Source organism: Mesoplodon mirus (genome assembly GCF_964341445.2).
Source record: "Mesoplodon mirus genome assembly, chromosome: 1".
NCBI lineage: Eukaryota > Metazoa > Chordata > Mammalia > Artiodactyla > Ziphiidae > Mesoplodon > Mesoplodon mirus.
The window spans coordinates 37,173,759-37,750,474 of NC_138976.1; the positions used below are offsets into that span (position 1 = coordinate 37,173,759).

The window sequence follows — 576,716 nt, forward strand, 5'->3', positions numbered from 1 at the left end:
CTGCAACTACTGAAGCCGCACACTTAGAGCCCGTGCTCCACAACAAGAGGAGCCACTGCAGTGAGAAGCCCACGAACCCCAACGAAGAGTAGCCCCTGCTCGCCACAACTAGAGAAAGCCCACATGCAGCAACGAAGACCAAAGCAGCCACAAATAAAAACAAATAAATAAATTTAAAAAAGAAAAAGAAAGTGACTTACAAAAATATATACATTTTAATCCCACATAAATTACTGGCAATAGACACAGCGGCAGCTGGAGGTGAGTGCACTCAGCAGGGGGACAGAGGAGGTAATAATTTAGGGGGGAGGATATCTTCACATTATACCTAATCCATGGCTCTAGAGGTACTCATGAATTTGCACAGTTTTTGCAACCATGACAGTTGAGTATTTTGCAACCTTAACAATTCATATGGGGCTTCCCTGGTGGCTCAGTGGTTAAGAATCTGCCTGCCAATGCAGGGGGACATGGACTCGAGCCCTGGTCTGGGAAGATCCCACATGCCGCGGAGCAACTAAGCCTGTGCACCACAACTACTGAGCCTGCGCTCTAGAGCCCACGAGCCACAACTACTGAGCCCATGTGCCACAACTACTGAAGCCTGCTCACCTAGAGCCCGTGCTCCGCAACAAGAGGAGCCACCACAATGAGAAGCCTGCGCATCCCAACGAAGAGTAGCCCCCGCTCGCCACAACTAGAGAAAGCCTGTGCACAGCAACAAAGACCCAGCACAGCCAAAAATAAAAAAATAAATAAAATAAAAAAAAAACAATTCATATGACTTTTAAATTTGTAAATATATTGGTCTACATCTAATGTATATGATGCATGATCCCAGTTCTTTACTGTTGGCAGCTAAATGAGTATTAAAGGCTAGAACTGTGAATAGTTTTAAGTTTATAGATTTATTTTTTAGATTTTATAGACAATCAAATCTTTACAAAATTAAATTAAGTCAGGTTTTTAAAATGATTTTGACTTCAAATGTTGATATTAACCCATCATAATGTGTATTTTATTTTACTCTTCATTTTAACAGAGGATTTTGACTATTTTAGAAGACAACTTTTTTTTTTTTGGCTGTGCCTCGTAGCATGTGGGATCTTAGTTCCCTGACTAAGGATCCAAACCAAGCTGCCTGCAGTGGAAGTGTGGAGTCCTAACCACTGGACCCCCAGGGAAGTCCCTAGAAAACAGCTTCTTAAATTGTAAATATTAAAATAATTTGAATTTTTTATTTTGATTTACTGTTTTTGATACAATATATTCAAAATTTGTACCCTGTGAACACAATTACACTGTATTTTTAAAAAATAAATTTATTTATTTATTTGGCTGCATTGGGTCTTCATTGCTGTGCACGGGCTTTCTCTAGTTGTGGTGAGCGGGCGCTACTCTTTGTTGTGGTGTGCAGGCTTCTCATTGCAGTGGCTTCTCTTGTTGCGGAACATGGGCTCTAGGTGCACAGGCTTCAGTAGTTGTGGCACGCGGGCTCAGTAGTTGTGGTTGTGGCTCATATGATATAAGTATGTCCCATGTGTCACTTCTCAGACAAGCAGTGGGGCATTTAAGAACCAGGGCCAAAAAAAAAAAAAAAAAAAAAAGAACCAGGGCCTTGGGACTTCCCTGGCAGTCCAGTGGTTAAGACTCTGTGCTTCCAATGCAGGGGGCGTGGCTTCGATCCCTCATTGGGGAACTAAGATCCTACATGCTGTGCGTCCTGGCCAAAAAAAAGAAGAAGAACCGGGGCTTTTAAGGATCATTGCTTTTTCCCTGCTGAGGAGACTTTGGAGGCCATGTTTTAGATGGTGTAACTACAAGATGGAGGATGGTTGCCTGGTTCATAGAAATGAACTTTTATTTATTGTTGAAAGTTGTGAACTTTTAGGGTTTATCTGTTATCACAGCATCACCTACACTCTCTTGACTATTACGTCATTCAAGACCCTGCCCAGACTTCACTCTGGCTCCTTTCCCTTCCATTGTGCTCCGCTGGTGTTTTATAAATACTCTCTTACAGTGCTTAATAAATGCCTGCTTAGTTATTTCTCTCCCTCTAACCAGGACAAGGAGCCTTGTTTTATTCGACCTTGTGACCCCAGGACCTCACATAGTAAGTACTTTACCGTGTACTGAATGAATGGCCAATAATTTCCCGAGTTTGGAGCCAGGAGGTATGTTCATATTCGCCTTGGTTTCACCAAGGACGATACCTCTCCAGGTTTCATCTCTGTTATTCCTTAAATAAAGGATCACCTCCCTTTAAAGGTCTGCAGTCTTGGGAAATCAAATTACTTGTAGCTGCATTATTTACATAGTGGCTGGTAATCTCTTCTGAGCAAGAGATGGTGGGTGATGACATTCACTCTCAGTCACAAATTAAAAGAGAAACATGACAATGACCTTTCCACTGTGAGAGTAAAGGTCACCTGGCATTCAGAAGCCCTAATTGCAAGGCTGTGTTTGCATTCTAATCGGCTATACTTCCTGGGGATGTCATTGCTACTGGTGCAGAAAGTCTGAGTCCATAGTCTACTTAGAAGAAAGAAGGAATTATTATTTCCCTAAATGTTTACTCTCTTTAGATCAGTGATTATCAACCAGGGGGTGGGAAGGGAGCATGTCAGACTCTCAGAATGGGGGGAAACATAGAAAATACTTTTATTTTTAAAAAACTCACTTCCTAATGCAAAATACAGAGATTCAAGTGTGACACTTTAGGGTGACAGGCCCGTGGAGAACATGGAATGAGAAAGCATTCAGAACAAGCTGCGGGACCAAGATGGCGCTCAGCAAACATCTATACTGCATGTTGGGTACCACCTGTGCAAACACAAAGTCAGTATTCTCTGTTTGAAGGGGAGTGTAGGTTTTTATTTTAAAGCAAGTTCTGATTTTGAGTCCTTCCCATGCACGAGAGAGGGGGCTTTGATGAGTATAGGAAGATGAAGAAGCAGAGACCATTCTGTTTGGAAGTCTGGATGTGAAGGGGAAGATGAGATGTAGAATGGTAGGCAAAGGAGCATCGGGGGTTTCACTTCCTTGTTTTCAGATTGGAGAGAGTTGAGAATGTTTAAAAGGCTGACAGGAAAATCCAGTGAAGCAGATGAGATGGAAGAAGCAGGAGAGACGAGCCAATGGGTATAGATAATGGATGGTGGACAGAGTGAGATATCTGGGGAGGTAGGAGGGAATGAGAACCTGGTCACAGGAGGGAAAGGGGAAAAAAGGGACAAACAATGGGTGTGGCTGCAGTAAGTTTTAGAGTCGCTGGCAGGTCGCCATCAAGGCAATCAGGATGTGGGTAGAAAACGACTGGCTTATTGGCCTTTTTTGTGAATATCTGAATGACGGTGCCAAATTTGTACAAATTTCTTCAGTCCCATACTGAAGTTTGTGGGTGGCCAAAGAAATATTCACTTGGCTAAATTTAGAAACTATTACCCTACTTTAGGGCGAGGCTAACTTTTGAAAATTTTCGAAAAAGCCTAACTTTGCAGTTGAGCTTGTTTTGCTTGGAATATAGAATTGAAGCCCTGAAGACACTGAATCTGAATTATAAAGGGTCGAACACCAAACTTGCTTGTTCCTGTAAGCATTTATAACAAAAATCCATTTCTAGATTCAAGTTGATATTGAAATGTCTTTTCATTTTCTCATCTTGATGGCGTTCTAAAGGACAAGGATTTTGAGATTGGCTTCCAAGAAAAACAAATTCCAACCCCTTCCAGTCCAGCTGTAGGATAAATTCAGGATAACTTTTCCTCGTGTCAGGGGTAGACCCCAATTTCCTTTGGGAAACTCCGGGGGAAAACTCTTCCTTCCTGATATTTAGTCTTTGCCAGGAAAAATCTCAAGAAGGGTTGAAATGAACACAAGTTTGAGTCAGTTACATAAGAGAACATTTAGGAAAGCATATTGGAGAACTTGGGGATAAAGTAGTTCCCAGTTTATCACAGAGAAGAGAAGCGATTTGTGTGCCGTTATATCATTTCCAACACTGTACCCTTGCTGAGCTGATTTGTCTGCGCCTCTGGCTATGCAAACCAAGCAAGCGCAGACTTGACTTAGAAAATGCTTTGTCTTCCACACTGCATAAGATGCAAAGCTTTTATGGTGAGCTGTACTGTACACTCAGTGCTCACATTGGTAACCACCTTAATAAGGTTAAAAAACATGGATTTTTTAAAAAGACCAATATGCATTTGTTCTCAAAAATTGCTATTGCTGGGCTTCCCTGGTGGCGCAGTGGTTGAGAGTCTGCCCACGGGTTCGTGCCCCGGTCCGTGAAAATCCCACACGCCGTGGAGCGGCTGGGCCTGTGAGCCATGGCCGCTGAGCCTGTGCGTCCGGAGCCTGTGCTCCGCAACAGGAGAGGCCGCGAGAATGAGAGGCCCGCGTACAGCAAAAAAAAAAAAAATTGCTATTGTTTTGTTTTTAGCTATGATGGTTACATTATTATAAACTTTCTAATAACCCTAAAGGGGAGCATGAGATTTGCATGTTTATCAAAGGAGAATAAAGAAGAGTTGAGAAAAACTGCTGTAAATGGAAAAAATAGTGCTGAAAAAAGACACTGGTAGAGGGATAAGGAATAGGTGTCTGCAGAGGCTCCACCTTGTTGACAGCACCCTGTTTAATTCAAATTTCTGGCTTAGCTGGAGGGTGTGGATCATTTCCTTACAGGAAGATGAAGGTCAGTCTATCATGTGATCGAGAACCTAGATGAACAAATGACTGTTCAATAATAGATAGCTTTTGAAAAAAAAAAAAAGATAGCTTTTGGATAACATTTAATATGTTCAGGCACTGTTCTAAGTACTTTATGTATAGTAACTCATTTATTCCTCACAACAATTTTATAAGAAAGGTATTATTATCATCCCCATTTTATAGAGAGGCAACCAAAACGCCAAGTGTAATGGACTGAATTGTGTCCCCCCAAATTCATAGGTTGAAGCCCTAACTTCCAATGTGACTATATTTGGAGATAAGCCTTTAGGAGGTAATTAAGGTTAAATGAGGTCATAAGAATGGGGTCCTAATCCAATATGACTGGTGTCCTTAGAAGACGAAGAGGCACCAGGGATGCATGAGCACAGAGGAAAGGCCATGTGAGGACAGTGCAAGAAAATGGCCATCTGCAAGCAAGGGGAGAGGCCTCTGAAGAAACAAAATTTGCTGACAACTTGATATTGGACTTCCAGCCTCCAGAACTATAAGGAAATAAATTTCTGTTGTTTAAACCACCCAGTCTGTTGTATTTTGTTATGGCAGCCTTAGCAAATTAATATACCAAGAAACTAAGAAATTTGCCCAGGATCTTTGCACAGCTCTTCTGAACCCAGACAGTCTGGATTCAGAAATCATGTTCTTGACCTTCTTCTGTCTTCACTCAGTGAGTTAAAGCAGCACTGAACAATAGAAATATAACTATAAGCCACAAATTTGAACCTCATATGTAATTTACAACATTCTAGCAGTCACATTTTAAAACACAGGTGAAATTAATTTCAAAATATTTTATTTAACACAATATACCGAAGTATTGTTTCAGCATGTATTAAATATGAAACATTATTAATAAAATATTTAACATTCTTTCTTTTGTACCAAGTCTTCAAATCCAGGGTCTATTTTCTACTTACAGCACTTCTCAGTTTGGACTAGCCACATTTCAAGTGCTCAATAAGCCACATGTGACTAGTGGCTGCCATACTGACAATACAAGTTAAAGCACTTTCATGGTTCTCCACTGTGTGCAAGATAAAGTCAAGTCTCCTTAAATGGACATGTTAAGTCTGTCCTGATGTAGCCAGGGCAAAAGTGACAGGCCCCAGTATTCTCAACATGCCCCATCTGAGAACAAGTCTCAACTCCATGATTAGGGGCTGGGTGGAAGAGCAAAGCCCCCACCTCTTGACCACACTCGGGACTTAGTCTCAGCAACAGATGGCTGCGGGTAAGATGAGAAAAGCTGTTGTTCTGCAGCTCCCAGGAAGAAAATCCTCTGTGAGCCGGGAGATGGTCTTGGCTGCACCTGTCTGCCTGGGAGCTGGGACCAGGGAGAGAGGAAGCCATCTTGGTTCAAATACCATAGACTCTGACCTTTCTTACTAGGTTTTTGTAGATGTTCTTGAATACATGTTTCTTTGTGTGCTGTTTATCTTTAGGACCATTTCCAGAGTCCTTAAACCTGTTTTTTTTTTTTTTCACCAATCTTACTGGGGAGCAGGTCAGCAGAGCCCCTCATGCTGTCATGCCAGAAGCCAATCTTTAGAACTGCGTCTTTTAAGGTCCATGGCTGGCAAAATTGTTCAAGGAGACTCAGGATAAATGACAATATGTGTTAGATTCTGACTGATGACTTTATTCATGCAAGAAAAATAAAACTTTGAAATAATACCAAATGATGATTAGGTGACTAACAATCCTATGTTAGAGGTTAACTTGTAGAAAACTGTTAAGGATGTTGTGTTTTAAGTATCTGGAAGAGAAGAGAACCTCAAATGTTATACGGTTTAATTGCCTGCAGAAGATTAACTGGTTTTATATTTAAATTAGAAATCTCATTTCAGAATTCCTTTCCCCACTAATTATATGAAACCTAGTTCTTCTTTTTATTTATTTATTTATTTAATTTATTTTTGGCTGCATTGGGTCTTTGTTGCTGTGTGCGGGCTTTCTCTAGTTGCTGCGAGCAGGGGCTACTCTTCATTGTGGTGCTCTGGCTTCTCATTGCGGTGGCTTCTCTTGTTGCGGAGCTCAGGCTCTAGGCACGCAGGCTTCAGTAGTTGTGGCTCGTGGGCTCTAGAGCGCAGGCTTGGTAGTTGTGGTGCGTGGGCTTAGTTGCTCTGTGGCACATGGGATCTTCCCGGACCAGGGCTTGAACCCGTGACCCCTGCATTGGCAGGCGGATTCTTTTTTTTTTTTTTTTTTTTTTTATAGGTAAGAAGTGGATTTATTTAGAGAGAAACACACTCCACTGAGTGTGGGCCATCCCAGAAGGTGAGAAAGGCCTGCAGGCGGATTCTTAACCACTGCGTCACCAGGGAAGCCCCAAACCTAGTTCTTCTAATTCTTTTCTATCCAGCTCTGTCATTCTGCCATCTCCTTCATTAATGAGTTAAATAAAACTTAAACTCATGCTATCTTTGGTATAAGACTTGTTTTTAACAGTTTAAGAATTTTGCTTTTCAAACATCTGCAATCTCACTTCTCTTTTCCCTGCACAAAGAGCACAGGCCCCAGTCAATGAGATTAAAGAATAGACAGCTTTTCTCAGAGTCTTGCTCTTAAGGTCCTGAAGATTCTTAGCAGGGCCATGAGCTCCTAAGGGAAAAACGTGTGCGACCGGCTCAACTGTGTCCCCTCAAAATTCTTGTTGAAGTCCTAGCCCCCAGTTCCGCAGAATGTGACTGTATTTGGAGACAGAGCCTTTAAAGAGGTAACTGAGGTAAAATGAGGTCACATGAGTGGGCCCTAATCCAGTATGACTGGTGTCCTTATAAGCGATTAGGACACACACAGAGAAGAAAGCAAACCTACCGACAACTTTGATCTCAGACATCTAACTTCCAGAACTTTGAGGAAATACATTTCTGCTGTTTAAGCCATCCAGTTTGTGGTACTTTGTAATGGCAGCTCTAGCAAACTAATATATTATGCAAGGGAATATTTTGGCTTCCTTTGGACTGACAATATCTGGGAAATCTATGCTTTTAGGGGTCATGATGGAACAAGTTATGGCTACCCTGAAAATGGATAGTTCAGAGGCAATAGTTCCAGTTAAGGGTAGAAATCTGTGAATACACACACTTTGTTGGAGTTTGTCACCAAATTCCCAAAGCCCTAAAGTGGAGGTGGAGAGGTGTTTTTGTAGGTTAAGGCAGGGCCCCCATCTCCTTCTGTGAGTATTCACTCAAGCTCCCTGTGTATTTCAATGACCAGCGGGCAGCCTGGTTTAGACAAAGTATTGGTCTATAATAACCAGTTTCTGTCTACAAAGTCACCAGAAGCACCAAGGTTCTATCTATAATGGTCTCAGTAGTTTTACTTCACAGGTGAAGGATGGGGACTGCCAAGGGAAAAAAATGGGGGGCTGCTTCCACCAGAAGCTCCTAACAGCTGTAAGGAAATGCAAATCTTTATTTATTCAACAGATAATCTACTGTATACTGGTCTCTGCAGGAGTGCTTTATTTAAGGAGAGACTATGCTTTCTTAGTGAATAGGGGTTATCATTAGAATCCTGTAATCTCTTTTATCTTTCTGCCTTTGTGAGAATTTATAGATTAGTCTAGAAGTGAGCTGCCTTGTCACATGCCAAGCACACTATTTAATAGTTGTTTCTGTAGCTCTAAGAACTATATTTTTGAAAAAAATAAAAAACTGGAAGCATGATCTGAAAATACAGATTCTATGCCTGTTCTGGAAAATCTGGGACTGAGAGCCACCGCACCATATTCAGAGATGTTTGGAAACACTAGTTGTCAATGAATCAGGTAAATTCTTTAGAATTAGTTTGTAAGCTAGTATCAGGCTGCAGGAAATGACATACCAGTGCTTTACACACCTGATGGCATGGTTAGAATAACTTTTACTACTTTGGACCCTCCAGTGAACATATTTGTCTATCAAATCAGCCTACACAAAGGCAGTACAGGAATAAAAGGTATGGGAGAGAGAGACTCATTGGGATAATCCTAAACTTTTTTTTTTCAAGTAAGTTTTTATTCCTACCTAGTTTTATTTCACTCTCAAGCCCATATTTATTGTTTTTGTCATAAGGGATAGATATGCAGTGGAAATCCTTAGGATAAACAAGGCAATCAAAGCAGACAGCTATGATTTAACACACCAAAAGTCTTTTGCAGAAGAACCACAACGTATCAATAAATCCAAAGACAGCATTTAAAAAAAAATTAATGAACTAAAAAATAAACTTATTTGGGGGATCAAAACAAGTGAAAAGCAGGTTCTTAAAAATCCTTCTGGCAAGGTGACTGAAGGAAAAAAAAAGGCACAGCAGAAAAAACCAGCAATTAAAAACATGGCTATAATTACCAATTAGGCATACATTTTTTTCTAAAGAAGGATATTTATTTATTTATTTATGGCTGCGTTGGGTCTTCATTGCTGCAAGCAGGCTTTCTCTAGTTGCATTGATTGGGGCCACACTTCATTGCAGTGCGTGGGCTTCTCACTGCAGTGGCTTCTCTTGTTTCAGAGCACGGGCTCTAGGCACGCGGGCTTCAGTAGTTGTGGCTCATGGGCTTAGTTGCTCTGCGGCATATGGGATCTTCCTGGACCAGTGCTCGAACCTGTGTCCCCTGCACTGGCAGGCGGATTCTTAACCACTGCGCCACCAGGGAAGTCCCAAGGCAGAAAATTTTAAATATTATATACAACTTTTTACCAGTTTGAAAACTACTGTGGGAAATGAATTAAGTCAATAATTTTCCAAGTAGAAGGACAGAATGAGTATGGTTATAGAAGATAAAACACTGAATACGAATGCATTATTTAGGTGACAGGAACATGAGTTTCATTGTGCTAGTCTTTCTACTTTTAAAAATGTTTGAAATTTTTCATAAAAACACAAGTTTAAAAAAAAACAAGGTAAACAAATTTTTGGAGCATGATAGGAAACAAAGTAATTATTTCAAAAACAGGCAAGTGGAAGAATCAAGCATTTATCTTCTCTTTCCTATAGAGATTGTACCTCAGAGTAACCAAATAGTTGATATTGGGAAGTTTCTCTTTTACATAGAAGTAATCCAAATAAATCACACAAAAAGATAGAGCTTTGCCATTTTGCAATCCCTAAATATTAACTGACCTATGCAATGATCAGCAATGGCTACTACAAGAAAAGACACATTATATAAGTGCCCAGTGCCATCTATGAAATATTCTTGCCAAAAAAAAAGAGGGAGGCAGGCAGGAGGTAAGGAAAGAAGCAGCTCCCAATTTACAGAAAATTTGAGGTGGTGAGACCTATTAAAGAAATAATATCATGGGGACATTATCAGCGAAATCCAGATTGTTAGAATTTTCACAAAACAAATAGTTCAATTTCTTCAACAAATTAAGTTGCAAGGGAAAAAAAAGGATGGAAAGGAAAGCTACATATTAAAAGACTGTATCAACAATTGCAATGCATGGATTTATAAATACTGAAATATTTAGAGATGAAATTATATGAAGACTAGGATTTGTTTCAAAATAATCCAGGGAGTGGATGAAGAGTAGAGGAAACAAGATTTGCCACTAGTTGTAGTTGTGTATTGGGAATACGGGGCTCCATCCTACTATACCAACTAGTATATATTTAAGAATCTTAATGACAAGAAGTTCTGCTAAGCCTTTGGTATAAAGTCTCCTCGTAGGATGCCAGAGAGCTAGGGAGGTTTTTCTGGCTCTTCTTGATGGAAATGCATAAGGGGTTAGATATCAAACAATCTACCGGATCAGGCTTATATTTGCAAAAACAAAACTAAAATGTATTAATGAAATCTTTTCTGAAGGTAGTGGGGTGTAAAACCACTCAAAATGATAAAATTTACTTGAAAACACAGTGTGTGATTTTTGTTTTGTCAGAGAAACATTTTTCCCATAGGTATGCCATGGTCAGAGAAATGCAATATACAGATATGCAGGAGAGTGCCATGATGAAACTCAGTGCATGGTATCTTGAATACTTTATAACATGGCCTTACTTACTCAGTAGAATAATCAGCTGATTTAAGAAGCTAGGAGAATGGTTTACAGTTCCTTGCTCAATTAAAATCATTTTTCAAAATCCTTTTAATTGAAGTATAATACACAGATAAATGCACAAATCCTAAGTGTACAAGCTCAATGAATTATCAGAAAGTAAACACTCCTGGGTAACTGGTACAAAGGTTAAGAAATAAAACATTAACCACAAACCAGAAACCTCTCCTCAAGCCCTCAATTACCTCCTTCCCAAAGGTAACCACTACCCTATTTCTGAACTTGATGTAAATAGAATTATACATTACACATTCTTCTGTGTATGGCTTCCTTTGTTCAACATCACATCTGTGAGATTCTTCCCTGTAGGTTTTATGTAGCTTTATTGTGTTCACTTGTATAAAGTATTCCACTATAAAAATACATTGTTACGAAATTTCTCTCTCATAGTGCCTGTTGCCCTAATGTGTACTTTGTCTAACATTTATGTAACTAATACTGGCTTTCATTTGGCTAAAGACAATCTCTTAACAGGTTAGAATTTGACACTTGTTTTCTGTAGGATCAAGGACTTAGATAATTCCATAATTTTAGGCATAGAACAAGGATATAGGTGCTTACCTAACTGAACTGTGGGCAATTTATTCCAACAAAACCAATGAGTTTTTCCTGTTACCCTACGTCCTTAGAACATAGAAATGAAAGAAAATAGATAAAGGGATCTTCATGGAACATTAGACTCATTAACTTTTCCTACTCAATTATATTTTTATAATAGCAGAGGTAGGAGTTCTACATCCAAACCCAGATTACAAATGCAGTAATTCTAAGAAAACTGTTATAGAATTTTATAAGTTCAACATAAATTGTTTTGATAGAAACATATAATGAAGAATTTCCATTGGAAGTAGACAATAGAAAAAAAATCATTGATGTAGGATCACACAAACAGTAAACAAAGTGGGTTTAATACTTTTAACTAACTATTCCTAACATAGCATCCTAGTTTAATTACCTACAAATGTTGGGCATTAAAAATTGGGTACGGGGCTTCCCTGGTGGCACAGTGGTTGAGAGTCTGCCTGCCGATGCAGGGGACACGGGTTCGTGCCCCGGTCCGGGAGGATCCCACATGCCGCGGAGCGGCTGGGCCCATGAGCCATGGCCACTGAGCCTGCGCATCCGGAGCCTGTGCTCCGCAACGGGAGAGGCCACAACAGTGAGAGGCCCGCGTACTGCAAAAAAATAAAAAATAAATAAATAAATAAAAATTGGGTACAGCTTGACAGTATCCTCTTGATTATTTCTGTAACTGTTCTTCAAGTAACGGCATATGTCTTAGAAATGATCATTGCTCTGAAATGACATTTCTTAGAGATAATTATTGCAGGGTATGTGTTCCTACATATTCATAATTAGCTGTAGGATAGCTTTAGCCATGTGTACTCTGATTAGAATGGCCTAGAGGGAGGCGTTATGATCCATTTGGGGGGCTTTCCATTGAATGAAAGAATTGAAGACTACTTGATTTATGGATTTAGGCTGACATTTCCACTAGATTACACAGTTCTAAAAGGTAAATCACCATATCCCTAACTTCTCATTATCTTTCCCAGCACAAAGCTCAGTTCTGGTACAATCAGTACTTGGTGAGCTGAAGGAATAATTTTCACTAAACAGCGTTAAGGGCCGAATTACATCCCCTCAAAATTCTTCTGTTGAAGTCCTAAGCCCCAGTATCTCAGAATGTAACTGTATTTGGAGATATAGCCTTTAAAGAGGTAATTGAGGTAAAATGAGATCAGATGGGTGGGCCCTAATCCAATATGAATGGTGTCCTTATAAAAAGATATTAGGACACAGACACATAACACATACAGAGGAAAGATCATGTGAAGGTAGTGGGAGAAGATGGCCACCTACAAGTCAAGGAAAGAGGTCTCAAAAGAAATCAACCCTGGTGACACCTTGATCTTGGACTTCTAACCTCTAGAACTGTAAGAATACACATTTCTATTGTTTAAGCTGCCCAGTCTGTGGTACTTTATTATGTCAGCCCTAGCAAACTAATACATATACTGTAGTAACTACCTTTTTTAAGAGTTAACTTTCTCAAATTTGCAACTTGAAATTACTTTTTTTTTTGCGGTACGCGAGCTTCTCACTGTTGTGGCCTCTCCCGTTGCGGAGCACAGGCTCCGGACGCGCAGGCCCAGCGGCCATGGCTCACGGGCCTAGCCGCTCCGCGGCATGTGGGATCTTCCCAGACCGGGGCATGAACCCGTGTCCCCTGCATCGGCAGGCAGACTCTCAACCACTGCGCCACCAGGGAAGTCCTGAAATTACATTTTTAAAGTTTTCAGAAGTAGGTAGGCACTTTTACTCTTCAGCAGAAAAAAACACCCCCAGCACTTATGCAATGCCTTTAAATTGGTTTTGGCAATTTATACTCAGAAGAGTATATAAACGCCCCAACCCCATGTACAGACCTTCAAGAACACGACCCTCACAGCACTTGGCAGCACAGAACTGCAACATCAGGGTGCAATGGAGAGTACTGGATAATGTTAAGCAGACCTGGGTTCTAGTCCAGACTATGCCATTGACTGGCATGTGGCCTCAGGCAAGTCACTTCCTTCTCTGAGCTGCTCATCTTTAAAAGGTGGAAATTGAACTAGGTAGCCTCTTAGATCCATTTATACTCAAGACTTTGTGACTGTTAATGATGGTTACAAGCCTCTGCTGTGTAAATAAGCATTTCATGGTCAAGCAAGTTTATAAAAACCTATTTGGCCACAGGATTATTTTATCTTTTCCTGATAAAAATGCCTCTAGATCTTAAAAAAAAAGCTGATCTAGTTACATTCACGGAGACAATAGATTTTAGATGAGCCAGCAAAGATCAGCAGTAGTTACCTAGTTTTCTATTCCATTAAAAATAAATCCCACCCCCCCCCTAAGAAAAAATTCCCACTTGCAAAAATATCCTAGAATAGGGACTTCCCTGGTGGTCCAGTGGTTAAGAAACCACCTTCCAATGCAGGGGACACGGGTTTGATCCCTGGTCAGGGAACTAAGATCCCACATGCTGTGGGGCAACTAAGCCCGCGTGCCACAACTTTTGAGCCCGTGTACTCTAGAGCCCATGCACCACAACTAGAGAGAAGCCCATGTGCTGCAACTAGAGAAGCCCACACGCAGCAACAAAGAGCCCATGAACCACAAGGAAAGATCCCACATGCGGCAACTAAGACCTACGCAGTCAAATAAATAAACATTAAAAAAAAGAGATCCTAGAATAAAAGATTAAAATAAATGACTGCTTAGACTCCTACAATCCAATAACGCTTTAAAGAACCTAGAAATAAAACATTTGCCTATGGAAAAGCAATATATAGGCAGCTGGTAACTGTGTTACCCTTTAATCAAAAAAACCCACAAACTTGGTTTGTGATCACACCTCGAAATGTCTCAAAATTTATGTATACTCATCCCCTAGGGAAGTCAAAAACTGAACTGGAAAAAATGTTCCAACTCTTCTTTGGCATTGCACATATATATTGTGTGTGTGTGTGTGTGTGTGTGTGTGTGTGTGTGTGTGTGTGAGTGAGAGAGAGAGAGAGAGAGAGAGAGAGAGAGAGAGAGAGAGAGATGCATAGAAAGAGAGCGAAAGACATCACTCATGCAAATGTGCCAATGTGTACTTGTACAAAGGGGGCGTGCCACTGAAGAAGCTATTTGTAGGACGGTTAGAAAAGCATTGTTTCTCAAAATGAGAACTGTCCCTTAAGTAAAAGAGAGGTGATTAGTAGACTTAAGGTTTTTCAGTTTTTAAAGTGGTGTGAATATGTGCTTACTATGCTCTCACTATAACAAGTTTAGATGGATGGCTATGACAAAGAAAATATGACATCATTAGAATTACAGGTAAGACAAGGGGAAACCCAAAGTACAGACAAGAACACAGAAATATTTTTAAGAGAGTACAGATGTCATGACATTTATTAAAAGGCATGCTACAATGCTATACTTGTTAGGAAAGAGATTAGAGATATCAAGTAATAGTCAGCAAATATACAAACTGAACAAAAATGGAATATACTGTAGTGTACAGAAGCTTGAATTAAACATGCACTACGCACTCAGAAAATATGTTTTTTAATATTTTATCTTCTCTTCGCATTTATAACATAATTCACTTCAATAATCACAGAATCCTTTTCTTCCAATGCCACAAACTGTGTTACAAATGAAAGCTGGTACTGCTGCTTATCAAAATATACAAGACAACTGATGTTTTATATAAAACCACTTTATATGTTAACTTGTTCCCAAAAACCGTTTTTTTTTTCTTTTTCGGCCTGGTTTTAAAAAAAATGTTGTTACAAATATTTACAGCATTTTCTTCTGTTAGATGAACATTCTTATAAACTGAAAAAGGGAATTTTATGAACAGACCACATAAAACACGAGACAATGTCAGAGGCTCCTAGCTGTGCTATTTTTTTTTTTTTTCTTAAATACAGTACTGAAAATGCCCATGAAACCCATGTTGTCCTAATCCATTCTGTTCACATTTAAACTCCCATTTTCTCTAAGTAGTCTATTCGCTGATAGGAAATAGAAAGTAAAGGCCGCTTTGCACTGGATCTTCTTTCAGAAAGGAGCTTGGGAAAAGAAATGCTTAACAGAAAGGAGTCAAAACCAGAACAGTCAGTCTTTGGTCAGAGCAATGAGGTGACATTTTGATGCAAAACTTCGCTTGGTCAGCAATCTTTATAATTAGTACTTTTTGGATGTGGGATGAATTTTTTAAAGATCTGGGTAACAATGGTAAGGGGAAAAAAAGGCTAGAGTATGATTTTTTTTAATGACATCAAAAATAGCTATTTGAATATTTGTTATTACAACTACTACATAGATTCAAGAACTAAAAATAATGTAACAACAACAACAAAAATCTGTTTACAGTGCTGATTTAAGCTTGCCACGAGCAGCTTTCAATCATGACTATTATCACCAAGGTCACTGGCCCAGAAAAATATCCCTGTTCTCTGGAACATATGCCTCAGGTTACAGAAACTAAGATGACTACCACAAAGATTAAGAGCAGCTCTGTTCTTGGACCTGCACAACGCTATATAATGAATATTATGTGATGAAGGCAAAAAGTGTAACTGAGACTTCATTTTACAGTTACAACTGTTTGCTTGAACGGATGGTGTGTGGGACAACATTCTTTTAAAACTATAGTATATATTTCCTGAAAACCAGAATACTGATACTACCTTAGTCTCAAATAGGAAGAAAAGATCAATTAAGACTACTGAAGAAGGCACATAACCTTTGGTCCTGTTTTGTTTTTCTCCCTCTATAAAACCCCTAAAACTAATATTTTAGTAATTTTCTATTTTTTAAATCATTCACAACTAGCTGTTAAAATTTGCTCTGAAAAAAGACTGCAAATAGTCTTGTAGACAATAACACAGCTCTTAAAAGACAGCTGAGTTATATTTTCTTTAAAGAAAAAGTTCTGTGCAATCTAAATTGTATTTCTTTTAGCATAATAGTAGAATATTTTAAGTCTGGCAGTTTTATTCTTGTTAACAACAGATCAAAACAAAGGAAAAGTTAAGAAAAATGCTTTTACGCAGAGTCATGCTGTCTTTTTGGTTTTAAAAATAGCAGTACACACTAGGTTTTCTAAGAGATAGGCTGATAGTTTGGCAAACAGGGCTTTTAAGTGACTCACTGGGGGGGAAAACACATACTTCTGAGCTTGTCATCTTTTGTCCAAAAATACTTAGTGGAAACAGAAGAGGAATTACATGTTAATATAAATGTATAACCTTTGCTGCCTAATGACACGGAAGCTTTAAAAAGTTTATATAAAACTGATCAGAGACATTCAGGAGAATTACTTTTTTTTTTTTTTTGCGGTATGCGGGACTCTCACTGCTGTGGCCTCCCCCGCCGCAGAGCACAGGCTCCGGATGCGCAGGCCCAGCGGCCACAGCTCAAGGGCCCAGCCACTCCGCGGCATGCGGGATCCTCCTGCACCGGGGCACGAACCCGCGTCCCCTGCATCGGCAGGCGGACCCCCAACCACTGCGCCACCAGGGAAGCCCCCATGAGAATTACTTTTAATCAACTGAAGCAGAACCTATAATCACCATCTTAGGTGGAGCCAAAAAAGGGCACTGCTTCCATAAGGAATAGGCAGGCAAAAACTGTGTCTCTAAAAACTGTGAGATTTGCAACTTTCAACAAAATCAGAAACATTACTACAAATTAACATTACAATATTTAGCCTTAAATAACGAATTTATGGCATTCTGCAGGAGCTATTGGGTAATTCTGATACTCTCCTGTAAGATATCAAATTATTAAGGTTATTTTTCTATTTGTATCTCACAGGAAACACAATTTACTGCTATGCAAGTTATTTAAATCTCAAAGTAGAACTTTTTGGCATAAATTGCTGTTAAACGTGTACTGCTATTTTTTAATCAAGTCCTGAATATACATACTTTGTGTCAAAGTCAGACACCTCCAAAAATAAGACAATACTCCTTAAAATTAAGTAAATAAACTTAAAAATAGGATACTATGACAGCTCAACAGCAAAAACAAACATTGTTCAGAAGATATCAACTAAATGCATGCCAAAACAAAAAAACCAAAAATCTAGTTTTTCCACTGACCTGATATTTTAAAATCTTTTTACAGAAACTATAGCAACACAAATACTGTAGACCTCTATAATTCAAAGAGCAAATAGCCCAATATGGACAACATCCATGTGCTACAGCTAATTTTAGACACAAATTGATGGTTGCAAACACACTATTTTAAACAAGAATATCTCACCTTTTCCAAATCTTAATTTGATTAATGTTCTTTGTCAATAAATTAAGATGTATGTAATGTGCATATGTATGTACACCACTAGAAGAGTGTACGTATGTATATACACTTATCTATACACACACACACATACGCGCATGCAAATCCCTGAAAAGGATTCAAATGTTCTCTCAAATATAAAGGCCATTCCCTATTTCAAAATTACATTCAATACCATTGTGATCTCCCTTCTGCTACACTTCTGCTACACTTACACTGACTGTTATAGGAATCATGAATTAAACTACACAATAATTCCCAACTAAAAAAAAACCAATTTAACATTCCACTGAAAATTATAATAGTGCCTGTATGGAAGGAAAAAAATGAAGCAATTTGGGGAGATTTCTTAAAGAAATTGTTTTTTTCCCCTTCCCTCTTAGTCAGTGTTTTGGTAAAAATATATTTCATAAGTGAAAAAATAAAAATTAGATAAATGATTATACCTATCAGCCAATATTAAAACTGATCCATTTGAAAGATCTCAATATAGTGTCCTCCTTTGTATTCTACCAACTAATTGTTGCTCAGCGTTGAGTGAATTCTGCTTTTTAACAATTACCTTTTGTAGTCTCCAATTTTTTATAAAATTTCTTCCTGTGTTCAAATTAATGGCTGGAATATAGCAAAGAAATTGAGATATTCTTTTAAAAGGTGAGATGAGCCACTCTGAGAATCTGAGAAGTGAAAAAGAGGTGGACAAAAATGACCCTTTTAACAAATTCTGCTTTAAAAAACTCCGATCAAGCACTGAAGGAATAATTAACAAAAGCAAAGTATCTAACTAAAAAGAAACAATTTTACATTATACAATCACTGAAGCAACATTAAAATGTACTCTCACATTCAACTAAAAAGAGGGACAGAGTATGAGAAAGAATCTACCTTCTCATACTCCATATATGTGGGCACTCAGTAATGAAGTTACATTAACAAAGAAAAGCAAGTTCTCACGAGTATATGACAAAAACCAAGTAATCCTGAGACAAATTCTAATGGGTGATAAAGATCAGACAAGATCCAGAACTGAGACTGCATGTTATAGCCCCAAATTGGTATGCTATAACTGGCAATGACCACTATTGGTCACAATATGAAGAGGCCTACAGGTGTGCACTGAGTTATTCCCAAAACCGTTTAACCCTTCCTCACCCCATCTCTATACCAAAGCACCAAAAAATTTGAATAGAAACTACTAGTTATTGAAAATCACTTAAAATTGCAATGAAAAAAACCTTAAAATCCTTACCAAAACAGGGAAAGAAAAAAACAAATGCTCACCAAGCCCACGATATAGCTTTCAAGATACTTAGATAAAAGTCTAACCTATTATATCATAAGCACATAATAAGGCACATAATAGGAAATTAAGTAAATACACAGTAATTCTGAATAAGTATTAGAGATTATAGTGGTACAAAAAACCCTTGAGATTGATTTTTTTCTAAAAGAAGACTTTACCAAAAATAACTTTTAAAAAATCTGTCAAACCATATGATAGACCTGAATATTTTCCTTAAGACTGTAAACTTTTTTCTGAAAACAACTATAAAAAAGTAGTTTATAAGTAGGATTATTTTTCTTTTTAAATTTTCCAAGATCATATTATATTATTCGGCAAGTGTCATTTTGAAATTTAAAACATGACTTTTCCTAATAAAATTATTAATTATTCTGACATCTTAATAGATCCTGGTTGGATTCCACTTAATTTCCCTGGAGACAGTTGAGACACTTCATTCTCCAAATAGTCTTAAAAAGTTAAAGATATGCAAAGGAGTGTCTTATAGTGGAAAAAAAAATTGAAAGAAAACACGCAGATTTATAAATTTGCTTCCAATACAACCCAATTTGTTTATGTATAGTAAGTATCAGTATATGCCAAATAACTGATGTAACTTACAAGGGAACAGTTTTCTAGAGGAGTCAAACTTCTGAATCATACAGTTAAAAACTTGGTTGTAGGTAATTTAAATTACTTATGTCAAGTAATTTTAAAAGTCTATATGTTTAAATTTTTCAAAGTACAAAGGAGTTTAGAAATGTTGTATAAGGCTGATCTGGACCCAAACGCAAAGAAAGACCGTCCTCTTGAAATCCAATTTAATATAGGGAATTAAATTATTGAAAAAAATTTTTTTCCTGATTCTTTTTTCCTGAAGATTATTTTCATTTTAGAAACTATGGTACAAAGGAAAAACACGCCTCTGATGACGTATTGGCAGAGGGTTTAAGGAAAAAGAGAACATCCCATGATTTTTTGAATATACTTGAATATCAAAACTCAGGAAGAGTTATTTTTGTGAAAGAGGCAGAATTGGTCTTGAGCTGCTTCAGTCTATGTCTGAAGGTTTTACTGAAATTATGGTCCAGTCTTAGGAGAAAAATTCACAGAAAAGTTAGATTGTAGATTTTGAGAAGGAAACTCTGAGGTGGTGATTTTCTCCAAGGTCATGGTTATGAAGTTCAATGAGAGCCTGGATTGCTTCTTCCACAGAACCCAACTGAATGAGTGCCATTTTGCGATCTTTCCTGAAAATGGTAGAAGAAATAGAAAAAGCAAATAGAATTAATTTTGCCTACAAACCTCTTCCCCAGACCTAGAAGACTTCATTAAACTACCTTAAACATTTGCAGATCATATTAAATAATGTTAATGTATTTCTTAAAAGCATGGACTTACTGAAAGAATTTAAAAGCCTTCACTGAACATCCGGCTTCTGTGAAAAGGTTCTTCAGATCATCTACTGTAACAGAGGGGCTGTGAAAACATTACAGAGAGAGTCAACTATTTTATCCCTAATTTTTAAATGATGCAAAGATTAACTCCTGAAATCATCAAGTCTCCAGAATTTTCACATTTCAAAGAGCATAAAGCCACGCAATGAAGATATGATTTGCAAGTGCCCTGAAAGATGTTCAAGGTTGATGATGCATTCATGTTCTCAAACGATGGAATTTTGTCTCAAATCTTTTGCACAGGACATGGGCAGTATATAAAGAACAAGAAAATCTTTCTATATTTATTCTTTCAATGGGATTATTACCCACAATTAACTCTAGTACTTCCAAAGATACTTCCCTAGCTCTGACTTGTCTTCTATGGTCCAGCGTTTTCCACTACTAGGCCAGTAGATTTTCAATTACTTTCAGGGTAACTATGAACATGTGTATGTGGTAACCAGGTTCTAAGATAGCCCCCAACTACTCCTGCCTCCTAGTATTCACACTTTTGGTACTCCCCTCCCACATCTAATAAGGATGTCCTCTGTAACGCTCAGGGTATTGTAGATATGACACATGTGACTTCTGAGGCTGAGAGACACTGCGATTTCCACCTTGCCATCTCTTGAATCACTAGCTTTGGAAGCAACCAGCTGCTATTTCACGTGGACAATCAGCAGCCCTATGGAGAGCTCCTTGTGGCAAGGAACTGAGGCCTCCTGTCAACAACTAAGTATATGGTGAGCCACTTTGGAAGTGGATTCTCTAGCCCCAGTTAAGCCTTCAGATGCAACCTTATGAGAGATTCAGCCAAAACCACCCAGCTAAGCCACTTCTGGATTCCTGACTTACAGTAACAGTTTGAGATAATGAACATCTACTATTGTGTTAAGCTGTTAAGTTTTGGGGTGATCTATTACGCAGCAGTAGATAACTAATACAGTGGTCTATCACATGAGAGTCAACTGACTAAAAGTAGACTCTTCCTCATCTCACAACTCCCAGCAAGGAGGGTGTTATAGAACAATAATTGGCTCTGCAAGGAGACAGATATAAGTTCACATTCTATTTTTCATTCACCTGGTATGTCACTCTTGAGTAAGTTACTTAATCTGAGCCTCTCACTTTCATTGTTAAAATGAAACTAATGACCTTTACTCCAAATGTTATTATGGATAAATTGCTAGAGACAGAATGTAGAATAGTGGTTACCAGGGACTGGGGGTAGAGAGAAACAAGGAGATATTGTTTAATGGGTACAGAGCTTCAGTTTGAGATGATGACAAGGATCTGCAGATGGATATAATTGATGGTTGCACACTATGAATGTACTTAATGTGAATGTACACTCAAAAACGGTTAAAATGGTAAAACTTAGGTTATATATTTAACCACAATTTTAAAAGAAGGTTATTATGGAGATTAAATGAGGTAACACACGTAAAACACCAGCACATGCCCAGACTAGGCAGATGGTTAAAAAAAGTATTAGCGTCCTTTCTTTCTATCTACATGTCCAATGCAGGTTGCAACTTGAGACCAGCTCCTGGATAAATGTATTTAAGAGGGAGCCTGCTTTAGTATTTAAATATGTTGCCTCTCTCCCTGACTCTGTAGTGATGAGGTGCTAAATTTCTAGATTTTTTTCTCAAGTGACTCTTCCAGTTGCCTGGCTGGCATGAGGTTTGAGCCATTGCCCAATTCGGATTCAAGGTTTCTCCATATAGCCTAATTGGAGACTAGCTAGGAGCCTGGGCATTCAACAGCATTTTGAATAATTATTTTCTCTTCCTATTCAAATCCCATTCTCATTCTCAGAAATATTCCAGTACTGTAACCTTCTCCATTCCCTCAGTCTTTAACTTTTCATATACGTGCTCGCACACAACTATACCCCACAGCTTTTACCCTTCCTTCCCAAAGCTTATCCCTCTTCATGTATTAGATTAAGTTATATAAAATTGCCAACTTGGGACTTCCCTGGTGGCGCAGTGGTTAAGAATCCGCCTGCCAATGCAGGGGACACAGGTTTGAGCCCTGGTCTGGGAAGATCCCACATGCCACAGAGCAACTAAGCCCATGAACCACAACTACTGGGCCCGCACTCCGCAACAAACAGAAGCCACTGCAATGAGAAGCCTGCACACTGCAACAAAGAGTAGCCCCTGCTCGCCACAACTAGAGAAAGCCCGTGCACAGCAATGAAGACCCAACACAGCCCCCTTTGTACGTCAAGGATTTCAAGAATTAAAACTGGGGTTGCCAGGTGCTTTCTATAAAGGGCCATATAGTAAATTTCTTAGGCTCTGATGGCCATACAGCCTCTGTTGTAACTATTCAGCTTTGCTGTTATAGCTCAAAAGCAGCTATAGCTAATACATAAATGAATAAATGTGGTTGTGTTCCATAAAACTTTATTTATGGAAGGTGAAATTTTAATTTTATGTAATTTTCTCTAATCACAAAAATTTTTTGTTTTTCCATAACCACTTGAAAATGTAAAAACCAATCTTAGCTCATGGGCCTTACAAAAACAGATGGATTTGGACCATAGGCTATAGTTTGTCGATCTCTAAGTTAGATGATGACTAAAGAACAAGTCTGCTACAACACTGGTTAAATACAGAGTGGTTACAAGAAAATTTTTAGCTTTTAGATATATATATGGCTTTGCAGCTTATAGGTAAAAAATAGAGAATTCAGTTTTACCAAGTTCTTAGATACATAAATTATTTGATTTTGCTATGCTGGTCACTAAAGGGTCTTTACTTATACACAAGGATGAACAAGTATACACCAGTGGAATATTTCTGCACAGATTTTTGCCATTCTATAACTGAAAGGTTAACAGTTGCTAATTCTCTGTTTGGAAAGAAAAATTTAAAACATTGCTATCTTTCACTTTCATAGTGTATGGTTAGATATAAACTTCTTAAGACATGATGGCAAATAAATCATCTTATGAGAAATTAGTGAATAGGACAACTGCTACATTAGAATAATTTCAGTTTTTACCCCCCAAACCATATACTGTAGATTATTAATCATCTAAATGAATAGTAACTAATCAGATACATACGGGATGTTGGAAAGATGCAGAGTAGCCGATGGTGGGAAAATATTCTGGAAGTTTTTAGAGCCAGGCTTTTTAAAGCGATGCAAAGGACTATTGCTAAAATCCTTAGTCAGACCTTGGTCTTCTTGTCCCTCTCGAGGAAGCTGAACTGCTTGATGTTTGGACAGTGTAGCACGAAGCACTTTCCCATAAAGTCTCTGACCACTCAGATGGTTCATTGCTGGTACATAAGAAGAAAATAAGGAAAGTCTGGGTACTAAGATAGAGTCTCTGTAAAACTGTCTATCATAATTCTTTTTACTTGTCATTTAAAAAATTATACTGTCAGTTTGAGGGCTTAAATGGTTTTAAATTTAAAAACTCTTATATACGAAAATGTATTAAATGACTCTTTTTCTGTAATGAAAGAAAAGCAATACAACAAAAAGTAACTATTTTCCTAGCAGAGTTCTAGAAGTTCCAGAATGCCTGAAACATACCACATATTCAGGAAATGATTATTGAATAAATTAGTTTAATCTCAAGTAAATTTTTTTTAAACATCTTTACTGGAGTATAACTGCTTTACAACGGTGTGTTAGTTTCTGGTGTATAACAAAGTGAATCAGCTATACATATACATATATCCCCATGTCTCCTCCCTCTTGCGTCTCGCTCCCACCCTCCCTATCCCACCCCTCTAGGTGGTCACAAAGCACCAAGCTGATCTCCCTGTGCTATGTGGCTGCTTCCCACTAGCTATCTATTTTTAATCCCAAGTAAAGCTTTTTTTAATAAAAAATCTTAGTAATATTTCAACAGCCACTATAATAATAAACGGTGAGATTGTAGAATGACACTTTCTTGCACCATCATTATGAAGTATTCCCAAACTGTTATGCCATGCAACAGTTCTAGAAAACTTAATTTGAAAGGAAAATAAATAAACAAGCAAACAAACAAATAAAATGAAAGAAAACAAGTCATGTTTATTAGTTTAAAGCTAATGGAAAAACCCTAGAGTCAAAGCTCTGAACATCAACAATATATTCAAATAGATAAAATGAACTTCAAAGAATAATAAATATTTTAAAATCTTAAAATATAAGCAGATCCAAATAATAATGGAGATATTAACATAAGGAGGTACTCTTCTTACTAGCCATAAGTTTATTTTATAGGAAAATTCACATACAAAAGGGGCAGGTTATCATTATTATTATTAATCATTAGTACCTAGCTGAGCTTGATTTGCATCTGCCATCTGAACCAATGCATTTTCTTTCTTATTAAACATTATCTTCACTCGATGTACATCACCATATACTCCTAATTAAAAAGACAAAACAAAACAATTTTTTAATGCTGATTGTGTAATGTTCAATTAATGCAACAATGAAACACTTCCATTCAAATCGCCTATCTTTTTTTTTTTTTTTGGCCGTGCCCACACAGCTTGCGGGATTCTCAGTTCCCAGACCAGGGACTGAACTCGGGACCTGGCAGTGAAAGCACTGAGTCCTAACCACTGGACCGCCAGAGGATTCCCTCGCATATCTTTATGAGGTATCTTTTTCATTTATGACAACCATTAAGATCAAGTACTAAAATAAAGTGAATTTAGAATCAGTTCTTGGGATACTGAACCAAAATGAAAAAGGTTTTTGAAAATAATGAAGCATATTAAGTCATACTTCTCACTAAATGTTAATAGATTTTTATTTTTAAAAGTGTCATAAGAAAAATCTTTAAAATATCAAATATCACTTTATTGCTCTTATATTTGTTTGTACATATTATACTAAAGAGTGTAGTAAAAGATGGATGAAATTTATGAATAATTAATCATATATAGATTAGGAGTACATGCTAAATATTTTTTTTAACTGAGAGAGGCACACTATTGGAAAGTTAGGGGGTTATTTTTATAATCAACATCTCATTATGCCTCTCTCCTGTTTAAAACTAGTCAATGGATTCCCACTGTCTTAAGTTAAAAACGAAGCTCTTTAATATAGCTTACAAAGCTCTTAATGACCTTGCCCCTATCCATCTGCCCAGCTTCAACATGTTTCTCCCTTACACTCTCCATTGAGCTTCCTTCATTTCTATGTTCCACGGGTTCTGTCTCTCACTGCTACTATCTGTGAAAGGACATTTGCCCTCCCTTTCTGCCTGGCTAATGTGTCCTCACTTTTCACAAGTCAGCTTAACTATCATTTCTACTGGTACCTCATCTTTGATTCCCTCAGCTAGGTTAGGCCTCCCAGCTGTATGTTCCTATTACAATCTCTATTTCCCTTTTTATAAAACTTTGTTGTAACTGTAATCACTTACTAAGTCTTCCTTGCTATTCTATCCTCAGTGTCAAACACACTAGTAGGCACACAGCAGTAATAAATATTACTGAATGATGCAATATGCTCAATTCACACCATAGATAATATAAAAAACAACAACAACAAAAATTACTTACCAAATAGGATAAAAAGTCCATGTGGTGTAATAAGCTGTTTGAAAAGGATAACACAAAATATCAGTGTCTAAGTAAAAATTTTAAGTAAGTTTACTTGTTCAAAGCACTGACTTTTTACATGCTGCTTCTATATATACTAGTGATGAATTTTAATAAAAATTCTTAAAATAAACATTTTCATTGAATTTAACTCTAGGTCAGAAGCTACAATACCTCCTCCTGAAAGACTTTTTACATATAATACTTTTCAACTCACATCAGGATTAAGATTGGTGACAAGTAGAACAGAATTTCCTGGTATACCACCAGCCCCAGGAATGGCCATCCTTCCAGTGACAGCAGAGGAGGTGATCGCGAGAGGACCAAGAGCTCCGGGACCTAGTCCAGCTGGGACTGACAGACCTTTTCAAAACATCAAAAGCATTTCATATTCTAGTTATCTGGAGAATTACAACACTTAATACAACTTAAGTAAATAAATGAAGACAAAAGCAAAAATAGAGAAGAAAATGTTTCAAAGCTACCATAAGGATAACAAAGGTCAGTTTTCTGCCCTCCAGAGTCTGTCTGGAAGTAGAGCTCTTTATTCGTTGATACTATCATACTTAGTACTTTATTATTTATACAGTGCTTTGCATAGCAACCAAATTCACTGGTCTTAAAAGCCATTAGGTTTTTCAAAGGGTCTATAACTACAAGTACTCCTTCTATTTCTTGAAACAAATATATTCCAGCACATTTCTCTAAAGTATATGTTATTTTCATATTGACTTCTACCATAAAACCAGATACATATTTTTGTAAAAAGTCCTTCAGCGGAAGTCACATATATGCATGCTAGGTAGTAATGCATGTTTTAAAACTGGAGTGTGGTAATGGCTGCACAACTCTGTAAATTCATTAAAAATCACTGAGTTGTATATCTAAAACAGGTGAATTGTATACATACATTCTGCATGGGGAAAAAACATTTTGTAACCTTGTAAAACGTTATTACCATCAAGAACAAATTTATAGAATTCAAGATTCTTATGCAGCAAGAATTTTCAGAGCTCACTACTCCCCCAGATATTTCAGAACTACTGAAAGTTCTACAATACTGGAATATTGACACTATATACTATACCTAAAACACTACACTTCCTCAGAAGGTCCCACTATTTGTATTCTCAGCTTAAAAATTATCTAAGATAAAATCTCTAGTTGATATAAAATAAACCAGTTCTTTATTGATTCTTTAAGCTCCAAATTCCTTATAATAGACAGAGTCTGACCAGTTTATCACAAATCATGTAATTACATTGCTATATAGTTTACAATCATACTATTCTGCTTGACAATCTAAGGAAAGTTATTACTACCATCATCTTGCTGAATTTTAAAACTGTGCAGTTCACCTTCTTAGGGTGGATGCTTTTCCATGAAATCTATACTCAATAGTCTTTTGCATGACCTCTTCCCATGCTCCTGCAACTTTTGAATAACTTCCTTAAGTCTATTATATACCGCCAACACTACACCTTAGCTACACTGTAGGGTATATACATGTGTGTATGTGTATATGTACATCCTCCTGCTACACCTTAGAAGTCTTATCAACTCAGGAGCCCTCTTTACACATTTTTTCTCTTCCTTAACATCTACTACAGTGTTTTATACATACAGTGTGTAGAAAGAAATAACTAAAATGAGGGAAACCACGTATCACTACCTCCAAATGTATAAAAATTAAACGTTTGGGAGCGTCAAACACATAAAAACAATGTATAATGCCTTCATTTTAATGGGATAGGTAGAATTACTCACTTAATTAAAACATACGTTAAGATGTCTTAAAACCACCAAAAACCTAAAACTTAAATGAACCTCAACCTTTTAAATCACTCTTTTCTTTTTAGTGAACTTCATCCTCTCCAGTGAAGAGAGTAGTTAAAATTCCCAGAATTAGAAAGGTAGGATACAAAGATTATTGCCAGAAAGCAACTATGTTGCAATTTAAAAGTTATATTCATAAATCAGCTGGAAGCTGTAAAAAGGTACTGTGTAGACTAGGCTTAACACTAAGCCACTCTTCTTTCTAATCACCAGCCTCAAGTGTATTCTTTAAGCACCAGCAATAAAACCATAAAGTATTTTTTTCTTCTCCTTAAGTTATGATCAAATTCATTTTGTTTACTATTTGGAAAAGAGTCAGAGAGTCATTATCAAAGTATTAACCGATTGCTATCTCTTAATTATTTCTATTACTTAAAGAAAAAAAAATATTTTTTTTCTGAAATAAAAACAGCATGCATATCCTCTACGGTAATCTTCTAAACCCATTAATCAAAAAGACAAAAAAAGAGGATTTACAAATAAGTTTAACAGTAAATGTTTATTAATTCAAATGTTTGCTGACTGCATACTATGTATTAAATGCCATCAAAGGCATTTAAGGACACAAAGATAAATAACACACAAGTCTATTTAACATGTAATTGATAAGCTTATAAGCAAGCAGTTCATATATTTTGTATAATAACCAAAGAGGCAAATAAGAGATTATTAATATAGTCAACCTATAGTTATCTGTGCCAATGGCAAGTATAAATGATGCAGAATATACAAGGGAATTTTGGAGTTGAGAATGGAACCAGAGAGAATTATTTATAAACACAAGGAAGCTGTGCATCATATATTGTACATGAGCCACTTCCATGATTGAAACACCTAATGCTTTTATTATAAATCCTTCAAATATGGTAATATTTTTCATTTTGATAAGTTCCTGGAAAATACAGACCATCATTAAGAAATCAATTCAAATTCAACTTTAGAGTTAGTCACCTGTAGCTTGAGGAAATCCAATGGCTGGGGCAAATCCAGCAGCCCCTGCATATGGTGAGGAAATTATTCCTGGTGCACCTAACGGGGAAGAGAAGCTAAAATAAATATACTACCTTCTATAAATATGGTTATAGCAATATAAAATGGCTATATGAAGGTGTATTACTGATAAAGAGATTCTGTTACAGAGTAAAGATTTGTTCAACAGGTGATCCTTAATGGTAAGTAAAGAGCCTCTGCCACTTTCAGAGGCTAATCCCTTTCAACTGGGTTCAAGGTTCAAGAGTACAGCTAAAATATTATTTAATTTTGAGTTATTAGTTTGCTACTTAGTTTTAGTTTATTTAGTTTTGTTATTTAAGTTGATATTCTTGTCCTTATTTAGAGCATTGTTTCTATGCAAAAATCATCAAATACTTATTAAATTGTACTGTACCTGGGGGGTACTGTGCTGACAAAAAGAAATATGAAATAAAAATCCTTGCCTTTGAGAGGCTTTACAAACTAAAAGTATGAATTACAGGAGATTCACAGGCTGAGGATCTAGGGGTTTAAATACAAATATACTGCAAGTGGTCTAAGAAGAAGGGACTGCAAAGGATCACTGTGATTGTCTGAAGGTCTCTCAGGAGGTAAAACTTGAGCTGGACATTCAGTAAGTGAAAAGCAGTGCTTAGTGTGCACTGGATGCTAAACAAAGGCTGGTATTCCCTCTCCTTTTAGAAGCCTGGTGACTGTGAACCATTAATAAAAACAAGAGTTAGTTCCAACGGAGGAGTCAGTACTAGTAGGAAAACCATTTGGTTTGGGACAAGTTAAGGTTGAGGTGACAGTAAGACACTCAAATGGGAATGCCACAAGTGGAAATGAGGGGGCAAACTCAGAATTTCTAACTATTACAAGACACAGATTTGTAAATCACCTATATAGAAATAAATGTGAAAGCCATATGAATGAAAGCTCCGCTAAAAAGGGCACAAGGCAAGAAATGAAGAAAGCTAAAAATAGAACCTGGGAGTATTAGTACACTTAAGTGGTAGAGGAAGGAAGAGGAACATTCTAAGGAAAAGAGAAAAAGAGAACCTTAGAAAGCAAAACAAAACAGTGAATTATAATGAATTATAGTCCCTCAGGATCTAGAGACATAGAGTTTTAGGGGAGGGGGCCTTCCATAAAAGTCAAAGAGAGTGAGAAATGTAAAAGGTAAACAATAGTTTTAGAGCAACAGTGAGAAGCTAGACTGTAAGAGTCCAAGGGAAGGTTTTGATGTTTTTTACCCTAATGATAGGCTGATATGCGTATTTATAGGAAGAAGTATGTAGGCTACATTTTCCAGAGCAGTTAAAAGATCATATAAGTTTATTCTCTTCATTAAAGATAATTATTTAACAGAATTTATTAAATATGTAGCTGTGATTAAAATAATTCAAGAAAATATAGTCATTGAGAGACTTCAGGGACAGAGCTAGCAGAGAGAACCAACAATAAATGAAGACGCAGAAAATGAGAATAACTGACAGAGTGATGAAATAAGAAGGGAAACATATATTTATTGAAAGCACATTAGGAGGCAAGAATTCTTCTAGTGCTGAGGAAGCAATGAATAAAGCAGACAAGAATCTCTGCCCTTGCTAAACGTACATTCAAGTAGGCTCAAGATCATAGGTAAAATGAAAACAGAAACAGACTCACAGACTTAGAGAATGAACTTATGGTTACCAGTGGGGAAGGGTGGGGGGGAGGGATAATTAGTGAATTTGGGATTGACATGTACACATTGCTGTATTTAAAATGGATAACCAACATGGACCTATTGTATAGCACAGGGAACTCTGCTCAGTATTATGTAACAATCTAAATGGGAAAAGAGGGACTTCCCTAGTGGCACAGTGGTTAAGAATCCTCCTGCCAATGCAGGGGTCACAGGTTTGAGCCCTGGCCCAGGAAGATGCCACATGCTGCTGAGCAACTAAGCCCGAGCACCACAACTACTGAAGCCTGCGTGCCTAGAGGCTGTGCTCCGCAACAAGAGAAGCCACAGCAATGAGAAGCCCATGCACAGCAGCAAAGAGTAGCCCTGCTCTCCGCAACTAGAGGAAGCCCGTACTCGGCAACAAAGACCCAACGCAGCTAAAAATAAATAAATAAAATAAAATAAAATAAATGGGAAAAGAATTTGAAAAAGAATAGATACATGTATATGTATAACTGAATCACTTTGCTGTACACCGGAAACTAACAAAACATTGTTAATCAACTATACTCCAATATAAAGTAAAAAGTTAAAAAAGAAGATGATAGGTAAAATGATTCTTTCATAACAGAAATAACTACATTTAAGGCATAAAGGAAGACTTATCAAAGAGGCTTCAGTACAGGTATGAGTTATTGTGAAAGTTTACACTAGAAAATTAAACATAGGAAGAGATATGGTAGGGATTCCCTGGTGGTGGAGTGGTTAAGAATCCACCTGCCAATGCAGGGGACATGGGTTCGAGCCCTGGTCCAGGAAGATCTCACATGCTGCGGAGCAACTAAGCCCATGCGCCACGACTACTGAGCCTGCGCTCTAGAGCCTCCAAGCCACAACTACTGAAGCCCAAGCACCCAGAGCTCGTGCTCCACAACAAGAGAAGCCACTGCAATGAGAAGCCCATGGACTGCAACGAAGAGTAGCCTCTGCTCACCGCAACTAGAGAAAGCCCGCGCGCAGCAACGAAGACCCAGCGCAGCCATAAATAAATAAATAAAATTAAAAATATATATATATATAAAAAGAAGAGATACTGTAGATTGTATTACTGTTGCCAAGTATTCACTTGACCCTTCCATGTAACGCTGGTCAGTCATGTGACTTGCAGTGTCTCCTGTGGGAGGAGCATACATTTCTATGCAACACCCACTGCACTCAATCATGTGATAGGAACACACGGACAGACAGGACATAAACTGCCTCTATGCAGAAGCTTTAAGAGGCATTATGGGTTTACACCAGCTCTCTTATTTTTTTACTCTCTGCCACAAGAATGCCGTGTCTCAAATGTAGTGACACCTTCAGCCTGGGCCCTCCATCAAAAGGACATGTGAAGGATGTTTGCAAAAGCTGATTCGTAGCTGTTTAAGTGTCAGTCATGTGACAGGAATAAATGTTAATTGCTGTAAACCACTGAGATTTGTGGGAAGGGCAAGGGACGTACTTTTAAAACAAAACAGGGGCTTCCCTGGTGGCGCAGTGGTTGAGAGTCCGCCTGCCGATGCAGGGGACACGGGTTCGTACTCCGGTCTGGGAGGATCCCGCGTGCCGTGGAGCGGCTGGGCCCGTGAGCCATGGCCGCTGAGCCTGCGCGTCCGGAGCCTGTGCTCCGCAACGGGAGAGGCCACAGCAGTGAGAGGCCCGCGTACCGCAAACAAAACAAAACAAAACAAAAAAACAAAGAGAGTAATACAAATGGCTATGGGGTGGGGGGTATGAGGCAGAAGACTTGTAGTAGGTTTTAGAGAAATGAGGAAAATTCTTGAGATAACACTCACTGAACATTAAATAGCAATAAATGAAAGAATTGGCAAACAATTACCAGGGTCAAATTTTAAATAATTGTTCCCAAGTAAAATATGATTAACAAGAACGTTTGTTAATACTCGACAAAAGAATCATTTGTAAAGTTTCTGTAAATCTACATTCCCCAAATAAGCAGAAACAGAAACATTTTAGCAAAGTAACCAGTTAGGCAATGGTTTACACAAACTTTTAAGAAAAAGGTTTAAGATTTGCATAACTAAGAATACATATTTTACATTTGGAAAAGGTACTACCACAACAGCAATTAAGGTAATACAAATGAAGAGATAACATTTTTACCTATGAAATCAGTTTATCAGTGTTATTTATAATAGCAAAGCCCTAAAGAAACAAGCTTAATGTCTAAATTGGAGAATTATTATATAAATTATGATGAGTCACTAGACAAAATACAGAGCCATTTAAAATATTACAAAGAGTATGTACTATGTAAAAAAAGCACAATTATTTTGTTTTTCAAAAATGCTGGTACAGGGGCTTCCCTGGTGGCGCAGTGGTTGAGAATCTGCCTACTAATGCAGGGGACACGGGTTCGAGCCCTGGTCTGGGAGGATCCCACATGCTGCGGAGCAACTAGGCCCGTGAGCCACGACTACTGAGCCTGCGCGTCTGGAGCCTGTGCTCTGCAACAAGAGGCCGCGATAGTGAGAGGCCCGCGCACCGCGATGAAGAGTGGCCCCCGCTTGCCACAACTAGAGAAAGCCCTCGCACAGAAACGAAGACGCAACACAGCAAAAATAAATTAATTAATTAATAAAAACTCCTACCCCCAACATCTTCTTAAAAAAAAAAAAAAAATGCTGGTACAGTAGCAGACTAAACTTTTGGAGTAACTCAAAAAGAAAAAAAGAAAGTAGAAAAAGAAATATTTAATCTCAGAAAAATAACTGCAAAGATTTCAGACATTGGAATTATCAGATTTGATTTGATTTGATTTGAAATAGTATGTTTGAAGAAATAAAAGCCATGCTGAAAAATATCTATAGGGAAATACTTAAAAAAAAAACAAACCAAGTATCAATAAAATTTCTAGAAATAAAAAGCACAATTATTGAAATCTAAAATTATCAGACAAATTTAACAACAGATTAGACAAAGGTGAAGAGACCATTAGTAAAATGAAAGTCCCTAAGGAATTATTTAGGATGCAGCTCAGAGAGATAAAGAAACAGAAAATATGAAAGAAAGTTTGAGATAATCAGAGTAAGAGAGTATAACAGGTCTAATCAAAATTCCAGAAAGTAAGAAAAGAAAGTGTGAAGGAGAAATATATGAGAAGATCATTTCTAGAACGAGTAAAAGACAACAATCCACCAAATCAAGAAGCTTTTTGAGCTCCAGGTAGAAAAAAATAAATCCTTAAACAGACACATCATACTGAAACTATAGACATCAAAGATGAAAAAAAAAAAATCTAAAGAATAGCCAGAGAGAAAACAGCAGTAATTAGGTTGACAGCTGACCTTCCAAGAGCAACAATGAAAACCAGACTATTGTGTACTGATTTCTCTAATACACTGGGAAAAAAAAAAAAAAAAAAAACCTGTCAACCTAGAACTCTATATATCTTTTAAAACTGACAACAAAATAAAGACATTTCTGGGGAAATGAACACTTCAAACATGTTAACACAGACCTTCTCCTTAAGTGAATAATAAAGGATATCCTTCCGGCAGAAGGTAAGCAATCCCAGATGGCATATCTGAGTTGCAAGAAGAAATGAAAGGCCTTAAGAGAGTTATATATGGCTTAATCTAAATGAATATTGATTGTATAAAATAATACTAACAAATTGAAATGTTAAAATCTAAAAAGTTTTAAACATAATAATATCTTGAGTTAGGAGGAGGCAAGAGAAGGTAAAAGGAGTTGAAGTGTCCTAAAGTTCTTGTATTATATAAGAAAAGATTACAGGTATCAATTAACTCTATATTTTGGTAAAATAAGTATGAAAGTTAAAAATCCTAGATGAAAATACAAAACAGTGTTAAACTTCGAAAACAGTAGTGGGAAAAAACAAAGAATAAATAAACATTAATTCAACAAATATTTTTTGTGTCAGGCACAAATATCAGCAAACTAAGTAGAGAAGAATAAAAACTACCTTGGTGAAGCTTATTTCGACTGATGAAAACAGAATAAAACAATAAACACAGTAAATAAGTTAACTGCATACATAAGAAGGTGATAAATACTACTAAAAATATAGAACAGGAAGAATCAGGAGTACTGAGGGAAGGTTGGTCAGGGTAGGTCATAGAAGGCAGCAGGAGCAAAATCTGAGGCTATCTGGGAGAAAAGCCCTCCAGGAAGAGGGAATAACTAGTGGAACAATCTGGAGGTGGGAACATACCTTACATGTTTTAGAGGGATGCCAGTTTGGTGGGCAAAAGGAGCAAGGGGAGAACATCAAAGGAGATATGTCGAAAGAGTAAAATTGGAGTGGATGGTATAGGGCTTGCAATCCAATGTAAGGATGTGGACATTTAATAGTCTGAAAAAAATGGGAGCCTTTGGAGGGTTGTCAGCATTAGACTGAAATGATATGACTTATTTCTCTTTTCTAATTTACATTCAATAAAATGTACAAGTACAAAAGGCAACTGATCTTTCTGTCACTAAAGATTAGTTTGCATTTTATAGAATTATATATAAACAGAATCATATACCAGGTGTTCTTTTTTATATGGTTTCTTTCATTCATAATAATGTTCGTTTTTTGTTTTTTGTTTTTGCGGTACGCGGGCCTCTCACTGCTGTGACCTCTCCCGTTGCGGAGCACAGGCTCCGGACGCGCAGGCTCAGTGGCCATGGCTCACGGGCCTAGCCGCTCTGCGGCATGTGAGATCTTCCCGGACTGGGGCACGAACCTGTGTCCCCTGCATCGGCAGGCGGACTCTCAACCACTGGGCCACCAGGGAAGCCCCATAATAACGTTTTGTCTGGCTTCTTTCATTCAACATAATCCTGTTGTCCTTAACGATTTACTCCTTTTTATTGCTGAATAGTATTTCATAACATCGATAAACTACATTTTGTTTATCCATTCACCTGTAATAGAATATTTCCAGATTTTGGTCATTACAAATAGAATTGCTATGAACGTTTGCATACAGGTATTTGTGTGGACACTAACTTTTTCACTTCTCTTGGGTAAATGACTAGGTTATATTGTAGGTGCACATTTAACTTAAGTAACTGGCAAACTCTTTACTGAAGAGTTTCCTAAATTTTACATTGCCATCAACACAGTATGCTAGTAAAAGATGCTCCACATCCTTGGTACAGGAAACTTTAACTCTAGCTATTCTAATGGGTATGTAATAATATCTTACAGTAATTTAATTTCCATTTCCCTGATGACTAGAGATGTTGAGCACCTTTTCAGGTGTTTACTGCCATTCATATACCATCTTTGTAAAATATCTTGTCAAAGCTTTTGGCCATTTTTTAATAGTTTGTTTTCTTATTACTGAGCTATAAGAGTTCTTTATATAACTTGATATAACGAATTTGTCTTATATATATGTGTTGCAAATATTTTCTTCAAGTCTATAGCTTACCTTTTGGTTTTCTTGATGGTACCTTTCAATCAGTGAAACTTGTAAATGTTGATGTACATACAATATATAAATTATTTCCTTTTATGGTTTGTGCTTTTTGCATTTTACCTAAGAAACTTTTGCATATCCCAAAGTTACAAAGATTTTCTAAGTTTTTTTTTTTTATATAAGATTTATTTATTTGTTTTGTTTTGGCCATGCCACACAGCATGGCATGTGGGATCTTAGTTCCCTAAACAGGGATCGAACCCATGCCCCCTGCAGTGGAAGCTGGGAGTTTTAACCAGTGGACCACCAGGGAAGTCCCCTCTCCTATGTTTTATTCCAGGAGTTTTATAGGTTTAAGTTTTACATATAGGCCTAAGATGCATTTCAAGTCAATGTGTCAGTATGGTGTGAGATACGGATCAATGTTTATTTTCTTTCCAATATGGATATCCACCTGTCCAAAAACTACTTGTTGAAAGATTTTCCTTTCCCTTCTGAATTTTTACACTGGCAATTTTGCTCAAAATCAACTCACTACATACATGTGGGTTGATTTCTAGACTCTATATGCTGCTCCATTAATTTATCTAACCTTTCAACACTATCAAACTGGTTTGACTACTGCAGCTTTATATTAAGCCTTGCATTTATTTCCTTTCACTATTATAGATACTTTTCCATTTCTATGCAAATTTTAGAAGTTCAGTGCATCTTATTAAAGTAAGAGGAAAAATTAATTAGAGTAGTTAGAGAAAGAAATAAGAGTTTATCAAAGTTGCTGAATATGAAATCAAGAAACAACAACACTGCATTTGTATATTAGCAACAGTTTAAAAACCAAATAACAGTGATGGCTAAAACTTACAGGGCACCATTCTAAGCTCTTTACGTATATTAGCACATTTAATATTCATCACAACTCTTACCTGTTAAGTACTATTATTATGTTAATTTCACATATAAAGAGACAAAAGTACAGAGCAGTTAAGCAATTTGCCCAAAGTTACATGGATCATAAAGATTGGTCTAGAATTAGAATCTAAAAAGTATGGCTCTTAGGAATAATTCTAACAAAACATATGCAAACCTTTATGGGGAAAAGTCACCAAACTTTACTTAAAGACACTAAAGAATATGAATGGAGATATGTACAATATTCAAAGACTGGAAGACTATTGTAAAGCTGTCAGTTATCTTCTAAGTGATTTATAAAGTCAATATAATCCAATCAAAACCCTAATAGTGCTTTTTTTCCCCTTTGAGGACTTGAAAAGCTGATCCTAAAATTCCTAAGTGTAAATGGTCAAGAATTGCCAAGATACTCTTGAAGAATAAGTAGACTTAACTCTATCAGATTGAGACTTGTGGTAATGACAAAAAGAAAGACAAATAAATAGACCAATGGAACAATGCTCAGAAAACTACTCATGCATATATTAACCTCAAGTTAATGGTATGTGTTAATTCTGAACTTTTTGTGTATTATAGGATCGAGCAAATAAGTAAATATGTTGAGGCTAATGGAAACTAGATTTCTCATTCTTGAAGAAGGGAATCACCAATATGAAAAAAAGGGTGCTGGATTGGAATTGGAGTTAACAGTTAAAACTTGCGGTTTTTTAAAACACAAACACACACATGCACACACACAGAGAAATATACTTATGAAGTACACATATACATATATCCTAGTCATGTCCATTTAAAGTTCCTAGAAGCAGTGACACCCTATTAGCAATAAGCACATATATACCTTGATACTGATTTCCAAATACTATTTCCTACTAAAAGGAACCAGGGCTCATTGGAGTAATGGCTGACTGCAGTGTCAAGGCAGGGAAAGTAAAGAAGATCTGAAATATCTTCTGCCAGAAAGTAAGGAAGTGTTCAAACAATGATGAAGATATGTCAAAAGGCCACTGAAGCTAGTATGAAAGGGCTCCCACTGGCCAAATCTGGGAGAGTTTGAACATAAAATGAAAAATGATACTATGAAATTATTACCCATAGAATAAAATAAGAACCTACAAGTTCATATTAACATGAAAAAATAAATACAATGAATAGTAAATAAGCCACAGAGAGCTAATGCACTGTATAATGAATACAGACAACAATATTATACTAAAACTGTGTAATGTGATAAATATCACTATATCTGAATCATACTACAATATATAAATACATCAAAGTAGCACATTATAAACCTTAAATTCACACGAATTTATGTAATAAAAATGAATGAATGAATGAATGGAGTGTTGGTAAGAAAAAAGTTCTTTATAATAAAATCCCAGCTAATAAATGAGAAGGAATGACAGAATTAGCAAATCACCAATACAGCAACAACTACCAAAGTAACAACTAATTAAAGCAATGGATGTTAAAACTAAAGGGTGAAAAGTCATAAGAAACAGGCTATTTTTATAGTCTCAACGTATCCTCCTTATAAGGATATGTTGCTAATTACAAAGAGAAAAACAGTAACTTCACAGGGAAGAAACTTGGCAGAAACCACCTTAAGTGATCAAGGTTAATATCACCAGGAATAGGATAAACTGGCATTATGTGTCTCCTGATGTAATGAAATGAGAAAGACACAACATTATTTCAGCCAAAAAACCAGACATGCATGTTGGGAGAAATTCTATTATATACCCAACCCTGAACTCTTCTAAAATTTTAAAGGTCATAAAAGACAAAGAATGAGGAAATGTTACAAATTAAAGGACTCCCAAGAGACATGACAAATAAATTAACCTGATACTGAGAAAAATTTTCATATGAAGAACATTATTTTCACAACTGGCAAAAATTTTAAAAGGTCTATGGATTAGATAATAGTGTTGTGTGAATGTTAAATTCCTGATTTTGATAACGGTATTTAGGTAAGAATGTCCTTGTTCCTAGAAAATATACAGTGAGTATTTAAAAGGGACACCATGCTTGCAACTTATTCTCCAATGACTCAGAGGAAAAACAAAAACAACAGCACCACACACACACATATAAACAGAGATGATAAAGTAAGTGTGGCATGATGTTAATAACTGGGGAATCTGAAGGATATAAGGGAATGCTTTGAACTATTCTTGCAACTTAAAGTATTTCAATAAAGTTACTAAAATACTATAAACTTTAAGATATAAGTATTTATCTTTATAATGTCAAAGTAATACAGGATTTCTTAAACATGACACAAAAACACAAATATAAAGGAAATGGCAAATAAATTTGACTACATAAAAATACCATGGAGAGAATGAACCAATAAGCCAAAACTGAGAGAAATTATTTGCAACACATAATACCAACAAAGGACTAGTGTCTAGGATATATAAAGGATTCCCACAAATAAACAAAAGAAGACAAGAAACCAAACACAAAAACAGGCAAAAGAATTAACAGAAAATTCATAGAGGAGAATGGCCAATAAATAAAGTAAGTTCAACCTCATTGGTAATCAAGAAAATTTCACAGCAGCACTGTTCATAATAGCCTCAAACTAAAGCAACCCAAATGTCTATCAACAGTAGAATAGATAAACAAACTGTAGTATATTCATACAATGGGAATCTATACACTTGACAGTATTGACAATGAATAAGTGATAGCCACATATGTGAACATGGATGAATCACAAAAGAAAACAAACAGTATGATTCCATTTAGATAAAGTTCTAAATATAGGAGAAAAGAATTTTTTAAATTAGCACTCAGGGCTGCATAATGAGTAGTAAAAAAAACCCAAACCAAACCACAGGGGAAAAGCAGAAAAGCAAAAGCATGACTATCATCAAAAATTTGAGACTACAGTTATCTTGGAGCAGGGAGAGTGGGAACACAATAAATGAGAGGGGTACAAATAGTGCTTCTTCAGTATGTGTAAACATTTTATTTCTTCATCTGGGTAGTAATCACATGGGTATTTAAAACTGTATTCACATGTTTTACAAGCTTTTCTATAGGTATAATATATTTCTCTAAAAAGAGGGACAGAATGCTCACAACTTAGCCCTAAGACCTTTAAACGGTAATCTTTAAAAGAAAGAAAAGAACAGCCAGTGAGGTAAGGAAAAAGTCATGGAAGTGTGGTGTTTCTGAAGCCAGGAGAAAAAAAAGAGGGAATAGTGAACTGTTCAAATATTTGTGAGAGGCAGAGTAAACTTTCACACAACACATAAAAAAGTACTGTTCTCTGTTTGATGAATTATTTATCTTAGAATGTAGACACTACTCTGCAACGACAAAGGATTTATTAATACAATAAAAAAAGGATGGTAACATTCTGATTATTTTATATTCAGAAACCAAAATTTTTAGTTGTATTTTAAAAACGTCCTCCTTCCACAATGCAGAACATTAATTATACCAACAGTATGTATTCAATTACTGAAATATGTGCAGTTCTGCATTTGATAGCCAAGTTTTGGCAAACTTGAGTGATAGCCCCAATTTCTATCATTTGTTATTAAAATGGTAATTACAAAGACCTTTGGCTCTCCCAAATTGTACATATTAGTAGGGGCTGATAACAAATACAGTCGTCCCTCAGTATCCACAAGGGATTGGTTCCAGCACACTCCCCAACCCACCACCCTGTAGACACCAAAATCCAAGGATGCTCAAGTCCCTTATATAAAATTGTATGGTATTTGCATATAATCTCTGCACATACTCCTGCATACTGTGAATCATCTCTAGATTGCTTATAATAACTACTGTGTTGTAAATGCTATGTAAATAGGTGTAAATACACTGTAATGCTATGTAAAATAGTTGCTGGTACAAGGTAAATTCAAGTTTTGCTTTTTGGAACATTATGGAATTTTTTTCCCCCAAATATTTTTGATCTGCAGTTGGTTGAATCCACAGATTCCAAACCTGTAGATATAGAAGCACAACTGTATAAAACACAAAAATTTGGTCAGACTAAAACAGAAACTTTAACAATTTAGGAACATGAACTGAACAATCCACTTGACATTTTCAGTTATAAATAACAAAAGGCTTTTACACTAAATTTACCATCTGTTTTCTAGAAAATTTTGGACAACAATTTGGCTAAGGATTCTTTTTTCTCACCTATAAAATGAAGATAAACTAAATATCACTTAAAGTCTCAACTAATATTTTATGGTGTCATCTGGGAAAGAAAAATCAATCACAAAGGGTAATAAAATTAAAATACTTTATCTAAATAATAAACCACACTTCGAGAGCTGCAAAACCAAAAAGTATATTAACCTAATGATATACCCAAGTAGGCTCTCCACTACTTTTCCCTTTACATAAAGGTTTATTTTTAAAGTTTAAATTATTGAGAACTAATTTTAAATAAAAGAAGGAAGCTCTCCAAAGCAACATTTGCATGAGTAATGCAGAAGACTTATTTTATTAGTGCAAAAATGCAACTTCACACAAACTTAGGGTTAAGATGAAAAGTTCTGATGTTTAAAAAACAAAAACAAAAAATTGTAAATCCTCTTCTTTGAATAAAGGAAAAACATACTACTAATTTAGGTCCTTGTTTTAAAGTATCACTACTTAAAAAAGGAAAAGTATTTCTCTCAAGACCACTTACACCAGTATTTTGCTGGTTATACTGGGCTGGCCAAAAGGTTTGCTCGGTTTTTTCTGTAAGATGCCTTTAGTAGCACTTAGTTGTCTTTAACTTCACTTGAAACAGTTTTGTTAGATTGTATTGTGACAGCTATCAGATCAGCGTGCATTAAAAAAAAAACTTATCAAAATTGGTGAATTTCTGTGTAGCCATTTTAATATTGAAGATGGAAGAAAAAAAGCAACATTTTCAGCATATTATACTTTATTATTTCAAGAAAGGTAAAAAGGCAACTGAAACACACAAAAAGATTTGTGCAGTGTATGGAGAAGGTCCTGTGACTGATCAAACATGTCAAAAGTGGTTGCAAAGTTTCGTGCTGGAGATTTCTTGCTGGACGATGCTCCACAGTTGGGTAGACCAGTTGAGTTGATAGCGATCAAATTGAGACATTAATTGAGAACAATCAACGTTATACCATGTGGGAGATAGCTGACATACTCAAAATATCCGAATCAAGCACTGAAAATCATTTGCACCAGCTTGGTTATGTTCATCGCTTTGATGTTAGGGTTCCACATAAGCGAAAAAAACCTTCTTGACCATATTTCCGCATGTGATTCTCTACTTAAACGTAATGAAAACGTTTTGTTTTCAAAACAAATTGTGACAGACGATGAAAAGTGGATATTGTACAATAATGTGAAACAGAAGAGACTGTGGGGCAAGCGAAATGAACCACCACCAACCACACCAAAGGCTAGTCTTCATCCAAAAAAGGGGATGTTGTGTATATGGTGGGATTGGAAGGGAGTCCTCTATTTTAATTAGCTCCTTCCGGAAAACCAAACGATTAATTCCAACAAGTACTGCTCCCAATTAGACCAACTGAAAGCAGCATTCGACAAAAAGCGTCCAGAATTAGTCAACAGAAAATGCGTAATCTTCCATCAGGATAACATAAGACCACATGTTTCTTTGATGACCAGACAAAAACTGTTACAGCTTGGCTGGGAAGTTCTGATTCACCTGCTGTATTCACCAGACATTACACCTTCGGATTTTCATTTATTTCAGTCTTTACAAAATTCTCTTAATGGAAAAAATTTCCATTTCCCGGAAGACTGTAAAAGGCACCTGGAACAGTTCTTTGCTCAAAAAGATAAAAACTTTTGAGAAGATGGAATTATGAAGTTGCCTGAAAAATGGGAGAAGGTAGTGGAACAAAAGGGTGAATATGTTGTTCAATACAGTTCTTAGTGGGGCTTCCCTGGTGGCGCAGTGGTTGAGAGTCCACCTGCCGATGCAGGGGACATGGGTTCGTGCCCCGGTCTGGGAAGATCCCACATGCCGCGGAGCGGCTGGGCCCGTGAACCATGGCCGCTGGGCCTGCGTGTCCAGAGCCTGTGCTCTGCAACGGGAGAGGCCACAACGGGAGAGGCCACAACAGTGAGAGGCCCACGTACCGCAAAAAAAGTTCTTGGTGAAAATGAAAAATGTGTCTTTTATTTGTACTTAGAAACCAAAGGAACTTTTTGGCCAACCTTATAAATCAACTTATTTAAACCAGTGGTAATATATGACTATTAATTTCAAGCAAATGGTTGTATGGTTTATAAAGAACGAGTAATATTAATGTTAGAAAATAAATTCAATTTCAGGTATCTACTTGTTTTTGCCAACTAATAGAATCTACTAATATCAAGATTCAATTAATGAACACGTTTTGGTTCCATGATTCTTGCTTTTCTTTAGAAATCCTGAGAGAATCCAAGGAGAAACCACCTGACATATATGGATTAATAAATGAAACTTTTAACTTCAGAAAGCTTGTTCTGTGACCCAAAATAGAACTACTCACCAAAAGCCATAGGGGGTTCAAGGGATGGCTGGCCATCACCAGTAGGAAGGTCTAAGCGAGTGAAGTCTCTGCTTTTGTCATTATTATATTTCACATTAAGGCTGGTAAGCTTGGAGAAGTCAATACGCAGAGTGCAGCATGCATTATAGATATTCTGGCCATCCAGAGCCTAAAGCATGTAAGAAAGGGACTGATGTTTTGCAAGGTAATAACAATAATAAATCAAGTAGCCTCTACTTTGACAGAGTGGCAGTCAGGCATAAAGCAAAGAGGACTAAACTAAAAGCCAAAGACCTGTGTTTACTTTTACCTCTGTCACTGTGTGAGCCTAAGAGAGAAAATGAAAATCTCTATTTCTCAGTTTTTTCATCTGTAAAGTAAGGATAATAATCCCTATCTTGTCTATGATAAGAGCAAATGGAAGAGGAGAAATGTATAAGCTTAGAAAACTATTATACATTATTGTACATTGTACTAATTATTATTATGATTATTTTTTAAATGTTTAAAGATATTTAAATTTTACATTTCATCTTAATTCATTTTAGTGTAATTTATATAGGCTAAGATGAAATAAAGCCTTTGTAAATGGTACCTGTCAGAACCACAATATGTGAAATATTATCTACCACTTACTGTTTTTCTTGTAAGTTTAATTTCTTTGAGTAATAAACTTGAGGGAAGTTTTGAGTCAGATCAGATACAAGACCAAAAATCAGCAATCCCTCCTTTGAAAATAATAAAGACTTACCAAAGGGATATTTATAGCTACTTATGACTTCCACAAACACTTCAATTTATAAAAATAAATACCAGAAACCAAAACATAAAAATATCAATAAAACAAAAAACATACAAATATACAAAACCACTGACTTATAATAGTTATTAACCAGTATGCCATCATAAAGGTACAAAATAATATGCGGGTAGAGGGTACAGCAAATATAAATGTTATTCCTAATCAAGAGCTAGATACCTTGTGATACACGAAAGTACTATAAACCTTAGTCCCTATCTTTGGAAAAAAATTAGAAATAATTCAGATACCAATACAAGATAGAATTAGAGTTAGGGATAGATCTCAATAGGAGATGGGTCAAACGTAACCAAACTGAATGTGAAGTTTTACATCTCGTCAAAAGTCAAGCACTCATGTACTAACAAGAAGACAATATGAATTGAATACAGCATATTTCCTAAGATTTAATGTCTTTAGCAATTCAGAACTCAATGAAATTCAACAGTGAATATGGTTGCAAAAATATTGAAATCAATCAATCTTTGGCTCACTTAACATAAGAAAATGAGGCAATAGGGTAAAGATAATCCTACTTTATTAGTCAGATTATATCAGAAGTACTGTGCTCAACTCTAGACTTTAAATATGACAAACAGAAATGAGTCCCAGAAATCTGAGAAATGACAGGTGATTTGAAACCATTTCATATGAAGAAAGAAGTAATTTTTAGACTATAAGAAGAGCATATGGAACAGTATTTTAAAAATGGTAAATTTCAGTATGTATATTTTATTACAATTTTCAAAAAAAAAAACCACATGGTAAACTACAGCAAAGGAGAAGACATGATGGCTTTCTTTGGTATCACTGAAGTGACTGATTAACAATTGAAAAATGAAAAAAAGATCATAATTACCATTTTGGCATAATGTGCATTCAATGGGTCAGCATACTGAAGCAAGGCTTGAAACTGATTATTCTTTGTAAAGGTGATAATCTTTAAGACTGTGCCAAATTTAGAAAATATCTGGAAAAAAGTTCACATTAGGTTAAATTTAAGGAAAAAATTTGCTAACATATCTTTATAAATACAACTTGATTCATGAATCCCAGGTTTTTTTTTTGTTTTTGCTTTTTTGCGGTACGCGGGCCTCTCACTGTTGTGGCCTCTCCCGTTGCGGAGCACAGGCTCCGGACGCGCAGGTTCAGCGGCCATGGCTCACGGGCTCAGCCACTCCACGGCATGTGGGATCTTCCCGGACTGGGGCACGAACCCGTGTCCCCTGCATCGGCAGGTGGACTCTCAACCACTGCGCCACCAGGGAAGCCCCTGAATCCCAGTTTTAAATGAAAATAATTTCCTCTATTAAAACTATTGGTACCAAAATTACTTCAATCAAGCCTAAGATGTTCATGTTTCAATACTCATGCATGGCTTAAAACAGTGCCTGACACATAACAGGCACTAAATATTTAACCTATTTTATAGCATGTCATAAATGGCACAATACTGAATCAGGAGGTTACAAGAGGAATTAATTAATGCTATGAGATGTTGGTGTTACAAAGCATATACCTGTATATACATACAGATCAATTATTTCAGCCTGAGAATCAGCATCTACTTCTTGAAATTTTTATAGACAGGAAAACTACAAAATATTCAACAAAATGAACAACAAAATGTTCAATGTTCTATGAATTCATCAAATACTCATAGAGCACTGTTCTAAGCTCTAGAAAGTCAGCAGTGAACAAAACAGTAACAAGAGTCTCAATACGGGCTCATCAATTTTAAACAATAGTACCATACTAATGTTAATAATAGAGGGAAACTGTGTATGTCTGTGGCGGTAAGGAGGTATATACATTCTGCTCAAGATTTTTGTGAACTAAAAATGCTCTAAAGAATTCTAGTAAAAAACAAAATGTGAAACAGGAAAAAAAACCTTAAAAAGGCAGAAAGAGAAGGGGGAAGAAACAACAAACAAGTAGGAAACAGTTACCAACCTAGTAGATTTAAGTCCAACTATATAAAAAATCACTTTAAATGTGAATGTTCTAAATATGCTAATTAAAATACATACTTGTCAGAGTGGGCTTTTTAAAAAGCACAAACAAAACCTACCTCCAGGTTATTCATGAGAAACCCACTTTAAATATAAAGACTTAAGCTAAAGGGAGAGAAAGATACACCATGCTAACACTAATTTTTAAGAAAAGCTGGTACAGCTATATTAAATCTAGACAAAGCTGACTTTTGAAGAAAAATTATCAGAGATAAAGAGGGAGGGTATATAATAATAATAGGGGTCATTTATCCAAGAAGACATAACAACCCTTAATATGTATGTGCTTAATGAAAAAGAATCAAAATACTTGAGAAAAAAAGCTGCTGGACTACAAAAACACTATTGTAGCTGGAGACTTTAACACCACTCTGTCACTAATTGACAGATCCAGAAGTCAGAAAATCAGTAAGGATATAGTTGAACTAAATAGCATCATCAATCAACTGGATCTAGTTGACATTTATAGAACAGTGCACCCAATAACAGAATACACATTCTGAATTTTGCATGAAACACTGACCAAGATAGACACATTCTGAGTCATAAAACACACTTTAACAAATTTAAAATAATAGAAATCATACAGTGTATATTCTCAAACAATTATAGATTTAAACTAAAAATCAATAACAGAAAAAAAATACCTGGAAAATCCTCAAAGAAAGAAAAAAAAAAGAAAGAAACGAGTCTCTGCCCTCATAAGGAAAGACAGACGATAAACAAATAAGCCAATAAATACCAATGTCTGGTCATAAAAAAGTGTTTTGTTTTAAAAATAAAAGGGAAAGGGATGAGAGTGAACTGGAATGCAAGTTGGGAAGGTGCAAGGGTGCTCAAGGAAGGCGTCTCTAAAGAGTCTTTAGAGAAGCGGAATAAACAGAGTTGGGGGAAGGTTTCCTGACAGACCGCTGGTTACCAATGCTCTTACAACACTTGTTATACTTCCCCACCACAAGTTCAGGGCCAGGGTTACTACAATGCATTTTGCTTTCCTCTGACATTCCATTTTAAATCTGGATTTCAATGAGCCAGAAACTCGCCCTTCTGCTTCTAAGGATAAAAACATAAGTATTCCCTATGCTGGTAAGAATTTGTTGTTATCAAATACTATGTATGTGTCTCCTTAATAGGCAAATGGTTCTGCTTTTTAATTATCAGAAAGAGTGATCAAGAATAACTATCCTAGGGATTTCCCTGGTGGTCCAGTGGTAAAGAATCCGCCTGCCAATGCAGGGGACATGGGTTTGAGCCCTGGTCTGGGAAGATCCCACATGCTGAGGAGCAACTAAGCCCATGCGCCACAACTACTGAGCTTACACTCTAGAGCCCATGAGCCACAACTACTGAGCCCGTGAGCCACAACTACTGAAGCCTGTGCACCTAGAGCTCATGCTCCGCAACAAGAGAAGCCGGTGTACCACAACAAAGAGTAGCCTCTGCTCGCCGCAAATAGAGAACACCCATGCGCAGCAACAAAGACCCAAAGCAGCCAAAAATAAATAAATGTATTAAAAAAAAAAAGAATCTGCCTTCCAATGCAGGGGACATGGGTTTGATCCCTGGTTGGGGAACTAAGATCCCAAATGCTGTGGGGCAACTAAGCCTGCGCGCCGCAACTACTGAGCTTGTGTGCCGCAACCACTGAGCTCGCGTGTCTCAACTAGAGAGCCCGCATGCCACGAACTACAGAGCCCTTGCGCTCTGGAACCCCTGCACCACAACCACAGAGCTCACACGTGCTGGAGCCTGTGCACCACAACTAGAGAAGAGAAAACCCACATGCCACAACTAGAGAGAAGCCTGCGTGCCGCAACGAAGATCCCACACGCCGCAACGAAAGATCCCGCATGCCTCAATGAAGATCCCACATGCCGCAGCTAAGACCCAATGCAGCCAAAAATAAATAAGTAAATAATAAATAAATCTTAAAAAAAAAAGAATAACTATCCTAGAGCATGGGCAACAAAAGAAAAAATAGATAAATTCAACTACATCAAAATGGACACTTATGTTCATCAAAAGACTATCAACAGACTTGAAAAGACAACCCACAAAATGGGAGACAATATTTGCACATCATTTATCTGATAAGGGGTTAATATACAGAAATATAAAAAAAACTCCTACAACTCAACAACAACAAAAACCCAATTTTAAAAACAGGCAAAGGATTTGAATAGATCTTTCTCCAAAGAAGATAATCAATAGCAACAAGCACTTGAAAAGATGCTCAATGGGAACTCCCTGGCGGTCCAGTGGTTAGGACTGCCAAGGGCCCAGGTTCAACCTCTGGTCAGGGAACTAAGATCCTGCAAGCCACGTGGTGTGGCCAAAAAAAAAAAAAAAAAAAAGAAAGAAAGAAAAGATGCTCAACATCACTAATCATCAAAATGCAAATAAAAACTACAACAAAATACCACTTCACGCCCCAATTAGGACAGGTGCAATTAAAAAATCCAAAACAAACAAACAAACAAAAGATTAAGTGTTGGGGAAGAAGTGGAGGAAGTGGAACCCTTGTGCACTGTTGGTGGAAATGTAAAATGGTGCAGTGGCTATGGAAAACTGTATGGGGATTCTTCAAAAAAAATTAAGAATAAAATTACCATATGATCCAACAATTCCGTTTCTTGGTATATACTCAAAAGAATTGAAAGCAGAGACTCAAAGAGATATTTGAACACCTATGTTCATAGCAGCATTATTTGCAAAAGCCAAAAGATGGAAGCAACTCAAGTATCCATCCACAGATCAATGAATAAACAAAATGTGGTATATCCGTACAATGAAATATTATTCAGCCTTAAAAACAAAGGAAATTCTGACACATGCTACAACATAGATGAACCCTGAAGACACTGTGTTAAGGGAAATAAGCCAGTCTCAAAACAACAAATGAGGGCTTCCCTGGTGGCACAGTGGTTGAGAGTCCGCCTGCCGATGCAGGGGACGCGGGTTCGTGCCACGGTCCGGGAGGATCCCACATGCCGCGGAGCGGCTGGGCCCGTGAGCCACGGCCGCTGAGCCTGCGCGTCCGGAGCCTGTGCTCTGCAGCGGGAGAGGCCACAACAGTGAGAGGCCCGCGTACCGCAAAAAACAAAACAAACAAACAAAAAAACCAACAAATGACGCGTGATTCCACTTATATGAGGAACCTAGAGTAGGCAAATTCACAGACAGGAGGAAGAATGGTGGTTGCCACGGGCTGAGAAAAGGGAGGAATGGGGTGGGGAGTTACTGTTTAATAGGTACAGGAGTTTCAACGGGAAGATGAAAACATTTCTAGAGATACATGCTATTTGGTGATGGTTGCAAAAAAATATAAATGTACCTAATGCCACTGAACTGTACAATTTTAAAAAGTTAAAATGATAAAATTTATGTGTATTTTACCACCCTCCAAGATAAAATAACTATCCTAAAGTCCAAATACTCATTGTTGGCAAGATATGCTTTAACATATTATTAGCTTAGAGTTAAACATTTCTTATAAGAGATAAGAAGATCAACAAGATTTGTGGAATCAATTTGTCTTGGAAGGGATCACCAGAAAATGCCATTCCTTAAAAGTCAGATAGTCTGAAGGCTCTTTATTGAAATTTAAAACTTTTAATAAAATGTAGTTAATTTCATTATGGTCATATTTCAGGGTTTAGAACTTTGAGACCTTAACCCCTCATTATAACTGTATTTTGAAAAACACTAGGAAATTTTTTGTTTTGTTCTTTTTTTTTTTTTTTGCGGTATGTGGGCCTCTCATTGCTGTGGTCTCTCCCGTTGCGAAGCACAGGCTCCGGACGCGCAGGCCCAGCAGCCACGGCCCACGGGCCCAGCCGCTCCGCGGCATGCGGGACCCTCCCGGACCGGGGCACGAACCCGCGTCCCCTGCATCGGCAGGCGGACTCTCAACCACTGCGCCACCAGGGAAGCCCTGTTTTGTTCTTTTGATGAAAACTTTGGTCTTGTAACAGGTTATTTCCTCAGTACACCCTCATGTCCTAGATAATATTCTTAAAGTTTATAGAAGAATACAAAATTTACTTTCTTCTCAGCTGTCAAAGATTTTATGTTGTATCTTTCTTTAAGATATAGGTATAAGCATTCTTGGGAAAAGGTATTATGTTTTCTTAATTTCCATCCTTGGTGATACTATGGTGTTACATGCATGCACACACATCAATCCATATATTGTAAGTGCATCAATTGAGGTTTTTTTTCACCTGATAAAGGAGTAGTAACAGACGTTAAAAATGTGTATGTAAAAAAAAATGTGTATGTATATATATAAAAGGAGATATAGTAACTGCCTAACCTCCCTCCTTCACACTGCAGACACAAGTAATGCTCTAAAGTACAAGTCAGATTACACTGTTCCCTGCTTAAAATTCCTCACTATCTCCCCATTATCTACATGGTAAAATCCAAGCTCTTTGGTATAACATACACAATCTCTTCCTGGTGTACCTCTCCAACCTCATTTCCTGACACTTTTTATACCACACTATTTACATCAACAGTAGGGAATTGTCTATAGTAGTTCTCGAGATACACTAAGTGGTTTCAGACTTCCATGCCTATACATGTGGCTTTTCCCTTTTCTTGTAACTCTTTACCTAATACCTAGTAAATTTTCATTTATCTTTTTCAAAACTCAGCTCAGGGAATAATGCCACCAGAAAATCCTTAGCCTCACCCAAATCTCAATAGAGTTCATTCTCTAGTACCAAATATTAATATCCCCTCTTGGCCTCATACAAATATTTATCTAGCTGTTTTATTTACATTGGTCTATACACTTGTTTATATATGTCTCCTTTAGACTGAAAGCTCCTTGAAGGTATATACCTTGTCTTAATCATTTCTCTATCATTGAGTACAATTCCTGGCATATAAGAGGCACAGAGTAAATGCTTATTATTAATTGATAACAAATTATACTCTGAGACCTGACTGAAGAATTATGGCAATATGCAATTTTTAAAATGATAAACATTTTTGATGTAAAATATCTTGTTAATGAAGTAACAAGAGCATATAATTTGCTCTAAAATTTGGGATTTTATACTGTATTATGCTATAGAACCTAGTTAATTTCCACTTAACCTTCAGATTTTGTTAATGGTTCGATTCCTTTCCCTCATTTAACTTGAACAACAACCTGAAGCATATCCTCCCTGACAGATGTGTTTGGCTGTGTAATTTTCATCTGAATGTGCCAAGAGAATATGAATGAACTCAACTGGCTAACCATGGATAGCTCTCTAGAGCCCCGTGGATTGTATTTACTGAAAGAGTAGCTGCAAAGATCAATCTGATACTTTTTTTTTTTTTTAATTTATTTTTGGCTGCATTGGGTCTTTGTTGCTGTGCGCGGGCTTTCTCTAGTTGCGGTGAGCCAGGGCTACTCTTTGTTGTGGTGCGCAGGCTTCTCTTTGTGGTGGCTTCTCTTGTTGCAGAGCAAGGGCTCTAGGCACGTGGGCTTTAGTAGTTGTGGCACGCGGGCTCAGTAGTTGTGGCTCACGGGCTCTAGAGCACAGGCTCAGTAGTTGCGGCGCATGGGCTTAGTTGCTCCACAGCCTGTGGGATCTTCCTGGCTCAGGGCCCAAACCCATGTCCCTTGCACTGGCAGGTGGATTCTTAACGACTGCGCCATCAGGGAAGTCCCCAATCTGATACTTTTGAATAAAGTAAGTGAGCACCAACATTGGGGAATTCAGGAATGCCTGAAGTGTGGTTTTTAACAACTTTTTTATAATTATCAAAATACTCAGTTTTAAATAGATTTGGTCTCAAAAGATCAATGTTTAGGAAAGTTTAATATATATTTTTATAGATTACAAGGTCTTCGACTATTTCCTAATATATTTACTTTGCTGTCATAAACATAAGAAACACATACTCAACTCTTGACATTTCTTGTGCATTTTAATCTTTTCAGACTTTAAAATGGGACTAATAAAATACTAAAGATCAAATTCTGATAAAATTAATCTTCAGGGTGATGTTTATAAAGAGGGCTTGCCAGAAACTGTTCACCAGTATTCACTTGTAAAAAGCATTATTAGAACTTTTTAAAATGGCAAGCACATTGGCCACAATTTGTTTATAATAGTTTTTGTAGCCAACAAAACAGCAAGATTTAAGAACTAGAATTTTGTATTACTAGTGTTGATTCTTTTATTTGATACCATAATAATTGGTTTTTGCAAGCTATTTATCTTTATTTTGCAATTCAAAAAGATAAGTCCTTTATCCTGAAGAGATTCATCTTTTGGACATTCATAAAATAACCCCACATATAACAATACTTGGAAGTAATGGATTCCACAAAAATACTGTTTTCACCTACTCCTTCAGTACACAAAGAAATTTTTTAGAATGCAGGGTTGAGTTTATGTAATGGAACAGTTGATGAATGCCTTCTTTATCTACAAATACTCTCTAAGTGATGCCATCCAATCCAATGGCCGTAATTACCACTCATATGCAAATGATTACCAATTCTCCAGCGTGAATTCTTATGCCCAATCCAGACTTATTTCCCAACTGTCTCTTCAACATCTCCCACTTGACTGTCTAACAGGTATCTCAAATTTAACATGTCCAAAACACACTCTTGATTCTTCCCCTTCCTCCCACCCCGTCCTAAATCTTTTTCGCCCTCAGTCTTTACTATCTTAGCATAAGATAGCTCTATTTTACCAGAGGCTCACATCCACAATCTCGGACGCGCAGGCTCAGCGGCCATGGCTCACGGGCCCAGCTGCTCTGCGGCATGTGGGATCCTCCCAGACCGGGGCACGAACCCGTGTCCCCTGCATCGGCAGGCGGACTCTCAACCACTGCGCCACCAGGGAAGCCCTGGAAGGCATTCTTGATTACTCTCTTTCTCTCCATAACCCACATCTACTAAACCCATCAGCAAATCATTCCAAATATATATGTAATCACCATGTGCAGTGCTCACGTCCCCACCTGGGTCACCACCATCTCTCATCTGGACTATGATAAGAGTCTCCACTTAAGCCTACAGTGTATTCTTAACATAGCAACAAGAACATTAAACCTATCATCTCCCTCCTCTACTCAAAATCCTCCATGGCTTCCTATTTTACTCAGTGTAAAGATTATAAAGGCTCTGCATCATCTAGTCTTAACACCTTCTCTGAGCCTATCATTTATGGCTTTCCTATTTTTTACACTCCAATGATATAGTCTTTTTTTCTGATATTTGAACACATTAAGCACACTTCCATTTTAGGGACTTTGCACTTGCTGTTCTTTGTGACTGGATCATTGTTCTACCATATATACACATAACTTACACCCTCACATCCTTCAAGCTTCTGTTCAAATGTCAACATACTGTAAACACTTCCCCTAACCTACCTCATCTGAAATAGCACCACTTCCAACTCAGTCATTATTAATCCCCTCACCATGAGCTAAAGGAAAAACACTAGCTTCCACAGATGTTAGAGAGCAGTTTAGCTAATGTCAACTCTACTTACTAATTAATTATAACATGTGCAACCAACGCCACACTTCCATGTATTTTTCCAATCACAATATTTATCACATTTTATGCTATTACTTATGAAATTACATCTTACCCACAAGACCAAGGATCAGTTTCTTACAATGTAATTTACTAGCATCTGATAAGTACAGCTAACATTTCTTGAGCACTTACTATGTAACAGGCACTGTTCTAAGTGCTTTAAATGCATTAACCCATGTGATCCACACAATGAAGGTATAGATACCATCTTCATCCCCATTATATAAATAAGAAAAAGACATAGAGGGAGTAAGTTACTTGTCCAAGGTTATAGAGGTAGTAAGTGGTAGAGCTAGGATTCAAACCAGCTCCAGATACTGTATCCTTAATCATTATGCTATACTACATTTTAGTTGGCTAATGGAATAGAGTGTCAGGGGGAGAGGGCTTAATTAATGTAATTAGAGAAAGACTCTCTGAGGAGGTGAATTTGAGCTGCAAATGGAATGATGTAGATTCAGCTAAGTGGCTATCTCGGTAAAGAGTATTCCAGGCCTAAGAAATAGAAGACAGAAATGGACAAGGACAGGAGTAAGAGGGTGGGGAGGGGGAGAGGGTCAAAGGGTCAGAAAAGCTAAGGTGCTAAATAAGCAGAAGAGTTAGGAATTGAGGTTAAAGAGATGGGGAGAAGTCTGCGAATGGGGACTTAAGTGCCTCGCTAAGAAGTTTTGGTGTTTTCCTACAGCAATGTGAAGGAGGATTAAACAGGAGAGTGCCATAACTAAAGGGCTGAGAGTCCTATCCCAATGGTTACTATTGAAGACTCTTTCAATTACCTCTCTTCACCTGAAGGACCCATGATCTTTTGGGAGAGAAACAAGGTTTGTTACTGGTCTGAGGGAAATGATAAGTGGAATGACAAGACAGGCCCACACAACCTTGACTAAATTCACTGCTGACTGATGGCAATGTTGAGCCACAGGGGCTATAACTTCTTTTGTAAAGCAGTAGAAGTTAGCAGTAGCTACAGTGCCACAGTAGCAAAAGCAAACAAAAAATGCTGATGGATCACAGAGGGTTCAATGCCACTTTGTGGGATAAACAGTAGAAAAGAAAATCCACCAGAACAAAGAAACCAATCACTTAAGTAACTGCTGAACACTTTTAGGAAACCAACGGTGGCTACAGATACCACTGCTAAAACCCTCCATAGGACATGCTTCACAAATGCACATATTTAGAAAATGGTACTCAGGAAACTATCACAGGGAATAAAGTAGGCATAATAAATGGTATATTTTGATATTTACATGCATAGCACATGAACCATATTAGGAAATATATCTGAGTTCTATCACCAATTGGTACAGTGACTGTGGGGAAAGTAACAACTTCTAAGGTCCCCAGTACCCTTATTTGTAAAATGTGAGAATAGGATAGGATACATTTCAATTCTTAAATACACATGCACACACACACCCCTATGACTCTTCATTCAGTAGTACAAATCCAAAGGTTTGGAAAACAGTTAAATGAGTCTAGACTGGCCTGAGATCATGTTGTTTAATATATAATGAGGGGGCTTCCCTGGTGGCGCAGTGGTTGAGAGTCTGCCTGCCGATGCAGGGGACACGGGTTCGTGCCCCGGTCTGGGAAGAGCCCACGTGCCGCGGAGTGGCTGGGCCCGTGAGCCATGGCCACTGAGCCTGCGCGTCTGGAGCCAGTGCTCCGCAACGGGAGAGGCCACAACAGTGAGAGGCCCGCGTACCGCAAAAAAAAAAAAAAAAAAAAAAATAATAATAATAATAATGAGACATAAATATGAAAATAGGGACTTCCCTGCTGGCACCGTGGTTAAGAATCCACCTGCCAATGCAGGGGACACAGGTTCAATCCCTGGTCCAGGAATATCCCACAAGCCGCAATGAGCAACTAAGCCCATGTGCCACAACTACTGAGCCTGTGCTCTAAAGCCCACAAGCCACAACTACTGAAGCCTGCGTGCCACAACTACTAAAGCCCGTGTGCCTAGAGCCCGTGCCCCACAACAAGAAGCCACCGCAATGAGAAGCCCACGCACCACAACGAAGAGTAGCCCCCACTCGCCGCAATTAGAGAAAGCCCGCACGCAGCAACGAAGACCCAACGCAGCCATAAATAAATAAATAAATAAATAAATAAATAAGCAAGCAAGCATATAATATGTTTTAGTGTTTTAAAATAATCTTTATACTTAGGTTGTCAAGTATAATGAAATGGAATACTGGAGGTGACATTAGGGGACTTGAGTTCTAACTGGTTCTTAAATTACTCTTTACAATATTCAACTCATCAAGTATCTGAGCCTCAGTTTTATTCAATACAAAATTATGTAACTAGGTAGGTGGTCGATCTTCCAGTTCTTAAATTCTATATCTTCACAGTAGGCCATGATGTGATACACTGCCTCTTATCAAGACAGTTTAGACATAGTAATGGGTAGTCTATGAAAGCTATGTTGAGAATCAGTCAGTGTTTAACATGATACTTCCTTATTTAAGTGACTCATATTTTCCTTTCAGAGTTTTTAAAATAAAAATACTCAAGTGTAGGGAGGAGTCAATAGAAACAGATTAGTTGTTTTCTATATTGATGTTACTTTCTGAGGAACAACTACTACCGGTGCTTTTTATAGGAGTCTGTGCTTTGTTCATTTTCATGCTTAGGTATAAAAAAACAGAATTCTTACATACCTTTTTAAATCAAGTATTTAAGTTGGAAGATGGAGGCTTTCAAGAAACTATCTCTAATTGATACTATTTCTTGCATGAAACAGGATGCTGAAGATTTTTTTTTTATTACTTAAACAAATACATTAACCAAAATCAACAACCTGAAAAACTAAAGACATAAAACATCCAAAGTTACAGATGTCATATTTGACTCTGCTTTCATAAGAGTGTTCCTCCTTACCTGATGAAGAACTTCCAGGGTAACAGGATAAAACAGGTTTTCAATAATTATTCGGAGCACAGGGCTCTGCCCAGGCAGGACTGTGCCTTCATTAGCAGGAACTCCAGGAAGGGCCAGACTTCCTGACTGGACAGTACTGACAGCCTGCAGTGCAGCTTGGGCTCTCTATTTAACAATACAAAATGAGAACTTGTGGTTACACAGAAGCATTATATAATCCTTAAAATTAGTTGATGTAAAGTAATATGAAGTAATATAGTTAAATAAAAATATACATATCTACTTTCTCTGGATGCATATATCCTAAAATTGTAATCAGTCAAGAATCAAAAGTCTTGCCTTCTTATCACAATGACACAATATTTAAGAAAGTTCTTAAATTTACTTGAAGAAATGAAAACAAAACCATGGCCAAAAAAGAAGAAAATTTGGATATTACTTTTATTTCCTAATTTTTAAATGACAATAGGAAAAAAGACAGTGTGAAAGTAACATTAAAGGCCACTTTAAAAAAATCACTGAAGTCCCCCTCTTCTTTTTTCCTCCCTGGACAACTGAGTTCTAAAGCCTTTGGGTGGCATATGATAGGCGTTAAATACGGAGGGGGAGAGGAGCTGTGGTGGTTCAGCGTGGGGCAAGGACGGCATCCCTATACAAAGGCATCCTGGCATGGAGCATCAGAGCCTGAGCAACGCAAGGAGTGCATCCATGTGATAGGTCCGCCTGGTAAGGGAAACCGGAGCCCAAACAAGGTAAGGAAGGTATCTGTGAGTGGGTGGCTCACTGCTGGCTGTCAGAACCTAGGGAGCATGAGATGGGTAAGAAAGGCATCCAGAGGAGAGTAGCCTAGCCAGGACTGTCAGAACCCAGGGAGAGTTAAGAAGGGGTCCACACGTAGTAAAAATAATCTAAGCAGGGTGAAGAGGAGGTCCGTCCATGGGGACCTGAATGGACTAAGGAAGTAATTCAATGGAGGGGCAGCCTGGCATGAGATGTTAGAATCCAAGCAGGGGCAGGCAGAAAAGTTTCTTAATATCATGCTCCACTAAAAGGAAGCAGGTGCTCTAAAAAATGCCTAACTCTAAAGCTGGAGCAAGGAAAGCACAAGATGAGTGTGTAACTTTTCTGGTTTTGTGGGGGTTTTGCTGTTGCTGTTTTGTACCAGAATGCAAAGAAGTTTTCAAAGAATGATGGGAACGAGCCAAAAGGACACAGAAGACAGCTGGAAGGGGCTCCCACTGGCCAAATACAGGACAATTTGAGAACCAAAATAATGACTGTAACAAATAAAAACCCATCAAATGAAATGGGAAACATTAAGTCCATAGGCTGATATAGATTGACAGTTGATAAGGAACAGTATATTTACACTGCCTTAAAGTACCTTCCCCCAAACACTCTTCTTTCCCCCTTCGTAAGTCACAACTTTACAGTGGAGAAGCCAGGCAAACACCAGCCAAATCAAGTGATCAAAGAGCACACCATCAGTAATGCAACAAACTGAAGTTATGTGCTCCCTGATATGATGCAATGAGAAAAAAAGAGCATTACTTCTGTGACATTCCTGTCAAAGCTACATACACTGAATCTAATCACAAGGAAACATAAGACAAACTCAAATTGAGGGATGGCCTAAAAGATAAGTAGTCCATAATTTTCAAAAGCGTCAAGGTTACGAAAGTCAAAAAAACCCTGTAAACTGTTTCACATAAAAGGATACTAGAAGATGTGATTTCTAAATGGAACATGTGATTATGAATAATGCTTATTTTGCTGGAACAAACATTATTGGGACAACTGGAAAAACTTGAACGGGGACTGAGGATTGGAGGGAAGTAATGCACCAAATGTTAATTTCCAGATTTTGACCACTGTATTCTGGTTGTGTAGAAGAATACTCTTCTTTGAAGGAAATGCACACTAAAAGTTTGGCCAATGAACACAGACCAGATTAACAATTTATTCCCAAATGCCTCAAGGAATCAACAGTTCTTTGTATTATATCTGTAACTCTTTTTAAATTTTGTGACTGTCTCAAAATTTAAAACAATTTAAAATATAAAGTAGGTGAAAGAGGAGAAAATCGAAGAGAAAAAAAGCACGGTTAATGGTTATTGAAATTAAATGCAAGTTTTTATCAGTCTTTTGTTCCGTACTTATAATTTCCTAAGAATGGTGATAATTAGTAAAATGTTTGTGCCACAAAATGAAAAAATCCTACCACTTTAATGCAGATTCTTTCATTTTTACATATTGTACTCACTTGCAATTTTAAAGAACACAGTACTTTGTTTTTCATATGAACATTTGTTTTGTTTTCATGACTTTCATTTTTAATTTACTATTTATTATACCACCTTTCTAATGTGAGATTAGTAGCTTTCCAACATTTTGCTATGAAAAATAACATTAAAATAAGTATCTTTCTGGAAAAGTGGCAGTCTTTTACTTGTGTACACTTAAGAGTTGAACAACTTCCACTTTTATATACATTTTTTTTAACCTGTTAACAGCATTTTTATGTCATATACAGACTTTTATGTATCAAGCAAAACACAAACTACCAAATGCTGTTTCCAAATCATATTTGAGAACAATATATGAATTATTTGAATATTTTATATCATTAGCTTTCGAAACTATGTTCTTGTAAAGCCAAGTGTGTGGAATACTGAGCATCCTAATTCTGCTTCAAACATGGCAGTTTATCTATTTTATAGTGGGCTCTCCAGTACGATTTTATTTGGAAAAAAGGGTTGTACTGCTTTCAAATTTGAAAACTGGCTCACATTTCCACTTTGAGCCTTTAAATAGGCAAAGATGATGTTGGGAGGTCATTCAAAAAAGACTCAGAATTAACACAGGGATTAGAGTCAGCAGAAAAGAACATTAAAGTAGTTATTAAAACTGTATTGCACGCACACACACACACAGAAAAAAAAAAGGTTAAGTAGAGACATGGAAGACCAACAGTGCTGTCCAACAGAATTTCCTGTGATAATGGAAATGTTCAACATCTACAGTATGCAATATGACAGTACTAACCACAAGTGGCTAGTGAGCACTCCAAATGTACCTAGTGCAACTGAGGAACTGAATTTTTTATTTTTAAATTTATTTAAATTTAGCCACATTTAGCTAGCAGCTACCATACTGGACATCACAACTTCATAATATCTAGGAAAAATCATCATAGTGAGGCTGTCAGTGGAATAATGGTGCCTTTTCTTCTATCAGGATGATTAAATCTTATCAAAACTAAGCCTGCATAACTGAAAGTAAACTTAACCTCACTAACTTTTTCTTGGCTGCGCTGCGCAGCTTGTGGGATCTTAGTTCGCCGACCAGGGAGGGATCAAACCTAGGCCCTCCGCAGTGAAAGTGCAGAGTCCTAACCACTGGAGCGTCAGGGAATTCCCAACCTCACTGACTTTTACTTCATTACCCATCAATCACTCTATCAATCCTTTTTATTAAACAATTCTATATATATGCTTACTGCTGTTACAGTACTGTTATTGTTGCTACTGTTGTTGTTTCTCTTCCTTCACTCTTTCCTCTTTGGCACAGAAGACACCACAGTGGAGAAACATGAGAAGCCATGGTGTATACTGTCCTTATCATTCTAGAGTTGTCAACATACTCTGCATTAGTACTTCACAGAGTACAAAAGTCTCTGCATAGCAGGCACGCAAAAAAATTTTTTTGACAATAAAAGTCTGAGAAAAAGATTTATTTAATAAGTAACTCTATAGTTTCAATTTTTAATTAGGCAAAAATATTTAAGTAAAAAAAAATGAAAGTGGAGGCATACTTTCCACTGAGGACAACAGAAAAGTGAGGGGGAAAAAAAGAAATGTCTTCTTAACATGAAGAGGTATTTCAGGCACACAGAAGACATATTTTCTGTGTATCTGATACTAAACATTTTGAGGCAGCAGAATTCTTATTATGGGATAGTTTTAAATGTTTCAGCAACAAACCCTCCGGAATGGTTACATTAACTAGTAGTAAAGGAAACAGCAGTAGTATGATGGAAAAATCAACAAATATTTTATTGAGGTGGGGGAGGTATATATACTTCATGTAAAATTTAAACATGCCTGGATAATGTGAAGAAGACATTTCTAAAATTGAGATGGAAATGAATATACAACACAATTCACAGATCTTAAGTGTTCAGTTGGATGATTTTTTGGGAAATTTTTTAAGGGGAAGTCCTTCCATGGTCATCTCTTTGCAAATTTATAAACTTCCACCCACAAGGTCAAGAAAAACTGTCTATACAAAAATGAATCCTATTAATACAACCACTCCTCAAATGCTGTACCTCAAAATAGGATCTAAATTTTTTACCTATAATTTTAGCTTAAACCAAGGGACAAAGATACTTGATATTCACCTCACCCTCTGCCAAGTATGTCCATAAGCTGGAAAAGAAGTTATGTGCGTGTTCTGGGATATCTTGCTATTCAAAGAGAAGAGAATGAAACAGTAATTTATCAGTTTCTGAGGGCTGTCTGAATAGAAAAACATCTGGTACATTTTATATATGCAAACAGGACCTTCAATTTTGAGTTCAGCTTTGGTGTAGGACTCTGAATAAAAGAAAAATATTATTTTATCAAACACCAATGCAAAAAATGGACAAAAGTAACAAAATGGAAAGGGTACTGGGAAGAAATCAAGGCTATCTAAGAATAAACTAGGTCATTTGGGCTGGCTTTGGTTGCCAAGCAACTGGGATTTCTCACTGTTTCCCTTTGGAATAATCCAGTCTTTAAGAGTTTTATTAAATTGTTTACATCGTCTTCAAGACTTTAACATATTTAGGAATAACACTAATGAGAAAACTGCATGACTTACATGAAGGAGAATTAAAAATTCTTCTGAAAGATAGGAAATAAAATATAACTTCCTCCTCAAAAGGATGTTAGCAATATAGACATGTTAATTATCTACAAATAAATCTATAAAATCAATCCAATTCTAACTGTGTTTTTTGGGGTTAGGAGTTATCAAAATAATGCTAATATACCCTGAGAAATAAACAAAACATATTATCCATTTAATTTCGAAAAAGAGAGGGTAAAGAATAGGGCCTTGCCCTACAACATATTAAGCCTTAGGGACACTGAATTAGGAATGGAACAGAACAGAATCCAAAAGGTAGTCCATATTAGACATGGACTGCATACCATGTGAGCCACACACACATGAGGGTAGATGGGGGTCATGCAAGCAGAATGTGTAGTCGTGTCTAACAAGTGTATATATGCGGGTTGTAAGTACGCATAGTCTGTGTATGGAAAACTAGACCATGACAAAAGACAAGTTTCACGAGAGTGGATATATATATATATATATATATATATATATATATATATATATATATATTATTTAAAGATTTTTTTTGATGTGGATCATTTTTTAAAGAGTCTTCATTGAATTTGTTACAATAGTGCTTCTGTTTTATGTTTTTTGGCACGAGGCGTGTGGGATCTTAGCTCCCCGACCAGGGATTGAACCCACACCCCTTGCCTTAGAAGGCAAAGTCTTAACCACTGGCCTGCCAGGGAAGTCCCATGAGTGGATAATATTGATAAATGGGTTATTCAACTACAACAAAAGAGAAACTGGTCACTGGGAGTAAGAGAAAGACCAAAGCCTCACTCTCCACCCACAAAATATTCTTAACAAAACAAAGATTTAAACTCTACAAATAAAAACCAAAACATGAAAGTATAAGAAAACATAGGTAAAAAAAATGTTTTTAATCTTGCTATCCTGGGTTTTTATGAGTATGGTACCCATGTCAGAGACCATAATACAACTTCAGAGATTTGACTATTATATAAAAATATTTTTAAAATTGCATTAGCAGACAAACTTTGAGACAGAAAGCGTATAGAATGGTGGCTGCCAGGGTGGGGGTAGGGGAAATGAGGAGTAAGTGTATAACAGGTATGGAGTTTCAGTTTGGGAAGATGAAAAAGTTCTGGAGATGGATGGTGGTGATGGGTTGCACAATGAAAATGTACTTAATGCCACTCAACCATACACTTAAAAATGGTTAAAGTGGTAAATTTTACGTTATATATATTTTACCACAATTGAAAAAATTGGGGAAAAACTGCATTAACAGAAATCACTATAAATACTTCACAAGTTATTAAATAAAAGAGAGTAAACAGTAAGATACAATTTGTTAACTAACATATTAACACAGATGGACAGGAAAACTACTTACTCATATATTATCAGTGGCACCCTAAATCAGCAAATAAGCTTTAGAGAAAGCAATCATGCAACATATATTGAAACATAAAACATGCATAGGCTTAGTCCCAGCAATTTTGTTGCCAGAAACATAAATAAGATAATGCTGCATGTGTGCCAAGATATGTAAGAATGCTGCTATAGTACTATTTGTAAGAGCATAACATGGCAAACAATCTCAATCTAACAACAAGAAACTGGATAGCACAGGACAAGGAGATCAGCTCGGTGCTTTGTGACCACCTAGAGGGGTGGGATAGAGAGGGTGGGAGGGAGATGCAAGAGGGAGGGGATATGGGGATATGTGTATACATATATCTGATTCACTTTGTTATACAGCAGAAACTAACACAACATTGTAAAGCAATTATACTTCAATAAAGATGTTAAATTAAAAAAAGAAAAGAAACGGGATAAATTATGGCTGCCCTTTTGAAGAGAGTATTATGCAGTCATTTAAAAATTATGAAGTAAAAATAAATAAATAAAAAGTATGAAGTAATTCTATATTTGTTGTCATAAAACAACATCCCTGACATATTGTAGAGAAAATATAATTAGTTTTTAGTAGTTTTCAAACTATTAGGATTCCATTGGTATAAAGTTATATACATAGACAATAACCTGAATAGAGAAGGGGTACACAGTAAAATGTTAGTTAATTAGTTATATCTGGGTAACTGGATTGTTTTGTTTATTTTTTATTTTTCTGGATTGTTTGAATGTTTTACCATGAGCATGTACCCAATTTACAAGGCAATTTTTCATTAAAAAAAAAATTATACTATTTAAAAATATCTAACATTTCATTTACTCTTAAGTTTAGACAGTTTATTACAGGCCATTAATATCTCTTAGATAAGTTAAGGATTGTGTGCAAGAAATGTCACTGTTTTTAAAAATGTAGAAAACTATAAATTCAGCAGCCTGCATTATAATGACTTTCAACACAGAGTCAAAGAGCTGAAGGAGTTCTTTTGCCTACAGCAAGAGTATCACGGCCAAACTGCTCTCAACGTAATTAAAAAAACCTCTTTCTTAAAATGTACTTGCTTTGTGGATAAATTTTTCCTACCCTGAAGTTACTTCAAATTACTATTTTAGCTACTTAAAAATCAACCTGGAGAGACACAGAAGTTTGAACATGAATTATATCAAAATAAAAACTGGAAAATGAGGTAAGAAATGTTCATATTCTATATTCCACATTCATCTTGGAGAGTCAAAATTCATTTAATGAACATATCTATACAAATTCTTATTAACATCTTAAGTTCAGTTAGTTAACATCACAATAGAAGCATCACTCAACTTCTCAATGCCTTTGTTACATATTCTGTAAAAAGAAGGGATTGACTTCTAAACACACAAATGTTACACGTTCTGTAAAAAGAAAAGGATTGACTTCTATAGTTTCTTTCAGATCTGAGATTTTTAAGAGAGACATAACAACGTATGTTTTTTTCCACTCATGAAAACAGTTTCAAGGGAAAACTAAATATCTGCCATTACTAACACCATATCTTCAAACTTACTTCCAAATGGCAGTGCTTTCTTATTCTTAAGTCTTTGGGTAAGAATTTACATAAACAATCTTTACCAGTAGAGCATTCTAAGATGAAGAAAAACACATGATTTTTTTCCTCTGAAAAACAGAAAATTAAATTTAAGTTATTATATCACGTGTTCTTATAACTATTTTTAGAAATGCCTTTAATACTTACAGCTTGATTAGGTAGATTGTCAGTCTTAAGTTCTCTGTGATTGGAATACTGAATAAAAACAGGCTGGCTTCGAAGGTGAGGAGTAACAGGAGTGTAATAATTCACCATAGTAACAGCAGCTTCCTCAGAAGCCATTTCTAAGAAAGCCTGCAGTAAACACAAGAAAGTAAAGTGAAAGCTCATGTTTTTGAAAGGCAGCTAAGAACTACTTTGTCATTCCAGCTTGCTCTAAACTCACGTATTCTCAAGAGAAATCACATTGCCCCCAAGGGGATGAAAAGACTTGTTTCAAAGTGTATCACTGACAGTAACTGAAAACATATTTGAAAAAAGTTGGGTTCAATAAACGATTTGGGATTGGGAAATTGCCAGTTGATTAAATGATTTTAAGTGGTTTTTGATTTTCTTCTTATTTCTGTTTCTTCTAAAATCTAGAAATAATTAAAAAGGCAAAAATAAACCTGTGCATCACTACTATAAATAGATGCTTTCAGTTTCTTCCTAAAAAATTCTCAAACAGAGATGAGGCATAATGATTTGCTCTTCTCTACCTTTTTATGAAACAGCCATTTATGAATACAATTAGAGCATTCAGGTGCAAAGGCTCAATTGTACAAATTAGGGAAATGGGAGAACTTCTTACATTAAGTCAATATTGCTTTGGGTCATTCAAGTGACCTTTTTTGGATATTGGTAATCACTGTACTAATATTAGCTGTTTGAAGACTAACACAAGAAGAACTGAGATAGAAGAAGCTCCTTGGTATTTATGTCTTATTCTGTATAAAGCTTCTCCTAGCTGTCAGGACTCCCATTAACTTATGACAGGAATAGGATACTTACAGACCTTTAAGGTGGCAGGTTTTATCACCCTATCTTAATGGTTAAGAAGATAAAATATAGACATCTACTAAGCGTTCTGAGCCCTCAGAACTACCTATAAGAACATCTCAAATTTAAAATGCAGGAAGAACCCCTGATCCAAATCACTATCTTCGATGAATAAAACAGACTTCGAGTCATTTATACTATCTAAAAGGTACAGATGTCCACAACACACTTCAAAGTTGCTATCCAATTGTATCAATAATACACTTTTTCTAATATTTCTAAGAGAAGTGGATAAAAATGATCAAGGTAACAAAAATAGCTATGGCAATATTTCCTATCTGGTTTTTAATCATCTTTTCAACAAAGAATTTGTAAACTGTATTCTAATAATATTCATTATATGGGGAGAGTCTCTTCCTGCAAACTCCTTTCTAAATGTTTCTAAACTCCTGCAATGTCTAACATCAGTCACACAAAGGAAAAGCTGAACAATGTCTTTGGAATATGATTCTTATCACAGGAATTTTTTCCTAAATGTATATACAACCTAAAAATTCATATGTAAAAATAAATTTTTCCACATGGAGTCCAGTAAAAGAATTATGTTTTCCCAAAGCATCCAAAGGGATCAATTTTCATTATGTAGGGTGGAGAGAAAACCGAAAGTCACTACCCACAGAAAGGCTGGTGAAAATAACCCCTACTCTGTCCTCAACACTCCACCTACAAGAACCACGGGAAAGATTATGCTCACAAGTACTACTAGTGACTCACATCAGAATCTCCTGCTGAAGTAATTACTAACAAGATATTTTCTAAACAGGATTTATGATCAAAAGACAAGCAATTAACATAACAGTCTATTAGCACTACAGATAAATATAAACCTAGAACCAACTGCAGAAACAAAGGAAAGTGTGACACTGCCTGCTGCCTCTCAGAGCTATTTGACAAAAAACATAGGATACACTACACGAAACACGATAATGTACATAACACATGGCAGTTAGGCATTTCACAGCCATTAGACATGGTCGTGTTGGCTCTTTCAAACCGTGCCAACCATACTATTCTCAATAGTGGCATCTGTGATAAAAAGATCCAAGTGCATGCACTATCTCCAAAAGATGCAAGAAAAATGTGTAAACACAACAAGGGCTGAATACTAAGACATATTATTTAACTTCTCCAGTTCTTAATAACCTCATCTGCATTAAACAGGGATGTTAAATAGTTTACTAAAGATAGAGGAGTCTGAATCAGACATCATTATCCAATCTCTGATGGTAATCAATCCAATCTCTTCTTATAATCACAGGATATTTTCATAAACCATTTTGTAATTAAGAATATAAAATGTTTGTTAACAAGTCAATGAATAAGATATAATCCTGTTTCCTATATTAACATTTTTGTTTGTTGCTTCCTGTCATTAAAAAGTTCTGTTTTAAAAACTATTTAAATAGAATGAAATTTAGGGGGAAAAAAAAAGTTCAAGAAAATAAAAATCTTTTTTTTTTTTTTAGGCCACACCTTGCGTCTTGTGGGATCTTAGTTCCCCCACCAGGGATTGAACCTGCACCCCTGGAAGTGAAACTACAGAGTCCTAACCAGTGGACTGCCAGGTAATCCCCCTAAAAATCATTTTATCACTAACACCCAGAGATAATAACTGTGGGTCAATCTTTAAAACTTACATACCTGGCTTTTTCCTTTCAACATCAAAAGATTAGTTACTTTGCCAAATGGTAGACCTAATGATATGACCTCTGCTTCGGTGACATCACTTGGAATTTTGCGAAGATGGAGAACACGGGAAGGCGAACAGGGAGGTCTATCTCCTTTAAATTTCTTGTTGTCATTCCCATTAGCTAAAAAATATAAGATTTAAAAAAAAATTACTGAAACTGATTTGGGTTGACATATTACATTAACCATATCATCACATTTGACATTTGATATTCCAAGAGTTTCAGGTTTTGAAATTCAGGAACTACGGGGCTGATGGGAGAAGAGTAGAAGACAGTGGAAAACAAAACCATCCACCTTTCAATGAATGGGTTGATTTTTCACTGCAGGTATTATATTTTTTAAAAATTGAACTCTAATTTTTTTTTTTTTTTTTTTGCGGTACGCGGGCCTCTCACTGTCGTGGCCTCTCCCGTTGCGGAGCACAGGCTCCGGACGCGCAGGCTCAGCGGCCATGGCTCACGGGCCCAGCCGCTCCGCGGCATGTGGGGTCTTCCTGGACCGGGGCACAAACCCATGTCCCCTGCATCGGCAGGCGGACTCTCAACCACTGTGCCACCAGGGAAGCCCGAACTCTAATTTTTAACGTCAAGGAAAAGTGCTGGGTAAATGAATTACATATTTAGAGGTATCAAAACCTCTAAATAGTCAACTATTTGTTGTGAATAGAGAACAATATTTATAATATCTTTAATGTATTTTTAAAGGTATTTTTCTAATTTGTCCTATTACTAATTAAACAAATAAGAATAACAACTTTTAGGAAAGACAGTAATAAAAATTTTATATTTATCACACCCTACAAGGATTTGGATTTGAGACGCATGTTTATGAAAATAAGTTTATTTCTTAGGCATCATATAATTTTTACCACTCTATTTTTAAAGTACTTTTAGAACCTAAATTGTGGTTTCTTAGGATAATCTTATTCCTTATGATATAACAGGCAGTTCTTAACATAAGCATCATCATCTTTCTGGAAATGCAAATTTTTAGCCCCACCTCAGACCTACTGAATCAGAAACATCCCAGCAACTGTGTTTTAACAAGCTCTCCAGATGATTCTGAAGCAACCTAAAGTTTGAGAACCACTGCTGTAAAATTAAGAAATCTATTATGCCAGTTTACAGCCAAATTTTATTTAAAGCCTATGTTTTAACAGTGACAATAACTAGAACTGACAAGCCTGTAACGAGTACTCAAATTTATGTACATAAGATTCAGAAATGTTTTTCTCCCAGAAATAGCACCAAGAAAGACTGAATGCAAATTATCTGAAAGCCAAAAGTTTCATTACAGTGTTTTTTTTTAATACTAAAATACTTAGCAGTATTAGGAGGAAAATATAATCTTTCCAAACACCTAAGATTATCATTTTTCTAAACACTAATGAAACTTTACAATCAGGTGTCTGTGATCCTAAATAAACAAATTTCATGAGGACCATGTAAAAATTATATGGCAGTATTTTGTATCCATAGCTGTGGCACAGAACTCAACTTGCTTACAGGTATATAGGTTGACTTAATACCAAAACCAGCACTTGCTCCCAAATTCTCTATGTTCATGAATGCAGGCAACATCCTACCTGGACCCAAATACCATCAATTCCTAGAGGTCCCTACAGGTCTGTGCCTGTATATAACAAATGCCTAGGACAGAGTGTGGAAAATAATCAGCAAATATTTGTTGGAAATTAATCTGGGAGGCAAGAGGTTCCTTCTCCTTTCTCATCATGAAATATTGATTTTTCCCTCCAAAATGACTGATTCCATTTTCATCTCCACTCTCAATATCACCTCACCTATGATCTTGGCCCCTTCTACTCTCCCTTCCTCTAGTTTCACCCCTCCCCCATTTCCACTCAGATCCAACATCATATCAACCTAAACAGATGTATCATGTCATTATCCTGCTCTAAAAACCCTGACAGGATGCCAGCTACCTAAAATGTCCATTAGATTCTAGTTTTCACGCTGTTTTCATTTACACTGTTTCACTGGAGTTGACAAAAATATACTAAGTTAAATATTATTAATTTTAACAGATGAAGAGACAGAGGTTCAGAGATTAAATAATTTTTGTACACAGCTAGCAAGTGATAAAAGCATTATTCAAACTTAAGTTTAAAGGTAATTTTCTTAACCACAAAAATCTCAAAGTGTCTTATTACCATTTGTAGAAAAAAGTAAGCAACTTGACAGTGACAATAAATTTTCAGAGTATGCTCAGGGTTATGAGTATTATAATGATAATACTGTCACTAGATTAAATGCCAAATATCACCTCCTGGACAGGAGTGAAAGCCAAGCATGAAGTGCTTTTCTGCACCCTCCCCCACTATAAGCCTAGATGGCTAGACAACAATACCACCACCTTGTGCGTTCTTAACCAGCACAAAGTGTTAAAGACTAGAAAAACATACTAAAGGCCAAAGGCTTTTGTAAGTTTACCCAGAATATTCCAAAATGAATGAATGAACATTAAGAAGGTTGTTTCTTTAACTGAGGTGTTCAGAATCTCTGTAAAACTATGTGTGAGAAAAAATGAATACCTACACAAGCTATTTCAGTTTGCACTGAACTATCAAATAAAGACCTATGGTGACAAATTTTTATCAAGAATTATGCAAATATATCACCATTTTAGGTTGTTGATTGTTCTGCATTATAAAAGTGCCTGCGCTACGTTCAGAGCATGGGCTATGAAATCAGACATCTTGTTCTGACATAACTGAGCCTGAGATTCTTCTCCGATAAAATGAGTATAATAACAGTATATGGAAAATGTAGTATGAGTATTTGGAAAATTAAATATGATAACATTTAAATGCTAGGTGTAATGCCTAGTACAAAGTGATCAATAATCTATGTCTTGATTTTCTTAGGAGGGCTTATTTTACCTGGAAAGTATGTTCTTTCTACTTTTTTGGTGCTAAAATAATGATTGTGGACAACAGTGGATTTTTTTCTCTTGATGTTCTTACTTTGCAAAATTGACATTGCTTAAAATTAATTGAAAATTTTATTATTCTGTGTAATCTAAAAGCCTAAGAACTACTCATCTAGATGACCCAAAAAGGCTATATCTAAAGACTTGATAAATGTAACAATCTAAAAATGAAAAATGCATATAAGCAATTATATGGAATTATAATTTAATAAAAGAGGAAACAAGAAAATTGCAATGCACTGAATACATAACTTTGACAAATTATTCCCTGTACAAAAGGATATACCACAGACTTTCCCAAAATTGTATTATGAAAATAAGCATTCAAAATACTTAGCCTGCATAAATCTTGTATTTTTTGAATATAATGAAAAGTCCTGAATGCCTACTACATAGTAATTATGTTCCAAAGAGATAAGTGGAAGAGGCTTTTTAAAAAATTCATATATTCCCATCTCAAAACTGAAGGGATCTACCAAGAAAACTATCCCAGAAATATGGATCTTTTTAAAAATTCAACTTTATTAGGGTATTCTTTAGGTATAGTAAAATCCACCTGCATTTTAAATGCAGAGTATGACAACCTTTGACAAGTAACCCATATGGCCACAAAAAACCACTGAACCTGGACTTTTTTTTTTTTTGGAAGGACTTTTTAATTACCAATTTGATTTTTAAAACAAGTACAGGGCTATTTAGGTTTTCTATTTCTTTTGCACCTGTGTTTTTCAAGGAATTGGTCCACTTCATCTAAACTGTCAAACTTATTGGCTTAAAATTGTTCACAATTTTCACTTGATATCTATCTTAGCCTGCTCAGGACACCATAACAAAAAACGACAGACAGAGTGGCTTAAACAATACAAATTTACTTTTTCACAGTTCTGGAGACTAGAAGTTCAAAATCAAGGGTCAGCATGGTCACTTTCTAGTGAGGATTCTTCCTGGCTTATAGACAGCCACCTTTTCACATGGTCCTCACATGGCAGGGGTGGAGGGAAAAAGCAAGCTCTTTGGCATCTCTTCATATAAAGACATTAATCCCAGTGAGGGCCCCACTCCAAAGATCCCATCTCCAAACAGCATCACATTGGGGGTTAGGGCTTAAACATATGAATTTTGGGGGTACACAAATATTCAGTCCATAACAATATCTTTTTAATGTCTACAGGATAGTTCTTGATATTGGTAATTTCTGTCTTTTTTTTAATAAACCTACCTAGAGGTTTATTAATTTTATTGATCCATTAAAAAACAGCTATTGGTTTCATTAATCCTCATTTTCTATGTCACTAACTTTTGTTTTCATATTTAATATTTTCTATTTACTTGGGGTTTAATTTGCTCTTCTTATGCTACGCTTAGAAGCTTAGAACATTCATTTTAGACTTTTTTCTAATAAAATATTTAAAGCTGTAAATTTCCTTCTAAGAACAGCTCTAGCTGAACCCTACAAACTTTAGTAAGTTGTGTTTTCATATTAATTCACTTCAAAATATCTTCTAATTTCCCTTGTGACTTCTTATGTGATCTATGGATTAAGTGTTACTTTCTTTTTCCAAGCAACTGGAGATTTTTTTCTCACATATTTGAGGATCATTTCTTAAAACTGCTAATACAATTCTAATGCATAATTTTAATGCATTCATATTTACTGAGACTTAAGGACCCAGCATATAGTTTACCTTGCTGACCATTTCATGTGAACTTGAAAAGAATATGTATGATGATGGTGTGTGGGAGACTGTTCCGTATCTCAATGAGGTCAAGCTGGTTGATAGTGTTGAAAACTTCTATATTAGGTGATCTACAAACTTCCTCTAAAGGGTCACATAAATATTTTAGACTTTGTGGGCCATAGAGGCTCTGAACCAACTATTTATCTCTGCAGTTGTAAAATGAATGCAGCCATAGCTGACATCTAGCAGAAAAATCCGAACGAACTTTTTGGCCAAGCCAATAAATAAGTATGACTGTGTTCAAATAAAGTTTTATATATAGACAGTAAAATTTAATTTCATATAAGTTTCATGTATCAGAAAATTTTCATGTATCAGAAAATATTCTTTGTGTTTTTCATCATTTAAAATGTAAAAATCAGGACTTCCCTGGTGGTCCAGTGGCTAAGACTCCGCACTCCCAATGTAGGGGGCCTGGGTTTGATCCCTGGTCAGGGAACTGGATCCCACATGCTGCAACTAAGAGTTCGCGTGCTGCAACTAAAGGTCCCGCGTTCTGCAACGAAGATACTGCATGCCGCAACAAAGACCAGGCAGAGCGAAATACATACATACATACATACATACATAAATACATAAATAAATGTTTTTTGTTTTTTTTTAATGTAAAAATCAATCCTAGCTAATGGGCAATACAAAAATGGGCAATGGAATGGATGTAGTCCACTGGGCAGAGTTTGCTAATGCCTGCTCTGGATCCTTATTGATTTTTATCTACTACACTATCAATTACTTAGAGAGGAGTCTTGAAATCTGCAGCTGTAATTGTGGATTTGTCTATTTCTCTGTTTAGTTCTATTAGTTTTACTTTATGTATTCTGAAGCTCTGTAATTAGGTGAATATATATATTTAGGATACATATATTTATCAAGAAATATAAATAAATGGAATACAAAGTAATAAATGACAAATAAAATGGAATATAAAAAATAATCTAAAGAAAGCCAGGAAACAAAGGAAAAACAGAACAAAATATATGGGACAAAAAGGAAATAAATAGCAAGATGAAAGACTTAGGGGGGTGCGTATTCGATCCCTGGCTGGGGAACTAAGACCCTGCATATCGCATGGCCAAAAAAAAAAAAAAAAAAGACTTAAACCCAACTACATAAATAATTATATTAAGTGAAACTGACATAAAGCTTCCAATTGAGGGGCTTCCCTGGTGGCGCAGTGGTTGAGAGTCTGCCTGCTGATGCAGGGGACACGGGTTCGTGCCCTGGTCCGGGAGGATCCCACATGCCGTGGAGCGGCTGGGCCCGTGAGCCATGGCCGCTGAGCCTGCGCATCCGGAGCCTGTGCTCAGCAACGGGAGAGACCACAACAGGGAGAGGTCCGCGTACAGCAAAAAAAAAAAAAAAAAGTAGTTCCCTATTCCTCCCTTCTTCCAGCCCCTAGCAACCACCATTCTATTCTCTGTCTCTAAGATTCTGACTACTCTAAGTATTCTTTCTTATTTCCTTTTGTGCATATCATATAGATATTTTCTTTGTGGTTACCATGGGGATTACATTTAACATCCTAAAGTTATAACACTTTAATTTGAATTTAGACCAGCTTAACTTCAATAACATACAAAAACTCTGCTCCTTTACAGCTCTGTCCCCACCCCTTTCCGTTATTATCACAAAATTACATCTTTATACAATGTGTGCCCAGAAACACAAACTAACAATTCTTTTAATGCATTAGTCTAAATTATTTAGAAAACAAAATGTGGAGTTACAAACCAAGTCACTTGGTAGCTTTTAGATTAATAATTTTTTAAAAATGTATTAGCCCCTTAAATCTGCAGAAAACAAAAAGTAGATAACAAACCATTGTTAGAGTAATATTGGCTTTTATAAGGGCCTTCACTGAGATCTTTATTTCTTCATATGGCTTTGAGCTACTGTATGGTGTCCTTTCATTTCACCCTAAAGGACTCCTTTGAAAATTTCTTGCAGGGCAGATCTAGTGGTAATAAAATCCTTCAGTTTTTGCTCATCTGGGAATTTCTCTCTCACTTTTGAAAGAAAAATTTACCAAACATAGGATACTTGGTTGACAGTTTTATTCTTTTAGCACTTTGAATATACTGGCCCACTGACTTCTGTCCAAAGTTCCTGAAGAGAAATCTGGTCATATTCTTATTGAGGATCCCTTGTATGTGATAAGTTGATTCTCTCTTGATGCTTTCAGGATTCTCTCTTTGTCTCTGACTTTTGAAAGTTTGATTATAAAGGTGTCTCAGTGTGGGTCTCATTGAATTCATCTTACTTGGAGTTCATTAAGCTTCTTGGATGTTTATATTCATGTTTTTCATCAAATTTGGGAATATGGTAACTCTGGAAATCAGATTCTTCCACTTTCTAGGGGTTTTCTCATTTGTGTTATTGTTTTTATTGTTTTTGATTGTCTTAGACTGTGTTTACGCCAAGGATCAGCTTGAGGTGTAAATTTAAATTCTTCTCAAGTGTCTTCTGAGCCTTTTCCTGGGCATGCACTATCACTTTCTAATTTTCCCTGTAGATGCAGCTGTTTTTTAATGTCCTAGTCTTCAATATTTGGCTCCCAAAAGGGGAAAAAAAGGGAAAATGAAGGGGAGGAGGGTGTGAAAAGCACTAGCCCTTTATATGCTCTGGAAGTCACATATATTGGGAGTGGGGCGTGCTGGCTTGCAACAATAGGGGGAGATGCAAGAACAATGGCTGCCTACCTCTTTGTCTGTACCTGAATGATGAGAAGAAGCAATCAGCAATCAGAGCACAGACCCCTTGAAGTTGAAGGACAAGGTCCTTTTTGCCTACCCTGGCTCCTATTTGTAAGCTGCTCTGGAACCACACAGTTGCCTGCCATGTGACTGAGGTGAGGGATGGGTAGCTGCTACTGCGCTAAGAGCTAAAATTGACCAAAATTAACCACAATTTACCTTCCAAGTCTTCCCCTGGAATTTGCAAGCCTTCAAAAGACTCCAGAGTTCCCAATTAGTTATAGACAGATTCTGCCACTGCAATTGTTGTCTAGGTAGAAAGACAGACTCCCGGTGCTTCTTACTCTACCATCTTCCCAGAATCCCTCAATTATCTTTTAAATTATCCAAAAAAATGAGAAAGAAAAAGTCACATATCCACATATTTACCACTTTGTGTAGACCCAAGTTTCCACCTGGTATCATTTTCCTCAAGTCTGAGGAATTTCCTTTTCCATTTCATAAAATGTAAGTCTGTTACTAACAAATGCTCTCAGCTCTTGTGTGCCTCAAAGAAGGCTTTATTTTAACTTTATTTTTGAAAAATATTTTAACTGGATATAGAATTTGTTTCATTGTATTTATCTTCAGTACTTTAAAGATGTTGCTCCACTGTCTTCTGGTTTGCACAGTTTCAGGCAAGCACTCTCTCATTACTCTTATCTTTGTTTCTCTGAATAAATGTGACTTTTTTCCTCTGGCTACTTTTAAGATTTGTTCTGCATTCCTGGTTTTCAGCAATTTGATTATGAGGAGATTTGGTGTGGTTTTCACTGTGTTTATCCTGCGTGTGGTTCACCGAACTTCTTGGATATGTGGCTTTACAGTTTCCACCATATCTGGAGTATTTTCAGTCATTATTTCTTCAGATATATTTGTTTCCCCACCCCCAACTTTTTTTCTGGAACTTCAATTATATATATGTTTAGATCACTTAATTTTGTTCTACAGGTTATTAAGGCTCTGTTCATTTTCTTTTTCAGTCTTTTTTTTTTTGGTCTGTGTGCTTTAGTTTCTATTGCTGTCTTTAAATTCACTGATCATTTCTTTTACAGAATATTAGTGCTGCTACAGCCATACCATGTTTTTTTTTGTTTGTTTGTTTGTTTTTTTGCGGTACGCGGGCCCCTCACTGCTGTGGCCTCTCCCGTTGCAGAGCACAGGCTCTGGACGCGCAGGCTCAGCGGCCATGGCTCATGGGTCCAGCCGCTCCGCGGCATGTGGGATCCTCCCGGATCGGGGCACGAACCCATGTCCCCTGCATCGGCAGGCGGACTCTCAACCACTGCGCCCCCAGGGAAGCCCGCCATGTTTTTTTTTAGATATTATAATTTTATCTCTAGAATTTCTATTTGATTTTTAGCTTTCATTTTCTCTCTGTTATGTTGATATTTTCCTTTAAATCCTTTCACATACTTTAATAACTGTTCCAAAGTACAAATCTGCTAACTTCATCATCTGTTATTTTCTAGGTGTGTTTCTGTTGACTGATTTTTCTCCTACCTATGGGTTGCGATTTTTGATTGAATACTCAACATTGTGAGCACTGGAATTGTTTTATTCTTTTAAAGTGCCAGACTCCTTTCTGGAAAAAAGTTAAGTTACTTTAAGATCAGGTAATTATTTTGAAGCTTGTTTTTAAGTCTTGTTAGGGTGGGTTTAGAATAGCCTTTATGCTAGAGCCGATATACCATCCCTACTGGTAAGGCACGTGTGGCTTAATATCTACCAGTAGATTCAAGGGCAGGTTTCTGGAGCACTTTTCTCACAGATGGAAGCTAGAACTCCTACAGGCAGCAAGACGAAAGAGGAAAAAAACATGCAGAGATGCCCCAGAAGTAACACTTCCACTTATATCTCATTAGACAGCACTTAATCACATGACCACATCTAGCTATAAGGAAGACTGGAAAAGCAGTCATTTAATCTGGATGGCAATGTGCCCAGATAAAAATTAGAGCTCTGTTGCTAAAGAAAATAGAAAGTATTGGGGTACCCAACAAACAGTCTCTGCCATAATTCCTAAGATTAAATTTAGGAGGAAAAGCATATGATTTACGTAGAGAAGTATAAAACATTCTCATAATTATCAAAGGACATAAAATAAGACCTAAAACCATGGACTCACATGCCATATTCCCAGATGGAAAAATAATTACACAAAAAGATCAACATTTCAGAATCCCTAAGATTTTGTGGGGAAAGAATGGGGAATGAGGGGCTGTTCTAGAACTACACAAAATAATTTAAAGTTCACATGTCCATTATACGCTAAGAGACATTCTTAAGGAATATTAATATCTAAGCAGAACGACCAGTTTGCCTGGGACAGTCACAATTTGGCATCATTGTTCTAGCAACCTGTACAGTTTAACATCTTCTCTTTTGAAAAAAAAGTATTAACAGTTGCATTGAAATAAGCTAGAATAGGCTTAGTAGATCCAATTGATATTTTTAACTTCCAGTTTTTGCCATGGTCTCATCTAGTAGTTTATAAACCACATGTACAGTGATTAAATCTGAATGTTAATCAATGTTAACCAGTGAGACAGAATCTCTTCATGACTTTTTCACAGACAACACACAGAGTCTTTGATTTAAAAAGGAAAAGAAGGGAGGGAGGGAGGAAGGAAGAAAAAAGGAAAGAAATGCAGTGGCAGTGGGGACTTCCCTGGTGGCGCAGTGGTTAAGAATCCACCTGCCAATGCAGGGGACATGGGTTTGAGCCCTGGTCTGGCAAGATCCCACATGCTGCAGAGCAGCTAAGCCCATGAGCCACAACTACTGAGCCTGCACTCTAGAGCCCGCGTGCCACAACTACTGAGCCCACGTGCCGCAACTACTGAAGCCCACACGCCCTAAAGCCCGTGCGCAGCAACTACTGAGCCCGCGTGCTGCAATTACTGAAGCCTGTGCGCGTAGAGCCTGTGCTCTGCAACAAGAGAAGCCACTGCAATGAGAAGCCCGTGCACCGCAATGAAGAGAAGCTTCCGCTTGCTGCAGCTAGAGAAAACCCGCATGTAGCAACGAAGACCCAACACAGCCAAAGGAAAAAAAAAAGAAAACAATTTGAAAAGAAAATTTTTTTAAAATTTAAAAATTTTTTTAAAAAGAGAAGAAATGCACTGGGACACAAGTAGCTAAGGATAGCTCCTAACTCCTTCCACCAGTATTCAACCTGTTACCTATGCTATTCATTTGGCTGCCAGGCTGCCAGTCTGTGGAAAATGTGGGAATTACAGGCCAGTAACACATGAAATACAATTCCGTTTATAATCATTCCATTTTATATCTTATAGTAAATCCATAAATCTGTAATTCTGAATTAATTTAACTTGCAAAGTTTCTTCTCCATGTGTAAACAATAAAGTGTCAGATGTTAATATGTTGACACCACTAACAGAACTTTGCAAACAGCTAAATTATATCAGTTTTATCATCATCTGCTAACATTAGAAAATCAGTTATTACCCAATAGTGGTATAATATTAAATACTTTCAATGGAATCAAAGGCAAGTTTTTGGGAAGTCATTCTATCAAAAGTGAAATGTGTGACACTAATGAGAATTCAGTTTAAAAAACTCAGCTAAAAATAAAACTTCTTTGGGGTAATAATACAAATATAAATTTTGGTGGAGCAAGATGTCATGGCAAAAACAGTGTTCTGACAGTCCCATAAAGTAGACATGTATCTGCAATCGATTTGGTGCACACATAACTTGTTACCAAACAAGCAATATTCTACAGATAGAAAAATTATAGTCGTCAAATTTTACAAATATTTTAAAATCCAAATTTAGATTAACTGAACTACAAAAATTTTGTGTTGAAGACTGTACTGAATACAAAAAAGATCTTTCAACACAATACATGGCTTTCTTTTAGCTATCCATTATCAATGTGATTTTTAAAATTATTTGTGCCTTTGAAGAACTACTTAAGTAACTTACAAAGGGATTTAACTTGTTTATAAATGAGCCCTAAAAACTTTCTGACACGATTTGTTCAAAATCAATTAGAAATATTTATTCAAAGAAGTCAAGGAATGGAGTACCAAAATCTTTAGTTTTTGAAGCTTTTAGAGAATTGCAAATACTGAATCAAATATTACAGAAGTATTTTTAATGTATAGGTGACCTAAAAAAAGAAAAGTTTTTAGGTATCAACAGGCAAACCCTTCAGCAGGCCATCCCCTCGTAAAAGGCAAACTAAAATTAGAAATTTTCCATGTATCACAGGTATTTAACAAGGAAGTCTATCTCTGTTCATGGATTTGAATGTAAATGTCTGGATTTTTAATTTTCTCTTCCCTTCTGGTAGGAATCCCCAAAGCAATAAATTAACATATACATTAGGACATGTTAGGGGCTGGTGATATCCTAGCAAGTCTAGCGGAGCAAACACAAAACTTCCCTGAAGATTCTCACAGAAGAAAAACATAATTCAGCCAAAGATTACCTCACAACCAAAAATTATGAATCAAGGAAAAATAATATACCATAAGCAAATACTAGCAGATACAAAACCCAGTAATATTAGCACCCCCAAGAACTCCATAATTGTAAAATCTGAGACTATAAAAATTTTGTTTTAAATAATTAAAAAATTAGGGGAAAAAAGCAATAGAAACCATAAGGAAAGAACACGATACTGTTTTTCTAAATAACAAAACTAGATCATCTTTAAAAATGAACCAAATAAAACAGAGAAAAATGAAAAATATATGCCTTGAAATCAATTACTCAATAGAAGGATTAAACAGCATATTAGACAAAGCTGAACAAATAATGAGTGAATCAGAAAAACATTTCAAGGAAATTATCCAAAATACAGGACCTTAATGAGAAAAAGGTGACAATAAATGTAAGAGGTTAAAACAATTGCAGGACTAAATGAGGTGGTCCTATACATGCCTAACTGGAGTTCCAAAAGGAAACAATTCTTTGGAAAGTAGGGTCACTCCTAGACAGAATAAATGAAAGTAAGTCTGCAGCAATGGTTTTCAACCCTGGCTGCACCTTACATGTATCACCTAAGAAACTTTAGAAACAAATTAAAAACAGTGCCTAGGTCCCCCTTCCCCCTCCTGTAATTTTGGAATTGGTGTGGAGTAGGTCAAGATATCTGTATTTTCTTCAAAGCTTCCCAAGCTATTTTAGTGAAGATCCAGGGTTGAGAACTAGTGATCTACACCTAGACACAGCTAGAGAAACCACAGAACAAAATTAAAGAGAAAAATGTTAAAACAACTACAGAGAACTAATACTATCTACAAAATAATAACCTGGACTGACAAAAGACTTCTCAAGAGATGCCAAAAGAATAATAAAACAATACCTTCAAAGTACTGAGAGAAAATAACTGTCAACCTGGAATTCTAAATAGCTAACTACCATTCAATAGTTATATCAAAATAGACATTTTTAGTCAGTCTAAGAGGTTACCATTTATAGAGTTTTGCTGAAATAGCTACTAAAGGCGATGTGCTTTAAGAAGAAAAACACTGAGCCTAGAATGGAATGGGATACAAGAAGAAATTGAAAACATAAAAGCAAAACACAGCAGACTACTGATGCCAGCTAAACTCACAGCTCATACTTCTTTTCCTAAGTAATAAATCAACCAGGATGTTAGTCCTTCTGGTCATCCATCCCAGTAGTTTGTAAACATGACCGAACAAACTGACCTCAGTTTTAAAAATAAGAACAAGGGCTTCCCAGGTGGCACAGTGGTTAAGAATCCTCCTGACAATGCAGGGGACATGGGTTTGAGCCCTGATCCAAGAAGATCCCACACACTGTGGAGCAACTAAGCCTGTGCGCCACAACTACTGAGCCTGCGCTCTGGAGCCCGTGAGCCACAACTACTGAGCCTGAGTACCACAACTGCTGAAGCCCACTTGCCTAGAGCCCATACTCTGCAGCAGGAGAGGCCACCGCAATGAGAAGCCCGTGCACCGCAACTAAGAGCAGCCCCCGCTCACTGCAATAAGAGAAACCCACGCGCAGCAACGAAGACCCAATGCACCCAAAAATAAATTTAAAAAATAAATAAATTTATATAAAAAAGAACAAACACATGGGTCCCACCCTAGACGTACTGTTAACTCTAGGAGTAAGGGCCGAAATTTTCTTAAAAGCCTACCAGATCAAGAGGATAATCAGGTTTAGGAACTTCAGATTTCTAGCATTTCCTTCATTCAGCAGTTCTCTTAAAGTGTGGTCCCTCATATGGCAGCATCATCATTACCTGCGAACTTGTGGAAATGCAAATTCTCAGGACCCACTCCAGATCTACTGAATTAGAAATTCTGAGGATGGACTCTGCAACTGTGCTTTAACAAGCCCTCCAGGTGATTCTGATGCCAGGTCAATTTTGAGAAAGCCGCTTTAATCTCCTGCTCTAAGTACCCTGGTTCACACTTCCACATGAACCAACCCCCTGCTGCTGTCCTGCCTACAAAATCCTTCCATTTAGTCTTCTAGAGCAATGTACCATGGCTGACCAATTCCCAAACATTCTTAATCTCTTCACTGGATTTTCTTTACATCTTTTGTCTTAAATGAACCTGGCTCACTTCTCTTATAGGGTCTTCACATAAAGGCTGTTCACTCTCCCAAACATCATGTAACTCAGGGTCTGGAAAGTGAGGTCTACTCATTCCCTAACTCCCTATAACACCAAAACATCTGGATAAAAATCTCACCTTTTCTGAGACTCTCCACTCTCATGGCTTCAGTTGTTAAGTGTATATGATATTGACTTCCAAATTTCTCTTATGATGTTGAGACCAGAACCCACTACCTATCTCACACTTCCATCTGGATGTCCCCAGAGGAACCTCAAATCAATATATAAAAATCTGGGGACTTCCCTAGCGGTCCAGTGGTTAAGACTCTGTGCTTCCAATGCAGGGGGTGCGGGTTTGATCCCTGGTCGGGGAACTAAGATCCCACATGCCGTGTGGCCAAAAAAACCACAAAAGACAAAAAAAACTGAACCTGCCATATTGTCCAACCTTGTTCTTCCTGTACTTTCTAATATAAATGAAGGCACCACAATTCAGCTACCCAATTATCTAAGTCTAAACCTATAAATCATCAATGGAATTCCTTATTCAAACATTCGATTAATCACCAATTACCATCAATTATTTCACCTTCTGTTAAGTTCTCTAATTTTCTCCATCACAACTACTACTGCTATAGTACAAATTCTCCTCCCTTACTAGGATTTCCTATACAGCAATAGCCTCCTAACTGCTCACTCTCTGTCAAGTATTGCACTCCTCCAATTCATTTTACAGTCCTTAAATTTCAAGAACATTTATTTTTAAAGTCATGTGAACTTATAGTTTTAATACTTCTACTCTAAATCCATCATCATTCAACACAAGTTTTTTGTTTTTTTTTTGTGGTATGCGGGCTTCTCACTGTTGTGGCCTCTCCCGTTGTGGGGCACAGGCTCCAGACGCGCAGGCTCAGCGGCCATGGCTCACGGGCCCAGGTGCTCCGCGGCATGTGGGATCTTCACGGACCGGGGCACGAACCCGTGTCTCCTGCATCGGCAGGCAGACTCTCAACCACTGCGCCACCAGGGAAGCCCCCTCAACACAAGTTTTTAAATCTAGCTTTTACTCAATAGTTCTAGATCACCAACTTACTGATAATTTTATCACAACTATATGATAATTTTACTGTGATAATTTTACTTACCGTGATAATTTTATCACAACTATGTAACAAAGAATGTCAGTCAAAAAAGTAATTATCTAATTAAATCCAAATTAATGCTTAAAATTTAAGTGCTGTAACTAGTAATTTCATCTACATGAACTTCATTGCCACAAATTTTAGATTTTGTTATAAATAATAGCACTCCATGTTTGTAAGATGAGCAAAATAAGAACATTGTGAAAAAAATATTTTTGAAACCCAGAGAAAGAAAACATCTCAGATTTTGAAAAAATGAAAACTCACCATACACACCTGCAGAACGAGTGGAATTGTTCATGGTAAAAGGTCCGTTAACGCTGTCGGAAGAAAGAAGCTCATCAGAACCCCGCTGAAAAGCAAGAGCAATATTCTGTTAATAAAACAAGTCTTGGATAATGGTCCATATTTACTACTAAAAATATTAAAAGCTAATATTACTTAATCTGAATATCAAGGCACTTAAGGGGAAGTCCTCAAGAATCATAAAATCTAAAGGTTGGAAGTGAACTTAATAGTAAACAAAAATTATTGAACATCCACATGATTGTTAGTTATAAAAAAGAGAACTGCCATCACATAATTGGGGGCATAATCCCACAACCCTTTTGAATGAAACTCAATTCTCTGAGACGTTACATCTGAAGTGTCAAAACCATATTTAGGGGTTGAATCCTGACATTGTTTTTGTTGTATATCTTTAAGTATATTTAGTATATTTTAAATACATTTTGGTATATTAAGTATGTTGTTTTGTAGTATATATATATATATTTTTATAAAGGACTGATGGCTTTTTATTTTTTATTTTTTTTGGCTGCTTTGGGCCTTCGCTGCTGCGCCTGGGCTTCCTCTAGTTGCGGTGTGGGGACTACTCTTCACTGCAGTGCACAGGCTTCTCACTGTGGTGGCTTCTCTTGTTGCGGTGCACAGGCTCCAGGCGCAGGCTTCAGTAGTTGTGGCTCATGGGCTCTAGAGGACAGGCTCAGTGGTTGTGATGCACGGGCTTAGCTGCTCCGCAGCATGTGGGATCTTCCCAGACTAGGGCTCGAACCCATGTCCCCTGCATTGGCAGGCGGATTCTTAACCACTGAATCACCAGGGAAGTCCTGTAGTATATTTTTAAGTATTTGCGTGCAAATAATTGTGTAGCACTCCCTGACTTTTTCATAGATGTGTATTTTTAAAAGTTGAACACAAAGATGCAATTTATTTCTATATTGGTCAAATCCTTTAAATAAGTGATTTTTTCATTCATTAATCCTTAAAATGATCTTTAATGTGTACTATTTCTTTCTTTCTTTTTTTTTTTCGTGGTACGCGGGCTTCTCACTGCTGTGGCCTTTCCCGTTGCAGAGCACAGGCTCCGGACGCACAGGCTCAGCGGCCATGGCTCACGGGCCCAGCCGCTCCACGGCATGTGGGATCTTCCCAGACCGGGGCACGAACCTGTGTGCCCTGCATCGGCAGGCGGATTCTCAACCACTGCGCCACCAGGGAAGCCCTATTTCTTAAACAACTACTGTTTAAGTAATTTACACTTTTTTTCAGGTAAGAGTTTTGACCAATTCCAGAATTGAACTGTCAAAGCTGAAAGACAAGTCAGTCTAGCCTTTTCATTGTAAAACCATAAGGTCTTTTACCAAGACTAAAATGTTTATATCTAGGAAGTACAATAAACACCGTGTATAAATTTAAAAACAACCTATTTCAACTGGTAGTTTGTTCAGCCCTCGGTCAATTTTTTTTTTGGCGGTGCCACGCGGCTTGTAACATCTTAGTTCCCCAACCAGGGATCAAACCCCAGGCCCCTGCAGTGGAAGCATGGAGTCCTAACCACTGGACCACCAGAGAATTCCCAAGCTCCATCAACTTTTAAGAACAAATATTTCAGTCTACTAGATGATAAAACCTAATCCCCAAACTACCCTACAAAAGTTATAACATCAACAGTGCTCCGACAGATATAATGTTTAGGGGTAAGGACCACTTCTGCAGGGAACAACCTCAGCCTTTGCTGAAGAAAAGCAAACCACCAATGCGTTTGCATAATATAAATACAATTATTTAAACAATTCCTGTATTAAACATCCAGAAATTATTCCCTTTGGTCTTTCACCCGTAAGTTTATAGAGACAGTTTGGAATAAGAGAAAGGAACTAAGTGAGCACGTGAGATGAAATAAAATTGAAAATCTCAAATTCCAGGATGACTTGGATTATGACCTCACTAAAAGCAAAGGTCTTCCTGAGAGTATGTGAAATACAGGTAATATGTGAAATACAGATATTGGCAGACAAAGACAGACTTTGTATAGATGCCTGCCAGTGGATACAGAAAGGTGAATTTTTGAAGTTTTAAATGTAGTAAAAATTTAAACATGCCCAACATGTTTTTATATATGAGGAATTTGATAAACTATGTGTTACTAATAGATACATTTTCGACACATGAGTGTAGTGTCAATATCAAATATCAATTTTCTACATGTAAATTGAATTAATTTGGTCTTAGAAACCACTTAGAAGGACTTCCCTGGTAGCACAGTGGTTAAGAATCCGCCTGCCAATGCAGGGGACATGGGTTCGATCCCTGGTCCGGGAAGATCCCACATGCCGTGGTGCAACTAAGCCTGTGCGCCACAACTACCGAAGCCCGTGTGCCTAGAGCCCATGCTCTGCAACAAGAGAAGCCACTGCACCACTACGAAGAGTAGCCCCCGCTCACCACAACTAGAGAAAGCCTGCACGCAGCAACAAAGACCCAACGCAGCAAGGAAGGAAGAAGGAAGGAAGGAAGGAAGGAAGGAAGGAAGGAAGGAAGGAAGGATGAACTTTGAAATCACTTGAGCTCTTTTCTAGACTTGCAGGAGTATGTTAAAATGTCAACTAAATATTAATTCTAGGTGGACTGCAGATTGAAACGTAAAAGACAAAACAATAAAGATTCTAGGAGATAACAGAAAAAAGCACCTTCATAATCTTGTGGTAGGGAAAGATTTCTTTTTTTTTTTTTTTTTTTTTTTTTGGTACGCGGGCCTCTCACTGTTGTGGCCTCTCCCGTTGCGGAGCACAGGCTCCGGACGCGCAGGCTCAGCGGCCATGGCTCACGGGCCCAGCCGCTCCGCGGCATATGGGATCCTCCCAGACCGGGGCACGAACCCGTATCCCCTGCATCGGCAGGCGGACTCTCAACCACTGCGCCACCAGGGAGGCCCCGGGAAAGATTTCTTAAACAAGAAACACAATTATTTAAAATAACTGATAAACTACACAAAAATGAAGTTATAATTTTTATTTACAATATATACAAATATTGAATCATTATGTTGTAGATCTGAAACATAATGTTATTTATCAATTATATCTCAATTAAAAAAAAGAATTTTATTAACAAAAGACACCATTAGGAAATTAAAAAGGCAAGTCATAGAGTGGGAGAAAATACTGCTGTATATATAACCAACAAAGACTCTATACCCAGAACTTACTAAGAAAAAGAAGAAAGGCTGGCGGGGGCGGGGGTACCCCACTAGGAATTGATATGAAAAAAATCAAGGTAACAGAAAATGATAAGAGAGTTGAACAGGCACCTCATAAGTAAAGTGGTATACTTTATTACTGTTCCAAAGTATTCGTGTCCTTCTTTTCCTGTGAAAGAATCATTCATCCCCATCTATGGCCATGTGACTTGCAATGCGTCTGAGTGGAGGATACCTCCCTGACCCACTGACCTTGAGCACAGTTTTGTGCTATGCTTTGGCCTATGGAGTATGTATGGACATGACCTACATGACCTAAATCCAAGCAGAACTTTTGACAGAATTAGTTTCTGCCATTTTTCTTCCTTTTCCCCTCTGAAACAAGAGGAGCATATCCCAAATAGAAGCTGCTCTTTCAGCCTGATTCCCAGAATAAAAACATAACTGTATAGTTCCATAATAGCCACCAACTTTGTAAGTACACAAGAGATGTTTTTCTAAACCATATCTAAATGACTAATACCACACCCAATAAACGTATGAAAAGATGCTTAACCTCAATGGTCATCAGGGAATTCAAGTTGAAACCTCAATGAAATACAAACATATTAAAAGGGCTGGCAATATCAAATTTTGATAAGAATGTGAAGTGAGAGAACTGTTACATGTTGCTAGTGGGAGTGTAAATTGGTACAATTGATTCAATATACTAAAGTTGAATATATAAATATCCTAGGATCTCTTTTATTCTATTCCTATGCATACACTCAAGAGATTGCCTGCTATGTGCACCTATACATATGAGAATGTTCTCAGCAGCATTATTTCTAGTAACCAAACTGGAAACAATCAAATGTCATCAACTATAGAATGAACAAATCTTTGTAAATTCATTCAATGATTTACAGTAAGGAGAATGAACTACTGCTCTACACAATAACATACAAAAATCTCACACTAAGAAACCCATCACAAAATAATACATACTACATTGTTGCATTTACATAGAGTTCAAAAAGTAGTCAAAACTAAATTATATATCTAAACTATGTATCTACTTGCAAAAGATGAAAATTGGACCCCTTTCTCACACCATATGCCAAAATTAACTCAAGAAGGGTGTATACGTAAATGTAAAACTATAACTATAAAACTCTTAAAAGGAAACATAAAAGTAAATCTTTGTGGCTTTGGGTTAGGAAATGGTTCCTTGGTAACAAAAGCACAAGTGACAACAGAAAAAAAAATAGATTAATAAAAATAAATTAGACTTCATAAAAAATAAAAACTTTTGTACTTCAAAGGACACCATCAAGAAAATGAAAAGACAAGCCAGAAAATGGGAGAAAATATTTGCAAATCTATTATCTGACGAGGGACTGGTACCCAGAACGTAATCTCTTATAACTCAATAATAAAAAGACAAAATAATGCAATTTAGAAATAGGCAAAGGATCTGAACAGACATTTCTCCAAGAAAATGTACATACAATAATCACATGAAAAGATGCACAACATCATGAGTCACTAAGGAAATGCAAATCAAAATCACAGAGATCACTTCAAATAAAAATTAAGACCATGACATCACCACATACTTATCAGAACAGTTAAAAAATAGTGACAATGCCAAATGCAGGTGAGGGATGTGGAAGAAACTGGATGTCTCATACACTGTTGAAACGAATGTAAAATGGTACAGCCACTCTGAAAAGTTTGGTGGTTTCTTAAAAAACTAAACATAAAGAGCAATCTCAAAAAGATCACATGCTCACACAAAAACTCACATGTTCTATGATTTCATTTATATAACTCTCTCAAAATGACAAAATTATAAAGATGGAAAACCGACTAGTAGTTGCCAGGGGGCAGAGAAGCTTGAGAGAGATAGTCAGTATGATTATAAAAGTACCATGAGGGAGATCTTTGCAGTGATGGATTAGTTCTGTGGTGAGAATTACATGAACCTACACATGCAATAAAATGAAACAAAACTATACACAGGCATTGTATCAATGTCAATGCCCTTGTTTTTTGTTGTTGCTTTCTTTAAATAATTTATTTTATTTATTATTATTTTTTAACATCTTTATTGGAGTATAATTGCTTTACAATGGTGTGTTAGTTTCTGCTCTATAACAAAGTGAATCAGCTATACATATATATATATATATATATATCCCCATATCTCTTCCCTCTTTCGTCTCCCTCCCACCCTCCCTATCCCACCGTGTTGTTGTTGTTTTGGTTTTTTTTCCCCAGAAAGAGCATCTTTACTAAACAACAGGAAACAAAACGTGCCAGGAACCTGACCAAACACACAAAGCAGCAGGTGAGACTCCTCATAGGAAAGAATGACTCCCAATGGAACATAAATAGATCCCCTCGAAGTAAATATATTTCGCATGAGTGTGTACATCCATATGTAATATATAGAAAGAAATTTGGTTTCTACCACGAGAAGTTACTCAGCAATAATAAATCAACATCTCACCTGAGGCCGGGAAGTGAGGGCGCTGCAGCCACGTTATAAACCGAGGCGCACCTCATGCCCGCACACACCTCCCCTTTGTGCATAAAAAAGTGAGCCAGGGAAGGCAGGTGGCCGTGTGGCTGCGGAGCCCATCCTGCAGAGCCCACGAGCCGGCTGCAGCAGGGAGGCAAATGCCAGGCCGCGCCTGCCTGGAAGGCCGTGTCGGCTCTGGGGTGAACGGCAGCGCTCAGGACCCCAGCAAAAGCACGACAGCGTGCCTGGTTTCCAACTGTGAGCCTGCCTCTGGGGTCCACCCAAGGCCCTCCAGATCTGTGTAGTTTGGCCAGTGGGGCTTCTCCTCGGATCGAATGGCTTTTGCAAGGCGAGTAGAGTTTCTAGACCCACCAGGGCTCAGCCCACATATACACGTGCACACGCCCACACACACACGTGCTTCAATGGAAGTCAGCAAGTTGCAAACAAGTATTCTACAGGGGCGTGCTCAAATAGTGCCTGCTTCCGAGTCAGTTTTGTCAACTGCATTCTGAGTTGTCCCCATGCCAAGGTGGATTTGTTCAAAAGATACGAGTTGCTGGAGGCTACAGAGACACAAGATGTGTTACACACCGGGGGGTGCAACCCTCTCAGGGCTTGGCACAGTGTTTAGTAACAAAACAAACAGAAGAAATGCACGGGAACCCAATGCCCTTATTTTGATAGTGTAAGTATGTAAGAGGTAACGATTAGGGGAAACTGTGAAAGGTACACAAGACCTCTCTGTAGTACCTTTACAGCTTGCTGTGAATCTCTAATTTTTTCAAAATAAAAAGTTAAGAACAAAACAAAACACAACTATGAAGAGATAACATCATTCTGAGCCAGAGGCTCCCTACTGACTTGAAAGACTTGTTGCCAGCCTAGAATAGTCATTACCATCATCACTGTGTTCAACCCTCAAGAGTGGATAAGAAAAGACTGGTCAAGCTGTCAATTACCACAGCTCATTCTCAGAGCTCATCCTTCACACTCTCCTTCTATACAATGGTGGTCCAGAAGGTGTCCCTTCAAAAACAAGCAACATTCAAAGAACAACCACAGGAGTTCCTTATGGGAATCTATACATAAGGAAAAGGAAGGAATCAGAAGATAACATACAACAGAAAAATGACACAACTTTATGTTATGAGTAAATGGTTCTTTGTAAAATGAAAAAAGTTTTTAGGAAAATATTATAGCCTCTCCTAAACAAAATACAAAGGGATACAACAGCTCAAGGGAGAGACAAATGAGAATTCTACCAGAGTTAAAAGACAGATCTGTGAAAAACAAGAATAAAGCAGTGTCACAAAAGTCAGATGTTTCAAAGAGAGGATAAGAGAACCAAAAGTGCAAAACATCTTTCCACCCTCCAAAGAAGTTACCTGCTGAGAGGAACCAATTCTTACTCTGTAATTACATTATCAAAAAGCTAGAAAGAACAAATTTTCAGGGAAGCACTTTCTTGGAGTTACACGAGATTACTTAAAAGGCATCTAGAGAAGGTGTTAAACTGTTAACACAGGTCTGCCCCAGACAAGGCTTGCCAGCTAAGAATCCAAAAAAGTTGTGGTCTTCTTAATGCACACATGCCATTTCAGTTTCAACGAGGAGAGAAATGAGTTACTCATGGTTCTTTCTGTTTCTATCTCATTCAATAAACTCTGTTACCTAATTTCCTAACAAATAAATCTCCAATCAACTATTAAAGTGAAATTATTCCTTGTTGCTTATTGAATCAAGTCTAAATGTATTGTGATGGTGATTAAAAGCTCCTTCTAATCTGGACCTCCTACTCACAATAACACTCCTGTCTTCTAATTTTCCCCAAATACATCATCTTTATTTCTGCTACTTTTTATGCTATTCTCCTGCCTCAAACACTATCTCTTCACAACGTATCCAGTCCTACCTATTGGTCAGAGATAATTAATACCACATCTGGAAAATTTTTCATCCCCAAAGTGAAGAGATTGACCTGAATTTTGATTGTCTTTCAACATTAAAATGTGCAAGATCCTAGGTTTTAGTACACTTCACGTAATATATTCTTCCTATGTATATAACTATCAATATCACACATTTTGTCAAATAGGTACAGTTTTTTCCCAGCTACTTTGAGGTCTATTATTGTGCCTTATACTTTATTATATTCCCCCATGCCCTATAGCATAGTGTCAGGTACAATATAATGGTTTTCTGCCTTGGCTATAGACTAAAATCACATATCCAAGTTTAAAATAAATACTATATACCAGGTCCTACCCCAGAGATTCTTAATCAGTAGCTCTAGGCTGAGGTTTGAGCACCTGTATTTCCAAAGCTCTAATGTGTAGCTAACTGAGAACTACTATAAACAGATGCTGTAATGAACACAGAAGCATAATAGTACAGCAGTTTAAAATGTAGTCTTCTAGGGCCTCCCTGGTGGCGCAGTGGTTGAGAGTCCGCCTGCCGATGCAGGGGATACGGGTTCGTGCCCCGGTCTGGGAGGATCCCATGTGCCGCGGAGCGGCTGGGCCCGTGAGCCATGGCCGCTGGGCCTGCGCGTCCGGAGCCTGTGCTCCGCAACGGGGGAGGCCACAACAGTGAGAGGCCCGCATACCGCAAAAAGAAAAAAAAAAAAAATAAAAAAAATAAAAAAAAATAAAATGTAGTCTTCTGGAGCAGACCAGATCTAGGTTTGAAAATGCTACACAAACTTACCTTTATATGATACTACATATTAGTTAACCTCTCTAAGGCTCAGGTTGTTCACCTGCAAAATGAGGGTCATAATGGTACCCATACTCATAGGTTGCTCCGAGAATTAATATTTCTAATATACACACCTCTCATTAAACAGTGGCAAATAAATACTAATGATTCATTACTCAATCCTCTTCAAAAGCTATATATGCCAATAGTTATATGTATGCAATGTAATTAGTACTGAACAGCAATCTCCTAAATGTGAAAGATATTCTTTCAATAAAGGAAACTTTCTAAAGTTTTAGAAAGAAACAAACTTTTTGATACTAACAAAAAGGAAATTTCCTTCTGTCAGCTGAATTGATAAAAGACTGGATTTTAATAAAATCAAAATGTACAGGATTGCAAAGGAGATTTAATAAAGTCCCATTTATGATTAACCTTTGAGAGTGAGAAAGAATAAAGCATGTGGGCATTAGAACTTTTCCTGCAGAACACTGATGATATTTGTTTATAGAGAAAAAGGAGGTCAAATTTTTCTCTATAACCATCCTCATTTAAGCATCTTTGCATACTTATCCAATTATCTCAGGAAAAGATCTGTAGATGTTAATTAGCTAGATCATTTTTCATTTTGATAGTTCTGTTTTATCTTTTTTTTTTGCGGTACGCGGGCGTCTCACTGTTGTGGCCTCTCCCGTTGCGGAGCACAGGCTCCGGACGCGCAGGTCCAGAGGCCATGGTTCACGGGCCTAGCCACTCTGCGGCATGTGGGATCTTCCCGGACAGGGGCACGAACCCGTGTCCCCTGCATCGGCAGGTGGACTCTCAACCACTGCGCCACCAGGGAAGCCCCCTGTTTTATCTTACTATGCACTGTACAAAGTTATAATATGAATCTATGTTCCTCTCTGTAATCCTTTTAACTGATAAGCTTTTGTCACCTTGTTACAGTCTCTATCATAATTATTTTTAATGGATTCTTAAAATTCTATAATTGCATACTAACTATTCCCCTATTACTAAATATTAGCATCACTTGTAATTTATTGATACCATAAGTTATGCTGTATTTATTTAGAATATAGCATTTTCCATATTTTATATTCTATCCATAGAATAAATATTAAGAAGTAAAAGAAACAATTTTTTTCTTTTTGAGTGAAGGTAAAAGATGGTAAAACTGCAAGAAATTTCAAATTTCTGCTTAACAGTATATATAGTAACTTCAAGTTCCTACTACACTACAAGTGACTAGTAAGAAGCATTTTTACTTCTATAGAGGTCTTCCAAATATTGTTAGAGTTGGCACATGACTCTAACTCTGGACATTTTAATACTACTCAGAGATTGGCTCACAGTCTGTAAAGAATTTAACCCTGTTCAAAGAGAGGTCTGGCTTTTGCCCCCTCCTTCTGGGAGGTAATCTCTAAACCCCTGTAAGGTCATGCCTGAGAAAGTGTCTTTTTTTTTTTTTTAACTCGAGGGGCTTTGGGTCACCAGACAGTCTTAGAGTCAGGACATGCCTGGAGGGGCTGGAGGAGACTTAACTAAGATCAGCCTCAAGAGCAATCAAGTATGCTTACATAAAGGAGCCCCTCAATAAAAATGTAATCACCAAAGCACGGTAAGCATCCCGGTTTGACTCCATGAGTACTGTCACACAGATGCTGGGAAAGTAATGTGTCCTGACACCATAGGGAGAAGACAAAGGAAGCTCTGTGTTTGCTACTTCCCCAGACTTCTGCCCTATGTGTTCCTTCCCTTGGCTAATTCAAATCTCTATCCTGTCCCTGTAATAACCAGTAATGAAGAGTACAAAAGCTTTCAGTGAATTCTGTAAGTTCTTCTAGAAAATTATGGGACCAGAGGGTGGTTTTGGAAACCCCCAGGACTTACAATTTCTGTCAGAATTGAGGGGAGTCTTTTGTGGACTGTGTTCCCTAACTTCACAGTTGGCCTAATTCCTCTCATGGAAAAATGATGAATCAGTAGAGCACATATAATAAAACTATTCATTTAACAGATTTTTCTAAACCTTTATTCTTCACCTCTAAATCACCATTTGGATTTCTAACTGTAAAAGAAAAATTTAGTCTAAAAATGTGATCAAATAGTCAAACATAGAAAAACTGGAAAAACTAACTTAAATTTATATGGCATACTAAGTAAATTTATGCAACATCTTAATTGTCACATTCAATGTTTCTACACAAAATATAAACTATTATAATAAGGAGATGGTTAACATTACAGAGTCTTCAAAATAAAATCATTCAAGTTTGATAATTCTACTAGATCTTTCAATAGTAACAGGAAGAGCTTTCAAAAAGAATATGTGTAAAATAATGCATGAATAAAGCAAACCCTATAGTATCCAGTGAAGTGCTGGAATGCCTATTTTTATTTTTATTGCCTTATTACTCAATAAGAAAAATTAAAATATTTGATCCAGAAGTTTCATATCTGGAAACTGTTTCATATCAGAGATGGGATTTACCACTTAACATAGAGAATAAACAACACATATTTCAAATAATTATGATACTTTAAAAAACTGGTAACTTTTTGACCCTAATAATTTCAGGATATGATAAACAAAAGACAGAGAAAAAAGAGCTTACGTGTGAAAATGCAGTCATAAAAAAAAATTCTGATAATCAAAATTTACTGGCTAAGCTTTTTCCCCCAAGGATTCATTTTCAGATTACAGAAAATAAAGGTTTTTAAATATCATAAAGCTCAAATCCCAAGAGTCATATTACTTTGTAAGCTTTGTAAAAAGTGAGAAAAACACAATCAGTTCTGTTACTTTAAAGATTCCTTCTTTAAAAAAAAAACTTTTCTTTCCTAGACATAAATTCTTTCTCCTGAAAACACATCACTGCCTATAATTACAGACTACTTGCTTAATAGTTATATCCCAAGTGTCTGAAAAGTAATTTTCCATGATAGTCAAGGAAAAGCAATGCAGACCTAGGTAAAAATGAGTATCAGTCTAGTAGAGGAGGAAAACTTTTGCCTTCTTCCCTTTTAGGTTCTTTGGCTGGTCTAATAATTAAGCTGACATGAGACAGAATAACAGGAGAAAAACAAAATTTAATTTCATATATACAGGAGCTCATAAAGATATGAGACTCCAAGAAGTGACAAAAGCATGCAGTTTTTATACCTTTTAGACAAAGAAACAATTATTTGGGAAGATTTGACAAAACAAAGAGTCTGGGGCTTGGGGTAGCAAATTAATAAAGAAGTAACAAAGTTTGTTTAGTCACCGTTCTCTGCCTTGAATTTCCTATCTCTGGTGATAAGGATGCCCTCTACTCTCTTAGTATAAGGAGGATACTTTCACATGAGGGATTTATTTCCTGTTTTCAGGGGGAACAAGGAGGGTCAGTGTCACTCTCAAAAGGTCTGATGGCTATGATAAGAGATTATAGTTTGAGATAGATGGAAGATAAGAAGAATGAAGACAAAAAAAATGATGGAAAGCTTATTTGGATGAGTGACTATAGATGATCAACATAAGGAAATTGTTAAAAAGTGAAAGAAAAAAGACTCTGTACCACAGGTAAACAAAGTAACATTAAACAAAAAGGCTTTAACAAATCAAATCATGAAGACATCATGGGGTGGGGGTGGGGCATGAACAATACTGGATCAACCGTCTCCTTAGAAACACACAGTAAATTTACATAAGTGCAACAGTTGTTCTGGGGACTTGTTAGCTCTCTGGCTAAGTCAATACACCAGTCAGCTTCACTGCCTCAAGTATCAATTACTGAAGCTCTCTCCTGCTAAAGAATAATTAAATACACTGGGCCAACAAAGCAAAAGAGTACTGTCATTAAGCAGCACAAATAAAGTGTTTTATTATCAAATTTGATGGGAAGTGGTTTTATTTAGCATTAAAGTGAGATTATTAATATAATAAAAAGCAATCCACACAACTGAGAAACAGCCAGTAAAATAACATGTAAGGAAGATTCTGAAAATAAACCATTAACTCATGGTTAAACTTCAGACCATACCTAAAATTCAAGAATAAGACATCATTTGTTTTAGTCTATAAAGATATTATGACCATAAAAAAGGAGCTATCAAAAAAAACTTCACAATTTTCCAGATCTTTTTTTTAAAAATAAAAGAATCTTAAATACTGAAATTAATATTCAAGTCCTACCTTAAAGCTAAGGTAGCCCCCTCTGTAAAATTTCTAGCAAAAGGTCTAGTGACCCTTTGTAAACATTTCACAGAGCAGAAAACTCATGTTGATCCTGCTGTTACTATGTTTTTCCATAAACAGAAAAACATATTATTATGTACAGTCTCACCATACTATATACACTTGCTGATGACTCACCTTTATATCCCCCTCTACAGGACCTAATAATGAAATGGAATCTGTGCTCAAAACATTTTTGCTTAAAAAAGAGTAATAATGGGACTTCCCTGGTGGCACAGTGGTAAAGAATCCGCCTGCCAATGCAGGGGACACGGGTTCAATCCCTGGTCCGGGAAGATCCCACACGCCGCGGAGCAACCAAGCCCGTGCGCCACAACTACTGAGCCTGCGCTCTAGAGCCCACAAGCCATAGCTACTGAGCCCACGTGCCACAACTACTGAAGCCCGCACACCTAGAGCCCGTGCTCAGAAACAAGAGAAGCCACCGCAATGAGAAGCTCACGCACCGCAACGAAGAGTAGCCCCTGCTCGCCGCAACTAGAGAAAGCCCACACACAGCAATGAAGACCCAACGCAGCCATAAATAAATAAATAAATAAAAGAGTGATAATTATAAAGACAAGGGAATAAACTGAATATTCAGTAAGGGTTTCAGAGTAATTGTGAGGCAGTACGTGATAACTCCACTTTTTTTTTTTTTTTTTTTTTTCCGGTACGCGGGCCTCTCACTGTTGTGGCCTCTCCCGTGGCGGAGCACAGGCTCCAGACATGCAGGCTCAGCGGCCATGGCTCAGGGGCCCAGCCTCTCTGCGGCATGTGGGATCTTCCTGGACCAGGGCACGAACCCGTGTCCCCTGCATTGGCAGGCGGATCAGGCACTGCGCCACCAGGGAAGCCCCCAAGTTTTTTTTTTTTTTTAACATTTAGGTTTTTGTTAACATTCACCTATTCACAGCTCCTATTGCTCTAAACACACCCAAACCCCAAAGCCTCACATATGACTTGGAGATCATATTCCCACAAACTCTGTGGCCCCATCAACACTCTCATCTACTAAGTGAGTGTGATTATCTCTAAACATATTTCTTAAAGAACAGTTACCCTAAAAAAAGAATAGTTACCAAATTGTTTGTGACATTTTCCTTTCCAAAGCTGCCACTGTTGAGATTTTAAGACAATGAGAATAAACAAGGTGGTAAAGATGGAGTAAATTCTTCAAATATACAGCTGTGACAATGTTCACAATCCCATTTATGACACAGTTTCAATAAAATGGTTTTTATTGTCTTCATTTTATATGGACTTCATAGCAGTAAATAGTAACACTTTTTTTAATGAGTAGCAAAATTATTCCTCCAAAAGCCTTCTAATTCATGACATCCAATCAAAATGCCATTCATCTGAATATTTATTTAGTTCCTACTATATAGGCATAGATCATACATATTGACTTCAATATCAATATGTAAAAGTGTTTTAGCGATCATATTCATTCACTCAACAGAGCCAACAAATAATTACTGAGCACCAAACTATATGCCAGGGTCTTTAAGCACTTGGGAAAATCCCAGTGAACAGACAAAAATTCCTGCCCTTATCACGTGGAGTTTACAATCTTGCAGATGGAAACACGTAACAATCAGATTAAGAAAATTGTGTAGTATGTTTTAAAGTCATAATGCTTTTTAAAAAGCAGGATAAGGAGCAACGAGGGGTAAAGAGGAGAAATAAGATTTTTAAATAGAGTGGTCAAGGAAAGATTTAAGAGCAAGTGACATTTAAGTGTAGTCTTAAGGAGGTAAGGAGTAAGCTATATAGGTATCTGAGGGAAGAATGTTGTAGGTCAAGGAAACTGAGATAAAATGCCTTGCATGTTCTAGAAAACAGTGAGGAGGCCAACTGTGACTGAAAGAGTGTGAGCAAGGAGAGAAGAAAACTAAAGAGACAAGGAGGGTATGTCATAGCATTTCGTGCTTTGAAAGCCATTCTAAAAAATGTTACTGAGTGAAACGAGGGACAAAGAGTTGTGAACAGAGGAGTGACATGATCTGATTTACTTTTTTAAAATTTATTTTATTTATTTATTTTTGGCTGGGTTGGGTCTTCATTGCTGCGCGCAGGTTTTCTCAAGTTGTAGAGAGCAGGGGCTACTCTTCGTTGCGGTGCGCAGGCTTCTCATTGCTGTGGCTTCTCTTGTTGCAGAGCACAGGCCTTAGGCGTGCAGGCTTCAGTAGTTGCAGCATGCGGGCTCAGTAGTTGTGGCTCAAGGGCTCTAGAGCACAGGCTCAGTAGTTGTGGCGCACGGGCTTAGTTGCTCCGCGGCATATGGGATCTTCCCCGACCAGGGCTCGAACCTGGGCCCCCTGCATTTGGCAGGCAGATTCTTAACCACTGTGCCACCAGAGAAGCCCTGATTTACTTTTTAACCCATCACGCTGGCTGCAGTGTTGAGAATAGTTTGCAATGAAGCAGAGGAAGATGCAGAGACTCCAGTAGGAAGCTATGGTGATAATCCAGATGAGGGGCAAAGGGAGTGTTACTGGGGAGAGTGGTTGAATTATGAATATACTTAGAAAGATTTGCTAATAATTAGACATGGAGTGAGAGAAAAAGAAGAAGTCAAAGGTGTCCTGGATATCCCAAATAGGCCTAAATATAAAATATTCTGTCCTATAGTCAGTGAACAGATATTTTAAAGATTTTACTATACGTATTCTCCAATTCTCACAACTCTGTAAAGTAGGTATTATTATCCCTCAAAGAATCAGAGGTTATATTATTCGACATAGGTCAGAGAGGGTAGGTGGTACAATTAAAATCTAGGCCTGGTTTATTTTTCACCTGACATACCTGTTGCTCTCCAGTCTAATAAACAAATTTCCTCTCAATATCTTATGCCAATCCTTTGATTCATTTATTCCCCATCTAGACATTATTTTATGTTAGAACTGTACGTGAAGATATGTACATGTAATCATCCTTTACAAGAACAAAATAAACAAATACAAAGATAGCTAATACTGACTGCTTAATATGTGCCAGTACTGTTCTATGTGCTTTATCAAACATATTTCGTGTAATCTAAGAAGGCTTCAAGTGTAAGACCCCATAATTTTATCTAATATCCAGAAAGAAAAAGTGCTGTCAACCAAATTGTAGTACATTATCAACACTAAGATGCACCCTGATGTCAGAAATGTTAATATGAGAAAAAAAGGGGTGGGGGCTTAGAATCAGTGAACTATCAAATCGTCATAAAATGCTAAGCATTGAGCAATATTATGGTGATCAGTGTTGGTTCAAAATATTACATCTCATACCTCATTCATTAAAAATACTAATTCTATCCTTTTCCTTTCCACATTTTAAGTTCTAAACCTCTTTCAACTCTCTATTTTCCCCTCAAGGTTGTAACTAATGGAATATTAGTGCTTAACTTTGAAACCACAGGCACTATTAAACTGCTTGTGAAAAAAATCTCTGTAAGGCAAGGATAAAACATCCTCTTCCAATACAGCTGCAGAAAAAGACACAATTCTGGTCATAAAACTGCTTATAAATAAATGTTATTTCTAACAAAGGTGTCCTGTGATCACCTGAATTCTGAAAAGTATATAGCTATGTCCCATAAAAATTACAAGGTCTGGGTTTTGGCTAGTTGTCATACTTAATAACTTACTGCCCTAGAGTAATATTATATTGACACCATTTTCTGAAATACATATAAACTTAAAAATTTTTAAATTAAGCCTATCACTGAAACTTCCCTCTTCTCACACATTCATAAACAAATCCTAACAATTTTTTAGATTCTCATAACAAAGAGTTGGAAAGCCTATTAACATTTTGTGAATGAGAAAAATAAGGCATAAATGAGTTAAGTAGGTTATATAAATTACACTACAAATAAAGAGTTGGGGTCAGTATTCAAACCCAGGCAGGCCAATTTCAGAGTCCATGCTTTTAACTGCTATACTAAACTACTAAAATATTAAACCACGGGCTTCCCTGGTGGCGCAGTGGTCGAGAGTCTGCCTGCCGATGCAGGGGACATGGGTTCGTGCCCCGGTCCGGGAAGATCCCACATGCCGCGGAGCGGCTGGGCCCGTGAGCCATGGCCGCTGAGCCTGCGCGTCTGGAGCCTGTGCTCTGCAGCGGCAGAGGCCACAATGGTGGGAGGCCCACGTACCACACACAAAAAAATATATATATATATATATACATATATATATATATTAAACCACCACTATGTTCATATTGAGATTAGTTACATGAGTTACAACAGATCAATGCAATGAAATAGTAGACAGTTACTAAAATGATAAAGGACCAGACTTATCAACCTGATACAAACTCACAAGATATTGTTCATTTTTTAAGCCATATAAATTAGTTATAATGTGTATTGTTTCCATTTTTGTAAAGCGAATTACTAATAAATATGCACATATACTGTGAACATATGAAAAGGTCTAAAAGCAAACTCACCTAAATTTTAGCAGGAATTATTATTTCTAGCTTTTACTAGCTTTTACCTTCTCCTTTACTTGTCACGTTTAAACATTAATTAATCAAAGGGAATGGGCTATTTTTATTTTGAAAAAAAAAAAAAAAAGAACTTAAAAAATTTTGCCAACATTTGTTTTAAGCTCCGTACCTGGGTCTTTCAATCAAATATATTTCATGGGAATTTTTGGTCAATTCTACGGGACATATTTATCATTGCAAAAATGTTTAAAAATTTTTTTAATTTAAAATTCTTTCTTGCACCATTTAACGATCTGAAGGCACCTCTGAATTTTATAATAGCCACACTGTATGAACGAACATAGACTAGTTTTCATGTTACTTTAGTTGAGAAAGAGCAGAGTGAATGGCTATGAGTCTCAATGGATGGAATTCCAACGCATCACAAAAACAGGGTTGTGGGACTTCCCTGGTGGCGCAGTGGTTAAGAATCCACCTTCCAATGCAGGGGACCCGGGTTCGAGCCCTGGTCTGAGAAGATCCCACATGCTGCAAAGCAACTAAGCCTGTGCGCCACAACTACTGAGCCTGCGCTCTAGAGCCCACGAGCCACACCTACCGAGCCTGCATGCCGCAGCTACTGAAGCCCACGCGCCTAGAGCCCGTGCTCCACAATGAGAAGCCACTGCAATGAGAAGCCCGGGCACTGCAATGAAGAGTAGCCCCCTCTCACCACAACTAGAGAAAGCCCGTGCGCAGCAACAAAGACCCAACCCAGCCTAAAATTAATTAATTAATTAATTAATTAAAAACAAAACAAAACAGGGTTGTACTCCAATCTCCCCTTCACCTTAGTGAAACTACAAGTATATTTCACTCCTTTAGCAGACTGTAAGCTATGCTTCCATCTCTAACACAATGGTATACTATTTTTATCCCAGAACAAACCAACGTCCAAAAATAATGGAGCTTATTAACCAAATACTATCTGAAATATTAGTTTTCCTAAAACCAATAGACACCAAGGGGTAAAAAACAGAGCATGGGTTTTGGAAACAAACCTTTGTTTGAATCCAGCCCGTCACTAGGGTATTAGGTTTTACCTAGGGTATCATGTTACAGTAACACCACAGGTTTTTTTCTTCTGTAAAATTAGTCTAATATTATAATAGATATGCAAAGTTTCCTTTTAAAATGACTTCTTATATACTGATACCCAGCAGGGTAGGGGTAAAATGCATTTTTTTAATCTGGGAGAGGGAGGCAAAAGCAGTACTGGTGAACAGAATGTTGATGTTCTGCCTACTTATCCTATCAATAATAAAAAGAGATCTTGAAATCTATGACTAGTTATAGATGTGGCTATTTCTTCTTTCACCTAAAACTGCTATACAACTCCTCAGGACTCACAGGAGTCCTCTCTTGAATGAAGATTTCCTATGTCTTTTTTTCTTTTTTTTTATTTTATTTTATTTTATTTTATTTTTGCGGTATGCGGGCCTCTCACTGTTGTGGCCTCTCCCGTTGCGGAGCACAGGCTCCGGACGTGCAGGCTCAGTGGCCATGGCTCATGGGCCCAGCCGCTCCGCGGCATGTGGGATCTTCCCGGACCGGGGCACGAATCCGTGTCCCCTGCATCGGCAGGCGGACTCTCAACCACTGCGCCACCAGGGAAGCCCTGAAGATTTCCTATGTCTTAGAGAAAAAAAGTGCAGAACAGTGCACAGAAATATGCTGTCTTTTATATTAGAAGAGGAAGAAAAATATGTACAGTTGCCTATATTTGCATTAAAAAGGTACTAAAAGGGTAAAGAAAAAACTAATAAAATTGTTATCTTTGGGGAAAAGACAAGAAGGGGGACAACAATGTTAATGAGAGATCTCCCTATACACACAGTTGAATTTATTTTTTGGTGAATTACTTCTGTTCTTTTAACTTTTATTCATGAATTTAATTTATTTACTTTTATCAAATACGTGTACTATAACAAATTTTACAAAATAGTCTATATGATAAAAGCAAATCTCTCCACTCAAACAGAATCTTTAAACAGTTCTTATTCTAATGGTTGCCACCACAACATTAGATAATATGCTTATACCACTACTTTTAAGTTATCAACTTTAAAAATAAACTGGCTGACCTCTAATACGAAAACTTAGTTTATCTCTTATAATTCCTTTTTCTGTTCTCTCAATGTTTAAAATATATGCTCTTAATTTTAATTCTTGTGTAAGTATCTTTGAACTTTAAATACTACACTTGTATCTTTACTGCTTGTTTTGTCAATTTGACATTACCTCTTGATTCTCCATTTTGAAAGAAAGCTTTTGGGGCTAGTAATCTGTTCCCTCCCTCCCTCCCTGTGCCAACTTCATTTTTACTTTTATTGGTATGCTTGTTACATTCTGCCCTCCAACAATAGCATTCTGGGCTTTGTCCATTCCTGTCCTGTCCAAAGGTTGACTCAAAGTTGAAAATCAATAAACAGCATTTACACTTTTATAACTATATAAATATTGTTGAAGGAAACATAATCCTGGAACACTTCACCTTTTACTCTATGAATCTAATGTCACAACCTTAGAACCACTTGAAAAAGACTATTCTTAGAATCAAGATCAAATGGATTCTTTATTATACTCTACCATTTCTTAACATTATGCTACATTCTAATTTGGTTCATAATCAGACATTTTTATTTATTTATTCATTCATTCATTTTTGCTTTCTGTGACATTTTTAAACTGTCTTTGTTCTCCTCACACTATTATCCTTTACTATATCATCATAGTTTCCCCAAACTCTTCATGGCACCACTCATTCTATGTAGTCCTCATTTTTCTTCCTAAGATCTCCCTCCTAAAATCCCCTTTTCTCCTGCTTCAATCTAGAATGACTGCTTTCTAGGACTTCTGAACAGTTATTAACTAAAGTCTTCTTTTCACTTTTCATCTGGGTTGACTCAACTTTTTCCTTTACTGTCTTCCTTGTCCTTAGTTCTCATTATTATTTTGCTGGAGTACAACCTTAACAACTACCTAAATGATGGTAAACACCAAGGTAAACCTGGCTCCATGCATGTCTGAAAATTCTATCCTCATAATTAATCATTTGACAGCGAAGAATTCTGGGTTAAAAATTATTTTTTCCTAAGAAAATTAGGAAAAGATTCACCATTTTCATCTAGCATATAGTAGGGCTGGTAAGATGCCAGTCTGACATTCATTTCTTTGAAGTTGACTTGTTTTCTGCCCCCACCTCCCCGGAAGCCTTTTTTTTTTTTTTTTTTTTGCGGTATGCGGGCCCCTCACCGCTGTGGCCTCCCCCGTTGCGGAGCACAGGCTCCGGACGCGCAGGCCCAGCGGCCACGGCCCACGGGCCCAGCCGCTCCGCGGCACATGGGATCCTCCCAGACCGGGGCACGAACCCGTATCCCCTGCATCGGCAGGCGGACTCTCAACCACTGCGCCACCAGGGAGGCCCCCGGAAGCCTTTTGAATCATCTCTTCATCGGTGGAACTCTAAAATTTCACAATAACATATCTAGGTGATAGTCCTTTGTACTCACCATACTAGGTAATAAATAGGTGGGTCTGAAGCCTGAAACTAGAATGAGTTGGTCTGAAGCCTGAAGCTACCACTGTCCTTTGTACTTCCTGTACTAAGTAATAAATAGGTTGGTCTGAAGCCTGAAGCTAACATGAATTGTTAACTCCCATCTCCAAAATCAACCATGGAGAAGCTGTAGAAGCTGAAGGGATATGTGGATTTCAGGAACCAAAATAATGTGAGAAAAATCTTGATGAAATGTAAGGAAAAAAGATAAATCAACAGTTGAATTGAAATTTTAATACATTTCTCTTAGCAAGTAATAGACCAAACATAAAAAATATGACCAGAAAAAAAAATACAATTAATAACTTGAACTAATAGATACACTGAATGCAGAACCAGACATTCAGCTAAGAATAAACATTTATAAAAACAGACATTGGGGCTTCCCTGGTGGCGCAGTGGTTGGGAGTCCGCCTGCCGGTGCAGGGGACACAGGTTTGTGCCCTGGTCCGGGGTGATCCCACATGCCGCGGGGCAGCTCGGCCCGTGGGCCATGGCCGCTGGGCCTGCGCATCTGGAGCCTGTGCTCCGCAGCGGGAGAGGCCGCGGCAGTGAGAGGCCCGCATACCACAAAAAAAAAAAAAAAAAAAAACCAGACATTGTATCAGGTTGGCAAACTTTATATGTAAACGGCCAAAGAGTAAGGGATTTTAAACTTTGTGGGCCATACAGTCTCTGTCATAACTCACAAAAGCAGTCACAGACAATGTGAAAATGAATGAGCATGGCTGTGTTCCAATAAAACTTTATAGACACTGAGATTTGAATCTCATCTATTTTTCACCTGTTACAAAGTATTAATCGTTGGATTTCTGTCAAGCATTTAGAAGTATAAAGACCATTTTAGATTGCAGGATGTATAAAAACAGATGGCAGTGAGCCCTATTTAGCCCTTGGGCATAGTTTGCCAACTCCCATATTAGTTCATAAAAGAAGTCTCAATATGTTCCAAAGGAATATACTGAACATACTATGTTCTCTGCAAGAAAATTAGAAACAAAATTAAAAAGAGTGGCTAATGTTTGGGAACTAAACTTTTAAAGCCACTAAATTATTCTGGAGTTAAAAAGGAAACTTTTTCAAAAAGATACATGCACCCCAATGTTCCTAGCAACACTATTTACAAGAGCCAAGACATGGAAGCAACCTAAATGTCCATCAACAGATGAATGGATAAAAAAGTTGTGATATATATACATAGGAATATTACTCAACCATAAAAAAGAATAAAATAATGCCATTTGCAGTAACATGGATGGACCTAGGGATTATCATACTAAAATGAAGTCAGAAAAAGACAAATATCATATGATATCACTTATATGTGGAATCTAAAAAATGATATAAATGAACTTATTTAAGAAACAGAAACAGACTCACAGACATAGAAAACAAACTTATGGTTACCAAAGGGGAGAGAGGAGGGAGGGATAAATTAGGAATTTGGGATTGGCAGATACAAATTACTATATACAAAACAGATAAACAAAAGGCCCTACTGTAGAGCACAGGGAACTATATTCAGTATCTGTAATAAACTATAATGGAAAAGAATCTGAAAAAGAGAATATATATATACATATATATAAAAAACATATATATGTAACTGAATCACTTTGCTGTATACCAGAAACTAACAAAACACTGTAACTCAACTATACTTCAAAAATAAATAAATAAAGGAAATTTTTTAAAGAACTATAAGGAAAATATAAAAATACTTAGATATAATAAGAATGAAAACACAAATCCAAAACTTGTGGGATCCAGCTTTAGTACTTTAAGATAAATTTATAGTTGTAAATACATTTATTAGAAAACAGAAGATTTTAAAATATGTGAGTTAATTATTAACTCAAAAGAGAAAAAAAATAGAGCAAAAGAGCAAATCCAAATCCTAAAATTACTGTGAGAGGAATAAAAAACTTGAATTGACCATAAGAATTAAAGACAAAGACATCCCTATCCCCTACTACCAACCCCAGTCCAGATGACTTTGCAGGTGAGATCAACTAAACTTTGAAGAAAAAAGTTGTTCCACAAAACAGCAAAAGAATGAAAAGTTAATCCGTTCATTTTTAGCAGCTAGTGAATGAAATCTTGATTCCAAAAATAAAATTAGAAAATCACCTCTTTGCAACTATCATTATAATAACGAATTAAGGCAAGAACCATCACATAGATGCTAAAACTAGCATGTTAAAATTTGAGAATTAAAATAATAGTAGCATGGCCTTAAAGTACCACTCCACAAAATACTTACTAGTTGCAAAGAGAAAAACAGTAAATTTACAGCAGAAAACCTGGCAAATACAACTTTAACCAAGTGATCAAAGTTAACATTACAAGTTATAGGACAAATCAACATCCTCTGCCTTCTGATAAAATACACTGAGAATATAACATGACTTCTGTGGTATTCCTGCAAAAATACATAACCTAAATGTATTTATAAGAAACAGATAAACTCAAAGTAAGGGATATCCTACACAATAACATGCCTATATTCTTTTAAAATGTCAGTATCATGAATCAAAAAGACTGAGGGAACATTTTAGATTAACTTCCAGATTTTGATAATTATGCTACAGTAATGTAAAATGTCTTTATTTTTAGGCAATACACTCTAAAGTATTTAGGGGTGAAAAAATAAAGTAAAATAAAGTATCAATGAAGTTTCAAGGAATCTCCATGACAAACTATTAATTACAAAGGGAAAATTAGTAACTTAATATAGTGGAGAAGCTGGGCTGTCAATCATGCTAACCAAATAATGATTCAGAAAGTGAAAAAAAGAATATAGAGAGATATATGTATATCTACAGAAAGTAACATACACATATGTATAAAGAAAAAGAGAGAAACACTATAAATGAATAATAAAACAAATGGGGCAAATGTGAATTACCTGGGTAATGGTTATATAAGTTTTTACACTATTCTACAACCTTTCTGTAAGTTTGTATTAAAGTTTTAAAAAACTAAGATATCAATGAAATTCACCACATTAGTATACTATGAAAAAAGAAAACCTTTAAAAGGGAATAATCAAAGTATGTATAAATTATGGTAAGCTATTAGAGAGAATGTGGTAATATAAAAACGTCATATGCACAGTGATTTACAACCAAAAAAGTATTTGCATTTACATGATCTTACTTGGACATTAATAAGCTATTTTACTATTCATTTTTCAGTATTTATTCACTACTTTGAGTTAGGTAGTTGTATTAGTTATGAATGGATGCATAACAAATTACCCCAAAATCTAGCAACTTATAAAAACAAGTATTTTTAAACTCAATTTCTGAGAGTCAGGAACCTGGGCATGGCTTAGTTAGGTCCTCTGGCCCAGAGTCTCTCACAGACTGCAATCATCTCAAGGCTCAGTAGAGGAAATGGAGGTCCCACTTCCAAGCTCACTTAAGTGGTTGCTGGCAGGATTCATTCTGTAAATGGGCCTCTCCATAAGGTAGCTCACTTTTATCAGAGTAAACAAAGAGAAAGCAAGAGAAGCCAGTCCTTTGAAACCTAATCCTTCAAGTAGATTTAAGCCTACCATCTTGCTATTTGTTATCTCTTTGGCTCATCCATCCTTTAACCTATCTTAAACACAGACAGATTAAAAGAAAAGGAAAAGGAGCAGGAAAAAGATATACCCCACAAATACTAATCATAAGAAAATTGGAATGACTAGAATGACTACATTACTATCACACAAAGTAGATTTCAGGACAGGAATTATTACTAGATAAAGATATATATTACAAATGATTTTTTTAAAGGTTAATTCATCAAGAAAATATAACATTCCTAAATGTGAATGCATGTAATAACTGAGCTTTAAAATATATAAAGCAAAAACTGACAGAACTACAAAAAGAAATAAAAAAACCACAACTACAGATGGAAATTCCAATATTCTTCTCCTCTTTCAGTAATTAACAGAATAGAAAGAAAATCAGGAAAGTTAGAGAAGACTTGAAACTTCAACCAGTTTATTCTATTGACATTTATAAGGCAGTACACCAACAAAAGTAAACTATACATTTTTTTCAAGTGTACATAGAACATTCATAAAGACAGACTATAGCTTGACATTAAAACAAATCTCAGAAAATGTAAAGGGGTGAAATGGTATACAGCATGTCCTCTAATCAAAGAAGCATTTAAAAAAATAGAAAGGGACTTCCCTGGTGGCACAGTGGTTATGAATCTGCCTGCCAATGCAGGCGACATGGGTTCGAGCCCCAATCCAGGAAGATCTCACATGCTGCGGAGCAACTAAGCCCACGTGCCACAACTACTGAGCCCGCGTGCCACAACTACTGAAGCCCGCACACCTAGAGCCCGTGCTCCGCAACGAGAAGCCACTGCAATGAGAAGCCTGCGCACCAGGACGAAGAGTAGCCCCCACTAACTGCAACTAGCATAGCAAGGAAGACCCAACGCAGCCATAAATAAATAAATTAATTAAATAAATTTCAAAAAATAAATAAAAATAAAAATAATTATAATTAAAAATAGAAAGAAATCCCAAAATTTGGCTTTGAAAACCCCCAAATATTTAGAAATTAAATCACGCTTATAAATAATCATAGGTAGAGCTTCCCTGGTGGCACAGTGGTTGAGAAACTGCCTGCCGATGCAGGGGACACGGGTTCGAGCCCTGGTCTGGGAAGATCTCACATGCCACGGAGCAACTAGGCCCGTGAGCCACAACTACTGAGCCTGTATGTCTGGAGCCTGTGCTCTGCAACAAGAGGCCACAATAGTGAGAGGCCTGTGCACTGCGATGAAGAGTGGCCCCTGCTTACCACAACTGGAGAAAGCCCTGGCACAGAAACGAAGACCCAACACAGCCAAAAATAAATAAACAAACCAATGAACCGACAAAAAAAAATAATCATAGGTAAAAAGAGAAATCACACTAAGAGTAGAAAATACTTTGAACTGACTGAAAATTAAAACCCAGCACACCAAATTTTGTGTGCTGCAATGAAAGAAAAAAATCTGAACAGCACAATATCTATTTTTTAAAACTGAATTCATAATTAAAAACCTTCCTGCAAAGAAAATGCACCCACAAATAGCTACACTGATGAATTCTATCAAACATTTAAGGAAAAAATACTACCAATCTTATACAAACTCTCATCAACAGACTGGATGTGGCTGAAGAAAGAATTATGAGCTTGAAGACATTTCAACAGGAACTTCCCAAACAGAAATGCAAAGAGAAAAAAGAATTGGAAAAAAAAAAGAAAGAGAAAAAGAGAGAGTGAAGCAGAAAAAAACATTTCAAAGTAATGAATGACCAAGAGCTTTCCATAATCAATGATAGAGACCAAACCACAAACCCAGGATCTCAGAGAACACCAAGTAGGATAACACCAAAAAATATGCACTTCAGCAGATCATTCAAACTGCAGAAAACCAAAAACAAAGAGAAAATCTTGAGAAAAAAACAACTCCTTACCTACAGAGGACTAAGGATGAGAATTACAGAGGTTTCTTTCTCATCAGAAACCATGGAAGCAGGAAGAAAGTAGAGTGCAATATCTAAAGAGTTAATGGAGAAAAAAAAACCCCACCAACCTAGAATTCTATATGAAAAGCATCCTTCAAAAGTAAAGGAGAAATAAAGACTTCTTCAGACAAAAACCAAGGAAATGTATTATCAGTAGACCTGCCCTACGAAAAATGTTAAAAGAAGGTCTTTGGGGAGAAGAAAAATTATGTAGATCAGAACTCAGATCTACATAAGGAAAGGAAGACTGTTGGAGAAGGAATAAATGAAGGTATTTTATACTTCTTATTCTTAATTGATCTAAAAAGTCTGTTTATTTAAAGTAATAACAGTAACAATGCATTGTGTGATTACTGCATATGGTTAAGTAAAATGAAGGATAAGTGTCCTAAGGGACAGGAAGGAGAAATTGGAAATGCTCTGTTTAAGGTACCTGCACTATACATGAAGCAGCATAGCACTATTTGAAGGTGGACTTAAAATGAGCTGTAAATGTATACTGCAACCATTAAAAAAAGTTTTTAAAGAGGTATAAGATGCTAAAAGAGGAAATAAATGGAATCATATAAAATGCTCAATTAAAACCAGAGAAGGCAAAAAAAAAAAAAAACGAGAGGGAGAAAATAAAAACAAAGAACAAGCCAATGAACACAAACAGTTATGAACAAGGCACTTATTAATTTAACTAAATTAATCATCCCTTGAAATGTGAATGGTAATGGCCTACATATACCAATTAAAAGACAGATTGCTCAGAGGGGATTTAAAAAAAAAAAAACAAAAAACCTAACGATATGTTGTCTACAAGAAACCCACTTTAAAAGAATAGGCAGGGCTTCCCTGGTGGCGCAGTGGTTGAGAGCCTGCCTGCCGATGCCGGGGACACGGGTTCGTGCCCCGGTCCGGGAAGATCCCACATGCCGCGGAGCGGCTGGGCCCGTGAGCCATGGCCGTTGAGCCTGCGCGTCCAGAGCCTGTGCTCCGCAACGGGAGAGGCCACAACAGCGCGAGGCCCACATACCGCAAAAAAAAAAAAAAAAAAGAATAGGCAAAAAAGTTAACATTCATAAAAGAAGGTAAGTGAATGGCTAATAAGCACATGAAACGGTACACACCACCACCAGTCATCAGGTCAATAGAAATTAAAACTATAATGAGATGCTACTAGGCATTCTAGTTATACTCACTAGAATTCCTAACAGTAAAGTGTTGGCAAGGATGTGGGGCAACCTGAACTCGAATACAAAGCGGCTCCAAGTGTAAAGTGGTACATTTAAAAAAATAACCAAGTTAAACATACACATATCCAATTTTCCTCCTAAGCATAGTGTACAATGAAACACACATTTACCCAGAGACATACACAAATGTTTACAGTCGCTTTATTCATAATAGCTCAAATCTGAAAAGAACCCAAATGCCCACCAACATGAGAATGGATTTTTAAATACTGTGATATAGTCACACAATGGAATACTCTCGTTAATAAATAAGAAAGAACTACTGATACATAGAACATAGATAAATCTAAAAATCCATTTTGCTGAGTAAAAGCCAGGCATCAAAGAGCTTATGCTATATATATGGAGTATTAATATTTATTTCATTTATATGAAAATCAAACACACGCAAAATTAATCTGTGGCGACAGAAATCAAAAGAGTTGCCTAGAATGGGTCTAGAAAAGGGCAACAGGAAACAGGGGGATACATTTGTCAAAATTTATTGCACTGTACCCTTAAGACCTGTGCATTTCACTCTATGTAAGTTACTGCTCAGTTAAAAAAAAAAAAAAAAGATTTCTGGCAAAGGCCTTTTCTGTAGTTCAAACACAGCAAGCAGTAGGTGCATTTTTCCTGCAAAGGGTCAGAAAGTAAATATTTTAGAATTTGTGGTCATATGGCCCCTGTTATAACCCTTCTGTCATTGTATCGTTAAAGTATCCAGACAATATGGAAACAAATGAGCATGGCTGTGTTTCACTAAAACTATTTACAAAAACAGGTGGCAAGCTGGATTTGGTCCACAGGCTGTAGTCTGCTAACTCCTGGTGGAGCAATAGAAAATCAATCTTCAAAATTAATTTAAATACACTGTAGTGTTTTTTCCTGTATAGCGACAGGCATGATAATTATTAGAAGCCAATTATAGTCCTTCCTAAATTTGTAGATTTTTCTATACTCATCTAATCATTTAAAATAGAAAGATAAACTAGAAAATCCCTAAAACATATTTAATATGGAAGATCATCATTTTAAAAAATCATTTAATGGTATAACTGATTCACTTTGTTATAAAGCAGAAACTAGCACACCATTGTAAAGCAATTATACTCCAATAAAGATGTAAAAAAAATCATTTAATGGCCACTATAGTATGCTGAAAAATTATCCAGGAATGTGAGAAATATGAGTTTAAGATACACTAGCTAGTAATAATTAAAGTATGAACTAGAAATTTAAAATACACTTAGTTACACACACAAAAAGCTATGTTACCCACAATGCTGATGCTTTGATTTATCTGGTATAATAAAGTTCTTGAAACATGCCCAGCATCAATCATCATCACCTGGTTCATTCTTTATTTAAAAGAATTGAAAATTAAGAACAGCAATTACTTCTTGCTGTTTTTAAAAGCATTTCAGAATACAAAATAACATATGGAAATAAAAGAAATATTTTATGAGAAGTACCAAAAGCTAAAAGCTAATTTTTTGCCTAATTTAGGCAAGGCTCAAAAACCCTGCAAAGAACCTGCAGGTTCAAACCCTGCAAAGATACCCTGCAAAGAACATCCAGGGTATACAACTAGGTCTAAATAAATCTCAAATACAGCACAGCCCTAAGCTGCCTAAAAATGTTTATCCATCTTCAAGAAAATTCTAATCTAAAAAAAGAATTTAATTCTCTCTCACCATGGTATATACCTATTAGAAGAAACACTAGCAAAATCAGAAGGCTTGGGCTCCAGTATAAGTTTGCCACCTAATTGACCGTGTGAGAATTTGGCATCCATTCATTAAGCAAGCATTTCTGAGAGCCTACGTGCCAGACACTGGAAACACAGTAGTGAAGGAAATATCAAAAATTCCTGCCCTCATGACACATTCTAGTGAGTCACTTAATCTCTAAAAAACAATTTAGTTTTCTTTCACTAAGGTAATGGACTTCATATTTAAGAGTATTTTCAATTCTCTAAAATAAAATCCATATTACTTTCTGCATCGGGAAAGCAACTAATGGAGCATAACCTGAAATCCACTCTTGCACTGGCTAAAACTATTTCTTGTGTCATTATATTCAGACAGCAAATAAAAGAAAATAAGTGACATTCTTGAAGAACTTATTTAAATTTGCTAATTTTGGTTTATACAATCTAGAGGAAATGTGAGCCTTATTGGCCTATTACTTGGTAACTAAACTTCCCTGGATGGGATCCAAAAAAGAAGCAGAACAATCTTATGAGAATTTTCTTCATATAATGAGTAATTTTACAGACATTTCCAGTATTGCCAAGTGAACCAACTAATCAGCTTATCCTTTCTTTAGAGTAGGATCTGATCTTTGTTTCCAAAGTGCTTGCTGCAACACAGGTAGTCAGAGATCCTAACTGCGTATTCAAATCTAGTTCCTGAGCCTTACATTTAAATTTTTCTCTTATCTATCATCAAGATATATTTTTTCCCCAAAATAAAAGAGGCATGACAGTCCTTCAAGCATAACTCCTCAACTCCCAAATGTAAGTTTTTAAAATGTTTCATGTATTCATTTTTCCCAGATAAACTCTAGAATCACAAATTACATTTCTGGTAAGACCAAAACAACTCTCACTTTAAATATCCCTTCCCTCACAGGCCCCTACGGAGAAACCAAAAGGGATCCAAGACATAAGCCTGCGGTTTCTAATCTATGAGTATCATTCCCAAATGAGAAATTGACATAAGTATCTACCAAAAAAAAAAAAGTATATCCCACCAAGAGGCTTCTCCATTTATTTTCAACTCATAAAATATGTTCAAAGTTTGCCAAAGCAAGCTAACTCCATCCAACTTCAAAAGACAGTATAAGCAGTAGTCCCCAATTATGCTAATCTTGAACATCCTATTGTTAGTCTAAAACTCTGCTATCTTTACGTTTATATTTTAAGATGTTTTAGGAATATGAGTACCACCATCAGATCCAATAAAACCAAATGCAGAAGTGTTGAAATTGTTAGCTAGAGATGATGGACAGAAAGCAGCAAAACAACTTTACATAAAATACATATAATATACACATGAATTATTTCCATTTTCTACAGTAATATGAACTGTAAGTGGTCTCTAGAACTAGATTCTCAACTCAGCTGCACCAAATACCAAATTGCTAAAAGAAATCTTAAAACTTCCATTTATATTTTAAAAGCCTCATATTGATGAACTCGATTTGTATTTTAGAATCCAATAAATAAGACTTTGATAAAACTGAAATGACTTATAACTTAGAAGAATCATTACTGTAAAATATTAATTATCCAGCTCTCCCGCTGTTCACCTTTTAGACAGTACCCTCCCCTCATTGCTGGCAGCGAGGTACAATGAAAAAAAAGGTCAGGTTTGAACCAGAAAGACATGGGTTTGAACTCTGGTGCACCACACCTTGAACACAAACTTTCTGAACCTATTTTTTCATCTCTAAAATGGGAATATTAACACCTACCTTGAAGAACTGTTTCAATTATTAGTGAAATATATGTAAAGCATCTTGCATATAATAGGAATTGAAGAAACTTTAGCTGCTATTATTATTTTATTACTCATAAATGCATCCAAGACAAGATAAAAGAAAGGACATGGCAGGAAAATAAACCAGAGCCTAGGTTACATGTAACTGCTAAAACAACAAAAGCAAATAAATACCCTGATAGTTCAAGCGAAATTTGGGGCTAAACTTTTTGTTCACATTTTATATAAACAAGATAATATTGTAACCACTCTTTATAAACACATAAAATCCAAAATTAGCTACAGGTCTACTTATGTTGGAGCTAAATAAAAATGAAATTATCATCATACAATAAAACAGATAATTTTATGAACAGGTGAGATGATTTCACCATTGGAAAAAAAATGCCAAAACTAAGATTTAAAAATGCTTATGAAAGGATATTAAAAGATTCCTACCTTTAAACCGACTGCTATAAGATCTGTAACAACACTGTATGGAAAAAGTAAAAAGAGAAAATGGAAAACAAAGTTAGAGAACAAGTTTTAAAAAGACAGAGATAATAAGATAAAGAAAAAAAGAAAAAGCATTATAATAACAAATAATAAAAATAAGAATGTGATGAGTTGTGAAATGTTAATACAAAGAAAAGTGACGGGACAGTCTAGCAACAGCAGAGTGTAAAAGCAAAGCTTTAATAGCAATGTAAGAAACAAATAATAAATCAAATTCTCTTTTGGTATTTAGAAAAATGTAGTTGTGCTTCAATAAAATGAGTACATGTTTATCCATTTACCTCTATTTAACAAATCCAAACCAAAACTTTAAATCACCAAAGTTCACTCTTTTAAATCACTGGTATGAACTATCGTATTTAAAGTTTTAAATGAAACAAAACCAGTGAGTGGATTTTACAGAAATAGACGGTAACTTGCAAATTTGCATCTACCACCCAAAGGGCTCACCAAAATATAGCTAAGACAGTCTCTCAGAATTAAAAACACAAACATCAAACTTCAGACATCAAAATTTTCAAAGGTTTGTTTTAAAAAAAATTCTACCACATCAAAACTGTGTTTAAGTATCAGGAGGAAATGAACACACACACACACACACACACACACACACACACACACAAACAGTTGGGATTTGAGGTGGAACTAGAAAGATATGTTGACTGGTGGTTTGTTTTTTTAACTATCCAAAATAATGAAAAAGGACTTTTTTCAGGCTATGGAAGAATATAGAAATTTAAGTAGCCTCCTAAAAGCATAAACTCACTGTGTTCAAAACCATATCCCGTAACACCAAGATGTAAAAAACCCACATAGTTCTGCCAAGCAAAAATCCATCTCTTCCAACCCCCCAAAAAACTGTCTTCAATTAAGTTTGTCTCCATATCTCCTAAAAGAAAGCTATAATAAAATTCTATATATTGTTAATAACCTGCCATCATTACTTAATAAAAGTAAACAAGTTTGTTTGTTTAATGATGCAAATTTAATTGTTTTAAACAATAACCATGTAGAGTTAAAATTTTTTCTTTTGAAACTTAGATTTTGTTTGAAATTTAAATGTGATAACTGACATTTGTGCATAAAAAATTAGATTGTATAATATGTACTACGGTATTGGTCCCGATGCAAAGAGTAAATCATGCTGCTACTTGAACTCCCAAATGAACTTACCTTCCAGTATGTCTTACTGCCCCACATATTTAAACCAATAAACTCATTCTTAGCTTTCAAACCACATTTAGGGTGAAGAGAAAGTTAACTTCTTAAACACTATCTGAAAGAGTAAGTCTGCACTTCACAGTTGCCCAAGAGTTTAACAGCCAAGATGCATAAGCCAAGAGTCCTCTTTCTTATCACTATAAATTTTCCAATACAAAAAGCTAGTCTGCTTCCATATCTCAAGTCAAACCACTAGTCAAGACAATTCACTACACACAGTGAAATACTACTTCCACAGCCTTTCTCAACTGAAATATTGTCATAATTATACAAATAATTAAGATAGCAAAATTCTACACACATATAAAGTGTAATTTAAAAAGGTGGTGTGAAATGAGTTTTCAACGATGCTCTCAGAGAAGCTTCAATTAAACAATAAAAATAGGTTCAATTAAATTTTAAAAATACTTTGGAGAATATCACCACCACAAATGAAATCTAAAATTGCACTTTGTCTAACGTCTGTAACAGTGTGCAATGTACATTCAAATGGGTTAATCCCATATATGATCATATAGACTTATTATAAAACTAGGATAAACGAAATCTAATGAAGGCAAAAATTGTTCGAAGATTCCATCGTCTTTACACAGCACAATTACAATCAACTATATGGTAACATGTACGAGGCTTTACTGTTCAAGCAAGTTCCATATACTCCACAACCAAAAGGTCTACAGAAATCTTGTCATCAAAATCAAGTAAAAGGCCAAACAAAATCTCAAGTGCATAATGAAAATAAACAAGTGGATTTGTAGGCTCTAATAGAGATTTTTTTTTTTTTTTTGGATCTTGATGCACATAGGCTACGACCTTCAACTAATTCACCAAGATCCTAATCTAGTTGTTTTCTTAATCATTCAAATATCTGTCTGGTCCCACCCCATAATCCTGGGTCCTCAGAGAAATATTTATATCGGTGATCCTAAATCTTTATTTTGGCCACAGACCTCATTCACTTTTAAAGCGTTTCAAAGCTCCCCGAAAATCACACTATTTTGCATACATCGCAGGGAATTCACAAGTTTCTTGGGGGCGGGGGGTTGGTAGGGGCACGCGTCCCTGGTCACCGAGTCCAGACGCCCGGTGTACGGTAATCGTTAACAGAGCTCCCAGCACAAGCCCGGAGACCGCGTGGGACCCCGGCTCCGGGACCAGGTCGCCGTCCAGACGTGTACCTGCGCGTGCCCTCGCCGTCCGCCACTCCGCGGCCACTCGCCTCCCCGCCAGAGGAAGCTCCAGCGCCCGCCCCACCTCTCCGGTAAACAGCAACTCTCCGAGCGGGAGAACGCCCGCCCCGAGCGCCGCCTCCGCCTCCCCCAGCGCCGCGCACCATTTTCTGAGAGGAAGTGTCTGGAGGCCGGGCCGGGCTCCCCGGACGCTCGGGCAGAGGGCGGACCTCGGCACCCGCGGGCTGCACCGGGCTTTCCTCCGCTTCCTTGGGCGAAGGGTGTGAAGAGGCGGACATTACGGGGGCGCCGCGAGGGGGAAGGAGAGGCTGCGGCGGACCGCCCCTCCGGGACTCGGGACTCTCCGAGGAGGCGCCCGGAAGCCCCGCCGTCGGGCTCGGCCCGGGCCGCTCCTTGGGCCGCCGGCGCCGCACCCGGCTCCGCCGCTCCGGCGCGTCCGGCCGAGAGCCGAGAAGAAGCGGGCAAGCGCAGCCCGGTGGCCGCCGAGCACTTACCCATCCATGGCCCACACGGAGGAGCGCACAGTGCGGAGACTGACGGGCCCACCGCGAACGGAGGGAGGAGGCAGCGGCAGCAGGGCGGCTCCGGGTACCGGCAAGCTGCGCTTCTCTAGAGCTCCGGCCGGTCGAAGGTGGAAAGAGAGTGGAAAGCAGGGGCGGAGACCAGGGACGCTCCCGCCACCGCCGTGCCCCCGCCTTCCCCACCCCCCCGAGCGCGTCCCCGCCTCGCCTCACCCCGCCCCTCAGCGTCGACGCCCTCCCTGCGCCCCGCCCACAGCCGCCCTCCAGCTCGGCTCCAGGGCGCCCTCTTCCTGCGGCCGCCCTGAGGCTCCGCCTCCGGGTGCTCCGCCCCGGCGCGCGCGCCCCGCCCCCACCTCCCTCCTGCGCTCACGGGAGCGCGCGCCTTGTGCTTCCCGCTTCGCCGCCCCGCCCGCGCTCCCGCGGGCTCCGCCGGCCTTCCGGCTTCTGCGCCCGGGGCGGCCTAGCTTGGACACCTCCCTCTACCGGCGGGAAAAGCGTTGGGGACCCGACTCCGGAGAGTAGGTAGGAGTGTCCTGCGAGGGCCCCAGAACCGCCGCGGAATTGCCCCGGGTGGGCAAGGCTGTTGGTTGCTCGGCCCGGAGCAGGGAGGCCCGGCGCGGGCTGTGGTCTTCGGAGCCCCAGGCCGTGCAGCCCCAGGAAACGCCAGTCACCCGCCCGGTGACCCTCGATAGGTGTGGTTGGGATGAAGATGAAAGAGGGGAAAGAGACTGCCCCGAACTTGAGAATATTTACGTTTTTATACAGTTTTAGTCTCTGAGGGCTTTTCGACCTCGACTGTGTAGGATCGAATTTGTGGGAAACATTCATCGCACAATATGGAATGGCCACTGTATTGCTAGCATTTTATAAAAGTTTCCACATTCTCCCTGTAAAACAACAACAAAAACCTATGAGGGAGTGATTATTCTCGTTTTTCAGATGAAAATTTAGACATGAATAGAATGATTTGCCTACAGTTTCACACCCGCTAAAGCCCTTTCCTCATAGTCTGAGCAAAATTAGAAGCATATAACTAGTGGCAACTCGCTTTTTTTCCCTTTTATATTCTGTTTGGTTCCGAAATTGAATGCTTTTTCAATTCAGAGATCGCCAAAACGGGAGCCACTAAACGCTGTCCTCCACCAAATTCTTAACCTCCTGAGTAGAAAGAGGGGGCCGCTCCCTCTCATCCTCATTTGAAAAGCCAGTAACAAGAAGCTCAATCATCTATCCTTGCTACTATCCCTCTTTTTAAAAGTGGGTGCTACCTAAAAGATTTAAACTGTCGATTCATCCATCATTAACTTAATATTTATTACTTACTCTGTGCCAAGCACTGCAGGGCTATCCAAGAAAATCAGGTCCCAGCCTTTGCGGTTGCATGGATTCCTCCCTTAGTTTATTTATTATTTATTTATTGACAAAACAGTTTTCAAACAGCTCAGGTATCTTATTCAGAGAGATCATTTTTAAAATACTGTATCTAACCTAAATCCCACTTTCCAAAAGGTCAAATATATTTGTTTTGTATGTTAAATCTAAATACTAATTGCAGTTGTAAACATTGCCAACTTACATTGCTAGATGGATATTAAAAATATCAGCAAGATAAATAGCTGATGCGGTCTTGCCATTGTTGTTTTAGGGATATATTCTGTTGATGAAATTTCCTTAATTTTTTTTTTTAGCTACACAAGTAATAATATGCATACATGCTCATTTGGGAAATTCAAACAATATTAAAAAGTTATAATTATTTTTCTTCACAAGCCACCCACTGCCCACGATAACCAGTGTAACAATTGTGTGTGCATCCTTCCAAGACCCTCACTGGTTTTTGCTTTTCTCACGTAAAAATCCTGGAGATTTTTTTTTCATGGCAGTACTTTTCATTTACTTAATTCTTTTTAATACTGCATTGTATTTCATAATTTCATGTGCCATAATTTTATTTAACCTTTTCCAAAATAGTGGAAATTTACAGTTTCTAATTACTCAAAATAATTAACAGTATTGCAGAGAACATCATGTATGTATGAACATCTTTGCACACATATAATTATATCTGAGGAATAGATTGCTAGAAGCAGAATTGCAGAACAAAGGGCATAAGCATTTTCAGATTTCATAAATATTGCCAAAATGATTCCCAAAAAGCTGAACCAATTTACTCTTTATTTTTTTTTAAAAAGTTCTATTTCTCTTAGCCAATGCCTTAAGATAACTAATAAATTTCAATATTAAAAAATAAAGGGGCCTCCCTGGTGGCGCAGTGGTTGAGAGTCCGCCTGCCGATGCAGGGGATACGGGTTCGTGCCCCGGTCTGGGAGGATCCCATATGCCGCGGAGCGGCTGGGCCCGTGAGCCATGGCCGCTGGGCCTGCGCATCCGGAGCCTGTGCCCCGCAACGGGAGAGGCCACAACAGTGAGAGGCCCGCATACCGCAAAAAGAAAAAAAAAAAAAAAAAAAAAAAAAAATAAAGTCTATCTCAAATTCACTGTCCATGTTACTAACAATAACTCTGAAAAGTCTCCAGTGTAAAGTATACCTGACTAAGATGAATAGAACTGTATGGCATTTCCTAAACACTTAACAACCAGTTTTACAACAGAAGCCTAGATAATCAGAAAACTACTCAGGACAGAAAACAAGGTGAAACTTTGCCCTTTCCCCTGCCTCTTGGTCATAAGTTTAAAAGACTTGTGATGGATTCAGCTCCACAGGTTTGTGAGTTTCTCTGATTCAAAAACAGTAGATAGTATGGAATTTAGTTATGCTATGACACTTTTAGAACCCTAGCTATCCCCATAATCCATATGGCATTGGAAAACCGTGGCCTTCTATAATGTCAGCAGAAGTTTCTGAGTTTCTGGAATGATCAGATGTCACCCACATGACCTGGCTTTGCATGAGAGCTTTATGTTCTGTATACTGGCTTCTTGATGGTAAAGAGGATAACACATTCTTTATTTGCTAATTGCTAATTGCTCTATACTTTTGAAAAGTAAGACAGTTACAATAATTTAGTTTATAAATTTTCTAGCATTTAACCTTCCTGTGTTTTTATTCTAATATTTTTTCTTTTTTTTTTTTATTCTAAGAAATTCCCCTGAAACACCTTCATCTGATAAGAGACACCCCTGCCCCCTCCATTATTATGTTTGGACAAAATGTAACCTTTGAACATTTCCCTTAAGGCATTGCAATATGCAGTGGTAGTTAACATTTAACCAGCATTATTACCCTATTCATGTTTATAGGTAAGACTTCTTAAGACAGAAAAATAATACAGAGATGCCAATGTAAGTCAGAAATAAGACCAGCCATTTGATGAATCTGGGAGGTGGACATTTTAATATCATTTTATCCCCTGATAAATATAAAACCATAATTGTTAACATATATATGCTAAGACTCAAACATGAAATTATACTGAGTGAAAAAAGCTAAACTCAAAAGGCTACAAACCATATGATTGCATTTATATGACAGTCTCAAAATGACAAAATGACAGAGATGGAAAACAGATTAGTGGTTGCCAGGTGTTAGGAAATGGGGGGCGGGGGAGTTGGATATGGAGCGAGAAGGAGATGAGTGTGACTATAAGGGAGTAGCAAGGGGTATGTTTGTGGTGATGGAGCAGGACTATAGCTTGATTGTGGGGTGGGTTATACAAATCTACACATGATAAAATTGCACAGACCTTTAGACACAAGTGCTTATAAAACTAGCAAAATCTGAGTAAGATTTGTGGATTGTACCAGTGTCAATTTCCTGGTTTTGTTACAGTTATTAAGACGTTACCATTGGGGGAAACTGGGTGAAGAGTACATGGGACCTCTTTGTACTTCTTTTAAAACTTATTGTGAATCTATAATTATTTCAAAATAAAACAATAAAAAAAGAAATATTGCAAAGTGTTCCCTTAATACATGTTATTTGTTCAGTAGTTAAGCAATAACTTCAAAGGCTTAAGAAAAATGTGTAGGTGTATAATTCATATTTTTCGGGCTCTATCAACTTAGTAGGCAGACTAGGTTGTAATAGCTGACACACACTGAGTCTTCTCAGTCTGTTGTATGATGAGCCTTCCTTCAGAGTCCTTCCCAACTGTTTGAGGAGTAGAGTTGAAAGTGTTTCCTGCACACTCACCGACCTCTCTGCCACCATGAGTTATGTCCGTTTTCCTCAGCCTGTTCCTGGCCCTGATGTAATCATTTCCATGTAAAGCTGCTAGCATGACCAGTGCTTGGTTCAGGGCACTCCACCATTTGCACTGAAGATGCTGTCTCTCGTCACTGTCCTATAGTAGCAGTTGCCAGCCCAGTTGCTCAGCTGAGGCATGGACATTGAGCAGTGGATTTTCAAGAGTAATTTTTCTTTTTGCCATACTGTATCACTGAGGTCCCAGCGTCTCTCAGTTCTTAATAAAACAGCCCTTTCCATTTTCATTCTCAGAAAATCCTTTAAGATTTAGGCATGAGTCTGGGACAAGGCCGGAGAACAATCTGAGTAATAATCACTACCCTCTTTTGAGAATCATCATTCCCCTTAAGCACTGACCTTTTGTCCTTAAGACTGGTACACTCTACTCTCTACCCTGAGGGTGTGTTCTCACCTAGGAGTTTCCTAGGCCCTGCTTGGAAGTAGATCTCTTAGAAATAGAGGACAACATACCTCTTCAGAGATGCTTAAGTATATTTGATCCTGCCTGATTTCAAACTGAGGACCCTCCCCCCCATGCTCACAAAAAGGAAATTCTATTCACTACAACAAAGAACTAGAAAGGGGCACTGTTTGAGTTAGGTTAAGGAACACCTCTGAAATGAATAGTACTGTATGGTAAAAGAGTGGTCTAGAGCCAGACTAGCTAGTTTAGAATCTTAAATCTTTGTGAAGTCTGTGCAGCATTGCATTGCCCTGGCCAAGCTCATAGTGGAGCAGAACGTCCCATCCCAGCCATTGCCACCCCTGGGAGAAGAGGCTTTCCCAGTATCAACAGTTTAAAGATTCTCAATGATGAATTCTTGTGGCTACCAACCTGTTCGGCTGACGCATGGACACTGAGCAGGTGAACATTGCCTTTAATGACAATTCCTGAGGATTCTGACACCTACCTACATTATGTGGCCAGATCAGGCCATTTTGGCACCAAGGGCTTGGCATCACACTTGTGTCAGGTGAGAAGAATGCCAAGATCCTCAGTGATGGGCAGGATCACTTTGAGGTCAATATTAATGAACTCTGATGAGATAGACATCTCCTCCTACATTGGATAGACCCTTTAGAGGACACACAGGTTGGGGGTGAAGTAGACACTGCTGCCACCTACCCCTGAGAATACCCTGTCCCCATCCCAAGGCTTTCCTCTTTTGCATCACCACCACTCCTAAACCCCCATTTCCTGATTTGTCAGAATTTTTTTAAACAAAACTTTAAAAACAAAAAAAGTTTATAAACCAGCACTTACTAAAAGTGTGAACTGGGACAAATTACCCAACTTCTCTGTGCTTCAGCTTCCTGAAGAGGGGATAATAATAGTACTTTTCTAATATCTTTTAGGGAAGGTTTAAACATCAATTCATGGAAAACACTTAAAACAGTGTTTAGCACATGGTAAGTGCTCAGTAAGTTTATACTTATTAATAATTATTATTTCATATTACTATTATGTGCTTACAAAGCATCAGAATTCCTTGAGAACATAATTCAAGAATCATTTGTTTGGTGAGGACTGTGAAAAGGTGCTGGTTTATAAATTGTTAACTAGTCCCTAACAAGGTAAGAATGGAATATGAGAATAAGAGTCTAGAAACTTTCAGAGCAAATTGACAGAGAAATATTTTTCTTGAATCTAATAATAAAATTGGATTAATATTCTGTATTTGTTTTTTATTTCAATTTTTAGTTATTTTTATTGTATTTTTACAAAAGGATTAACCCACAGAGGATTGGAAAATTTTTTTCAATGGTTCTTTACCACAATTTTAGATTTTAAGTTCAATTTTTTTTTTTTTGGCCGTGCCACATGGCTTGCAGGAGCTTAGTTCCCCAACCAGGGATCAAACCCAGTCCCATGGCAGTGAAAACGCTGAGTCCTAACCATTGGACCCGCAGGGAATTCCCTTATGTTCAGTTGTTTTTTTTTTAGTCTAGTTTTTTGTTTGTTTAATTTTTATCTCTTGGCCACGTGGCATGTGGGACCTTAGTTCCCCGACCAGGGATTGAGCCTGCATCCCCTGCATTGGAAGCACACAGTCTTAACCACTGGACTGCCAGGGAAGTGGCTTTTATGTTCAATTTTTAACTTTTTAATTTTATAAGTAATATATGAATATATTCTCTTTTTGAGTTTTTTAATCTTTTATTGTGGAAAATTTTAAACATAAAAATAAACGGAATTGTTTAATGATCCCCAACTACCAATCACTGATAATTTTAAAATTATCAGTGTAGAGCAGTAGTTCTCAAACTTTAACATGCATCAGAATCAGCTGGAGGGCTTGTTAAACAATTTGATTGTTTCTCCTTCAGAGGTGGGGCCCAGTAATTTGCATTTCTAGCTGGTGCTGTTGCCACTGATAGTATGGGAACCAAACTTTAAGTGTCCTTGATGTAAAGGGCTAAGATTCTTCTGTAGCCACTACTTGACCAAAAGCTGTTTATTTTGCAACCCCTAACCCTACTACCCCTTAGCTTCAAGCATGTGTTTCTTGGTAAACCCAAGGCAGACTATATTTCTAATAACTTTTTTTTCTCCTAACCTGAACCCACAGAATGTACTTTTCCGCAGTTACTCTCAGGCATCTACTTCTGAGAACTGATAACAGAGTTTTTGCCTTGTCCCCTCTTCACATTGTTGCTTCATCGTCCATTTTTCTCATGAGCAACTTAAGTGTCTATGAAGTTTTCTTTCTTCTCACTTGTTTTCTAATAGTCTTACTCTAGGACTTTCTACATCAATATTCTGACATTCTTTTTTCATCTATAACATCACCCACTCTCCACCATTCCACTCAATTATTTTCTTTTAGGTAAAATTTACATACATTGAAATCTACAATTTTTTTTTTTTTAAAGGATGCATCCATGTAACCTTGTAATTTACACCTCTGGACTGCTTTTAAAGAAAAGATACTTAAGTAGTTGACCTAAAATAATTTTCTAACTATTGATTGAAATAGTTGCATTGACTAAAATAGCATTGACTTAGTTTTATTATAATGGCAGTTAAATATTTAGAAACATTAGACTAGATTCTTACCCAACAGTAAACAAAATAGATTTAAAAATTAAATGTAAAAATTCCAGAGGCTATAGAAATCCAAGTTAACAGTTATTAATTTCAGGAGACAAAATCGTTTGACTATTAAAAAAAAAACCCTTGTTCACAATGTGAATATAGTGCTGACTCCTGCAGTAAAGGTTCTTTGGCCAATGATATGGGAGATGCTCAAAATATTTAGTAACTGGCGCTAATTGGGTATCAACCATTCGAAATTAATGTCCTTAAACTACTAGTAGGGCCAAACGTTTGTAAATTAGCTGGATACCAGCATGGATATAACTTCACGACAGTGGGCAATGTGGCAAAGACTCAGTTGTATCAATAACTTTCTATGTACCTTCATTTCTTAGCATGCCATGGTATTTGCCCTCTATCTGAATCAAATGCATCATCTACATATCAAGCCTCTCTGCTCTTTTCTCATTAGCCCAAGACAATTAAAGTGGCTCTAATGGGTAGGAAAGCAAATAGAAATACAAACATTGGCACTAAATTCATATGGTAGTACTTTGTTGTGAAAGTTATCCACCTGATCTGGAGTATCATTATATGATGTTTTAGATGTTATAAACACAAATGTGACAAATTGAAACATAGTTGCAGAAAACCCTCAGACCTCCATGAGTGTATTCACAGACCTATTTAAGAAGCATTTGCCTGAAACAGTTCTCAAACTTGAGTCATTCCAATACCAGTTCCATAATTCTTACTCTATCCATGTACCATCTTCACTCTTGTTTACTTAACATTTTTCTTTAAATCACTTCACTTTTTTACCTCAGTATTTTTATTTTAAAATTATTTTCTTTTATATCACTATCATAAATGGAAAAACCACGATCACTTGCCATAAGAGCTGTCATAAATAAAAACAAATACAGTGAAAACAGAAAATGTTATTAAATTCTACCTAGATACTATTATCTACTGAAGGTTCTAGAACAGAGGCCTATCTCTCCTTTTAATAAAAAGGGAGAGGGACTTCCCTGGCACTCCAGCGGTTAAGACTCTGCGCTTCCACTGCAGGGGTGTGGATCCCTGGCTGGGGAACTAAGATCCCACATGCAGCAAGGCCTGGCCAAAAAAAAATTAAACATTAAAAAATAAAATAAAAAGGGAGATTACCAACAAAGTATTGATGTAAGAAGTATACTAGCACCAAAGCAACTATACTCCGATAAAAATTGATTAAAAAAAAAAGTATACTAGCACCAAGAGGAAACTTCTTCTGTCTCTGTAACCGAGCAGGACACTACGGGGCCTTCCAGGACAGACCCCACCCGCATATCCTCTGCTTTAGCTGCTCTCTGAAGTACCCAGATAATAGTGTTTGGGTAGTTCCCTGGTGACCTAGTGGTTAGGCTTCAGGGCTTTCACTGCAGTGGCCGCGGTTCAATCCCTGGTTGGGGAACTGAGATCCCGCAAGCCGAGCGGCCAAAAAAAAAAAAAATAGTATCTGATGCACATTTCCTGAGTTATTTTACAGATGCTAAAACCACCATCAAATGGAAGAAATTAACTACTTGATGATCATGAGCATAGCCCCCAGACCTACTGGCACATAAGGATTAATAATGTTGGCCCCTGTGACACTGCCCTGTTACCTCACCATCAACCAATCAGAGAATGTGCACGAGCTTATCACAGACCCTGCGACCACCCCCAGCCCTCATCTTGCCTTTAAAAATGCCTTGCTGAAACCCATCGGGGAGGTCAGGTGTTTTGAGCACTAGCTGTCCTAAATTCCTTGCTTGGCGCCTTGCAATAAACGCTTCACTTTCCTTCACCACAACCTAGTGTCGGTAGATTGGCTTTACTGCATGTGGGCCAGCAGACCCAAGTTTGGCTCAGTGACATTTCCAGCTTCCTAAGAATTTCATCAGGTAGATATTCAATTTAACACATCAAGCAGATGTTGAATTTTGGCATTTGAAATTATCTTGGTAATGGGGTATATGATTGTGAGATAATGGTGTAGCTTTTCTCCTTATTTCATTTAATGCAGCAAATTATTGTCATAAATTTCTTCATGTCAAGCCATTCTTGCATTCACAGAATAAGCCCTACTGTGTCAAGGTACATTTAAAAAAATACATTGGTACATTTGTTTTGCTAATATTTTTTATTATGGTTTTAATATCTCTATTAATAAATGGGATCACTTTAGAGTTTTTTGTGGTCTCTCTGTACAGTTTTGGTATCAGAATTCTGGCAACTTCCTCTGGTAAATTAGAAGACCTAGTTTTAGTTCTAGTAATGATTATCATTAAATTTTAAATAATATACTTAAATCATCAACTTCAGAAGCAAAAATGTATTCAATTCAATGTACTCCACTCTGAGAAATGAAAGAAAATAGCCCTCCACTAACTCTCTCCCTTCTTTATAGTCAGTTTTGCCAGGGGATTATTATTTTCACATTATGTAAATTTTCTACGGAGTCATAATCATTACATTACATTTTATAAATAATCACACTTATTTAGACATAACTGACAGTGTTGTGTTTTTTAAATTCATCTTCCAGTTAGTAGAATAAATTTTCAAGATTTTTTTTAGACGGGATCTTGGGTTATCTGTTTCCTGAGTCCTTACAAATTTTATTACTTATCTAAGGTAAAACTTAAGTGGATGAAGAACTATTGAGTCACTCCCCAGAAAACTCTATAGCTATAGCCCTTCTCCTTCAGCATCATTAAACTATGGTGAAAAAGACTGAAGCCAGTCTTTTTCCTTCTGTATAAGCTATTTCTTTGGGCAGATACTTGGAAAAGTTTTTCTTCATCTTTGAAATTTAGATAATTATTTAGGATATGTATTATTTTGAATCATTATTAATTTTTCTAGAAACAGTCTTATGGGCAATTCTCAGACCCCATCTAAATCAAACCATCTGCAGAAGTTGACAATTCCCTCCTCCTTGATACACTTTCTTCACTTGGTTCTCAGGACACTGCATTTTTGTTATGTTTTTGTACTTCTATGGCCACTCCCATCTTCTTTCCTGGTTCTGAACTCATGGCATTCAGATACTTTCAAGACTCAGTCTTTGACCTTCTCTTACTATACTTACTCTCTTGATACAGTTTCAGGGTTTTAAATATCATCTATAGCCTGATGATTACCAAATTTTTTTCTCTAGCCTCGAGCTCCTCCTTGAACATCAGATTGGTAGTTCCTAGTTGGGACCAGTCAGGTTCCCATCTCAGAGCCCTTTGTACCGTCTGTTCCCTCTTCCTGGAATGCTTTTCCCCCCACATGTTTTGCTCCTTCCTATCCTTCCTCACATGTCACTTTCCCACTAAGACCTTTCCTGACCACTCTATTTGGAATGGGAAATCATGCATACTCACCCTACTATCTCTCCTCCTTCCTGCTTTATTTTTCTCCTTACTCTAACATATATAACTTACTCATTTTATTTATCGTTCATCTCCCTTCGCTAAAATGTAAAATCAGTTAAAGCAGTGATATTCGTGTGTGTTTGTTTGCAGATGTATTCTTAGCAACTAGAACAATGCCTAGCACATAGTAGCCAGTATTTTATTAAATGAATACATGATACAGGTTGTACCTTGCAGAGACAATCTTTCTTTTGATTTGGAAATTATTTACTGTATTCAATTTGTGTTATACTTGTTCTATTTACTTCCTTCGCATTACTAACTAGTTATTTATTGGTCTCTGATTGATCGTTTCCTTATTTTTATTTAATGTCATATGTTTTTTTCCCTTAATATTTTGTATGATTTTCTCAAGCCTATTCTTTCCAGCTATAACTCAGATTTCTATAGCATTAATTTGATTCCTTACTATTTTTAATGTGCTTTAAAATTATATAATTTAATTTTTCCCCTTATTCTTTCACTAGCTCTGCCAGCTTTTTTCTTTTTTCTTCTCATTATTGTCTTACATACATACATTTTTTTTTTTGGTCATGCCATGCGGCATGTGGGGATCTTTAGTTCCTCGAACAGGATTGAACCCATCCCCCTACAGTGGAAGCATGGAGTCTTAACCACTGGACTGCCAGGGAAGTCCCATATTTACATTTGTTTAATTGAAGTATAGTTGATTTACAATGTTGTGTTAGTTTCTAGTGTACAGCAAAGTGATTCAGATACACACACATATATATTCTATACATATATATAAAATATATATATATTCTTTTCCATTATAGGTTATTACAAGGTACTGAATATAGTTCCCTGTGCTATACAGTAGGCCTTTGTGTTCACCTGTTTTATATATAGTAGTATGTATCTGTTAATCCCAAACTCCTAATTTATCCCTTCTCCTTTCCTCTTTGGTAACCATAGGTTTGTTTTCTGTGTCTGTGAGTTTGTTTCTGATTCATAAAAAAGTTCATTTGTATCATTTTTTTTTAGATTCCACATATAAGTGATATCATATGATATTTGTCTTTCTCTTTCTGATTTACTTCACTTAGTATGATAATCTCTAGTTCCATGCATGTTGCTGCAAATGGCATTATTTCATTTTTTTATGGCTGAGTAATATTCCATTGTGTATATATACTGCATCTTCTTTATCCATTTATCTGTTGATGGACATTTAGGTTGCTTCCATGTCTTGGCATTGGGTGTGTGTATCTTTTTGAATTAGAGTTTTCTCTGGATATATGCCCAGGAGTGGGATTGCTGGATCATATGGTAGTTCTATTCTTAATTTTTTGAGGAAACTCCATACTGTTTTCCATAATGGCTGCACCAGTTTACATTCCCACCAACAGTGTAGGAGGGTTCCCTTTTCTCCACACCCTCTCCAGCATTTATTATTTGTAGACTTTTTAATGATGGCCATTCTGACCGGTGCGAGGTGGTACCTCATTGTAGTTTTGATTTGCATTTCTCTAGTAAATAGCAAAGTTGAGCATCTTTTCATGTGCCTGTTGACCATCTGTATGTCTTCTTTTTTTTTTAAACAATTCACTTTTTAAAAAATGTATTTATTTTATTTATTTTTGGCTGCATTGGGTCTTCGTTGCTGGGCACAGGCTTTCTCTAATTGCGGTGAGCGGGGGCCACTCCTCGCCGCGGTGAGCGGGTCTCTCATTGCGGTGGCCTCCCCCGCTGCGGAGCACAGGCCCCAGGCACGCAGGCCTCAGCAGTTGTGGCTCACGGGCTCCAGAGCGCAGGCTCAGCAGTTGTGGCGCACGGGCCCAGCTGCCCCACGGCACGTGGGATCCGCCTAGACCAGGGCCCAAACCTGTGTCCCCTGCATTGGCAGGCGGATTCTCAACCACTGCGCCACCAGGGAAGCCCCATCTGTATGTCTTCTTTAGAGAAATGTCAGTTTAGGTCTTCTGCTCATTTTTTAATTGGGTTGTTGTTTTTTTGTTATTGAGCTGTATGAGCTGTTTGTATATTTTGGAAATTAATCCCTTGCCAGTCACATGGTTTTCAAATACTTTCTTCCATTCTATGTGTTGTCTTTTTGTTTTGTTTATGGTTTCCTCTGCTGTGCAAAAGCTTATAAATTTGATTTGTTTATTTTTGCTTTTATTTCTTTTTTCTTGGGAGACAGCCCCCAAAAAACATTGCTACAATTTATGTCAGAGAATGTTTTGCCTACATCTTACCTATATTTTAAAATCTCATGTTTCATGGAGTCCTTGTTTAATTACCTAAATAGGGCAAAGAAGTATTTTGCCCAAAGGTTTCCTCTTATCCATGTTTGTTCTTCTTTAAAAGTACAATTCATATGTTTTCACATATTATATTCTTCTACTTCATTTGTGATTGTTGTTTTTGGCATGGGTTTCTGCTAGAATTGTTTTTCCTTGTCTGTGTAGGGCAGGGAAGGGTGCCTTATTTTTGAGTGATGGTAGTTCTATTCTGATCTTAAATTTACTAAAGAATACTGTGAGTCATTGAGAGATCATAAATCTCTCCACTTACCTGTGAATTATTGAATTTTTTTTTTTTTTTTGCTTTTGATTCAGCTAGAGGGCTAGATATCAGTGGTTTATATTCTCGTTTCACCTTTCAACTACTTGGTGGGTATAGTGGAGGGGGAGTGACTATGTCAGGGTTCAGATCAGTAGACTACTGGCAAGTAAGGTATGCCTTCTCTCAACACCTTTTCACAAAATACTTTGAATATTCTGCTAAGTACCCACATTTGGTTGGGCACTTTTCCCTCCACTCTTATTAAGATAAGGAGGTCCTCCTCACAGAGGGCTGGCTCTATCCTATAACATGCAATATAGCACAATTAAATATAGATGTGTGTGTAGGCATGGGTAGGTATATATACTTATATTTCCAAGCTTTACCTGCTGAGAAGGCCGAACAATGACACGTCATTAACTTATGCCCACATTTTAGTTTTTAAATACTGTTCCCCAGTAAAAGGAACCAGGACTCCTCAGAGAAGTCATTGTTTCCAGGGCTGCAGAAGCAAAAATACTAAATGAGCCTAGAGTATCTTGAGGCGCTAAAAAGTAAAGAAGTACTTATAAAATGATAGGGACATGCCAAAAGGGCACAGGAGTCTACTGAAAGATCTCCCGGTGACCAAAAGAGAAATAGTTTGAGCAAGAAAATAAGTAACAATAATACTGTATAACCCATAAAGTAAAATAACCATGAGCCAATACTGATACAAATAAATAGTTGAAGAAACAAATAAGTGAAGGAAAAGGGATAGCTCTTCCTTACAGATGAATTCTAATTAACACGCATAGACAGAATATGGGAAATAGAAAACCACCGTTAGAATAATTGCTGCAGACAAGATCCACCAATGGATGCTAAAATTAGTGAGCAAAATTTTAAGAATAGAATGGCATAGTCTCAAAGTATCTCCCCTGAGATATTTATTAGTTATAAAGAGAAAAATAGTAATTTTGCAGTAAAGAAACTCAGCAGATACCATCTTAGCTAAGCAATCAAGGTTAAAATTAACAGTAATATGACATGTTGACATGAACTCCTGATAGACTGCACTGACAAGGTTACATTGCTCCTATGGTATTTTGGCCAAAAATACATAACTCAATCTAATCCCAAGAAAACACTAGACAAACTTGAAATTCAACAAAATATTTTTTGTTTGTTGCACTCTTCAAGATTATCAGTATCATGAAAAACAAAGACTGATGAAATGTTACAGGTTGGAGGTTACTAATGAGACACTGACAACTAAATGCAATGTGAGATCCTGCAACAGAAAAGGGACATTAGTGGATAAATGGATAAAATACAAATGATATTTATTTGCTGTTGTGTAACAAATTACCATGTGCAAATTTAGAAGCTTAAAAGAATACACATTTGTTATCTCAAAGTTCTGTAGATCAGAAGCCCACATGGGCTTGACTGGGTCTCTCCTTAGTCTCACAATGCCCAAGTTAAGGAATTGGCCAGCTGAGGCTTTTATCTGGACTGTCTGGGAAGAGTCAGCTTCCAAGCTCTTTCATGTTGTTCTAAGAATCCAGTTCCTAGGGCTTCCCTGGTGGCGCAGTGGTTGAGAGTCCGCCTGCCAATGCAGGGGACGCGGGTTCATGCCCCGGTCCGGGAAAATCCCACATGCCGTGGAGCAGCTGGGCCCGTGAGCCATGGCCGCTGAGCCTGCGCGTCCGGAGCCTGTGCTCCGCAACAGGAGAGGCCACAACAGTGAGAGGCCCATGTACCGCAAAAACAAAAACAAAAAAACAACAAAAAAAACCCAGTTCCTCATGAATGTAGATCCAAGATCCCTGTTTCCTTGCTGGCTGTCAGCCAGGGATTCTTGAGGCTACCTGTGTTCCTTCTTAGGTGGCCCCTTCCATTTTCAAAGCAGCACTGGTGAGGCTAGTCCTTCTCATATTTTGAATCTCTCTGACTTCTCCTTCTGCCTTCCTCTTCTGCCATCAGCCAGAGAAAGCTTCTGCTTTTAAGGGCTGTTATCTGAGTCAGGTGATCTCCGTTTTCTAAAGTCAGCTAATGTGGAACTTTAATTACATCTGCAAAATCCCTTCCAAGCAGTACCCACAATTAGTGTTTACAAAACCAGGGAATGGGAATATTGTTGGAGGGAAAAACCTTTAGAATTCTGCCTACCACACAAATAAAGTCTGTAGTTTATTTAATAGTATTGAGTGATTTAATTTCTTAGTTCTGATCATTGTATTCTGGTTATACAGAAGATTAACATTAGAGGAAGCTGGACAGAGGGTATTCAGGAATGCTCTGTAGAAATTTTACAATTTTTCTGAATGTCTAAATTTTTTTCAAAATAATTTAATACATAAATTATTAAGCATAATAATAAAAGCACCACCAAGGAGAACTTGATTTCAAAGGCAAAATTGAAGGTCCTTTTATGTCCTTTTCTAATCCCATTTCTAATCTCTCCCACCCCAGTGTGAAGAGTGGTAATCCTATACCGTTGCTTTCATTATAGTTTTAAGACATTTGTGCAAATTCCTAAACCATAAGAACTTTATATAAATCGTTGAATATTTTAATATTCTTCTGCCATTTGCTTTTTCACTCAATATTATGATTCTGTGATCAATTCCATGTAGTTCATTAATTTTCAGTGCTGTGCAGTATTTCTCTATGAGAATATGCCACAATTTATCCATTCTCTTGATTGATATTTGAGTGGTTTCTAGTTTCTCCTTGTTGCCGTTGTGTTATTTTAAATATCTTTTTTCTGAATATTCTTGTACCCATCTCCTGAGGCACTTACAGAGATTTCTCTAGGTCCTACAGGCTAGGTTATATGTTCAGGAGTGGAACTGCAGAGTCATGGAATTTGCTAATCTTCATCTTTACTTTGTTTCCAATGTGATTTTATTCATTTTCACTACCACTATTATCAAGTGTTTGAGAGCTCCAATTGCTCATACTCTCAATTGGTATCGTACAATTTTAATATATAGCCAGTGAGTTCCTTGTGTGCCCTAAATTTTCATTTTCTAATTATTAATACAATTGAATATCATGTCATATTTTACTGGCCAATCATGAATCTTCTTCAGTATAATATCTGTAATGTATTTTACCTATTTTTTTCCATTTGACTATTGTTTACTTATTGGTTTTTAGGTGTCCCTGGTAATAACTATAGTAGATATCTTCTTCCAGAATGTGGCTTCTCTTTTCATTTTCTTTATAGTGTCTTCTGCTGAACAAAATCTCTTAATTTTAACAAAATAAAATGTATCAATCTTTTTTTATTTATGTTTTGGGCCTTTGCTTAAATTTCTATTCAGTATTATACCATAGTTCCTGTACAGTAAGACAAGAAACAGAAGTAAAATATGTGAATATTGGAAAGGAGAAAGCAAATTCCCATTATTTGCAATTAATATAATATAGAAAAACCCAAAAGTATGTCAAAATTGTTAAAATTAATGAGTTTAGTAAGAAATCTAGGTATGAGTACATGAAAATCAGTTTCATTTTACATACCAGCAACAACAATTAGAAAATATCACTTAGAGGGAATTCCCTGGAGATCCAGTGGTTAGGATTCCACACTTCCACTGCAGGGGGCATGCGTTCGATCCCTGGTTGGGGAACTAAGATCCTGCAAGCCAAGTGGCATGGCCAAAAAAAAAAAAAAAAGAAAGAAAAAAAAGAAAATATCATTTAGAAATGGTAATCCCATTGCCACAGAACTATACACTTAAAAATAGTTAAAATGGTAAAATTTGTGTTCTGTACATTTTATCACTCACACACACAAAGGATGCCATTAAATTTTGTATAAAAACAAAAATAAAAGATACTGAGGAATAGATCTAACCAATGTCTGTAATACCTTATGGAAAGAAAAATGAAACTGTATTAGGAAAGACCCAGCCTAAAGAAGTGACGTACCATGTATGGAGTAGAAGACACTAAATTGTAAAGATATAGTTTCTCAAAGTGATCTATGGATTCAAAGCAATCCCAAGCAATATTCCCAGGAATTTGATGAAATGATTTCTAGAATAAGACAATCTTGAAGAATAACAATGTGAGAGGATTTGCCTCACCAAGTCTTAAAATTTATAAAGTCAAATAATCAAGAAAAATGTAGTATTGCCATAGGGATAGACAAATTATTTAATGGAACAGATGTGGGCATATATGAAAACTTGATGTAGGACACAGAAGGCATTTAGATCAATGGGGAAAAGAGTGGAAGTTTATCTCTACCTCATTACAAATATATCAATAGATATCAACCTCATACCCACATACAATGAGCAGCTCTAGGTGACTCAAAAAGGAAAGGCAAAATTTTTAAGCTTTTAGAATAACATTTAGGAGACTATCTTTATGACTTCAGGATAGAAAATGAGTTCTTAAACATAATTTCAATTTAAAGACATCCACACTTTAGTAATTCCACTCCTATATGTACATAACTGAGAGAAACTTGAAATGTGCACTAGCAGACATATGAAAGAATATGCATAGCACCACTGTTCTATATAATAAACATGATATGCAACTAACCCAAATGTCCATCAACAAGAGAGATGGGCAAATAAATTGTGGCATAGTCACACAATGGAATAGTATACAGCAGTGAAAATGAATAAACTACAATAGGCAATGATATGGATAAATCAAAACAAAATACTGAATGAAAAAGCAAATCAGGGGCTTCCCTGGCAGTCCAGTGATTAAGACTCTGCATTCTGGGGGTGCAGGTTCAATACCTGGTTGGGAAACTAAGATTCCACTTATTGCGCAGCGTGGCCAAAAAACAACAAAAAAAGTGAATCTGAGAAAACTATATATACTAAGATACCATTTCTATAAAGTTAAAGAGGAAGCACAACCAAGCAAAGCTAACCAATATATTGTGTACACACACACACACACACACACAATTTTATAAAAGATGACAAGGGAAAGATAAACACAAAACTCAATGGTTACTTCTCGGGAGGAGGCAGGGAGACGGAATCCAGAGAAGCACATGACTCATCATTTTCAGTCCTTTAGCTGGGTGATGGTTTCACAGATGTTTATTATTATCTCATAATTTACATATATATCATACATATTTTGAATGTATCTTATACACATACACACACACACACACACAAAACCTAGCCTGTTTCTGTCAGCATTGATATAGGTCCCCAAACCTCATCAATTAGGGCAGCATTTTTCAACCTCAGCACATTTTGGTTGGGATATTCTCGGGAGGATGGGATGTACTGTTCTGTGTATTATAGCATGTTTAGTGGCATCCCTGGACTCTATTCACTAGATGTCAATAACATCTCCCACACAAATGTGACAACTAAGAATATTTCCAGACATTCACAAATATTCCCTGGGATGCAAGTTCCATTAAGAACCATTGCCTTAGGGATATCCGTATTTTCTTCCAATTAATCCTATCACTTAAAATGATGGGTTTTTAAAAATTTATGTAGCATTATTATAAGGTTTAAAAATTTTAAATAAGCTTTATTTTTTTGGATTTTTGAATTTTATTTTATTTATTTTTTTACAGCAGTTTCTTATTTAAGCTTTATTGTTTAGAGCAGTTTTAGATTTACAGAAAAATTGTGAAGATAGTACAGAGACTTCTTATATGCCCTACACCCAGTTTCTATGGTTAACATCTTACATTAGTAGGATACATTTGTTACAATTAATGAACCAATATTAATACATTGTTATTAACTATCATCCATACTTTATTAAGATATCATTAGTTTTTACCTAATGTTGTTTTTCTGTTCCAGGATCCCATCCAAGATACCATATTACATTTAGTCATCATATCCCCTTAGGATCCTCTTAGCTGTGACAGTTTCTCAGACTTTCCTTGTTTTTGATGACCTTGACAGTTTTGAGGGGTACTGGTTAGGTATTTTGTAGAATGTCCTTCAGTTGCAATTTGTCTTGTATTTTTCTCACAATTAGACTAGAGTTATAGGTTTTGGGGAGGTTTACAGAGAAAAAATACCATTTCATCACATCATATCAAGGATACATATTGTCAACATGGCTTATCACAGTTGATGTTGACTTTGATCACCTGACTGAGTTGGTGTTTATCAGCCTTCTTCACTGTAAAGTTATTTTTTCCCCCTTTTCATACTGTACTCTTTGGAAAGAAGTCACTATGTACAGCCCACACTCAAGGAATGGAGAGTTATTCTGTACCTCCTTGAGGAGGCTGTATTTACAGAGATTATTTGACATTCTTCTGTACAGGAATTCTGTCACTTCTCCTCATTTTTAATTCAATCATATAATTATATCACTATCAACTCATGGATATTTATTTTATACTTCGATTATAATCCAGTACCACTTTATTTTGTTGCTCCAAGTGTTTCAGTTTTAGCCATTGAGAGATCTTTCAGTTGACTTGTGTACTCCTTTGACATACCTCCATCAATGTGGGGTGTTTTGTTTTGGGTTTGTTTGTTGGTCTGTTTTGAGTACTCCCTTACTTTCTGACACTACAAGATGCTCCAGGATCATCTTGTATATTTTCTGCCCCAGTCCTAAAATGAGTCATTTCTCCAAGGAACCCTGGTTCCTTTTATTGGAGTGTAGGGTTAGAAACCAAGATCTGAGTATGAGACGTGCTCATTTCTACTGGAAATAAGATTTAAAAGAAAAAAAATCTTTTTTTAGTTTGAGTATTTTGGAGAGACCCATCCTGTTGTAGGATTTTTATCTTATAATCAGTGTTTATTTACTCTGCTCAGTTTACTTTGGTCAACGATTGCACACCTGTCTTGCAGGTCATTGTTAACCCTTCAGCAGCCCCTAACTTCCAACTTTCAGTTATGGGTCAGGAAACTGAGTCCTGGAAAACCAAAATGTGTGTCATATTGTCTCTTCTTCAGTTCTACCTTCTTTACCATCTTGGAATAGACCTCCCAAGGGTGGTGTTCTTAATTTTTCCCTGGTCCACCCAAGTCACCAGTCCTTATTTCTTCAAATTTCAGATTACTGCTGGACTTATAGGACAATATCATTTACTTTCTAAAAAATGGCACTGAGTTATTACTTAGAAGAAATGCTTGTCAAATCTCACTGCTTTCCTTAATTTGGATGCAAATTGGAAGGTATTCTTCATATTTTTTGGTAGGGTTGTGTCAGTTTCCTAGTTTCATTATACTTGAAATTTCTTCTCTGGTTTAGGTTCATTTTTGTTCACTTCCCTGGAAGTTTTGTAACAATTAATTGACTTTGATTAAATATTTCCACTCTTCTCAAGCAGCCTTGAATACTGTCTTTCACCAGCCCTTATCATAATTCTCCCTTAACTTACCTATTCCTAACCAGTTAACTAATGTGTGATTCACCCCAGTGTTTTCAAAGAAGCGGAGGTGGAGGAACAGCTGTGAGTAGGATAGGAGAAGAAAAAGGACAAGTCCTTTTTTCCCCCCCTTTCCAAGAACCTGTTACCTATAACTCTTGTGCCCTGAACTGAAGTTAGCTTCCTATAATAAGAGTTGATGTGCCTTTCCTTGGTATTCCATTTGTCTACAGATATATGAAGTTGATACATATTATAGATGCCTATAATATTATAAATGTTCTTATATGGGACAAAATAGTCCCTTCTTAGGAATCTGAGACCATATCTTTAATAGGATATATAAATTTTATTTGCGACTAGAACAAGGCCTTTGCCCTGGCCATTAAGTGAAACCTTCCCCTAAAATTTTTTTTTCTTTTTCCCCTAAAATTTTTGATATAACTGTTTAACAAGGAGTCAGATGGAATGGTTAGAGTATATCTATTTTATTTTTACTTATTTGCCCTTTGTGGAAATAGTCTTGTGCAAAAATCTGATCATAGTTTACAAGGTCAGTGGAAAGGCTCCTGCAATGCCAGATGACTGGATAGAACTACTGCCCTCCCTCCCCAGTATGGTTCTAAAAGATGTTTACTTCATATGATCCTGCAGGGCACCAGGCAAATATTCAACCTTGAACAGGCAAACAAGCAAAAGGTCAGTAGCAGAAAAGCAAAACAAAAGAACAATCTGGAGGACTTCTCTATGAGAATATGTTGCTCATGTAACTAGAAAAGCAAATCTCCTTCCCATCCCCCTTAGAGGTGGAGGATTACTTGTATCAGAGGATAATGTCTTCATATAGCCTGTCTTCTACTGGAGCAGTAGGAGTATGAGACCTTAACCAAGAATTTAATTTTGTAGAGGGTAGTAGGAGGATGACACCTACAAGAATTTAATTTGGCATAGAGGAAAGACATGGGGTAATTCCAAAGTTTGGTATTTGTGTAGCAAAGTAGTGGCCATTAAGAGATAGATGGCTCAATTATGGGACTGATTCTTAAGCTAACTTCAAATACCTTTTTTTTTTTTAATGCCTGGTAGGCACAGTTTGAAAGCTAGAAGATTAAAAAATAACTGGTATTGTTCTGCAATATAAAATCATAAAATGCTATCTTTATAGTGAGCAGGGTTGAAGCTATGTTGATAACAGAAGAATCAAATGTTTCTCTTTCTCAGCTTGGAAAGAGTACGTGTACTCACAGTAGAGTACTGTGTCTCTGAATTAATGCCTGAGTTTGGGAGATGTGGGTGTGTTTGACTTAGTAGTCACTTACTGGACCCCAGGAAGAATTAAGGGGAAATATCTCCAAGGGAATTGGACTTGGAACACCTACACCCACCGTGGACTCTCTTGCTAAAGTCATATTCTAAATAGAATGGGTAATTTATGCTTGGGAAAATGCTGGCTTAGGAAAAGAGGATGGATCTTAATATATGAGACCAACTCCTGTGAGCAGGGCATGGGATTTCCTGACAGGGGGTAGAGATGTTAAAGACAATTTTAAAGAAGGAAATTTGAACAAAACTGATACTCTCAGGGAGAAAAGCAGATATGAAGATGAGGAGCAAGGCTAGCGATTTGGCTGTGTTGAAGAGGGAACCCCTTGCAGTGGTTTATAGTCTTTTGAAACTTTTGCCTTGAGACAAAGTATCATTTAAGAGTTAGGTCCAGGTGCATGTAACAGAAAACCAAAAATAACAGTGCCTTAAACTAGATAAGAATTTATTTATCATGCAAAAGAAGCCTAGGAGTAATGGTTTCAGGGCTGTTATGGCACTCCGTGTTCATCAAAGATCCAGTCTCCTTTTTGTTTTATTTATGTGAGTGTATGGCTTTCAGTCTTAAGGTCACAAAATGTCTGGAAGCCCTTTAAAGAAGTTTTCCCAGAAGTCCTCCCCAAGATCTTTCGCTTACCTCATTAGCCATAATTTGGTCACATGGACACCCCTAGTTGCAGGGGAGGCTTGAGAGATGCACTGCTTTTGCTGGGCATACTGCCACCTCTAATAATAGAGGTATACCATTAATAAGAAGTGGAGAATGTGTAATGGGTAAGCAGATACTCTCTGACATAGCAGTTGTTATATAAAGTTATTAGATAGATAGATAGATAGATAGATAGTAATTCCCTCATATAAACCTCAACTCTTTGGCAAAGATTTGTGTGGGGGTGGTGTAGTAAACAAACCAGTGGGCTTCCCTGGTGGCACAGTGGTTAAGAATCCACCTGCCAATGCAGGGGACACGGGTTCAAGCCCTGGTCCGCGAAGATCCCACATGCTGTGGAGCAACTAAGCCCATGCGCCACAACTACTGAGCCTGCGCTCTAGAGCCCGCAAGCCACAACTACTGAGACCATGTGCCACAACTACGGAAGCCCACGCACCTAGAGCCTGTGTTCCGCAACAGAAGCCACCACAATGAGAAGCCCATGCACCGCAACGAAGAGTAGCCCCTGCTCACAGCAACTAGAGAAAGCCCACACACAGCAACAAAGACCCAACACAGCCAAAAATAAATAAATTTTTTTAAAAAGGAAAAAAACCCAAAAAACAAGCCAACAGAGCAAAAAAGTAGAATATGGCGTGGTCCACACACCCACTCCACTACTTGCACTCATGAGAGGGAGCAGTTGTCTGCTGAGGGAACTGTTGCCTGGAATTCTACAAGATGGCCAAGCTGCAAAGTGAGGAAAACCCACAGTGTGCCTTTGAGCAGGGGGAGAATTAGAAAGCTAGGTGGGAGACTCAGGAGGGTTCTGAGACAACTGCTCCCCAACCCCAAACTTTCTTTCATGTATGTTATAGGAGAAAGTTCACCCTTGAAGGAGCTATGGAAAGGGGAAGGCTAGTTCTGCTCGTGGTTGCAAGACAGATGCAGCTGTTCCAAGCATCACATCCAGAAATAACATTAGAAGAAAAGAGGCAATCTATTCTGTGGTCTCTTTAAGAAAGAAAAAACTTTAAGAAAACCTTTCCCAGCAGACCTCACATTTGCCAGAACTAGAAAACACCAGCTGCTAAACAAGGCATTGACTGGTGAACAATGATGTACACACAAAGGCTTTTATTGCAATATTGTTTATAATATAGACAATATTGAAACACCTTAAATGTCCATCACAAATGGTAAAATTAATATGGAGTATATTCATGTAAAAGAAAACTGTGCACCTAAGATAGGCTGGGAACTGGGATGTGGGACCCTTTACTAGACAAATGTCTCCTCCAGCAACAGAATACAAAGAAACTATAAGGGACTAAAAATAACTGCATGCATGGCAGTGGGGTGATTATGAACAATGTTACAAAAAGGCCACAAACCGACTGCCACTTGTGAAGTGCCTGGAGCAGAAGCAGGGTACTGCGCGTGATCCCTGCACACAGCACCACCACGGGGGTGGGCAGACCATCTAAGCTGCCCCTCCTGCCCGATTCACCATCTGCCCCTACCCTCACTCTATTTAAGGAACCAGCCCGCCCTCCTTGGAGAGTGAGCAAGGGCACCTGTTTCTTGTTTTCACTCCCAGTAAAGCCTTGCCTGAATTTCTCCTCTGGCCTCTTATCAATTTCTATTGATTAAAGAGTCCAAGGATGCAGGTTGGTAACACACCTATTAAAAAAAAAAGTTAAGGTGAACTTTTGGGTATAAACTTGGAAAGATGTTTATGATACATTAAGTAAAACCAAAAAAGTTTCCAAAACAATAGAATATATATAATTTCCCCTATGCTTTTTAAAAATCAATCAAAATCTATATAAAAATTTCAGAGTCTTAAAGGATACATGCCGAACTGTTAACAGTGATTATCTCTGAAGGGTGATATTAGAAACTTTCACTTTCTTTAAATGTTGGAATAATGTATTATCAGAAAAATATAGACATTAAAATACAGCAATGAAGTTAATATCCAACATTTACTAATTAAATGACTGGCAACAATTCACTGAGCAATAAAAGGTGCAGTTAGCGGTCCTGTTGGGAAGATTTGGTGCCTTGTCAGAAGCAACTGCTATACCCTCAAAACCCCAAGGATTTCCCTTGGGGTGAAAGGAATGGAAAGTTTCAACAGATCCCTGGCTCTTCCAATGTGCTTGAAAGCATCTGCTGTTAGTCACATTGGATTGCTGGCCTTTGACCAGCAGTTAGTTAATTTTCTATTTGACTGAAGAAGCCTAGAATACCTTAAAAAGCAAGTTGAAAAATCACAATGGCAAATTACAACACACTAAAGCAGTGTTTTCCAAATGGTAGGTTATGATCCAAGAATGAGGCATTGAAATAACTTTGTAGGTTATGATCAACTTAAAAAAAAACAAACAAAAAAAAACGGGGTACTACATAATAGGTTCAAATAAAATAGAAAATCGTGTACAGGGTCTGGATGAGAAATTTATGTATGTGAGCTGTGGTCAAAAAATTTGAATTCTACACTGCATTCTACGCTTTAAGAAAATACACCCTTATGCAAGGTAAGGGTTAGAAGAGTCCTAATTTTTTTTTTAAAATAAATTTATTTATTTATTTTTGGCTGTGTTGGGTCTTCGTTTCTGTGCGAGGGCCTTCTCTAGTTGTGGCAAGCGGGGGCCACTCTTCATCGTGGTGCGCAGGCCTCTCACTGTCGCGGCCTCTCTTGTTGTGGAGCACAGGCTCCAGACACGCAGGCTCAGTAGTTGTGGCTCATGGGCCCAGTTGCTCTGCGGCATGTGGGATCTTCCCAGACCAGGGCTCGAACCTGTGTCCCCTGCATTGGCAGGCAGATTCTCAACCACTGCGCCACCAGGGAAGCCCCAAGAGTCCTAATTTGACAGTGATTAAACTGTTTTTAGTGTCATATCCTTTGACATTTCAATTCAAGTTGGCATTTTCAGTCTCCTATGTATTTGAAAACCACTTTTTAAAATTGGAGAATTAAACTTGATAGGCTTTTTTTTGGCTGTGCCGCGCAGCTTGTGGGATCTTAGTTCCCCGACCAGGGATCAAACCCCCACCCTCAGCAGTGAGAGTGCAGAGTCCTAACCACTGGACCACCAGGGAAGTCCCAAACTTGATAGACTGTATTTATTTATTTATTATTTATTTATTTGGCTGTGCCAGGTCTTAGTTGTGGCATGCCGGATCTTTGTTGTGGCATGCGGGATCTTTCGTTGCGGTGCTTGGGCTCAGTAGTTGTGGCACAAGGGCTTAGTTGCCCCACAGCATGTGGGATCTCAGTTCCCTGACCAGGGATCGAAACTGGAAGGCAGATTCTTAACCACTGGACCACCAGGGAAGTCCCTTGACAGACTTTAGAAGTCACAAAAAGTGAAGATAAATTTGACTATTTTATGACAATTTGTTCTAATAATAAAAAATATTACTTTCTTTAAGGAACTTAAAATTTATGCCTCCTCTTATTTCCCCTTTATGAGGGTCCTATAAGGAACCTCATGCTATTTTTGGCTTAATCCAAGTCAGATTATAACGTCACAATATTGTTAATAAATTAACATTTTGCAGTATTGTGTAACTGTGAATTTTAAAATACCAGTGCCATCTAGTGGTTACTCTCAAGAAGTTTCCTCTCTCTTGGTTATACACTCAAGAGTGGAATTGCTCTTTTGTAGGTAGATACCCAGTAGCTGGTAACCATACTTTAACCTTTGGGGGAACTGCAAAACTGTTTTCCAAAGTGACTGTGCCATTTTACATTCCCACCAGCAATGTATGAGGGTTCCAATTTCTCTACATCTTGGCCAACACTTAGTATTTTCCATCTTTTCTATTATAGCTATCCTAGTGGATGTAACGTGGAATCTCACTGGTTTTGATTTGTATTTCCCTAATAACTATTGCTGTTGGGCATCTTTTCATGTGCTTGCTTGTTCGTTTATCTTCTTTGGAGAAATGTCTATTGAGGTCCTTTGCTCACGTTTAAATTGGGGGTTGTTCATCTTTTTGTTGCTGAGTTGTAAAAGTTCTTTATAGATTCTAGATACTAGACTTTGTCAGATATATGATTTGCAAATATTTTCTTTCATTCTGTAGGTTGCCTTCACTTTCTTGAATGAGTGGAGAGTAAGCTTTTTCATCTAACAGTCCCTATCAACACACTCTCTAAAACACCTAACATTTACAACAGTCTAAAGAACACATTAGTGGGGACTTCCCTGGCGGTCCAGTGGTTAAGAATCGGCTTCCACTGCAGGGGGCACACATCTGATTCCTGGTCGGGGAAGTAAGAGCCCCTATGCCGGCCAGTGCGGCCAAATAATAAATAAGTATGAAGATAACCTTTAAGGGGAAAAAAAACCAAACACATTAGTTACTCCTTGTTCCTTCTACAGAGGCAGAGAACGTGCCTTTTTTTGCCCCACTGTATCTCCAGTGACCAGCACCCACTCGGTGCTAATATTTCTTGAATAAGTAAATTCCTCCGGAGTCTCTAAGGACCATATCACAGATCTCAAATTCAAATGCCTATGAGACTGGCAAGTGATATAAATGGATAAATACAGATATTTAGGGCTTGTAATAAAAGAGAGAGTACATATCCTATTTCCAGGTTACTTTCTTTATCTACTCACGTAACCTCATCATCCTGCTCTACTTCTTCAAAATAGAATTTCTTCACGTCTACCTAAAAATATTATGCCGGTCTCTAGTTCATTAGAGTAGCTGAGTTACGTCCAAGGTATACTACCAAAAGCAATACCGGCTCCCAGAATTCACCTTATTCCACCACTGAGTCTGGGAATTTCCTCGCCGAGATATTGGCTAAGAGTCGAAAAATCAGAGTTAACTTAGTTCTTCGGTGCGACTATTGCAGATCTCTGATCCAGAAGCTGCCCCTCACCACAGAGCTGTTTATCTATAGTCCGGCCGGCTTTAGTCCAGATTCCGCGGGAGAGTCGAAATGCGCCGCTGGCCGGAAGAGTGCTTATCTGCCCAGGAAAAGCGTTCCTAAGAGGGGCCTCCGAGGGCGCGCGTGCAGCTGGGCAGGCGTCCAGGTGCCGGCGTGGACGGCGAGGGGACCGAGAGCCAAAGTCCACTGAGAGGCCGCACCTCAGCCCTCAAGGTCCCTGGTGCACGACTCAAACGCCCCCCACGCCCCCAACCCGGCAAAGGAACTCAGCGCTGCGGCGAGGAACCCTTCACAGGCCGGGGAAAGGTGTACTCAGCGGCTGACGCGTCCAGCACTCTAGTCGCGGGCTGGAGACCAATTGTCACCGTAGAACCCCCGTAAGACGGGCGGGGCGGAGTTGTCTCTCACAGCGCTTGCGCGTAGGGTCGGTTTCCAGGGGCCAGGCAGGCGGGAGGCGGAAACCAGCGCCGAGCGCCACGGAGGCCCACTGCGTGCGCAGGCGCACTCAGCCACCTCCCGTTTCTCGGAGCGCCCAATTCCCCTGCAGACCTCGGGGCGGGGCCCTGGGGGTCGGGGTCTGGGGCGGGGCTAAGTGCGGGGAAGAAGTCGCCTTCTCAGTATCCGCTTGCTGAGGCCGTTGTCACCACCGACTCCGATCTGCAACAGTCATGTTGCCCAACACGGGGTAAGGGGAATCGGGAGCCGCGGGGAAGAAACCCCGCTGGGCGAAGTGGATGGCATGGGTGGCCCGGCCCCCGCGGTGGGAGGGTTAATGAAGCTGCCCGGCGAGGTCTGGAACGCTGGTCCGCGCTGTTCCTCGAATCTGTCCGCAGTGTTCCTCGAATCTGCGGTAACTTGTGAAAAGTAACGCAGAGTTGTGTACTTCAGGGTGGCAGTCATGTTACAATCTCTAACACAGGTAAAGGATCCAGAGTGAGGTGTCCCGCCGCCCCCAAGGCGGGTCCCACTTTGGGTTTAGCAGTAGCTGCGTGCCTTGCAGAAGGCCGCGAGTTCTAGGTGAAAGGTCACAGGAACACTCGTGCACCTAATGAGTCTCCACTTATTCGGAACGCTTGATTCTGGAAGAAGAAAATAATGGGGTGCTTAAAAAGGGATTTCAAATGAGAAACTAAACTAATCTTAAACTATGGGTATCTTTTTGGGGGACTTTTTTTCACTTTAAAAAGATAGTTGTGGTAAAATACACATAAGGAAAAATTTGCCACCTGAACCATTTTTAAGTGTACGGTTGGTTAAGTAGTGTTAAGTATGTTTGCACTGTTGTGCAACCAATTTGCAGAACTTTTTCGACTTGAGAAACAAACTCTATACCAGTTAAACTACTCCTCTACCCCCGTCTCATTCTGTTTTGTTTCTATACTGTATGGGTGTTTTGAGCTGAGTGCCAAGTCTGTTCTGTAATTTGCTTGAAACATATAGGTACGTTGCCAAAACACTTAAACAGCTCAGAAGGTTGAGTTTCCTTATCCTTAACTTTCAGCCTCCTACTTACTCTCCGGTAGGTTTCCAAAGATATTCTGTGCATTTATAAATATATTTGGGTACACAGTCCTAAACACACACACCCCACTTTAAAAAATAGTAGCAAAGTCCCTTCTGGGCCTCGGTATTTTTAGCTAAGATGTCTTGGAACATATTTTCAGTGCATGTTGATCTTCCTCCCTTTTAATAGTTACATGGTGTTCTGTTTGTTTAACCAGCCCCGTGTCATTGGATACCAGATCATTTCTAGTTTTTTGTTACTCCGTCTTTGCTGCAATGATTATCCTTGTATTCACCTGTTTGCACATATTTGAGTGTATCCATATGATAAATTCTTGGAAATGAAGCTGTTGGATCAAAGAGCATAGGTAATTAAAATTTTGATAGCTAATACCAATAGCCCTCCAAAGAGATTGCACATCCAAAAGGATGAATGAGATTTCCTAGTCCAACACGTTGGCAAACAGCAAAATGTTTGATAATAAAAATATTTGTTTTGATAATAAAAATCTAACTAGAGGAAAAAATGGCACCTCATTATAGTTAAAATTTGTATCAAAGAGTGAGGATGAGGAGCTTTTTATAGGTTTAAAGCAGCAGTTCTCATCAAGGAGCAATTTTGACCCCCATAGGACATTTGGCAATATCTGGGAACATTATTGATTGTCACAATTGAGGGGGGTTGCTACTGGTGTCTAATAGGTGGAGTCCAGAGATGCTGGTAAACAATGCACAGGATAGCCCCCTTCAACAAAGAATTATCTTGTCCAAAATGTCTTTAGTAGTGTAGAGATTGAGAAATCCTGGTTTAAAGCCAGCTGTGTATCTTTTTCTTTGCCTGGCTTACACAATTAGGTTTTTGGTTGATCTCTAAGCTCTCTAGTGTAAAAATATTTGTTCTAGATCATATGTGTTAGAAATGTTTTTCTCTGTTTTTTTCATTGCATCGAGTTTGATTATCCATTTTGTTTACCATGCAGAAACATGTCCTTTTATAGAGTCAGAGTTATCAGTCTATTCTTTTTTTTTTTTTTTGGCTGCACCCTGTGGCATGCGGATCTTAGTTCCCCGACCAGGGATGAACCTGCGCCCTTGGCAGTGAAAGCACGGAGTCCTAACCACTGGACTGCCAGGGAATTACCCTCAATCTATTCTTTTAAAGTTTTTGTGCTCTTATGACAAAGCTATAAGGCCATCTTAAGCTAAGTTTTTTGTTTTATAATTTGTAAGTATTCTTTTAGTATTTCTGTGGGGGTTATTTCCCCACTCAGGTTTTTATCTACCTGAAATGAAATACTGTTTTGCATACTATTTTGGCATAGGAAGTGAGTTAGGAAACCCACTTATTTTGGTTCAGATGTCTGGCTGTGCAGTTGTTCCAGCACCATTGACTGACTAGTTATTTTTTTCTTTCTATTAGAAATTCCACCTCTGAATTCTTGTATATCTAGGGGTCTTTTTTAAACTTCTATTACGTTGGTCTGTCTATTCATGTACCAGTACTAAACTATTTTAATTGCTCTAGTTTTATAAAATGCTTTAGTATCTTGGAAAGCTAGTTCCTGCCTCATTTGGATTTCTTTTCAGAATTTTAAGTGATTGTTTTTCTTTCCTAAAACAGTTAAAAGTTTCATCACATTTACCATGATTTTGAGGTCCCAGAGAATTTTGGTAAATTGTAGTGTAGGTTAACTCTACTTCAGCAAGTTTTAGGCGTCTACCAATAGTACTGAGGAATTTGGAACCTTTTTTCTTTCTTGCCTTCTATACTCTGGTTCTAATGCTTTAGAGATGGAGGAGTTCCTTAGTAGTACGGCCCGGTCTTCAGGTTAAGAGGAAAGCTGCCTTTGCCCTTCTTTCTGCCAATTCCTGAGACCTTGAGCATGAAAATGTCCTTTATCCTACTGGGAATCAATCCAACTAAACCAAAGGCAAAGGGCTAGAGCTTTTTTTTTTTTCCTCTCTCTTTGCTTCCTCATTTCTTTTTTTTTTAATTTATTAAAAAATTGTTTTTATTCATTTATTTTATTGAAATATAGCTTATTTACAGTGTCGTGTTAATTTCTGCTGTATAGCAAAATAATTCATTTATACATATATCACACACATGCATTCTTTTTCATATTCTTTTCCATTAAGGTTCATCACAGGATATTGAATATAGTTCTCTGTGCTATATAAAACCTTGTTGTTTATCCATCCTGTATATAATAGTTTGCATCTGCTAGGGATAGGGCTTTTTAAAGCAACAATTGGGACATTTGCATCTAAATACTCACGTTTAAAAAAATCATTTTAACACTGTGCATACTACCTTTTGTATAAAAGAAGGGAAAATTATACACACATGATGTGTCTTATGTGTGTGTGTTTGCATATTTTTCAAAACAAAAATATGAGAAGGATAAGCTAGAAATTAAGGAATCTAGTTACCTATAGGCAAGGGATTGAACTTCTTTGAATATACACATTTGTAAGTTTTGACTTTTAAATCATGTACATGGGGCTTCCCTGGTGGCGCAGTGGTTGAGAGTCCGCCTGCTGAATGCAGAGATGCATACTGAAGCATTTATAGTGAGATTATATGACTTCTGAGATTGGCTTTCTGATTATCACTTTCAAATTTTGATAATTGTTGAATTGTTAAATAAAAATGGGAGCTTATTTTAGTATTTTCTCTATTTTTGAATATATTTGAAAACATCATAATAAAAATTAAAAAATGGTCTTTAAGCATCTTTGCAGTGTTAGTTGCAAGGGAAAGAATAGTAATTACACAGTGGAAAAATTTGATAACACCATGGTTGGATCGTTAAAATTAACATTACGTTTGATTACAGAGAGACACTGTGTAGTTTCAGGTGTGAAATAGAGAGCAATACCATGTTCTTGGATTGGAGCACTCAGTGTCATAAAGATGTCAGTTCTTCCCACATTGAATTCTAGATTCAGTACAGTTTCTATCAAAATTCCAACTGATTTTGCTTGTGCAATTAAATAAGCTGATTCTAAAATATATGTGGAAAGGCAGAGGTCCAAGTGTATCCAAGAAAGCTGTTATATTTAAGACAGTGCAATCCATGTAGCCAAATGGAGCAGAATAGAGAGCCTAGAAACAGATCTGTATATTTAGGGAGACTCAGTCTATGACAAAGCTGACATTAAAGATCTGTGGGAATGATGGACTTTTCAGACTGGGACAGTTGGTTAGCCATACGGGGGAAAATGTAGTTGGATCCCTACCTCAATTCATGTACAAAAATTCATTCTATGTAGATTAAAGACAAAAATTTAAAAGATAAACCGTAAAATTTTTGGAAGACAAATTAATACAATTGGGTTACAGATGGATTTCTTAACCCCAAAAGCATTGGCTGTAAAAGAAAAGATTTATAAATTCTGCTATATGAAAATAATTTCTGCTCATCAAAATATACTATAATTGTGAAAAGGAAGCCACAAATGAAAAGATTTTAAATCTTTAAAAGCTTATAGACTTTTATGAGTCATTAGGAAAAAAGTCAACCATGTAGAAAGATGAGCAAAACAAATTAATAGGAATTACACAGAAGAAGGAACATAGTGACTATTAACATATGAAAATATATTCACCCTTATTAGTAATAAGGGAAATGTAAATTAAAACCATACTGAGATACTATTTCATATGTACCAGGTTGTCAAAAATTTTTAATGTCTGACATCAAGTGTTGGGGAGGTGTGGAGCTGCAGGAACTCGTACTCATATATTGCTGCTGGTAGGAATATTAACCACTTTGAAGGAGGTTTGGCATTATTTGGGAAAGTTGAACTTCAGCATGTGTTTCGGTTATCTATTGCTGTAACAAACCACCCTAAAACTTAATGGTTTGAAATGACAATGCTTTATTATTATTCACAGTTCTCTGGGTTGACTGGGTTCTTCTGCTCTATATAGTATAAGTTGAAGTCATTCATATGGCTGCTTTTAGCTGGGTTCTTGGCTGGGGCTGAAACATCCTAAATGACCTCTTACCCTCCAGGGTCTCTCTCCCATGGCCTCTCATCAGTTGATAATCTGTCTCTCTTCTTTACAGCATAGTATTTGGCTTCCAGGAGAAAGTGGAAACTACCAGCCATTTTATAGCATGGGCTTGGAAATTCCAGAATATCATTTCATCATATTCTATTGCTCAAAAAAGTCATAAGGTGAACCCAGACTCAAGGGGAAGGGGAAAATATACTCCTTCTCTTGATGGAAGGGATGCCAAAGGATTTGTGGTCATGTTTAATCTACAACTGTGTCCTGTAATCCGGCAGTTTCACCCGTAGGTGTATGCCCTAGAGAAACTCATGCACATGTGACTGGAAAAAGTGTACAAGATTATTTTTAGCCATTGTTCATAAAAAAAAAAAAACCTGGAAACCATCCCTGAAGTCCATAAACAGTAGAATGAATAAGTACTTTATAGTATGTTCATATGTGAAATATTGTATATTAATTAAAATAAGTGTAACTATTTGCACCAAAATATGGGTAAGTCTCCAAACCATGTTTCGTGAAAGAAGCAAGTCATAGAATAACATATACTGTACGAATCTATTATATAAAGTTCAACATTAGGCAAAAATTAAACAGTTTATTGTTTAGATCATGGTTAGGCAAACTTTGTCTGTAAAGGTCCGGATAGTAAATATTAGATTTCCTGGGCAAGAAGCAAAATTGGAGATACTATGTAGGTGTAAGAGATGTATCTACAACATCACATATAAGAGATGTATGTATAATGAGAGAAAACCAATTTCCACAGTATTTTTTAATTGGTGAAATTCAAAATAAGTACTTTTTTTGTAATACATATCTACTAATGACAAGAATGAAATTCTTTTTTGGGGAGAAGGAAGAGTGTGTTGGTTTCCTAGGGCTGCTGTAACAAAATACCACCAATTGAGTGGCTTTAAACAAATTTATTTTCTTAAAGTTCTGGAGGCTGGAAGTATGAAGTCCAGGTGTTAGCAGGGCCATGCTCTGAAATTCTGGGTAGAATTCTTCCTTACCTCTTCCTAGCTTCTGGTGATAGCTGGCAGTCCTTGTGTTCTTAGCTTGTAGCTGCTTTATTCCCATCTCTGCCTCTGTCATCATGTGGTATCCTCCCTGTGTGTCTGTCTTTACATAGTCTTTCCTCCTCTTAAAGAGACACCAGTCATATTGGATTAAGGATCCACCCTACTCCAGTATGACCTCATTATAACTAATTACATCTGCAACAACCCTGTTTCCAAATAAGGTCTCGTTCGGGGGTACTGGAGGTTAGGACTTCAACATACCCTAACATTTTGGTAGATATAATTCAATCTATGACAGGGAGGTACAATTGTATTTTGGTGGATACAGTTCAATCCATAACAGGGAGATGTTTTGCTTAATTGGGGTTCAAAATTGGTGTTCCCTATCATCAAATTGATCGTAAATGTTCATCTGTGAAAAGGATTCTTCGCTCTAGGACTACGCACAAAGCAGATGGAGGCTCGGGTTTAGTCCTGGGCTTAGACATAGATATGTAAGTGTTAGGAATAGTAAAAAAAAACAAGGGAATGAGTAATAATATTTAAAGTAGTTGTGAGAGGAGATTGGTTCAAGATGGTGGAGTAGAAGGACATACGCTCACTCCCTCTTGGGAGAGCACCAGAATCACAACTACCTGTTGAACAATCGACAGGAAGACACTGGAAATCACCAAAAAAGATACCCCACATCCAAAGACAAGGGAGGATCCACAATGAGACGGTAGGAAGGGTGCAATCACAATAAAATCAAATCCCATAACTGCTGGATGGATGACTCACAAACGGGAGAATAATTATACCCCAGAAGTCCACCCACTGGAGTGAAGGTTCTGAGCCCCACGTCAGGCTTCCCAACCTGGGGGTCTGGCAAAAAGAGGAGGAATTCCCAGAGAATCAGACTTTGAAGGCTAGTGGGATTTGATTGCTGGACTTCAACAGGACTGGAGGGAACAGAGACTCCACTCTTGCAGGGCACACACAAAGTAGTGTGCGCACCGGGACCCAGTGGTAGGAGCAGTGACCCCATAGGAGACTGAACCAGACCTACCTGCTAGTGTTAGGGGGTCTCCTGCAGAGGCAGGGGGCAGCTGTGACTCACTGCAGGGACAAGGACACTAGTAGTAGAAGTTCTGGGAAGTACACCTTGGCATGAGCCCTCCCAGAGTGTGCCATTAGCCCCCACCAAGGAGCCTGTGGGCTCTGGTGCTAGGTCGCCTCAGGCCAAACAACCAGTAGGGAGGGAACTCAACTGCACCCATCAGCAGACAAAGTTTTACTGAGCTCTGCCTGCCAGGGCAATACCTAGCTCTACCCACCACCAGTCCCTTGCATCAGGAAGCTTGCACAACCCTCTTAGATAGCCTCATCTGCCAGAGGGCAGACAGCATAAGCGAGAAGAACTACAATCCTGCAGCCTGTGGGGAAAAAACCACATTCACAGAAAGACAAGATGAAAAGGCAGAGGACTAGGTACCAGATGAAGGAACAAGATACCCCCCCCCAAAAAAAACTAAATGAAGTGGAGATAGGCAACCTTCCAGAAAAAGAATTCAGAATAATGATACTGAAGATGATCCAGGACCTTGGAAAAAGAATGGAGGCAAACATTGAGAAGATGCAAGAAATGTTTAACCAAGACATAGAAGAGTTAAAGAACAAACACCTAGAAGAATTAAAGAACAAACAGATGAACAATACAATAACTGAAATGAAAAATACCCTAGAAGGAATCAATAGCAGAGTAACTGAGGCAGAAGAACAGATAAGTGACCTGAAAGACAGAATGGTAGAATTCACTGCTGCAGAACAGAATAAAGAAAAAAGAATGAAAATAAATGAAGACTGCCTAAGAGACCTCTAGGACAACATTAAATGCACCAACATTCGCATTGTAGGGGTCCCAGAAGGAGAAGAGAGAGAGAAAGGACCCGAGAAAATATTTGAAGAGATTATAGTCAAAAACTTCCCTAACATGGGAAAGAAAATAGCCACTCAAGCCCAGGAAGTGTGGAGAGTCCCAGGCAGGATAAACCCAAGGAGAAACACACTGAGACACAGTAATCAAATTGATAAAAAAGACAAACATTATTAAAAGCAGCATGGGAAAAATGACAAATAACATGCAAGGGAACTCCCATAAGGTTAACAGCTGATTTCTCAGCAGAAACTCTACAAGCCAGAAGGGAGTGGCACGATATACTTAAAGTGATGAAAGGGAAGAACTGACAGCCATGATTACTCTGTCTGGTAAGGATCTCATTCAGATTCGACCGAGAAATCAAAGCTTTGCAGACAAGCAAAAGCTAAGACAATTCAGCACCACCAAACCAGCTCACAACAGATGCTAAAGGAACTTCTCTAAGTGGAAAAAACAAGAGAAGAAAAGGACCTACGAAAACTAACCCCAAACAATTAAGAAAATGGTCATAGGAACATACATATTGATAGTTACCTTAAATATGAATGGATTAAATGCTCCAACCAAAAGGCACAGCCTTGCTGAATAGATACAAAAACAAGACCCATATATATGCTGTCTACAAGAGACCCACTTCAGACCTAGGGGCACATACAGACTGAAAGTGAGGGGATGGAAAAAGATATTCCATGCCAATGGAAATCAAAAGAAAGCCAGAGTAGCAATACTCATATCAGATACAATAGACTTTAAAATAAAGAATGTTACAAGAGACAAGGAAGGACACTACATAATGATCAAGGGATCAATCTAAGAAGAAGATATAACAATTAGAAATATATATGCACCCAACATAGGAGCACCTTAATACATAAGGCAACTGCTAACAGCTATAAAAGAGGAAATTGACAGTAACAATAATATTGGGGGACTTTAACACCTCACACCAATGGACAGATCATCCAAACAGAAAATTAATAAGGAAACACAAGCTTTAAATGACACAAGAGACCAGATAGATTTAATTGATATTTATAGGACATTCCATCTGAAAACAACAAATTACAGTTTCTTATCAAGTGCACATGGAACACTCTCCAGCATAGATCACATCTTGGGTCACAAATCAAGCCTTGGTAAATTTAATAAAATTGAAATCATAACCAGCATTTTTTCTGACCGCAACGCTATGAGATTAGAAATCAATTGCAGGGAAAAAAACGTAAAAAACAAACACATGGAGGCTAAACAATACATTACGCAATAATCAAGAGATCACTGAAGAAATCAAAGAGGAAATCAAAAAATACCTAGAGACAAATGACAATGAAAACACGATGATGGAAAACCTATGGAATGCAGCAAAAGCAGTTCTCAGAGGGAAGTTTATAGCAATACAATCCTACCTCAAGAAACAAGAAAAATCTCATAAACAATCTAACCTTACACCTAAAGGGACTAGAGAAAGGAGAACAAACAAAACCCAAAGTTAGTAGAAGGAAAGAAATCATAAATATCAGAGCAGAAATAAATAGAAACAAAACAATAGCAAAGACCAATAAAAGTAAAAGCTGGTTCTTTGAGAAGATAAACAAAATTGATAAACCTTTAGCCAGACTCTTCAAGAAAAAGAGGGAGAGGACTGAAATCCATAAAATTAGAATTGAAAAAGGAGAGGTTACAACAGACACCTCAGAAATACAAAGCATCCTAAGAGACTACTACAAGCAACTCTATGCCAATAAAATGGACGACCTGGAAGAAATGGACAAATTCTTAGAAAGGTGTAACCTTCCAAGACTGAACCAGGAAGAAGTAGAAAATATGAACACACCAATCACAAGTAATTAAATTGAAGCTAATTAAAAATCTTCCAACAAACAAAAGTCCAGGACCAGATGGCTTCACAGGTGAATTCTATCAAACATTTAGAGAAGAGCTAACACCCATCCTTCTCAAACTCTTCCAAAAAATTGCAGAACACTCCCAAACTCATTCTACGAGGCCACCATCACCCTGATACCAAAACCAGACAAAGATACTACAAAAAAAGAAAATTACAGACCAATATCACTGATGAATATAGATGCAAAAATCCTCAACAAAATACTAGCAAACAGAATCCAACAGCACATTAAAAGGATCATACACCACGATCAAGTGGGATTTATCCCAGGGATGCAAGGATTCTTCAATATATGCAAATCAATCAATGTGATACACCATATTAACAAATTGAAGAATAAAAACCATATGATCATCTCAATAGATGCAGAAAAAGCTTTTGACAAAATTCAACACCCATTTATGATGAAAACTCTCCAGAAAGTGGGCATAGAGGGAACCTACTTCAACATAATAAAGGCCATATACGACGAACCCAGAGCAAACATCATTCTCAATGGTGAAAAACTGAGACAAAAAGGAAAAGGAATCCAAGTTGGAAAAGAAAAAGTAAAACTGTCACTGTTTGCAGATGACATGATACTATACATAGAGAACCCTAAAGGTGCCACCAGAAAACTACTAGAGCTAATCAATGAATTTGGTAAGGTTGCAGGATACAAAATTAATGTACAGAAATCTCTTGCATTCCTATACACTAACAGCTAAAGATCAGAAGGGAAATTAAGGAAACAACTCCATTCACCACTGCAACAAAAAGAATAAAATACCTAGGAATAAACCTAGCTAAGGAGACCAAAGACCTGTAATCAGAAAACTATAAGACACTGATGAAAGAAAGCAAAGATGACACAAACAGATGTAGAGATATGCCATGTTCTTGGATTGGAAGAATCAATATTGTGAAAATGACTATACTACCCAAAGCAATCTACAGATTCAGTGCAATCCCTATCAGGCTACCAATGACATTTTTCACAGAACTAGAACAAAAAATTTTACAATTTGTATGGAAACACAAAGGACCCTGAATAGCCAAAGTAATCTTGAGGAAGAAAAACAGAGCTGGAGGCATCAGGCTCCCTTACTTCAGACTATACTACAAAGCTACAGTAATCAAGACAGTATGGTACTGGCACAAAACCAAATATAGATCAATGGAACAGGATAGAAAGCCCAGAGATAAACCCACACACATATAGTCACTTTATCTTTGGCAAAGGAGCAAGAATATACAATGGAGAAAAGACAGCCTCTTCAATAAGTGGTGCTGTGAAAACCAGACAGCTACATGTAAAAGAATGAAATTAGAACACTCCCTAACACCAGACACTTGCAGGACTTCCCTGGTGGCGCAGTGGTTAAGAATCCACCTGCCAATGCAGGGGACATGGGTTCGATCCCTGGTCTGGGAAGATCCCACATGCCAAGGAGCAACCAAGCCTGTGAGCCACAAGTACTGAGCCCATGTGCCTAGAGCCCGTGCTCTGCAACAAGAGAAGCCACTGCAATGAGAAGCCCGTGCACCACAATGAAGATTAGCCCCACTCGCCGCAACTAGAGAAAGCCCATGCGCAGCAACAAAGACCCAACACAGCCAAAAATAAGTAGGTAAATGAATAAATTTATTTTAAAAAGTTAGCTCATTAAAAAAAAAAAAGGCACATGTGCCCTAGTGTTCTTTGCAGCACTGTTTACAATTTGCCAGGTCATGGAGGCAACCTAAATGCCCATCGACAGATGAATGGATAAAGAAGATGTGGTACATATATACAATGGAATATTATTCAGCCATAGAAAGGAATAAAATTGGGTCATTTGTAGAGACGTGGCTGGACCTAGAGACTGTCATACAGAGTGAAGTAAGTCTGAAAGAGAAAAACAGATATCGTATATTAACGCATATACGTGGAATCTAGAAAAATGTTACATATGAACCGGTTTGCAAGGCATAAATAGAGACACAGATGTAGAGAACAAACATATAGACAAAGGGGGAAAGCAGAGTGGGGGTGATGGTGGTGGGATGAATTGGGAGATTGGGATTGACATATATACACTAATATGTATAAAATAGATAACTAATACGAACCTGCTGTATAATAAATAAAAATAAAGTAGTTGTCATTTTGTGGGTTGGGAGGAAGAAGAAGGATAGTTAGAGAGGAATAGACAGGTGGCTTCTGGGGCGTTCGTAATATTCTATTTCTATTTCTTGGTATTTATCTTATTTTGTTCTTTAAACTATACACATTAGTTTATATGCTTTTTGTGTGTTTGCTATTTCACTAAAAATAGTTAACACTTCTGTCTCTTCCTCACTTCTCCACTCCCCTTCTTTCTTGCTAAACCATTTGTTCCGTATTTTGAAATCCTCCCACTTTTACCTCTTAATTTGCTTCTAGAGTGTAATCCTCCAGATCTTGGCAAGAGCTTTATGTTCTTTTGTTAACAAGCCTACTTATCTGTTACCCCTGTCTCTGGTTACTGTCCCTTTTTCTCTTTGTCATTGTCACTTTTGCTGTCCTCTTCATCCTTCTCCATAAACAAGCTTTTTATTTGCTTTTAGAAAGTAAACAAGAAAGTAGATTTCCCTCACTGTTATCTGACTTTATACAGGTTTTCTTCTCATCTAACAACTGAATAATTAGAAGGTTAAAAGTTAAGGTGGGTGGACATAAAAAAATTAATGGTCACAGAGAACTTTCCTCAGTACATTTGGATCAGAGAATCTTTTGAACAATACCCTGAGTTCTTTGCCAGCTTTCTAGGTTTGTTTGTTTAACAGCATTACTGAGATGTAATTCACACACCACACAATTTACCCATTTAAAGTATACAATTAAGTGGTATATTATATATTTTTAGTATATTCACAGAGTTGTGCAACTATTACCACAATCACTTTTAAAATATTTTCATCATCCCCAAAAGAAACCCCATACCCCTCAGCTGTCAACCCCCAAATTCCCCATCCCCAGTCCTAGGCAACCATTAATCCTTGTGTCACTATAGGTTTGCCTGTTCTGGACATTTCATATAAATGGAATCATACAATATGAGGTCCTTTGTGACTCTTTCAACTAGCATAATGTTTTCAAGGTTCACCCATGTAGCATAGATCAGTACTTCCTTCCTTTTTATTGCTGAATATATCCCATTGTATTATGTATATATCACATTTTATTTTTCCATTCATCAGTTGATGGGCATTTATGTTGTTTCCACTCTGGCTATTATAAGCAATGATGAGCATCTGTTAAACAATTATTAGCTTTTACATAATTCCTTTTAAGTGGTATGTATTCATTGAAGAATATTTGAAAAATCCTGAAGAATATAAAGAATATGATACAATTTATTCATAATCCCACCACTCAAAAATAAGCTCTTTTTAAAAATTTTTCAAGAATAAGCTTTGTTAACACTTTCTGTCAGAAAAATACGTTTATGTAGTTTATTAATTCCTCATTTCTCTTTAAGGTTTACTTCTCATTTGAGCAGATTTTGTTTGCCAAGTCACGGCAAATCTGGCCGCTGCAGTTGTAATAATTTGTAAATCATTGTACAATGGGAGTAAAGTAGAGTTATTAGCTATCAGATGGGGAGGGAGGAGGGTTTAGAGAAAGTTTGATAGAGGAGGAAACATGTTTTGTGACTATGTGCATGAATTCCTGAAACTGGTAAGTAAATAAAAACATTGAGCTTTCTAATAAGGTCACATCTGTTCTGTTGTAGGAAGCTAGCAGGATGTACTGTCTTCATCACAGGCGCGAGCCGTGGCATTGGCAAAGCTATTGCTTTGAAAGCAGCAAAGGATGGAGCAAATATAGTCATTGCTGCAAAGACCGCCCAGGCACACCCCAAACTTGCAGGCACGATCTATAGTGCTGCTGAAGAAAGTGAGTTTCAATACATAGAGAATTTGCTGGAAAGTTTAATTATATCTATCTGATGTCTACCCTAAAAATAATTTTATCTGGTTAAAGAAATATTTTGTCACCTTAGAGCAGTGTTTGGGAACCATTTTTCTCCCCAGCACTTTTTTTTTTTTTTTTTTTTTTGCAGTACGCGGGCCTCTCACTGTTGTGGCCTCTCCCGTTGCGGAGCACAGGCTCCGGACACACAGGCTCAGCGGCCATGGCTCACGGGCCCAGCTGCTCCGCAGCATGTGGGATCTTCCCAGACCGGGGCACAAACCCGTGTCCCCTGCATCGGCAGGCGGACTCTCAACCACTGCGCCACCAGGGAAGCCCTCCCCAGCACTTTTAAGTGATGGGAGAGACTCCCGTTAAATATCATGTCTCATGAGGGCAGTGGTTCTTGGATGGGAGCAGAGAGTAGAGGAGTGGAAGTAGAGGAAAGAATTTGAGAGGTGGATGGTGTGAACACTTTGAAAAAGTGCTCCATGTTACTTGTTCTCTGCATAATTCGCAAGTCATTATTTTAATATTTGCAGTTCACAAATAGCTATTGAGTGCTTATATTCAAGGCACTGTGCCAGGAGTAATGGCTTAAATTTCAGCTTCAGTTGATATTGCTAGTTTTGTTAGTTACGTTAATAGTATTATGGTTATGCTAGGGGAATACATATGAAGAAATTATGAGTGAAATGATGCCTGAGGTTTGTTTTGAAATACACCAGCAAAAAATTGGGGGTAGATAAACAAATAACTGGCAAAACATTATCAATCATTGAAGATAGGAGAGGGATTCATGATAGTTCATTATACTATTCTTTATATTTTTGTAGATTTTTGGAAATATCCCATAATAAAAGTCTTTTAAATTACCTTCCCCATTTTAATAGCATTGTTAAAAATTACCTTCCTTTTTGGTTTTTTAATAGAGTTGGCCTAGCTAGCCTGCAGCTGGATATGGATTCATCGTAGGGTAGAGTTGCTAGTAGTTATAAGACATAGTTATTTACATTGATTTTCTGAAAATGGGGTACTTTTTTCTTTTGACTCTTGTGTCAGAGGTTTTATATTGATGAAAGTTTTAATATTTGAATGCGTTAATGTTTCTTTGTTTATCCTTTGTAGTCAAAGCAGCTGGAGGAAAGGCCTTGCCATGTGTTGTTGATGTGAGAGATGAACAGCAAATCAGCAGTGCAGTGGAGAAAGCAGTTGAGAAATTTGGAGGTAGAGCCTTCATTCCGAAATAATTACTGAATATTGGTAAAGTATAGGTGTAACTATAATTTTATATTTAATTTTCTTTTGATTATTTTTTACTGAGTCTTTTTGAGTATAACCGGAAATGGGTATTTGTTCATATAGAAGCACAGCTTAAAACCATCTGATGACTAATTGAATAATTATTAAAAATCATTTTGGATAGTATAACAAATTTACCATCCAAAATAAAGTTAAGACCTTGACAATAACATACATCTAGCCAAGTGGTTCCCCAGATCCCATCCACTTGTCTCTCCCCAGTTCATGTAACCATCATTTGATGACTTTTTAATATTTATTGAAGAAAGTGCAGATAACCTATTGGCATTCAAGATCTTTCACATTCTGGTGTTAACAGACTTGTTTTGGTTTCATCTTTCTTCTACACCCCTATGTAAACTCCCTACTTCAGCCAAAATTGTTTACATCCATTTCCTCACCTTGAATTTTTCTCTCAGCTTTTGCTCTTCCTATTTCTGAGGCTCCTCCAGTGCCCACTCCTCCACCTCTGATCCTTCCTGAAATGTTCCCTTCTTTGTCTTTTGAAATCCTACCTTTTTGTGTTTTAATCTCATCTCCTTCACGAAGCCAGTTTCCTGACTATGCCAACTAATCAGAAGTGTACGTTTTTCTTTCTCTGAATTCTGAAAACATTCCTTTGATCCTCATCTTGTACAACTTTAGATCTTAGTATTTCTTTTTTGTCCCCAATTGGTTCATAAGTTCCTAGAAGGCAAGTGTTGGGAGTTGAACTGAGACTTTGATGGCATTATAGCAAGGCACGTAGCCATGTCCAGATCCTGCCCAATTACCACTCTCTCCCTATAATATTCCAGAGACTATATGTACATGCAAAGGATATTGGCCAATGGGAAACAAGGTTAATGCTTTATTGTTAGCAAGGCTCGTGTTTATAACTCCCAATGTGGAGTGCTGTGTTATTCAGGACTGGAGCACAAAGCTTTGGCTCAAATGGGGCCTCTTCTTTTAAATCCAAAATCTTACTCCTGGTTGGCAGCCTTTCCCAAAGTAATGTGAATGCCCATGAGAGAAGAGGAGAGAGAATGCAAAATTACTGGGTATTTTTTTTTGTTTTTTGTTTTCTTACTGATCGGCCTGCAAATATGAAAGAGGAAGGAGAGGAAGCCACATTCATGTGCAGGACCTTTTATCTAAAATGACTTCACCTACTAGTGAAAGTGAGCAATTAGTGCCAATTAGGACTTAACCTAATTAGTTTAGCCATTCATTTTTAGGGAGGAATTAAGGGATAAGGTGGGTGAGGGTGGAAGACTGGAGCTTTTCCTTTCTCTGTATTCATCCAGTTTTAGTTCTTTCTGTTGATCCATTGGGTTTATCAACTGAGGATAAGTTTATCCTTCTTGGAGAATGAGATCATCAGAATATTGGGGAGAGCTGCTGCCAGCTTTGTCTGAGCCCTTTCTCGATCTTGATTTCTGTCCTGTAATTCTGTTAGAGAACATCAGCAGTTCAGCTGTTGTCTGGTATTGTCCCAAGAAACCTCTGAAATGAGTCAAGATAGACATTAGTTAAAGATACTCAAGACCATACTATATAGGCCCAAAATTCACCCCCCATTTATTATTTTTTTTAATTTAATTTTTTTAGGCTTTTAAAAAAATTTTTATTTTTTGGCTGTGTTGGGTCTTTGTTGCTGCATGTGGGCTTTCTCTAGTTGCGGTGAGCGGGGGTTACTCTTTGTTGTGGTGCCTGGGCTTCTCATTGCAGTGGCTTCTCTTGTTGCGGAGCACAGACTCTAGGCACGCGGGCTTCAGTAGTTGCAGCACGTGGGCTCAGTAGTTGCGCCCTAGAGCATGCGGGGTTCAGTAGTTATGGCTCACGGGCTCTAGAGCACAGGCTCGGTAGTTGTGGCGCACAAGCTTAGTTCTTCACGGCATGTGGGGTCTTCCTGGACCAGGGATCAAACCCGTGTCCCCTGCATTGGCAGGTGGATTCTTAACCACTGTGCCACCAGGGAAGTCCCCCCTTCTATTTTCATTTTTATTTTTTAAATTTTATTTTTCTTAATTGAAGTATAGTTGATTTACAAAGTTGTGCCAATCTGTGCTGTCCAACAAAGTGACTCAGTTATACACATGTATACATTCTTTTTTTAATATTCTTTTCCATTATGGTTTATTACAGGATATTGACTATAGTTCCCTGTGCTATACAGAAGGACCTTGTTGTTTATCCATCTTACATATGTTTTCACCCGCCTCTTAACTTCCCGTCTTGAATTCTAGCTGCATTGTCTAATCTGGTTCACCAGAAAGAGTTACATTATGTACTAATAACAGCATAGTCCAAAAATTTGTTCCTGAGTGTCAAAATGTGAAGCAGCTCCACTTTCCAGAGTTGGGATCCTCCAGAATAAACTGAAGTCTCACAAATTGATTTCTTCTCCTGTTGTTGCCACAGAATTTAAAGAGCCAAACTGAAATCTCTTTCTTGGAAGAATTAAGACCCAGAAATCTCTCCTCTCCAATTTTCTAACTCTATTTTGTCCCAGCCAAGGAGGTTCACTCAGGTGCATGGATGGTCTGCATTTTTTTAGCCACTGTAGCTTAGATTGTCTTCCATTGAACCTGGTATCATTCCCTCAGCATCTTCAATGTTGGATTAATTCAACTTTGTCTATCATGTGATCTACTTTTCCAGGAGTAGACAGAGAAAACGGTAAGGACAAAAGCAAATCTTGGTTTTTGTTTCTTCATGAGCCAGTGGATCCATATTATTGATTTGGGCTTCATGTCCTAGGACTTAGCTCAGTTGCTAGAAATCTTCAGTTAAGAAGGTATGCTTTTCATATCTTTGGGGAAAAAAATCTCCCAGTGTATTTTGCTACCTGTTGTTGAGATGGGCATCTGAAACACTTCTTTTTTTAATTTTTAATTAATTAATTAATTAATTTTATTTTTGGCTGCGTTGGGTCTTAGCTGTGCGTGGGCTTTCTTTATTTGCAGCGAGCAGGGGCTACTCTTCGTTGTAGTGCCTGGCCTTCTCATTGCCGTGGCTTCTCTTGTTGTGGAGCACCGGCTCTAGGCACGTGGGCTTTAGTAGTTGTGGCACGCGGTCTGAGTAGCTGTGGCTCGCGGGCTCTAGATTGCAGGCTCAGTAGTTGTGGCGCATGAGCTTAGTTGCTCCACGGCATGTGGGATCTTTCTGGACCAGGGCTCAAACCCATGTCCCCTGCCTTGGCAGGCAGATTCTTTTTTTTTTTTTTTTTTTTTTTTTTTTTGCAGTATGCGGGCCTCTCACTGTTGTGGCCTCTCCCATTGAGGAGCACAGGCTCCGGATGCACAGGCTCAGCGGCCATGGCTCACGGGCCTAGCCACTCCGCGGCATGTGGGATCTTCCCAGACCAGGGCACGAACCCGCTTCCCCTGCATCGGCAGGCGGACTCTCAACCACTGCGCCACCAGGGAAGCCCGGCAGGCAGATTCTTAACCACTGCGCCACCAGGGAAGCCCTGAAACATTTCTGTCTTCTTGCTAAATTTACAAATTGGTGGTAGAGTTACCTTTATTTTGGAATCTATCCTAACATTTCCTTCCCTCCTCCTTAGGATCCACTTTGATGTATTTAAAGTGTTTTGCTTTCCATTTGCCCATTAACTTCTGCTTTTCTGGCATAACAATGCAGAATCTTAATTCTTAATTCTTCAGTGAGCTCTGTTCAGCATCTCAGCTTCTGCTGTCTCCTAATCAGGATGGATGCCACATTTATGAGATGATTCATAGCCTGCTCTTTTTTCCTCTGTGTTTTTTTCCCACAGATGTCCCAAGTCTTTATATTTTGCTCGTTTGGTTTTAGTTCCGTACTGTGGTTGCTACTGATATGGTCTGGTTTGGAGTTTTGTAGGCCTTTGTAGTCTGCCTTTTAGGGAACACTCTACCTTTGTCCTGATATTTCTCTCTGCTGGGGAATTATCCCTAACAAAGTCCTGCACAGTGGATGGTGCTTTCTGACCTGTGCCCTGGGGGGCCTCTGCCACATGGTACTCCCTATCACCTTGGCTTCCCTCATCTTCAGAGTGTTTCAGACCTTGAGTAAATTATGCTGTTTCATAAACCACAGATGTAATCTTTCTTGCCACCTTTTTTTCTGCAGCAGGCATACATATATGCCTTTCCTTTATCATTTCCCACCATCGTTCCCTGATCCATTTTAATTTGGCCCATCTGAGTTCAGAAATTTTAAGATATCTCTTAATTGGACCCAGTTTTTTTTTCTCTTTATGACTGGCGAGTCAAATACAGTTTGCCCAGTCAGTATATCTTCATTCCTCATCTACTTTCTTTTGCTTTTGGGCCCAGATGTTTGCTCTGCTAACATAGCTGTCACTTATTATCACATAGTGAGAGATGAAGTCAAGAAAGGTTGGATTTGACCAAGGAATCCATTGATTGGATCAACCCTCATTAGCTTCATCGCCTTAATTAGGGTAATTCTACACAGGTGGTTTGCACACCCATCAGTCCAGCATCTCACCCAGACCCACACTCAATTTGCTTTGCTCCCACCTGGCTTTTTCTTTAGTGAATATTATCTTCCTTGTCTCTTAGGCCCTAGCAGCGTGCCTTATACAGAGTAGCCCCTCAGTGATTATCTCTTAGTGATGAGATTGAGCAATATCTAGTTTTGTGAATTGAGAAGCATGTCGTGGATTTAAAAATTCCTCTCACTGGTCTTTGCCACTTGTGAAGGCAAAGCATCATCATTTTGTTTATTCTGGAAAGTTGGTAGTCGACGTGAAACTTGTCCAATATATACAGGTGATTTACTTGAGTTTGAGTTTTGTTATAACGAAGCTATAAAATGTAATATAGTTGAATCCAAAGTTATTCTAAGGACACATTTTAAGAAAACATTAGTAGTGCAAACTCTGTGCTAAAGAATATGGAAATTGAGGAATGAGGATGTGATCAAAATTTTATATTGTTACTATAAATGAAGAAAGGGAGCTTATGACTAATATGTTGTAAGTATAATAACCTTATTTAAACCATTTTCCACATATTGTGAGAGAGGGACAAAGCAAAGTTAAGAGGATAATAAAAGACGTTTAAGGCAACAGTCCAACCCCAGCAGTAGAAATTGTCATATATCTATTTGATAGAATATTAAATGCTCTTTAGAAAGAATGGCAGCAACATGAATGCAATTAGAGATGATCATACTAAGTGAAATAAGTCAGAAAGAGACAAATACCATATGATATTACTTATATGTGGAATCTAAAATATGACACAAATGAACTTATCTACGAAACAGAAACAGACTCACAGACATAGAGAACAGACCTGTGGTTGCCAAGGGGGATGGGGATGGGGGAGGGATGGATGGGGAGTTTGGGGTTAGTAGATGCAAGCTATTACATATATTGAATAGAATATATAAACAACAAGGTCCAACTGTATCACACAGGGAACTATATTCAATATCCTGAGATAAACTATAATGGAAAAGAATATAAAAAAGAATGTATATATATCTATAACTGAGTCACTTTGCTGTACAGTAGAAATTAACACAACATTGTAAATCAGCTGTACTTCAATTTAAAGGAAAAGAATTATGAAGGCCATGTAGAAATGCAGAAATGTGTTTGAGATGCTTTTGTATTTTACCATTTTCATTTAACATTATTTAAGCTTGTAACCATAAATGTTACATATGGATAAGAACTAGATAGAATATGCAGAAATAATCATTATTCTAAATTTATTTTGTGTATAAGTTACCAAAACAAACCTGATCTATTTTCATGATTTGCCTGGAATTTAAACTCTAGGTCATTTCTCTTTTCCCAGTTCCCAAGACCAGAAAGGAGCTCTTCCATTTAAGTAAGGGCCTTCGAGAGGAGGGAGACCAGTGTGCTTGTAAGGGAGACAGGCCTTGGAAAGATGATGGGGGGGGAAACTTTAAGGAAATTGACCTTAGGTTCTTGGAGGCAAGGAGGGAAGACCAGGAAGTAAGAGAACAGATAAGGATGGGAGCTACAAACCACTAAGGACTAAGCTTCCTTGCAGTTTCCTGTGGAGCCCTGGTGATGGTTCCATGTGCCAGTGAAAATCATTTGGGTGCTGTTTTGACATAGCTACTGAGTCTTGCATTGGTGTATTGGTCAGTCATATTATCTAAAAGAAGTATTTGTGAACTCGGGCTTCAACTATATAGAGTAAATGTTTTTTATTTCTTTTTGTTATAAAGTCTAAATTACATTACTAAGAAGCTGATTATTTGAATACAGGAATTGATATTTTGGTGAATAATGCCAGTGCTATTAGCTTGACCAACACATTGGAAACACCTACAAAGAAAGTGGATTTGATGATGAACATCAACACCAGAGGCACCTATCTTACGTAAGTTAAAGACCTGTGGGAGAGAGTGTTGCAGTGTTTTGTCAGAGAACTAGTTGTAAACGGATTTGAATAGGTTAGGAATACAGTTTTAAAATCTAGTCAACCCTTATAAAGGCCTAAAAGTGCTCCAAGTCAGTAGATAGTATTTTAAATAGTTTTATTCAGAGTACCTTTTCTCTGTGATTCTAATAAAGACTAAAGTATAGCTCAAACATTTTCAAACATTTGCATGAGTCAATATACATATATGCATACCAAGTCTTCTGGCAAACCTGCAGTAGTCTCTTCCTCTGAAAAACACTGGAGTTTTAGTTATGTAAATAACAAGAAGCTCATTATGAATCCCATTTTAATGTAATTGAAAAAGGCTAATGCTATCTTGGGCAGTGTCAGGGAAAATATCAAATATAGAATGAGAGCAAATGTAGTCCTGTTGTGTTCTGGATTGGTCAGACCTAGTCCACTCTTGTTTATTTGTCCATTTGTTTATCTGTTTATTTACCTTCGGGTTCTACCATTTTTCATGTGGATATAAGGACAGATCAGCACAGAACTTTCTTATCTGCCTTATATGTACTTGTGTGTATCTGCCTTATACATTTGCATAGAACAGGTGGTTAGGAACTTGGGCTTTGGAGGCAGACTCCTTTGAGGATTCAAATCTCACCCCCCACCCTTCATGACTCACTATCTTCATGACCTTGTACAAGTAACTTAACCTCTTGCAGAGTCTGTTTTCTCATTTGTAAAATAGGGATAATAGAGAAGTATGTCATAAGATTGATAATAAGGGTTAAATGTAAAATTTGTCTTTAATTCTGAACTTTGCCCTTGGATGTGTTTTTTTGGATCTGCAAAACTTGGCTCTGACAGTGTTAAACATTTTGTTTTTATTAGTTACCTATATTCATAATTTCATTAGCTGCCTACATGAAAAAAATCAGGAGATTTACACAAAAATCCTGATTTCTGGCTTTCTTGAAACATTGGCCACATAGAGACAGCGTTCCCACATGGCAACAGTTAGCTACCATAGCCTAGTGGCAGAGTATCAACTGCGTTATCAGATGGGGACTGGGCACCATTGTCTCTGGATGCTGAGGGCAGGCTAAAAAGTTGCCACTTATCATTGTGCTTGCACTTTTTCTTCTTCTATTAAAGGAGAAAGTAAAATATTTCTCATACCCATGCCTCTATCTGAAGTGGGAAAATGAGACATATGCCAAGAGGGCCATATGTGCAAGTAAAATGGTTGAGAGCTTGCTTCTTTGTAGATGTGGGGCATATTTCTATAAATTCAATGTGTAACCTATATTTCTCCTGAATGGAAACCATAGAGAATCAGACCATAGTAAGATCTGTGGCAAGCATATTGAAAAGATTGTGGTGAAAAACTTAACTAGAAAAAGGACTAACATTTCAATAGGTTTGTGTTTATTTTCAAATAAAATAAGCAATGCTGCTGTGTGATGCAGTTATGTGTTACAAGAAGAAATTATCTGGGCATCAAAATATTTTACAGCTGGTAACTTTGTGAAAGAATTTTGATTGAATGTAAACACTCATTTAAATAAGTGTTTAAAAATATAAACCTAACCAGGAATACTATTCCTGCTGAATTAAGGGTTAGAAGGGCATGATGCATGAAAAACTTAAATCATTTGTGGCAGTTTCTATTATAGATGACGAAGCCACAGGTATAAATATTCCACCCACCCAGTTATATTTATTTATGGTGTCAGGATAATTTTGATGTGATTAACGTTTTTTAGACTGGATACTCATGACATGAACATCAGGAACTGACTTGAGGATTGAGAAATGTTTTAGAAAATGTAATGTAGGTTTATCAAAAGTGGTAATCAGGACTTCCCTGGTGGCGCAGTGGTTAAGAATCCGCCTGCCAATGCAGGGGACACAGGTTCGAGCCCTGGTCCAGGAAGATCCCACATGCCGTGGAGCAACTAAGCCCGCGCGCCACAACTACTGAGCCTGTGCTCTAGAGCCCGCGAGCCACAACTACTGAGACAACGTGCCACAACTACTGCAGCCTGTGTGCCTAGAACCTGTACTCCACAACAAAAAGAAGCCACTGCAATGAGAAGCCCGCACACCACAACAAAGAGTAGCCCATGCTCGCCACAACTAGAGAACGCCTGTGCACAGCAATGAAGACCCAATGCAGGCAAAAAATTAATTAATTAATTAATTTTAAAAAATCCACCTGCCAGTGCAGGGGACATGGGTTTGATCCCTGGTCCTGGAAGATCCCACGTGCTGTGGAGCAACTAAGCCTATGCACCACAACTACTGAGCCTGCGCTCTAGAGCCCGCGAGCCACAGCTTCTGAGCCCACGCACTACAACTCTGAAGCCCGTGTGCCTAGAGCCCATGTTCTGCAACAAGAGAAGCCACCACAATACAAAGCCTGCACACCTCAACGAAGAGTAGCCCCACTGGCTGCAACTAGAGAAAGCCCACGCGTAGCAACAAAGACCCAATGCAGCCCAAAGTAAATAAATTTTAAAAAAAAAGTGGTATAGACAGTGTGGCTGTGATGGTCAGGGTTAACTTTAAACATATACAAGTCTAAACTAATGTAGAAGTGTTTCACAGAGGTGTAGAAATTAAGTTTGTTCACTGTATTGTTCACTAGAAATTGCTCTTGCTAAAAGTTAAAAACGGGCCGTTATGAATTCTAAGAATTAAATAGACTTCCGTGGTTTGAAATACAGACTATTCAGTGCTTTACTCATGTTGAATACAAAGTGATAATCAGTTCTGTGACAAGGTTGTGTGGTTGTGGTGTATTGTTGTAGAGATTTTGTTTTTGATTAGAAAGAAATCAATTCTTTTTTGCCACCCAAGAGAAAATTCCCAGCTCAGTTCCCAAGCAAAGATTGGGTCAAAGACTTGGCTGTTTTAGCTGACATTATGACTTACGGAAACACAAGTATATGATTCTCATTGCTCATTCCTTGTGAAATTATGTCTTTGGAAAACCCATTTGTCAAGAATAATTTGTCCCCTTTCCTATACCAAGGTCATTTTCCAAAAATGAAAGTGATGGCCTAAACTACATTCCTGTTTGTAGATTTGTTCAGTTCAAAACAAAACCAAAAAATCCGATATAGGAAAATGAACTAACCTTTTAAAATTACCTTTATGAATGAAAACTATTTGTGTAGTTGAAGAACTACAAATGGAACACATAAGCTGTAGGGCACTAAGGTACTAAAAACTAAATATGAGTACGTTGGAGTAATAGATCTACAAATATCTCAGGAATAGATACCCTAAAATAAAACTGTTTTTTATTATTTATTTATTTATTTATTTATTTATTTATTTTAATTTTATTTTTTTCGGTACATGGGCCTCTCACTGTTGTGACCTCTCCTGTTGCGGAGCACAGGCTCCGGACGCGCAGGCTCAGCGGCCATGGCTCACGGGCCCAGCCGCTCCTCAGCATGTGGGATCCTCCCGGGCCGGGGCATGAACCTGTGTCCCCTGCATCGGCAGGTGGACTCTCAACCACTGCACCACCAGGGAAGCCCTAAAACCCTTTTTTAAAGCAAAGATTCTGTTCACTGTTGAAAGTTCCTATATTTATTAACAGCTATTTTTTTAAAATAAATTTATTTTATTTATTTATTTATTTTGGCTGCATTGGGTCTTCGTTGCTGCTCATGGGCTTTCTCTAGTTGTGGTGAGCGGGGGCTACTCTTTGTTGCTGTGCACGGGCTTTTCACTGCAGTAGCTTCTCTTGTTCCGTGCGCTCTAGGCGCACGGGCTTCAGTAGTTGTGACACGTGGGCTCAGTAGTTGTGGTGCAGGGGCTTAGTTGCTCTGCGGTATGTAGGATCTTCCTGGACCAGGGCTTGAACCCATGTCCCCTGCATTGGCAGGCAGATTCTTAACCACTGCGCCACCAGGGAAGTCCCTATTAACAGCTAGTTTTAAATAAAATTGTTACCAGTTAAAGGCATTTTACAATGCCAGTTGAAAGACCTGACATTGACCTTTGAACCAAAAAAAGGGTGTCAGGTTTTTGGCCCTCTATGAAAGGCATACGTTATAAAAGAGAAATTCATAATGAGACATTTCCATTTAAATTTTTGTTTTGTTTTTTATTTAGTGACACTCACTTCATTCACAGAAGATAAGTACAGGTTGTTTTCTCAGGGAAGCCTGAGAAGCATCCTCAGGGAGAGAGTAGGGGAAGGCCCAAAGAACTGACCTATTTGGAGATTTCAGCAAGGATCTGGAGCTGCTTCCTGATCCCTGGTGCCCAGGGCCCTGTGGCCTATGTCTTGTGTTCTAGTGGTTTGAAGAAACAGGGTTGGAAGACAGGAGGTAGAATGCAGATCCTTATTTGTATTTCTAAGTTTTAATTAAATATATAATCTCCAGGATTATATGTGTTTGTATCATGTTAAATGCTTATAGAAATTCAGTAATAAGGCTCAATTGTATTTCTGAACCGTTGCTCTTTCTTATACCCAGCTCACTTTATTCATTTACTCAAATGCCCTATAGGCCTTGGAGCTTACAACCCTGATTAAGTAAAATAATTCATGTGAAAGTAATAACTAATAAGTGCGGTGCCTAGCATACAGTAAGTTTTTAGTAAACTTAACTATCTTATTAAGCTCAAGGTATTAGTATCTAAGCGTGGTGCTAAGAGTTTTCAGTATAATGTGTAGGATAGGGCATGTTGCCGTGGAAAACGTACCTGATTAGGGTTAGTAACGCTGAGGGTTAGGCAAGCAAAGTGCAGGTGGAAAGGTTTTGTCTAATATATCAGAGAAGCTCATGTTTGTAATGTAAATGAAATGAACTCCTTCCCTTGATTGTGAAATATGGTCTTATTGCTTGGAATAAGTTGTTTGTTTCCTGTTGATGCTTTGAGGTGCAGCTTTACTGTTCTAATGACAAACAGCTGTGATATTGTTTGCCCTTCTCTACCTCACCCCCATAAAAGTGAAGCACCTTTGTAATAGAAAAACAATATGTACAAAAACCCTTTAGTGATATTGATTGTATTTGGTTTATAAACTTAAAAAGACATTGCAAAAAAAAAAGACATTGTAGATGGTAACAAGAATGTTGTACATTGGTAATAAAGAAACAGACTTAAGAAGAATGGACTAGTTTCAAGTCCTAGAAGTTATTGAATGTGAAATAAAACTAAAAACTATAAAATTATTAAGCTACAGTATGTTATTAAGCTATATACTATAGCTTAATAATTAAACATTTCCAAATGTTGGACCTGTGTCTTTTGTAAAATAAATTATCTACCTTTTTGAAAGCGTTTAAAAAACAAACAACTAAATATTGCCTACAAAGGAACATTGCATTGCATATTGGTACAGATTAAATTTGGTAATGTATTGGGAGTTCATGTTATTAAATTACAGTTCCAGTGTGGTAGGAATACTATACCTACTAAGATGAAAAAAAATCAGAGTATGTAATACTAATAATAGCAGTTGTTTATTTCATGTTTAATATATGAACTGTTCTAAGTATCTCATATGTATCATCTCATTTTAATCCCTTGGTCAATCCTAGCTAGTAGCAGGTATTACCAACATTTACAAATGAGAAAACTGAGAATTAGAATACTATATATTTTGCCCCAGATTACACAATGAAGGGCAGAAGGAGGATTTGAACCCAGGTCTGTCTGACTTGGAAGGATGTAGTTGAAGATAATCTAAGTTGGGTTTAAGGCTAGTGTGCCACGGAATTGATTATTTTCATCAAGCAGATCATATTGTCAGGCCATTATGCATAGCTTCAAAGGATGAATATTAGTTGCTTTTCCTATCTACATTCCAGGTAAGTGGGGGAACAACAACAAAGAAAACCAACAGAAGTACCCTACCGGTTATTGAACAAGTTCAGTTGCTCTGTAGAAGTAGTTTAAAATATAACTTAAGAGAGTAATGAAGCTGTTAGAAAGCTAGTAACTTGACTTGTGTTTTCTTTTGCTTTCAGATCTAAAGCATGCATTCCGTATTTGAAAAAGAGTAAAATTGCTCATATCCTCAATCTTAGCCCACCGCTGAACCTAAATCCACTGTGGTTCAAACAGCACTGTGGTAGGTGGTAGGATGAGGGGATGGCTTGTTTAGTCAATTTGTTTTGTATTAAACCAGTATATCTATGATGTAATCACAATTTGTACATAGCGTTCAACATTAAATTTTCTATGCAGAAATCGATAGCATTCTGTAGATTCTTAATCTTTTATCTTTAATTTAAAAAATTGAGGTATAATTTACATTAAATAAAATGCACAGATGTTAATGGTTCAGTCTGATGAGTTTTGACAAACGTATACACCTGTATAACCAATACTCAAATGGAGATATGGATATCCCTGTCCTAGAAAGCTCTCTCAAGTCCCAGTGGGTGTGTTTTATTGTATGTAACTTATTCTTCAGTAAAGTTGGTGAAAACGATCCATGGAATACTTTACCTTTCACAGAAAACTAGTGATTTAAGGTGAGTATGCTAAATAACAAGATTTATGTATAGGTGCCTCCTTTGAAATAGTTGTGTCAGATACTTAGTCCTTATTTCAACATAATTCAGTAAAATTTCGAAAGGAAGGCAGTTGAAGTAGGAACCCATAGAACAAAACCAAAAGGAGTTCTGTTTTAATCGACCAGGTTAAATGAATTTGCAACCTTTTGTTTATGTTTTACTAGTAGTAGTTTTCCTTTAAATGGTCAGTTTCATTTTTTTAAAAAAGAAAAGGAAAAAAACCAGATTAAGAAACAATGATGTAACTTACTCCCATAATGTTAAGAGAAGTGAAAGTTTATTACCGTCTTTTTTCTTTGAATCTAATATTAGGATGGAAGTATGTAAAAGTGGTTCATCCCTGATATATATAAAAACCATTTCCATAAAACTACAGTTACTTCTATAAAAACTGTTCTTTTAAAAATAGTAAATTAAAATTATGTTTTGTATTATTATTAAGTAGTTCTGAAAAAATATATTGAGGAAGGAATAGTAATAGAAAGAAATTGGTTATTTAAATTCACAGATTAATTTCTTTCTTAATTAAATTCTTGGTGATTTCTTTCAGCTTACACCATTGCTAAGTATGGTATGTCTATGTGTGTGCTTGGAATGGCAGAAGAATTTAAAGGTGAAATTGCAGTCAATGCACTGTGGCCTAAAACAGGTATGTACTTACAAAAAATCCATTTATTGGATTCTCATTTATTGTCTTAGACACTCTTTGCTGGGTGGGGTGGGGTGCAAGTGAGTAGACTGTCAAAGGTAACCTCAGTCTGTTGGGAAAAAAGTTCAACTTTTTATTGTGCATAAAAGGTCCTTTTCAGTCATCTTCTTGCTTTGACTTGATCTGCGTGACTACATGATTGCTGTACTAGAAACACTGAACCCAGGAACACTTGAAGAGTCTCATTAAAGCCAGCAGGAAGCCATCTGCGTTTCCCTAACCTTTTTTCCATCGCTATCTTTGGTACCTTAAAAAATTCTACAGATTCTCATACTTTTGTTTTCTCCTCACACATCCCAGCAAATGCTTCTTTACTTTCTTTCTTACTTTCTTTCTTACTACTTTGTCTTTTTCCTTTATGAAAAACCAACTTTTCTGTACTTTCACATGAGCTCTGAGTTCACAGAGTGCCTAGATCCCCTTTAGGTGACAGAATAACCTGCATATGGCTGGGTATGCAGCTTTAGAGTTAAATGTATGATGAAAGCTGATGGGTGCAGGCTAGGGAATATGTTGTCTAAACATGAGGGAAAGTCAGTAACAATGACAGAAGGGGAAAGCTTGTCCTTGTGGGTTCTTATTCTCCACTTATATATCAAAACAGCTTAAAGGAGGTAAAAGAAAAGAAACTATATCTATTATACGTTTTTTCATATATTTAATAGATAATGCCTGTGAAAACCTTAACTACTTTCATCTTAAATCTAAATGACAATCCTACCCCACAAAAGTATGATAGAGGGAAAATGTAGTGGGAATCACTTTTTCATTTTATGTATTTAACAGAACCTTTGGTGCACTAACGTCAGTACTCCAACATGTAAATTAGTGTGACCCCTTTCCAAGGAAACTCCTTAGGGGTCAAACTGGTGTGTCTCCTCCTAGGACAGTGCCCTCCATTCAGTGGTCACTTAGGTGTTTTTTGAATGAATGATAATTTTGGATTCCCTTTGAAAGTATCTTCATATTCTTCATTATATTCCTTGAAACATACAGATTGCAGACTGGAATCTTTTCACTTATTTGAGGGTACAGGGGGTTTCTGAGAAGGTGACTGTTGAAACTTATGGCCTTGCTGTCCACCCTTTCCAACGACCAGGAAACTCCCCGGAGTGGAGCAGGTGTTGGGGTGGCAGGCAGGCAGGACATGGAAGGAATGAGCAAGACATTGATTCTGTAAGAGGAGTAACTGAGAAGCTTGAAGGAGGTTATTCCCCTCTGGGCCAGAGGACAGAATGGGGCCAGTAGAGAGCATTGGAGGGAGAATTAATACTCAGAAGTTCCTGGAGAGAGCTCAGCCCATGGAGATCTGAGGCCCTCACCTGGGTGATTCAACAGGTGAGAGAAGTATTTCCTACCCTTAAGGCTGAACAGTGAGGAGATCAGGGAGAATTCTCCTTTAGGCCTCCAAATGGATTCAGTAACTGGTACATCTGCTGTATTACCCACCTGTGGGCAGAGACTGCTCCACTTGCCCCTGCTGCCAAGGTTGCCATTGTTTAAAGTATCTAAGGGTGAATAGAGCAGTGAAGAGACAAAAAGTGCAGTGCAGCTAAGGGGATCCAATATCCAGACACAGGAAAAATAAACAAACACCACTGTCTGTTAGAAGAACACTTAATTCAGAATTTTTGCAAATCGTGATAGCCCTAGAGGTGCTCTTGAATGGAACTGCCATATAGCAGTGTGAATTGTACCCAGAGTTGTAGCTTAGAAACAAATGAGGGATTTCTTTTTCTTCCCATCTGCTGTATACTAGGTGAGATTTCCTCAGCTCCAGGCAGTAGTGAAAGACCTAATGGTCTATGGTATTGAAGCTGGGAGAACAAGGGGCTGTGGGTGAGAATTTATGGAGCCCTGGGATATGTTGCTAATGCAACTCTTAGGAAAATTTAGCCGTTGCAGCCAGCTCTCTAGCCACTATCTTTCTTTTCTAATAAGAACTCCAGGAATGAAAACAATTTTTTTAATGAACTATAGTTGATGTACAATATTATGTTAGTTGCAGGTGTACTGCATAGTGATTTGACATTTGCATACATTGTGAAATGATCACCACGATAAGTCTAGTAACCATCTGTCTCCATACAAAGTTATTACAGTATTAGTGACCATATTCCTTATGCTGCATGTAACATTCCTGTGGCTTATTTATTTTATAACTGGAGGTTGTACCTCTTAATCCCTTTCACGTATTTTTCCCCACCCTTCACCCCACTCTCCTCTGGCAACCACGTGTTTGTTCTCTGTATCTATCAGTCTGTTTTCATTTTGTTTTGTTTGTTTATTTTGTTTTTCAGATTCCACATATAAGTGAGATCATATGATATTTGTCTTTGTCTGACATTTCATTTAGCATGATACTCTGTAGATCCATCCATGTTGTCACAAATGGCAAGATTTAATTTATTTAATGGCTGAGTAATGTTCCATTGTATGTGTGTGTGTGTGTGTGTGTGTGTGTGTGTGTGTGTATTACCACATCTTCCTTATCCATTTATCCATCGATGGACATTTAGGTTGCTTCCATATCTGGGTTATTGTAAATAATGCTGCAGTGAACATTGGTGTGCATATATATTTTTGAATTAGTGTTTTTGTTTTCTTTGGATAAATACCCAGAAGTGAAATTGCTGGATGATATGGTAGTTCTATTTTTAATTTTTTAAGGAGGAATCAAGTTTTTAAAATTCCATCTGAAGTTTGACTAAGATTCTTTATGCCCTGACCTACTGTGGGATCAGAACCATGATTTATTGCTTCTTCGTTTCCCTTATGTTACTGTAGCAGACACAGTTCTTTTAAGATTTTCTGGAGAGTGATATTCGTTGCAGTGAGGCAAAGATGAGTGAAAAAACTGCTTCTACAGTATTTTTCAAACTACATGTCAAGACTCATTGGTGAGTCATGAAATCAATTTAGTGAGGCATGAAATCAATTTAGCGGATTGTGAAATCTAGGTAGCAGCCAGAATTTTGTTGTTGTTTCAATTTATTTCTAATTGAATAAAATAGAAAATATTAGAGAGCATTGCATATAGTAAGAGTCAGTGTTGTTTCATAAACTTTTTTCATACATAAGTGTCATATATAAGTGAAATAGGTATATGTTTGTGAGTGCATATGTGTAGGTATTATGTGTTTTTAGTCATGCTGATAAAAAGTGTTACTTGTGAATCACAGTAAAACAGTTTAAAAGCTCGCACTTTCTTGTGCCTCGTTTTTTTAACTTCTTTTCCTTCTCTCATCCTTTCTCAACCTCCTCCCCCTACCTTAATCATTGCTGTTACTAAAGCTGATAGATAGTGAGAGTCAGGCAGTTAGTTAGAAAGGGAGGTCTCTGAGATAAAGTCTGAACATAGTGTTTTCCCTCTTGGTACCTCTATTATGTCACTTGACGCTTTATATTCATTCATCTTCCAAACGCTTTTATATGCCAGACACAGTTCTCTGTGCTATTTATTCATTATGTATTCAACAGATAATTTATTAAGTATCTACCATGCACAAGGTACCTGGGGGTACTAAGATGAATGTGATGCAGTCCTTACCTTCAGAGAGTTTACCCCGTAATGCCAGAGATGAAAGAGTTTGTTGCCATCATTTACACTTCGTCCTTCTTTCCTTGCCTCCCCTCTTCTAATCTTTAGGTCTTTGGGATTCTGGGGTAACAAAGTGAGAAGAAGCCTAGTCTAACACTAAAAATCTGAGATCTTATTCATCAGCAAATATTTCCTGGACACCTATTATGTGCTAAGCTCTGTTCTAGTTGCTTAAGATACATCAGAGAACAAAGTGGACAAGAGTATCTGTCATTATGGAACTTATAGTATAATTGGGAGAGACACAGTAGACATTTAACATAATGAATAACAAACTATATAATATGCTAGAAGGTGATAATGCTATGGAAAAAGTAGAAGAAGGTAAGGGAGATTAAAAGACTCAGGTGTTGGGGAGGATAAGTTGCCATTTTAAATAGGGTAGAAAGGTTTAGCCTTTTTTTTTTTTTTTTTTTTTTTTTTGCGGTACGCAGGGCTCTCACTGTTGTGGCCTCTCCCGGAGCACAGGCTCCGGACGCGCAGGCTCAGCGGCCATGGCTTACGGGCTTAGCCGCTCTGCAGCATGTGGGATCCTCCCGGACCAGGGCACGAACCCGTGTCCCCTGCATCGGCAGGCGGACTCTCAACCACTGCGCCACCAGGGAAGCCCGGTTTAGCCTTTTTGAGGTGACATTTGAGAGTAGAAGTCTTCAAGTAAGGAGGTGATGGAGTTCACCTTGGGGATGTGTTGGTCAATGGGGTATTTGAGGGAAAAGCATTGAAGACAGAAGACATAGGCCCTTGAAAGGTCCTCTGAGGTGAGCCTGCTTGGCAATGATGAAAGAACAGACAGAAGGCCAATGTGGCTGGAATGAGGGGAGAGTGGTAGGAAGTGAGGAGATGATGCTTTTGAGGAAATGGTCAGATGTTGTAAGGTTCTTGCCAAGACTTGGGTTTTTACTCTATGAGTGAAATGCGGAGGTTTTTTTTTTTTTTTTTTTTTTTGCGGTACGCGGGCCTCTCACTGCTGTGGCCTCTCCTGTTGCGGAGCACAGGCTCCGGACGCTCAGGCTCAGCGGCCATGGCTCACAGGACCAGCCGCTCTGCGGCACGTGGGATCTTCCCGGCCCGGGGCACGAACCTGCGTCCTCTGCATCGGCAGGTGGACTCTCAACCACTGCACCACCAGGGAAGCCCAGGAGCTTTTGCAAGGTTTTGAGCAGAGGAGGGGCCTGATTCTTTTAAATTTGTAAAAGAATCTCTCTGGCTGCTCTGCTGAGAATAGATTCTCATAGGGCAAAAGGAGAAACAGGGAGACCAGTTTGGAGCCTATTAGAGTAACCTAGGCACAGATATTAGTAGCTGTGACCAGGTTGATAGCAGAGGCAGAGAGTGGTCAGATTCTGATATTTTTTGAAGTTAGAACCAACAAGATGTGCTGATGGATTAGATATAGGATATAAGGCAAAAAGAAGAGCCAGGGATGACTCCAAAATTACTTTGGCTTTAGTAACTGGAATAATGGAGTTGCCATCAACTGAGATGAGGGAATGCTACAGACAGGGGAGGTTGGGGAACAAATTCAGTTTGGGGCATTGTGATTGAGCATCCACGTGGAGATAGTCAACAAGCAGTTGGGTTTGGAAGTCTGGGGGTCATGAGGGAGGTCCAGGCTGGAGATGGAAATTTGTGGATTTTCAGCATATAGATGGCATATAGAGTCACAAGGCTAGATGATGTCAGCTAGAGAGTGAATAGAAGAAGAGAAAGTATCATTGGCCATTGCAATGTTAAGAGGTTGGGAAGAAGAGGGAAAAAATCCACATAGGAGAGTAAGGTAGGAAGAAAATCAAAGAGTGTGATGTCCTGAAAGCCAATTGGAGAAAGTGTTTCAAGGAAGAAGAGGAATGATCAGTTGTGTCAAATGCTGCTCATAGCTCTTACAAGATGGGGACTGACCACTGGATTTAGTAATCTGGACATCTCTTTCATATCACTTATAACATTTGAAATTAAATTGCTGATTTTATAACTAATTGTTTAATGTCTTTTTTGGGGGGCTGTGTCGGGTCTTCATTGTGGCATGCAGGATCTTCATTGCGGCATACTGGATCTTCGTTGAGGCATGCAGGATCTTTGTTGAGGCATGAGGGATCTTTCGTTGCGGTGCGTGGGCTTCTCTCTAGCTGCGGCGTGCAGGCTTCTCTCTAGCTGTGGCGTGTGGGTTTTCTCTCTCTGGTTGTGGTGCGGGCTCCGTAGCGTGTGGGCCCTGTAGTTTGTGGCACACAGGCTCTTTTGTTGAGGCGCATGAGCTCAGTAGTTGTGGCGCATGGGCCTAGTTGCCCCACAGCATATGGGATCTTATTTCCCTGACCAGGGATCAAACCTGCGTCCCCTGCATTGGAAGGTGGATTCTTCAGCACCGGACCACCAGGGAAGTCCCTGTTTAATGTCTTTCTTGCTAGAAAAGCTTCTTGAAGGTAGAGACAGTATCTGTCTTGTTCATTTTATTATAGTCATTGTAGACATTAAGTAAGTATTTTATGAATGAATGAAAGTGCAGTATGATTTCCTTCTACCTAGGTCCAAGATAGGCATTCTGAACAAAGCTTATATAAGGAAGGGGGAGAACATTGTATGACAGGGAACGTGGAGGACGGTATCAGGATTGGAAGAAGAAATCAGCTCACTGCTGAGACTTTGCTTTAGCTTAGAGATGTTCGTTTTAGGTTGACAAGACATCTTGGAACCATTGGTATCATTTGGGTCCTAGATTTGTATAGCATAGTGAATTCAGTTGACGGTCATGTTCCATATGATACACGGCATAATGAATTATGTAAGGGATACTTTTAAAACGTAGCAAGAGGGCCATGTATTTCAGATTAAAGGTTAGGAAAGGTTGTTTTCTAATGGAACAATTGAAATGAGACCACAAGAGGATACTGGAGTTAGCAAGAAGGAGACTGGGCAAGGCATTCCTGGCAGAGCGAACAAAAAAGGCTGCAGTATGGGACAATACCATGTGTTTGGTGGAACGACAAGGAGTTTAATATAGTTGCCCCATGATGGGGTGTGGGCTGTTTATTTCCCTCTGAACTTGAGCATCTGCAAATGGGTTCATATTGGCCTGAATGTTGGGGGGGGGTATGAGGTTGTGGGGAAGATGGACAAACTAAGCCCAAGGGGCTTGATTGCCGGGTTTAGGAGCTTGAATTTATTCAGCGGAGAGCCACTTTAGAATTTTAGAAGCAGGAGAACAATAAGAAGAAGAAGGAAGAGAGGAGCGGTGGTTTGTTGATGAGGTTTAGGAAGTTTAATTTGGCATCTGAATATAGGATGACTTGTAAGTTTGTGGAAAGAGGAGGCAGGAAACCTAGCTAGAATATTGCATTATTCATGATGGAGGCAATGAAAATGGATTTGAGAGGGTGTTCGTGCTCCTGGCTGTTTGGGAGGCCTCTATTTAAAAAAATATGTCTTCTTTCTGGACTGAGTAGAGTGGTTCTTTCTTTATGCTTGTTGGAACCAGAAGCAATCTCCCAACATTACTGCCCTTCCAGGAAGAGGAGGTTTATTGCACTTAATGAAATGAGTACAGTGTGACATGTATTATCTACAATCAAAACAGTGTCCTGATCCACACTTTTCGTCCTCCCTGGCTCAGTGTTCCTTCTCTACACTGGCGACATTACCCCTTCTGGGTCTAGAACTTTCAAGCCAGTGAATTCAACGCATCCAGAAAACGGACTAGAAAGCATGCCTTTAGTAGTTCCACAACATGAGGATCTCAGGCACCCGACTACGTCACCCTCAAAAATATCATTTTCTCATTTTACAAAACCCATTTCATAGTTTCTGCTGATGTGGAGGGTGGGGAGGGGAGGAGGGATGAGGGCTGCTATTGAAAATGCCTGCTGCGTCTTGCATCTGGATTGGTCAGAACAAGTGTGGTAGAAGAGGAAAGTCCACTTTTTTTTTAATATTTATTTATTTGGCTGTGTTGGGTCTTAGTAGCTGCACGTGGGATCTTCATTACCACGTGCGGGATCTTCATTGCAACATGTGGGATCTTTTTTTAGTTGCGGGATGCGGTACCTTTAGTTGCAGCATGTGGGATCTAGTTCCCTGACCAGGGATTGAACCGAGGCCCCCTGCACTGGCAGTGCGGAGTCTTAGCCACTGGACCACCAGGGAAGTCCCAAAGGTCCATTTTTGGATAGGTTTCATGTGAGCTGGGGTGGGGAGTCTGGAACTGGTGGCTCCTGATCTTGGCAATGGCAGTGGAGAGGAAGATAACAGAAGCATCACAGAATAGCCACAGTCCTCTGTCACCTGGACCACATTACATGTAGACGTGGGAACTCAGCTAACCAGGGAGGTCAAGGTGACAAGGTGGCAGCCGGCCTCTCTTGGTACTAGAAACCAAAACTGGTTTCCGTTTTTCAAGGGACCTACTTACCAACAAGGTTAAGCAGTTTATACCATATTTCACTGATTCTGAGATGCCCATGTTTTCACATTTTTACATCTTTGATATCAGGTTGCTCTTACAGTTGATGATATATTGTAGTTTAATTGGCAGGGTTTTTTTCCTCATTGGTACACTGTTTTCTTTTAAAATTAATTAATTAATTTATTTAGGCTGCGTTGGATCTTCGTTGCTGCGCGCAGGCTTTCTCTAGTTGTGGCGAGTGTGGGCTACTCTTTTTTTTTTTAATTTTTAAAATTTTTGCTGTGTTGGGTCTTCGTTTCTGTGCGAGGGCTTTCTCTAGTTGTGGCAAGCAGGGGCCACTCTTCATCGTGGTGCGCGGGCCTCTCACTGTCGCGGCCTCTCTTGTTGCTGAGCACAGGCTCCAGACGCGCAGGCTCAGTAGTTGTGGCTCACGGGCCCAGTTACTTAGCGGCATGTGGGATCTTCCCAGACCAGGGCTCAAACCCGTGTCCCCTGCATTGGCAGGCAGATTCTCAACCACTGCGCACCAGGGAAGCCCTGGGCTACTCTTTATTGCGGTCCACAGGCTTCTCATTGCGGTGGCTTCTCTCGTTGAGGAGCACAGGCTCTAGGCGCATGGGTTTTAGTAGTTGCAGCGCATGGCCTCAGTAGTTGTGGCTCATGGGCTCTAGAGCACAGGCTCAATAGTTATGGGTGCATGGGCTTAGTTGCCCCGCGGCATGTGGGATCTTCCTGGACCAGGGGTCGAACCCATGTCCCCTGCATTAGCAAGCGGATTCTTTATTTTTTTTAACATCTTTATTGGAGTATAATTGCTTTACAATGGTGTGTTAGTTTCTGCTTTATCACAAAGTGAATCAGTTATACATATGTTTCCATATCTCTTCCCTCTTGAGTCTCCCTCCCTCCCACCCTCCCTATCCCACCCCTCTAGGTGGTCACAAACCACCTAGCTGATCTCCCTGTGCTATGTGGCTGCTTCCCACTAGCTACCTGTTTTACGTTTGGTAGTGTATATATGTCCATGCCACTCTCTCACTTTGTTACAGCTTACCCTTCCCCCTCCCCATATCCTCAAGTCCATTCTCTAGTAGGTCTGCGTCTTTATTTCCGTCTTGCCCCTAGGTTCTTCATGACCATTTTTTTTGTTTTTTTAGATTCCATATATATGTATTAGCATACAGTATTTGTTTTTCTCTTTCTGACTTACTTCACTCTGTATGACAGACTCTAGGTCCATCCACCTCACTACAAATATCTCAATTTCATTTCTTTTTATGGCTGAGTAATATACCATTGTATATGTGTGCCACATCTTCTTTATCCATTCATCTGATGATGGACACTTAGGTTGCTTCCATGTCCTGGCTATTGTAAATAGAGCTGCAATGAACATTTTGGTACATGACTCTTTTTTTTTTTTTATTAGTTTCTGCTTTATAACAGAGTGAATCAGTCATACATATACATCTGTTCCCACATCCCTTCCCTCATGCATCTCCCTCCCTCCCACCCTCCCCATCCCACCCCTCCAGGCGGTCACAAAGCACCGAGCTGATCTCCCTGTGCTCTGCGGCTGCTTCCCACTATCTATCTACCTTACGTTTGGTAGTGTATATATGCATGACTCTTTTTGAATTATGGTTTTCTCAGGGTTTATGCCCAGTAGTGGGATTGCTGGGTCATATGGTAATTCTATTTTTAGTTTTTTAAGGAACCTCCATACTGTTCCCCATAGTGGCTGTGTCAATTTACATTCCCACCAACAGTGCAAGAGTGCTCCCTATTCTCCACACCCTCTCCAGCATCTATTGTTTGTAGATTTTTTGATGATGGCTATTCTGACTGGTGTGAGATGATATCTCATTGTATTTTGATTTGCATTTCTCTAATGATTAATGATGTTGAACATTCATTCATGTGTTTGTTGGAAATCTGTATACCTTCTTTGGAGAAATGTCTGTTTAGGTCTTCTGCCCATTTTTGGATTGGGTTGTTTGTCTTTTGTTACTGAGCTGCATGAGCTGTGTGTAAATCTTGGAGATTAATCCTTTGTCAGTTGCTTCAGAAAGTAGGCATAGAGGGAACTTTCCTCAACATAATAAAGGCCATGTATGACAAACCCACAGCCAACATCATCCTCAATGGTGAAAAACTGAAACCATTTCCATTAAGATCAGGAACAAGACAAGGTTGCCCACTCTCACCACTCTTTTTCAACATAGTTTTGGAAGTTTTAGCCACAGCAATCAGAGAAGAAAAAGAAATAAAAGGAATCCAAATCGGAAAACAAGAAGTGAAACTGTCACTGTTTGCAGATGACATGATACTCTACATAGAAAATCCTAAAGATGCTACCAGAAAACTACTAGAGCTAATCTTGAATTTGGCAAAGTAGCAGGATACAAAATTAATGCACACAGATCTCTGGCATTCCTATACACTAATGATGAAAAATCTGAAAGTGAAATTAAGAAAACACTCCCATTTACCATTGCAACAAAAAGAATAAAATATCTAGGAATAAACCTACCTAAGGAGACAAAAGACCTGTATGCAGAAAATTATAAGACACTGATGAAAGAAATTAAAGATGACACAAATAGATGGAGAGATATACCATGTTCTTGGATTGGAAGAATCAACATTGTGAAAATGACTCTACTACCCAAAGCAATCTACAGATTGAATGCAATCCCTATCAAACTACCACTGGCATTTTTCACAGAACTAGAACAAAAAATTTCACAATTTTTATGGAAACACAAAAGACCCTGAATAGCCAAAGCAATCTTGAGAACGAACAATGGAGCTGGAGGAATCAGGCTCCCTGACTTCAGACTATACTACAAAGCTACAGTAATCAAGACAGTATGGTACTGGCACAAAAACAAATATAGACCAATGGAACAGGATAGAAAGCCCAGAGATAAACCCACGCACATATGGTCACCTTATCTTTGATAAAGGAGGCAAGAATATACAATGGAGAAAAGACAGCCTCTCCAATAAGTGGTGCTGGGAAAACTGGACAGGTACATGTAAAAGTATGAAATTAGAACACTCCCTAACACCATACACAAAAATAAGCTCAAAATGGATTAAAGACGTAAATGTAAGACCGGACACTATCAAACTCTTAGAGGAAAACAGTCAGAACACTCTATGACATAAATCACAGCAAGATCCTTTTGGACCCACCTCCTAGAGAAATGGAAATAAAAACAAAAATAAACAAATGGGACCTAATGAAACTGCAAAGCTTTTACACAGCAAAGGAAACCATAAACAAGACCAAAAGACCACCCTCAGAATGGCAGGCAGATTCTTAACCACTGTGCTACCAGGGAAGTCCCTGCTATTTTTTATTAATAAGGTACCACATCAAGAGTGAGGCCATAGGTCTTGAGCTATTGGTAAAGTAAAAAAAAAATTATTCCTAGTAAAGGAATTTTAGTTACAATGTGGAGAAGTATCTTCTAATTGAATGCTATTAGGAAATTCCCCAAGTTAATGTGTACTCTTTGAAAGAGCGATGTGTGCTAGGATGTAATTGCCATGAATGTAGGGAATTTTTGTCTGTTTTGTCCACTCATCTGTCCCCAATACCTCCAATAGTGCCTGACTTTTTTGTAAGGCTCAGTAACTATTTGTTGAATGAGTGAAAAGGGTCAGTGGCTCTTAAAAGCTATATACTTTTCATCTTGTGGACTGAATTGTGTAAGTTATTCCAGTATGTAATGATTTCAGGATGGTTTAATAGTGGAATGGAGAGTTTATCTAAATTACTAGAAACTCTGACACCTAAAGTATATTTAAACAAATTGACTTTCATTGCTTTAAATATAAGCTAAAATACATATGTAAATTGAGTTGTTACTATTTACAACTTTGACAATGTGTAATTAATAATGTAGTATTAATGGTAGAGTTTCAAGTTACTTCATAAAAAACATGTAATTTAAAAATTAGGGGCTTCCCTGGTGGTGCAGTGGTTAAGAATCCGCCTGCCAGTGCAGGGGACACGGGTTCGAGCCCAGGTCCGGGAAGATCCCACATGCCGCAGAGCAACTAAGTCCGTGCACCACAACTACTGAGCCTGTGCTGTAGAGCCCACGAGCCACAACTACTGAGCCAGTGTGCCACGACTACTGAAGCTGGCTCACCTGGAGCCTGTGCTCCTCAACAAGAGAAGCCACCACAGTGAGAAGCCCATGCACCACAACGAAGAGTAGCCCCCGCTCGCTGCAAACAGAGAAAGCCCGTGTGCAGCAACAAAGACCCAAAGCAGCCATAAATAAATAAATAAATAAATAAATAAATATTTATATGCACTGAAAACAGTGGGAATTATATGAAAATATTGATAGTAATTATCTGGGCTTCCCTGGTGGTGCAGTGGTTAAGAATCCATCTGCCAGTGCAGGGGACATGGGTTCAGTCCCTGGCCCTGGAAGATCCCACATACCACGGAGCAACTAAGCCCATGAGCCACAACTACTGAAGCCCGGGCGCCTAGAGCCGGTGCTCTGCAACAAGAGAAGCCATGACAATGAGAAGCCCACGTACCGCAACAAAGAGTAGCCCCCGCTCACCGCAACTAGAGAAAGCCCACACACAGCAATGAAGATCCAACTCAGCCAAAACTAAAAACAAATAAATAAATAAATTTATTTTAAAAAATAGTAATTATCTCTGGGTAGGGGGATTATAGATAATTTAAAAATTCTTCCTTGGGACTTCCCTGGCGGTCCAGTGGTTAAGACTCCACGCTTCCACTGGAGGGGGTACAGGTTCGATCCCTGGTCGGGGAACTGAGATCTGGCATGCTGCAGGGTGTGGCCAAAAAAAATTTTTCTTCCTTTTAATTCTCTTTATTTTCTAGTATTTCATAAATGAAAGTAGTATCTGAACTTAAAAGGGACCCCCAAGTCCAGCCAGTATCTATTGAATGTTTATGGTATATTTGTCATTGTTTTAGGAACTAGGGATACAGTGATGAACAAGAAAAACAGAGTCTCTGTATTCTAGTAGAGGAAAAAGAGAAAATAAGCTTAGGAAAGGAGCTCCATATTTTAGAAACAAGAAACTGAGGCCGAAAGATGTTAAAGTAGCTTGCCGAAAGTCACGGCATAGTTGGCTTAAAAATGTTAGTCACCTGATGTACAGCTCAGTGCTCTTGCTGTTATTCCTCACTGCAAATTCTTTGAGCATTCTTAATCAGAAATCTAATTGAATGTTGCCATGAGTCTCATGAAGGAGTACTGTATAAGGCAGTGTTGTGTAGAGCAAGGAACATGTGTTGTCTACCCAGTTATGACAGTAAAACATTTGGCAAATCCTTTAAGCTCTCTGGACCTTTTTCTCATCACCTGAGTTATGAAGAGATTATTTGTCTTGCTTGTTACTCCCATAGTCCTATTACTTGATTTAGAGTTACGTATGTGTATGTTTGTTTTCTCTACAGCCATACACACTGCTGCTATGGATATGCTGGGAGGATCTGGTATTGAAAGCCAATGTAGAAAAGTTGATATCATTGCAGATGCTGCATACTGCATTTTCAAAAAGCCAAAAAGTTTTACTGGCAACTTTATTATTGATGAAAATATCTTAAAAGAAGAAGGAATAAAAAATTTTGATGTCTATGCCATTACACCAGGTAATGCATATAGTTTTCAGAAGTAGTGATGTGTTTTTCCACATTTTCTGCAGTGGACATACATCTGTTTTGTGTGCATGTTTATGTGATTATAAAATTAATATGCTCTTTTAAAAGCTGTCCTCCTAGTGAAAGGAAAAACCCAGACCAACACAACTGGAAAAACAGAGAAAGGGAAAATAGAAGTGAGTTGAAGGCTTTTTAAGTGATGCACAGATAGAGAAGGTCACATCAGCTTCTAACCATTTCCAAATCTTGAAACCAAAAATGAAAATTAGTTTTTAAAGTTGGCCTTAAAATCACACAGTAAAGATTTTCTTCAAGGATATGGTAACATATGATACAGTGGTGAGTTTTTTACAAAAACTTTTTAAGATTATGGGCTTTCCAAATGTTGTCTCTTAAGTGCAGTCTGAGAGTAACTTCATGATGAATGGTGAAGGTGAATGAACAGGGTCTACCCTATGTACAAGGGGGTATTTGAGAGGTTCTCAGAAGGCCCCTTGTTCAAAAATAATTCTTACCGTTGTAACTGTAGGTGAGGATGGTGATGATAATGCATTTTTACTTTATGTATAAAGTATACTATATAATAGACAATATAGCCCCAAATGGGAGTTGTATTTATTTGTGCAAAAGTGTATTTTAAATACTATTCATTAGGTTGAGCTTCTAGGTGACAGAAACCACATTTCTATTTGTATCATCCCTGTCTCTTCAGTTTGAACTGAATTGAATTAAATAGCTCTTCGCAGTTTTAAAAAACACTTTTATATACAGTGTCTGTTTAGCCTTCATAGCAATCCTGTGAGGGAAGCAATATTGTATACTGATTAGGAACAAGTGGAGTTTGGGAGGAGATAACCCAGTTCCCATTTCTGCTCAGCTGCTCACTAGCTGGGCGGCCTTAGGCATGTCGCCTGTTTTCTCTGAGCCTCACTTTCCTTATTGGTTAAAATAAGGGAAAGATAATTTCTACACAGGATTTTTGTAAGAACTAAATGCAATAAAGTATATAATGTGCTGGGCATGGTACCTGGCTTATGGTACAATCATAGTACTCAGTAGTTAATATTTATACAACTACTAAAGTTATTATCACTTTAGGTTTTAAAGACAATGACACTGTGCATAGAATTTTAAATTTGATTTTAATTAAAAATCCTATCAAGTATTGAGAACTTAATATGATTATGGAATTATGATTAAGTGTAGGATATAACAAAGACTGGTGCATTCCTGCCCTCCAGTTTTTTTAATCTTCTGAGAGGGAAAGACAGACACACATTAACAGAGATGGGAAACAAGTTCTTCTTAATGAGGAACCCCCTTCTCTCTGGGGCGCCAGGTAGGAAATGAGTCCAGAGCATTTTGGAGGGATGTAGCACAGAAGGGTTGCATGGATAGGTGAGAAGGGGCAAAAGCTCTTGGGAGAGCAGTTAAGGGCTTAACATAACAGGCAACTCTTTGGTTGGATCTTAAAGATGAAATTTGTTGAAGGAGAGGAGGATAACTGGATTACAGGAAAAGTGTTTTAGCTTAATGAAGGTCAGATAGTTTGACACTTCTCATGGGAGTCTTTTCCACAGCACCAGAATGATCAATAAAATAAGAACGTAACGTTTATTAAACAGGTGTTAAAATCTTAATATACTCAAGTTGTTATATTAACCTGATTATTTTTGGGGTCAATTTTTCAGGCCATCCTTTGTTACCAGATTTCTTCCTGGATGAACAACCTGTTACAGTTACCAAGAAACCGGAAACACATGGTAAGACATAGACCATGTTTTCTGTAGGAAAATAAAGTTACTAACTTACATATTTCTTCCAAAATGTAGAATTGAACATTTCCGCCTTCTGCTTTTAAGCTTTTTCTTCTTTTCTTTTTCTTTTTTTTTGGACGTGCCATGAGGCTTGTGGGATCTTAGTTCCCTGACCAGGGATAGAACCTGGGCCCCTGGCAGTGGAAGTGCCAAGTCCTAACCACTGGACCGCCAGGGAATTCCCTATTTTGTAATTTAAACTAGACAAGTAATGTCTTAGTTAATTCTAGCAAAGAAGGTTGTCTTTTCCTTCTACCAGTAAGAAGTTTTTGATATATTCTTTTCATTTGATTAAAAAAAAAGTTGTCTTTAAAATAACACCTTTTTAAAGGTTTTATTTCTTTTCCTTGGCATTGTTTTTAGGTGTTTTGTGTTGATACTTTATTTTGAGGAAAAATGTGTCACATCAAAATACATCTGAAACCATTCTCAGAGTTTGTGCTGTGTGACTACTTTATGGGAGAAATTACCTGCAAAGGAGGTTTGGGTTTTACTTTGTTTTGTTTTTGTACTTTAGAAACAATAGCTTTCTTGAATTGGTCCAGAGTTTACATTTTAATCTTTGTGTTCTGGCATGATGCCACTAACTTACTGAAAGATGTCAGAAGAAACACTCTTCAGTGAAATCCCATGAGAAGAATTTCTCTCGTGGTTTATTTTTTTTGGATGCACTGATCCTAGTTACCCTGCCAGGGATCCAACCCACGCCCCCCACAGTGAGAGTGCAGTGTCTTAACTGCTGGACCGCTAGGGAAGACCTCTCTCATGGTTTATTAACAAGAATAGCAGTGCTTCGTCTGGGCCCTTACCTTATTTTTATATTATAGACTCTGTGAATCTCCTTAGTGACCATAGTTTCTTTAGGTGGAGGCTAGAAAGTTTAGGAAAACATTTCTTCTGTACCTTTAGGAAACCTAAGAACCTTACCACAATGCATTTCGGTGACAAACTTTATTTCTAGCTTAATCTTATCTTTTCTATCTTTATCTTTTTTTTGTCCGAATTTTTGGAGGCAATTTCAAAAAATTAAATAATAAAAAAGGCAACTCTTCTTTTGTATTATAGATAATTTGAAAAATATAGAAGGGAAAACGGTCACTCATAATCCCATCGCCTAGAGATAACTCCTTTTAAAATTTAAATTTAAAAAAATTTTAAAAATTAGATCTTTGATTTGGTTGCCACATGGATATATCAGAGTATTAAAACAAGGCTGTCAATCTTTTCCTCAAAAGGCTTCATACAGAATGGCAGAAGTTAGAGAGATTATCAAAGTCTAGAAGAGTCTATCTTCAAGATAGGCAAGTCCGAAATCCAGATTTTTGCCCAGTACCCTAAGATTGGATCTGTGTTTTAGAGGAAGATGCGTACAAACTAAGCTCATTTAAATACCAAATTTAAATAATAAGAACCACTTAACAATCACATACATTTATGTTGTTTTTCAACACATATTTATTGGGCACCTACCATACGGCAAACACTGTGCTAAGTACTTTGCATGCATTGTCTCATTTAATACTTACAGTCCTACAAGGCAGGTATCATTGTCCTCATTTTACTTTGGAGATCACAGAGCTGGCAGGTGGGCAGAGCCAGAATTTAAATTCGTATTTTTCTTATTCTAAAGTCCATATCCTTAACCAGAAAACTTAAATTAATTTCCTAACTCCTGAATACTTGAAGTATTAGCATATTTTCCCCCCAGTAATCCAATTTATTTTATAATGAGGAGTTGCCATCTCACGGACTAAATGTGGAGTTGCTGTGAGCAGCTCATTCTCTCCCTCTGGGCATAATGACATAGAGAACAGAATCATAGTCAGAAGATTGTTTCATGACCATGAACTCAGAATAAGATGGGTTAGATAAGCAGAATGTAAGATAAATGTTTACTGACATCGGGCTTTGATAGGAGTGATTTTTGTCTTTGGGATCAGAATATGTCAGGTGCATTGACTGCAATCCCTATATCCATCTCTACAGGCGGGATGCCCTCATCTTTGAGGTCAGAGTTCTCAGATTTCTTTGGCTAAAGCCTGTCTTCCCTGTACAAAAAATTAAGTGAAGAAGTGATGTTTCAGTCAACTGCAATTCTACTTGACATTTTCTGTAGATATATTAATATATTCATATAAGTAGTAGCTCAGTATTTCTGGCCTGAGATCTAACTTAACTCTTTCAGGTGATTTTTTACATCCATATCCAGATCTATTGTATGTTGATTTCACAGTGTCTCTCCCAGAGGTCAGTGTGTATCCCTCATTTCCAAAGGGGGAGGAAAATATTGACAGCCCTGTACTTTTTCTGGTATTTGTGCTTTGTGTATTTGTTTTGTATAACATATATGAAATTATTATTTTTTTCAATAAATTTATTTATTTATTTATTTATGGCTGTGTTGGGTCTTCATTGCTGTGCACAGGCTTTCTCTAGTTGCAGTGAGCGGGGGCTACTCTTTGTTGTAGTGCGCGGGCTTCTCATCGTGGTGGCTTTTCTCGTTGCAGAGTATGGACTTTAGGCACGCGGGCCCAGTAGTTGTGGTTTGCAGGCTCTAGAGCACAGGCTAAGTAGTTGTGGCGCACGGGCTTAGTTGCTCCTTGGTATATGGGATCTTCCTGGACCAGGGCTCAAACCCATGTCTCCTGCATTGGCAAGTGGATTCTTAACCACTGGGCCACCAGGGAAGCCCTCTTCATTGATTTTTCCTGCCCATTGCAACACAGGGAGTTCACTCAGTCTTTTTTTTTTTTTTCAACCTCTAGTTTATTTTTTCTTTTTTTCTGTAGTTATAGTTTTAATTGCTTCTATTCCAGTTTTTCTGGATTGCCCTCAAAAACACTTAGTCTGGCTACCCTGTCCCTTTCCCCTGTAGTTTTCACTATCTTTTATTACTATTTCCATATTTTTGTTCTTTTCTTCTGCATTCTGAGAGACCTTTTCAAGTTTGTACTCTGTATTACTGATAAGATTTTAGACACATTCATCTCTCTTCCATATTGCTCCTAATGTTTATTTTAACTCTGCTATTATACTTTTTGTTTGTCATGTTTCCCATTTCCTTTTTCATTTTATTTTATTGTTTTTTCATCTCAGCCAGTTATATATGACTTTCTGCCCTTGTTTTATATTAGTTTTCATGTGAAGGAGTTCTTGTGACATTTCTGTGACATTTCTTAATCATAGTTTTGGGAGTCAGGATGTCTCTGGTTTATGATTTTCTGGCCAGGTGGTCCATGGCTCAGGGGCCTGTTAATTCATCTTGCTCTGAGTTTGTACAGTAATGATGCAATCTACAGCAGCAGTTTTAGTACATCAATGATGTTATCAACAACAGCAGTTTTAGTCATCTGACTCTGGTTGATTAGTGTTCAATTAGCATAGGATTGAGGTCAGACTGGACAAGAAAGGCACCAAGGTCAGAGGAGACAAGAAAGAGAATAAAGTTTTGGGGCTTCCCTGGTGGCACAGTGGTTAAGAATCCGCCTGCCACCTCAATACATAAGGCAAATACTAACAGCCATAAAAGAGGAAATTGACAGTAACACATTCATAGTAGGGGACTTTAACACCCCACTTTCACCAATGGACAGATCATCCAAAATGAAAATAAATAAGGAAACACAAGCTTTAAATGATACATTAAACAAGATGGACTTAATTGATATTTATATATTTGATATTTATATTTGATATTTATATATTACATCCAAAAACAACAGAATACATATTTTTCTCAAGTGCTCATGGAACATTCTCCAGGATAGATCATATCTTGGGTCACAAATCAAGCCTTGTTAAATTTAAGAAAATTGAAATTGTATCACGTATCTTTTCCGACCACAACACTATAAGACTAGATATCAATTACAGGAAAAGATCTGTAAAAAATACAAACACATGGAGGCTAAACAATACACTACTTAATAACGAAGTGATCACTGAAGAAATCAAAGAGGAAATCAAAAAATACCTAGAAACAAATGACAATGGAGACACGACGACCCAAAACCTATGGGATGCAGCAAAAGCAGTTCTAAGAGGGAAGTTTATAGCAATACAATCATACCTTAAGAAACAGGAAGCATCTCAAATAAACAACCTAACCTTTCACCTAAAGCAATTAGAGAAAGAAGAACAAAAAAACCCCAAAGTTAGCAGAAGGAAAGAAATCATAAAGATCAGATCAGAAATAAATGAAAAAGAAATGAAGGAAACAATACCAAAGATCAATAAAGTGAAAAGCTGGTTCTTTGAGAAGATAAAGAAAATTGATAAACCATTAGCCAAACTCATCAAGGAAAAAAGGGAGAAGACTCAAATCAATAGAATTAGAAATGAAAAAGGAGAAGTAACAACTGACACTGCAGAAATACAAAAGATCATGTGAGATTACTACAAGCAACTCTATGCCAATAAAATGGACAACCTGGAAGAAATGGACAAATTCCTAGAAATGCACAACCTGCCAAGACTGAACCAGGAAGAAATAGAAAATATGAACAAACCAATCACAAGCACTGAAATTGAGACTGTGATTAAAAATCTTCCAACAAACAAAAGCCCAGGACCAGATGGCTTCACAGGTGAATTCTATCAACATTTAGAGAAGAGCTAACACCTATCCTTCTCAAACTCTTCCAAAATATAGCAGAGGGAGGAACACTCCCAAATTCATTCTATGAGGCCACCATCACCCTGATACCAAAACCAGACAAAGATGTCACAAAGAAAGAAAACTACAAACCAATATCACTGATGAACATAGATGCAAAAATCCTCAACAAAATACTAGCAAACAGAATTCAACAGCACATTAAAAGGATCATACAGCATGATCAAGTGGGGTTTATTCCAGGAATGCAAGGATTCTTCAATGTATGCAAATCAATCAACGTGATATACCATATTAACAAATTGAAGGAGAAAAACCATATGATCATCTCAATAGATGCAGAGAAAGCTTTCGACAAAATTCAACACCCATTTATGATAAAAACCTTGCAGAAAGTAGGCATAGAAGGAACTTTCCTCAACATAATAAAGGCCATATATGACAAACCCACAGCCAACATCATCCTCAATGGTGAAAAACTGAAACCATTTCCACTAAGATCAGGAACAAGACAAGGTTGCCCACTCTCACCACTCTTATTCAACGTAGTTTAGGAAGTTTTAGCCACAGCAGTCAGAGAGGAAAAAGAAATAAAAGGAATGCAAATCTGAAAAGAAGAAGTAAAGCTGTCACTGTTTGCAGATGACATGATACTATACATAGAGAATCCCAAAGATGCTACCAGAAAACTAGTAGAGCTAATCAATGAATTTGGTAAAGTAGCAGGATACAAAATTAATGCACAGAGATCTCTGGCATTCCTATACACTAATGATGAAAAATCTGAAAGTGAAATTAAGAAAACACTCCCATTTACCATTGCAACAAAAAGAATAAAATATCTAGGAATAAACCTACCTAAGGAGACAAAAGACCTGTATGCAGAAAATTATAAGACACTGATGAAAGAAATTAAAGATGACACAGATAGATGGAGAGATATATCATGTTCTTGGATTGGAAGAATCAACATTGTGAAAATGACTCTACTACCCAAAGCAATCTACAGATTGAATGCAATCCCTATCAAACGACCACTGGCATTTTTCACAGAACTAGAACAAAAAATTTCACAATTTGTATGGAAACACAAAAGACCCCGAGTAGCCAAAGCAATCTTGAGAACGAACAATGGAGCTGGAGGAATCAGGCTCCCTGACTTCAGACTATACTACAAAGCTACAGTAATCAAGACAGTATGGTACTGGCACAAAAACAAATATAGACCAATGGAACAGGATAGAAAGCCCAGAGATAAACCCACGCACATATGGTCACCTTATCTTTGATAAAGGAGGCAAGAATATACAGTGGAGAAAAGACAGCCTCTTCAATAAGTGGTGCTGGGAAAACTGGACAGGTACATGTAAAAGTATGAGATTAGAACACTCCCTAACACCATACACAAAAATAAGCTCAAAATGGATTAAAGACGTAAATGTAAGGCCAGAAACTATCAAACTCTTAGAGGAAAACAGAGGCAGAACACTCTATGACATAAATCACAGCAAGATCCTTTTGGACCCACCTCCTAGAGAAATGGAAATAAAAACAAAAATAAACAAATGGGACCTAATGAAACTTAAAAGCTTCTGCACAGCAAAGGAAACCATAAACAAGACCAAAAGACCACCCTCAGAATGGGAGAAAATATTTGCAAATGAAGCAGCGGACAAAGGATTAATCTCCAAAATTTACAAGCAGCTCATGCAGCTCAATAACAAAAAAACAACCCAATCCAAAAATGGGCAGAAGACCTAAATAGACATTTCTCCAAAGAAGATATACAGATTGCCAACAAACATATGAAAGAATGCTCAACATCATTAATCGTTAGAGAAATGCAAATCAAAATTACAGTCAGGTATCATCTCACACCAGTCAGAATGGCTATCATCAAAAAATCTAGAAACAATAAATGCTGGAGAGGGTGTGGAGAAAAGGGAACACTCTTGCACTGCTGGTGGGAATGTAAATTGATACAACCACTTTGGAGAACAGTATGGAGGTTCCTTAAAAAACTACAAATAGAACTACCATACGACTCAGCAATCCCACTACTGGGCATATATCCTGAGAAAACCATAATTCAAAAAGAGTCATGTACCAAAATGTTCATTGCAGCTCTATTTACAATAGCCCGGAGATGGAAACAACCTAAGTGTCCATCATCGGATGAATGGATAAAGAAGATGTGGCACATATATACAATGGAATATTACTCAGCCATAAAAAGAAACGAAATTGAGTTATTTGTAGTGAGGTGGATGGACCTAGAGTCTGTCCTACAGAGTGAAGTAAGTCAGAAAGAGAAAAACAAATACCGTATGCTAACACATATATATGGGATCTAAGAAAAAAGAAGAAAGAAAGAAGCTCATGAAAAACCTAGGGGTAAGACGGGAATAAAGACACAGACCTACTAGAGAATGGACTTGAGGATGTGGGGAGCGGGAAGGGTAGGTTGTGACAGAGTGAGAGAGTGGCATGGACATATATATACTACCAAACGTAGAATAGATAGCTAGTGGGAAGCAGCCACATAGCACAGGGAGATAAGCTCGGTGCTTTGTGACCACCTAGAGGGGTGGGATAGGGAGGGTGGGAGGGAGGGAGACGCAGAGGGAAGAGATATGGGAACGTGTATATGTATAACTGATTCACTTTGTGATAAAGCAGAAACTAACACACCATTTTAAAGCAAATATACTCCAATAAAGATGTTAAAAAGAAAAAATAGAATCCGCATGCCAATGCAGGGGACACAGGTTCGTGCCCTAGTCCAGGAAGATCCCACATGCCGAGGAGCACCTAAGCCCATGCGCCACAACTACTGAGCCTACGCTCTAGAGCCCACGAGCCATAACTACTGAGCCCATGTGCTGCAACTACTGAAGCCCGCGTGCCTAGAGCCCGTGCTCTTCAACAAGGGAAGCCTCTGCAATGAGAAGCCCCTGCACTGCAACGAAGAGTAGCCCCTGCTCACCGCAACTAGAGAAAAGCCAGCGCACAGCAACAAAGACCCAACGACATAGCCAAAAATAAAATAAATTAATTAAAATAAAAAAAGAAAGTACTGCTTGACTGAGAAAGACAAATATCATTTTTTAAAAAGGGAATAAAGTTTTGGATAGAGAGACTAATCATAAACCTGGTAAACTTGTTTTAGGGGAACTTGGTTTCATTTTGTTTCTCAAAAGTTTCCGTATTTGTTGTGTGCTGAATGTACCTTTCAAATATATTACTGGTTTGTTTTTTGTCTCCTAACGTTTTATTCTCTTGTGCAGAGTCATCATGCTCTGTCTAAATATTTCAGGTGATAAATGATGCAGTTTATCTCTTGGCAAGTGTCTTTCAAGGCTACACTGTAGTTTTTGCTGCCATCTCCTTGGCGTCTCAGATGATAAAGATGATATATTGATTAATAGACAAATCACCTGAAGTAGGAGTTCCAGCAGTTATTATATGACAAACTTAGTTCTGTCTGGTATTATACCTACTAAAACCAAATACATTCCTATACATTTCCTGCCTCCAGAAACTTGAAGGAAGCCTGTGTCTTTGCTTTCCTCACTTTTAGCAGCCTCTGCTTGGTCCAGTTGTCCTGGGTTTAGGTCTTGGTTCTCTGCTTAGCCTTTATGTTGGCTATATAAAATTACATAGTTAGACAAAGAGGAAAATGTAGAGGAAGCATTACCCAGTCAGACTGCCTGGGTTGGAATTCCTGCTGTGCCACATACTGCCATGTAACCTTAGGTATGTCACTGAGTATTCCAGTTGCCATTTTAAAACCTCGCTCCTTTTTACTTTAATCTTGAATTGTGTTTATTTTATTAAACATATTGAAATGCTTTCTTAAACAAGACACGTTATAAATAAGAAGGGGGAAACTAACTTTTTATATTTATTTTATATCTGGTCACCTTCATTAGTTTTTGTCTTGTTTTAGACTTCTAATAGTTTCTAATAGAGAGACAGTTACTGAAAGCATAGACTTTGGGATAAGACAGATCTGGGTACAAGTCCTGTCCCTGTCACTTATATCTGTGACCTTGGACAAGTCACTTCAGCTCTCTGAAACAGTTTTCTCAGCTCTCACTTTCCTTATGTGAGTATCATGAGGATTAAGTATAATAGATAGTGCATCATATTGTGAAGTTTATATAGTAAGTCCCCTATAAATGTTAGTTGATGTAATTATCATTAATTATCTTGAATTTCCTAAATGCCCGAACTTACTGTCTACCTATAATAATAGTATCTTACAGGATTATTTCTGGCATATATCTTAATATACTGACTCGAACTTCCAGGAGAATTCAGAAATATTTATTGAAACTATTTCTTTTAGGTATCCTTATTTTATTCTTAATTTTAATGGGAAAATCTTTAGATTTTACCCATAAGTAAGGTATTAGATGTTGATTAAGATTTTTTATCAGTTATTTAGATTAATGTCTACATTTTTATTATATATTTTCTATATTTTATTTTTTGTTATATTTTGAGTATGGCAGTCAATTGGGTAACTTCCTTTTTCTATGTTCTTTTCCTTGAAGGTTTGACATATCTCACCTACTAAGTTATTTGAGTCTTTTCTGAAGTTGTTTCTTTGAAAATGTTTTTATTTTGTCATTCAATTATTGGCTTTTTCTAAAATAAAAAAAAACAGAACTGTCCATTTGAAGCTTTAAAATTTATTTAAGGGTTGACATGTAGTATTCATTTATAATTAAAAATTTTTCATATTTATTTTATCCCTTTTCTCTTTTTAAAGTTTTTTTTCTCCTTTTTTCTATGATTAAATTTTCCAGAAAGTTGCCCAATTTTACTGTATCTTATTGTTTTTCCTCAAAAGAACCAGATTTTAAATTTTATTTCATTTTTCATTCTACTGCTTTTCTCTTTACTGATTCATTATTTCTTTTTATAACAGCTTTGAGGTATAATTTACATATACCAAAAATTCACCATTTTAAAGTATGTAGTTAAGTGATTTTTAGTATATTCACAAAATTCTGCAACCATTTGATTCATTACTTTAAAATTTTTTGCTTTATTTTTTTCTCTTTTCTGCTCTCTTTGAGGTCGCACGTTTTTGTTCCTTTTCTTGCTTGTTAGGCTACTATTCATTTTTATTCCTTTAAAAATAATAAAATAATTTTGACTGTGCATTTACTCCCTTAATGTAACTTTGGCCACATCCAATAGATTTTGTAATGTAATTTAATCAATTTTGATACCATTTTAAATTAATTTGTATAGAAAAGCTTAGTACAGAAAAGCATAAAGAAAATTTTTGAAATCACATGTAACCCACCATCCAAGTATAAATACTGTCTGTATTTTGGCTTATTTCTTTCCAGTCTCTTTTATTTTTTGAAAATATAACTTAAAATTCATATCCACAAATATATACTTTACCTGATTGGATCATATTATATTTAATTGTATATACTTCATTTTACTTAACATTATATTGTGAACATTATCCAGGTCTTCAAAAACAAATTTTTGAAATTGGCAACTTAGTATTGTATCACATGAATGTAATATTTATTTTAGTGGTTTGTAATTGTTTCATTTTATAAATGTTACAGGATTTTCTTATAGTGGATCACTGAAAGTGGATAATCAGGCAGTGGGAGGGTTCCTGATACATACTATGAAACTTCCTTCCAGAATTATAAATATTGGCATTATATGAGTATCTCCCTCACTACACTGTCAGCATTAAATATTGAAATACATATCTGAATTTTTAAACTGGCTTCAAAATACCATAATAATAATATATTCTTTGCTCCATTGGATCTTAAGTATTTCATCTTTAATATCTGCTGAACTTTGTGAGAAGGATTTTACTGTTTATTTGTATCTGGAAACATCATAATGGAAGGTAGTTTATATTCAATAAATTTAGGATACTTTTGAATTGGTTATGTTGTACCCTGGAGTATCTTTATGCTGTCAGTTAGATTTTATTTAATAGCCTTTGGTGAGTTATATTGGACAAGATGGTGGGGTATAATTTGAGCTGGGAGATAGATGGAGAGTTAATCTTCAGCCTAGAGTACAGATTGTCCTTTGAGTTAGTTTAGATAACAAATTATTCTCTACTGTTTCTGGGGGCAGCCAAACTGCCCACAAATAATTCCAGGAGGATAAATAAAGACACAGAGGTTGGTATTGGGGGACAGCTTCATGCTATGGGATTCGAACAGTCCTATGCACTGCAGATCTCCCCTGGCTCATCATATGCTGAATGGTTATGGCCAATGGTTTAAGTGAATACAAAATTTAAAATGTGGCAACCTCTATTCCCCTGACCTTGCGTTTCTAGGTAGTGGGGCCTTCATGAGACTAATACATGGTTTGGCCTACCTCTTCATCTAGTGGGAGGAACCAATCTGATTAAGATTGGGAGAAGAAATGAGTTTGTGTGGTTTAGACCCTTTTGAGCCTTCTTTCTTTCAGAGTAGACTATCCTCAGTTTTCACATGATCTTTACTTACAGAGGCATTTCCATTCCTTGATGGGAGGAGGCAGGTTCAATCCAGGGATGAAAAGACTAGGTGAATATGTTTAATTTAGAGGTAAAGTTATTGAGAAGTTCACTTGGCTGTTGATTCAAGCTACAGTCGCCAATTCATCTCCACTCATTTACACAGTTGATATTCTGATCTCCATCTTTCTGACTCCACAGACTTCTTTTCTCATTTGGTTTTGGAACTCAGGGACGATGATAAAGGAGTGATTAATTGTTACCATTAAAACTCTAATAGGTTGTTTAAATCTGTTTATTATAAACACTGTATAAATTAGTGGGTTTTTTAAAAAGCTAATCTGAGAGGTAGTCTTTTACTTGAAGATTATAAACCATTTCCATTTATAACCATAACTGACATGTTTGGGTGTTATTCCATCAGTTTGATTTATGCTTGTATGCTTTAAGATGCCACTGAATGTATTTAAGGTCATTTTGGTTAAATGGGTCTAATTGGTAGCAAGTCTGTTTGCTAATTAATTAATTTTGTATGTGACCTTACATTGCCTAGGCTTTAAAGGTACTTATATCAATAACATTTTATAGGTGCTCTTCCAGAATTGAAAGAAGAGGAGGCGCAGCCACCACGAAAACCACGTTCTGGAGCTGTGGAAGGAACATTTAGAATTGTTAAGGACTCTCTCAGTGATGATATTGTTAAAGCCACTCAAGCAATCTATCAGTTTGAACTCTCAGGTAAGGGTTACTTCTGGTAATCTGGAACTTTTATGAAACAAAGTAGGATATTTCCCTTGGAAGTATATCAGCCTCCAGTAGTAATAACCTGGAATAGTTGGCTATATCCAGACCCTTACCCGAGAATGTAGACATTTAAGAATAGCAAATAACTACTGATCTGTATTTTTGTGTTCTTTTCTTTTTGGTTTTTGTCCATCTATTAAGTTTCTGATTTGTGGTTACCATGGAGTTCATATATGTTGACCCATAATTATACCTATTTGTTTTAAACTGCTATTTCCACATATAAGTGATAGACCTGTTTTCTACTTGTTTTTTTAGTTCTTCTCTGTTCTACTGATTTGTATTTTTAAGTTAATATCAGTGCATATGGACATATGTAAAATAAAATTTCCTTACAGGTACTTCCAGTGTTAAATAACTCCTTAGTGTATGTAATTAAGAGAAAATCCTATTTAGAAGGATATATGGATCATGACAGGTAGTATAATACAGTCATTTATCAACCATGCGCACCTTGCCTGTTTTTTGGGTTTTTTTGGCTGCACCACGGGCTTATGGTATCTTACTTCCCTGACAAGGGATTGAACCGGGGCCCACAGCAGTGAAAGGGCCGAGTCCTAAGCACTGGACTGCCAGGGAACTCCCTTGCCATTTTTTTACCTTTGAGATTATTCAGGTCAGTCTGAATGCAGTCAGATTTTAAAATCTCTCAGTATTTTTCTTCTCAACATAGTATTAATGCATGTTGACAAGAGTTTTAAGAATTAGCTACCACAGTCCCATTGTACTCAAACTTTGACATTATCAGTTCTTTTATCCTTTGTCACCTCTATTTTATCTTAATCCATCTGTATCTTCCTGTTTTTACTTCCTTTTCTTAGAACCCATGGTCCATTGCTGCAATCACTCTTTTACCTGTATCCTAAACTTCCTGACCTGTTGCTTATGTCACCAGCTGTCATAATCCTAGTCCTGGATGATCAAACTCTCTGGCTGCTCCACACTTGCATCCAGGCTGCTAAGTCTTGCTGGAGAAATGGCAGGGGGTGGGGGGTGGAATCACACCACCCAGTGAATCTGTACCAGTAAAAATTCATCACTGCTCCTCTCCAATGTCAGAATTCTGTGTTTCTGTGGTCAGCTTATTGCCTCATTTTCCACAGTGACTCTTTTAAACCTCTCAGTGTTCCTCAAGTCTCCCATCTCTCCCTTCACCACTTCCCTGCCAGTTTCAGCAGATAAAGTGACCTCCTCTTTCACAGAGATAAGGGAAGCCTACAGACAGGAATTGCTTCACCTTCCTGCCATCTGATAGCAAACTGTTGTAGGCATTGACCTCTCTTCCTCCTCTCCCAACAGGCAGAGTTCAATTCCACATCCATGCATCCTAAGCTTTAATGTCCATACTGATCACCGCTGGGCATGCTAAAAATGCAGAATCTGATTCAGTAGGTTTGCGGTAGGGTCTGAAGTTTGCATTTCTGATGTGATGACAGTACTGCAGTTCATGGATCACATTTTGAGTAGCAAAGTTCTAGATCCCATTTCCTCCGGCCTCCTCAGGAAATGTGTGCTGTCTCTTCCACCTGTTCATCCTGAAGCCTCCTTCCCAGTGGTTTTTTAACATTCCCAAAGTCTATTCTATCTTTAAAAATAACCCAACAATAACAACCTTCCCAATCACACCCCCACCCCCCATCTTTCTTCTCCCTTTCAGAGCCAAACTTATTTTCATCTACAGTTCACTCTGTTCTGGTGTCATTTATCTCCATTCCACTGAATTTGCTCTCACCAAGGTCCTCGGTGGCTTCTGTGTCACCAGTGGGCATTTGTCATTCTTACCTTGTCGCCACTCTGCAGCATTTGATGCTGTTGACCTCTCTTTCCTTCTGGAAATGCTCCATTGCTTTTTTCTGTGTCTGTAATCATGTCTTGTCAGTCTCCTGTGCTAGATGCTTCTCCATCCTTTCCTTAAACGTTGATATTCTTCAGGTCACTGTCTTAGCACTCTTTATTCTCTACAGACTTTGTCTAGGAAAACCCCAACCCCTCACATAGCTTTAGTGACCATAGGGGCTGGTTCTTTATGTATCTATCTTCCTAGCCCGGTCAGACTTCATTTGACATTTTCATTTGGCTGTCACAAAGGTACCTCAATCTGAAAATGTCCGTAACAACTCACCATTCCCAATACCTGCCTTTGGCACTACTTGTTAAATCTGCTCTTCTTTAGTAGTTCTCTCAGTAAAAAACAGCAATATTTACCCAGCTTCCCAAGCCAAAGCAGATCATTCTTCTGCACCCTCCCTACCTTTTCTTCTTCATTCAATCAATTACCTAGTTTTGTGATATTGCTTTGAAATTCTCTCTCAAATATGTGGACTTTTTTCCATTTCCACTGCTGCGATCCTTCCCCAGGCATACATCCTCAAGCTCCTGAACAACCCCAGTACCTTCCTAAATTGTCCTCTGTATCCTCTTTATCCCTCTCCAATATCTTCTCTACACTGCTGTTAGGGTGATCTATTTAAAATACAAACCTAATGTCATTCTCCTTCCATGGGGTATGGATGAAATCAGCGAACCCTTTACATGGCTTACTGTGCTCTGCATCTGGACTGCCTAACAAGCTTATCTGAGGCCACCATCCACTCTCTTTGTACATTCCAGTCCTTCTGTTCCTTTTTTCAGTTCCTCATCGAGCAAATATTATTTATTTATTTGTTTGTTTGTTTGGCTGCACTAGGTCTTAGTTGAGGCATGTGGGATCTTCGTTGCCATGTGCAGAATCTTTAGTTGCAGCGTGTGGGATCCTTAGTTGTGAACTCTTAGTTATGGCACGCGAACTCTTAGTTGTGGCACGTAAACTCTAGTTGCAGCATGTGGGATCTAGTTCCCTGACCAGGGATCAAACCTGGGCCCCCTGCGTTGGGAGCACGAAGTCTTAGCCACTGGACCACCAGGCAGGTCCCCCATCTAGCAAATTCTTACTTAACTTTTAAATCTCAGCTGGGCTTTCCTGACTCCACATCACCCTCCACTTCCTGTTTTGTAAGAACCACGTTATTGAAGAGTCTTCAGAGCCTAGCCAAGTGCCTGGCCCATAACAAGTACTTAATAAATATTGGCTGAATTTGTTAGAGGCCTGGGGATTTCAACCTGGGTAACAGCATTATATATGATTATTCTAATTGTACAGTTATTAAGTTTAAGAAAAACAGGGCTTCTTTAACATTTATTTCTCTATCTTTCTTTTCTGTGTAGGTGAAGATGGTGGAACATGGTTTCTTGATCTTAAAAGCAAGGGTGGCAATGTTGGATATGGAGAGCCCTCTGATCGGGCAGATGTGGTGATGAGTATGTCTACTGATGATTTTGTAAAAATGTTTTCAGGTGAGTTTTAACTTTACTTGTTTACTGATTGTTCAAGGAAAATTCTGTTAGGTAGGCTTCATTTCTACTAGTTGGACTAAGATATCATTTCCAGTAACACCTTGGTTACCAGAGGTGCTGAACTTAGCTGCAGCTTGTTTATCAAGAGTAAGATCATGCTTCAATCTTGCCAACTATTGTAATAGGAAATTGCAGCTGTCTCCCGTGGCCCAATGACGCTGCTTTCTGTGGAATCCATCACTAAGAAGAGCGTCTGCATAATTTTCTGCTCTGCCCATGTATCTCTAAATGTGCCAGAAAAATTTTAAGGGTAATTTTTTTCTATTTTTCTACTCTTAAAACACTACTCCAGATGGTAAGTTAATTAACACATGTAATTATTAGAAGCAGCACTTAAATTTTTTTTTTTAATTTATTTATTTTTGGCTGCATTGGGTCTTCATTGCTGCGTGCAGGCTTTCTCTAGTTGCGGAGAGTAGGGGGCTACTCTTCGTTGCGGTGAGTGGGCTTCTCATTGCAGTGGCTTCTCTTGTTGCAGAGCTTGGGCTCTAGGTGCGTGGGCTTCAGTAGTTGTGGTACGCGGGCTCAGTAGTTGTGGCTCGCGGGCTCTAGAGCGCAGGCTCGGTAGTTGTGGCGCACGGGCTTAGTTGCTCCTCAGCATGTGGGATCATCCCAGACCAGGGATCGAACCCATGTCCCTTGCATTGGCAGGCAGATTCTTAACCACTGCACCACCAGGGAAGTCCCAGAAGCAGCACTTTAAACAAAAGTATTGTAACATTTTAATCTGAAGATCCTAAAGATTTATTTAATGAGTTATAAATGTTATTTATTCTTTATTCTGTTTTAATCTTTATAAATTGAAGATGATAGTGTATTCTGTGCCCTGTAAGTCTCGCTTTCCATTTCTAACCCAAGATGCTAATGGCCTACATACTATGTGAGCCAGTTTGTGTGTGATGTTACTAATGATTGAGGTTTCTTCAACTTTCCCCCCCTTTTTGTAAACAGTAGTGCTAAATATTCATGGTACAAAAATTAGAAAATATGCTTAGGAAAAAAGAAAATAAATAAAATTATTTTTTATTGTACTATACCAAAAGATAATCATCAGTTGATTTTTGGTTTAAAGTCATATATATTTTTTATGAGTGTATATAAATATATAAGTGTGCTTATAAAAACAAGATTATAGCATTGCTGCTGTTTGGTAACCTTTTTCACTTAGTACTTAGTACATTATAAGTACTTAGTACTTAAAAGTACTAGTGTACTTAAAAGTACATTAAAAGTACTTAGTACATTATAACATCTTTTAATGATAATGAATAGTTATCGCTTTAATCATTTTTTTAAAATAAATATATTGATTGATTGAGTTTTGGCTGACTTGGGTCTTTGTTGCTGTGTGCAGGCTTTCTCTAGTTGCGGCGAGCGGGGCCTACTCTTTGTTGCGGTGCACGGTCTTCTTACTGCAGTGGCTTCTCTTGTTGCGGAGCACGAGCTCTAGGCATGCAGGCTTCAATAGTTGTGGCACACAGGCTCTAGAGCACAGGCTCAGCAGTTGGGGCGCATGGGCTTAGTTTCTCTGTGGCACATGTGATCTTTCTGGACCAGGGCACGAACCTGTGTCGCCTGCATTGGCAGGCGGATTCTTAACCACTGCGCCACCAGAGAAGCCCCTCTTTAATCATTTTAATAGTTTCTTTAGTGTTTGTTTAGTGTTTCAAAATCTCTTTCTCTGTAGGGCTTAAACATAGTGCTTTGGATGCTAAATAAATGTTTGGTAAATTTGAACCTTATAAATATGCAATATTTTGAACTTAAAGACCTTTAAAAATAAAAAAAATTATTGTCAGTTTCCAAACAGAAATAACAGTAATTATAGCTAATATGTATATGATTACTATTGAGTTAAGCAATATTCCCAATAATGGTTTGAGATAAAAGATTTTCTCTATTTTATAAAAAGGGAGACTGAAGTATTGCTTAATTAAATAATAAACCCAGAGTCACTTGGTGGGTGAGTCAATGTTGGAGTTAGAATTCGAATCCAAGCTAACTCGCCATCTCATGCACTTCTAAATTATGTTATTTTGCCTTCCAAAGGTGAGAGAATCAAGTTACCTCCTTAATTTATGTTTTATTTGTGTAGCATAAACTTGTAATGGGCTTTCCATTTATATCTTTCTGTGAATGTGCTCCTGGATTGGCTAGGGGAGGTCAGTCAGCTAAATGAGTGATTTAAAAACATATATATTCTTATAAGGTTTATTTTATTTTATTTTATTTATTTTGGCAACGCCAAGTGGCATGTGGGATCTTAGTTCCTCAACCAGGGATCGAACCCACACTTCTTGCAGTGGAAGCACAGAGTCTTAACCACTGGACCGCCAGGAAAGTCCCTTATAAAGTTTATTTTATAGCAGCAGTTCAGATTGGGAGCAAATAACTTTGCTTCTGCTTCTTACATCTTTTCATTCTTATTCTTTATCCCATCTACTGTCTTTTGAATGGGCGCAATTTAGATCTTATATCCTAAGCATTCTCTTTTAAGAAGCCATAGCCATTTCTGTGACCTAATCTATAGAGTGGATATGTTATAAATATAAAAAATTAAAGCAACTAGTGATCAACTAATCAAAATCTCTCTTTTTGGCCAGTAGAGGCCACTGTATACTAAAGCATTATAATAGAAAGAAAATATATTGTACAAGATTACCTGATTAATATATTGGGAAGAGAAATATACACACACACATACATATAAAATTGTTCTTACCAGTAGTTTTTTTTTTTTTTTTTTTTTTTTTTTTTTTTTTTGCGGTACGCGGGCCTCTCACTGTTGTGGCCTCTCCCATCGCGGAGCACAGGCTCCGGACGCACAGGCCCAGCGGCCATGGCTCACAGGCCCAGCCGCTCCGTGGCATGTGGGATCTTCCCGGACCGGGGCACGAACCCGTGTCCCCTGCATCGGCAGGCGGACTCTCAACCACTGTGCCACCAGGGAAGCCCAGTAGTTTGTTTTAAAGTTATTTTTTAGAACAGTTTTGTTAAGGTATAATTTACATACCATAAAATCTACCCATTATAAGTATATATGATTTTTAGTAAATGTATAGGGTTGTAAAACCATCACTCATAATCCAGTTTGAAGCAGATAAAGATGTCACAAAGAAAAAAAACTACAGGCCAATATCACTGATGAACATAGATGCAAAAATCCTCAACAGAATACTAGCAAACAGAATCCAACAGCACATTAAAAGGATCATACCATGATCAAGCGGGGTTTATTGCAGGAATGCAAGGATTCTTCAATATGCGCAAATCAAACAATGTGATACACCATATTAACAAATTGAAGGAGAAAAACCATGTGATCATCTCAATAGATGCAGAGAAAGCTTTTGACAAAATTCAACACCCATTTAGGATAAAAACCCTGCAGAAAGTAGGCATAGAGGGATCTTTCCTCAACATAATAAAGGCCATGTATGACAAACCTACAGCCAACATCGTCCTCAATGGTGAAAAACTGAAACCATTTTCACTAAGATCAGGAACAAGACAAGGTTGCCCACTCTCACCACTCTTTTTCAACATAGTTTTGGAAGTTTTAGCCACAGCAATCAGAGAAGAAAAAGAAATAAAAGGAATCCAAATCGGAAAAGAAGAAGTAAAGCTGTCACTGTTTGCAGATGACATGATACTATACATAGAGAATCCTAAAGATGTTACCAGAAAACTACTAGAGCTAATCAATGAATTTGGTAAAGTAGCAGGATACAAAATTAATGCACAGAAATCTCTGGCATTCCTATACACTAATGATGAAAAATCTGAAAGTGAAATTAAGAAAACACTCCCATTTACCATTGCAACAAAAAGAATAAAATATCTAGGAATAAACCTACCTAAGGAGACAAAAGACCTGTATGCAGAAAATTATAAGACACTGATGAAAGAAATTAAAGATGATACAAATAGATGGAGAGATATGCCATGTTCTTGGATTGGAAGAATCAACATTGTGAAAATGACTCTACTACCCAAAGCAATCTACAGATTGAATGCAATCCCTATCAAACGACCACTGGCATTTTTCACAGAACTAGAACAAAAAATTTCACAATTTGTATGGAAACACAAAAGACCCCAAATAGCCAAAGCAATCTTGAGAACGAACAATGGAGCTGGAGGAATCAGGCTCCCTGACTTCAGACTATACTACAAAGCTACAGTAATCAAGACAGTATGGTACTGGCACAAAAACAGAAATATAGACCAATGGAACAGGATAGAAAGCCCAGAGATAAACCCACGCACATATGGTCACCTTATCTTTGATAAAGGAGGCAAGAATATACAGTGGAGGAAAGACAGCCTCTTCAATAAGTGGTGCTGGGAAAACTGGACAGGTACAGGTAAAAGTATGAAATGAGAACACTCTCTAACACCATACACAAAAAAAAGCTCAAAATGGATTAAAGACCTAAATGTAAGGCCAGACACTATCGAACTTTTAGAGGAAAACATAGGCAGAACACTCTATGACATAAATCACAGCAAGATCCTTTTTGACCCACCTCCTAGAGAAACGGAAATAAAAACAAAAATAAACAAATGGGACCTAATGAAACTGCAAAGCTTTTGCACAGCAAAGGAAACCATAAACAAGACCAAAAGACAGCCCTCAGAATGGGAGAAAATATTTGCAAATGAAGCAACCGACAAAGGATTAATCTCCAAAATTTACAAGCAGCTCATGCAGCTCAATAACAAAAAAACAAACAACCCAATCTAAAAATGGGCAGAAGACCTAAATAGACATTTCTCCAAAGAAGATATACAGATTGCCAACAAACACATGAAAGAATGCTCAACATCATTAATCATTAGAGAAATGCAAATCAAAACTACAATGAGATATCATCTCACACTGGTCAGAATGGCCATCATCAAAAACTCTAGAAACAGTAAATGCTGGAGAGGATGTGGAGAAAAGGGAACACTCTTGCACTGTTTGTGGGAGTGTAAATTGATACAGCCACTATGGAGAACAGTATGGAGTTTCCTTAAAAAACTACAAATAGAACTACCATACAACCCAGCAATCCCACTACTGGGCATGTACCCTGAGAAAACCATAATTCAAAAAGAGTCATGCACCAAAATGTTCATTGCAGCCCTATTTACAATAGCCCAGACATGGAAGCAACCTAAGTGTCCATCAGCAGATGAATGGATAAAGATGTGGCACATATATACAATGGAATATTACTCAGCCATAAAAAGAAACGAAATTGAGTTATTTGTAGTGAGGTGGATGGACCTACAGTCTGTCCTACAGAGTGAAGTAAGTCAGAAAGAGAAAAACAAAAACCGTATGCTAACACATACATGTGGAATCTAAGAAAAAAAAAAAGGTCATGAAGAACCTAGGGGTAAGACGGGAATAAAGACACAGACCTACTAGAGAATGGACTTGAGGATATGGGGAGGAGGAAGGGTAAGCTGTGACAAAGTGAAAGAGTTCATGGACATATGTACACTACCAAATGTAAAATAGATAGCTAGTGGGAAGCAGCCGCATAGCACAGGGAGATCAGCTAGGTGGTTTGTAACCACCTAGAGGGGTGGGATAGTGAGGGTGGGAGGGAGGGAGACGCAAGAGGGAAGAGACATGGGAACATATGTATACATATAACTGATTCACTTTGTTATAAAGCAGAAACTAACACACCATTGTAAAGCAATTATACTCCAATAAAGATGTTTAAATAAATAAATAAATAAATAAATAAATAAATAAAATCCAGTTTGAGAACATTTCTATCACTCCCTCAAAATTCTCTGTCCCTTTGCAGTCAATCCCCCTTTTTACTGCCCAGCCAGCCAGACACTAACTTGCCTTCTGTCTCTATAGATTTGCTGTTTCTGGACATTTCATATAAATGGGATTATAAAGTATATAGTCTTTCGTATTTGGCTTCTTTTACTTAGCATAAGTCTTTTGAGATTCATCCATCATGTTGTAGCATGTATCAGTAGTTCAGTTCCTTTTTATTGCTGAGTAGTATTCCATTGTATGGATATACTTCATATTTATCCACTCAGCAGCTGGTGGATATTTGGGTTGTTTCATGTTTTGGGGTATTATGAATAATGTTGCTGTGAATATTTTCATATACATATTTGTGTGGATATATATTTTCATTTCTGTTGGGTAGATTTCTAAGAGTGGAATTGCTGGGTTATGTGGTATGTTGATATGTAACTTTTTAATAAACCACCAAACTTTGCTAAAGTGGCTGCACTAATTTTATATTCTTGTCAGCATTGTATAAAGGTTCAGGTTTCTCCAAATCCTCATCAGCACTTACTAGTGCCTTTTATTTTTTTACAGTATTATTTAGGTATAATTGATAAATAAAAACTGTATATATTTAAGGTATATAACATGATGACTTGGCATTTGTATACACTAGGAAATTACTATACTCAAGCTAATTAACATATCCATCACCTTGCATGGTTACCTTTTTTTTGTTGTCATGAGAACACTTAAGATTTACTCTCAGCAAATTTCAAATATACAATACAGTATTATTAACTATAATCATTGTGCTGAACATTAGATCCCTAGAACTTATTCACCTTATAACTGAAAGTTTGTACCCGGAAACCAACATCACACCATTCTACTCTCTGCCTCTGTGGGTTTGACTTTTTTACATTCCACATATAAGTGACATCATACAGTTTTTGTCTTCTTGTGTCTTGCTTATTTCATGCAGCATAACATCCTCGAGGTTTATGCATTATGTCACAAATGGCAGTGTCTTTGTTATCCATTATGTCACAAATGGCAGTGTCTTTGTTATCATAGCCATTCTAGCGGGTGTGTGGTGGTATCTCGTGCTTTGAATTTTCATGTTCTTAATGATTAATAATGTTGGGCATCTTTCCATGTGCTTAATAGCTGTTTATATTTGATGAACTGTCTATTCAAATGTTTTGCTCATTTTTATTTACTTTCTTTATTTTATCTTTTTGGCTGTGTTGGGTCTTTGTTGCTGTGCGCGGGCTTTCTCTAGTTGTGGTGAGCGGGGGCTACTCTTCGTTGTGGTGTACAGGCTTCTCATTGTGGTGGCTTCTCTTGTTGCGGAGCACGGGCTCTTGGCACACGGGCTTCAGTAGTTGTGGCACGCATGCTCAGTAGTTGTGGCTCACGGGCTTAGTTGCTCCTCGGCATGTGGGATCTTCCCAGACCAGGGCTCGAACCCGTGTCCCCTTCATTGTCAGGTGGATTCTTAACCACTGCGCCTCCAGGGAAGCCCTTTGCTCATTTTTAAATTGACTTGCCTTTTTACTATTAAGTTGTAAGAGTTCTTTATAAACTCCAGATGCATGTGACTCGAAAATATTTTCTCTCAGTCTGTGACTTATCTTTTCATTTTCTTAGTGGTATCTTTTGAGTTGCAAAAGTTTTTGGTTTTGATAGTCTAATGTTTCATTTTTTTCTTTTATGGTTCATGCTTTTTTCCCCTAAGTATTTCATTCTTTTTTAATGCTACTGTAAATGAAATTATTGTGTTAATTTTATTTTTTAATTATTTGTTGCTAGTATACACAAATACATTTGACTTTTGTGTAAATTTTATATCCTATGAATTAACCAGTGAAGCTCTTTGGGCCTGGGATTTTTTTGTGGGAAAATTTTTAATTACCAATTTGACTTATTGTTCTATGTCAATAGCTTTTTTTATTTTTTAATTTTTTATTGATATATAATTCACATACCATATAATTCATCCATTTAAAGTAAACAATTGACTGTTTTTTTAGCATATTCACAGATGTTCGCCACCATCACCACAGTTGATTTTAGAACATTTGCATCACCTCAAAAAGAGAAACCCAGTACCCATTAACTGTTAATCCCATATCCCCCATCTCCTGCCCCTAGCCCTAAGCAACCACTAATCTACTTCCTGTGTCTGTAGATTTCCCTATTCTGGACTTTCTTGTGAACAGAATCATATATATGGAATTTTTTTGTGTGACTGGCTTCTTTGCAGTGTGTTTCTTCTTTTAGCTTGTTTTCAGGTTTCATTCTTGATGTAGCAGTATTTAATTCTCTTCTTTAAAAATGGAGATGAAATTCACATAACATACAATTAACCATGTAAAGTGTACAGTTCAATGGTGTTTAACTTAGTGCATTCACAATGCTATGCAACCACCACTTCTCTTTAGTTTCAAAACTTTTTCATCACCCCAGAAGAACACTGTATACCATTTAAGTAACATCCCATTCCAGCCTCCCCCCTCCCATGGGACCTGCAAATATGCTTTCTCTCTCTGTGGATTTGTCTATTCTGGATAGTTTATATAAATGGAATCATTCAGTATGTGACCTTTTGTGTGTGGCTCTTGTCACTCAGCATAATGTTTTCAAGGTTCATCTAAGTTGTAGCATGTATCAGTACTTCATTTCTTTTTATGACTATCTGTTGAAAGATATTTTGTTTGGCTGTTATAAACAATGCTGCTATAAACATTTGTGTCCAAGTTTCTGTGTAGATTTATGTTTTCATTTCTCTTTATTGCTGGGTCATATGGTAATACTATGTTTAACTCTTTGAAGAACTGCGAAAATGTTTTCTACAGCACCTGAACATTTACATTCCTACCAGCAACATATGAGGGTTTCTATTTATCTGTATCCTTGCCCTCACCAACACTTGTTTTTGTTTTTTGTTTTTTTACAATAGCAATCCTAGTGAGTATGAAGTAATATCTCATTGTGGTTTTGATTTGCATTTCCCTAATGACAAATGCTGTTCAACATTTTTTTCATGTGCTTATTGGTCACACGTGTATATTCCTTGAAGAAATGTCAATTCAGGTCCTTTTCCCATTGTAACTGGATTTTTTTATCTGTTTAATTTAATTTTTTTTTGAGTTTTAAGAATTCATTCTCCCTGTGTCAGATTACCTGTCAGTGTACTTTTTTTCTGGAGCTCTTTGTCTTCTTATTACAATCCAAACAGATAACTCCTGGGGAATTCCCTGATGGTCCAGTGGTTAGGACTCCGTGCTTCCAGTGCTGGGGCCCCGGGTTCAGTCCCTGGTCAGGGATCCTGCAAGGTGTGTGGTGTGGCCAAAAAAAAAAAGAAAAGAAAAGAAAAAGAAATGGGTTCTAAACAGATAGCTCATTAAGTCTGCTACACAGCTGTGATCCTAGAAATTTCTTTAATTCTCTCCTGCATTGAATCTCCTGTTTCCTGTATCCCTTTCTTTTTTCTTGGTTTACATCCTCATTTTGGTGGCACCCATCCTCCAGTAGCTTCATTAGAAAGGATATATAAGCGGCAATTTTTGTGAGTATCTAAAATTACCTGTATTATCCCAACACATTGATTATTTGTCTGGGTAGAGATTTCTGTGTTGCAATTCATTTTCCCTCAGAAAATGAAGTCATTGAAGTCATTGCTCCATCTTCTAAGATTACCATGGAGGATTTGATACTATTCTTAATCTTTTGTATCCACCACTCCCCTTTCTGGAAGTTTTGGAATCAAAATCATCTCTTTCTCTGTAGTGTTCTGAAATTTCACAGTGATACAAGGCTTTTTTTCATTCATCTTCCTGGATACTTGATGGGCTCTTTGGAAATGTATCTTATATTATTTCTTTGATAGCTATCTCAGTTTTCTCAGTTCTCACTTTCTGAAGAAAACATTAAATCTCTGATTTAATCACCTTACATTTAGGGCCTTATTCTTTCCTTTAAAAATATATGTATATATAGTAAGGAAAATTTTATTTCAAAAGATTATTGTGGTGGGGGGGTGCTGCTTCATAGAAGCTTTTGTAATAGCGGCAGGGGGAATTTTGCAATCGAGAGACTGCTGTGACCAGAAGATTGCAAGTGTCTCCTTTCTATTACATTCTAATATTGTGGATATATCAAAATCTTAATTTCCAAGAGTTCACTCATGTTTTCTGAGCTTCTTTTTTCGTCTCTTACTTCACCCTTCTTCATCCTCACTCTATCCCATTCCATTCCCCTTCACCTGCTTCTCCCACTTCCTCTCTTTTCAATACCCATTTCCTGTGCTTCTCCTCCTCACCCCTTTTCTTCCAGCATCCTGTTGTTGATACATTGTCACAGCTTGTCTTATCAATGAGCACATGATTTACAGAATTTTTAGTTTGTTCATTTATCTCGTTTCTGTTTCTTCTATGCCTGCAGTCTCTGTTTCCCCCAAATTGCTTTGATTTGTTTTTGGTTTTGGGGTGATTTTTTTTCCCTGGTCTCCATTTGCTGCCCATTCATCTTTAACAAGCAAGGCTATGTAAAGCTGATTGGAAGCTGTGTATGCATGAGTGGGGCTGTGGACTGGTGGGTTTCACTGTAGAGTGAGAGAGCAAGAAGCCAGTTTTTTAGCTGAAGCCTAACAGTGAAAAGATTGGGAAATGAGAGTAGCAAATAAAAACAAAGTTCCCTCCCTTCATGGAGCTCCTATTTATTATATGTTGTTATTAGCTACAATTCTGTTTTAATGCCCACCATTTTACATTCTGGCATTTCTGTGGTTAAAATACTGCTAAGACCTACTGTGTCCATACAGTATACTTTTAATGTCATTTCTTAAGAAAATTATATGCATTTATACCATTTGACTTTTTTGACTCTAAACTTGAAATGTTACGAGTTTAATGAACTATAATAGATTGGAAAATAACTAAAATAGATAGTATTTGTTTACTACAATTCATTTGAGGGCCATCTATTCTTTAGTGTACTGTACATGTTGCATCTTCCTCTTTTTGGTATAATCTTTTGTTGATTGTTGCTTTTATATTATCTCTCATATTACAAGATATTGTTAACATCTAAATCTAGGAATTGGGATTCCCAAGATACTGATAAAAAGATGCTATAAAAGAAATTTCTGTGTTTCAGAGGTTTATAGAACTCAGAGATTCTTTTTATAAGCATGTTCTTGAAGCGGTACGTCCCTAAGGGCACTAATGGCTGATTTTTCCTCTCTCATTTTCTCTTTTTAGGGAAACTAAAACCAACAATAGCATTCATGTCAGGAAGATTGAAGATTAAAGGAAACATGGCCCTAGCAATCAAATTGGAGAAGCTAATGAATCAGATGAATGCTAGGCTGTGAAGAGAAAAAAAACGTTGACCTCTAAGCTCAAAAAGTAAAAGGGTTCAATAGTTAAAATTGAATGTTCTTTTTCCTTCCCTATTATATTATAAGGATATACATGTTCGTTCTGGAAAAAATAGAATTTCTGTATCTGTAAGACTTGAAATTGTAATTAAAACAGCTATCCAACCAAACATAAGCATCATTAAGTAGAATTCTAAGACATTCTGTTTTTCTTATTTTGTGAGTTTTGCCCTCTGAGTCCTGTATCTCATACACCATCATCTTCTGGGAAGAGTATTATTAGTAATCAATCGGGGTCAAGCAGCAACATTACTCTTTTCATATCTTTTTCCCATGTAAAATGAGACTAGTCTGTTTTAAACTTTTCAGTTTAGGATTGTATACTAATGATATTTTAGAGTTTTATAAACTTGTTTTAAAGAAAATCTTCTATATTACATTTTCACAGAAATCACATAATAAACTACTTAATAAATACTATTTGTGAAGACAAATTAAACAAAAAGTATATTTTGTTAACTACCTTTCTAAGTATAAGGTATTTTACCTATAGGAAAATATTATTGATTTAATTCAACTAACTGCAGTATATATATCGTATTTTAAAGTATGTAAAAAAATATCCTAAGATAATTCCTCCCCAGAAGTGTGCACTTGGTCACAGTGTTTTGAAATGAGAACATTAGAATAGATGGTTGTTATGGGCTGAATGGTATGCCTCCTTTATATGTTGAAGTCCTAACCCCCAGAATCTCAGAATTGATTGTATTTGGAGATAAGATCTTTAAAGAGGTAAGTAAGTTAAAACCCAGGCTTTTAGGGTAGGGTGGGCCATAATCCAGTCTGACTGGTGTCCTTATAAGAGGAAATTTGGAGAGACCTTGGAGAGACCAAGGAGGCACACACAGAGGAATGACCTTGTGAGGACCAGCAAGAAGGCAGTCATTTGCAAGCCAAGGAAAGAGGCCTCAGAAGAAACCAAACCTACTGACACCTTGATCTCAGACTAGTCTCCAGAATTGTAAGAAATTTCTGTTGCTTTAGCCACTCAGTCTGTGGTATTTTGTTATTGTAGTCCTAGTAAACTAATGCAATAGTTTGTTTGTATTTCTGTTACGAACACAAGTTCCTGTGCACTACACACAGTGAAGCCAAACAAACTGAAACACTGGAGTTTGTAGCAGAGAAATATTTATTACGGGGCCAAGCAAGGAGAATGTGTGGCCTGTGCTCAAATAACCCCAACTCCCCAGTGGTTTTCAGGGAGAAGTTTTTATAGGCAGAATTTGGGGTGAGCGCTGTGTGACTGTCTTCTGATTGGTTGGTGGTGAGGTAACAGGGAGGTGTTTCAGAAATCTTGTGCTCAGCCTGAAGTTACCATGCTCCACGTGGGTGGGGGCCTTAGTTCTTACAGAAGAATGCAAAGATATTGCATTCCTCCTTGAGGAGGAACCAGGACCCTGTCCCAAGGCTGCACTATTGTTTCTTGACTGCTCCTCCCGTTTCTGCATTCCCTCCCTTCCCTGATTAGCAACTGTTTGAATCTGCCCTTTGTAACTCAGTGAAGGTCAGGGAGGCTGAATGAAGCCTATTTCCTACAAACAAGAAATAGGGGATACAGAAAGGCTTTGTACCTAGGATGGCCCCACAGGGTCCTTCTGTGTTTCATTTCTGTTTTTAAAAAAGTTAAACTTATTTTTTTTTTAAGCTCCTATCTTTTAATCAGTTAAAAATACTTGTTCAGTGTAATTCTTTCACTTCTCACCTTCCACTCACTAATATTATTGTGCTGTTAAGCAACTTAGCTAATTCTGACATTTTGTAGAATCATAACATTAGGAGCACTTAATCTGTATTTTACAAATCAGGAAACAGAGGATCAGAGATAGGAAAGGACTAGCCCAAGGTCAAAATTAACAAGCCCTTTCTGACAACCTCCCAGTACATTGGCCTTGGATAGAACTTGGGAAGACCCCACTTCCCCCTCCATGAAGCCCAGATAGATTGACTTTGATGTGGCAGCCTCACAACTCCCTTGGCATCTCCCGTTCATTTCTAGCCACATTAGGATCCCTGTCAGATGTTGCCAGCAGACTCCTTTTCTACTGAAATTTTCTAAAGACTTTTCTCCTTTCTCTGCATTTTTCACACGGCTTCAAAGCTTTGGGAAAATAAAAACTAGAAAATATTGTGAGGCAGAAATTCTGGAGTTTGGTTACTAAAACATGAACTTGCTAATTAAAAGGCCTTAGGATATCAGAAGAAAATCTTTCCACAGGGCCCTGGTTTTCATATCAGTAATTGAGGGAGTTGGATGAGGTCATCTGCAGCCTCTTTTTGCTTATTATCACTAAGAAGTAGTGAGCAGTCTGTACTGTTTTATCAGAAATAAAGGTACCACAGCTACATTGCTAAAGCTTTCTCTCTTGCCACATCCCCCAGCTGCCTTAATGAATTCATGTGTTCCCTTCTCTTGGATCTTGCCCATTAACTGCACTGAGGTTGCAGAGTCTCCCAGAGGTTTTGAATGGCCATTTTGTGTGTGGTTCAGTATCCATTTGACCCCTGTTTCTGAAATGGAATGGTATGGAGGGAAACCATGCCATTTGGCTTTTTAGTGTTTGATGAAGTTATTTAGACGTTTTAAAGATGGGTTTGTTGCTAGTAATCCTGTATTTTAACAAATCCTCTTAAATAGTGCCTTTTTTTTTTTTTCTTCTTTTTTTGGCTGTGCCACACGGCTTGTGGGATCTTAGTTCCCCAAGCAGGGATTGAACCTGGCCCCAACAGTGAATGTGCCAAGTCCTAACCACTGGACCACCAGGGAATTCCCTTAAAGAGTGCCTCTTAAATAATCCTCTTAAGCAGAAGGAAAGAAGTCTTTTTCCTCTACCTATCTTAAGTTTTCAGTTGGGGCCCTGTAAATTAGACTAACAAAAGATAGATTAGCAAGAGAAAAACAAATAGAAGTATTAACATATGCATTGCACATATACATGGAAGCATTCAGACATGAGTAACTCAAAGATGTGGTTAGAACTTGAGCTTATACAACAATGAACAATAAATTTTTTTGTGAAGGAACAAGACAAAGAGGACTTTGAGTTTCTAGGACAGGAAACTGTAGGAAGGAAAATATATGTACAGTAAGAGTGAGTTTTGTAAGAAACTGCCAAATAGAAAAAAAAACTCAAAAAAAAAACCCTGCCAAATAGTCTTCCAAAGTGGCTGTACCATTTTACATTCCCACCAGCAGCATGTTCCTGTTGCTCCACATCCTTGTTAGCACTTGGTATTGCCAGTTTTTTGGATTTTAGTCATTCTAACAGGTGTGTTGTAGTATCTCATTGTTGCTTTAATTTGCCATTCCCTCGTGACATGATGTTGAACACCTTTTCATATCCTTACTTTCCTCTATATCTTCTTTGGTGAGATGTCTGTTGAGGTCTTTGGCCCATTTTTAAATCAGGTTATTTGTTTTCTTATTGTTGCATTTTAAGAGTTCTTTGTATATTTTTGGATAACAATCCTTTATCAGATGTGTCTTTCGTAAATATTTTTTCCCAATCTGTGACTTGCTTTCTCATTCTCTTGACATTGTCTTTTGTGGAGCAGAAGTTTTTCATTTTAATGAAGCCCTGCTTATCAGTCATTTCTTTCATGGATCATGCCTTTGGAGTTGTATCTAAAAAGTCATTGTCATACCCAAGGCCATCTAGGTTTTCTCCTATGATATTTTCTAGGGAGTTGTAGTTTTGCATTTGACATTTAGATCTGTAATCCATTTTGAGTAATTTTTGTGAAAGGTGTAAAGCCTTTGTTTATTTTTATTTATTATTTTGCATGTGTATATCCAGTTGTTCCAGCACCATTTGTTGAAAAGACTATCTTTGCTCCTTTGTCAAAGGTCAGTTGACTATATTCATGTGGGTGTATTTCTAGGCTCTCTATTCTCCTACATTGATCTATTTATCCCTTCACTAATACCACGCTATGTGGTTACTTTAGCTTTATAGTAAGTCTTGAAGTCAGGTAATGTCAATCTTAACTTTGATCTTCAATATTGAGTTGGCTATTCTGGTTCTTTCACCTCTCCATGTAGCTTTAGAATAAGTTTGTTCATATTCACAAAATAACTTGCTGGGATTTTGATTGGCTTTGAGTTGAATCTATATATCAACTTGGGATAAACTGATGTTTTGACAGTATTGAGTCTTCCTATCCATGAACATGAAATATCTCTTCATTTATTGTTATTCTTTGATATCTTTCATAACAGTTTGGTAGGTTATCTTATATAGATCTTGCACATAGTTTGTTAGATTTGTATCTGAATATTTAAATTTTTTGAGTGCTAATATAAATGGTAATGTGTTTTACATTTCAAATTTCACTTCATTACTGGTATATAGGAATGTGATTGACTTTTGTATATTAACATTGTATTCTACAACCTTGCTATAATAATTTATTAGTTCCCAGAAGTTTCTTTGGTAATTTTTATAGCTTTTCTATACAGACAATTATGTCATCTGTGAACAGAGAGTTTTATTTCTTCCTTCCCAACCTGTATACCTTTTATTTCCTTTTATGTTATTGCATTAGCTAGCACTTCCAGTATGATGTTGAAAACCAGTAGTGAGAGGGGACATCCTTGCCTTATTCATGATCTTAATGGGAAAGCTTCTAGTTTCTCACCATTAAGTGTGATGTTAGTTGTAGGTTTTTTTGTAGATATTCTTTATCAAATTGAGGAAGTTCCCCTCTATTCCTAGCTTACTGAAATATTTTATTATGAGTGGGTGTTGGACTTTGTCAAATGCTTTTTCTGCATCTATTTGTATGATCATGTGATTTTTCTCTTTCAGCCTGTTGATGTGGTAGATTACATTAATGGATTTTTGAATGTTGAACCATCCTTGCAAACCTAGGATAAATCCCACTTGGTTTTTTTTATGGCCTATATGTTCTTATGCCCACAAATTTCATATATTGAAATCCTAACCCCCAAGATGATGGTATTAGAAGGTGGAGCCTTTGGGAGGTGATTAGATCATGAGGGTGGGGCCCTTATGATTGGGATTAATGCCCTTATAAAAGAGACCTCAGAGAGAGTTAGCTGGTCCCTTTCACCAAGTGAGGACATGGCAAAAAGGTGCCACCAGTGAATCAGAACTCAGGTCCTCACCATACACCAGATCTGTCTGTGCCTTGGTCTTGGACTTCCCAGCCTCCAGAACTGTGCAAAATAACTTTCTGTTGTTTTTAAACCACCTAGTCTCTGGTATTTTGTTATAGCAGGCTGAACAGGCTAAGACAACTGTGGTATGTAAGTCTTTTTATATGTTGTTGGATTCAGTTTGCTAATATTTTGTTGAGGATTTTTGCATCTAAGTTCATGAGAGATGTTGGTCTGTAGTTTTCTTATAATGTCTTTGTCTGGTTTTGGTACTAGGGTAATGCTGGTTTCACAGGATGAATTAGGAATATTTTCTGTTTCTGTCTTCTGAAGGGGACTGTAGAGAACTGGTATAATTTTCTTCCTTAAATGTTTGTTAGAATTCATCAGTGAACCCATCTTGACCTGGTGCTTTCTGTTTTGGGAAGTTATTAATTACCATTTGCTTTATTCCATCTGTTCTGTATATCTTTGTTCTTCTTTTCTGGTCTTCTTCTATTTCTTTCTGTCTTCCTTGAAAGAATCTCACAAAATATTTCCATTTCCCATTCCCATCCTTTGTACTACTTTGCCATACATTTTATTTCCACATATGTTTTAAACTCTACAGTATATTAATATTTTTGATAACAGTGAATTATCTTTTTAAAGATTAAAAAATGAGGAAAAAAGTCTTTAAATTTACCTATATGTTTACTCTTTGCACTGTCAACCTACCCATCACCAACTATCCAAACACATGAACATATTCAAGTTTCCTCCTGCCCCTTCGTAGCCATTTATGCCCATCCTCGATCCCATTTCCAGGAAGTACTGATCTGCTTTCTATAACTATAGATTAGTTTGCATTTTCCTGGAATTTACATTAATGGAGCCCTACAGTATATATTTTCTGTTTGGCTTCTTTCAATCTGCATAATTACTTTGAAATTTGTTCTTGTCATTACATATATCAATAGTTCATTCCTTTTTATTACTGCTGAGTAGTTTGCCATTATATGACTATACCACAGTTTGTTTATCCATTCACCTGTTGATAGACACTGGGGTAGTTTCCAGCTTTTGGCTATTACAAATAAAGCTGTTGTGAACATTCATGTACCAAGTCCCTGTATTCTCTTGGGTATGAAATGACTGGATCATATGGTGTGTATATATTTAACTTTTTAAGAAATTGCCAAACTTTTTTCCAAAGTGGTTATACTATTTTACATTTCACTAACAATGTATAGGATTTCATTTCTTCACATTTTCATCAACACCTGATATGTACAGCCTTTTAAATTTCAGCCATTCTAATAAGTATGTAGTAGTATCTCATTGTATTTTAACTTCCATATCCCTGATGAGGATGAGCATCTTTACATGTGCTTATGTGGCATGTGTATATTGTCTTAATGAAGTGTCTGCTCAAATCTTTGCCCACATTTATTCCATTGTTTGTTTTATTATTGAATTTGGGGAGCTCTTTATATATTCAGGATACAAGTAATTTTTCAGATATTTGCAAATATTTTCTCCCTTTCAATAGATTCACTTTTTATTCTCTTACCAGTGATACAGGAATAACAAAATTTTTTTAAATAGATGAGGTTCGGGCTTCCCTGGTGGTGCAGTGTCTAAGAATCCGCCTGCCATTGCAGGGGACACAGGTTCGAGCCCTGGTCTGAGAAGATCCCACATGCCGCAGAGCAACTAAGCCCATGCGCCACAACTACTGAGCCTGCACTCTAGAGCCTGTGAGCCACAACTACTGAGCCCATGTGCCACAGCTACTGAAGCCTGCACACTTAGAGCCCATGCTCTGCAACAAGAGAAGCCACCGCAGTGAGAAGCCTGCGCACTGCAACGAAGAGTAGCCCCCACTCGCCGCAACTGGAGATAGCACATGCACAGCAACAAAGATACAACACAGCCAAAGATAAAATAAATAAATAAAATTTTTAAAAAATAGATGAGGTTCAACTTATCAGTCTTTTTCTTTACTGGATCATGCTTTTGGTATAATTCAGAAATCTTTGCCCAACTGAAAACTTCTGGAAGTTTTACAGTTTTAAGTTTTCCATTTAGGTGTATTTAGCATTTCAGGTTAATTTTTGTACATGTGCAATGTGTGGATCAAATTTCATATTTCTGACTAGGGATATCCAATTGTTCCAGCAGCATTTGTTGAAAAACAGCAGATTAAAATAAAAACAGAACTTTAGAAATGAAAAATATAATACATTAAAAAACTTTTCCATAATACAAGTTGAGGTTTCCATTACTGTAAGGTTAATGAAAAATATCGTTTAGTCACAAAAAGCACAAAAGCAATGTTAGTGCAACTTAAAAGTATACACAATTGACCATATATTTATCTGAGAAAGTACCAAGTGATTACAAGGCAGTCACATCCTAGCCAGTCTCTACTACTATAAGTCTAAGAACTGTAATTCTATTTAATTCTTTCCAGCACCATGAGACAGCCAAAGATTTCTGCTTAGATTTTTTTTCTTTTTTTTTCTGTTAACAACTGCTTTCTGCTTGATTTCCTGGCTTCTTGCCCCTTGCATGAACAGGCTAGGAATCAGCAAATGCTTTGAGGGAAAATATGTAGAATGACTGACTCCTTTTACTGTGATTGCCTTTCTTCTGGGATCTTAGCGTCTCAAGCCCTAGCTACCCTGATAGACTTGACCTCCAAAATTTGTATCTCCAGCCCAATCAGACTATTGAAAGTTCTAGGATGCCTCTCAGATTTCTATACTCCTAGACACAAATCAACAATGCCACGAGGAGGTAACATGGCTTAGGATGGAGGATTCACTTCATCGTGTTTCCCTTCTTGCTGGGCTCTTAGGAATCTCAAACCTTGGCTGCCTGGGTTGCTGTATAACAGGTTTAAACAGGCTTTTATTTTATTTTTTTTTAAATGCAGCTTTTTATAGCTTTTAGTGGGAGAGTTAGTTTGTTCAACAAGGTACCTCATCATAGCTGGAAGCCTGCATCATTTAAAAAACTCATCAAGATGGAAATATCCTTTAACCAAATGGGACTGCATTTAAAAAGTTAATTGTAAAAAAACATAATACAAAATTTATCCTTTTGGGGCTTCCCTGGTGGCGCAGTGGTTGAGAGTCTGCCTGCCGATGCAGGGGACACGGGTTCGTGCCCTGGCCTGGGAGGATCCCACATGCCGCGGAGCAACTGGGCCCGTGAGCCAAAAATTGCTGAGCCTGCGCGTCTGGAGCCTATGCTCCGCAACAAGAGAGGCCGCGATAGTGAGAGGCCTGCGCACCGCGATGAAGAGTGGCCCCGGCTCTCCACAACTGGAGAAAGCCCTCGCACAGAAGCAAAGACCCAACACAGCCAAAAATAAATAAATAAATAAAGCAAACTGTCAACAAGTAAAAATAAAAAACACTATAAAAAAAAATTTATCCTTTTAACCATTTTCAAGTGTACAGGTCAGTGGTTTATCCTCACATTGTTGTGTATCAGATCTCTAGAACTTTTTCATCTTGCAAAACTAAAACTCTATACTCATGGAACAACAACTCTCCATAATCCCCTCCTCATTCCCTGGCAACCGCCATAATACCGTTTCCATGATTTTGGCAACTCTAGGCACCTTATATGAGTGATTTTGACAACTCTAGGTACCTATATACAGTATTTGTTGTTTTGCGGCTGGCTTATTTCACTTCGTGTAATGTCCTCAAGGTTGATCTATGTTGTAGCATGTGACAGGATTGCTTTTTTAAGGCTGAATAATACTCTACGAATATGCCACATTTTGTTTATCCATTCATCCATCCTTGGACATTTTGGTTGCTTCCATCTCTGGGCTATTGTGAATAATGGTGCAGTGAACATGGGTTGCAAATGTCTCTTTAAGTTCTTGCTTCAAATTCTTTTCGATATATACCTAGAGGTGGGATTTCTGGATCACACAGTAATTCCATTTTTAGTTTTTTGAGGACCCTCCATAGTGTTTTCCATAGTGGCTGCACCATTTTACATTTCTACCAGCAATGCCCAGGATTTCAATTTTCCCACAGGATTATGTACTTGAAACATGTGGCGATTAACATTTTTCTTTTTTCTAATAAATTTATTTTATTTATTTATTTTTGGCTGCATTGTGTCTTTGTTGCTGCGCATGGGCTTTCTCTAGTTGTGGCAAGCAGGGGCTACTCTTCGTAGTGGTGTGTGGGCTTCTCATTGCGGTGGCTTCTCTTGTTGCGGAGCACAGGCTGTAGGCATGCAGGCTTCAGTAGTTGTGGCATGTGGGCTCAGTAGTTGTGGCACGTAGGCTCTAGAGCGCAGGCTCAGTAGTTGTGGCAGATGGGCTTAGTTGCTCTGTGGCATGTGGGATCTTCCCGGCCCAGGGATCGAACTGGTGTCCCCTGCATTGGCAGGCAGATTCTTAACCACTGCACCACCAGGAAAGTCCCTGTTTTTTTCTTTTTTTTGGACACATTATTTATCAAAAATGTTTACAGATTTTTAAATTCAGCCAGGAGGAGTGTTGATAGACAAAGGTGTTAGGAATCCTTTCTCCTTTGTTCAGAAGTTAGTCTCTTTTTCTGCTCATACTCTTTCCCCTCACTTACCCCAGGGTAGGAGGGAATGAGGTTTCCCTGTCACAGCTGGGGTGAGGCCAAGATGTGAGCACTACCTATGGCTAATCAGATATGCTTTAAATGATAGTTATTGCCATTATTATTATTTTGGAGATGCTTAGGGCTGTAAGTAGAAAGGAGCACAGAGACAGACTGCCCGGGACGAATCTGAGTTCCTCCTGCTACTATGTGATCTTGGGCAGCTTTCTTACTGTCTGTGCCTGTTTCCTCATGTGCAAAACAGCAATGCTAACAAGACCCACTAAATAGAGTTCTTAGGATTAAGCAAATTAATATTCGCTAAGCACTTAGTGTAAGTACTATGAAAGTGTTTGGTAGATAAAATAAAAGGTGGAGGGCGCCTGGTCCAGCCTTACCTCCCTTGTGCCGAGCTGTGCAGGTGGTGTTACTATATGCTTCCCGGTCTTAGTGTGTTTTAGGTGTTATTCAGCAGCCCGGCTCCCTCCACGGGATGGGTGCGTGTGGTTGTACCTGTATTAGAAACTTCCACCGGGCAGCGGTGACTGTGGTTTGTACGTCTGTCGATCGGAGGTGTTCTTGCACATGCCTGGATGTAGAGGTGACTCCACTCAGCGCGTTAAAACAGGTATCACACGCCTGACAAACCCAGGGTCTTGCAAGGAGGTCTGATCCTGGCATTTAGGTGGAGCTGTACGAAGCTGCGAAGGGCAGCGGGAGCCGCGGGCCTGGCGCGTGTGGCAGGAGGGGAGGTGCTGCCCACTTGAGAACGCAAAGGGGATCGTGGCTCCCACGCCTGTCGGGCTGCGGAGACCGAGCTCCTGGTCGCGTGTCTGTAGCAGTAGGGTCGGTCCACACCTACTCCGGACAGCCTCCGCCGCTAGCTTGGTGCGCGTCGTGGGAGGGCCGTTACACACTTCCTGTGGGTCTCCCGGACCACAGTGCGTTTCCGGTGCCGGCTGGAGGCCGGGGTCCGAGCCCCCGCCCCGCTCGCCGGCCCCGCCCCGCCCGCGCCCCGCCCCCCGCCTGCCCGCCGCGCTCGGAGTCGGGCGCGCGGAGCCCGGGGCGCACGGAGCGGCGCGCGCCGGTCGGCGGAGCCAGGCTGGCGCCCCCGCCCCCAGCCCCTCGGTCCGTCGCTCGTCCGGCGCCTTACCTTTCTACTTGCCTTCGCTCCTCGGCCCTGTGGCCGCTCTCCCTCCCTCCCCTTCGTTCCGCCCCCTCCAGCCCTTGCTGCCGGGCTCCTACAGGCCCCCTCGCTGCCCGCGTTCCTATGGACAGACGCACAGACACCTGCAGGTGGGTGAGAGCCCGCGCGCGGGGCGGGGACGAGCGCGCCGACGCTGCGCCCGGGGTCGGGAGCCCCTTTGTGTGGGGGGAGGTCGCACTGGCGTCCGCGCCGCCTCCCCCCCCTCGGCGGCCTAGCAGTGACCCGGCTGAACCCTCCTTTTGTTCCTCTGGGCTTGGCGGGGGGTGGCGCGAGAAGGCCGAGAGTCAGTGCTGAGAGCCGGGCGGCCGGACGTCGCCGGCGACGGCCTCGGGGGCGTGAGGGGGTAGAAACCCCCGGCGGCCGAGCGAGCGGCGGCCGCGGCTCTCGCCTGTCTGTCCTGGGCCGGCCCGCCGCCCAGCGTCTCCTGTCGCCGCCGCGGCCACGGACGCGCTGCGTGGGTCTGGCTCGCCCGCTCCCTCTCTCGGGTTTGTTGGAGGTGGAAAGGAGGGCGGGAAAGGGGAAAGGAAAGATCTGCTCTCTTAGTTTTCAAGTCTTGAGGAGGTTCTGGAGAGAGAGGGAGAGAGGTGTTTCGGGGCTTTGCCAGACTTGTTTCCCTCCCGCGAGGCACGCCAAGGTGCGTTTGGGGCGTGTGTGAAGGAACGTACATCGCTTGGGTCCCTTATTTATTGTTTCTGACGGAGGAGGGCTTTCTCCGAAGGGCTCTTCCGCCCCCCAACCCGTCTGAGGCTGCGCACAGTGATTTGTGTTTGTTATCAAATACATCGAGAAATAGATTTCCCTCGGTAGGAGAAGGTTGGGCTGACCAAAATCAGAGTGTTTTTTAGTATTCTGATGGCTTTCTTTCTTTCTCTCTGTCTCTCTCTCTTTCTTTCTGATAGGGACTTAAAGGCAAGAAATAAAAGATGAATATGGCTGTGATTGTTACATATATGTATAACTTTTGGAGGTAAAGTTTTGTTTTTTCCCAGACTCCTTAGGTTTAACATGACAGAATCTTCTACCTATTAAATAAACAGTTAACAAGCAAGTCATTTCCACAGTGGAGGTTAGACTGGAGTGCGATAAACAATTATCTAACTTTCTGTCCAGGCTAAAACCTTTATTTTTGCTGGTTTAAGATATGAGATCTTTCACGACATACGGGGAGAACATGAACGTTAGAACTGATCATTTCTCCCTGTGATTGTGCTTTCCCTATTCTATTATATGTATTTATTATATGTATTATATGTATTTATGTGTTCTCTGTTTATAACCCAACGACTGGGTTGTATATGGTGGATATAACTTTTGAAAAGTACTCTAAGTGATATTTCTGATTTGTATTATTTATATGTTTTTTATGAACAGTTGCTGCGTATTTGTAGATACTCAGATAATAAATGAAGTTGCATAAGCACCCAGAAAATTAATTTTCCAGATTCAGTTTTTTTTAGTGGGTTTTTTTTTTTTTGGCTGCATTGGGTCTTCGTTGCGCGGGCTTTCTCTGCTTGCGGGGGGGGCTACTCTTCGTTGTGGTGGGCGAGCTTCTCATTGCAGTGGCTTCTCGTTGCGGAGCTTGGGCTCTAGGCGCGTGGGCTTCAGTAGTTGTGGCACGTGGGCTCTAGAGCACAGGCTCAGTAGTTGTGGGGCACGGGCTTAGTTGTTCTGTGGCATGTGGGATCTTCGCGGACCAGGGCTTGAACCCGTGTCCCCTTCATTGGCAGGCAGATTCTTAACCACTGCACCACCTGGGAAACCCTTCCAGATTCAGATTTTTAACGCAGGTGTGGATTTATATCTTTGCATTCACCTCTATCTACTCATTTCTGAAGACTTTTTTTTTTTGCTTATTGTTTGAGAATCCATATTGACAAACTTAAATCTGATGGTTACCAAGGAGATCAAAAAAAACAGTTTTGGGGACATGCAGTTATATGTACAGCTATATGTAGGAAATGTAGTCTTTTTTAAAAAATAAAAGTATTATCATCCAAGCATGAAGGAAAATTATTATGGTGGAAAAAATATTTGCTATTTAAATTTTTGTCAAGTAACATGTAGAAATTTGTCGGAAAACAATATACAATTTAATATAGTGTTAACTAGGCAAACTGATTTTTGTCATTATAGAGAGGAGACAGTTTAGTATGCCTAAAATAGTGGTCTTTTTCTAGGAGAAAAATGTATCCTAGATTCTTGTCCTAGTTTTACATTAACAGATTAATATTATTTCATGCCTTATTTTGTAAATGCCTGGAGTGTACATTTTTGTACACTTCACTTAAAACTTAGAAGAGGGTACATCTAACAAAGGTCATGCCAGCCTCTTTGATTAGTTCCTGTTTTGACTTCTGTTCTAGATTAGATAAATGAATTTAAACTCTGCACAGAGCTCAGTGTCAGGCGCTGGTAGGCCCTTGAGCAAGATACCTCTTCCTTTTCTAATAAGGATGGCCCAGAGAGGCTAAGTGTTGAAATTTGTTCAGACTTTACCATGAATGGTGGAATAGAGTTCTAAAACACTTCCAGAGTTTCAGCTCTTTACAGACTCTTCATCAGCTCTTCCCAGTATTAAAAAAGATAAGCTAACAAATTGAATTGCATGTTTATGTATTTGTTTACATGGCTGTCAGTTGTAGCATTAAGGTTTAATGGAGTCACTGTGTAAACTAAACATTAAGAGTGTGACCTGCATTGAGAATTGCTTGGCAAAGTTGTAGCTGTGTCTAACAGTTTTCTGGGATTGGCATGGTGTGTTTACTTAGGGTGGCTACTTAGGGTGGCTAGAAGATAACACCTGTTTTTTTTGTTTTGTTTTTGTTTTTTGACTGTGATATGTAGATATTAATTTTTTTGTTTTGTGTTTTGTTTTTCTGTAATTAACAGTACTATTTTAGTTAATCAGAAGCATTCCAGAGACTCTTTCATATTTTCATCTGATTTTTCATCTGGTATGTTGGTGTTTAGGAAGGCATGTAAATTATTTTTCACATCTCATGGTTGAAAATTTTTTCTGCTGCTTTTGATACTATGACAAATAAATGCTTCCAGAAATTTTGAGTTTGTGTAAAGTTGGGTTTTAAATGTATCAGTAGCTGAGCAGTAGAATCTGATATTTACTAGTTTTTTTTTTTTTAACAACACTAAGCTGTTCACAGTTAAGTTTGACAGGCTTTAAAATCCATAGGCTTTTCTAGTCTTTTCCTGTTTGTTAGTTATTAGTGTGGTACCATTAAAAGACACTTAAAATGTTCACTTTATGTTACCTGGAATCCTCAAATGACTAGTATTATCATTAGTAATAACCAGGGGGAAAGCTGAAAAGTTAACAATTTTATTCTTTTTTTTTTTGGCTGTACGCGGGCTTCTCACTGCTGTGGCCTCTCCCGTTGTGGGGCACAGGCTCCGGACGCGCAGGCTCAGCGGCCATGGCTCACGGGCCCAGCCGCTCCGTGGCATGTGGGATCTTCCTGGACCGGGGCACGAACCCATGTCCCCTGCCCTGCGTTGGCAGGCGGACTCTCAACCACTGCGCTACCAGGGAAGCCCAACAATTTTATTCTTTATAAAAGATCTGGGACTTTCAAGTTCTTTTTCCTGAAGTTTTTTGTAGCTTGGGAAAGTAGGCCTGACTGTGAGAGGTACGGACAGTGACCTCTCATTCCAGCCTTTATCGTCCTGCGTTGTTTAAGAGCAGTACATACCCTTGCTGCTTGCCGAAAATGCAGAATTCATTCTTGGACTAATATTCTGCTACCAGATGTATGAGGCTGGCTCTAAAGAAGCTTTTTCTCTTAAATACTGTCAAAAATAGAGAAGCTGAAGATTGGAGAGAAGCCATTTATTTTGAACAGTTTATTTTTTGACAGTTTGTGTTTGTAAAGAAACCTGCTCATAATATTTAGTGAAGAGACCTACAGAGTCGCCTGAAGAAACCCCACAGGTTTCTTTTTTGCCTTGAAAAAAGTTTCCATAGAGCTTAACTCTTCCATGGTACTTCTTGACTTTGCTTCTGATTAGTTGATTTATGGACTTTATTTACCAGCATGATTGGAGAATTCTTTTGCTATACTGAAATTGCACTCTGCCTGTGCTCTCCTCTGTTTCCTAGGTAACAAATGCACTGCACAGATTCCATAATGAGGACTGTGGTTGGCTAGTTACAGTGTAAATTCTGTTGTTTGGTAAAGCTTAGTCTCAAATTCAAATAAAGGTCAAGAAACCAAAAGTACTGAAAATGCAAATTTTTGCATTTTATTTTGTATGCAGTGTCAACAAAGTGTAATACCCTTTTCTGGAGAAAGGCAAATTATGCAGCAGTATTCATGTTTGTTTTGCAGAGTCTCACACTTAAACCAGTTCGAGAGCTTTTTGAGTATTGCATATTGGTAAAACCAGTGTCTCTAGTGACAAAGAAGATGTATTTCAGAAACACTTTATCACACTTAAAAGTAATATAGAAAGCAAAGGGATGTGGTCTAGGACATCAGTAATTGGTCCTTTTGTACTGAAAGAAAAGTAGCATCAAAAGATGTCTCAAAAGATAAATTGTGCAACTTTATGTTAAATATAAGTTTAAATAACTTTAAGAAGACATTAAATCTTTTAAGAAACTTTTTAAAACATTGAAAGTCTTACCACAAATGGTGCATTTTTCTTCCAGCTTTTTTCCCCCTCTGATCTGCCTTAATGTTGACCGGCCTGGCACGAGGAAGCAGGTCTTCAAGTTGGAGAATTGCTTTCCCCTCCACCTTACTTCCTCTTGGGCCTCTGTAGCTCTGGATGCAGGGCAAGAAGTAGTGCAGCTGCTAGTAATTATTACCTGTTTGTTAAGAAACAAAAAACACAAAAATAACTTTCAAAGAATTCCATTAATACCCATAGCAAATATCTTTTCATTTGATGCCTGAAAACTTTTTTTTATTTGTTAATCATCAAGGGTTCCATTAGCTGAAATTTAAAAAAAAAATTCTTTTGAGTTCTAGAGAATTATCCAAAGTTGCCTCCATTACTCTCCCTTCCTTGGCTGAATTGTTTTTGGGTTATTTTATTTACCTTTTTAGTTCATTAAAATGTCAGGAATAGGACATATCTTGGTTGGATTTCTCTCTTCTTGATTTTTCTCAAAACTGACACTACTTTAACCTCTTCCGTCCTTTTCTACTTGCCAGTATTGTGTCCCTTCACTTTTCCCTTGTCAGTATCTTCCCTGTTTTCCCTTGTAAATACTTACTGTTTAAAAAATTTTATTGTTGCATATAAGCCATAATCACCACATAGCAAAAGTTCTACTTTTCTGTTACAAGGCTTCATACTTACTGGAATATTATCAATATCTGTGAACTCTTACCCAACTAGGACTACTTTCTCTCTCTAGCCTGTATTCGTTTTCAAGGGCTGCTGAAACAAAGTACGACAGACTGGGTGGCTTCAACAACAAAAATTTATTTATTTTTTTACAGTTCTGGAAGCTATAAGATGTTGGCAGGGTTGGATTCTTCTAAGGCCTCTCTCCTTGGCTTGTAGATGGTTGTTTTCCTTAGGTATCTTCACATGGTCCTTCCTATGTGCCCCTCTGTGACCTAATCTCCTCTCTTCCTGTAAGGACATCAGTCCATATCCTTAGGATTCACCCAAATGACCTCATTTACCTTAATTACCTCTTTAAAGGCCCAGTCTCCAAGTACAGTCTCATTCTGAAGTACTGGGGGTTAGGGCTTCAGTGTATGAATTTGGAGAGAACACAATTCAGCTGATAATACAGCCTATTCCTCCACCATTGTCTTTCATACATACATACATACTTCACTCCATATGTGTAATTTTATAGTGGATTTCATCTTTTATACCTTTTTTACTCCCTTGGCATTTTTTCACTTGAGTGCAAGGTCCAGTAGACAGCAATATGATCAACTTCGTATGCCATTAAAAATAATTAAAGTAGGGAGTTAAAGGCTTTATTTTGTTTTTATTCACTCTTCATATTCATTATTTTTACTTTTTTTTTTTTTTTTTTTTTTTTTTGTGGTGCGTGGGCTTCTCACTGCTATGGCCTCTCCCATTGCGGAGCACAGGCTCCGGACGCACAGGCTCAGCGGCCATGGCTCACGGGCCCAGCCGCTCCGCAGCATGTGGGATCCTCCCAGACCAGGGCACGAACCTGTGTCCCCTGCATCGGCAGGCAGACTCTCAACCACTGCGCCACCAGGGAAGCCCCATATTCATTATTTTTAAATACTTTATTTTGAATAGTTTAAAGTAGAAACTTCTTAATCATTGGTTTCAAATGCAGGAGAATCTCTGTGTAGCCAAATTTAGTGAAACTGCTGATGCTATTTTCTTGTGAATTCTAAGGACATGTTTCTTTTGGTGCTCTTTTTCGGATATTGGCCTTGCTACTTGCATGGTAAATTACACGCCATTCTGATCAGTTCACACCTTCCTTGGCTGATGACTCTTGAATCTGATATCCACTCAGGGCCTCTCTGCTGAAATCCAGATGTATACAACAACCAACTGGACACAGTCATTTGATATGCCACAAACACTTCACATTCAGCATGCCCAAAACTTGATTTATCTTTCTCTTCATATCTTGTCTTTTCTTGTGTTCCCTAGCTTAGTGAGTGGTACTGTCTCCATCCATTTTCCCCATCCAGAAATTTAGGAGTTATCTGTGACGGCTCCCTTATTCTCAGTCCTGTCTTCCATACATAATCAAGTGCCTAGACCAGTCAATTCCTGCTCCCTAAGATTTCTCAGTTCTGTCTGTACACACCATACAAGTCACAAACTACTCTGTCACCTTTGCCCATCATTGGTTTTAGTTCTACAGTTGAATATATTCAGTTTACAACATAAGTCCTTGTGCTAAGGCTTCTATAATCATCATTTGATAGTCTGAAGCTCAGTGAATCCTCATAAATAGCTTGTGTGAGTAATATCTTCTGTCTTTCATATTTCAAACTGTTCATCTGTGGCTTTTAAACTTGAAGGGCATTTTGGCTGAATATAATTACTTAGCCTGCATTTTCTTCCCTCAAATACCTTTTCTTTTTCTTTTAATGTTTGCATCTCTCTTTTTTTTTAAGTAATTTTATTCTATTCTATTCTATTTATTTATTTATTTATGGCTGCGCTGCATTCAGGATCTTAGTTCCCAGACCAGGGATCGAACCTGCTCACCCTGCAGCGGAAGCGCAGAATCTTAACCACTGGACCACTGGAGAATTCCCCTTTCCTCAAGTATCTTAAATATGTTATTCTGTTTTAAGATTTGACAAAACTTTTCTTTAAAAGGCCAAATAGTAATTATTTTAGGCTTTGTGGGCCATAGGTCACTGTCACAATTATTTAACTGTGCCATGTCAGTGCAAAAGCAACCATAGAGAGTATATAAATGAACAAGCATGACTGTGTTCCAGTAAAACTTTATTTACAGAACTGGACAGTGGGCTAGATTTGGTACATAAGCCATAGTTTGCTGAGTCCTGCTATATTGTATTCTGATAAAAAGTGTTGTCAGAGTCTAATACCAATATGATTTTCTTTCTTTTTTAAGTATCTTTATCTTTTTTCCTAGATGTCCAAAGGACATTTACCCCATACACATACTTTTTTTTTTTTAATTTTTTTTATTTTGGCTGTGCTGGGTCTCTGTTGTAGTGCATGGGCTCTTCGTTGCGGCTTGCGGGGCTTCTCTAGTTGTGGTGTGTGGGCTTACTTGCAGTATGTGGGATCTTATTTCCCTGATCAGGGATCGAACCCAGGTCCCCTGCATTGGGAGCACAGAATCTTAACCACTGGACCACCCACCAGGGACGTCTCCCTTCATCTTTAAAGGCAAATAATTTTACTAGAATACGTCTTAAGTGTTGGCTGTTCTCTGTTAATTTTTCCAGATACACAATGGATGTTTTATTATGTTGGCTCAAATTTTTTAAAAAAATATTTTCATCAGTTATATATTTATTCTTTTCCATTATTTTTATTTTCCTTGAGGTCTTCTGTTACATATATGTTGAATCTTCTTTGCTTATCATTTATGTCTATACTTTATTCAAATTCTTTTTATTTTATTTTTTATATTTGCTGTATTTTTTTCTTTTTCTCCTTTAGTCTCTTTAATGTACCTTCCATGGTGTCTATCTATTAAGCCTAGTGTTCCTTCTAGTTTTGTCTTCCTTTTGAATTTTTTTTTTCCTTTCCTGTTCCATACTGAGCTCTGTCATTTCTCTTTTTAAATGCTCTTGTTATTTGGCCATTGTCATTTTTTTTTAGCTTTTCTATTTCTGATGTATGCTTTCTTTCATAGCATCCTATCATTTCCTTAGTTTCTTTCAATTATTGAAATATTACAGTTTTCATCTGCTTTATGGCCATATTTTTGTGATGTTCCTTCATTGACTCCTGGTACGTAATTTGGTTCTTTTTAATCTTTTTTCTCACAGTACTTTCCATAGGGTTATATTGTGTTCTTTTCTCTTGTTCATGTATAAATTAGAGAGATTTACCTGTACTTCAGGAGGTTTCTGTGATGGGGGTGGAAGTGGACCAAGGTAGTTTTCTTAGTTTCAAGGTTTGAAATTTTCTCCTTGGTTTCTTATGTGAAGTATTTAAAAATATGGCCATTCAAAATCAAAGTGAGATACCAATACATACCCACTAGAATGGCTAAATGAAATAAATGAAAAATACCAAGTGTTGGTGAGAACGTAGAGTAACTGGAATTCTCATGCACTGCTATTGGAAGTGTAAATTGGTATAGAAATATAAATGGATACAAGCAATTTGGAAAGTTGTTTGGCAGTATCTGCTAAAGCTGCATATGCATATCCTATAGCTCAGTAATTCCACTTGAAGATAAATGCTTACCAAATAAATGTACAAGAATGTTCATAGTACTGTTTGTAATAGCCCCAAACTGAAGTGTGCCCAAATGACCATCAGTATAATATGTGGTAGGGTGTTACATTGATGACCCCATATAAATCACATCTCCTGGTGTCTACACCCTTGTGTTGTCTCTTTCTGCAGTGAGTCTAATTTTGGCCACATAACTTACATTGGCCAGTGGACATTAGCAAGCATGATCCGTTGAGGGATTAGTGACGAGAAAGGAGAAAAATGGAGGCTTCTGGAGTGTGGGTAATATTCTGTTTCTTGATCTGGTTGCTGGTTACATAAATGTCTTCTGTTTGTGAAATGGTGAAATATGAGCAACTTGTTCACTTATTATTTCTACCCTTTTCTAATTGTATATTATATTTCAACATACAGGAATAAATATGTCCTCTTTATCTAGTCTCTGCTGTGATATTCTCTGAGATTGGCCTCCTTTGAGAATCTTTATCCTTTATCCTTAGTGATGCCTCTTTGTTTGGTTTAGATTTTAATCCCAACAGTTTTCTTTTTTTTAATTTTTTTTTTTTTTTTTTTGGCTGCATTGGGTCTTCATTGCTGCACAAAGGCTTTCTCTAGTTGTGGTGCTCAGGCTTCTCCTTGCAGTGGCTTCTTGTTGCAGAGCATGGGCTCTAGGTGCACGGGCTCAGTAGTTGTGGCACACGGGCTTAGTTGCTCTGTGGCATGTGGGATCTTCCTGGACCAGGGATGGAACCCGTGTCCCCTGCAGTGGCAGGCAGATTCTTAACCACTGTGCCACCAGGGAAGTCCCCTTTTTAAAAATTTTTATTATTTTAATTTAAAGAATTTTTCTGGCCGCGCTGCACAGCTTGTGGGATCTTAGTGCCCCGACCAGGGATCCATCCCAGGCCCACGGCAGTGAAAGTGCCGAGTCTTAACCACTGGACCACCAGGGAAGTCCCCCAACAGTTTTCTTTCTAAGGCCTCTTAGTAGGTCCCCATGGTCTTGTAGTCTTCTCTAGAAGCCTGAGAAACTTTACTCTTCTCTCATCCAGTTTTACTTAAATGGGATCCTTTCTTTTTGAGGGTAATTGTTGGTAATTTCTTGTTCCAGGTTATATAATTATCAGAACTCCTCTTTTTTCTCTCCTCACCTGCCCAGTTTTTGATCCTGTGTGAGTCCTGTTTATGTGAGTGTTTTAGCTTCTGCGTACTCATCTCAGGTTCATGGGGCTACTTCATCACCTAATTCTGTTGATCTTACCTTTTGTTATCCTAGTTATTTTATCTGCCCCCACTCCTGCCACCCCCATATACTTGTAGATTCACTTGCAATTGGAAGAAATAATAGATTCTTTGCATACTTTGCTCTTTCCCCTGATGGTTAACATTTTGTAAAACTATACTTGTAATATCACAACTAGGCTGTTGACTGTTATGGGCTGAATTGCATTCCCCCGATTCATATGTTGAATCCTTGATCCCCCAATGCTTCAGAATGTGACTGTATTTCGAGCTAGGGCCTTTAACAAGGTGCTTAAGTTAAAATGAGGCTGTTGGGGTGGCCATGATCCATTCTGACAGGTGTTCTTATAAGAGGAAATTTGGACACAAAAAGACATACCAGAGATGTGTGTACAGAGGAGAGACCATGTGAGGACACAGTGTGAAGGTGGCTATCTGGAAGCCAAGGAGAGAGGCATCGGAAGAAACCAGATTTGCCAACACCTTCATCTTGGATTTCTAGCCTTCAGAACTGAGAAAATTAATTTTTGTTGTTTAAGTCACCCACTCTGTGGTATTTATTTTGTAATGGTAGCCCTAACAAATGAATACATTGGCATCTGTACAATTGTCCACTTTTATTCAGATTTCCAATTTTACTTTTACTCATATCTGTGTGTATCAGGTTCAGTACAGTTTTATCACCTGTGTATGTACTTCTTTCTACCAGCCCCTCCATTCTCCCACCCTGCCACCCCTTCCCTAACCCCTGACAACCATTATGAGGTCTTCCATTTCTGTTTGTTTGTTTGTTTTCGGTACGCGGGCCTCTCACTGTTGTGGCCTCTCTCGTTGCGGAGCACAGGCTCTGGATGCTCAGGCTTAGCGGCCAAGGCTCACGGGCCCAGCCACTCCGCGGCATGTGGGATCTTCCCGGACCAGGGCACAAACCCGTGTCCCCTGCATCGGCAGGCGGACTCTCAACCACTGCGCCACCAGGGAAGCCCGAGGTCTTCCATTTCTGGAACTTTGTCATTTAAAAAAATGTTATATAAATGGAATCATACAGTATGTAACCTTTGGGGATTGGCTTTTTCCACTAAGCATAATTCCCTGGAGCTACATCCAGGTTGTTGCATGTATCAGTAGTTTGTTCCTTTTTATTCCTGTGTAATAGTCCATGGATTTATCGTAGTTTATTTAAGCATTCATCTGCTGAAGGACATGTAGGTTGATTCCATTTCTTGGCCTTTACAAATAAAGATGTTATGAACATAACTTTTAATTTTTTCTGGGAAACATACCCAGGAATGTAATTGCTATATCATGTGGTAATTACACATTTAATTTTTTAAGTAACTGCCGAACTTTTCCAGAGTGACTGTGCCATTTTATATTCCCACCAGCAATATATAAGTGATCTAGTTTCTCCACATCCTTGTTAGCATTTGATGTTGTCACTGTTTCCTATTTTAGCCATTCTGATGTGTGTTTAATAATCTTGTGGTTTTGGCTAATGGCTAGTGTTATACATCTTTTCATGTGCTTATTTGCTATCTGTATATCTTCTTCTGTGAAATGTCTGTTTATGTCTTTTGTCCATTTTCTAATTGAATTTTTTTTTTTTTTTTGCGGTACGCGGGCCTCTCACTGCTGTGGCCTCTCCCGTTGCGGAGCACAGGCTCCGGACGCGCAGGCTCAGTAGCCCTGGCTCACGGGCCCAGCTGCTCCACGGCACGTGGGATCTTCCCGGACCGGGGCACGAACCCGTGTCCCCTGCATCGGCAGGTGGACTCTCAACCACTGCGCCACCAGGGAAGCCCCTAATTGAATTTTTTGTTGGCTTGTTTTACTGTTTTCACAGTTCTTTATCTATTCTAGATACTAGTCATTTGTCAGATATTTGGTTTGCAGATGCTATCTTCTAGTCTATAGATGTCTTTTAACCCTCTTCACATGCGCTTTCACAGAGCAAAAATTTTTAATTTTAATTTTACCAATTTTTCCTATTATGGATCTTGCTTTTGGTTTCAAGTCTAGGAACTCTTTGCCTAGCCCCAGATCCCAGAGATTTTCTTGTATGTTGTTTTATACCAGTTTTTGTTTTGTTTTGTTTAGTTTATTGTTTTACAGTTAAGTCTCTGATCCAGTTTGTGTTAGTTTTTATTTAAGGTGTGAAGTTTAGGTTGAGGTTCATTTTTGCCTGTGGGTGTCCAGTTACTCCAGCGCCATTTGTTGAAAAGGCTATCCTTCCTCCATTGAATTTCTTTTGCATCTTTGTAAAAAGTTAGTTGAGCATATGTGTGAGTCTATTTCTTGGTCTGCTCCATCTGTTTTTATGAATAGATATGAAGAGAGTTCAGAACTATGCTTCTGATTCTATCCTGCTTGCTTAGAAGTCCTTATTTATTCCTAGAATGATTTTTTGTTATTATGTTGGAAACTATTTTTTTCCTATTGATCAAGGCAGACAGATATCTGTGTAGGTTGAAAAAAAAGGTAAGGTATACAGTAATTTGGTTAATAGCTTTTGTAGTTTATCTGCTTTATAATATAGTGATAAACCCTTATATATTTGTTGCAGAGAGTTTAATTCTTTTCTGAATTACTCAGGTTGTTAACATTCATGACAATTACGATTCAGTAATATTCTTCATTTATCTGGCATCTTGAGAAAACAAGAAACTCTACATTAATGAATTTCTCTATAACTGAAGTTTAACTCCTGGACGAAACTTAAGATTTTAATCATTTTTAGTGAAAATATATCCCAAATGTAGTTTAAGTAAAGGTAGCATTTCAGTTGCTTTTGGAAATTTGCCAAACGAATCCTTTTCTGGCATCTGGATGAATCCAGGCAGATATAGAAACATTTTCAAGATTTTTTTCACTCCTCCCAAAATTCTCTTAACTTTTCTTTAAAGAAGTTTAAAAAACTTTTTTTTAGTTTTGCAATTTTAGACTGGTTTCGTACAACTAATGCAAGGAAGGATTCACTACCCGACTAACATATTCATCAAATTCACTGATTTACCCAAATCCTGTTTAAAACAGCCTTTGACCAAACCACTAGACTAACAGAGAACCTCAGACCCCAGGGAATATCAGTTGGAGTGAGGCCTCCTGAAGGTCCTCATCTCATCACCAAGACCCAGCTCTGTCCACTGCCTGCAAACTCCAGTACTGGATGTCTCAGGCCAAACAAGCAGTAAGACAGGAATACAGCACCACCCATCAAAAAAAGAAACAACAAAAAAAATGTTACAGACGCAGGAACAATGTAAAAACGCACCAGACCAAACAAAAGAAGAGGAAATAGGCAGTCTACCTGAAAAAGAATTCAGAATAATGAGAGTAAAGATGTCCCAAATCTTGGAAATACAATGGAGAAAATACAAGAAACGTTTAACAAGGACCGAGAAGAACTAAAGAGCAAACAAATAGTGATGAACAACACAATAAATGAAGTTAAAAACTCTCTAGAAGGAATCAATAGAATAACTGAGGCAGAAGAACAGGTAAGTGAACTGGAAGATAAAATAGTGGAAATAACTGCCTCAGAGATGAATAAAAAAGAATGAAAAGAATTGAGGCCAGTCTCAGAGACCTCTGGGACAACATTAAATGCACCAACGTTCGAATTATAGGGATCCCAGAAGAAGAAGAGAAAAAGAAAGGGTATGGGAAAATATTTGAAGAGATTATAGTTGAAAACTTCCCTAACATGGGAAAGGAAATAGTGAAGTTCAGGAAGTGCAGAGAGTCCCATACAGGATAAATCCAAGGATAAACACGCCAAGACGCATATTAATCAAACTATCAAAAATTAAATACAAAGGAAAAATATTAAAAGCAGCAGAGTAAAAGCAACAAATAACATACAAGGGAATCCCCATAAGGTTAACAGCTGATCTTTCAGCAGAAGCTCTGCAAGCCAGAAGGGAGTGTCAGGACATATTTAAAGGGATGAAGGGAAAATCCTATAACCAAGATTACTCTACCCAGCAAGGATCTCATTCAGATTCGACAGAGAAATTAAAACCTTTACAGACAAGCAAAAGTTAAGAGAATTCAGAACCACCAAACTAGCTTTACAGCAAATGCTAAAGAAACTTTTCTAGGCAGGAAACACAAGCAAAGGAAAAGACCTACAATAACAAACCCCGAACAATTAAGAAAATGGTAATAGGAACATACATATCGATAATTACCTTAAATGTAAATGGATTAAATGCTGCAACCAAAAGACACAGACTGGGTAAATGGATACAAAACAAGACCTGTATATATGCTGTCTACAAGAGACCCACTTCAGACCTAGGGACACATACAGACTGAAAGTGAGGGGATGGAAAAAGGTATTCCATGCAAATGGAAATCAAAAGAAAGCTGGAGTAGCAATTCTCATATGAGACAAAACAGACTTTAAAGACTATTACAAGAGACAGAGAAGGACACTACATAATGATCAAGGGATCAATCCAAGAAGAAGATACAACAATTGTAAATATTTATGAACCCAACATCAGAGCTCCTCAATACGTAAGGCAAATGCTAACAGCCATAAAAGGGGAAATCGACAGTAACACAATAATAGTAGGGGATTTTGACACCCCACTTTCACCAATGGACAGATCACCCAAAATGAAAGTAAATAAGGAAACACAAGCTTTAAATAACACATTGAACAAGGTGGACTTAATATTTATAGGACATTCCATCCAAAAACAAGAGAATACACTTTCTTCTCAAGTGCTCATGGAACATTCTCCAGGATAGATCATATCTTGGGTCACAAATCAAGCCTTGTTAAATTTAAGAAAATTGAAATCGTATCAAGTATCTTTTCCGACCACACCACTATGAGACTAGATATCAGTTACAGGAAAAAAAACTGTAAAAAATGCAAACACATGGAGGCTAAACACTACGTTACTCACTAACCAAGAGATCACTGAAGAACTCAAAGAGGAAATCAAACAATACCTAGAAACAAATGACAAACACGACGACCCAAACCCAATGGGAGACAGCAAAAGCAGTTCTAAGAGAGAAGTTTACAGCAATACAATCCTACCTCAGGAAACAAGAAACATCTCAAATAAACAACCTAACCTTACACCTAAAGCAATTAGAGAAAGAAGAACAAAAAAACCCCACAGTTAGCAGAGGGAGGGAAATCATAAAGATCAGATCAGAAATAAATGAAAAAGGAATGAATGAAACAGTAGCAAAGATCAATAAAACTAAAAGCTGGTTCTTTGAGAAGATAAACAAAATTGCTAAACCATTAGCCAGACTCATCAAGAAAAAACGGAGAAGACTCAAATCAACAGAATTATAAATGAAAATAGAAATAACAACAGACACTGCAGAAATGCAAAGGATCATGGGAGATTACCACAGCAACTATATGCCAATTAAATGGACAACCTGGAAGAAATGGACAAATTCTTAGAAAATATAGCAACAACCTTCTGAGATTGAACCTGGAAGAAATAGAAAATATGAACAGACCAATCACAAGCACTGAAATTGAAACTGTGATTAAAAATTTTCCAGCAAACAAAAGCCCAGGACCAGATGGCTTCACAGGTGAATTCTATCAAACATTTAGAGAAGAGCTAACACCTATCCTTCTCAAACTCTTCCAAAATATAGCAGAGGGAGGAACACTCCCAAACTCTCAAAATTCTATGAGGCCACCATCACCTTGATACCAAAACCAGACAAAGATGTCACAAAAAAAGAAAACTACAGGCCAACATCACTGATGAACATAGATGCAAAAATCCTCAGTAAAATACTAGCAAACAGAATCCAGCAGCACATTAAAAGGATCATACACCATGATCAAGTGGGGTTTATCCCAGGAATGCAAGGATTCTTCAATATACGCAAATCAATCAATGTGATACATATTAACAAACTGTGATGTGATACATATTAACAAATACCATATTAACAAATTGAAGGATAAAAACTATATGATAATCTCAATAGATGCAGAAATAGCTTTTGACAAAAAACACCCATTTATGATAAAAACTCTCCAGAAAGTAGGCATAGAGGGAACCTACCTCAACATAATAAAGGTCATATATGACAAACCCACAGGCAACATCGTTCTCAGTGGTGAAAAGCTGAAACCGTTTCCTCTAAAATCAGGAACAAGACAAGGTTGCCCACATGCACCACTGTAATTCAACATAATTTTGGAAGTTTCAGCCATGGCAATCAGAGAAGATAAAAAAAATAAAAGGAATCCAAATCGGAAAAGAAGAAGTAAAGCTGTCACTCTTTGCAGATGACATGATACTACACATAGAGAATCCTAAAGATGCTACCAGAAAACTACTAGAGCTCAGCAGTGAATTTGGTAGAGTAGCAGGATACAAAATTAATGCATAGAAATCTCTTGGATCCCTATACGGTAATGATGAAAAATCTGAAAGAGAAATTAAGGAAACACTCCCATTTATCACTGCAGCAAAAAGAATAAAATACCTAGGGATTAAACCTACCTAAGGAGACAAAAGACCTGTATGTAGAAAACTAAGACACTGATGAAAGAAATTAAAGACAATACAAACAGATGAAGAGATATACCATGTTCTCAGATGGGAAGAATCAACACTGTGAAAATGACTATACTACCCAAAACAATCTACAGAGTCAGTGTGATCCCTATCGAACTACCAATGGCATTTTTCACAGACCTAGAACAAAAAATTTTACAATTTGTATGGAAACACAAAGCACCCTGAATAGCCAAAGCAGTCTTGAGAAAGAAAAACAGAGCTGGAGGAATCAGGCTCCTGGACTTCAGACTATACTACAAAGCTACAGTAATCAAGACAGTATGGTACTGGCACAAAAACAGAAAGATAGATCAATGGAACAGGATAGAAAGCCCAGAGATAAACCCACGCACATATGGTTACCTTATTTTTGATAAAGGAGGCAAGAATATACAGTGGAGAAAATACAGCCTCTTCAGTAAGTGGTGCTGGGAAAACTGTAAATGAATGAATGAAATTAGAACAGTTCCTAACACCATACACAAAAATAAACTCAAAATGGACTAAAGACCTAAATGTAAGGCCAGACACTGTAAAACTCTTAGAGAAAAACATAGGCAGAACACTCTTGACATAAATCACAGCAAGATCCTTTTTGACCCACCTCCTAGAGAAATGGAAATAAAAATAAACAAATGGAACCTATTGAAACTTAAAAGCTTTTGCACAGCAAAGGAAACCATAAACAAGATGAAAAGAAACCCTCAGAATGGGGGAAGATATTTGCAAACGAAGCAACTGACAAAGGATTAATCTCCAAAATAAACAAGCAGCTCATGCGGCTCAATATCAAAAAAAACTAACAACCCAATCCAAAAATGGGCAGAAGACCTAAGTAGACATTTCTCCAAAGAAGATACATAGATTGCCAACAAACACATGAAAGGATGCTCGGCATCACTAATCGTTAGAGATATGCAAATGAAAACTATGGTGAGGTATCACCTCACACCAGTCAGAATGCCATCATCAAAAAATCTACAAACAATAGGGGATTCCCTGGTGGCGCAGTGGTTGAGAGTCCGCCTGCCGATGCAGGGGACACGGGTTCGTGCCCCGATCCGGGAAGATCCCACATGCTGCGGAGCGGCTAGGCCCGTGAGCCATGGCCGCTGAGCCTGCGCATCCGGAGCCTGTGCTCCACAGCGGGAGAGGCCACAACAGTGAGAGGCCCGCGTACCGCAAAAAAAAAAAAAAAAATCTACAAACAATAAAAGCTGGAGAGGGTGTGGAGAAAAGGGAACCCTCTTGCAGTGTTGGTGGGAATGTAAATTGATACAGCCACTATGGAGAGCAGTTTGGAGCTTCCTTAAAAATCTAAAAATAGAACTACCATAGGACCCAGCAATCCCACTACTGGGCATATACCCTGAGAAAACCATAATTCAAAAACAATCATGTACCACAGTGTTCATTGCAGTACTCTTTACAATAGCCAGGACATGGAAGCAACCTGTATCCATTGACAGATGAATGGATAAAGAAGATGTGGCACATATATACAATGGAATATTACTCAGCCATAAAAAGAAACAAAATTGAGTTATTTGTAGTGAGGTGAATGGACCTAAAATCTGTCATACATAGTGAAATCAAGAAGAGGAAAACAAATATCATATACTAACACAAATATATGGAATATAAAAAAAAAGGTTCTGATGAACTTAGGGGCAGGACAGGAATAAAGACAGACATAGAGAATGGACTTGAGGACACAGGGAGGGGGAAGGGTAAGCTGGACGAAATGAGAGAGTAGCATTGACATATATACACTAACAAATGTAAAATAGATAGCTAGTGGGAAGCAGCTGTAAAGCACCAGGAGGTCAGCTCGGTACTTTGTGACCACCTAGAGGGGTCAGATAGGGAGAGTGGGAGGGAGACACATTTCCATCATCGCAGAAAGTTCTGGACAACACCACACTACATCTTTATGATGGAAAGCTCACTTTTCCATAGCATCATAAAAGAGCTCTCTGTGGATGGATGGTAGTGATGGTAGCACAATAGTGTGAATATACTTAATGCCAATGAACTGCACACTTAAAGAGAGTTGAGATAGTAAATTTTATGTTATGTATTTTACCCCCCTTCTCCCCCACTGCAAAAGAGCAGTTCTCTCAGTTACACTCTTTCCTTATATTCCAAGATGTGGCACAAATTGCAGCTGGTTACTAAATTGGACCTCCTTCAAATGTGGGCTCACCAGAACTAAGAATTTATTTACTTATTTATTTTGTTAGTTTTGGCTGCATCAGGTCTTCGTTGTGGCAACAGGGTCTTTCGTTGTGGCACGAGTGCTCTTTGTTTCGGCATGCAGGTTTCTCTCTAGTTGTGGTGCACGGGCTTCAGAGCGCATGGGCTCAGTAGTTGTGGTGCATGGGCTCTCTAATTGTGGCACGCAGGCTCCAGAGTGCATGGGCTCTGTAGTTGCAGCACGCAGGCTCTTTAGTTGTGGTGTGCAGGCTTAGTTGCCCCGTGGCATGTGGGATCTTAGTTCCCCAACCAGGGATCGAACCTGCATCCCCTGAATTGCAAGGGAGATTCTCAACCACTGGACCAGTGAAGTCCCAAAGCCAAAAATTTATAAGTGGTTGTAAGCATATGAAAAAAAACCAGTGCCTGCTGTCCATTTCTACTGCCCATGCTTTGGCTTTGAGTTTTTACATATTCTTGGTTGGATCCATCCACCTTTTATTTCAACAGCATTGTTATTAGACCCTTCTCAAATCTCCCCACACCTCACAGTCCTCTCCTTCAGAGATATGTTAATCCCTCAGCACTAATATCAGTGCCACCATTACATCTTGTTGACTGTGTATACATGGGAATAGGGATGGGAAATGATCGATCAATACTGAAAAAGCTGAAATCAACAGAGGAAATAAGATGGGGTAGAGGGACACAGCAAAAAACAATCCCATTCTTTAGAAATTAAAATTAGAAGTGGTAAATCAGTTTGCTAGAAAGAACAAGAGCAGCAGAAACCTTGTGTGTGTCCGTGTGTTTGGGTGTGTGTGCATGTGTGTGTTGGCGGGGGATGAGGGGTTGACAAAGGCCCCAAAGTAACAATAACTCAAAATCTCTGTAATGCAGTCTGCAGTTGTGCTTAATCAGCTGCAAACCTCAGTGCTCCCTCAGTTATGAAATCTTACTCCAAAGTCCTGCTTTAAACCTATCAGGGGGTTTGCATATAGTGTATAGTCCCCATTTGGGGCGATTTGATATATGCAGTGACTTCTAGGAACATAACTCCCCACATAAACAATGCCTACCCACCCATAGGTCCAAGAATAAAACCAGAGCTATCTGAATCAGAGCTAACTTTATCACTATATTTTCATCTTGGGTTTCAATTTAGCATTTTCTTTTATATACAGTGAAATGCTAACAACTTTGTCAACGATGTTTAGGTCATATACACTGAGTTTTCTGTGGTTCTGCTAAAATACCCACACTTTTTCCCAGTCCTGTGGGTCAGCAGTCTATAAACATGGAACAGCCTGCCTTTGAACGAAGCCACCTCTGCTGAAACGGCATCATATGTGCGACGTGGGCCTGAGTGTAACCATCTGGCAACCCACTCAGATTCACTGTTGGATGGATGCTGAACCTACCAGCTCTCATTCCGTCCTCAAATCTTAAACCTAAGAGCTACTTGCAGATGTCCAGTCAGGGCAAAGTTCCTGTTAAATGTCTGTTGAGACAAAGTGAGATGAACTTAGAGGCTTTTTTTTTTTTCTAAAGGAGAATTCAAGAAAAGAATTCAAGATACACATCACCCCATAGGTCTTATCTTACGTGCTGTACACAGTGAGTCAGTACACCACGCACAAGCTCTGGCATCAGACAGACATGTTTCATATCTTGGCTCCAGCAACTACTAGCTGTATAACTGAAGAATTCACTTAACCTCTGAGACTCAATTTTCACATTTTATAAGATGGAAATAACAGTAACAGTACCTTAGTTCTATGGTTGTAGTAAGATGACATATGTAAAAGACTGACAACATATCCAGCAAAAAAGGCTTTTAGAAACTTCTCTGCACAAATGCCACTGTTCAGTCCAACCAACCACCTCTCTTTTACTGTATATTCAGCACTCAACTCAGCTCACATAGTCTGTCTTCAGTAAGTGGTAGCTATTATTAACTACACTCCTCATCCAAACCAGCTCTATCCCCTGACCTCACCTCTGCTAGTTTGCAGATTCACTGGCCCCATCTACTCACTAATTATGGCATCTCAGAGGACACTCTACAGCCAGCCAATGCCCCCTTCTTTTCTACAAGTGGCACTCTGACCCCTCCCTCACCCCGCATAGCTGATTCATCAGTGCCTGCTAATACTGGGCCAGTTCTATGCAAGTCTAGACTAATGACCTGTGCTAAAATGACATTAGAGCATGTGTTCATACACATACGTTCCAGAAAGATTTGTTCAAGGGCTCACTTCTAATCATTTTTAGAAAAATATTTCACTAAGAAATTCTAAACTACCTTCCTTAGGACTTTCAAAAGTATAAAACAAGGTGAGGAAATTCCAGGCCAGAGACCAAAACTGACATATGGCTTAAATTTCATGTAATCCAGACCACAGCTTCTCAAACCACATGGTTGGTGCTTTAATATCAACATATCCAATTATGAATGTATCTGAAAGGTCTTGGCATCCTTCCAGAACCATCCTCCACCCTTAGCATCTGATTCTGACATCACTTCTCAAATTAGGTGTCATGAGTAATAAAAAGAAATCAGTTTCTTTTTTTTTAATAGATCTTTATTGGAGTATAATTGCTTCACAATACTGTGTAGTTTCTGTTGCACAACAAAATGAATCAGCCAAATGCATACACATGTACCCATATTTCCTCCCTCTTGAGCCTCCCTCCCATCCTCCCTATCCCACCCCTCTAGGTCATCGCAAAGCACCGAGCTGATCTCCCTGTGCTATGCTGCTGCTTCCCACCAGCCAACTATTTTACATTCAGTAGTGTATATATGTCGATGCTACTCTCACTTCGCCCCAGCTTCGCCCTCCCACCCCGTGTCCTCAAGTCCATTCTCTATATCTATGTCTTTATTCCTGCCCTGCAACTAGGTTCATCAGTACCTTTTTTTTTTTTTTTAGATTCCATATATATGCGTTAGCATATGATATTTGTTTTTCTCTTTCTGACTTACTTCACTCTGTATGACAGACTCTAGGTCCATCCACCTCACTACAAATAACTCAGTTTTGAAGAAATCAGTTTCTAATTGGTGGTTTTGATGATGGTGGCTATGATGGTAGGTGGCTTTGCTGTAGGTAGGAAAGATATTGCCCAGTTGTCTTTACACAGCCCTGTATCTTGCTTATTCAGGCCACCCACACTTGTCAGCTTGAAGGTACTCCCACCATCCACTTGACTCTAAAAGAAGTCTGGGGCGTTTGCGATCCTGCTCCTGTGGTGATGCCGGTTCACCCAGAACATTGGCGCCGGGAGGCCAGTCCTGAGGTCAGGTGGTATTACCTCCGTTTTACAGATGCAGAAACGTGGCCAGAGTTGCACATGCCACCAGACTAGATCCGTCCATCAAAACAGAAACCTAGCTCAGCGAATCCTGCAAGAGAAAGTGGATGTTTTCTACAATGGTGAAAACAGTCCTGTTTACAAAGAAAAACGCGAGACAGAGAAGAGAAAGCAAGCAAGGAGAAAAAGAGCAAAGGAAACCCTAGAGAAAAAGAAACTCCTGAAAGAAAAATGGGAATCAAGTAAAAATGTGCCCGGAGAAAGAACTGCAGATTCTGGCCAAAAGAACGTGCCAGATGCCTCCAGGGATGGCAACTGTGAGCTCCACCACCAGCGCAGCTGTGACGGGCTCCAAAGACAGCAAAGTTTCTAAACAGCAGACAAACTGTAGTGAATAGTGATGCACACCTTGAGAGTAAAACTATAAAGAAAAAAAAAGTCTGGGACATGTTGATTCACATTTCCATTCTGCCCACTGTGACCAAGAGACAGATGCTGAATATTAGGTCCACATAATGAGATGGAGTCCTTGCCCCAGTGCCATGGGCAGCTGTACCAAAGACCCACTAGAGGCTGAGCCAAGTCCTTCTGAATTAGTATATTCATCTTGCCCAGCTGTAGACTCAGGGCTGGGTAAGGGGGGTAAGCTTTATGCCATACCCAAGGATCAAGCCACAGAAAAGCAGATACGGCAAGTGGAAATAAGGAAGCTGATCGCAGTGGGTTCAACAAGGGTCAGGGCCTATGTCAAAGCAAGCAATGAGAATGACTGCACATTTCAAGTCAGTCATATCTGTGGTATGGAACCAAGGAGGAGGTTGTTTCCAGAATAGAACTTGTTGGACCAAGAATCATTCGTGGTCCTTTCAAAGGCACCAGGAGCTGAGATAGGTGTATGAAGAACAGGGACTGGATAGATACCAAATGTGATTCATGTGAAAGGAAAGCAGGCTTTAAAAACTACTACTTTAAATAGTAGTGTGTAAACTATTTAGAAATACAAGACACTAAGAATACCACACATTAAAGCCCAAGGAGAACAGGCAAAGCAATGGACCCGGGAAAATGTTTGCCTTATATGCTTTTATTAGAAAAAATGTTTAGAGATTGAAGAATAAAGTAATAAAATATTCAACTAACAAGCTTGAACATGATTTTAAAAAAACAACAACAGAAGAAAGGGACTGTAAGGTAAAGGAGAAATTAATACAATCAAAAACAAAACAAATGGACTTCACTGGTGGTGCAGTGGTTAAGAATCCACCTGCCAACGCAGGGGACACGAGTTCGAGCCCTGGTCTGGGAAGATCCCACATGCCGTGGAGCAACTAAGCCCATGCACCACAACTACTGAGCCTGCACCCTAGAGCCCGCGAGCCACAACTACTGAGCCCACGTGCCACAACTACTGAAGCCTGTGCGCCTGGAGCCCATGCTCCGCAACAAGAGAAGCCACCGCAATGAGAAGCCCGCGCACCGCAATGAACAGTAGCCCCCGCTCGCTGCAACTAGAGAAAGACCATGCGCAGCAGCAAAGACCCAATGCAGCCAAAAATAAATAAATAAATAAATTTATAAAAACAAAAATTAACAAAGGAGGAGATGGCAATCTCATCACAAGCAAGTCACATCATAAGGGGGAAGAAAGATCAAATATAAACATCATTTATCATGCACCTCCTAGCTCCAACTACGGTATGCCGGGTGCTAGGGACAGTATTGAAAAGGACCGACATATGCTGGCTAGATCCAAACCACAGATGATCTAGAAAGGTTTATTAGAAGGAAAACTCAGGATATTAGTATTTCTAGCTTCCATTTTTAATCTTTAATAGTTTGACTTTGTTCTTACTGGAAAGTAAAAATTAACGTTTATTTGTATCACTAATATAAATTTTTGATGATCTGGGTTTTTCCCTCATTTAGAATACTTGTAGTGAATAGTTACAGTGAAAAAAATCCATGTATTTCTCACAGTTTCAAACCTTGTTTATTTCTCTGTTCCTTTAGTTTTCTTTTTTATCAGTGCTTCTACTTCCTCTGCCACTCTCTTATCTGTAGTTTAAGCTTATGTGTATTAATTTACAAAGGATGCCCACACCTCTTAACTGTAAAAAAGTTAACGTAGGACCAACATACCCACTTACTTGGAGTATAGAGTATCATGTAAATGGTGGTGAAAGCGTCAGGTATGTGCTGTTGCTTTATCAGACATTCTAAATAATGCACAGCTACTGCAAAATATCAATTTCATTCTGTCTTTAGTTACTTGAGATTATGCCACATGCATTATCTTATCTACAACTGAAGGTAGTACTTATACTCAAAGCCATTGCTAAAGACTGAATTAAATTTCCTTGAAAGTAATATACATGTAGCTTATCTACCTCTGTCTTTTATATTTTCATCTTAAGTGTCTTCAAAATGTAAAAGCAGTTTAATTTGCTGCTTCCTTTCTATTAGCCAGTTTAATTGATCAAGCCAAGTGTAAAATGGCAAAAAACTGTTTTCACTTTGCCATTTTCCCAAACACATGAAACTTAAGAACTCCTTGATCTTAATTAAGATGACATATCACCAAGGGGACTGAATCACCTCTCTTCTATTACACTGGTCCACTTCCCACACTATTGTGTAATTGGGAACAAGAGACAAGGTGATGCATTTATATCAGCACTTACTGAAATACTAATTAAACGCTTTAATAATCCAACAATTACATGAACATAGTCCAGTGCAACCAAATTATTCCCATGCGGTTACTGTTTTATCAGAAACAAGTTAGTATAAAAATGCTTTTGAACTCCAAAAGGTATACTCCATTTCTCATTACTATGACTTACAGCAGTCATATGTATCTGCTGGAAATGCCTGAAAGAACTGTAGGATTTTGAATTTATTTTCATGATCACCACACCTATTTTGCTTCTCTTACACAATATTTATTCTTTCAATAATAATCACTGAGCACCTATGTACCCGGCATGAAAGAAGGCAAAATAATGTATAGAAATGTCCAGAAGAGACACAAGGATAATTCAAAAACACAACAAATTCCTAAAGGCCATCTATATTTGTCTTTGATTAGGCTTTTGTTATTGTCAAATTATATTTAAATACCAGAACATGTGACGTCTTGCTGTGTCCAACACGTAAAAACTAGATCATTACTTGCCATTTGTGACAACAGGGATGGTTCTAGAGGGTGTCATGCTTAGTGAAATAAGTCAGACAGAAAGACAAATACCATATGATCTTATATGTGGAGTCTAAAAAACAACAGAAATAAACAAAACAAAGTGAAAACAGACTCAAAGATAACAGAGAACAAACTGGTGGTTGCCAGAGGGGAAGAGGCTGAAGGGTTGGGCAAAATAGGTGAATGAGGATTAAGAGGTACAAACTTCCAGGTATAAAATAAATAAGCCAAGGGGATGTAATATACAGCATAAGGAATATGGTCAGTAATAGTGTAATAACTTTGTATGGGAACAGATGATTACTAAACTTATTGTGGTGACCATTCATAATGTATGTAGATATCTAATCAGTATGTAGTACACCTGCAACTAACATAATGTTATACATCAACTTATGTTTCAATTAAAAAAAAAAACTAGATCATGATACTTTCAAATAGATCCTGAACAGTTTGCGATGCTATGAGCATAAGTTCAGACATCATAAACGCCTAATTTGTGTTAAATCTTACGTTAGTAAAATAATAGTATAGGTTAGTGAAAACCACCTGACGTTTTATAGAGCAATCAATAGAGAAATAATGAATTAAAAACAGCAAAGAATTATATTTCTTCTGCTTTCTTTGGCTGTCATTTATTCTAATTCTGTTTATTCTATTTGTATTTATTTTATAGTTTTAGCTCTTACATATTGTTGCTGATCCGTTTTGAGTTAATTTTCATATTTTTTGGCAGCTACTATGTAAAATAGTATGGAGGTTCCTCAAAAAACTGAAAATAAAGTTGCCATATGATCCAGCAGTCCCACTCCTGGGCATATATTCAGACAAAAAAAAGGTACATGCACCCCTATGTTCACAGCAGTACTATTTACAATAACCAAGAAATGGAAACCACCTAAATGTCCATAGACAGGTGAATGGATAAAGAAGATGTGGTATATATATACAATAGAATATTAGCCATAAAAAAGAATAAAATAATGCCATTTGCAGCAAATGGATGGACCTAGAGATAATCATACTAAGTGACATAAGCCAGACAGAGAAAGACAAATACCACATGATATCACTTATATGTGGAATCTAAAATGCAATACAAATCAGCACATCTATGAAACAAAAACAGGCTCACGGATATAGAGAACAGACTTGAGGTTGCCAAGGGAAAGGCAGGGGAGGGAAGGAATGGTAGTTTGGGATTAGCAGAGGCAAACTATTATATAGGATGGATGAACAACAAGGTCCTACTGTATAGCACAGGAAACTATATTCAATATCCTGTGATAAACTGTAATGGAAAAGAGTGTGAAAAAGAATATACGTATATATATACATATATATATGTATGTATAACTGAATCACTTTGCTGTACAGCAGAAATTAACACAACATTGTAAATCAACTATACTTCAATAAGATTAAAATTTTTTTTTAAAATTTCATATATATGGTATGAGGTAGGAGTCCAATTTCATTCTTTTTGTATAGAAATCCAGTTGTCCCCAGCACCATATGTTGAAGAGGTATATAGTAAGCTGAGGCCATCATGGAGTTCCCTTTGTTTATTTCTCATCTCTCAGAAATCACTGTACTTAATTCCCTGATATCCAATGTCTTACAAATCACTGTTTACTATATTTTGTCTGGTTTCTTAATTGTTTCAGTTGGTATGATGGTTAATTTTAGTGTCAACTTGACTGGGCCACAGGGTGCCCAGACATTTGATCAAAATTTTTCTGGCTGTGTCTGTGAGGATGTTTCTGAATGAGATTACATTTGAATCAGTAGACTGAGTAAAGCAGATTGCCCTCCCTAATGTGGGTGGGCCTCATCCAATTAAACTAAGACCTAAAAAAGCTGAGTAAGAAGGAAACCTCCTGCCAGACAGCTGAGCTGAGTCATCAGTCTTTTCCTGCCTTCTGACATTGGTTCTTGGTGGGTCTCAGGCCTTCAGATTTAAACTGGAACTACATCATAGGCTCTCCTTGGTCTCCAAATTGCTATTTGGAGAACTTGGGAGTACTCAGCCTCCATACTATGTGACCCAATTCCTTATAATAAGTGCACACATGCACACACACACACCCCATTGGTTCTGTTTCTCTGGAGAACCTGAATAATACAAGGGAGTTGATAAATCTGCTCCTAGTTACTTCATCTTGGGCAGAAGTATAAGTCTAATGTATTTTTAAGACAATACTTTATGACAGGACAAGCAATTACAACAATAGTCATGAACACTTTTTTCTTACTTTTCTGCAAGATTCATACTTTTGCCATAGCCATGAGTCATGGTTCTTTGTGAAATGAGCAGGACCCTGAGGTGCCCTCCGGGATACAAAAGTCTTTCTGTGTCCCCAGTTTCTTATTTGCAGGATGAAGGCCTCATTCTCCTAGACCTTCCTGAATACCAAAGAGCAGATTCAAACAGTTGCTAATCAGGGAATTAAGGGAATGCAGAAACAAAGGAGGAGCGATCAAAAAAAAGGTAATGCAGCTACTAAAGCAGGATGCTGGTTCCTCCTCAAGGGATATACATAACAGTATCTCTGAGTTCTTCCGCAGGAACTAAGGCCCCCATCCAGGTGGAGCATGGTAACTTCAGGCTGAGCACAAGATTCCTGGAGCACCGCCCTGTTACCTCACCACTAACCAATCAGAAGAAAGTCACATACCCTGCAGCCCTCACCCCAAATCTTGCCTATAAAAACTTTTCCCAAAAATCATCAGGGAGTTTGGGTTTTCTGAGCATGAGCCACCTGTTCTCCTTGCTTGGCCCTGCAATAAATGTTTCTGTGCTCCAAACTCCAGTGGTTCCTTTTGTTTGGCCTCATTGTGCGTTGGGCACATGAACTCATGTTTGGTAACAAGATGATAGTTATGGAGACCCTTGACTGAAGGAAAAATACCCAGAATTTGGCATCAGTCAAATCTGTGTGAGAATTCCTTTCACTGACCTATTCTTTGATTCACTGGGACCTAAACTCAGTTGATCCTACCATGTTTTCACTGTCGCAGTACCCCATCCTCACTTCTTTCTTTATACAGCTTAGATTTGATGGTACTGGGCCGGCCAAAAAGATCATTCGGGTTTTTCGTAAGATGTTCTGGAAAAACCTGAACAAAACTTTTTGGCCAACCCAGTACATCATTGAAAACAATCCCTTGTACACTCTCAGTTCCCTTATCCCTTTCTTTCTTCAACATAACCTAATGACTGTTTTCACTTTAAGCTTATGACCACTAAACTCAAGTAAGTCCTTAGGGCTACCTAGTATCTCCCTATTCCAGTGGTCTCAAATGTTTTTTGTGCATTAGAATAACCAGAGGGCTTGGCAAAACAGAGCATTTGTGCCAACTTTCAGAGTTTCTGATTCAGTGGGTCTGGGATTGATCTCAGGTGTCTGTGGGGTGGCTGCAGCCTGCAGTGGCTTGAAGCAGGATCTCGGTTCCCCAACCAGGGACTGAACACAGGCCAGAGTGGTGAAAGCACCAAATCCTAGCTGCTAGACCACCAGGGACTAGTAGCTAGGGCAGGGCCCTGGCTCTTTGTCTGCTTTGAAGAAGGAATTCAGCAAAGAGACAGAAAGTAGTGAAACAAGTAAAGTGTTTATTAGGAGGAAAAAAATGTGCAGATAGACACACCACAGGCTCAGAGAGAGAGTTACATGCTTTTGGGGTAGTTTAAATCACTTATTTGGGGGCAGTTCTTCCAAGTGTCCCCTGGCCAGTCATCTTGCTTTGTCTGGCTCTGGGTCCATATTTGGTCTGACTCAGGACCCTGCCCTGTGTGCACGTGCATCTTTTAGCTAAGCTGGATTCCAGCCCAGGGGTCTCTGGGAAGTTGACAGAACATATTATGGTCTGGCACCCCCTCCCTTCTCTGACCCCTGAGGAACTTTTCTGTGCATGTGTAGTTTGGGAGGTCTCCTTGACCTCAGGAATGAGAAATATGTGGTCTCTTTATCTTTTGTCCAAGCAGGACTCAGCTCCTCCTTGCTCCTGCCATAATCTTTATCTTGGAGTATCTGTCCACAGGAAACAGATTCCAGCTGCTCAGCCTGGGGCCCATCTATCGCCTGCCTCAGGATGAGGCCCAAGAATTTGCATTTCTAACACATTCCCAGATGATACTGGTGCTGCTGGTCAAGGGGTCACACTTGGCTCAAATCCATTCACTCTCCCACTGTCCTAATTGAACATCTCTTCAAATCTCCAATTCCTTCTGCTCCATAGTCACTCTCAGTGAGGAAATAGAAGCAATCAGAAGATAATTTCCACATGCTCCCAATGTCACATCTACCTCTCTGGCATGGTTCCCTTCTTGGTCACCTTGTCCCATCTGCAAAATCCTCCTTGCTTTTCCTCAAATGCACCAACATTGCTCCCACTTCAGGGATTTTGCCATGGTTGCCTGGATCACTCTTTTCCCCAGAGAGTTGCATGATCTACTCCTTACTTGAGGTCTGCTTAAGTGTGTCCTTATTAGAGAGGCCTTCTCAGACCACCCTAAAACCCTCCCTGTGTGTGCCTGTCATTTCCTATCCCCCCTAACCTGGATTACTTTTCTCTAGGGCACTTATTACCACCTGATAGTTTACTTATTTGTTTATTTCTCTATCATCTACATTTAGCTTCAAGGAGACTTTGAGGCGGAGGGAGGTATTGGCAGCTGAATTCTCTGGGATGACACTAAATTAGTGATAACAGAACAGATAACACTGTAATCTGTTTATCTAAGAAATCTGACTGTGAAAGAAAGGAGAGAAACAGGAACATGAAGCAGCAGGCTCAAGCAGAGGTTTCTTAGGATGAAGGTTGAAGGAGCAGGGGCCAGATCAGTGCAAAGAGAAAGTTTAATATTGAAGGTACGTATGGGAGACAGGCTTGCTTAAATATGTGGAAAGAATGGTCTCACAGAGCACGGGTTTCTGCTTTTGTTTTTAAAGCAGCTGTCTACTAAGAGCAGGGCACTGTGGGAAATAGTTCACACCCCTTACCACATCTGATTAATTAAAAGAAGGAGGAATTATCACCTAGGTCTTTTCTATATAATCAGACGTTCTACTGAGAGATGTTAACACACAGGCTTCCCTGTCCAGTTTCATCCTTCCTTTCTCCCTTACCTGACTTATAACTGATCCTGTTGGATCTCCAACTTCAGCTATTCATACAGTCAAATATCAGATCTCCAGAGCAAACTTTTGTGGAAGGGACTGAACCACTTCTTTACTACCTCAGGCAGTTATCAAGCTGCCCACAGGTAATCAATTATTTATGCTCAGAGAATCCAGAAGTCACCCTGACTCACAAGAACCAACCTCTGCTGACTGACTCCACAGTGTCTTCATACCAGTTCACCTTCTGTTTAACTCTTAGAGCTATTCCAAATAGTTTTTCATCACAGCATCTACTCCAAATCCCTTTCCAATTTCACCCTCAGCCCCTCCACTTTCAGCAGAAAGCCTTCACTCACCAAAAACATAGATGGCACCCAACAGAAAATGTTTCAAGCTCCCTTCCCTCTACTTCAAACGTTCATCTTTCTCAGGAGTGTTCCTTTCCTCTGTCCCATCATTATTCCTGCAAACGGTGATAACTGTATGGCTTCCTTTCCAACATCTGTATCCCTTTTTCTTGCATTATTTTACTACCCTGAGTGGGACCTCCAAAACGCTGGTGATAACAGACATTCTTATCTTGTTCCTGATTTAACCTGCAGACCTTCAGTGTTTTTCCTCATTTAGACAAAACTTCAGTGTTTTCCATAACGCTGGGCTTGGGTGTTGGCTTATCACAACAATGTTTATTTTAAATGCTTCAAGGGTGAAACATCCATAAGGAGCTGGTTCCAGGCTCACCGAAAGCTTCTTCACTATGATGAAGCTTAACCATACACAATTCTGCTAACACAGAGAAGATATTAGACATATCTACATTACCTTTTTAAAAAACCGTATATAATCTTTCCAGGCATTTTAATTGCAAGTCAGCTATTTGTTGAAATCTTTATTTTAGTGTCTTCTTTAACACCAAACAATTTTCTTTCTATAATGACTATAAATTTCTATAATTTCTATAATTTTCTTTCTATAATGACTATAAATGCAGTCTATGTTTGCTCATTTCGCAAAAGTACAGTATAGGTGAGTGGTCTATAAAAATGAAAAAAAATTAAATTGAACCATATAGTGGCCAGCAGGACCAAATAATCTTATAAAAACCTTATTAGAAAAAAAAATTAGACAATCAGTTTTATAGTACAAACTAGCCAAGAGAAAACCAATTTCAAAAACAATTCTTGTCAAATAAGCCAGAGAAAGACAAATACCATATGACCTCACTTATATGTGAAATTTAAAAAACAAAACAAAATGAAAATAGACTTACAGATACAGAGGACAAATGGGTGGATGCCAGGGGGGAGTGGGTTGGGGGTGGGGGTGGAATGGGTGAAAGGATTGAGAGGCACAACCTCCAGTTATAAAATAAATAAGCCACAGGAATGTAATATGCAGCATAAGGACTGTCGTCACTGATATTGTCATAACTTGTATGAGAACAGATGGTCATTAGACTTACCATGATCATTTCATAATGTATGCAAATGTCAAATCACTATGTAGTACACCTGAAACTAAGATAATATTGTATATCAACTATATAATTTTTTAAAAGCAATAGCAAAAATAAGAATATATTAAAAAAACAGAACGAAAATAAAAACAATTCTCAAATGTTTAATAATATATATTTTTATGACATGACTTTCAGCTGTTGTTTTACCTTCCAGCTAGACTGAATCAGAATTTAACCACCCTTCCAGCATTGTACATTTGCAGGGAGCAAACACAACCTATTGAAGCGAAGCAGTGTGTCTAAAAGGGCTCAATTAAATGGTGGAATGTTTCTTGTAAATTAAAGCCCTACTGAATAATCATCTTCCACGCAAATTATCTTTCATGGGCTGTTCCAACAATGTGCCATCATCATATGTAGCCACTTTAATACATGCTTATTTGTAATGCTTGACATAATGAATTTTCCCTCTTTATTCCTGTAGAAATGAGAATGAGAATTTAAGCTTTTTAATTTTTTCTTGCTAGACTGCCTTTGTGAGTGCACCAGTAGACACTATTTTTTTCAAAACCTTCAGTGCAGAAGAATGATTTAACCAGATGCACACTACCAGTACATTTATCAGAAATAACATTTTAAATGGATTTCTGATGAAAAAAAATACCATGTTATCCTCTCCTCCTCCAAAAAAGTAAAACTTCCCTGGATGCCCATAAGCTTACTCTCCTAATCCTTATCTCAAATGTTTAAAGTTTCTATCCTTAGACAAAAAGTCATATGCTAAAATGTAAATACACAAAATAGAGATTGTTAGCATAATGCATTGGGGGGCCACATATTTCCTAAAATTTATACAAAATCATATGTTTGTGTACAAATGTGCATTTTCTGAGAAAAGAGTACAAAGTTTTTTCTCTTTTTTAAAAATTTTTATTTGAAGTATAGTTGATTTACAATGTTGTGTTAATTTCTGCTGTACATCAGAGATTCAGTTATACATACATATACTTTCTTGTTTCATATTCTTTTCCATTATGGTTTATCACAGGATACTGAATAAAGTTCCCTGTGCTATACAGTAGGACCTTGCTGCCTGAGAGTGCAAAGTTTTTAATCTGACTAGCAAAGGGGTCAAAAAAAGGCAATCTCAGAGGCATACTTTGATCTTACAAGTATGGAAGGTTTGACTGATATCCCAGTGGATTCAAATTTAGTTCCCTTGGTGCTAATATGCTTCACATTTATCACACAGAACAAAAATTCCTACTCAAAAGAATCAAACTAAAATATTCAATCATAGTCATTTCTTAAAACCTAAAGAGAGATTCCACACATCCTTCCTAAGCACTCCCAGATTTATTGTGTGCATTTGATGTATCAACCTAAACCCTGAAAAGAGTAACTGACAAGGGTGTTAAGGGGGAATCTGAGTCATATGCTACTCCTTGGACCAGAGCCTGGTGTACCGGCAGAGGGCTGGTAAAGAAAGGCTAATTCAGTTGCACAATTTCATGTTTCACAAACGTCTCTGTAAATGCATGGTTTCCTTCCCCCACCTCGCAAATGTTCCTAAAAGTCCTTAGCTTAACTGTTAACTAAATCATAAATACTGAATTGCATTAAAAATTTTTCTTTCTCAGAGGTCTTTCCACTCACTTTAATATAATGGACTAGGAAGATTCCCAGGGACCTTCAGATTCAATTAAATACCACAGCTGCTACAACAGCGATGTACTACTGAACATGTAGGTACCTGAGTCCTGTTAGGAACTCACTACCAAAACTGCTACACTTCTAGTTGTTAATAAGCACAATCCCTAGGTTCTATTCAAAATTAATGTGCCCACAGAAACCCTAAGTAACAACGCATGATTTTGCAAGGAAGGCAGAAACTTTCTTATAAAGCTAGTGTGGCAGAAACACTGCTGTCTATATCTGCATTGATCTAAATATGTTTAAAAAAAAAAAAAAAGCTTGAGCAAGGAACACTTCTGAAGACTTAGCACTGAAGAAAACAATATCAACATTGCAAAAAATTTCAGATTTTTCCAAGTATAAAGCAATAGGATCTCATGCAATCCCCAAATGAGCAAAAGCACAAAATACATTAGGGACACTCTATGTATATAAAATTATCCTTAAATAAATGCCACAAAGAAAAATACATTTAACTTTTTTCACAAAACTGTTTTTACAAAATGTCACAGTACTCTATAAGTTAAATTTCTTTTCCCATATTTCAAATTTTACCAAAAGCTTTACCATATGGCATTTCAGAAATCGTCATTTTCTAGAAAAAAATTTTTAATTGTTAATTCTTAACTATATCCATTATGTGAGTTCAATGGTCTTCAGCCTGTTTGAGTTTAGGGGACACTCAAATACTAGAATTTTGGTTGTACCCCTCAAAGGACTGAGTCACATCCTCATGTATCACTCTCTACTTGATCCCCTTTCTTTAAATAGAACTCTTTACTGTCCTGACCTATATACTCACAAAGCAAAGTTCTTGCATGCTCCAGTAAACAAGCAATCTTTCCTAGAGCTGGCTGGACACTGTCCTTTGCCTTTTACCACTCATCGTGCCCCATGTTTCATCACATGACCCACTTAGACCTAACTCATGTTTCTCTTATTAAAATAAAAGTAAACAATTGTTTTCTCCAAAATCTGATAACCATCTGTAAGAGTTTATAGTATAAGTGCTACAACAGCACACTGTTTGAGGCCACTGTGCTAACTAGAATGATTAGCTTTAAAATGTTCTTAATAAACTGCTACGTGTTAGCTATGAAATCAAAGTAGAGAGACACATATAGACTTTCAATAATATAAGTATTTGATGAACTCAGTTTTCTCTGGTGTCTAGTGTTTAAATACCTTCCCTTGTAGATTTAAACCTCAATAATAATTTGTCCTATGTGCCTCACACTATACTCACATGAATTCATTTAATGCTCACAACAACCCTATGAGGTATATACTTAGTATTATATACTGTTTATAAATGTGAAACTAAAGCACAGAGAGGTTAAGCACTAATAAGGGCTAGAAACAAGATTTAAACCCAGGTAGTCTGAGTCTAAAGTCCATGTTCTTAACCAGGGTGCTAGCCAAAAGAATTCATTATTAGCACATATTTGCTACAGTAGTTTTGGCACTGGGAGAATTTGGACAAAACAGATTTAGGTATTATTATTTGCAAGGATTTTCTTTAAGTTAAAGATTAGGTAAATTATTAATCACAAAAATCACTAAAGTGCTGGAAAACCTCAGATCAAACGATGAAGCATACAAACACCTACGAAAAAGAACTAGAAGCCCAAGTTCCTTTTCTCTAGATCATTTCCTTATGCATAAAATAAAGGGGCTAAACTATAAAACAGATCATTCCTACAATTCCTTCTGGTTCAAACACTGAAAAATTAATAATTTAAAAAAGCAGCTACCGGGAATTCCCTGCCCGTCCAGTGGTTAGGACTCCCCCCTTTCACTGGCAAGGGCCCAAGTTCAGTAGATCCCACAAGCTCCACATGGTGGGGCCAAAAAAGGGAAAACAGCTACTCCTCAGATGATTTAAGACACTGCTGCCTGCTAGCAGATTACAGTCAACTTGGGGAGGATCTAAAGCACTTGATTTCTAAAGTGTTCAAAGACAAAGATATGCAAAATCCTTTAAGTTTTTAAATATGTTTTTTATTATAAAATATACCCAAATTGTAGGTGTTGGTAGTATAGTGGTGAGCATAGCTGCCTTCCAAATTATAGAAAGTTTAACAAAAAGAAAAATATAATTCATAACCCCAGCACATTCAAAATGTTAACATTTTACGGTATTTTCTTCCAATCTTTTCCTTATGCATTGCTTTACATAACTGTCATTGAGCAGAGAAAGAGGGAGAGAAATGGAAGGGAGAAAGAGCTTTTTTTTTGAACAATTTATAGTAGGGATTTTTCATGTTGCCACAACTCTGCATGATCTGTCATCACCCCTACCCCCCAGTTACCTGTCCAACCTCGTCCCTTGCAACTCCTTCCTCCTTCTGTCTACAGCAGCCCTTCACCTTATTGCTGTTCCTAGAACACATCAGGCACATTTCCAAGTCTGGCCCTTTGTACTTTCTGTCCCCTCTGCTTCAGATGCTATTCCTCCAGCTACCTGAGTGTCAAGACCTTTCACTTATTTTAGGTCCTTACTCAAAAGCCATTGTCTCAGTGAGGCCTTCTAAATCTAAAATGTCAAGCCCTCACCCTGAAATATTTCATATCTCCCTTCCCTGCTTTGTTTTTTTCCATCTTAGCACTTACCCCTTATGTGTTATTTTCTGTATTTATCTTGTTTATTCTGTCTCCTCTGCTAAAAGTTCTATAAGGGCAGGAATTTTTCTCTCTACTGATTTCTAGGCACCTAGAAAAGTACCTAAAGTAGCAAATGCCTAATAAATATTTGTTGGATGAATAATCTCTCTAATCGTCATTTTAAGTGGCTATGTCGTATTCCATTAAATGCTTACACCAAGGATTCATTTAATAATTCCCCTTCTGATAGATATATTGGTTATTGCCAATCTTTCACTATTCCATATAATGCTCTATTGCAAGGGTCATCAAGCTTTTTCTGGAGCGGGTCAGATAGTAGACATTTTCTGCTTTGCAAGGTCTCTAACAACTAAACTCTGGCATTATAGCAAAAAAAGCAGCCACAGACAAGGAATGGTTGTGGCTGGATTAAGGCTGCATCAGGCCAGATTTAGCCTATGGTCCCTGGTCTCTGCTTCCCTGAATGCTTTTGTGCATGTATCTTTTTATATCTTTGCAGTTATTAGAATCACTAGATAAACGGGCATGAATATATTTATGGTCCTTGATACATTTTATCAAACTGCTTTTCAAAATGATAAACATGAGGAAGGGGGACAAAAAGAACAGGGACACACTGATGGTGGTGGTGTGAATGGATACAACTACTTTGGAAAACGAGCAATATCTACTAAAGCTGAACATATATACCCTATTACTCAGCAGTCAGTCAGGATATTTTTCTTCAGAAAGGCTATGTTAGCTACTAGAAGGAACACAAGAGGTTCCTCCGGGATGCTGATAATGTCCTGCTTATTGATTAGAATGCTAGTCACACGTGTTCAATTTGTAAAAATCTATCAACTGTACACACGATACATTCATTTTTGTATGTATATTATACTTCAAAGGGGTTTGGAGCATGCCATCCCACAAAATATGCCACTTTGGCATACTGATTATTTTGAGCTATTAGCATTTGAGAATCACAAATGCAGAAAGGGCTCTCTGACCTCCCTCTTTCTACCTAAAAGCAGGTCATATAGTTTCCCATGAGAAAGGTGCCCTCTTTATACAGGAAAAGAAGAACATTCTTATCACTGGTAACTGGAAGTCAACGCCAAAATGGATCTAAACAAACAAACCTATTAAAATAACCTTTATTGTCCATTAATTTCCCCCATTTATTTCCTAGTCACTGTCTGACAGTTTACTAAAACTCCTTTGTCTTGTGTCTTTATCATTTCTTTGTTTAAAATATATATAAGCTCTCAATCCTAACTGCTTCTCTGAGTCTTCATTTTCCTTATGAAGACTCCTGTGTGCACATAAAAAATATTAACCAAATTTGTATGCTTTTCTCCTGTTAATCTGTCTTATGTCAGTTTAACTCTTAGACCCAGCCACAGAATCTAGGAGGGTAGAAGGAAGTTTTTCCTCCGCTACAACTTCTAAGTTTAAAACAAACAAACAAATAAAAACCCCCACTAGGTACCCATCAGCAATAAGTATGAGAATAAGTTCCTCCCCTCCTTTCCTCTCATCAGCAATGGGGCATTATCTCATTTTATGTTTTTGCTAATTTGATAGATTTTTTTTTAAGTATTGAGATTCACATATAACTTTGTGTTTAATTATCACTGAGGCTGAACATTTCTCTTGTTCTTCATTTTATCTATTGTTCATTGGAGTTTTATTATTTTTTTGTAAATCATGAAAGTGAAACAACAATACAATGCCATAAAGACCTCAGTTCTTTGTCTATCATATTGTTGCAGATATTTTCTCCAGACTGTAGCCTTTCTTCTTAATTTACTTTTTAAAAACAAAGTTTTCATATAGGCAAATTGCCTGACCTTTTCACCTATGTACCTCTTTCTCAAAAACATTATATTGAACTATATTCTCTCATTTTTAACAAAAATATTGTTTCTTATTACATAATGTGTAGGGATATCCTTATTTCTCCTGCCAGTATGCTCTTAAAAAGACAAATAAAATACCTATTTGGATGATGAATGGGAAGGCATCAACAAAAAAGGTATTAAGGCAAATCTATAGAATAAGTTTTGACTCCCAAAATAATCTTTAATAAGAAAAGGCCTAAATTTCTAAGGCAATTACTTTATTAATGGAAAGTTCAGATTTTATACCTTATCAGTGTATAAACACATCATTAGACAAAAGCTAAGTATACAGGAAACATACTTTGTGTAAGACTTTAGTTTGTCAGAGAGAAGCCAGCCAGTTAGTCAAGAAACAATGTAAGAATATATTATTACATATCAAGAATATATTCATACACCAAATATATTCATAACAAGATACATTCATTGTCATACTGTTATTTATAAGAGTATACAGTTTTCATTGAATACATTCATATATATTATATGTACTCAAAAAGAAAATATTTGTAAGATGACTAGACTATCATATGATCCTTACCTTTAAAAAAGAGAACATTCCCTAAAACACTTCAGCTAAAACTTCACAGAAATCTTCAAAGGCTGATTTTTTTTTTCTTTTTTAATTTTTAATTTTGAACTAATTTTCGACTCAGAAAATCTGTAAAAATAGGGCAGAGTTTCCACACACCCCCTCACCCAACTTCCTCTAATATTACCTTACATAATCATAGTAAAATGATCAAAACTGGGAAATTAACATTGGTGCAATACTATTAACTAAACTATAGACCTTCTTAGAATTTCAGCAGTTTTCCACTCATGTCCCTTTTCTGATCCACCAGCTTACTTAGGATCCCACATTGCATTTAGTTGTTATTCCTCTTTCATTCCCTCTATAATCTGTAACAGTTTTTTAGTCGTTCCTTGTCTTTCACGATTTTGACACTTTTGAAGAGTGTTGATCAGTTGTTTTGAAAAATGAACCTCAGTTTGGACTTGTCTGATGTTTTCTCATTATAGAAGTGAGGTTATGCCTTTTGGACAAAATTGCCACAGAAATGAGGTTCTGTCCTTAGTGCATCTTACTGGTGATAACCTCGATCACTTGGGTAGGTGGTGTCTGCCGAATTGCTCCATTGTAAAGTTACTGTCCCTCCCTTTATAATGAACAAATATCTTGGAAGACGTATTTTGAAACTATGTAAATCATTTTTCTCTTCTGAATTTTGACCACTAGTTCTAGCATCCACGGTGGATTCTGTTTGCAACAATTGTTTGTGGTGTTTGCCTGTTGATGTCTGTTTCTTCTGTGCCTTCTACATTTACTAATTGTAGAATATTATATTGTGTCTACTGTAAGGTAGAGCTAGAGACATAATCTTGATGAAATATATTATTCCTTAATCAGGTCTTTATTTGAGAGCAGTAGCTCTTTCCAAAATATGATATATTTATCTCCTTAGACCTCTGTAGGTTTCCTATTTGTGCTCACAGAAAACTTGCAAAAATAGTACAGGTTTCCATACACCCACCCCCCAGCCAACTTCCCCTAATATTAACATGTCACATGTTACATGTTATTAACATTAACATGTTATCAAAAGTAGGAGATTACCTAGCTTACTTTGAAGGCTATTAAAGCAATTAGGCAAGAGATAATGGTGGCTTGGGTCACCTGGATAATTGGGGAGATGATGAGAAGTGGTTGGGTTCTGGATATATTTGAAGGTAGCATGAACAGGATTTGTGAAAGGATTGGATATGGAGTGAGAGAGGAGAGGAGGAGTACAGGATGGCTCTAAGATTTTTATTTTTTAACATACTTATTGGAGTATAATTGCTTTACAGTGTTGTGTTAGTGTCTGCTGTATAACAAAGTCAGTCAGCTGTATGCATACGTATATCCCCATATCCCCTCCCTCTGTGTCTCCCTCCCACCTCCTTATCCCACCCCTCTAGGTGGTCGCAAAGCACCAGGCTGATCTCCCTATGCTGTGCAGCTGCTTCCCACTATCTGTTTTACATTCAGTACTATATATATGTCAATGCTACTCTCTCACTTCATCCCACCTTACCCTTACCCTGCCCAGTGTCCGCAAGTCCATTCTCTACATCTGTCTCTTTATTCCTGTCCTGCCCCTAGGTTTATGAGAACTATTTTTTTTTTTTTTTTTTTTTAGATTCCATATATGTGTGTTAGCATACGGTATTTGTTTTTCTCTTTCTGACTTACTTCACTTGGTTCGACAGGTCCATCCACCTCACTACAAATAACTCAATTTCGTTTGTTTTTATGGATGAGCAATATTCCATTGTATATATGTGTCACATCTTCTTTATCCATTCATCTGTCAATGGACACTTAGGGTGCTTCCATGTCCGGGCTATTGTAAAGAGTACTGCAATGAACATAATGATACATGACTCTTTTTGAATTATAGTCTTCTCAGGGTGTATGCCCAGTAGTGGGATTGCTGGGTCCTATGGTAGTTCTATTTTTAGTTTTTTAAGGAACCTCCATACTGTTCTCCATAGTGGCTATATCAATTTACATTCCCATGAACAGTGAAAGAGGGTTCCCTTTTCTCCACACCCTCTCCAGCATTTATTGTTCGGAGATTTTTTGATGATGGCCATTCTGACCCATGTGAGGTGATAACCTCATTTTAGTTTTGATTTGCATTTCTCTAATGATTACTGATGTTGAGCATCCTTTCATATGCTTGTTGGCATTCTGTATATCTTCTTTGGAGAAATGTCTACTTAGGTCTTCTGCCCATTTTTGGATTGGGTTGTTTGTTGGTTTTTTGATATTGAGCTTCATGAGCTGCTTGTTTATTTTGGAGATTAAGCCTTTGTCAGTTGCTTCGTTTGTAAATATTTTCTCCCATTCTGAGGGTTGTCTTTTCGTCTTGTTTATGGTTTCCTTTGCTGTGCAAAAGCTTTTAAGTTTCAATAGGTTCCATTTGTTTATTTTATCTCCATTTTTCTAGGAGGTGGGTCAAAAAGGACCTTGCTGTGATTTATGTCATAGAGTGTTCTGCCTATGTTTTTCTCTAAGAGTTTTACAGTGTCTGGCCTTACATTTAGGTCTTTAGTCCATTTTGAGTTTATTTTTGTGTATGGTGTTAGGAACTGTTCTAATTTCATTCTTTTACATGTAGCTGTACAGTTTTCCCAGCACCACTTCCTGAAGAGGCTGTATTTTCTCCACTGTATATTCTTGCCTCCTTTATCAAAAATAAGGTAACCATATGTGCGTGGGTTTATCTCTGGGCTTTCTATCCTGTTCCATTGATCTATTTTTCTGTTTTTGTGCCAGTACCATACTGTCTTGATTACTGTAGCTTTGTAGTATAGTCTGAAGTCCAGGAGCCTGATTCCTCCAGCTCTGTTTTTCTTTCTCAAGATTGCTTTGGCTATTCAGGGTCCTTTGTGTTTCCATACAAATTATAAAATTTTTTGTTCTAGTTCTGTGAAAAATGCCATTGGTAGTTTGATAGGGATCGCACTGACTCTGTAGATTGTTTTGGGTAGTATAGTCATTTTCACAGTGTTGATTCTTCCAATCCAAGAACATGGTATATCTCTCCATCTGTTGGTATCATCTTTAATTTCTTTCATCAGTGTCTTAGTTTTCTGCATACAGGTCTTTTGTCTCCTTAGGTAGGTTTAATCCCTAGGTATTTTATTCTTTTTGCTGCAGTGATAAATGGGAGTGTTTCCTTAATTTCTCTTTCAGATTTTTCATCATTAGTGTATAGGAATGCAAGAGATTTCTATGCATTAATTTTGGATCCTGCTACTCTACCAAATTCATTGATTAGCTCTAGTAGTTTTCTAGTAGCATCTTTAGGATTCTCTATGTGTAGTATGTCATCTGCAAAGAGTGACAGCTTTACTTCTTCTTTTTCGATTTGGATTCCTTTTATTTATTTATCTTCTTTTATTGCCATGGCTAAAACTTCCAAAACTATGTTGAATTACAGTGGTGAGAGTGGGCAACCTTGTCTTGTTTCTGATCTTAGAGGAAATGGTTTCAGTTTTTCACCATTGAGAATGATGTTGCCTGTGGGTTTGTCATATATGACCTTTATTATGTTGAGGTAGGTTCCCTTTATGCCTACTTTCTGGAGAGTTTTCATCATAAATGGCTGTTGAATTTTGTCAAAAGCTTTTTCTGCATCTGTTGAGATTATCATATGGTTTTTATCCTTCAGTTTGTTAATATGGTATTTGTTAATGTGTATCACATTGATTGACTTGTGTATATTGAAGAGTCCTTGCATTCCTGGGGTAAACCCCACTTGATCATGGTATATGATCCTTTTAATGTGCTGTTGGATTCTGTTTGCTAGTATTTTACTGAGGATTTTTGCATTTATGTTAATCAGTGATATTGGCCTGTAGTTTTCTTTTTTTTGTGACATCCTTGTCTGGTTTTGGTATCAGGGTGATGGTGGCCTCATATAATGAGTTTGGGAGTGTTCCTCCCTCTGCTATATTATGGAAGAGTTTGAGAAGGATAGATGTTAGCTCTTCTCTAAATGTTTGATAGAATTCACCTGTGAAGCCATCTGGTCCTGGACTTCTGTTTGTTGGAAAATTTTTCATCACAGTTTCAATTTCAGTGCTTGTGACTGGTCTGTTCACATTTTCTACTTCTTCCAGGTTCAGTTTCGGAATTTGTCCACTTCTTCCAGGTTGTCCATTTAATTGGCATATAGTTGCTTGTAGTAATCTCTCATGTTCCTTTGCATTTCTGCAGTGTCTGTTGTTACTTCTCCTTTTTCATTTCTAATTCTGTTTATTTGAGTCTTATCCCGTTTTTTTCTTGATGAGTCTGGTTAATGGTTTATCAATTTTGTTTATCTTCTCAAAGAAGCAGCTTTTAGTTTTATTGATCTTTGCTATTGCTTCCTTCATTTCTTTTTCATTTATTTCTGATCTGATCTTTACGATTTCTTTCCATCTGCTAACTTTGAGGTTTTTTTGTTCTTCTTTCTCTATTTGCTTTAGGTGTAAGGTTAGGTTGTTTATTTGAGATGTTTCTTTTTATTTTATTTTTTTTGTGGTACACGGGCCCCTCACTGTTGTGGCCTCTCCCGTTGCGGAGCACAGGCTCTGGACACACAGGCTCAGCGGCCGTGGCTCACGGGCCTAGCCGCTCTGCTGCATGTGGGATCTTCCTGGACCGGGGCACGAACCCGTGTCCCCTGCATCGGCAGGTGGACTTTTAACCACTGCGCCACCAGGGAAGCCCCGAGATGTTTCTCGTTTCTTGAAGTAGGATTGTATTGCTGTAAACTTCCCTCTTAGAACTGCTTTTGCTGCCTCCCATAGATTTTGGGTCGTCGTGTTTGTCATTTGTTTCTAGGTATTGTTTGATTTCCTCTTTGATTTCTTCAGTGATCGCTTGGTTATTGAGTAACGTAGTGTTTAGCCTCCATGTGTTTGTATTTTTTACAGTTTTGTTTTCCCTGTAATTGGTATCTAGCGTCATAGTGTTGTGGTCGGAAAAGATACTCGATATGATTTCAATTTTCTTAAATTTACTGAGGCTCGATTTGTGACCCAAAATATGATATATCCTGGAGAATGTTCCATGAGCACTTGAGAAAAAAGTGTATTCTTTTGTTTTTGGATGGAATGTCTTATAATTATCAATTAAGTCTATCTTGTTGGTTTTTTTTTTCTGCTTTATAACAAATTTAATCAGTTATACATATACATATGTTCCCATATCCCCTCCCTTTTGCGTCTCCCTCCCACCCTCCCTATCCCACCCCTCCAGGCGGTCACAAAGCACCGAGCTGATCTCCCTGTGCTATGCGGCTGCTTCCCACTAGCTATCTACCTTACGTTTGGTAGTGTATATATGTCCATACCGCTCTTTCGCTTTGTCACAGCTTACCCTTCCCCCTCCCCATATCCTCAAGTCCATTCTCAGTAGATCTGTGTCTTTATTCCTGTCTTACCCCTATGTTCTTCATGACATTTTTTTTTCTTGAATTCCATATATATGTGTCAGCATACAGCATTTGTCTTTCTCTTTCTGACTTACTTCACTCTGTGTGACAGACTCTAGGTCCATCCACCTCATTACAAATAGCTCAATTTCGTTTCTTTTTATGGCTGAGTAATATTCCATTGTATATATGTGCCACATCTTCTTTATCCATTCATCCGATGATGGACACTTAGGTTGTTTCCATCTCCGGGCTATTGTAAATAGGGCTGCTATGAACATTTTGGTACATGACTCTTTTTGAATTATGGTTTTCTCAGGGTATATGCCCAGTAGTGGGATTGCTGGGTCATATGGTAGTTCTATTTGTAGTTTTTTAAGGAACCTCCATACCGTTCTCCATAGTGGCTGTACCAATTCACATTCCCACCAGCAGTGCAAGAGTGTTCCCTTTTCTCCACACCCTCTCCAGCATTTATTGTTTCTAGATTTTTTGATGATGGCCATTCTGACTGGTGTGAGATGATATCTCATTGTAGTTTTGATTTGCATTTCTCTAATGAGTAAAGATGTTGAGCATCCTTTCATGTGTTTGTTAGCAGTCTGTATATCTTCTGTGGAGAAATGTCTATTTAGGTCTTCTGCCCATTTTTGGATTGGGTTGTTTGTTTTTTTGTTTTTGAGCTGCATGAGCTGCTTATAAATTTTGGAGATTAATCCTTTGTCAGTTGCTTCATTTGCAAATATTTTCTCCCATTCTGAGGGTTGTCTTTTCATCTTGTTTATGGTTTCCTTTGCTGTGCAAAAGCTTTTAAGTTTCATTAGGTCCCATTTGTTTATTTTTGTCTTTATTTCCATTACTCTAGGAGGTGGGTCAAAAAGGATCTTGCTGTGATTTATGTCATAGAGTGTTCTGCCTATGTTTTCCTCTAAGAGTTTGATAGTGTCTGGCCTTACATTTACGTCTTTAATCCATTTTGAGCTTATTTTTGTGTATGGTGTTAGGGAGTGATCTAATCTCATACTTTTACCTGTACCTGTCCAGTTTTCCCAGCACCACTTATTGAAGAGACTGTCCTTTCTCCACTGTACATTCCTGCCTCCTTTATCAAAGATAAGGTGACCATATGTGCGTGGGTTTATCTCTGGGCTTTCTATCCTGTTCCATTGATGTATCTTTCTTTTTTTGTGCCAGTACCACACTGTCTTGATTACTGTAGCTTTGTAGTATAGTCTGAAGTCAGGGAGCCTGATTCCTCCAGCTCCATTTTTCGTTCTCAAGATTGCTTTGGCTATTCGGGGTCTTTTGTGTTTCCATACAAATTGTGAAATTTTTTGTTCTAGTTCTGTGAAAAATGCCGAGATGCCATCTATTGAAGCCACCTATCTTACCATGCCACTGCCCTCCTTAAAACCCTCCAGTGACTCCCTAGACCTCTTGACAGTCTGGTGCCTCTTTGCCTTTCAAGCACCATCCAACACTATGCTTTGTACCTATAGACAGAATTTTTCTCTGTCTCCCCACACATCAGTTGTTTTGGGCCTGCTTGACTTCCTTTGCTTATGAATCCTTCACCACCTACCATCTCATGCAAGGTTAGAAGCCCTTGGTATGCGCTCCTATGGTACCCAAAGCAAGAACCTTATACTTAATCATTTTCTGTCATTATCATCTTTGTATCATCCAGGTCCTTAACTTTCTTCTTCAGAGTTAGACTGTGAATTTCATGTATTTTATTTGGTTTTGAATCCCCAACATCCATCACAGTTTTTAGATTATAGTAAAGATATAATAAATGTTTGTTGAATGGACTCATTAATGTTAATGTTTTCTAATTTCTTGGCCAGTATTAGGTGATACTTTACCTTTATACCATATTCTTTTTATAGAAATAAAACCAGTGTCACACAACATAAATGTTCACTTATTCATTCCAAAAATGTTTATCGAGTCCCTGGAGGTGTTCTAACAATGGAGTATAGAGTAGTGACCAAAACAAAGTCCCTGCTGTCTTGGAACTTAGATGTGTGTATGACCTATCTATACCTGTGTGTCCATTTTGACCTCTCTCTCTATATATATACACACACACACACACACACACACACACACAGACCCTGTTGACCCTTGAACAACACGTGTTTGAACTGCACGGGTCCACTTATACTCATATATTTTCCAATAGTAAACACTATAGTACTACATGGCCTTTTGGCCTGCAGTTGGTTGGATCTGTGGACATGGAGGAACCATGGATATGGAGGGCTAACTATAAATTATATGTGGATTAGCTACCATATTGTTCAAGGGTCAGTGTGTGTGTGTGTGTGTGTGTGTGTGTGTGTGTGTATGTATATATGCATATGTATTTATATATGTACTTTTAATTCTGAATAGTTTTCAATTTACAGAAAAACAGTGAAGATAGTACAAGAAGTTCTCATATGCCCCATATCCAGTTTCCCTTATTATTAACATCTTACATTAGTAGGGTACATTTGTTACAATTAATGAACCAATACTGATAAATTACCATTAACGAAAGTCCATTCTTTATTCAGAATACTTAGTTTTTTCCTAATGTCCTTTTTCTGTCCGGGATCGCATTCATGACCTCATTACATTTAGGACTCATGCCCTTTTAGGCTCCTCTGAGCTGTGGCCGTTTTTCAGACTCTTTGTTTTTGATGACCTTGACAGTTTTCAGGAGTAATGTAGAGTGGAGAATGCCCCTCAATTTGGGTTTGTCCAATATTTTTCTCATGATTAGATGGGGACTATGGGTTCTTGGGGAGAAGACTACAGTGGTAAAGTGCCATTTTCATCACTTCATATTAATGATACATGCTATCAACATGCATTATCACTGTTGAGGCCTTGATCACTTGGCTGAGGTAGTGTTTGTCAGGTTTTTACAGGCTAAAGTACTCCCCCCTACCCCTACCACCATACTTTATTTTTTGGAAGGAAGTCTCTGTGTGGATCCCACATTTAAGGGGTGGGGAGTAATGCTCCACCTTCTTGAGGAGGCAGTATTTACATAAATTATTCTGAATTCTTCTATACAATAGACTTGTCTCTACTCTCCCATTTATTTTTTTAGGCAATCATTTATATCAGTATGGACTCATTTATTTTATATTTTGGTTTATAATCCAATACTACTTTATTTTGATGCTCAAATTTTTCTACTTTTGGCCATTTGGAGCTCTTCTGTGTTCTTTTGGCATACTCCCATACATTTGTTTTTTGAGCACTTCCTTATTTTCTGGTACTATAAGGATACTCAAGTATCTTTTTTTTGAAATTTTAAATAATTTCCCCTCAGTGATTTCATATAGAGTTTGAACATAATTTGATATGCTTATGAATTTGAGGCTATTATTAAGTAGATAAAACATTTTTCAATATTGGTTTTATTTTTTGTGATGATTTATATAGCTACTTCTCAAAGATGAAAATATATACGAGTATGAGTTTTCTCAGAATATATTATGTTTATGATAAGTTTTATGCTTTCAATTTGTTCAGATATAATTTTTTGTTTTGCACATCATATTAGAGAATTTTTATATTTCTCTGGGCTTCAGGGATGTTTATGGTTGCCAGTAGCTGAGCAGATATCATTATGCTGGAAGTGTTTCAGTGATTATATATGCTGAGTGGTAAGCTTGCTTAGTCTAAAAAAAGGACTCCATAATATTTGGCTTTTGGTTATAATTACCAGTCATCGTTGCCAGAAATTAAGTTTAGCTTTTAGAAGCCTGGAATTCTTCATATGTTTATCTCTAACTAAATATTTCAGAGACTGTTATGAAACTGTCAGTAATTCCATTATGTATTATATGTTCAGCGTATTCTTGAGTCACAGCTGATGGAATAACGAATGACGTGATTGTACCACAACATGAGAAATGCTTAAGATAACAGGATGTAAATAATAATATTTAGTTTGATTACAACTTTGTTTAAAAGGAATATGACTGACCCCAAATACAAATGAAAGACTAGAAGGAAAATACCAAAATGTTAATATTAGTGAATGCCTATTAGGTAGTGTGACACAGCTTTTCTGTTGTTTTCCATTTTAAAAAAATTGGCATGTGTTACTTGTTTAATGAGGAAATGAAGGCACTTTTAAAATTTAGGAAAAAACACATTTTACAAGGATTTATATTGGGTGATAATTTGTTAGCTCCATTCTAGATATTGAAAGTTAAAAGGCCTTTAAAAAAATATTCCATAACTCAGGTTGGTTTCCTCCACTGATGATCTGGTGAACCAGTTCTTATTTTTATAATAATAATACTTTACAGTTTACAAATTTAGAATATATTCTATTTCATTTTTAAAAATCTTTATTTGATGGATTTTTACTTCATTTATACACCCAAATTGATCAGAGTATAAAGGTGAACACTCGGGGTTTATGTATTGAAACCATGACTTCAGTAATGTCTGCTCAGGTGGAGCAAAGTTGGAGACCCAGGAACCCAAAGGCCGCAGAGCCTGGGCTTTTGGTTGCTGCTGCTGCTGCTGCCACCGCCACAGCTGCTAACAGACAGACCACATTTTGAGGGACAGCCTCACATTCCTCTCATAGGAGACCGATAGCCTCAGTAGATACCTTGGGGAGCCTCTTTGGATTAAAAATACCTACGTTATCTATTTGCTTTTGATTTTTTTAGCTTCTGGTGGTGAAGGGGAGGTGAACTGAGGCTTGGAAGTTGCAGAGTAGCTTTTGCAGGCTGATGTCTCTGGGTGTCCTCAGGATGGGTCATAGATAGGAGATTGTGGTTTACAAACGATACATTCCAGTCTTCAAAAAATTTGCAGGAGTGCCACAATAAAAGGCAGATGCATTTAAAATCTTTTCTTTTTGTAAAGCCTTAAAAAAATACTTTTCTTTCTAACTTAATGTATAGAGATACATTCAAAGGAACATTATTTTGGCCTTAAGCCAGAGGAAAATTTCTTTTTTTCTGATGTGACCCTTGTCTGTCACTGGGATATATCTTGACATGCAAGAGAATGGGGACTGGAGTGATCATTTCCTTGGTTGCCTCCTGGGGGGTAGTCTGTTTCAGTAGAAGATTCTGATGTGTATATAAAATAGTGGTGGCATTCCCAATAGCATCTGGTAGCCTAGCTCTGGAGTTAGGATTGCAACATCAAAAACAGGGTCTGCATTCTAGTAGTAGTCTCATTTCATGCTGTTAGTGGGATTACTTCCTCCAATCTGCTAGTGTGCCACTGTGTGGTATCAGCTTGCCTTGTGTATTGATAGGAGAGTCTACAGTACACTAAAATGATACACTAAAATGATAATTAAGAACTGCAAAACCGTAATGCCTCTTTTCTTAATAATGACCCTCAGGGCTTCCCCGGTGGCACAGTGGTTGAGAGTCCGCCTGCCGATGCAGGGGATACGGGTTCGTGCCCCGGTCCGGGAGGATCCCACGTGCCGCGGAGCGGCTGGGCCCATGAACCATGGCCGCTGAGCCTGCGCGTCCGGAGCCTGTGCTCCGCAACCCGTGTACCGCCAAAAAAAAAAAAAAAAAAAAAAAAAAAAGACCCTCAAAGTAGCGCTTTAAAATCATTGCAACAAAACTTAGCTGTTCACAAAATTATTTCAAAATTAAGAAATAACTATATATCATATAATAAAAAAACTATGGTTAATATTTGGTTATATTTGCTTTATCCATCTTTATGTGTATATATATATATGTATGTATGAAACTGTGTGTATGCATATACATACTTTCTTACTGAACCATTTGAAAGTAAGTTGCAGACATGACACATGATGGGTTTCTTTTTTTAAAAAAATAAATTTATTTATTTATTTTTATTTGTTTATTTTTGGCTGCACTGGGTCTCCGTTGCCGTGCACGGGCTTTCTCTAGTTGCGGTGAGTGGGGGCTACTCTTCGTCGCGGTGCGCGGGCTTCTCATTGTGGTGTCTTCTCTTGTTGCAGAGCACGAGCTCTAGGCACGCAGGCTTCAGTAGTTGGGGCACGCAGGCTCAGTAGCTGTGGTTCATGGGCTCTAGAGTGCAGGCTCAGTAGTTGTGGCGCACGGGCTTAGCTGCTCCGTGGCATGTGGGATCTTCCCAGACCAGGGCTCGAACCCGTGTCCCCTGCATTGGCAGGCGGATTCTTAACCACTGTGCCACCAGGGAAGCCCTATGGGTTTCTTTTTAAGTGCAGCTTGTCTACACAGTCCTTATATTGCATGGCTACTACTCCCTTCGCCTCTTGTCACCCTCTCCCTACATTAGCACCCCCTATCTGGGTAATGCATACTGACAACCCAGTATATATCCTCCCATATTTATTCCATGCTTATGTAATTACATGTACACATATTCATATATGCAGTTTTGTCATTGTTTTACAGAAATGAAATCATAGGCACATTTTTCTACATCTTGCTTTCCTTACTCAAGTGTACTTTGGGGAATGCCTTTAAAAAAAGAAGTCAACTGATATCACTGTAATTAATTTCTTGTTTTTAATAACTTTCAGATATATTTCACATACTATAAATATACCTATTTAAACTGTATAATTCAATGGTTTTTAGTATATTTATAGAATTTTGCAACCTGATCACCCACAGTCAGTTTGAGAGCATTTTTGTCACCCTAAAAAGAAACATGGTATCCAGTAGCATTTACTCCCAGTTTTCCCCCAAACTCACTCCTGGTTGTAAGCAAACAGTAATCTACATTCTGTCTCTATAGATTTGCCTATTGTATCCGTTTCATAAATGGGATATGTAGTCCTTTTTATATGACTTATTTCACTTAAGATACTGTTTTCAAGGTCCATGTTTTAGCTTTTGCTATACTATCTGAATATTTTACTATGATCAGGTATTAGGAAAAAACCAAAATACTTAAAATTTACATTATAATGTTTTATTATGTTAACAATAGTTGATTCTATGTGAGGGTTATACCAGTGATCATTTTACTAGTCTATCAACTTTTATCTGTTTTTTAAAAATTATTCTTGAGTGCTTGAATTTTTTTTTTTTTTTCTTTTTTTTGCGGTATGCGGGCCTCTCACTGCTGTGGCCCCTCCCGCCGCGGAGCACAGGCTCCGGACGCGCAGGCCCATCGGCCACGGCTCACGGGCCCAGCCGCTCCGCGGCACATGGGATCCTCCCAGACCGGGGCACGAACCCGCATCCCCTGCATCGGCAGGCGGACTCCCAACCACTGCGCCACCAGGGAGGCCCTTGAATTTTTTAATTAAGGTATAATTTACACAGAATGAAACACGGTTCTTAAGTGTTGGGGTTTTTTAGTTTTAGTTTTATTTGTTTTTGTTTTGCCACACCACGCGGCATGTGGCATCCTAGTTCCCCAACCAGGGGTTGAACCCGTGTCACCCCCACAGTGGAAGCACGGAGTCTTAACCACTGGACCGCCAGGGAAGTCCCAACTTTTATCTATATTTGATAATAATAAAAATTTAAGAAAAGTGCTGTTAGAATGTTTTCTATGATAACATTATTGAAATATTTACATATTAAAATTTAAAACCACACTTAAATAAATTAAATTTAAATTTAATTAAATTGCAAATGCCTTAAGCATTCCAAAATTATAAAATAATTTTTTCTAGTCCTTTTGGTTTTGTTTAAATTAAAATTTTAAGCTATTTGGAATTTCAAATTCTCTGTTTACTAATCCATTTAAAAAATTCATTTTCTAGGTAGACAGACATTTTATCTGGAAATAATGATTTTTTTTTATTCTTTTTTTTGTCTATTATCTTGCCTCATTGCATAGGCTAGCACATTTTTTAAAAACTTCTAATTTCTTGCTCTGTGTATCCATTCTTCTCTTTTTAATATGTATTTATTTATTTGGCTGCACTGGGTCTTAGTTGCAGCATGTGGAACCTTCATTGCCACATGCAAGATCTTCGTTGCGGCATGTGGGATCTTTAGGGCATGCGGGATCTTTAGTTGCGGCATGAAGCATCTTTAGTTGAGGCATGCGAACTCTTAGTTGTGGCATGTGGGATCTAGTTCCCTGACCAGAGAACGAATCCGGGTCCCCTGCATTGGGAGAGCAGAGTCTTAGCCACTGGACCACCAGGGAAGCCCCTCTTCTCCCAAGTTTTTTGATCATCTTTATGATCATTACTCTGAACTCTTTCTTGCATAGATTGTCTATCTCCACGTCACTTAGTTCTTCTTCTGGGGTTTTATCTTGTTCCTTTGTCTGAAACATACTCCTCTGTCACCTCATTTTGTCTAAATAGCTATTTATATTTTTATGTATGTGGTAGGTTGGTTATGTTTCTCAGCCTTGGAGAAGTGGCCCTCTGTAGGAGACGTACTGTGCATCCCAGCAATGCACGCTGCCTTCTCGTCACCCGAGGACCAGGGGCCAGCTGATCCTATGGTAGTGTCTGGCCCGCATTTGCAGTCTGCAGGCTGTGGGACTGTAGTTTTCTTGCTTCTGGTATCTGGCCCCTGGTGGGTGGAGCTGGGTCTTGGTCCTCTGGTGAGCAAGGCCATGTCTAGGGGCATGTCTAGAGGAAGTCTTTAGGCAGCCTGTCTACTGATGGATGGGGCTGTGTCCCCACCCAGTTTGTTGTTTGGCCTGAGGCGTTCCAACACTGGAGTCTACAGGCTGTTGGGTGGGGCCAGTCTTGGTGCCAAAATGTCAGCCTCCAAGGGAACTCACACAGATGAATGCTCCCCAGTGTATCTGCCACCAGTGTCTAAGTACCCAGGGTGGGCCACAGACGCCCCCCTAGGAGACCCTCTAAGACCAGCAGGTCGGTCTGGCCCAGGCTCCTATCAGGTTACTGCTTTTGCCCTTGGTCCTTGTGCATGTGAGATTTTGTGTGCGCCCTTTAAGAATGAAGTCTCTAGTTCCCCCAATCCTGTGGAGCTCCTGCAGTCAAGCCCCACTGGCCTTCAGAGCCAAATGCTCTGGGGGCTCCTCTTCCTGGGTGCTGGACCCCCTGGGGTTGGGGGGCCTGACTGTGGGACTCAGAACTCTCACTCCTGCGGGAAAACCTCTGTAATATAATTACTCTCCAGTTTCTGGGTCGCCCACCAAGGGGGTATGAGATTTGATTATATCATGAGTCCGCCCCTCCTACCAGTGGTTTCGTCTTTATGTCTTTAGTTGTAGAGGATCTTTTCTGGTAGGTTTCAGTCTTTTTTTTTTTTGTCTGTGCCATGCAACTTGTGGGATCTTAGTTCCCCGACCAGTGATTGAACCCGTGCCTCCTGCAGTGGGAGCCCAGAGTCTTAACCACTGGACCGCCAGAGAAGTCCTGTTTTCAGTCTTTTTTAATGATGGTTCTGCAGATTGTGCTCATGAGAGGAGGTGAGCTTAGGGTCCTTCAGCTCCGCCATCTTGGCTGTTCTCCAGAATATTTTTAATCATAAAAAAAGCATTAACTTTTGGGTGCTAGTTCTGGAGGCTGGGAAGTCCAAGGTCAAGGCACTGGCAGATTCGAAGTCTGATGAGATCGCTCTTCCTCATTCATAGGCATCTTCTCATCGTGTCCTTGTATGGCAGAGCTAGGTAGCACATTTAGAACAGTTTGAATAATAATCATGAATAGACTATTTATTTGTAATTTTTGATGGCAGTCTCATCTCTTGTTCCAGTTTTAAGGTTTTATGTTTTTTGATAAATACTATTTATTAGGTTAAGGAAGTTTTCTTCTAACATTAAAATAGGTAAAACAGAGCAATCAAATCAGAGAATTAAATGAAAAATAAATCTGATGAAAAACAATTCTAAAAAGTAGAACAGAAATGATTACTGAAGACAGAGAGTAATAATCAGCTGATGGGACTGCTAGAAGTTCTTACATTCAGGCAAAAAAAAACCCTGTTAGCCCTGAATATGTTCCAAATCAATGTGTTAGAGTAAAAGAAAAGCAGAGAGATCTGAGAAATACTGGGACACCACTGGTACATGCCCAAATAGGTTTCACTGGGTAAATCCTAGGGCCAATGTATGCTTGGAGATAAAAGCCCTTCTAGAAGAAAGCATGCCAATTCACCAATAAAAACAAATACATTCTTAGCACTGTTTTAAGGGATGTTCATTTTGTCAAAGGTTAAAATTATTGGATAGGTTAGTTGCCTTGTGAATATACTCTTCTTGAATATATACAATGAATATAATTATATTCTTATGAATATATTCTTAACAACTCTATTGATACTCATTAAATTTTAAACTGAGCTCAAAATTTCACATTATGGTAAAGAGTACAGGCCATGAATATGAATATATGCTGATGAAAATATGAATATAGTCTTGGGGCTTCCCTGGTGGCACAGTGGTTGAGAATCCACCTGCCAATGCAAGGGGCACGGGTTCGAGTCCTGGTCTGGGAAGATCCCACATGCTGCAGAGCAACTAAGCCCATGCACCACAACTACTGAGCCTGCACTGTAGAGCCTGCAAGCCACAACTACTGAGCCCACATGCCCCAACTACTGAAGCCTGCACACCTAGAGCCTGTGTTCTGCAACAAGAAAAGCCACTGCAATGAGAAGCCTGAGCACCGCAGCAAAGAGTAGCCCCCGCTCGCCACAACTAGAGAAAGCCCGCACACAGCAACGAAGACCCAACACAGCCAAAAATAAAAATAAATAAATTTATTTTTAAAAATATGAATATAGTCTTAATGAGTATATTGATATTCATTAAATTTTAAACCAGGTTCAAAAATGCCCCAATATGGTCAAGAACATAGCTCATGAATATGAATATAAACTTATGAAAATGTTCATGAATATATTGGTATTCATTAATTTTAACCTGCATTAAAACATTTTCCCAATAGGGCAAAGAAGAATATATTCATGAGGAGGATATATTCATGAATATAATCATTATAAAGAATATATTCACATTTACTGAATATATTTGTGAAGAATATATTTATAGGAAAATTAAACCACTCTATAGCTCTTTGCTTTTTACAAATTAAATAGTTCTTAAAATACTGCTATGAAGCAAATACTAAAATTTCACTGGAATCTTCAAAGAATGAAAGTATGAACTTCGTACATTTAGTGAATTGATCTGTTTATGAATACGCTTCTATTGAATAGTTTTTGACAAATTAATTTAGAGCCCTCTCTCTCAACATGAGATGAATCATTATTTATTACAACATGTACTCTGGGGAAACCAAGACAAGAAAGAGAGGATATTGAAAACAGCTTAGGCTATCTGAATACTCAGAGTAGACTGATTAATGATACTAAAGAAATGATGGCACCTGTTAGAAGTAAATATGACTGCTATGCCAGGCAGTGGGTATAGCCAGACACTGTTGTTTCAAGTTCTCTTCATTCTCCTTGGGCTCACATTCACGAGACTGTGTAGTTTAGTAATAAAGAGTGGTATAGGGTTGGACTTCCTACGTTTGAAACCAAACTCCGTTCACGGCCCCTGCACCTTGAGTCTTTTTTAAAAATTAAGGTATAATTCATATATAGTAAGATGCACAAATACTACCATTAATATTCTTGTGCTTTTTGTGGACACATAACTCATGCTCAAAGTCTTTTTTGATGAAAGGAGTATTAGTTATTGTATATTAAATACTAATCGATATTAAGCAACACATCTGTGTTTTGAGACAAATATACGGGTTAAAAGGAAGCTTTAGCAACAAAATACAAAATAATTAAATATGAATACAACTAAAAGGACTGTCACCTAATATTTATTACTGGATTTTAGTTTAGATATGGAATGGAAAAGTTGGAATGGGGTCAGTTTAGAATGGGCTTTCCAGACCACTAAGGGATCTGGATCTTTTCTTCTTAGTCAAGTGCCAGATAACTAAATAATAGGTGCTTACCATACCTTCTCATTTGACATTCACAGCAATGTTAACAAGTGGGTGCCACTTATATTAGATTGCAAACACATCTAGGGTGTATCTGGGAGACACATCTCTTTCTTTTGCTATAGGATAATTTAACATCTTTTCAAACTTGGAGCTGATGATGCTCTAAAGTTTACTATTTTCTTTTGATGATTTGGTCGTATTTTGGGGCTGGGGAGTTTGATCCAGTTACCATCTGTAAAGCGATAGAGCTTAACTCAAATTGGAGGGAAACTGGGAAATCGCATGGCTTGCTTTGTGAGTTTCTTACTTCATCTTTGTATTTTGGTAGTTCAGAAAGGAATTCTGAGGCTTCACACAGTTTGCCTGAGATTTTATAAATTTTATAAAGCATTCTTCATGGCTTTTGTCCACCTTAAGCAGATTGAAGCTCTGGACAGCTTGAACATTGCTCATCCAGACGTGTCCTGTTAGTAACAACCCCAAATTTTCAACCCATTTATAAAAAACACACATTATAGGCACATCTTTTGGGGGAAAAAAGCCCAAATATTATTTAAATCCCTTTACATTCAATGGGTACTCAGAAATAACCATCTGCTTCACGTACATATCTGAGCAAAAAATTAACCATTAAATGTAAATAGATGCTGAGTGGGCCAGATCTTGTAACCACCTTGTTTATATTGATGTTCTGAATGTGATATTAAGTTTCAGAGGTTTGTATAAAGAATTCTATAAAATGCTTAACTCCTTCATTAACTTTACTGCTATACAGCAAGCTTCTTAAGGGCCATATTCATGTCTGATTTATGCTTACTATGGTATAATAGCATCTAGCACAATTTATTGTACATAGAAGATGCTTAATCTTTATCTTTTTAAGGAATAAATATATGAAGTTTATCTGTCATGGAAATACTTTTAATATTTATAAGAGATTTTAGCTGAACTATCAAGTCACTGGAACATAGATTTTCCTACAGTATTTACATTTCTCTATGATGTTTCTATTGCTGTCTTGCCATTAATTAGGTAAAGGAGGTAGATGTGCACCCTTGTCTCTGTCTCTGTTGTTTTAATGAAGACGTCCTCTTTTCTTCTGTGTACCCAATCTTTGTGCACTAAAATTCTGCTTTTCACAGTTTCACAGTATATTAGATTTGTTTCTTAGCCCTTTTCATGTCTGGGGTCTTCTTTACTATAAAATGGAGGAAAATGTCTAGCAACTTGAAAAGTTTTTAAATTTTTACATATTGTTAGGCTTGAAGTAAATGTCAGATCTGAGAGAGGATCCTGAGAGACCACTATTCAGCCCCTTTATTTTACTGATGAAGAACCCTAAGTTCTACTTCCTCACTGTAATGGACATGCTGTTTTGTAATTGCTTGTTTAATTGTAGGCATTTCTAGCTAGACTTTAAACTCAGTGGGAGTAGGGATAACAGCTGTCTTATTTAATGCTGCATCTCTGGCACAGAGCACAGTGCTTGGAAGAGAATAGACGTTGAGTTATTGGTGTTGAATAAATAAATAAATGAATCAAGATTGGTGAAGGGACATGCAGCCCACAGGTGTTGAATCCCAGTTCAGCACACTAAAAGTTGGATGTTTGTAGTCTACTCTATCACTCCAGGGAGTCGAGGTTTGTGGAAATGATAGATTTCCTTAAGTCTGTGCCAAAATCTACAACTTATACATTTCCACACATTGGCTTTCAACATGCAGAGGACTGCTGTATGGAACAGCAGTTGATCAAAGAAATACTAGAGGATGTGTTGCCTCATTTTTGCTAGGGTGATATATAAACACATGCTTCATAATATATAAACTCATGAATGGTTTATGTGGAAGGGAGTGTAGTAAATATCATCTGTTTCAGTCCTCTGATTTCTCCTTCCCAGTAAGGTTCAGGCTCTTTTTTGGCCTTTGTAACTCTTCATGTCATTTCAATTTATTTTTCTTAACTTGTCCTGCTACTTTCCTTAATCTACTACATTCTCAAGCAAATGAAGATGTTTGCTGTTCTTTGTACACCCTGAACTTCCCACCTTCTTGCGTTTACTCAACATTGTTTCCTCCCTGTAGTTCCCACGTTCTGCATATCCTAATCCTATCCATTTAGTTAGTCCACAAGTATTTGCTGAGGCCTCATTATGTGCCTGGCATGGGACTCAGAGCTGAGTGTAATGATTAATAAAACCATGCTCAAGGTGGACTAATGAAAGCTCCTCTATTAACACTCTAATAGAGGTGGACATTTAAGTGTGGTAACGTCAAGTCCCAGGGGGACAAATGAAGTGGCAACTACAGAGCCTTTGATGGGGAGGAGTTGAAGAAATGACTCTAAATCAGTGGTTCTCAAATGGAAGTGGGGTAGAAGAAAGCATTTGACAATATCTGGAGACATTTGGTTGTCACAACTTGAGTCGGGGGGGCAGTTACTGGCTTCTAGTGGGTAGAGGCCAAGGATGCTGTAAAATATCCTATGCACAAAACAGTCCCCACAACAAAGAATTATCCTGCCCAAATGTCAGTATTGCTGAGGGGTGACAAGCCTTGTTCTAAATCAAGTTGCAAAGATTGAGTAGGATGATGTTCAGCTACCAACCCCCCCCCCCAAAAAAAGACAGTATTTGTAAAGATCTGGAGTTAAGATACCATAGATTGGAGAACTAGAATGAATTAATATGGTTGGAGCTCAGGTTTTGAATGGGAAGGAATTAAGTTTGAGCAGTCAGCCTCACTGGTAGAGTCCAGATCCAGAGGCCTCAAAAAGCCATGTTGAGAAAATTGCAGTGTCTTCTCTTTGGCTCTTTGGAGCCTCTAACAGAGAGTGATTTTACTGTAGGCAAACCCTAAATACACACTAATGTCAATCCACTTAACAGGTAAACAGTTTATATACTCTGGTGTTTTATAACTAGTAACAAATCTCAGTTTATCAGTAGATACCCATGATAAAGCACTGTGGCTGAGAACATCCATTCTAGCAAGTCTGAACTCTTGGTTACCCATCTACTAAGGATCGTTGATGAAGCTATGTTATGGAGGTCCTTGTTAGCTGAGGATAACTGGCACTGAAAGGGCATTTAAAGTGAACCCACTTAAAGTAGGGATGAAAATTTTATAGTAGCTAGTGAGGGGACTTGACTGGAGCTTTGTATTGGGGGTCCTCAATACCACTCCCCGGGTTGATGACTTCCTAGAAGGACTCACAGTACTTAGAAAGCTGTTATACTCACAGTTACAGTTTATTACAGTGGAAGAATATAGATTAAAACCAGCTAAGGGAAAAAGCAGATGAGTGAAGTCCAGGAGAAACCATGCATAAGATTCTAGGTGTGCCTTCCCAGTGAAGTCACATGAAGACACACTTAATTCTCCCAGCAAAACATGGCACATATTTGTCAACCAGGGAAGCTCCCTGAACCTTGGTGTCCAGGGGTTTTGTTGAGAGTCAGTCACATGAGCATGCAATGCTCATGTGACTGACCTTAGCTACTTAGTCTCCAGCCCCCATAGATCAGGCTGGTACAGTGTGGCCCTAAGTCTCAGGCATACAAAACAGTCTCATCAGGCAAAATATTCCATGAATTTAGGGGTCATCTCCTAGGAGCTTGTCAAGGATTAATTCTCCATTCATTGAATATTCAGGGTTTGAGCAACCCTAGCCTGCTGAATTAACCTTTTACTGCATCAGTGTTTTTTGTTTTTTTTAAGGTTAAGGAAATTATATTTTATTCCTGCTTTATTACAAGGTTTTTTTAATTGTGGTAAAATATACATAACATAAAATTTACCATTTTAACCATTTTTTTTTTTTTTTTGTTTTTGTTTTTGTTTTTGCGGTATGCGGGCCTCTCACTGTTGTGGCCTCCCCCGTTGCGGAGCACAGGCTCCGGATGCGCAGGCCCAGCGGCCATGGCTCACGGGCCCAGCCGCTCCGCGGCATATGGGATCCTCCCAGACCGGGGCACGAACCCGTATCCCCTGCATCGGCAGGCGGACTCTCAACCACTGCGCCACCAGGGAGGCCCCTTAACCATTTTTAAGTGTATGGTTCAGTGTTACTGAGTATATTCACATTGCACATTGTTGTGCAATGCATCTCTAGAACATTCATCATCTGAAATTAAAATTTTAATGTACCTGTTAAACAGTTACTCTTCAGTCCAGTCTCTCCCAGCCCCAGGTTATCACTATTCAACTTTCTGTCTCTTTGAATTTGACTCTTGCAGGTAACGCTTTTTAAAAAATATTTTATTTATTTATGTATTTATTTTAGTTGCACCGGCTGTTAGTTGCAGCACATGGGATCTTTAGTTGCGGTGTGCAGGATCTTTAGTTACAGTGTGCGGACTTCTTAGTTGCGGCATGCATGTGGGATCTAGTTCACGGGCCAGGATCAAACCTGGGCCCCTTGCATTGGGAGCACAGAGTCTTACCCACTGGACCACCAGGGAAGTCCCCGAGGTAACTCTTATAGGTGGAATTATACACTATTTGTCCTTCTGTGGTTGGCTTATTTCACTTAGCATAAAGTCTTCAAGGTTCATCCATGTTGTAGCATGTATTAGAATTTCATTCCTTTTTTAACACTGATACTGTATAGGCTTCAACTAAAAGAAATTATTAATAGTTTTTAAAAAATCTTGTATTTAACAAGATCTATATAATCGAAGCTCTGTGCTAATCTTTAGAATGAACAAGAAGTGGCTTGAATGTTCATTTGGGGGGGTATAGCTTTTCTGACAAAATTATATAAGTAGAATACAGTGTCCTTCACCAATTTCATCTCACTGAGCTAGGTCAGGAAAAGCAATGCTTTTGTAGGTGGAAATATCCCTTGGTTTCTTCAGTTTTCCGAAGAGAAGATTTTAATTCATTCTTTTTCGAAATATCTGTTGTATCATCTTTGAGAATTCCCCACATTTGCTGTCTGGTCTTAAGTATGCCAGACATTAATTTGTAAAAATGGCTTTGCATATGATTATATCAGTTCTCCAGCATTTTTTCAGCAACTTGTTCAAATCCTGCATTTTTGGAAAAGTTTGTAGTTTCAGTTTACATTCATCCTGCTTATATATGGTCGGGTATTTGCAGCATCCAAAAATGAGAGAGTGACATAAACAGGTTCCCAGAAGTAGACTCTAGTATTTAGAGGGGGAGTTTGAATGGGGACTGGGCAGCTCATTAGTGAATTTTTGTGTATGACAGCTTTTGCTTCTCTTCACAGTCTCATGATTATAGGGTCATAGTTAACGTGTCTGGATAAAGAGGACTCCTGTACTTTGTGGGAGTAGTGACTGTTTGCTCAATAATTTGCTTGACAGTTTAGCTCACTAACCCATTCAGGGCCGAAAGTGAGTGAGTGCTCCTCACAGAAATCCCTGGAATGTGTTTCTTTAAGTTGTCAAGCTTTGAACTTTCAAAAGTTTAGCAGACTGACAGAGGCTTTTGGGTTTTGAGTTTTAAGGCTTTACAGTTCCCGTGTTTCTGATGCCTTGTCTGCTTACATTTTGTTCAAAGTAATCCATCCTTAGTGTTTACAGGCCTAACGTACGTGCAAGTATAAAAATAGATTGCCAATAAAAAAAAAAAGAAAAAAAAGAATACATTGCCAGCCTATGGGCACCAGGTCTGTGTCAGGCAGGGTCATCACAAGAAGCAATCACTCTTAGCTTGAGAAGTCTGTAAATCAGAAATCAATGGATTTTTTTCCCCCACGTCCTCATGAAACAGTGGTGCTTAATGTTCAAATATGTTATAATGTGGAGATGATTACCAAGAAAACATCAACATGGGTGAATTGGGGATTACTAATTTTAAAACAAGGGAAGTCCTCCCCCTTCCTTCTCCAGCACGTAGGGATTATGGAGAAATGGATGCAGCTGTGAAGTGAAAGGGAGGAGCTGTCATCCTTAATATTCCCAAATAACTCAGGAGCTCGAGTCAGCGTAGAGCTTGAGTCCCATTCTTTTGGAGCACTGCAGCACATCATCCCTTTCTGATGGGGCAAGGGGGTGGGGAGCACACTGAGGGTGGATACTGGGTTCAGGAACATCACCTGAGAGGTAGTATAGTGTCGTGGTTAGTAGCACTGACTTGGGCAGGCTACCTTGGTTTGAGTCCTGACTCCTTTATTTACTAGGTTTGAGTTTCTTAAACTATCTGACTCAGTTTTCTCATTTGTACAATGGAGATAATATTAGTACCTCTTCATAAAGGTCAGTGCATTAATATATCTGGTGTACTTAGAATGAAACCTGGCACATAATGAGTGCTGTGTCAGCATGTGTTGTTATCGTTATCTTTATTGTTAACTTCAGTTCTCAGGGGAGCTTTCTCTGACATTTCTAAATAGGTTACGTTTCTGCTTTATAAGATTTAATGGCATCATTTATCACAGTGATAATAATAAGTACCATTTACTAGGTTTATTTGTTTGATTATTGTATTAATGATACTTTCTACATAAGCTAGAGTAAGAACCATGTTTGTTTTTGCTCACATTGCTCACAAGACCTGATAAGTGTTCAAGAAATACTTATTGGGGGCTTCCCTGGTGGCGCAGTGGTTGGGAGTCCACCTGCCGATGCAGGGGACGCGGGTTTGTGCCCCGGTCCCAGAGGATCCCACATGCTGCAGAGCGTCTGGGCCCGTGTGCCATGGCCGCTGGGCCTGCGCGTCCTGAGCCTGTGCTCCGCAACGGGAGAGGCCACAACAGTGAGAGACCCGTGTACCACAAAAAAAAAAAAAAAGAAATACTTATTGAATAAGTATTTTTACAATTATAGAATAACTCAAAAAGATGTCATTTACATAAGATCAAAAAGATGTCATTGGGCTTCCCTGGTGGCGCAGTGGTTAAAGAATCCGCCTGCCAAAGCAGGGGACACGGGTTCGCTTCCTGGCCAGGGAAGATCCCACATGGCGCGGAGCAACTAAGCCTGTGAACCACAACTACTGAGCCTGTGCTCTAGAGCCAGAGAGCCACAGTACTGAGCCCGCATGCCCCAGCTACTGAAGCCCGTGCATCTAGAGCCTGTGCTCCGCAACAAGAGAAGCCACGACAATGAGAAGCCCGCGCACCACAACGAAGAGTAGCCCCCGCTCGCCACAACTAGAGAAAGCCCACGCGCCGCAACAAAGACCCAACACAGCCAAAAATAAAAACAAATAAATAAATTTATTATTTTTTAAAATATGTCATTTTACCTCTAAAGTTAGCAATTATTTAAAAAAACAATACTATCATACATAGGCAGAGAGGTAAGGAAATAGATGCTATCATGTACTACAGTTGGGAGCCATCTGTGATAGACCCTATCTTGAAGGCAACTTGACCAAAAGAATTAAGTCTCTGCTTTTGGCTCTATGTCTAGGCATTTATCAGAATGACATAGAGGCATATTAAAAGGTTGATATAGAAAGATGTTCATTGTAGCACTTACATTGCATGGAATCAGAGTAAGCAAAATGTCTAAAAGTAAAGGCTTGCTTAATTATACTTTATCCATCATTAAAAAGTCATGTGGGGCTTCCCTGGTGGCGCAGTGGTTGAGAGTCTGCCTGCCGATGCAGGGGACACGAGTTCGTGCCCTGGTCCGGGAAGATCCCACATGCCGCCGGAGCAGCTGGGCCCGTGAGCCATGGCTGCTGAGCCTGCACGTCCGGAGCCTGTGCTCCGCAACGGGAGAGGCCACAACAGTGAGAGGCCCGCGTACAGAAAAAAAAAAAAAAAAAAAAAAAGTCATGTGTAGAACCGTGGTTCTCAAATGAAGATTCCTACATGATAGTCACTCAACACTGGATGCCTAAGCCCAACCTCTTGGTCAGTGAATCAGAATCAGAATCTTTAGAGTTAAGCTAAGAAACAGGCCCTGTTTTTTTCGAACAAGAACCTTAGGTGATTTCAGTGTACGGCTTGATTTGGGAATCACTGTTGCAGTGTTTCTCCAGTTGTGCATTGACTCGCAGTCAACTGAGCTAAAGGTTCTACTCATCTCTTAAAGCCAAGTGAAATGCCATGTATTAAAATCTGTGGGAACCCTGGAAAACAAGAAAAGAGGACTTTGGTAGAACAACCAAAAACACAAAAATCTGGATGAAGGGAAGAAGATGGGATCAGACTGACTATTCAAAAAGCTAATTACTGCTGACCACCGTGCACAAGCCAAGGAAAAATCTTCTCCCTGCCCCTACCCCCTGCAAAAATTAGTAGATGGATTTCCCCCAAAAGAACAGAAGATTCTTCCAAAAATTGGAGCAGCAAGGCCTGGTTTGGAGGTGGGAGTCGGGGTTGCTGGTACTGTCTCCTGGGCACAGAGCATCTACCTTAGAGCTTACCTCCAGGCAGCATTTTGAAGGGATATTGAGAGTGAGTGAACTCATAGTTTTAGTCACCATAGATGTTCCTGAGATCCCAGGAGCAGAGGCCAGGCAAGTGAGAGAGTTAAGGAACAAACAGGCCTCAGGCATTGCAGCACACAGAATTGGTGGTCATGATGTTCACTCTCCGACTTCACTAGGTACCCCTTGGGTGCCTAGTGAAGTACAGAGTACGCCATGACCTCTCATATCTCCCTTGGTAAGCTAAACTGCCTGTCGGTTCCTGCCCCTATACTTCCAAGAGAGACCTAGCTGTTAGTTTTTCCCTACCATTTTTTTGTACCCAGAGCAACATCTGCTGCCTTCAAAGCCAGTAGCCCCCGGCTGAGTTTCTTGGAGTGGAGCGGGGCACGGTTTTACAAAGTTTACCACCTAATACTCACACTCACATATGCACATACTCTTATTTCATTCACAGGCCTGTAGTTTTACTCTTTGATTTTTTTGTAAATTGGATATTATTCAGCCTTCTTCACTTAAGACTTTAGTGAGCTAGGCAAAAGATTGTAGCAGGCTTTCTGGATCAGTTTTCAGTAGTGTATGATTACAATTAAAGATGATGCGTACTTGTTGAAGGAGGTGTAGCCAGTGAATATTCCACATGGGTTGTTGACAGCCCACCCTCCTTCTCTGAACTGCTTCTATGCTTCATGAAATCCTGTTTGCGAATGGGTAGGAGTAGCAACTGCTCTTGTCAGGTTGGGCAGGAGGTAGTGGGGCAGAGGAGACACAGTGCTAAAGTTTAGGTGACAGGTAGAACAGGTGGGTAGCATATTTCAAATTAAAGAATTCATGAGAACTCAGTTGAGTTCATTTAGTAGGTAATCATTCGTTATTTGTGCAATATTTATCAAATGCCTTCTGTGTGTCATGCTCGTTAAAGGTGTTGAAGACACAGTGCTGGTCAAGGTTTCTACTCTCCAATAGTCTGCATTCAGTGCTTAGGGAAGGATTACAGAGCAAGAAGATGCCTGGCTCACAACTCTTGAGCCCCTGGGCAGTGTATTTGTGTAAAGATCCTCAAATCCTAAAAAACATTTAGAAATCTAAATCTGGGATTTGGGCTTCAGCAGCTGGGAAAATGGTGATGCCATTTATTGGGGTATTAATTAGGAAAATATTGGGGAATATATATCTGCTAACCAGATTGACAGAGGTAGACGAAAACATAATCTAGTAAAACAGCACCATGAGAAGAATGCCAGAACCACTGATGAACTTAGTTTTAAAGGTGAAGAGAAGGTGAGGGGCTAGTGACAGAAACTGAGAAGTAGCAGTAGGAATGCAAGGTGGGTCAACAGTGAGAAATCTGTAAATGTAACTTATGATGTAAAAAAGAAAAAAGATCAAATGTATAGTTGAGTAAATACTTGATAAAATCCAACATTCTTTAATTAAGAAACATAGAAAACATTAAAAAAATAAATTTATTTATTTATTTTTGTTTGCATTGGGTCTTCATTGCTGTGTGTGGGCTTCTCATTGTGGTGGCTTCTCTTGTTGCGGAGCACGGGCTGTAGGCACGCGGGCTCAGTAGTTGTGGCTTGCGGGCTCTAGAGCATAGGCTCAGTCATTGTGGCACACGGGCTTAGTTGCTCCGCGGCATGTGGCATCTTCCTGGACCAGGGATCAAACCCGTGTCCCCTGCACTGGCAGGCAGACTCCTAACCACTGCACCACCAGGGAAGCCCAGAAAACATTTTTAACATAGTTAAGAAAATTTATTAGGAACAAATAGCTAATATCATACTTAATTCGTTAAACATTGGAAGCTTTGCCATAAAAATTAGGAATCAGAAAACAATTTTGAAAAATAAGGATAGCAAGGAGGGATTTACCTTCCCAAATATAAAAACATATTCAGCTACTGGAATTTTAAATGCTGCAGTATTAATTGTAAAATAGGTAAATATGCAGTGAATCAGAATATGAACTATAGAAATATATGAAAAAGTAAGGAAATTTTTGTGCTTTTGCAAAGGGACCATAATACTCAACCAAAACCATATCAGTTTTTAAATTCCTTTGCATTTCTCAGGGAAATGGTCTCTTTCCTTCTTTGAGTATTTTCTCAAATGAATGCTATGACCTCAAATTGGAGGGTTTAGTCCTATTACCAATGCCCTGAAATTCAAGTCATCTTGATATCTGTTAAGCCCTTTTCAGAGTTTCTAAAATATTTAGCTTTGTGAACAAAAATAGATTACTCACATTCTCAATTCCTGTCACTGATTCACCATCTTATCTGGAACAATTATTACCACTTTCAGTACTCACCATCTTCATTCCTAAAAATGGAAGTCAGAATGGAGGGGCTATTAATATGATATATACAGTAGCTTCGAAATCTCATTCCCAGGAGCAAATATTTCACAATAATAAAAAAGACCTGTCCTCCCTTCCTGAGAACCAGCAAAGATATAAGAATTAATTTATGGGGCTTCCCTGGTGGCGCAGTGGTTGAGAGTCCGCCTGCCAATGCAGGGGACACGGGTTCGTGCCCCGGTCTGGGAGGATCCCACATGCCGCGGAGCGGCTGGGCCCGTGAGCCATGGCCGCTGAGCCTGCGCGTCCGGAGCCTGTGCTCCGCAACGGGAGAGGCCGCAACAGTGAGAGGCCCGCATACCGAAAAGAAAAAAAAAAAAAAAGAATTAATTTATGTATTATGTAGCTGTATCCCTGTATATCATGTAATTATATCCACACTTATTAACTAACTTATTACTACATTAAAAATGTTTATTTAAAGCTTATCCACTATGCATAAAGAAAATGCATCTTTATCTGAATGTTTCATCTTTTATTACAAGCTTTAGAAGTGTAGCAGTAGTATAGACCAGAAGCTTTGTAAACCCTAGTATTTTAGAAACCAGTGGCCAGAGGTGAGGTCTTAGAATTGAACTAGGCCTGCAGGTTCCTCTACATAGAGATGTGAAGAACATATTGGAGTCAAAAGTGACTTGTAGGATATGGACTTCAGCAGGTGAGGAGATGGTAATGCCATTTATTGAAATATTAATTTGGATATTAATTGTCAGGGTATGTACCTGATAACCGATCTGTAGGGGTGGATGAGAGCATCACCTGGTAAGACAGTAATATGAGAAGAATTCTAGGACCACTGATAAATTACAGTTTTAAAAGTCAAAAAAAAGATGATGAACCCCAACAAAGGAAACTGAGAAAATAACAGGGCAGTGTCATGGAATCCAAGGAAAGATATAGAGCTGCAGAGAGCAGCTCTGCAAGTCACTGAGAAGCCAAAAGAAGAGAACCGAGGAGTGTCAGATGAGGTTGTTGACATGGAGGTTATTGGTGACCTTGGTCAGAGAAGTTCCAGTGGACAGTGGAGTAGCATGTGTTTTCGCATGGTTCTCTGAAATATGGTGTCAGCCTGCCTTTAGCTCACTTAGCAAGGTGGGGCTGTATTTTCCACATCTAGGACAGATTCTTCATTATTAGGCCCTGCTACTCCTTAAGTCCTGGAAAATTCCATCAGGAGAATGAGGCTGTGTGAATTTAAAGACAGCTAAAAATGTTACCATCACTCACTTTGAGATAGAATTTCAGTTTTTCTATTTACTGTATACTTCTTTGAATGGGCTGTAAAGCATGAATCATCATGTCAAATCATGTTTATTGACAGGAAAACCACTTTTAAAATGTGATTGAATAATACTGCTAGTCAACACATAGGGAATATTTTGAATGAATGGAATGCCATTGTAATTGTAATTAATTTTTTTCCTACGTTTATGCCTTTTTATTTTTATTTTTTGATGGAATAAAATGTGCTCAGCTTATCCTTTTCTATCTAATGCATTTTTAAACATCTTTATTGGTATATAATTGCTTTACAATGGTGTGTTAGTTTCTGCTTTATAACAAAGTGAATCAGCTATACAGATACATATATCCCCATATCTCCTCCCTCTTGCGTCTCCCTCCCTCCCTCTCTGTCCCACCCCTCTAGGTGGTCACAAAGCATCAAGCTGATCTCCCTGTGCTATGCGGCTGCTTCCCACTAGCTATCTGTTTTACGTTTGGTAGTGTATATATGTCCATGCCACTCTCTCACTTCGTCCCAGCTTACCCTTCCCCCTCCCCATGTCCTCAAGTCCATTCTCTACGTCTGCGTCTTTATTCCTGTCCTACTCATAGGTTCTTCATAACCACTTTTTTTTTTAGATCAGGCTATCGTTAATGTTGTTTTGTGTGTCCAGTTTTTATCCTCTATGTTATGATTGTGGAAAAATGTTCATAGATGTTTTGCATCATTCCTTTTATCAATCTTTTGATACTGATCTATGTGTCTATCCAACTGTTTATTTGATACCTCCTTTTGGATGTTTGTGTTTTTTTAAATCTATTTATTTATTTATTTATTTTTGGATGTATTGGGTGTTCGTTGCTGTGCATGGGCTTTCTCTAGTTGTGGCGAGCGGGAGCTACTCTTCGTTGTGGTGTGTGGGCTTCTCATTGCGGTGGCTTCTCTTGTTGCAGAGCACAGGCTCTAGGCGCGTGGGCTTCAGTAGTTGTGGCACATGGGCTCAATACTTGTGGCTCGTGGGCTCTAGAGCGCAGGCTCAGTAGTTATGGTGCACTGGCTTAGTTGCTTCATGGCATGTGGGATCTTCCCAGACCAGGGCTCGAACCCGTGTCCCCTGCATTGGCAGGCGGATTCTTAACCACTGTGCCACCAGAGAAGTCCTTTTGGATGGTTTAAAGGCACCTCAAAGTAACATGGCATAAACCAAACCCTTTCTCAGTGGCCAAGTCAGAATCTCTAAACTATTCCTTCCTCCCACCTCTCATGTCTAATCTTTCATCTTCTGCCTCTTAACTTGGTTTTCAAATCTATTGTCCTTTTAACACCCCTGCACTATCCAAGGCGGGTTACCAATATATCTTAGCTCAATTATTACATTCTGTCTCCTAACTGGATTCTTACTTCTGACTTAGATCTCTTCAAACTATTATCAGAATGATGATTTTTTACTTATACTTTACTTTATTTTTTACTTTTACTTTACTTTGCTTTCTTACTTAAAACCATAGAATACTTTCTTATTATCTCTATAATAAAGCCCAAAGTTTTTTACACGGTCTACAAGATCTTCATGATCTGGCCCTTGCCTGCCTTTTCAGACACATCTTATGGGCCACACTCCTTATGGGCCCCTCCTTATGTTCTTCCATTCAGCCATACTGAACAACTTCCATTTTCTCAAACATAGCATGTTCTCTATTTTCTGGGCCTTCAAACGGGACACTTTTCCTGCCTCTCACTAACTTCTATGTGTCCCTTGGTTCTCAGCTTACATAGAAGCTAGTGGGGTGAGAGGCAGCCAACTTTCCCTGACTCATCTCAGTCTAGGTGAGATGCCCCTGCCTCGTGTTCCTGTAACACCATGTTCTTTCTCTGTTGTAGCACTTACTATGTTTGATTGAAATTATTTCGTTTATTGTTTCTCTTTCCTCCTAGACTGTAAGCTCTGTGATGACACAGACTGTCTGCCTTTGTCACCCTTCTCTTTCCAGGATTCAGCCAGCGCTTCACAATGTTTAATACATGTTTGTTGAAAGTATGGATGACAGGTGACACTTTACATTTGACTCAGGGAACTAAGTTACATGAACCAGTGAATCTCTCTGAAGGCAAATATTTTATACTCTCACCCAGGAAACCTGATTAAAATGACTTTGAAAGTCTACTGAAATGATTTCCACTTTTCAAATTACCTTAAATGGTTTTGCAAAGTCATATAAGGCTTTATAGAAAGGCATACTTGTCTATAGGTTGGGAGGTTTTTATGTGTAAGTTGCATAGACTGTTCATGTTATTCCGTTAAAATCAGTGATTCCTGAGTCCATTGCTTTTTAAAGGAAATTGAACAAATCATCACTCCTAATCTATACATTTGCTCTTTCTCTTATGATATCTATCTTGATTGAGAACAAATCTATCCTGGCTTTCAAGATAGAAAGCTGGGATTTATTCTAGCCTCACTTTTCACCCTCATTCCTCAAAAGCAATTCATCACCAATTGCTGCCTGTTATCTTCTAACACATCTGCCCTCTCTTCCTCTCTTTTTTAATTCCTTAGGCCTCTGGTCTAGACTCTGGTCTAGACTCCTTTGCCCCTTGCCACCTTTTAATCTATCTGAGAAATGATCTTTATAAAATACGAGTTTGGCCCATGTCTGTTTTCTGATTTAGGCCCTTCACAAAGTAAACTCCCAAGCTCTTTGTATGCTACACAAAGACCATCGTGCTTTTGCTCCTGCATTATTCTTCAGTTTAATCTTTCTTCCATAGTTCCCGTCTTAAAGGTCACAAGCCGGTAATAACTGAACCCTTATAGTTGGCTAAAATCACCATACTGTTTCAAGTCGCTGTGCCTTTGTGTAGAATGCCTTCACCTCTTTCCGGAAGCAGATCCTACTTCCTTTGCATTCCTCACCCCAAAAGTAGAATTAATCATTATCCCCATATCTGAAACATTTACTTATATTGTATTATAGCTTATTAATTAATTGACTTACATAGTATACTATTAAACTTTAAACTGCTTGAAGTCAATAATGCCAGTTTTATTTCTCTTTTTTTTCCGGAATGCTTCACAGAATGTGTATTAGTTTCCTAGGGCTGCCTAGCAAAGTACCACAAACTGGGTGACTTAAAACAACAGAAATTTATTGTCCCACAGTTCTGGAGGCTAGAAGTCCTAAATTAAGATGTTGGCAGGACCATGTTCCTTTTGAAACCTGCAGGGAATCCTTCCTTCCTCTTACTAGTTTCTTTCTGGTGGTTTGCTGGCAATCTTTGGTGTTCCTTGGCTTGCAGCTGCATAATTCCAATCTCTGCCTTCATTGTCACATGGCTTTCTCCCTGTGTATCTGTCATCTTTTAAGGACACCAGTCGTGTTGGGTATGGGGCCTACCCTACCTCTGTATGACCTCATCCAAACTTAACTGACTACATCTGCAATGACCCTATTTCCAAATAAGGTAATTCTGAGGTACTGGGACTTAGGACTAAAATATATCTTTTTGGAGGGATACAATTTACTCCATAACACAGTGTTTAGCATATAGCAGGTATTCAGTAGATTTTACTGAATTGAAATATAAATGAAATACATGTTATATATTCATGGTATGGAATTAAAATATTTTAGTGTGATTTTTTTAAATTATCAATACTATGGACAAAGTACCTTTAGAATTTGTCTGTTTCCAAAAATTACATAATAGTTACATGGTAGTTGTGACATTTGAAAATTAATAAATACACTGTCTTAAAGTAAAAGCAAATATTCTCTGAATTCTTTATTTGTAAGCCCATTTTTAATGTCTGCTAATTTATATAATTTACATATAAATTTTTTTGAAACAATAGATGTATTTTAAATTTTAGAAAGCACATTCTAGGCCTCAATAGCAATAAATACCCTTTCCATATCCTTTACTGTGTTTTTTTAAAGTAGTATCTCCTTTCTACACATTAATGTTGGAACTTTTTTCTTCAGACTTCTTTTTTGTTTTTGATAAAATCTCTGTTGTTTAAGTAGTTTTCCATATTTAACATACATAATAAATTGTATCCTTTAATGGGAATATGGAGAAAGTTTACATCATTCTCAATAAGAAAAAACAGAGTAACCTTATTTCTGTTTTTTTAAAATAACTGTTGCTTCCCATGTTCTGTTTTATTTTTGTTGTTGTTGTTGTTTCTAGGTTTTTAAATCACTGGTCTGTTAGTTGAGACATCATCAGTGCTTTTTAGACCATACCCAAGTTTCCTTTGCATTGAAAGTTACTCAGGGAACTCCTGAAAGAAGATAGCAATGTTGAGTGTGTTTAAGTTTAATGGATCCCTTCTCCATCCCTGCTGAAGCTAGTTATATTCCATCAGCAACTGATATGGTAAAATTTATCAGAATTTTTTATGGCTCGTGCTTTTTGCATCCTAAGAAACATTTGCCTACCCCAAGGTTACAAAGATATTCTCCTATGATTTCTTCTCAGAGTTTTCTAGTTTCAGATTTAGGTCTGTGATCCATTTTGAGTTAATTTTTATGTGTAGTGTAACTAAAGGTTGATTTTTTTTTTTAATGGATATCCTATTGATCCAACACCGTCTGTCGGAAAGATTTTCCTTTCCTATTGAATTACCTTTACAGTTTTGTCAAAAATCAATTGACCAAATATGTGTGGGTCAGTTTTTGGATACTTCCTCTGTTCCGTTGATATATGTGTCTGTTCTTTTGTCAATACCGCACGAGCTTGATTACTGTAGCTGGAAATTATTGTAAGTCTTGAAATCAGGTAGAGTAAGTCCTCCTACTTTATTCTTACTTTAGAATTTTGCTTTAGTTATTCTATACGTTCTTTATATTTCCATATAAACTTTAGAATCGACTTGTCAGTTTCTACTAAAAAAGCCTGCTAGAATTTTGATTGGAACTGCATTGAATATGTAGATCAATTTGGGAATAATACCAGCCTAACACTATGGTATATATCTCTGTTTATTTAGGTCATGTTTAATTTCTCTCAGCAATGTTTTGTAGTTTTCAGTATAGAAGTCTTGGATTTGTTCCTAAGTATTTAATACATTTGGCACTACTATGAATATAATTTTTTAAACTTTAATTTTCTAATATTTTGTTGCTGGTATATGATTTTTAAAATATTAATCTTGTATCCTATTACTTTGCTAAATTTATTTATGAGTTCTAGCTATTGTTTTGTGAATTCTCTGGAATTTTTTACATAAACAACCATATCATCTACAAATAGACAAGTTTTACTTCTTCTGTTCTAATTTTTCTTCCTTTTCATTTATTGTATTATTTCAGTAGCTATGACATCTAGTACAATGTTGAATAAAAATGATGCAAGTGAGCATGTTCTTGCCTTATTCCTGATCTTGGGAGGAAACAATTCAGTCTTTTATATTAAGTACGATGTTGGCTGTAGACTTTTTGTAGATGTACTTTATCAGTTTGAGGAAGTTCCTACTATTATTAGTTTGCTAAGAGTTTTTATCATAAATAGATTTAAAATTTTGTCAAATACTTTGCATCTATTGAAATTGATCATATTCCCCCCAGTGGATGGTTAATATGTTGAATTATATTGATTAGTTTTTAGTTTTTGTTTTTATTAATTTTTATTGGAGTATGATTAGTTTTTGAATAAACAGCCAACCTTGCATTCGTGGGATAAGTCTGCATCCCTGGGATTAGTCATGATGTATTACCCATTTTTTTTTTTTTCTTTTTTTTTTTTTTTTTTTTTTTTTCTTTTTGCGGTATGCGGGCCTCTCACCGTTGTGGCCTCTCCTGTTGCGGAGCACAGGCTCCGGACGCGCAGGCCCAGCGGCCATGGCTCACGGGCCCAGCCGCTCCGCGGCATATGGGATCCTCCCAGACCGGGGCACGAACCCGTATCCCCTGCATCGGCAGGCGGACTCTCAACCACTGCGCCACCAGGGAGGCCCTATTACCCATTTTATATATTGTTGGATTGAGCTTGCTAATGTTTTTAAAGGATTTTGAATCAAATTAGGAATATTGACCTATAATTTTCTTTATTGTAATATCTTTGTCTAGTTTTGGTATTAGGGGTTATGCTGGCCTCCTCAAACAAGTTGGGCAGTTCTTCCTCCTAGTTTTTGAAAATATTTACATAATTTTGGTATTATTTCTTCCTTGATGAGTGATAGAATTTACCAGTGAAATCTTTTTTTTGGAAAAGATTTTTTTAAATTATTAATTAATTTATTTATTTTTGGCTGTGTTGGGTCTTCGTTTCTGTGCGAGGGCTTTCTCTAGTTGCGGTGAGCAGGGGCCACTCTTCATCGCGGTGCACGGGCCTCTCACTATCGCGGCCTCTCTTGTTGCGGAGCACAGGCTCCAGATGCGCAGGCTCAGTAGTTGTGGCTCACGGGCCTAGTTGCTCCGCGGCATATGGGATCTTCCCGGACCAGGGCTCAAGCCCGTGTCCCCTGCATTGGCAGGCGGATTCTCAACCACTGTGCCACCAGGGAAGCCCAGAAAAGATTTTTTTTTTAATTCAATTTATTTTATAGATAAATGGCTACTCAGATTTTCTGTTTCTTCTTGTGTCATTTTGTTATGCCTCAGTAATTGAGATTTAGTGGTATTAAAACAACAGCAACAGCAAATCCTTTAAAAGGTTCAGAACCTCATAAAGAGAGACTGCAAGAACTGTGGGGCAAATTGTTGTAACTGAAGTCAGGTGAAAACCAACTAGATATTCATGGTGTTTGACTGGTAGCTCATTGTCAGGCTTTGGAAAAGCGACATAATTATTTTATACCTTTTTTTTTTCTAAAAAAAAAGTTTTTCTCAAACTTTTGAAAGAAAAATATTTTCATGAACCTTCTTTATACCTAGTGCTGGCTTAAGTCATTTTCATCATAATGTTATTTAAATATGTTTATACATAAAATATATGCTGATACTTCTAATAAACCTGTAAATCAAAACTGGGCTTTCCTGATGGCACAGTGGTTGAGAGTTCGCCTGCTGATGCAGGGGACACGGGTTCATGCCCCGGTCCGGGAAGATCCCACATGCCGCGGAGCGGCTGGGCCCGTGAGCCATGGCCGCTGAGCCTGCACGTCCGGAGCCTGTGCTCCGCAATGGGAGTGTCCACAACAGTGAGAGGCCCGCATACCGAAAAGAAAAAAAAAAAACGGACATACAAATTCAACTAAAGTAAAACTACAAAACCATAAGTTCAAATTAACAACATTAATATGATAAGAGAACCAGACTTGAGACAATATCTTTCTACTATTGTAATGCTGGAGGCAGTATAGTATGTTAATTAACAGTGTGGGCTCTGGAGTTAAGACTGAAGTTCAAATTCTGGCTGTACCATTACTTTGTCCAAGTAAAATGAGGATAATAAGTTACCTAATTTATTAGGATTGTTGATATAATTAGGATTATTGATATGTCAAGTCCTAGAGTAGTACCTGGCAATCAGTAATTGTTCAGTGAATGTTAGATATAATAATAGTTTTATGTTGTTCTAAAACCTAATAATTAATGTTAGGTTTAATGGTAGAAAGTCTGATTCTATATTTAATGTTTCTGATTTTGACTTTAACAATATAAATACTAATGCATAGAATATCTGCTTGCCTAAGTTAACATACAGTGTGGTGATGGTAACTTTATAGCTTTGTTTGCTGATTTAGGATAATCAAATCTCATACTTAACCTACACTCTGCTAGGCAGGCCTCCTTGGGGTTCAATTTTTAATGACATATCCCATGATAATTCTGTAAATCTTAGTGTCTAATCCGATCATTGCCCATATAAAATATGGGAAAATCCTATCTGAAGTTATTTTTCTATTCTTGAAAATGTAGAAGAAACATTATTTTTCAGCATAGAGCTTATCATCAGACTGCTGAAGGAAATTAGTAGATCCTAGAAACTACAGTTGATTCTTGAACAACTCCAAGTTAATCCGTGTATGATTTATAGTAGGCCCTCTGTATCCAGGGTTCAACCAACCACTGACTGTGTAGTAGTGTACTATTTACTATTTAGTACTGATATACTAAAAATATCAGTGTTTAAGTACATCTGCGCAGTTCAAACCCATATTGTTCAAGGGTTAGCTGTATTTATTCTCAGCAGTTTGAAAGTACCTTGATTGTCTTATGGTTGATTCTGTTTTGTATTAAACTTTGAATATATTGCAGTATATTGATAGCTATTCCTTGTCAGCTTAGACTCAATCCATTTAAGTACCTTAAATATTAGCTAATTATGCTCTCATAGCTACCAGTTAACATTGGTTGCCTGGTTGAACTATATTAATAGTAATACTGGAAAAATATTTTCATTTTATGGTACTCAAGAAAAGTTTAAGAGCCTCTTCATGAGATTGCTAGTAAGTTTCATAATGTAATATAAGTGATTTATGATTACTACCTGTTGATTCTTAAAGGTTGATGATTATTATAGAATTAAGTGGATAAGCTTTTAACAAAATTTAAAGTTTTATCCGCTTTGCCTTTTATTTTAATTATAATTTTTTCTGGCTGTGGGTCTTCAGCAAAGTTACTATTTTACTACTGTATAGTAGCTTTTACCTGGACAATAAGTACTTTTGACTTCCTCAGGCTTATACAATTTTGTGTTTTGATTCTGCCACATTTTTTACAGTTTGAACTGTTACAATGACTTCATTCAAATATTGTGTCATAGTGTATATGATTTTTTCTGAGCATATATCATTTATTTCTTTTCTTGTTAGCCTACGACATTTAAAGAGGTATTTTGCTTCACCATTACATATGCCATTTTCATGATGTCAAATCATAATACTTTTCATTTGAAAATTATTAATGCAGAAAAGTAGTTTTGTATTTATATCTGCTAAAAAGAGAACAGCATGAACAAGTTTCCCAACAAATTGGAAGATGAAAACAATTATAAACATTATGCCATAAAATTATAGACCTCCCAAGATTTATTTGTGGAATCCAGTCTGAGAAACCTAGAGTATAGTGCAAAGAAAATGAAGGATTCTGCTCTAAGATTTCAAAAACCAGAGGTGAATGTATTATTTTTTGTGTATCAGTTAGTAGTTGAGTTCAGCTGTGTGTAATCAAATACTTCAACAACAGTGGCTTAAGCAAGATCAGGAGTTTATCTTTCCCTTAAGTAACAAGGAATCTTAGGCAAGTCAGAGCTGATGCAGTGGCTCCATGATGTCACTAAGCTCCTCTGGCTATTCTCTCCCATCCTTAAGTCCTTATTTCATGCTCCTAAGGTGGCCTCTGCAGGCCCAGCCATCATGTCCTTATTCCAGGCAGGAAGAAAGGGAAGGACAAAAGGGAAAAAGGCAAAAACTGGGACAAGTTTGTACTTCAAAGGGCTTTTGCAGAAGCCCCACCCAGTGACTTCCGTTTACATATTATTGGCCAGAACGGTGTCATGAGATTTCCCATTTCAAAGGAAGCTGGGAAATATGTTTTAGGTGAGCATATTGCTGCCCCAATAGATTGGGACTCTGTAATGAATAAGAGACAATGGATACTGGGTAGGCAAACAGCAGTCTCTGCCATACCAACTAAACAGATATGTTAAGAAAGCTCAAAAAACAAACATCAGGGAATTCCTTGGTGGACCAGTGGTTAGGACTCTGTGCTTTCACTGCCGAGGGCTCAGGTTCGGTCGCTGGTTGGGGAACTAAGATCCCGCAAGCCGTGCGGCGCAGACAACACACAAACAAACAAACATCAACACACACACCCCAGTCTTTCTGTTTTTCTGCATTTCTACTTTAAAGTTATATGAAAGGAATATAAATGAAGTAAGTTCCTAAATTGCTAGAGTACGAAGGAAACAAAGATTATAGTCCTGTCATTTTAAGCTTAGAGATAATTAGTGGCTTGTCTGAGGCCACAGACAGGAGTTCCAGGACGAAAATTTGAAGTTCTTGACTCCCACACTAGTCCCTGTCCTTCTGATTTATTGTGCTGCTTCATAAAATCTAGTTGTTCATGTATTACTCTCCTACATACACAAAAAGACAGCCATGTTTTGGTTACATCACTGGGGAGAAAATCCTCTAATCCCTTGAATGATTACAATAAAAGGCATAGGAGGAAATTTCTTGTTTCTTATTTGAGGGTCTTATATGTTTACTTTGTTAGTGTTGATGGTGCTGCCAGCATTTATAAATTCGTTCATTCACTCTTCATTCATTTATTCAGCACCAGCAATAGATTATAAGGTCTCAAGAGCAGGACCATATCTTATTAACTTCTGTATCCCTAAGTAGGTCCTCATTGATGAATGAAACATTTTATCATAGTCCCTGTCCTCAGGTAATCCTCAGTCAAGTCTGGGAAATGGATAAGAATGTCAGTTGATAACAGTACAGCAAAGACCAAGTTTCTTGAGATAATGGATGTACAGGAAGAAAATCTAAAATCTCTGAGACTGAAGGAGTGTCTAGAAAGACTTCAACAGGAGGTGGTCCCGAGGTCAGTCTTGAAGGGGTTTTCCAGGTAAAGAAAGAGGAAGGCTACATATCAAGCCAAAGAATGAGTTTTTAGAGGCCCAGTGGGGGTGAGAAACTGTTTAGAGAGGAGACAGGGAATATGGGAAAAGGCCATAGAAGTAGTAGAAAATGAGGGTCGGGAGGTTGACTGTAGCCGTGGCCGTATCACAGAGGCCATATCACACATGTTACAAAACACGTTAAAGGATTTGAATTTACCAAACTCTACTGTTGGTGTGCCATGGAGGCAGGGCAGAGAATGGAGGCTCTTATGCGCCCTTTTGCATGGTCACGTGGCATTGCAGTTGGACCTTGGCACCTTAGTGCAGAGCCCACTTCCAGCGAGGTACCTTTTGTCACCCACAGCTGCAGATGACCAGGGAACACACATCAAGATCCTTGTTCCTCTAGAAGAATGGTACAGATGAACTGGTTTGCAGGGCAGAAATAGAGACACAGATGTAGAGAACAAATGTATGGACACCAAAGGGGGAAAGTGGTGGGGGGTGGTGGTGGTGGTGTGATGAACTGGGAGATTGGGATTGACATGTATACACCAATATGTATAAAATGGATAACTAATAACAACTGCTGTATAAAAAAAATAAATAAAATTCAAAAAAAAAAGAAAAGAAAGATCCTGTTCCTTCCTCCCTAGTTCTTCCCGGGATGTCCCTTTTGACAGAGCCTTATTAAACCTTTCTAATCACATGTGGACTCCACGTGCCTCTTTACTTTTTTTGCTCATCATGTTGTCCTCACTCTTACCCAGTCAAGGACCCATAACAAGTATTCTTTTTGACCTCTTCCCAATAAGGAATGATTCATTCCTCTGTGGTAGTTGATTATATACCAACTTGGGTGTATAGGAACCTCAGGTGGTAAAATACACCAGACGCATGTTTTTACCTCTAAATTGTGAGATAAAGGCAATGTCTCAGGAATTTCAGACAGCAAGGAGGTGGGAAGCCTGCTCCTAAGATTTGGTTAGGGTGCTGGCCCCCGGCCTACCCATCCTTGCTTCTGGTCTACAGCCTGCCTGTGCCCCTGACCCCAGCAGGGGCCTCTAGTGGCTCCCCTCCCAGACTGTTTTCCCATCTCTGTTAAAGACTTTTCTTCCCCACTTCCCAGATACAGCCCCTCATTCTCTTCTTGGACTCCCAGTAGTGTCATTTGTTTTCTGGTGCCCAGCAGAAAACCAGATTTCCCTTCTCTGACATCCATCCTAGAATGGATCTAAGCCTTTGGTGGCCCTGCCTCTAGTAACGAAGTTTATGGTAGCAGAAGGTGAAGTTAGAAGTTCATCCTCCTGGTTAATACAAATAATACACACATTTTATTATTACAGGGCTGACTGAACCTCTCTCTGTGTGACTTTGGAAGTAAAATGTAAAAAGCTCACCTCTTTTTTATTGCTTGTTTCTTTTTTTTTTTCTTTCACTTTTTTTTCTTATGTAGACATTATAACAATAGAGGAAATTAACAAAAATTTTCTCAAGTCCCACAGCCATAAACCATCGATTGTTTTTACTTTTTTTCCTGTATTCTCTTCCAGTCTCTGCCCATATGCAGTGATATTAACTGGATACAGTTTTGAAGTACATTTTTTTAATGCCACATGATCATAGTTTAAGGAAATTGAAGTGAATGAGATATGGGAATATCTTTGGTAATAATAGCTTCTTATTCTGATTATTTTCCTTTAGGAAAGACACTGCTGATCCTGTAACATGGAGGATTGCCTTCATACCTCATCTGAGAATCTATCCAAATTGGTCAGCTGGGCCCACAGCCATGGGACCATTTGCAGCCTCATTCCAAACCTGAAACATTTGCTTTCGGAAGGTTCCCATGGGAACCTGACAGCAATGTGGGGCTGTAGTGCGGGCCATGCTTATCACTGGCCACTGACAGCTACTTGCAGAGCTGGCTCCCAAGAAAGGGTCTGTTTCCAGGATAACAGAAGTTTTAACTCTGATAGTCCCAGTATAATTGGAGTGCCCTCTGAGACACAAACTAGCCCCGTTGAAAGGTACCCTGGGAGACCAGTGAAAGCAAAGCTAGACTGTAATCGGACCAGAGACTCTTGTGACTTCTCTTATTGCAGTGAGCCCTCTGAACTGGATGAAGCTGTTGAAGAGTATGAAGATGAAAACACTCTGTTTGACATGGTTTGTGAGTCTTCTGTTACAGATGAGGATAGTGACTTTGAACCCCAAACCCAAAGGCCTCAAAGCATTGCTCGAAAAAGGCCTGGAATAGTCCCATCTTCTCTCCATTCAAGCTCCCAAGCTCAGATGATTGATGAATGCAGCAGTGATGTGATCATTAAGAAAATCAAACAGGAGATTCCTGAAGATTATTATATTGTGGCGAATGCAGAGCTGACCGGAGGGGTAGATGGACCAGCCCTCTCGTTGACGCAGATGGCAAAACCTAAGCCTCAGACTCATGCTGGTCCCTCCTGTATAGGGTCTGCTAAGCTGATTCCCCATGTAACATCTGCCATCAGCACAGAGCTAGACCCACATGGTATGTCTGCATCCCCCTCTGTGATGTCTAGACCAGTCGTCCAGAAGACTGGTAGGGTATCTTTGGCTTCACCAAACAGAGGACCCACTAGTGCCCATGGCACCAGCCAGCAGGTGGCCATACAGATGCCGGTGAGCACATCCCATCCTAACAAACAGATCAGCATCCCTTTGTCTGCCCTGCAGCTGCCTGGTCAGGATGAGCAAGTTGCTTCTGAAGAGTTCCTGTCCCATCTGCCCAGCCAGGTCTCCTCCTGTGAGGTGGCCCTTTCTCCCTCAGTTAACACAGAGCCAGAAGTGAGCTCCAGTCAGCAGCAGCCCCCAGTTGCTCCGACCATAACCACTGAGGCCACGGCACAGTGCATACCAGGTATGGCACGTGAGGTGACAGAGTCCCTCATCCACATACATCAGAGAATTCTGCGCCGTCAGCACTCCTAAAACCACTAGCTCAATTTGCTAGAATTTGGGCCTTTATTATTCTCAGAAAGATAGAAATAATGAAATATTATACATCCAGGTGATAAAGTAAAGGAAATTCATCTGAAATAAGGCCATTTATCCAGTCGGTGTACCTCAGGGCTGAGAGGACAGCTGTAGGATTGTGCTGTTGATATTGCATGGCTGTATTTAAGGTTTGTATCTGATCTTAAGCTGAATTTTTATAAGTAAAGTTATTTTTGAAAGTTTTTTTTAATGCTCTTGGTTCTATTTTGAAGCCAAAACGTTGTTGGTTTAGGCATACGTTGAAAATAGACCTGATGTTTTTTTCAGTATTATTTATTTGAACCAATTTAGTACTTTATTCATTTTAGTTGGTGTGGCAGTTTAAAACAAGTTTTTTTTAAAAAGCAACAAATATATCTCGAAGAAGTATTTTATTTTTTCTCTCAAAATTTATAATAATCAGATAACTTGCATTTCTGGAATACATGGACCTAACTGGAATGGATTGAGAGGAGAAAGAAATAATTATATGAGGCCCCTATCTGTAATTCTAACATTCTAAATGTTCTGTAATTCTAACATTCAGTATTTATTTAATCTGGGCTATTATTAACCATCACTAGTATCTAATTTCAAAATATTTTCATCACCCCAGAAAGAAACCCCATACCCATTAGCAGTAATTCTTTTTTTCCTCCTCCCAGCCCCAGTCAACCACTAATCTACTTTCTGACTCTATGGATCTGCCTGTTGTGCACATTTCATATAAATAACTCTTATTTTGTGGCCTTTTGTGATGGCCTTCTTGTACTTAGCATAATTTTTTTAAGGTTAATCTATGTGGTAGCATCTATCAGTGTTATTTTCCTTTCTATTTCATTGTATGGATAGACCACATTTTGTTGTTCCTTTAGAGCTGGTGGATACTTAGGTTGTTTCCATTTTTTGGCTGTGGTAAATAATGCTGCTAATATCATTTATATACAAGTTTTTGTGTGGACATATATTTTCATTTCACTTGGGCAGCTACCTAGAGGTGGAATCACTGGGTCATATGGTAACTCTATGTTTGAGGAACTGCCAAATGGTGTTCCAAAGCAGTTTCACCATTTTACAATCTCACCAACAATTTTAAAAGATTCCTATTTCACTGTATGCTTACCAACACTTGTTATTTTCCCTTGAAAAAATTATCCTGCTGGGTGTGTGAAGTAGTAACTTGTTGTAGTTTTGATTTGTATTACCCTAATGACTATATTTTTTTAACGTGCTTATTGGCCATTTGTATATCTTTCTTTTGAGAAAAATCCATTCAGATCCTTTGCCCATTTTCTAGTTATGTTGTCGTTTTATTGGTGAGTTATAAGAGTTCTTTATAGATTCTGGTTGTAAGTCTTCTATTAAATATGATTTGTAAATATTCTCTCCCATTCACTGGGCTGTCTCTCCTTCTTCCTTCCTTCCTTTCTAGTTTTAATTCAATCACTTAATCACAACATGGTCTTTGGCCAATATTCACATCATTAGACACAATATTATCTTTATTAGGCTTGTGAAAGTCTTTGTAGTAAGACTCTAACTCTTGATACATATAGGATATAAGTAGTACCTTTTCACTTAAATAGTTGTGAATTTGGTTTATTTATTTGTCCCCCTCCCCCCTTTTTTTGTAAAATAGGAGACAGCCTGACAGAATTTCTACATTCTCACTTAATTTATATTTGAGGGTAGCATTCAGAAATGTATTTTACAAAGTGGTCCAGTATAGCAAAACCGCTTAGTAAAACTGTTGTTTGTATTGTATATCCTTCTAATAATTTACCCCTGCAAAAGCAAGTTGAAAGATTTCCTTACATCTGCCTAGGGGATATTAGTCCGCTAGTATGTATATAGTAAATGAGACATTGAGGCTCAAACTAACTGTAATAGGAATTTCCTAAAGAATGATCCTGACGTTTTGATCCATTGTTCTGTGGAAGGATATTATATTGCTAAGATATTATTAGCTTTAGAGAAACACTATTTGGACTGGAAACATCAATGGACAAATAAAAATCTGATTGATACTTTTCTTTTATGAGAGATATATAAAGTTAACTTATAATTTACCTTTGTTCTGTAGAGCCCGAACTAGGCTCTGTGCTCTAAAAGTTTTATTTATTTATTTGCATATTTATTTATATTAGAATAAATTTATTTTAAACATAGGTTTTTTAAAAAAAATTAGAATCCAGCACATCCAAATGTATGTGAATGAATATGTACAAATGGACCTTAAGTACTTAATATGTAAAGCATACTTAGGACTAAGCAAAGAAGAAAGGTTCTGAAAGAACTAGCTAAAAGCAACATCAGGTACTTTTAAACTGGATGTTGTGCAACCTTAAGTCTTTATCAAATCATTGTAGAAATACTGCATATCTTTGAATAATATTTTTAAAATAAATAATTTGACAAATGACTAGTCAGACAGAAACAAAGAGAAATTGTTCCATTTTGTTTAGTTTTACTGATGTCATTTAAATTCTATTTCCTGGCAGTTCCCTGGCAGTCCAGTGGTTAGGACTTGGTGCTTTCACTGCCATGGTCCCAGGTTCAATCCCTGGTCAGGGACCTAAGATCTCACAAGATGCGCAGTGTGGCCAAAAAAAATCTGTTTACCTATCGGAAAACTGTTCTTATTTCTGTTTAGAACTAAACTCACAAAGTTATAAAATGTTCACAATGTGTGGATAAAATTATTAATTTTCATGTCAGCCCTATTACAATGCTCAAATCTTAGCAAACAGTCATGAGTAAAGAGGACATACATTATTAGAAAAAACATTGACTATCTCGCAGTATTTTAGATTCCATTAATTTTTGAGATTTTTATGTAAATTTGGAGCATTGGTCATAAATTTAAATTTTTGTTGCATCATGAGTTGGATTTCTATGTGTATATTTCTTAAATATACATACATACACACAGCTTCTTTTATGATTTTGTGCAAGAACCCCCCATGTTTACTTGAAGTATAGTTGATTTACAATGTTGTGCTAATCTCTGCTGTACAGCAAAGTTATACACGTGTATACATTCTTTTTTTATGTTGTTTTCCATCATGTTTTATCACAGGATATTGAATATAGTTCCCTGTGCTATGCATTAGGACCTTGTTGTTTATCCATTCTAAATGTAATAGTTTGCAGCTACCAAACTCCCAGTCCATCCCTTTTCCTCCCCCCTCCCCCTTGGTAACCACAAATCTGTTCTCTATGTCTGAGTCTGTTTCTGTTTTGTAGATAGGTTCATTTGTGCCATATTTTAGGTTCTACATATAAGTGATATCATATGGTATTTGTCTTTCTGACTTACTTCACTTAGTATGATAATTTCTAGTTGCATCCATGTTGCTGTGAATGGCATTTTTTTCGTTCTTTTTTATGGCTGAGTAGTATTCCATTGTATTTATGTACCACGTCTTCTTTATCCATTCATCTGTCGGTGGACATTTAGGTTGTTTCCATGTTTCGGCTATTGTGAATAGTGCTGCTATGCATGTAGGGGTGCATGTATCTTTTTGAATTATAGTTTTGTCTGGATATATTACCAGAAGTGGGATTGCTAGGTCATATGGTCATTCTATTTTTAGTTTTCTGAGGAACCTGCATACTGTTTTCCATAGTGGCTGTACCAACTTACATTCCCACCAACAGTGTGGGAGAACCCCTTTTATTAGTCAGCTTTTTTTCCCAGAAGTCTTACTGTAGCAAGCAATCAACCTTTGCTTTTCACATTTGTAATATATGTGTTTTCTTTTGCAAATCTACATCTTTATCTTTTTCTAATAGATTCATATGTGTTCTTTATATATTAGAAATATTAACTCATAGTCTATCATATATATTGGAAATACATATCCATGTATATTAGAAATACATTTTCCCACTTTACCATTAATTTTTTTATTAATTAATTTTTAATCATTATTTTTTGGCTTCATTGGATCTTTATTGCTGCGCACGGGCTTTTTCTCTAGTTGCAGCGAGCAGGGGCTACTGTTTGTTGCAGTGTGTGGGCTTCTCATTGCGGTGGCTTCTCTTGTTGCAGAGCACGGGCTCTAGAGCGCAGGCTCAGTAGTTGCGGTGCACGGGCTTAGTTGCTCCGCAGCATATGGAATCTTCCCAGACCAGGGCTCGAACCTGTGTCCCCTGCATTGGCAGGTGGATTCTTAACCACTGTGCAACCAGGGGAGTCCACCATTAATTTCTATATAATTTTGTTGATGGGATTTTTTGAGGTATGGATTTTCTTAATTTTTATGAAGGCTGCTCTTTCAACCTCTACCTACCTATCTATCTGTCTAGTTAGCTATCATCTTTTCTGCCTTTGGCATTTTGCTTAGGAATTCCTGTCTTGAATCAAATAAATATTTTCCTATATTGTCTTCTGTTTTGTTTTTTGGTTTTCTTTTCCTCTCCTCCCCTTCTGTCTCCTTTCTTTTTCTACCTTTAACTCTACAACCAGAATATATTTTAGGGTGGAACCTCACTTCATTATTTTTATAGGTAGTCAAATGTTCCAACATCACTTACTGAATAATTCCCATTGTACACTGAATTGATTTATGTATCACATTTTTGCTTATAACTGGGTCTATTTCTAGATTTTCAGTTTTGGGTTTTTTTTAATCTCTTTATCTTTTTTCTTCTAATTTTTACTAATTGATTATATTTTCTATAAAACAATGCATTCAGAGAAAAATGGATGTAGTCTAAAGCATTTAATAGAATACTTTTTGAAACCTACTCATGTAAAATTGAGTTCAGTGAGGTTTTAAAAATTAAGTTGCATATTACTTCTAGTTATTTGGTCTGTGTTGACACAAATAAACAATGGTTTCTCTTATCAGAAACAGAAGGTCTGAGTTAAAATAAATGTATAAAGACAATTAACTGCGTTATAGTCGAAGGACACATCTTCAAATGAGCTTTTTATCTAGGGTTCAAACAATGTCTGTAGTTTCTCTCTTACCATGTCTCGTCTCAGCTTCCTCTGTATTAGCTTCACCTATAGATACTTGATCCCTGCTTGGTCCCCGAGGCGGTTGCCAAGTGTTGCTGGGATTCATGCCTAGCAGTGGACAGAGCCTGTGCCACTGCCTTCCCACTAACCCCCGAATTAGTCTTTGAAGCATCAAGCTCATACCCTGGGAACTGTATTGAGACCAGTCCTAAGTAGACCCCACAGCCGAGTGTTGGGGTCAGGTGGGAGTGTTCTTCCAGGGACATTCTGGATTCTAATCTTGAAAGAGGCAGCACACCAGAGACACCTACTACTATTTGTGGGGGGTGGGTCTTTGTTGCTGTTGTTTGTGTTTTTTGAGCATTTAGTTTTCTTTGTGTGGGCAGATAGAGGAGTTGTTTATATGTGTCATTCAAAGACTAGGTATACTAGAACAGTGTTCTAATATAAGGGATAGAAATATGTATAAGTAAGCATATGCTTTTATGTCTGTATATATATGCATATGTATATATACATATACATGCATACATTATTTTATATATTTTCTTACCCTACAAGAAATATATGCCTCTTCTTTCAAGGTGGAACAAGAATAAATTTGCTTTCTTAGCCACACCCTTTCCTGTACCTTCCTGCAGGAAGACCTGCAACATAAATTCTGAAAGGTAAGAGAGGCAAAATTAAAATTCAGGCTCAGTTAATACCATCATTTCCCTCGTTTTCATAAAGGGGTGCTCATCTGAGGATTGATATGGCAGGCAGTGCTGGGCACTGAGATAGTAGAGCTTGACCACTCAGAGTTTGGGATCAGACATGCCTAGGTTGATTCCCAGCCCTGCCTCCTATTGGCCTTGTGACCTTAGTTAAGTCAGTTTATTTCTCTTGAGACTCAGTTTCCTCATTTGAAAAGTAATAACATGTCTGTCTCACAGGATTGTTTGACGACCAAATGCAAAGTATAGGTGAAGCACTAAAGAGAGTACATGGGGCCTCCCTGGTGGCTCAGTGGTTGAGAGTCCGCCTGCCGATGCAGGGGATACGGGTTTGTGCCCCGGTCCGGGAGGATCCCATATGCCGTGGAGCGGCTGGGCCTGTGAGCCATGGCCGCTGAGCCTGTGCGTCCGGAGCCTGTGCTCCGCAACGGGAGAGGCCACAACAGTGAGAGGCCTGCGTACTGCAAAAAAAAAAAAAAAAAAGAGAGAGTATATGACATGTGATAAACATTCAATAAATAATAGTTTCCACCATTATTAATATTTTCATTGTCATCATCATTGCTGCCATTATTAGACTGTGCTCAATACTCTTGAATAGTCAAGTATAATAAGATTCTGATTTTATGCAGTAACATCTATTCATCTACTAAAATGGTCTATGGACCAGTCTCACGTGGGAACTTATTAGGAATGCAGATTCTCAGGTCCCACCCCAGACCCACAGAATCAGAATTTGCATTTTAACAAGATCTCCAGGTGATCTGTTTGCACACTGAAGCTTGAGAAGCAGGGGTTTAGGAAATGCAGGTTCCACATTAGAGGGCACATTGTTATTCCCTCTGGCCTCACTGTGACTTTGAACACTCTTCCCTCCTTTGTATATCTGCACTTCCTCATTGGAGAGGCCAGAAACTCGCTTTTCCAAGTTTATACTTCAGTGAGGGCACAATCTAGTGACCTGAAACTTTGCCAGTCAAATGCACTCACTCTAGACTCTAATCAGAAGTACCTAGGACTTCCCTGGAGATCCAGTGGTTGACTCCATGCTTCCAGTGCAGGGGGCATGAGTTCGATCCCTGGTAGGGGATCCCACATGCTGGGAGCTTCCCTGGTGACACAGTGGTTAGGAATCTGCCTGCCAATGCAGGGGACACGGGTTCGAGCCCTGGTCTGGGAAGATCCCACATGCCGCAGAGCAACTAAGCCCGTGTGCCACAACTACTGAGCCTGCACTCTAGAGCCTGCGTGCCACAACTTCTGAAGCCTGTGCGCCTGGAGCCTGTGCTCCGCAACAAGAGAAGCCACTGCAATGAGAAGCCTGTGCACCACAACAAAGATTAGCCCCTGCTCAGCACAACTAGAGAAAGCCCACGCATAGCCAAAAATAAATTTCAAAAAAAGAAAAAATAAAGATCTCACATGCTGTGTGTAGTGCAGCCAAAAAAAAAAAAAAAAAAGAAGTACCTAGAAGAATCTGTTTTTGGTAAATACAGTCCAGTTTCTAGAGGCAGCAGGAGCAGTGTTCCACTGTTAGAATCCCAAGCTGGAGTTTGGTGGCTGACTTGTCTCCAACAGCGCAAATCTGTGGCGTGGTCACCTCTAAACCTGGTTTCCTGGTGTTGTGGGAAATTGTGTGGCCTTTATTAAATTCTTTTCTTGCCTAAACTAGCTAGACTGGGCTTTCATTGTTTTAAACAAAGAAGCTGGAGGAATATAACCTCTGAACCCAGGAAACATGTTCACCTCTCCTAGATGTGGCATGAAAAATAAAATAATTTTCTTTTTATCACTAGGTTTATATTTTTAGCTAAAATAAATATCACCTTGGTAAGTAACCACTAATACAATATGCCCTATAGTGTGTGCTATCTTGCTATACAAACTGTAAGCCACCCATAAGATGTTGAGGGATAGAGATAGCTTCTCCTCGCCCTAAACCTTCTCTCCCTTCCCAGTGGGGGTTTTTGCTGAAATATGTCCATTGTGGGGAGTTCCACTGAACTGGGAATGAGAAGGAGGTACTTAGTACCTTTGCACTCGGCTATGGGCTTTAAGAGCAGTTTCGGAAAAATGAGAGAAAACACAGTTGGAGCTTCTTAACACAATGTTGAGTATTTCTTAAAAGTTAATTTTGAATGATTAGTTTTCTCTTAGGTGTATTTTTTCTCATGTCAGTTCACATGATGCTACTATTCCCTGAAATGATCTATTTTATTTCTTTACTATTTCTCAGTTTGATCCCCTGAGACAGAGAGATTGACCTTCAAAATCACCAGGAGGTAGCCCAAATAAGGAGGATATTAGGAAATCTGCACATGGACATTTCATATTGTCTCATATATTTTATTTCTTTTCTTCCTTTTTACCCTCCATTTCTTTTTCTCTTTGCATAATTTCACCCTTGAGTTGACATCAGTAGTGGGTGGTAAAAATGTGGAAAGTTTGGTAAGATCTGGTAAAAGGGAGTGAGCTTCATTTCATTAGGCCTCTTAGAAGAAAGTAAATGGACTAGATGCTTACGTAATTTATTCGTGTACCCCTTCTCTTGTAATGCTGAGGGAGGCTTTAATGGAGCTACCAAGCACCCTTCTCTTCAGTCCCAATGCCTTGCGCATAGTATACATGCAGTCATCCTGTCGGTAAGTAAGTAGTCAACGTTGAGAACGTGTCCAGGGGGAAAGTTAGGTACCTGCTCCCAGGAGTTTCCAGGACTCACTGCTTGATGTTAGCAACATCATCTAAAATCAATAACTTTGTTCCACTCAACACTCCACTCACCTAATTGCACAGGGAAGAAATCAGGTCCCTCTCTCCCATTATGATCTGGGACTGATACGATATGTCCATAGGAAGAGAGAGCAGGTCAAAACCTTGATGAAGCTATAGATCCCTAAGCGTGTTACTGAACACTGTGAACCCTTTCAGGTATTACTATCAGCACCCCTTCTAATAGGCTTTTGGAGGCACCTTCCACCCCTCTGCTGAGTATCACAGGTCTCAATTGTTTCTGTACTTGAAGATTACCAGCTGTTGACTGTCCTACTTGAGTGTCACAGGGTCTTCTCTCCCCTACCTAAGTGTCACAGAGCCCCTCCTCCCCAGGATCAAAGGGCAGTTCTCAGAGTGGTGGTTGGGGGGGGATTGTCTTAGGTTTTATCATGTATAGTAGAACTCCCATGATCAAAATGATTTTAAGGAACTGGAGATGGTAGTCTCCAGCCTCTGGCTGAGGGGCACTTCCCTCCTTCCTTCCTTCCTGTTTTGCAGTTCTTAGAAAAGACGAAGTTGTGGTTTTAAATTAGTTTTTAGGCTTGTTTTCTATACTGGGGAAGGAGTATGGGAGGGAGACATGAGATTAAGTACAGTCACTCTGTTATGAAAAGAAAAATAATTGGCTATATCGTCATGTCTTTTCAAAGTATTTAGGTCTTCAACAACGTTTTACCAAGGCGGTAATGAAAACCCACTATACCTTATATAACATATAATTTATAACATTATTATATGTAACTTATTATAAAGCTGTAGTAATTAAAATGGAATAGTTTGGCAACAAAGATAGACACATAGAGCCATGGAACAGAATAGGGAGCCCAGAAACACTCCTGCACATATATGTGAACTGTATGTGAAATAGAGCCATCACAAATCAGTGGGAGAAGGATGGACCAGACAATGAATGATATTGCACAGTTGGTCATCCGTGTAGAACAAAATAAAATTAGATCCTTATGTCACATCAGACCTGAAAATAAAACTCATTTAAAGATCTAAATATGGAAATATAAAACTTAAAACTGCTTGAAGGAAATCTTGCAAAACGGCCTTGGTGTTGGGAACAGTTTTTTAAATGAGACACCAAAAAAAGCACAAACCATAAAGGAAAAGATTGAAAATGCTGACAGCCTTTAAAATCTTAGCTGGGACAGGGATATCATAAAGTTAAAAGACAAGCAGTAATCTATGAGATGATTTTAATGTGCATAATGAAAAATATTCATATACAGAATATGTAAAGAACTGCCACAAGTCAGTAGGGAACAGGTCGAATAATCCAGTAGAGAAATGAGCAAAGGAAATGAAGAGGCACTTCTAATAAGAGGAAACCCATATAGTTAATAAACATATGAAAAATGTTCAGCCTCACTGGTTATCAGGGGAATGTAAATTAAAACAACAATACGATACCATCAGAAAGGCAAAAATTATCAATTTTTACTCCAGACGTTGTTGAAAGTATGGGGAACATGCTGGTGGGAATATAAATTGGCACAACCACTTTGGAGAGCAACTTATAGTATCTAATAAAGTTAAAATGTGCATATCATATAACCTTGGCATTCAGTTTCTAGGCAGCTATCTAGAGAAATTTCCTCATATATAAAAGGAGAAATGTGGAGGGGTATACATTGCAACTTTCTTTGTGATAACAAGGAAAAAAATCAGTTAACAACCTCAGTGTCTGTCAGTAGATAAATTGTGATGTATTTTTCAATGGAATATATGCATCAGGCAGATCTGCATTAATTAATGTAGATAAATCTTGAAAACGGAGTTGCTGAATAATATTTAGAGTACAATACCTAAAAAACAAACAGGCATTACTATGTACTGTATGTTACACTCTCACATACCACAGTAGTCAATTATGAAACATGGGCTGGAAGGACCCATGATGCATCAGTACTTGATAGTGGTTGCCTTTGGGAAAGAGGGGGGATGAGAATGGGCGCACAGGAAACTTGAATATCTGTGATATTTTATTTTTTTAGTTTAAAAAAAAGTTTTTATTGGAGTATCATTGCTTTACAATGTTGTATTGTTTCTGCCGTACAGCAAAGTGAATCAGCTATATGTATACATATATCCCTTCTTTTTTTGGATTTCCTTCCCATTTAGGTCACCACAGAGCACTGACTAGAGTTCCCTGTCTATACAGTAGGTTCTCATTAGTTATCTATTTTATACATAGTAGTATATATCTGTCAGTCCCAATCTCCCAGTTTATCCCACTGACCCCTCCCCTCCTTGGTATCCATACGTTTGTTCTCTACATCTGTGTCTCGATTTCTACTTTGCAAATAAGTTCATCTGTACCATTTTTCTGTATTCCACATATAGGCAGTATTATACAGTATTTGTTTTTCTCTTTTTGACTTACTTCACTCTGTATGACAGTCTCTAGGTCCATCCATGTCTCTGTAAATGGCACAATTTAGTTCCTTTTTATGGCTGAGTCATATTCCATTTATATATGTACCACATCTTCTTTATATGATATTTTTCTTTTAAAACCATGGAACAAATATGACATTATTAACATTTATTAAATCTGGCAGGAACATGAGTTCGTGTTACACAAGAGGCAATATAAGCACAGTGCTTAATTGTGACAATCTGGGCACACAGCTGCCGGGATGCAAATCCCAGCCCTGCCACTCATTTTCTGGGTGACTTTGGCAAGTCACTTAACTTCTCTGTGGCTTAGCTTTATCATCTGTAAAATGAAGAAAATAATGTATCTATTCTCTAGGGTTGATATAAGGATTAAAGTAATCCATACAGAGCCCTCTGGTTCATAGTAAGCATAATTTAGTATTCTGCATACTTTTCTGTGTGTTTCTAAATGTTATTACTTTTTAAACATAGATCATGAAGCATAAATAAAGTTGATTGTGGAATATTTATGAGATGAAGGCATATGACATTATTGTTTTTACTGAATATAGAGGGTTTTTTGGTAAGAGAGCAAACTTTACTACCATTATCTCCCAGTATACTTGTTTATGCACAAAGAATTTGAGAATTATTCTCACAGATTTCACCTTGGCTTTCCTCCTTATGATTATGATGTGATGTTGTCATGGGAGAATTTTTTTTTTAAGTTCTTCTGTTGGAATAAATAAAAACCACAAAAACAAAATGTCCTCTATTATCTATGGATATATAGCACTTTCATTTCCAGGATCAGCACTACTTGAGTTGCATGAAGAAGAGGTTGTTTCCTTCATTTTACTGACAGGAAATGAGTTACAAAGAAACTAGATGATTTGCTTGGAGTTCCAGGGGAAGAAGTGTGGTCTCCTGCTTGTTAACTAAGAGAGGAGGGGTTGGTGCTTTGCATGCTGGTCCCTACCTCTGCTTGTCTTGCTGTAGGAAAAGACTACACCACTAATTGCTTCCCCTTCCCTTTCTTTTATTTTTAGGTCATGACTATAACTTTTCCAAAGTTTAGGCTGCTAGAGTACATCTTAAAGTGATTATTTTTTTCTGAGAATCATTTTTAAAAAGACCTAGGGTTTAATAGAAGGATTCGCTTTATCAGAAACAGGAAACATGTGTCTAAGTCTCTTTTTCTACTAAGCATCTGGACAAGTCACTTACACTTCAGTTTATCAAACATTTATTTCAAGATCAACCATATGACAGGACTAGTGAAAATACAAAGATGAATGGCAAATTCCCTGACCCCAGTATATCATTGTGTAGAGAAGGCAGCAGACAAACCAACAACTCCAACTCCAAGTGCATAGAAAGAGGTATGTAAAATGCTGTGGAACATAAGAGGAGCAGTTGACTCAGCCTTTTGGGACACAGGGAAGAGTATTTCAAGTAGATGGAACAACATGAGCAAAGACATTAAATTAGGGCAGGAACGTATGCAGGGAAGCAAAGATTTGAGTGTGGTGTGAGCATAGATTTCAAAGCGGTTAGGAGAGTTGCTGCTGGAAAGATGGGCTGGAGTCACCTGTGAAAGGTTTTTCATGTGATGTCGCAAACTTAACGTGGGGAGCCGAGGGACACAGTTCATTATCTTAGAAGATCACACTGATAGCAGTGGGGAAGTAGAGACTGGGACTGAGAACTGTTTTATAGGCCATTAATTGCAGTAATCCAGATGGGAGATGGCAATAAATGCTCGAATGAGGCAACAATAAAGGCATTAGAGTGGAGGAAACAGAGTTAGATGATTTGGAAATTAGACTTGATGACTTCTGAGTGTTTGGCCTCTTGGGATCTCTGTTGCCACCCTCGTATTCTCTGTCCAAAGGCACAGCACTGTTGTAGGTAATGCTGAAAGGTCTTCAGGACCCATATATCTACAATGTAGTCATAATTCTCTGCATATAGTATGAAACATCCGTTAAGAGTTCTGAAACATGCCATGACCATTTATTCAACAAATATCCATTGGAAGCCTACCAAGTGCCAAGTTCAGGCTGGGTACTGCAGATAACCCAATGAACAAGGCAAAAAACATGGTTCTTGCTCACATACAGCCTGCACTCTGAATGGGAGAGACACCTTAACTCTAGCCCTCTCAAAACATTCCGAATTTTTTTAAAAAACTGTTTAAAATATTTCCTGAACGAAGATGCTGTTAAACTGTGAGTGGCTTTCTAAGACTAAATTGGTTGCCTTTAGATAACATATTTATGAACACTAGGATGATATATGGCTAAAAGTGGTTAAGTGAACAATTAAACCACTATGATAAATGAAAGGCAAGTCCTTCTTAGAGGGAAATTAAAAGTGCAGAGGCTACAGGTAACCCATTCCACAATATAATTTACTCAAGACACTTTCTACATATCTAAAAATAACATGAGCCTAGTTAAGTTAAAATTGTAATATTGCTTATTTTTGCAGACAACTAGTGATCTGTCTTTAAGAATTAAAAATATAATTGTTTACTAGTTTTCTGAAAGGCAAAAGTAGAAAATCAAGTTAATTGCTCTCTGTTGTACAAATGCATAATTTTCTGAGAAGTTAATTAGTTTTATCACCATTTTTTCCAGTGCTTGCACTTCCTAAGTGTCATTTGTCTTAATATTTTACAAGAAAATCTTCCTAGTTGATTTTTTATTTCTTTAAAATAGAAGCATTTTTTGTACTATACCATTGAAGTAAAAACTGTTTTTATATACTTAAAGTTCACATACATATAATTGAGACCTCCTGGTATGCAGAATGCACCCAAATACAGCAGACGAGCAAATCGCTATGAACCTCAGAATATAATTCTCTTCAATGAATTTGGATTTGACTAAGACTGCTAGGAAGCTAGGCGCCAGTTCAGAATTGAGGAGGCATTGACCTTGGTTTTCTAGCCTTGGTATTCATTCCTTGTGATCTGAAGAGATGAAATAATGTACAACCCCTGGACAGACAAGTCAGCGTCAGAGTACCGCAGTCTTAGCTTCAGACATCATCCCTGTATCTGTTTTCCTCTGAGAAGCAGCAGATTCCTCCTGCTCCTCACAGATTGAGCTGCCTGACCATCTTGGGTCACAGCAGGGATGGGCAGTATGCAGGTGATCCACTGTAGTTTAGGCCCAGCAATACCTCTCTTTCAGTCTAGGTCTCATTTATGTAGCTAATGGCTTGTGTTCCCAAGGGTGTATTAGACCCAGAAGAAGTATTTATATAACATGGCAAAAATGATGAATTATGCTTCTCTGGCTACAAGGTGATTTAAGCTTTATTTTAGGTGAGAACAGTGATCAGTGCAGTGATCAGAGAACAGTAAATCTGAGTTGATTGATGTATCTTAGGTGGTTTATTTTATTTATTTATATTTTTGCATGGTTTTTTTAGGTGGTTTATTTTTTTCTTTTTTTTTTTTTTTTTTTTTTTTTTTTGCTGTATGCGGGCCTCTCACTGCCGTGGCCCCTCCCGTTGCGGAGCACAGGCTCCGGACACGCAGGCCCAGCGGCCATGGCTCACGGGCCCAGCCGCTCCGCGGCATATGGGATCCTCCCAGACCGGGGCACGAACCCGTATCCCCTGCATCGGCAGGCGGACTCTCAACCACTGCGCCACCAGGGAGGCCCTTAGGTGGTTTATTGACTTCAGTTATGATACACATATCAGGCTGATTCTTCAGTACTGCCTTAAAACTATAGGATTGCTTTCTTAGAAAAAAAGCAATAATTTTATTGCCTTTTTCAATGTTCTTCATTTTTGTCAAAGTTATTCATGTACACAGCGATCCATAAAATTTGCTGAACAATAGCAGTCTTGCCTCAGCTCTCATCACCTCATAATCCCACTCTTCAAAGGAAACTTCTTTTGAGCCTTTCTATTTTCAGTTCTTCCAAAATTTTAAACAAACTTTTTATACTTCTGTTTCTTGATTTTTTTCTTGATTTATCAACTTCAGAAAATATCTACAGACTCCTTGTTATAAATGATGATTTAATTCAGTTTCATTACCCTCCCATTATTTGATTGTTATTGCCATTAAAACACGTTACCAATAGAAAAACTAAAGATAATGAAAGATGAAATAAATATGCTTTCTCAACCTAAGGGTGAAGATATTAGCGTCCTTATTCTACCTTCTTCTGTTCTCCCCTCCCTGCTTACCATCTTCTTAATTTCACAAGGTTGTAAATATTTTCATTCTCTTCTATGGCCATAATTAAGTCTTTTCTGCTTTATCCTTAGGTTGACTCTAAACGTTCAAAACCAATAACACCATTTATATTATTTTGACAGTGTAAATATTGTTCATAGCTATTAGTGTTCTAAGATTGAATTTCTTTTCATCCTGATGAATTTCACAACCTCTGGGACACTGAAAGGAGAATGTTCCTGAGAGTTGTTATGTGGATAAATGACTTAATCCATGTAAGGGGTTTAGAACAATGCCTGGTACAGAGAGTAAGTTCTCAATAAGTATGTCCCAGCATTATTATTATTATTATTATTATTATTACTACTACTACTGTATTTCATTGCATCTGAAATATCATTGATTGTAAGATGTACCATTATTTTATGTTCCACAAAGAAATAAAAAGCATGCTACCAATTAAACTATAATTCCCAGGAATTATGAGACAAATTTCAGAGATGTTAAAATGTGAAGAAGTGCATCTCACAATCAATGAAATATGGTATTATTCTAGTTTGGAGGTTGTGTGTGTGTGTGTGTGTTCCTAAAATTTTTGATAACATTCTTTGACAAAAGAACAGTGTGCTCTTATCATATCTGTGTGGTCCCTCCAAGATTCCTATTTTGGACCTTCAGTCTTCCTACTACAGTTTGGACAAGTTGATTTAATGTAAGCCTAAAGTGACCATCCCACCCACTCTGAGTTTTCCCCTGGGTTGCAACCACTGTTCCCTAGATTTCATGTTTCCCTTTACTTTCTCCTTTTCTTTGCTGGAGTTCATAAAATAATTTCCCCAGAAGGGATAGGTGGGAGGTAAACTTTGAGTCTTTTTTTTTTTTAATATTTATTTATTTATTTGGTTGCGCCGGGTCTTAGTTGTGTCTCACCAGCTCCTTAGTTTTGGCATGCGAACTCTTAGCTGCAGCACATGTGTGGGATCTAGTTCCCTGACCAGGGATCGAACCCGGGCCCCCTGCATTGGGAGCGCAGAGTCTTACCCACTGCGCCACCAGGGAAGTCCCAAACTTTGAGTCTTTAAATTGCTGAAAATTCCTTTCCTCTAACATGATTTTTTAAAGTTTTCCTTGGGACTTCACTTGTGGCGCAGTGGTTAAGAATCCGCCTGCCAGAACACTCTATGACATAAATCACAGCAAGATCCTTTTTGACCCACCTCCTAGAGAAATGGAAATAAAAACAAAAATTTTAAAATGGGACCTAATGAAACTTAAAAGCTTTTGCACAGCAATGGAAACCATAAACAAGACGAAAAGACAACCCCCAGAAAGGAAGAAAATATTTGCAAATGAAGCAACTGACAAAGGATTAATCTCCAAAGTTTACAAGCAGCTCATGCAGCTCAATATCAAAAAAAGCAAACAACCCCTGGGCTTCCCTGGTGGCGCAGTGGTTGAGAGTCCGCCTGCCGATGCAGAGGACACAGGCTCGTGCCCCGGTCTGGGAGGATCCCACATGCTGCGGCGTGGCTGGGCCCGTGAGCCATGGCCGCTGAGCTTGCGCGTCCGGAGCCTGTGCTCCACAACGGGAGAGGCCACAACAGTGAGAGGCCCGCGTACCGCAAAAAAAAAAAAAAAAAAAAAAAAAAAAACCCAGCCCCAAAATGGGCAGAAGACCTAAATAGACATTTCTCCAAAGAAGATATACAGATTGCCAACAAACACATGAAAGGATGCTCAACATCACTAATCATTAGAGAAACGCAAATCAAAACTACAATGAGGTATCACCTCACACCAGTCAGAATGGCCATCATCAAAAAATCTACAAACAGTGAATGCTGGAGAGGGTGTGGAGAAAAGGGAACCCTCTTGCACTGTTGGTGGGAATGTGAAATGATACAGCCACTATGGGAACCGTATGGATGTTCCTTAAAAAACTAAAAATAGAACTACCATACGACCCAGCAATCCCACCACTGGGCATATACCCTGAGAAAACCATAATTCAAAAAGTCATGTACCACAGTGTCCATTGCAGCTCTATTTACAATAGCCAGGACATGGAATCAACCTAAGTGTCCATCGACCAATGAATGGATAAAGAAGATGTGGCACATATATACAATGGAATATTACTCAGTCATAAAAAGAAACAAAATTGAGTTATTTGTAGTGAGGTGGGTGGACCTAGAGTCTGTCGTACAGAGTGAAGTAAGTCAGAAAGAGAAAAATACTGTATGCTAACACATATATATATATGGAATCTTAAAAAAAAAAGTTCTGAAGAACCTAGGGGCAGGACAGGAATAAAGATGCAGACGTAGAGAATGGACTTGAGGACGCAGGGAGGGGGAAGGGTAAGCTGGGACGAAGTGAGAGAGTGGCATGGACATATATACACTACCAAATGTAAAATAGATAGCTAGTGGGAAGCAGCCACATAGCACAGGGAGATCAGCTCGGTGCTTTGTGACCACTTAGAGAGGTGGGATAGGGAGGGTGGGAGGGAGACGCAAGAGGGAGGAGATACGGGGATATATGTATCTGTATAGCTGATTCACTTTGTTATAAAGCAGAAACTAACACACCATTGTAAAGCAGTTATACTCCAATAAAGATGTTTAAAAAAAAAAAAGAATCCACCTGCCAATGCAGGGGACACAGGTTCAAGCCCTGGCCCAGGAAGATCCCACATGCCACAGAGCAACTAAGCCCATGTGCCACAACTACTGAAACCCGAGCACCTAGAGCCTGTGCTCCGCAACAAGAGAGGCCACCGCAATGAGAAGCCTGGGCACAGCAACGAAGAGTAGCCCCTGCTTGCTGCAACTAGAGAAAGCCCGTGTGCAGCAAGGAAGACCCAGTGCAGCCAATAATAAATAAATTTTTTAAAAAAAGTTTTCCTTTAGTACTTGTTCCTTTTATGAGGATTATAATTATAATAATCTATCAAATCTCTTTGAGAATTTTAATTAGGGGGTTTTAAAAAATTATTTTGTCTTTGAATTATCTCTTCCTTCAGTTCTTATGTTTCTTTTTCTTCATCCTTCTCTTTAATGCTGCTACTTTTCTTCTGACACCTAGTCTAATTTTTTGTTCACATTTAAGAACACAGGACAGGAATCTGGTGTTGGTTTCTTCTGCAGTTGTGTAAATAAGTTTGCTTCCCCTAGGCCCTTTCCTGAGTGAAAAGTAGGTATTGCCAGGCAGGACTCTTTGTAGAGACGGCGGGTGTAGAATTGGTGGCTGGTCAGCAGGCCTCCAAAGACAAGTCTCAGATGCGAGCACCCACATTAGAGGCCTCAGCTCTCCCAACATGATGGGTTCAGTTTCCTTAGCAAAGTTTTGTCTGAGTATAGGGCCCTTTTAGCATCTCCAGTTGTGTGAACAGTAGCATTTCCTGCTGTATCCTTGGACCTGCAGGCCTGTTCCTGTGATGGGGCTGGAGCCAAGTACAGGACCCCTTCAGAATTTCCAGGGGTGCAGACGGGAGTGTCTCCTGCCAGGTCCCTGTGTCAGCCTGTTGGTGACTGTGGCTAGGATGGGCTAGAGCCCCGTTACAGGCCCTTTCAGAATCTCTAGTCTGAGTTTGGTGGACTTACCTCTGGGGCTCCACACCACAGCCAAGAGGAGCTGGAGACACTTAGGGCCCACAGCCTGAACCAAGGTGTGTATGCCTATTACTCGATGTATGGGTGGTCATGACTCCTCCTGGGTCCCTTGGCATATAGTGCTGGTGACAGAACCAAAGCCAGATGGGGCTGTAACTGAGTCCCTGGCGATATGGAACTGTTTCTGGATCTGTAGCCAGGACCATGATCAGCAAGTCAGTCACCTGGGCACAAGCCTGCCTTCTCAAAACAGCTGTCCTCAGTCTTGGACTGTATCAGGGTTTTACAATCTCTGACCCAGTCCCAGAGCCCCCAACAAAGGCAGTTTTGTACATGGATGGATGCCAAATTATTTTGGGGGGTTGGGGTGGGGATGTCTTACTTGGCCACCTTGCTGATGTCACTCCCCTGAGAAATTTTTTTTTTTAATAATTTAAGTATTACTTAATTTTTCACCCCTAACTCCATTCAGCAGGAAAAATAATCTTTATAATCCTAGAATGTGCTATTTCTGTGAATTTGACTTTAGGGCTTGGTTCAATAAATATAAGTACATATTCCTTAAAAATAATACCTGAAATTATATTTTATATAATATTTTTAGTCTCTAGAGTATATTAAGATTTATGTTACAGGTCACTAGCTTTTCAGCACCTTCATACTGTTATAATTACTGCTGCTAAATTATTATTTTATGTAATGGAAAACAGCTATCTCATTGTTAAGAAAAAAGCTTTATTTTCCTGTTTTGCCTGCACTTACAATGTGTAATAGAAAGCCAATCCATATAGAAAAATACTTTAATTTTTATTTTATAATGAGCTTTTCAAAAATATGTTTTGTTATTATCCACTGACACAATTAGGGAAATTAGCATCCTCCTATCCATTAGGTTATTACTTCTTGGATGGAATTTAATGAATATTAATAACCTAACTCAGAAAAGGAGGTAATTTATTAGAGTTTTGTGCATTTTTATTTTTGGGGTTATTTGTTTTCCTTTACTTATATGCCATACATCTTTTGTTTCAAGTTGATGAATAATTCCTTTGTAGTTTTTACTGTATTATGCATTTTCAGTAAAAGATGCCTTCACATTTTGATCCTTACTAATTAAGATATGCAATCCAGTAAATTGAATGTAAATTTAAAGGAAGAAATGGTTTCTAATCAAAAGTTTGTTGTAACTATTTCTATTGTGGTATAGCATTTCATCTCAAATTCATCAAATGTTTTCTCACGTATTGTGCTTAAGTTTGTTCTCACTTATTGAAGCCATAGACTTTTAGCAAACTCATGAAAAGTGCTTTTCAAATACTCAGTTCTGACGTACTGGCGAACTATTAACAAATGGTGATGACTGTTTTACTTCCAAGATGCTTTTCAGTAGGGAGGGTCATACGCTGTTAGCTCTCTGGTTACTGTATACAGAATAGCAATTATAATAGCCAATACTTACAGAATGCTTATTATCTCAATTACTTATGGTAACTCAGTTCTTACAACTCTATGAAGTTAAGACTATAATGCACTCCATTTCTCAGATGAATAAACTAAGGCAAAGAAAGGTTGAACTTGCCCAAGGTGACACAATAAGAGGATGGGAGAGCTGGGATTCTCACCTAGGCAGTCTGGTTCCCAAGTTCATGCTCTTAACCACTAGGCTCACTGGCCATAGTGATGCTTCTCTTACACATTTCAGCATCCATCCTCTTAGCACTTAAATGTCCTCTTTTAGGACCTGGACCAACTTTCCCCTGGTTTTCTTCATTTCTCCAAAACTTTGCCAGGACTTCTTTTGTTCATCCTTTTCTAGTCCCAGTCTCCATCTGCTTTTATTGTCTAATTGTCTCCACAACGAGGGAATGAAAATTAAAGTGTTAAACACATCTGTACAGATGTGTTTAGGCACATCTGTATATGCTTGAGGAAGCATATACAGATGTGCCGAAAACAGTGCCTGCCGTGTTGAGGTGCCAAATATATTTTTGTTGAATGTTGAAGCAAATATGCAAATACTAAAATTTCCAGAAAGAATATAAGAGGTAACTTTCATTTCCTCTGCTTTCTTTTAGGAAAACTCACTTAGGCTTCTGTATGGAGAACAGTTTGAAAGGGGGCAAGAGTGGATATAGGGAATTCTCAGTAGCTAAGAAAGGAATTCCTGTGTCACCAGTGGATAATAAATCCAATGCCAAACTCTTATTCGAGTCTTAAAATATATCATTTTAGATGATCAAAAGGAATATGTCAAAAATAGTAACTTATCGAGGCATAACTGTGTTAACAGTCTTCCTCTTAAACATAAGACAAAGCAATATTTCCAGAAAAAAATAAAATAAATCACAAGAGAAGTGTACAGTTAAGACAGAATGGATTAGTTCTTGGTTATTAAAGAGTAATATTTTTAATTAAAATTTTAAGTTGGAAAGATATATACCAAAATGTATCCAGTGGCTGTCTTTCAAGGATAAATTTATGGGCAGTTTTGCTCTCTTCTTTGTATTTTTATTTTCTGGGGAAAATTTTTATATTAAGTGTGTTACTTTTATGATAAAATTAATAAAATGATTTTTATTATTAAATGTGTTACTTTTATGATAAAATGCATAAAATGATTTTTATTTTATTAGAGGAAGTATACTTAAAATAATATTTTCCTCATTTGAATAGTTACCCATGTGAATAAAGGGCCATTAAACCATATGTTTTTTAAAGTTCAGATATTTCTAAATTAGAAGATGCTTATATATACAAAGCATATTTAAGGGTATGTAAACTCACTGAGGTGAAATGCGGTCATGGCTGAATTCCTAAACTGTGCAAGGACTAATTTTTACTTTTGAGAATAAGTTAAATTCATTAAAATTTTACTTAAGAGTCAGATTTTGAAAGACAATGAAAGAACATAAAGAGGTTGATGAAATAATGCCTGTTTAACAGTATTCTGTGCTATATACTAATGGAGTCGTCATAGAGTGAACTCAATAGCAGAGCCATGTGTGTAAAGCTGGGACTTTATGATTGAAACCGTGGAAAATGTAAATGTCACATCTATAATGAATCCATGTATCTTCTACGACTGCCCTAAGTCCAGAAAAGTAAGAATTCAAAAACAAGTCTTTTTGGAAATTGTGTATAATGTTTTGTATATTAAAGTCTGATAGCAGCTCACTGTATATTTTATGTATCACACCAGCAGCAGATGTTTCAGACACATCAGAAGGTACTCTTGATTCAGTGTCTCTGGCAGTATAATAAAAAACTGCACGAGAAATCTCTAGTCTCTAATAAGCAATGTATCAGTGAGTGCTGTCAGATTCTGTAGAAAATTCCACAACATGATTTATTACATTAATTACAGTCATGTGGGTTTCGTGCTGCTAAGCTTGAAAATGCAGCCACATTCTAAAGTTGATTTAAGAATATATTTTGGCCAAGACAAAAGTCTCCTTATTGTGATTAATCCAGTACAATATTTATTCTCTTGTTCTATTCTTTTCACCTTTGGATTGCTTAATTTCTTTTATGTGACTTGAAATTAAGTTTGAGATTTGAGAAGCTTCATCTGGTTTTTATTCACTCCTGTCATCTGGTCTCCCTTTTGCCTTTTGTGTCTTCTTAGTTGTCACTGAATGCCACATCTCCTCTATTTGTGAAGCCTGTTTGAATTTACTCCCTTCTAAGCAAATGTGGCTAGCCTTGAGCCGTCCCTAGCTAACAGGGCTGCCCTCAAGGCTTATTAGGTCACACCTGGGATGCTGTGTCTCTTTTTGAGTGGGAGGAGCAATTGAGGAGAAACCTTCATTTTCTTCATTTAGTCCAAAAGAGCAGCATTCTTAGAAGAGAGAATTCCATGATTATACCTTTGTTTATTACTGAACTGAACTCATACAGTCACATAATGTCTCTTCTTATAGTAACACACTAAGTGTGTCAAATCACAGGATTCTAGGTCATGGACTTCCCTGGTGGCACAGTGGTTAAGAATCCGCCTGCCAGTGCAGGGGACACAGGTTCAATCCCTGGTCTGGGAAGATCCCACATGCCGCGGAGCAACTAAGCAACTACCCTGCACCACAGTAGCTGAGTCTGCGCTCTAGAGCCCGCGAGCCACAAATACTGAGCCCGCGTGCCACAACTACTGAAGCCCATGCTCCTAGAGCCCGTGCTCCACAACAAGAGAAGCCACCGCGATGAGAAGCCCGCGCACCGCAACAAAGAGTAGTCCCCGCTCGCCGCAACTAGAGAAAGCCCATGTGCAGCAACAAAGACCCAATGCAGTCAAAAATAAATAAATTAAATTAATTTATAAAAAATTAAAAAAGGATTCTAGGTCATGTGGAATGGAAGGTCTCCTGAGAGCTGTTTTAGTAAGAGGCGAAAGACTTACGCGTTCTGAAGAGAAACCAGAGTATCTGAGAGCTGTTTTAGATATAGATATTAACTCCAGTTGTTTCCATATGCCCATGGCAGGATATGTTCAGTTATGCACAAATGCCCAATATGGGTGGCCTTTATAGATCTATCTTGGAAGAATTAGTAAATATTTGTTGCAAATTAAAGCATCAATAGAGGAGGACTCAGGTGAAGTAGGAAGACTTTGATTTAGTGGGTTGGAACACATTTCTCAGCAGCAATATTTATAAAGGGTTGAACTAGATGATTCATGTGTCCAACACTGAGCTAAGTGGTTTGCTTTCCTACCTTAATTCTCATAGAACTCTTAAGAAATGGGTACAATTATTATATTTATTTAACAATTGAAGAAACGGAGGCTTAAGTTTAAAAAGTTATACAGATTCACATAGATGGTTAAGCAGCAGAGCTGGGATTTGAATGTAAGCATTCTTATTGGCAAAGCTGGAGCCATTAACCATTAACTACACTACCTACGTCAACTGCCCTGAAAGGGACCAGGCAAGGTTAGATTTTAAAAATGGTCTTTGGCAATTAGGGAAACAATGTTGAACTTAATAAATTCAGAGACATTATGAAAGAAAAAATCTGAATCCAGTGGGTTTCAGAGGGAAGTAATTCTTTGACTCATTCATTATTTTGTTGACTAACAATATTAGTTAGTCCAGTATGATTTTTGATAGTATTTTTCACTGAAACAGAAGCCACTTTTAAACATTTATTATTTATTCATGAAGCAACTGTTCTGCCTGGGACATAAAAGCGTTCAGATCCGGAAATCTGCCATCCCAGCTCTGTGTCACCTGCTGTAAATGAGGCTTGGGCTGAGACTTATTTGAAAGAAGAGTCATTTTTTAGGCCTTCTAGGGGGAAGGAGAGATGAAGCTGTGTTTTTCAAAGCATGGCCTTAGACCAAAGCTATATTAGAACTACCCGAGAACTTGTTAAAAATGGAGACTCCTGCACCCTGTTGGCCATAAATTAATTCCTTGTTGCGAGGATCTGCAAGGTTAGTGCCTAGTCTTTACACAAGTGATATCTCACCTTACCTTCCAACAAACACAGCACCTTGGCCTGATTTAATTCATATATACAGAAAACAGTGAATATAGGTGAGGAAGAGGTTTTGCCTGCACTTTGTTTATTTAATAAATACTAGTATTTTTTGTGCCCTATTTTATTTCTAAACTTTTATCAAGGAGAGAATTCTCCAGAGGTTCTAGAGTCACATGACGTACAACCAGGAGAAATGAGCAGGTGACTAATGTTTATTTAAGTGATTTCTACTTCAGTGAAAAATACTATCAAAAATCATACCGGACTAACTGGTACTATTGTGCTAAATTTTCATGCTCATGAATGTGTATTTAAGAAGTGTGCTTTACTTCCATTATTGGAGAAGATTAACTGAGCATAAAAATAATTTGCTGGTCAGACAGCTATAATAGCATACAAGTCTGGCTTCAATTAGTGATGTTAACAATCCCAGAAAATAGCCTGCGTTTTAAAGTTTTAGGAAAAAGCATTGAAATGTGCAACGATTTGGGTATTTAAAGGAGAAAGAAGACACTGACATTTTAATACTTTTTTTTTTTTTTTTTGCGGTACACGGGCCTCTCACTGTTGTGGCCTCTCCCATTGCGGAACACAGGCTCCGGGCGCGCAGGCTCAGCGGCCATGGCTCACGGGCCCAGCCGCTCCGCGGCATGTGGCATTTTCCCGGACCAGGGCACGAACTGGTGTCCCCTGCATCGGCAGGCAGACTCTCAACCACTGCGCCACCAGGGAAGCCCTTTAATACATTTTATGGTAGTTATAAGGTAATCTGAATTTGTTTTCCACCTTTAAAGTAAATATACCTCACTATTTGTTGAAATAAATTTGCAGAGGTTAGGAGCTATTGCTATTTTTAAAAATGAATCATGAATGTTGGCAAATATGAGTTTTGTAACCCCTGACAAATAAAATTGAAGTAGGCCTATTCGTAAGATTACCAACCAGGACATATTTTTTTTTTTTTTTTTTTCTTTTTGCGGTATGCAGGCCTCTCACTGTTGTGGCCTCTCCCGTTGCGGAGCACAGGCTCCGGATGCGCAGGCCCAGCGGCCATGGCTCACGGGCCCAGCCGCTCCGCGGCATATGGGATCCTCCCAGACCGGGGCACGAACCCGTATCCCCTGCATCGGCAGGCGGACTCTCAACCACTGCGCCACCAGGGAGGCCCCAGGACATTTTTTTTTTTTTTTTAATACCAAGATCATTTTCCTTGAACATAGAGTCATAAGAAAATTTACATCAAATGAATATGTGTATAGAAGAAGTACCTAATAGATGACACCATAATGTCAGGTTAATCTCTTTTTAAAGTGGAGGTCAGGGGACTTGCCCGCTGGTCCAGCAGTTAAGAATCCGCCTTCCAATGCAGGGGACGCGGGTTTGATCCCTGGTCAGGGAACTAAGATACCACATGCTGTGGGGCAACTAAGGCCACGCACTGCAACTACTGAGCCCAAGTGCTCTGGAGCCCGTGCACCACAACTAGAGAAGCCCGCACGCCACAACGAAAGATCACACATACCACAGCGAAGATCCCATGTGCCACAACTAAGACCCGAGGCAGCCAAATAAATTAATTTTAAAAAAAGAGAGAGAATCTGCCTTCCAACGCAGGGGATGCGGGTTTGATCCCTGGTCGGGGAACTAAGATCCCACATGCTGCGGGGCAACTAAGCCCGTGTGCTGCAACTAGAGAGCCCTTATGCCACAACTACAGAGTCTGTGCACTCTGGAGCCTGCACACCACAACTAGAGAGAAGCCCATGCACTGCAATGAAAGATCCCACGTGCCACAGCTAGGACCCAACGCAGTCAAAAATAGTAAATAAATATTTTTAAAAATAAAATAAAGTGGAGGTCAGCATTGGAGGGAGGGAGCTGTCCCTTGATTTTATGGATATGTTAATTCTGGTATGGACTTTTGTTAAAGTATTACTTGTTTTTTCCTTATCCTGATAGTTAAGATAAAGATATTGTCTTACAGCAATTTGTGTGAGAGCTGATAGGTCCCTATTTCCTGAGAAATTAGCCCTGGGAAAAGCTTCCAGTGGCCTTATAAGTCATTTCATTATTATAGACATCCAGATCACCTGCCCTGACCACAGCTAACTCTGAAGAACCTTAATAAAGGATAAGGTGACTTTGAGATTCTGATTGTGAGACCCAAAATTTAATTTTGTGTCACTGATTTTTATTTTTAGTCCTTTCTCAATGCAGTCAGTATAGTTGGTCTAAAGTGGATTGTGTAATTACACACACAGAGTTATCTCAGTAACTTTCCTTTCAGCTTTGTTGTTAATTCAGTCAACAAATGTTTACTGAATGTTACTACTTCTCAAGTGCTTTTTCAGACCCTGGGGATAAAGCAGCGAAGTCTTGGCTCTTAAAGAGCTCACAGCCCACTGGGTGGGCAGAGACAGATGCTAAACAAGTTATCAGTTAAATATGTATTATGTCAGATGGTAATAGGAGTATGGAAGAAGAGAACAGTGTAAGGGGAGTAAAGAATGTCAGAGGTGGAGAAATGGGGTGTTGATTTATTTTTTTTTTAAGTACCTTCTTCAAATGTTTGGCATGTAGAGGTCCTTTGCACTTAGCATATTCAGTCTCCTCTCGTTGGTGTATATCTTTATAATTACTATATAAGACCCTCCATTTGTCCATCTCACTGGCCTGGCTTTATTCCCACTCTAACCCCCAGACCAGGATCGGTGTTTCACAGTCCTCATGAGCGCAAGCCTTCCCATACCTTTCCCTTTGCTCATGCAGTTTCTTCCTGGGATGCCCTACCCTCCTGTTCCACTTAACCAAATGGTACCCATCCTTTAATACCTAACCCAAGTCCCTTTTCCCCGAAACAGAGCTCTAACCCAGCTCAAACTCTTCTTTGACTTCTCTCTCTCTCTTATTTCTTTCTGAATTCCTATAGAACCTGGAGCCTGTGCCACAAATGTGGATTAAATATTAATTCCAACTGCAGCCTCATAAATACATCTACTCACCAGATTTCTTTTGCTTTTTTTACTTTTCAAATTTAAAATATATTCTTATTTAATAAGCTCATGGACTTATTATTCATTGATTTATAAAGAATTTAAACATCATTTCTCTATCAAGTAAAAAGACAAAATACTCTTCTTAAATGAGTTAAAAAGAAGTTAAACATCAGGAAATGTTTCTTATTGCTTCAGATGTATTGCTTTAATAAAATCACAAAAGGGATGTGATAGCTAAGTTTATTTTTTGTTAAATTGAGTGCCACAGCAATAGAAGCAAATGGATCTAATTTAAATCTAACATAAATCTCCTCAAATTTAATGAGAACACAAGATACGGCACTAATTAGGTGTTTTTCCATGCCATCTCCTAACAAGGGAGGAAATAATTGGATTAATGGGGCATGGAGACTATGTAAATAAGTACAGAAAAGCTGTCTGCATAAAAGGTTTACTCAGGCTCTCCTAAGATTCCCTGGGCTTGTGCTGAGGCTTTTCCTGGGGCCCTGCTCCAGGTCACAGATCTCTTGGAAGTCAGTAATCTAAAACTTTTCAATCTGTTGGCTACGTTTATCAAAGACCCGTTTCACTACACTAGGTTTATGGGATGGCTTCCCCTTTTGAGAAACTTCAAGTAAGTTTTAGTAATAAATATTATGGCTCTCGAGGATGGTACAGGAAGGAAATGTGACCACTTATTCAAAGAACTAAGGTCACTCACATCTTCTGCATACAGAGTTTATCCAACCTCCCTACTTAAAACCAAAACCATACTAGTGATACAGTGGCAGTCAGCACCACTAAAATAGTAGCCCAGCAGGCTGTGGTGTGGGGAGAGGGAAGGTAGTACAAACTGAAGGTCTGGGGAAAGGCAGACCTTTTTAGAATACATTTTTGAAAGCCATGCGTGTCCAGAAGTTCTCCCTTTTTATATCAAACTCAGATCACAGCGTGACATGTTCAGTCATTCAAAATATATGTGGAGGATTTATGGATTTAAAATTCTTTTAATAGTACATATTCAGACAGTCTTCATACCCAGTCTTCATTTGGTAGCTCTGCTGTGCGGGAACATATGCTGGGTACTCAGGATTCCCAAATGATAAATACATGAAAAAATAATGTAATTAATGGGGCATAGAGACTAAATAAGTATAGAAAAGTTGTCTGCTTTAAAACTTCATACATCTTCTAATACCTTTTCTTTTTTTTGTGGGGGAGGAGAGGAGGGGAGGTGGTGGTTGACTTGGATATTCTCTTGCTCCCTCTGGCTCTGACCTTCTGCTTCCATCAAGAAGGTTCAGATTATGGATCATTTCATTGTCTGGGAATGTTTTCCACCCGATCATCCAGATGTGAACTCAGCCCTACTTATATAAAGCAGAGTTTATTGAAGATTTTCTTAGCATGGTAGGAGGTAGGTTTATATCATAACAGAGCAATGCAAATCTGACCATGTAGTTTTCTGAACAACTAGTTTTCTTAGGACAAAATACAAAGTCATTAATAATGACTTACAGACAAGGCCCGGCGAGATCCAGCCTGTGAGTTTTCAGACCTCTCATTGTACCAGTCTCCTTTCAATCACTTCACTCTGGGCACACTGACATTCTTTCAGGTTCTCAAACTCAGTTTCCATTGTAGGAACTTCTCATGTGGTGTTCCTTCTACTCTTCCTCCTATACTTTGTATGACTGGCTTCTCATTTTCAGGTCTTTAAGTGGGTCACTTATTCTTTCTCACAGTACCCTGTTACTTTTCTTCATAGCATTTGTCGTTTTGTCATGGTAAATTCCACAAAAGCACTCATCCTTTAAACCCAGTTTTTACTTAATTCCTAACATGTTTTAGTTACTCATTAAGTGCACATGAAATGAGGTGGCCCAGCAGGACTTGATGGATTAGCTGTAGAAGTGGGGAGAGCAGGTGTCAAGGATGGTGCTCAGGTTTCAGCTTGGGCAAGTAGGTAGGTGGTGGAGGCACTGATTGGGTGAAAGAGCAAGTTTGTGGAGACAGAGCTAAGTTACGTTTTAGGTCTGGGCCCATACGGTGGTTAGACTGTTAGGTGTATTAGGTTCACGAGAGCCATAGGAAACATGATTCTAATGCCTACTCATTCACCATCTTTAAAACTTCGCTTCCAATTGTTAAATACCTGATCTACTTAGAAAAAAAAAATGTACTTGCATATTTTGGGCTGCTACCTTGTCTTCTCCGTTCAGTTTTCTAGACCTCTGGGATTTTACCCACATTCAACTTTTAAAATTTGTTATTAATCACAACTTCCTTGATATAATAAAACCATTTAGCTCATCTCAGTGCATTTTCTTCATTAATGACAGTGACTCATTCAGTTTGTCTGCTAAACCATATACATACTTCTCTTAAGAAAATTGAAAGTGATCTTTATCATTTTTGTTTGTGTTGAAAACAATTTTTGTTGCTATTTAGAATCCAAGTTCTATTTCTTACCACGTACATTCAAACAAAATTTAATGACGTTTGACTGCTGAGTTTTTGATGAATGCCCAAATCTTCAGGAATATAACCCTTCTTCATAGAGTAGATTTCATGGATCAGAAAGCATTCAGTGAACATTTATGGAATCTCTATTAAGTGCATGGCACCAAGTTAGGGACTGGAAGTTGCAGCAATCTCATTCAAATGCAAAGAGCTGGATCATAATTCTGACTTCTCTTTGAAATCACTTCAAGACAAGAAAGAGAAACAGAAACAAACATTTTCTCAAATAAACTAAAAGTCTTCTGCTAGAACCACAGTATATAAAGAAAGGTTGCCAAACATAGCGATGAAACAGGGATTTGGATATGATACCAAGAGAACTGTGACTGTAGCTCTCAGATGAAGGTATGAGACCTCAGTTTTCTACTGCTGAGTGGCAAAATTAACAATCACTTTTGAAGAACTGGAATGGGGAGCTTGGGTTGGTGGTCAGAGCTTCCCTGGACCCTATTTGATAGCATAGAGTAGCAGAGGAAGCAAGACTGCGTAGAGGACCACATACACACTTGCCATCTTTATGGGAAGTCATCTGCCACTGCAACAAGGCAGTGGAGAAATGCTTGAATTTATGACTTGAAAGGACACACTATGTACCAGAAAAAAGATGGGTGCACAGTGATCAACACTGAAATATAGCCTAGTAAAGTTGTAGCCATTCACAGATAAAGAAATAATCATTCAGCTACCCAGCTCCCACCCGCAAAGTGCAATCAAGAGACCCCAAAGGGAGAAAGATTATGCTGACCATTGACTTCTCTACAACCACAATCACCACTGTTATTTATTGATAACAGCTAGGTGGCTATCTAGGAAAAAATATAAGTTAGTACCTACCTTAAACCAAAATTAATTCAGATGATCAAATATTTTAAATATTAAAGGGACTTCCCTGGTGGTCCAGTGGTTAAGACTCCGAGCTTCCACCACAGGGAGCACAGGTTCGATCCCTGGTGGGGGAACTAAGATCCCACATGCCGCGTGGCGTGGCCAAAATAAATAAATAAAATAAAAATGAAATTAAGAATGCTTTGAAGAAAACAAAAGAGAATTGTATTATGGTTTCACAGTGGGGAAAATATGTCTAACACAAAATGTAGGAAATATTTTTAAAAACAGATAAATTCAATCCCATAAATGTAACAAAGTCACAAATACAAAAGGCAAACTAAAAAAAAAATACACATATACACATCTTTATATACATTACACAGGGCTAAGTATAATAATAATAAGAAAAAGAAGGCTAAATATATCTAGAGCTCCTATAAATATTTTTTTAAATGGACAAAGTACAGAAACAATCCACGGAAAGAAAATGAGAAAATATAGGGGGCTAATAAGTATTTGAAAAATGTTAAATGTCATTTATCATAAAAGAAATGAAAATTTTAAAACCACAATGTATATTTTACAAATTAAATAAGCAAAGATTAAGAAGTTTGATAATACCTTATATCTCGGAAGATATGATTAAACCAGCACTCTCATACCTTATCACAGAAGTTAATTTGGCACAGCAGATGTACAGGGGAACAGCAATATAGCGGTTCTACTTTTGGAAATTCATTCTGTATATATACTTGCTCATGTTTAGGAAATGTCATGTATACGAGGATACCCAGTGCAGCATTGTTTATAATAGGAATAGGATGGAAATAATGCAGATATCCATCAACAGGGAATCAGATAAATATAGTGTATCCATATAAAATACTTTATTTACAGCTGTTAGAAAGATTGAGGCAACTGTGTGTGTAATGATATAGAGCTATCTTTAATACATTGTTAATGGTAAAAAGCAAAGTGCGGAATAGGATGCATAGTTGCAGAATAGGATGCATAGTATATTCCTCCACCCTTTTTGAAAGGAGAGGAATAAGTGTGTGTGCATAGAAAATCCCAAAATTATACCCAATAAATTGGTAACATTGGTTCCCATGTAGAGGGAAATATGGTGACAAGGAGATGGGATGAGAGGGTGACTTACTTTTACTTTCTACCCATTTGTAGCTTTTAGATACTGTACCATATGCTGTATTGCTTATTCAAATTTTATTAAAATCAAAAGGATCAAGGTCCATGTAAAAAATTACTCTTAATTTCTATCTTAGAACATATAGATGGATGTTCTAGTAGATGGCAGATCAAAATGTAAAGACTGAAACAGTAAAGCTTTTGGAAGAAATAGATTTCTCATGATCTTGGAATAAGCAGAATTTCTTAAACAGGATGCAAAAAAGCATGAGTCATAAAGGGAAAAAATTGATAATTGGACTATATTAGGATTAAGAACTCTTGTTCTTTAAAAGACACTATTAAGAAAGTGAAAGTGCAAGCCACAGACTCAGAGAAGATATTTGTAATACATTTATCTGACAAAGACTCAAACGCAGGATACGTTAAAACCTCCTGCAAACAGTAAAGGGCAGGGACTTCTCTGGTGGTCCAGTGGGTAAGACCCCGTGCTCCCAGTGCAGGGGGCCTGGGTTTGACCTCTGGTCAGGGAACTAGATCCCACATGCCACAACTAAGAGCCCACATGCCACAACTAAGACCCGGCACAGCCAAAATAAATAATAAAATAAAATTTTAAAAAACCGTTAAAGGCAGACAGTCCAGTAGAAAATAACTTTAACAGGCACTTCACAAAAGCAAATATCTGAGTGGCCAATAAACCTATGAAGAGCTGTTCAGCTTCATCAGTCATCAGAGAAATGAAAATTTAAAAGTTCAGTGCAGTAGCATTACACACCCAACAGAATAGCTAGAATAAAAAAGACTAACATTACTTAGTGTTGCTGAAGATATGGAGCAATCTGAGCTCTCACACTCATGGAGAAAGCAAGTTGGTACAACCACTTTGGAAACTTGTTTAGTATTTATTAAAGCAGAACATGTGATTTCCTATGACCTAGCAGTTCTAATTCTAAGTATACACCCCAAAAAATGCATCCATGTGACTCACCAAAAGACACCTACTAGAGTGTTCATAACAATTTTATTGGAAATAGCCCTAAACTGAAAACTACCCAAATGTTCAATAGAGTGGAAGAATAAATTGTGATATATTCACACAATGGAATGTTACACAGTAAAGAAGATAAATTATCTACAACTACATAACAATATGGATGAAACTTCCAAACATAATGTTGAGCAAAAGAAGCCAGACACAAAAGAGTTCATCCTCTAAGATTTCATTCATATAAGTTATAATAATAGGCCAGACAAACGTATGCTATTTCAAGTCAGGATAGCTGTTATTCTTTGTGGGAGTGAGCAACTGGAAGAAGGGGACATGAGGAAGGTTTTGGAGGTGCTAGTGATACTCTTTTTCTTATGTTATGTTGTGTTGTGTTTTTAGCTAGCTGCGCCAGGTCTTAGTTGTGGCACGTGAGACCTTCCTTGCGGCGTGCGGGATCGTTTTGTTGCGGCATGCAGGCTCTTAGTTGTGTCATGCGGAATCTAGTTCCCTGACCAGGGATCAAACCTGGGCCCCCCTGCATTGGGAGTGCTGAGTCTTAACCGCTGGACCACTAGGGAAGTCCCTGATACTCTTTTTCTTGATCTAGGCACGGGACTCAATTTGTGAAAAATAATTGCATGCACTTAATGACTGGTCTGCTTTATTGTATGCATGTTATACCTAACAAAAAGTTTTTAAAAGGAAGTGGATCAGAAAAATTTCTAAAACTAGAGATAAATGCAAGATAATTAAAACAGTTCTATATTTTATTATCAATCTTCCCCGGTTTTATCTGATTTTGTCATTAGCCAAAAAACGTATTACTATTACTTGACTTTAAAGCCATTTACTTCCCCCTATTCATGCAAAATGAATGAGGGTTTCTCTACCCTTCCAAACTCCTCTTGTGGTGAATTCCAGGCTGTTAGGAAAGGATATGATAATGTGACACTCTACTTTTATTTTCCTACAGATGGAATGGCTCTACAGTTATATACCCAGTTCTGATGTTGGGCAGTAGAGGGGTTCCACACCACCAAGAAATTCTCCTGTACCAGCTGGGTGTCCTGTAATTCAGTTCACTTCTGACACTATCTACCTAGAGGTAGCATCAGATTCCACAGGTTAAGGGCTCAGTCCTATAAGACTGACCCATCATAAATAGAAGATTACAGAGACCCCCGTCCTTGGCAGGGATTAATTTGCTAGTGCAACACACAGAACTCAGAGAAACATTTTACTTACTGGATTACCAACTTATTATAAAAGAACATAACTCAGGAATAGCCACATGAGAGAGATGCTTAGGGCAAGGTGTACCACTCTGCACATGTTCACCAGCCGGGAAGCTCTCTGAACCCTGTCCTTTTGGGGTTTCATGGAGCCTTCATTACATAAACACAGTTGATTAAATCATTGGTGTTTGAACCCAATCTCCAGCCTCTCTCCCCTCCCCAAAGGTGGAGAAGTGGGGTAGGACTGAAAGTTCCACTCCAGAAATCTGCTTGCCTCCACTGACAACCAGCCCTTACCCGTAGGTGCTTTCCAAAAGTTACCTCATGAACATTAACAAAAGACACATTGATCACCCTCATCACAGAAAATTCTAAGGCTTTTATGAGCTCTGTGCCAAGAACCCGGACGAAGACCAAATATATATATATATATATATATACTTATAAATCACCATATCACAGATTCTTAACTAAGATTGAGACCAAATAGGAGAAAAAGGCTTGGAAATGAGGCTGGGCTGAGGATGTTGAAGTAGTGCTGTGGTGTTGGTCAACTGTGAGTGTGTTAGCAGGGTGCTAATAATGTGGATCTGTTTCAGTCAGTTTATTTTTGTAAAAAGGTAGAAAATATTGAATATTTTATAAAATGATGAGGATTGACTAACTAGAATCAGTGTTTCATGTGATTTGATAATAGTTGTTAGGCATCTTGTGAACAAAAGCATGCTAAATATGAAAAAATTAAATAAAATTTTAAGCTTCTGCTTTATCTGGAACATTTTGGCAGTCCTGCAGAATATTCCAGTTCCAACTAAAAGAATCAACTTCACTAACCTAAAAGCCTTTCAAAAATCCTGAATTCAGTACACCTTAATTCTGGCCAAATACCCTGTCTGCAATGACAAATTTCACCTATATCAGAATGTGTATAAGACAGAGAAGGACAACAATGTGGACAATATTTGGATTTAATCATCGATTTATAACTTATAAATTTTGTTTGACTCCTCAAAGTCTTTAATGCCCCAGAGTATGTAACACAGTAGGTTTGGAATGGCAAACTCGGTCTTCATCTCAGAAAACTAAATTTTAGGAAAGATTCCATGTGAAAGTTGAAGAACTGGAAATTTTTTCCCTACAGTTGTCTTTGAATGTTTATTTCTTAGAAAGTCTTTGTTTAAAGTTTGAAGACTGTTGTGATATTTGAACAAGTAGCCACAATAAACAGATGTGCTGACCCCTTTGGCTTTGCATGTAAACAGTCACAGAAGCTAGCATGGTAAAAGGTTACATGTGGCTTCACCTTTCTAATGGAAAGATACACATCTTTATTGTTCAACTGGAAGAAGATAGCATAGCCAAATGTTAAGTCTAATGAAGGATAAAATATACTGTTGTGTATTTGAATTTTGGAAATATGATCTCAAAAAATGTGCCTATAAAAATATCTAATTAGCTAGTTTAGTGATTTTTAGTTCATTTCATTTTATAAAGTTATGAGAACTTTGGCAATTATACCTTACAACTGTCATTTTAAAATAATATGGACATTCATAAATGTGTATAGTAATACAAAAAGTAGTGTTTGTGAATAAAATTCAGTTTATTCGAAATTTTATTTTTCTTATTGTATGTGGTTATTTCAAAGACTTCCCACTGAGCAGCCTTAAAAATTAATCTAAAGTTTTCCTAAATAAGATAATTGGGATAAACAAAATAATTTTATATTATACTTTAGAATCAGAAATTACATTTTTATGTTGTTTTTAATTAACCTTAGTGTTGGCCTCTCAACATCAAATAGGATAGCCTGTTTTATCTATTGTGTAATTTCATATTTAGAATTTCTCTTTTGAGTTCCACCCAGACCATGTCTGAAGTAATTGTGGTCATTTTTGACAAAATGATTTTATTGTTAATGTTAACATCCCAAACTTAAATTACATGTTACTGAGAGAAAATCATTGAAATGATATCACTGAATTTAATCATTGTAAAGAAAAAAATCTAGTAAAACAGAGTAGGGCTTCCTTCATAAGCCATAAGCACTAGATCTTTTTTCTCAAAGTGTGTTCTCTTGAACCTCATCCTGAGCATAGAGGAATCTGATTTTGATTGAGCATCCTGAGAGATTCTGAAGCTCACTAAAATGTGAGAACCACTACTCCAGAGCAACACTACTTAATCATGAGTGATCCATAATGGAAAGAGGCACCTCCAGTCTTTGGTGGCAAAATATAAATAATAAATTAATAAAGTAAAACTATCCAAGAGACATACCCCTTCCTTACATCTTGATTATAATAGCCTTACTCAAATTTCATTGTCCTGTCTTTATAGCTGGGAAGTTTTATCCTCATTACTTTCCCAAAACACCAAATTTTTTTGTGTTGAAATATAGTTGATGTACAATATTATATTAGTTTCAAGTGTATTACATAATTATTTGACATTTGCATACATTATGAAATGATCACCACAATAAATCTAGTAACCATCTGTCCCTATACAAAGTTATTACAATATTAATGACCATATTCCTTAAGCTGTGTATTACATCCCTGTGACTTATTTATATAATTGGAAGTTTGTACCTCTTAATCCCCTTCACCTATTTTGCCCCACCTTCCCACCCCTTTCCTGTCTGGCAGCCACCCATTTGTTCTCTGTATCTATGAGTCTGTTTTCATTTTGCAAAACACAAAATATTTTTATCACTTATTGTAAACTGCCCTGCAATTACATATAGAATATTTATAAACCACGTTTACCTGAATTGTTGTAGAATGTGTCTCGTTAACTGCTGTAAATGATCTATTTAGTAATTTTTAAATATAGATCTCTAGAGATAATGCTAAATAACAGATTCAAATATTTTTGTTTAATTCAATAAAATGGAACCAGTACAACCTCTGGTTTCACAAATGAAGTGATTTAAAATAAATATGTTGCTCTGATGGGGCCCTCGCACACTGCATTAGGGTAAATAGCACAGTTATGTCTTTTTTCCTAAAACGAAGGCTGCCTCTAATCCCACTCTTTCCACAAATCTTCGTGCACTAAACTATGTGCCAATGACATGAGAAGCTCATTTTGATTGTAGTGGGCCGTCTCTTGTCTAGTACATCATTTGTGAAACTGAAGTTGGCTATTATGCAACAGGTATGTAAATAACATTTATTAGTGATCTCTGTAAAATTGATTCCTTCTTTCTCTTTTTCATTATAAAAGAAAACTTTATTTCAGAGTAGAAAGTGCATTGTCTGAACTCATCAACACCCTCTTTATCCCTCCCCTCCCCAATTTGTTGCAGACCAGGATGAAAGAGCAGCTGAGCTCAGCAGAGAGCAGAATGAGAAAACCATCCGGAGCACGCAGACCGCGCTCCGCAATTTCCGGGAGTTCCTCATCTCCAAGTATCCTTCTGAAACAAGAGAGATTTATGTCATCCCTTGCAAGGAGTTGGATGCCTACCTGGCCTCTTTCTTTGTGGATGCCAGGCAGAAGGATGGATCCGAGTATGAACCCAACAGCTTGGCCAATTACCAGTGTGGACTTGAACGGTACCTAAAAGAACACAGGTATGGCTACAGTATCACCAGGGATAAGGAATTCAAGCGCTCCCAAGAGGCCCTGAAACAGAAGCAAATTGAACTCCGCTGCAAAGGAAAAGGAAATAAGCCACACAAGTCCATGAAGCTCACCTTTGCTGATGAGCTCATTCTGCGGAAAAGGGGACTGCTAAGCCGCTATAACCCTGAGGGTCTGCTCAACCTCGTCTGGCTCAACAACACAAAAGCTTTTGGGCACTGTACGGGCTTCCACGGGTCTACCTTAAAGTGGGGTGATATTCGGCTCCGGGTAACAGAAACGGGGCTGGAGTACTTGGAGTGGATGGGTCAAGACACTGGTGACCTAAATGCCAAAACCAAGAGGGGGGGGACAGACTCCCGTGTGTATGCCACCCAGCATGCTCCACAGACCTGCCCCGTCCAAGACTATAAGGAGTATGCCCAGCGGCGGCCTCCTGCTATGCGCTATGAGGATGCCCCTTTCTACCTGTCCATTAAGCCGGTCGTGAACTTGGCGGCTCTGCATTGGTACAACTGCCAGGCCCTCGGCAAGAACAAGCTGGCCAAGATGGTGAAGACCATGTGCGAGAAGGGGAACATCCCTGGCAGGAAAACCAACTTCAGTGTGTATCAGAGCTGCAGCACCTTGTCCGAGGCCCAGAGCAACCAGCTGGTGCTTATCTGTAACAATCTGAGCCAGCAGGCCGCCCAGTCAGTGGCCGGGCACTCCAACAGCGGCAATTTCATCGTCTCTGCCTCCTATGACTCTTCCTCAGACACTGCTTGACCAGGTGGCTTGAGCAAGACCCCAGTCTGGTTATTGAGTCCAGAGAAACTGTGGTTAAACACTCGTTCCCTTTCCTCGGCCCTCAGTGTTAACTTTATAAGAATATAAATATATAATATATTTTTCTTTTTACAAATAAGCCAATGGAGATAGTTTAGTATTACTAACGTAGTATTCATAGGCTTAAAACAAATGTACTCGTGGTGATTAAATATAATTACTGTTATAGACTTTACAAAACCATAGTGGTTCTCAGGCAACACAAAGTAGAGGAAGAATTCCGTTTTTTTAAAAAAATTATCAAAAAGGAAACTGAAAGTCAGCCTAGACACTTGTGTCCTCAACTCCTGCTTTTCCTTCCCACCCCACCTCTCATTTTTAGTCTACTTAATAAATGGCATTATTTTTTTTAACTTTTAAAATTCTACATTAATCAGGAGGAGACAACACTAACTTTACTGCTTACACAAAACTGTCAGATCCAGAATAAGAAAGTGTTGGTATAAGCCAGAAAAATTATTTACATACTCTTTTTTTTTTAAGCATAATTAGATTTTAGTTTCTGTGCCTCATTTTTTGCAATTTATGAAAATCTAGATGTTTAGCTAACTTCTTTTGGGGGCAGAGGAGGGTAGAAGGAGGGAATAAAGGTGCCATTCTTTTTGGAAGCTATATAATTTAAAAATAATATGCGAAGTCCAATATTATGGCAAAAAAGACTGTTACTAGCTCATTTTTACTGTTGTGCTTGAACCTGGATAGAGTTTTTTTGTTGTTTTCTAAGAAATCAATGTAAATGAAGTTTGATTATCAGATTTACAAGAAATTTAAAACTACCAAAGCTTTGAAAATGTTCCCAAGCATTAGATTGTATGTCAAACATAAAGAGAAAGTAGAGAATGGAAAAGTCTTACTAAAAATCTAGAAGCACTAGTCAAGACAACAAAAACCTCATACTCTTCAAAGCTCAAATCCCCTGAATTATTTATTTATAAGCATTGAACTTCAGTCTGTTTTCCCTAGGGAATTACTTGACTGTAGTTGAGATCAAAGGAATATTGACACTCATTTTAGGTAACAACATTTTGTTACCAAATTTAGCTGAATTCAAAGAATTCTTTGAAACTGTGCAGTTTCTTCTACAGTAAATACAAATGCATTTATGTGTGATAATCTTGCAATTATAATAATTATAATTTTGGTTAAACAGCTCTCTGTGGTGGTTTTTCCAAGGTCTTTATTTTCAAGCCTATGGTGAATTATCAGTTGAGATACTTCAATAATAAAATAATTTAGATGAGCTAGGTTCCTATCTTGTATAATCATTAGCACATTAAAAAAAATCCAAATCTTAATCACTTTGTTGGATCTGGGCGTTCTATTGGGAAGTATTTGTTCTTCAAAGCATCCTCGTAATTCACATTAGCTAGGAAGGTAGGTGGTATTTTACGTTTTAATTTATTGTACGACCAGGACAAATTTCATTTTGATTTGCTTTGCTAAATCATCATGTTAGCTGAGCTTTCCCATGGCTAGGCAGCTCTTCCCAACACTAAGTCATAAACACATAAAGACCTATTACTCTAAGCTGTGACCTTTCCTTTGGCTCAGGAGCGGGAAGTCTGCCGTGGCCTTTGTGTTATGCAATCTACTTCATTTCACAACTTTCCTTCCATAAAGAGGCATCCAGAAACAAGAAGAAAGAGCAGAAGATACTTTGCTTTCATTTTTTTGTATTAATAATGACGGTAGCCACCATTTTTGAGCCAGTCTGTGTGCCAGCACTGTGTGTGCTAAGTGACTTACATGCACCACTTATATAAGTAATACTAACTTGTGAAAATTAGAAAATCCAGATAAGCATAAAGAAAACAAAATATGCACTCGTAAGTCTGCCAGCCAAAAATAACCACTGTTAATATTTTAGTAAATACTTCTTCAGACATTTCAATGCATACATATTTATTTCTGTATACATGATCTTTAATCCTTTCAACAACTTTGAAAAGAAGGTTAATTATCTCCATTTTATGTTGAGATCAAGATGTAGCAGGTTATAGCTAAGGAGATGGTACTGTCTGTCATCTGACTCCAGAGTTTTTTCTACTTACCTTTCTGAGTTCCAACCCGTAATTGGTTTCCAGTGATTGGAGCTGGAGATGAGGACACGGTGTCTTCCCATCTCTCAAGTCTGTCTGATTAAAAGGAAGGCTGAGTGATCTTTCATGAAGGCACACAGTGTCCCCTCGTCCCCCCTCTTCTGGTCATTTTGAACCACAGAGCCTCATTCTTCCAATTATCTTAACAAAACCTTCCTCTTCTCCTTACCCTGTAATGGGCTCAGAAGTGCACATGACAGCCTACTGTGAAAGAACTCTGTTTTAAAAATAAGTTGTTTTTTTTTTTTTAACATAGGTTACCTCTCATTTTAAAAAAAAGATTTCTGTAAAACATTTAAAATGTGATTGTGCATTTTGTTTTTGCATTGACATACTTTTAAAAACTCTTGATTTGTTTTTGACAGCAAAGGAGGTTTGTCGTGGGGAAGAAGGTTAGTCAGTATGCACTGAGAAAGCAGAACTAGGAAATTTTGAATTCCTGTTTGTGTATATTGAGGTACTAAACTGAAAATCTCTCTTATTTAAATAAGAGATGAAACTATAGCAGTTTCATTTAGAAGAACGCAGATTGAGAATGTGAATTATTTTTTATTTATTTATATTTTGCTTTGATAACTCAAACCAAATAGGAACGTTGTGACATTTAAATTTAGAAAACTTTTCTGAAGAATGGCTTGGTAGAATTTCAGCTGAATTATTGTAACTCTTTGGGATAATTAAATTATGAAAAATTATCGGCAGCTACCTCTAAATTTTGTGTTTTTGTACAAACGATACTGAGGATATACTACTGCCAGATACCATATTTATTATTTGCTATTTTAACTTTAAAAAAAATTACATCCATACTGCGGCAGTGGTTGATGCCAAAATCGTGTATGTGCTTTAGCAAAAATTCAACAGTCCAGCAGGTGTTCACTATAACTGAACATGCTGCCTTTCCAGTCAATCCTGTGGTTCATACAAAAACAATAAAACTGTATTTGCAGTTTACGCTTTAAGGTCAGTGTAATGTCATGTAAGAAATTCCACAGTGCCCCTCACATGACTCTGGAAGTTTTGCACTGTCTACAACAAAAATGCCAAACCCATCTGTCAGCATTTGGATGACATAGCTGCATAATTGTTTTTCTTCTATATTCATGGGAGTGACTGGCTATTGAAAATCATAGATGGTAGCAGTTTAAAAAAAAAACCCATAATACTTGAAAAGGTTAGAGAGAGTCAGGATGTTTATCCAACAGAACTTATTCTTAAGAGTCCATCTGTTATCATGGTTAGTAGGTGTGGTCTGAATATGATTTATAATATATCAGGTACTTAAAATATTTTTATTATAGTTACTTTTCTCTGTGTTAAATTTTCCCCATGTTAAATCACTTCCTGATCTACAAAAGAATAGTCTGAAAGTTTTCTAGTATAGATCAGGTCTCTGGTTTTTCAACTAGATCATGGTTAGCTGATACTTTCATTGAATTAATTTGTCTAAGTCATATGGCTGAGGTTCTAGATGCCATGAAATCAGATGACTTCACTGAGATGAAAATTTATAGTTCTATCAACAAATATTTGAGCACCTAGTGTCTAGACACTAAGAGGGGTACAAAGATATATAAAATAGTTCCTGCTTTCAAAACGTTTGTAAAAGATACTGTAATAAAAGTTTGGTTTCATTTTTGAGAGCCCAGCAAAAAACTCTGCCAATACTATTTTGCATAGTTTCTCAAATTTTGTACTCACACAGTTTGTCCATTATTTAGCCATTGAATATATTGGTTTGCTGTAGAATACATAATACTGCTTTGAGTGTTTTGTGGAGGATCTTTTAGAGCCTGTTTTAAAGTCAATAATAAGGTAAAGCCATTTCTGCACCATCCGTGTGTTCACATAGATGCACACATGCATAAGAATGTGCAGACTGTCATCAATGAGTGTCACTTATTAAGTATTTACAATGTACCATGGTACTGAGTGCTTTTGTAAGTTGTTTCACTTAATTCTTACAAAAGTCCTGTGAGGGTAAATATCATTATTTCTTTTATAAATGAGGAAATCCAGAGAAGTCAAATGGGTTGCCCACATTACTTAATACATAAGGGTATCAGGATCTGAAACTATATCCAGCTACCATTAAGCACTAACCTTTTCTGCTGTAGCTGCCTGTTCACAAAGTGATTTACTGTGCTTCTTTAGATTCTCTGAAGTGATAAATTATAAGTGGAATCCCTGGTGTAATAAAATCATCAATATTCTTTCAACTCTGAATTGACTGAGAGCAGTGCCATCACCTGGCATGTTTGTTAGCATAAAATTATATAGGCCCCCTAACTGTGGTTATTTTGAGATGGAACATTCAGCAAAGTTTGTTTCCCCTTCGCCATGAGTAGAGAGCAAAAGTTTGTGTCATTCTTTAAAGAACTCTTAATTTTGTCATGGAGGTGAATGTGTATATGGACAAATAATTATATATATATAATATATATATTATATATATTATATATAATATATATATTATATATTATATATATCTATATATATTTTGGGGGGGGCTGTGCTGAACAGCACGTGGGATCTTAGTTCCCCAACCAGGGATCGAACCTGCGCCCCCTGCATTGGAAGCATGAAGTCTTAACCACTGGACCAGCAGGGAAGTCCCTAATTATATTTTTTAAACAAATGATTGTCCTTTGTTTTTACCCCATATAAACCAAAAATCCTATTTCAAAAGAGTTCCTTATAATTCAGACAGAGAAGGGGGAGGTTCTAGGCAGAGGAAATACCTCTCTTAAGCCCAGAAGCTGATATAGTCATCCACCAGATATGAATATTGATTGCCAATCTGCCAGGGAGTTTGGTCTTCTCTACAAATTGGTGCCAGCAAATTAACTATTTAATAGAGGATTTTGTTATTATTTTGTTTTTTAATCAGTCAAGATTGTTTTTAACAGGAAGCTTTTGGGGGAAAATACTATCTTTATGATTCTCAGTATTAGAGATCAACTAAAGCCATTCAGATTTTTTCTAGTTTGACTATCTCCACAGTTTTAGATATTAAAGACAAACAGTTCTGATTTCAGTCAGCCTTCTTCTGATTGGTTTTCTCTATCTACAGGAAAAGAGCACTTTGATCTTTATTCCTCTAGCCAAAACAAAGCTGTAATACTTAACATCTATAAATAAATACTCTCTACCATGTGATAAAGGAAATAAATTTCTAAGCCTAGGGGAAAAAAATCAAGGGGAGTGTATGATAATTTATTAAGGTATTTTTTAAAAGGTTCATTCAAGAAAAACTAGTTATAAATACTAAGGAATTAACAAGTTCTGTATCAATCAGTTTAAAAGATTTTTCTCAAACAGAACTCCTTTATACAAGATATATCTCCACAACTCTACCATATGATATGATATAGATAGTTACTTATTAAGAAATACACCATTGGCAAGGGCATCCTCAATTGTTTTTTGTTGTTTTTCCCTTAATGCATGGTATTCGAATAATTGCTTCTCCTCCCCATTGGATCCGGCCAAGATGATATGAATACATAGTTTTTCATAAGGCAAAGTGATGAAGATAAGGATGATTTTAAGAGATCCTTGCCATGGAACATAACTGGGGTAAAGAAATGTACTGCATATATCATCCTTTGGTGGTTGGTGTATTTCTACTGATATAAAAACAGAAAAGAGAGGATGATATTGATAAACTGCCAACAACTCTGATTTTACTTTTTTAAGCAGAGGAAAGATAAACAAAATTTCTCATACTCCATCCTGTTTGTAAGTTGACTAATTGGGCCTGCCAAAGCTGAAGAAAAGACCTAATTTGGTACTGAAGATTGCATTATTTTTTTAAAAGAAAGCATTTTAATACATTTAAATTGAGTTTTTATGTAAACCATGCCTTTGTTGAATTAGACTCAGTTTTAATTAGGTCAGAGTACTAATTTGATCAGAATATTAATTAGGTCAAAGTATTAAAGTAACCATCATCTTTGTTGAGTGAATTATAATCATAGAGGCTGGACCTGGAAAAGACCTAAGATCATTTAGCCCAGTGATTTTTCAGTGCTGTGAAGAATAGGAGTCATCATGTCTTCTTGGGGGGAGGAGGCAAGGAGGCCAAAGAGATGGATGGAGATCGTAAAGGGAACACGTCCTGAAACGCAGATCCCCTGGGAATTCTCATGTTCCCTATGCCCCTACCTTCCTACTTTTAGACTCACTAGACTGAATGACCTACTACCTCTATTACACATCCTTCATGTGTGCCAGGCTGGAAAATAAGATTCAAAACATCTCATCTAATCCATCCCTCTTCTTTTATGGAAGAAAGAATCAGTCCCAGAGAGATTAGATGAATGCCCAGGTGCACACACTTTGTTAGAATCAGAGCCAGAACTAGGATCCAGGCACCTTGACTTCCAGTCCATAGGTAGGGTTTAGGGAGGAAAAACAAGCCCACCTTCCCACTGAGTAAGAAGGGGTATCCTTGTTTTGAAATTTTTAATAGTGTTTTAAGCTCTCAATCAAGTTTCTATTAAGGACTAGATTCAAGCTGCCAGTTTCCAAATAGGCTATTTTGCACGTGAACTTTTTTTCATTGTGTAATGTTACACCTTAATTTTTAGCAACTTCTCCTTTTGAGATTTGATGGGATAATCTCTAACTGTAATCACCTTTTATTTTAAGGAACAGCTCTCAGCCTACTCCATTTATATTATTTTCATTTCTGGAGGGGAAACAAACTACAGTTTTCAAGTATATGAATTCCAGTTATAGATTATGAACTGAAAAGTAACTTTTTATTTAAAGTGGTATTCTTTTGAATACCCAGCTACATAGCATCTGTATTATTGGTTTTGAATGCAGTCTACTATACCCTTTTTTAGTCTATGGAAAGTATAAAAAATCATCTTGAAGGTTTGGAACATTTTCAATCAAAAGGATTAAATTTCTGTCAACGTAATTAGGATGTTTCTGAAGTGAATTTACTTAGAGATAGGAAGGGGAAAGAAAATGAGAACTAATGAAAGAAACCTGCAGCAGGAAGACATAGAAATACAAACTATTTGTAAATTCTTATATTACCCAGCTTACTCTTCTAAAAAGGAATTCAAACAAGTATTTTTTAAATCTCACAAATTTTTATTTTATAAATTATGTTTACCAGATCATAGTTGAAGAAAAAAGATGAAATTCTAGGATATTAAAAAAAAAGGTACAGTGGAATTATTTGTCTTTTGAATTCAGTGTTGAATTTCACTAGACTTCTAATGTTCTTTGTATTACACTGGAATTAGAAATTTTTACCATCATACACTCATTTCAAAGAGCTTTGAAAATGTTTTGGCATAGTTTATTTATTTGTGGTAAGTAGAATTAGGAAGAATCAGCAATATAGAATCCTAACAGTAATTGTGCATACTGTATTTAAGTGATTTTTATGCCTGTTTACTTTCTGTGATTCTTAAATTTTATAAATAAAATACCTTAACATACTTCCACTAGAAATTAATTTATAATTGATTATTTATACTGGATAAAGTAGCAGGTTCATCTTAGTATTAATCCACTCAGATTAACTGAACTTTTATATCTACAATTCATTATATTACAACTTTTTAAATAGCATTTATAACAAAAGAACTTTTGTTTTATAAAGTATTTGTTACAAAAAAAACACCATCTTGCCAAAAACCATTACAATTTCTATGCATTGTGTATATTCAGTGATGTCATTGTTGAGATTTTGCATGTTTTAGGTGCTCTTTCATATGTGTGTTTGTGGTATTTATGTGGAATTGTTAACCATTGCTGCTATCACTTATTGTAGTTAAACTGAAAAACTGTGCTAAGAGGCTGTGCCGGTCAACATTTGTGTGACTTGTGAAAGTATGTACTTAACTGTTTTAATATTTTGAACCAGCACTTAGTGGCCTCTACAGAAGGAAATGTTATAGTTGTCAAGTGATGCCAACTTCAAAATCTTGCTTCATATGTATAATTCCAGGTCAGCTTTCCTTCTGAACTTTCCCCAACTCTTTGAAAGGGAAACATTTGCAAAAAGAGAAAGCAAGAATTCTGAACTTTCCTAGTATTCCCCACCTTAAATCTTTTTTTTCCCCTGATACTTGAGAAATTCAATAGAATGACAATGTAGCAGCATAATTTCCCTTGATCTAGATATTTTAGGTTGAACAATGTAATAACAGAAGACTATGAGGCGCATACATTATCTTTGTTGGTCATCATGGCATATTGTTTGAATCGCATTTAATAAGAATATTTAGCATTTTTATTTATGAGGCCATGGAAACCTCAGAGTTCCCAAATATTAACTTTTATATTCAGCATTTGCATAGACTTACTTAACATATTTGGTTGCCTTATGACCATCAGAAATTTTTCATGCCTACTTGTCTTTAGTTTGCTTCCTGGTATTTCCAGCTTGCCTCAGCAATTCCAAGCAAACTCTGACATTAGAGAGAACATTATTTCAATGGATTAATTCTACTATACTTTGTTAAATGGGGGAAATATCATTATACTTTATTTATACATGTATACTCAGAATGGAAGGGAAATATCATAAAATGTTAAGAAAAGCAGGCTCTTCCTTCCAACATTCCAAAACTCACTTAATGCAGGGTTTCATTCTGACTGTTCAGTGAGTTTATAATTATAAGATTCTTTTAATAAAGGGACAGTCTCCTTAGTTACATAGAGGCTTTCAGTGTGACTCTCAGATACATGGTGGCAGCCAATGCTGTATTTGGAAACATTGCTTCTGAAATTGCTGATTTAATTCTAAGAATATTAAAATGAATTCAAGGCCCCTGCCACATCTTTGCTCACGGGAAAAGAAGGCATATTTTAACTGTGAGCGTTTTCTCCAGAATATGCTTTAAACATTTGTCCCTCAATGGAGGTGACAAAGCAATAAAAGGAAATTCAATTATGTATGTTCTAAAGAAGTTCCGCCCTTGTCCAGTGGCTTCCAGAGTGACAGTAAAATATTTCTTGGTTCCTGCATTGGGAGTTTTCAGGCAAGATCTTTGTACTTACAATTCCTTTTATATTTTGAACACCAAAGATTATGGCGTGATATGTCCTGATATTATGATTAACAGTTTCTATTAGATAGTAATGGACACATTTATTTGAATCCTGCTCTTGGGTTTATTTACCCTGTTTGTCTTTTGTACTTTTTGTATGTCTGTCCTGAGGCCTTTATGCCTAGGGCAATTTTTTAATCAAATAATACATATATATTTATTAGGTTTCTAATTTATAGAGTTTGTTTCCACCATGACTTTAACCTTTTTTTACTGCTGAAATTAGACATAGATTTGCCAGATTAGCCTCATAGTTTGTACATTTTCGTTGTAATCCGAAAATGTAACTTGTAACCCCATAGGCCTGAAAACTGGTAGATAATGACTAGAAGCATCTTGGACTCAACACAATCACATTTAGAGACTCATTTATCTGTTAAAATAAAGAACTTTGGTGATTTCATAGAATGAATGCTGTATACAACTTAAGTTCTTCCCTTCCATCTTTCTTATAAGAATGATTTTAAAATTCCTTTTATTCTACCACTTAGAAGTTAATTGGGAATAAAAAGGTAGATTTACCAATTTGGTCAGTATAATTTAACACTAGGCATCTGTTTAGAAATATAACCACCACAATCGACACTTAGAAAAATTTTATGAAAAAATATGGTACTGTTCTTTGAAGATGGATTTACTTTCCCCCCTTTTGCTAGTCAATTTGATAAATTTTCTGGCCACGTAGCTTTTAACGGATTTATATGAAAAAAACATATGTGTGCTTGCTCACTTTTAAAATTCTCTTTTTAAGCTGCTACAATTATAATGTATGAAAGAAAGAAGAGAAAGGTGAATTGAAATTGAGGGAAATTTCTGTTAATATTTAAAATGTGTGACTGTGATACTCTTGGTTAATTAATCTTCTGCCAGTTGATATTTGTAATAATATGATAGAACTTTTTTGTTATTAAGAATATACTATAGGTTTCGTTTTTATTTTGCTGCTCACTGATCTTTTACACCAAGATGTTTTCATCTTTATCAGCTCACTGTTTTTGCTTCATATTTGTCTGTGTACCTGTGCTCTAAATAAAATTCTAGTTTTATGTCCCAGTGGCTTATTCTGTTGTATGATAATGTTTGCCTCTAATGTAGTGTGATTTTTCTATTGTTTCCAGTATTTGTTGGTACAGCCTAAAACTTATAGAAATAAGAAAAACAATCCAATAAAATCAGCTAATGAGTATCAGTGATGTCTCTATAATGAGAGCATGCTTTAATCACGGTATTTTGTCTGTATTTGGGTATGACCAGTCTTTATTCATTTAATAAATGGTTCTTCAAAGCTGGCTGATTTTTGTAGCTACAACAGTTTAAAAGACAAACCATGTTTAAAAAAAAAATTGTCCTGGTCACAGTGCATTAGCCTCAGGATATAGTCAGTGCATACTGAGTAAAGCATCCCATGTCACGTGTTTTCTAACCACTGAGGAGGGGGAAATCATGGAAGGAGAAGCATTTCTACATGTGAGTGCTCAGACACATCTCATAGGTAGGGAAGACACTTTCGGAAGGCATTTATAGCTAATTAATCATATGCTTCCTGGAGCCCCAGGCCTAAAAATCCTGTTAGTGGAGCAGAAGGCTCCACTGCAAACTCTGTCTTTCTGTCCATCTGTGGAGCTCTGTCAGCCATTTGTGTAAAGTCATACCAAGCTAAGTAGATGTCAGTTTCCAGACTTCCTCATTTTTAGGAAAATCTTTTCGGTCAGATAAATTCTCCATGTGATATTTGTTGCATTTAACACATTTGACAGTGCTCTTTGAGCAGAATAGGAATAGTTGTTCAAAATGATTATAATTATTAACTTCAGACATCCTTGTTGTGTCATTAAAGTTACTTAATAAAGAAAAGTATATTAAAACCCCAGAAAATATAACGTTCTCTCTCACAGTCAATTATTTTGCAAAAATGCAAATAAATTTCTTTCATGTCTGTGAATAGTCTCCCAAAGTATTTATCCATAGAAAGCTGAATATTCCAAATAGAAATAATTACTGTATTTTTGTATTATAATACTTTAAATTGTATTAAAACTACTTTATAAATGGTTATAACTTAGTTTGTATTTCTAGTACTTTAGAAACAAGGAGCTCATCTTCAAATGTGTTTACAAGTTATACATTTAAAATGTAACAAATTTTATTTTTCCAGTAGGGGAAAAATATTAGAATTCAAGTTGAGGAATATTCACCCTACAAGTCAGAAAATGTTTTCTTTTTTTAAAAGTTTTATTTATTTTTTATTTATTAACGATAATCTTTTCTAAGAAGACTTTAAGTGACTAAAAATGACTAATACATATTAAATACTTAACATTGGCGATATATCATCTGAAAAGATGTGTTTTAAAAAAAACATTGAATTTGGTGGCAGACATTTTCAGACTGAGCTGCTTTTCTTTTTTTTAATAAATTTATTTATTTATTTATTTTTGGCTGTGTTGGGTCTTCGTTGCTGTGCACGGGCTTTCTCTAGTTGCGGCCAGTGGGGGTCTACTCTTCCTTGCAGTGCGCCGGCTTCTCATTGCGGTGGCTTCTCTTGTGGAGCACGGGATCTAGGAGCGCGGGATTCCTTTCCTCTTCTTTCTCTCTCTTTCTGTCATATTTGCTAGAAGTTTGTCAAATTTATAGGTCTTTTCAAAGATTACATATTTTCATTTTTTATCCCAATTTATATCTTTTCCAGTTCATTAATTTGTTTTATTTTTATTGATTCACTCTACTATTTCTGAATTTGATTTACTTTCTCCAGTCTTTTGTGTTGAATAATGTTCCCTTTTTTTAATAAGGATTTTTTATATATTTTATTTGTTTATTTTTGGCTGCATTGGGTCTTTGTTGCTGTGCACAGGCTTTCTCTAGTTGTGGCGAGCGGGGGCTACTCTTCACTGAGGTGCGCGGGCTTCTCATCGCGGTGGCTTCTTTTGTTGCAGAGCACAGGCTCTAGGCACACGGGCTTCAGTAGTTGTGGCACACGGGCTCAGTAGTTGTGGCACACAGGCTTAGTTGCTCCGCAGCATGTGGGATCTTCCCAGACCAGAGATCAAACCCGTGTTCCCTGCATTGGCAGGTGGATTCTTAACCACAGCACCACCAGGGAAGTCCCAGAACTATTGTTTTTTTAAAAAGCATTTTCTTTATTAAAATTTATAATGTTTTCAAAATGTTAAGGCAATAAATAAATATTCATTGTGAATAATTTGGCAAATACTAATAATAGGAAATAAAAATCACAGGAATCTTACTACACATAAATAACAACTTTTAATGTTTTTGTGTTTTATTTTGGAATTTTTTATGCATAAATGTACTTCAAAAATTATAGTCAAACTGTATTTACTGTTTTTTACATTTTTAAAAGATATTTAGCCTTTGAAAATGTTATTATTATATGGTTACATGGTTTTTCATTGCACAGTTGTACCAAAATCTATTTTACAATTCTTTTGTTGGTTTGGGTTTGTTTCAAGTTTTTCACTTTTATAAATTTGCCTTAGAGAACACCCTTAAGCATACATTTTTGTACATATCTCTGGTTAAATCCTTAGGATAAATTTCTAAAAGAGGAATTCCTGGGTCAAAAAAAAGAACATTTAATTTATTTTTCCTACATATACATTTCCAAAGTCCTAGTGATTTTTAAAATTTGCAAGAATAATACATTAATATTGTAAAACTTAAAAATCCCAGAGAAGTCCTTATTAACCAGTGTGATGTGTATTTTTGCAAATTTTTTTCTATACTAGTGCAAGTTCCCCCATATCTTAGGACAGTCTTTAGATATGGACCTTTTTGTATTTTTGCCAATCTAACAAATGAATTACATCCTTTTTTGATTATAATGTCTGATTACTATTGCTTTTTGTTATTTGTATTTCTTTGAATATTGCCTGTCGTATTCTGGGCCTGTCTTTTCCAGTTGATTTGGAGAACCTTTTCATATGGACTTTGTCACTTTGTTATAGGTATTTTCTCCAGGACTATTTATTGTCTTTTAAAATTTATTCAGTGCAGAACTTTTGAATGTTTATGTCTGATTTGTTAATCTATTTTTTACACCTCTGGGTTGTGTCATACTGAGAAAAGCTTTCCTTATTCCCCAAATCATGAAAATTGTCGTCTATATGGAAACAGCTTTTTGAAAATAGATCCGTTTGCAAATGTGTTATTTGCTTGTTGTATGAAATAGGAATCTAGATTTGCTTTGTTTTTTGGGTTTTTTTTTTTTTTAACATCTTTATTGGAGTACAATTGCTTTACAATGATGTGTTAGTTTCTGCTTTATAACGAAGTGAATCAGCTATACGTATACATACACCCCCATATCTCCTCCTGCTTGTGTCTCCCTCCCACCCTCCCTCCCTACCCCACCCTTCTGGGTGGACACTGAGCTGATCTCCCTGTGCTATGTGGCTGCTTCCCACTAGCTATCTATTTTACATTATTTGCTTTGTTTTTGTTTTTCCAACTCAATATCTTATTCTCTTAAAGCATTTAGTGAAGAGTCCATGTTTTCCCCAGCAATTTTAATTGGAACCTTTATTATACAGTTGGCCTTCTGTACCTGTGGGTTTCACACTGGCAGATTCAGCCAACCTCGGATCAAAAAACAAAAAAATCCCAGAAACTTCCAACTTGAATTTTCTGCCAGGCAACTACTTACATAGCACTTACATTGTATTGGATATTACAAGTAACCTAGAGATGATTTAAAGTATACAAGAGTGTATGCATAGGTTATATGCAAATACTAGGCCATTTTATATGGGACTTGAGCATCCTTGGATTTTGGTATCTGTGGGAGTCAGGGTGGGGCAGGTCCTGGGTGACTGTATATTCAGTTTGCATATTTACACAGACCTTTTCTGGACTATTCAGTAGCATTAATCTATTTGTCTATTTTTTTACCAGAACTTAACACTTTAAATTATTGCAGTGTTATAGTACATGTTTTTATCTTTCAGGGCAGGGCCTGCCAGTTATTATTTTCAAAATTGCCTTCCTTTTTTAATGCATTTACTCTCCTAGATAAATTTTAGAATCAACCTGACAAGTAACAACAAAGAGGGAGATTTTAATTAGAGTTACATTGAATTAAAGATTACTTGAAGAAGTTAAAAATCTTTATATTATTGAGCCTTCCCATACAGGTACATGGTATAACTCTTCATTTATTAAGTTTGTATATACAGGTACACCTCATTTTATTGCAGTCCACTTTATTGAGCTTTGCAGATATTGCATTTTTTTTTACAAATTGAAGGTTTGTGACAACCCTATGTCAAGCAAGTGTATCAGCACCATTTCTCCAGCAGCATTTGCTCACTTCATGTCTTTGTGTCATGTTTTTGGTAATTCTGGCAGTATTTCAAATGTTTTCATTATTATAGTTGTTATGGTGATCTGTGATTAGTGATCTTTGATGTCACTATTGCCAAAAGGTTACAGCTCACTGAAGGCTCAGACTTCGGTTGACATTTTTTAGCAACAAAGTACATTTAAATTAAGGTTCGTACATTTGTTCTTTTAGACATAATGCTATTGCACACTTAATAGACTACAGTGTAGTGTAAACATAACTTTTATATTCACTTTGGGAAACCAAAAAAATTGTGTACCTTTATTGCGATATTTGCTTTATTGTGGAAACAATCTGCAATATGTCTGAGATATGCCTGTACATTTTTAATTTTAAGGATTTGGGATAAAGTTTTCCTATTGAATTATAAGACAGAAAAGTGCACAAATCATTAGTGTACAACTTGATAAATTTTTATGAAGCAAACATATTGCTGTAACCACCCAGAGGAAGACAGAGCACTACCAGAACCCCAGAAGTTTCCCTCGTGTAGCCTCCTCCCCTTGTTATCACCCTAAGGTAACCACTATATTACTTCACCATAGAGTCATTTTCATCTGTTCTTGAATTATATAAATGGACCATTTCAATGTACTCTTGTGTCTGGCTTCTTTTCCTTAACATTGTGTTTGTGAGATTCATCCATGTTTGTACATATGATTTGTTCCAGTAGTCCATTCCTCCTTTATTACGTAATAACTCATTGTATAAATATTTTACAGTTTCATATGCATTCTACTATTTATGGACAGGGTTATTTCCAGTTTGGGGCTATTTATTTATTTATTTAATATTTATTTATTTATTTATTTGGTTGCACCAGGTCTTAGTTGAGGCTTGCCAGCTCCTTAGTTGTGGCACGTGGGTTCCTTAGTTGTGACATGTGGGCTCCTTAGTTGTGGCAGGCAGGCTCCTTGGTTGCAGCTCACGGGCTCCTTAGTTGCAGCTCGCCAGCTCCTTAGTTTTGGCATGCGAACTCTTGGTTGCGGCATGCCTGTGGGATCTAGTTCCCTGACCAGGGATCGAACCCAGGCCCCCTGCATTGGGAGCATGGAGTCTTAACCACTGCACCACCAGGGAAGTCCCTATTTATTATTAATTATGCTTTTGTGAACACTCATATATACAGGCCATTTAGTACACACGTACACATTTCTGTGTGGTATATACTTAGGTGTAGGATTGCTGGATCATAGAATATGTGTTTGTTCAACTTGAGTAGATGCTGCCAGTTGGTTTCCAAAGTGTCCAAATCGACACTCCTACCAGCTGAGTAATAGTGTTCCTGTTGTTCCACACCCTCATCAACACTAGATATTTGCATATTTTGTTTTTTATTTTAGACATGTTGATGAGTGTATTTTAATTTATATTTCCTGAAATGTAAATGATATTTCTTATTTTATGCTGTGTCCATTCAAGTTTGTCCATTTTTAATTGGACTATCTGCCTTCTATTTGATTTGTCAATTATATGCACTTCAAAAATTTTCTCCCACTGTATGACTTGCCTTTTCACTCTCCTTACGGTACATTTTGATAAATGTCTTTTTAATCTTAATGAAATCCAATTTATCAAATTTTCACTTTCGAGGTAATAATATTGATGTTCTGTTTAAAAGTATATAGCTACCCCAAGGTAATAAAAAAAATGGCCTCCTGTGTTTTCTTCTAGAAGCTTTATTGTTTTACCATTTACATTTAGGTGATACATTTGGAATTGCTTTTTTTGTTTAGGTGTGAGCTAGGCATTCAATTTGCTCATATTGTGTTTCGGATTTTGGGTCTGTGTTTATGAGCTGTGCTGGCTTGTAATTTTATTGGGTTACTCTTGTCATATGTTTATAGAAAAGTTATGCTGCCCTATAGAAGACATTGGATAGTGTTCCCTCTTTTTCTATTCTCTAGCAGAAGTTTTAGGTTTGGCATTATAGTTGATCCTTGAACAACACAGGTTTGAACTGCACAGACTCTTCTTTTTTTCTTAATAGTTTGTTAATTTTGTTAGTCTTTCAAATCCATCTCTTGGTGTTACTTTTTTTAAAAAATACGTTTATTTATTTACTTATTTTTGGCTGTGTTGGGTCTTCATTGCTGCACACAGGCCCTCCCCAGCTGTAGCGAGTGGGGGCCACTCCCCATTGCGGTATGCGGGCCTCTCACTGCGGTGGCTTCTCCTGTTGCGGAGCACAGGCTCTAGGCACGCAGGCTTCAGTAGTTGTGGCACGCGAGCTCAGTAGTTGTGGCTTGCGGGCTCTAGAGCACAGGCTCAGTAGTTGTGGCGCACGGGCTTAGTTGCTTCATGGCACGTGGGATCTTCCCGGACCAGGGCTTGAACCCGTGTCCCCTGCATTGGTAGGCGGACTCCTAACCACTGCACCACCAGGGAAGCCGGTGTTACTTTTTTTTATTGTAAGTTTATTTCCTATTTCATTGATTTCTGTTCTTATGTGTACTGCTTCCTTCTTTTTATCTTTGGGGTTATATTTGTTTTTCTTTTTATAATTTCCTGGTATAGTTGATATTCAATCTTTCTTCTGAATTTAATGCTATCATTTTCTCTGTAGGCACTGCAATAACCACATCCCACAACTTTGACACATTATATCATCATTATCATTCATTTTGAAGTATTTTCTAATTCCCTTTGATTTTTAAAAATTCTACTGATATTCTGAATGACTTAATCTTTTGAAGTGTTGAGACTTGCTTTATGTCCTAGCATTTCTATTTTCGTAAAAGGGTTATGTGAAATCTTGACATTTGCTACAACATAGATGGATCTAGAGGGTATTATGCTAAGTGAAATAAGTCAGAAAAGGACAAATACCGTGTGATCTCACTTCCATGTGGAATCTAAAAAAACAAAACAAACCAGCAAACAAAGAACAAAAACAGACTCATAGATACAGAAAGCAAATGGGTAGTTTCCAGAGAGGAGGAGGATAGAGGCTGGAGCGAAATAGGTGAAGGAGGTTAAGAGGTACAAACCCCAGTTATAAAACAAAGAAGCCACAGGAGTGTAATATACAGCATAAAGAATATAGTCAGTAATGTGGTAATAACTTTGTGATCATTTCATAATGTATGCAATTGTCAAATCACTATGTAGTACACTTGAAGCTAACAATATTATACATCAACTATATTTCAATTTTTAAAAAAGTATCATGTACCTTTGAAAAGAATGTGTATTCTGCCATTGTTATGTTGTTCTTTGTATATCACTTACATCCAGTTTGTTGCTTGCATCATTCATATCTTCTATATCTGTACAATATTTTGTCTGCTTGTTCTGTCAGTTATGAAAAATGATGTATTAATACCTTAGTTGTAGTTTTGCCTATTTCTTTTTTAAATTCTTTCAACTTTTGCTTTTTATATTTTGAGGCTGTATTGTTAAGTCCATACAAATTTAGGATTGTTGTATCTCTCTGTTGAATTTTAAAACATCTCTTTTTATTTCTGGTAATGAATGCTTCTTGCCTTAAAGTCTGTTTTGTCTGATACTGTATAGCTATACCAGCGTTCCTTTCTTTATTGTTCACATGGTATACCTTTTTTTTTTATCCTTTTGCTTTCAACTTTTATACCCTAATAATTCCTATGTGTAAAGAACATATATAGGTGAGTTTTGTTTCTTATGCAGACTGACAACATTTTTTAAATTGAAGTGTAGTTGACATTCAATATTATATTAACTTGAGGTGTACAAGATAGTAATTCAACATTTGTATACATTGCAAAATGATCACCACAGTCATCTGTCATCATACAAAGTTAATACAATATTATTGACTATATTCCCCCTGCTGTACTTTATTTTTTTATATAAATTTATTCATTTATTTATGTATTTTTGGCTGCGTCGGATCTTCGTTGCTGCACATGGGCTTTCTCTAGTTGTGGCGAGCGAGGGCTACTCTTCATTGTGGTGCACAGGCTTCTCAGTGCAGTGGCTTCTCTTGTTGCAGAGCCCAGGCTCTAGGCATGCGGGCTTCAGTAGTTGTGGCATGTGGGCTCAGTAGTTGTGGCTCACGGGCTCTAGAGCGCAGGCTCAGTAGTGGTAGTGCACGGGCTTAGTTGCTCTGCAACATGTGGGATCTTCCCTGACCATGTCTCGAACCCGTGTCCCCTGCATTGGCAGGTAGATTCTTAACCACTGTGCCACCAGGGAAGTCCCCAGAAGTTTGTACTTCTTGATCCCCATCACCCATTTCACGACCCCCCTACCTCCCTCCCCTCTGGCAACCACCAGTCTGTTCTGTGTATCTGTGAGTCTGGGTTTTGGTCTTGTTTGTTTGTTTTGCTTTTTAGGTTCCACATATAAGTGAGATCATACAGTATTTGTTTTTCACAGGCTTTTTTCACTTAGCATAATACCCTCAAGGTCCATCTATGTTGTCATAAATGGCAACATTACCTTTTTTTTTTTTTTTTTTGCGGTACGTGGGCCTCTCACTGTTGTGGCCTCTCCCGTTGCAGAGCACAGGCTCCGGATGCGCAGGCTCAGCGGCCATGGCTCACGGGCCCAGCCGCTCTGTGGCATGTGGGATCTTCCCGGACCGGGGCACGAACCCGTGTCCCCTGCATCAGCAGGCGGATTCTCAACCACTGCACCACCAGGGTAGCCCACCTTTTTTTTTTTTTAAATGGCTGAGTAGTATTACACACACACACACACACACACACACACACACACACACACCTTCTTTATCCATTCATCCATCAGTGGACACTTAGGTTATTTCCATATCTTGCTTATTGTAAATAGTGCTGCAATGAACATAGGGTTGTATATATTTTTTCAAATTAGTGTTTTTGTTTTCTTCGACTAGATTGAATTTCTGCTAACAATAGAATTGCTAGATCATACTGTAGATCTATTTTTAATTTTTTGAGGAAATTTCATATTCTTTTCCACAGTAGCTGCACCAATTTTCATTCCCACCAACAGTGCACAATGGTTCCCTTTTCTCCACATCCTCACCAACACTTGTTATTTCTTGTCTTTTTGATAAGAGCCATTCTGACAGGTGTGAGGTGATATCTCATTGTGGTTTTGATTTGCATTTCCCTGATGATTAGTGTTACTGAGCATCTTTTCATGTGCCTGTTGGCCATATGTATGTCTTCTTTACATCATGCTTTCTTTCTTGGTTTTTTATTTTGTTTGTTAACTTGTCCCAAGTTTTGCTTGATAGATTGCAGATGTTGGATTTTTGTTTTTGTTTAACTCTTTTTCTGCTGATACTCCTTTATTTACTCTTACGTGAAAATCCTATATCCATTCTAATAGCTGTTTCTTTCATGTTTTGTTTTTAACAGATTTAAACATATATTTTTAATATAAAAAATTAATTAACATTGGTAATCTCTCCCTTCTTTTTTCCTCTTTGCTTTTTATCCTTTCCAAAGAGGATGAGATCTTAATCATATTTTTTCTATCTTTCCTCTCCCCTTTTCCCTTATTTTATTGAAATTATGGGGAGTTTTAGTTCAAGATTTTGTTCCATCACACCCCATCTCTTTTCACAGTCTTTTCTTAACTATTGTGTTGAGCTCAATTGCTACATTACTCAGTGTTAGAAGTAATTTTTTGCTTCTTACTATACCTTGTACCCAGTATCTTTCCCTTTCTTTGATTCATTTTTCATTTTGTTTGCAAATATCCATGACTAACTTTTTTTTGTTAAAAAAAAGGGTGCTTGGATGCTACTTCTTTCATGACTGAAAATATCTTTCTTTTGCCTTGAATGATACTTTAGCTAGGTAATAGAATTCTTCATTTATGGTCCTTTTCCCTCACAGCTCTGAGGAGACTGAGTCACTGTTTTTTAGTATCACAGATGAAAAATCTAATTCTTGTTATTCTGCTGATGGCTTTTTTCCCCCTACCAGAAAGATTATAGAATTTTCTTTTTGTTCTTAGATTTTGGAAATTTCACCAAGATATGTTTATATATGTGTCTTTTCAGTGTGTTTCTTTGACAGTTGATGAACCTTAACACCCTAAAGATTAAAATCTTTCTTTGATTAACAGAACTTTTCATATTTATATCTTTGATTATTTTATCCTATCCTCTTATAACCTTTTCTCTTGAATTCTTATAAGATGGATTTTGTTTCTCCATAGTCTGTCTTCCATGCTTCTTAACTTCACTCTCATAATTATCAGTTTTTTTATTACTTTGCCTGCCCTTCAGGGAAAATTCCTTCCTAATCACTAATTTGTCCTTTAGCCATGTTCATTCTCATACTCAGCTCTTCTCAGAATTTTTAAAATATGTTTTTTCAATCATTTAAAATTTCCAGGATCTTCCTTGTTCTACAATGAAAACTGTTCTTGTTTTAAGGATGCATTATCCTCTCAAATCTATGTATCTATCTTTTCAATTCTTTCTTTGGTTTTCTGAATTAAGTCTGTTTTCAGGGGGAGGATAGGGGATGTGAAATTAGTTGCTCTGCTTGTGTAACGTGGTAACTTCCATGCTTTTAGTTTTCCCCAGTTGCCAAGTGATGCTTGTTTGTATGTTCACATTTTAAAATGAAAGTCTAGATTTATCATTATTGATAGCTTATAGGGATTTCCTTAGACATTATTCAAGGTTCCTGTTTGAACCTGGGCAGAGCTCACTTTTGCAGGTAATAGTTAAGCACAGGATTCTGCAGGTGGACTTTACCCAGCTGTAATGAGTGGACAAAGAAGAGCCCATGAATAAGCTTCCCTGCAGGGTATATGAACGGAAAACAGGCTGGGAAGCCAGGAACTCTCTCAGATGTAGACACAGGGAAGATGCTACCTGATTGATGGTGTACATTTGGGGATTTCTTGTTTTTTGTAGCTGCTTTCCTTTTTTCCCTCTCTGTCCAGTGGGGCTGCCCAGAGTTACCTGAGGCAATGCCCATTTTCTCTCTGACCTTGAGGGTAGCCTTCCACATCAGATTCCCTCACTTTACACACTGTCCTGTAAATGATGTAAGTGGCAGCTACGTATAGAGAGCAGGATGATCATTCAGATCTGGCTGTCCTTAGGTTACACTACCATGACCCCATAGTCCCCTCCCACTCCCATGGCCTGCTCTTCCTAACTTTCAGCTCAGAGTTTGCCTGTTTTCTAGTGGGGAAAAAAATTCAAATCCTTTTTTAGTAGTTCCTTCTTTTCCCTGTATTCAGTTATAAGTTCTTACTTTTGTTTGTTTCTCCATCAATATACTCTCCTAAAAATGTCCTCAGCACTGTAACACTAGAACTTCTACTCATTTCATTTTCACAAATTTCTTTCCCATTATGTAAGTATACAAGCATTCTTTCCCTGTTTCTGTATATACCAGGATGTTGGTTTCCATTTTCAGTGTACCGTCTCTGTCCTGTGATAAAAAAATAAATTAGTTAAGGTCATTTAATTATTTAATGTAATAATTAAACTTAGTCATCCTATCTTGCAGTGTGACTCTTTTCTACTCCTCTGCATATTAAAGTAATGGGGGGGAATTCCCTGGTGGTTCAGTGGTTAGGACTCCTGCTTTCACTGCCGAGGGCCCAGGTTCCATCCCTGCTCAGGGAACTAAGTTGCCACAAGCCCTGCAGCAGCCAAAAAAATAAAAAATAAAATGATGGGGACTAGGCTGCGTTGCAAATAAATCATTTTGTTGTTGTTGTTTTTAAAAAGCTATAGTGAAACTATAGTGGTTGTTTAACTAAATCAGACTTATGAAGGTTAATCTGAGTAAATTTGGGAGGCAAAGATATTTTTTAGAAGCACAAGTGGCTAATATCTAAATTGTATTCCTTACTAAGCATTTTATCCCTGTAGTACCTGATTCCTTTGCTGTAGTGACCAGGGCATAGAGTCAGCAGGACCCAGGTGCAAACCCTGGCTTTATTACTTGCCAACTCCATGACTTGGGACAGCACAGTGCCTGGTACAGAGAGAGTACCTCAGTAAATATTGGATGAGTGATGTATGAAGTTACTAAATGTTTGAGGTTCAGTTTCCTTACCTGTAAAATAGGTATAAGGTTGCTTAGAGACTACAGATAATTTACATGACTCTTGGCATATAGTAAGCATTCTGTTAGTGCTAGAGGCAATGATAGTAAATTTTATACTAGAATCCTTTCATTAATATCAAGCAAGTCCCAGCAATAATGTGAGTTATGTCAACTTAAGAGGGTGGTAAGAGGAATATGCCTGCATGACTCAGTTGCTTTGGAAGGCATTTCTAGCACTGTTTACTGCTCTCTTGATATAAGCATTTATTAAAGCAGATTGTGTGTTCAGCAGTTCAAAGCAGACTTAAAGGGTGAAGACACAGTCTTAAGGAGCATATAAACCAGTTGAAGAGATCTTCTGGGCACAATTAGATTATTAGTTCCAAGGAATAATAAAGCAAATGTGGGGCTCATAGTGAAGGAGAGAATAAGGGAGTTGGGTTTGTATGGGGAAAGATCACATAGATGTGAGTTTGCAATTGGAGTTGGAATTGAAAAAAGATACTGTTTGATTGGCACAAAGACCATGGAGGGATTTCTCAGGCTAGGTGTAGGGAAGGTGTGATGTGGGTGTCCTGAGCATAGGCAGAGGCTAGGGAACAACAATAGGCTGGTGGTTTGGAGTTCCTCAGTGGGAGCAGAGAAAGATGAGGTGAGTTAGACGAAACCACTTTGTAGATCACCTTGGTAATGCCTTAACTCATTCTGCTATTTCTCAGCCTTTCTGTGCCTGGTTTGAATACAGAAACATTCCAGAGAGGGTCAGAGCCATTAGATAAAGTACAAGTTGGCATTGTTTTCACTGTGACGTGGTTTACCTTGATTTTTTTTTCTATCCAAAGACAACAATTTCAACAGTTTAAGCCCAGTGTTAGTGGATTACAGAGTATGAAGCGTGGCTAGCTAATGGCTGTGGATTTACTCTGATGACTAGTATTTAAAGCAGACACATTGAGGAAGACCAGTCTTCATCTGAAGTAATTTGACAATTGCATTTTTTTTTTCTTTTTGTAGCCCAGACCTCCTCAATATCAAGGAGGTGGAGGTAGGAGTGGGGAGGAGGGAGGGTTGCAAGGGAGCAGCATGGCATGAACCCTACTCCTAGGAAGGAGAGACCCTTTTTTTTAATTTTTTAATTTTATTTTATCTATTTTTTTATACAGCAGGTCCTTATTAGTCATCAGTTTGATACACATCAGTGTATACATGTCAATCCCAATCTCCCAATTCATCACACACACCCCACACCCCGCACCGCTTTCCCCCTTTGGTGTCCATACATTTGTTCTCTACATCTGTGTCTCAATTTCTGCCCTGCAAACCAGTTCATCTGTGCCATTTTTCTAGGTTCCACATATATGCGTTAACATACAATATTTGTTTTTCACTTTCTGACTTACTTCACTCTGTATGACAGTCTCTGGATCCATCCACGTATTTACAAATGACCCAATTACATTCCTTTTTATGGCTGAGTAATATTCCATTGTATATATGTACCACATCTTCTTTATCCATTCGTCTGTCAATGGGCATTTAGGTTGCTTCCATGACCTGGCTATTGTAAATAGTGCTGCAATGAACATTGGGGTGCATGTGTCTTTTTGAATTATGGTTTTCTCTGGGTATATGCCCAGTAGTGGGATTGCTGGGTCGTATGGTAGTTCTATTTTTAGTTTTTTAAGGAACCTCCAAACGGTTCTCCATAGTGGCTGTATCAATTTACATTCCCACCAGCAGTGCAAGAGGGTTCCCTTTTCTCCACACCCTCTCCAGCATTTGTTGTTTGTAGATTTTCTGATAATGCCCATTCTGACTGGTGTGAGGTGATACCTCATTGTAGTTTTGATTTGCATTTCTCTAATAATTAGTGATGTTGAGCAGCTTTTCATGTGTATGTTGGCAATCTGTATGTCTTCTTTGGAGAAATGTCTATTTAGGTCTTCTGCCCATTTTTTGGATTGGGTTGTTTGTTTTTTTAATATTGAGCTGCATGAGCTGTTTATATATTTTGGAGATTAATCCTTTGTCTGTTGATTCGTTTGCAAATATTTTCTCCCATTCTGAGGGTTGTCTTTTCGCCTTGCTTTTGTTTTTCTTTGCTGTGCAAAAGCTTTGAAGTTTCATTAGGTCCCATTTGTTTATTTTTGTTTTTATTTCCATTACTCTAGGAGGTGGATCAAAAAAGATCTTGCTGTGATTTATGTCAGAGTGTTCTTCCTATGTTTTCCTCTAAGAGTTTTATAGTGTCCAGTCTTACATTTAGGTCTCTAATCCATTTTGAGTTTATTTTTGTGTATGGTGTTAGGGAGTGTTCTAATTTCATTCTTCTACATGTAGCTGTCCAGTTTTCCCAGCACCACTTATTGAAGAGACCGTCTTTTCTCCATTGCATATCCTTGCCTCCTTTGTCATAGATGAGTTGACCATAGGTGCGTGGGTTTACCTCTGGGCTTTCTATCTTGTTCCATTGATCTATGTTTCTGTTTTTGTGCCAGTACCATATTGTCTTGATTACTGTGCTTTGTATTATAGTCTGAAGTCCAGGAGTCTGATTCCTCCAGCTCCGTTTTTTTCCCTCAAGACTGCTTTGTCTATTTGGGGTCTTTTGTGTCTCCAAACAAATTTTAAGATTTTTTCTTCTAGTTCCGTAAAAAATGCCATTGGTAATTTGATAGGGGTTGCATTGAATCTGTAGATTGCTTTGGGTAGTATAGTCATTTTCACAATATTGATTCTTCCAATCCAAGAACATGGTATGTCTCTACATCTGTTGGTATCATCTTTAATTTCTTTCATCAGTGTCTTATAGTTTTCTGCATACAGGTCTTTTGTCTCCCTAGGTAGGTTTATTCCTAGGTATTTTATTCTTTTTGTTGCAATGGTAAATGGGAGTGTTTCCTTAATTTCTCTTTCAGATTTCTCATCATTAGTGTATAGGAATGCGAGAGATTTCTATGCATTAATTTTGTATCCTGCTACTCTACCAAATTCATTGATTAGCTCTAGTAGTTTCTGGTGGTATCTTTAGGATTCTCTATGTATAGTATCATGTCATCTGCAAACAGTGACAGTTTTACTTCCTCTTTTCCAATTTGGATTCCTTTTATTTCTTTTTCTTCTCTGATTGCCATGGCTAGGACTTCCAAAACTATGTTGAATAATAGTGGTGAGAGTGGACATCCCTCCCTTGTTCCTGATCTTAGAGGAAATGCTTTCAGTTTTTCACCATTGAGAATGATGTTTGCTGTGGGTTTGTCATATATGGCCTTTATTATGTTGAGGTAGGTTCCCTCTATGCCCACTTTCTGGAGAGTTTTTATCATAAATTGGTGTTGAATTTTGTCAAAAGCTTTTTCTACATCTTTTGAGATGATCATATGGTTTTTCTTCTTCAATTTGTTAATATGGTGTATCACATTGATTGATTTCCGTATATTGAAGAATCCTTGCATCCCTGGGATAAATCCCACTTGATCATGGTGTATGATCCTTTTAATGTGTTGTTTGATTCTGTTTGCTAGTATTTTGTTGTGGATTTTTGCATCTATATTCATCAGTGATATTGGTCTGTAATTTTCTTTTTTTGTAGTATCTTTGTCTGGTTTGGGTATCAGGGTGATGGTGGCCTCGTAGAATGAGTTTGGGAGTGTTCCTTCCTCCACAACTTTTTGGAAGAGTTTGAGATGGATGGGTGTTAGCTCTTCTCTAAATGTTTGATAGAATTCACCTGTGAAGCCATCTGGTCCTGGACTTTTGTTTGTTGGAAGATTTTTCATCGCAGTTTCAATTTCATTACTTGTGATTGGTGTGTTCATATTTTCTATTTCTTCCTGGTTCAGTCTTGGAAGGTTATACCTTTCTAAGAATTTGTCCATTTCTTCCAGGTTGTCCATTTTATTGGCATACAGTTGCTTGTAGTAGTCTCTTAGGCTGCTTTGTATTTCTGCAGTGTCTGTTGTAACCTCTCCTTTTTCATTTCTAATTTTATTGATTTGAGTCCTCTCCCTCTTTTTCTTGAAGAGTCTGGCTAATGGTTTATCAATTTTGTTTATCTTCTCAAAGAAACAGCTTTTAGTTTTATTGATCCTTGCTCTTGTTTTCTTTGTTTCTATTTCATTTATTTCTGCTCTGATCTTTAGGATTTCTTTCCTTCTGCTAACTTTAGGTTTTGTTTGTTCTTCTTTCTCTAGTTCCTTAAGGTGTAAGGTTAGATTATTTATTTGAGATTTTTCTTGTTTCTTGAGGTAGGCTTGTTTAGCTATAAACTTCCCTCTCAGAACTGCTTTTGCTGCACCCCGTAGGTTTTGGATCATCATGTTTTCATTGTCATTTGTCTCTAGGTAATTTTTGATTTCCTCTTTGATTTCTTCAGTGATCTCTTGGCTATTTAGTAATGTATTGTTTAGCCTCCATGTGTTTGTGTTTTTTACATTTTCTTCCCTGTAATTCATTTCTAATCTCATAGCATTGTGGTCAGAAAAGATGCCTGATATGATTTCAATTTTCTTAAATTTACTGAGGCTTGATTTGTGACCCAAGATGTGAGCTATCCTGGAGAATGTTCCGTGTGCACTTGAGAAGAAAGTGTGATCTGGTGTTTCTGGATGGAATGTCCTATAAATATCAATTAAATCTATCTGGTCTATTGTGTCATTTAAAGCTTCCGTTTCCTTATTTATTTTCATTTTGGATGATCTGTCCATTGGTGTAAGTGAGGTGTTAAAGTCCCCCACTATTATTGTGTTACTGTCAATTTCCTCTTTTATAGCTGTTAGCAATTGCCTTATGTATTGAGGTGCTCCTATGTTGGGTGTGTATATATTTCTAATTGTTATATCTTCTTCTTGGATTGATCCCTTGATCATTATGTAGTGTCCTTCCTTGTCTCTTGTAACATTCTTTATTTTAAAGTCTATTTTATCCGATATGAGTATTGCTACTCTAGCTTTCTTTTGATTTCCATTTGCATGGAATATCTTTTTCCATCCCCTCACTTTCAGTCTGTATGTGTCCCTAGGTCTGAAGTGGGTCTCTTGTAGACAGCATATATATGGGTCTTGTTTTTGTATCTATTCAGCAAGCCTGTGTCTTTTGGTTGGATCATTTAATCCATTCACATTTAAGGTAACTATCAATATGTATGTTCCTATGACTATTTTCTTAATTGTTTTGGGTTTGTTTTTGTAGGTCCTTTTCTTCTCTTGTGTTTCCCACTTAGAGAAGTTCCTTTAGCATTTGTTGTAGAGCTGGTTTGGTGGTGCTGAATTCTCTTAGCTTTTGCTTGTCTGTAAAGCTTTTGATTTCTCCATCGAATCTGAATGAGATCCTTGCAGGGTAGAGTATTCCCTTTCATCACTTTAAGTATATCATGCCACTCCCTTCTGGCTTGTAGAGTTTCTGCTGAGAAATCAGCTGTTAACCTTATGGGAGTTCCCTTTATGTTATTTGTCATTTTTCCCTCGCTGCTTTAATTTTTCTTTGTCTTTATTTTTTGCCAGTTTGATTACTATGTGTCTCGGCATGTTTCTCCTTGGGTTTATCCTGTATGGGACTCGCTGGGCTTCCTGGACTTGGGTGGCTATTTCCTTTCCCACGTTAGGGAAGTTTTCGACTGTAATCTCTTCAAGTATTTTCTCGGGTCCTTTCTCTCTCTCTTCTCCTTCTGGGACCCCCATAATGCGAATATTGTTGGGTTGAATGTTGTCCCAGAGGTCTCTTAGGCTGTCTTCATTTCTTTTCATTCTTTTTTCTTTAGTCTGTTCCGCAGGTGTGAATTCCACCATTCTGTCTTCCAGGTCACTTATCCGTTCTTCTGCCTCAGTTATTCTGCTATTGATTCCTTCTAGTGTAGTCTTCATTTCAGTTATTGTATTGTTCATCTCTGTTTGTTTGTTCTTTAATCCTTCTAGGTCTTTGTTAAACATTTCTTGCATCTTCTCGATCTTTGCCTCCATTCTTTTTCCGAGGTCCTGGATCATCTTCACTATCATTATTCTGAATTCTTTTTCTGGAAGGTTGCCTATCTCCACTTCATTTAGTTGTTTTTCTGGGGTTTTATCTTGTTCCTTCATCTGGTACATAGCCCTCTGCCTTTTCATCTTGTCTATCTTTCTGTGAATGTGGTTTTTGATCCACAGGCTGCAGTGACAATTGCAGTTTAAAATCTGTTCGCTCTCCTCTGAGACAATGTGAGCCTCTCTGCAGCATCCCCCTCTTTCCCTAATACTCTACTTGATGTTCCATTCTGACTCTAAGCTAGCTGATGGGTTGTGGAGTCAGGGTTGAAATCTCTCTCTCTTTATCAATTTGTGAAAAGAAATAAAGTAATATGCTAATACCATTTAATTTAGTGCTGTCCAGGATGACAAATAAGATATTTGAGACTATATGTTGCAGAGAAGTAACAGCTCTTCATGTGCTAAGGAAAAGAGAAAGGATGTGTAACTTGTCTTCCTTTCTTTCTATCCTTTTGTCATTGTTGTTAACATAAATGCTATTTTTTTACAGTGAAAATTTTAGATAGAACATTCTTTGTTTTTCTGCATTCATTTTTCCCCTTCTATTATTGTAATGCCTGCATTAGTATATCAGTTAATACATATGGCAAAATTGTTGGGATTAAATGCAAGGTTACTACATCGATTTCATGCTATAAACATTGTTCCCTACTGTATTTATTCTAATTTATGTATGCTTGATAGAAATTTCATTTTTTAACGTGTTGTATCTCTTAGGAGTTTTCTACTATTTAACATGATCCGAAGATACAATTCTCTGAGGAAGGTAATGGCAAATTATTTTAATGCCTTTTATTGTCTTTGTTTCTAGCGTATTCTACTAAGCTCAACAAATTTCCTGTATTTAATATTAATGATGACTTGAATGATCTGTGTACCAGTGCAGTAAGCCCAAATACAACCAAAGCAACACGGTATGCCCTGAATGTGTGGCGATATTGGTGTATGACCAATGGGCTCAAAGATCACACAGACATCACCAAGGTAAGAAACCCTTAAGTTTACTTCTTCTTTTGGTCAACTTCACTGAGCTTCCATGTGTCAGGCACTGTGCTAAGTATTGTGGGGAACACAGAACAGGTACTTTCTGCCTGAGGAAACTTTGAAAGACCATAAAATAGAAAAATATCCACAGTACAAAACAGAATTTAATACGTGTTCTCGGAATTTATAGATCAGAAATGCCAAAAAATTCAGATGGATAAATTAATTTCAGTTTGTTGAGACTAGCAAAGGAATTGATATTTAAACTGTATTTTGAGGGAGAGGTAGGGTTTCAACAGAATTGAAGACAAGGGTCTTCTAGGCTGAGTCATGTAAGAAAGAGTAAAAATTAAAGGGATAGACCCACTTGCCTGCAGCAGAGGCTTCATATATGGGAGTAGTGGACTATAAAACTGGATTTTGACAACCCTTAAATGGCAAGCTGAAATCTTGTGAATATTGGGAAACCATTGAAGTTTTGTTTTGTTTTTGTGTTTGTTTGTAAGGAGAGACTTTATTTGAAGGATTATTGGGGGGGGCTGCAGCAGAGAAGGGACTGTTATAATAGAAACACTCTGACCATAAGATCTGCAAATATCTTAAGGGTTAGGTGAAAGGGAAACACTGAATTTTTTTGAACAGGGAGAAACATAAGAAACATAATATTGTAGAGCAATTAATTGGAGGTGATGAGCAAAAATGTATTAATATTCTTGGTCCTCAATTTCCCCAGTTGTAAAATGAACCCTTAGAATCTCTTCCAACTTGAAATGTTGGAGGGTTGTGAATAGAAGGGAAAATTCTTGGACATGTAGAGTCAGAACAGAAAGATGTATTTTGATTTGGATATGTTGAGTTTAGATAATAGAGATGTCTACCAGATGGATATGTCGAATAAGCATTTGGGAAGGTGGGACTTAAAACATGGGGGAAATGTTAAAGCTGGAAGTATAGATTCAAAGATATTGCAAATAGAAGTCATAACTGAAGCGCAAGGGCAGGTGACATCTCCAAGTTTGGGTGATGTGTTTAGGGCACCAACAAGAGATGGAATAGGAAATCCAGATTTCTACTTCAGGCAGCATGGTGCCCTAGATACTGTGAGGGGCCTTTCTTTCTTGCAGAAAGAAAGGGAGCCATCCACAGGATCAAAACAGGAGCCGTGTGAGCAGTAAGCACGTATGAAAGGCAGGGCTCTTTCTCAGGGCTTATGTTGATAACATCATTAAGAAGGGAAGAGGCAGGGAGCTAAACTGAAGAATCCTTGATTGAGGAGCAGACCCTGCAAGTGTCTAAAGAAGTTCTTGGTCAGTAGCATACCCTGGCTCCTTGCAGAGTCATATGCTAATAATCTTTGAAGGGAAACATCCAAAATATAGGTGCTCAGATTTTTCACAGATTAAGACCAACTAAATGTGTGCTCATTAAAAAAAAAAAATCACTATCCACTTAAGGAAATACATCACCATGAATGAGAATGAATAGAAACAACAAAGAACAGATTTAGACACCAGGGACTTTAGATAGTAGATTATAGGTTAAGGATGTATGAAATGTTTGTTGAAACAATGAAAAGAATTATAAAAATGAAAAAGCAACAACATACTAATCAAAATGATCCAGCAGATTAGAAAATAAATTGAAATTTCCACTTGTGGCCATAAAGGAATAGAAGGGTCCAGAATTACTCTCCTGCTGTAACAGCTAGAAAACTGGGCATAATATATGAAATAACTCTTCCTACAGAACAGGCAGCACAGGACTTGATCCCTAAGATGGGTGCTTGACCACCTCTCAGACTTTCTGTCGGGAGACATTTTTTCTTTTTTTTTTTTTTGTGGTACGTGGGCCTCTCACTCTTGTGGCCTCTCCGGTTGCGGAGCACAGGCTCCGGACGCGCAGGCTCAGCGGCCATGGCTCACAGGCCTAGCCGCTCTGCGGCATGTGGGATCCTCCCGGACTGGGGCACGAACCCATGTCCCCTGCATCGGCAGGCGGACTCTCAACCACTGCGTCAGCAGGGGAGCCCTGGAGACAATTTTTAAACTGCATTGAAGAGAGGGGAACCCAAACTGAGCCTGGCAATCTTGCTGAGTTGAGGGGAGACAGAAATCAGAGCTCAGGGCGGCTGAGGACATGAGAACAACTAGAAAGAAGTTACAACATTCATTGAAAAGATAAGACAAATCCAGAATTTAATAATGTAAAATTCACAATTTCTAGCATACAATCAACAGTTACTATACATAGGAAGAAGTGGGAACATATAACCCATGCCCAGGAGAAAAATCAGTTAAGTCTTTCACTTCCAACCAATTTGGAGGAGATTTACTCTCCTGCCAGAAACAACCAAGAAACAGACAAATGATATAACTAATGTTTTGCAAGGTATTATATAATACACAAAGAAGAGCAGTGATCTCTAAGAGATGGGAAACAAGTTGAGCCTTACATGTGCCCCAGCTTGCTGCCTTGAAAGAGTCTACAGGGCTGTGGTGCAGGGAGGGAGCATGCAGGCAGAGCCTAGCAGATTTGCTGAGTTGAGGAAATGGAACTGAGTCCAGAGAGACCCAGGTGGCTAGAATTGTCATAACAGAATATTCGAAAGTAGAGAGCTACACAGAAAGAGAACGTGAGAGATCTGAAGCTATTCTGTCTCAAATATTCAGCTGAGTACTGATCAACATCTGCATGTGAGGAAACTACTCAAGGCTGGGCAAAAAAAAAAAAAAAAAAAGATGCCTGAAAGAATCAGAGGTAATAGTACCTGGAGCTCACACAGAACTGGAAACAGTACCTCTTCCCACCAGTCAGACAGGAAAAACCTCAGGATTCGTGGGGTAGAGACTTTAGAAAGGTCTTGCATCAAATGTGGAGAATAATTAGCCACAGACTGAGCTTTGCTCTAACCCTACCCAACAAATCTGAAAAGCAAGACCCAGCTACATGAAAAGGTGCTAGATATCACTAATCGTCAGGGAAATGCAAATCAGAACCGCAGTGAGCTGCCACCTCACATCTGTTAGGATGACTGCTCTCAAAAGACAAGAGTTAACTGGTGTTGGTAAGGGTGTGGAGAAAAGGGAGCTGCTGAGCACTACCGGTGCACATGTAAAGTGGCGCAGCCACTGTAGAAAAAGAGGATGGAGGCTCCTCAGAACATTAAAAGTAGAACTATCATGCGATCCTTTATCTAAAGGAAACGAAAACACTAATTCAAAAGGCTATATACACCCCTGTGTTCATTGCAGCATTATTTACAGTAGCCAAGACACAGAAGCAACCTAAGTATCCATAGATGGATGAATGGATAAAGAATATGTGGTGTATAGATACAATGGAATATTATTCAGCCATAAAAAGGAAGAAAATCTTGCTGTTTGCAACAACATGGATGGACCTTGAGGGCATTATACTAAATGAAATAAGTCAGACAGAGAAAGACAATTACCATATGATCTCACTTATATGTGGAACCTAAAAGAACAAAAAACCTCCTAGCCACAAAGAACAGATTGGTGGTCACTAGAGTCTGGGAATGAGCAGTGTTGAAAATGGGTGAAGGTGGTCAAAAGGCCTGGGGATGTAATGTGCAGCATGATGAGTATAGTTAATAACACGGTACTGTATATTTGAAAGTTGCTAAGAGAGTAGATCTTAAAAGCTCTTGTTACAAGAAAAAAATTTTTTAACTATGTATGGTGATGGGTGTTGACTAGATTTGTTGTGGTAATCATTTGGCAATATATACAAATATCAAAATATTATGTTATACACCTGAAACTGATATAGTGTCATATGGTAATTATATCTCAATTTTTTTTAATTAAGAAAAAGCAAGACCCAAAAGGGTCAAACAGTTTTCAAGTAACTTAACTATGTCCCAGAACAAACCTTAAGAATATTTATAGGAATATAAGAATATCCAGAACCCAAGAAGTAAAATTCACAATCTCTGGCAACTAAACAAAAATTTTCAGTCTTGCAAAGGAGCAAGAAAATAGCAATATATCACTTAAAGAATGAATCAATCAAAACCAACCCAGAACTGACACAGAGTTTAGAATTAGCAGACAAGGGCATTAAACCATTATTATGACGAAAATAAACACATGAAAAGATGCTCATTAGACCACAGGGAAATGCAAGACAAAATCACATGAGATTCTACTTCACATTCAGTAGAAAGACTAGGATAAAAAAAAGAAAAACAGATAATAACAAGTGTTGATGAGGATGTGGAGAAATTGGAACCCTCCTACATTTCTGGTGGGAATGCAAAATGATGCAACTGCTTTGGAAAGTCTGGCAGTTCCCCAAAAGTTAAACATAAGGTTACTCTCACCCAGCAATTCCATTCATAGGCATATACTCAAGAAAATTTAAGACATATATCTATACAAAAACCTGTACACAAATATTTGCTGTAGCATTATTCATCATAGCCAAAATGTACAAACAACCCAAATGTCCATCAGCAGATGAATGAATAAACAAAATGTGGCATATCCATACAATGGAATATTATTTGTCAATGAAAAGAAATGAAGTACTGATACATGCTTACAGCATGGCTGAACCTTGAAAGTGTTATACTAAGTAAAATAAGTCAGACACAAAAAAGCAAATATGTATGATTCCATTTATGTAAGGTACCTAGAATAGGCAGGTTCATAGAGACAGAAAGTATAATAGAGGTTACCAGGGGCTGGCAGGGGGAAGAAATGTAGAGTTATTGTATAATGAGTACAGTTTCTGTTTGGAATGACAAAAAAGTTCTGGAAATGAGTAGTGATGATGGTTGCACAACATTGTGAATGTACTTAATGACACTGGATGGTACACTTATAAATGGTTAAGATGGTAGATTTTATATTATGTATATTTTACCACAATAAAAAAGCAAATAAATCTATTAAAATGTAACAATTTCACCTTTATTAATAATAATTTTAAAATTCATCTATTCTCATAGACCCTCATCACCATGTCTTCAACCCCTAACCTTAACCTTTTCTAGGTCAGAGGATCTTGTCTTCCAGACTTTGTGAAGTCACTATGAAGACAGTTGTCCATTACTGGGAAACTTTACATTTCCCTGCGGGAATCCATAAAAAGAGCCCCATTTCCCCATAACCTTCATGGCATAGGTAACATATACATCTCAGGTAGTAAAAATGTCTCGATTGTCCAGTTGGGTGTGCCTTATCATCACTTCTCGTTTCACCTGTGTTGTTTGGAGGAATAATGGATGAGGAAGAAGATATATTTCAATCCTCTGTCTCACATGGGCCACTTAAATATTTTTAATGATTAAATTCTTAAGAAAGAGGCCAGTCTCTTAGAGCATTAGCCAGTATTTTTGTTAAAAGAAGGAATTGTGGCATCAAAGTCCATAGTCTTAATCTCACTTTTTGGTCTCAGTGCAAGGTATTTTTAGTGTAAGCGTGTCTTTTTTTGTTTGTTTGTTTTTTGTGGTACACAGGCCTCTCACTGCTGTGGCCTCTCCCGTCGTGGAGCACAGGCTCCGGACGCGCAGGCTCAGCGGCCATGGCTCACGGGCCCAGCCACTCCGCGGCTTGTGGGATCTTCCCGGACCGGGACACGAACCCGTGTCCCCTGCATCGGCAGGCGGACTCTCAACCACTGCGCCACCAGGGAAGCCCCTAAGTGTGTCTTTAAAGCTAGATATAGCTAGCAGCAAACAAGCTAGGTTACAGCTGTTTATCATGGTTTGGCAGCTGGTAAACCTCAAATTTAGTTATTTTTTCAAGGAGGAAAGAAAAGAGTCAAATCAGACTTCAAAATGTGATCTAAATTAGCAGAGTGTACCCTGCCAGTCTCACACTCTAATCACTCTGTGATCTACTATGTGTGTTCCACATGGTATTTTTTCTTCATAAGTGTGACCTAATCCTCACTGATACATCTCCCTCAAAGTTGCTATCTCATTGATTTACATATTCCTTAGCCTCACTCAGAAAATAGAGCATCTTGAAGTTCAATACCTGTTTTTCTCAATAAAGTGAAATTTAGTAACTGCAAAAATGAAGTCATTTTTGTTGTCAGCAGTGGTTACTTCAAGATTCATTTTTTTTTCCTATTAGAGTACTTGTAGTTCACAAGCATTTTCTCCACTTTCTTCATCCGCTAGTCAAGATTATCACAAAGGGGAGTTTGAGGCATTCCCCAAAGTAACTCTTGGTTTTACTTGTCTAATTCTTTCAGTTGCCAAGGATTACTACATAGTTCCAGAACTTTGGGATTTGCCAGGCAAGTCAGTCTTCTTATACTGCTCTTTCCCACCTGGAGTCATCCGCCCCATGACAACCTCTTACTTCTCTTTGGTCATTTTCACATCAAGAAAACCCAGTTTGGGGACTTCCCTGGTGGTCCAGCGGTTAAGACTCTGCGCTCCCAATGCAGGGGGCCCAGCTTCGATCCCTGGTCAGGGAACTAGCCCCCATGCATGCTGCAACTAAATATCCTGTGTGCTACAACTAAGACCCGGTGCAGCCAATTAAAAAAAAAAAAAAAGCCCAATTTGTAATCCATGGTGAATTTGACCTTCAGAGTGGCTTATGAAGGAAAATACTTTCCTGCAATGTCTTCATAACAATTTAAGACCTCGAGGAATAATTATCAACCAAAACTCAATCTGAGAAAACTAAGGAGGCAGGCAACATGGGCCAGAATGAACAGTTTCTTGTGTACAAAGAATATAAATTTTGTGACTTGACATTTCTTCAGGAATTGCTTTTGCTGTGATTTTTCTTTGAAACTTATGGTATAATCAAGAGAAATGTTCTGCACCCTAAGTCAGCTTGGTTCTCCTGACTCCAGGGTTAATTCATTGCTTTAACCCATGTTTATCAGTTCATTGGGTATCTATTATACATTTCAGGCCTTCTGGTAGGGTCTTCAGCATGAAGAACCAGTCATGTATGAGATGTAATTCTTGCATTCAGGAAGCTTTCAGTCCACTTTGAGAGACAGACATATAAATAGATAAAAGGCTGTGCAATATGGAGAGGGCCATAATAAAATTTAAATTAAGTGCCTTGGGATTCCAGGTGAGAGAGTAACTTTGCTTAGGGAAGCTGGAGAAGCCTTTTATATAGACAGCAGAATTTGAGCTAGATCTGAAACAAGGAATAGAGGTTTTCCAAATAGAGAAGGTTAGAAGAAAAAACATTCTAGGCAGAGGAAATAGCATATGCAAAGACTTGGAAGCATGAAAGAGCCCTGTGGTTTCTACGAATGGCACAAAGTTCAGTGAAGCTGGAAAACAGAGTATAAAGAGAACAAAAGATTAAGCTAGAGAAATAGGGTGTGTATCATTTATCTGTTGCTGCATAACAAACCACCCCAAAACTTAGTGGCTTAACAGAACATTCATTTTATTTGCTCATGATATGGGGTTTTCTCAGCTAGAAGTGGTTCTTCTACTGGTCTCACTTGGGATACTCATGTGGGTACAGTCATCTGTGTATGAGTTGGGAGGCAGCTTGTCTCTGAGTCACACGTTCCTGAGGTCTAATTCGGCTTCCTTACGTGGCAACATCATGTACTACGACAATGGAGGCAAACCTGTTAAGAACCTGTAAGATGAAAGCAGAACCCCTTGAGACCTAGGTTTGGAATTCACACATTGTTATTTCTACCACATTCTATTGGCCAAATTAATTCATGGCCAGCCGCGATTCCAAGGGTGGGAAAATAGATTCTACTTCCTGATGGGAGGAGCAGCAGAGTCACATTGCAAAGGGGCGTAAGAACAGGGAGGGGAGAGATGGTTGTGGCTGTCTTTGCAAACAATCTACCATAGGGTGGAAGCAGATTGTAAAGGATTGCATACAAGGTAAACAGTTTGGAATTTATCTGAAGGGCAAAAGGAAGCTATCAGAGGTTAGTTGTTTTGTTTTGTTTTGTTTTGTTTTTAAACACTAAGATAGTACGATTTTCTGCTCAGCACCCCTTATTTAAGGAACCATTCTTCTCCTACAATCCCCACGGTTACTGCAGAAGCCATTATGTTAGTACAGTGGCCCACCTTTTGGTCGGTTGTTTGGATCAGGAGTGGGCCAATCAGAATCCTTCCTTCAGACTTTTTTTCTACTGAAAATGAGAGTTGGACTCTTGCCAGTACCTGAAGCTGTAAGATATAACCCTTGGGGAGTGCTAAGTGGCTACATAAAGAAAGCAGCTCTGTACAGAGAAGCAGAGGTGAGAGGTGGAGCCCTGTTGGCCTTGAAATCCACTATTTCTGATATCCCTCTTTGCCAAGGCTGTTTCAAGTTTGGTCTCTCTCTTGCAACCACTCAAGTCCCAGCTAATACAAAGAGAAGTTAACACCTGCAAGTAGGGAGTTGCAAGTGACAGCATAAAAACCTGAAACCAGATGAGTTTTGGGTGTCATGGTTATTGAGAAGTTATTTTAACTGGTTTTTACTGGTATGTAAGAAAACTATTGCTTTTTATATTTTGTATGCAGCTACCCTATTCTTTCTGATGGCTTTTCGACTGAATCTCTTGGAGTTTCCTAGACCAACAATTAGATTATCAGAAAACAATTATGTTTTGTCTTTTTCCTTTCCTATATGCATATATACATACATACGTGTGTGTGTGTGTGTGTGTGTGTGTGTGTGTGTGTGTGTGTAATTTCTTTTTCTTGTCTTACTTGGCTGGCCAGAATCTTCAGAGCATTGTTGTATAATAGCAATGATATTCATCATTCTCATACTATTCCTGACTTCATAAAAAAGATTCTAATGTTTTCATCTTGGTGTAATTTTTTTTAACATCTTTATTGGAGTATAATTGCTTTACAATGGTGTGTTAGTTTCTACTTTATAACAAAGTGAATCAGTTATACATATACATATATCCCCATATCTCCTCCCTCTTGCGTCTTTGGTATAATATCTATCAGATTTGGATTAGAAAAAAAATGAAGAACGCTTATTTTTCCTGTGTTCCAAAACTGTTTACATATAAAAGAAAAGCTGAATCAACTCCATAACGCCATCTCTTTATGAGTGACATACATCTTTGACAGTCATTTCATTCTCTTCTCTTGCTTGGGGCTCTTCAGATCTCTTACCTCTTATTGAACCAACTTTGGTAATTTATATTTTGCTAGAAAATTGTTCAGGTTATTTATATTTTCAAATTAATATGCATAGTTATGATATTCTTTCATATTCTTTATTCATTTTCTATAGTTATAGTCTTTCTCTTTCCTAATATTGTTTATATGTATATTTCCTTTCCTCTTCTTTCTCTCTCTTTCTGTCATATTTGCTAGAAGTTTGTCAATTTTATAGGTCTTTTCAAAGATTACATATTTTCATTTTTTATCTATACCAATTTATATCTTTTCCAGTTCATTAATTTGTTTTATTTTTATTGATTCACTCTATTTTTGAACTTGATTTACTTTTTCTAGTCTTTTGTGTTGAATAGTGTTCGCTTATTTTTAATAAAGTTTCTAACAAAAGCAATTAAGACTGTGGTGTTATTGGAGTATATTTGGCAACACCTCATACATTTTGATATGTAATGTTTTCAGTTTGCCTCATTTTTAATCTATAATTCAGTTTTTATTTTCCTCTTTGACCCAAGGGCTATTAGAAGAATGAATGTTACCTGTACAGTTTCTACTTTTAAAACATCTCTTACTGAGACTATCTTTTGTCCTAGAATGTGTATTCAACCTAAACTGACTATGAGCAAGGTCTGGTTTTATCTTTATGGCTCCCTCTTGAAAGTAAAGCTTTCTTACCCACCAACCTTCCTTCTCCTGCCATGCCTAAATGAGGAGTACTCTCTAATTGTCAGTATAATCATTAAGTCTTTCATATCTTTTGAACAAATATTAACATTGAAACCCTATCGATCATTAAGTCAGAAATATTTCCAGACTTATTCAGATAAATTCAAGTGAAAAATCAAGGGGCATTAACTTGCTGTGCAAAATGGACATGTGAGTCATCTTTCCCTACAGCACCAAGTACATGCAGAGATCAGGGAAATTACTGTCGGAATGATTCAGTTTGATAAGTTTAGTTCAGGAATTCTTCAAAGAGGATGGCTGAATTTTATTGAAGGGGAGGGAAGGAAATGATTTGCTAGAAAAGAGATGAAAGGGCCTTCCAGAGAGAAACGGTGAAAGTTACAAGGCCAATAATAAAAATGATTACATATATATATATATATATATATATATATATATATACACACACACACACATATATGTATGTTATGTGTGTGTGTTCATTACTATTTACAAACCCTTTCACATCCACTACTTTATTTAAGCATTACAATAATTCTTTGAGAAGGTATGATTATCATCTCCCATCCTGTTTGCTTAGAACACTGAGGTTTAAAGGGACTAAGTGGAGCCCAGTGTGGAACCTAGATCTTCCAGCATGAAATTCACTGTTTTTTCCACTATATCATGCTAAGAAGGCAGCCCTCTAGAGGGCTAACCAAAATACAGCCCCTAGTGAGGATCAGGAGAAGGAAGGAGGGGTCTGGCTACTTGGGTGTCCGCAAATGTGTAACCTCAATGTTTGTCTCATTTGAGATCCCTGCAGTGAAGCTGAACGAGCTGCTCGAGAACTTTTATGTCACCGTTAAGAAGAGCGACGGCTCAGACTTCCTGGCCACGTCGCTCCACGCCATCCGCCGAGGCCTGGACCGCATCCTGAAGAACGCGGGCGTGGGCTTCTCCATCACCAGCAGCACCTTCAGCTCCTCCACCAAGAAGCTCAAGGAGAAGCTGTGGGTGCTGAGTAAGGCAGGGATGTCAGGTGCCCGTTCTCGCAACATCGTCTACTTCTCCCTCTCTGATGAGGAGGAGATGTGGCAGGCAGGGTGTCTGGGGGATGACAGCCCCATCACCCTTCTGTCCACCGTGGTCAAGTACAACAGCCAATACCTGAATATGCGGACGCTGCAGGAGCATGCTGATCTGATGTATGGGGACATCGAGCTGCTCAAAGACCCACAGAACCAGCCCTATTTTGCCCGGACAGACAGCGTCAAGCGGGAGAGTCGGAGTAGTTCCACTCGAGTGTGCCACGGGAAGATCTACCACGAGCATTCCCGGGGACACAAGCAGTGCCCTTACTGCCTCCTCTACAAGTACATGTACATCCACCGACCACCCACCCAGATGGAGGCCAAGTCCCCTTTCTACCTTACCGCCAGGAAGGAGGCCGCAGACATGGGCAGCGTGTGGTACGAGGAACAGAGGATGGGACTGAGGTCTCTTCGGGGAATCGTCCCGAACTTAGCCAAGAAGGTCAAGCTGGAAAACTGTGAGAACTTCACCTTCGTCTCATTTACTCAGGTCTCCAGGAGGCTTGGCTCCCACAGCTGCTGCCAGTGAGTCTCCCCTGGGTCCCGGCCACCACCCGACACACCCTGGCAGGCGGGCGCTCCCCCAACAGCCAAGGCCAGAGCTCTGAGGTGGCAGGGATGACCGCGACTTCATGGTCAGGCTGGTCCCTGTCAGTGGGACTTCCTATTTCTTTGACTTTGTTTTTTTAACTGAAAGTAGATGAATATTTAGGATGCTTTATCCAGATGTGTGTCACCTTTGTTAAATTATAGAGTCTAATGCACTGTATAAATTACTACATACACAAGAGTGAGGAAGTTCATTTTTTCTAGTGCCTTTTTAGCACAGGTTTTCTCAAAAAAAATAAAAGGGAGGGGGGAAGAAAACTGTTTAAGTAGTCATTAAAAAAAAATCCCAGTAGCCTAGTAGCTTTAGAATGTTATAAACACTTTGTGGAATTACACTCACAGTGAGGAACTAGGAAGGGAGAGGCAGACATGTTAACTATTTCCAGGAGAAACATGGCACCTGGCACTCCTCCTTATGTTTTGTTGTTGGATAACTTGGTCCTGCAGAGCAAGCATCCTTGCTTGATGGAAGGCCGTGAAGCTACGCTCAGTCATGCTGATAGGAAGGTGAGGACTGCTCTCAACCCTGGGAGGAACTTGACCTCTGCATCAGTGGAGACAGTTTTATGAGAAAAGATTAATGCACCAAACGGTGCTTGTGAGAACAAGGTTTCCAATGAACTAGATGGTTTGTACCCTGAGGGAATTTCCAGTAGTAGAGAAAGTGTCTTGGAAAAGCGGTCTGCGATCAAAATGTGAAAAACCTCCTGAAGCAGAAGTGCCTACGTTTTCTTTCTCAGCGTCATGTGAAAGCTGTTTTCGTTTGAACATTTTTTAGAGGTTTTTTTTTTCATCTGTTCCTTGTGTCATACGGTTGTTCTTTCAGCATATAGCACTGGACTGTAATACAACTGAAAGTAATTTTCAGGCGTAACCAGGAAAATCCAACATAACAAGCTGCAAAGAAAACAAATTCCAAAATGTGTTTATTAAAGAGTTTTGAAATAGCCACAAGAGATCTCATCATTTTAGGTTGGCACCAATGCCTGGGACACGAGGATGTAGGCAACCTACCAGGTAAGCAAACCTAGCAACAAGGACAGAGTTGAAAAATCAGACCATGATGATAGGTTATCAGTGCAGCTTGAAATCATTTCACTCAGGTGAGATTAAACCTGACCACTTGTCATTCAAACGTTAACAGAGTGTTAATAACAATGTTATTATAACATTCTGTTATTATAACAGAATGTTATAATAACTGCTCTGAATATGTGAAAAAGGAGCCCAAAGAGGACTAATTAATAATAATAATAATTTCTAGGGAATCTTTATTTTGTATTTGAGGAAAGACTGCTACAACTTCATACCATTTTGTTCCTGTGTATGTTTTCCAATCCACAATTGAAAGTCTAGTATACATTCATTTTGTAGGAGTCCTAAAATCAGCCCTATTTCTTTTTCAAAACATTACTTTAGTATTTATTTTAATTGTTTTGAAAAATCATTCACTGGTCATTGAAATATATACTACTTCCTTTACCAGAGAAGACTCAACCAATGCTGCCTTAAGGTTGAATGCTGTTCCCTTTTTAGTTCCTGCACATTTATTTTGTTTACTAGTTGATCTTTCCTGAATATAGATTAACTTTGGTATGTCTCCATCTGTATATAAATAACAGGTAATATTTAATAAGCAGTGTTATGACTTGATATTGCACACTGTTCTGTTGTAGTTTCCTGTAGGGATTTTAAGGTTTTGATTAAAAGAGACACAAAACACGAGGTTCAGTTTCCTTTAGTGGGTGAACACCCAAAGGAAATTTTGTTTGAGGAAAGCACATGGTTGTTTTTCTTGACAGTACTGCACTTAAACAGAAATATAACCTATGTGAACTATTGGGCAGGGCCTGCAGCTTAATTAATAAAACCTCCATTTTTATTTTAAATAGATTCAAGAAGAAATTGCCATTAGATATCACTGGGATCTTTTCAGAGTTTAACATTTCCAAAAGTAGCAGTAACTGATCCAGAGGCTGTAATCTTTCTGTTGATAGTGGCTTTTTATCAGCTGAATAACAATCTCTGTCTCAGGTTTGTCGCTTATCACCTATTTGATGGACTTTCAACCCTCAGAGTTCTGAAGTGAATGATTATAATCAAAGTCAGGAGGTAGAATCTCCAGTGATACCTGATGGAAGGGAAGAATCGTATCTCAGCATCCTAAATGCCACCCACTGTATAGGTACTTTGTCTATTATATATTTGTGTGTAGATGTGTATGTGCACACACACTTTAAGTTTATATGTGATAACACCTAGTAAACCTGCTAATATGGTAAAGCACCTGTCCATCTATATGGCTGTGTCCATGCTCAGAGGATCTGAAGGGGGGCAGAGTAGCTAGTTCTTGTTGGGCTTCGGAGCTAAGGCAGTTGTTCTGTCTTTTCGGCCAGCTGTAAACCATACCCTCTGGGGACTGCAGGGTTTTCTACTCTTGGCCTCAGCCAGGAGAAAGGAGATTCCCAAGAGAAGAGGGGGGAGGTTAAGAGTGTTTTCTCCACTTACCTTTAGTGTTTTTTGTATTCAAAAGTGGGAACGAATCCCGGGAACTTGCACATTCACCGAGGCTCAAGTGGCCGTGGCTCTGCCTCAGGAATGGAGGCGCTGTAGGTGTTATGGGGCGACCCAGGGAGTCCTTTGGGTGAGCTCTTGCCCCCAGCACCTTCTGCACCTGCTCTAAAGGAAGCCCCACTCGCCTGGTACCTCCTCCCCAGAATTTAGCCAGTCTCCCCTTGGAAGTTTATTCCAGCAGAGATGATGAGGGCATCAGCTTGAAGGGTATGATTCAATGAAATGTAAAGGCTTTAGCACAGCACCAGGCACATAGTATTATTTATGCAATAAATCTTAGTTATTTTAGTTACAACCTTTGGTAAGAGTAATAATATTATTCACCTAATCTGCACTATACCACTTATTCCTTCCATTATGGAGATTCTCTCTCCTTTAAACTGTTAAACTTGAAGAGGAAAGCAAACCTGATAATGTGGTCACATTTATACCCATAAATTCTACCTCCAGCACCTCCAAGCCCTGATACCTCAGATATAAGCAAAAACAATTAAAGCATAGAGAAGCCCTGAGAGGCGTTATGAGAAAGTTTTTCCATGGTTTAGTGTGTTTGCAAAGGGAAGTATTAAGGGGAAACCTAACCAAAGTTGTGAAAGAAATGGTCTCCTCGGTCATGTGGCATTTCCCAGCTTTCCTTGGTTTATATGCTGTATTAATCTGCCCTGACTGATAAATGTTTATAGAAATGTGAAACTCTGTTAACTTGATTTTTATTTTAATTCAACCTCATTAAAAGCGTCGCGCTATACCCACCCTATCAGCATGTTCATAGACAGCTGTGGAGAAGATCTAGACAAAATAATCCTCCTGTAGAAGCAGAAGCCTCTGGCTATGGAAGGAAGATTACCAGGCTGGCAGCGCCTTCTCTACTCACTTGGTAAATGCTGGTCTCACTTTCCTCAGCTGTGAAAGGAGATCGCCGGAAAAGATCATCTCCAAAGTGAATAATGTTACATTTCTGCAATTCCTCAAGGCCATGTAGTTAGGAAGTGGGAAAACTAGGAGGCAAAATTCCTAATTCCTCAAGATCATATACTGAACCTCCTAAGTGAGTGCTTCTCGCTATATTGGAACGCTTGCTTTAGGAATAACAATTTTCTTGAAACTTTAAGTTTGACAGCTCCTTAAATTATTTTGCTATCTCTACAGGCAGCAGAATGTTATTTTTCTCAGGTTAGGCTAACACTAACCACATTGTTACCACTTAAATAAACAAATATTTATGTTTAAATATTACTCTTATCAAACAAGCATCACTCTGTGGCTTTTGTTGAAATCTGGATTGCTAACAGTGGGTTCCTGAGCTAGTAACCAGTTAACTTTAGGCAGCAAGAAATGCAAACGATGAAGATCTCAAAGAAGAGTTACCTCATTTTCTCTACAGGCGCTCCAATTTAGTCTAAGTTAAGACCCATACATACTGAGAAACTGTTAACAAACAGCCCTGAACCGAAGAATGCATTAAAAGTTTCAAATTCACGTATATCTTTAAATGCTTTTACTTTTGGGGTGAATGTTTAATGCTCTGTTTTAAGAGAAAAACATTCAGTTGTTCAGGCAAAGTTCTTAGGTAAAAATCTTTGTTGTGTTTTTCCACATAAATTATCACCTAAGCAAAAAACAGGAGTGGAGGGAGAGATTGGTGATGACCTAAAGCTGAACACCCTTTCTGAGAGAAGAGGAGGCTGTGGGGAATGAAAAACTAGCTTATCTCTGGAAATTCCTATGTGTTCTGTATCCATGTATCCTGACATCATAGGGTTTCCCAAAACTCCTTTGAGGGAGGCTGCCCATCCTTCTGGCAAAGTTTGCCTATTTTGATGATGATTTTGAGTACTTCTAGTTCATTATAGTCCAAGAAATCCAGAGAGGTTCCCTATGTTTTAATTGTTGATCAGAATCAGATTTTTATGCTCAATTAAAGTGCTTTATTGTTTATCTAATGCAGTTCATATGGAAATTAATAATTTCAGGAAATACTTACTAAGACCAAAAAAAATCACTGGATTATATGTAGATGCATATTGCTTCCATTACTATTAAAAGCAATTAGATAGATCCCTCTCCCCCACTGAGAATGGGCTCCTAAATATTTTATGGTCAGTATAACTGATTTAATTAATTTACAGTTAACTAGTTATTGTTACACAAATAAGTTTCTGGAAGATTCAGATTTGACTAACACTAACTGTGGTAAGTGCTTTCGCACAGCTTCCTCGTATTCTTATTTAATTCTCACAACAGCTCTGCAAGGTAGGTCTAATTATTCCCATTTTACTTATTGAGAAACCAAGGCTCAGAGAAGTTAAGTAAATTTCCCAAAGTCTCACAGAGCTAATAAGTTGGAGAACTTAAGTTTGAACCCAGGTCTTCTGACTCCAATACAATGCTCAATGCATTAAACTAAACTGCCTTCTTTAGGCCCAAAGAGGTCCATTTATCACAGAGCTTTTAAAAAATTAAACAGTTTCTATTTGTTTGGGAAATATTTCATTTCTCAAACCATACTGTGTTATACCTTATATGTACTCTCTTACTAATTCAATATATTGGTATAATTCAGTAGTTCCTGGAAAGCCTGGTGGTTTTTTATGAATAAGTATAACATTTTCTGCCTACTGAGAACCTTCTGTGTTTATCCAGTAAATAACTCGTATTATCTATTGTCTACCTTAAAGGGCAGATGATCATGCCAGTTTATTCTAATAAAAGTCAAGTCATTTACAAACTGCACCTGTTTTGAATTGGTATCACTGCTTAAAATGTAAAGGACTTCCTAGCCTACATCACAATTACATGCTCAGGGTTTTTGCTTTCACTTTTTAATTTTGATGTCAGAGGATTTTTATAATCTTTAGGCTAAAGCAACCTCATAGCAAAGTATACTTATTTAGTCATTTGTTTTCTATTCTTTCCTTTATCAGGGCATGGGGATTTTTTTGTTTTGAGGCTTAAAAAATAGGAGGTTATAGGTAACTCTGAGGCAACCTAATCAAAATCCCCCATTTTACCAATAAGAAAATCAAAGCCCAGAGATATTAAAGGGCCCATCCAAGGTCAGCAAGACAATAAATAGTAGATTCAGGATTAGAAAATTAATCCAGAATCTTTCCTCTATACCATAACTGGAAGATTTGGATTTTAAAAAATTAATTAATGGAGCTGTCTGGCAGAAGGCCCCATTGAGTTCCTGCCTTCCAAGAAAAACACTCATATAGACCCAGAAGAAGGCCACCTCTCAATTCTCGAATCTAGAAGGAATCGATACAATTTACAAGGCATTTGGAAGTGGAGCGAGACAAAACCTTTCAGGTTGTAGCTCGCTGTTTTCTTTCGCTTTGCTTCATGAAACAGGTTCTGTGAAATAGAAAACCTGAAAGATATTTAATACTTGTTCTCATTAACCATGTCAGTCTCCTTACTCAGAGCTCTGGTGCCAGAAAAATAACTGGCTTATCCTTTCTCTTAACCAGATGCCACACTATAAAGTGAAAAGCTTCTCTATCCCACCCTCTCTCCCATCTCCCCACCCACCTCCTCTTCATTCAGTCCAGCTCCAAGTTCTAGGGCTAAAATGTGAGCAGCAAGCAGAGAGTATCTATTGGAGGCATAGTGCATTCTAAGAAAAATGCCCTTTAGGTGAGGACAAAAACAATAAATAAGCAAGTAGCAGAAAATGCAAATATTGTGATTTTTTCATGTATGGTGTTGGATCAGAGATCCAGAAAACCAGACAATAGAAAGGAAAAGGATGCTACTTCAATAGAAAAGTGTTAAACTAGAAACTGGACTTGGAAATATGCACATCTTCTTACCCTCAACCTGTGCATCCAAAAAAGGGATTTGACAAACACTCAAGTGGACAGATAGCATAATGAAAGGCAAATACTGGGTTTGAGGAGAAAGGACCACATTTAAGGATGAGTATAGAGAAAACAAATGCGGCATTAAAAAAAAAAAAAATGTGACTGAATGAGGAAAATGAACAACTTCCAGAACAGTTGAAAGTAGTCTACTGCAAGAAACAAGAAAATTTTAGGATTCTCTTTGTCATAATTGAAGGAACAGAAGAATTGCTTCTATGCAGCAATAGTATGTTATCTTAAAATGGGAATGGATTAAGAGAAAAAGGCAACGGAATAAAATAAAAAAAGATAAACTAGAAAGGATTTCAAGGAAGCTAAAATCACAATAGCAGATTAAAATCCACATTGGAAGTAGAAAAGAACAATACAGATGCTTATAAAAAACTCAGTGTGGGACTTCCCTGGGGGTCCAGTGGTTAAGACTCCGCACTTCCACTTCAGAGGGCACGGGTTCAATCCCTGGTCAGGGAAGTAATCCCACATGCTGTGGGGTGTGGCCAAAAAAAACAAAACAAAACAAAAAAAACAGTAATAAGTTGCCTATCAGAAAACAAAAGAACATTCTGGCTCCAGACTTCTACTCTATAGCACCAAGTGCCAGGAAACGATAGGGAATTCTGAGGGGAAAAGTTGTGACTTTGGTATTTGATACACATTTTATGTGTAAAGATATGGAAAATATATTTAGTTATGACAAGCATTGAAATAAACCTATCTATGTACTATTCTTAAAAAGATAAATTATACTGCAACCTACAAAGCTTGGTTAAATTCTTTTGTTGTTGAATATCATATTTTCAAGGGCCTGTGGGGTATCAGATCATTACCCACTGGAAGAAAGATGTATGCTTTTAAATAGATAATATGGCCAGAAGCCACAATATCCCAAAATGCCCAAAGTCCTCACTTAAAATGGGCTGAACTAATACAAGAAAATGTACCTAAAAACAATTGCCACCTCACAGCATTGTTTATTTTTATTACTGAAGTGATGCATGATCATTATAGTAAAAATAGAAAATTCAGATACTTTTTTCTACAAATAAAATTTAAATTGCTGTTTTCCCCACTACCATTTAAAACACTATCCTGAAAGAGTCCCTTGCTTCCAAGTGAGAAAAGGCAAGGGGTCCCCACGTTTGTCCTGGTGTCTGATAGCCTAGACCAGAGCTTGTGGAGGCCATCCTGTGTGCTTCTCCACTCTTCCCAAACTCGGAACTAACAACAGGTGCAAAATTAGAAGGTTACAGAAGATAAAATCTGTGTTTTAACAAGAGATCAGGAGAAATGAAACTTGTTTTAGAATACAAATGCCAGAAAAGTTCAGTTTCAACAGCAGGAAGCTGGCTGGGGGCAGTGAAGTGCTTTCCTTAGCTATACTTGAAGTTTTATGGAACTGTGTTTAAATTCAGATAGTAAGGGAATAAAAGCAGTAAAAACAAACAAACAAAAACAAAAAACCCCCACTAAATTACTTCCTTCCAGGGTCTACAGTTATCAGTGTTAGAACTAAAACTGGGTTGCTTTCTTCTGGTTTTCATTTGCTTGCACTGAACAGACTTGAAAACACACAGGAACACTGGGTGTCACTGGCCTTGCTCAGTTCCTTCCTGGTCATATAAAGGTTTTGTCTGTGCCCCAAGTGGTCATGACAATTTAAACTGGAAATTAAAATTTCAACAACACCAGCATGTTTGCTTTAAATTTAGAAATGGAAAAGTGAATGGGTTGCTTTGCGTTTGCTTCGTTTTTCCTTCTGAAGCATAGCAAACCTCTTGCAGATGGTAGGAGCCTCTTCTGGATAAGCTCCAATTATAACCTTTCCCAGGGTCTCCTCTTGCTTGGCTGTGACTAACAAAAGTCTGTTCACTTTAACTACTTAGACAAGATACAAGTTGCTTTTATTGAATTTTTAAATATTTTCTATATAGCCGTATGTTCCAAAAGATAGCAATAAAACTGTGTCCTGATGTTTTCACTGTTCTGGATTTTTTTTTTTAATGTAGAAGAGGCATCCATAATTTCTTAACACTGGAAACATCATTCTGAAGGACAGAGGAAATGGTCAGTAACTTGAATTATTTTATTGTACCATTTTCAACTTTTTCTTTCTTCCTCCAGTGATGCCTGCACATGTACACACATGTATGTGCACGTGGGATCACCCAAGTGGGAAAGCACGTATGGCATCAATTTTCTGTCATAGAGCGTCAGGGTTTCTTGTTCATTTAGTCCAGCCCTCTAGTTAATGGTCCAGTAGAGCCTTAACAATTTGCAAGTTTCTGGGGTTTTTTTGTTTTGTTTTTTTTAAGTTGTTGGTGTGTTGTTTGGTTTGGTTTATGTACATGCAGCTTGCCTGTTTAACCCAGATTTTTGAAAATAAAGAAAATGTTAATGTATATTTTATGTCTGTTTTATTAAAATAACTGAGTAATTTTAAATTAATCAGCAGTATGTATGGTTTCTGAATTTTTTTATTTTAGCATCACATTCCTGGAAGTATGTTGTCCTTCGTATTTTGCAAAACGTAGGGACATTTTGAGCAGTTCTGTGCCTGTATTCTCTGCCTCTGAGCTAATGCTTCTGGTGAAATCAGTTCTGACTGACTCTCCCTCTGGTTCTCTGATGCAGATTTCTTCACTTGGCAGGCTGAGGGCCCATTTGGAAAGCTCTCATGGTGATTGTGTATTGACCATTGTATACATGCCTCTAATGTTTTTCTGCTCTTTAAATTAGTATTTATGGCTTTTGGAGAGTGCATTTAATCCTAAAACCTTTTAAAGTTGAAGTTTACTGTTCTATATATACAACAGCTAAAATCATTCCTAGGAAACAAGTTTCTGAAAAATACTTAAGAATGAGTGTAATGGTGGTAATGGTGAAAAGATGAGAGGTTTCATTCACAATTATTGACCCTAAAGCAAATTTAATCTCTTCTCATTGTTTTGCTTAGAGCAATGATTTTTAAAATCTTAGACTCCTGAACCAGTTAAAAAATTTGATGAGAGCTGTAGGTCATTTTCTCAAGAAGGTGCATATTTGCATGCAACATTACATATATAAACCCAAGTTTAAAAACTCCTGCACTAGATTTTTAAAAAATGAGTTGTCTTTTTGAGATCTATGCTAAAATATTTAAGAATCTTCTTCAAAATAATCCAGAGGGGTAGAGAAGGTGGAGGTGTAGATGGTATATAAATTGTTAAAGCAGAGCAATGGGTACATGAGAATTCATTATACTCTTCTCTCTTTTTTTGTAGATGTTTGAAATTTTCTATAAGGCAGACTTTAAAATAAACACACAAAAAGCTCTTGTACTAGAGACTCCACAACCCTCCTTACCAGTCTTATAGAATCACAGAATCTTCAAGCTGAAAGGAAGGACCTGAGGAGAGGAGAGAGTAACAATGCTGACAAATACAAGTAAGACCCTCTAGATAATACCCAAGGAACATTTTCAGACAGGAATGGTGAGTTGTAACAGTAATGGCAAGAACCAGTGAAATTTGAATTGTTAACATGGCCTTGTTTGCATCTACTAGATAGCAACACATTTTGTCTCTCCCTTTAATACAGAGAGTAGATCTGTGGAAATATGGTTGATCCCAGCAGCCTTAGTTATAACATACAGATTGAGATGTGATCCATCATGCTGAAAGTACCCAAGATGGGCACACTGAGCCAGGGCCCCAAAAGGCCTGGGGTAGCACATGGCCTTCTAGGCCTGAGGACAAATACTCCTCATGGCATTGCTCTGGAAACTACGTGCTACCGAAACCTTGAAAGAATGAGAGAACCTGCAGGCAAGGACCAGCAAGGATGTATTACACAGGGTAGACAGAGCTAGAGGCTCAATGGCCTGGTGCCTGCCCACTCTCCCTTAGGTGTCAAGACATTCTTTCCCAGTGGAGTCTCTCAGGAACAATACCTTTTGGCTTGTTTCAGTCTGTTGCATCTCCTTTTTCTTGCCCTCTCCCAGATTAGGACGTGGAGCCCCAGAAGGTGTGCAGCCCATCCTCCTTCCCCAGTACATTTCCTTTTCTGTTTCTTCTTTTGGTTTCCCTGTTTGATTTCTTCCTCTGCTTAGGATCATTTTCACTACCGTTTTTGCTGGTAAGACACCAGGGACAGACATGAAGGACATTAAGCAAGATATATTTCAGCAATAAACAAGCTTCTTGTATTACTCATGGGATCCCAAAGAAATAAGGATGAGAAATCAAAATTCCTGCCGGAGTATTTACAATGTACTCAGCTGTTGAAATGTTCAAAATGCAGTCATGGAAGTAATTTAGCACGTTTCTAATACACTTAAGTATGGTGATAATGTGTAAGAGTTTGGTCATTTAAAGAACCCAGTGAATCTCTCAAGACGTTATTAAAGAATCTAACGCCCACCAATAGCAAATAACATTTTTGACAGATAACAGTTAATACGATTTTTGTGGTTTGTTGTTGTCTGTCCCTAGGATAATGGCCCAGAATTGAAAGGATGCAATTGGACCTCCCCATAGGCAGGGAACAGCATTATCTAGGTGTTTCCTTTTGTCCTGTAGTCTCAGGACATGTGCAGACTATGTACAGTTCACTATCATGCATTTCTCCTCAATGTAACAGTGCAGCCAGGGCACCGTTTCCCAAGTGTCAGTCATTCGTGTCCCTCCTTAACAATTTTGTGATAGCTGAGTCCACTTGTTCTATTATTTATTTGCTATTTTCTTGAAATTGATCCTTTTCTTTTACTTGAGTAAGCCAGAAATAAATCCTTTTTTTTTTTTAAAAGCAGGATTCCTGGAGTCAAACCCCTCAGGTTCAAATTCCAGTTCTGCCTCTTACTAGTTCTGTGACCTTGGGCAAGTTATTTGACCTCTCTGTGCCTCAATTTCTTCATCTTTAAAAAGGGGATAACAATAATATCCAGCTTGTAGGATTGTGGTGAGGATTAAGGAAGAATATTAATACATATACAGCACTTAGAACAATGGCCAGTACCTAGTAACTGTCAAAAACTAATAACTGTTAGCTATGGTTAGTTATATTACTACATAAATGCTAGGTTACTTGCAGTGCATAGAGATAACAATACATAACTACTAAAGTTAAAAGTGTTTGCCCACACGTACCCCAGGAATCCTCTCTAGCAGTGGTGCAGCCACCCACTGTGGGAGACAGCTTGGCCAGCCTCTTCTGTCTGAAGTTACCTTCTCCTTGGCTTCCATGAGGACTTAAGGTGTCACTGTCTCTTGATTTTTTCGCTGCGTCTCTAGATTCTCAGGCGCCTCATCCCTTGACTCTGTCATTTATACTGATTCAATTTTATACACTTTGTCAGGGCGATTTCATCCCCTCCCATGGCCTGAGCGTAAGCAGACCTACATTATCGAAACCTTTTTCAACCGGGGCTCTTTGTCTGGACCGCAGAATGCAACCCGAGTGCCTGTTTTCTCAGTTCTCCTAAGGAGAACTAGTGCCATTCTAGATCAGGGGAGAGACGCTCATTCCTTCCAGACGGTGGAGGCCTTAGGGCAGCAGTGCTTACTTCTCTAGTGGAGCGGCAGCTGAGAAAGGCTCCTCGACCCAGGTCCCACCCGTATTTCTTCCTAAGGTAATGGCGCTTATATCCACCGTGTTGCCCAAGCCAGAAACCTGACATTTTCTATGACCTCCGTCCTCCCTCTCCCCCCATTCCTCTCTCATCCTCCATTGTGTTTCCATCATTGGATAATTCTACCCACCTTAATAACCCTTGAATCTCTCCCCTTCCCATTCTGCTCGCTGCCACCAGCGTGGTCAGCCCATACCACTTGCCCCAGGATCACTTAAAAGCAACCTGAGTGGTCTTCTTGCCTCTACTAGTCTGTCCTCCACTGCTTCCTGGGAAAATCCTCACTAAATGCACACCTTATTCTATCATTACCCCATCCATGGCTCTCCAAAGCCCTTCTGCTAAAGCTCCATGCCCTCCACATGGAGGCTGGCTCGTGCTCTTACCCCACTCCTGTGTCTCTGCGCCGGGCCTGCTCCTCCCCTCTGCCCAGGATGCCCTCTCCTTCCACCCGCTCCTCTGCCATCACCCCTTTCTTTTGTGAAAGTCTTACTCAACCTTCAGTTCTTGCCCATAACGCTGGACATGTGAGCTCCTCCTCTAAGGAGCAGCCAGTCCTCTTGGATTCTGCAGCCTCGGGAGTTAGCAACGTTGAACAGGACCAGGATCCGGTCACTGTCACCCTGCAGGGCAACTCCCATCCCCAAGGAGCCAGGTGTGTTCAAAGGGGGCAGCTCAGCATTTGCCCCAAGAAGTGGCTAACCCGGGACACCAGGACAGAGGGCTGGCTGTGCTTTAGCTTGTGGCTGCTCAGAGCCTGTCTTTTCACTGTTGGATGTTTTCCTAAGAGAACTTGAATTAATAGCTCGGTAATGAATAATGAGGGGCTGGCACACACTCCTGTTTTCTTAACAGAATTATGGCTTCCAGCCTCACTGTATTTGCTACAATATTACAAGGCTCTGGAATCTCCTGGGAGACTCCCAACAGTCATAACATCTGTGGCATGGAGAAGATTTCCAAAAGACTGCACTGGAGAAGCACCCAAAGAGGTACAGCTAAATTCCTTCTGACCAAAGAGTTTTAACCTGGCACCTGTGGCTGCGTTTCAGGGAGTCTAGGAACCCCTAAGATTATAGGCGTAGGTTTTTTTGTGTGTATGTCTATGTGTACATTCACTTGGGGAGAGGGTCCATGCTGAGGACCAAGATGCCAGTTTTCCCTTTAGATGGTCAGACTTATTTCATTTGTTTATTAAAATGTTTGGACACTTGTTGTAATGTGCCAGGCACTATCCTAAGTACTGGGGGTATATATCAGTGAAACCCCCCCCACACACACACACAAAAGTATTTGCACTTACAGCCCTTATATTCTAGTGGGAGAAGGCAGACAATAAACAAAGTAAGAAAGTCAGTTACATTCTATGTTAGAGGGTGCCAAGTGTCCAGAGAAAAATTAAGCAAGGTTGCTGATAAAGGGAGATGAAATTTTGAATACAGTTGTCCAAGAAGGCATCATTTAAAAGATGACATTTAAGTAAAGACTTGAGACTGTTGAGAGAGCAAAGCTAATGGGTAAAGGGGGGAAGACCGTGCCAGGCAGAGGGAAAAGCGGGGGGAGGTCCCTCGCTCTTCGAAGTTGCTTTCACCTGACATTGAGGCAGACAGCAGGGGCTAAGAAAACATCATCACCTTCCGGTAGAGTGGAAAGGCTGGGCATCTCAGGTCAAACTACTTTCTGTCTGATGGACCAGACTGGTTTGTCTGACCAAAGCTGCAAAGAATAAGAATATCACTCGGGACCAGGGACTGACATTCATTATCATTCAGACCTGTTAGTTCTAGCACGAGGTGGAAGCACATATACTTTTGGCTCAAATTCCAATCGTCATTTTGGTCACTGGCCGTTTTCAGCAGATCAACAGCCTCTCAGTAGAAAAGCTTAATAACTCTAAGAGGGAAAGAGAAAAGAGTACATTAAGATTCAAGGGGGGAAAAACGTTGCCTGTTTTCAGCTAAATTCTCTTTGTTCCAACAGAGACTCATTTGACAATATTTTGTATAGTTGTAATCCATTGTAAAGATTTTGGCTTTTATTCTTAGTGAGATGGAAACTCAGAGAAAAGACATGATCTTAACTTATATTAAAAAATTATTATGGTAAAATGTACATAAAATTTACCATTTTAACCATTTTTAAATGTTACAGTTCAGTGGCGTTAAGTACATTCACATTGTTGTGCAACCATCACAACTGTTCATTTCCAGAACTTTTTCATCATCCCATAGTGTAACTCAGTACCCATTAAATAATAACTCATTTCCCCCTTCTCCCAGCCCCTGAGTAAAACCACCATTCTACTTTCTGTTTCTATGAATTTGACTACTCTAGGCACCTCATATAAGTGGAATATTTGTCCTTCTGTGTCTGGCTTATTTCACTTAGCATAATGGCTTCAGGGTTCATCTGTATTGTAGCATGTATCAGAATTTCATTCCTTTTTAAGGCTGAATAATATTCTGTTGTATGTATATACCATAGTTTATCTATTCGCCCGATGATGGATATTTAAGTTGTTTCCACCTTCTGGCTTTTGTGAATGATTCTGCTGTGAACATGGGTGCAGACATATCTGTTTGAGTCCCTGCTTTCAGTTCTTCTGGGTTTATGCCCAGAAGCAGAATTACTGGATCAAAGGATAACTCTATGTTTAATTTTTTGAGGAACCAACATACTGTCTTCCACAGCAGCTGCACCATTTTACATTCCCACCAACAGTGCACGAGGGTTCCAATTTCTCCACATTCTCACCAACATTTGTTTCTGGGTTTTTTTGGTTTGTTTGGTTTTTTTTGACAGCAGCCATTTTTGTGGTTTTTTATTTGCATTTCCCTAATGATTAGTGATGCTGAGCATCTTTTCAGATGCCTTACTTACATTTTAAAAATATCACTCTGGCTGTTGTGTTGAAATTCTCAACTGTGGGGTGAGATGAAGGACGGGACAAATGTGGAAGGAGGAAAGCCAGTTAGAAGTCTAGGTATGTGATGATGGTGGCTTGGAACAAGATGTTAGAAGTGGAAGTAGTAAGAATTCATGGGATTCTGGATATACTTTGAGGCTAGAGCTGCTAAGATTGAAAGAGGAGTGTGAGAAAGGAGTCCAGAATAACTCCTATAATTTATGGCTGTGCAAATAGCCATTTACTGAGTCGGGGAATGCCAGGGGAAGAGTATGCTGGGAAGGTGAGGCGTTAAGAGTCCAAGTCTGGACATGTTGAGTTTGGTTGACCTATTAGACTTCCAAGTGGAGATGTCAGTTTGACAGTGGATATGGGAGTTTGGAGATCAAGGGTATTTCAGTTATCTTTTGCTGCATAATAAATAAACTACCCCAAAAGTTAGGAGTTTAAAACAGCAACAATTTATTATTTATCATCCTGTGGGTTGACTGACTGGCTCAGCTGTGCAGTTCTGCTCTATGTGGCATCAGCTGGGATCACTCACTTGGCTGCATTCAGTAGTGGGCTACGTGGGAAGGTCCAAAGTATCTTCATTCACATATCTGGCACCTCAGGGAGTCAGACTTCTTACGTGGCGACTGGTTTCTCCAGAAAGGACGAGATCAGAAGTTGTCAGGCTTCATCAAGGATCAGTCCAAAATGACACAGCACCTCTTCTGCCGTATCCTATTTGTCAAAACATGTCACAGGGCCAGCACACACGAGTGGAGGGAACACAGACTCCACCTTTTGATGAGACGAGTGGCATGTGCCTAGAGGGATTGGATGGCAGCCATCTCTGGAGACTAACCAACACAAAGAGAGCTCAGGGTTGGGGACTTAAGTTTGAAAGTAATCAGAAGATTGTACTTAAGCCATACTACTGGATGAAGATTACCCAGGGAATGACTGTAGATAGAAAGGAGGTGGAAAGGCTGATCTCTAGGGTATTCCAACATTTTGCATTTGGAAGGAGGAGAAGCCAGTAAATGAGACTGAGAAGAAACAACCAATAAGGTAGGAGGAAAACCAGGAGAGTGCAGGGCTGCTGAAGACAGGTGCAGAGAGCATTTCAAGAAAGAGGGAGTGAAGGGGGGACTTCCCTGGCAGTCCAGTCGTTAGGACTGTGCGCTTTCACTGCAGGGGTCACAGGTTAGATCCCACATGCTGCTCGGCGTGGCCAAAAAAAAAAGAAAAAGAAAGAAAAGAAAAAGGGAGTGATTCGTTGTGGAAAATGCTGCTGAGAGTTCAAGCAAGACAAGGGATGAAGATTGACAACTGGATTTGGCCACATGGAGACGACTGGTGGTTTTACAAGAATAATTTCAGTGAATTTGTGGAGACATAAGCTTGATTAGGGTGAGTTCCAGAGACAATATGTATACAGAAGTTAAAGGCAGTTGGCATAGACAACTCTTTTCAGGAGTTACACAGGGAAGCAGAGAAATGGGACAGTAAATAATAGGATGTAGATCAATGGAAGACAAATGAAGAAACCAGCTTTCAAAAGAATGAACCATTCATCCATTACAGCAAGTAAGGCAGAGTATCATATGGTCACAAATGCAGGTAGTGTGATTAGATATCGCTAGTGGGAGGTGCTGTAGAAAAGCAAATGCTGTCTAGCGGTGAAGGGACGGTTAGTCCAGCCTTGGACAAAATGTAAGATCATCAGACTATCTTTAAGTAGATGCACATTTATAGGCAAAAAGCATGATTCTGTGGAGAAAGCTAGGAATGCAAAGAAATAACTGACAATGTGGAACCTGAGAGCATGTGGCTGCAGGAGGGGATGCAGAACTTGGGGCAGAAGAGGACTATCTGACTCCAGCTTCAGACAATGACCTGAGTCTGGTGACTCAAGAATGGGGAAGGCAGTCTTTAGAGCCCAGGATGTCAAGGACCTGAGAGACTAGGGTATTAGTTCACACGACAGTGGCTGCCAATACCTCCAGGACAGCACCAGGGGTAACGCAGGGGAGAGGACTGTGAAGTAGTAGTTGAGTCCTTAAAGAAGGGGAGGGAGCACCCAGGCAGAGTACTGGGCAATGGCGATGCTGGTGTTTTTAAGGGGGGAGGGGGCATGCATTTTTAAGAAATGAATTTTGAAAGGAAATGGAATATTCTGGAGTGGCAATGGTGAGTGAGCCAGACACTAGCTGAACCTGCAGCCATGATGTAATCCCTGATCTGCCTCCTCCTGAGAGGCACCGGAGACCTGTAGACCTCGAGAGGAAGCCAGGGACTAGAGAGTTCGAACGTATGTATAGATGTATTTTGGTGATTGAACCAAAGGAATTCCAGATATCACAGCAGGGCATCATCAGGAAAGGACGTCATGGGAGGGTTGGGGGCCGCAGGTGCAGGGCAGGAGGTTGAACCGCGAGGGAGGGAAGAGCGGGCAGCTCACTCTGGTGGCAACCAAGAGCAAAAGGCAGGCGGTGGAGGTGGCACCCGAGGCGAGATGGGAGTTTTGAGTTCTGCTCTCCCACCTCCTAGCTGTGTGGCTAAGAGATCACTTAGCAAGTTAGTACATCTTGTGTTTAGATGGCAAGTGACAGAAAACCTACTTTAATCTGGTTTAAACAATAATGAGGGTTTACTACCCCCATACATACCCCTCCATAGAGGAAGGGTGGCACTTTAGGAATTGACTCAGCTGTGCAATGATGTCCTCAAGGACCCAGTTTCTTTATGTTTCTCTGTTGCACCTTTTATCGTGGTGGCTTCATCCTAAGGCTGTTCCACCTCATGGTCACATGACGGCTGCCAACAACACTCAGGAAAAAAATATATATAATTTCCTTTTACACATCTAGAAAGACTCCCTTTTGGTAGCGGTCTCAGGAAGGTGAGAATATTATCTTTTCCATACGTGCAGCAAACCTCTCCTGCAGTCTCATTTGGGTTGAATCTGGGTAACATGTCCACTCTTGAACCAGTTCCCGTGGCCTGTGATATACCACGTGCTGACTGCCTGTGGCAAAAGGGAGTTGTCCTGATCCGTTTGGAGCACGTAAGGCCCACCCCTGTTGCTGAGACAGTCGGCAAACTGGCTGTATTGGGGAAGGGTCATGCTCAATAAAAATCTGAGTATTGTTAGGAAGGGGAAAGGAAGAATTTGTGCTGAGTAGACTACTAAGAATGTCCACTCACTGAGCTGTCGTGAAGGTTAAATGAATATTTGCAAGGATGCCTTGCTTTTTCTTTCTTAAAAGGTTCTTGGAGGCAGAGCTCTAGAGGAAAGCTGTGAGAGCAAAAAGCAGATAAGGGGGGAGGTGAGGGTTACGAATCCAAGAACTAAGCAGAAGAGACAGCAGAGGTAGATGGGGCTGGAGCTGAGGCATGGATGTAAACAGAACACGCCTGTCTGAATTCTCAGTAGAAACTGAGAGTGAAAATTCTTCTGGTGCCTTGCAAGTCCCCCTTTCCCAAGAGCTCATGAGGGCCTAATTGGTTCATCTCTCTACCTGCCTGTGCTCAAAAATGTTCAGTCACTCCCAGCTCTATACTGGGCTAGAGACATTTGCCTCACCCTGGAATTCCAGACTCTGTAGAATATGAGTCCAGCCTACGTTTGGCCTCATTCTAATTACTGCCATAGACAAATTTACCCACAATGTCCATACAAGTCCAACCAAACTGGACTTTTGGTTGCTTCACAATGGCCCCTACACCGGCTCTCCTGCCTGCCTTTGTGCAGGTTTTTCTTTTGCTCTGAATGTTGCTCTCCTATCTTTCCCGGCTGAATCTCTCATCTTGAAAGCCAAGTTCAAATGATTGTTCTCTGATGGAGACTTCACTGGTCCTTCCACGCTCAGGTACTCATTCCTTCCTCACTACTGGTGTGCCACTAGCATTAGCCACTAGTGTCACCTACTCTAGACCGTCAGATTCTTGAGGACAGCGAAGTTCTCCTCCTCCATACATGTTCATTCTTTATTTGCTCATTAAAAAAAGCTGTGGGTGTCTACTGTGTGCTAGTCACTGTGCAGCCAGAGGTGAGCAAGTAGCACTCAGTAAATACTGGTTGAACTTAATGCTACTGAAATGGGCTAGTGCCAGCTGGCAGGATTCCAGTGGGGGGACCAACTGCACTAACGAACCGATGTCCTCTCTGTCGATCTTCTATTCTGAGTGTAACCATATTTGCCAAAACCCTTGCCTCAGTGGGCCTTAAGTGCATATAAAAGCTGAGTTTTTATTGCCAAAGTAAAGCAAAGAACTGAGACAAATAATGAGACAGCTTATAGATTGTTCAGGAAAAAAAAAATCTGCCTTTGAAATTATTAAGTCATTTCAGTTTCTATTCCAGAGTCATACAAAGCACTATCAATCATCTGTATTATTTAGCAGTGGATTTCAAAACATTTTTGCCATTTCACAGTAAAAAAAACAAAAACAAAACCAAAAACCTTTATATCATTATCCAGGTCATATTTATTCATTCATTAATTCCTTCAATAAGTAAGTATTAACTACCTACAATATGCCAAGTGCTATTCTCAGCAGAACACAGTAGTAAACAAAAAGGAAGGAGGGAACAAAAGCCCTTGCCTTCAAACACCTTACATGCTAGTGGAGCATACAATAAACAAAACAAGTAAAACACACAGAAAAGGAAGACTCATGAACAAAACCTCCTATTACTACGTGCCATGTACTCTGGTATTTTCTATTTTATATAAAAAAAGCGGGTCACACCCCATTCAGCTATTAAGTTGGCCTCTCAATTCGGTAACGTGTTGAGACCTGCACTTTGAAAAATACTGGTCTAGACACTTTATGGAGTAGGCAGAGTGTGTTCTGTGCCCGTTTTACAGATGAGACAGAGTGACACGTAAAGCTCAAGGTTAAGTGGGTTAGCCACACACACGTGCGCGGTCCGAGGGAAGCAACGCTGGCACTTGTCCTCAGGGCTTCTGGCGGAGCCCACTGCTGCCCTCTCCATTGTCCTCTGCAGTCCTCACAACTGTCGTAGTCCCTACTTCTCTTTGACTATGAAACCTTGACCTCTACCTAGAGCACCTCTTCCCTCCCCTGCCAGGTAAAATCCCATCGATACTCCTAGGCCTGGGTATACTGCCCGTGCTCCGGGATGTGGCTCCTGTGCCACTCGCTGGACGCTGGCTCCCTCACTGCTGTACCAGAGTAGGATCCTCTCCACCGTGACCTCTTTAAGAGCAAGTCTTACTCTCCTTTCCCCCCCAAGGGCACAGCTTTACAGAGTAGGTATTAAAAAATACACATGGAACTGAACTGAATTTGTAAGTGACTCAAAGGAGAGGGGTGAAGGAAGTGCTTACTCTATTTGAAAGGCTGAGACCAGAAAAGATACCACTGGAAAAAAGATCTCTTTACCAAGGTTATAAAAGTCACACATTTGGCAGAGGCTTCAACAATAAAAAACTATACAATCCAAAAAATTTATCTCCTTAGCATCGGTAGATTTAGAATGATGCCAGTAGCTTCTGGATCGCACAGAACAGAAACTTAGTCAAATCAATTCAAGAAAATGAGGACCACGATAAGAAGGGCCAAGGCTAGCTGTGTGGACCTGAGGCAGGGCAGAGGCAAAGGCCCCAGGTGATCCTCAGCAGCAGAAGGAAGGGCACCTTTGCTGTAATGGTGACCATTATGATGGGGACAGCTGCCAACTCACCCAAATGAAGAAAACCAGTCGCAGTTCTCAACAGAAAGAATCTAAGTGGCACAGCCATATCTAGAATTGTCCACTCCTTTTCATATAGTTTAGGTAAGATGGGCTGTGTGGTTGGTACAAATATCTAAGGGAAGGAGAGAGAAGAAACTCTTCGAAAAGGGAGATGAACTTTTTCTAATTATTGACCCAAACTGGAATCTCAAGTTTAAATTTCAGGCTACCACCAGAGAGGATGGGAACTCAAGGCCAAGATGAGGTCAGTTATAAAAAATACTGTATCTGTGATATAGTAGAAAACTTAATTTCAGTCCTATTAAAAGTAAAAAAATGTCAATGTTAGCTAAATGACCTCTAAGTTTCAGGGACCTACAACTGAATTCTCTAACCCATGGTTTTCAGACTTTGAATTAGAGACACTAATTCCGTGGGACTAGGGTCAGCTGTAGGGACTGCATATTTAAATAAGCACCCTGGATTCTGTTAAAGATGTATCATGGGGCTTCCCTGGTGGCGCAGTGGTTGAGAGTCCGCCTGCCGATGCAGGGGACACGGGTTCGTGCCCTGGTCTGGGAAGATCCCACATGCTGCAGAGCGACTGGGCCCGTGAGCCATGGCCGCTGAGCCTGCGCGTCCAGAGCCTGTGCTCCGCAACGGGAGAGGCCACAACAGTGAGAGGCCTGCGTACCGCAAAAAAAAAAAAAAAGATGTATCATGTTGAGAAACTTGCTTAACCTAATTCTTTCCTTTTTACAGTAACTAAAAAGGGGCTCAACTTTAATTAATGTTTCTAATTAGAGCAAAAATGGGCGTAAAACTGTGCAGGCACACCATTCATGCAGTAACACGAAATAAGAGCATATACAAAATTTAAAACTACATTTCTTATTAATTGTTTTTAATAGCATTTAGTCACCTAAGTTGTAGTGGCATAGGTTTATAAAAGATGTTTAAGACTGGTTGGTAACTTAGTCTTATCTTGGGTTTTCCTTTAAAATTGAGAATAGGGGAACGAGTCACAAGTTAAAGGATATTTCAGGATACGTTGATTATAAACTCAAAACGTACACTGAAATCAATTCTATAAACAGAAAATGTGAATGTAACTTATTTAAGCCTATTGGTTCACATTTTTAAAAAGCACCCTCATTTGTTTAAAGTTAAGTACTTTAAATGGTTCTTGAAAGTCCACTGTAGACATAATATACTCAGTCCAACTAGCTGGTGGTGGGGTGGGTTTATGTGACCACATCCAATTCAGAGTCTGACTCAGAATTAAAAATCAAACTGCATTACACAAAAGTTACAGTCATGGGTAGCAAAATCTGTTCCTCAGATAATACAGCTTCCAGAGCTTTCATCATCCTGGTCACCCTTCTTTTTTGCTTTCACTTACACATATCTTTCTTTTAAAGAAACAAAATATGTAAAAGTTCACCAAAATTCGGCAAGTCACAGTTTGTACAGCACTGACTGATAGTAGCTTTGGCATTTGATATTACAAAGTTACTTTTATTACAAATATTTTCTTCATTCTGGGTCAAGGCGAGGTAAAACAGGAAGAATAAGATTCCCAAATGCAGAATCTTGAGTTATGAAGTATCCAGATGAATGTGCATGTGCATGCTGGGAAAGAGTTTAAAAAAAAAAAAAAGAAAAGGCAGTTCAGCTATTAAGAGTCACAATGCTTCAACCAAGACATTAAAATTACTTATCCTTTCTGAGTGCTTGAGACCACACTTGTTTTAAAAATCAGTTCTTATGCTGTTAATTTTGTTTAAATACACAGGAGATGGACAATGATAAAGAATTCATATTAACAATTTGCACCAGGTACTAATTTATCATCCCCACTCTCTCCCCTGTGATTCTCTTCAATCAATAATTGAGTCGAAGACATGAATTACTTTGTTCCTTGGAGTGGGGAGGAAAACTAGCAACAAAGGTCCCAAAGTACTCTGCTCTTGGTCAGTAAAGCAGGAGAGTGAGAAAGAAGGACAGTAGTTGGAAGGAGAAGGGGGAAAGACAGCTGATGACTGGTGATTAAGACACCAACATTTTGTAGAGAATGTTGGCATATAAATAACAGAAAACCACCAGTGACGTCCCTTGTCACTAAACAAAGGACTGTTCATAGGTTGTCTAAAGTGAGATGATCTTTAATATCCCTTCCAATTCTGAGATTCTGTGGTTTAAAAGCATGGGTAATGATGTCTAGTGCAAGGTTTCTAGGAATCTTAGTTAAATTATCCAAGATCAATGAAATACTCAAATTGTTTATCATAATAAGAACAATTTTTTTAACTGATAGATTGTCACATTCCTATAGTCTTTAAACATTTCCTGCACAACAGACATGCTGACCATTAAAAAAAGAATCCAAACAACAATAATAAACCGGTAAGACTATCAAAGGACATAACGGCACGACAAATTTGAAAAAATAGACATGTACTATTAAACTAGCCCGTTCAGCTTTTCAAGATCATTCTGTCCATCCAAATACCCTAAACTCTTCTGTGTGCAGCAGTCCCTTGCCAGGTGTGGCACAGAATCAATCATGACCACGTCAACACCATGAAAGATACTTTCACTACTGCCGTATCTGGTCCTTCAAATCCTCTGGGCATGACTGAATGTCAGCAAACAATTGCAATTACGTGTGGAATGTTTTTATTGATATTGCTCCACTGAAATACAAAGTAATAATAGTGCTGGTTTCCAAGCCCCAGGAAATCTCCAACGAGACAAGAATGTCAGCCACACTTTCCTCACCTGCAAAGCCGCCTTCTGCTGGGCTGCAATATGCTGCTGCTCAGCGTGGTCCCGGAAGTCCTTGTTAAGAGCGGGTCTCGAGAGCGCAATGCTGAAATGGGAATCTTAGTTACTTGACTGTTTAGAGACTCCCTTACTTCTCAATCACATTTTTCTTTAGATATTCTAAATAGGGATTACAGAAAAGAAAAAAGAACTTCCTGAATAAGTCTTTTTTTCCTTCTCCCACTGTCTACATTAATTTGTATGAAGAAAAGCCTATATTATTTATTAGGGCTTCAGATTTTCTCCTTTTGATTGATGATTTATGGTCCTCTGCTTTCAAACAGATTTGAGGTACTCTGGTCTATCATAAAGGTACATTTATGATGAAAACTAAAGAGTTGAATGTTTCAAGCAGAAGGTAGAACATGCAAAGGTAGGACTGAAGGTCAGGGCTCGGGAGGGGAGAAATGGGTTGGCAAAAAATGAGGCTAGGGAGGAAGGCAGGTGCCGGGATATGTAGAGCCTTGTGAAATAAATTAAGAAATGAAGACCTTATCCTAACAGTGAAGGGAGACTCCCAAAGAGTGTTATAAGCAGAAGAGTGACGTGATCAGAATTATCACACTGCAGCTCAGAAAGACCACCACTGTGGCAGACAGTGCTGGTCCTCTCCCCAACAACGGTTGCTTTCCCTTCTTCCTCGCTAATGGAACCCACACTTAGTTCAATTATCGCTGGTCCCATTCTTCATGGTGGGCCAGGTTATCCCCCAGGGGGTGAACTTTGATTGGTATAAGACAATACCATTTCCCTTGCTGGTTTCCTGCTTAGGCAAGAGAAAGGTTCACGATTCTGGGCAGCTAGACTTCACGGGTAGTCTGCGTGAAGGCTTTGAGAACGTTTTCCTCACTCTTACAAAATGGACACAGGAGAGGAACCTTTCTGGCTCTTGCCTCTACGGGGGCTCGGTGTACAGTGATGCCTAGGCTACTGCAGTCATATTTTGACCAGTAAGGAGGTGCTGATCCATGGAGAAGGGCAGAAAGGAGAGAAGAAAGGAAGCTGGGTCAGTGCTGACACTCGTGTGCCACTGCAGTGAGCCACTCTGGAATCACCTTATCTTCACACTTGGTTAACCTATATCCTAACGTTTATGCCAACTTTTTGGTTTTCTGTTACTTCCAGATTAAAACATCCTAACTGACACAACTGATAAATGTATTCGAGAGAACTTAAGAGTGTGGGAAATTCAGGAGGTAGTAACTGAGGCAAAAAATGAGAGTGGCCAGGACCAGGGCAGCATCAGTTGCAATAAAGAAAAATGGACAAGTTTGAGACACATTTCAAAATATAAACATAAGAGAATGATAAATGTTTTAGAGATGGAAGTAAAGGGGAATAATAAACAATTAAAGTTCACATTTCTGACTCTGATTACTAGTAGATCTGTACCACTCATGGAGAAAAGCAAGCCAACAATATTAAGTAGGTAGAGAGGGAGGGAAGATGAGTTTGGTGTGGGACATACTCAGTTTGAAATGCCTGGAAGACATCAAAGTGCAGATGTCCAGGAGGCAGTCTGGTGCTTGAGACAGAGAATGAAGCTGGAGATGCAAATGTATAAAAGTTATCGGCACATAAATTACAGGCTGTGAAAGTGAATGCAACTGTCCAGTGAAAAGACGTAGACTGGGAGACTGGATCTAGAACAGAACTCTGAGGAATATCAACATTCAAGAGACAGGAAGTGGGACTTCCCTGGTGGCGCAGTGGTTAAGAAGCTGCCTGCCAATGCAGGGGACATGGGTTCAAGCCCTGGTCCAGGAAAATCCCACATGCTGTGGAGCAACTAAGCCCGTGTGCCACAACTACTGAGCCTGCGCTCTAGAGCCTGCGAGCCACAACTCCTGAGCCCGTGTGCCACAACTACTGAAGCCTGGGCACCTAGAGCCTGTGCTCCGCAACAAGAAGCTACCGCAATGAGAAGCCCACGCATCGCAACAAAGACCCAACACAGCCAAAAATTAATTAATTAATTAATTTTTTTAAAAAAGAGAGGGGCTTCCCTGGTGGCACAGTGGTTGAGAGTCCACCTGCCGATGCAGGAGACACGGGTTCGTGCCCCGGTCCGGGAAGATCCCGCATGCCACGGAGCGGCTGGGCCTGTGGGCCGTGGCCGCTGAGCCTGCACGTCCAGAGCCTGTGCCCCGCAGCGGAAGAGGCCACAGCAGTGAGAGGCCCACATACCACAAAAAAAAAAGAGAGGCAGTGGAGAAATGTCTGCAAAAAAACCAAGATAGTATAACAGTGGATGAATGGAAGCCAAGGAAAGAGAGTATTTTAAGGAGGGCACTGTATACAATGAAATACCACTCAGCCATTAAAAAAAAGAAAGAAATCTTGCCATTGATGACAACAAATACCATATGATCTCACTTATATATGGAATCTAAAAAACAAAACACACAAAATGAAAACACTCATATACACCTGAAACTAACACAACATCATAAATCAACTATACTCCAATAAAAAAATTTAAAATAGGGCTTCCCTGGTAGCACAGTGGTTGAGAGTCCGCCTGCCGATGAAGGGGACACGGGTTCGTGCCCCGGTCCGGGAAGATCCCACATGCCGCGGAGCGGCTGGGCCCGTGAGCCATGGCCGCTGAGCCTGGGCGTCTGGAGCCTGTGCTCCGCAACGGTAGAGGCCACAACAGTGAGAGGCCCGCGTACCGCAAAAAAAAAAAAAAAAAAAAAAATTAAAATATATATTAACCAATAAAAAAAAGAAAACAGACTCATAGATAGAACAAACAGGTGATTACCAGAGGGGAGCAGGTTGGGGGTGGGCAAAATAGGTGAAGGGGATTAAGAGGCACAAACCTTCAGTGAGAAAATAAAGAAGTCACAGGAATGTAATATACAGCACAAGGATTATGATTCATGATACCGTATTAATTTTATGTGGAGACAATGGTTCCTAGGCACTGTGGTGATCATTTCACAATGTATGCTCACGTCAAATCACTGTGTAGTACACCTGAAGCTAACACAACTCCATTTCAATTAAAAAAAAAAAAAGGAGGGAGCAATCAGTGGTGTCAAATAATGCTAGGAAGTCTAACAAGAAAAGGACTTTGGTCTACCAGATTTAGCCACAAGGAGGTTGCAAGCGACCTAGGCTCAAACCTGTTCTTTGGGTTGGAGGTGGGGAGGCGCGGAAGTCAGATTGTAGTGGGTTGGAGAGTAAATAAGTGAGAAAGCAGAGATGAGTACATACAGACAACTCCTTTAAGAGGTCTGGTGACTCTGCACACCTAAAAATATAAATTAGCTCTAGCTTTCACGTGAGTCCTTTCCTGTATACCTGAACTCACCAGGGACAGTCCCCTGAAGAAACAGAAGAATATTTTATACTATATTATATATTATACTTTTACTAGACATCAATCTAACAAGCAAATAAAATAACAGAAACAGATAAAAAAAAGTTAAGGTGGTGGCTGAATGGGATAATGGATGTCAGGGAAGAGATTTAAGATGGCAGAAACGGAATACAATACATTAAGCTACCGCAACTTTACCTATTTTGCATAATGCTTATAAAGTGGGACATTAACAATAATTTCAGTAACAAAAAAACTATACAAAACTCTTTTCTTTTTTTGAAAGTAGGCTGTAGGGCAATTTTAAGTCTGATTAGAATTAAAATATTTAAAATCTAAGCAATTAAATAATCTAACTTTTCAAGTCTAACTAGGAAATAAAACGTAACATGTTATTAAATTCCAATGTTAAAGAAACAAACCATTGCCAACCAATTTCAGTTATATTGTCCAAGGTATTTTTTATATCACTGAATATAAAAACCACATTATTCTTCAATACCTAGCTCCAGGATGATTTGTTGAAGATTGGTTCTGCATTAGTAATTTTCTTTTTTCTTTGTCCAGTTCTGCCAAGATTGCAACTCTATTTTTGTTTTGAAAACCTAAAAAAAGAGAGAGTGTTGGGGACGAGAAAGAGAAATAAAATGTTTTAGAGCTGTTTTATAAACCTAGGCTACCTAGAAACCCAGAAAGCAAAATTCTGTTCTCTAACATGATAACAAACCCACTAGTAAGCAGTTTCCCTAGATGGTTACTGTCTCCCTACTGCCTATTTTCCAGCAAGTTTAACAGGATAATACGCAGATAAATGCAAAGGATAATACTGACTGAGGACTTTTTTAAGACTTAGTTCTAAAGAATTTTAATCATCAAAGTATGGGTAACTGCATTTGTTTTATAACAAAATCTCTGCAGCCCCAAATGCTACAGGGACCAATCTCTATCCTGCTGAATCTCTGGGAGTGAAGATTTTCTCAGTTCTCAGTTTTAGGCCTCTCTGTGAATGCCTCTTTCATGAGGGGAAAGCATTAGATACACTCAGGTCAAAACAGTATTTTTCTCAACTGCTTTCATTCAGAGATGACACACAGTCTTTCAAGGAACAAGTCAGAGAAATGCAACTGACTAGAAAGCAATTCTGAGAGAGAAATGGAGCATAACTGACAGGGTACAAACAGATAGGTCCCTTATCAAATACTGCATACTGGGCTCAATTTTGAGCTCCAATTTTAACATAAGATCTAGAGCAGAGGTTCAAAGTCCTGGCCCAGAAGCAGCATCCAACTAACTATGTTTTTAAAATCTGAATTAAATGCCAACATGTAAACACTGTATACAAAATTCTCAGATTACTTGCTTCTCTTGAAACATCTCAAGGTCTGGCACAGGGGTCTGGACGCCCCCATGGCAACAACTAGGTGGAACAAAGAAACAGTTGTCCCCTTTAGCTGGGCACTCTCCAGCTTGTTACAGTCCTTATCAGATTTGTTTATACCTGTAGGCGTTTAAGTTTCTGATCCCTAATTTAGAAGAAAACAAATGGAAAGGTTAAAGGATTAGGAAAAAAACTACGGAGGCAAAAAAAAGCCCAGGGGACTAGAATCACTGGGTTAGCATCACTGCACTAGAAGAAAGAATGAGGAATGGGGAAGGAGGGAGCTTTCAAGCAGAGCAGAAGTAAGCACTCCTAAGGGTACTCACATGAGGGATTTTAAGCACTTTATATTGATCATAAAGGAGAACTGGGTGGTAGGATGCATATTTCCTCCTCTCGGGCGAGGAGTTAGGTCAGGGACAGCGCAGGATGTACAAGAACAGGAGCATTCACTGAGATTCACACTGAGATTGGGCTGAACTAGAAGCAGCTGAGGCTTGCGGCACTTTCCCCTAAACCTGCTCTTAAATCTAGCAACAGTAAACTGACTCAGGCCAGGCCAGAAAGGGGTAAAACCTGTCTCTGCCACGGCCATTTTAGGAATTTATCATCTCCATTTTCCTTCTCTGCCCCCTCATGCTTATGCCATCAACCTGTCATCCAATTCTAGTAATAGCAGACTCCTTTCTGGAACAGATAATTCACACTAACACATCCTGGTACTTCTGAGGAGATGATTTTGCAAGCCTTCCAGGTGATTCTTCATCTATTCTAATCCTAATTCTAATCTTCCTTCCTGCCAACCTCTTAATCTTCCAGGGAAGAAACTCTATAAGGCCTTTACATGCCACATGTCATTACAGGCTCCACCCAACCTCATAGACAGGACTGCCTCAGGAGAAGTCTTCTACCTAAGGAAGGACTTAATATAGAACTCCCAAGAATGTACTTACGCCTGTGAGTGCTAATGCTATGGTAAAGGGTGCCATGTGTAAAAATAATTGAAACGTTGTCAAAATACTGTTAAAGAAACACCATTACCAAAGTAATATAGAATGTCAAGTCCAAACAACCTAATAAGTATGATGTCCTGACATCTTGTAGTTTTTTAAAAAAATAATACCCATAAATTGAAAGAAAAATATTTTATTTCATTTTAAAATAACCACTAATGCAGTGTGTGTACCTGGTCACTGTATAACTTTGCAAACCTGGGAATCAGTGCAGACACTACCATCCTCATTCCCTGTTCCACACAGTACTTGTTTTTTATCAAAGCAATTGCCAAAAACCCACTTCACAAAAATATGACATCGTTGAAAGTAATGTAGCACACTGGTAAGTTAAACTTATTAAATTGCCTATATTTCACCATTTTCTACCTACAGAAACAATAATTTCATATGATTCACTAACTTTAAAAAAAATCACGTCTTTCTTGGCTTGATCAGTAACAGCCTCCTTTAAAAAATTTCATGCATGTTTGACAATCGGAGCACAGGTAGCTATAGTGAACTCCCTGTTACCATGGAAATTAAGTGTGAAAATTAGTAACTATAGGCTCTAAATTAATATTAATACACTAGTTTCTTTGTCCATGATCTTTGCCCACTAAGGAGAGCTATGTTATTCTCAATCTATTTTACTACTCATGGTGAGCCTGTTACCCAAATAAATCAGTCAGTATTATATGAATCAGATGGGAAGTATAGAATATGGGTATTATTGATTTTATATAATAGAAACTTCCCTAAAAGTAATGTAATACAAATTAAGGTAAGATAATTATGGAAGGATAAGTATACTGTAATGTGTTATTTAAAGGAATCCAGAAGTGAGTTCTTCGTAAAGTGAAGAATGCTTTCCAGCTTGAGGTTGGCCAGGCAACAACTGGAACATTAAAAAGAGAATAATAATTATAACTAAATGGAACAAACTGAATCCATGATAAACCATGAACTCATAAAAAGATACAAAAAATAAAGTTAGGGAATTGCCTGGGAGTCCAGTGGTTAGGACTCTGTGCTTTCACTGCCAAGGGGCCGGATTCAATTCCTGGTCGGGGAACTAAGATCTCACAAGCCATGTGGTGCAGCCAAAAAAAAAAAAAAAAAGTTAAAGTACATAAAAAGATGGTAAAGAAAGGTAAAATAATACTCATTATGCTAATAATTAGGTTAGTGTTAACCTTTAGATGTTTTGTTTCTCCTATTAAGTTTATGTCTGTTCATAAGGCATAGCTGTTTACTTTTTTGTTTAGTTACAGGAGGAAGGGGTAGATATAGGGAACTGTGGATAAGCCAAATAGTCCCAGAAAAAGCAAGTTATATACCAAGAACAGGAGGGTCAGATCAGAGCAGGTCCTCACACACACACCATTTGAAAGGAAACGCAGTGGTAGATGAGCACCCATGGTCACATACAATGACCAAGGAGAAACCCTGAGCTCTAACTGGATGAATTAGCGGAATATCCTGAAGAGAGCTAATGGTACAGACCTGATCCCTGATTTCTTGGGAGATGAAACGTCCATAATTCCTGGCAGGAGTGCTACCAGAAAAGGGCAATTCATAATGACAACAGAACAATGGGTTATAAAATACTAATCACATTTAAAAAAAAATAATAATAATAAGAAGAAGAGTATTTCATTCAGGTAGTAACCCCAGGTTGCAAGAAACTAAAAATCTATGAGAAAAGGCATGAGTTTAAAAAAAAAAACAAAAACCTCATTAACTTGGCAAGTTTAGTTACAGAAGTGACCAAGTGCACACCAATGCAACTTTTAAATCATCTTTAAAGGCGTAAGCAAATCTTGTGATTTACCTAAGAATCAAATCCATCAACAAACCCTAAACCTTGACTTATCTGAAATTTTGTTTTGTTTTGGTAGTGGTAAGACAACCATAACCCTAGGAAGGTATAAAAAAATTACTAAAACCCTGGGAAAGTACAGAAATAAGAAAATGGGAAGATTATTATAATCCAAGGGAGATTAAAAAAACAAAGTACTACAGAGAGAGTAAATGAATTAATTAAACCCATGGGTTAGTATTTTAAAATAGGTTTAATTTTAAGTATAGTAAGTTTTGCCATCACTATATAAAGCGAAGTATTATAGAAGTCAAATTAATTGTAATTTAAACTGTTATTAAAGAGAATTTAACTAAATAAGCTTGTACTCAATTCTAAATGCTTAAAAAAACATTTTATTTTGGAACTTAGTTTATAAGTAGGCTTAAAAACTGAGCATTAATTATGAGCAGTGATGAGGACTTTTCTCCATGCACAAAATCCCCTTAGACATTATAAGCGGTCATTAGACGGGTAGCTCATAGCCTTCCTTCCCTGGTAAAGGATAATGCCTCTCTCTGTATCTCACTTAATGCCCCATGCTCCCACCCAGAAGCCTGAGTTTTATCCTTATAATACCTCCTTCTTCCTACCCACATCCAACCAATCACCTAGTCCAATCAATTTTATATCCTTGATGTCTCTAAAATATCTTCCCCTCTCAACTCCTATTCCACAGTCTAACCAGGCAAGGTTATCTCCTGCATAACATTCAAGAACTTAATGTCTACATGTAGGCAGCTGAGAGCCACAAAAACTATTTTACAGAGAAAGGGTATGGTCAGGTCTATTAGGCTTTTACTTTCTGAGCTTGTCTTATGCCCTGAAACCTATGCTTCCCTCTTGAGCACTCAAAACTAATCCAGTACTAATTTACATGTCAGTTTTGTACAAAATATTTACTGTATTATAGAAATATATAAAAGTCAACAGATAGCAGTTAGGTAATAATAATAGCTTATTTCACATTTGAAACATAAGGCAAAAAACTAGTCAATTTGGTTATGTGAAGTAGTTAAGTATAATTTTCTAGAACAAGATTCTCCCACCTTCAGAGTTTGTAATACAAACTTACTCTAAGGCATCAATATATAAAATTTAACTTTTATTCTAATCACTACATGAATTGTTTTTTTATTTTTTATTTTATTTATTTATTTATTTTTTTTGTGGTACGCGGGCCTCTCACCGTCGTGGCCTCTCCCGCTGTGGAGCACAGGCTCCAGATGCACAGGCCCAGCGGCCATGGCTCACGGGCCCAGCCGCTCCGCGGCATGTGGGATCCTCCCAGACCGGGGCACGAACCTGTGTCCCCTGCATTGGCAGGCGGACTCCTAACCACTGCGCCACCAGGGAAGCCCCTGTTTTTTTATTTTTTTATTTTTTATTTTTATTTTTTTTTGCGGTACGCGGGCCTCTCACTGCTGTGGCCTCTCCCGTTGCGGAGCACAGGCTCCGGACGCGCAGGCTCAGCGGCCATGGCTCACGGGCCCAGCCGCTCCGCGGCATGTGGGATCCTCCTGGACCAGGGCACGAACCCGTGTCCCTTGCATTGGCAGGCAGACTCTCAACCACTGAGCCACCAGGGAAGCCCTGAATTGTTTTTTTAAACACAAACTGTCTCTCGCCATAATTCAACATTTTACTTTTACATTATTTTACATGTATCTTAAAGTTACATGTAACTTTTACATTCTTAAAAGCATGAGAGTGTTAAAATATATTATCTCATGTACAGTAGGAATTACTTAATATTCCTTTATAACTAAACTTTTTCCTAGTAAAATTATCTTAGAATAAAGCAGCACACTCCAAAAGTTCCACTTAGAACTATAACTCTATCTCCATTCACAATCATATATATTCTCATTTCCATATTCATTTATAGAAACATTTAACTCCCACACATTTCTGTGTCACTAAAAATATTCTGGAGTAACTAGCATTACAGCAACTTGCATTTAAAAACCTAACAGCTGATATTCACTTTGCGTGAATAGCTCTATGACACTTAAACAAGGACTAATAGGAATTCCTTTTATTGAAAAAAATCTAAAACTAAAGAATGAAAATTATTGTTTGATTAGTGGGGTTATGGATAATTTACTTTCCAATTACAGTTGTTACTTTGCTTTCATAACAATTTTTTAAAAGATATTTTAAAATATTCAAATCCTTTCAAATGATTATCTACAAGCCATATACTCTTCACAACTATACAGTAAATGAACTATCATCCTAAGACAGCTGTTTAGGGGGAGTTCCCTGGTGGACTAGTGGTTAGGATTCCAGGCTTTCATCACCATGCCCAGGTTCAATCCCTGATTGGGTAACTGAGATCCCACAAGCCGTGTGGCGGGGCAAAAAAAAAAAAAAAAAAAGCTGTTCAGTACTGGAGGAAACTCACTGTGGCACTATTAGTTTAACATGTTTTAAGTTATTTATTGATTCAACATATATTTATTGTGTATCCATGACATACATACAGGCACTAAGGTTGAGTCTAAGGATGCAATGATGAGCCACAACTTGATCTGATGCTAGTTCTCATGGTTCTTAAACATTCCCGTGAAGATAGAGATTATCAAATAATTACACAAATGAATGTATAATTAGAGTCTAAGATGAGCAGTCTGAAATAAAGAAATAACATTCTATAAGTATTAAAAACAATCATTGTAGGAATCAAGGTTTTTGTTTTTTTTTTACATTTTTATTGGAATATAATTGCTTCATACTGTTGTGTTAGTTTCTGCTGTATAACAAAGTGAATCAGCTATATGTATACATATATCCCAATATCCCCACCCTCTCTATCCCACCCCCCTAGGCCGTCACAAAGCATCGAGCTGATCTTCCTGTGCTATGCAGCAGCTTCCCACTAGCTATCCATTTTACATTTGGAAGTGTATATACGTTAATGCTACTCTCTCTCTTCGTCCCAGCCTCCCCTTCCGCCCCCATCCTCAAGTCCCATCTCTACATCTGTGTCTTTATTCCTGCCCTGCCACTAGGTTCATCAGTACAATTTTTCTACATTCCATATATATGCGTTAGGATACGGTATTTGTTTTTCTCTTTCTGACTTACTTCACTCTGTATGACAGACTCTAGGTCCATCCGCCTCATTATAAATAACTCAATTTTATTCCTTTTTATGGCTGAATAATATTCCACTGTATATATGGGCCACATCTTCTTTATCCATTCATCTGTCAGTGGACATTTAGGTTTCTTCCATGCCCTGGCTATTGTGAATAGTGCTGCAATGAACATTGTGGTACACGACTTATTCTGAATTATGGTTTTCTCAGAGTATATGCCCAGTAGTGGAATTGCTGGGTCATATGGTAGTTCTATTTTTAGTTTTTTAAGGAACCTCCATACTGTTCTCCACAGTGGCTGTATCAATTTACATCCCCACCAACAGGAATCAATGTTGAATCAACTTGACCTAGACTGGGAGTAGGGGGAGCAGTGTCAGAGAAGTCTCCTACAGGAAGTAATGCTAGAGCTGAAATGTTAGATTAATTAGGTTAATTAGGGGTAGGGGACAAAATAACGCTTCCCCCTTTAGAAAGATCACTGTAGCTACAAGGTTGAGAATACACTAGACAAGAGAAAAAGAGACTATTACAGTAGAACAAGCTGGAGATGACAGAAGTTGTTAATGGCCAGGGAAATGGAGAGAGATGAACAGACCCAAGAGCTTTTTAGGAAGTTAAATCAACAGGGCAGTGACAGAATAAATAAGAAGTCAAGAATGAGGAAGAGGGGGCATGGATGGTTCTGAGGGTTTTGGCTCATATAGTTAAATGGTATATTATTCGTACTGCTGCTGTAACAAATTACCACAAGCTTAATGGCTTAAAACAACATAAATCTATTATCTTACAGTTCTATAGGTCAGTAGTCTCACTGGGCTAAAATCAAGTGCTGCTTTCCTTTCTGGAGGCTCTAGGAGAGAATCTGTTTCCTTCCCTTTTCCATCTTATAGATATGCCTGAGTTCCCTGGCTTGTGGTCCCCTTTCTCCAACTTAAAAGCCAACAATGTTGCATGTCTCTGACCCTTCTGTGGTCATTTCTCTCTAACCACAGCCAGGAAAAAGTTCTTTGCTTTTAAAGACTCATGTGGGAGGGGGACCTTCAAGATGGTGGAGGAGTAAGACGTGGAGATCACCTTCCTCCCCACAAATACATCAAAAATACATCTACATGTGGAACAACTCCTACAGAACACCTACTGAACCCTGGCAGAAGAACTCAGACTTCCCAAAAGGCAAGAAACTCCCCACGTACTTGGGTAGGGCAAAAGAAAAAAGAAAAAAAGTAGGAAAAATAATAGGGATGGGACCTGCACCTCTGGGAGGGAGCTGTGAAGGAGGAAAAGTTTCCAAACACTAGGAAGCCCCTTCACGGACAGAACGGGGGGTGGGCGTGAGGGAAGCTTCGGAGCCACAGAGGAGAGCACAGCCACAGGGGTGCGGAGGGCAAAGTGGAGAGATTCCCGCACAGAGAATCAGTGCTGACCAGCACTCACCAGCCCGAGAGGCTTGTCTGCTCACCCGCCAGGGTGGGTGGGGGCTGGGAGCTGAGGCTCCGGCTTCGGAGGTCAGATCCCCAGGGAGAGGACAGGTTGCCTGCGTGAACACAGCCTGAAGGGGGCTAGTGCGCCACAGCTAGCTGGGAGGGAGTCCGTGAAAAAGTCTGGAGCTGCCTAAGAGGCAAGAGACCATTGTTGCGGGGTGCGCAAGGAGAGGGGGTTCAGAGCGCCGCCTAAACGAGCTCCAGAGACGGGTGCGAGCCGCGGCTATCAGTGTGGACCCCAGAGACGAGCATGAGACGCTAAGGCTGCTGCTGCAGCCACCAAGAAGCCTGTGTGCAAGCACAGATCCCTATCCACACCTCCCCTCCTGGGAGCCTGTGCAGCCCACCACTGCCAGTGTCCCGTGATCCAGGGACAACTTCCCCAGGAGAACACACAGCGCACCTCAGGCTGGTGCAACGTCATGCCGGCCTCTGCCGCCGCAGGCTCGCCCCGCATCCGTACCCCTCCCTCCCCCGAGCCTGAGTGAGCCAGAGCCCCCTAATCAGCCGCTCCTTTAACCCCCTCCTGTAAGAGCGAAGAGCAGATGCCAGAGGGTAACCTACACACAGAGGAGGGTCCAAATCCGAAGCTGAGCCCCAGGAGCTGTGCGAATAAAGAAGAGAAAGGGAAATCTCTCCCAGCAGCCTCAGGAGCAGCGGATTAAATCTCCACAATCAACTTGATGTACCCTGCATCTGTGGAATACCTCAATAGACAAAGAACCATCCCAAAATTCATGTGGTGGACTTCGGGAGCAACTGCAGACTTGGGGTTTGCTTTCTGCATCTAATTTGTTTCTGGTTTTATGTTTATCTTAGTTTAGTATTTAGAGCTTATTATCATTAGTAGATTTGTTTATTGATTTGGTTGCTCTCTTCCTTTTTTCTTTTTATATATATATTTTTTTCTTTTTGTGAGTGTGTATGTGTAGGCTTCTTTGTGTGATTTTGTCTGTATAGGTTTGCTTTTACCATTTGTCCTAGGGCTCTCTCTGTCCATTTTAGGGTTTTTTTAGTATAGTTTTTAGTGCTTGTTATCACTGGTGGATTTATTGGTTTGGCTGCTCTCTTCTTTTTTTTTTAATTACTTTTTTATATTTTAAGAATATTTTTTATTTTTTATTTTAGTAACTTTATTTATTTTATTTTCTTTCTTTCTTTCTTTCTTTCTTTTCTCCCTTTTCTTCTGAGCTGTGTGGCTGACAGGGTCTTGTTGCTCTGGCCGGGTGAGGTGGATGGACCTAGAGTCTGTCATACAGAGTGAAGTAAGTCAGAAAGAAAAAAATACTGTATGCTAACACATATATATGGAATCTAAAAAAAAAAAAAAAAAAAAAAAGTTCTGAAGAACCTAAGGGCAGGATAGGGATAAAAACAAAGACGTAGAGAATTGACTTGAGGACATGGGGAGGGGGAAGGGTAAGCTGGGATGAAGTGAGCGAGTGGCATGAACATACATACACTACCAAATGTAAAATAGATAGCTAGTGGGAAGCAGCCACATAGCACAGGGAGATCAGCTTAGTGCTTTGTGTCCACCTAGAGGGGTGGGATAGGGAGGGTGGGAGACACAAGAGGGAGAGGATATGGGGATATATGTATATGTATAGCTGATTCACTTTGTTATACAACAGAAACTAACACACCATTGTAAAGCAATTATACTCCAATAAAGATGTTAAAAAATAAAAAAATAAATACTACATGTTCACACACACACAAAAAGAAAAGCCTAGATTGTCTGGAAGAGACTAAATATGGTCATTCAAGGTGATTCTTCTGAGATCTCAGAAAGAGAGAACTGTACAGAAAGCTTCTATCACTATATCTGCTCATATATATATATATATATATATATGCTATACATACATCTGTTTATATATATTTCATCATGAACAGAATGTTGACACAAATATGGATGTTAAAGGTGCTTCTGGGGAAGTCTCAGATGGATATGAGGAATATGTTATTGGAAACTGGAGGAAAAGCAGTACTTGTTACAAAGTGGCAGGGAACTTGACCAAATTGTGTTCTAGTATTTTGTGGAAAGTAAAAGCTGTCAGTAATGAACTTGGATATTTAACTGAGGATATTTCTAAGCAAAATGTTGAAGGTGTGACCGGGTTTCTCCTTGCTGCTTATAGTAAAGTGTGAGAGGGAGACAACTGAAAAAGAAATTATTATGCAAAAAGGAACCAGAACTTGAAGACCGAAAATTCTCAGCTTATTCATATTGCAAAAAATGAGAAAGTGTGTTCAGGAGAGAACACCAAAGACATGGCTGGACAGTCTTTACTAAAGAGATTATGGGTGTGTGACATGGATCCAATCAACCATCTCAGCAGAAGCACTGTCAGCTTGGACTGAAGAGAACAGAGGTGGGATGAAAGGAAGAAAGGCTGTCGGACTTCTGGGGTTCTACAAGCAGGAAGTTAGATGTTAGAGATTTCTGGATGCAAACATGCGTCATTCTTTGAGTACAGGGAGGAATGACTCTGAAGGTGGGTCAGGGGTCAGCAGGGCTGCTACTGCCACCATGGGTCCAGAGAGCACAGGCCCAGGCAGCAGGACTGTTTCCTCATTGGTTCCAGAGGGTTTGGGGACAAAATTCAGGGAGGAGAAGGCAGAGCCACCACCCTTGTTAGACAGAAAATTGAGCCAAAGAGGATTTCACTCTCAAGCCTTAAAATCTAATGAATTTTCCACAGAAGTTTCTTAAAATTAGCCACATATGTTAATGTCATACAAATAATTTCAGCACACAAATGTGTGCTGTAGAAATGTTGCAGACTGGAGAGTAAAAGATGTGAGTTCTAGTACTGATGTTGATATAATAAACTAAATCTTTGAATAAATTAAAAATCTAATGGAATTTGCCCTGCTAGGTTTTGGACTTGCTTAGGACCTGTCAGCCTTCTTCTTTCCAGTTTCTTCCTTTTGGAAGGGGAATGTCTATCCTATACCTGTCCCACTATTGTATTTTGGAAGCAGATCACTTGTTTGGTTTCATAGGTTCACTATTGGAGAGGAATTTTGCCTCAGGATGAATCATACCTCTAGTCTCACTCATATCTGATTTAGATGCTATTTAGATGAAATTTTAGACTTAGAGTTGACGCTGGAATGGGTTAAGACTTTTGTGGCTGTTGGAATGGGGCAAATATATTTCACATGTGAGGACTTGAATTTTGGAGGCTGAGAGGGTTGAGTGTTATAGGTTAAATTGTATCCTTGCAAAACACATAGGTTGAAGCCCTAAGCCCTAGTACGTCAGAATGTGACTGTATTTGGATACAGAGTTTTTAAAGAGGCAATTAAGGTTGAATGAGGTCATTGGGAGTGGGCCCTAAGCCAGTATGACTTGTCTCCTTATAAGAAGAGGGGATCAAGACATGCACACAGAGAGAAAAGAAAGACCATGTGAAGACACAGGGAGAAAAGACACAGGCCATCTACAAGCCAAGGAGAAATCAACTCTGCTGACAACTTGATCTCAGAATTGTGAGAAAATAATTTCTGTTGTTTAACAACAACAACAAAAAAGAATTACTAATACATGCTACTACACAGATGAACCTCAAAAACATGCTAAGTGAAACTAGACACAAGAGACCATATACTGTAAGAGTCCGTTTATATGAAAGGTATCCAGAAGAGGCAAATTTATAGAGACAAAAAGTACATCGGTGGTTGCCCAGGCCTGTAAGAATGGGAAGTGACTGCAAACAGGCATGAGTCTTCTTTCTGGGTTAATGGAAATGTTATAAAATGAGATATTAGTGAAAGTTACACACTTTACAAAGTTACTAAAGATTCTTGAAGTGTAATCTTAATACAGGTGAATCTTATAGTGTGTAAATTATATCTCAATAAAGTTGTTTAAAAAAATGTTTTTAATAAAAAACAGACTCATGTGATTAAAATGGGCCCACCTGGATAATCCAGGATAATCTTCCCATCTCAAGGTCCTTAACCTTAATCACACGAGCAAAATTCCTTTTGCTATGTAAGGTAACAAAGACACAGATTCCGGGGATTATGACGTCAGCATTTTTTGGAGGGATGGGGGGAGAATACTATTCTGCCTACCATACTCCTTAATGATATATAAAATGTATTCAGTGGTTAAAACTCAAACTTATTCAGGGGAGACTGCCTGATGTCTAAGTCTTAGCAGAATAAAAAATACAACATTATTAACATGAAGTAATTAGTACCAGTAACTAGTCTTCTAGCTATCTAGTTAATGGCAAACACTTCCTGTAACTTGCAAGATTAAAAAATTATTCTACTCTTAGCCACCTTTGGAATTTACTGAAAATACAGATCAAGGAAAGGAATAAGCCCTAATGTCTGCTCAGGTGATCTCCCTGTGTTCAAGTTCTCTCTCACTGAGACCCCAAGGACTTACCCCTTTTAAGCTACTGCCACTTCTATCCACTGAGGTTTCTTGTCTTCAGCACTAGCTAAGTAAGATGATGAAATCTCTTCTGCTTGAATCACCCTTTCCTCCTCATTTTTCTTTTCCTCTTACAGATAATCTCACAGGCCCATTTCCCTGTAAGGATTTTCTGCTCAATAACAGATGGAGAAGAGATACAAAAACTAAGATGAGGTCTTTTGCCCCTAGTCTAGAGCTCCCAATTTTTTTTTTTTTTTTTTTCTGTACGCGGGCCTCTCACTGTTGTGGCCTCTCCCGCTGCGGAGCACAGGCTCCGGACGCGCAGGCTCAGCGTCTATGGCTCACGGGCCCAGCCGCTCCACGGCATGTGGGATCCTCCCAGACCGGGGCACGAACCCATGTCCCCTGCATCGGCAGGCGGACTCTCAACCACTGCGCCACCAGGGAAGCCCCCCAATTTTTTTTTTAGATACTATAATTAGAATGTTCTAACCCTCCAGTTAATGTGCAGTATGGGAAAACAATGAACAGGGGACTTGGACACAGATTCAATTTGGGTTCTTATCTCAGTATTACCAGTTACTATTTAATATTGGGAAAATTACCTCACTATGCAGGACTGATGGACGTAACAGTGACAACTTTGAAGGGTGGTTATATGAAATATGGAAAATAAAAATAAAATACCTAGCACACTGCCTGCCACGTGGTAGTTGCTTAATAAATACTAGCTATCACTGTTATTATTACCTAGTGTTCTCTATCATTTAGATTGTCAACTTCACTAGATTCTTGTCAGCCCCATTCTGACAATTCTGTCAGTAAACTGTTTTTCATTACACAGGGTACAATTGATTAGCACAGCTTTCTAGATTACACTCACGTGACAGGCCTCCCAGGCCAGTCTGAATGGACCTGGGGATCACAAGCTCTCTTCTACTATACAAACAATCTCATGCTAGTTTACGTCATATTATGCCTCAACTCAGTTTCATTCCTATGTGAACCTGGGCCTACAGATCAATCCTAGCATCAGAAAACTACTGTACACTCTTTGCCTTGGCAATGAAAAATGAGGCAAAAAGAAATCTAGCTTTAAAAAACAAACTCCAAATTGTGTCTTTGTGTCCACTCTCATCTTTAAACATGTACAGACAAGAATTTTAAGATGATTTTTATGCATCACTAAGATAAATTCTTAATTGAGAGGCTGCATACCTTAGTACAAGCCTGAAGGGTAAATCTGCTTTCCTTCCAGACCACAGGTGGTTTAGGTGAAACTTGTACTTGGGTCTGAGGTCAAGCAAGACACCTCCCAGGAGCTATGTTCCATTCTTACACAGAGCCCTAAAATCATAGCTAAGAGCATCCAAACTGGCCCCAAATCAATAGTTCCTACCACTTGAACTGCAGGGCTTATAGTTATTACTCTAAGCATTTTGATATAACTATAAAAGAATCAAAAGAATTCACTTTTTTTTAAATTGAGAGCAATCGCTATTTTTTATTTATTTATTTACGGCTGCATTTGGTCTTCGTTGCTGTGTGCAGGCTTTCTCTAGTTGCATTGAGCAGGGGGTTCTCTTGTTGCGAAGCACACGCTCTAGGTGCACGGGCTTCAGTAGTTGTGGCACACAGGTGCAGTAGTTGTGGCTCATGGGCTCTAGAGCTCAGGCTCAGTAGTTGTGGCGCACGGGCTTAGTTGCTCTGCAGCATGTGGGATCTTCCCCGACCAGGGATCGAACCCATGTCCCCTGCACCGGTGGGTGGATTCTTAACCACTGTGCCACCAGGGAAGTCCCGAGAATTCACATTCTTTACTCAGTTTTTCACCAGGTTTCTCTGTGTATCTGAAATCAGGTTAGACCAATCTCCCAACTGCCAGCACATAATCACAGGATCTTGATATTTACCAATAATGAGAGCCTCTTTACTTAGGAATGGTACCTTGGCCAAATTCCAGTTTGACAATCTGCCTCTACATATTAAATTCTCAAAATGTTACTTCTTATCAATCAAATAATTATTATGAACCTATTGAATGTTCCACACTATGATGGATGCTAAGAATATGAGACTTCAGTAACTGTCTGCCAAGAGCTTGTGAAATTTAGCAGTTCAGATTACTACTATAGTATGATAGACTGCTAGATCTGAAAGAGGGCCTGTGTCCCCTCCACCAGGGACATTAATAAATTACAACACACAGATGAAAATTTCTTAAGTCACTGTTCTTTCAGTTATCATTATAAGATAATTATGGAACTTGGCATTCAATCTCCACAATTAGTAGTTCCAATACACATAAACAGTACAGAAATAATATAGAGTAAAATGCAATAGATCCAAATAAATAAGAATTTTAAATTTTCACTGAAAGTCTAGGAGTCGCAGAACATGATACGGACTCCCTCTGCTGGTGCCTAATAGCAGCAGCTCCATGACACCAACAATATCACTGACAAAAGAGCAACAAAAGCCAAAGGACTAATCTAAATTCGCTTCTATGTTTTTTTGTTTGTTTTATAAATTTATTTATTTTTGGCCACGTTGGGTCTTTGTTGCTGTGTGTGGGCTTTCTTTTTAGTTGTAGCGAGTGGGGGCTACTCCTCGTCGCGGTGCACAGGCCTCTCATTAAGGTGGCTTCTCTTGTACGGAGCGCGGGCTCTAGGTGCATGGGCTTCAGTAGTTGTGGCACATGGGCTCAGTAGTTGTGGCACAGGGGCTTAGTTGCTTCGCAGCATGTGGGATCTTCCCAGACCAGGGCTCGAACCCAGGTCCTCTGCACTCGAAAGCCCTCGCTTCTATTTATATTAGGGGATGTTTCATAGTGGATTTGACTATGGATCAATCAAAGGTGACAGTAAAAATGATTGTGCTTTATTGCAACTGCTTAAAAAAAAGAGAGTAACTAGCAAATTGTAAATCTTGCATATTTGTGCTATTAAAACAGAGGGATAAAAATATTTAATTTGTTTTCATTTGGACTGCATTGTGTGATTTTTGGCAGCATTATTTTCTCTCCAAAATAGATTTCTCTTAGTTTCATTTCAGTTCAAATTAAATTATTTTTAATCTGAATCCTTATAACTTGGTGAAAAGAGGAGGTCAAAGACCATAGGGGAATACTGACCTGTGATTAGTCCATAGAACACACAAATCACACTTGGTTATTTGAGAGAACAGAATTGTATTAGCTGGTTACAGCCAGTAAAGCTATCACCAGAGCTACCTTTTTACAATACCACACTTCTATAAAACTCATGTAATCTTTAGTCTGTCCTAAATGCAACTAATATACTAAAACAGATTCAGTGGGCTTCCAACTTCCAGTACTAGCAGAATAGTTTGGTTAGAGTAATCCTGCCACAAATATAATAATAAATTCTGGAAAAAAATACTAAACATTCATTATTTGAAGGCACTAGAGACTGACCAAAATCAGGCAGAAACTGCAACTGGTGAAATTTGGGAATTGGTAGCCTTTTGCACTCCTCAATCCACGAACAGCTTGCACAGCCTCACCTTACTGGCTTGAGGTATTAGAGGACAGAGTTCAGGACTGGCAGAGTAACCAGAAAATTAGGGGAGAGACTTGAGAGGGAAAGGCAGAAGGAGTAAAGCCTAAAACATGCCTATAAAATCCACCCAAAGTTTTAGCTTTCTGCTAAACCACACATACATGGGGGAGACAAATAAAGCACTAAAGCAGCAACTGGAAGCTTTAAAGAATGAGCAGAGATTTCAGCTGCTGCCCAACATAAGGGAGACAAGAGTTTGGAGTATGAATTGAGCCAAGCCATCTGCTAGAATGAAAATCACATTTCAGAGGAATATAACAGAATTCAGAGTCTCTACAAGGTATTAGTCATAATATCCAGTATTCAATAACAAATCACTAAGTATAATAAGAAAAAGGAAAATGTGACCCATTCTCAAAAAAAATGCAGTCAACAGAAACCAACTCAAAGATGATCTAGATGATGCAATTAGCAGTGACATAGGACCAGTATCTAGACTCTTAAAAAAAAGTTGATAATAAAAAGAACCCAAATTTAAAAAAATAAGCAAAAGGCTTGAACACTTCACAGAGGAAGATCTGCAATGGCCAATAAGCACATAAAAGAGTGTCCAACATTTGTCATCAGGGACATCCAAGTTAATACTACAATGAGATGTCACTTTACACCCTCTAAAGTGGCTAAAATTGAAAAGACCAACAATGCTATATATGGAGCAACCAGAATTCTCACACTTTACTAGAGGGAATGTAAAGTACGTCCACTTTGGGAAAAGCGTTGGCAGTTTTCCATAAAGTAAACTATACACTCAGCTGCTCCATTCCTAGATACTCATCCAAATATCTGCGAAAAGACTTACAAACGAATATTCAAAGCAGCTTTATTCACAATGGCCAAAACTGATAGAAACCCAAAGTCTCCAAAAAGGAATGAATAAATAAATTGTGGTAAATTCATACAATGGAATACTAGTCTGCAATAAAAAAAGAATGAACTATTGATACATGGCATAACATGGATGACTCTCACAGACAGTACAGTGAGTGTAAACAACTGGACACAAACACATATGACGCTTAAAATAAAACAAGACTAAGATTAATCAAAAAATATGATTCATCAAATAAGGAGTTTAGACTTGATATGAAGTTCTTAAGCAGGAGACAACTTACAAAGTGGAATTTAATGCTTTCTAGAGATTAAATTTTACTTTTGAAAACTTATTTTTAAATAAAAACTCCTTATTTGGGATGTATCTAACGTGACTTGTTTTAGAGAGCTCTTAACACAGGTGAAACGTGTATGAAAAGTTTTTTGAGCAAACGAAAATAAAAGAGTGGATATTGCCTGTGACAATATAACTTCTTTAAAAGTGGTTCTAATCTCAAGTAAAAGAGCATGAGAACACAAACGTCCGAGGAGGACTTAAGGTTTACAGTGTGAATAATATTAACAGATTAATATATAGGATTAATAGCTATTAAGGATGTTACATATCTGATGAAACGTTGGACTTGCTTCAAATATGGGGTTTTACTTGGCTATTCATTTTTAATTCTGGCTCTAGTAACGGCCCTATGCTAAATTTTCTATCAAAATACTTTACTACATGAGGAAAAAGTTCCTAGGATTTACCTTGTCCTGAAGGGTTTGCTGCCATCTTCCTATTTTCTGTTTCAACTATGTTCCGTGGCAAGTGGTCTGCACTTTACAATCACCTGTAAAAAATAATGTGCAGACACATATCTTCACCTCTTCAGAAACATGTCTGAAGGGCACACAGACTTAAATCAAACGCCTCAAGTTATTTAATTAGAGCGTGAAGGTTAAATGTTTATTCTTGCAGATGTTGAAACCAACATTCACCATTACTGTCTTTAATTACTTCATTAGACTGTGTTTACCAAATACTACCAAATGTATCAACTAACTGATAGCATCAATACAATCACAGAGCTAGGAAGAAAAATCACTCATCTGTAGTGCCTCTCGATTCATTTAAAAAACGTACCCAGCAACTACTGTGTATACTGAAAGCTAGAAAGGAAAAAGAGCCGAATATTTATCGCGTACATACTCTGCACCATACAAGATCTGTAAGATGATTGAAATTATTTTATTTATCACCACTTCCTAGATAGGGAGATCATGTCCAAGGTCACAAAGCTAGTGCGAAAACTTTGGACTGTTAGCTTCCAAACTTCGTGATTTTGTACTAGGCCCTGGGGAGATCCCAAATCATCAAGACCCTACTCCCGCCCTCAAGAAACATATAATCCGGTGGAAAAAGAGTCTCATTCAAGCAACCGTACTAAAAAAGTTTAACAAACGCGCTCTTTACATGGAGTAAACAGTGCTCCGGAAGCGGAGATGAACTGATTCTACCGGCGTGACGAGGGATGCCTTCTGGGGTAAGCGGGAAAGTACAAGAGTGAGCAAACAGATGTCGGTTTGGAACGACATAATATTAGGTGTCTCCTGCAGCTGAAGCACAGAGCGAGCGAAGCCGGCTTAGGACGGGAGGGACAAGAGGGCCATCTTGTGACGGGGAACGTCAATCAGGGATGTGACAGGGCTGGACCTGCGTCTCAGAAAGGTCCCGGGGCGGGGGCCGTGCGTGAAGGGCAGGCAGGGCGGGGGCTGCGGCTGATACCAAGGAGAGGAGGGGGAGTGAGAAATGCTGGGAGGCAAGGCTGGCGGGGAGGCCACTGCCCTGCAGCAAGGGACGGCGGCAGCAGGTCAGCGCCGGGGCCACACACCTTCATCCCCGGCGCCGCCAAGCGGTCCTACTTACCGCGAAGCTAGAGAGCCCGGGACCGCCTCGCCTTCTGGTCGCGTTCTCCAAGGGGGCGCGACCACTTAAAGACCGGCAAACCGAGCTCAATGCGGTGTTATACCACCTTCCCGCCCCCGCTGCGCTTCCGCCTCTTGAGGACTTACACCCGATGGACCGGAAGTCCCGCCTCCTAACGGCTGCTCCTCGCGGCGATTCGTACTTTAACTGCTACCTAATGCGTACGCCACTTCCCTTCCAAAGAGTGGCAGCCAGAGAGGCTCCTGGACCCTGCATGCCGCACCATCGGGGACGGAGCCCGAACGGGGCGGGGCAGAGGCCGGCTGGGTCCCTAGCACCGCAATTGGCTCTTCGTCCAGGCCGCTGCGCAGTGACGTATCCTGCCGGCTCGGCTAGGTAGGGGCGGGGCGGATACTGGCTGCGTCCCTAGCTCTTCAAGTGGTGAAAAGTCACCAGCTCAGCCGGTCCTGCGACGATGTGAATCCACTTCGGTTGGGACTGAGGCAGAGCTGCGGTTGGGACCCGGAGAGTGAGCTTTATCAACCATCTCGGGTTGCGCGTCTTAACGTACACAAATCCCAGTGATACTTTTTTTTTATAGTTTAAATAATTATACACTAAACTTGTAGAAATTTTTACTACTGTGCAAGAATCTGTATTTAAGGAATGGATATGCCACATCTCAGAACACTGTCTCTCCTAGTGGGATCTCCTGAAGGCCTGATTCCAGCACAATAGAGCTACACGTTGAACAGTAACCTTGTATTGATGTGTGTCACCTGTCCTGTGGTCGTTAACCATCTTAACGTCCTTCTTAATAATCGATGTTTGCTCAGTAATAAACGTTTATGATGCACAATTTTGTTGAGCATGGATCCATGACAAATAATAACACTACCAAGCATTTATTAAGTACCTTGTACGTATGAGGTGCTTCCTGTGCATCAGCTCTGGTCCTGTCATTCCCTGAGTTATATATGATTCGTATTTATTTATATACTTATATGTGATTTATTTATATATTTATTTATGATTTATATATCAGACTCAGAAATGTTCAGTTACTTTACGTCTTTAGTTGAATTTCAGCGACTAAAGGCCTGTCAGATGCAAAGGTCCAGGTTCTTAAATCTTACACATTGTCTCTGCTCTGGAGGAAGGAATTCCTCGGAGACCAGCTCAGGGAGCTCAGTAGTCTGCTGACTACTTTAATCTAGATATAAAGTGAGCATTTTGGTAGTTGGCCAGGACAACTTTTCAGTTAAGAGACCTTTCTGAGTTCCGGCCTGACGAAAATGATCACTTGGATATATATGGCTGACAGAACCTTAGGAGAATGTTTTGGTTTTAGGTTGCCTGACGAGACAATACAGAAACTAGGGCATAAGAAAACTCCAGTCTAAGTCCCATATGGACATCCTGAGCAAGCTTATTTAAGCTGAAAAGAAGAGTTCTACCCCAGAACAACATTTTGTAATTTCCTAGTAAATTCAGCCTCCCAGGATTCGCAGAACATTATCAGGAGAAAGATAAATTTAACTTGCTGCTGATTGTCTTGCCCTTTATTTGGTGAGTGTTAGCTCTTGGACCCCTGTCTCCTCCTTGAGAGATTTTGGGACTTCAGTGTCACAAGAATTTTAACATATTAGTTAATAGTGGGTCAGTTTACTTGGGTTCAGATCCTAGCTCTGACACTTAATCGTTTGATGCTTCAGTTCTATCATCTATAAAAAGGAAATAAAAATAAATGAGTGACCACATCATATCCATTAGATGGCTACTATCAAAAAAAACAAAAGGGGGCTTCCCTGGTGGCGCAGTGGTTGAGAGTCCGCCTGCCGATGCAGGGGACACGGGTTTGTGCTCCGGTCTGGGAAGATCCCACATGCCGCGGAGCGGCTGGGCCCGTGAGCCTTGGCCACTGAGCCTGCGCGTCCAGAGCCTGTGCTCCGCAACAGGAGAGGCCACGGCAGTGAGAGGCCCGCGTACCGCAAAAACAAAAACAAAAAAAAAAAAACCCAGAAAATAAAATAATGAGTGTTGGCAGATAAATTGGAACCTCTGTGCATGTAAAATGATACAGCCACTAGTGGAAAACAGTATAATAGTTACTCAAAAAATTAAAGGTTTTTTGGGTTTATACACAAAAGAACTGAAAGCAGGGCCTCAAAGAGGTATGTAAACATCCGTGTTCATAGCAGAACTGTTCACAACAGCTAAGAGGTGGAAGCGACACAAATATCCTTGAACAGATGAATGAATAAGCAAAACGTAGCATATACATACAATGAAATATTATTCACCTTTTAAAAATAAGGAAATTCTGATATATGCTACAGTATGCATGAACCTTGAGGATATTATGCTAAGTGAAATAAGCCAGTCCCAAAAGGACAAATACTGTGTAATTTCACTTATATAAAGTACTTAGAGGAGTCACAATCATAGAGACAGAAATAGAATGGTGGTTGCCAGGGGCTGGGGGGAAGGGGACAATGAAGAGTTGTTATTTAATGGGAATAGTGTTTCAGTTTTATAAAATGAAAAGAGTTCTGGAGATGAATGGTGATGATGGGGGTAATTATGAAAGATCTGTGTTTTACTGGATATCTTGTTACTTGATCAGTAAGTCAGCTGATAAGTAGGTAGAGCCTACATATCTACTAGGGGAAAGTCCAAGACAAAAGGGATGCATGGGACCATCCTGTGGCGCTGTTAACTGATAAGGAAATGCCAGGTAGCAGTCTGTGAAGTGCTTCCTCCCGAAGCCATTATGATTATTACAGACCTTCAGTATCAAGGTAGAGAGCTAAGAATAGTCCTCAGGTTCCAGTTGGAGCCACCCTAACCCTCTTGTGCTATTTTATGATTAAATATTTATGGGAGGGCCTCCCTGGTGGCGCAGTGGTTGAGAGTCCGCCTGCCGATGCAGGGGATACGGGTTCGTGCCCCGGTCTGGGAGGATCCCATATGCCGCGGAGCGGCTGGGCCCGTGAGCCATGGCCGCTGGGCCTGCGCGTCCGGAGCCTGTGCTCCGCAACGGGGGAGGCCACAACAGTGAGAGGCCCGCATACCGCAAAAAGAAAAAAAAAAAAAAAAAAAAAAAAAAAAATATTTATGGGAAATGCATTACGCCAGACAGCCTTTAAAATAAACTGTGTAGGAATTTGAGACAATTACTGTATGACTTACCTATTGCTTGTAACAAATAATCCCCAAACTTGGCTGTTTAAAACAACAAATATTTATTCTCTTACAGTTTCTGAGGAGCTGGAATCAAGACAGCAATAGAGGGGTAGTTCTGGCCGAGGATCTTTTTTAAGGTTGCAGTCAAGATGCTAGCAGGGGATATAGTCATTCTGAAGCTCAACTACGTGGAAGGATTTACTTGCAAGCTTACTCATGTGGCTAAGGGTAGGAGGCTTCAAGTCCTTACCATGCAGGCCTTCCCATAGGGTTGCTCATGACATGGCAACTCACAGCCAGAGCAAGTGATATGAGAGTGATCAAGTCAGAAGCAACAGTATCTTTTATAACCTGATCTTGGAAGTGACATACCACTGTTTCTGCCATATACTGCGTGTCACACAGACCAGCCTTGGTACAGCGTGGAAGGGAACTATTACAAGGCTGTGCCTCCTAGGAGGTGGGATCACTGGGGACGGTTTTATCCATTCAGGCTGCTACAGCAGAATACAATAGACTTGATGGCTTATAAACAACAGCAATTTATTTCTCACAGTTCTGGAGGCTGGGAAGTCCAAGATCAAGGTGTGCCAGCTTGGTTGGGCTCTGGTGAAGGCCCACTTCCTCATTCATGGATGGCCGTCTTTTTGCAGCAACCTCACATGGCTGCAGGGGTGAGGGATCTGAGTCTCATTTACAAGGGCATTAATCCCATTTATGAGGACTCCCACCTACATGACCTAATAACCTCACAAATGCCCCACCTCCAAAGGCCATCACATTGGGGATTAGGATTGAGGTAGGTGTGGGAGGGCTACAAACATTCAGTCCAAAGCAGGGACCATCCTAGAAGCTGGCTACTACAACTACATTGCTCAAGCAAAATGTATTCTTACTTCAGATCCTATAATAGAAAATGAAGTGAACTTAGTCTAGGAGAATTTTAGCTACAAAAAGGGGCAGAATTGCCCACTGGCTAAGAGAGCAGCCTCTAGAACCAGACTCTCTGGGTTCAGATTCTTGCTTTGCCACTCACTGGGTGAACACTTAGCCAAAGTATTTCTCTGTTCCTCAATTTCCTCATCTGTGGAAAAGGGTAATAAAAGCATCCTCTACCATGATATGCCTGGTTGGACACAAGAGCATTTTCCGCCTTGTAGGAATACAAGGGAAGCTACCCTTGAAGGAGAAGTGGGTTTCAATTAAGTCAGGAGATAGGTGACTCGATGGTTTGGTTAAGGAGAATTTGCTTACCATGGAATGAAACCTCTAGAAACCTTAGGGGAATCTTTCATTGAACCTTTGCTGTATGCTAGGACTCTGCATGTATTATCTCAAGACCAACCTTTGAGAAGGATACAATGATCGTCTATCAATTTTAAAGATGTGGATACATTGAAACTTGTCCAAGATGCTACCATTTTTTGATTACAATAGTGAACTAAGCCACTAGGTGCAGTCGCCCCTTGGCGTTTATAACCATGGCCAAGGTTAAGAATGTGAGGGAGGGGTTCCCTGGTGCAGATTGAGTCCCACTCCCCGTGTGGAGTCAGGTCTAGACCATGGTTTGCAGGCCAAGTCTGTGTGGCACAGATACCAAGGCATTAGGCCACTCTGCTTCCTCACCCATGGGAGAAGGAAAAGAGGTGTCTTCTCAGGTGGGGCAAGGAGAGGGGGTCCGCAAGAAGGGGTGAGGGTTAGATTAGAAGTGTTTCATTTAACAGATTGATTGACTTTTAAAAAGTAACTTTTATTTTGCCACTGGTTTGTCCCTTTAATTAAATAGATTGAACCCTACTGTTTTGGGTGGGCTATGAAGGGGACTCACTGAACTGCATTAAACCCCTCAGGAGGCCTGGCAGCCTGAGCGCCATGTAATGCTTCATGTCAGCTCCTTCTCATTTGGTCACCTCTAAGGGGCCAACTTTCTACTACATGCCAGTATCCTCAAAGTACCAAGAAGAGTGCTAAGCAGGTATACCTGCTGATTGATTTTTAAACCTAATGAAAGCTGAAATGTGCCCTTTTATTCATTTATTCAATAGATATTTAATGGAAATACAAACTGAATGATTTGTCCTTGTCTATAGGATGCTTTTAAGTGTGCAGGCCAGAATCTCACTTTTGTTTTTTCACTGCTTTAAAAGCTGATCTAATCCTTTAGTCAAATAATGCCTTGTGGGCTCTCACTGTGTGCTGCTAATACGCTCTTCCGCAGGACTGTTCCATTAAAGTTCAAGGTGTTTGTTCTTCTTAAACTACTGCACTAACGCTGTTACTACTCCCCAGGTTCAGTGCCATCTATAAATTTAACATAGTTGTTGAAAGACTCTTATTTGAGATCATTAATGATAAAATGCCAGCCCTATGCTTCTCCAAATCCCCTAGCATTCTTCCAGTTCCTGTAAAATTAATTAGTACCTTTAATTTACTACTCCTGGGCCAATTTTATTCAGCTGTGACTTTAGGAAAGGATTGCATTCCTATTGTAACTGGAGACAAAGGCATTTGTGGTCAAGACCTAATCCTGAACCCTGGAACCTGTAAAGGTTACCTTATATGGGAAAAGGGTCTTTGCAGATGTGATTAAGGATCTTGAGGTGGGGAGATTATCCTGGATTATCCAGGGGAGCCCTGGATAATCACAAATGTCCTTATAAGAGAGAGGAAGAGGGAGGTTTGACATAGGCAGAAGAGAAGATGGTGTGATCAGAGGCAGAGACTGGAGTGATGCAGCCACAAACCAAGGAATGCTGGCAGCTCCCAGGAGCTAGAAGCAGCAAGAACATTCTCCCCTCCTTAATTTCAGCACAAACTGATTTTGGACTTCTGGTCTCCAAAGCCGTGAGAGGATAAATTTCTGTTGTTTAAAGGTACCAAGTCTGTGATCATTTGTTACAGCTGCCACAGGAAACTAATATTGAATACCTTACTTTTCACAGCTCACTCAGAGCACGTGTGAGAGTACTTGAGAAACAAATGCTGGAAAGACTTTTGCCTGGGTTGCTTTTTTTTTTTTTTTTTTTCGGTTTGCGGGCCTCTCACTGTTGTGGCTGCTCCCATTGCCGGAGCACAGTCTCCGGACGCGCAGGCTCAGCGGCCATGACTCACGGGCCCAGCCGCTCTGCGGCATGCGGGATCTTCCCAGACCGGGGCACGAACCCGTGTCCCCTGCATCGGCAGGCAGACTCTCAACCACTGCGCCGCCAGGGAAGTCCTGTCTGGGTTGCATTTTAATGAAATAGTTCAGACTTACAAAAATCTATAACTAATAATATAATAGACACTGTGGAACTTACTACCTGGCCTAAAAAGTAAAACATTTCAAGTACATTTGAGTTCTCCCAGGCACCCTTCCCCCACCGTGTTCCTCTCGCTCCACCTCAGAGGTAAGCCACTTTCCTGAATTTAGTTGTCATTGCTCCAGTACCTATCTTTAAACTTTTGCTACATTGTATCCCTAAGATATATTAAATTGTTTTAAAATTTTATAAAAATGTTGATAGTCTATCTATCTATCTGATATATATATTCTTTTGCAATTTGTTTTTTTGTTAACTATCTGAGCTATTTCCTTGAGTGCTTTCTACATGTAAAGTACCATATTGGGCAATGTGGATGATACTAGACAAATCAGACAGGAAGATTTTGCACCAACATTATCCTGTTAAAAGAGCTACAAATGTAATCTCTTACAGTATTTTCCCATTGTTTTAAAGGAAGGTTCCTACTCAGTAATGTCAACCCAAAAAACGCAGAAGGCTGCAAATAAGAAAAGAGTGTATTTGGGGGTCTTAAGAATTGCAATTCTGGAGACACAGATTTGGGTAAAACCAAAAGAGTGTTCTGGGGAAGAGGAAGTGTCAGGGGCTTATAAAGGCAAAAGCCATGAGGCTCTACTCTGATAGAAGAAAGGAAATATTAGTCCTTAAGGGTTGGTTGTCAGAAGTTGCTTTAGGGTAAGGGTGCAGTAAATATCTTGAGTTTCTGAACATTGGGCATATGTTCTGGATGTCTGTGTTAAGACAATAAGTGGTCAAGAGGTCATATTCCTTCTGGGCTGGGGTGTGCATAAGTTACATTTCCTCAGGGGTCTTCCAGCTGCATTTATTTATTTATTTATCTATCTATCTATCTATCTATCTATTTATCTATCTGTCTATCTATCTATCGAACCACGCGACTTGCGGAATTTTAGTTCCCCAACCAGGGATCAAACCTGGGCCCCCGGTAGTGGAAGTGTGGAGTCCTAACCACTGGACAGCCAAGGAATTCCCCTGGCAGCATTTTAGAGAAGTCTGTTAGCAATACTGATTCCATTTTTTTCTTTCACAGTATCTACTATCTAATACCTAAATATGTGACTATAGCTTTGAATTAATAACATGCCTGTCTCTCGTTACACTGTGGTTTATTTTAAGCATATGATTCTCCCAGGGCATTTTTAAAACATTGTTTTATTATTTTGAGAAATCTTTTAATTGGCAACAATAGGAATGATCGTTTTCTATATTTCACTCCTAACACCTGTAAATCAACACAAGTCCTACTTACCTTTACAAGATTTTCAAGGTAAATATGATATTTCTCAAAATTAAGCATTGTTTACAACTTAATCACTCAAAAAAACACAAAACTAATACATTCAAATCAATGTTAAATTTTATGTGACACTGATGTTTTGGCAAACTTGGTCACTATTCACAGTGTGAAGAGGATGCCCTTAGCAACAGCATGCATTTCTTTGACTTTGCTTGCCTCTCCCACCAGTTTTCTCTACTCAAGATTGTAAACTTTCATCTGCATGGCGCTGTGTGAAGTCATTTGGCTTTCATTCGGCCCAGTACTACCCTTAGGCTCAAGCAAAAGGGGCTGCTTCCCCCACATATTAGAGGGTCTTGCATAAAACACACATGTACACACACACACACACACACACACTTGTTAAGGAACAGATGAGAACCTCTGTCACTTGGCACTGGCCCAGCATAACCTAGAACCTTGAATAACTGCTCCTAACACTACTCAGGCCTGATGGAAACACTTCATATCTCTTGCCCTCTGCTCTTAAAGCAGAAGGCAGCTGGGTTGGAATGCTGTAAAAGTTTTTGGGTTATGCACCCATTGAGGTCTGGGTTGGGTAGAAACCCAGTCTTGCTCCTGTGTGTCTCCTTTACACTACTATCACACTCACAACCCTCTGACACCAGAGGTGGGGGATGGTTCCACACAATTCTGAGGCACCAGCTGAGCGTCCTACAATCTAACTCACTTCTGACACCATCCACCTGGAGATAGCGTTAAATCCTACAGGGTGAGGGCTCAGGCCCCTGAGACTGCCCACCCCCACTTCACATGTCAACCACAGGCTGTAGATCCTCAGGTTACCCACAACTTCTATCTGGCTTGGTGACAAATTGGAAGTTCCCATGACCTCCTCTCCAGTTGGATTCGATTATATGCTAGAACGACTCACAGAACTCAGGGAAACACCTATGTTTAGCAGTTCATTAAAGGATATGATAAAGGATACAGATGAACAACCAGATGAAGACACACATGAGGCGAGATCTGAGAGGGCCCCAAGTGCAGGAGCTTCTGTCACTGTGGAGTTGGGGTGTGTCACTGTCCTGGTATGTGGAGGTTCATCAACCTGGAAGTTCTCCAAACCCCATGCTTTGGGATTTTTGTGAGACTTCATCATGTAGGCAGGATGGATCATGAGCTCCATTTCCAGCCCCTTTCCCCTCTCTGGAGACTGGGGCATGGGGCTGAAAATTCTAAGCTTTTCATCATGACTTGGTCTCACTGGTGGTGATTAGCTGCCACCCAGGAGCCCACCCAGAATCACCTCATTAGAACAAAAACTACTCCTGCTACCCAGGAAGTTCCAGTGGATTTAGGAACCCTGTTTCAGAAGCCAGGGTCAAAGGCCAACTATTAGAACAGAAGAGGTTCCTAATGTTCTTTTTTCTTTCTTTTAAATATTTACTTATTTGGTTGCACTGGGTCTTAGTTGCAGCAGGCGGGCTCCTTAGTTGTGGCATGTGAACTTAGTTGCGGCATGCGTGTGGGATCTAGTTCCCTGACCAGGAATCGAAGCCAGGCCCCCTGTGTTGGGAGCATGGAGTCTTAGCCACTGCACCACCAGGGAAGTCCCCTAATGTTCTTAACACTTAGGAATTCATGACAGCTTCAGGGGCTCTGTGCCAGGAATGAGGTGGGGAATGGAAGGCAGAAACCAACATATATTTTTCCTATTTTCTCACAAGGTCAAAAATGGACACTGCTTTTTAGTGCAAGGAAGAGTTGAGCAGCAGAAGTACTTAGGTAAGAGAAAAAACTAATTATTCTAAATGCTTCCTCTCAGATCAGATGAATTCAATAAATTCTTGGAACAACCAACAATTTTTCGCTTTAGTGCTGAAACTCCATTTTCTTGCTTTTCTTCTTATTATCATTTGTGATTCTGGAATTGCTCATGAATTAGTACATTTGGACTGGTGACTGAGGAACATTTCTGCAATATTAAATAATTGATTTTCCTTTCGTTTGTATATATGTCTGTTTATATGTACCATGAGTGAAGCATAATACTGATTCTTTACTGTATGACTCTAGATATTGCTTTAAGAAATGGTAAAAATTGCAATATAAGTGATAATTTATGATGAAATTAAAATATATTCTAATATTCTATGATAATTATCATATGTATCCCTATTTCAGTGTTTTAATATGATATATAAAATTTGTGATTTATTTCTGAATCTAAATATTACTTTAAGAATTTAATTGGCAATTTCAGTTGTTGTTTACTTACCAAAGAACAAATTTTCTCTAAATTAAAAGTAATAAAAAACTACCTAAGAAGTACAATCACTTAAGAAACTTTGTCCAATTTGACATTACTGTTGTTTAATTAATCAAGGAAGCTATTAGACTGAGGTGGCTCTAATGCTGTGACAAACCCAAATCTAAGCCTGTAAATAACTCAAGGTTATGAAATTGAATAACCAGTCACTAACAGCCAAGTAGGCTTTATGCTATAGACAATCCATCATTTCTTTACTTTACTTCCACCCTTTCTCTACAAAAGTCTCTCCCCAGCTCCTGTCCGTGGAGCGCGCCTAACCACTTCTGGTTTGTCACTGCCTGCTTCAAATTGATTTTTCCTCAGATAAGCTCTTACAATTTTTAATATGCCTTAGTTTATCTTTGAACACACCATTTATGTGAAAAATCTTATTATGTAAATAATTATTTTGCTGCTATCAAGGCAAGAAAAATAAATTTTATGAACTGTTTATGTGTCAATATTTTTTTATCGCTCATACCAAATGTCAACAGACCACCCAGACATGAAAAATAAAGTTAGTTGCCTTTGATATTTAGCCAGCTTTCAGTCATTTCCAAGCCATAGCTTTACACATATTTGTTAGCTGGATGTATAACTTTTAAATATTTAGACATATGGAATGTAAGCCCGCATCTGTACTCTGGTTCAGGCCCTACAGATGCTCAGATGGGCCTGAATGGGCACAAGTTTCCATGTATTAAGACTGTTGCTATTCATTTGTCATTAACGTAAGGAAATTGATGTTGAAATATTTGATAGTTTCTTGATCTTAAACAAATGTAAATATAGGGAACTGATATCTATTTCATTAGTCAATTAAATGGTGGTCATCCAGACAACTCAGAATATGCTATGTTTTATATTCAGAATGTATTCAGAATATTAAAAAAACTTAAGATCATCATCAAAATGAAGATGCTGGGAACATATAAGTTCCAGTAAAAATACGTATTATATATACAGTTATTAGCAAAGGACACATAATTCTGAAGTGTAAAAAAAAAAATTCTAATAAGGAGTAATATTGAAAGTTTTTTTAAAATTGTAAATGCTTCTGTAGTGTGCCTCAAAATATATGACATGAATTCAACTTTGCTTGTTAACACGTGTCTCAAGACACATCTGACAAAAGTGAAGCTAGGACAAAAAGGAGTGGGGGGAGCATGACGTCTAGGATTGTGCCTGAAAAATGTCTTTGTTGCTGTTGTGTAGCATATAAATATAATTTGAAATAGAAAGTGATACGTGATAAAGTCTTTTTTTTTTAAGTGCTAAGGCCTGTTAATTGGGGTATAATGGAGTTTTTTTTTTAATGTTTATTTATTTGGTTGCACCAGGTCTTAGTTGCAGCACGTGGGCTCCTTAGTTTCGGCTCACAGGCTCTAGTTTCCTGACCAGATATTGAACCCGGGCCCCCTGCACTGGGAGTGCAGAGTCTTAACCACTGCGCCACCAGGGAAGTCCCATAATGGAGATTTCTTAAAATTCTTCTTGTAATTGTATCACTTTAGGAGTGGAGAAAGATAAGCAAAACATTGGCTTATAACAGAATGTTGCTTAGTCTTGGAAAAGAAGTAGGAAACATTGTAAATATATTTAACTCAGATGTTTCATATGTTTTGATTTAAAATTTTTCCTTATTAGAATTTTTAAATTACAAAAGAAATAAATGCTCACTGTAATGTGTGAAAGGAAACAAATGAAGTTGTAGAAAGATAATGTTAATCTGGCCTGCCCTTGCCCTGCTGTCCCATCACCCCAAGATATAAACCTAAATAGTCTGGTTCATATACTATCATGCATTTTCCTACTCTCATATAAACATATACACATATACATTTACACATATATATGTTCATATGTAGTGATCCCACTATACAGATTACTTTACCACTTGCCTTTTTTATTTTTAAAATTTATTTTATTGAAGTATAGTTGATTTACAATGTTATGTTAATTTCTGATGTATACAACTTGCCTTTTTAAATTTAATGTACCATAGACCTCCCAACATATAGAGCTCTAATTCATTTGTTATTGCTGGATAATATAGTGTGGATGTACTATAATTTGTTCAACCTTTTCCTTTGTGATGTACACGTATGTTTCCACTTTCCTTTTTTTATACAAACAAGGTTGCAATGAACATCTTTGCACATATATCCTTAGATAGGAGCGCTTTTATTTTGACAGCACCGTATGTTTCTGCCCACACTCTTTGAGAGCGTCCTCTCCTTAAGTCCTCAGTATCAGTGGATACAGAGGCCAATTTCCTGCGAAGGGATGAAGTTTCAGTTTCAGAGTCCTTTACTTGAACATATATCTCTTTCCCCCCAAACCCTTACCTCCCAAGGCCCAGGGAGAAGCCTTAGCAATTTGCTCACAGGGTCATGTATAATATTCTTGTAATATTTTAAAAAGTAAGTCATTTTATTGGCAAAAAGTTAAGACAATTGTGCCTTTCTGCTCCACTCACACTTCCCCTTGGGTTGGATGACCTTAGAGTGTCTGCAGGCATTTTTGAAAGTTGAGTTGGGGGTGCATCTATTTGAGTTTAGCGGGATGTATTTATGAGGTTCACTGTCACTACTGTAAGCCACATATTTTATGCCTGCTAATGTATCAGATTGGATCTTAGCACATTACCAACAACAAATATAAAGCTGAAAGAAACACTTTAAACTATCAATAATAAAAAAGCAAATTTCAGGGGGGGTTTGATAAATTAGGAGTTTGGGATTAAAATATACATATTACTATATATAAAATAGATAAACAACAAAGACCTACTATATAGCACAGGGAACTATATTCAATATCTTATAATAACCTATAATGGAAAAGAATCTGAAAAAGAATATATATATATATATATATATACACATAACTGAATCATTTTGCTGTATACCTGAAACTAACACAACATTGTAAATCAACTATACTTCAATTAAAAAAAATTTTTAAAGCAAATTTCAATCAACCATTCTAGAAGACTTCATTATCTTTCTACTCTCTCTATAGAAAATATTATAAAATATTATAGAGGAAGGTATTAAAGAACTTGCATCCAAAGACTATGGAAAATAATATTGTAGAGGTTTGTCAGGCAGAAAATAAATAATTTAAAAAATTTTTTGTGAGGCTTGGGATATTTATCAGTTTTATAAAACTTATAATTGTGGTGGTTTACATTATCATCCTAAATAAATATTCACCTTTGTACAAAATTTTGTATTTGAAATTTTGAATTCTTTTTCTTGAAAAGGGCCCCCTAAATTGTTTAAATTTCAGGCCCTGTAACACATGATCTTCACCTGATTATAATTTATTGATCTTGAAATGTTTGCCAGTAGGTTGAGCAAAGATTGCATCTTTTTGTTTTTGTTCACATTTCATATATCTCTAGTGAGACTGGACTTTTTTTTTTTTTTTTTTTTTTTTTTGCGGTACGCGGGCCTCTCACTGTCGTCGCGGAGCGCAGGCTCCGAACGCGCAGGCTCAGCGGCCATGGTTCACGGGCCTAGCCGCATGTGGGATCTTCCCGGACCGGGGCACGAACCCGTGTCCCCTGCATCGGCAGGCGGACTCTCAACAACTGCGCCACCAGGGAAGCCTGGGATGTGTATTTTTTATTTAAGAAATCTGGAGTCAGGTGTAGTGGCTCAATGACGCCATCAGTGACATGGTCACATTCCATTTATGCGCTCAGCTATACTCAGGGAGTTGGGAATGTCTCGCTTGTGGCCACAAGATGGCTGTAGCAGCCCCAGGCATCAGGGCCTCACAAAGCTGCATTTGAAGGGTGAGGGAGGAAGAGAGACGGGACAACTAGCAGTCATGAGGGGCTGCTGGTGGCAACTAACAGTTGCTCACACATCTTTCTCTCTCTCTTGATTATTTAATCACTTCTTTACCTTTTGGCTTCCCCCAGACCAGCGTTCTCCAAACCCACATTGCATCAGTACGCATCCAAGTGGGAGGGAGCACAAGCATTAGAACTGACTGGCCGACCTCGAGCAAGTTACTTAACACAGCTGGGCCTCAGCTTCCTCACTTATGAAGTGAGGGTTGCAGACTAGATGCCTTATGTACGTAAACTTCTTATTGAAGTATCACATAAAGGCTCACAGATCAGAAATGTACTGCTTGTTGAATTTTTACAAAGAACCAGCCCCACATTAAGAAACAGAATATTATCAGTACCCTAGAAACGCCCACAAAGGTGACATTAGTCGACTTTTAGCTCAATATATTAGTTTTGCCTGTTTTTGAATTTTATACAAATGGAATCAGCGGGAGACATTCTTTTGTCGTATCTAGGTTTTTTCACTCAACACTATTTGTGTAATTCATTCACCACGTTTTATTTTGTTTTGTTTTGGCGGCAACACACAGCTTGTGGGATCTCAGTTCCCCAACCAGGGAATGAACCGGGGTCACAGCCGTGAAAACCCGGAATCCTAACCACTGGACCACCAGGGAACTCCCCAGCACATTGTTTCTTCATTCGTCTTGTGGTATAATGTTCTATTGTGTGACTACACCACTGTTGACAGTCGTGTGAGTTTTTTCTAGTTTTGGTTACTATAAATCTCTGCTGCTGTGGAGATTTTTTTTTTTTAATTTATTTCATTTATTTTTGGCTGTGTTGGGTCTTCGTTGCTGCATGCAGGCTTTCTCTAGTCATGGCGAGCAGGGGCTACTCTTCGTTGTGGTGCGCAGGCTTCTCATCACAGTGGCTTCTCTTGTTGCAGAGCATGGGCTCTAGGCACACAGGCTTCAGTAGCTGTGGCACGTGGGCCCAGTAGTTGTGGCTCATGGGCTCTAGAGCACAGGCTCAGTAGTTGTGGCTCCCGGGCTTAGTTGCTGTGCGGCATATGGGATCTTCCTGGACCAGGGCTCCAACCCGGTGCCCCCTGCATTGGCAGGCAGATTCTTAACCACTGCGCCACCAGGGAAGCCCACTGTGGAGATTCTTGAATCCATCTTTTGATGAATATACATATGCATTTCTGTTGTGTTCTGGGAGTGGGAACTGTTGGGTCATATGATGTCTGAATGTTCATCTTCTAGATGCCTTTAAAGATCATTCCTAGTGATGGAACCAAACACGCTCATGGGGCACATAGCCAATAAACAGGCTTTCCATCCTATCCAAAGATTCACTAATAAGACTCAGTGCCAAGGCTTCCAGTACTTGTCAGCTCAGTACTTTCTCCAGCCCAACCTCTGTAATGGATAGTGACCACAAAGGAGTATACACACAGCCACACACTCCAGAGCTGGCTTGTGAAGAAAGCCAGGTTAACAGGTAGCCCTCTGTGCTGGCAGTAAATTATATTTCTGTGGCCAGGTGAGGCCCAGCTCCTAGGAGCCTGCAGGGCCAGCCAAAGAAGTTTGGGGGACTTTGGAAAATATCTACTCCACTGTGAGGCTCTTTACAGCCAGACCTATGACATGAATCTGTCAACAGATAGTTTAGTTCATCTGAGATCTTCTCCCAAATTTTAAGCACCTGGTAACTGTTCAATAAAAATAACACTAAAAGTTTAGAGCAAAAGGACCTAGTAATAGAATTTTGTAAGAGAAATCTGCCTATCTAAGCAACTTTTCAGCAAACAGGAAAATTTTCCAAAGTAAGAACTTAAAAGTGCTATTGACAATAAGGGGCATGTCAATTTATGATTTAGAGAAATGGGTGGAGGTATGAGTACAGTATTTCTTTTTTTTTTTAAGGTTTGTTTAGTCCTTTTTTAAACATTTTTATTGCAGTATAATTGCTTTACAATGGTGTGTTAGTTTCTGCTTTATAACAAAGTGCATCAGTTATACATATACATATGTTCCCATATCGCTTCCCCCTTTAGTCTCCCTCCCACCCTCCCTATCCCACCCTTCTAGCTGGTCACAAAGCACCGAGCTGATTTCCCTGTGCTATACGACTGCTTCCCACTAGCTATCTATTTTACATTTGGTAGTGTATACGTGTTCATATATACACCACCACTCTCTCACTTTGTCCCAGCTTACCCTTCCCCCTCCCCATGTCCTCAAGTCCATTCTCTAGTAGGTCTGCATCTTTATTCCTGTCTTGCCCCTAGGTTCTTCATTTTTTTTTTTTACATTGCATATATGTATTAGCATACGGCATTTGTTTTTCTCTTTCTGACTTCATTTTGTATGACAGACTCTAGGTCCATCCACCTCACTACAAATAACTCAATTTCGTTTCTTCTTATGGCCGAGTAATATTCCACTGTATATATGTGCCACATCTTCGTTATCCATTCATCAGTCGATGGACACTTAGGTTGCTTCCATGTCCTGGCTATTGTAAATAGAGCTGCAATGAACATTGTGGTACATGACTCTTTTTGAATTACGGTTTTCTCAGGGTATATGCCCAGTAGTGGGATTGCTGGGTTGTGTGGTAGTTGTTTTTAGTTTTTTAAGGAACCTCCATACTGTTCTCCATAGTGGCTGTATCAATTTACATTCCCACCAACAGTGCAAGAGGGTTCCCTCTTCTCCCCACCCTCTCCAGCATTTATTGTTTGTAGATTTTTTGATGATGGCCATTCTGACCGGTGTGAGATGATATCGCATTGTAGTTTTGATTTGCATTTCTCTAATGATTAGTGATGTTGAGCATTCTTTCATGTGTTTGTTGACAATCTGTATATCTTCTTTGGAGAAATGTCTATTTAGGTCTTCTGCCCATTTTTGAATTGGGTTGTTTGTTTTTTTGATATTGAGCTGCATGAGCTGCTTGTAAATGTTGGAGATTAATCCTTTGTCAGTTGCTTCATTTGCAAATATTTTCTCCCATTCTGAGGGTTGTCTTTTGGTCTTGTTTATGGTTTCCTTTGCTGTGCAAAAGCTTTGAAGTTTCATTAGGTCCCATTTGTTTATTTTTGTTTTTATTTCCATTTCTCTAGGAGCTGGGTCAAAAAGGATCTTGCTGTGATTTATGTCGTAGAGTGGAGAACAGTATTTCTTATAGTCTGTAGACCAGAATCATCATGAGCATCAGCTAGGACATTGTTTAAGAAAAGGCAGATTCCAGATTCCCATCCCTGAATCAGAATCTCTTAGGTGGGCCTAGAAATTTGCATTTTAACAAGCACACAGGTGGTTCTTAGGCACCGACTCTATGATCTGTATTGCATTCCCCGCCTTAGAGGGTCTCTATGCTTTCAGGGGAGGAGCTTCTACATGGAAAGGTAAAACGATCCTATCGCTTACCCACAAGCCGCTCTGCCGGTTCTGGGGCAAATTCTAATTTCTTGCTTGCAAAACTCCTCAGATCCTGGCCTCAAGTGGAACTGCTGGCTTTTGCTTTTTCCTGGAATATCACTGGCTGAATTAAACTGTGCATACAATTTTGCCTCTGTTGGCGATAGTGCCATCTCAGTTGCCCCTCCTGTTTGAGGCAGCCCTCTGTGGCCTTCTACACGTCACTCTGAATGCTCTTTGAAAACCTCCTTTGTCCTCATCAGCCGTCCACTTCAGAAGTGGTGGTGTTATTTTGAGGCAGGGGTTGGGATGCCACATAAAATAAAGCTATGATTGTATTAAAAACCAGAAGAGGATAAGCAGCTAACACAAACATGAATAAGGCCTAGACACATGCTGTACCAGGAGAGAGAAAGAAAGAATGCTTCGTTGTGACTGTGCTTTGTTTTTAAGGTCTGGGTCTCATGTAAAGCCCTGATAGACTCGCTGTGAGGCTTTGGGATTCTGGCTTGGCATACTTACTGAATTCTGGGGCCCAAGGCCCTGTCTTCTGAAAGGTTCCAGCCTAAGTGCCTAAGGTTCCTTGTGGACAGCAATGGGGGGTTGGGAGGTGGGGGAAGGGCCCATGCTGTGTTCCTGGGTTCTGGTGGCATCTCCCCGTACCCCATGCACACACATCCAGTGCGTTTTCCTCAGAGCTGAGCCCTAGAAACCCAAGCTTCCCTCCATACATTCCAATAAACACTACAACCTTTTGCTCTGATACAGAAACTTCACGTTTCCTCCTCACCACCGTGTTGCTTTGAAAACTTTTAGTAAAAGCACAGTCACATAGTCTGGGACACCTGCTCTGTTTCAGTGACAATTTCCCACCACAAGGAACACTGAAATACAACAGGAAATAGTGAATATGAATAGTCAGTCCTGGGCTAAATTTGACTGGTGGAAACTTTATCCCAAAAATGTTTTCCATAGAAATTCACTTTCTTTAGTTTTGATGACTACCCACTGGATCGTTGTGGCTACATGCCATTGACCAAAGAGGAAACTGGAAAATAAACTGTTTCATATGGCCTTTCAGGAACTCTGTTTTGTTTTTGTTTTTTAAACGGTGGGAGCATAGAAAAATGATACTCTGACCCAAAATGAGCAAATAGGGGAGTTTGGCGACAGCATGTTTATTTATGAAAACTTTATGATTATCATTTCATAAGAATAGTAGAGAAAGCATGAGAGAGAGGGAAAGGAAGGGAATTAACATTCAGGGAGCATCTATTCCATGGCAGCATTTGGCTGGGAATATTACATACCGAAGGCTGTTTCGTGCTCACAACCACCAAGTAAGGTAAATACTATTACCTGCTCTCTGTCCTTCTTTTTGGGTCAGGAAGCAGGTTCGTTTAGGTAACTTGCTCATGATCACCCACTTATAGTTAACAATCAGGAATTCAAATGTGGCTCTTTTCACTCTTCCCTGGCATCTTGAGGAGAAAGCTGTGTGGAGTCTTAATAAAATGAGATCTCAATTGTGGGATGGTGGCCTGGCTGTTAAACAACATCATTCAATAAAAAAAATACCTGTTATACATCTATAGAACACTCATTTCTAGTTATATTCATGCTATTTGTTTTAATCAGAAGAACAGATAATAGGGTCTGTTGTAGTTGTAAGCAGCCCTGGAATTTAAAAGTATTAATTTTACTCAACTCCAAGAGGACCGGACACTGGCATTCCTGTGAGGTAGATGCAGCATTTAAAAAATTGTTCCCAGTGTCCTCTGAGTTCTATTTTCCCCAACCAGGGCAGACCCACATGGGGGAGAGAAAAGATAACTTGAGGACTGAGGCCGGATGACTTAGACCAGGGGAAATAAGGGAAGGTCTCTGAAGCTCAGTGAATCCCTGGATGATATTTTGGGTCAGCTTCAACTCTCGGCATTCTCCTCCTGCTGAAGTATCACTTGTTTCTTTAGAAGAAAAGGGTGGTGGAGACCACAGTGAATCCCGACTTCAAGATTAGTCAGGTAAAACTGGACGAACCTAAAGAGTTTGGGAATGGATCGGGAAAACGTGCTCCCTTACAGCGGGCCTCCTCCCCATTACTCTTCTAGTATCAACTTGTTCTTACATGGGCTGATGGCCTCTACTGACTTGGCCCTGAGCACAGAAGCTGTGAAGCCAGGTAAGGTGGAAAAAAGAGGTGAACTTCCACCGTCAAATAGCCAAGTAACGCCTTGACTATCTCCATTCTGCTAGCAAATAAAGCTCAGAATCCAGCCCAGCCAAAGACCTGGAAAGGAAGCACAGAAGCATGAAAAATAAAAACGGGAACCTCACGATTCTTTCAAACGGCAGTTTGGTCAAGGTGTGAGTTAAAGAGTCTTAGATCATGTGTAGCACTCCCTCTTTATTTACTGATGCTCACTCTTCTGAGGTTTAACCTTACATAAACCCGGTGAACTGCAGAAGCAAGATGGCATGGGATCTCAGCGGGCATTTGAAGAAACTCCACACTGCGTCTTTGAATTTCCTTCTAGGTTCCCCGCCTGATGTCTCTATCTCCTGGGAGCCTCATAACCTTTTACGCCATTCTTATAAAATGTGTCATAATTCCTCCTATCCTGGGTTATTTCAGAGGCCAGAAGATCCCGACTCACGTGCGTGTCCTAAAGCCCCCAGCCCCAAGCGTGGCTGCCCCTGGGCGCAGCAGTAAACGCGGGTGGAATGGAACAGGATCCTCCAACATCTTTTTCCACCTCTGATTTCCATTAAACATTAGCTCCGGGGTCTGCGCGCACCCCCCCAACGGGCCAGGAGGCGAGCTTAGACTCTCGGTGGGTAGCGGCGGAGGGCCCAGGGCGCACTTCCTGCGGGACGGCGGGAGAGGGCGGAGCTGCCCGCCTCGCCCTCCCCCTCCCCCGCTCTCCCCGCCCCCTCCCCCTCCGTGGGCTGCCGGGGGCCGCGGGGGCGGGGCGGCGAACGGGCTGGGCGGCGTGGCGGGGCGTGGCGGGCTGGGCGCCCTGGCTAAGGTGCGAGCGGGTCCGCCACGGGCTCCGGCGCGGAGTGGAGTGGAGCGGAGCAGTCCGGCCCAGCCCAGCGCAGCGCGGCGCGGGCAGACGCGAGCCGGCGGGTGGCGGTGGCGGTGGCGGTGGCTTCCAGCCCGGCTGGTGCTGGGCCTCCGACCGAGCCGCGGCCGAGCGGGGCCTCGGCCCGGGCTCTGGGGAAGCCCGCGGCGGCGGGCTGCAGGAGGAAGCGGCGGCGGCGCGTCCCGAGCCGTGCGCGCCATGTCGGCCGGGCCCCCCAAGGCCCTGCCGTCCACTGGGCCCCACTCCCTGCGCGACATGCCGCACCCGCTGGCCGGCTCCAGCAGCGAGGAGGCCGTGGGCGGCGACAGCACGCCCAGCCCGGACCTGCTGACGGCCCGCAGCTTCGGCGACAAGGTGGGTGCGCGGGGCTGGGGACTGGGAGGCTCGTTTCGCTCCCGAGCGGGATGAGGGATCTGGAGCCCCGCTGGGCACCGGGCCGCGCCCACCCTGGCGCCCCTTTCCGGGGGACAGGCGTGCCCTCGCCCCAGAGCCTTGGAAAAAAGCGTTTCCTCCCTGCCGCCCCCGCGGGGTCCCAGCCTCTGGCGGAGCGGCCAGAGGGGACGGGCTTGCCCGACTATGACTGGTCGCGAGGCCAGTGACAGCTGGTGGGGAGGGGTCCCGCCTGCCCGTTGTGGCTGGAGACGTGCGTGCAGTGCTCAGAGCCTGTGTTCTGGGATGGGGTCCCGGTTCCTCCAGATGCATCTCTGAAGGCTGAGCTGCCGAGTCACTTGTAGCTCCTCTAGTTTGCTGCGACTGCAAAGAAGCAAGAGTTAATGGTTTTCCGTGGTCTTACTGCCAGAGGCTTCTTACCCCCGTCTGTCATGGGGGCAGTGATCTTTGTTTAGGTTTGCTTTGTGCCCTGAGGAGTCACCTGACTCCGACCCCAGCCGGCAGCGGGAGGAGAGTGGCCCTGGGGTTTTCTGTCTGGGGCTCTATTTACCTCTCACTGTCTCCCACGCTGTTTAGGTTTGGCAGAGGCTGGTTTTGTGGCTGAAGGGAAGAAAGGTCGCCCTTTGACCTTTTTTGCGTAGAGGGGGGCTCCTCATTTTCTTAGAGCAGCATATGACCCTCCTGCTGCTTTGAGAGACAGTGAGGGGTTAGGGGCGGCACCTCCCTTCCCCCCGTTGCCACTTCAGCTGTGATCAGGACTTGAGCTGTGATTGTATCAACGCTGCTGTTGCCACTTAGTCACTAATTGCAGAAATTAGTATTTACACCTGATCACAGGTGTGAAGAACAATTCTAAGTGAATGCCTCTTAGTAAAATACTAAGTGAAGGCCTCCTTGTCCCAATACTGAATGGAATCAGGGTATCCAAATTTCTTTCCCCTTAGATGGGAGGGCATGTGGTACAGTAAAAATGAGTGTGAGTGCACTGAGCAGTCAAGTTAGCCAGGAAGTGGGACTTGATGTACCTTGCCAAGAGGGTTTTTGAAAGCAAAGAGTGGGGCAAGTTGGGGGGTGAGGAGGCAAAGCATTAGTAGCAAGTAAACTTTAAAAAGCTAATAAAACCAATGGATTGAGCAGCTGGATGTGTGTGTGTGTGTGTGTGTCTTTGTAAGTATTTCTCTTTATTTTATAGAAGATTATGGACTATATGAAGGCTTGAGTCGCTTGGAAATACCTTGCCCATATTTGCCACTCAATAAGTAATTGTTGAACGAATAATTTGCTTTCTTATGTACAGAGAACTTGGTCCTATGTGCATGTAGGATAGGAATTGAGGTTAAACTTACGATTTTTTTCTCAGGTCTGTGTAGATAGTGAATTAATTATATATGGCTGTGTAACCAATTACTGCAACATTTAGCATCTGAAAATAGTGCCTGTGGGCCAGAAATCTGCAAGCAACTTAAATCTGGGTGGTTCTGACTCAGGTGTTTCATGAGTTTGCATTCAAACTTTGACTAGGGCTGCAGTCACTGAAGACTGGATTGGGGGTAGGTCCTCTTCCAAGCTCACTCTCTTGGCTGTTGGCAGGCCTTAGTTCCTCTCCATAGGGCTTCTTGAGGTGACACCTGCTTTCCCCCAGAGCAAGTGATCCAAGAGATTGAGAGATCCCAAGACTCAAACCACAGTCCTGTGTAATCTGGTCTCGGAAGCGACATATCTCTGCCTTCTTCTATTGGTCACACTGGCCATCACTGGTACAACCTGGGAAGAAGGTATGAATACCAGGAAGCGGGAATCATTAGGGTATCTTGGAAGCTGCCTGCTCCAGGTGGCTCTTTTAAATATCTGCTTAATGATCCATTCTTGGAGGACACCTGATGCAGAAGTGTGGGCATTTTGCTACTAAGTACTGGGAAGACAAATGCCCTGTATCCCTGAGATCTAGTTGGTGGACAGGAAGTCAAGCCTAAGTCTAATTACTTCTGGCTTCCTTTACAGGGACAATTCCATGAGAGAGATGGTCTTGAAGGCATTATTATTAATTATTGAATATTTAATAAGTCTCCTTAGAGCTGCGAGGAGCATCAAAATGACATCACTCCCAAAGGCCTGATTTATAGTTAGCCACTTTTCCTTAGCAGTATAATTTCTTCCTCTGACTGGGAGTAACATTTTCCTTGAATCTTGGCATACACATATGTTCTCATAACTCTGGAGAAATTTCTGCAGAGAGAAGCTACCAAGCAACAGAGGTGAGTCAGGACCAGTGGAAGGAAGCCTTCCCTTTGCTCTGCTTTCTCTTGCCTAGGAAGTGCGGGGTTCACCAGAGGGGAGGTAGGAGCGTTGAGTGCTATGGTCTGTCTTTGAAAAGAAGCCTGTGTCGTCTTGCCTTTTATAATGGACCTTGGGGTTGTGATCCTGGATGCCTGATTCAGTCAGTTCTGGAGAATGAGGGTTTGACAGGCTGCTCATAGTGCAGGGTTATTCTATTATGCAGAGGGGAATTGCTGAGGTGCCACGAACAGGAAAGCCTTTCTTCTCGGCCAGCGGACACTTCTCAGTGGCCTCTGGGGTTCTGGGAAGGAGGAAAAGACCAAATGTGATGGCCTCTTCATCCACAAAATTGAAAATCATTCAAACCATGGTGTGAAGGGAAGAATCTTTTCCATCTACCAAGGGTTGCTAGGAATTCTTTTGATGCTGGCTAAACTCCCCAGACCTTCTAGCCCTGTATCTTTCATCTCCATCTGAAATGTAAATAAACCACTTGGCCCTTTCTGTCTCTTTTACTTTCATCTGCAAACCACTTTGGGCTTGCTTCTCCCCTGACTCAACCTCTAACACCTGTGTACCTCCCAAAACTTAACGCCAAGCCCTCTCAAGCCCCACCTGTGGTTAACACCTCTACCCACATCCTCAGTCTCTTCACTGAACTCTTCCACCTACTTCCAGCCCCCGTAAGTCACTGCTTCCCCTGAAGTCTTCAAAATGGAGGTGTCTTTTCCTCCTACACTCCACTTATTTCAGGTTCAGGAGATGCGGGTCAGTAGTGTCCTTTCTCTCCACTGCCTTTATTTTTGGCCGTGTTAGGTCTGTTGCTGTGCGCGGGCTTTCTCTATTTGCATTTGCGGCAAGTGGGGGCTACTTTTCGTTGTGGTGCACGTGCTTCTCATTCCGGTGGTTTCTTTTGTTGCAGAGCATGGGCTCTAGGCGCACAGGCTTCAGTAGTTGCACGTGGGCTCTAGAGCACAGGCTCAGTAGTTGTGGCGCATGGGCTTAGTTGCTTTGCGGCATGTGGGATCTTCCCGGACCAGGGCTCGAACCCGTGTCCCCTGCATTGGCAGGTGGATTCTGAACCACTGCACCACCAGGGAAGTCCTCTCCACTGCCTTTTAACAATCAAGTACTGCCCCTTTGATGCTCATGTCATTGTATTTGCTCACTCAGCAAATATTTGAGGGCGTCCTACGAGCCAGGCACTGTTTTAGGAACTCAAATCCACCAGTTGAAAACCCCTGCCCTCATTGGGTATAATTTAGTGAGTACGTACTATTTTATGAATAAATGCTGCGAAAGGAAGAAAAAGTTGGGGGTGGGGAGGGAGTGTTCAGGATCACTGGCTGAAGGGAGGCGGCTTCAGTTAGACCCTACTGAGAACTTGAGATTTGAGCAAAGACTTGAAGGAGGTGAGGCAGTTGGTGAGTGGATGTCTGGAGTGTCCTGGTGGAAGAAATGGCCAAAGCAGAGGCCTGGCAGCTCCTGCCCGCTGTGATGGGGACTACCCTAGAAGCCAGTGTGGTTGGAGCAGAGTGAGCAATGGGGAGTCCTTGGCCAGGGGCAGGGAGGAAGGGGGCCAGATGGTCTAGGGCCCAGTAGGCCACTCTGGGAACTTTGGCCTTGACTTTGAGTGCCATTGCAGGGACTTGAGCAGAAGGAGGGTGTGATTTGATTTATGTGTTGAAAGGATCACACAGGCTGTTGAATTGAGAATCCTTTATTTGACTATTCCACTGAATTAGGTTTCTTTTCCGTCAAAAGGACATAAACCAAATACAACCTGGCAGAAGAAAAGAAAAAATCTATTGGCTCATGTTGAAAAGCCCCAGGTATTTTGGTTTCCGGAATGGCTGGAACTAGGTGTTCAAATGATGTTGGGAGGCTGTCACTTTTCACCTCTTGGCTCTGCCTTCTCCTTCCTGTGCTAGCTCCGTTCTCAAGCCGGTGAAGGGATATAGCTTTGCAACAGAAAGAGAGCACCTCTTTCTTGATAATTCCAGCCAAAGCTCTGGGCTAGTGTCTCCTGGGCCTAAATTGGGTCAGGTGCTGAAGCCAGTCTTTGTAACTCTGACCCAAGGCCTGGACCAGGTCCTTGTCTTTGGAGGGTGGAGAAGGGAAGTTTTTGTGTGTATGTTTTAACTGTGAAATATAAATATGTGAAGTATAGAAATGCATCTGTATTAATAAAATGTATCTATACAGTTTCAAGAATAATAAAATGAACACAGACATAAAGTTAAGGCATAGACTCTTACCAGTACTTTGGAAGCCCTCTCTGTGCCTGGGGAGGAAGGAGGTGGTTTCCAAAGCAAAGTCAGGCTGCTCCTCCTAGAAGGAGGAGGAACGAATGAATGTTGGACCAGCGTCTGTTGTTTCACAGATGTCCACTACAGACCTTCCACTGCCTTCTTTGCTGTCACTTTGTAACTTCCCTGTTTCTCTTGTTCATTAAAATCTTGAAACCCCCCAACTAACTGTCTTCTCAAATCATGCCTTTACTTCAGGGGGCTCTGTCCAGATCTCTAAAACTATCAGTTTCTTGACCTTTTATCTAGTCACCTTCCCCTTTTTTCCAGTTCATTTGCCTTCTCCCCCGGCCACATCCCTGCATTATAATACCTACAACTGTTCCTGCCCTGAAATAATGCCCTTACAAAGCTCTTATCTTGCCGCGCCCTCCTCCCAGTCAGTGAGAACTGCCTACACCTGTTCCCTGACCCCTTGATTTCACCTGCCTCCTTTAGATTCCACGGCTTAACTTGTCAGTTGCTCCTGCCACTGTCCTTAACGCAGTTCCTTTGCTCTCCTTTTACATCCAACTTGGGTCATTCCATTTGTTCCTGTCTTTTGCCTGCACCTCAGGTGCGGAGGTACCTTGAGAGTTGCTGCCAGTGTAACCTCACAGCTTCCAAGCACAGTTGGGGCCTCGGTGGTGCTGAGCCATCCTTTCTTTCTTTCTTTTCTTTTTTTTTTTTTTTTTTTAATGTGGGATTCTAGTTCCCCGACCAGTTGCCCGCGCCCCCTGCATTGGAAGTGCAGAGTCTTAACCACTGGACTGCCAGGGAGGTCCCATGGGCCATCCTTCCTTTCCACAGAGGCTCCCACTCTGTACTGTGGCTGATCTGAAGCTTTTCTCTGCTCCTCACACCTTCCACGCCCCTACCCCACCCTCCTGTTCTGCTGATAGCCTCACTTTCTACCTTAGAGAAGACAGAAGCCACTGTAAAAGAACTTCCTTTCACCAAACTCAAAATGATCAGAATCTGTGGCCGCCCTTTCTTTGCCCCCAGTTGCTAAGGCTGATGCTGGAGTGTATGGCCGCCCCCTCTGGCCTCTTAGAGACCCTGCTGTTACTCCTGTGTCTTCAGACTATCAACTGGCTCATTCCCATCAAAAAAAATTTTTTTTAATTTTAAAATTGAAGTATAGTTGATTAACAATGTGTTAGTTTCAGGAGTACAGCAAAGTGATTCAATTATATATATATATCAGTATAAAACTGAATCACTTTGCTGTACACCTGATATATTTATATATGATATATATAAATATTTCAGATTCTTTTCCCTTGTAAGTTATTACAAAATACTCAGTATAGTCACCTGTGCTATACAGTAGGTCCTTGTTGGTTTTCTACTTTATATATATACTAGTGTGTATTTCGATCCCAACCTCATTTATCCCTCCCCCTGCCCCTTTCCCCTTTGGTAACCATAAGTTTGTTTTCTATGTCTGTGGGTCTGTTTCTGCGTTCCCATTAATGTTTCAACATGCTCAAGTTGCTCTCATTTCTAAAACAAACCAAGTAAAGAAAACTGTTGTGATGCTTCCTTCTCCTCCATCTCATGTCCTAGAGATTTGCTCCTCTTGTCTCTAGGTTTGCTCCTCTTGTCTCTACTTCCTAACCTTTGGCTTACTTCTCAGCCGACTGCTGTCTGGTTTCTGGCTTTACTACTCAAGGTCCCTCGTGACTTCCTTATTGCTAAATCCAGTAGACGCTTCACATCCTTGTCTTCCCTGACCTCTTGGTAGGTAGCACTTGACCCTGTTGAGTAACCCGCTGCTTGAAACTCTCCTCACTGGGATTTGTGTTTTAGAGCGTATGCACTCTGGAGCCAGGTTGTCTGGATTTTAATCCCAGCTCCACTACTTACAGTCTTTGTGACAGTAAATTATTTAACCTCTCTGAGCCTCAGTTTCCTCCTCTGTGAAAGGGGATAACAAGTACCTGCATCACAGGGTTGATATGAAGATCCATTGCATTCATACTTAGAGGAGTGCCTGATGCATAGTGAGCCTTTAGTAACTGTGAGACGGTGGTGGTGGTGGTGATTCCCCGATACTGACCTCTCCACATTTTCTTTGTACATTTTTGCCTATTCTTTGTCAGTTTCAGTATCGGTTGTGGTCTGGTCAGGAAATAAAAACCACTGTAGGTTTTTCAAACTGAGAGACTTAATACAGGGAATTAGCTACATAGGTGTTGGGAAACATGTGAAGTCAAGCAGAGGACAGGGAGGTAACCCAGAGAGTAGCGATAGCAGGAAACTGCAGTCACCCTCAGGGCTGGGGGGGAGTCAATGGGAGGAGGTGACATTAGAAGAATCCTGGAGCTTCTGTGGGAACTAGACCATGGCAGGGCTGCTCAACAAGAGCAGGGACCGCAGGCGGAGGGAGCCCTGGAGAGGAAGCAGCTAAGGCCAGGGATGCTGTCTGAACCAGAGAGGAGGGGTTGGCGTAGGGGAGAAGCTCCCTGGCTTCTCTCCTCCTCCTGCTTTTGGTCTTTCACCTATATCATCCATGGCCCAGATAGCTTCCTTGGTGGACATGTGACCCTAGCAGAGTCAAATAGCCAAACAGAGATTTGCTCAGATGGCTGCTGGGGGAAAGAATCTCTCTTTTTGTTGGATTGTGAGCCTTTGTTTCTTGTGATGTGGAGAGTGCCTGCTTAAGAATGAAGCCAGAGAGGAATGTGGAGCTGGAGAAAAAGAGGGCGACAGGCCCTGAAGCTCCCTTGAATCCCGGATCCACCTGTGCCAGCTGTGCCTGAAGCTGGCACTGCTCCGCAGGCATCCTGGTTACAGGAGGTCATGAATGCCCTTTTGTTTATACTATTCAATTTGATTTGATTTGTCACTTGAAACTTAAAAAAAAAAAAGACCAAATACGTCGACCTTAAAATGTTAAGTGAAAATTAAGTTTTACTTTGGGATCGTTAAGAGGAGGTTGCTTAGTTCCTATTGGTCAGCCCCACTCTCAGAGTGTATTATCTGCAGATCAGCTTTGGTGGCAGAGGTGTGTTTTCACCAGGTCCTTGAAGTTTGAGGAGGCTTTTGGGTGCAGAAGGCGTCATGGGCCAGGGGAGCAGCTTGAGCAAAGCTCCTGAGATGGAAAAGACTTGTGCCTGCTGGGGTTGCACTGTGTCGGGTCATATGTTGGGAGTGGGTTTGGAGAGTCTAGAGGTGGGGATTAGTGAGAGAGGAGGTGGGAAGACACAGCAGGAGGAGGCTGTGACTGCTCCGAATGCTCTGATGTGGAGGTTAGCTTTTACTCTTTAGGCAGGAGCCAGCCGTAGAGGGTTTTTGAGCAGGGGAATGTGTGATCAGTGCTTGGGATGGGGAGAGACTGGCAGTGAAAGAGGTAAGTTAGAAATGTGTCCGTTTGGTTTAGGTTGGAGTTGTCTCCTGGAAGAACAAAGAACAGAAAATGTAAAGATGACTAGTTACGGTACAGTGGGGATGACTGGTTGTTTTCTAGTCTAGGAGACTGGTGCTGACTGGTGCCCTCACTGAGAGGGGGAACACAGATTGCGAAGCAAGTGTGAGCAAGTGTAAAGATGACTAGAATGCAGTGTGAAGTCAGGAGCTGGGTCAGAGTTTGTCTGAACAGTGCCTTTGAAAGCCCACTCAGACTTCAAGGCTTAGCGCACATGGTGCCTCCGGGCAGCTCTTCTGTATTATATAAATGTGTAACCCCAGCAGATCCAAAGAGAGATGGGAGTGGAAGATGTAGAGGTTGAGGTCAGAATTTAAACAAAGTGAATATTAGCAATCAAATGTGAGGCGGGAGGTCGTAGCAGTTTGTAGTAAGAAGGGTGGTAGCTTGGGGAAAAAGCAGGGTTGAGGGAAGGTCTTTAGGACAGGGGAGAGTTGGGGGTTAGTGGAGGTTACGGGGAAGAAGGCAGATAAGAGTCTCTCAAAATAAATACATAAATAACAGCTTGGCGAAGGTGCAGTAGTTCATGTATGAGCAATTGGGTTTGTTTACTAGATTCTAGAGGGGGTCATATGCTCTCTCCTGTTTGCCTTGCCCAGCAGAATTCCTCATTTTGGCTGCCACAGAGCAGGGATCAGGAATTATTGTCGTGTGTGAGTGTGTGTGTGTGTGTGTGTGTGTGTGTGTTGGGGGTAGGAGGAGACAAGGGCAAGAGGCACATGCAGAAAAGATGTTTCAGGGGTCCTGTTTGAGAAAAAGCACAGAGGCGAGAAAAGCACAAGGCATGTTTGGGCGGCAGAGTGCAGGCACTTTCCAAAACTTGAATCTCTTGAGTGGCTGCTGCATGCCTGGCTCTGTGCTGGATGTTGGGGACGTTGAGAAAGATAAAAAAAAGTACTCTCTCTTGAGCGGGTCATCGTCCAGTGCAGAAGAGAGACATATATCCAGATGGTTGCAATAGAATATGAAAAATGCTAGATATATTTACTAGTTCTGAGGCCTTGGGCAAGTTTCTTGACCTGGTAACGCCTCAGTGTCTCCCTAGTTAAATTTTGGATTATTTTGTGGTGGTGTTCTGAAGATTAAATGAGTGGGGTTTTTTTGTGGTTTTTTTTTAATGTTTATTTATTTGGCTGCGCCGGATCTTAGTTGTGGCACATGGGATCTTCATTGCCATGTGTGGGATCTTTCAGTTGTGGCATGCGGGATCTAGTTCCTTGACCAGGGATTGAACCTGGGCCCCCTGCATTGGGAGCACGGAGTCTTAGCCCCTGGACCACCAGGGAAGTCCCTTAAATGAGTGTTTAGAATAGTGTCTGGCACACAGTAAGTACTATGAAAACGCTAGGTGTTGTTATTGCCTTAGAAGCAATAACTGGGACCTCTGGGAGCCTGTACAGAACACGTACCTAGGTCATCCCCACCCCAGTGAGGGACCTGGGGTCTTCAAACAGCAGCCCTTGTCAGTCATTGGTTGAGCGCCCCATGGATGGGGTGTTTGGGCATTAATGCCCAAGCACTTTCCAGCCTGCCCCATGGGTGGGCGAAGCAGGTTGAGCAGCCGGGGGAGCAGTCGGGCCAAGAAGTGTGGGCGCTGGCGTGGAAGTCAGGCCAGTGGGCACTGAACTGGCCAGTGAGAGGGGATAGGTGGACACCCATGACATGTGCACGGTTATTATGGAAATAACATGTAGGGAGTGGGGCAAGGAGTGACTGTGCTCAGGAGGGTGGTGGCTTTTCCAAAGGAGATGGTATTTGAGCTGGAGAGTGAAGAAGTAGATATTTCCCAAATGGACAGAGGCAGGAGGAGTAACTGGAGCAGAAGACCCAGCCTGGGCCAGAGCTCAGCATGTCAGTCTGCAGGTGTGGAGGGCGAGGGAGGCAGTTTCACAGGGGCTGCGACCTCCTGGATTCAGGGGTGTACTGGTCAGGAGTCTTGTTTGCAAACAATAGGAATCTTACTCACGCTACTTTAAGCAATACCATATGCACATACCATAAAATCCACCTTTTAAAAATATACAATGTAGTGATTTTTAGTATATTCACAAGATTTTACAACTGCCACCATTATCTAATTCCAGAGGGTTTTTGTCAGCCCAAAAAGACACTTCATACTCAGTAGCAGATGCTCCATTTTCCCCACTCTCAACCCCTGGCAGTCACTAATCTGCTTTTGCTCTCTATGAATTTGCCTATTCTGGATATTTCATAAAAATGGGATCATAGAATATGTGGCCTTTTGTGTCTGGCTCCTTGCACTTAGCCTAATTTTTAAAATTAATTTATTTATTTTTGGCTGTGTTGGGTTTTCGTTGCTGCACATGGGCTTTCTCTAGTTGTGGCGAGCGGGGGCTACTCTTCATTGTGGTGCTCTGGCTTCTCATTGCGGTGGCTTCTCTTGTTGCAGAGCACGGGCTCTAGGCACGCAGGCTTCAATAGTTGTGGCTCGTGGGCTCTCAAGTGTAGGCTCAGTAGTTGTGGCACACGGGCTTAGTTGCTCTGCAGCACGTGGGATCTTCCTGGACCTGGGACTGAACCCGTGTCCCCTGCCTTGGCAGGCTGATTCTTAACCACTGTGCCACCAGGGAAGTCCCAGGATATTTTTTTTTTTTAATTTTATTGATTTATTTATGGTTGTGTTGGGTCTTCGTTTCTGTGCGAGGGCTTTCTCTAGTTGCGGCGAGCGGGGGCCTCTCTTCATCGTGGTGTGCGGGCCTCTCACTATCGCAGCCTCTCTTGTTGCAGAGCACAGGCTCCAGACGTGCAGGCTCAGTAGTTGTGGCTCACGGGCCCAGTTGCTCCGTGGCATGTGGGATCTTCCCAGACCAGGGCTCGAACCTGCGTCCCCTGCATTGGCAGGCAGATTCTCAACCACTGCGCCACCAGGGAAGCCCCCCAGGATATTCTTTTTTAAAACTGAAAAATATTCCGTTTTATGTATATACCTTTTTTTTTTAATCAGTTATCTATTGATGGACATTTAGGTTGCTTCTACCTCTTGGCTCTTGTGACTAATGCTGCAGTGGACATGGATGTGCAAATATCTGTCCGAGATCCTGTTTTCAATTCTTTTGGACATATAAACTCAGATGTTTACGTATAAAAGCTGGACCATATGGTAATTCTATTTTTAAATTTTGAGGGACTTCCATACTGCTTTCTATAGTGACTGCACCATTTTACAGTTGCACTGACAACACACAAGGATTCCAGTTTCCCTGCCTCCTCACCAACGCTTGTTATTTCTATTCTTTAGATAGTGGCCATCCTAGTGGGTAGGAGGTTATATCTCGCTGTGGTTTTGATTTGTGTTTCTCTGATGATTAGGGATGCTGAGCATCTTTTCATATGCTTGTTGGCTATTTGTATATCGTCTTTGGAGAAATGTCTATTCAAGTCCTTTGCTCATTTTAAAATCAGATTATTTGATTTTTTTATTGTTGAGTTGTAGGAGTTCTTTTTATATTCTGGATATTAAACCCTTATCAGATATATGATTTGCAAATGTTTTGTCCTATTCCATAGTTTACCTTTTAACTCTCTTTTTTTTTTTTATTAGTTTCTGCTTTATAACAAAGTGAATCAGTCATACATATACATCTGTTCCCACATCCCTTCCCTCATGCATCTCCCTCCCTCCCACCCTCCCCATCCCACCCCTCCAGGCGGTCACAAAGCACCGAGCTGATCTCCCTGTGCTCTGCGGCTGCTTCCCGCTATCTATCTACCTTACGTTTGGTAGTGTATCTATGTCCATGCCTCTCTCTCGCTTTGTCACAGCTTACCCTTCCCCCTCCCCATATCCTCAAGTCCATTCTCAAGTAGGTCTGTGTCTTTATTCCCATTTTACCCCTAGGTTCTTCATGACATAACTCTCTTGATTGTGTCCTTTGCACAAAAGTTTTTAAGTTTGATATAGTCCCATTTGTCTATTTTTGCTTTCGTTGCCTGTTTTTAGTGTCATATCCAAGAAATCACTGCCAAGTCCAGTGTCATGAAGCTTTTCGCCCTATGTTTTCTTCTAGAAGTTTTATAGTTTTGGGTCTTAGGTTTAGGTCTTTAACCCATTTTGAGTTAATTTTTGTATATGGTGTAAGATGAGGGTCCAGTTTCATTCTTTTGTGTGTGGATATCCAATTTTCCCAGTATTACTTGCTGAAAAGACTGTTCTTTACCCTTTGAGGGTGTATATACTTTTAAATCTAATTTCTAACTAGAATCGATAAACCATATTAATACTTGAAGTGCTAACATGAATTTTGTACATGTGTTTGAGTGACTTCTCTGTACTATGTGCTGTGTGAGGCATTATGTTCCTTGGGAGTTAAGATATCTACATTTTGGAAATAACATTAGCCTGGGACAGGTCAGGTCTCAGACATTCCAGGTGAAAGATGTCCTACTGTAATTAGAATAAAAATGGTTGTGGAATAGTTGTTTTATTGCAAAAATGGAAACCTAGACCTTCTTTTGGGCTATTTAATTCGAGCAGAGGTATGTTCTAAGGAACTGGGCTTATTATCATCTTGCTGTATCAGCATCTGTGCTGCAAAAATGTAATATAGCAGGCTTTTTCTGCACTGTCCGGTCCAGTAAATCTTGTTTATTTCATGACTTGCATCAGCAATTGTGAAGGACACTTGGACTTTTTTTTTCGTTTCTCAAAGATTTATATAAGCCTCTCTGTGCCATGCTCAGGAGATACACAGATGAACAGATGGCCTTACCTTTTAGCTACCCAAGGTCCAGGAAGGGAGACAAAGAAATATAAGTGAGTCATTGCTGTTTAACATGATGACAGGGGTATGTGCAGAATGCCATGGGGGTAATCTGAGTGATTTATTAGCATTAAAGACATTTTTGAGTGAAGCACGTTGGAAGGAGGTCTTGGGTTACCTGTTATAGGTAACAATGGTCAGTGTTGGGATATGAGTGAGACTTTGAATTTGAATCCAAGATTGGCCATGTAATTTGTGGGACCCAGTGCAAAATTAAAATTCTTATCCCCCTGTTAAAAAACATTCTTAGGAATTTCATGATAGTGACAGCAGAGCATTAAACCCAGTATGGAACCCTTGTGAGTATAGGATCCTCATGAAGCTGGCCCTGAGTATATCCTTTGGAGGTACTGGTTTCCAGGTCCTGTTAAAATCACCTCTTACCCATCTTGGTGTTCTGGGTCAGGACTGCTACCATCCTGAGGGCGTGTTGCAGTGAGTTGGGGTCCCCAAGGCTTGCTTCTCCAGTCTGGGTTGACTGTGGAGCTTGCCTGGAACACTCCATCCCCTGTCAGCATTCTAGCATCTTAACACGGTCTCCTGTATGCCCAGCCTTTCATGTTTAACATACACTTGGGGCTGTTGTCATTTCCCTAACTGTTGCTTCTCTTCTCTTTTCCTTTTGTTCTGATTTCTTCCCCATCGAGGGTGTCCAGCATATGCCCCCTCAGTTATCCTCACCTTTGCCCAGAGATAATAGTAACGTGTGTTCACAAGGTCCTTGTGAACCTTTGGGGAGCACTTCCTTTGGTTGGGAGCTGTACTGCATCATCTTGAAGCACTCCCCAAGTTACTGTCTCCTTCCCCTTTGACAGCTGGGGAAATGTAGGCTTTGAAAGGTGAAGTAACTTGTTCAAAGTCACAGAGCTAGATGAGCGTGGGGCTGGAATTTGAACTTGGGTTTGTTCAACTTTAGAGCCCACTCTCTTCACCACCACCACTGCTACAAATTGGCATCCTTTTCCAAACCTGCTTCCCACTCTTTCGAGTGCTTACATGCATTAGACACTGTAGGTTGCATTTCTTATGCAAAGCACAGTTTCAGGCCAAGGGAAATGAAACCAGCCCCTTCTGTATCTTAGGCTGTGTTTCTTCCCTCCTCTCAGTTTCTGGTTTTTTCAGCCTCTTACTCCTCACTGTAAGCAGTCTCCCTTGTGAGAGAAGTTTCCCAAGGCTTGCTGCCTTCTGCCTGCTCACTCTCCCATCACTGCCAGGCTCCTTGGATGAGCGGTCTTTGTGCACCGCTTCCATCTGCCTCGCCATCTGCCTCCTCTTGCCTCAGCCTCGAGCCCCGTGGGCCAGGTCCTGCCTCTACCACTCACAGCTCACGGAGAACTGCAGTGGCTGTTTTTATGCTGTAGCAACCCAGGCCTTTAGAGCTGCAGAGGGCTTGGTGGTCACTCCCTCCAATACCCTCTTTTTACAATGGAGGAAACTGTGGCCCAGGGAGAGAAGTGATTTATCAGATCAGGGTAACCAAACTAGTTTGTGGCAGAGCTGAGGTTAGGACCCAGGTTTCCAGACCTTTGGTTCAGTGCTCATTTTCCTTGACTGACATCATTAGCCAACTTCCCCTCAATGCTTTTTTCCCCATCTTTTTTCTCAGGGTCTTACTCTGTTCACTGCTATATTCCCCAGCCCAGTGCCTGGCACATAGCAGATGCTTCATTCACTGAATGAATTGATTCTCTCCTCTCTTGGCCCTCCCCTGGTCTGCCCCTGCTTCTCTGGACCCTCCTCTTTTTTTTTTTTTTTTCTGATCTCTAACTGTGAGCCCACCCAGCCATGGTTCCTGGCCTCTGCTAGTTTCTTATGTACCATCTCTGGATGGACTTTACTGCTGCAGCAGGGCTTAGGATTCCCACATCTTCATTTCTAGCTTTAAACCCATCTTTCCAAGTATTTCTGTGATTCTTGTTTTTAGCACCTTATAATCACTCCATGGTGAGAGTATTTAAAAACCATGCCTTTCTTCACGTCCCCTTTTAAATATCCCACTTTTGTATGTAACATCACTGTTCTTTAATGTCTGTCTTCATTTCCATTGTCATTGTGAATATCCTAATCAAGATGTATGATTATCTAACTGGTTTTCCTGCTTTGAGTCAGTCAGGTCCCTCCTCCCCAATCTATTTTATTCTGAACACTGTAGCCAGAATTCACCTTCCTAAAATATTGTATGTGTCATTCCCCTCTTTGGAGACCTTTCCACTGCTTACACAGTAATGGTCTGAGTCCTTAGTCTGGCCTTCTGTGATCAGGTACCTATTTACCTCTCTGATCCTCTCCTAGGAAGTTATGTCCCTGCCAAAGGATTTTACTCATGAGCTGCCTGGCATGTCATGTGAATTCTTGCTTGCCCACCTTTGCTGAGCTTTTGTCCTCTGTGTGCCTTTCCAGCTGCCCCCTGCTATTGCCATAGACCTTTGCTATTCAAGGTGTGGTCCATCGACCAGTGGCATTAGCATCACCTGGGAGCTTGTTGGAAATACAGAATCTCAGGCCTAATTCCAGACCTACTGAATCAGAATATGCATTTTGACGTGATCCCTAAGTCATTGTATGCACATTAAAAATAGAGAAGCACTGTTTTAGAACAAGGTTATTGAGCTTAGCTAGGCACTCACATCATCTGAGGACCTATTAGAGGATGCTGATGCCTGGGCCCCCCTCAAGAAGTTTGGATATAATGAATCTAGGATGGCCCAGGGAGCAGTATTTTGTGAAAAGTCTTTTCCAGGTAATTCTAATGTGCAACCAAGGTTGAGATCAATTGCCTTAGAAGCATTTTCTGATGCACTCGGGGGGATGTGCCATCAGACATGTGCATCTCCTGCACTGCGCTATAAACTCCTTGTGGGCAGGGGCTCTGTCTGATTGCTTATTGCCGTAATGTCAGTGTACGAACAAACCCAAATATTTGCTGAGTCAGTAAATGGACATGAGCTAAATGACATGTGCAAGAGTATTTGTTGCAATATTAGTTTTAATGGCAAAAGATAAGGAGCCTAAATATCTATCAGTGGGGAGCTAGTTTTATAACTAGGGTCATTTAAAAAATGTAGCATTAAAAAGAATATGGCGGGGCTTCCCTGGTGGTGCAGTGGTTGAGAGCCCGCCTGCCGATGCAGGGGACACTGGTTCGTGCCCCGGTCCGGGAAGATCCCACATGCCCCGGAGCGGCTGGGCCCGTGAGCCATGGCCGCTGAGCCTGTGCGTCCGGAGCCTGTGCTCCGCAACGGGAGAGGCCACAGCAGTGAGAGGCCTGCGTACTGCAAAAAAAAAAAAAAAAAAAAAAAAAAGAATATGGCAGGGGCTTCCCTGGTGGCGTAGTGTTTGAGAGTCCGCCTGCCGATGCAGGGGACACGGGTTCGAGCGCTGGTCTGGGAGGATCCCACATGCCGCGGAGCAACTAGGCCCGTGAGCCACAACTACTGAGCCTGCGCGTCTGGAGCCTGTTCCACAACAAGAGAGGCCGCAAAAGTGAGAGGCCCGCACACCGCGATGAAGAGTGGCCCCCTCTTGTCACAATTAGAGAAAGCCCTCGCACAGAAACGAAGACCCAACACAGCAAAAATAAATATAAATAAATTAATAAACTCCTACCCCCAACATCTTCTTAAAAAAAAAAAAAGAATATGGAGCCCCTATATATACTGATACGAAATAATGGAGAGATATAGTAAGTAAAAAAAGAAAAAGTACAAGCCATGTGTAGTCTGCTATCATTTGTAAGTGTATGTGTGTAAGAGTACAGGTGTGAATGTGTACACTAGCCTTGGAAGGATGAACCATTTCCTCTCAAAAGGATAATTTTCTGACCCTTTGAGAATGTAGTCTTCCTTCCTTGGAGACTCTGACCAAATTAGAGAGAAAGAGCCCTCCTCCTCTCTCCCTATTTTGGTTAGTAATAGTTGATATTGATTAAAAAGGAAAAAGTTGACTAACTAACCCCTAACTCCAGTTAACTTTCAAATAGGCAAACAAGAAAAATGGGGCTGTCACTTGTAGTCCTGTGGGGTGGGATGTGTATGTTGTCCCTGCCTGGAAACTGAGTCATAACCACTCAAAACCGAAAGAGGACAGAGCTAAACTGTTACTGAGGGGCTAGAAGAGAGAATGCTCTTCTGTAGTCTTTAATCTGCTCTGATCAAATACAGGTGAATACTGGCTCAGAGGGAGCTTTTACCCTTTTCTCCTGATGGTCAGTCAATATTTTGAACTATCTGTTTTTCCCCTGAGTTAAGAATTAAGAAATTATTTTCTTTCCTGGTTCGAGTAACTGAGGAGGGGCAAGACCTTCCCTTGTTTGACCAGTTGGCCAGACTTAGTCCAACCCTCATTTCATGCTCTTGCCTCTGCCCTCCCTGACCAAAGGGCTGCCGTGGACCTTGCCTGTCTCCATGAAAGAGAATGAGGTGTTTTCAGCCTAGTGACATCAGCTCTTCTTCCTTCCAGTCTTCTTCATGGCAATCCTTATCCTGGTGAGGGGTTCTGGGCTTCATTGCAGCTTCTTAGAGAGAGAGGTGGCCAACTTTCAAACACGTGGACATGGAAGACGTGGTGTTAGGAGGTGGTTTTGTTAGGGATAGACTGACACCTCTTTCTAAGACGGTGCAGTTGCCTTGAGTCTTTCAATGTAAACAACTTCTCCTCCCCTGGTCTACTGGGAGGCTTGGCACATTATTGTAGGTATCTGTGGAGCTTTTTGAGTAACCTAGGTAGTCTTTTATATAGTATTTTAGACCAGACTGTTCAGACTTTTAGAGTGAATGAGATCCAAATTTGGGGCTAACATGTGCATCTATAGATTTCTAAGCAAATCTCAAGTGCCGAGGTTTGAGCAAAATGGTCACCTCTCCACTTTCAACTTGACTCTGAAGAAGAAGGTAGCCACTGTTTTTTGTTTTTCCTCAAATCATTCTTCTCTTGGACATGTGAGTGGAAAAGGGTAACATTTATTAAAGACACTTCGCAGTGTTCCAAGATTATAAGTTGTAGAAGCAGTGGTTGCATTTTACACAAACCAGTTTTGGTATCACACAGGTGAGTATGTTTTCAAGTGTTGACCTTGGCAGGTTGGCTACTTATTTAAAGCAAACAAAATTACGACACTGTCCATTTTAAACTTTCTTTGTGGTTAAATTATGATGAAACTTATAGAAAAGTCTTGCTGTTGACTTATTCATGAATCAAGGAAACTTCATGTATTATATAGGTTTATGATATTGCAGGAAATGGGTAGAGGATCTGTCCATCATGAGAAACAATGTTGCCAGCAGCAGAAGGAATAAAGTTTATTTGCTCCCTCTGGTTCCAAATCAAGGAAGTATACTATGTAAAGTAATTTAGAACTGCTACCTTAGAGAGGTTCATGTTGTAGGTTTGAAGCAGACACAGCTGAGTAGGAAAAAATGGAGCTCTCAGACTCAGCCAAGGGAGTCCTAATACAGTCACTTACTGGCTGGGCAGTCACTTACCTGCCCTGAACCTCTGTTATCCTGTCAATAAAATGGGAATTCTAGTAGTACCTACCTAATACGGTTGTCCTGATAACTTAATGAGATTATGCATAGTAGGCCCCAAAAGCTGTTCTCATAACTGATTCTCATAACTGATCTGAACAACATATTTTAGATGACTATGAAGATTCCTTCCCTGTTTTTGATAGGTACCGATGGTAGGCATAGGTGCATCATGTGGTGTGTTAACATTCAGAACATAGTAGATGAAAGAAAGGAAAAAATGCTTCCTAGAATATAGCAAGGTTGTATAGTTAAGGATTTTTATAAGACTGAACAGAAAAAGGAAGAGGAAACAGACTCAGTTCTGCAGAAAGAATCCATAAATTGTGGGAAAGAAAATCTTGAGTCAGCTCTAGGCTTATTTTCTACAGTTCAAGGCCAGATTATGGATAGCCTTAACAAAAATAAACAGGCCACAATAAACATTCACAATCATGTTAAATTTACGTTACCGTTGATCTGATTATTACTGTGATTTGATTATGGTAGATATTTTCACTTCCTCTCCTTTATTGGATTTTCATTTTATTTGAGTAAGAGTAAATTACCCTTGGCTCATTCAACATGATGCTAAAAAAGGAAAAGAGGAATCTTTCTGATATGTGAGCTATATACCTTGAAAACAAAGGTCTGTTTCAGCTGGCAAGAAAATAGAATTCCCTCCCAAAGGAAGTAGATAAGAGGAACCAGACCTAATCAGGAAGCTCATATTCCACTCATTTATTCATCAAATATTTATCAAGTGCCCGGCACTGTTCTAGGTGCTTCTAGCTAAATCCCCTTTGGACAGACCATTGCATTTCAGGACTTTTCAGGTTCCAGTTTCTCTTCCTCTGCCCCAAGATTAAAAGATAAAGTTCTAAAATAAAAACTACTGTTGTTTGCAGTTTCTTACTGCCAGTATATAGGGAAGCTATTTATTTTTGTAATGTTATCATGCATTAGCCACCTTACTGAATTCCTAACACGTTTTGAATAATTTTTCAGTTATTTTCTACTTAGAAATCCAGAGAATCATATATTTTGCAACTCACTGCTTCTTTTCAAAAATGTATGTTTTTTTTCATTTTATTGCATTGGCCAAGACCTATGGAAATTCTTAAAATATTGAGAGCATTCTTGTTCCTTGTTGAAGGGAATATATTGAGTATTTTCTTATTAGATATGTTTGCTGTTGTTTTCTTGTCAAGAAAGTTTTTTTTTTATTCATAGCTTACTAATTTAAAAAAATTTAGGAATGGAGTTCAGGTTTAATAAAATGCCTTCTCAGCATCTATGGAAATTATCATTTAATTAAATTAATTTCTTAATACTGAAATTACTTACATTTATACTTAGGATAAGTCCTACTTAGTCTTGGGTTCAGTTTGCTGATGTTTTTTGTGGAATTTTAGTTTTAGTCTTTATTTTCTGTTTATTATGCTTTTTTTTTTCCTCATTTTCTCCATTTCCTGACTGGTTACGTTGATCAGGTGTGCTTTGTTCAATTTTATTTTCCTCCAATTTCTATTTCCTGTTTCTATTTGACTAATGTTTATAATTATATTTTTCTACCATAGTCAAGATTTAATTAGTATCTGTAACTTTCTCCAGAACCAGGAGAGACCTTGGGCTTGCTTTTACTTCCCCTTCTAGGTTTTAGTGAAATTATTGAGTTTTGAGTTCCTGATTTTGATCAGTCTTTTTTTTTTTAAATTAATGCCCCTTCTATTTTATGAATTCTTTTTTTTAAACAGTTGAGTCAAATTTCACAGTAACATCAACTGTCCCTTAAACTAATGTTTTCTTTCTTGAACAAATCTTTATTCTGATTTATTTTTCAGCGTGCTGCATTATGTCTGAGAGTAACTTAAGGAAAAAAAACACAACCACCCTGGATGATACACATTATATAACAACACCTGAGTGTATATATTATTGTGTGAGTGTATAAAGTATATATTATTCTTGTCTGGTAATTTGGCTGAGGTATTTCCCCTTGAGACATATATGGAGATTGCCCCATTGCCTTCTTTTCCACTTTAAAAACATTTAAGAAGTTTAAAGCATTGTTGAAAATTAACTTATTGGGGTGTAATTTATATAAAATAACTGTGTCATTTAAGTGTGTGATTCAGTGAATTTCGGCAACAAGAGAGAGGTTGTATACACCTGTGAAACCACTCTCACAATCCAGATACAGAGCATCACCTGCAAAAGTCTTCATGCACTTTTGTAGTCCATACTTTCCTCCACCGTTGGCCTAGGCAATCACTAATCTACTTTCTGTCACTATGTTAGTTTGCATTTTCTAGAATTTTGTATAATTGGAATCATAAAATATATATTCTTTGTGTCTAGTTTCTTTCACTCAGCATTTTTATTGTTGTTATATCCATAGTTTGTTCTTTTTTAAAAAAAATATTGAATATATTCATTCATTCATTGAATGAATATATCACTATTTGTTTGTCTGTTCACTCATTAATGAGCATGTAGGTTGTTCCCAGCTTTGGGCTATTACAAATTAAGCTACTACACTGAACAAAGGAGAGTAAACTAAACTTAAAGTGAGCAGAAGGAAGGAACTAAAGATTAGAGTGGAAATTAAGGGAATAGAGGATAGAAAAACAATAGAGAAAATTAATAGGACCAAAATTTCATTCTTTGAAAAAATCAAAATTGACAGACCTTTAGCTGAATCGACCAAGAAAAGAGAAGATTGGAATTACTAAAATCAGAAATGAAAGAGTAGACATTACTGACCTTACAGATATAATGAAGGGTTATAAAGGAATACTGCGAACAATTCTGTCAGTAAATTGTATGACTTAGATGGAATGGACAAATTCTTAGACACGAATAGAGCTGCTGTGAGCATTCACGTACATGTCTTTAGTTGACATGTTTTCATTTCTCTTGGGTAAATACCTAATAGTGGAGTTGCAGTATACGAGCGTTCTAGTAGCTCCATATCTTTGCCAAGACTTGGTATTGTTTGATCAATTCTAGTGGATGTGTAGTAGTATCTCATTGTGGCTTTAATTTTCTTTTACATGGTTACTAATGATGTTGAACCTATATTCGCATGCTAATTGCCCATTTCTGTATCTTTTGTGAAGTATCTTTAAATCGTTTGCCTATTTTTATTGGGTTGTTTTTCTTACTGAGATATATACATATCTATCTATATATTGAATGTAATATCTATACTGAATTACTTAAATATTCTTCATTAAGGTGAAAAAAATCACTTTAGGTATGATTGACATACAAAAAGCTGTATATGTTTAATGTATACAATTTGATGAGTTTGGAGATAAGTATACATCTGTTGAAACCATCACCACAGTCTGTGCCATAAACATATCCATCACGTCCAAAAGTTTCCCCCTACCTTCTTTATATTATTATTACTAATATCGTTACAATTTGTGATAAGATGTACCCTCTTAGCAAAACTTAAAGTACTGTATACGATACACTATTGTTAACTATGGACCCTGTGCTAAATACATTAGATCTCTAGGACCTACTCATTTTGCACAGTTGAAACTTTGTACCCTTTGACTAATACCCCTGCCCCCAAACCATCTTCCCCTTCCCCATCCCCTGGCAATCACCTTTGTATGCTTTGCTTCTATGAAATGGACTATTTTAGATTCTTCAGATAAGTGGAATCATGCAGTATTTGTCCTTTTGTGACTGGCTTATTTCACTTCGCATAATGTCCTCCACGTTCATCCATGTTGTTGCAAACGGCATAATTTTCTATTTTAAGGCCGAATAACATTCCACTGTATGTATATACCACATATATCCTTATTAAGAGTTTTTGATATATTCTGGATACAAGTGCTCATCAGATATATGTATTGTATTTTCTCCCATTCTGTGGCTTGTCTTTTTTTTTTTTTTTTTTTTTTTTTTGCTGTACGCGGGCCTCTCACTGCTGTGGCCTCTCCCGTTGCGGAGCACAGGCTCCGGACACACAGGCTCCGCGGCCATGGCTCGCGGGCCCAGCCGCTCCGCGGCATGTGGGATCTTCCGGGATCGGGGCACGAACCCGTGTCCCCTGCATCGGCAGGCGGACTCTCAACCACTGCGCCACCAGGGAAGCCCTGGCTTGTCTTTTTTACTTAAATTTTTGTGTGTGTGTGTGCGCGCATGAGAGAGAGAGAGATTGAAAATTTTTTGGTGTTTGGTGTGGCCAATGCATTCACATGGCACAAAATTCAGAAGATACAAAATTTTATCTGGTGAAAAGTCTCCCATTTGCCCAGGCCCCATCATTTCCCTTCCTCTGGCAGCAGGTTTCCCTCCCCAGAAGCAACCAGTGTTACCAGTTTCTGGAGAAACTTTCTAGAGGTAGATGTTATGCATAAATATGAAAGTGCATACATGTAATTCTTTTAAAAGTCAAATGTCAGCATACCGTACACAGAGTTTTGTACCTTGCTGTACACTTAGTCATAGATCTTGGAGATCATTCCATATGGTACATAAAGCTCTTCCTCCCTCTCCCCTCCCTTTCCCTCCACTCCCTTCCTTTTTTTTTAATGACCCTCTAGTATTCCTTTGTTTCTCTTAGTTCAGTGCCTACAGTCCCATATGAGAAGTCTGTGCCAGTGATTCTTTTTCTTTTATACCCAATCTTCCACATATCCCTAGAGTTTTCTTTTTAAATTGAGAAATTTACCAGCCTGCTTGTATTTAGGTATATATTTTTCTTAGGTATTTCTGCTTTAAACCCTTTCAATTTTACCGCTTTGTCTACATCCTTTTTTATTCTTTATTCTCTTTTTTAGGAGAAGGACTTGTGGATATTTGGATTTTAATCTCTCCTTTTTGGGTCTTCACTTTTTCTGGGCTCATTTTACCAGGTTATATTTTCATTCTTTATGTTGAGGGAATTCCTTGATTTGATCTTCTGAATGATGGATTTATTTTTAATTTCATTCCATTCCACTATTTCTACTTTTCTATTCAATTTAAATTTAATCTCACTTATGTTTGTTTTAGCAATCATGTTTTTGGACCTGCTTTCAGATTGTGATGTCCAAGATGGTGATCCTGGCTTAGGGCAGGAGCTGACCACCTTCAGACGGGAGTGCACTGACCTTCTGGTCTGCACAAGTGGGCTGCTGCTTCTGCCCTCTTGGGGAGGCACATGCTGTTGCCCACCCCCAAGTAATGAGACTTGCTCTTTGGCCTCCTCTGGGACATGTATTTGCCTGGCCATGCGTACCTGTGTTTGCGTATAAACATGTACATATGTGCACATAAGCAGCGCACAGACTCTGCAGTCAGCCTTTGCCTGGCTGCAGTGGTTAGGGTTGGAATGGGATGCAGTAAGAAGAGAATGGAGAGTAGATCCTTGGAATTGCTCTTGGGCAGGCTTCCTGTGTGTGTGCTTGGCTGATAACAGGACAATAGGCTGGGTGGACCCTTCTTAATTGAGGAAGTGGGGAAAGAGTTGCCCTGCAGTTGGAGAACTTCACAGCTGATCCCAAAATACCCTTCCTCTTTTCTTTCTTCAAGCTGCACTAGAAACTCAGCATTCCACAACCCTTTCCTCACCCGACCCGCCAGCTCAGTCAGTGCCTGCTTCTGTTTTCAGTCACTCACTTCTGAATTGGGGGTTTTGTCAGACCCTTCCCGTGTCCAGCATTTCCCATTTGGTTTCTCAAATGGGAAACCAAACCACTGGCTAAATTTGATTTTTCTGTAAATTTGATCCTGTCACATCTCTTCCAGAAATTCTGCCAAAAAAATTTTTTTTTGACTGATGACATCATCCCCATTTTCCAGATTTAAAAAATAAATTATCATTAAATATATATATATATATATATATATTTATTTATTTATTTGGCTGCGCCGGGTCTTACTTGTGGCACTCAGGATCTTCATTGTCACATGCGGGATCTTTCATGGCGACACGCGGGATCTTTAATGTGGCATGTAGAGTCTAGTTTCCTGACCAGGGATCGAACCCGGGAACACGGAGGCTTAGCCACTGGACCACCAGAGAAGTCCCTAAAAATAGATTTATTCTTAATTTTATATTTCCTTTGTCATTTCTGTGGAATTTGGAGGAACATGAGAGTCAAGCCCAGGGCTCAGCCCATGCCCACTGTGGACATAGTGGATTTCATTATTTTTCACTGGCAGGGATGTAACAGCCTCTTCCACCAGTTTCTTTGTTCCCCTTCCACATAATTTCAATAAGAGCAGCAGCTATTAAACTGAATGCTATGTGCCGATCTCATGTCAGAGCTGATTTAATTGTTCTTTCTCTTTGTACCTGCTGTGTACCAGGTGGACATTGTTTTGGTTATGCACTGCTGCTTAACAAACCACCCCAAAGTGAAGTACAAACCACCCCAAAGTGAAGTAGGTTAAAATACACATTTATTCTTATCCCTCGTGGCTCTATGAGTTGCCTGGCCTCAGCTATATGGTTCTTGCTTGGAGTCTCTCATGTGGTCATCTGAAGGCTCAACTGCACTGAGTGCCTAAGTTGACTTGTGGCTGGCAGTTGACTCGAGTGACATCTCCATGTGGCTTGGGCTGCTCAAGGCAGGCTGGATGGGCTCCTGGAGGACGCATCCCAAGAATGCGTATCCCAAGAGACAGGAAGTGGAAGCTACTGGGCCTTGTGAGGGCTGAGCTCAGAAAAGGCACAGCATCAGTTCTGCCGTATTCTTTTTTTTTTTTTTTTTTTGCGGTACGCGGGCCTCTCACTGTTGTGGTCTCTCCTGTTGCAGAGCACAGGCTCCGGACACGCAGGCCCAGCGGCCATGGCTCACGGGCCGAGCTGCTCCGCGGCATGTGGGATCTTCCCAGACCGGGGCACGAATCCGTGTCCCCTGCATCGGCAGGTGGACTCTCAACCACTGTGCCACCAGGGAAGCCCTGCCATATTCTTTTGTTCAAAGCATTCATAGGGCCTGCCCAGATTCAAAAGGGGGGACTGATAGACTCCATCTCCTGATGGCGGAAGCAGCCAGGGCACATTGCAGATAAACGCGGGATGGGAGATACCGTTATGGCCATCCTTTAAAATATATGAACTGACACAGATGCCATGCTGCAGATACAACGATAACCAATCCCAGAACCACAGATCCTCAGACCTTACAGAGCAGAGGCAGGTACATAAACAGACAGTAACAGCGCAGATGATGAGTGTTTTGAGAGGACCAGGCACGGGGGCATGATGAGAACAGGGTGGGGGATATCTAACCCAGACTGGGCAAGTGCTGGCATGGATGGGAGGACAGTGGACAAAGAAGGCATCTTAGCGGGGATATCTTTGGAGCTGAGTCTTGGAGCACAAGGGGACGTTAGCTAGATGAACAAGGAGGCATCCCGGGGAGAGGAAGCATCCCTCTCTGAGATGTGGTAGGGTGTGTGAGAACTCATGGCACTCTGGGGGAATTGCTGGTAGACTGAGGATTGGCAAGTAATTGGGTGCTGCTGGCACATGTGATGGGAGGTGAAACTGTAGCAAAAGTAGGTATGTTCTACCTTCAGATTCTGTGCATCCTTGGCCTGGCCTGTGAGCCCTCGGTTGGTTCTGTATCCAAACCAGGGGTGATGGATGGGCTGCTGAGGATGGTGGAAGAGCAAGCCTCATCAGCTCCACTTTGGGGATCCTCCCTTGGATCCTCTCCATTCTTCATCATTCAGTTCCCCTTGTTCCTTACACTGTGCTTCCCTTCTCAATCTGTAGCTTAAGTGAGCGTGTAGATAAGGACTATGTTTGCTGTTGAAGGCTAAGGGCAGACATGGGAAGAGGAGGATGGGAGCTGGAGCTGGAGCACCTAGGTGCTTGGCTGAGCATTTTATTTTATTTTATTTTTTTGGCCGTGAGGCATGTGGGATCTTAGTTCCCCGACCAGGGATTGAACCCACACCCCCTGCATTGGAAGCACAGAGTCTTATGTTTCCAATAAGTGGACTGCTGGGTAAGTCCCTTGGCTGAGTATTTTATTTTTTTTTTTTTTTTTTCTTTTTGCGGTATGCGGGCCTCTCACTGCTGTGGCCTCTCCCGTTGCGGAGCACAGGCTCCGGATGCGCAGGCCCAGCGGCCATGGCTCACGGGCCCAGCCGCTCCGCGGCATATGGGATCCTCCCAGACCGGGGCACGAACCCGTATCCCCTGCATCGGCAGGCGGACTCTCAACCACTGCGCCACCAGGGAGGCCCTGGCTGAGTATTTTAGATTCTCTCTCATTTGATGCTCTCCAAGACAGGCAAATAATAAAAATATTATCTCTGTTTTAAGGCTGGACTCTCAGCTTGTGAGGAGTGGACATGGGACAGGGTTACTTGTCACTGTACCCCCAGTGCCTTCAGACATGCTCATCTCCAGCCTGTGTGTCCAAGATGGTGATCCTGGCTTAGGGCAGGAGCTGGCCACCTTTAGACGGGAGTGCACTCACCTTCTGGTCTGCACCTGTGGGCTGCTGCTTCTCCTTTCTTGGGGAGGCACATGCTGTTGTCCCCAGGCAGTGAGACTTGTTCTTATGCCACCTGGGGGGGTGTATAAACATGTGCACGTGTGCACAAGCAGGCAGACTTGGGCGAGGGGGCACCTCCAATCATAACCCCAAACTCCTTTGGTTAGAAAGAGAAGGTTCTGAAAATAGTTCTGGAGAGCAATTGGACAGCCGTATGAATGGACTTATTTGAACTGTACACTTAAAGGTCACTAAGACAGTAAGTTTTATGTTATGTGTATTTTACCACAGTCAAAAAAAAAAAAAAGAGCAAATGTGGTAATACCCGTTTGGCACAGCCTAAGGAAATCATTCTAGAGTCCTGAAAACACTTGACATGTGGGCTTGCTGATGGCAGCTGGAAGGAGGTGAGATCTCTAAGCCTTTCACGTGTACTTTTGGAAACTTGTCTTTGCACCAGAACCCAAAAAGAATGGGTTTCCTGCCTTCTTTACGTGGACTCCTCCCTTGGTGAGTAACACCGTCGTGCATAGAATCAAACATGTTCCTTACACTGAGTTTTAGCACAGCATTTGGCTGGCTGCTGTTTGTGTCCTTTGCTTCTTTGGGTGATTTTGAGGACTGTCTGCTTTCCTGGGGCTTGAATTTCATAGGAAGATGAAATTCACTGGATATAAATATTACCATCTGCCATTAGTCCCAACTGACAGAGGACAAGCACTTGATCACTGAAGACAAATACTTGGCGGGTCATGTCTCCTGCATCTTTGTTCTTGCCAGAGGCATTGATGGCACCTAGGCGTGGCTGAAGATGGAGGAAGGGACACCACTTCTATCACCAACATTTTCTCGAAGCTGATAAAGGTAGTTCAGCCAGTCAGAGAGTCCCTGAACCATAGTGTTGTCCCACAGTCTCTCTTCTTGTTTACAGAGTCCTTCCTTGCTGTTCTGGCTCTGAACAGAGCTTTGAAAAAGCCATTTTATTTTGTTGTTGTCCTAAAATTTTTTTAGTGTGATGTAGTAGAAACTGTGTGGCTTTAGAACCAGAGGTAATGTTTTTAATCTTTACCAGTTTGATAGGAGGAATATCTTGTTTTCATTTTCATTTTGTTGTTTGCTATTGAAGTTGAACAATTATTATTTTTTATTGAAATAGAGTTGATTTACAGTGTTGTCTTAGTTTCAGGTTTACAGCAAAGTGATTCAGTCATAAATATATATATATTATATACATAATATATATATCCTTTTTCAGATTCTATTCCCTTATAGGTTATTACAAAATATTGAGTATAGTTCCGTGTGCTATACAATAGGTCTTTGTTATTCATTTTTTTTAATTAAAAAATTTTTTTTTGCTGCGCCATGTGGCTTGTGGTATCCTAGTTCCCCAACCAGGGATCAAACCTGGGCCCACAGCAGTGAAAGTGCCGAATCCTAACCACTGGATCTCCAGGGAATTCCCCTGTTATCTATTTTAGATAAAGTAGTGTGTATATGTTTTTAGTTAATTAATTAATTTATTTGTTTATTTATGGCTGTGTTGGGTCTTCGTTGCCGTGTGTGGGCTTTCTCTAGTTGCGGCAAGCGGGGCTACTCTTCGTTGCAGTGTGTGGGCTTCTCATTGTGGTGGCTTCTCTTGCTGCAGAGCATGGGCTCAAGAGTGCAGGCTCAATAGTTGTGGTGCATGGGCTTAGTTGCTCCGCGGCATGTGGGATCTTCCCAGACCAGGGCTCGAACCTGTGTCCCCTGTATTGGCAGGCTGATTCTTAAACATTGCGCCACCAGGGAAGTCCAGTAATATGTACAGTTAATCCCAAACTCCTAATTTATCCCTTCCCCCCAGTTTCCCCTTTGGTAACCATAAGTGTGTTTTCTATGTCTGTGAGTCTATTTTTGTTTTGTATATAAGTTCATTTGTATCATTTTTTTTTTAGATTCTACATATAAGTGATATCATATGATATTTGTTTTTGTCTGGCTTACTTCACATCGTATGATAATCTCTAGGTAGATCCATGTTGCTGCAAATGACATTATTTCATTCTTTATTTATGGCTGAGTAATATTCCAGAACAATTAATATTTATTGGCCATATTTACTATATTTGTCCATTTTTATATCCAGCTCTGTTTGTCTTTAATTTTTTTAAATTAATTTTTATTGGAGTACAGTTGCTTTACAGTGTTGTGTTAGCCTCCACTGCACAACAAAATGAATCAGCCATACACATACAGACGTCCCCTGCCTTTTTTTTTTAATTTATTTAATTTATTTTTGGCTGCATTGGGTCTTCATTGCTGAGCGTGGGCTTTCTCTAGTTGCAGCGAGCAGAGGCTGCTCTTTGTTGCGGTGTGTGGGCTTCTCATTGCAGTGGCTTCTTTTGTTGCTGAGCATGGGCTCTAGGCGTGTGGACTTCAGTAGTTGTGGCACTTGGGCTCAGTAGTTGTGGTGGACAGGCTTATTTGCTCTGCAGAATATGGGATCTTCCTGGACCAGGGCTCGAACCTGTGTCCCCTGCATTGGCAGGCAGATTCTTAACCACTGTGCCACCAGGGAAGTCCCTCCCCTCCCTTTTGGACTTCCCTCCCATTTAGGTTACCTCAGTGCATAAGGTAGGGTTCCCTGTGCTATACAATATGTTCCCATCAGTTGTCTATTTTTTACATAGTATGTCTTTTTTGTGTGTGTGTGCGGTACACGGGCCTCTCACTGTTGTGGTCTCTCCCGTTGCGGAGCACAGGCTCCGGAAGCGCAGGCTCAGCGGCCATGGCTCACAGGCCTAACCACTCCGCGGCATGTGGGATCCTCCCGGACCGGGGCACAAACCCGTGTCCCCTGCATCAGCAGGCGGACTCTCAACCACTGTGCCACCAGGGAAGCCCACATAGTATGTCTTTAATGCTGATTTTCAAAATCCTTAATACGTTGAAGCAAACAACCTATGGTCATAGATGTTCAAATCCTTTTCCCAGTTTGCTGTTTATCTTTTCACATTTATTGTTTCCTTGACATAGAGAAAAATTTGTTAAATCTGTTACTCTTCCTTTATGGATTCTGCTTTTGGTTTTTTAAATTTATTTTATTTATTTTACATTTGGCTGCGTTGGGTCTTCGTTGCCGTGTGTGGCTTTCTCTAGTTGCAGCGAGCGGGGGCTACTCTTGGTTGCGGTGCGCGGGCTTCTCATTGCGGTGGCTTCTCTTGTTGCTGAGCACAGGCTCTAGGTGCGTGGGTTTCAGTAGTTGTGGCACGCAGGCTCAGTAGTTGTGGTACGCAGGCTCAGTAGTTGTGGCTTGCAGGCTGCAGAGCTCAGGCTCAGTAGTTGTGCCGCGCGGGCTTAGTTGCTCCACGGCATGTGGGATCTTCCCGGACCAGGGCTCGAACCCTTGTCTCCTGAATTGGCAGGTAGATTCTTAACCACTGCACCACCAAGGAAGCCCCCAATAATTATAGATTCACAGGGAGTTACCAAAGATGTGTATAGGAAGGTCCCAGGTGCTCTTTATCCGGTTTCCTCCAATGATAACATCTTGCATAACAATACCAGCAAATTGACATTGGTACAATCGACAGAACTCGTGCAGCTTTCACCCATTTTACAAGCACGCATTTGTGAGTGCGTGCATGTGTGTAGTTTGTTCTGTGCAGTTCTATCAGGTGTATAGATTTCTGTAACCAGCACCACCACAGTCAACATACGGACAGTTCCACCACAGCAAGGCTCCTTCCTGCTGCCCTTTTATAGCCATGCCAACCCCGTCCTCCATCCCCAACCCGTGGACACCTTCAGTCCTAAGAGGTTTTTTTTTTTTTTTTTGCGGTACGCGGGCCTCTCACTGTTGTGGCCTCTCCCGTTTTGGAGCACAGGCTCCGGACGCGCAGGCCCAGTGGCCATGGCTCATGGGCCCAGCCGCTCCGCGGCATGTGGGATCTTCCCGGACCGGGGCACGAACCCGTGTCCCCTGCATCGGCAGGCGGACTCCCAACCACTGCGCCACCAGGGAAGCCCCTAAGAGTTTTTTAATGGCATTTTTAAATGACTGGAAAAAAGAATGATGTTTATTTCATGCCATGTGAAAATTAGCGAAATTCAGACTTCTGTGTCCATAACAGTTATGTCCATAATTCAGACATAACTGTGTCCATTCCATAATTTTATTGGAATGTAGCCACACCCATTTGTCCACCTACTGTATGAGGCTGCTTCTGCACCACAACAGCAGACTGGAGTTGTTGCAACAGAGACTGTGACCTGAAAAGCCAGAAATATTTACTATATGGTCCTTTACCAGAAAAGCTTGCCGACCCCTGATATAAATCATCATCTAGTTTTCTTTTTTAATCTTGCATTTCATTCTTTTTTTTTAAATCGAGGTATAGTTGATATATTGCATTTATTTCTTTACATGACCTGATACTTATTTTTGCATTTGGCATTAGAAAAGGATATAACTTAACTGTTCCCTAACTGGTTAACCAAGTTCTCCATCAGCATTTATTGACTAATCTCCTCTCCTCACTATTTGAAGTTCCATAGTTATCGTATACTAAATCTGTCCCATCAGTTTAGGGAATGACAGGGTGAATCATCAAGCTATGTGAGAGGATATATATTACCCAAGAGTTCTCTGGGGATGAGAAGCCCTCACCCCCTGCATTAACACTGAGTGTTCAAGCCAGATGTGCCCGTGCACCATGGTGTCTAACCACTCACGTGTATTTCCATGTGCAGACACTGTGGTGGGGTCTAGCTTTATTTTTCTGGAGTCCATGGGGGATTGCTGATGGCCAAATGGAGCTGTTTGTTAATGGTTTCTGGTTCTTTATGTTGGATCTTCTCTGGAGCTGGCTGGCTCTTAAAAATCCTTCGAGAGGTCAGGTGACTTGGTTTATTTCTCTGGCACTGGTGGATCAGGAATTTAATTGTTTGAAGGGACACATGTGAAGGATTGCTCACCACCAGGCCCTACTGCAGATGCAGAGGTGAATGTGGTGGCAGTGAGTACGGGGTCTCTTGTCAGGTAGGTGCTTGTTCCACGAAGTCTCTTGCGACCAGGGGGCAGGCGGTGGCCAGCCACCAGCCTCTGCTCTGGCCTCTCAGGGCTGGGCTCCAGTTGTGCCTCTGCTTGTTACTGACTGAGTGACCTTGGGCCCGTCCTCTAAGCTCCCTGGACCTGCTCTCCTAGTAGGAACACGGATAATAAAGCCCACCCTCCACCCCCACCCCCATCCCCACCCTTGTGTTATTTGAAGGGTTGAGAATACTGTGTAAAGCTTGCACCGTGCTCAGAAGATAGTATGAACTTACAATATTTAATTTCTTTATTTTCCCTTGACTTAGAGGTGTGGTGTGTAGATCACTGTGAAAAAGTATGGATTTTTGTCTGCAAGTCCTGTCATCTTTCTGAGCCCCAAGAGTTTGCTTTCTGTTTTGGAATTTTGTTGTGTCGTGTGTCACTTCAGAGCCCAGGCTCCCAGAGTGCTCAGCTGGCCACCTTCTGCTCTCTGCCAAAGTTGGGTTCAGGTGACAGAGAGAACCCTCTGGCCAGGTGTTGGAGCCAGGCGGCGCTAACAGCCTGTGAGCTGTTTGTTCATCTAGCCTTAAGTGGATGGCGGTGCGAGATTCCCTGCGTGAGTTCCTGCCGTGAGCGTGCTGGCTGTGACAGTGGAAAAGTGGCTTGAGTCAGGTATCCCTGAAGCAGGTGATGGAAGGTGAGTGGGAGGAGTCTCCTCTGGGAGGCAGCTCCCACCTAGGTAAGAATGTCAAGTGTCTGGTGACCTTGGTGGACCTTGGTGTAAGCCTTTGCTGAGCACGGTCATTTTGGCAGGACTTGCCCTCTTGTCCTAAGGATGGGCTTTGTGGATTTAACCACAGCACAAAGGGTAGTCGAACTTGGTTTACTCGACTTTGCTAGAACTGTAGGAATTTCTAATCCTCTGTAATTTACCTGTGTTTGAAACATGATCCCCCTGGTGTGGCCAGACTCTATGTTTTTTTCTGCTGAGGAGACATTAATCAGAGTCTCCCCCAGCGCACCCGACCTTATTGTTGAGGACACTTCTCACCTGTCCTTTCCTCTCCGTGGCATCTACCACCTGGCTCAGGTACCATTCGGGCGCGGGGGGAGGTGTGCCTGGACAATTACAAGAGCTCCCTAAGTGAGCCCTCTCTTGTCTCCTATTTCTTCCCCTTTCTATCTGATCTGTGTGTTTTTTTCTGAAGTCTTTTTGAAAAAGTTACGTACGAGTGCCACTTTCCTGCTTAAAAGCTTAGCCACTGCCTGTGGGGTGCGCCTCAAATTCTTAAGCCTGTTATTTAAGATCCCTCAGAGTCTGGAGCTCATTGGACCTCCAGGCCTTGCTTCCAGCCACCGCCCATGGGCGGCTCATGTTCTGTCCACAGTGATGGTCCCCAGCTGTGCCCTCTGCACCTCACCCTGTGGCAGTTCTGCTGAGGCCGCACTCCACGTCAGGAACACCTTATCCCTGCCGAGTGGCTAGTCGCTGTGTACAGGGGCTTTCACAGACATTCTCCATACTCTCCGTGCGGCCTGGCCCCCTGGGTGGGGTGACCTTGCCATTTTCCAGCGAGCGTTGGTGAATTTAAGTGGTTTTCTTACTGCCGCATAGCTGGTAGGAGAGCTGGAATGTGAGGTCAGGCTGCCTCTCTGGAGCCCTTCTCGGAGGGCAGTAAGTTACTCTTGGCTGCTCTGGACTCCAGCACAGCAGTTTTTCCTTATTCACGTATTTATCTCATCACATCACGTTGCTGTTTGTCCTGGGTCTGTGCCACACCCCGTACTCCACCCCAAAACTTGATTCCTCAAATAAATCCCTTATCAGCTTGCTTTCCCCTGCATCTGGAATAGTACCTGGTACTCAGTGGGAACTCGATAAATGTTTTTTTTGGATGAATACATGGATGAGTAACTTTTTCTTTCCATATCCTCTAATTTGTGGTTTGAGGGAGGATAGTACCCTGGTAATTAGGCTACTTAAAACTCCCGTGTGTTGGAAAACATCTCTCTTTTGGTCTATAGAAGAAATAGAAAGTGATCATTATTTTGTCCCATTCCCTCTGCCATCTCACACAGATTCCTTGGAGAAAGATGCTGAAAACATATTTAATTATATATATTGTAGGAATGTAATCTTTTAGCGAAATTTTGTCAAACAGTCTATACCTAGGAGTGGCTTTGAGGAAAGCTGACTCTCCTTTAATCTATCAGCCTCCACCCACCCCACGGCAACAACCTTAACTGAAAAATAATAGTCATCTTCACTTTGGACAGTTGACATTTCTCCCTGTCGTATGTAAAGTGTAAATGAAAGCATCTTGAGAAATCCTTGCTGTTTATTGATCTCTCGTGTATTGGCTTCAAGACAAGCCTCCCTGCCTCCCCATGGGGATGGATCCCTGCACCACCATGTGGGAGCTGCCTCCTTTCTGACTTTGTTTTATCCTCATGGTTTATAGGAAAATAAGGTTGTAGTTTTTTCCCTCCTTCATTCCTTGACTTCCTTTATCTGTTTCTGCCCCCTTGCCATTTGTACCCTGCTTCCACTGACCCTTATTCACAGGGCTCGTTTCTGCCTCTGAGCTCAGAATGCCCACATGAGAGGGCCACACCGACCAGTATGAAGTGTAGGGCCCTTTTCTTGCATGTCTTTCCTTCCTGCCCTTTCCCCACTTTTCTTGTCTGATTACTTAGTTGTGAAACTCTTTTGAGCTGTTTCGGTTTAGAATGTCCTATTCCCGCTTTTTCTTTCACTCCTTATTGTTTAGACTATGATCAGACTCTTGGTTGTTGAGTTCCTTCTTCTTTCCCGATAAATCTATTCACCGTGGAAATAAAAAGAAGTCCCCTATGTCCAGTCTGAGTCATGTCAGTAGGAATGTGGGAATTAGAGCTGGAGCAGCCAGGTAGCCAGGTGAATCTCAAGCCTGGAAATCCATCTGCACTTTTGGGGGGAGGCGGGCATGCTTCAGCCTTCTAAAAAGGATGCCATGGGGGGACCCGTGTCTCAGGCTTTGAAGAGTTTCACAGAAAAACATCTCTTTTAGCTCCTGAATCAACACAACAGTGTTTAATGCCACAAGACCAGTATTGAGAGAATCCTTTTAGGTGAAAACTTGTTTCAAGCTAGTGTGACCTATTTGAGTATAGTCACATATTTCCTTCTAATTTAACAAGTTCTCATCTCAGATTAGTTTCAGGTTTGGGTTGAGGGTTTAAGGACTTCCCTACCCCTAATGGTAGGGTCTGAGCGTCACAAATCATTGAACGTGAGAGTACTCTGCTGAGGGGCAGTTTGAACTTGGAGAGCTCGTGGAAGTTCAAATATACTTCTACTTCCTTTTTTGAGAGAGACAGTTTAGAATCAGGAGTGCTTAACTTTTTTCCCCCATAGGTATTTTTGGGACTCTAAAAATGATAGGTTCTCCCCAAAGGAAAATTCAAATTCACAAGTGCACGTGCAAAATCTTGCACATAATTTTTGGCATGAGGTGTCTTTAGATTCTAGAGAAAGAGTCCCTATTATAGAGGAATGGTGAGCTTCAGGTAGTTTTTGAGGCAAGGACACTTTTAGTCTTGCTCAGTGCTCAAGGCTTTTTAAAGCACAGCTGAGTGGTGTGGCTGTAAGCGTGGACTTAACAGTAACCACTTCACGTGAATTGGTAGTGGAGTCCTGCCCCGGTCTGTTCCTCACTTGAATGGTTTTTGCCCTTGAAAAGGTTTGGTCTGAGGTGATGATTAATCAAGTATTTGATCACCTAGTAGATGTTCAGCTCTGTACAGTATATTGTTTCATCCTGGTCCCTGTTTTGAAAATGCTCTTTCCTTTAACTTCCCATAGGCATCGGACTTGTTTGATCAGACACTGAGGGCATTCCACATATGCAGGGCTGTGTCAGATGGGAGCACAAAAACATGTCAATTAGGACCAGCTTTGAAAGATGAACAGATGGTTCAGTTAAGGAGTGTTGTATGAAGGGTGGGAAAGAACTAACATATATTAAGGGATTAAGTAGCTCAGTATTTGTGTTTTCTTTAATCCTTACACCCTCCATATCATAGATGGAGAAACTGGGTCTCAGAGAGATTGAGTACCTTACTCCAGGCCTCTGAGGAGCAAAGCCAGAATTCAAGCCCAGTCAATGTGGACTCTAAGCCCAGATCTATCTATCTATCTTCTTTCCTCCCTCCCACCCTCCCTCCCTTCCATGCCTCTTCTGCTAAAGACCAGAGGTGGATGGAGTGGGTTAGTGTTGGGAGAGCGTAGAAATGAGACCCTTAGGCTGAGTATCCCCAGTAGGTTAACTTCATGGCCTTTATGAAACATTATTTCTCCTCTGTTAATTACCACCCATCATGTAACTGTTTCTCACTTGGTCTTTAGAGCTGTTTATCTGCTTGTGTGCATCACTCTCCTTCTTCTGTGGAGCATCCAGTTTGTGTGGTACCACAGCCCTAGGTGAGTGACCAAAGACCTGGTGGTCACGTTACCACCTGAGTGGCCTCATGCATGCTACTTCCAAGTCTTTTCTTATAAGTGACACAGACAACTTGGATGATCTGAGGGGTTCTCCGCCCCAGGCCCTTGCGTGATTTTGGTGAAGAAATGTCAGAGGGGAGTGCCTTTATCACTTAGCTTTCAGTTGGCAGAATGCATCAAGGTGGGAAGGAAAGAGAGCAGGTGTTTAGTTAGAGTCACGTTCTCTTTGTTGTGTACTTTTGGGGGAGGTTTAATTCGTGTCTTTAGGAAGCTGTCTGCTTGGGCATTTGAGTCCTCCGGATCATGCACGTGCTTGACCGGCAACAGAGGCAGAACCTTTGTGTGGTGGGTCCTAGTTATCATTCAGTTAGGGACAAGCTTTTGGAAATACCTCTCCTCCTTCAGAGGTCGTGATTTCTCAGCACGGAATGTCCATGCCAAGCTCTCCCACCATCTTGTTTTTCCATTTGGCGAATTTTCTTGTTCTTCTCCAGTTGCCCCAGTATCCTTTGTGCCCCTCCTTCCTTTTGCATGAACCTCCGTTATAACCCATATTGCGTTGCATCATAAGTAGAGGTTTTTGTGTACACATGCCCAGCCAGACTGAGTCATTGAAACACAGCCTGGCAGCTCTGTGTCAGCACTTTGTCCAATGTGTGTTAGGTGTTTCACTCTGTGGTTGAAACAGTGTATCCTCTTTAGAAGGAATGAAAAGAGATCATGTTTAAATTCGTCTGAGAGTGGGAGAAAAATCTTTGCTCCCAACCATCACAAGAATATCTGGAGAGCTGATTGCTAGTCTGGAGATCCTTAGAAAAAGCTAGTAATAGACATTGGAAACTGAGCCAAGGAATGTGGACCTGGGCTCTTGCATTTTGACTTCGTTCGTGATCTTGTTGGAGGTCGTCTTTTGCATCAGGCCAATGGGTGGATTTTACTTGAAGGGAGAGTTTCTAATAGAAAAGCTGGGGAAACATTTTCAGTTTTGAAATGACTTTATTAACCTACAAATAATTAAAGGTGATCTCTTAACCTATGTCTAAAGAAGAAGAGTCTTTCCCTCGTATGTGATGATCCAGAATCCAAAGTGGGAAAACGTAAGACTGTTCAGAGAAGATGCTAACCTAGAAACCACAGACTGCTGGGCCTTGGGAACTTGGAGAAACTTGTGCAAGCAACCTTGGAGGTTTTGGAGAATATTGGAGATGGGATTCTGGGGCAGAGGTGGGAAAGAAGGAAGACTGAACTTCTACTGATAATCAAGTAGGGTCCTAGGACTTAAGTCATATGGTTAAGATGCATTTTGAATAATTCTACAGTTACTAAAAAAAAAAAAAAAGATAAATCCCTACATCTTAAAATTCCATATTATGTACACACTATCTCTTACCTAGATTTTTTAAATTACATAGACATTTTAATAATTATATGTATTAGTCTTGCTGTGGTTAATGAACCACAAATTCCAAAAATACAGAGGTTTGCAGCAAACATTAATTTCTAGATCGAGTTATGTGTCGGTGGCTGGGAGTCCATTGCTATGGCTCTTTTCCACAAGTCTTCCCTTCTGAAGGCACAGCCCCTGTTTGGGACATGCTAGTTTCAGGGCAGAGGAGAGAGCACATGAGAGCTGATGGAAACATGCAGTGGCTCTTAAAGTGTCTGCTCCAATCTGGTGTAGGTCACATTTGCTCATGTGCCATTGGCCAGAGCCCGTTACGTAGCCAAGCCAACAGTCACTGGACTCGAGTGGAGATGTGCCCTTTGGTCGGCAGTCACTTGGCAATAGTGAGTGTGTATAATCCTCTTAAAGGTACAGAGTTAATAATTGCAAACGATACTACAATCTACCATGTGGTTTGTGTCTTCTCCTTTTGTCACTGAATGTTATTTAGTAAATACCTGACATCATTTTAGATTTATCACTTTAAAAAGTTTTAAATACATTTTCTCCCTATTATGTGTATTATAGTTTTAGATTAATTTTCGAAGAAACCAACCTTTTGCAAGGAAGTGATGTGGTAGATCACTGCGTGTTTCTTCTTGAATGATTGCAATGCGTGGAGCTCTGTTGTACACCGTTGTGCTAACTCAAGGCTCCAGAACAATTTGAATAATGGGGTGATTAGGTATCAGAGTCTTGTTTCTGAATTTTGTAGACATGCCTCCAGTGTTTTATATTGTTTCCTGCTTAAGAAATATATTATTGAGATCTAATTCACATACCCTAAAAGTCACCATTTCAAACTATATTACAGTTGAGTGGTTTTTAGTATACTCACAACATTGTGCAAACATCATTACTATCTAATTCCAGAATATTTTGTTACCCAAAAAAGAAACCTCGTATTTATTAAGTGTTCACTCCTATTTTCCCCTTCCCTTCGGCCCCTGGCAACCAAAAGTCTTCTTTCTATCTTTGTGGATTTGCCTGTCTGGATTCTTCATATAAATGGAATTATAAATGTGGCCTTTCATGTCTGGCTTCTTTCACTTAGAGCAGTGTTTTCAAGGTTCATTGCTGATGTTTTCCGATATATACTCTTTAACGTATTTAGGAACCTTCCTTTTATTTCTTAATTTTACTTAGAGATTTTAATAGAATGGCTGATATTTACCAGTGTATGATACCAATAAGCATTTTGGTAGTTGTGGGCATGATTATATTGGACAGTGATCTTATTATCAGTTAATGTAATAAATAGCATTAATAAATTTCTTAATGTTAAATCACTTTTGATTTCTTGGATTATGTTTGACTCAATCCTGGTATATTATTTTTCTTTCTTTCTTTTTAAAAAAATTCTTCTAATGTACCATTTGCTGTTACTTTACTGATGAAGTTTACACTTACATCTAATTTCCTTTTTTGTCATACTATTTTTTTTTTTTTTTTTTTGCGGTATGCGGGCCTCTCACTGTTGTGGCCTCTCCCGTTGCGGAGCACAGGCTCCGGATGCGCAGGCCCAGAGGCCATGGCTCACGGGCCCAGCCGCTCCGCGGCATATGGGATCCTCCCAGACCGGGGCACGAACCCGTATCCCCTGCATCGGCAGGCGGACTCTCAACCACTGCGCCACCAGGGAGGCCCTGTCATACTATTTTGATATCAGATATAGGTAACCCTTATAAACTGATTTGAAAGTTTTTTCATTTTTAAACGTGTTATAGAGTGTTTGAATAAAACAGGACTTGCTCCTTGAGGTTCATTAGAGCTCAGCTGTAAAACCATTGGGGCTTAGCTCCCCTTTCAGTAAAAGTTCTCTGACATCAGTTCTGAGGTTATTTATTTGTTTAGGTTTTCTACATCAATTTAACTTCTCTTTGGCTGTACATTTTCCTGCAATGTATGGCCAAAGAGACTTCCAGGTTTATTAGCATAGCTATTCATAGCACATCCTTGTAATTTATAATCATACACAGAGGTAAGATTTAAATCATTATTGCCTGCTCATTTTTCCCCTCCTTCTTTCTATATTTAATTCTGTATTTATATTAATATAATTCTATATTTCTTTTAGAAGAATTAAATTTTGGTTTTATTTATAACTTTTACTCTTTTCTGTTTTCAATTTATGCTTTAATTTTTTAATTCCCTCTTCCACTTTCTGTTTTAGATATTTATTTATTTATTTGGCTGCACCGAGTCTTAGTTGCGGCAGCCAGGCTCCTTTAGTTTCAGATCAAGCGCCCCTTAGCAGTGGCACGTGAACTCTTAGTTGTGGCATGCACATGGGATCTAGTTCCTTGACCAGGGATCGAACCCGGGCCCCCTGCATTGGGAGCGCGGAGTCTTAACCACTGCGCCATCAGAGAAGTCCTCCTCTTCCACTTTCTTTCTTTCTTTTTTTTTTTTAATTGGGGTATAGTTGTTTTACAATGTTGTGTTAGTTTCTACTGTACAGTGAAGTAAAAGTACAGTTCTCTTCCGCTTTGACTTTTTTTTTTAAATGGGAGCACAAGGTATATGTGGACTAAAGTGTAGTGTTTTGTGGGATAAATCTTTTCAAATGTATATATTTATCTGCTCTTAAGGACCGTGCTGCTTTTCCTCATGTATTGGTTTTCTTGGGTCTGAATGAAGAGTTAATATAGGCTGGTATATTTTTCGGTTTTCTTGTGTCTGATGAGGTAATACAGACCTGCTATTTGCCTCTCACCAGAAGAAGTGAATTATTGGATCCCCTGTTTCTTTTTTCTTTCTCTCTCTCTGTTTCTTTCTTTCTTTTTTTTTTTTTTTTTTTTTTTGCCTTAACTGCACGGCTTGTGGGATCTTAGTTCCCCGACCAGGGATTGAGCCTAGGGCCCCGGCAGTGAGAGCACCTAGTTCTAACCACTGTACTGCCAGGGAATTCCCTGGATCCCCCTGTTTCTACTTGATGTTAGAATTGTCTTCTTGGATCTTAGGTTGAGTGGAATAATAGTTGACAAATCAGTTGACTGGTCTCTCCTTGGGAAAAGGAATCAGAAGAAAGAAAACCAGGGTCAGGGACAGTCGGTCAGGAAGACTTGGCCTAGTTCCTCTCTGTGTCTGGATCCAGTATAGCCTGGCTTCCGTCTTGTTTTAGGTGCTCTCCCCATCTTGGTAGAAGCCAGCCTTTTCAGAATTTGCGGTCTTGCCTGCTTTGTGCTTGGTGGACCTACCCAGGGCAGCTGACTTCATGAAGGTGCAAGCAGGTGCCTTCACGTTCCCCTGACCTTTCTCTTGCATCTCTACCCTTCCTGGCTAGACGAAGCCCTGGGGGCAAGGCACTCTCTGCTGGTGGGCCTCACATGGTATATCTGCCTGTGCTGGCACCCCCTTGCTCACAGCAGCCAGACACTCTGGGGGTCCTCCTTTGCCCCACTGTGGGCCCTTCCATACCCTCATCCCTCCAGACAATTGCAAATTCAAATTAGAGTGTCTGTGAGGGTTCAGGACATTTTCTACTTCTTAGGTAACCTTGATAACCCTAAGTAACCTCAGTGACATGGGTTAAAGATACCTCTTAGTTCTTTTCTCAGTTGAGTCCCAATTATCTCCAGTAAGAAATCTTCAAAACTTTTGGCATTTGGATGATGCCCTTTCCTAGTTTCTAATCTGGTACTCATTCCAGTCACTGTCTGCCCCCCCACCCCACCCCCGCACTGCTCTTTCTCTCCCATTCTTCAGGTGGTTGTTATCTGGAAGGGGGAAAGAGGGAGAAAGCAAAGACCTGAGCTTATTAATTCGCTGCATTTATCTAGAAGTCTAGATTTATAATTTTTCAATGGGTGTGTAACATTGTTATTAATGTAAACACGATCATTTCCTGGTTAGTGAGCCTTTAGAGCTTTTCCAGGGTTCACTCTGTGTTCTTTGATCTGTTATGAACATCTTTGAACAGAACAATTTTGAGGTTTTCCCTTTGAAGTTATTGCCCATAGTTGGCCTAAATTTAACTTTACAGCAAAGTCAGCAGGCAGGAGTGTTCTGTTCAGTTTGTGCAGGGCACGTTCATTCTTCAGGCATCTCCTGTGTGCCTGGCAGGAGGGAGGTCAATTAAGACAAGTCAGGTACAGTCTGTGCGTTCAGAGAGCTCTCATTCTCCTGTGGCGGTCAGGATGCCCTGAGAGGCTTTGGCAAGCTCTTCTGAAACGAGATCATCATGTCGCCCACACTCCTCTGATAGTATCAAAAAGAGAAATTAGAGTGTTTTAGCGTGACTTGTTTTTATTAAGTCCATATTGGCCCTTAAGGTAAGGTATACCACTTTCTTTCATAAATCCTATGTTTAATGTAATATAGAATTTTGCTGGTGACTAACGTTATTTTAATAATCTCTCTTGCAGCTGGCTGACCACAATGGTGGATCTTATAACTGAAATTCTTTGAACGAGGGCAGTTTCCAAAGTGGCCTGGTTATGTATTCCTCTTCCTAAGTAAAAAGGGGTGGTAGGGAGAAGAAATTCTCTTATAACTGAAACCGCATAGCAAGAATTGATATTTTGGAGCATTGAGGAGTTTTCATGTATTTATCAACTATGTAGTTGTAACTCTCACAAAGGCAACTGTAGATATATATCTATTGCTACAGGGAAGTCATTAAGGAAGATGTGGTTAAGGCACCAACTGTGACTCTAGGTGCAATTTTAATTTTCAGCAGCCCTTATGGTCTACTGTGAACCCAGCCCCATAGTCTAAAGGGGATGCAGGAATACTTGCAGACAAGTTGACTTTTTTTTTTTTTTGAGTGTTTTAATAGTGATATAGCGCCTACCGTGTTCCAGGCACTGTTCCAATTGCTCCATATGCTAACTAGCTCAATCCCATTATACCCATTTTATAAATGACGAAGCTGGCGCAATAGAGAGATTAAGGAATTTACTGAAGTCATGCTGCTAGTAAAGAGTAGAACCGGGATTCAAAACTCGGCAGTCCGTCCAGGTTAGCCTCAGTTTTGTTGACATTCAACAGACGTTTATTGAATACCTTATATTGGCAAGAGATTGAGTTGGGTCACTTCTAAAATTCATTCATTCATCAAATACTTACTGAGTACCTACTATGTTCCAGAAGACACAGTCTCTGCTTCTGTGGAATTTACAGACTGGTGGGAAGTCAGACAGATAATCAATTAATATATAACACATTTTTAGACAGTGGTAAGTCCTATGATGAAAATAAAGCCAGGGAAGGGACTGGAAAATGATGGAGGGTGCAGGGATATTTTTAAATTTTTGTGGGCTGAGAATGCCTCTCTGAGTAGGTGTCATTTGAGCAGAAACCTGTTTGAGGAGAAGAGCCAGGCCAGTGGCAATCGGAGGGGAGAGCAGTGTTCCAGGCAGAGTGAGCAGCAAGTATGAAGGCCCTGAGGTCCAGATAAGCCAAGGCCAGGTGTGTAGAGCAGGATGAGCTGGAGGGCAGAGGGGAGAATGTCTGGGATGAGGTCAGAGACTGTGGTAAGATCATGTTGGCCCTTGTGGGTTATGGGAGGGAGTCTGGATTTTATTTTGAATGTGTTTGGATGGATGTCTTTCAGAGTTCTGAGCAGGGGGGGAACATGTTTTGATTGACCTTTTCCAGGGAGCATTCTGGCTGCAGTAAGGAGGACTGACTGTAGGGCAGCAACAATGAAACAGGAGGCTTTTGTGTTGAGCCAAGGGATTCCCTCACTTCTCGCATTCTGTAATTCGAGTTAGTTGTAAAGGTGCTGCCCTCCCACAATACGTGCTCTAGAACTCAGGTCTCAGTGAAGCAAACCCGCTACCGGAGGACTCTGAGGGTAGAGGAGCCTGGGTCACTGAGTCCACCTAAGCCCCTGCCCTTTCCTCCTAAGATTTTTGTCTTTTCCCTCCACATTTGTTTCTCATGGGGACCATATCTTGAGGGGAGTTATCTGGGGGATAACTTGTATTAAGACCCTAAGGGAAAATGTAAGCATTCCTCAACTGGCTTTAAAAACAGAAGCTTCATGTTTACCCAGAAGAATTTATGGCCAGAGAGTGGAGATAAGGGACTGTGTTGGGTTGGGGAAAGCCGCACAAAGGGGATCCAGCTTGATAACACCCTTGAACTAGGAACCAGATACCTGAGCTCAGCTCAGTAGAGTGATAACTGGCTTCCATACATTTGGATGCAGAAGTTCTTCACCTTTTTTAGTCGGCTTCCTCATCAGTAGAGATAGTATCTGTCTGCTAACCTCACGAGGTTGAGGTTGACGTAGAGGGCAGCGAAATAAGAATGTGGAAGCCCTGCGCACAGACGTGCCATGGAAGTCAGAGATGGTAGCATCCCTTTATAGGAAAGTCCAGGCATCCGTAGCTCATTTGCTATTCATATATGCTCAAATAATATTACGGGAAGCACCCTGTAGTAAGGGTGTGGGTATCTTCCCTGGTTGTGTAGTCCTAAAGGAAAGAATCTGCTGTGTGACAAGGTCTGAGTGACTCTCTCCTCCCCAACCCCCGTTAACTGATTTGAGAATTAGTTCAGTTCCCACTGTCTGGCCAAGATCTTTTAGACCTTTATGTGGGCCGTTCCTGGAGGGTTATTGGCTGAGGTCCCCAGAGCAAAGGTTAGGGGAGTTGAGGTTAGGGGAGTTGGCCTGGAGTCACTGGGAGACGGGCAAACAGATGGATGGATAATTACACACACACACACACACACACACACACAAAGGTGAACAAGGCACAGTTACAGTTGTTGGATGCACAGTGCTTATGGATAAGTTATATATGTAAATAAATGATTAAAGCTGTGAAAACTGCTTCAGTGGAAGTATCTTCAAGGTATTGAGAAAGGAGTGACTAATTTTGTCAGGGGCTGGATCCAGGAAGGATTCTAAGAGGAGGGGGCATTTGAGAAGATTTCTGTGAGATCCTTGGAGCCCTCTACATAAAATAGAGGGGTGTGTGTGTGTGTGTGTGTCTGTCTGTGTGTGCTATGTAAGCAACGATGAGAAATATGAAACAGCATAGTGGGTTCCAGGATCAGTTCAGGCTAGATTGTGGAAAATTGCTGTCTGAGCTGATGTTGGCTTATCTGACTAAAGGTTCTGAATTCATTCTTTCTTTTGTGCAATGTTTAGCCATAGGTGATGGAGCCTTTCTGAGGCCCAGTGAGCTAGTGTCGTTAAAATGTAAGGGTGGGCCCCTCAATGCCTAGCATGGTGCCTTGCCTGAGGTCAGTGTTTAAATATTTACTGAAACGATGAAGACTTGATGGTTGTCTCAGAGCTCCAGAGAAGATGTCCCCCTGCTGATCCTTAGACCCTGGGATTTGGACACTGCATGCCCTCAGTGACATCAGTGTGCTGAGGAAGCAGGTCGTGGGATACTGCTGTAGCTAGGTTCTGTGGTCCACACGGAGAGCAGCTGCTGAGGGGCTTGCCTTCCCAGCTGACAAGACCCTGGTCTGAGAAGTGGAGGGGTGGGGTCCATTCCCATGAGTACCTTCTGTGAAATGGTACCCTTTCAGTAATTACAAAAGTATTTTTGACATTGCATAAATAAGGATGTGATTAAATTATCTGTGGTCAGGGAGACAAAGGAGGGTACCTTTTTTGTTTAGTTTCCATCACCCACTGAGTTGGGTGACATTGCCCTTGACCCCAGACCATGCTTCCCTCTGCCTTGTTCCATACTCTCTTTCCAGCTGTGCCATCTTCATCTGGAGCTTATGGACATGACTGCTAGATTGACTTCTCATTTCCTGTATGTTCTCTTCTCTGGGGGCTAAGTCATATCCAGCCTGCACACAAGAAGAGATCATTCTGGGGAAAGACCCACGCCCAGCCTGTGATCTGATTACCCGCAGGTCAGGAATGCAGAAAACATTCCTGACCAAGGCTGTTTGCTTAGTATCATGTCACTTTCTTGCCATATTCCTTAGTCTTTGCCTTCTAATGATTCCAAGGTGACACTCAGAGGCTTTCACATCTACTGCTAGACAGGGGTTCTCTTATCAAATCTTAAAGCCAGAAAAGGTAACTGGAAGACTGCATCTTTTTTGGATATTGTAGGGACATAATTGATTCAAGTGGTTTCCTACTGAGGCCTAAGAAGAAAGAAGTCCGTAAATTTTTAATCTTTCCTTCCCTTTCTTTTCTGGTACTTGCTCCCCCCACCCCTTTTAAACTTTTTTATTGCGGAAAATTTTAAACACATACAGAAGAGGTGAGAATTTATAGTGAACCTGCAAGTACCAGCTTCAACAGTGATCAACTTTGGGGCATCTTGTGTCATCTATATCCCAACTACCCGACCTTAGTTATTTTGAAGCAAATACCACACATCCTATCATTTCATCTATGAATACTTTAGTTATGTGTTACTAAAAGATGAAGACTTTGTAAAATCATAATACTTCCATTATCACACCTAATAATTCCTTCATGTCATCAAATAATTGATCAATATTCAAAATTTCCTGAGTGTCTCAAAATCTTTTAACCCCGTGTTTTAATCAGGACCCACTGCAGTTGTTGATAGGTCTCTTAAGTTTCATTACATCTATAGGTGCTCTTTCCAACTCTGTCTTTCTTTTTTCCTTACTATTTATTTATTTATTGAAGAAACTGGGTCTTCGGTTCTCTTTAGCTTCACATTGTGTAGATGCCGCTGATTGCGTCCTCGCAGTATTTGTTTAACATGTTCCTCACTCTTCTGTATCGCCTGTAAATTGGTGTTGTGTCTAGAACTTTGTTCAGGACTCACATCCAGTTTTTTGGCAAGCATACTTCCTAGGTGGTGGTGTGAACTTATTCCAGGAGGCACGTAATGTTTAGCTGTCTCTTTGTGATGGTTGATTAGGTTTTTAAATGTGTTGGATATTTAAGAGGGTTCTGGCCCCTTAATGTTTACCTGGGCCCAAGTGGCGGTCTTGAGAAAGTGGGAAAAAGAGACAATGTGGTGTGCTCAGGAGTTCTTTCTCTGTCGAAGTCTGACGATGGTGGTGGCTGTCATGTTCTCTGTCCCTGAACTGTTGGTTCCTGCAGCGCTTGCTGACACATGAATCAACAGGATTTGGTGCAGAGCATTGCCCGTTGTGTTTCTCTTGGTTGTAAAAGACTCGTTTACTTAAGAAATGGTAGGTAAGGAGAGGATCAGATTCTTTGAAAGTTATTTTTGTATTTAGAGGTGTTCCTTGGTTTGGCTAAACCAGCCGCTGTTGCTGGTGTTCTCCAGGTGTGTGTTTTTAGCTACTTTGTAAGACGATTCTTTTCTTCTTTCAGGATCTCATTTTGCCCAACGGCGGTACTCCAGCAGGCCCTGCAAGTCCAGCTTCTTCATCTTCCCTTCTCAACAGACTACAACTTGATGATGACATTGATGGTGAGACCAGAGACCTCTTTGTCACGGTTGATGATCCCAAGAAGCATGTCTGTACGATGGAGACCTACATCACTTACAGGATCACCACCAAAGTAGGTCTTTTTATTATCTTCCACCTGTCTGGAGTGTCTTGGAGAATTGAAGTCCTACCGCCATGATTCCTGCCTTTCCTTTTTCCTTTCCTTTGTGCAACTCTGTTCACCTTTATGACAATTGTGAGTATAGCTTTTTGGGAGAGTGGATATATTCAGATTTAAAAGGATTATGCATAAGTTTTTTTTTCTTTTAACCTTAAAATTAAGGAGAAATTGTGACTACAGTCTTTCAAATGAAACTTTTAAACCCCGTACTTTCACTTATTTTCTATCATGATATTGTTTAACATGTTAATATCTCATTACTCTTGATATTTATTAATCATTGTATCATCCATTGTATCAACCTGAGGCTCTGTGATGAGAACATGATTATAATCTGGTGTAATTAGTCCTTTTTTTAACATCTTTATTGGAGTATAATTGCTTTACAGTGGTGTGTTAGTTTTTTATAACAAAGTGAATCAGATATCCATATACATATATCCCCATATCTCCTCCCTCTTGCATCTCCCTCCCACCCTCCCCTCCCACTCCTCTAGGTGGTCCCAAAGCACCGAGCTGACCTCCCTGTGCTATACGACTTCTTCCAACTATCTATTTTACATTTGGTAGTGTGTATATATGTCCATGCCACTCTCTCACTTCGTCCCAGCTTATGCATCCCCCTCCCCATGTCCTCAAGTCCATTCTCTACGTCTGCGTCTTTATTCCAGTCCTGCCCCTAGGTTCTGCAGAACCTTTTTTTTTTCAGATTCCATATATATGTGTTAGCATACAGTATTTTTTTCTTTCTGACTTACTTCACTCTGTATGACACACTCTAGGTTCATTCACCTCACTACAGATAACTCAATTTCCTTTCTTTTTATGGCCGAGTAATATTCCATTGTATATATGTGCCACATCATTTTTATCCATTCATCTGGCCATGGACACTTAGGTTGCTTCCATGTCCTGGCTATTGTAAATAGAGCTGCAATGGACACTGTGGTACATGACTCTTTTTGAATTATGGTTTTCTCAGGGTATATGCCCAGTAGTGGGTTTGCTGGGTTGTATGGTGGTTCTATTTTTAGTTTTTTAAGGAACCTCCGTGCTGTTCTCCATAGTGGCTGTATCAATTTACATTCCCACCAACAGTGCAAGAGGGTTCACTTTTCTACACACCCCCTCCAGCATTTATTGTTTGTAGATTTTTCCATGATGTCCATTCTGACTGGTGTGAGGTGATACCTCATTGTAGTTTTGATTTGCGTTTCTCTAATGATTAGTGATGTTGAGCATCCTTTCGTGTGTTTGTTGGCAATCTGTATATCTTCTTTGGAGAAATGTCTATTTAGGTCTTCTGCCCATTTTTGGATTGGGTTGTTTGTTTTTTTGCTATTGAGCTGCATGAGCTGCTTGTAAATTTTGGAGATTAATCCTTTGTCAGTTGCTTCATTTGCAAATATTTTCTCCCATTCTGAGGGTTGTCTTTTCATCTTGTTTATGGTTTCCTTTCCTGTGCAAAAGCTTTTAAGTTTCATTAGGTCCCATTTGTTTATTTTTGTTTTTATTTCCATTTCTCTAGGAGGTGGGTCAAAAAGGATCTTGCTGTGATTTATGTCATGGAGTGTTCTGCCTATGTTTTCCTCTAAGAGTTTGATATTGTCTAGCCTTACATTTAGGTCTTTAATCCATTTTGAGCTTATTTTTGTGTATGGTGTTAGGGAGTGTTCTAATTTCATTCTTTTGCATGTAGCTGTCCAGTTTTCCCAGCACCACTTACTGAAGAGGCTGTCTTTTCTCCATTGTATATTCTTGCCTCCTTTATCAGAAATAAGGTGACCATATGTGTTTGGGTTTATCTCTGGGCTTTCTATCCTGTTCTGTTGACCTATATTTCTGTTTTTGTGCCAGTACCATAGTGTCTTGATTACTGTAGCTTTGTAGTATGGTCTGAAGTCTGGGAGCCTGATTCCTCCAGCTCCGTTTTTCTTTCTCAGGATTGCTTTGGCTATTCAGGGTCTTTTGTGTTTCCATACAAATTGTGAATTTTTTTGCTCTAGTTCTGTGAAAAATGCCATTGGTAGCTTGATAGGGGTTGCATTGAATCTGTAGATTGCTTTGGGTCATATAGTCATTTTCACAATGTTGATTCTTCCAATCCAAGAACATGGTATCTCTCTCCATCTGTTTGTATCATCTTTAATTTCTTTCATCAGTGTCTTATAGTTTTCTGCATACAGGTAGTTAGTCTTAATGTCAGGGAGAGGAGGAGTAAGAGAAGAGTGGGAACTAATATTTATTAATTTTCTGCCTTGTACCACTATATTACTGCCTTGTCTTTTCCACACCTGGTTCACATTTGAAATTTATATGTGTGCACAGGCATATGCGCTCACACAGTCTGCCCCTGTCTCTTTTGCCACTGGGTAGTATTTCTCAACATTGCTAGGTGCTTAGATGTGTATTATATCCTCAGAGGTCCTAGGATGATGTACATACTCCCATGAATCATTTCCAGTTACTTATTTTTTTCTCCCTAGGGTCAACTTATTTTGTACCCTGTAGTCAGTGAAATGCAAAACACGTTTTTCTTGAATTTGTGCTCTAAACAGCTGAATGTCAAGGTGACCGCCTGGCACAGCAGTGCTCACCTGTCTTGATGCTTCCCCAGCCCTGCTTGTCCTCCACCCTGCAGTTTCTCTCCCTGTCAGCGGATTCTCAGGCTGATGCCGGTGCTGCAGCTCGCCACTCTCTCCTCTGCTGTCTCTCTGTCCTTCCTTCCCCTTTCTCCATTGTGTTCTTATTTCTATCTCTTTTCCTCTAAGTCAGATAATGTCTTAGGATAATTTTTCCAAGTTCCAATCCCACATTTTCACTTGGCTCCGAGGACAACACCTTAAGGGTGAACTTGTTGCAGGATTCAGTTTTACTTCTTACTGTGAATTCCACTTCTGATCTCAAACCAGAGTCCTTTTCTTTTCCTGTTTCAAATAGTGACACCAGGTTTAATACGTTGGTGATGCATCTGGAACCTTTTTTCTGAGTGTTGTATTAAAGGCCGAGTAGGGATGCATGGGGATGAGAGAGAGGACAGATGGGAACACAGGGTCCCAAACTCCTGATCTTGTCCCAGCACCCCACTCCTGCTGAGCTTCTCAAGCAAAGTTAATGGTCAGAGGGTGAGGTTGTACAAATACTTACTTTATGACTTTGAGCTTTGACTCCCAGGCCTGATTCAGATTCCTGATGACAAAAGCTGGACAAAGTACAGAGCTGATTTTGCCTGAGCTAAAATGAGCCTAGGGCTGAGAGCCAATGCGGGGAACGTGTTCCCCACCAAGGTCTAAGTCGCGGCTGTCTTCTCTCTCCAGTGGTGGAGAGAGGCCTTCTCAGGGCTGGCAGATCCTGGCAGTTTTCTCTGTAGGCGTCTAGAAAGTAACATCATCATAATAGCTAATTATTGAGCCTTTACCATATGCTGTACTTTTTTTTTTTTTGCAGTAGAAACCCTTTAAATTTTATTTTATGTAAGTAAATATGTGCTCATTGTAGAGAAATTAGAAAACTCAAGTAAGCTAAAACAATAAAATAGAAGAACACTTACAAGCTCACCAGCCAGAAATAATCATTTATAATTCTCTGAACTATTTGTCTCTCTCCATTCACAAAAGTGAGTATTTTACTTGCGGCCAATTCACTTAATACAAAGCAAATGTCTTTCTCTGCTAGTAAATGCCAGTGAACACACTGTTACGCCATCGTTTCCAGGACTGCAGCAGTGCTCCGCCGTGTGGATGAGCTGTCGTTTATTTTGCACTGAGTGCGTTAAATATATCCTCAGTTAATCCTCACAATCAGTGAAGTAGGTACTGGTAGGATTCTTACTTTAGCAAATGAGGAAACTAAGACACAGCGATATTAAGAAAATTGCTCAAAGACCTGCAACTAATACATGTTAAAACTTGAACCCAGATCTGTCTTGAACCCAGATCTGTCTTGTGCTGTGCTTTCAGAAGACATGGTTTTCAAGAAAGTAACCCGCTGGGCTTCCCTGGTGGCGCAGTGGTTGAGAATCCGCCTGCCGATGCAGGGGACACGGGTCCGTGCCCCGGTCCGGGAAGATCCTACATGCTGCAGAGCGGCTAGGCCTGTGAGCCACGGCCGCTGGGCCTGCGCGTCCGGAGCCTGTGCTCTGCAACGGGAGAGGCCATAACAGAGAGAGGCCTGCGTTAAAAAAAAAAAAAAAAAAAGAAAAGAAAAGAAAAAAAAGAAAGTAACCCGCACCGCCCCTCCCATCCCCCCCACCAGCACTGTCATCTACTACCATGGCCTGACTGTTGAAATTGATGATGATGTGCAGATAGACTGGAGGTTGGGGAAGCAGAGAGCAGCCTTCAGCTCCCTTTGGAAGCCATCCTGGTCTTTTATCCCATCGCCAGATAGTCATCTCCAAGGCTTATGCCCTAATTAATTCCTCTTTTCAGAGGTCTCAGTGGTCAACGCAGGCTAAATGCTGCTGAGGTCAAGTTATATGTAAGAATTACAAAGTGAACGTCAGATTTAATGATGAGAAGATTATCGATGACTACGGTGAGAGCAGCGTCATGGGGGGGTGCAGCAGTGTGCAGTGGGTTAGGATGAGTGGGAAGTAAGAAGGAAAAGACGTGGTGAGTGTTGGTATTTTGGTGATGAAAGTGAGTGAGAGAACAGTAGCTGGAGGGGGGATGTGGCTTTGAGGGGGAGAGGCATTTTGTTTGTTTTTTAAGGGTGAAAGAGACTTGTTTAAGTGCCACGTGGCTATTGTTGGTGGAGAAGGAGACTGTGGGTTGAAGGTTGGAGAGCAGGATGGAAGCCTCTGAGGAGGTGGGCGGAGAGTGTCCCCGGCAGAAGTGGAGGGAGAGATTGGCCTCTGATGGGAGAAGCATACTTTTTCCATTGTTTCTGGAAGAAGAAGGGAAGTGGTTTGTTTTTGTTTTTGTTTTGTGGCAGGACGTTGAGGGGTTCTTTGCTTATATCTGCAGTTTTCTCTATGAATAGATGATGAGGTCTTCGTGAAGAGTGAAGGGGGAGGTTTTGAAGTGGGGCGTAGAAGCTTTCAAAACTTCTACAGGCTTTGCGTTAACTCACGGAGAGTCGACTAAGGAAGTATGGGGAAAATGGGGAAGAGAGTTGACTAAGGAAGTATCAAGAGATTGCTTGACAGTGTTGAGGGTCCAGTTGTAGAATTTATTGCTTCAGTCAGTGTGTTTCCCTGATTTTGTTTTTCTTCCAGACTGTGCCTAAGTCTAGAAAAGCAGGCAGTAGGTGATTGCATTTTTGCCAGAGTTGTATGAATGACAGTGTGGAAGGGGCATTTAGGATGTGGGCAAGTAAGATGCTGAAGTGATGGTTGGTGGAATTGATACTGAGTATGGAGGAAAGTAAAGACAGGAGTGGTTGGATTGTCAAGAACTGTAGGTCCCGAGGCTGAAAAACAAGGGGTACTGGGAGATGGAAGAGTCTGAAATATAGGAAGTGCCAGTTAGAGAGGGAGACGTCTGAATTTCTGTGTGATGACAAAGTCTGTGGAGAGGCCGTGGCAATGGAGTGAGGTGTAATTGGCTTAAAGGTGGGTGTTGTGTGTGTGAGCCACCTGCGTCTTGAGGGCACCCAGATTATGAAGCCCGAGAACAAGGTGCTCTCAGGGGAATCAGGAGAAAGGCCAGAGGTGTCAGCAGATGACAGGTGTGAGGAGAGGTAGAGGTGTCTATAACCTGATGGCATGAGCCTTGAAAGGATTTTCCGGGGTGGGAGGAGTGGTGTGGAGGGAGCAGGATGTCAACAGCAACTCTTTTTTTTTTTTTTCTTCAACAGCAACTCTTGGTCTTGGTCTTAGAGGTTTGTGAAATGTAAGGACACCAGCAGCTTTCCACTTGATGGGACAGCAAGGGGGCTGTATTCTCAGGGGAGAGCCAGCTTTCAGAATTTGAGCAGGTTGAGGAACTACAGGACTTTATTACTTACGGGACGGGTTTTCCAGAGAGCTGGGTGGGAAGATCTGAGGAGGAGGAAATAAATGGAAGCTCGTTTGAGAAGAAGGAGGCCAGAAACCTCTTCAGCATCATTCTCAGGTGCTCTTAGAGCTACAGGGCTTTGAAACAGAATGGGATTAGCTGGCTAATATTTGATAAGGGAAGAGGTTCTTTTCTGGGGGGAGGGGGTAACTCAGACTTGTTAGGATCCAGCTGTGGCCTGGACGGATGGCATTTCTGACAGAGACAAAGCCTCTCTAGAGTGAGTTGACTGTAAAATCAACTTTTCAGTTGACTGAAAATTCTTGGGAAAGGCTCCAGGCCATAGTCACTGGGCCCATCAGCTCCTAGGGAATAAAGAGGAGTTTTTTTGTGGGACGGTGAGTCCCAGGGGACTGTATGTGCTCCTGGGGGACTGATTTTATTGTGGCTCTGTGCTGGGTCTTCCAAAGTATTAAACTTAACAAAATTTGGCAGCGATGCCTAGAGATGACCAAGGAGATATTCACAGGGTGCAATGGTGAGAATGAATATTCTTCATTACGACTCTTGTGCTCAGTTACCTGTTTGTAGATCTGACTTTAGGTGCGTACGAATGACCTTATGATCTTTGTGGGGCATTCTAGAGTATGGGACACAGTAAGGAAGGACACAGAACAAAACTGTAAAGTGGTCGCCTCTGATTATGGACTTGTGGGTGTGCACTTTCTTTTTTATTGTTTTGTTTACCACAGATACTAGAAAATAGAGATAAACACTTATTAGTACTTTATTTTTCTTTCTAAGTCAGACCCTGAATTTCACAGAGGAAAATTTTACTACAGATTCATAATTGGGGTTTTATTGGCCTGCATATTTTATGAGCACTGTATGTCCTATAACGGACTAGATTTCTTTCCAGAAATTCACAGTAATGTCTGTGGCCCAATTTTAACAAGTGTGCAGAATTCCAAGGTGAGTGTGTTTTGCTAGCCTCGTTCCCAGCTCTACTTTTTCTCTCTGTCCTTGTTTTTCTTTATCTTGCTCACCTGCTTCTAATTTATGTCATTTGATCATATTCCACATATCACTCTATCTTTTCTAGAACAAGTGGTGGTAAAAATAAGTAAAATAATTATCAGGTCAGAGAGTGTGAGCATCCTTCTCTTTCATGATGGTTTTTTTTTATGTTATTGCTTTCCAAAGCATCAAACAAATTTTACTGATTTATTAAATCTCCTGTCCTTAAAGGAGCTGTTTTTTTTTTCCCCCACTTTGCGGTACGCGGGCCTCTCACTGTTGTGGGCTCTCCTGCCCCGGAGCACAGTCTCCAGACACGCAGGCTCAGCGGCTGTGGCTCATGGGCCCAGCCGCTCCGCGGCATGTGGGATCCTCCCAGACCGGGGCACGAACCCGTGTCCCCTGCATCGGCAGGCGGACTCTCAACCACTGCGCCACCAGGGAAGCCCAAAGGAGCTGTTTTAAAAAATGAGGTTTTCTGTGTGTGACTATAAGTATTGTATAAGAATGTTAGAAAGTTTGGAAATAAAGTTGAATGTAAGGTTGTCATCATAAGTGCTAGATTTTTCTTCTAACTTTTTATGTTGAAAATTTCAATACCAATGAATTCATAAAATATGTATAATTAATTTTGTATCCTACTGTTTCTTCTTAAAATTAATACTGAAGCATTTTTGTCATTAAAAATGTTTTACAGACACGATTATTGATAAACATAGAATAAATATACCATGATTTCCCTGTTTTTTATCTTTGGACATTTAGGTTGCTTTGAATTTTTTTTTTTTTTTTTTTTTTTTTTTTGCGGTACGCGGGCCTCTCACTGTTGTGGTCTCTCCCGTTGCGGAGCACAGGCTCCGGACGCACAGGCTCAGCGGCCATGGCTCACGGGCCCAGCCGCTCCACGGCATGTGTGATCTTCCCGGACCGGGGCACGAACCCGTGTCCCCTGCATCGGCAGGCAGACTCTCAACTACTGTGCCACCAGGGAAGCCCTGAATTTGTTATTTTAAATAATATTGCAGTGAACATCATTATACAGGTATCTTTGCCACAGTTTAAAAATTATTTTCTAATGATAGATTCCTAGAAGTAGCATGGCAGCAATTTTATATATATGTATACATGTATGCCATAAATAAAGGAGATAATTCAGGTGAATATTTTCAAAAGCTTGCAATGAAGACAGACTTCTTATCAATGACACTAAAAGTAGCAACCATAAAGGGAAAAAAATGGATGAATTTGACTATATAACAATTTTTAAATTCTGTATAATAAAAGCCATTTGGCAGTTATGATAGGTAGATCACTATAAAGAGCTTTCACAAATGGAAAAGACTAGACTCACAAATATAAAAAAAGACTTCTCACAAAAGAAGAAAAATATACAGCCAACAAACACTTGAAAGGATGTTCAACCACGACAGTCATTAAAGAAGCAAAAGTAAAACAAAGATGACATGTTATTTTTCAGTTATACTTCCATCAAAGATAACCAGTATTGAGACTATATGCTAAGAATATAAATCAGTCTATAACTGGAAACAATTTGTCGATTAAAGATACGTATACTCTTTCATCTTTCATGTATATTCTTTGGTAATTTCAAGAGAATTATCAGTGATGTTTACCGTAGTATGGTTTATTGATTGAAAAATTGGTAACAACCTAAATGGGGATTTGGTTTAATTACGTTATCTCCATGTGTGTTAAAGATGATTATGTAGATCTGAACTTACTGACACAGAAAGATGTCCAAGATGTATTAAAGAGACATAGGAAAATATGAGGGACTGTGCATAGAAAAAAACATGGAAAGATATAAACCATAATATTAATTGCATTTATCTCCATTTAGAGGGATTATGGCTGATCTTTTATTTTTTATTTCTTTAATTTTCCTGAAGTTTTAAAATAAGTGTGTCGAACCTAAATAAATAGAAGGAAAAAAAAAAGCAGTTGCTCCAAAGTAAAATTGGTTACAGCAGAAACAAAACTTGTGTTTTATCATACATACTGCTTTTTGTAGTTACCACAGATTGATTTCAAAGTTAGAATAGAAATGTTACATAGACTATAATTTAATGAAGTGGTTTTGCAAGCCATAATAAAGAGGAGCAACCAGTGGATATCATGTGACAGAAGAGGACAGAAAGTAGAGCCCTCTCTTAGTTCTGTTTACAATGAAAATGAGTTGCATTCGTTTGTCACCCTTCAAATCGACCTTTCCTGAGCCCATAATCATCGACAAGTCCCCAGACAGAATCTGCTGGGGGACTCCGTGCGGTCTGGAAGAATGTCCCTTCCAAACTGCCTCCTTACTGTTGAGGAAACTGAGGCTCCGGGAGGCTTGGTGGCATCTCAGGGATGTTAGGACTGCTCATGCCCCTGCCTCAGGAGGAGTGCCAGGCTACTGCTGCCAATATTTCTGTCACCCTTATGCGTAAAGATGCATCAGTAGTGATTTGGATTTAACTATTCTATTTATTTTTTCCCTCTCTCTGCCTCTCTCTCTCTTTCTCTCTCTCTCTGTCTCTCTCTCTCTCTAGTTCTAAAATGCTAATTCCTTTGGGGAGTCTTCTCATTAAATCACAAATGCCTAAATTAAACAAATTTCCCCATGTCTTCCCACCCCTACCCCCGCATCATACGGAAAGGTTGTGTTTCATGGGCGTATGCCGGTGTGTGAAACTTTGAAAAGGGGAGAAGAGGCAGAAAGAGTTAGTTGGGGTTTAGTCCAAGACTGAGTCCTTTAACTTCACAGTTTTGCTCAGACCGTGAGCCTGGCTTCTGGGAAGGATGAAATAATTTTTGATACCAAAGCTGTTCACTGGCTGCTGCTTTGATGGATGACTCTTGTTCATGTGTTTTGTTTGTTTGTTTTTTTTTAAAGACGCCAATTGTACTTGAACATTTGTTACTTTTTGTTTTAAATTTTATTTATTTACTTTTGGCTGTGTTTGGTCTTTGTTTCTGTGCGAGGGCTTTCTCTAGTTGTGGCAAGCGGGGCCACTCTTCATCGCGGTGCGCGGGCCTCTCACTATCGTGGCCTCTCTTGTTGCGGAGCACAGGCTCCAGACGCTCAGGCTCAGTAGTTGTGGCTCATGGGCCTAGTTGCTCTGCGGCATGTGGGATCTTCCCAGACCAGGGCTCGAACCCCTGTCCCCTGCATTAGCAGGCAGATTCTCAACCACTGTGCCACCAGGGAAGCCCCAGTTTTTTTGTTTTTTAAGTTACTGTCCTTTAAAAAAATTTTTTTTTGGCTGCGTTGGGTCTCTGTTGTTGTGCCCGGGCTTTCTCTAGTTGTGGCGAGTGGGGGCCACTCTTCATGTGGTGCGCGGGCTTCTCGTTGCCGTAGCTTCTTTTGTTGTGGAGCACAGGCTCTATGCACGCAGGCTTCAGTCGTTGTGGCATGTGGGCTTCAGTAGTTGTGTCACGTGGGCTCTAGAGTGCAGGCTCAGCAGTTGTGGCACACGGGCTTAGTTGCTCCGCAGCATGTGGGATCTTCCTGGACTAGGGATTGAACTCATGTCCCCTGCATTGGCAGCCAGATTCTTAACCACCGCACCACCAGGGAAGTCCCTTGTTCATGTGTTTTTAAGATTTTCTTGGTTCCATGGATTTAAACAGACTTTTGGCTTGAAAGATTTCAATAAATTTATAAAATGTAGTTTGAACCATATTTATCTTGTGCTTTAACCTCTGAGAACTGTGACCGTCATATAGTTGGTACCCTCACAGGGAAAAATGGCTTATCTGAGGCATAATTTTGGTTTGGGCAAGTTAATGTATAAAACTCCTGCTTTGGTATAAATTAATTTTATTTAAAATTGGTTTTTGTTATCAAAGTGTTGCAATCACGTTTCAGAAAACTTAAATTCAGGGATTTTTTTTTTTGCAATACAATGATATTTTACAATTTTTCCTTCTAGATTTAAAAAATCATCTAAAATACAATATAGTTTCAAGCTTATGGTCCTGGCAGAATATGGAAGATTGGGCAAAACCTTTTCTGTTTTCATCTAGTCTGGTTCCTAAATGAGCAGGTGATCTGTTATCTCTACTTTTTGTTTGTTTCCCCTCTGCCTTTGGCAAAACTTGTCAGCATATTTAGCAGAAAGTGGAAACTTTTTTTTTTTTAACAGATTCACAGATTTGGATTCAGTAGCAATATCCTCAGTGGAATTATTCTGCTAAAAGAAATTCTCAGAGTTAAACTTGGAGGAAATGAATCAAATGTTTCCAAGCACAATTCTGAGGGATGGTTCCATTTCCTGAGATAGGGGGAAATGAAACCTCAGCATTTTCATTCTAGATCCTTGAAATTTTTAACTGGACCCCGTGGCCTGGACTTGTCATTCCGTGTTGGTAAGCCCTGCCATTTGGCTGGTGCGTTTGGTGGAAGAAAAGTGTGTTCTTGCCCAGGTTATTCAAAGAGAGCTTTTTTCCTTCCATTCTGCCAAGGTATGCTACTCTTCCCTTACCCTGATTTTGTTCCACTGTCCTCATTTGCAGAGTACTCGGGTGGAGTTTGACCTGCCAGAATATTCTGTTCGTCGAAGATACCAGGATTTTGACTGGTTGAGGAACAAACTGGAAGAATCCCAGCCCACTCATCTCATTCCCGTAGGTACTAAGTCAGTACAGCTTGTTACTCACTTTTCCTGCATTCTCTTTCCTGACGGTGTTCACTCAACTCTCACCCTTTAAACTATGGACGAACTCTACCTTACATTTCATACCAGATTCACCCATCAAATGTACATTTTATGGATGCTGTATAATACAGTTCACCTTTTGGGTTTTGATTTCTGATGCGCTATACAGTATGCTGGTTTCTTGGGTGGGTTGGGTTAGATTTTCACTTTTATTATAACAATTTTTTGAGGTATGGAGAATCCTAATTCTCATTTGCTGCCTCCTTAAAGACTGTCTGTTTCACCCTTCCTGGACTCCATTCTTGCGGTTTGGATAGCTGCCCCCAGGTGGAGAAAGATGTCTCAGATTACAGCTGGTTGGGCTTTCTTTAGACATGGGTAATTCTGAGAGCAGGAATCTAGCACACAATCCACTCAACCACAGTTTTTCCTTTAAGAAAACAAACCAAAAGCCAGTTAACTATTTATTGAAGAAACATACTATTTATTTGTTATTATAGCTGCACTTTTTTTTTTTTTTTTTTTTTGTGGTACGCGGGCCTCTCACTGCTGTGGCCTCTCCCATTGCAGAGCACAGGCTCCGGATGCGCAGGCTCAGCAGCCATGGCTCACGGGCCCAGCCGCTCTGCGGCATGTGGGATCTTCCCGGATTGGGACACGAACCCGTGTCCCTTGCATCGGCAGGCAGACTCTCAACCACTGCGCCACCAGGGAAGCCCTTAGCTGCACATTTTAAAAAACAAAACTAGAGCAAATAAAATTTAAAAGACTACTTAAAAGCAACATATGTATTGAGTACTTCTCTACTTTTTTTTTTTAGTATAAATAACTGTTTAGACCTCAGATGTTTCTTGGGCTTTGGGGCTTTAGGGCAATTTGGGTCATAAAACTCTTCAGCAGGGCTTTATCTTTCAGTAAAAACCTTGGCTGGATAACTTCTTAGCACTGCCAGTTTTCCTGCTACCACTGCATCTTCCAGTCTTCCCCTCCTGGTTGGAAAAGGCTGAATATGCTGTGAACGCACTGGCAGTTTTCTTAGTTTTCAAGGCAGAAGTGGCCACGTTGCTAGTGCTGTGATGGGGATGATGGGTTTTGCCTGGGGCTCCATTCTTTCTCAGGAAACCGCCCCCCCCATCTATTCCCTTTGCTCTCCAGGCCTGAAGTTTTGCTTTTCTGTCTTCTAATCACTTAAAAACATGCCGAAAAAGAAACTATAGTTTTAAACAGTTGGAACTATTCCTTAAAATCTTAATTTGGCAAAATTGGCAGCTAGTGAAGTTTTTAAAAACAGACTTTTATTTTAGAACAGTATTAGATTTACAGAATTATTGCAAAGATAGTACAGCAAATTCTCATAGACCCCACACCCAGTTTTGCTTATTAGTGTGGCGCATTTGTCACAAATAATGAACCAGTAATGATACATTATTATTGACTAGAAGTCCTTTATTCAGATTTCCTCATTTTTTGCCTAATGCCCTTTTCCTGTTCCAGGATCCCATCCAGGGTAACACATTACATTTAGTTGTCGTGTCTCCTTGGTCCCAGGCTCCTCTTGATTGTGACAGTTTCTGAGGCTTTCTTTGTTTTTGATGACCTGGACAGTTTTGAGGAGTACCAGGCAGGCATTTTGTAGAATGTCCCTTCGTTGAGATTTGTCTGATGTTTTTCTCATAGTTAGCCTGGAGTGATGTGTTTTGAGGAGGAAAAGCACAGGGGTAAAGTACCTTTCTCATTACATCATATAAGGGGTGTATACTATCATTGACAGTATTTATCACTGTTGATGTTAACCTTGATCACCTGACTTGAGATAGTGCTTATCAGGTTATTCCACTGTACAGTTACTCTTTTTTCTCTCCCTCTCCGTACTGTATTGGAAGGAAGTTGCTCTCTATGTGTAGACCACACTATGCATAAGGGGAATTATGCAGCACTTCCTGGCAACTAGGAGTGTATGAAGTTCGGTACTTAAAGAGCAAAGGTTAGACAGCGACACCTGCTGGTGAAACATAGTAGACTCATGCATAGACACTGAAGCCAGAACTGAGAGAATGGAAGTCTCCAGAATGCCCAAGGTGGATCCAGAGTATCTTTAAGTCTGGTTTCCTATGGTCTGGGTAAAAGCAGTGAGTAGAAGCATCTAGAGAATTAAATTTCTTCATAAATTTGTAGTGCATATCTGCGGTGGAGAGAGATTTAATGTAGGAGAGTATCTCTGACTTAAACATGAAAGTCAGACTGCAAACAAACTCTTTTTCCCCCCAAAGAAATTCGTCTTACAGCAGCTTTGCTGGGAGGTGTCTGTTATTAATAATCGACTTTGGTCCTTTTACTAGGCCTTTTTACTGCCCTTGGGAAGGTGAAGGGTAATAAGATAGATAAGGGACTCCTGCCCAGGGGAGTTAACTGTCAGATGGAGACCCAGTAAACATGTAACATAATTATTGTTTAAATTTTCATTTCTTTTTTAAAAAAGTTTTATTGAGGTATAATTCAGTATACCATACAATTCACCCATGTGAAATGTACAAGTCAAGGGCTTTTGGTTTATTCATAGAACTGTGTAACCATCAGCACAATCAGTTTTAGAACCTTTCATCACCCCCAAAAGAAACCTCTTACTTCTTGCCTGTTGCTTCCAAATCCTCTATCTTCCCCATTGCCTGGCAACCACTACCCTACGTGTCTTTATAGATGTGCCTATTCTGGACATTTCATGTAAGTAGAATCATACACAATGGCCTTTTGTGACTGGGTTTTTTTTTGTAGCATAATGTTTTCAAGATTCATTCATGTCGTAGCACGTGTCAGTGCTTTGTTTTTATTGTCAAGTAACATTCCATTCTATGGATATATCATATTTTGTCCATTCACCTTTGATGGACATTTGGGTTGTTTCCACTTTTTGGCTGTTATGAGTAATGCTGCTATGAACATCCATGTGCAAGTTTTTGTGTGGACATATGTTTTCATTTTTCTTGGGTGTATATCTAGGAATATAATTGCTGAATCATGTATAACTCTATATTTAACCTTTTGAGGAACTGCCGGACTGTTTTCCAAAGTGGCTGCATCATTTTACGTAGGCACCAGCTGTGTATGAGGGTTCCATTTTCTCCACATCTGCATCAACACCCATTATTATCTTTCTTTTTGATATTATCTTTCTTTTGATAATATTATCTTTCTTTTTGATAATCACCCTAGTGGGTATGAAATGGTATCTCTTTGTGGTTTTGATTTGCATTTCCCTGACAGCTAACGATGTTGAATTTTTTTTTAAATGTACCTTTATTATCTTCCTTGGAGAAATATCTGTTCAGATCCTTTGCCCATTTTAAAATTGGGCTGTGTCTTTTTATTGTTGAGTTAAAATGGTTCTTTATATAATCTAGATACTAATCTCTTCTCAGATATCTGATTGTCAAAAACTTTCTCCCATTTAATGGGTTGTCTGTTTTCTTGATGGTGTCCTGTGGAGTACAAAGTTTTAAAATCTTGATGAAGTCCACTTTACCTATGTTTTCTTTGTTTGCTTGTGCTTTTGGTGTTTTAGCTAAGAAACCATTGCTTAATCCTAAGTCATAAAGATTTACACCTATGTTGTCTTCTAAAAATCTTTTTTAAAATAATTTATTTTTGTCTGCGATGGGTCTTTGTTGCTGAACGCGGGTTTTTCTCTAGTTGCGGCGAGCGGGGGCTACTCTTCGTTGTGGTGCGTGGGCTTCTCATTGCGGTGACTTCTCTTTGTTGTGGAGCATGGGCCCTAAGCACGCGGGTCCAGTAGTTGTGGCTCATGGGCTCAGTAGTTGTGGCACACAGGCTTAGTTGCTCTGTGGCATGTGGGATCTTCCTGGACCAGGGCTCGAACCCGTGTCCCCTGCATTGGCAGGCAGATTCTTAACCACTGCACCACCAGGGAAGTCCCTTCTAAAATTATTTTTTTTTTTTTTTTTCGCGGTACGCGGGCCTCTCACTGTTGTGGCCTCTCCCGTTGCGGAGCACAGGCTCCGGATGCGCAGGCTCAGTGGCCATGGCTCACGGGCCCAGCCGCTCCGCGGCATGTGGGATCTTCCCGGACCGGGGCACGAACTCGTGTCCCCTGCATCAGCAGGCGGACTCTCAACCACTGCGCCACCAGGGAAGCCCAAGTCTTTAGTTTTTAATTTCACTTAGAAATTTAATGTTTGCTTCAATTTTCATGAAGGGAGCTTTGCTGGAAGGATGCATTTGTATTTATTATGGACCCAGTTTTGTTTTGGGTAGTGGTAAACTCATGGGATTAATAGGAAGAAATTTGTAATGCAGCATTTGTTTTTCTTAATATGAAATAATCAGTAAGAAGTCTAACTTCACTTTCTAGTTGGCTTCTTTTTCTTGTACTGTTAAATATATATGTTTTTAGCTTCCCAAGTAGATAAGTTAATAAATAGTGAATCATTAGTTCAACTTTCCAGTACCTGAATTAAATCAGGCTTTGTGACTGTTCTTTAAAAAAAAAAATTTGTCCCTATAATTTTATTGAAGTATAGTTAATGTATAATATTATGTAAATTACAGGTGTACAATCTAGTGATCACAATTTTTAAAGGTTACACTCCATTATAGTTATTATAGAATATTGGCTATGTTCCCGGTATTGTGCGATATGTCCCTGTAGCTTATCTTATACATAATAGTTTGTACCTCTTAATCCCCTACCCCTACATTACCTCTCCCCTCTTTCCTCTCCCCCCGGTAACTACTAGTTTGTTCTCTATATCTATGAGTCTGTTTCTTTTTTTGTTACAGTCACTAGTTTGTTGTATTTTTTAGATTCCACATATAAGTGATACCATAACAGTATTTGTCTTTCTCTGTATGACTTATTTACCTTAGCATAACACCCTCCAAGTCCATCATGTCGTTGCAGATGGCAAGATTTCCTTTTAACCTTGATGCTCTTTAATTTATTTGTTACTTATTTTTGGTTAGGAGCAATATTTTCTGTTAGTTTGATATAAATAGGAAAAATAGTTTTCTGTCATGTAGTGGGTATGCAGTAAATATTTGTTGAATTGCATAGAAGAAGCAATTTAAAAGCTGACAAGAGGAAACGGGACATATCAAGACTGAGCAAATGAAATGTTTGTCCAGATTTCCCACCCAGAAATAGTAGCTTTTCTGGGACAATCTACTATACTTTTGTTTCATAGATTGTAAAATACTTCCTTACAAACTAATATAAAATATGATACATGTGAAAGTGCTTTACCAAAGTATCAAGTGCTATAAAATGTAAATATTTTAAGATTAAACCTTGAAATATTTAATGGGTTATTGTAATGCTTTGCAGATAGGATTTTTTGAAGGTTCCAACATATATATGCATATATAGTTTCAAAAAAACTTTTCATTATGGGAAATATCAAGCATACCAAAGCAGAGAGATTCAGTGCAGTGAACCCTCATGTTCTCATCACCTAGTTTCAGCACTTATGTTTCATCTCTGTCCTTACCCACTCCCTCATCCTCACACCAGGTTATTATTTTCTTTTAATTTTTTTTTAAACATTCAGCTTATTTATTTTTTTTAGATGTTGGGGGTAGGAGTTTATTAATTAATTAATTTATTTTTGCTGTGTTGGATCTTCGTTTCTGTGCGAGGGCTTTCTCTAGTTGTGGCAAGCGGGGGCCACTCTTCATTGCGGTGCGCGGGCCTCTCACTGTCGCGGCCTCTCCCGTTGCGGAGCACAGGCTCCAAACGCACAGGCTCAGTAGTTGTGGCTCACGGGCCTAGTTGCTCCGTGGCATGTGGGATCCTCTCAGACCAGGGCTCGAACCCGTGTCCCCTGCATTAGCAGGCAGATTCTCAACCACTGCGCCACCAGGGAAACCCAGGTTATTTTTTTTTTTAAGTGACATAAACAGCAAAAATTTTTTAGCTTGTAGTTCTGGAAGTCAGAAGTCCAAAATCAGTCTCATTGGATTAATATCAAGGTGTCAATGGAACAGGATAGAAAACCCAGAGATAAACCCACGCACATATGGTCACCTTATCTTTGATAAAGGAGGCAAGAATATACAATGGAGAAAAGACAGCCTCTTCAATAAGTGGTGCTGGGAAAACTGGACAGCTACATGTAAAAGAATGAAATTAGAACACTCCCTAACACCATACACAAAAATAAACTCAAAATGGATTAAAGACCTACATGTAAGGCCAGACACTATAAAACTCTTAGAGGAAAACATAGGCAGAACACTCTCTGACATAAATCACAGCAAGATCCTTTTTGACCCACCTCCTAGAGAAATGGAAATAAAAACAAAATTAAACACATGGGACCTAATGAAACTTAAAATCTTTTGCACAGCAAAGGAAACCATAAACAAGATGAAAAGACAACCCTCAGAATGGGAGAAAATATTTGCAAATGAAGCAACTGATAAAGGATTAGTCTCCGAAATTTACAAGAAACTCATGCAGCTTAATATGAGCTGTAGTGAGGTAGAGGGGTAGTGAGGTAAGTGTCCATCGACAGATGAATGGATAAAGAAGATGTGGCACATATATACAATGGAATATTACTCAGCCATAAAAAGAAATGAAATTGAGTTATTTGTAGTGAGGTGGATGGACCTAGAGTCTGACGTACAGAGTGAAGTAAGTCAGAAAGAGAAAAACAAATACCGTATGCTAACACATATATATGGAATCTAAGAAGAGAAAAAAAAAGGTCATGAAGAACCTAGGGGCAAGATGGGAATAAAGGCACAGACCGACTAGAGAATGGACTTGAGGATATGGGGAGGGGGAAGGGTAAGCTGTGACAAAGTGAGAGAGTGGCATGGACATATATACACTACCAAACGTAAAATAGATAACTAGTGGGAAGCAGCCGCATAGCACAGGGAGATCAGCTCGGTGCTTTGTGACCACCTAGAGGGGTGGGATAGGGAGGGTGGGAGGGAGGGAGATGCAAGAGGGAGGAGATATGGGGATATATGTATATGTATGGCTGATTCACTTTGTTATACAGCAGAAACTAACACACCATTGTAAAGCAATTGTACTCCAATAAAGATGTTAAAAAAAAGGGGGGTGGGTGGGTAGGCAGGGCTGTGTCCTTTCTGAAGGCTCTAGGGGAGAATTTGTTCCTTCCCTTTCCAGTCTCTAGAGGCCACCTGCATTCCTTGGCTCAGGCCCCTTCCTCTTTCTTCAAAACCAGCAGCATTGCATCTCCTCTCCTCTCTGATATCCGCTTCCATCCTTGTATTTTTTTTAAAATTGGGATAAAATTCACATAACATAAAATTCACCAAAGTGTATAAGTCAGTGGCTTTTATTATATTCACAGTGTTTTACAGTCACCACCATCTAATTTCAGGACATTTTCATCACCCCAAAAAGAAACCCCATACCCATCACTTCCCACCCCCTCTTTTCCCCAGCCCAAATATTATGAATAATGTCGTTTGAACATTTGTTGTACAAGTTTTTGTGTGAACACTTGCTTTCAGTTGTTTTGGCTATATACCAGGGAATGGAATTAAATGGTAATTCTATGTTTAAGTTTTCGAGGAACTGCCAAACTGTTTTCCCCAGTGACTGTGCCATTTTACATCCCCGCCAGCAAGGTATGAGGGTTCCAATTTCTCTATATACTTGCCAACACTTGTGATTTTCCTTTTTTTTCTTTTTTTCTTTTATAGCCATCCTAGTGGGTTCAAAATGGTATCCCAAGTGATTAAAAAAATTTTTTTTGGCTTAAAACATATATGGAAGTTTTATGTTTAGTCCACTTCCCTTTTTTGCTTTCTGTTCTCAGTATTACCAATTAATACAAATAGTTGGCATTCATTTGATATCTACCATGTGCTGGGAGCTGTGTTGAACTCTTTCTTCACTTGTGTTATTTCATTTACAGAGTGTAGATGCCCTTGATTTTACCAGCAATCCAGATTCCTATGCATAAACAACCCAGAAGGTAATTATAAGGGTGAGGCAGAGAGTAGGTATATCGCTTTAAGGAAGCTTGAAATAGGAAGAAACAAATTTATGAAGCCATGTACATTGGCAATAATGATGCTTATTACAGAAGGAAATTCTGTTTGCAGAGGGATTCACCCCAGGGTTCCTTTAAATAGCAAGCTCCCCTGATTCATTAAACAAAGTTCAATGTAGTAAATCTGAAGAATGAATAACTCTTTTCAGAAGGTTATCTGTTACGTGAAATGAGGCATACCTAACTACTTATTTGCTCATTAGGCCTTTTTCCTAAGTTCTATTCAGCATAGGCAAATGAGAGTATGCTCAACAGGACTCATGAGATCAAAATATCCACTGGGTTTGGTAATTACAAAGTCACTGATCATCTTTAAAAGAGTGGTTTCTGCATGAAGCAGGGATAGGACAGAGAAATACAGCATTGAAGGCAGTACCAACGATGGCTTCGTTTTGGGGTGAAGAAAGGTTGGGGGTTGAGAAATCAAGGGGAAGAGTGGAAGTAAAGGTAAATGATTCTTTTCAAAAAGGTTGAATGAGACAGGAAGGAGAGTGGAGACGACGTAAGGTCAAGAGATAGATTTTTTTTTCTTCAGGTAGAAAGAGAACCGACCATGTTTTTGTAGACTCAGAATAGAGCTGGATGAGGAGATGTTGAAGATAAACAGTAGAGAAGGTATAATTAATTGATGGTGACAGGTGCATGATAGTGAACTAATGGGTCAAGGACACAGATGGAATGTTTAGCTTTGGGGAGGGGGCTGTTCTCTACAGCCACTTGAGGCAGGAGGCAAAGGTGGCACCCAGAAGAGTCTTTACTCTTGAGATGTAAAACATACGGGCTTGCCAAAGCTCTTCAAGTCGAGGCTGTTGAATTCTCTCAAACCCAAGTGCTTCCCTTCCAGCAGCGCTGGTGTTGCCAATTCCTAAATATTTGAAAACTTTTGTGTTATAAATTGGGTTGCTTCTTGGCTTTCTCACTCTAAGTGCTTAGGATACCACATTGCCTAAGTCCTTGTTCCTGTATCTTATTTCAGCGTGTGTGTGTGTGTGTGTGTGTGTGTGTGTGTGTGTGTGTGTGTGTGTGAGAGTGAGTGAGTGCTTGGGGGTCTATAACTTAAAAGAAAAAAAAATCTGTTTCGACATATTACAGAAGTTTAAGGAGGTTGCAGACTTAAATGCTTGTTCCAGTTTTTCCATCTCCTCATCAACACTTGTTCTTTCCTTTCCTGTCTTTCTCTGTGTCTGTCTATTATGGTCATCCTAGTGGGTGTGAAGTGGTATCTCACTGTTTTTTTTTTTTTTTTTTAACATCTTTGTTGGAGTATAATTGCTTTACAGTGGTGTGTTAGTTTCTGCTTTATAACAAAGTAAATCAGCTATACATATATCCCCATATCTCCTCCCTCTTGCGTCTCCCTCCCACCCTCCCTATCCCACCCCTCTAGGTGGTCACAAAGCACCGAGCTGATCTCCCTGTGCTATGTGGCTGCTTCCAACTATCTATTTTACATTTGGTAGTGTGTATATATGTCCATGCCTCTGTCTCACTTCGTCCCAGCTTACCCTTCCCCACCCATGTCCTCAAGTCCATTCTCTACATCTTTATTCCTGTCCTGCCCCTAGGTTCTTCAGAACCCTTTTTTTTTTTTTTTTTTTTTAGATTCCATATATATGTGTTAGCATACGGTATTTGTTTTTCTCTTTCTGACTTACTTCACTCTGTATGACAGACTCTAGGTCCATCCACCTCACTACAAATAATTTCGTTTCTTTTTATGGCTAATATTCCATTGTATATATGTACCACATCTTCTTTATCCATCATCGGTCGATGGACACTTAGGTTGCTTCCATGTCCTGGCTACTGTAAATAGAGCTGCAGTGAACATTGTGGTACATGACTCTTTTTGAATTATGGTTTTCTCAGGATATATGCCCAATAGTGGGATTGCTGGGTCGTATGGTAGTTCTATTTTTACTTTTTTAAGAAACCTCCATACTGTTCTCCATGGTGGCTGTATCAATTTACATTCCCACCAACAGTGCAAGAGGGTTCCCTTTTCTCTACACCCTCTCCAGCATTTATAGTTTGTAGATTTTTTTTTTTTTTTTTTTTTTTTTTTTTTTTTTTGTGGTATGCGGGCCTCTCACTGTTGTGGCCTCTCCCGTTGCGGAGCACAGGCTCTGGACGCACAGGCTCAGCGGCCATGGCTCGCGGGCCTAGCCGCTCCGCGGCATGTGGGATCTTCCCAGACCGGGGCACGAACCCGTGTCCCCTGCATCGGCAGGCGGACTCTCAACCACTGCGCCACCAGGGAAGCCCTAGTTTGTAGATTTTTTGATGATGGCCATTCTGACTGGTGTGAGGTGATACCTCATTGTAGTTTTGATTTGCATTTCTCTAATGATTATCTCACTGTGGTTTTGGTTTGTATTTCCCTAATGACGTCGAGCATCTTTTCATGTGCGTTTTGGCCATTTGTACATCTTCTTTGGAGAAATGTCTACTGGGTCATTTTAAAATATAAATGTTCTTTTAATATTTCATAACCAAAACATTTTCAAATTGTGCATTAGCAGATACTCTCTTTTCCTGTGGTGGCAGTAATGAGGAAGGCCTTTTAATCAAGCTGCCATGGAAATAGGTTAAAGCTCAAAGATCCCTTGGAAGCCAGGTCATTTTAAATTGCCGACAATATTGGCTCAGAGTAAATACGATGGAGAGATTTATTTGAGTGAGGAGTAAAGGAAGTTATATTATTAAGAACCTTTAAGCATAAACCTAAACAAAAAAATTGCCTTAGAAAAGGTATTTTTTTAGATACATGGGTTTCCCTAATGTACTTATTTTTTCATTCACCAAATTCTTTTACCCTTGAACTGGGAGTAGGATCTTAAGATATTTAAACAAATTTTTGTGTGGCTGATGTTGTCTGACTCCTTTCCTTTCTTTCTTATCTTGCCTTAACTTTCCCATTATATCACCTGTGCATCAAGCAACGTAAAGATAACTATATTATCGGATTTACCGGTAGATGTTAACTGACTGTTTTCTGTTTTCCAGGGACCATGCTCTACTGTTTCATTTCTTGTATTATAAAATTGACTGGGTAGTTGTGATTTACTCCATTGGTATTTTTTCAGAAATATTTATACTGATGACTACATAAAGATCTGACCTATGAAGAAAGACTGTTCTTGACAGATGGGTCCTAGGACTTATTTGCTAGCCTGGTTTTTCTTTGCACTTTCTTATCAGTTACTCTGAATATTTTTGTTCATGTCATCGTAGCCACTTCCTGAGAAGTTTGTGGTGAAAGGTGTTGTGGATCGTTTTTCAGAAGAGTTTGTGGAGACCAGAAGAAAAGCTTTGGATAAATTCCTGAAAAGAATTACGGATCATCCTGTGCTTTCTTTCAATGAACACTTTAATGTTTTCCTTACTGCTAAGGTAAGGCAGAATTTTTCATGTTCCTCTCCCAGATTAGCATTCTTTGGACTCTTTCTTAAAAGCTGTTTTGATCTCTCACAGGCCACCCCTGTAGTGGGTGTCATAGAATTGCTCTGGGTTTGTTTTTTCTGTATTTGTTTCTGGTGCTCATCTGCCCTGGCACCGTTTCCATGTTAGAATTTAGGAGAAATATCCCCCTGCAGCAGTCAAGGAAGTTAGAATAGTTTCACTTACCAAAAGCAGGGATAAGTGTTTACCTACACACTTACTGGCGATATTACTGGGTGAGGCCATTCTGACCAACAGTGGGCACGAAAGGGAAAGAATGTTTATTGAGTGTTTGGTAAGGACATTTTCACAGGAACCCTGTGAGTATGCTCATAGCCTCATTTCACAGGCAAGGAAACTAAAGTTCAGGGCATGTGTACTAGTTCAGCTGGTGTCACTAGGATGTGAAATAGGGTCACTGTGGCTCCTGAGGCCACAGTTTGCACAGACTGCCTGACCAAGAGTAGTTCAGCATTAGTTGCCCACAGCCAAGTTCCTAGCCGGTGGGCATTTTCCAAGCACTTGCCAGGGAAATAGTTGGGGCCTACGCGGCTGCCAGATTCTATGTATTCAAACTCACGCTGGCGCCCCCGACTTTCCTCTGAACTTCCCTGTTGGCAGAACTGACTGGCAACTGACTGGCAGCCTGAGGTGCTCGACTCTGATTGTCTGCAGATATGGGAGCTCGTGTTCAGACTCTTGTGCCAGCTTCCCTCCAGCCCCATCTGTTTATTTTCATGTATCCTATTCTCACATTCAGGCCATAGGTAATTCATTCCATGTTGGCAAGGGTATCAAGGCCCAGGTACTTTTCAGTTTTCTTTTTCAAACTGGCAAAATGGAGAAATATTTACAGACAACATCAGTTGCCGTAAAGACGTTGGAGGGGATGCCATTCTCCGGACATAAGAGCCACCTGGCAAAGTCCTCCAGTGTTGTGGGTTTTCTTTTTTACTTTTTCCTAGACCTCAGTTGGCACTTAGCCTCCTGATGACATTCCTGTTTCTCTTCTTTTTTTCCTGGAAACCTTTCCCACACAGGTCAAACTTGTGTTCTTTTTAAAAATAAGTATTTTGTGGTGAACTCCTCGGACGTAGTTCTTCCAGTGACTACACAAAGTAAAATCCACTCTGTTCTCCAAAAGTGCAGCTCAGTGTTTCACCCAGATTAGTGGTTTGTTGTCCAGGCAGGCCCTCAAGTTTCGTCATTTTTATTGAATAAAGAGACAGAGGAGGAGAAAGCTTGGACCCCCGGTCATTAGGAATTTGTGTAAAAAATAAGTAGGAAAGGTGGGGTTTTTTTTGGGGGGGGGTATATGTGGTGTTCATCTGTGGACCAAGCAATATGAACTGATTTTATTTTTAATTTGCTCAATTTTGTTACTGAAGTATAACATACATAGAGAAAAATATACAAATCACAGCTCAGTAAATGATCACAAAATGAACATACTTTTATAATCACTACCCAATCAAGACAGAAAATCCCCAGCACACTGGAAGCCTCTCTCATCTCTGCTCCCAATCACTACCACTCCCCTCCTCCCCAGGGTAAACAGTATCCTGATTTCTATCATCAGAGATAACTGATTTTTTTTTAAAGCCCTTCAAAGTCTTAATCAAAATCTAACTTGATGTGAGTGAGTACGGGGGAGTTGGCTTGTTTAGAAAGAACAGCCTCCTGCCTTAGTTCAGTTTTATTTGCTGAAGCAAATGCACTAAATAACCTCATCTTTTCTTTTATTTCTTTTTAATTGTGCGAAAATACACATGACATAAAATTTACCATCTTAACCATTTTACAGTGTACAGTTGGGAAATGTTAAGTATATTCACCCTGTCGTACATCTAATCTCCAGAACTTTTTCATCCTGCAAAACTGAAACTTTGTACCCACTAAACAATAACTCCCCCCATCTCACCCACCCCGTACCCCCATCTTTTCTCTTAAAACGCTTTGAATAACTTGGTCCTGTCCTTAGATAGGCCACTGACATGCTCTGCCATAGTGAATGCAGAAGCTTTCCTCTTCCTTGTGATGACATGATCTTACCAAAAATTAGAAGTGTCCTTAAGAAGAAACCACTGATGCTGGAGGAGGTGGAGGATGCTTAGTATCAGCTGTGCTCAAGTCAATGTTTTCATCGTTGGCAGAATGGGTGCAGCAGTCAGATAGGTACGACTAAATAACTGTACTCAACACGTTAATGAACTTGGTTAACTGGGGATTCTTTGTAAAGTGCTACTTGAAGTAGAGTTTATGCAGTCCAGTGAGTCCATTTGGATTGAACCCTGAGCCAAAAAAACATTGTCTATGGAGCAATTCCTAGAACTCCAGGGCTTCAGTTATTGTCTTGTGAAAGCCTGGTGCCTACAGGGATGCTTTTTTCTAGAGTGTATGAGGTTAGAAGGGGAGATAAGATCATTATTTTATTAAAAAATTTTTTCTTTGGCTGTGGCATGCAGGATCTTAGCTCCCCAACCAGGGATCGAACCCTCGCCCCCTGCAGTGGAATTGCAGCGTCCTAACCACTGGACCGCCAGGGAATTCCCCGAGATGGCATCTTTAGAACATTGTCTCAGGCAGGTGGCATAGAAAGGAAGGACAGAGATGGAGGAGGGAGCTTAGAGGAGGTTGCTGCCTTTTTTAAGATTGGTGAGCTTCGCATATATTTCATATGCTGAAGGATTAGAAGTTGAAATTATAGACAGGAGAGAAGGGATGGTTGAGAGGGCAAGGGCCTTGGCTGGTGGGGGAAGTGTGGGCAGGAGAGAGCAGAATCAAGAGCAGAAGTGAAGGCCTTGGCTGCATGGAGGAGGAGGACGTGAAATCAGGAGGGATCTACATTTCAGGCACTTTTGGAGACCTGAGCCTGGGATGGTATGTCACGTGGGAGGGGGCTGTCAGACAGCGGTGTTAACCTCTGCTCTATCCCTCCATGAGGCGAGGTCACCAGAAAGCAGTGGCCTTGTGCCGTGTTCCCTTCTCTCCCTGTAGACCTGTCCCTCTAGGACTGGGATTATCATTCTGTTAGTATCGAGGGTAGACATAAGGAACAGACACCTGCATCTTCTGTAAAACCACTTTTGAAGGCACCATTAAAGTAAGTGACATAGAACAACGGGAAGATACTGAAGATTCCCCTTAGAGTTTAATGATAGGAAGAAATTTATTTTACCTGGCAGACTAATATGCTTTTTAGGTTTCAGTTCAGTGGATTATGCAGCTGAACGCATTTCCCATTTATGCCTCAACCAAGAAATCCAGGGTAAAGTGTTTCGTCATTTGCAGCCTCTATCCTTGGCCTGGGTTTTGTAGCACCACCTTTCCTGTCACTGTCTCCTGCTTCCCACCCTCCACTTCGCTTATATGGCTTTGGTTAGGATATAAATAAATGAATGGAATGAATCTCAGCTCTTGAATTTTGCTCCTAAAGACAATTTAGGATATTTTGTGTAGGAGAAAGGGACACTTTTAAAAAAACTTGTATTTAAACAGTTGTGTTTAAAGGAAGGTGTGCTGGGTGAGTGAACCTGATTGGAAAGGTAGGAGTCCAGCTCTGTATAAAGAGACCTGGGTGCAGGAGTATGAGTGTGGTGGCTGTGATGGCGAGGAGAGGAGAGGGGAGGGGAGGGGAGGGGAGGGGAGAGAGAGAGAGAGAGAGAGAGAGAGAGAGAGTGTGTGTGTGTGTGTGTGTGTGTGTGTTGACCGCCTTAACCTAACTCACCTCCCTATTTTCTGAGTCTTCCATTTCCAAAAGGAAACTGCCTAAAGGAATTCGCTTACTGAGTCCTGACCATGTGAGCAGTCGAGCCCTTTGTTTGTTTGTTCACATGTCATCCTTAGGACCTGAATGCCCATAAGAAGCAAGGGATGGCGTTGCTGACTCGAGTGGGTGAGTCAGTCAAGCATGTCACTGGCGGCTACAAGCTGAGGAGTCGGCCTCTCGAGTTTGCAGCCATAGGCGAGTACTTAGACACATTTGCGCTCAAGCTGGGAACCATTGATCGAATAGCCCAGCGGATCATCAAGGAAGAAATAGGTGAGCTCTCTGTTGAGTTCTTGATCAGGCCCAGGGACCACGTTTGCAGAAATGGCATTCATTGCGCCAAGCAGAATCAAAATGCAGAAATGCTGGAGCAGCAGAACCAGGCCACATTTTGCTTATAAAACTAATAAATAAATACAAGACGTGGGGGAGGTAGTTGTGACCAGAGTATAATTTTGCACCCCGTCCCTTGCCCTGCATTTCATCCTTGTGTTTGCTTTCCCATAGCAAACAACCACTCTGAGCCTCTAGGCTTTTCCACTTTTCTCTCGCTCAACTTCCCTTCATCCATAGCAATGATCATTTAAAAAATAAACTTAAGTATCTTTTCTGGCAGAAAGATGGTTCAAGATGAGAGCAGTGTTTGCCAAAGTTACGATCCTCATGAGCCTTCAGGCTTGAAATTGACTCACCTGCCTACCCTTGCTTCATTTCAAACCCACTCTTCCTGACCCAGGGAGTTATAAGGCCTTTCTTTAACCTTCCTGGTTGTTTCCACCACTTCCTCCCCACCCCTCTCATGGCCACTTGCTTTTTTGTGTCCCAGAATGTTGGGGCCCTTTGTTTTCTTACATGTATGTAGGCCAAATAGACCTGAACAGTGTTAATGATCATGCTGGCAGGTGATGTGAAACACATAGAGAAGGATTCTCTGGTAGTTGCCATCCATTGGTTACTAAAAAATGGCAACAACATTTTGTTGTAATGGCAAGAATCCTGGTGGCAAATGATAGGCCAGGTTTTTTTGTGGGGGAAATCAAACAACATTTTTCCTTGTTCCCTGTGCTTTAATTCTCCTTTACCTGCTGCTGGTATCCTGTGGGGCCTGCAGGTTTTGGAAATGGCTTTAGGTACCATCTACACCTAAAGATCATGTGGGGTAAATTCTGATGGGACCAAGGTGTTGGGGTGACCCCTGAGTGAGAGGTTGAGTCTGCTTAGGTAAGACCACATTTCTTGTATCAACTGTTTCCTAAAATTCCATTATTTTTCCATTGTGACTGATTTTTTTTTAATTTTTAAAAACACCCCCCTAAACCTGTATGAAACTCTGCCTCCATTGCCTATTAAAATATGGCTTCACTGTAGGGGTAGGTGAGTAGGTTTCTAGGAAAATACTTGGTGGATGTAGCTCCCACCACTTTTCCCCGAAGGCATTGTGGTCCCCATTACCCAGAGGCATGACATTCCTATTATGGAGTGGAGTTGATTGATGTTATAGTGTCAGCTGTAATATCAGCTTTCGGAGATTAAAAAAATTGGTTATACACAGTGTTGTATTTAAAGGAAAGCAGACTCAGAGAGCTCTTGGCTGCATTGGTTATTGAGTCAGTAATACCAGTGATTGCTACCCAGCCGATCTTAATTGGTTTCTCTCCCCCCTTTAGAGTACCTTGTAGAGCTGAGAGAATATGGGCCTGTGTACTCCACGTGGAGTGCGTTAGAGGGGGAGCTGGCCGAGCCCCTGGAGGGTGTGTCAGCCTGCATCGGCAACTGCTCTACAGCCTTGGAAGAGCTGACAGAGGACATGACAGAAGACTTTCTACCTGTGCTCAGGGAATATATTTTATACTCTGACTCCATGAAGGTAAGCTGACTCACTTCTTGTGCACTTAGGTACTTTCTTTGTTGTAGTCGTTAATCAAAAAGTAATTGATCATTGCCTATTTGCATGTGGTACAGATGTCCTTCTTCCTGGGTGGGCAGGATCAGACATGTGGACTGACCTCATGGACATGTAAAAAGAACACATGATGAACCAAGTGTGTGAATTAAATGAAAGAAAAAAAGTTTGGAAGAGATTCTTATTAGTGTTCTCTGAGAGTTTGAGAATAGCATCTGCTGATTAAAAACAGTATGTTGTGGAAAAAGAACAATTGGATAATTAGAGCTCTTGGAGGTTAAAATATGATTGCTGAAATAAAATTGAAAAGTAAAGTTGGAACATGAGGTTGAGGAAATCTTGGAAAGTAAAACAAATTTTAAAAGTAGTTGGAGAGGGCTTCCCTGGCGGCACAGAGGTTGAGAGTCCGCCTGCTGATGCAGGGGAAACGGGTTTGTGCCCCGGTCCGGGAAGATCCCACAGGCCGTGGAGCGGCTGGGCCTGTGAGCCATGGCCGCTGAGCCTGCGCGTCCGGAGCCTGTGCTCCACAGCGGGAGAGGCCACAACAGTGAGAGGCCCACGTACTGCAAAAAAACAAAAAACAAACAACAACAACTAAAAATAGAATTACCATATGACCCAGCAATCCCGCTACTGGGCATATACCCAGAGAAAAACCATAATTCAAAAAGACACATGTGTCCCAGTGTTCACTGCAGCACTGTTTACAATAGCCAGGTCATGGAATCAACCTTAATGCCCATCAACAGACAAATGGATAAAAAAGATGTGGTACATATATACAATGGAATATTACTCAGCCATTGGGTCATTTGTAGGTATGTGGATGGACCTAGAGAGTGTCATACAGAGTGAAGTAAGTCAGAAAGAGAAAAACAAATACTGTATATTAATGCATGTATGTGGAATCTAGAAAAATAGTACAGATGAACCGGTTTGCAAGGCAGAGATAGAGACACAGATGTAGAGAACAAACATATGGACAACCAGGCTTCCCTGGTGGTGCACCGGTTAAGAATCTGCCTGCCAATGCAGGGCACACGGGTTCGAGCCCTGGTCTGGGAAGATTCCACATGCTGTGGAGCAGCTAAGCCTGTGCACCACAACTACTGAACCTGTGCTCTAGAGCCCGCGAGCCACAACTACTGAGCCCGTGTGCCACAGCTCCTGAAGCCCACGCGCCTAGAGCCCGTGCTCCACAACAAGAGAAGCCACCACAATGAGAAGCCCGCACACTGCAACAAAGAGTAGCCCCTGCTCGCTGCAACTAGAGAAAGCACATGCGTAGCAACGAAGACCCAAAGCAGCCAAAAGTAAATAAATTAAATAAATTTATATTAAAAAAATTGTATGGACACCATGGGGGGAAAGTGGGGGTGGGTGGTGGTGGTGGTGTGATGAACTGGGAGATCGGGATTGACATATATACACTACTATGTATAAAATAGATAGCTAATAAGAACCTACTGTATAAAAAATAAAAAATAAAAGTAGTTGGAAAGTAGAACAAAAATGCAAAAACACTGAAAATGTGAAAGAATGATAAGAGACATGGAGGGTTAATCTCAGAAGTTCAGCATCCAACTGATAGGAGTTCCTGATTGAGAGAACAGAGAAAACTGAGGGAAGGAAATTATGAAAGAAATAATACAAGAAAATCTCCCTAAGCTGAAGGCTGTGACAGGTTAATTACCCAGCAAAAGGAATGGACAGAGAACCAATGCAAAGCATATCATTGTAAAATTTTAGAACAAAAGTGGTAAGGATCAAATGCTTTAATGTCCGCATTAGGAACTGCCCCAGCCTGCACTTAGACTGGTTGGAGAGCATAGCTTCTGGGGACTCCTACGATTGTAGACAAGGTTCATCTTGTCTAACTTGCTCATTTTATCGATGAAGAAGCAGAGCCCCATGGGTAAATCTTTTCTCTGTTCCATGGCCCCAGTTCTAATGAGCATCTACCTTATATTTGTGTCTTTACTGTTGGTGAGAGAAACTGGATCAGTTCCTGCTTTTCAAAGCTGAGGCTCAAATTATCTCTCTCTAAGTATAATTGTGGCTGGGTACATTCTGTTCCCTTTGGAGGCAGAGAGAAAGCACAGAAAAAGGAGGGTCATTATCAGGCCATGTGGAACAGATGAATAATGTTCAGTGAACAATGAGGACAGCTTGTACTGGAAAGATGGTTGAAGATGTGTATTCCAAGGTTGCTACGGAGTGAACAGTGCTTGAGAGAGGGGGGTACCAAAGTTACCCTCAGGCTCAGGACTCAAGTTAAGCACACTGTAGACATCTGCAGGTGAGCCCTTCCATGGGCTCACATCCTATACACAATGTGTGTGTAAAATGTAATTATGATAGTAATGGGCTGAGAGAGAGCACGTTAGGGTCTCTAGCAAAGTTCTGGCGGTGCCTTTTGAGTACTGGCATCACTATGACCAGGCCAAGAGTTGGAGAATTTTTATTTGAGAAGGTTAGGGCAGGGCCCTATACTTCATATCCCACACTGCCTCATTCATAGAAGGTAGTTGGCAGATATTGAAGTTGGCAGTGTGGTGCATTTAGAACATTTACAGATATATAACTATTGTATATCATGTATCTTTTTTTTAACTTTTTATTTTATATTGGAGTATAGTTGATTAACAGTGTTATGATAGTTTCAGGTGTACAGCAAAGTGATTCAGTTATACATATACCTGTATCTATCCTTTTTCAAAGCATAGGGAACTCTGCTCATTGTTATGTATCTTGTTATTTTTAAGAGAGTTTCATCTGCAAGTCAAAGAGCGTGCTTATCTCAGAGGGCTTGGTGATGACTAGTGAGCTGAGAGTCAGAAGAGTGGGTGATAAGGTAAAGGCCAGTGTGAGTGGGGCCAGTTGAGCAAGGGAGCAGGTGGCAGGTGGGGAGGTCAAAGAGATAAGTAAAGGCCAGGACATACGGTAATATCTTAAAGGCCATGGTTGGTAAGAGTCTGGATTTTGTTCTTAGGAATAAAAGAGAAGCCAGTTAGTTTCCTGCAGGGAAATGACAGGATACAGTTTTTACTTTAAGAAGACAGCTAGTGCTGCAGTATGGAAATGGTTTATTGGGTGGGGGACAGGGAGAGGAGGTCGGGAGACCATTAGGAGACTGTAGCAGGGAGCCAGGTGGCAGATAACTGAGGTGGTGGAGCTTGGAGAAGTGGGTGGATTTGGGGTATATTTTGTATGAAGGGCCAACTAGACTTGCTGCTGTATTAATGTGCAGTGAGAAATGGAGGAATTGAGGATGACTCCTGGGTTTTTGGCTTCAGCAGCTGTGTTGATAGTGGTCCTGTTTAGTGAGATGGGGAAGTTTGGGGTGGAACAGATTGGGCAGTTGGGAATCAGGTTGTTTTGGCCATATTCAGCTAAGAAAATGCCTGTTAGTCATTAAAGTAGTGATGTCATGGCAGCTGGTTATGAATTTAGAGTGGGAATAGAAATTTGGGAGTCATTTCTGTATAGATGGCGTTTAAATCTACGAGAATCTGGTGAGATAAGATCAAGGTAAATAGTCCAGGCCTGCTTCCTGAGGCATTGGCAATATTTAGTGGGCTAGCACCTAATTAGGGGGTGGAACAAGTAGGAAAGTAGCCTGAGAAGGAATGGTCAGTGTAGTAGGAGAAAAAGAGTAGAGGATGACCTTAGGGAAACCAAGAGAAATGTTTTTAGAAAGAGCATGATAAACAGTGGCCATCGGATTTAATAACATGGAAGTCATTGCTGATCGTGATTAGAGGTGTAAGATGTGGATGCAGAAGTTTGGGTTTGAGGACAGTTTGAGTTGGAGATAAATACTTAGAGCAATGTTCCAGGATTGCTGTTTTCAAATTCTGATTATTTAATTACCGGATGGTTTCTTCAGCCTGCCCACCTTTTCTCCTCAGAGGCCACAAGGCGGAGCTAATGAGTCAAGTGACTAGTCAGTGGTTTAGGTTGCCCACTTCTGGTGCCTTTCAAAAACCAAAAAGATTTTGTGGAAGATTCATTTCGGGGAGAAAAGTCCTCCTTCCTAAACAAAAGTGATTATGGACTGAGGGCCTCATTTCTTGAAAATGTGAAGAATCAGGATGTAGAAATGTACATGATGATCTCAAATGTTTTTAAAAATTAGAAAAGTATAAAAATTAAAACTGAGATTCTGAGTTAGGGCAGACTGGATACTTACTGAAACCTCCTCTTTTTCATGAAACCAAAATGACACTAGAGCGATTTTTTTTAAAGGTATGCTTCCGCAAAGACAAAGAGCAGCAGGAAGGGAAACAACAGCAGTACAGTTAGGAACTAAAAGCAAATTGAGAGGTGACAGGGACTCAGGTGACTCCAAGCCGCCTAAGCTGACGGTGGGGAAAGACTAAGAAGCCACCTGGTTTACACCTGGGACTCCTTCAAAATGGTCAGGAATTGGCAGCACCAAGTACCTTGGGACTGAGGGAAAGATGGAGCGAAAGAGAAGGATTAGTCAGGGGTCTGTTTCAGAAGCAGTTAGAGCTTCCGATTCTGCCCTCCCTCCTCACACAGGGGCCACTGTCGCTTCGCCACTCGGGCAGAGCTGGAGGGTGGTAAAAAAAAATAGAGGGTCTCTGGACCGAGAGACTCCAGGCACAGTTAAAGGTGGGGGCTAAGATCCTAAAATCTGAGGCAAAAGGTTACTGAAATTTGAGATTCTTAGTCGTCTTCCTCTGCTTGGCTCTCAGCCTTTTACCTTCCCTGGAAGCATTAAAAGAGCCTTTTAGAAAAATCTAAACAGGTTTTGGGAGAAGAGACTAGAATATACTGATATTGAGAGGGATGGGGGAATCTTCAGTGAAATGGCCCAGCAGAGTCCCTGTAGAGAACTGTCAGCCAGAGCTCGAAGTCACAGAGCTTTCAACCAGTTTTTTAGTGTTTCCCTCTTAGGTGAGTGTGCAGATAAGGGTCGCCAAATATTTAAGGGAAGATTCTAATATAAGTATCAAGTAAATACAAAGAAGGAAAAACATAAAGCATCATTGAGGGAGAAGAAAATTTCCAGGAAAAAAAAAATCAATATCTTCAGAAAGAGAAGAGATGTCACAGCCATAAAACAAGCATTTTTTAAAATCCAGAGAATAAACAAAGAGCTCATGGAAATGAAGATCATGATAGAAATGGAAAAAAAATCAATAGAAGAGTTAGCAGAAAAAGTTAAGGAAATCACTTTAAAGTGAAACAAAAAGACAGATGGAGGATTGGAGAGAAAAAGAATATAAAAATGAGAGGGCCAGACCAAAATATTTCAGATATCCAACATCTGAAAAACAGAAGTGCCAGGAAGAGACACACAGAAATGGGGAGCATCAAAGGAGTCATTCAAGAGAAAAGACTAAAAGTAAAGACAAAACGTGTTACTGGTTGTGCCTGAAAGATGAGATTGTGGGTGCTTTTTCCCCCCTCCTCTGCCTTTTTCTGTATTTTCCAAATTTTCTGTAACAAGTATTTTTTAAAACTAAGGCAAAATGTGTGGTTTTAGTATTACCAACATTGCCCTAGAAAATTTAACTCACAGGTTGTCTGTCATCAAAGAATGAAAATGTAAAAAGAGCATGTTGAACGGGGCAACCTAAGTTCAGTCATTTAATCAGAAATTATGTCATCAGGACCAAGTTCAGACTAATTTTCCTCCCCATAGGAAAATGCTCTCCTAGAGGGGCACCCAAAGACAGGCCATAGGGCTCTGTCGGGTGTCAGATTTCTTTTTAAATTATTATAAATTTAAAAAATTGAAGTATATTTGACATATAATATTAGTTTCATGTGTACAACATAATGATTCCACATTTGTATTCATTGCAAAACAATCACCAAAATAACTTTATTTACCCTGTCACCTTACAAAGTTAGTACAGTGTTATTGACTGTATTCTCCATGCTGTACAGTACATCCCCATGACTTACTTATTTTATTTATTTTTATTTTTAAAATTTTATTTATTTTTGACTGCATTGGGTCTTTGTTGCTGTGCATGGGCTTTCTCTAGTTGTGAGCAGGGGCTACTCTTTGTTGCGGTGCACGGGCTTCTCATTGTGGTGGCTTCTCTTGTTGCGGAGCATGGGCTCTAGTTGTGTGGGCTTCAGTAGTTGCAGCATGCGGGCTCAGTAGTTGTGGCACACAGGCCTTAGAGTGCGCAGGCTTCAGTAGTTGTGGCTTGCGGTCTCTAGAGCACAGGCTCAGTAGTTGTGGCGCACGGGCTTAGTGGCTCCACAGCATGTGGGATCTTCCCAGACCAGGTAGGTATTGAACCTGTGTCCCCTGCATTGGCAGGCGGATTCTTAACTGCTGTGCCACCAGGGAAGTCCCTTTACTTATTTTATACCTGGAAGTTTGTACCTCTTGATACCCTTCACCCATTTTGTAACCCTCCTAACCCTTCTTCCCTCTGGTAATCACCGATCTTTTCTCTGTGAGTCTGGGTTTTGTTTGGTTTTGGGTGTTTGATTTTTATTCTCATTTGAGCTTCTTTATTACGGAACACTCATTATTCTATACAAATTCCTCCTAGGTCTTTTGGGCTGTCAGCCCTTGGCGCACCAGAATATAAGCCATTCTGTACTGTCAACCCTGCATCCTAATGTCCCTCTTACAAAATGATTTGAAGCTTAAAAACCTTCCGGACCTGTGGAGGCTTTTTGGTAGCTGCTGACCATTTGCATTGGGGCTGTTTTTGGCTGCTCTCTCCTCCTCCTCCATGTTTGTGAGCTGACATCCTCCTCAGGGGGAGACATGAGCATGAGCTCTGGGGGTGGAGACTTTCCCGTTTCCTGGATGTTGGGCTTTCCTATTGATACTGACCACTGTGGCACGTTCTTGGAGAAAATCCAGTGCAGATGTTGAGAGCCAAAACACAGAATGTATCTATGATTGAACTTCCGTATCTATGATTGAACTTCCAAACACTTTTGTTTAATGGCTGTTATTAGTTTGTAAAGTAAACATTTTGGATGAGAGGTGTTGTTTCCATTGCTTAACTTTTTTATTATGGAAAAATTCAAACATATCCAAAAGTAGAGTGGAAGTATAACCGTCCCCCACATACCCATCAGCCGGCTGCAACAGTTGCCCACTCACGCTCCATCTTGTTCTAGCTCTCCTCCCCCTGCTCCCAGCCCCCGCCCCCTGGGTTATTTTAAAGCAAATCCCAGGCATCACATCACTTCATACAAAAATACATATCTCTGAAATGCAAACATTCGTTTAAAAAAGAAATAGGGCCACATTATTATCACACCTAAATAGATTTTTTCCCTTAATATTTTCTCAAATATCTAGTTAGTGTTCAATTTCCCCAGTTGTCTCAGACACTGTTTTTATAGTTTTTTTCCCCAAATTGGGATATAAATAAAATCCAGACATTGCTTGATATGTTTTTTAAATATTTTAAGAATCCCTCCCCCTCTGTTTTTCCTTGCAATTTATTTATTAAAGAAACAAGTCATTTTTTTTCCTCTGCATTTGAAAAGAAGGGTAGTGAAGTTCCAGATTACTAGGATCATTTTGAAATTGTGATGAAATGCTCTACATTAAAAATATATATATAGCGTTTGAGAGAAATGTATTCCATATCTCTAATTAAAAGTCACCTCTTGGGCTTCCCTGGTGGCACAGTGGTTGAGAATCCACCTGCCAATGCAGGGGACTGGGTTCGAGCCCTGGTCCAGGAAGATCCCACATGCCACAGAGCAGCTAAGCCCGTGCGCCACAACTGCTGAGCCTGAGCTCTAGAGCCCGTGTGCCACAACTAATGAAGCCCTCGGGCATAGAGCCCATGCTCTGCAGCGGGAGAGGCCACCGCAGTGAGAAGCTGGCGCACAACAACGAGGAGTAGCCCCCGCTCGCTGCAGCTGGGGAAAGCCCGCGCACAGTAACGAAGACCCGACTCAGCCAAAAATAAATAAAAGAAAATAAATTTATTTTTTTAAAAAAGTCATCTCTCATTGTGGTCCCCCTTGGCCACCCAGTGTACAATTCGCCGTCTCCCAAACCCTCAGTGCTTTACGTCCTCCTTTCCTAGTTCATTTTTCCTCCTGGACACCTAGCACTACCTTACACGCGCTAAGTGTGTTATTTGCCTCCCCTCTAGAATGTAAGCTCCAGGTAGGCAGGGGTTTTGTGTGTTTTGCTAAGGCAAGGCAGAAACAGGGTGAGGATGGCCATGTAGAGCAGGGGCGGAGGCATGCAGAGTGGAACCAAGTATCTCCCTGCCCTTCACCTTGTTGATTTCTGGTATCCACTAGCATCAGAGATCCCTGTAGATCTCTGTGAGAAGCTCAGACGGTAAATGTCTTTTGCTTGTCACTCAGTGATAGAGGAACCTCTCTGCAGATGCTGACACAGTATCTTGACCCTCTCACTCCATTGTAGGCTCAGGCCCCCTCAACCAGAGGCTAGTGTGGCCAGGTTTATCTGCAGAATCTGTGCTGTTTCAGCTGGGAGGCCAGTCCCTACAGACCATCCACCATGGTGTTCAAAGGTGCTCCCAGCAAGGATGGTAGTCTTCAACAGTTTATCTTGATTCAAAACAGGTTTCTCAGCCTTTAGCCTGGTTGGATTGCAGTCAGGCTGGGAAACCACGCTCTGCCCTGGAACGCAGCAGGGGAAGCCTGCGTGAGTCACCACTGTGCTCTTAGCCAGCATTGTGGCCCACAACCAGGTCCCTCCATGGTGCCTTAGTGTTCTTGCCTGTAGAATGGGGGTGGCATCCTTTCACTTCCGCAGGGTCGTTGTGAGCTTTTGTTGTTGTTGTGAGTTTTTTCCGCTGTCCACTGAGGCAGGAATGTTAGCCCAAATCCTGCAGTCAGGCTTCATGAGAAGGCAGTGTCTGGTTACTCCAGGTGAGGCTGGGATTGCAGTGGCTGAGGAGACAGAGCCCTTACGTCTCCTCTGGGCCAAGGAAGGCACGGTCCCAGTAGTGGGGGCGGGGGGGAGTGTGGCCGACTCTTGGGGCTCCCTCGCCTGCTTTGGGGGTAGAGAGAGGAGATGCATTTAGCTGAGTGGAGCTGACAGGGCTCCTCTCACCATCCCTCCCTGCCTGGGGGCCTGGGCAACCTCTATAGAGAGACTTGGAGCAGAACTGGGGACAGGAGGCCCCAGGAACTTCTCTGCAGATGCTGACAAGTATCTTGCCCTTTCACTCCATTGTACGCTCAGGCCCCCTCAACCACAGGCTAGTGTGGCCAGGTTTATCGGCAAAATCTGTGCTGTTTTGGGTGGGAGGCCAGTCCCTACAGACATTTACCATCTGAGCTTCTCACAGAGATCTATAGGGATCTCTGATTCTAGTGGATACCAGAAATCAACAAGGTGAAGGGCATGGAGATACTTGCAGTTCCACTCTGCATGCCTCCGCCCCGCCCTACACAGCCATCCTCACCCTGTTTCTGCCTTGCCTTAACATTCCTTCATTCACTTACCCAAGTGCCGGGGATACAGCAGAGAGCAATACACACACAGCTGTGCTGTGTTCCAAGGTATTGTTTTAAGAGCATTTCTAGCTTTGGTTGTGAGGTTCTTGCCACACTGACAGGGGTGTGTCACTGGAACAACTCATCCTTGTTCCTGGAACCCTGTTCCTAGCCAGGATGTGCGCTTTTGTGTGTGTGTGTGTGCAGTACGCGGGCCTCTCACTGTTGTGGCCTCTCCCGTTGCGGAGCGCAGGCTCCGGTCGCGCAGGCTCAGCGGCCATGGCTCACGGGCCCAGCCGCTCCGCGGCATGTGGGATCTTCCCGGACCGGGGCACGAAGCCGTGTCCCCTGCATCGGCAGGCGGACTCTCAACCACTGCGCTACCAGCGAAGCCCTGGATGTGCGCTTTTCCCAGTAAGATGTGAGGCGTCCTGTGAAGGGAGTCCATGGCACGGATTCTAGGTGCCCCCGCCCCTGGCCCCGAGGGAACCATATTTGTGTCTCCACGGAGAGCAGCTAGTGCTGATACCAGACCAGTAGATTTAGAATGCTTTCGGCTCCATGAAATCCAGGAAGGACCCCTGTTTTTTTGTTCTATTTTTTTTTACTTTATTGATTTGTTCTGTCCAATATGGCAGCCCCTTGCCATAGGTGGCTATTTCAGTTTAAATATTTATTTATCTATTTTATTTTATTTTTGGCTGCGTCGGGTCTTAGTTGTGGTGTGCGGGCTTCTCTCTAGTTGTGGCATGCAGGCTCCAGAGCGTGCGGGCTCCATAGTTGTGGTGCACAGGTTTGAGAGCGCACGGGCTCGGTAGTTGCAGCATGCAGCCTCACTCATTGTGGCTCATGGGCTCAGTAGTTGTGGCGTGTGGGCTTAGTTGCCCCACGGCCTGTGGGATCTTAGTCCCCCGACCAGGGATCGAACGCACGTCCCCTGCATTGGAAGGCGGATTCTTAACCACTGGACCGCCAGGGAAGTCCTGTTATTTCAGTTTAATCAAATTAGGTAAAATTAATAAAAATTTAAATCCAGTTCCTCAGCCACACTTCAAGAGCTCAGTCGGCACGTGGGACTAGCAGCCACTGTACTGGATATAGTGCAGATCATGGAACGTTTCCATCCCAACACAGAGTCCTGCGAACAGCACCATCGGTGTTCCTGCTCGGAGGCTGATGAGCGTGGGGAGGTAACTTCAGAGCACCGAAGAGAATGCTGAGTGACAAACAATGAAAAGTGGAGCTATTGCAAGTTTTACTTCACGTTCTTGTGGTGGAACACTTCTCCAAGTAAATACTTACTTAGGGGAGACTTGAGGTTCCCCATGCTGACGCCTTCCATTAGAAGGTTGCCCCCAGAGCGTTCTCAGTGATTCAGTCACTCATCACCTTTTAGCACGTGCTAGGGACACAAGGTGTCCACTTCTTTAGCCAAGGAATGGTTCCTTCCTGCCCGGACTCCATGCTCTGCCAGAGACCGTGAGATTCGAAGCTCTCATAGCAGTTTGTGTCTTCTGAGTTAGTGGCAAAGAAAGTTCTTATTACTCTTGGTTTGTCACTTGTGGTTCTATTAAAAGAAGAAAAAGAAACCCTGGGATGAAACTGATACTTTTCTAGAAGGTCGACCGAAAGCTTTTCCGTTCCACCTGGTGAGGTCTTAGCGGCAGAGCCAGGAGCAGATGAGGCGAGCGAGGCGTCCAGGGCACAGATTTAGGGAAACACACTCAGGCGCCAACCTTGAACTTGCACAGAGCCCGAGACTGAGTGTCTCCTTAAATTTTGCATCCTGGGTGCCTGGCCTGCCTCTGCCTTATTCCACCCAGGCTGGCTCCTGAGCCCCGTCACCGCTCACTCTGGCAGGCTCGCCGCATGGTTGCAGGGCTTCTGGCCTCGTCCGGGGCTCTTTGAGCTCAAGCAGCCTCCTACCGTGTCTGAACCTCTCCCTTAGCTGGAACCCCTCAGTTATCTCTTTGCTCTTTGCATACCCGGCCCAGAGTGGACAGGTAAGTAGCTAATAATGATCAGTGAGCAAATCAGTCCACCAGGGGTCAGCTCAGTGAATTAAAGAGACAAGAACTCTCGTGACTTAGACTTTCTCATTAACGGTTCTGAGAACGTCCCGCCTTGTCACCTGCCAGGCTCCACGTCTTGGCACAGCTGAGTTCTCCCTGTGCACAGGGAGGCCGAGAGTCCTCTCGTGCATATGCCTGCTGGTGGGCACCGCTGCCCCTACCTCGCCCTTTCCCGGGCCTCTGTCGCTTTTAGCGTCAGGCTGAGTTACCGTGCTAGAAAGCTCCGTCTCTGAGCACGGTTCTCCCTGTCTCCCTCCTCCACCCCTGCTGCCTCCAGAGACTGTGTCATGCTGCAGCCAGACCATCCTAGGAGCACTTGGCTGGCTGGGGCCATGATTCAAGGAGGAACGGGGTACAGAAGCAACAGCTGTGTTCACGCTGCCCTTTCTCCCTCCCACAGAGCGTGCTGAAGAAAAGGGACCAAGTGCAAGCCGAGTACGAAGCCAAACTGGAAGCTGTGGCTCTGAGGAAGGAAGAGCGGCCCAAGGTCAGGGGAACCCCCCAGCCCCCGGGGCGGGCGGGCTGCTCCGGGCTTCGGGCAGTGATGCCCCCCGGATGACGAGTGAATTCGTGTCCCTAGATCCATATGACCAAGATGGTCAGTGCTAGCTGGGCGGGGTTGATGCTGTTCTTTTCCTCTTTTTGCCCCCTTTTATGTCTAATGTACATTGGCGGTTGACTCTCCTGCTGTTTCCTGGGTTGTTTTTTTTTTTTTAAGGTTTCCAGCTCTGCCATTCATAGGCAGTTCCTGTCTATGAAATGGGGCTGAGGAGACTGGGGAAGAACAGTCTAGATCAGTGTTCTCAGAAGTGTGATTTGCGGACTGGTCCACAAACTGTAACCAACCCAGGAGGAGAAAAGCCCAGAAGCCGAGAGTGAGCACTTTTCCAGCACTGTGTGCACAGCTGCCCTCCGTCTTCAGCAGCCCGTCCCGCCGACTAATTCCTAGCTGTCCCTCTGATATTGTGGAACACGGCCTGCTGAGCCCACGTCTCAGTCTCATTTAAAGGGATGACGTGGAATACTGTATTTAAAAAGTTCACTCGTAACAATTTAGCTTCTAAATATAAGTATAGAAGTCACTCTTCCTGGCTAGGGAGGGAAGGAGAGACAGCAAGTTCTGACACTACCCTAGTTTGGAAGCTGAAGATCCTGTATTTAAAAGTTGTCACTTAAATAGTTCTGTCAGCATTCGTACCTGCTCAGCACCGAAGGCAAACTTTCTCAGAGGCTGGTTTTGGCATTTAGTATATGTTCAGCCCTATTGGGGACAGTTCCTTTCCAAAGACAGGAGCTAAAGGTTATGAGTAATAGGCCGAATTATGTGTTGACTGTGCCCTGGATTGCCGGCTGCCTGCAGGTCACACCCACTCTGGAGCAGACCGAGCAGAGGAAACAGCTGTTTCTGGCTCACGCGTTTCACCTGGGAGAGCTCCCACCTCGTGCTCTACCCTTCTTGCTGGCCTGGGTGACTTCCCTTCTCCTCCCAGGGAGTGTTGAAATCTTCCTGCTGCTGCTGTTCTCACCCTCCTGGAGCATCACTTACCCATACGACTCATTCTCTTGGCCACAGGAGTCCTTATGAGATGGGGAAAGGTTTCTTTCCAGCCAAGGAGACCAACCAGTAGGTCCAAACACGCCTATACCCTCAGCACACCGTGGGGAGGTGGAATTTGTCTTCCTTCTCTCTCGTGGGATGCTGAGTCACACCAGAGTGAACTTGGCTACTTATTTAGCAATGGTGATACTTAACAAAACAGGGGCTGTCCCGACCGTGTACCAGTGAGTGGGATCCAACAGTGGGGGCAGCAGAAATTGTGTCTCCAGTTTGGGGTCTGGGGCAGCCACTACTTTGGTGGGCAAAGGAGGGCTCAGTTGGCAGCCTGTCCAAGTCAACCATGGTTTGGTAGACAGAGCACAGGATTTAGAATCACATGTCCCTGGCTTTGAATCCCAGCTCTGTCCCCCAGCTTGGACTGCTTTGCTCATCAGCCTTTGTGGGATTCGTACATGTGATTGCTGTGAAGATGGAAGGATCAGCCGAGTGTCTGATGTAGCAACAGGTGCCGCATTGGTAGATCCTCTGTTTTCCAAACTAGCTCCTGTTGCCTCTAGTAGGACTGCTGAATGAGAGCTTCGTTTTCTGGGTTTGTTGCCACTTTTTTTTTTTTAATTATTAAAAATGTTTTTTCTCACTGCACTGTTGGGGGCATTGTTTCCTTGTGTCCCAAAGTGTCCCCTGCTTCTCCACGCCTCCTGAGCGTCTTTCCTCCCTGACCACCCATCAGCAGGGAGAGACCTGTTGTAGGAAATGAGTAGCTTAAGATTTTTCTGTGCTTTGTTTATTGTTTTATGTTTTCAGCTTCACTTTCCAGAGCTGCTGTTGGTGAGAGAAAAGCCAGGGTATCAGGAAGCGGGTCAGGGCTGGTTCTCCCCCCAGGACTCAATGAGTTGTACTGTTGGTAACTGTCATGGGAGCAAGATTGCCCACAGGTCCATCTCAGGGCTGCAGGAAGGAGAGGATTCCCACCGAAAGATGGAGAGTTTTCACAGGGAGGCCCCGGGTCTGGGCATGTTAACAGAAGATCTGAGGGAATCTCGGGGCTGATTCTGTTTTGAGGTGAAATCTTGAAAAGTTGCTCTGAGGAGTGAGGGAAAGCTGATTTTATATGAAGCCATGGAGAGGTCACTTCTCCGTAACCCAGAAGAAGGAAATGGCCCCTTGGGTCTCCGTGTCCCTCACTGGGATTTCACACTGGAGTGGACATCTGAGGACAGAGGACTGAGCCCCCTGGCTCCAGCTGCCGGACGGAGAGCCCTGTGGCTGCAGCTTCTCGGCGTGTGCTGAGGGCAGGCAGCGGTGAGGCCTCTAGAGCTGAGGGAAAATGTATCGCAGAATTTGAAGTTTTGCTTTGTTTTTAGGTTGACGAAACTCAGCAGACCCCGAGGTGGCTTATTCTCAGGAAGATGTAGCTTTGATTTTGCAGCTTGGCTTTCCTCACTTTAATTTTGAGGTTGGAGAAATTACAGGCACTCAGCAGGGCAGGGCTGGCTGCCTTCTGCTGCATCTGTCAGGACTTGGGGAAATCTGAGAATTTGCCCCTCCTTAGAAGCTTGAAACAAAGCTATTACTAGAAACACAGGGGGTGCTGAGGAATGGCCTTTAAAACTGGACGGGAAGCATGCACAGTCGATTGTGGACTCATATGAGGGTAAACCATGGGGGGAACCTGCACATTTTATTCTGCATTTGACTCTTTTCAAATGCTAATATATTCACATGTTGCTGGTTCAGAAAATAAAAGAAGGGATGCCAGGAGAGAATGCTTTATACAAGGTTAAAAAAGAAAGAAAGAGAGGGAGTATTTCAGGCCCTGACCCACTGGTAGCTTGTACTGGCTACGGGCCAGGTGAAGAGGCTGCTGGGAGTGGGCAGTGTCATTGTGGAGCTGAGGTGTGTGGTGCGGCGCCGGGCGGAACGGAAAGTGAGAGGTGCTGACGTGCCGCTCCTCGGGGTGAGAGTAGGTGAGGAGGGGAAGGAGCACCTGCGGTCAGTGGGACAGGCCTCTTGAAGGCTGTGGACCTTCAAAGTCTCTTAGAATCACCAGAATGGTGCACATTCTGGAATGGGGAGGATGTGGCAGAGAGCAAGAACTCCAGCTGTGACGTAGCAGATAGGAGCAGGGAGACTCGTTAATATGGAGCTTCGACAGACCTGAGAGTTTTGCAGGGGTATCTGTTGTTTCCAGATACTTTTGACAAGTGAGGAGACACACACCTGATAATCCCCAGTCCTGTCCACGGCGGCTGTGATCTCAGCCTAGCTTAGAAAACCACACTCATCAGCCACAGAAGGGCAGGACTCTGTCACCTCCCTTACTAGATTCCTACAACAGCCTTCTGTCAATGCGGTTCCCATCTTACAGATGAGGAACCAGCGCTCAGGGGAGTTACATGACTTACACTCCAATGCTCACACACGGTGGAGCTGGAATTGGGCCACGGGTGTGTCTGGTTCCAAAGTGGGAGCCCTTTATCCCCTTTACAAGGGCTCCCAGCAATCTTTGCTTCACTGAGGGGTGAGGCTTCCAGCTTTTGTAAGATGCGTGGCTGATGCTAGAGGGACCGGGCAGAGAACCTGGGCCTGCCGCTGGCTCTTCAGTCTGTGTCTGCTAGTCCATTCAGCGGGTGCAGGGGAACTCGTGGCTCCTGTTCTCAGTGCATCTGCTCTCCACTTGGGCACTTGCTTTTCCCTCCTCAGCTGCCATTCTCTGAAGCTTGTTTCTTTTTATGTATTTTTTTTTAAAGCGTTCTTTCAGGGCACCAATGACTTCCTATTTGCCAAATTCAGTAGCCTCTTCTCAATCTTTACCCTGCCGCAGTGTTTCCTCAACTTCTCTTCATATCACAGCTCCCACAGAAAATGAAAATATTTGTATGGCACACTGGAGTCAAAGGCCAGGTTGCTTGAAACTGGAGGTGAGCAGCCTGGAACTCTGGCTTCCCAGAGGGCCAGGGGGATAATATTGCTGTCGTTCACACAGCACCAGTTAGGAAGCTGGGCCCTGCTTTTCACTTAGTGGCATATAGCCGAGAAGACAACCGTCTTGAATTGGTTCTGTCATTGGTCCTGGCACCTGTCCCCCGATGCTGGGATCATGTCTGCCTTATCTAATCTTTGGGGGCTTTATTAACCTACTGTCCTCATGGGAGCAGATAATGTGATGCCTCCAGCCTAGCTCCAAGAAGGATACTTAGGTAGAGATTCATATCGTAGGGCTGACAGACGCCTGGTACGTGGAAAGAGTTCATTAATACATTTTTCGGTGAATGTTGAGTGAATTCACATTACCACCCTGCTCTCCAGCACGCACACGCTTAATCTCATCCCGTGTTACCCTTCTCCCATCGCTCCACAACCAATATTCTGTAATGGAACTTCTCACGAGAGGTAGGGGAACCAATGTGAAGAATGCAGTCTTGTCCTCTGTTTAGAAATTGTTGTCTTTTGAGGTCTTGTCTGGAGATTCTTTTCCCTTCTTGGTATCTTGTGATCAGCAACGCCTGACCGTTAGCATTGGATATTCTCATCTCTACCCGCTCCAAATACAAGGTAGCATAACTCTAACGGTACCTCAGTCAAAAAATCAGAGCATTGAGTTAGGAAGGAATGCAGGGTGTTACTAGTCAGTGAATTGATTGTCACAAAGACACCATCCAGAAAGAAACAAAAGTGAGAGAGGAATGCAAGCCCAAGCGTCTGCTGCCAGCAGCCCTCCTCTCCGTAGAGTTGGGCAACTTCAGCAGCTGGTCACTTCAGACAGCTCACGCGTTCCTTCTTATTCTCTTCTTTGTAAGCCCTCCCATCTCCTCCCTCTTCTAACCCCCTCCACCCTTGTGCTTCTGTGGCTCTGCTGTCTCTGACTCACTTCCTGCTTCTGTGCCCATATTTCTTAGTAACTTTTGCTGACTCCTTTATTAAGCCTATACATGTAGGCTTTTCCATGAGTTCTACCCTTTGGCTCTCCCCTCCTTAGCCCCCTCTTTTATTCCCCCATATATTAAAACATTTGTTTGGGCCTCCCTGGTGGCGCAGTGGTTGAGAGTCCGCCTGCCGATGCAGGGGATACGGGTTCGTGCCCCAGTCTGGGAGGATCCCATATGCCGCGGAGCGGCTGGGCCCGTGAGCCATGGCCGCTGGGCCTGCGCGTCCGGAGCCTGTGCTCCGCAACGGGAGAGACCACAACAGTGAGAGGCCCGCATACCGCAAAAAGAAAAAAAAAAAAAAAAAAAAAACATTTGTTTAATCATGGCAAAATACACAAAACGTAAAATTTACCGTCTTAACCATTGTTAACTGTGCAGTTCAGTAGTGTTATAGTAAATTCACATTATTGTTGCAACCAATCTCTAGAATTCCTTTCATCTTATGGAACTGAAACTCCATATTCATTAAACAACAAAGCCCTGTCTCCCCTCCCTCTGGTCCCTGGCAACCACCATTCTCCTACCTTATGCTTCTATGAATTTGACTACTCTAGGTATCTCTTATAGGTAGTTATAATGAAGTAGTATTTGTTTTTTTGTGACTGGATTATTTCACTTAGCATGATGCCCTCAAGGTTCATCCATGTTGTAGCATGTGTCAGAAGTTTCTTCCTCTTTAAGGCTGAATGATATTACGTTGTAGGTGTATATCACATTTTATTTATCCATTCATCTGTGGATGAACACTTTAGTAGCTTCCATCTTTTGTCTTTTGCGAGTCATGCTGCAGTGAACATGGGTGTACAGATGTCTCTTTGAGGCCCTGCTTTCAGTCTTTTGGGTACATACCTAGACGTGGAATTGCTGGATCATATGGTAATTCTACTTTTAACTTTTTGGTGAACTGCCATACTTCCTTCCACATGTGCAAACGTTCCAATTTTCTACATCCTTGCCATGACTTGTGTTTTCTGGTTTGTTTGTTTCTTAACAGTAGCCGTCCTAATGGATGTGAGGTGGTAGCCTATTGTGGTTTTGATTTGCATTCCCCTAAGGACTTGTGATAGGGAGCATCTTTCCACGTGCTTGTTGGCGATTTATATACCTTCTCTGGAGAAGTGTCTGTCTGAGGCCTTTACTCATCTTACGAATGGGTTATGCGTGTTGTTGTTATTGTTGTCTCAGCCCCCCTTGTGGAGGGAGGTCTCACCCTCCCATGGCTGCAGCTCCCTCCGTTCTCTGGTCTTAGGGCCCGTCCTTCACCGTGAGCCGCACGGTGGGCTACTGCCGCCCAAACTGGAGGCTCCTCTCTGACTTGCTGTGTTTTATTTCTTGTGTGCGGTTGGTTGCCAGACCTGTCAGTTCCGTCTCCACCAGGTTGGTCTGATCTGTCCCTTCTGGTAGTTCAGCCATCACCCTGCTCCAGGGTACTGAGGGTGATCACAGGCCAGTATAGTTTGGTGTTGACTCATCTCTCATCTCTGGTGAAATCTTGGGGTGACGTAGCACGGGTGAAGGGTGGCATGAAGTTTGAAAGAGCATGTTTAATAGTATTATAATATTTTATATTTGGAAAATGAAAAAGAAACCTTTTGATGTGACATGGACTAAAGTTCAGTAAAATATTCTTGACTTGAGGGGTTATGCAAATGATAGATTATCTTTTGTGAACAGCGCTTTACAATATTGATACTGATCAGAACTAACAAATAATTGGTTCGGCGCTTAACACATGCCAGGTACCAGGAGTTTTATGCATATACTGCCTCATCTAACCTCATTCCAACCTTATAAGGTGGGGGGTGTTATCCAGAAAAAGAAACCGAGGCGTGGAGAGGCCTAACGTCACCCATCTAGGAAGTGGTAGATGCTGTATTCACACCCTGGAAGTCTGGCTCTAGAACTGTCTCTATAGTAAGAGGAGGCACAAGGCTTTTCTATTTTCCAAAAAGGACACCTGAGTTAAATGGGTCTCAGAACCCCTGGCCTTCAGGAAGAGCCCCAGGTTTCTCTCTCTGCTCCCTGCCAGCTGGGGCTCGCTCGCTCGCTCGCTCTCTCTCTCTCTCTCTCTCTCTCTCTCTCTCTCTCTCTCTCTCTGCCTTTGAGGGCTCTGTGGCCTGTGAGCTAGCTGTTCCTGACATGGGTCCAGGTGTTGTCTCATCTCTGTCACTTGTATGTACCATCCCTCTGGAGTCACAGGCCCCACTTCCATCATCTTTAAAGAGTCGCCCCTTTGGTATTTCTTCAAGGAAGCCGGCTCCCCCGCCCAAGTTGTCCTCAGCCTCCAGCTCCTCCTCCTTGTGCGTATCACAGGCTCCAAGTGAAGAGAAAGCGCCCTAAACATCTCCCCGCAGTGTCCAGCCATGTTCATTTTCTTCCCAACTAGCCTGGGTGACTTGAGATAAGATTTGCCTGCTGAGACCTAAGCACTTCCCGTCTGTGCCCAGCGTAGAGTGTGTTGGGAAAACAATAAGCTAAAAAAGTACTTCCCACGTCGAGGCTCAGGCAGTCATGCAGTCCAGAGTTTCCATCCCCAGACCAGACCCAGGAATCTTTGCCAGGTGAGCACTCCTTGGAATCAGAGAGCCTAGCTCCTCTCTTCTCACCGTGTCCCAGGAGGTTTTCCTTTCAGAGCTTTGCTTTCCTCCTTGCTGCAGTAGTTAACAGGAAGTTGATCGGGGGCACTTTTCCCCAGATGCTAAAATGAGCAGTGGCCAGGAAGAGGAATAAGGGAACTGGACTGTGCCTGCAGGGAGGGAAGGGAGGTCAGCCCAGAGACTGGTTCACTGGGTGCCTGTTGAGGCTGGTTCCTGGGATGTTTGTCAGGGAATGGCTCTGGAGAGGCAAAGCCAGGGCACTCTTGTTTACACTTTGGTTTCCCCCAAGGTGGCCAACAGTAACAGGTCAATCAGCAGGGAAAGGCAAAGTGACTTCAGTCCTAGATCAGGAGGGAAAATCGAGTCCTTTTTAAAATTTCTTCCAGAAGTTTAAGTGCTTTGGAGAACGCTCCCCCACCACCAAAAAAGGTTCCTTGTTATTAGTTTTTGGTTTTGTTTTGTTTTTTTCCGGCCATGCCGAGCGGCTTGTGGGATCTTAGTTCCCCAACCAGGGATAGAATCTGGGCCCATGGCAGTGAAAGCACCGAGTCCTAACCACTGGACGCCAGGGAATTCCCCAAAGTTCCTTGCTTTCAAGTCGCCCAGGATGCCTGACTGTATACCTTCCTCTCTGACTCATCCTTGTCTCTCCCAAGTTTAGTGCCCATGCCAGGCACGTTTGAATCCCCTCACCTAGGCGGCTCCACTTTCCCTGCTCCTGTGTACTGCAGCCATGGCCAAATGGTCTGGGTGGCAGACGGCTAAGCGCCCTCAGCTCTTTGGAAGCCCTGAATGGGTTGGCTCCCTCAGGCTTGGCCTTGCCTGAGGTGTTTCTGGGTCAGCTCCTGCCCATAAGTTCTGGGTATAAAACTTCCCTGGTTGGTAGAGATTGACCTTGATGGTTACATTTGGGATCAGAGGCCCCAGCACACAAAATGTCCAAGGCCTCACTTGTTTTGGGAAAGCATTTGGCAGGTGGGTGTGTGACCCAGCTTTGGGCATGTTGACCGCCCCCCCTCCTCCCGGACACCATCAAAGCCCAGTGGAGCTCCTGTGTTAGGAGAGAAGCCAGCTTTGTGCTTTGGGTACCAGGGTGATCATTTCCCATTACCTTCTTATAATATTGGGTATTTTCTTTCTAGCTGTGTAGGACGGATGAAACTCACCAAAGCAAAGTGAAAGTTGTGAAATTCAGGGGACCTGGTTCCATTCTGAGAAAGCCTTCTAAACTTCCTTAAGAAAAACTAGAAATAGCCTGCTGTATACTTCTTCTTTGTATTTCACGGTTTTGACATGCATAAACAACTTTCTTTCCATTTCCCCAGAACTACCCAATTATAATTCTTTATTTTTGGTTATCTGCTATCTGGGGGTTGCGTGGACAAGTCTCCAGTTGATTTATAAAGTGGGCCAGTAGTCTTATTGCAGTGAATTCTCTGGTTAATGGAGATAGGCATCATCAAAACGTCATGGTTAATGGAACCGTTCATGTGATATGGAAAACCCTCTTTTCTAGTTTCAATATGGGACATAGGAGAATAGCAGCGCAATACCAAATACTGCTGTACACTTGCAAAATCTGCACACATTTTCACTTTTGGATGGGTAACTCCTAAAAGGAGCCAGACATATGACTCTGAATCACAGCGTTTCTTCTTCCTGTTTGTAAACAGGCAAGTGTTTCCCCCACAAGTCACTGTTTGGCTTGGATGGGTTTAAAAATTGGGGTCAGGATAGCACTTGTCAGAATTCTTTCTTACATCTGGAAACCCAAGGCTGTGCCTACAAATAAATGCCTCCAGAGGAGGGAGTGTGCTCATGGCATTTTAAGGCAGAAATCTGGCCTCTCACAAATGTGTGAGCATAGGGGCACGAGGTACCCGTTACACATACAAAGCTCCTGCGTATGCATCCCCCTTCCAGGTACCAGCAGAGGTGGAGAGATGTCAGGATCGGATGGAGTGTTTCAATGCTGACCTGAAAGCCGACATGGAGAGGTGGCAGAACAGCAAGAGGCAGGACTTCCGGCAGCTGCTCATGGGAATGGCCGACAAGAACATCCAGTATTACGAGAAGGTAACGAGCAGGCTGACAAGATGACAGTCCTCTCCTTGAGGAAGTGTTTCTAATAGCCAGAGCCTCTGGCCAGGGCCTGCCAGAAGTCCAGAAGGGTCCTGCTGGCCCATCTCCTTCCCTTAAGTTATGTGTTTAGTCTGAGCAACCCCTGTGCGTCCGCACCCCGCTGTGCTAGACGTGGTGCCGGGTTTGGAAGCCGGGGGGGGGGCGGGGGGGGGCGGGGGGGGGCCCTGGGTGCCCACAGGGGTTTCACTTGCACACCCTGCTGATGGAAGCAGCAGTTTTATCCTCCAAGCCCTTTAGTTCTCCCAGCGGCTGCTTCCCAGTCAGTCAGGCCTGCAGCGCAGGGATGTCCCCAGTTGATAGAGGCTTCGGGGTTCCTTTAAGCTGTTCTGTGGATCTTCACACAGGGGTTCTTACCTCCATTGTGCCGTGGATCCCTTTGGTCATCTGGTGAAGCCTAGAGACCCCTTATCAAAATCCTGTTTGTTCTTTTAAAATAGACTTTGAAATACTGTTTTTAAGTACCTAAAACAAAGGGATGTAGGATTACAAAAGAAAACCATTAAAAACAATTTTTTTGCTGAGTCCCCTGAATCAGTGGACTTCAAGGTAAGCGTCCCGCCCGCCACCCTCACACACATAACAGCTGTCATCAAGCTGCAGCTGAGTATCCTCAATCAAAGTTTGCTCCTAGCATATCTAACCCTAGATCATTTCTGCTAACGAATTCTAATATTCCTTAAAGCTTAAAGTTATCGAAGAAGAATGGCCCAGTGGTAATTCAACAAGTAACCTGTAGACTTAAAATCAGGCTGAACACGCATTACCTCAGGTACTCCCATCACAGTTCTAGAAACATGTCCTCATCTCAAACTAGAAGAATCCATCTTTTTCAAAAGCTTTGCTGGTTCTGGCTGCTGTGCAGAGGCAGTGTGTCTGCATATTGATTGGGAGGAGGGTTAAGGAAGAAAGTCATGGAATATGGCCCTTACTTGCCAGGTCTTAGTAAGGGCTGTTTCATAGGGAAGGGGGAAGGGGGCATACGCCTTTCCTCAGTACCTTTCTCATGGGACCCCCATTGTGTGTCTGCATTGGCACTGGGCTGAGTGCTTTGCATATATGATCTCATTAAGTTTAAATTTAACCCTCACCGTGACACTGTGAAGTGGGTTTTAGGGGCTTTCAATTGAAAGCTGAAGAAATGGAAGCTCAGCAAGGTTTTAAAACTCTGCCCAAGGTCACTCACCTTGTGAATGACTGAACTAGGATCGGACTTGGCTCTCCGGGTCCACAGGTCTGAGAATTCCCACACACTGTCAGTGAGGGAGACAGAGACCACGGATCTTTGGGGACAGTCCTGACTGCCCAAAGGTGGAAACATCATTCCATGTGCAGCCAAGGCCTCATTCCTCTACTGACTGTGCTCTTAGACAGGGTGCCTCTCTGTGCCTTTGTTTCTTCATCTGCAAAATGGGAGTGATCCTTATCCATTGAATGATGGTGAAGAGATAATGAAATGATACCTGAGAACCTCTAATGTGCCTGGCAAATGGTGGATACTCAGTGAATGGTGCTTCCTTCCCTCATGCCCTCACTCTAGCCCCGCTTCCCACTGCACCAGTGCTGACTCAGTTGGATGTTCATTCCTCCTCTTGGTGATTAATTCCAGTGTTCCCAAGGCCCGGGTCCCAGGACTCAAACCCAGGGCCTTTATCCACGTCTTGCCACTATACTGCAAACAGGGCCACTGTCTTGGGGCCTCGTCTTGGCTCCTACTTATATTTAACAGATGCTTTTTGTGTACTGTCTGTGTACAAGGGACCAGGTACACATGGGTAAACAGAGAGGCAGGACTCCTGCCATTAAGGAGCCGTCTGTCTAGTGGAGGATAGACGTTAATCCAAGAATCCCACCTCTTCAGAGAAATACGTGCCCTACAAGAAAAGAACAGGAAGCTGGGAGGAAAGACTAGGGGGCATCATTCAGATCAGGATGGAAGGGGGCAAGTAGAGTGGGCAGGAAAGGCCAATCTGAGGAAGTAACATTTAACCTGAGTCTCGGAGACAAAGAACAAGTATTCCAGGCAAAGGGAGCAACATATTTAAGGGTCCTGGGGTGGGAAAAAGCTTGAGTGTTTGTCCAATAGTTAACTTTGTGAAGAAAGCTAGTATTTAGTTGGGTCTGTGGTCAAGGGGACCTTTTGCTTCCTTTGTAGTTTTTGAAGTTTTTTACAATGAAAATGTTTCCATGTCATAGTTGTATAATAAAATACATTTTAAAAACGCTAAAAAGAAAAGAAAGAAAAAGCAAGCTGGTGTGGCCTTGGTTCCCATCAATGACATAGGAGAACCTTCCAGATCAGAGATGATGGCCGAGGGAGAGAACAGGACCCAGGATGCCACGGACCCCACACTGGGTCTCTTGCTGACAGCAAGCTCCTTGAGGCTCCCTGGGCTTCCTTCTTCTTCTTTTTTTTTTTTTTTTTCCCTGGGCTTCCTTCTGTAGGGCAGGGTCTGAGTCCAGCTTCTTCTCCAACCTCAGAGTCACCAAGGAAGGAAGCAAGGAGCTATTTCACCACTCCCTTCACCCGGCTTGACCTAGGGATGCGTCTCTCCTCCCCTGTCCTCAGGTCTCCTCCCCAAATGACTTAACACAAAGCCTTGCTTCACCCTTGGGCTGCTCCTAAGAAAGCCCTTATGTAGTTCTTCTCTCCTCTTTATGCAAGAGACTGCTCAAAGGGAGGGTCCTTTCTGCTGAGCAGCATGCTCTCAGAGAAGAGGGCCAGCGTCTTCCAAGTTCTTGGCTCTTCTGAAGGGTCTGGAATGAAAGGCATGTGTGTAGTGGAAAGAACATCCACTTTGGAATCACGAGCTCTGCCACTTACGAGCTGTGTGTCTTGGGAAAGGTTTTTTTTTTTAACCTCTCTGGGTCTCATTTTCCCCACCTGTGAAATGTGTGTTTGTGTAGTAATAATAATTCTACTTCCTAGAGTTGTTCCGAGGACTAGTGACAATGAATGTAAAATATATAACAGTGTCTGGACATGATAAAACTCAATAAATAGAGTTCCCTCTCCCCATTTTCCTTTATGGGAGATCCAGGAGTGGCCCATACAAGCAGATCTGAGGTGGCTGAAGAAGAGCGGGTTTTCTGCCCCCTCTGAGTCAGGTGGCTGGCCCGTTCCAAGATAATTTATATACTCCTGCAGGCACCACCCACACCTGGAGCAGTGTCTCCATCCTGGCTGAGAACCTAGGGCCTCACCAAGGGTTTGCAGCCGGCCCTCTCTTCTGCTTTTGGAATGGAGGGAATTTCTTTCAGTGAATACATTTCCGCTCACTGATATGAGCTTTATGGACAGTGCATTTAGGCCTCATAGAGATGCTGCAGTCTTTCGTAGAGATGGGGGCAGGGGGAGATGTAGTCAAACACCTGTTGCCTCCCTTCCCTCTGCTAGCTCTGGATAATACATGTAGGTGTCATTAGACAAAGGTGACCCAGCAGGATTGACAGTGTGAGGGTATAGATCAAAGCAGAATGAAATCTGAAACTCCACGCTGATGCTGTGTGTGTGTGTTGTCGTTCCAGTGCCTCACGGCTTGGGAGTCGATTATCCCACTACTGCAGGAGAAGCAAGAGGCCAAGTAAGCTCCTTCTTGGGACAGAGACTCTCCTACCTATGCCGGGCATGGCACCCACACCAGAATGTCCCTGCAGTGCTAGAGAGGTAGCACCAAGAAAAGAACCGCAGAAACATCTCTCTTTTGTGTATTTCTTTCCCTTCCCCCCACCTTTGTCCGACAGTTGTTTTCAATGAGTATTTATTCCTTGGTGGCGTCTGTAAGGCTGTCATCATCTCTCAACAGAAGAAGCATACCTCCGTGGTGTGAAGGAACCTGTTCGGTGGGACGCTACGAGGATTTGAAACCGAGGGACAAGACAGCCCTGAGCTGACATTCTGACATCTCGTTACAGTTCCCTCTTTGGGGACAGCAGAGTTGCCTGCCATGGAAGAGAACCTGGGTCCTGCCTTGCAAGGCCGTGAGGAAGGCATGAACAGAAGGCAGCTCCTGCTTTCCGTGGATGCACAGTGGCTCTGGAATTGACCTCCATGGGCCTTGACTTGGCCTAGAAGGAGGTGTCGGCGCCTCTGTGGAAAGCCCTTAATGTACAGTGTAGCTCTGAGTGTGGCCTGCTGCCTGCCTGTCATGAGTGACACCTGTGTTATGGTTTCCGGTTCCCTTAGGACCGTTTAATCAGTGTCTAGGTGCATCTGTGCTAGAGCAAGCAAGCTAGCATCCTTGTCCTTTATGTGATGCCTTGGGAAGCTGAGGGGGCAGTGCTCCCCGAACTTGTTTCTGACACTAAAATGTAGTAGATTGGAAACTGTTTTGTGTAAAATGAAAAAAGGTGCATTTTCTCTATGACGTTCTTCGATGTTCTTTTGCTTGTTAAATGTCATCAGGGTAGAGAGTTAGGCCTGTTAGGGGTCATCTGTTGTCTTGAAGTCGGAGTAGCTCCGAGGTGTTGAGGTCAGCGGGCATATACCAAGCCCCACCTCCCATGTCTGCTTTGTGCAATTTGCCTTTACCTCACCAAAAACTCCCTAGTTTAATGTGTCCTGCTGTGTCCGCTGAATGATTGGGCAACCTTTTGGGGAGAGGCTGGCATATTCTTATGATGCAGTCAAGGTTTGTAAACTCAGTCTGAATGCTCTGTGTGAAGTGCTTTAACCTTACTCTTTCCTAGTCAGGAAGACGAGTCTGTATCCAGGTGGGCCTCGAAGATGCCAAGTGTGACAGCGAACTCTTTGCTACTGGTAAAGCTGAAACCTCCTCAGTTTGCAGCCACATTCCTGGGGACGGCTGCATCTAAAGTCTTCAGTTCAAACTATTAGCAGGTTTCCTTTTCAAGTGTGTCAACACAAAACAGAGAAAGGGGATCTCTCTTCCAGCTCGTTTTTTTCCCCTCATGAAGTAAAACTACCTATGTCATGTTTGTGTTCTCTCGTCTGTGGCTCATCTCTATAAAATTACAAATCTGAGCCTCAAATAAGCAGTAGTAGTATTTTTTTTTTTTTTTTTTTTTTTTTTTTTTTGCGGTATGCGGGCCTCTCACTGTTGTGGCCTCCCCCGTTGCGGAGCACAGGCTCCGGACGCGCAGGCCCAGCGGCCATGGCTCACGGGCCCAGCCGCTCCGCGGCATATGGGATCCTCCCAGACCGGGGCACGAACCCGTATCCCCTGCATCGGCAGGCGGACTCTCAACCACTGCGCCACCAGGGAGGCCCTGTAGTAGTATTTTTTTAATGAAACAGCTGTGCTGAGACACTGCTGCATTTGCAAGTGAACCTGCAAATACTGGTCAACGTGCAGACTGCTGAGGTCACTGCATTCCGCTTCTAGCTGCAGATCTTGGGGCAGCCATGGCTGGGATGCTGGTGGGGCAGCCGTTGGACAGCCCAGGACAGTTTGGTTCTGCTTCATCATGTTTGAAAAAGTCGTGGTTTAAGTGATAATTTGTATATCAGTTGGTACTTGTGCACACTATTAGACCCCATTTGTGCCATTCTAAAATCCTTTGATGTGAATTTTCTGTTTGGTACAATTAGAGACGATTCATTGAAGCAGAAGGGTAAGAACAGTCCATAGACCCCGAGTGGTGAGTCAGTGTTTCATTCTACCTCTAAACCATCCTGTTGGTGTGGGTGTCGATGTCCAGGTCCAGCCTGAAAGCTTGCTGGTAGAATCGGGGCATGTATGTGTTAGTGGGTTGGTGGCCTTCTATGGATATTTGGCAGAAAACACTAGACTGACCCAGAGGCGAATGCTCATCTTTGGGAACATGTGAAGTCTTGCCTGGTGGAACGTATGCTTTAAAAATGTTGTCCAGTGTGACAAATGCTTGGAAAGAACTGTGGAAGGAGTTACAGGAAGACTAGACTCTAGTCTGCTGCTAGTTGCCAAAGCCCAGGCACATTCCTGTGGAAGGGTTAGATGGGCAAGAAGGCAGCCCTACCAAAAAAAAAAAAAAACCATCAGGTTCCTTGCTAGGACATATGGGGAAGGGATTGGGGTACACAGTCATCCCCTTACGTTATTGGAGGCAGAAGACTGGTTCTGAAGGGATGCAGGCATCTTGGGCTTTTATCTTTCTCTGTTTGTTTGGTCCCCCTGTGATGTGCCTGTGCTTTAAGACTCCAGAGAGAGCTGGAACCGGCAAACCGACCTCCAGCGTGCCACACGTTGATAGCAGAGCTTGGAGGACCAGGGTGTCTTGCAGCCTTCCTTGGAGAAATGGTCTTTCCAGAAAAGGGACCTTTGTCCCTTACTTCTGGCCGGCATCTGATGAGGTGAGGAGGCTGGCCCAGAAGGCAAGGGACAGTAGGCGGCTGCGGAGGCCCTCCAGCCCTTCCCACCGCTACGGCTCTCTCGGGCCCCCGAGGGTCAGCAGCCCCCAGCATTCACCTCTCCATCTCCATCAGCACGAAGGTGAGTCCCTGTGAGAAGTGTAACCCAGAGACTTCTGTGCCAAAGACTGCCTCGTAGAGGCTTCATCACCCCATCCTTCTTGGCTTCACAAAAGTCGGGGTGCTGAGATCACTGACTCCTCTCGTATTTATTTTCCAAGAGGTTTTGGCTTGAGGATGTGTCTTACTTCAGGCAGACACACGTGGACAGGTTGAGACTTGAGCACGTGGCAGTGGAGTGGAAAGTCATCCCTGTCAGCTGTCCCTGGGCCGGGGAAGTGAAAGGTTCAGTTCACCTGGGTTAGAAATCCAGGCTAGGGCAGAAGAGAGAATTCCTAGAAACTGAGCAGATCTCAAAGACGCAGATGAGGTTGAAGAGAGCAGTTGCGATTTGCAGCAGATACAGACACTGCTCGTCCTCACCGCATGCTGGATCTCCAAGAAGGCTCTAGGCTGCTCTGCTCAAAGCAAGGAACCACTGTTCCTGCTCGAGCCAGGTTTGGGGTTGGATTTTATCATTTTTTAAGACTTAACGATGATTCCTGGTGACCTCAGAAAAGTGCGATTATGGACGTGATGGGCTCGTATTTCACCGTGCTGCTCATTGAACCCCCCACACACCTTTCTTTAGCTGAAATAACAAAACCCAGCACGACTCTGGGGATGGTGGTGAATGTAACCTAAGTTTGTCTTCATGCCAAATTTCAGCCACACCCAGAGTGTGTCCTTCACGTTATTGACTTGGAATGTGTTTTCTCAGTGGCTGTCCACACGGGGGAATTAAATGTACTCCTGCTGCTTGTTTCCTGTGAGGCTACCATTTGTATTGGGACGATGGGCTGTTCTGTTTAGAGAAGGGCACGATGCCATGTGGCAGTGTGCACAGGGACTTTCTCTTGGGACGGTATCAGCCCAAGAGGCACCCAGAGGTTGTGTGACTTGGCCCTGCTGTTGATAGCATTGAAATCACGGGCACCTGGCTCTGTTTTGATGCCATTCGTTGGGCCACACAGGCGTCATTCTCTGCCCTGTGTCCTGAGCTGGTGAGAGTGGAGGGAGAGCCAGGGCCAGAGCAGCCTGTCTTCTGAGCAGAAACTGCCCTTTAGAGCAGCCAGAGTAGAGCCCAGTTTTAACCCATCCCAAGACCCAACACAGGTCTGCCTGTTGTCAGGGTACGCCACACCAGTCCTGGTCCCCACCTTCCCAGACACCTACTTTCAAGGTCTGTGGAAACTGGGTAATCTCATCCTAAGGCTGGGGTAGCGCTGCTTTGGCCATCCCTGTCTGCAGAATTGTCTTGGGAATTTGGGTGTACCTTCTCACTTCCAAAAATCCTCCATGTGCCACCAGATTGAACACGCCCTCTCACTTACTGTGTTTTCTCTATTCAGATGACATTTCCCTCCAATTTACCTGCCATCCCCCAGGCCAGACCTACAGATTGAGCTGGGTGTGTTGGGAGTTGTTCGCCTCTTTGTGGTTTGTTAATTCAGTGAATAAACCAGGAACCTGATTTTTCATCAACCCACCCAATAGGTGGTTTTGCTTTCTGTATTAAGGATATCTGGTCTCTCCATAGTTGCACAGATCAGAGCGTGCGTAGGGCTGTCTACGTTAGAAAAGGTTTGGGGTGGGGGGCAGTTACAGGGAGTGTGACTGTTTTTTCTTAATCAGATGTCTTTGAAATGCTCTCTGAGTGTGACTGTCTGACCCCTTCTGTGTGGCAAAAGAAATATGTTATCAAGGTAGTTTTTACTACTGTAGATAGTCTGTAAATAAGTGCTTTGAAAAAATAACGTTAACAAACCAGTAAGATATTTGTCTCATTCATAAACATTTTGTGTATTTATAGCACTTGAAAGTCAACAAATCCAGACTTTTAGAAATGCCACAGACTGTTAAAAGCCTAACTCTACTTTTTGAGAAGTTGTCAACACCTGCTAATATGCCTTATTCTTCAACTACTGTTTTTTAGATTCTGGATAGAGAGAGTTTTTAGAGATGTAATCAGTTGTTCAGTTTAAATACTTGAGGCCTAACATAGCCAGTCTTTGTTCCTCTTAAAGAAACAAGCAAGAAAGTGAGGTTCATAATTAGGGCTGCCTTTTGGGAGGAGAAAGCTAAGTACTGCTATTGCCAAATGATATTTTTGATAATGTGAGGAAACGCAGGGACCACAAAACCTTTTTGTTGTTGTTGTCGTTGTCGTTTTAAAGTGTGAAAGATTAATTTAGTGCCTTTTGGCACATGTTTGATATTACGGTGTCAGCATTGACAAATCACTTAGATACAGAGAACTCTATCGATTATGACAATATTAAACGTTTACCCTGATTCTGTAGAACAGCTTCTTAAAAGATACCGTGGGGGCCTCAGAGCAGCATATTTTACGTAGAAATTCTCTGCAGGTTGAAATGCCAAAAACACGAAACGTGCTGCTGACTCACGTAATTTAGTCCTGTGTCATAGAGCTTTTACTATTAAAACCAGTGACTGGGTACAGCACATGCGCCTCTCTGGGCGGCGCTGCCCTCTCACCAGGTGATTCTGGGCGGCCTATAGGCCAGGTGTGAGCAGGTAACACCTGCCAGCTCCCCTGTGTGACAGGCTGGCTCACAGTCTCAGACCATCCCTCCAGTCACAAATGATACTCGAAGGAGGGATGGGGGATTGCTTTTTCCCCAGTGGGGAAGTGGCGGGGGGGGAAGTACATTGCAAACAAAAATGTGACTCAGCGGGATAAAACAAGGCCCGTGTCAGCTGGGCCCCCATCGAATAACAAACCAGCAGTTCTTAGCAGTCAGCACCGTTCTCCTGGGCACTCCTGAGGTTTTGGTCCTGTCCTATAGCACCCTGTCCGTTGTACTCTTGTACCTGTTCCCTTGATGTCTGTGTGTCGGGAATGCATTCAGACATGATGTACATCTGATATATTCCCGTGAAATAAACTGCCAGCAAACTTTCTAACTTGTATTTTAACTGTTGGAAAAACAAACAGACAAGCAAAAAAAACCTTTTGCTTAGGTCATGTCCAAATTATGGACTGTTTATTATTTTAGAAATCATTCTTTACACTTAAAATTTTAAAAGAAAAACCCTGAGGTATTGATCAAGTCCTCCTTGTAAATATGTGCTCTTCTCTCCATGTTGCTGTTAAGCCAAATCAAAAGCTGTGGGGAAAAAAAAAAAACGTGCTTGAGAATGTGTGTCGTAGATGAGAAGGCAACTTATTTACAGATCAAAGTCTTTGTTTCATGAAGCTACCAAACTTTAAAAAGAACGTCACCTTTTTTGTTTCCTTTGTTATGGAACCCAGAGATTATAAAGAGAAAAAAGTTCTTGTTGCATTTTTGATGCTGGCATGAGGTTTTTGTCCACTTTTTTTCATATATCTGCGTATAAAAAATTCTGTCCATTGTGTACTATGGGATTAGTATTACATTTCAAGGTAAACAAAAGACTTTGTATTGCTTGATAAACTATTAGCTTGTAAATTTAAAACAGGTTTCTTTACCTCAATTAACTTAAAGTAATGGACCAATAAACCTATAAAAGACGCTTTCTTTACCTTGAGTCATGTTCCGTTTGTACGGCTTTATAGGACAGGAAAACATGCGTGCCTCTTGTTCTGTTTTCTTATTTTCTCTGAAGGGGTATCCATTTGCCTGCAAGAATCAGGATATGCATAACGACAGGAGAAAAACCTATAATTTACTGTTTTTTGTTTGTTTGTTTGTTTGTTTTGCAGTACACGGGCCTCTCACTGTTGTGGCCTCTCCCGTTGCGGAGCACAGGCTCCGGACGCGCAGGCTCAGCGGCCATGGCTCATGGGCCCAGCCGCTCCACGGCACGTGGTACCCTCCTGGACTGGGGCACGAACCTGCGCCCCCTGCGTCGGCAGGCGGACTCCCAACCACTGCGCCACCAGGGAAGCCCCATTTAACTTTTTATTCTTCGTTTCTTTTTGGACTTATCCTCAGTTTGCCCTCTCCTACATCTTACAAGGTGACACCAATCTGAGGACATGAAGAAACCGCCCAGTGTCCATCTGTAACTGTGATTGGCAGGAAGGTTGGCAGCCAGCCCAGGTAATTACATGAAGGATTTCTTCCTATTCTATCCCGTAACAAAGCACAATGTCATATGCTGAGTCAGAGCCAGTCATTTCCTGATTTTTTTTTTTGATTCCTATGTTTTTAAAAAATCTGTAAAGAAGAAATGCCTGTAGCTCATTAGAGCATTCAAGTGTGTTGTAAATTAGAGATCAGAATGCTCAGTTAAGCTTACCTAATGATGGCAATGCACTGGAAATGGACTTAAACTGGTGCTAAACTTGGCTTACTGATAGTAGACACCATTAATATAAGACTTCAGTTATACAAAATGAGGCAGCAAGGTGTGGGATGAGAGATTTGGGACCAAATGTCAGCTTTTCTACTTTCTAGGTATGTGGCTTTGGGCAAGTCACATCTCTCTGATATTCAGTATTATGATCTTTGAAATGAAGACATGCCTTTCCTGAAGGGTTGCCAATAGGACTAGCAATAATGTATACAAAGCACCTAAGCGTCTGCTGGGCCCTCATTATGTGATAACCCTTATGGAAAGACTTGTCCTATTGTTCAAATATGGCCAACTTAAATATCAAGGATGTTCCCGTAACAGTCCTTCCTGTGTGCTTTGCCAGTTGAAAATTTAAAAGGGAGATATATCATTTTTTAAACTGTTTTCCTTTTAAGAAGATTATGAAAATAGTATGCTGGAGGATTGTAGTCAGACTGAAGGTCTGGGGGAATAGATGGGACTAGATCATAAAAAAGAAGTGATAGAAAGGGAGATGGATTTCTGTGGTGAGGGGAAGGAGTCAGAGATTACTTGGAGATTTCCAGCCTGGGAGTTGGGAGGTGATGCCATTTACTGAAATACGAAATCAATCGAGAAAAACAGAAGGTGAAGTATAGGCTTAGATGGTGGGGTAGGAGAAGAATTTGGTTTGGACTTCCGTTTGAGGAAACCCAGGGGGAGGTGTTGACTAGATTGTTGGAAAGAGAGTTCTGGTAGACTAGATTACCTGGGAAGGGAACCAAGGCAGGGCTTTGGGGGCCTCAAGAATTAAGGATGCAGGGAGAGGAGGAAGGGGACTCAGCAAAAGTTCGTAAGGAGAAAAAGTCCCATAGATTAGAACAGTGGTTCCTAGGCCTGAGAGCTTGTGAAAACACCAATCTGGGGGCCCCACCCCTAGAGTTTGATTTGGGTAGGGCCTGAGAATTTGCATTTCTAACAGGTTCCCATGGGATGCTGATGATGCTGATCCAGGAACCACACTTTGAGAACTAATGGGTTAGAACATCTGCTAGAAGACCTGGAGAAAGCTGAAAAGGTTTGACACTACTACCCTGGTGACAGGTGGGGTTGAAAAAGAGTCAATACTAGGGTGTTGAGAGCCCAGCTTAGGTGAAAACCCACACGTTTATGGCAGGGTCAATGTGGACAAATAAGGAAATTTTTCTGGATGTTGAGAGCAAGTTTTTTAGGATAGGAATGGAGAAGCCAATGATTAGATTCATTTAGGTTGGGGAACCGGTTCAGGGGCTAGGGTTGGGGAGGCCAGGAGTCCAGAGGAATGAGCATATTGGTGAGAGTTTGTTTAGAGAGGTAGAGCATGGCCTTGAACTCATCTTTCCCATCCCACCTTCTCTGCTGATGTTGCCTGTCTCAGCGAGGATCTCTGCCTCCTTAGGAAGGAGATTTGGGGCTGCCTGAACCCCAGACCTGAGTCATTCTTGCCTCCGTCTACCTCACGCTTTGCAGTTCATCCATCACCAACTTCTGTTGACCTCTAGCTTGCAAATATTTCTCCAAGTCCATCTAACCTTTCTCCATCCTCATAGCTTCTTACCCAGTCAGTCCACCACCATCCTTCACCTGGATTCATGCAGAGGTCTCTCTGCTTGTCTTCCTTCTGCAAGCCTTGCTCACTCCTTCCTCCACCAGTTCATTCTCAGTGCTGCCGGAGTCCTCTTACCAAGATAAAGAGGTAAGCATTCCATGTTCCTGCTTAAAACCTTTCAACACCTATGCCATTACTCTAAAGAGAAACTATCTTTTCCTTTTAAAAAAAACTTTTTATTGAAGTAGAGTTGATTTACCATGTTGTTAATTTCTTCTGTTATATATATTCTTTTTCATGTTCTTTTCCATTATGGTTTGTCACAGGATGTTGAATATAGTTCGCTGTACTATGCTGTAGGACCTTGTTGTTTATCCATCCTATATAATAGTTTGCATCTGCTAATCCCAAACTACCATTCCTTACCTCCCCTGCCTTTCCCTTGGCAACCTCAAGTCTGTTCTCTATATCCGTGAGCCTGTTTTTGTTTCATAGATATGTTGATTTGTTTTGCATTTTAGATTCCACATATAAGTGATATCATGTGGTATTTGTCTTTCTCTGTCTGAGTTACAGTGTCTGGGTCCATCCATGTTGCTGCAAATGGCATTACTTCATGCTTTTCAATGGCTGAGTAGTATTGCACTGTATATATGTATCACATCTTCTTTATCCATTCATCTGTCGTTGGACCTTTAGGTGGTTTCCATGTATGGCTATTGTAGGTAGTGCTGCAGTGAACATTAGGGTGCACGTATCTTTTCGAATTACGGTCTTCTCCACATACATGCCCAGGAGTGGGATTGCAGGATCATATGGTGACTCTGTTTTTAGTTTTTGAGGAACCTCCATACTGTTCTCCATAGTGGCTACACCAATTTACATTCCCACCAACAGTGTAAAAGGGTTTCCCCACCCTCTCCAGCATGTGTTATTTGTAGACTTTTAAATGATGGCCATTCTGACTGGCATGAGGTGGTACCTCATTGTAGTTTTGATTTGCACTTCTAAAGAGAAACTTAAAAAAAATTTTTTTTATTGTGGTAAAAGTCACATAATATAAAACATACTATTTTACCCATATCTAACTGTACAGGTCAGTGGCACTAAGTACATTCACATTGTTGTGCAACTCTCACCATCATCCACCTCCCGAAAATTTCACCTTCCTAAACTGAAACTCTGTCCCCTTACACTGACTCCCCATTCCGCCTCCCCACCTGCTGGCCTATCAGTGTACTTTCTGACTCTATGAATTTGACTATTCTAGGTATAAAGAGACTTTTTAAAGGCTCTGTCTTGATGTTGTTCTTCCTCACTGTTCCAATCTCACCTCTTGATTCCATTGCCCTGGATACCTCTCCCTCCATCCCTCTTTTCTCCCCTCACATTGATTTTGTATATTTTGGGGTATTTTCACCTTCAGGCCTTCCAGCGTGTTCTTTCTGCCTGGAATGTCCCTCAGCGTCCCACCTTGGTAACTCCTTATCTTTCCAGTCTTATGCCACTTCTTCTGAGAAGCCCTCCCTGCGCTCTTGTATCTGCATTATATGCTCCCTTACGTTAGCGTTTATTATAGGACACAACACTGTTGCCTCCTGTTCTGTCTGCTCCACCCATTCGATAATACACTGGTAGGGCAGGAGCTGTTGTGTTCTTGCTGTATCTCAGCACCTAGCATGGTGCCGGGACCTTAGTACATGTGCCATAAAGTGTTTTTTGTTTGTTTGTTTGTTTGTTTTTGCGGTACGCGGGCCTCTCACTGTTGTGGCCTCTCCCGTTGCGGAGCGCAGGCTCAGCAACGGCAGGCGGACTCTCAACCACTGCGCCACCAGGGAAGCCCCGTGCCATAAAGTTTTGACCAGTCCCTGCAAGGGATCAGTGATACAACTCTGAGCTCAACTGCTCTGAGATTTAAATGCTAGCTTTTAATCATTTGCAAGCTTTAAGTTTAACCCTAGTCTAAGAATGCTATATCTGAGTTCTAGTGGGAACCTGACCAAAGAATGATTCACACGCTCATGCTGTGAATGTTGATTTTATTAGGAGGTAAGTCTTTTATACACATAATTAAAATAGGCTATAAAAATAAGTACATCAAAATAAAATGGCTCTTAGTCTATCACCCCTCTCCCTTTACACCTCTCCCTTTGGGAAATACTGTTGACTGACAGTATCCCATTATATTCCTCTGAAGAAAGCCTTTTGATATTTGTTTCTTAAAAACAACAGTAACAGCAAAACTACCCTGAAGTCAAATGCCTGAGCTCCAGATTTCTCTGGAGTTGTTCACAAATAACAAGGCTTCCGGGAAGAAAGCTAACTTTTTTTCAAGTTTCTATTTTAATTTAAAAAATATTGACTGACGTTCACTGTTGGCAGTTCTTACAAAACATCCCTTCCCTGTTCCCCTTTGAGTTCTCACACAGGACTCCTGGGTGACTAGTTACCATATGTTGGAGCCCTCATACCAGACACTGAAGCCCTTCCATTCCTGGAAGAAAAGGGGCTTCAGTGTCTGGTATGGCTGTGTGTGTGGCCTTCATATCACCCTTGAAAGTTCACACTCTACTGTCTGCAGAACCTAACCTCTGACTGATTGCGATGTCTGAAAGCTGAGAAAGTTTCTCCATCACCAGGAAAAGGCTTTTCCCTACCCACCAGGGACCCTTGAGCCAGAGCAAGTCGCTCTGAGGCTGACTCTGGCTGGAACTCGGGTTTCTTGAGCAATGGGTACTTTGGTTACCAGTTCCTGTTCCCTTCCTTGGTCTTCAGAGGGCCCCAGCCATTGCTGGTGGTTCCAGCTCCTGCAGTTCAGCACCTTCCTTTCTCTGCAATGTCTCCGTGCTGCAACCACGAGGCTTGCTTATAGGCCACCATGCTGTAAGAATTTACAATAGAGAATTATGAGAGAACAGCTGGAATGGGGCGGGGAGGTCTCTGGCCACCTCTTTAGCACTGGTAGACTAGGAGGTTCTATCCATTATGGCAGCAGAATGCTGTACTGCATGAAGGGAGAGGGCCCGAGGGAACTTCTCTCACTCCAGCCTCCTTCCTGTCCCATAACATCAAGAGCCCTTTGCATCTACATTTTCCTTTTCTTGGAGTCTCTTTCCATCTCACTTCTGCCTGATGATGAATTCCCACGTGGACCAAGTTTTGCTCATCCCAAGCAGAATTAGCTGCATCCTCTTTTGCCTTTTCCATAGCCCTTTTCTCTCTTCCATAAATCATTACATTGTTTAGAAATATTTGGAGATAAGTGAATGCACAGGAATGAGGAGCTCTAGTTGGAGTCTTGGATCTTTGGCATGTCCTTCAACCTCTGGTGTCCTCTGTTTTCTCAACTGTTTGAGCTCTAGGAACCTCAGGTTCTAAGCTGGCACACCACAGTTCTTCCTGATGGGTGGACCACATCTGGAGCTGCTGGATGGGGTGTGAGCATAAATCCAAACCCTTCTAAGGAAAAGCTTTGTGGAAACTTCCAAACACTGATTCCTCACCTTCCATGAGCCCTAGGGCTCTCCAGGGGAGAGCACTTACTGTACTTAGAGCTCATGGTATGACAGCTGGTAAGAGGCAAGCCAAGACTTAGAGACTGCTAGCCCAGGACCACATGAACTCCGGTTGCAGGCCCGACTCCACAGCTCACCCCTCCCTACTGTGGACCACGACAGCACAGCCACGTGGTTGATAAATTAAGGCGGGACAAGAAAACTTGTAAACATAAGACTCTCTGCCCATTTGAGCAACTACCTCCTCCGCTTTAGTGTGCATTGTGTGCCTGCATTATATGCTAACTAGATCCCCTTAGAAGACACAGGAATTCCTACTCACCAAAAAAAAAAAAAAAAAAGCTATTTCCTCCTGGCGCCAGCAAGGTAACTCCCTAGGAGTTAACATTCCTTTCTCAATCCTGTAAGGGGTCACAACAACCGACTGCTCACCTTGTTGGACTATGTAAACTGTCAATATGTTACTTTGGTGTTCTTTTCTGGTCCATATTGGGAAATGTTTTTAAATTGAGCATAGTTAATTTACAATGTCGTGTTATTTTCAAGTGTACAGCAAAGTGATTCATGTATATATTCTTTTCCATTATAGTTTATTACAAGATACTGAGTATAGTTCCCTGTGCTATAAAGTACGTCCTTGTTTACCTACTTTATATATGGTAGTGTGTATATGTTAATCCCAAACTCTTAATTTATCCCTCGCCCCGCCCCCCACAATATGTTACTTTGATGTATAACCCATTGTCTGAAAAACTTATGTAGGGCTTCCCTGGTGGCACAGTGGTTAAGAATCCGCCTGCCATTGCAGGGGACACGGGTTCAAGCCCTGGTCCAGGAAGATCCCACATGCCACGGAGCAACTAAGCCCGTGAGCCACAACTACTGAAGCCCATGCACCTAGAGCCCGTGCTCCACAACAAGAGTAGCCACTGCAATGAGAAGCCTGTGCACTGCAACCTAGTGTAGCCTCCACGAGCCACATCTAGAGAAAGCCCACGCGCAGCAACAAAGACCCAATGCAGCTAAAAATAAATAAAATTTTTAAAAAACCCAAAAAACAACTTATGTAACTGTGCCTTGACCTCTAACAGGTGGAACAGTCCTCAGTTTTCTGAAATACTGTCTCCTGGGTTATAATCCTTGGGATAGCATGACTAAAATTTTCTATTTCTTTTTTAGACTGACTATTGATCAATTTTCATTGATATGGTGATGGCCAACCCCTGACTTCATGGCCAGTCAACAGGCAGCTCTGGGATATGGATGGTCAGCAGTGCTGGCTAGTAGGTGTCACGCCCTTCTGACAGATCGTTCATTTATTAAATACTTCGAGTACACGCTAAGCTCTCTGCTGGACACAGGATACGAGGTGAGTCAAACAGGTGTGGTTCCTGCCCTCAGGGAGCCTACAGTCTAGTAAGCAAGCTTGTAAAACATGATAATCACTAAATAATCATCAACTATCATGCTATGAAGGAAAAGTATGGGAAGCTTGGGGAGCATATAATAGCAGGATCGAAGTTAGATTGAGAAGGGGATTTTCTCAAATCCTCTTTGAGAAAACGGTGTTCAAGTTAAGACCACAACTAAGTTGTGTTAAGAAGGATGTGTGGGTAAGGAAGGGGGAAGAGCATGAGGGTAGGCTCCTGGGGCTGAAGCATAGAATGGGGAGGGTGGTTAGTGGCAGGAATGGGAGGCTGGATTAGGAAGGACCTGTGGTCCACGGTTAGAAATTTGGGTCTTAAGAGCAGTGAAAGCCAAGCGCAGAGCTTTGGGCAGGAGATGGTGTGAACTGGTGTACACTCTAAGGAAATTGCTCTGGCCAGCTGGTGGAGAGAGGGTGAGAGGGGAACATGGGTGGATGTGGGGAGAATGGCTCCGAGGCGAATTTGGTCCCCCAAGTGCTTGGGTGGCAGCAGTAGGGATGAAGAGAAAAGGATGAGTTGGAGGGAGAGTCAATGAGGCTTAATGGACGGGAGGTGTGGGAGGATGAAGGAGAGAGAGGACATTGGTGACTCTCCGGTTTCTACCCTGGGTGAGTGCTGATGCCATTTAATGAGATGGGAAAGACTGGAGGGGAGCAGACTTTAGGAGTGCATCAAGGACCCAATTTTGGAAACTATTTAAAGTTTTGAACATACTTTAGATTGTTTAGAGAGGACATGACGTGAGATGACAACCCAGAGCAGAGCCCCAAAGAATTCTTCCACGTGGAGGTTTATAGAGAAGTCAGAGAGGTAGGAGAAACCCGGGAGGGAAGGTGTTAAGAAAGTCAAGTGACAGGGACAAGTGCCTTCCAAGGAAAGAGTGACCAACAGTGCTGGGGGCCTCTGAGAATCCATGCAATATGAGGATGGTAGGGAGTCCACTGCATTCAGCTGTGAGGAAGTCAGATCTTAGCGTAGCCCTGGTGGCACTGAAGGGGGAAATCAGCCTGTAGAGTGGGTTGAAAAGTCAACGGGAGGTGAGGACGAGACGGCAGGTGCAGACCAGCACTGGAGAACATGGCCATAAAAAGGAGGAGAGAGGGTGGTAGATCACGTGTCACTTCTGATAGGAAGAATTCAGGAGAAGGAGCAGCTAAGTAGTGCAAGTAAGCTCTCTAAGGAGAAGGGGAGAGGTGGCACCCAGGGACTCTTCTAAGAAGCAAGTCAAGAAGTGGCTGAGAACCAACTGCCTGGGTTCAAATTCTGTCTCTGCCACTTATTAGCTCTGTAATCTTTGGCAAGTTACATGACATCTTAGAGTCTGTTTCTTCATCTGCAAAATGGGGATAAAATAGTAATTGTCTCAGGGGACTGTTTGAGAAGGTTAAAATATATGAAATATTTAAAGTAGTGCCTGGCACAGAATAAGGGCTGTTTAAGTGTTTGCTATTATTATCTTTCAGAGAGAGGTTGGGGGGAGAAGAAGAACAGAATGGGTGCAAAAGAATGTAGGCTTGTAGATTTACTTTGGAGAAAATGAGCCCACTCTCCTCTAATGGCGTCTGTTTTCTCTATGAAGCACGAGGCAGCAGCCGAGTGCATGTGTGTTGGGTGGCCAGTGGGTTGCGGATGGGCAGAGCCAGATAGTTACTCCCTCAGCGTCTCCCTGTCGCACGTAAAGAAGAACAAGCAGGAGAGAGCAGGTTCTCACAGTGACATGAAATTGACTCACTGTGGTACCAGGAAGAGCTGGGGCCACACTCCCTTCCTGCAGATGGGCTGTTGGCAGCTCAGCCCAGGAACCTCTCCTCCCAGCCTTCTGCCCTCCTCCACTCCCTGCTGTGACTTGTCTTCCTGAGCTTTTATGTCATTGGAATGTAGCTTTTCTTTCTGTGGTTAGAGAGTTCTAGTCTTTCCTGCTAATAGCACTTAATGATTGACAGTGCAGCCTTGGCCTCTTGTAATAATTTTTCAGGATCTTATTTACTTGTGACTTCGTGGAAGGAAAAGGTAATAGAAAAACTCCCTTTATACCAGAGGTTCTCAACCTTGGTTGTATATCCGAATAAACTGGAGAGCTTTAAAAAATTCCTGTGCCCAGGCTACATCCCAGATCAACTGAGTCAGAATCTCTGGGGGTAGGAGCCAGACATCAGTAGTTTTTAAATCTCTCCAGGCGATTCCAATGTACAGCAAGCAAAGGAGGCTTCGGTCGCACATGGGTCCCTCTACAGCTAAATGTCTACAACAGAGGGAAACAATTAGCAACTACTTAAGTGCCTCAATTCACATAAGAATTCAGTTACTTATGATTGGTTCAAGATTCTGTCCCTGCTTCTGTGATATAAGATCATGAAGATCATGCATATCTTAATCAAGATTCCATGCACACAGTGTAGGGCTGGGTCCAGGTGCATATTACATAGTACATTGGGGGGTAGGTGTCAAGGGCAGCACACCTGTTTCATGCACCCCAAAGTCTCTTAAAAAAGGGAAAGCATCTCCTTAGCACACATATGAAGCAATGAAACTGCAGAAAGGAACCAATTATTGCATATTCTCAATGCTTTCATTTGTTTATATCTCTAGCTATGACACATTAACTAGTCAGACTTGTTTTCTTTTTTGTTGATTTGTTTAGGTCAAAGAGACTATATTTCAACCAACTGCCAATCAAACAGCACTGGATAACTTCCAAGCAGCACAGCTACTAACCCATTACTCACATGGACAAAGAGCTGGGACTCCTGAGAAGTTTGCATTATGGGTCAGCTCTAGCTAAACCCAACCTATTCAGCTGAGACTCTCATGAAAACAAAGGTACATGAAAAGGCCTAAGGGCTGGGCAGCTTGAGGACAGGTCTGGCTCAGTCCTACACCTGGAGAAAATGAGAACTGGCCCAAGAAGGCACTAGTAATCAAGTCTGCTGTTTTGTACAAATTCTCTCAGCTGTTTGATCCTCATATCTTATTATTTTCTCAACTATGAAATAAAGCAAAGAGCCTTCATGATTGATGGCTCCTGTCTCAGGAGGCTCAGCCTTCTGTGCAGGCAGGGACCTATGCAATGCGATGTGAGGATTCAAAGAAGATGGTGAGAATTCCACCATCCACTTCCCACTTCCAACCTGCCTTCAATTCTGGTCTACTCTGCTGCCTATAACACCACCATTACTGATAATGTAGGGCTCTGGTGTGCTACTGGTCCCTTTAAAATGCAAATCTATGTCAAGTCCCTTGTGTTTTACTGTGGATATCAATAATCCTCTGGTGGGAATGATACAAGTGTGAGATAACCACACCTTAGGAAAGGATAAAAGGGCCTAAACCACAACTGAGCTAATACGTAGCCACTAGTTACATTGGCTACTGAACACTTGAAAGGTGTTCAAATGGAGTCCAAATTGAGGTGTGCTGTCAGGATAAAATAGCAGATTTTGAAGATTTAGTTTAAAAGACTCATTGATTTTATAAATTGATTACAAAGATATTTTGGATCTATTGGGCCAAATCAAATGTTATTAAAATCATTTCACCTGTTACTTTTATTGTTTTTAAACGTGGCTACTAGAAAATTTTAAATCACATAATATGGCTTGTACTTGTGGCTTGTACCATATTTCCCTTGGATGGGGCTGGTCAAAGACTAGACTGTTCCATGTGGTCCATTTTGGTGATGATCTAGGCTGGCACTCTCCCCATGGGCCTGGAGTACCACTCCTTTGCTTCTCTAGCCTTCCTCCTGCCTGTTATCTTCCAGACTTTAGCGCTCTTGTTTTGCAAACAAGACAATTCCCCCAGAGAGGTCAAAGGAATTGCCCACGTCCTACAGGGGAGCTCACACGGTCTGGTGGCCATGAGATTTAAAGGGCACTGAGCACAGAAGTTGCCAAGCCCTTGGAAGGTACAGACAAGAAAGAGCACCTGGAAATGAGGCCGGCTGACTCTCACCTAAAGGAGACTAAACAAAAGAGGTCTGAGTGGTACAAGAAGGTTTCTAATCCCAGCCCCTGATGACAAGGAAGTATAGGAGGTGCCTATAAATAAATTGTATTACAAAACCGCCAGGAAGTGAGCTAGCTAGCTTGTTAGGGCCCTCTGTTTATTACTTATAAACTTTAGGGAATTTCCAAATCACCAGATTATTAGTTTGGGGAAACAGGAGAACTTTTTCTCTGTGAGAGAGCCTACTCAGAACCCATTGTGTAATTGTTGAAAATAAATAATATTTCATGATAATGGACTGGAAATGCTCCAACAGTCCTTGACCTAAGCCCCAGGCCCCAGCCCAAAGAGCAGACGTTGGTTCTGTCTTACCCAATCGGGATGATGGCCAGGAAGGAGAGAAAGGAGGAGAGTGCAAAGCAGGTGCCAACGAACTTCTCCATGGTGAGCTGATAGATCTTGTTGTACACCGTGGATGTCACCACCCCGGTCAGAGCCAGGGACAGCTGCAGGATGACAAACACCTTTCCTGTGGAAGGGACCAAGGTTACTAAGCTGTCCCTCCATGTTCCCTGAGAGCTGAGTCTCGGGGGGTTCTCAGGAGACCCCTTCACCCTCCCCAGACTCCCTCTGTCTTCCTGGCTCATTTTACAGGATTCTTGCCTCCACCCAGCTGGCTCTTCCCATGGCCAGTGGATGGTAGTATCTCCCTTTGACTGTGGCTTCTCAGCGGATGACTTTCCGAGTCTTTCCCACCCTCCTGATCTCACTCTGGATGGACAGCAGTGTATTTCTAGTGTCTTCAAGGCTGCTGCTGGAACTCTCTCCTGTGCCTTCTGCCAGTCCAAACCCTGTGCCTCAAGCCAACTGGCTCTGAAACCGTCCAGAGAGAACCTCTGAGAAATTCCTTTCACTCACCATAAGAGGAGCCCTTGATGAGCTTGGACATTGCCGATCGGATGGTTGTGATGGGGATGAGAGCGAACAGCATGATGGCCCGAGCTGGAAAGGAATCACAGGAGAACACTCCTCACTGTAGCGCAGCCTTGGCCAAAGAGTAAATTAGAATAGAGCAAAGGCCTCCCCTACCCGCTCTCCCACAATCCTATGTGGCCTTGAAGAAATGGTTTCTCTCCTGGCAGACTAGGACCCCCCCCACCTCCTCCCCCAGCCCCAGGCAGGCTGATTCTCTGCACATTGCTGCAGACCCATCTGCAAGGTGCCAAGCACAGTGGTGACAGAGGATGAAGGGTGTCTTTATTAGTAGAGTTAAGTTGTTTCTAGGGAAGTGGAGCTGATGTCACTCAGAACTCCTTGCCTCCCGGGAGAGAGGTGTCTGTGCTCGCCGTTCATCGTCACCTCTGGGAGATGGTCGCAGGAGCTTTGGCAGTGTGTGCCACTAACACACCAGCCACACACCCCTCCTTCCCTCAAGCCCTGTTCATTATCCCTTGGCGGGTGTGTGTGGGGTGGGGGGAGGGAAGGGGAGGGGGGACTCTGGCTCTTGCACACGGCCTGTTGAACTGGGAGCTGGCTAAAGGTCATCTTGCCATTTTGTGAGGGGTTTTTCTGAGTTGTGTGACCTCTGCCAAAGGATGGTCTCTGGGAACCATCTTCAGTTGTTCGAATATGTTAGCCACTAACCAGCCACGTGACTATTTAAATTAATTTAAATGAAAATAGTATGAAAAATTCTGTTCTTTAAGTTGCACTGGCCACATTTCAAGGGCTTCATAGCCACACGTGGCTAATGGCTAGTGTATTAGGCAGAACAGATACAGAACATTTCTATCATTGTAGAGAGGTCTGTTGGAGCATGGCCAGAGCGCTCGGCTAGCAGTTGCCTTTGTCCTCAGATAGGAACTTCATTCTGCTTCCTTGAGGGAATGAATGTATTACATTGGTTGTGGAAGGCATTTATGGAGAATTTTTTTTATAAAAAGCTTGTGCTTGACCCAAAATGATTGAAATGATTTTAATTAAAGGACTTTTTCAGCTGGATTACTTAATGTTTTATCCCTTTAAAACTGGGGAGAAGAAACTCAACCCTATCTCCTCCACTTGAGGGCATCCCGAAGGCTCTCCTGCTGACTCCAGGCACCACTGACCAGCCCTCCCTTGACTTCCTAGAGCTATGGGCACCACTCTGGTAACGTTTCAGGGGCCACACAAGTAACAATACCGACAAACTCAAGTGCACATAATCCTGTCTCCCTTGTGTCTCCTAGATAGCAGGTATAATCTCCGGTGCTGAGCTGGGACACCTAGACCACAGCATCCCTGGGGTCAGCCCCATGACTTGGGGGATGTGCAGTGTCCTTGTCCTGCCTCCCCAAGAATGCCAGACTCACCAAGGTAGAACATGTATGTCTCTTTCACAAAAGCCAAGAGGAGGGCTCCAGACGCAAAGGAGACCATTCCAATCATGATCATGGTGGTGTCCTGGAAGTAACGGGAGAAGACCAGGACGCCCAGGAAGCTGGTGATGAAGATGGTGTACCCTGAAGCCATACCGTAGCCCAGCTGCACTTGGTTCCAACTCAGAGGCTCCCTCAGCACAAAAAGGGGCAGCATGTCCACTGTGCCCACCACTGCCAGGTCATATATGATGGCACCCACAAAGAGCAGGGCAATAATAGTTTTCTTTGGCTTTGCTTTTGCAGGAGATGAAGGGTGCCTCACCACACGCTGCTTATCTGTCGGATCAGGATCCAGGGTGTTATAGGTGCTGACTGTGGCAGACACCATATCCACAGCCTTGCTGGGCTTGGCCTTGGACTCAGGGACCTTCAGCACCAAGAGGCTGTAGAAAAGGGCACAGAAAGCACAGCTCACGCTGAAGGCGGTCAGCACCAGGCCCTGGCTGGAGTGCCCGACTATCTGCTTGAAGAGGTGCCCAGAGATCATGCTCCCGCAGAAGCCCGCCAAGCCCAGGATCAAGTCGATCACGATGAGGCGCAGGGAGCGGCGGCCCTCCGAGGAGCCGAGGGATCCCAGGGCCATGACCCCCGACCAGAACGCCGAGAAGCCACCGCACAACCCGTTCAGCGCCGCCGCCCCGTAGAGCATCTCCACGGGCCAGTCCAGCAGCACCTTGAGCAGCAGCGCGAGGCGGCAGAGCATGAAGCCCAGCAGAGGCATGCAGATGGAGATCTTGCGGTGGTAGTGGTCACTGAGCCAGCCCAGCCCATAGGCCGACAGCAGGGGTGTCAGGCCTATCACAAGGTTGTAGATGATGTAGAAGTTGGAGATGGCTCTCTGCTGTTGGTTCTCTAGAGACCCCCGGGGCGACGGGCTGGCGCTGTCGTTGGAAAAAAACCCGATTCCGAAGGACGCCTTCACCACGAGGAGCAGCCCCGCGTCATAGAGGGAGGCGGCCATTTGGGTGGAGACCACCACGGGCTCGATCCAGGTCCACACCTGGGGGTGAGACAGGGCGCCCCTGCACGGGCAGATAGTCCCCGGGCCCATGTGGTCTCTCTGATGGGGGATGGAGGGAGGGGCTTGCCCGCTGCTGCTGCCGCAGCTGCT

General features: G+C 39.8%; 7 protein-coding genes and 1 long non-coding RNA gene across 18 annotated transcripts in view; 4 read left to right on the forward strand and 4 right to left on the reverse strand.

The window, feature by feature from the left end:
- Nucleotides 1-14,693: 14,693 nt before the first annotated feature.
- Nucleotides 14,694-117,057, reverse strand: PTBP3 (polypyrimidine tract binding protein 3). Of its 5 annotated transcripts, none has more exons than XM_082623224.1 (15): nt 116,859-116,943; nt 113,897-113,930; nt 82,526-82,601; nt 67,066-67,235; nt 64,534-64,680; nt 56,531-56,695; nt 44,922-45,032; nt 43,264-43,432; nt 28,709-28,786; nt 26,139-26,284; nt 25,883-25,916; nt 24,643-24,735; nt 23,431-23,647; nt 20,311-20,388; nt 14,694-20,159 (listed from the first exon to the last, which is right to left on the reverse strand). In XM_082623224.1, exons 1-15 carry the CDS (start codon nt 116,864-116,866, stop codon nt 20,027-20,029), a joined length of 1,659 nt encoding a protein of 552 aa, XP_082479350.1. In that variant the 5' UTR covers nt 116,867-116,943; the 3' UTR covers nt 14,694-20,026. The 5 variants fall into 5 exon arrangements, with proteins under 5 accessions (XP_082479350.1, XP_082479349.1, XP_082479353.1 ...); XM_082623223.1 differs by having other exon boundaries at nt 82,517-82,601; XM_082623227.1 differs by lacking the exon at nt 113,897-113,930 and having other exon boundaries at nt 82,517-82,601; nt 116,859-117,057.
- A 194-nt stretch (nt 117,058-117,251) lies between these two features.
- On the reverse strand, nt 117,252-118,462 carry LOC309801761 (uncharacterized protein; the record flags this gene model as incomplete). Its single annotated transcript, XM_082616696.1, has 1 exon — nt 117,252-118,462. The coding sequence occupies exon 1, from the start codon at nt 117,711-117,713 to the stop codon at nt 117,252-117,254; it is 462 nt and encodes a 153-aa protein (XP_082472822.1). The 5' UTR covers nt 117,714-118,462.
- Nucleotides 118,463-144,849: 26,387 nt separating this feature from the next.
- On the forward strand, nt 144,850-215,640 carry HSDL2 (hydroxysteroid dehydrogenase like 2). 3 transcript variants are annotated; one of them, XM_082623254.1, is made up of 11 exons: nt 144,850-144,997; nt 158,423-158,586; nt 159,730-159,828; nt 166,142-166,256; nt 172,262-172,365; nt 173,364-173,462; nt 186,987-187,181; nt 188,882-188,953; nt 200,716-200,865; nt 204,136-204,264; nt 215,347-215,640. In XM_082623254.1, exons 1-11 carry the CDS (start codon nt 144,981-144,983, stop codon nt 215,457-215,459), a joined length of 1,257 nt encoding a protein of 418 aa, XP_082479380.1. In that variant the 5' UTR covers nt 144,850-144,980; the 3' UTR covers nt 215,460-215,640. The 3 variants fall into 3 exon arrangements, with proteins under 3 accessions (XP_082479380.1, XP_082479381.1, XP_082479382.1); XM_082623255.1 differs by having other exon boundaries at nt 200,728-200,865; XM_082623256.1 differs by lacking the exon at nt 158,423-158,586 and having other exon boundaries at nt 144,861-144,997.
- A 10,774-nt stretch (nt 215,641-226,414) lies between these two features.
- KIAA1958 lies at nt 226,415-389,196 on the forward strand. 3 transcript variants are annotated; one of them, XM_082623192.1, is made up of 5 exons: nt 226,415-226,526; nt 306,606-307,800; nt 345,084-345,167; nt 375,555-375,727; nt 386,322-389,196. In XM_082623192.1, exons 2-5 carry the CDS (start codon nt 306,630-306,632, stop codon nt 387,126-387,128), a joined length of 2,235 nt encoding a protein of 744 aa, XP_082479318.1. In that variant the 5' UTR covers nt 226,415-226,526; nt 306,606-306,629; the 3' UTR covers nt 387,129-389,196. The 3 variants fall into 3 exon arrangements, with proteins under 3 accessions (XP_082479318.1, XP_082479317.1, XP_082479316.1); XM_082623191.1 differs by lacking the exon at nt 345,084-345,167; XM_082623190.1 differs by lacking the exons at nt 375,555-375,727; nt 386,322-389,196 and having other exon boundaries at nt 345,084-346,881.
- A 17,417-nt stretch (nt 389,197-406,613) lies between these two features.
- INIP (INTS3 and NABP interacting protein) lies at nt 406,614-433,711 on the reverse strand. 2 transcript variants are annotated; one of them, XM_082621496.1, is made up of 6 exons: nt 433,541-433,709; nt 432,382-432,464; nt 420,722-420,868; nt 414,507-414,609; nt 410,632-410,722; nt 406,614-409,482 (listed from the first exon to the last, which is right to left on the reverse strand). In XM_082621496.1, the coding sequence occupies exons 4-6, from the start codon at nt 414,542-414,544 to the stop codon at nt 409,387-409,389; spliced, it is 225 nt and encodes a 74-aa protein (XP_082477622.1). In that variant the 5' UTR covers nt 414,545-414,609; nt 420,722-420,868; nt 432,382-432,464; nt 433,541-433,709; the 3' UTR covers nt 406,614-409,386. The 2 variants fall into 2 exon arrangements, with proteins under 2 accessions (XP_082477622.1, XP_082477621.1); XM_082621495.1 differs by lacking the exon at nt 420,722-420,868 and having other exon boundaries at nt 433,541-433,711.
- A 20,069-nt stretch (nt 433,712-453,780) lies between these two features.
- On the forward strand, nt 453,781-557,007 carry SNX30 (sorting nexin family member 30). 2 transcript variants are annotated; one of them, XM_082627790.1, is made up of 9 exons: nt 453,781-454,261; nt 501,240-501,431; nt 512,954-513,064; nt 524,382-524,540; nt 528,435-528,630; nt 530,025-530,224; nt 542,177-542,263; nt 551,784-551,936; nt 555,528-557,007. In XM_082627790.1, exons 1-9 carry the CDS (start codon nt 454,106-454,108, stop codon nt 555,585-555,587), a joined length of 1,314 nt encoding a protein of 437 aa, XP_082483916.1. In that variant the 5' UTR covers nt 453,781-454,105; the 3' UTR covers nt 555,588-557,007. The 2 variants fall into 2 exon arrangements, with proteins under 2 accessions (XP_082483916.1, XP_082483917.1); XM_082627791.1 differs by lacking the exon at nt 512,954-513,064.
- A 5,370-nt stretch (nt 557,008-562,377) lies between these two features.
- On the forward strand, nt 562,378-573,521 carry LOC309807859. Its single transcript, XR_014294678.1, has 4 exons — nt 562,378-562,496; nt 563,693-563,788; nt 568,993-569,182; nt 571,882-573,521. It is a non-coding gene; the product is annotated as an uncharacterized lncRNA (long non-coding RNA).
- Nucleotides 566,343-576,716, reverse strand: part of SLC46A2 (solute carrier family 46 member 2) — a 10,740-nt gene continuing 366 nt past the window's right edge. Inside the window, exons 1-4 of the mRNA XM_082627781.1 lie at nt 575,537-576,716; nt 574,104-574,187; nt 573,558-573,714; nt 566,343-567,179 (exon numbers count right to left, since the gene is read on the reverse strand). The exon at nt 575,537-576,716 is cut by the window's right edge and continues 366 nt beyond it. Coding sequence (XP_082483907.1) covers nt 567,113-567,179; nt 573,558-573,714; nt 574,104-574,187; nt 575,537-576,656 — 1,428 coding nt within the window. The 5' untranslated portion in view covers nt 576,657-576,716 and the 3' untranslated portion in view covers nt 566,343-567,112. The remainder of the gene's footprint in view (nt 567,180-573,557; nt 573,715-574,103; nt 574,188-575,536) is intronic.

Excerpts from the sequence above, each read along its gene's own strand:
- PTBP3 (XM_082623223.1), bottom strand. Across the intron at positions 43,433-44,921 it reads ATGCACATTATGCCAAAATG|GCTCTGGATGGCCAGAATAT; the intron begins GTAATTATGATC and ends TACATGCTTTAG. Across the intron at positions 23,648-24,642 it reads TGCAAATCAAGCTCAGCTAG|CAATGAACCATCTGAGTGGT; the intron begins GTACTAATGATT and ends CTTATGTACCAG.
- HSDL2 (XM_082623254.1), top strand. Across the intron at positions 158,587-159,729 it reads CTATAGTGCTGCTGAAGAAA|TCAAAGCAGCTGGAGGAAAG; the intron begins GTGAGTTTCAAT and ends TATCCTTTGTAG. Across the intron at positions 200,866-204,135 it reads CTATCAGTTTGAACTCTCAG|GTGAAGATGGTGGAACATGG; the intron begins GTAAGGGTTACT and ends TTTTCTGTGTAG.
- KIAA1958 (XM_082623192.1), top strand. The coding sequence starts at position 306,630 with ATGGAGGATTGCCTTCATACCTCATCTGAGAATCTATCCAAATTGGTC. Across the intron at positions 345,168-375,554 it reads GACCGCGCTCCGCAATTTCC|CGTATTCTACTAAGCTCAAC; the intron begins GGGAGTTCCTCA and ends CTTTGTTTCTAG. Across the intron at positions 375,728-386,321 it reads ATCACACAGACATCACCAAG|ATCCCTGCAGTGAAGCTGAA; the intron begins GTAAGAAACCCT and ends GTCTCATTTGAG.
- INIP (XM_082621495.1), bottom strand. The coding sequence starts at position 432,406 with ATGGCAGCAAACCCTTCAGGACAAG. Across the intron at positions 410,723-414,506 it reads ACAAATCATCCTGGAGCTAG|CATTGCGCTCTCGAGACCCG; the intron begins GTATTGAAGAAT and ends TTCCCATTTCAG. Across the intron at positions 409,483-410,631 it reads AGCAGAAGGCGGCTTTGCAG|CATGCACATGCACATTCATC; the intron begins GTGAGGAAAGTG and ends ACTCTTTCCCAG.
- SNX30 (XM_082627790.1), top strand. The coding sequence starts at position 454,106 with ATGTCGGCCGGGCCCCCCAAGGCCCTGCCGTCCACTGGGCCCCACTCC. Across the intron at positions 530,225-542,176 it reads TATACTCTGACTCCATGAAG|AGCGTGCTGAAGAAAAGGGA; the intron begins GTAAGCTGACTC and ends TCCCTCCCACAG. Across the intron at positions 551,937-555,527 it reads ACATCCAGTATTACGAGAAG|TGCCTCACGGCTTGGGAGTC; the intron begins GTAACGAGCAGG and ends TTGTCGTTCCAG.